The 576,716-nt window shown below is 40.6% G+C and overlaps 1 protein-coding gene and 1 long non-coding RNA gene across 4 annotated transcripts; one reads left to right on the top strand and one right to left on the bottom strand.

Annotated features, from left to right (window-relative positions):
• Nucleotides 1–109,072: 109,072 nt before the first annotated feature.
• Nucleotides 109,073–112,690, bottom strand: LOC142924335 (uncharacterized). Its single transcript, XR_012941532.1, has 2 exons — nt 112,568–112,690; nt 109,073–110,713 (listed from the first exon to the last, which is right to left on the bottom strand). It is a non-coding gene; the product is annotated as an uncharacterized LOC142924335 (long non-coding RNA).
• Nucleotides 112,691–124,926: 12,236 nt separating this feature from the next.
• On the top strand, nt 124,927–567,028 carry LOC116941580 (CUB and sushi domain-containing protein 3-like). Of its 3 annotated transcripts, XM_032952770.2 has the most exons (72): nt 124,927–125,225; nt 155,069–155,288; nt 208,819–208,931; nt 310,857–311,051; nt 317,682–317,889; nt 365,409–365,521; nt 367,963–367,998; nt 369,035–369,109; nt 381,126–381,216; nt 386,543–386,667; nt 398,289–398,410; nt 408,756–408,859; nt 411,594–411,706; nt 420,392–420,574; nt 425,028–425,354; nt 426,640–426,834; nt 430,125–430,263; nt 431,088–431,275; nt 436,960–437,148; nt 440,460–440,576; nt 442,502–442,717; nt 443,579–443,767; nt 448,472–448,641; nt 449,954–450,110; nt 451,794–451,985; nt 468,938–469,064; nt 472,481–472,692; nt 476,062–476,253; nt 479,331–479,469; nt 480,284–480,471; nt 481,069–481,263; nt 481,376–481,492; nt 481,835–481,948; nt 483,242–483,337; nt 485,167–485,370; nt 486,143–486,267; nt 487,621–487,717; nt 488,035–488,139; nt 488,880–488,998; nt 489,825–489,894; nt 491,542–491,658; nt 492,239–492,448; nt 495,854–496,042; nt 498,084–498,261; nt 505,336–505,481; nt 506,042–506,122; nt 506,802–506,915; nt 511,230–511,418; nt 512,557–512,703; nt 513,499–513,687; nt 515,233–515,418; nt 520,653–520,847; nt 521,408–521,581; nt 527,274–527,447; nt 527,873–528,046; nt 528,518–528,703; nt 530,120–530,293; nt 531,778–531,960; nt 537,769–537,945; nt 539,947–540,126; nt 541,512–541,685; nt 543,106–543,279; nt 547,675–547,748; nt 549,029–549,140; nt 550,700–550,879; nt 553,957–554,022; nt 554,835–554,993; nt 555,994–556,103; nt 558,033–558,120; nt 559,462–559,606; nt 560,001–560,154; nt 565,256–567,028. In XM_032952770.2, exons 1-72 carry the CDS (start codon nt 125,048–125,050, stop codon nt 565,277–565,279), a joined length of 10,878 nt encoding a protein of 3,625 aa, XP_032808661.2. In that variant the 5' UTR covers nt 124,927–125,047; the 3' UTR covers nt 565,280–567,028. The 3 variants fall into 3 exon arrangements, with proteins under 3 accessions (XP_032808661.2, XP_032808662.2, XP_032808663.2); XM_032952771.2 differs by lacking the exon at nt 367,963–367,998; XM_032952772.2 differs by lacking the exon at nt 565,256–567,028 and having other exon boundaries at nt 559,462–559,642; nt 560,001–560,118.
• The last annotated feature ends 9,688 nt before the right edge of the window (nt 567,029–576,716 follow it).

Below are 576,716 nucleotides of genomic sequence, written 5' to 3'. Positions count from 1 at the left end.
TCCCCACCCACCCCCTCCCTACCCTCCCCTCTCCACCCAGCCCCACCCCTCCCATTTTTGGATGCACAACGGACGGACACAATAATCCCCTGTGGGCTTGTGTAACCAGGAGGTTCCTACCAGTAACAGTCTGCCTCAGCAACAGACCATGATTTCCCACCTGATGACGGACGCTTGTGTTGCGACCAAAACGTCGTGATTTATTTTATTTTATACCTACGTGACTTTACCGAAAGAACCAAAGAGAATGTATATAACATTCACGGAGACGTTTCTGGCAATGGCCCATCTTTTAAGCAAATAGACAAGCCAGAGAGTTAGAGTTAATACGGTTTGGATAGAGCACTTTACACCATAGGGCCTGATTTAGATTTCAAAAATGTTTTCTGACCATATTTTAAAGTAAGCATGTATAATGTAATGTAAATGGCTCAAAGCAGTTTGTGCTCAGATAAGATAGTTCAATGTTACTTCACATCATTTTCTTTGGTAGTGAAGCCACACATTCTGACAAACTGTCGTGTGTGCACCGGAACTGTAACCAACAGTGAAATCGATCACTTACATATTATACATGCACACATGCAATTACCATGAAGTGTGAACGTTTATGATAGTTACTATTGAACCAAAGTTGCTCATGCTGCATTTGGAGATGATATGGTCCGTTATATATTAAAAAAAACGTGCAAGCAATTAACAGAGTAGTGCCTCTGGTATTTTCTTGCGTTTAAACTGTTTCAGTGGTAATTTATTAAAGCTGGGGTGTTTCACTACTGCGGAGCCGAAATATGCCAGGATATCACAACATGTGTGTGCCCTTCCATGTGTCAGAGAAATCAAACGTAGAATGTCCTACTGTTTGTAAATGGCAACATATAGTGGGGGCCTTGTTTAAGGAGTTCTAGAGGCGCTGTCTAAAGGTCACTCGATTGAACGCCTTTCCACCAGAAGTAGCATGAACAATCAATTGCAAGTCTGCACCTTTATCGTTTTACTTAAGGAATCGAATGACTATATCTGTTTGGGTGAGCATAGCGACAGAGTTAGAGGCTCACAATTTTGAACATGGTTGCGAGTTAAAATCCTGATGGGGGGGGGGTCAACTCAGGCCCTTCATCCCTCCGTGGACATATACAATGGGTACCACTTTGTGGGGAATTCAACGGCCGTTGGGTGAGATAATAATTGTCCCACCATATGTATGTGGAAATTCCACCGTTGGCTCAAGGATCTAGATAGGAATGAGGATTGCCTCGAGTTCAATAGCATGGGAGACCTCTTTGGAATTGACTTATTTGAACGATTTTACCGATCTCAAGCTTGTGTTGATATAGGATGCAACACTACCATTTATATGTTCATTGATTATGCAAGATACCTAAACAAATTAGCCTGTTTTCCTCATGAAATGCAGTCAACTTCGATGGGAACGTGGACATCTTAAATGTATTTCATTGGCAGTATCAATGCCTCTGCTGATGATTAAATGTTGAAAAATGCTCACTCCAATTAACATTTGCTACCATTGTGTTACCATGGAGATAAATTATAATCCACAGCACAGCTTGTGGTCTTACAAGCAAGACTCTTTTTGTTTCAATATAAAATGTGGAGAGTTTTGGAATGCGAGGCACAAATACACTTAATCAGAGAAGTGCTCAGGATGTGATGCAGACAAGATTACTGTTTGATATTTCTTGCATTCATGAGTGCTGCATCAATTGCACTGCCTTTAATAGCACAGCTATAGCACAGGGCGGGGGCACTTCGACACTGAAGGTTGTGCAGAGATTCACCAAGTGTGGTCTCATTTAAAGTCATATTTTTATTCCACCATATGTTACATGATGTTAATTGTGTTAAACTAATTATAAAATTCTCACTTTTCAATATGCACCCCTAACTATTTTGTATGTTTTTTCATGAAATATCACATTTTATGTGAAAATCATTAAAACTTACGACCAGCATCGCAGTTAAAGGGTTTAAAATGTATTTAATGTTGTATAAAGAAACGTGAAAAAATAATTACAATGAAAATTATATTTTTTCAACGTCTTTGCATGTATATGATTATAAAAGCTATGTGCTTATGAGCTCCGCTCAGACATTTTGACCTGATTTCCATAACATTCAATGTAACTGGTCCTCTAAACATTTATGTGTGGTGCCACGGCCTCGAAGCAACTCTGCAAGCGCCGCTACCCCCCCATGGCCCCCGCACTGAGCGCACACACGCAGCGCACACACGTAGTGTTCTGGATTGCCTGGCACAACGAGTTTTAATCCGAAGGGTCCCTAGGAGGAAAGTCCCACGGTTTTCCGGTGCCAGGCGATTGGCCGACCCTCGCCGGACAGGTTGCATTGCGGTGTCCATGAGTTGACTTAATATTGTATGGGTGCAAAAAGGATTGCCTGGCACAACGAGTTTTAATCCGAAGGGTCCCGAGGAGGAAAGTCCCACGGTTTTCCGGTGCCAGGCGATTGGCCGACCCTCGCAGGACAGGTTGCATTGCGGTGTCCATGAGTTGACTTAATATTGTATGGGTGCAAAAAGGTTCACCGAGCCAGCCGCAATGAGTCATTCGCGACATCAGGAGGGGCTGGGATGGAATATTAAGCGCGAAGGGCAAACAATGAGATCAGGGGATCGCAGTGCCACGACCACCCCCGACCCCCGTACTGAATACTCACTCGCAGGGTGTGTATTCGCCAGTCGGGCGTCATTCCGGATTAACAAGGGCGAGTAATAAATAAACGGGCTGTAATCGCAGGTATGTGCACGGTTGGCCGCGCGGTACAACGCAACCCCGGGCTTTTGAAGTGAGGGGGATACAAGGGGAGCCTGAGGCCATTCAAGGGAGACCCTTGGTCACCAAGACCCCCCCCTTCCCCCATGCTGTCCTGCCTTCTCGAGCCGCTTGCAGCATCTGTGATGCCAGCCAGGAGTGCTGCTACAAAGCAGTGATAGGCAAGGTTTTTTCGTCCTCTTCCCTCCGACTCTCACAGCATCCGTGCGACGCGGTGAGCTACGAGGTACGTGGTAGGGTGTTTGGTAATCTGGGGACTGAGGCAGCAGTAGGCTAGGCTCTTCTCGCAAAATATCTCCCCCCCGCCCCGGGTAGTGCGGGGTTTGCACCGATAATAAAAGTTAGCATAGAGCATAGGTGTGGTATCTGCGATTTCTGTGTGGAGCGACTGCGTGGGGGGATGCACGGCGAGAGTGAGCGCGGGGCCGCAGCGTGCACATCAAGAGGTAATCCCTCATAGGTGCGAGCGAGCGCGTGCGTGCCGCTGTGTTGGCGGTAGTTGCGGTGTACGCGGGCGTGTGGTGTAAGTCCGTGTGGCTCCAAAGCCAGCAGCACGAGGATGTCCCTCAGAGAGGGTGCACGCACGGGGGGCCCCATCACTCGATTGGCGGGGGGCCCAGCAGGCAGAAGCCAACCGACGCAGTGGAGGAGGGAGCGGAACGGGTGTGACGTCACACCCAACCTGCCTAGTGACGGCGGTGGGGTGTGACGTCACACCCAACCTGCCTAGTGACGGCGGTGGGGTGTGACGTCACACCCAACCTGCCTAGTGACGGCGGTGGGGTGTGACGTCACACCCAACCTGCCTAGTGACGGCGGTGGGGTTGTACGTCACACCCAACCTGCCTAGTGACGGCGGTGGGGTGTGACGTCACACCCAACCTGCCTAGTGACGGCGGTGGGGTGTGACGTCACACCCAACCTGCCTAGTGACGGCGGTGGGGTGTGACGTCACACCCAACCTGCCTAGTGACGGCGGTGGGGTGTGACGTCACACCCAACCTGCCTAGTGACGGCGGTGGGGTGGACGTCACACCTCACAAATGCAGACTTTTAATAAAACAAAATATAATCAGTAAATGAAAGTATTTGATTACAAGTGATCACATTATGTCCAATCTAGTACATTTATAATTATTTCCATTTTTTTCAAGAAAATTACATTCCCAATAACCCAGGGAGGACACCACACTCCTGCGCCGAATACGCTGTGAATGGTCATTCCGCAGACTGCTCCATGTGATATTTTTTTTTAACTAAATATGTAGTTCATTAAAAGTTGAAAGAAATCCATCGCCAATCACGGGGGTTAGATTCCTGGAAAAGGCCATGGTAGGCAATTCCGCAGTTAGTATAATACAGGGGGCTATGGGAAATAGGGGATTAGGTCCAACCATGGCCAGACTCGCCAAAGCTTGAGTAACTTGCCTTTTTAATAACACAACACCGAATAAAATATGGTACATTGCAGAATAACACAGTAAGACATAAAGAAACATTACATTCACTTTACATACCTTTGTAGTGATGTAAATGGAGTCACTATGGCGTTTAGCGCCAGCTGCTATCAAAGTGGAACTGTGTGTCTAAGTCAAGTGTGCGCCTCCGTGGAACCCACTGCACCTATAATACAGTGTGCTTCAAAACAATGTTAACACGTACATGGGACTATCGTTTTTAATTGCAAAAGAACGGATCATACACTGTAACATGATAACAAATGCATGTTTATTGCTTAAAAAAGTCAAGGTCTCCACTTGTTCACCATCATTGTCGACACATGCCTGGAATCTTCCCCGGGTGGTCTCCAGAGCCCGAAGAGACATTTCTCATGGTGTTGTTGAAAATTCTCGGAAGTGTTAACATTTTTTTAAGCACCCTGTATTGACGATGATTACAATGAGATGATGGGTGGTTAGAAGGAGGCAGGGCTCAGCCCACCATCCCCCTCTTCTTCCGGGACATCAATGACAAAGGAGTGGGCAGGTGTACATCATCAGAAAGGAATCAGAAGAAAACTAAAATTAAATAACTTTACCGGTACGTACTCATTGGTTTTTTCGGTAAAGTCATGTATGTAGAAATACAATAAAATTATATATATAAAAAAAACAATCACGACGTTTCGATCACAACGCAAGTGATCCTCATCAGGTGTCAAGAACAAATCACGGAGGTAAATACAACAAAAATATGAGAGACGAGAATTCAACAAACCTGAAAAAACATTACGTGAAGCACATCCAGTCAGGCCAACAACACAGACACTTCCTGACAGACCACGAATTTCAGAAGAGTGTTAAATTTCGTGTTCAACCTTTGGATTGCACATGCCAGCATAGATAGAATGAAAAATACGAGGTACACGGTCAGTAGAAATACATATACAAGTCCACCAAGAGGTAAGGAGGGAGGAAAGACGGACAGGGAGGCAGAGAGAGAGGGGGTTGGGGGCGGAGGGATGAACAGAAGCTTAAATAGGAAATACGGTTGGAGGGGGGGAGGGGCCAGAGCGAGAGCGGCAGCTCAAACACGCACATCTTACACATACAAAACGGCAGCTCAAAAAAGGACCACCTCTTGTAAATACAAAACGGCAGCTCAAAAAATGACCACCTCTTGTAAATACAAAACGGCAGCTCAAAAAAGGGTACATCTTACACATAATTACAACGGTAACTTCCCCGTAGAAGTGTGATAATAAAGTATTAAAGCTTTCGTATTTATACATACGTGACTTTACCGAAAAAGCCAATGAGTAATTTTGTGCAGTCACGAAAGCTTTAATACTTTTTTACCGGTACGTCTTCAGGTCGGAAGATGGCAAGGATTCTCTGACACAACAGCTGTTGATTTCCCCACAAAGTGCTATCCATTGTATATATCCGCGGATGGATGAAGGGCTTGAGTTGATCCCCCATCAGGATTTTAACTCGCAACCATGTCCATATTGTGAGCCTCTTACTCTGTCGCTATGCTCACCCAAGTATATATAGTCTACCCATTAGATTCCTTAAGTAAAAACGTAAAGGTGCAGCCCTGAAATTGATTGTTCATGCCACTGCTGGTGGAAGGGCGTTGACTTAAGTGAGCTTTAGACAGCGCCTCGAGAAGACTCCTTAAACAAGGTTCCCACTATATGTTGCCATTTACAAACAGTTGGACATTCTATGTTTGCGTTTCTCTGACACATGGAAGTGCACACATGCGATATCCTGGCATATTTCTGCTCTGCAGGAATTAAACACACCAGCTTTAATAAATGAGCACTGAAACAAAGCTTAATCTCAAGATAATTACAGAGGCACTACTTTGTTAATTACTTGTAAAGTTTTATGAAGGACAATGTCAGTGCGGTCATGCCGCTACAGTTCTCTGCGGTGAGTACAATGCATTTGAAAACAACGAGGCTATGCCTCTCTTAAAAAAAAAATAACGCAGACCGCTTGGATGTTCCGAGATTCACCGTGCAACTTGCAGACGTCTTGGAACGGGAAAGTGTGAATGCGGTTGCGATGCGATTTATGCGCTGCAAGAGTAATAGTACAGTACAAGAAAAAAGACGTAAAGCTGATCAGCTATGCAGTGCCATGGGTGGCGCTGGAGCATGGAGGAGAACAGCTGCCCCGTGAAATTTGTAAATCCGCGTTGCCGACCCGTGCTTACCCGTGGATACTCGAATTTCCAGGACACAATTAGTAAATTGGTACAGTATACATATAATAAACCATGTATACAAGGATCCATGGTTGGCAAGTCCGCGATTGGCAAAGGATTGCTGTATTTGGTTTAGCTTATTTAGAAAATGAATGTCCAAAAGGAGAATGGAGAAAGTCACTTCCAGCAGACCACGTGGCAGACCGATGTAATCAGTGAACCTGTGACTTAAGGTGACCACACTACCACACGCTGTGCTCGTGAGAACCGTACTGTTTTTTTTGTAAATAAATCCCGCAATGTAAATTAATCTATACATTTTGGAATATTTTGTGTTGATTCCCACAACTTCCATTCCTACCTCTGTTCAACAGACTCCAATTTTGTCGACAGAATAATTTGTTTATGCATGCAATAGGTGAGGTCATAAGTTAGGGTATAGTCAGAAGTAAGTTGTTGTGGCTTTCTCCATGATTCGATTTTTAGTTGTGGTGGTGCATTTAAAGTGGTTCTTTTTCTTTGCTGTTCCTGAAAGGCGTTACTAGTAATGGCTGTTGTTGGTTCCAATTGATATTTTTAGAGAAATACAAGAAATAGTGCTGGGTTTGTCATTACTATGTTGGCTTAGTTATTGAATAAGTGAGGTGGGAGGAATACGTCATCCTCAGAAGTGGGCAGGATGGAGGTGGCTGGTACTGGAAGAAAAAAAATCCTTTAATTGCACTCAGCAGGTCGGCACAGTGTGCCAAGGGAAACTGCTATTAGTGGAGAAGTGTGTTGCTGCGTGGGTGTGGTCACTGATGGACAAAAGCATGCTTAATATGTGTCGGGTGAAATGGTTAGCACACTAGACTTGCAGTCCACATGTTCGTAGTTCAATCTCTCGGCACAGCAGTTGAAGCAACAGGAAGGTTTCTTAAATCTCCCACGTATGTACGTACAGTACATATGTATGTTGAACTTCTTTCGCACCGTACATAGCCAACCGTGCTAATCATATAAATAGGTACAACCGCAGATTATAGGCATGCCGTTTATGGTGGGGATAAATACATCCAATATGTAAAACGAGCATGAAGGAGTTGGCCAAATCCCATGTAGAAGGCTTCTTTATAGTTCCCTCTCGTGGATGCCCTTCCAACAGCAGTGGTGTGAGCAAGCAATTGCAGGGCTGCATCTTGACTACCTATGCACGCATAAACTAGTCTGTTCTTACATGCGGATTTTTCTGTTTGCCCATATTTTGTGGTCCGCAGAATTTTCAATATTTTGAGAATATCTAACAATATTGTTCTATTCGAAGAATATTTATTTCTGAATTCTTTGGGGCTATAAGGATATAGCCGAAGAATTCCATATCAAGATGGATGCTCCTTAGTGGACCCGGTTGCCAGCGTGTTATGCTTTTGATTCACTTCTGTTTCATGAGTTATGGAGATATTTGCTGTAAAACGTGTTCAGTGTCCATCCACATGGGTAGCAGCACATCGAACAATGAGTGTTTTGGAGCTGGTGAACAGGAACCAAGCTTTGGATGTTAATTTTCCGAATTGTGACAAAATCAACATTTTTGGGTAAGGTTAATGTTAACAGTATTATATCAGATCACCACTTACTTTACATCGGGTGATTTAATTAGATGATCCACATTGACGTAATGTCTTCGAATAACTTTTTGTTTGAAGTGGTTTTCAACTAGGTGTTCAAGGCACTGTATTGTATGCAAAATCTTAAGCCAAGGAGAGGAGAAACTAACAGGATATAAAAGTAAATTCAGAGAGCCAAAAGCATGAGAAAATAAATTGGGTGCTGAATTAATAAAATTCACTGACACGAGTTTGCTTACTAATATCTGGAGAGAAAAAAACTCTTATATGTGAAATGAATAATGGATACATGCGGATAACAGGATGAATTTGCTTGTGCTATTTCTTATTCACATTCACAGACAATTTGGATGAACTTAGCACATTCCAGAAACTACTTCTAGGTAAATCCTCTCAACGAATAAATGTGTAAATTAAGTCTAGTACCGTTATGTAGTGTCGCATAGCGGTGCAGTGCAGTGCTGGACTGCAGTGTAATGTACTGGTTCAGTTTAGTGGAGTGCAAAACATCCCAGGACGACACTGCACTGCACCACTAAACTACAGCAAAACAAACATCCGAGTCAGATTTGGCACGGTGCATAAAATACAGAAATTAATATCTGGTGAAAATGTATTACCGAAGCAATCAACAGAAGGTGTGTACAGGATTAACTGCACTTGTGGCAAATGCTCTGTTGGGCAAACAGGACGAATGATCAGCACGAGACTAAAAGAACATCAGAGAAATATTAAATGCTCCCAAATACAACTGTCAGCAGTAGCAGAACACACGTGCTTAAAAGAACACTCAATTGATTTTGATAATGTGGAAATTCTGTGCAAAAGTAGCGACTACTGGCCAAGACTAATTATAGAATCTATCGAAATTGAAAGAAAAATAATTTTAACTGTTCGGATAGCTACCGACTTAGTGCTGCGTGGAAGTGAATCATCAAATAATACATCGTTTAAATGCATGCCTATACGGGTCACCATACTTCAATCGAGATTACCGTTGGTACGCCTATTTTAATACACACAATGAACAGGAAGGACAAGATCAAAGGGCTCGCATAATGCGCATGTATAATGTACGTTGACTCATTAATCCCCTCCCCTCCCTCCACTTTGTTCAAGAGCGCAGAAGTGTGGTCACCACATCTACGCCTTTATAAGGAACTAAACAGGTGGACTTCTCCACAAATCTGGCTGTCATCTGATGAAGCTAGTTTTAATTACTGGCGAAACGTCGTACTCAGATTGTAAATGTTGTGGCTTGGCTCTCCAGGACAGCGGTGTGCTGTACTAGTGACGAATTGGCCACGTTCTGTTTACGTGACAACCCCTACTAGTTGGCTGTGTCGGGTGGTGGTGGGTTTTAACGACACATTTATATATTTACGCGATCTAACCCAAAACATCTCTATTATGGATGCTATTTTCTCCATCCATATCGTCCTTTGTTAGCCTTCCCCTTGCCTACTGACCTCGAAGCTGGTCTACCCTTTTCCAACTTCCCCTCCCCCTTTCTGCTCATTCCTTGTCACGTCCACTCGTCCTCCTGTCTCTACTTCTCATCGTTCCCCATACAGGGGTGGAGCCAGGATTTCAGGCCGGGGTGACATTCAACAAATGTTTATTTCAAGAATGATTTAGAGAGTCAGGCTGTTGAACTAGACGCCATCGGTTGGCGACACACTCTGACAATGCAGTTGCACGGAGTCCGCCAGACCGAGTGTCGTACACTTACACGCAGAATGTCACCCCTGTCACCCCCCTGGCTTCGCCCCTGTCCCCATAGACCCTGCTAGCCCTGGGCTCCAGTGGCCTCACGTCCAACCTGTACCCAGTCAACCCATCTCCTGCTCCAAAATGTATAGGTATAATTGCTGCCCTAGGACTTACAGTGAGGGAAAAAAGTATTTGATCCCCTGCTGATTTTGTACGTTTGGCCACTGACAAAGAAATTATCATACTCTTTGGTTCTATTCGGTAAAGTCACGTAGGTAAAAAATAAAACAACAAAAATCATGACGTTTCGGCCACCACACAAGCGGCCTTCATCAGGTGAAGGGACCAGACTGTCTCGAAGACTGCACTGGAGTGAAACAGAGCCAAGCTCAGACCACGGCCTTTAAGCTGTGTGAGAGGGATTAAGGTGCCTTGACAAAGGAATAAGCATAAAAATTGCATTTTAATAGGCGGACTTAGCATGATGAAAGGTAGGGAGGGGGTCGACCTGTGCACAGGTCAACAGCTTCCCTCACCCCAACGTTAGAGGGGAACTACTTGTACACTGTGAGCCTGCCCTAGGCCTCACTGGATGGCTGCCACACACAGGCGAAACCGAGCTTAACGGATTCTGGCCATTTTAAGCCAGCAAAAGCAAGTAGCATTGAGATGTTTGGCCAATTCCATGGAGGAGTGTTTTTTTGTAAAGAATAAAGAACAAGTGTAACTCAATCAGTACATGTTGTTCAGAACATTATTATCCAGAGAAAATGACATCCCTTTCAACTCTTACCAGAACATGTGTTATCTCTATGAGCCTGGTGAAATAAAGGACTTTAACATCACACAGTGTCCTCTAAAGCCCTGCTGTTTTATCTGAAGAGTGTCTCATAAAATTGCATTCTTAAATGACAAATTATATTCTGTAATCTTTAGAGTTTGTGAAAATGTATCTAATTAGCTTTTTAAATGTGATCATTACCATAGATGTAAAACAAAAGCAAACAATGAAGGCTTTTTTCAATGATTGAATCACCCAAGCTTCCATTTGTCTTACAATTTTCGCATCCCAATCATATGCTCTTTTGTTGTTGTGTGTTTACAGCAGCGAAATCACCGAAAGAAAGCCTGCACATATCGACAAATGTCATGCACACGTGTACGAACTTATTCACAACAATATTCAAACAAAACGATCCCCTGCTCATCAAAATATACTGTTGAGTCTAGTGCCTTTCCCAAGAACCCCGAAGACTGGCAAAGCTAGCGAGGGAGTGATGCGGTGTGGTCAGCTCTACACATGTCTGGCAATACAATACGTATGTTGACTAGATCGCACCAGATATGCCATTTTAGCTAAATCAACAGAAGGGAAGGTGCAGACTAGGTTCAGACACCAATTGCCATTGGGGGTTGCGCACGTGACTCATCGAGCTAAGAATTAAACGTGGGGGTCACTGGGTTGCTCGTTCAATGTGTAGGGCTATCGGTGAGTACATTTGATGCACTGTGCACTTTTATGCGAGCAATCTCTGAGAGCCAGCCGGTGTATGCAACAGTTAATGGGGGAAGGAAGAAAAAACGTTACATATTTCAGCCGTGCCGTACCTGCCTGCTTCGGCACAGGGGAAATGCCACGTCTGTGTCTACGTGGACGGTCAGCTGCTCCAATACGTGTTTTTGTTTTGAACTCTAAAAAGCCGAAATACGTCAGTGGGATTGTGAAGAAAAAAAAAGTTCGCGTGTATTTCCAGGTTGAAAAGAGAAAGGTCCTTCAGGGAAATAAAATTTGATGATGTCTTTGGTTTTAAGTGGAGGGGCCCTTGAACGCAGGTTTTGTAAAGCTTGCATGCGGAGCGGTACCCTCTTATCTCCATTGCTTCTTTTCTCAACCAGAAGAGAAAATAACCTTCATGCTTCACGTATTTATACACATGCAAACAATGTTTTTGTCCACTTGTTTTTACGTGGTTCTATTCAGTCTTGGCAGCCTTGGGAACAATCACATGCACACATGGACATCAATGCATAACTGCCTAGATGCAATATCCAGTTGTGCGTCATTATTCTATGACTATATACTATATCATAGTTCTAGGTGAAAGGAAACAAAGTGTTTTATGACCTTTCGTATGCACGGTTCATGGTTTTCTGTGCCAAAGGAAGGTAATCGTTAAAAGATAATACAAAGAGCAAACCTTGCCTTAGCCTTCGCATGTTAACAGCTATAAAAGCTGGTACTCTCAAAAGTATACATATAGCAGCAGGAGATCTTCACATTTATAAATGCTATCACTAATTACCGTCCAGCCATTATCTGCATTCGGGGAAACATGGCCACAAAGGGTTAATGTTTTCACTGAGAACTTACGTAAGTGCCCCTCAAGTAATACAATACAGGATTAGGTCTTGGGTAATAATATTCTATTATGACGTTTCAATCGAAGCAGTTATTCGTTGTGACGTGCGGACAGGTGTACGAAAGCGATGAGACTTCCCAGTGGGTGAGCTGTAGGGGCCATGCTCACTGACTCATTGGGATTACACAGACTTTCGCGACCACAGCCACTGGGACTGCACTAGGGCAGCTTATGTAGGCTTTAGATGTCTAAATAGTACTCAGGGTCAGTTGCAAGTGTCAGCCTTAAGCAACTAATCACTAAAATTTTGCAACATGTGTAGCAGAGGCCCACATGTTTGTGTGATAAGTGAGTGATGGAAAAATAGCCCCAACCGCAGCACTTTAAAACTGATGGTGAATATGATTTGTTCATGGTCATCGAGATATCATTTTGAAAGACATCCTGGAAACTTTTCCAAACAGCCTTTACAATCCAACAACCAGGTGGAACGAACAACAGTTGGCCCTGAAGGATCCACACAATTCCCTATGGGTTGCACTGAAGTTTGGAACACGACCGCAAATGAAAACTATTTTAAGCCTTGGTGTCTCCGTCCATGGCTCTTGTGCTGCATTCGCCTGCCGTGATTTTAAGCACGACTTACATCACTCATGGTAAATTAACCTTTGTAGAGACAATGCATGTATCAAAGACAAAGACTCCCCATATACCCGTATATATAGATTTGGTTTTACGGTGCTTTTTCTGGAAGATTTTTGCTGTTTTTCCTGGATTTTTTCTGTCTGCGCATAGTCACTTTAAGATGTTTTCTTGTTCATGTTTTTGGCTTTTGTTTGTTGCGGTTGAACCTGATTCAAGGGCGGAATGGCTCACAGGGCTATAACGAAATAAATGAAACTGAATGAAACCGGGCAAATTCTGTTAGCGAGCACCTATGAAGGCCGGAATGGCACACCACCAGCACTACATCCGGTCGCCTTTGTCTCCCAAGAGGCGATGTTCACACATCGCACCAGGTACTGAGGACCAGTTCAGATAATCATCACTGGTGTTGGCCGTGGATGGGAATCGAACTCGGGTCACAGGGTTCGTAGCTCTAATGCTCCCCACAGACAATATACATTTACACATATGAATGCACACATCAAAGAAATACTTTGGTCAAGAACGAGTTTGGTAAGAAATTAAACATTACTGGAGGAAAATGATGTTTCAATAACCTGTTCAAACTTGCCTCATTTGAATATGCACTGATTGTAATTATAATACCTGCAGCCGAAATGAGATCTTTCAGTTGTGTTGTACAAAATAGATTTGAAATAAGCCTTTGTATTTTTCATAATAACGGTTTTTGGGTTAGATCGCGTTTATTTATAAATGTGTCGTAACCCTCCACCAGCCGACACGGCCAATCAGCAAAAAAGTGTCACGTTGACAAAAGACAAATAATTCACTACTTGTTACGTGTTAAACCCTTTGTATTTTGCTGATTAAATATATATCAGTAATTATTGTTCTATTGTTCTTTCGGTAAAGTCACGTAGATAGAAACGTAAATAAAAAAAATAAAGGGATTAAAAATATCACGACGTTTCGATCGCAACACAAGCGGTCGTCATCAGGAACAGGGAGGTTAGCCTCTGAGGGCAAGCTGTTTATAAAGGTTTAGAGATGGGCGGGGCAGCTAATGTTTATGTAGGAGAGCTCCGACACCAGCAGTAGGTCTACACCCAATCAAAGCATTGCACCTCGCTCCACACACCCACACTGCTGACGTTAGAGGTTGACAAGAAAACACAAATCAAGTCATAACCCAAAATGGTTGATGACATCTTTCCAATGATTGCTGTGCTTATAACCATCCTCTCAGTTGAAATTGTGTCTGTGTCTGTAAATATGGATGGCTTCATGAACAAATCTTTGTTGATAGCCAGTGGGCTTGCAAGTACCATCGTTAAGATAAATCAATTTCGTGTGAGCCAGCCGCATTAAAATAATTATCAGCCATGGCAGAAGTATTGGTCCTACCGTGTTTCAAATCTGCCTTATGCTCACGAACACGGTCCGAGACATGTTGCTTAGTTTCCCCAATGTAACTGCTGCCGCAGATACAGCTTAGTTTGTAGACGCCGGGATACTGCATGTCAGGAATCTTGTCCTTCACAGATGGGATGAGATCACTAAGTGATTTGTCTCGGACAGTGTTCCTGAGCAAAAGACAGATTTGAAACACGATAGGACCAATACTTCTGCTGTTGCTGATCACTTTGGGCCATGGCTTGATTCGTGTTTTCTTGTCAACCTCCACCGTCAGCAGTGTGGGTGTGTGGAGCGAGGTGCAATGCTTTGATTAGTGTAAACCTACTGCCGGTGTTGGAGCTTTCTCCTACATTAACATTAGCTGCCCCGCCCATCTCTAAACCTTTATAAACAGCTTGCCCTCAGGGGCTAACCTCCCTGTTCCTGTTGACGACCGCTTGTGTTGCATTCAAAACGTTGTGATATTTGGAATCACTTTTTTTTCTTCTTTTTTTTTCTTTATATCCACGTGACTTTAGCGAAAGAACCGTAGAATATGATTTCCTGCAGTCACGAAAGTTTTAAGTAAAAATATCAGTAATTGTTTATTGCAAATTGGTAATTGTGCTTTAATGTTTATTTAATTCGTTACACAGACGTTTCCGTTTTGTTTGCAGTTTCCCGGCTATTTTACAAGGGAGATCTGTGGTGCGTGAGCACAACAGCAACAACAAAAAGACGAAAACGTCATTGTTACAGAGAACCAGTACAGGATCTTAAAGGAATATTGCATTCTGTCTTCACACAGACGTGCTTTCTTTAGGTTACTTCATGTTAAATCAAGCGCACCTGCTGTGTGACGAGTCACAGTCCAGATGTGCTACAATTTGCATTGGAACATCCAAAGAGAAAGGGTCATTGGTGTTTTATAATGCCCACTGCATGCTTAGACATTAATCCATAAATGTTATTGACACTAATTAATTGCATTCGCAGGTGATGCAAACTAATTTACAGACTGCAGATGCCACTTCTGATTAAGTGACAACATAAAAGGCCACTCTTCTGCATCCTGGCCATATTAATCATCCTTTTCCATCGCTGGAAAAGCTTACAATGTCTTCCTACAAGCTGTCTGATGAGCTTTTCCCCTATTACGCTATCCGGCGATAACAAGTCTCGTCGAAAACCCAGAGGTAATTATATTGACAAAAACAACAACAGTTGTTGAATATAGAAATACAAAAAAAACTCTGACCATACAGAAATCTTGGCAGAACGTGCAGGATACTTGTCAGATAATGTCAAGCTCAGTTTTACACTGTGGCTAACCCACTGGTAAGCATGCCGGTAGGCACATGGAGCAGGGAGTATTTGTGTTGTGCTTTGAGAATAGAACATCTGTCCACAGTGTCCTTCAAAGGATTATATGCAAACTCCTGCACACGGTGATCTCGTACATGCACTGAATATAGCAAAAGTTATATGTATACAGCACTGAAGTGGATGCAGTTCATATATTTAAAATTACATTTCAGCATTCGTTATTTCAATGAGGGTTTGCATAACGTTAACTGCATGCACACTAAAACATTATTTTCGTTTTGAAAATCTCTAATACAGTAGACGAAGGATAAATATGAGCTTAAGGTCATGTACAAGTTCCCTAAATAATATTAGATATGCCGGAGAAACACAAATGGCAAAATAGCAGAATCTGTATTGTACCTGGGATGGTTATTATATAAGGACCAGGATCGAAATTATGGAATAAAAAGGTGATTGAGAGCATGTCAGAGTGCTTAACAACCCCAATGCACACTCTGCCTTCCAACTAGATGAGACTGAATGGTTCATACTCGCATTTTGAGAGAATGCCATGCATTCAAATGTGTCCTTTTGTCCCAAATTCACATAGCAAATAAAGAAGCACTGAAGGCTGCCTTTGGGAAGCAGATCAATTGAGGAAACACAAAAAAAGACATTTAATCTCTGGGAAAAAAAATGTGAACCCAGCTAAAACAAACAACATATGAAATTTATAATGAAGATATATATTTTTTTTTGGGGGGGGGGGGTGGGGGTAAAATCGCATAAATACAAATGTGTTGGTAATGACGCATATTTACATCATCTAACCCCCAAAAAACGTTATGAATATTGGTCGTGAAAACCTACATGTTAAACGTATGGAATATTAATATGGCTTAGATTTAAAAAGAGGCATCAAACAAAGATTAAATATCAATGAATAATGTTATTATCACAACTACATTTATCACTATTACAAATAATTCTAAATGTGCTTATTGCATATTCTTGGTTCTTTCGGTAAAGTCACGTTGAAGGGAAACAATAAAATAATAAAATATATAAAACAATAAAATTCTCACGACGTTTCGACTGCAACACAAGCAGCCCAAATAGACGTGGCTCTCAAGGGCCTGGGTCACATCGCTGCAGACGTAGCAAGATCTGAAATAGCTGCAACCCTCAAAAACGCTAAGATGCCAGCTAGCAACCTCAGCAAAGATTAGCGTTTTGAATTATATAAATTAAAAAAGAGGGGTGACATTGTAATCCTCTCAGCCGACAAGGGCAATGCTACTGTCATCATGGATAAAATGGAATGTAACAACAAAATTAAAGAATTACTCGACGATGGCAGCTATACAAAAATAAAAAGAGATCCCACAAACAGCCTCGTCGCACAAACCAACAAAATAATTTCTGATTCAACCGCATTAATTGATCAAACTAAACAGTTTTCGATGAAACCTGCTGCCAGGCCACCAAGATTATACGGCTTACCAAAAATACATAAAGTAGATACACCCCTTCGTCCCATCATCTGTACTATCAACTCCCCCACCTACAAACTGGCTCATTTTCTATCTGAAATCCTGCGGCTTTTCACTGGAAAAACCACCTCTGCGGTACACAATTCTACTCACCTGGTATCGACAATCAAGGGTATTTCCCTTTCCCCAGACGACCTGCTTGTCAGTTTTGATGTAGTTTCCTTATTCACCAAAGTTTCTGTACCTGACACCATCGCAATCATTGAAGACTTGGTTCATCAAGGACTAAACACTGAGGTACCCCCCCCTGGTAAGACACTGCTTAACCAATACATACTTCACTTGGAATGGAACTTTCTACAAACTGAGGGCACCCCAATGGGCTCCCCCCTATCTCCGGTTGTAGCCAACATATTCATGGAGAAATTTGAGACTGACGCCATCCAGACTACCACTCTGGGCCCAACCTTATGGAAGAGGTACGTGGATGACACTTTTGTCATCTGGCCACATGGCCGGCCTGCTCTAAACCAATTCTTCGACCACATCAATTCCATACACCCAGCCATCAGATTTACCATGGAAGTCGAAAAAGATGGCAAGCTACCTTTTTTGGATGTCCTAATAAAAAAGAGACCTGATGGTTCAATGAGCCACTCTGTCTACAGGAAAGCTACCCATACGGATGCTTATCGAAACCGGATTCCCACCACCATCCATCACAGAAGAATTCTCTCATCAAGACTCTGCACCTTAGAGCCCAATGCATATCCGACCAGGAACACATAGGCAGTGAACTTAAGCACGTACACCAAGCTCTTAAGGCTAGTGGTTACTCCGACTATACAATCCGCAAAGCTATCACTCAAACCATGAAGAAGGACCCTCTTGAGGAGCCTTTCAAAACCATCACTTTACCCTACATTGCGGGGATCACAAAAAAGATCTCCAAAATCTTGAATAAACACAAGATCCAGGTCCGTTTTAACACATTACATAAAATCCGTGATCTGGTTCCGTCTGTAAAAGATGTGATTCCGGACATACAGTACCCTGGTGTCTACAAACTAAGTTGCCTTTGTGGTAGTAGTTTCATTGGAGAAACCAAACGACATGTCTCGGACCGCATTCGTGAACACAAAGCAGACCTTAAACACGGTAGGACCAACACCTCGGCCGTGGCAGATCACTGTTATAATTCAGTAGGCTCACATGACATTGACTTCTCCAAGACAGAGGTTCTTTGCAAGCCATCTGGCTACCATGAGAGATTCGTTCATGAGGCTCTCCACATATACAAACACAGAGACAATTTCAACCGAAAAGATGGATTCTGGCTTATCAATCATTGGAAGGATTTGATAAACCATTTCGGTTCTTAATTGATTGTTCACGCTTATGGTGGCTTTCAGACAGCATACATTAATTTTTCTTCTCCCCCCTCCTCTTTTCCGAACATAGATGGACTCGTCCATCTAAACAAACTGTCAAATCACTATCCGTGGTGCTAACGTTTAAAAACAAATAAATAAATAAATACAAACCGCCACTTCTTTCAAATGTTCTTGCCGTTGGTTTTCACACCTGATGATGACTGCTTGTGTTGCAGTCGAAACGTCGTGAGAATTTTATTGTTTTATATATATAATTATTTTATTGTTTCCCTTCAACGTGACTTTACTGAAAGAACCAAGAATATGAATCACTGCAGTCACGAAAGCTTTAAATCAAAAGTGATTATTGCAATTAAGTAATGAAATGTCATTGTGAATTGGCAGCATGTCACGTAACTTTGGAACAATATCAATGTGCAGGTGTTTTATTGCGTGGAACTTCACAAGTTATATACACACTATTGAACATTTTGATAAAACGTACACACTTCATGTGGAAACATGTGATCGATTAAAAAGAGCTGTATTATCCTTAACCGTTGAAATCGTGATTTACAGTATACCAATGTTTTAGTGATAAACACGCCATATTCATATTCCTATTTTATTACTGTAATATCATTGTACGCACTATAATTTGATATCGCACGATTTATTCCTAATCGCATCGAATATTCTGAACATTGTAGACATTTTCACATCAAGAAAAGGATGAGAACAAATGACTTGAAACCACATAACAAATGCACTATGAAGAAGGGCCATTTCCCAACACTTGATTTTTAAGGCAACTGTTATTTACAAATGATTGTTTTGGTTGTTGTGCCTGTGCACCACTGCCAATGCAGCATTGCCATATAACATTGAAACCACGGAAGACATATTACTTGGGTCTTTCAGTAAAGTCACATAGATAGAAAAAAATAACAATAAGACAAGAAAGCTCATCTGATTGAGTCGATCACATTTCTGAAGAGATGCCGCGACACTAGGGTAATACCGATAGCCTTTACACTGACATCTGCTGCTGTCACTTCTCCTAATGCTAAACGGATCTTGTTCAGGGCCGGCCTAGCCCTGATCTCAGAGAGAATAAAATTGCTCTGATTTGAACTAGCACACTAACACAGTCGCCGTTGCTCGTGTCCTCGAGGTGGCGACGGCTCTGCGATATTACATTGACATGCTAATCTCTCACGATACAATGGCCAACTCCGTGCCCTCATCATGGAGGTAGCTCTCCGATCTTACATTGACATGCAAATGTCTCACATTAACATCACTAGCCTGCCCACTTCGTTTATGACCCTTGGGCTACACCCATTTTAAACCTTTAAATAGCCTGCCTCAGCAGCTTCCCCCCACATTTTTTCTCCTGATGACGATTGCTTGTGTTGCGATTGAAACGTGATATATTTGTTATTTTTTTATTCACTTTTTTTGTTGTTCTTATTTTGTCTATAGATGTAACTTTACCGAAAGACCCAAAGAGTATGCATTCCTGCAGTCACAAATGCTTTAAGTCACGGAAGGCATGTTGAGGAAGACTAGAGGTACAGAGAAGGGCACACACCTCGCAGCCCCAGACCTTACGTCGCTGGCAGAATTGTCCGTCCTTTTTGGTAATCCATCTCCTCTCCAGCCTTTGCCTCCACCACCTACCCTGTAAATCGCTTTGATTCACGTTGTTTCGATATTCGTCATTGCACCTTTCAGAGATCGCATCCCCGACGTAAACCCGAGGTATTACTTCGATCAGTTCACTGTAGGTATATACATCTAAGGAGAAAACGTATTGCATGTGTATAATACGATGGGAATGGATCGTTTCCTCATGATCACCTAACGAGGAGATGGAGCCATGAAATCATCACAGGATCGTGAGAGCTGGCGGGGAGGCTTGGGGAGGCCTTCATCCAGCAGTGGATAGAGCATGACTTATGATGTGCTGATAAACAATGGGATAGATATTTGCTGACTGTAATATTATATCGCGCCATGAGTGTTTAACACAAGCGCTCTCATCCTTCTACTGGGGTAACATGCACTGTATTACGGAGTTCACTTCACATCATTTACATGTGTATGGAAGAACACAAAAATGCGTTGGGCCATTTTGAATTGAAGCAATGTAACCTGGGATTATGGAGCGTTAATATGGATGCATTTCCAGAAAGACAATCTGTTCTGAGTTATCTGGGCTGCGGAAAGACTTGCTGGCAGGTGTGATTAATTACCCGAATGCCGGCTTGAATCTGAGCAGACCGCACTGCATGCAGTTAATATCAAGCAATCACTCACACCTGTAGACACCAAGATTTAAACAGATTTCTTATCCACTTTCTGGCTTCGCACTTGGTGCACTCTACTGATTTCTATTAAGCTTGGGGAATTTCAAGCCTCCTATGTTAAAAAGGTTTTTAGACTTACATAATCAATCACTTCAGTGGGGGTTTTCAATAGTTGAATGCCAATGTTGGCACATCCTGTCATTTTCTGCCTCAATCATCCAAATTAAGCTAGACTATCCTGCCATCTCACTACAATCTGTCAATCTCACCTAATCAATATTTTAGAATAATAAAAAAAACCTTTAAGTCAGTCAAACTGCTTGAAAAGTTATACTACGGTGCATGTGTCTTTTCTATTGTAAATGCAGGCGCGGTTCGTCGACTAAGAGTGTTGGAGCGCCATCCCACCAAGCAGCTGGAGATGAGAAATTATCTTTTTTACTAAAAATACATTTCTATCAATTGTTTTGTTGCGTTTAAAACAATTGAAATATTATTCTTCCAACGTGAATTGCCTGATGAAGATAATATTTTGAGTTGTTCATATTAGAAACCGCTGCAACACCACAGTCTGATTTGTGCCTCGGGGAGGTATCAGGGTGTCTGTGAAGGCGTCCGAGTGAGAGATGTCCCCTTCATTCATTGTGATCAACTTCGCAATTTAGTCACGCAGTTTGAGACCCATTCAGGGGGGTGAAAATCCGCCCAGGGCTGTAATGATGGCATCATAACGCTAGGTTGAACTGAGCAAATGTAGCAAGTAACAGCTCTAAGCTGTTGGCAGTGTCAAAGGGGTTGTGTAGTGTGGACTTGAGGGTCATGGGGGCAGCATTTGAGTGCTTTGTTGTTTTGTTTCGTATTGTTTATAAATGCCTACCGTTGCTAGATATGGCCGTTATATATATTTCATGGGAAGGCCACATGACAAGTTTTTTTTTCTTAATTAGAACGCCATCTTTTCAGAGGTCACTGACAACAGCCCCACCTAGTGTAAATGTCACGAGCATCCACTGTGCGAATGTGTAATGACAGGGTGACACCTGCTGGCCGGAAAGGGAAATCACGGGTATGGGCACGGTTTAGTACCAACCAATCAGAGAAGGAGGCGTATCTGGGGCAAAGGTAACAGGTGGAGGTTAGCCGAGATACTCTGGGTACCTGCTCGAAGGTTCCACGAGAGGGCGTGGCCGGAGGCGGGGCCTAGCCACGCCTGGGGGGATATAAGGGGGAGCGGACCCAGGGCTCGGGAATCGTGTGTGGGGTCCTGGGTCCTGGCTGCGTCGCTACTCGCCGACATCTCTCTCCGTCATCTGGCCACGTCGCGATAAAGTTTGGGGAGATACGATGCACACACACACACAGTGAGAAGGCGGGACACATGAGGGAACGCCGCCGCGTTACTACATGATTCCACGTATTGTTCTGTATTGCACCGCTCATCCGTTCAGATAAAGAAAGTAGTTCGTCGTCGACCGTTCAGATTCCACGTTATAATGGGGGTGCGCGTTCCGCATTGTGCGAAAAGTGTTCCCAAATGGAAAAACCGCGTTATAGCGAAAACACGTTGTGTGAACGCACGCGTTACCATACACACTACCAGTGACTTAATTCCACGTCCTTGTACAGTACACAAGTGTCACACGAGGTTTCTCAGTCCACATGGTGCAGAAGCACTGACCGGTTACAGCCAGATCTTCCAGGAGGTTGCAGGACACGCAACTGTGCAGGGTGGGTGTATCCAGTGTTACACTGCGATTGTGTACATGCTGTACTGAGCCCTGGACCAGTCATGTAGGCTAGGGATACAACAAGTTACACCCTATTGTGAAGTTTTAATGGGGCAGTCTTCTCTCAGACCCCTTACCTGACATCATGTGCCTCACCAGCCATCTGATCAATCATCTCTGCCGAAATTTAAACTCTTGCAGGACCTCCCATAGTGTCTCCTAACGCAGGTGTGAAGCAAATTTCAGCCGAAACTCCAGAACAGAAATTCAACAAGAGGTGTGAATATTCGGTAAACCGTTAAGGTTTTGGGTGTGAAGGCAGAATTTTCTCACCGCAGTCAGTAGCAGATGATCGCACACCCTTGCCAGAAGTGCACAAACTGGAAAATTTCCAGGCACTGAGAACAAATTAACACCATAACAGGTCTTCCAATCCTGCTGGTGTCCATGGTTTTTGCATATTGGGACCACAAGTCCTAATTTCCAGTCTGCTGAGATATCGGAAATGCCAAACGGCACACAGAGCCACATGCAACCCCGTCACGATCATGTAATTCCTCTAACTTCAGCATTTGGCAGCTTTTCCACACACTGTGGCGGGTTGCCGACTGTCAATAAAAGTTTCTTCAATTTGCAGTGCCGAATCACCTCATGGTGGGCAGCAGCCACAACGGCAACAACCTTCTGATGTCAAGCCGAAAAAAAAGGGCAGCATACATTATAATAAGAATGCTATTTGTAACACGTTCAATATTTCATAGACGTAAATGATCATGACTCTGAGGCATGGAGCCAAGCTCAATGTCGCTCAAAAGCCAGGCACAAAATAAGCAGATGCTCAAAGTACTCAGCCTAATAGGTCCTACATACATCAGTATCAGACAATATCTGACCATCATCGGCTACCCTAATGGCAGTTCCCTGAGACACGAGTTTTGAACGCAGCAGTTCATCTTCGCTCACTAGTTTCCGCTCTTCCCTCAAAACTCCCATTCCCCCCCCCCCCAGGTCATCCCACGACCTCTCAATCTCCCCCTTCTCACCTCTACCGTTCCTGTTTCTTCCTCATAATCTCTCTCCACGGCTACCGCTCACTCCCCATCCATCCAATACATTCAATCCATTAATCATCATTTGCTCTCGTCAATTTATATTTGATTTAAATCACGCATTACAGTTTCGCCAATTATTTCCTCTCATCTATTGTATTAATCTCATCTTCACCATTACGTTCGTATGTACCGTTCATAATCTCTGTAGAGCGCTTGCCCAAGACGCCAGATAAGTTACGCAAAGATAAGATGAGCGCTTGATAAGAAAGAAGAGGGTCATTTGACCGACGGTGGCTCTAGACTTTGCGAATAACACGTTGCACCCAATGATCCATGTCCCTCCCCTAAGAGGATTGCACCTGATGACTCAGCTGTCTGTGCAGACCATATTTGTGCTCCACCCTGACTGTGCAACTTCACTCAATGGTCTGAAGCGTCTCACCAGACACAATGCTCTTGTTTTTTTTTCGTTCTGGGCTTGATCCCAAGGCAGCCACAAAATGTATCGCTTAAAAATATACCATATTTGATCAGGGTCTCCCAGACGACTGAGCTTCTCTAACCAATTTAAGACTGTCACAGTAATGCATTATAATAATGTAAAGGTGGGCATGCTTGGACTGCTATGTTATTCGTTTATACATTCACCTGCAGCCTGCCTTTTTCACGACCTTTGTGAGAGGAGAAAAAAGTATCTGGCTTTTAAAGAGTTTTGATTGAAATCATTTTTGGCATTAATGCTCTTAATCCTGACCTCTCCACTTACCAGTCTGCCAATTTCAAAATTGTCATGCATGCCAACTACCGCCCACCATTCACTTTCCCACCTTATTGTAAATAATCCTTGAAATATAACATGAATGCATGCACTTTGAAAAATAGGAAGGAAACAAATTCCCACGCAGTCCAACTATCTATGGATTTACATTGATTTTCATTGTAAAGATACGAATGTTGCTTATGTTCACACCGGATATCTATTCCATAGCTTTCAAGTACACTCATGAGCGATGATTCTTTATAGCTTTTCAATGACGCAGTAACTAATTTGTTGTTGAGCACCGTTTACCACGTCTATGCATAACTGCATGCTAGAAGGATGTTAATACACATCTTGTCCACGTGACTCTTGAGTTTCACTTAATGAAATGACATACCACTAAACGTGGGACACTATCCAGTGAGTGATATGAAATATGAATACAGTACAGTGTATACTTAATACAAACATCTGAATACTGACATGGACAATACAGGTCCTAAAGCTGTGTACTTTGCCATTTATTCTCCCTTTGATTTTCATGAAATATATGTTTTTGCTCTACTTTACATTCATTATGGCTTGTCTATTTACATTCCCAAACACCAATGTCTTTATGGCTCATTTGCTCTGATTGGCTTTTTTTCTGCACACCTATTTCTTAAGTCTTAAGAAGGCCACATTCACTCCACTTTTCCATTGATTTTACAGAATTATCCATAAGATCATTTTCAATTCGTTCATTTCATTTCCATGCTCTGGTATGCTTTACTAAAGTTTGTTTTTTAGGATTGTGCTAATATTTGCTCTACCTAAAGCCTCATGGTAATATGAAATTTAATACGGCCGTGATGACTTCAATCATGATTTCAAGCCAATAGCTCGAATTCCTGGCCATTCCTCATTCTATACCGATGTACTGCATCTACTCCCATTCTTTGTTGGTCTATTCAAAAATTGCTTTAAAAACAGTGCTTTAAAAAGAATACACCCCAACCCTTCATCTCTAGTCTGAGATTCAATCAGCCCCAAATCAATATCTGGAAAATTGAAGTCCCCCATGACAATAATATTCCCCATTTCTGATGACAGTCTAATCTGCTGAACCAACTTCACATCAGCTTTCTCATTGCATCCTGCGGGTCTCCAGAAATTGCTTACGAACGTGTCTATTGTTGTCTCCTACTTTTACAAAAAAAATCTCTCAGCCGTGTAGCCGACACCCATTAACGTCTCCCCTTTTTGCATAATGTCCCTCTCTATGTAATTTGGTTATCCTGGGTCATTATATCCTCTAAGATATCAAATGTCCAATAATTAACCGAAAACCACTAACTTTAAGTTGTCCCAATGTGACCAATATGATGTAGTGCAATCCATACACTTTCTGCGCATATCAGTCTCGTATTGCAATTGTAAATCACTTAAGATTCATGTTAAATATAATCATGACGATATTACTCTGTCCTAGCCACATATTTAATTAATATCAATGGAAATGCTTATTTGGATAAGTATATTTTTGTCATCAATGTCAATATTCCAAGGAGGCAAAACTATTTATTCAAATCTACTTCATTCACCATTGTCCACATGCGCATTGAGTTTTTGTTGCAATTAATCCCATAATAAAAGTTACACATTGTTCTAGCATCTAGACTGCAATTGTATGTACAGTATATTTCATTACATGTTCCTTTCTATTGACCTACATTCAACACTGCTTAATTTCCTTGTCATAGAACTGAAACCTGCAGTTTATTTCGCAAATAGTATTTTGTTGTATCAGTTATTTTCAAATAAGGTTGAATCCATACTATCTCCATCTAAGTGGCAGGGGTGAGTGGGTGGTGGGGGGGGCGGGATTAGTAGGACTCGCGAATTGATCTATTCTAAAGGGAGATTTTACTATGAAATAGTTTTGGAATTCGCAAGGTGATGGCTTCATCATATCTCCACGTGTCATCATCTCTCAATGTTACACATCACACGGCATGTTATGGAAGCCCTCTTGTGCGGTTTGGAACTTGATGCCATCCAGATTATAAGCATGTTTAATTATGTTGACAACTTTCTTTGCCTTTCAAGAAGAAAATGTAACAACCAATTCCAATTACAACTTGTTAAGAGTGTGCCAGTATACAGTGAGTGAAAAAAGTATTTGATCCCCTGCTGATTTTGTACGTTTGCCCACTGACAAAGAAATGATCAGTCTATTTTTGTAATGGTATGTTTATTTGAACATTGAGAGACAGAATAACAAAAAAATCCAGAAAAACGCATGTCAAAAATGTTATAAATTGATTGGCATTTTAATGAGGGAAATAAGTATTTGACCCCTCTGCAAAACATGACTTAGTACTTGGTGGCAAAACCCTTGTTGGTAATCACAGAGGTCAGACGTTTCTTGTAGTTGGCCACCAGGTTTGCACACATCTCAGGAGGGATTTTGTCCCACTCCTCTTTGCAGATCTTCTCCAAGTCATTAAGGTTTCGAGGCTGACGTTTGGCAACTCGAACCTTCAGCTCCCTCCACAGATTTTCTATGGGATTAAGGTCTGGAGACTGGCTAGGCTACTCCACGACCTTAATGTGCTTCTTCTTGAGCCACTCCTTTGTTGCCTTGGCCGTGTGTTTTGGGTCATTGTCATGCTGGAATACCCATCCACGACCCATTTCAATGCCCTGGCTGAGGGAAGGAGGTTCTCACCCAGGATTTGACGGTACATGGCCCCGTCCATCGTCCCTTTGATGCTGTGAAGTTGTCCTGTCCCCTTAGCAGAAAAACACCCCCAAAGCATAATGTTTCCACCTCTATGTTTGACGGTGGGGATGGTGTTCTTGGGGTCATAGGCAACATTCCTCCTCCTCAAACACGGCGAGTTGAGTTGATGCCAAAGAGCTCCATTTTGGTCTCATCTGACCACAACACTTTCACCCAGTTGTCCTCTGAATCATTCAGATGTTAATTGGCAAACTTCTTGAGCAGGGGGACCTTGCAGGCGCTGCAGTATTTCAGTCCTTCATGGTGTAGTGTGTTATCAATTGTTTTCTTATTGACTATGATCCCAGCTGCCTTGAGATCATTGACAAGATCCTCCCGTGTAGTTCTGCGCTGATTCCTCACCGGTCTCATGATCATTGCAACTCCACGAGGTGAGATCTTGCATGGAGCCCCAGGCCAAGGGAGATTGACAGTTCTTTTGTGTTTCTTCCATTTGCGAATAATCGCACCAACTGTTTTCACCTTCTCACAAATCTGCTTGTTAATGGTCTTGTAGCCCATTCCAGTCTTGTGTAGGTCTACAATCTTGTCCCTGACATCCTTGGAGAGCTCTTTGGTCTTGGCCATGGTGGAGAGTTTGGAATCTGATTGATTGATTGCTTCTGTGGACAGGTGGCTTTTATACAGGTAACAAGCTGAGATTAGGAGCACTCCCTTTAAGAGTGTGCTCCTAATCTCAGCTCGTTACCTGTATAAAAGACACCTGGGAGCCAGAAATCTTTTTGATTGAGAGGGGGTCAAATACTTATTTCCCTCATTAAAATGCAAATCAATTTATAACATTTATGACATGCCTTTTTCTGGATTTTTTTGTTGATATTCTGTCTCTCACTTTTCAAATAAACCTACCATTAAAATAATAGACTGATCATTTCTTTGTCAGTGGGCAAACGTACAAAATCAGCAGGGGATCAAATACCTTTTTCCCTCACTGTATGCAGGCACTGATAAAAAAAAAAATCACTCTTAATGATAGGTTTACCAAAGATTTGTATTTTTAGGTGTTAAATTCAACCAAGGAAATGACAGCACCGTAATTGATTTTAGAGACTACTGGAAAGTCATCAAAACAGTGGTGCAAAATTGTTATTGCAACTAATTGAGTAGGCTTCATACTATTTAGCATGCTGTGACTGAGTCACTGTGTTTCTTACACCATGTCATATACAATGATGCTTTGTTTAGCTTTACAAACTGTAAAAAACAAAGTTCAAATTGTGAGCACGTACACCACATGAGACAGTGGTGTGGACAACACCACATTCGTGGTCAGTCACATTTGTCTCTACAGGGCTGACAATTACATTACATACAAAGTACATTGTACAATATACGTCATAATGCATTGTCAGTGATGTATAAGCACAAAAAACAAAAGCTCAACACATCAGTCAATAACGCTGCCCTAAAAGGAAAATTATAATAAATAAAAATAGCCTACGTTTCTTCTTTGTAGCAGAGAGATATGGAATCCAGAGAGAGAGACATTATAATAAAGCCCATACAGTCTCGAATGTATTTGCAGTCCCAGCCTCCATTCACACGACTGAGCTCAAACCACCCTGACTGGTTCTCGTGCCATGTGTGTGTGCAAGGCTATTACAATCAGTGCAATCCACCCCCTCCAGAAGACCTCACCCACCGCAGTCTAGAACTGGTTATCCCTTTCACCAGTTAAATCTGGGTCGATTCATTATTACGATCTTGCAGCACAGCCAGTTTCTGAGCCGGGCTCCTGCAATTAAATCATGGAGTTAGAAAGAGGACTGCCTAGATTATCCTTGAGAAGGCTTAATCATTATCAGTCATGGTCAACCAAGTCACCGCCACCTCTCAAAATCACGTGATGCAACAATTCACCGAATACCTGCTAGCAGACCAATTTCATCGCTCCATAATATAAAAAAATTGGAAGACATTTGAATTGTTTTAATGTTACTTCCCCGGCAGATTGAGGAGTGGCAGTATAGTTTCGGCTCTTCTCTTCGTGGTGGGAGGATCGAAGCATCCCCCGCCTAGTCTTTCTAATCCTAACCCTTTATATAGCAGTGTCTGTGTGAGTCAAATGTTCGCCCACAGTTTTCCCACCCACTGCCGCCTAGCACACCATGGCTTTCCCATGAGTGTACATGAGGAGTGAGTTTTTCTCACAGATTTCCCCCGTGAGCTCGCATAAGGCCACGTGTAATATTCCTGCTCTACGACAGCTGTTGCTTTCTCCTGGGCAAGTCGTAGCCCTTGGATTCCTAGCGCCGTGGCCAGTTTCATGATAAATTTACACCAAATTTGTGAGTTTTTTGTTGTTTTGTTTATCTAGGCCATGTGGTTGATGACGCCATGGCTGCTGTAGCTGATTTCTTTCAGGCACAAGCTGGGCCAGGTGCATGAGGCCACTCTTCTACATCAGCGGTGCTGAACCGCAGGTACGAGGCGGACCCCTGGGGGGTACGTGGCAATGTCCCAGGGGGTAACGTGAGTTGATTTATAAATGCGTGAAATTATATCGTACGTGAGAGTCGTTGGTGAATAATTAATCATCTATGAATTTTGCCAACATAAAATAACTACGATACAATTTATAATCTACATAGTAACCTTGGACGCTATGAAATACCTTTATATACTCACTTATTGAAAACGATGTGGTTTCCAAGAGTAACCAGCGAGCACAAACATATCACGCGTGTAGAGTGTCCGTTGATTTAATTTATTCGCTTACAGTTACTAGCTAGTTATGATACCTCACAAAATGGACAATTGGTAATATATATAGAGATATGTTCATTATTCATACATTTATTTCTCAGACCCACGTTGGGTAAGGCGATGGGCTACTCGGTTGAAACAAAAATCAACAAGGGGTGTAGTTGCCAACAAAGGTTGAGAACCACTGATCTACATTGACCCGGAGACATTGCGACTGTTTCTGAGGGCTCAGGTCCTGGGTCCACTTGCAGCCTCACTGGCTCAGGCTGGTAAGGTTACTTTCCCAGCTATAAAAGTGTGTGCTGGCTTCAAATTGGTCAAAGGAATGCAACATATACAGTGTTTATATATTTGCACTGTTTTCTAGTAATTACGTCTACAAAATAATTCGTGAACAAATACAATCACTTCAGCCTACTTCATGATGTCATACAATATTAAGAAAAAAACAATTTTTCTAAGTGGCTTCCTGCTACTCAGAGCTGGGTTCGTTTGTGCTGCTGTCACACCTCTGCCCAGTCTGGGTGACATTCTAGGATGGCGAGAGCAGCGAATTCCCAGAAGGGGCATTGGGACTTGAGTCGGTGGCGAGGTGATTTTCGAGGTCTTGGTTGATGGGTTTGCGGTCGTCGTTGGCAAGAAAACGAGAAAAACCCTTAGCAGTTTGCACGTCTCTGCGGATATTAGTGGCGAAATATTCGCCAGGGGATTGATGCGCATTGCGTGATGTAACTGTGCATCTAGCAGTTTTGTGTACGAGCTCCCGGATGAGGCTGGAGCACAGCGACTCTGCCACTGAGTAGATCAGTGAGAGGCGGCAGTTCACAGTACATCAGCTGAGGTGCCTCAGTTCGTTCCTGCAAGTACAGTGAGGGAAAAACAAGTATTTGATCCCCTGGTGATTTTGTACGTTTGCCCACTGACAAAGAAATGATCAGTCTATAATTTTAATGGTAAGTTTATTTGAACAGTGAGAGACAGATTAACAACAACAAAAATCCAGAAAAACGCATGTCAAAAATGTAATAAATTGATTTGCATTTTAATGAGGGAAATAAGTATTTGACCCCTCTGCAAAACATGACTAAGTACTTGGTGGCAAAACCCTTGTTGGCAATCACAGAGGTCAGACGTTTCTTGTAGTTGGCCACCAGGTTTGCACACATTTCAGGAGGGATTTTGTCCCACTCCTCTTTGCAGATCTTCTCCAAGTCATTAAGGTTTCGAGGCTGACGTTTGACAACTCCAACCTTCAGCTCCCTCCACATATTTTCTATGGGATTAAGGTCTGGAGACTGGCTAGGCTACTCCAGGACTTTAATGTGCTTCTTCTTGAGCCACTCCTTTGTTGCCTTGGCCGTGTGTTTTGGGTCATTATCATGCTGGAATACCCATCCACGACCTATTTTCAATGCCCTGGCTGAGGGAATGAGGTTCTCACCCAAGATTTGACGGTACATGGCCCCGTCCATCGTCCCTTTGATGCGATGAAGTTGTCCTGTCCCCTTAGCAGAAAAACATCCCCAAAGCATAATGTTTCCACCTCCATGTTTGACGGTGGGGATGGTGTTCTTGGGGTCATAGTCAGCATTCCTCCTCCTCCAAACATGGCGAGTTGAGTTGGTCCCAAAGAGCTCCATTTTGGTCTCATCTGACCACAACACTTTCACCCAGTTGTCCTCTGAATCATTCAGATGTTCATTGGCAAACTTCAGACCGGCATGTATATGTGCTTTCTTGAGCAGGGGGACCTTGCGGGCGCTGCAGGATTTCAGTCCTTCACGGCGTAGTGTGTTACCAATTGTTTTCTTGGTAACTATGGCCCAGCTGCCTTGAGATCATTGACAAGATCCTCCCGTGTAGTTCTGGGCTGATTCCTCACCATTCTCATGATCATTGCAACTCCACGAGGTGAGATCTTGCATGGAGCCTCAGGCGGAGGGAGATTGACAGTTCTTTTGTGTTTCTTCCATTTGCGAATAATCGCACCAACTGTTGTCACCTTCTCACCAAGCTGCTTGGCAATGGTCGTGTAGCCCATTCCAGCCTTGTGTAGGTCTACAATCTTGTCCCTGACATCCTTGGAGAGCTCTTTGGTATTTGCCATGGTGGAGAGTTTGGAATCTGATTGATTGCTTCTGTGGACAGGTGTCTTTTATACAGGTAACAAGCTGAGATTAGGAGCACTCCCTTTAAGAGTGTGGTCCTAACCTCAGCACGTTACCTGTATGAAAGACATCTGGGAGCCAGAAATCTTTCTGATTGAGAGGGGGTCAAATACTTGTTTCCCTCATTAAAATGCAAATCAATTTATAACATTTTTGACATGCGTTTTTCTGGATTTTGTTGTTATTCTGTCTCTCACTGTTCAAATAAACCTACCATTAACATTATAGACTGATCATTTCTTTGTCAGTGGGCAAACGTACAAAATCAGCAGGGGATCAAATACTTTTTTCCCTCACTAACTATCATGGCGAGTCTTGATTTTGTCTTTTCACAGATATGCTTGAAGGTCAGCCTTCTGTCCATGATAACTCACAGATATATATAAAGTGGCATTGTTATCATTAGGAGGGAGGTGATGGAGAAAGATAGAAGAGAGGGGGAAATATGGAGAGGAGCGGAGAGGAGAGGGTTGCATCGAGAGTGAAGGGCGTGAACCAGAGAGGAAAGAGAGAGCAAAACAGAAAGAGGAGAGTGAGGGATCGTGACAAGCAGTGATTATTAGGGAGAGGCAAGAGAGATTGAGACAGGAAATGGAGATGTGGGAATAAGGAGAGTGAGGATGAGAGGTTAGAGGGGGAATAGACAGTGAGATAGGGGATGGCAGTGAGTGAAATACAGCAGAAGAAGAAAGGGAATATTGAGGGAGGGGGAAGTAGAAGACTGGACAGAGGAATAGAGAAACAGATAGACAAAGCGAGAAATCAAGATAAATTGGTATATATCGTATGTGTATGTATGTTGAAAGGTAGAGAGATACAGGCCTCTATACAGTATAAGGTTAAACGTTTTGCTGGCTGGCTGGCTAGCTGGGAGGGACGGATGGACCGTCACGTCCAAGGGATGTGCGGGATACTATCTATTATTGAAACATGCAAATGAGCTATCACTGAGATATGATTGGTCATATATGCTAAATCTTTTATCAGCACTGGCATGGCATTTGAATTTTATGCAGATAGCAATAATGTATTCATAATTTACATATTTTCTTTGAGCCAGCACAATGTGTTAAATGGTCTAGCATACACCGAAAAATACATTATTTGTAAGCCCCGTGCTGCTTTGAGACATGCATAGGAAATATGGAATTTTTGTTCCAAAAATAAATAGGGGACAACTCTAAGGCAGCAAAGCCCAAAGGAAAGCAAAGGAAAAGCAGGCGAGTGCACGCAATGCCACGAGGCCCGGGGGAATTTAAAAGATGAACACTTCCAAAAGTGTTTGACTAAAATTTGACAGTTTAAATGCAAATGCAGTAGAATATGATGAGCGTGGGACAAATATGGTCGTTTTGGCACTCAATTGCTTTTGAGAGTAATATTGTTGCCTGCAGGGAAGACACAAAGTGCTTTTGGCGGCATTAAGGGGATGTGAAGCTAAGAGCTCATGTGGGTCAAGCGATGTGAATTGGGTCTTGTTAAGCCACAGAAGGTTAAACTGCCGGAGATAAAGTTATCCGGAGATTGCATAGTGACACGCTTAAAAAACTGTAATGAATGGCCATCATAGTATAATTTGACAGCAATAGCAGTGCAATGACAAATTTTGAAAGTCCCTTTTATAGAAACTCTTGTTGGTGTTCAAGAATATTAAAGTAACCTATCAATACATATATTCTGTATAATACAACAAAGCAGAACTTGTTTGGGATATTATTCAGTCACGTTTGCAAGTTACAATTATAACAAACTAATATGGCCCCTATTTTAACTTTGTCCTAACAGCCCTTAAATTACTCATTTAAAAGTAACAGCCTACAGGCAGACTTCACTAAAAATTATGACTCATACTCATAATCGTGGATTGCATCTAAATGTGAAAGAATCAGTCAACAATTATCAATATTACATAAAACACTCCATCATATACCATTAATACTTGTAGTTAAAGTTTATATCCAGGCATAATTGAGCCACATATTAAGTGAGGCAGCCTTGTCAAACACCAGTAATTACACCTGCAAAGCATATTTAAATGAATATTTGAAACCAACAAATCACTTCAATAAAAATGTTTTAAGATGTACAGCGCGATGGGGAATTTTCATATAGCCAGCAGGTAGGATAATTATATTAAATGTCTTTGTAAATGTGAGGTGAGGGAATCAATACAAGATATACCCTAGGCCATTTGGTTGGTCAAATGTTGATTGATGCCTTTTTAAAAATTTGCCAGCACCACCGGTGGTGCTCTGTGGCAAAGCAAGCATTATCAGAGCATGCCATTCCTCAGAGGGAATCCTAAGCTGGTTGCATCCTTCTGGATGCTAAAGATCCCATTATACTATTTTCAGATGGGGATCTCCGTGTGCCAAGCATCATGATCAAACATGCCCATTAAGACAAAATTCATCTGTATAGCCAGCACAGACTGTTAGCGAGCACTTACAAAGGCCAGCACAGCTCACCAGGGGGTGGTGTGCCCATCACCACAACCGGGTGCCTTCGTCTTCCCAGTAGACTTACGCATTGCACCAGGTACTCATTTAAGACTGCGTCAAACTAGGGGACCCCCATGACCAGTTCAGATAATCGCCACTGATGTTAATCATGAGATCAAACTCATGTCGCCGAGTTTGTGGCAGTGTGTAAATTACGAAACTACCGGTCACCAAATTGTAGTGATATATGCACACAAACAACAAGCAGTTGGCAAAAAAACCGCACACTTCAATAACACAGCCTTTGAAGAGAAACAATGTATAAATGGTGATATTTCAAGCAATGGCCCTTCATTATTACACTCAAATCCTCAGTTGGCAGATTAGCTTAATAGTACATCCTGGTGTCAAGGGCACTGGCCCCCATTCGCTTCTCTGCCACTATATAGTCCAGCAAATGTTCTTGCTTGGACCAGGCATGCATCCATGATGTATAGATGCGCCGATGCCAGGCCAGCGTGTTGGTGATTACAAGCTGGACAGAAGTTTAGCTGCCTCCTACCATTGTTATTGAACAGATCTGGCCCGTGCCTTCCAATCACTCCAGCTCAAGTGCTTGTGTCATGACCCGCTCGGGATTTAAGTCACCCAACACGATGACTCTATCCTAGGGGCCACTTTAGCCAGAACTGGGGCCAGGAGGGGGGGGGGGTCATATAAATCATCTGACTAATCAGCCTCGCCTGCATTCTTCCAATGATGTTCATCTTCGAGCGGGTGTAACAACAACCGCCATTCGCCACTATGTGGTGGTGATGTCACCACGGCGTTTTGTGCCAGGCTATATGCACGTTGAGGCCACGTGAAGTGTCGAACGCCCGCTGGCAGGAGGTCACGGTGCAGATCCAGGTGCCATGGGTCGACTGACTGAGATGACTGGCCAATGCACCACTTGTGCCCCCTACCGTGCCAACTTGCTGTGTTTTAGCCGCCCGGCACTCTATTCGTTGTTGTGAGCGTCGCTCCTCTGCCCTCCGGTGTTGTTGGAGGGTGACTGCCTCCAACTGCCCAGTAGCGACCTTCACGAGCCTCCTCCACAGAGGCCGATCTTGACATCGCTGGCACCAGTCATCGGCAAGTCCACTCAGCTCCACATCCTCTCATACCACATCACTCCATCTCTTCTCTAGCCCGTGCCGCGCCCGTTTAGCCCCCTCTATCCGGCCAAACAAAACATGTTTAGGCATGCGATGGCTGGGCATGCGGGCTACATGATCCAGCCAACGCAGCCTTGCCTGCCGGAAGAGCTCACCGATGGGACTTTGTCCAGATCTTTCAAGGATTAGTGAACTCCTCACACAATCCAGCTTGCTTAAACCCAGGATAGATCATAGGCAGGTGTTGCACACTCGAAATGAAGGACATGGGGAGGTACTCCAAATCGAGGGAAAACACATTTATTGTGGTTAATCTGTAAAATGCAACAGCACGTGTATCACATACAGCAATCTTCAACCGAGTCGCCATTAACCATGTGACTGGTATATAAGTGCAGTTAATCAATAACCCTGCCAGCCCCCTACAGGCCCAACTCCGTTATCGTATGCTGGTGTATACACGTGCATTGATGTACTGCACAGCACATAAGGACCTTCACAAAACCACACTTACTCCCTTGCTGCATGAGTGGTCCATTCCTAATGTGCCACACTCTCCCCCACAGAATGAGTGTCGTCTCGACACTCCATTTTTCCCCTTGCAACCTTTTGCAGTCTTTTTCCTTAAACTGGTCATGAAATGAGTTTATGAAATCGTGAAAACAATTGCTCTCGGGATCATATCCCTTCCAAGATAGCGCCACTCCATAAACTCTCTATTTTGGGCGAGCTCCAACTCTTTGTGCACGAAGAGACAGGACCCCAAGCATTGTATTATGCTTTTGGAATTACCAGACACTCTGGTATTATTAAACCATGCTTTACATTTTACTGACTAGTAATGGTTAGGATTCTTTTCTCAGTACCTATCAAGATAAAATCCTTTGCAGCTTGTTAAGGCCCTGTGGAATGTAGCTCTTAGGTACTTATTTATCGGCCTATCAACATACTTGAAACCTTTTCCTCACCATTTTTTCATCTTAAGCAATAACCCCTTCTTAACATATTAAACACAACACTTACAAAAAAAAACATCTTAAGCAACTTAATAACCATATGACCACAGCTTATAGTTTGCCTGATCACCCCTTTTGTAGTCAAAAGTCCCTTATTTCACCATGGTCTCCAGTAACAACCAACAGTTATCCATTGTGCTACCGGGCTCCTTCTCACAATGGTAGGTTCGCCCAACTTGTCATAGGGGAGTGTCTTTGGCTGTCTCATTTATCTTTAAGGGTGGAATCTCCTGTTGTGATGACTACTCTCATCCTCTCCATCACTCTGTTCCAAGTCCGTTGCAGATTCACTTTCTGGACTCAACTGCTCTCCTTCATTAGTTATCGCCAAATCGGTCTCATTGTATTCTGATCCCTTCGGCAAGATCTGTCCCTCAGTTGCTTCAGTTAACTGATATTCACTCTCTGAATCAGTCTCCCTGCTCTCTGTACCAGATGGTGATGAATGTTCATCGGCTGCTGCCGATAACTGTTATTCACCTTCTGTCTTGTATGGGTGGAATTCTTCAGCTTCTGGGTTCAATGGTGATTCCGTGTCTCGTATTACTGTAGCTTGCTGAACAGTTTAGGTTTTACCCTTTTAACTGGCACAAAAACTGACACCTTTATTCAAGGCATCATGTTTGCAATAACCAAAACACAAGCAGTCAAAATGCAAACAAAAAAGACAACTCTGATAATAATATGCACTGTCCTTGAATTTGATTGGTCCACACCCGAGACGGCTTTTCTTAGAGCCTAGTCTCCATTGGTGTTGGACCACAAGACGCCAAAAGGCGTACAACTAAAAAACAGCACACTATCAGAGTATTGAGGGCTCGGGGTGAGCATTTACATTATGAGACCTCCTTTGCCAGTAACAAGATATAGGAATAGGTTTTACCCTTTTAACTGGCACAAAAACTGACACCTTTATTCAAGGCATCATGTTTGCAATAACCACAAAACAAGCAGTCAAAATGCAAACAAAAAAGACAACTCTGATAATAATATGCACTGTCCTTGAATTTGATTGGTCCACACCCGAGACGGCTTTTCTTAGAGCCTAGTCTCCATTGGTGTTGGACCAGAAGACACCAAAAGGCGTACAACTCAAAAACAGCGCACTATCAGAGTATTGAGGGCTCGGGGTGAGCATTTACATTATGAGACCTCTTTGCCAGTAACAAGATATAGGAATAGGTTTTACCCTTTTAACTGGCACAAAAACTGACACCTTTATTGAAGGCATCATGTTTGCAATAACCACAACACAAGCAGTCAAAATGCAAACAAAAAAACAAGTTTTTGGCCAACTGAAGTAACCTCTGTCAAATCCTTCCTCCGTTTCCAACTCACTGTAGGTTCCTGCATGTCTTTCCATGGGCCTCTTGTCCTTGTTTGGTGAGTTTTCTTTGTTGCTTTCATACTCCGTTGCTTTTGTGATGGCTGCTCAATTTGGAGGAAGTCACAAGGTAGCAGCACATTCCGATGAATCACCTTGGTTCTCCCTTCACCGCTCTCAGGTTTCACCTCATAAACGGGGCTGTCATTACTTTTTCTCACAATGACAACATATACCTTGTCCTCCCAGTTGGAGCTAATTTTCCTTGGTCCCCCTTTCTCACTCATATTTCTCACCAGAACACGATTGCCTTGCTGTAACTCTGCCCCATGAATTTTCTTGTCATACTGGCCCTTCTCTTTAGTGGCTTCTGTTGTTGCACAGTCGGATGTTATTCTGGAAGGCTTCCACCATCCGCTGTCTTCACTTCTCCACATATTGCTTATAGGATCCTTTCTCTCCCTGGTGTTCAAAACCAAAAATAAGATGGACTGGTAGCTTTGGGGACCCCCCAAACAGGAGATAAAAAGGTAAGAATCCTGTGGCTTCACTACAAGTACAGTTATAGGCATGCACTACCTTGGTCAGGTAGCTCTTCCAATATGTCTTTTGTTCTTCAGTCAGAGTCCTTAACATTGACAGCAGGGTCCCATTGAATCGCTCTACCAATTCGTTACCCTGTGGGTGGTATGGGTAGTGTGGGAGCCTCTTAGTTCACAAATTTTCTTTAATTGGGCCATCAGCTGATTCTCAAATTTTCTTCTCTGATCATGGTGTATTTTTGTGGGGAAACCAAATTTAAGCGCGTAGTCATTTAACAGCTTGTCAGCCAATGTTCTTGCTGCTTTGTTGGTTGGAGCATAGGCTTGAGCAAATCGTGTAAAATGATCCATTATCACCAGGATATATTCATATCCCTGCTTCATGTTTCTTGGTGCAAGAAATCAATGGAAACCATCTCAAAAGGGTATGTGGTTTTGATGTTAGACAAAGATCCCCGTGTTTTTGTGTTTGGCTTTCTTTTTTTTAGGCAGTCACATACCTTTGTGACAAAATGCTCGACGTCGTTCTGTATCCTGGGCCAATAAAATCGATCTCTGATCAAGTTCAATATCCTTTCCACGCCACGATGGCCCATTTCCTAATGCATTTCTTTATAGACTAATGGGTGATACATTTTAGGCAGTACCAGCTGGGACCTGGTATTGGTTTTCCAGTACAGAATTGCCGCCTTACTGATGTGAAGCTTTGCCCATTCTCTTAATAATGCCCTCACGTCACGGTTTTCTGTCTGGCTTGCTTTTACTGTGGGTCTTTGATTTTTGCCTTTGTACTCCACTACTTTGCCGATTACTGGGTCTCTTTACTGGGCTTTTCTGAGTTCACCCCTTGGGATCGGTTGCACCGAGCAAGGGAGTCACAAGCCTCCTGTATTTCAATGGCATGGAGTGTTATCAATCTGGACCAGGCTGTTGATTCCTCATGCTGAATGGTGACTCCCTGCATTGTTGCCCTAATCACCTCTGGGCTGATTTTATCAGTGCACTAAGCTATGAATCCATAATGTTCAGTGGCATCATTGACAGTCCATCAGCATCTGCATTGGTTCTACCCAGGCGGTACATGATTGTGAAATCAAAGTCAGCGAATTCGGCAACCCATCTTTGTCCAGTTGCATTGAGTTTGGCAGTGGTGAGGATATAGGTGAGGGGATTATTGTCTGTGTATACCACAAACCAAGGGGCATGATTCAGATAATCCCAGAAACTTTCACAAACTGCCCATTTCAGTTCCAGAAATTACAGCTTGCCTGAGTGAAGGTGATCATTTTTCTCTGGTGGAGTGAGAGTTCTGGATCCATATGCTATGACTCTCATTATTCCATCTTGCCTCTGGTAAAGGATAGCTCCCAGGCCTTCTTGTGAGATATCGCAATGTAAGATGAATGGTTGATTAAAGTTTGGGTATGCCAATATCGGTGGACTGGAAAGGTGTTCAACCAACTGTATCAAAACCCTTTGGTGGGAATATGTCCATGTTGTTCGTGTTCTGTTAAGCAGTTGGCCTAATTTTGTTCCCTGTACTGTTTTGTTCTTTTGAAATTGCCTAGGTGTTATTAAAAGCAAGTCATACAGTGGCCTGGCAATACTTAAAAAAAGTTTTGTATATACGACCTGTAGTAAGAGATGAATCCCAGCATCTTCCTGAGCTCTCCCACTGTTGCAGGCTTCCTTGCGTTAAGTGCTTGAACTGGGGCAATCTCTGATTGGGTCCATCGTATAGCCATCTTTCGATACAATTGTTCCTAAATACCGCACCTTGCCCTGGAACAACTCACATTTCTTGGCTGTCAGTTTAACACCATGCTGTTGATACTGACGCAAGACCATTTGTACATGCCGTACATGATCTTCAAAGGACTTGCTATGAACGAGGTTGTCATCCAGGTAAGGCTGACAGATTTCATCCCGAAGGCCAGACAGGCAGTCCTCCATGCTCCTCTGGAAATCTGCTGGTGCTGAACTCAAACAGAAAGGGGATATGCACCCACTCATATAATCCCCATGGTGTGATAAAAGCTGTGAGGGGGCGACTTTCTTAATCGAGGAAGCCTTGATGGTAGGCTTTCTCTTGGTCTAAAACAGAAAACTAAGAACTCCCACTCAAACTGTCAAGCATGTCTTGTATCCTTGGAATGGGATGCCTGTCAGGAACAGACTTCCGTTTCAGCTCTCGGTAATCACAACATAGTCTCGGGTTTCCGTATTTCTTCCTTACGCAGACAATGGGTGAAGAATATGATGATCTTGATTTTGTCACCCAGCTTCGATTGATCAAGTCTTGCAGATACTGCTGAACTTCATTATGCGATGGTTTTGGGACTGCAATGTATGTCTTTTGCACTGGAGTCCTATCCTTGAGGGTGATATGCATTCTCAATGAAGGTATGCTCGCAACATCATTGTCATCCCTAGAAAAAGAATGGCATTCCTCTCTGAGCATCATCTTGGTGGCAAATTTGCTTCTCCTTTGTTCGGTGGTCCAGTTTTACCAGTGGGTCCCATTTTTCACCTTGCTCATGAACTTTTGGCCTCAGCTGCAGCCCCTTAGCTTTTGCTCCACCAGTTGTGGTCGTCCTGTGTTTGTTGGCATGTCTGATCCTGAATAGGGGTGCCTTGGTGATACGCCACAGGTCTTACTGCTGCTGGATACACAGATTTCACCGGCTGTAAGTGTCCTAGGGTGAGCCGCTGATCAAGTATGATGCCGTGTTTGGTTGTGTTGATCACTGAGATAGGGATGCAGGATGAGTTGCCTCTACTCAGTGTCACCAGGACCTCATTGATGTGTAAACCCTCTGGCCATTGGGGCTTCTCTTCAGGGACAAACAGCATCACTTCATCTTCCTCCAGTTGTCCCAAATGAGCACGACTTCGAACCATTGTGGCTTGAGCTGGTGGTAGCACCATTCTCTGTTTGCCTGTCTTGACTGCCCCACCATCACTGTCCCAGTTGCCAGAAGACAACAGGTGGACGAGTACGTTTGTGTCTCCCGGAGTGATGGAGAAAGGCTCACCCACAATCCCCACTTTAATGAGGTCCGCAATTGGCTTTCCTCCTTCTACCAGCCCATTGATGACCTCCTCTATGACATTAAAACCACTAATGGGATCTTCTGCAACCCTGGGGTCACTGGATACCAGCATTGGAATGAGAAAGCACTGACTGATCGTCATATTACTGTTCAATCTGAATGCCACCTCTATCCAGCTTGTGAATGGTATTTCTGTTTAGTTAACTGCCATTCCAGTAATTCTACCAGTCCCCAAGAGTTATTCAACTTGTCTCACTATTGACTTATGTAGATGCTTATTTCGCCATGCTTCATTTATAACACTGGCTTGAGCTCCTGTGTCCCAAAGGGCAGAGATTGATACGTGGTCCTGTAAACACTCCACCGTGCATCTTTTCCCAATTAACTTTAACAGTCTGTTGTTGCATTTAGATCTGAGAAAGCTAACCTTGCCAATATTTTGGTTCCTCCACTCTGGTGTATTTTGACATTGTTCCCATCTCTAATGTGCTGATTACATTGCAGAGTACCTTGTGCTCTTGCCAGTGTTGTTTTTGACAGTTATTGGAGCAGTACTGTACTGCGTGACAACCCTGGCACTTCTGCAGTCTCACAACATCATTCTATTCACATAAACAGTACTGACACTCTTGGGACTCTGGCGTGTAGATTACTGCTGGTTCCCCTTGCAACAACCTTTGCCAGTTTTCCTGCTGCTGTCGAGAGGCTCGATATCCACGGGCCAGGTGTCCCGGCTGGCCACATTTGAAAGAATGGTTACATGTACCACCTGCTCCAGCCTCTTGGCACATCCTACAGCCTCCTGGTCGCTTTGCTCTGTCTTGGGCTGGTTGTTTACAGTGTCCTCCCTTGGTGTCTGGGTTGACATCATCCTACCACCTCCTCCTGATCTCTGCAACTTCAGCCCTTAACTCGCTTACCAGCTTTTCAATCCCATCTCGAGATGGCCTTTCAGTTGCTGATGTCTTGCTGCCCTTCTCTGTTTTGGTCCTGGCATTTTCGTTGTTGGATGGTTGTATTGGTGATGTAACCACCTTAAATGGTCCCTGTGAGTCTTGCTGACAGCCTTCCCTACTGCCGTTCAAATCAGCTTGCAGTTCATTCATCCGAGTCATTTTGGGAGCCAAATTCTGTTTGAGCTTGTTTCATCTCTCAAGTTCCAAGCTGGCTGCTTCATTGACTTTTTCAATCAGCATCTCATCAGTGACAGTGATGTCATCCAGATGGGGCTTTACTTGGAATTTTATAGGGTCACTGAGCAATCCTGTGCCAATCGATCTCAGGAACTTCCTGTGTACCAAATCTGTATTGTACTGGTCATCAGCTACTTTTTCTTTGGACGCAAATAATAGTCTGTCCTTTAACTCGATAGCTCGGAACTAAAAGTTTCGTGCAGTTTCTCTTGGCTCCTAAGAGAAGTTCATAAACTTCTGATAGAGATCAGATGTGCTTTCTTCTCTATAGTGTCCCTTCAAAATGGTTTTTAACTTGTAAATAGTCAAATCAGTTTTTTTATTTCGAGCATGTCACTCAAATTTAGACCAGGATTGATTGCTCTGACTACTGCCTCAATGATGTCAGACTCAGCATGGCCCTTATGGGTTCCTGTGTTGATATGGTGCCTCATATTGGTGTAAGATAACTAGTCTTTCTGCCCTCTTTCCCCAATCTGCCCGCAGATCCTGAATTCTCTCCATATTGTGACTTCTGGAAAATTTCCTAGTGTACCCATTAGTACGGGATCCAATGCTGCTGTGGTTTTACTTCCACCTTCACTTGAGGTTTTCTTTTCCTCAAGGGTTTTTCTGGACTCGTCTTGTGACTTGTATTTCACCATCCATATCTTCATATAGTTTTGATGGTTGCAGTGTTTGACCTGTTCCCTTGCTGTCTTTGTCTTTCTGCTGTATTGTTTCAATTAAAGACAGCAGGTTTTGGACATATGTACAGGCCTCATCATCTTCTTCTTGGTCTTCATCTCCATCGAGTAGTCTTTTTGCCATACGAATCAAAGCCCGTCTGCTTTTATCTTCACCAGTCTCATTATCATGGAAACACTTCAAATATCTGCATGTTTCCATGAGCTGGGCTCTCTGAAGCTGATTCGACGCAGTACTGGCCTTGTCCTGCAGCTGTTGCAGTTCCATGATGTGAAGACCGTTCAGATCCTTGCACGACTGTCTTTATATATGCTGCCTTTACAATTGCTTGTTCCGTCTCGTTGGAAGAATTGATCTCCATCAGTGAACTCTGGGAAACTCTCTTGCCAGGCTCGCCAAAATATGTTGCACACTCGAAATGAAGGACGTGGGCAGGTGCTCCAAATCAAGCGCAAACACATTTATTGTGGTAAATCTGTAAAATGCAACAGCACGTGTGTCACACACAGCAATCTTCAACCGACTCGTCATCAATCATGTAACTGTTGTACAAGTGCGGTTAATCAATAACCCTGCCAGCCCCCTACAGGTCCAACTCCATTATCGCATGCTGGTGTACACACGTGCATCGATGTACTGCACAGCACATAAGGACTTTCACAAAACCACACTTTACTCCCTTGCTGCACGAGGATATAAGTAAAAGAGTGGTCCATTCCTAATGTGCCACACAGGCCAGCCTAAATTTTTCTAACCGGCAAGCATAGAGAAGGGAGGGCATGACTGTGGCCAAGAAGACCTGAAGCTTAGTGTGGAGCAACAGGCCAGGTAGCTTCCACACAGAGTTATGAAACCAATCAAAACATAATGCCGCTCGACTAATTTGGAGTGAAACCTCGGCTGTCAAACCAGAGCCAATCATGAGCACACTTCCCAGGTATGGGAAAGTTTACACTCTCTTCACAACCGCCCCATCACCAATTGGGAGTTGTGGGTGTGGAGTGTCTGATAGTATAAAATACTCCGGCAGGTGCTTAGTTTTGGTGGGGCTGAGGGTCAGGCCCCACCTCTTAGTGGCACGCTCCAGGTTCAACAGCAGCGCTTCCAACTCCTCCTCTGAGTGATCAGCAACTGCCAGATCGGCATACATAACATGGTTGACCAATAGGGAGCCATCCATTGACTGCACCCAGGCATCAATCAGTCTCCCATTGTATCTGTACCAGATGGAAATTCCTCCGGTACAGCCATCGAAGGCTTCATGAACTACGTGGTAGAAATATATGTTAAATAATGTGGGAGCCAGAGGACATCCCTGTCGCACCCCAAGGTTAACAGAGAATGTCTCCGACTCCCAGCCATGTAGTTTTACCTGGGCCTGCTCACCATCATGAGGGCCCTTAATCATTGTGAGCAAAGAGTCAGGGACTCCAAAAGCATAAAGAACAACCCAGAGCCCAGGCCTACTGATGGTATCATAGGCATTGACCAGGTCTTGTTGGAATTCTGCACCCAGGCATCAATCACCTCTGCTGTTGCAGACGGACAGAAAATATGGCATCTGTGCAGGACCACCTTTTCCTGAAACCACATTGGGGCTCCACAAGCCTCTCCTCAGCGTGCCTGACAAAGCGATGTTGAATAATCCCTTCCCGGCACACCGAGGAGTGAGTAAGCCACCATCGCCACCATTCTTTGCTTCCTGTTGATGAGGAGGTGAGCTGACAATGGTCTGGGACTCAGCTTCCCACAATTCAGCCCCAAGCTCCCACACCACCATTCTTTTATTCAGAAGAAGAGCCACTACCCGTTGGTGGACAGATTTCCACCCCGATTAGATGACTAAACACCTCTCTGCCCCGAATAGAAAACCAGTCCACCGGACCTTCTGTATTCCACAGAAGTCCAGGCGATACCAGTCAAGCTCCCAACAGAGGAATGGTGACCTCTCCTCACCAGAGGAGCATTCGGACATTCCATGTGGCCAGCGACAGTGATCTGTTTCTGGAGGAACCCCGAGTGTGTGGAGTTAAATCTCCTGGCTCCGCCATATGAGGTTGGTTAAATATACGTCATAGGCCCATGTCCCTCCACACCTCCGTATACGGTTATTTTGACTATTGTTTATTTTTGCATATTTTACACTTAATCAAGGGATTAAAGCGGCATTATTCTGGGAATGCTACATTTGAAAACGTAACTTGAAATAGTTGGTTTTACACCACAATATAGGTGTTACCCCCTCCCCCCCCCCCCTTACATGATATGAATGTTTCTAATGCCCCAGTGTACTTCCATCGTTTCCAAGACGTCTGGGCAGCGTGCTAGAGTAGGCCAACGTAACACTAAGGGTAGCTCTCTAAAATCTCACTCTCGTGGAGGATCTGCCAGTGGTGTGAGCTGCACCTTAAACATCTCAAGGTGATATTTCTGAGTCAAGAATTAATGATTAATTTGGAAAGGATGGACAGGAAGGGTGAATGGGGTAGATTTATGCTTAACAGAGATTATTAGCTCCTCAAGCTCTGTGGAAGGAAAACAAGAAACTTGAATCAATTTTGATTTAAAGCTTTCGTGACTGCAGTAATTCATATTCTTAGTTCTTTCGGTAAAGTCACGTTGAAGGGAAACAACAAAATAATAAAATATATATAAAACAATAAAATAAATAAATACACCGTTTAAAAATAAATAAATTTGTGCAAACCGACACACCTGATGACGACCGTTTGTGTTATGGTCGAAACGTCGTGAGAATTTTGATTGTTTTATATATATTTTATTACTTTATTGTTTCCCTTCAACGTGACTTTACCGAAAGAACTAAGAATTTGAGTCAATTTGTTTGGAGATTGCTGTTGGGAAGACATTGTGTGGAGTGGATGCACGGACGGAGCCTGTAAAGGAAGTCATGGCAAGAATATGTTAAATGAAATACTGTGTAGTAACATTTTCTGTGATTGTAAATATTATTTTGTGCGGGTCTGCTGTGGCATGACATCATACACTTCGTGGGAGTGGTGAAATCGACCCAAGAAACTCAGTGGAACAGTTCACACAATGGCAGACTAGCATGGCACAGAGCTGTGGACAAGATCAAATGGTCACATCATCCTCTTTTTCTGTATTGGACTGCACAGCATTGTCCGCTGTTTTGCTACATAACTTGAACCAGCACCTGCACTGCTGTGAATAGCCAACAGCAAACAACTGTGCCGTAAAATGTGGCCACTAATAATGGACATGTCAAGCGCCCTGTTGGCCGCTGTGCTGAGATATACTCTATCTTGTGCAGTTTTTTCAAGTGCAGCTTGCAGCTGAGAAGGCATTCTGAAGACTTTGATACATATTTAGTTATTTGCCAAGCACTGGGATAGCTGGATCAGCACTCATCTCAGCAATATAATGAGCAATGCTGCTGCTCACTGATGGAGAGATTCTTCTGTGGGAACTGCTTGGGACATAGCAACATCCAGGAATGAGACTTGCAGAACAGCTGATGAGCCACACAACTGAACCAAGGCTTAATTTCAGTCTGGTGGCGAAGCACGAAAAAATATTTTCCCATCTATATAACCTCTAACTTCTGGATGGAACGGCAGTTTTGATGCCTAACTAGGATCAGCATTTGCCACAAGAGAGTGGTTGCGTGGGGGGCAGCGGACCGCTGCCCGTGTGACCACTGCTGCCTGCCTAGGACATGGCTGGAGGCGGTAATGGAGGCAGCATGTGACTACATGTGGAGCCGTGTGTCCATCGAGAGCCACATGCCGCTGTGTGGCGTTTTATGTGCAAGGGCTGTGCTCTGCAGAAATTGATCAGTCACCTGCTGGCAGTATCAGTCACCTGCTGTCGGCATTGAACAAGGCGGCATGGGGCTGTGCAAAGAAAGGCCATGTGCAGTAATTGGAGTTCCCAATGGATGCATTCCTGTAGTGCAGCATAACAAACGGCTCTCAACAAGGGGCAGGTCAACTACTGGCACCATTCTGTGTCATCTGGTACCCCGTGGAGTGAATAGTAGATTAATTACTTGAAATGTCATGAGGACTCTGGCCATCTTGAATTCAGTTGCTGTTATTGGCTACCTTACAATCTCCAGCTCTGCTGCTTAGGGCAGGTTGGTTGTGGATATAATGACAATGATAGGAGCCCGATGCTATTTAAAAAAAAATGTCTTTAAGATCCCGTTATTATAATGTGGACTAGAAGACTGGAGCGTACAGGTCCAATTGCAGGGCATTCATATCCATAACGCTGGGCTTGCCATTTTGACTGGCTAATCATGGGACACGGTCATGTTCAATCCACCACGCTGAAATGCAGCACACAATATACAATTCTTTTGACTTTACACTTCCGCTATGCACCGGGCAATAGCAGAATCCACATCTCACTGTCTCACTGTGCCTGCTACTATTATATTTTGGGAACGGTAGTGTAGCGGTTAGTGTGATGCACTACAAACCTGGCATTCCGAGTTCGATTCCCGCTCATGGTATATAAAGTGATTATTATCTGAACCGGTTCCGGGCCTCCCCTAGGTCGACTCAGGCTCAAATGAGTGCCTAGTGCGATGTGTAAAGATCGCCACTCGGGATACAAAGGCGGCCGGGCATGGTGCTTGCCACCCACCCCTTCGTGTGCTGTGCTGGCTTTTATAGGTGAACAGCACTTGTCCCAACAATCGGTTAAGGCTATACGGGGGATCTTTGTCTTTGCTACTGTTATATCCAACTCTCTCAGGTCCCTCATGGCCTCTTCCAAGGCAGACAGGTCTTTACATCTCCAATCCACACCATGCATTGTGAGAGGTCATAAACTGTACTTCTAGTTCTCCACCGAAGCCATTCACATACTTTCTGTCTCATTTCCCGAGGCTTTCTTATCAGGTATCAAATAAAATCATTAGTACATTTTTGATTCGTGCCATTCTTATAGCACAAGGTTTCCACGAAGATACTATATATCACGAATGATTGTAGTTTGCAGAAGTTTCACAGGAGGGTGCAATGTTGCTATGCAGCCTTTGTGATTGCTGGCATACAAATGGCCCACTCTATTTAAAATAATGGCACGGGATCTTTAATGTCCATTGTCAAACAGGTGGCCCAGTTCTTACACCGGCAGTGTATCAAGCAAGAGAGAGACCAACCGAATAGTTTTGTAGCAAAAAAATAAATGTCACTTTGCAAAATGTATCGGCCAAAATAAACATAAAACGACATCAATATATGAAAAAAACTTAATTTGCTCGTTTGTTATTTTGCCACCATTTATGGAAAATATGCATGCAAATTGAAATGATGGCTCCGTATCACATGGAAAATTCACCAATACTGTCAATATTATTATTACGTAAAAAATTTGGACTGCAATTGAAGGAAGGATAACATGTCATAGTTTTCCTTCTGACAAATGAGGTATGACGGGCATATGTTCTCTTCAAACCTCCTCTTAAGCGTCAATGTGAACAAAATAAAAAAACAAAGCACCAAAGCGAGAGACAAAAACATATTCACAAAGGAAACACGGAGCTGGAAAACCACGCACTTCTGTAACCAAAGTGCTTGGCTACATCAAGACTCTGCAAAATATAGAAGCCAAGACCATAGATCTAACACCAAGTGTCAAGGACCACGGGCTTTGTTGTGCGCCCGCAGAATACCAACAACCTGAAAATTGCCACTACTCTAGATGAGGCCAGGCCCTTTGGATCAGCATTAGGACAGGCTCCATATAGAGTCCTGCAGTTGATGATAAAAAAAAAAAATCATAAATAATGTTTCCGTGACCCCTGAAATTCGGAGATTTGCATCTTGTACCAAAAAACTTATTTAAATCTAAATTAGCTATCTATGCCTGAAGCAAGTTGCGAATGTGTTTATTTAATGAGTGCTCTTTTGATTGAAAGTGACTTTGGACTTCAAATATTCAGGTGCACAGCAAAGGCCCCAAAGGTGCACTTTGTATTAAGTACTTTTGAGAGGGGTGAGGATAGCGCTTGTCAAGAAAATTACGGGCCCTCGAATGTGTCATGTTCTTAGCTCTTCTATATGCATAACCCCAGCGAGAGCCAGCATCAAAAGACTTCAGTTTTCCTTTACCTGCATCTGCCACAACACGGGCACTTTGCAGCATCACATTTTTTTTTTTAAACAGCAGGTGTAATCATGCATTCAGAGGGAATTGTACATCATTCTGGACACCCATTGAAGCAACCTGAAGATAACCTACTATCAAATTGACTGCCAAGGCGCCACGAGCCTTATACTGTACCAACACTCGCAGATGAACTGAGGCCCATAGGCTGCAATAACAGAGATAGTATAATGTTTGAAGGGTATAGTCGGTTACAGATGCCCATTTTTCAAAAATATGGCCAGGATGCCAGCAAAATCCAGTGTTAATGTCACCAACACTAAACAAATCCGAAGGATATAAATACAGTACATGTAAAAACCGATAGGTTCTAGTCATAACTGGACGAAGACCTTTCAGATATCCTAATGCTCATTAAAATGTCCACAGGAGTATAATCCAGAAATACAGAGAATATCCTTGGCCAATAGCATGTATGTGCTGTAGGCGTGGTGATATTTAAAGTCATTGAGTTTAGAATTACAAGAACATAAATGACAAGAGTTACAAGAATAACATAATGAGGGACATGTGTTGATGATCTCAAGCTTCATAAAAACTAGGTGAGAGAACCATTCATACATTATTTTGCTGGTGTGATGCAGTCACAAATACATAGTAAATGTAGTTTCCAAATATTAATATATTGCATACACAGCCTTCAGTCGATCCACTGCTGGACGAAGGCCTCCCAATGTAATTTTTGTCACAGGGGTTGTTGGATTATATTTTTGCCCAAGCTCGTAAATTTGCGGGTTGGTGAAAAGGGGCAGTCCCAGTGATAAACTCAGACATCACTCGCCACTGGTGTCGGCCATGGCCTGGGAATCAAACTGATGCCGCCAAAGTTTTCGAGCACATGGGCGCTATTTGACCACAGTTCACCATGCTGGCTGGTGCAGGTTGGTGATACAATTCAGCATACAATTCAGTGCAACATTGAATTTTACAGCATTGCCCTCTGTTGCCCTCCCTGTATGAATATATATTTAATGGAGATTTCTAATTAATTTCTTTAGAACTGTTTTTTGGGTTAGTTTGTTCGTCTTCCTCCGCACCTCAGATTAGGAGGGTTGGCTATGTACGGTGCGAAAGAAGTTCAACATACACACATATAGCCTATGTAATGCATATAGGTCAATCGTCAACGCACTAACCAGGCTTCCCAGATCTGATTAGACCGGGCACATTCTGGGCGATTCTGTCATTGGCATGGGATACATAACCTTTATTTTTTCGTGCTTTGTGCAGAAATTTTATAATGACATTTATATTTTGATTCACTTTGCATGACTATGAAGCCTTGAGTCTAAGTAGTTCAACATTTATGTATGTTAAAGTGATTCCTAAATTCATGAAAATGCCTAGCATACTTGTGAATGTTTTCTTTGTTATGAAACTGCTATTTCAAGGATTGGTATCTAATATTTGTCAATGCCAAATAGGACAGTATGCGTAATAACTCTCTAAATGTCAGTGTTTTTAGTCATACTACTAATGCAAATATGTTTGGACAATTACACATTTTCTTTACATATGTTGGAGACTAAATAATTCTTCAAGTGAGTTTTAGTGTGTGAATGAACGTGACTGAGGTGTGGATGTGTAAGAATGCGCCGTGCACACACCTCTAATGAACTACACTAATTATTTACTCAGAAAATCTTCACCGAGTTCTATGGCTCTATTTTGTAGAGGGGTTGTTTTGCCAAAGCTAGGAATGAGTGATTGCCATGTGAGAGGAAATTGAAGTCAATGAAAAAAAAAGACATGCATATGAGGGGGTGATGCTCTCCCAATCCAAATCTTGACCACCTGACAGCCCCAAGCCCACAGCACCTGTTCACTCACCAATGAAAGTGCTCATGAGATTCAACTGTTGGGTGAGAAAGTAAGCTGCTCAACCGAGTCCCTAAAGAAGCTCCCAGACTGTGGAGCAAAAACGTCAGACATCATGCTGAACAACACACCGTACAACCTTACATCATATCTGCAACAACAAAAAAACCTACGCTGTGGGTTCAACCTTGCTTAGATTACGAGATCCTATGAGCTCAAGGGTATCGATGGTGACTTAGGTTGTCAACACTGTTAATGTGCACCGGCATTTAGGAGAGCCTGATAACAAAATTATGCAAATGTTGCCATTCACATGCGTTTATTCACACGTGTGTTTAGTCTCATCTAGCCTCTCATTGAGTATAACCCACATAAGTTTGTTAGTTTGTTTACAATGATGAGAACAGCTTCCACAATTAGTGTATATTCCATCACTTTGACAGTCTCGGTGGCACTGCACAATCAACTTCTGCATAGTTGACTGGAAATACACGACAATCTGAAATATGACATCAGTTTCAGCAAGATGCCCAAGTGACTTGACTCTTAATAAACAAAAGAGTCTGCCTGAGGCTGTCACTTGTCTTTATTCAAGCATTAATGTCAGGAGAGAATCCATGTCCAAAAAAATGTGGACGTGAAAAAATTTGATGACTCAATAAATTACCCCAATCCTTCAAGCAACGTACCCATGGCACTATTAAGCATTGGTATCAGCAGGTAACTAACGCAGATTTTCAGAATGTGCTAAAAGTATGGGGAATGTGGTATCACACACTTGGCATGTATACAGCTAAATCAATGAAATTGTATTTCGATCTAAAGCTTTCGTGACTGCAGGGATTCATCTTCTTGGTTCTTTCGGTAAAGTCACTACGTAGAATGGAAATAAAATAATAAAAATAAAACATAATAAAATTCTCACGACGTTTCGGCCACAACACAAGTAGCCTTCTTCCGGTGAAGGAACAGAACTGTTGGGACGACAGCGCTTAAATGAACACTGCTAAGATTTGCATCGTCTTTTAAGCTGGGTGGGAGGAGCAGAGCGCCTTGACAAAGGAGTTTACATATCAACAGAAGAATTTAGCATTGAAAAAGCTGTGTTAAAGTGTTGGATTAACAGGGTGTTAAAGTCATAAATTAGCATGTGACTGGGAGATTAGCATGACGTTAATATGAGGGAATAGCATGTAACTGGTCACTGTAGTAGCTATGTTAAAGTCAGAGTTACATATCAGCAGAGGTATTTAGTATATTGACGCTAAAGAACTGCAACTACCCAACTATCATACAATAAGCTGATGTGAAAGAACTAAGTATAAACTACATCAATATAATAAATGTACTCAATATATTATTCAATAAGTTGAGCTATTAACATAAAGTAACTGGGTATACACTACACTATATAATGAATATCATATATAAACTGATAAAAAACTAGAATATAAACTACATCAATGTTATCAATAAACTCAATATACTCTCCAATCAGCTGAGCTACTAACAATAAGTCGTTATACATTACAATTCTATGTCGAAAAAAAGGTGGCGGTTTTTTCTTTTCAACGTTAGCACCACGGAAAGCGACGAGCTTTGTTCAGACGGACGAGTCCATCTATGCTCGGAACGGAGGAGGGGGGAGAAACAGCCACAATGCGCTGCTCTGTCCTGTGTTGCGTTACAACTATGTTATAAACTAGACTATACATTACAATGTTATACCTTCCAATCTAAACTACATTGTATAATATCGTATACACAGCCCAATGTAAGCTCTAACATTATGCATTATAATGATATGTCTCCAACTAAACTTTTTTCAACATTACACAACTATACACCGTAATATACACTGCCATAGACAAACCTCACTCTTGAATTATACAATGCGTTACTATACACTACTCTATACTTTTATTGATAACATTTATGTAGTTTATATTTTAGTTTTTTTTATCAGTTTACTATATGGTTTTCATTATATAGTGTAGTGTATACCCAGTTACTTTATGTTAATAGCTCAACTTATTGAATAATATATTGAGTACATTTATTATATTGATGTAGTTTATACTTAGGTCTTTCACATCGGCTTATTGTATGATAGTTGGGTAGTTGCAGTTCTTTAGCGTCAATATACTAAAAACCTCTGTTGATATATAAACTCTGACATTAACATAGCTACTTCCGTGACCAGTTACATGCTAATCCCTCACATTAACATCATGCTAATCTCCCAGATACATGCTAATTTATGATTTCAACATCCTGCTAATCCAACACTTTACCACAACTATTTCAATGCTAAATTCTCCTGTTCATATGTAAACTCCTTTGTCAAAGCGCTCTGCTCCTCCCACCCAGCTTAAAAAACGCTGAGAAGCTTAGCAGCGTTCATTGAAGCGCTGTCGTCCCGACAGTTCTGTTCCTTCACCGGAAGAAGGCTACTTGTGTTGTGGCCGAAAAGTCGTGAGAATTTTATTTTGTTTTATTTGTATTATTTTATTTCCATTCTACGTGACTTTACCGAAAGAACCAAGAAAATGAAATTATATGATATACATGCATCAAATAGTGTGCGTAAGAATACTTGTGGTGCATTTGATGTACGTTATATGCAGGGCAAATTTCTCACTTTATATTTTCAAATTATTCTGCTGCTTGGCTGTCTTGGAGTAAAGATTTTCGGCATAAGGCTCCGCCATTAATGCGGGAGGGATGCTTATTCATAATAATAATGTATCATTGTACCCCATATTGCTACAATTGAATACAGAATCGTAAACCTTTTATTGAAAAACCAACTTGAAATAAAAACGAAAATTGTTTATTACCAGGCAGCTGTTCTGGCTTAGATGAAGCACGTGGTGGCGTTTCGTCCCCATGTTCACTCACAAAGCACCTTTTCAAAACAATTTTACTATTTTATATATTACCAGGTAAGACCCACTCAGCTACGTAGCTCTTTTTCAAGCGACCTGGCCACAAATGATAGCTCAACGAAGTGGCTTATGATGGGGAAATGTATTGCAGCCACAGACTCTAAACGCATTTTGATTCTATGTGTGGAGGGAGAAACAGGAGGACCTGGAGAAAAATCTACGCGACCACAGGGAGAACATGCAAACTCAAATTATCCGCGCATGATGGTTCATATCGAACCCATGACCTCCTGTATACCAGGCGAGGTATTTAACATCTTTCCACCATGGCACCCAAAACACAGAAGTTGGCCCTACTGCCTTCCTTCTGTATATCCTCAAGGCAAATGCATTCCATTATAATTTCAGTTTTGACTGATCATTCATACTGGAATATCAACTATTATAACAGTTTCGGATATTTTCACGCATGAATGACTGCAGAAATAATTTGTCGTCACGTCCATTCAGGTCGTGTTTATAGTTTCCATATTTCTGTGATGGCGGTGGCTTTTGGATGCGAAAAAGACAATTCTTTTGAAATGAACACACTTACTCTTCGGCAATCCAATCTCTTATTGTGTGCATATCATCACAAAGCGGGGTTTGATGTAATTGTCATGGCTTAATCTTAGAACGGCACTGGCAGACTGCGGAACTCCTCTCGCTAAAAGAATCATTAACCTCTAGAGGCAGATAGCACATGCAGCGCAAATTGACCTTTGGTGGACATCATGCAGCACACTGCTTTGCCTGCCGCACAACACAAACCCAGGGTTCTGGCAGTTTGTTAAAGCGATTAATTGCCATCTGACTGGCCAAATGGCATTTTCCTTAAACTGTTTCTGCCTTGAGGTTTTCACTCCTTAAGTTGAATCCCCTGACTGATACGTACTCGGATTCGCATTCTAATTGTCACTCACTGTTGGTCTAAGGATAATTTCCCCATTGTAGTATATTTTTTCCAAAATTCGTAATAATGTGGTTTGTCACTAGCCTATGCATTGTTATGAGATTACAGACTTGTCCACGCACCTCTATTTCTGGCATACTGGCAAGTGTTGCGGTTTGCAGTTCTGGGAAATAGTTTTCTTCTTTCTTGGTGAAGTTCACCTACATCAATCTTTGAAACTGCCCAAGTGGGCCAGTACTTTTATTGATCATGAAATACAAATTGGATATTTTCAAAAGACATTTGTCATACATATGTGATGCTGCAGTACATAATCTATGTGGATTTAAAATGTGTATGAATTCAATGCATATGTATCATGATAACCTGTTTCGAGAATTAACAGGCACATATAACTTTTGGGCCCTTTTAAACCATTCCCTAAAGCAAATAGACCAATGATTAAGCGCCTGCATTTCAAATGTTCAAAATTAGTTGTGCACTTCATGACAGCCACACAGGAATGGGTCTTCTAAGGTCACGAAAGCATGGCGCCTTCATGGAAATTCCCTATTAGGTGATCGATGTTCAATTCATGAAATGATATGATTTAACCTTTTAATAGACAGAGCTGATAACCCAATTCCATCGCTGGTGACCTGGATGATAGCCATTCAGAATGCCCCTCATGCTTTATTCTCACAAACAAGTTAAGATTATTTTTTATCCCTCGTAAGATCTCTTGATATTGATTGTATGCAATCTGGGCAATTAACATCACAGGTGACCAATAAAAACACTTCTAAATGTTTGGAATATCGAGTTTTAGACCACGTTTTTATTTTATACGTAGGCTTTCACGACCAATATGATAATTCATAATTGTTCAAATTGCGTAAGTAAAATGTCTGTCGTAAACCCTCCTCCACCCAACACAGTCGATTCATAAAAGTGTCACGCAAAACAAACGTGTCAAATGTATAACCGATGTGTTGGGGAGTAATCTCACAACATGTACATGGGTACTGACGTTTCGCTTTTAAGTGATGTTTGATTATTGCTTAGCTGTTGAATAATAAGTGCATATTAAAATGTATGAAAGTGTGCACATTTACAAGCACAATTTAGATACATAAGATGTCAGCCTCTACAATAATGTTTTCTGAAATCAAAATCTGCCGTTGTCCTGAATATCTGGGTCAGTTGAAACAGCATGCACATCACCAATAAAACAACGCTGACACATTTCACCATATAAGATCTCATTTAGACTGCATTCAAGTAAAATGAGATTTAAAAGTGGACATTACTGAGTCATTCTAGCTTGGTAGACAAGCTTTTGAGTGTTCATGATTGTTGCATGTTCAACACTTAATCAAGGGATTATAGCGACATATTTTAAAATTCTGGTAATGGTAAATTTGAAAACGTAACTTTAAGTAGTTGATTTAAACGCAATTAATGTAAATCGGTTAGTGTTAGATGTATTTTATTTTACAAAAAAAATCAAAATGTGTCTTTTTGGATACCTGAATCGTCAGATCCAAATTCAACATCTACATTAGCCAATACAATCTTAATATGGACATTTATACACTGTGTATTGTATTAAAATATGCATTTGTTAAGTCGTCTTGGGAGTTATATTATTAAATGTGAGTTGGTGAAGAAGGCAATTAAGGACACATTCAGATATTGGTTCACATCCGTGGCCAGGAAATTAATTTAGTGCAGTTGCTATCAACTGGGCCACCACTCTGCCCCGCAACCCTAGAGAAAAGCTCTCTAGAGCTGCATCTAATGTAGGCCCTTCTGCTGACAGTTGTGGGAGAAAGTTATTTCAGGGATGCACCTTTTCTATACATGCAGTCTCTGGTTTACAACGGTCCGATTTGCGACACATTTACGACGCTTATCTAATGCCACCATGGATCGATTTATGACGACGCAGAAACTTTACGATTCCGAACACATTTCAATAGTCAGTCTGGTGTCCAATGTGACTTGGCGTGGAGCTTTTCGTAATCTCAAGTGTTTTTTGTGTGGGGTTTTATTTATCAAACCCTGTTAAAGATGTCTGATAAAAAAAGAGCACATCAGCAGGTGATGTTTCTACTGTCTCCATTATCTATGGGGAAATAGGGTCTGATTTATATGATCCGGAAATGCATTGTGTCGTGCAAATGAGAACCACCCGTACTTTCGCGTACTCTTTCTGACTTAAACAAAAATGAAGTATCAAATTATATATTTTAGAAACAATGCAATTCATAAGCATGCACTCTCACACGCCATTCTGACCTGGAAAACTTTACATTGAATTTAAGCCGCGAGCTCAACTTTCACATTGATATTCTGAAACAAATCATATCAGTCAAGGTATTCATATTTATTTTACAGCGCTGCTTATTTTGGAATGGAAGCGAATCAGTGTGCATGAGCAGACACTGCCGCACTGCACATGCAAGGTCAGGGCTGCTAAGAGGATGGAGGTGGTGGTAGGGGCAGTGACGTGGGAGTCACAACACCCAACGTTTATTACGAGAGCCTGCGGGGCTATTGTCGTGGCCGCAAGGTTCAAGGAAGTGGGAAAAGTGACCTAAATTGTTATATCTCTAAACTGGTGTTTGAAAATATTTGAAAGGGAATAAATGGTTATCGTATACACATTATATCACACATCACTTCAACCATGTTTAATATTGCATTATATTAAATATTTTTTTTTAATTAAAAATTTCATATGCTGCATCTACTTTTTTTTCACTCATACTAATGTATTATTGCTTTGGAAGCCTTTATTCAGTAGTGGATTGATCATGGTGCGATTAAATGCGCTCATGTAAAGGCACGAGATGGATTGTGGAATTGTAGAATTATGAGGGATGGAGATAGCTCGGAGGCCTTAAACCAGCAGAGTGTTAACCATGACTGATGATGAGATATAAACATCACAACGCAGTCGAAAATGTATACAAACACTATTTTTTCTGGTGACCAAAACGTTGATCATATATGCTATTGTGGCTGCTAATTTACAATAATTGCATCTTTTCACGACCTTCATATACACCCAAATGAGAGCCCTTTGAGAATACGTATTTTCTACAGTCATTGGGTGGAAATTGTCATGCTATAGGGTCAGGTGCATTATGCAATTGTAAATAACGTTGATCAATATACCGACATTTTGCAGTATACTAATCTATTTTCCAAAATTCATTTGCAATGCACATACCTGTCTGCAAACGTGAGGTTCAAGAGTGATATACTCAATACATATTGACACGTACCAATTAATAAATATCACTGCCTGGGGAATGAATGCATACTACACTTGACTAAAGTATTAATAACACAGATACACCACAGCCCTCAATGCCCACGGGACACAAATGCGAGCCAAGCTCATTGCAAAACACAATTGTGCATTGGTGGTTGTGGAAACTATGGGGATACGTGTGCTTGTTGGTGATTACTTCCCAGTTGGTATCTGCAAACAACCACCTGGAGAAGAAAAAAGTTATTTCAAAATATTGCCTGGTTAGTAACATTGTGCTCATAATTTCTACACGTGCACAATAGACACAACATTGAGATTGGACGTGTACAAATTGCGCAATCCACACCCTTAAGCCTGAGACCACTTTAATGCCTGCAGAATAATGCAATGTTAGAATTGCCATGGCTACTACTTTAAGTGTTGATATCAGGTGAACATGTTTTTCTTCTGGTATTCATGATTTGTAAAGAAAAAAAAACTTTCTCGGGGACAGCTCCGACAGACAAGTTGGTGTGAAAATCCAAAAATGTTTTCAGTCGATTTTCTGTCCAAATCACGAGCGAAAGATCAGCAACCTTTTGACAGAGAATACATTACTTGGATTCCTTTAAACGGGAAGACATTAAATGTGTGATTGTTAATGACACTCATTCTAATCGATAATTTTGACATATTTTTTAACTATTAAGAAAATAAAATTCTATTCGATTTTTCGAAATCAAACGATCTACATATCTCAATAAACAGCTCACCTGAAAAGCACTGACACAAGTTGAGACTCGGCTTAATCAATACATGTTGTCTACAACTATTTAAATAAGTCAGAGGCCATAATTAGTGTTGGTGTATTGTATATGCCTACGCCTATCATATGAAAATAATTCAATTACTTTTAGAATAGGGATTTAAAGCAATAGCAACAGAATATATTCCAGTTATTTATAGCATGGACCTTGTGTTCAAGAAAAGAAGCTTCAAGCCACAACAGTTTAAACATGTTTCACTGTTTCACCTGGGAAATGTTTCAGACTTAAAGTGATGTAATACCAAGACATACCAAAAGTTTAAATCATTTTACGTAAAAATTGCTGTTGCATTTAAGAAATGTGACTTAATATAAAAAAATACTTGTACAACATGATTTATCCATATAACCTAAGATTCTACATTATTAGACCTCCTTTGCCAGTACCAAAATATAATAATGGGGTTTTTCCCCTTTTTTTTCTGGCAACAAAAACTGAATTTTTTTACAAGGATTCATGTCTGCATTAACCACAAAACCTGTATTCAAAATGCAAACAAAAACATACTATGATAATATATGCATTGTCCTTGAAACTGATTGGTCCGCACCAAGGGACGGCTTTCTTTTGAGCCTCGACCCAATTGGTGCGTCATCTGGTCGAGCACCAATTGGGTCGAGGCTCAAAAGAAAGCCGTCCCTTGGTGTGGACCAATCAGTTTCAAGGACAATGCATATATTATCATAGTATGTTTTTGTTTGCATTTTGACTGCAGGTATTGTGGTTAATGCAGACATGAATCCTTTTAAAAAGTTTCAGTTTTGTTGCCAGAAAAAAAGGGGAAAACCCTATTATTAACCTGAGAGTCTTTCACACAGTATTTCATGTACAAATATGATGTCTTAATCTTAGCTTTACAGTAAATGGCATTTTTATTACTACAAAGCCTTGCACGACAACAAAGTCACATGGATACATCCACGAATTGCATTGATGTGTCTGAAAGAAAGTCTCCCGGCAAAAAAAACCCCATCTCGGTTCTCTAAAGTGGCCTGGAACTCAGCATTCCGGAACAGAGCCCACAGACTTGAAGGCAGCGCTCTTGAAGATGCGGCCTTGACTGCTTCACTTGTCTCAGCTACAGTTACGTATCAGTGACAGTGCCCCGGAGGCCACTTTCTTTACCTTGTCATATTGTTCTGCTACAGTGCTTGCCTGGTCCATCAGGCGGAAAGTTATCCTCCAAGATGTTGCACCATACAGTTTCGCCATTAATGCCGCCAAAGTGTGTCTGTTGCCTGGCAACAGGTGTTTTCACAGTATTCCTTTTGTGTTTTTTGCACACGCAGTTTGAGGATTTTGCAGAACGCTAAAAGCAACACAATTCCACCCCAGTGTCTCCATAACACTCACCCTGAAGCTGCTCTTGCTGCTGACGCTGTCCATGGTACTGAATGAAAGGAATGGGCTAGGGCTGAACGATTAATCGATTTCAAATCGAAATTGCTATTTGATTAAGAATTCCCTCATCAAAACACTACACCATAGGGCCCGTTGCATCTCCGACCAGCATCACCTAGCCAGTGAGCTGGAGCACGTACACCAAGCCCTCAGGATGAACGGATATTCTGACCGTACAATCCGCAAAGCTGTCTCCCCAGCCATGGGGAGACAACCATCTGAGGATCCAACCAATACCATCACTTTGCCATACATAGCAGGGGTTACCAAAAAGATTTCCAAAATCTTAAACAAGCACAAGATCCAGGTTCGTTTCAACATACTACACAAAATCCGTGATTTGATCCCATCTGTAAAGGATGTGATTCCGGATATGCAATACCCGGGTGTCTACAAATTGAGTTGTGGCTGCGGCAGAGTTACATTGGGGAATCGAAACGACATGTCTCGGACCGCGTTCGCGAACACAAGGAAGGCAGATCTGAAACACGGTTGGACCAATACGTCTACCGTTGCTGATCATTGTATTAGTGCAGTGGGCTCACACGAAATTGACATTTCCAAGACGAAGGAGCTCTGCAAACCCACCGGCTATTATCAGAGATTTGTTCATGAAGCCATCCAGATATATAAACACAGTCACTACTTCAACTTAGAAAATGGGTACAAACTGAGCAATCATTGGAGGGACGTTATCAACCAGGTAAAGTCTTAACTGACTGTGATGTTTCCATCCTACCTGCCCATGTCAGCTGTTATTTTCGACTCTCTGTGTGTCTTTCTCTCTCTCTCTGTGCTGCCCTGCCCCCCCCCCCCCCCCCTTCTCTCTCCACCCCCCCCTGCAGCTGACCTCTCCAGTGCTGCTGCGGTGGTCCACTTTACTCCAGTGACCCGGGTGCTGCTGCGGGATTCACTTTCTGCCCTGCCTCCTTCCCCCTCCCCTTCTCTCTCCCCCCTCTCGCCTACTTCAGCAGTGTTTTCTTGCTGTGGTTGTCCCACCTGATGACGATTGCTTGTGTTGCGATCGAAACTTCGTGATCTATTATTTTTCTACCTACATGACTTTACCGAAAGAACCAAAGAGTATGGATTCCTGCAGTCACGAAAGTTTCAAATCACTTTTTTATTTATTTATAAAAAAAAATCCTCATGGGTCTCAAAACTAGTTTGTGTGTTTGTCAAATTCTATTAATGAGTGGCAATTATTCAAAAGTGTTTAATAACATTGTAAATATTAAAAAGACAAATCAAATGTTGCTTTGAGAACACAATTTAAATCAATACAGCACTGACTATGCAAACATTAATTGTACAAAGTATATGTTATGTGCACATAAATTCATAAAAAATTGGGTTATTTGCTAAGCAACATTTATTTACCAATGTGCCTGGCAAAAATCTACGCATTACAACCTACAAACTCTGAACACGCAGAGGAAAAGTTGTTAGAAGAAAGTTTCTTCTCGAAGATTCTCTCAGCGTCGTGTGCGAAGCCAATTAAAGCAAGCACATCCACCAGCTGTGTGGGCACCGGAAAGGGATGGATTTTGTTTTGGTTGAATAGACAACATCAGGGACATTGCTGATGTTGAAAAGATCGGCAGGCCCATCATTTTGAGAAATGCAGAGCTGCTTCCGAACTACATAGTGTTATATATATGTTTTAGCTGAGCAAAGAGGAATCAGTTCACTGAACAACGAACGTGTGATGGCATGTCGAGACAACTGACCTTTGACATCTGTCTGCAGATGTGTGTGTTGAACAAAAGTGGACGATATTTACGTTTTGTTTTTGGAGCAATGGATTTAAATGACCACCACAAAAAAACTACCAAAGGCACAGTACATATGTAACACAATTATGAATGCTAGCAGTAATGTTTCAGAGTACATATCTAATTCTTACAATAAATGTATTCCAAAAAGAAAAATTATAGTTTTCAATTATTTACATTTATTATTGAACACATAGTACCATGTTGCTTAATTTGTGATTATTTTTGTTTTATTTCGATGATTCTTTTTTGAGTATTTTAGTGTGGAAGGAAACACTCTTAATGTCATACACCTAAGATAGCAACCTCCTTGCTGTACTGTCTACTAAGCATATGTTCGCCGCCTTTAGGTGTCACATAGATTATCTGTGCATGACCCGTAAACCCTTTGCAAGTCACTGAATTACAGACACGAACCAGCCACAGTTGCCTGACATTAAATACATACAAGGTTTCATTATTAAACAATTACACAAAAGGCAAATGTGCTCCAAATACTCCAATGTAAATTAAATCTGGCATTGGAATTGTCATCCGGCAAATCGCCCGATGATACTAGATGTAATTACCAGCGACACGTCGTACTCAAATTGTAAATGTGGATTTACTCTCCAACACACCGGTATACTGAAATAGTAACTAATTGGAGTTTTGTTTAGGTGACAAATCCCTTACTAATTGGCGGTGTCGGGTGGTGGAGGGTTACGACACATTTATACTTACGCGACCTAACCCAAAAACCTTTATTATGAATAATATTGGTCACGAAAGCCTACTTGTTAAATTGCCAAGACGTTGCATCGTACAGATTTGCGAGGGGCCAAGGAGTGGGATTGTCATTATGGTAAATAGCTGTCTCCACCACAATTATACATGATGGCAGATGTACAAGCAGGTGTTTCTTCAAAAGAAAAGTATAAGTTCCGGAAGGTTCGTGGGCTTTTAAATTGCAACTTACATAATATTCCAGTTTTCATGCACTACTCTCTGCACTGCTGTCACGAATTGCATGAGGGATGCTGTAAATAAGGTTACATAACAGTATTCCGAGTACATACCACAACACACATTTCCAGATGGGTTAAAATTACCTTCATTAGAGCTGTTCACAAACTATCCATCCACGATTTTTTTAAGATCAGTTTTATTTCCCTATCTTTTTCGTGTTCACGACATACATATCAACGAACATTTTTTTTTTTTACGGAAGATAATACACTTAAATGGTTCAACCGGTCAGGCAGAGGTACCAGACTACATTTTCTGCAAGGGGAAAGCAAAGGAATAGGTATTGGTGCATGGCAGTCAAGTGCAGAGGCCATGATTGATACACTAGGGCTTCTCTCTTGGGAAGGCTGCCTGCCGTCTCATTAGCTTCCTTTTCTGACACAGAGCCAAAATCACAGCGTACAGCTCTCCGCGGAATAATAATCACAAAGGTAGCAGATTGCCTTTGGTGGAGCTACATGAAATTCGTTCATCATTGTCTTCCTACCGCATAAACACAGCGCGTTGCAACAAAAGATATAAAGCATTTACCTACAAATTCTGATGCTATTGTGATAAAGTTGTATGGTTGAGCATAATTCACTCTGTGGATATTTGTGAGCCATAGTGTTATAGTGGTTATCGCACTACTATGATTCCGGCAAGCTATGCTGCTTTCCAGGGCATGCACAACACAAGTAACAATTGCCCGATGAACCTGGATTGAGTTTCACCTAGGACAGCTGAGTCTAAAATGAGTACTTGGTGTACAATACTGAATATAAGCACTGAGAATACACAGGTGGTCATGAATTATGCTGCCTTCACCAGCCTCTCATGAGATTTTAATCGGTGCCACAAACATAGTTTCCCCAACAGTCTGATGTTAAACAGTGGCTTGTTCTTTGCATTTGTATTTTATACCGCAACTCACCAAATATATATGTTCAAAGACGTCATAGTTTAAATAGCAGAAGTTCAAAAACACTGCTGATCAACAATACACCTCGAGAATCAATATCTCCAGTTACAAACGGACTGTTTACATGATTGTAAAAGAATCTCTGTGAAGTGCATCGTGAAAGTCTCATCGTGGAAGCTCGTAATTAGCTGCAGGGCGGCTGGTTCAGCTAATTAACACACTTTCACGATCTCTTGCAACAATCCATCACCATTACGGATTCTTTTGGTGTAAATGTAACTTGTGAGCAATAACCCCAGCAGTCACATTCCAATAGCAGCTGCTTATGCAGAAACGGTTCTGTGACTGCACGGCCATAAATATGCAGTTGTTAATTTCATGCCAGCGAGATTATTGCACGCTTGCGACCCCTCCCCCCGGTTGTTTACGTGTTGTGCACACTGTGAAAGACATTCTGTGACCTCAAAGTTGTTGAACGAGGCTGTTTGCTGTGGTTCACATTAACATTGCTTAAGCATGTACACGAAGGTCTCACAAATGAAGTGAGACCTACCAAGCTCATTACACACGAGAACCTCTTTAACTCACGTGGCCACTGAGGCTCAAACGTAGGTGTTAGCAATGCTGGCTTAACATTTGTGAAGGGCCAATACGACGTTTCCATGGGCATTCCGTATCAGATGCGAGCCATGCTGGTACATTCCCGGAACAGCCTTCACAGCTTGGATTTTTCGCAAACGCATGGCTCTGTGGACTCAGACCCTTACCCATCACAAACCCCCACGTACCCTTCCCTCTGCTTGGAGATAATCAATCATATTAAAAAATAAGTTTAAATGCGCTTGGATTAGCTTACACCATCCCAAGTCGTTACATGTTAGTTTTATTACTTTCATCCACGGTCTTCTCAAAATAAAAAAAATATGACACTGACGCAGACCTGTGGCGATTTGTCACATCTCTTCCCCATTGGTCCCATGACATCACGTTTGTTTCTGAGGGTGGATCAGCTAAAAGTGGATAACCCTTCAGAAAAGTGAGCTGCAGTACTTGGCCCAGATAAAGGAGCTTGCTTGCAGCTTGAATGGTCAAGTAAGGCTGCTGTGGGAATCCGGTCTGAGCTTACTTGCCCTGTTTGCAAACCAGGCCACATCGGGTTAAATTATTTATGGGAACGCAGCACAACCTTAATTTGCACCTTATAATGATGTCTACAAATGTAGGCATGTCTTCCGTATGTCCTACATTCATATGCATATGCTTTTAGGAGCAACTATAAATCAATATCAAAGTTGTCAATATAGCTCTTTTTTTTCGGAAGACGCCCGTGAATACCACTCATACGGTCAGAGAACGCTCACAGTGGACATTCATTCACGATGTGTTTCACTGTTGTCAGTGTTTATTTTATTTTCCATTTGTGGAAAAGAGAATTGCACCTGCTATAGCCAATTTCCATATGATTTAAGGTTACCGATGCCCATTTTCAAACTGAAATATCCAAGCCGAGCCAGCTAGAGGGCTTCACGGGGCGAGTGGTTTTCCACTGGCGATTTGCTGTACCGAGTAATATCCACACTGTGCTCTACTGACCTCAAGACATCTCAATATACCTTGGGGACATACAGGGCTAGTGCTAATGAAGCATTCATTGTGTGTGACGTCAAGTCAGTGCATATCCAACATAGTGTCACTCGACCAGCTACACGTGTTTCAATGTGACACATTGTGTGTGATGTCAACAGCACGGCTCATCTTCTGGAGTGGAAAAAAAGACATGTACCTTCTTGGTCCGCGTTGGCCGAGTTCAGCATGGCCCCGGCATAGCTCTGATGATCCGGAAGAAAAGTGGTATTACAAAACGTATGATGACTTTTAAGTGATTTGTTATATGCTTTTGTATGCAACTATCCTGTGCAGTTCTTTGAAATATGCTTCACAGTATTTAAATATGTATATTGAATGGTTGAACTATGCTGTGATGACACAATAGTTGCCGCACTAACATCAATCACTGATTTGGCTTAACTTACAAATTACCATAGATTATTCTCTTACAAATTACACTGTGATGTATATACAGGACTCTTATATGAATTCCTTCCAAAGGTCCGACATCAATACCAGCCAATCGATTCGCTTATATTGAGACCACTTTAGCATTGTTGAACTGTGAACAGCACATTGCACATTCAGTTAAATTGGCTGCTTGTTCTATCGAAAGTAGACTTCAACGACAGCAAAGTATCTCTTTAACTGAGATTAGGTCTGCCTATATATTGAAAAAATATGAACAATTTCCACTTGAATAGGCTTTTTGGTAACTATTTGAGATTGAGTACAATTACTAAATTCAGTTTTCAAAAATCGCGATTACATCCCTGCTCTTGTTTTATTCATTTTTATTTTATCCCAAACTTAATTTCGTAAGAGGAACGGTATCAATGATATTATCATACTCTTTGGTTCTATTCGGTAAAGTCACGTAGGTTAAAAATAAAACAACAAAAATCACGACGTTTCGGCCACAACACAAGCGGCCTTCATCAGGTGAAGGGACCAGACTGTCTTGAAGACTGTGCTGGAGTGAAACAGAGCCAAGCTCAGACCACGGCCCTTAAGCTGTGTGAGAGGGATTAAGGTGAAGGAGCAAAACTGTCGGGATGACAGAGCTCCAATGAACGCTGGGTGAGAGAAGTGAGACACCCCGACAAAGGAGTTTACACATCAAACAGGAGAATTTAGCATTGAAACAGCCGAGGGACCAGCTTATGGCTGGTCACAGAAATATCTATGTTAAAGTCAAAGCCTACACATCCACAGAGGCACCTAGTACATGGGCGCCAAAGGAGCCGCGCTACCCAACTATCATACAGCTACCCAACTATCATACAGCAAACCGATGTGAAAAAACTAAGTCTAAATTACATCAATATAACAAATGTACTCAATATATTCTTCAATAAGCTGAGCTATTAACAGCAACTGGGTATACACTTCGATGGTGTGAAAAGGGAATTTAAGAGCTGCGAAAGTTTGGGGTACCACTATTTGAAAAAATATACTGTTCCATTGAAAATTAGTTTAATGTTTGGTTCGATTTAGAACATTTTACAAACACAGACACAATTTCAACCGAGAAGATGGTTTCAAATTAAGCAACCATTGGAAAGATGTTCTAAATCGAACCAAACATTAAACTAATTTTCAATGGTACAGTATCTTTTTTCATATAGTGGTACCCCAAACTTTCGCAGCTCTTAAATTCCCTTTTCACACCATCGAAGTGTATACCCAGTTGCTGTTAATAGCTCAGCTTATTGAAGAATATATTGATTACATTTATTATATTGATGTAATTTAGACTTAGATTTTTCACATCGGTTTGCTGTATGATAGTTGGGTAGCGCGGCTCCTTTGGCGTCCATGTACTAGGTGCCTCTGTGGATGTGTAGGCTTTGACTTTAACATAGATATTTCTGTGACCAGCCATAAGCTGGTCCCTCGGCTGTTTCAATGCTAAATTCTCCTGTTTGATGTGTAAACTCCTTTGTCGGGGTGCCTGACTTCTCTCACCCAGCGTTCATTGGAGCTCTGTCATCCCGACAGTTTTGTTCCTTCACCTTAATCCCTCTCACACAGCTTAAAGGCCGTGGTCTGAGCTTGGCTCTGTTTCACTCCAGCGCAGTCTTCGAGACAGTCTGGTCCCTTCACCTGATGAAGGCCGCTTGTGTTGTGGCCGAAACGTCGTGATTTTTGTTGTTTTATTTTTTTACCTACGTGACTTTACCGAATAGAACCAAAGAGTATGGATCCTTGCAGTCACGAAAGCTTCAAATCTAGAAATGATATTATCATCTATGACATGCATCAGAAGAATATAATATCATAAAACTAAATGGAACAAAAGCTGAAAAGTGTACAAAGAAGCAATGCTAGTTTTTTTGGAATTACACTGAGACACGAAATGGGGAAGACATAGATCATGAAATAAACACAAGATGGAATTTGGCCTACACTTCCATGCTGAGCAGATGTCTTCATAGAGGTGGGACTCCCACACTTTACCCCACCACACGTGACCTACAAACTGACTGTGACGTTACCCATTCAAACTGCTGTATGCACAGAGGCATGCGCGGATTTCAATCACTTGCCCCATTGTTTCAATGGCTTCGACGGGAAATACAATTGATAAGAGAATAGGTTTTACCTTTTCTGGCAACAAAACAGGTGTTAAGATGATAAAACACCAAACTGAAACCTTTTGCAAGGAATCATGTCTGCAGTAACCACAGATAATTGTGGTGAACATGCACACAACAAAAAACATCCTCTGATAGTATATGCATTGTCTTTGAAACTGATTGCTCCACACCAGTGACAGCTTTCTTTCGAGCCTCGTCTCAAACGGTGTTAGACCAGAAGACGCCATAAGGCGACCAGCACAAAGACAATTCACTATCAGGACATTGAGAGCTCGGGGTGAGCAACTACATGATGGGACCTCCCTTGCCAGTATTTTTATATTTTGATACTGGCAAGGGAGGTCCCATCACGTAGTTGCTCACCCAGAGCTCTCAATGTCCTGATAGTGGCATTGTCTTTGTGCTGGTCGCCTTATGGCGTCTTCTGGTCTAACACCGTTTGAGACGAGGCTCTAAAGAAAGCTGTCTCTGGTGTGGAGCAATCAGTTTCAAAGACAATGCATATATTATCAGAGGATGTTTTTTGTTTGCAATAATGACCACAAGTATTGTGGTTAATGCAGACATGATTCCTTGTAAAAGGTTTCAGTTTGGTGTTTTAACATCTTAACACCTGTTTTATTGCCAGAATGGGTAAAACCTATTCTTATATTTTGATACTGCCAAGGGAGGTCCCATCATGTAGATGAAATTGAACCGGCAAATACTGGACTGCAAGTTCAAGGTTTTCTCATTGGACTACAAGTATTGGATAATGTTTAAAACATAAAAAAATATATAGTCGCAGCTACTCAAATTAATAATTTGACGGCAATCAAGCATTAAGCACAGGCTGCATGCCATAGCATACATTAAAGTTAGTATTATATCAGGATTTATATAATCTGAGCTCAAGTGCCACTAGAGATCAAACCGCATCTTATCGAATGCCTTACAGATTGGATTGTTTTCCCCTGTTATTAGTATACTTTTGTGCATATTATAAAGTGCGATTCTGGTTATATACATAAACAAAGATCACAAGTACACCGCAACAGTGATTTAATCAAATGTACCAAATTTGTAGTTTTATGTTGCACAGCTGATAATGTGTGAACAACTATTTGCAGGAAAAAAAGATGCTCTTTGCATGTAAATACAAGTTTGCTATTAATGTGACAGTATATATATATAAAACATTACAGATGCAAGTAAAATGGTGTAGATAATGTCCACTTTAACTACAAAGGCAGTACCTTGCAATATGTTAGATGCTTTCGTGTTGAACCATATTCTCGTAAACAATGTACCAGGGAATTGCTAAGATTAATTTAAGCGCCAAGCATAGTGAGGTGGCTGGGTTTCTCAGCGGTCAGAGCACCAAGCTGGCACCGTCAAATTCCTGGGTTCAAATCCAGGTCGCTGTCTGTGATTAAACCGGTTCTTTAAATAGAGTTAGTTGATGGGTCAATGTTTTCAGCCTGGTCACCAATGATTGCACGAGAAAACCCCATCACATAAAATTTGGTTCTGCACTTAATTTTGCTAAACATGTCAGTTTGACCGTCACGTGATGAACATTACTGTTGGTGACAGGAGGCGGGGGGAATTTAGAGGTAGCTCTGTAATATCTGTTTTCGTAAGTCATTCTATAACATGTAAGCTTGCACTGCTCCGCAAAAATGTATACATTCATGTTTAATTTCATATCATGATGGTGAGAACACACTCGTGTGATACATTTGTGGGGCAGAGTGTGGCAGAGTGGGGATTACAAGTTGAAAACAATAGTACAAAGAATACAATATTCACCCCTTTAATTCTGCTTTATTAAAGGAATGACCAAAACAGGTTCAGCTGTGGCTGGAAATCAAGCTCTAAGTGACTAATATGCAAAGGGCAGTACGCCAACGGCTTGCACTAGTGCTGGTTATTGGCCATTAATATGGCGCATGGCCACCTGTCCTGGTTTTCTCAGGATAATCCTCTTGTTGAGGAAGTTGTACTTATACATCTGCAAGTCTTCCCAGGTCATTACAAATTCAGGTTTTTGTCAGTTGCATAATTACACGTGATTCAAGGCAATGGATTTTCGGTATTGTGCGATATTCTTTTTTGATGATATCCCAGTTTGTGTACCCTGGAGGTGGCAACCGTAGACATTACGCTCGTAAAATGTGGTCTTAAATTAACAATGTGCTCGAGCCATTGTTATTAAACAGAGGAACGTTAAAAATGTTTGATCGTGGTACGTATGTCACAAATAAGTATCGGTCTGCTCATCTCTACACGTTCCATCTCCCATTACAAATTGTTATCCAGAATATTCCAATTAGTAACTTTGACCAAGGTTCTTCATGGCACCTGCTGGAGCAATTTAAAGGATGGTGGATGCTGGAGGGATTCCACAGTAACCACCAGGCAGTTATGGGTGTTTGAGTGCTCTGTTTAAAAAGAATGACAGAACTGGTAGACATTCTGTCTTTCTCACTCTCCACACACACACACACACATCACCGAGTAGACCTTTAAATTACATCTTGTATGTTTTTTTTTACTTGTTTCGCACCACACAGAGCAAACAGTGCTAATTGGGAGTGCCTGAGAAGGACAACAAACACAAAAGAAAAAAAGCATTTCTCAATAAATACGTTTTCAATCGAGGCTTACAAGTGCATAGCTCCAGTGTCTTCCTCACATCGGAAGGAAGAGCGTTCCAGATGACCGCAGAAGCGCATCAAGAGTACTCCTCTTCTTGGAGTTACTGGGTTGAATTCTGTGGCTGCTTACACCCACATATGGGTAACGGCTTGACCAGCAACCCTACTTCACCAGCCTCGTACAAGCTGACATGCCACAGCGCGAATGTGTGGCAGCCCACAAGTCTACACGTCACAAGCGGGTGGTGTTGCGGCCCATTGCACAATCTCCTCCCTGTCAATGAGTCATAACACGGCCGCGCCACATCCCATCTCTAACAGCTGTGTTACTTGGGCATTGTCCTCGGAGACTGGTCGACAACGCCTAGATCTTATACTCCATAATAGAGGTTTTTGGGTTAGATCGCGTAAATATATAAATGTGTCAGTATAGAAATAGGTTTTACCCTTTTAACTGGCACAAAAACTGACACCTTTATTCAAGGCATCATGTTTGCAATAACCACAACACAAGCAGTCAAAATGCAAACAAAAGAGACAACTCTGATAATAATATGCACTGTCCTTGAATTTGATTGGTCCACACCCGAGACGGCTTTTCTTAGAGCCTAGTCGCCACTGGTTTTGGACCTTTTGGCGTCTTCTGGTCCAACACCAGTGGAGACTAGGCTCTAAGAAAAGCCGTCTCTAGTACAGAACACCGGTGTGTTGGAGAGCCAAGTCACAATATTTACAAACTGTATAATCATATACACCTAGTCTTGATAAACCAATGTCTCTTACACCTGGAGGGAAGATAATTGTCCTATCACACATGCATGATTAGGGGGTCTGTATACAGCTGAGAAGCTCTGACGGTGTCTGTAAAGTAAAAATGTTGTTTCCCCAAGTCAGTCCCTCTCTCCATATCTTCTTGTTCTTCTCTGATCTGGGTTTTATCAAACTGGCTTTAACCGGTGGTCGAGTCACGAGTTATCTTACGGCCCCTGGTAAGTCTCCTTCGAATTTTGAGAAATTATGTAAGGCACCATCATCATAAGGCAAGCTCTATCAACTGCTGAATGAAGGCCTCGTGATGTTGTCACCATCCATCAGTCTTTGCGAGGCCACAATCCTTCTCGCTGATGCACATGCACGAATATTATTGTTGTATCTTCACAGTCGTTATCCTTTTGGGTGCATTCCCTTCTTTTGCTGCCATTCTATCACCGATCCCATCCTATGCCCATCAATATGATGTCTCTATGTTGCTTGGAAAGCTCTCAGTGATGGCACACTGCCATTGTAAATGCAGGCATTTCGTTTCCCAATGCCACATTCCATGCGATTTGATCATAATAGTTTTATTTTATGATTACCTTTCATTAGAACTTTTATCCAAAACAACTTCATATCAACAAACGCATGGATGTCCGAAAAACATCCTAAAATGATACTAACATCACCACATGCCATCCAGCCCACAGCAGACTTTTCCAATGATTACCAGATTATTCTTTGGTTTTTTCGGTAAAGTCACATAGACAGAAAAAAAATTTCACTTAAAAATAAAAATGCTCATTTCAAAAATATTCACTTTATTTTTATCATTATATTTTTTTCTATCTACGTGACTTTACCGATAGAACTAAAGAATATGAATTCCTGCAGTCACGAAAGTTTTAAGTCAAATGATTACCAATTATCCTGAAAATGCAACACACCTCTGATTTTACATTGAGGGGCTTCGTGGGGTTGACAAAGGAAAAGAGAAAGGGAGGAATAACAAACTAAATTAGACCCCTGGGTAGATGTCAATGAAACATATATTATATGAGCTTTATCAGAATGGCAGGGAGACTGTTGGCAGGGCTATTTAGCGCTGGGCTTCAAGCCTAGAATGGCCAGAAAGGCTTGCTAATTACTGCATTAGTATCTCTACAATAATCAATCACGTTTCGACAGGTGATGTTTGAAATATGCTGTGTTTGGAACACGGTGACATTTTAAGAGTCCCAAGGCTACAGATGTTGAAAGAGACGACCTTTAAGGAGCCCTCTCATGAATACGGAAACGGAATAGACCGCGCACAATTGAAACATTTAAATTATTTATTAAACAAAGCAAGGCATACAAACACGTTACCCGTATGTCACCCATTCAAATGAAACACTTTAACATCAATGCGGTGCAGTGTTTTGTACTTCTCTTCAAATGTAAGCTTAAAGTTGACTTCATAAAGGTCTGTACAAGCTATCGATCCCTTTGCCCATCAGTATTGCATTACATATTTTTGTTCAAATAACATAATAAATCTATATCATTAGACCTCCTTTGCCAGTACCAAAATGTAATAAAAAAATGTAATAATAGGGCTTTTCCCTTTTTTTTGCATTTTGACTGCAGGTATTGTGGTTAATGCAGACATGAATCCTTGTAAAAAAAAGGTTTCAGTTTTGTTGCCAGAAAAAAAGGGAAAAACCCTATTATTACATAATAAATATAACGATATAGCAGATATACATTTCATTCCCAATTGTCCGCGTGCAGATTGTTTGGTGAAGAGTTGAATTCCACTCTCACAGCCATACTTCATCATCAGCCATGGCCAGTACACTGCTGGATGAAGACCTTCCCGATTGGCTGCCCTTTCTCACTACCCTCTGAAATGCAACTTCCCGTCACGTTGTGGTTGGTAAGGCGTTGAAAGAGAATGTTAAATTTACTGTAGGATGCGTGCATTGACGATGCTCGTAATTTTGTTTTACTTTTATTGTTGAAAACATAGTATTGCACAACCCTTTTGTGCCTGTTTATACAACGTGCCGGTTCTATTATTATCTGCTGCTCCTGCTGTGACTCAGTGGCCCATTACTTGAAGAAACCATACCATGGATGACATTCTGCAACTTCAACTCAATTTGATGTAAGTTTGCAAAGCGCAATCTATATTCTTAATGCTTCAAGTCCCCTCCATCCCCCCACCACCCGGAAAATCAAGAATCAGTCGGAATCGTTTGTTTATTATGGAGAAATCAAATAAGCCGTAATGCTCTTTTTCACAGATGTCCAGTAGGGGCGGGTCAGAAAGTTACAAACAAACACTTTAATCCAAAAACAGAGTTGACAGTAGACAAGCGTTGGATTATGGGTAACTGAATGATTCATGTGTAACTGAATGATGGTCAACACATCTACGCTTCTATATAAGGAACGAAACAGTAAGACTTCTCCACCTATCTGGCTGTCGCCTGATGAAGCTATTTATTTACTGGCGAAACGTCGTGCTCAGATTGTAAATGTTGTGGCTTGGCTCTCCAACACACCGGTGTTCTGTACTAGTGACGAATTGGCCACGTTCTGTTTAAGTGACAACCCTTACTAGTTGGCTGTGTCGGGTGGTGGCGGGTTTTAACGACACATTTATATATTGTTTGCCTATTGTAATATTTCACATGCATAAACCTGAACCTGTTTGGATGGGTATTTCACTAGATGTGTGAGCCTGCACTTGTCTGTATATCACATTTTTCATTGTTGTGTTTTCTGTTTGGTTGTGTGTGTGTGTATATTATGGTAATCTGCATTTAAATTTGGTTTTCTTTTGTAATGCAGGTCTCCCTTAAAAGAGAGACTAGTCGAGGCTGGTTCATGCCATCATAATGGCCATCATTCCACCACACTTTTTCGGAAAGGTTAGCCAATTCCATATTAAATTGGAAACGTATGGATTTGACAATTCATGTAACGCCAATTCTGTGGAAAATTTAAATAATACCAGCACTACTCATCGCATTATAGCAGAATGGCCGAAAGTGGATGGGCTTAGGGTAGAGTTCTTACTGCAAACTTTTTTGCAACGTTTCACTGGATTCTCACCTGGTTATGAATACATATTTCCATCTGTCTGCCTGTGTTTGAATCGATTCAGTGTGTGTGTGTGTTTTATTTTAATACAAATCAAGAACAGGCAAATACCAAAATTAACTGTGCTGATAGATGAACACTCTTTACATTCCGTGAGTGCTTGGGTAGTGAGTCACTTCGTAACCACTATTTAGGAGGCAACAACGTTTATTCTACATTACAGAACACAATTACATACGGAACTACAATACACTTTACTCTCTGGTCCTTTTTGTAAAGTCACGTAGATAGAAAAAAAACACACCTGAAGACGGACGCTTGTGTTGCGACCGAAACATGGTGTTTTTTTTAAATCTACGTGACTTTACCGAAAGAACCAGAGAGTATGGATTCCTGCAGTCACGAAAGCTTCAAATCAAGACTACAATACACCTGTCTCTTACACGTGTTACACGCGGGACTATAACAAGCCTCTCTCTTGTGCATACGGGATAACTATAACCGGGTCAGAGCAGCCAACGTGTTGTCTGACCCACGACGTCGGAGACGGAGATGTAGCACCGGGTCCCACTTCACCTGCCGACAGCCCCGATAGTTGATCGGGGCTCCCCTTTTATCCCTCTCGGCACGGCCTGGCTCCACCCTCGGCCGCGCCCCCCTATGGAACATTCCCGAAGGTTCCAGACTACCTTGTACGTCCCACCTGCCCGGCTCCACCCGTAACCAGAAGATTCACGGATATACTTCCCGTGTCAACCTCAGTCACCTTTTCCTCCCCACTCCCCACCCCGGCCCGTCACGTGCTTCACCCGATGCCCGGGTGACTCGTCCTTACATGCCGCCCTCCGCCAGCAGCCCCTCTCCACGCTCCACCATGACCAAGTACGTGGCAATTACTCGCTGCGCTGGCAGAACGGCTGCTATTCCCTGTTCTGTCGGTAGGGCTCGTTTGCCTCTTTCTGCTAGCACCCAGTACCACGCCCCTAGTGACCCAATGTCTGGTACTTCACGGTGTGCTAGCCTCTGCATCCATATTCCCTTGTTTTACAGCACTTAGCGCTACGCGCCGCAGTGATAAATTTTACATCACTACACTTTGTATAGAGCCCAGTTACATTTCTCACGACAATAAGTTTGTACAGAATATGTAGTATCCACTCAAAGGGTATACTTAGAACTCTCCAGTCGCTGCTACCACTTTTCGCTCACGAAACATGTATGCAAAATAATAACGTAAAAATACACTTCACAGGGCAACTGCTTCATTTGTCACATTATTAATACTCTATTCAGATCAGAGACGAATGATGATAATTCACTGAATGCCATTATTGAGTTAACTACCAGCTAGGGTATTTATACAATATATAATAAATTTACCAATTGGTGTAATTTTTATTATTATTTTGTTCTCACATTTGCTTCAAAACCCATAATCATTCTATCATAACCGCACACTACATACACATTAATAAGAATGTAATGCTGTAGATGAGTGATTGCTGTTTGTAACCATGTTGTGACAGTGAGACACGGTTTGTGTCCCAGAACCCTGAAAGATAACGACTTGGGGAGGCCTTCATCTAGCAGTAGATGTATCATGGCTGATGATGGCATACACGTAAACGACTGTTCACACAACTGTGAAGCTACACGTGCAATTTTTGTTCCCCATTTTAGGATTTTCTTTTCGAACGCAATAGCCATTTAACTGTGCATTTTGTGAGAAAGGCAAACCAAACAGAATTATTCCTATGTGCAATTACTACAAGGGTCCATTTGCGATCATAAAACTAGCAGACAAACACCTGCCAGGGAATAATCTTACTTCTAATTGGACCTTTGTAAAATGGCCTTACATTACGCTAACTCTCTTGGAAATGTCCTTTAAGGATTAAAAACAATAAAGGGTGTTGGAAAGTGTCTTTAGCACAGTTCCCATCTGTACCCTCTAAGCATCAACTATGCAATTGGTACAACAAAAACTGCAGCGCAGAATCATTTAGCTAGCTGCATAAAATGTTACGTTTGACATAAGAATACAACAGTTGCGTTTATGCGTTTAAATGAGTAGCACAAGTATAGAAGTATTCCAAAATCCGTCAAATATGGATTATAGCCGTAACATTCCTTCTTGAATGCATATTGTCGTTTTCTTTAAAGACACCTTAATCTGCAAATGACAGTACAGCACGAAAATAAGGGTTTTAAAATAAAATAAAAACACTGCCTGCCTGGGGAGGACACATACGTAACTGACATGTGGGGATTGGCACAGATGGCCCAGAGAAAGAATTTGGGAAAGCAAGTCAGGTTAAGTGGCTTACGTTGAGGAAGATGATAATACAAGGGGATTGGCTTGCTTGTTGTTTGTGACTGTGACAGAATTGGAATTTAAAATCAATACGGAGAAGTCAACAGGGCAAGCTTTATCTCACGTGCAAGGCATTTTCCAGCACGTCACCCCAAAGCACGGACATTCAATTACACTCCAGCGTTACAATAGAAACTTCGTTGAGCCTTGCAGTCATCAGCATTTAGTGCCATTCCAACACTCAAATCATTTACGGATTGCATTTCAGCAACGCCGCAATAACAGCCGTGCTCTATAGTAGCAGTCAAGGAAAGCAACAGAAGGCAACTATTAAAATAAATGTACGCTCTTTTGAAGGTGTCTTCGAAAGCAATCTTTGTAACTGCTATCAAACGGTGTCTGTTGCAAAAACACCCCCTCCCCTCTCCCCGAGGCTCGATTGTTTGTTAATTCCACACGCGCCTGAAATTAAATTGTCTCAATGATCACTGTAGCATCTTGGTGCGCATTGCTTTGAGTACCACCGTTACGTGGACATTGCTGAGAATCTTTACAACATCAAGGTGATGAGGCAGTGTGCACTGTTGCCGTGAATGTATGCAAGGCAAATCAATACTGCTGGATCGTGCCCTTTGCTTTTCATTCCCTGTAAGGTTACACACGGGAGAAAGGAATCGCGTCACTTGTTGTGCGCGATACAATATAGGACTGTGTGTTGATCATTGTTTATAGGATAACATACAAGCATTCCAAATGGATAATTCCATTGCATTTGTTTCCATGTTATTTCAAGCCGTTAACATTATTACAGCATCGTCCATGAGTTTATACGCTTGGCGAGGCGTTCACCCAGCAGTTGATTGACCATGGCTGATGATTGTCGGTGCCATTATTTACGGACGATATAAATTAAACGCCTTTCACGAATGCACAACCCCCTTGATACTTACCTAAAAAAACAAAGACTAAATTCCGCCTCATAACAGTTGGGGCGAGTGCTGTTAGCGAGTAGCACCTATGAAGGCCGCCACGGCACACGAGGGGGTGGGTGGCCAACGCCACGCCGGGCCACCTTTGTCTCCCCAGTGGCGATGTTCACACACAACACCAAGTACTCGTTTGAGGCTGAGTCGACCTCGGGGAGGCCCGGGACCGGCTCAGATAATCGTCACCGATGGTGGCCATGAACGGGAATCAAATTCGGGTTACCGGGTTCGTAGCGCAGTGCGCTAACCACTGCACTCCCGCTCCCCCACGACACTGCCGCTCCATATACGCACACAGGCAGAGGGCCGCCAAATGGAAAACTGTCTCGCAATGTGTGGTTTGAAGTTAATGTCCCATGAGTGTTACACAAGAACTGCCATAAAGCAGTGGACTAACAAGGTTGTATGTATATGGTTTTGTGCTGTGGCAGCAGTTACTCTGTCACGTGGGATTCTGCCTGCAGTGTTGTGGTGCTGACTGAATTTTTGCTCATATCTCATAAGGACAATAAATAAAGTGATGGCAAGATTGCACATTTGTTTTTTTCCTGCAAGGGTCCAGCAGCACCTGTGCATAAATGCAGCATTATAATTGTAAGAATATACTTGTTAAATGCCTCTCGTCTAATAAATGCTGTCAGTGGCCTGGGTCCTCCCATCTCATTCCTATTCTATCCCCCGAATCTTCCAGCTTCTTCTTCTTCTTTCGTATGTTATATAACATTTTCTTTAAACCTCTTACCCACCACAAACTGATGGGAAGTTGCATTACACAGGATCGTGAGAAAGGGCAGCAGATTGGGAAGGTCATCATCCAGCAGTGGATTGATCATGGCTGATTATGAAGTATGGCTGTGAGAATGGAATTCAACTCTTCGCCGAGAAAGTGCACTAATACCTACAACTCTATACTTTGTACCGTGGCCTTTATTCTGTTCATTGGGAAGCACAGAGATTTGTTTATCCCAATGTATTTTCAGTGACAGATAATTATGACCGCACACATTAAGTAAACATACCGTAGTTGAATCCGAATATTTTATGCACTTCAAAGAAAAAAACCTTCAACATTTACAAACATTTTAATCCTGTATTTTCATTATCTAATGTAGTGGTGCAAGGAATTTTAGCTAATTGCAAAGGCTGTATCTTGTTGTCAATCTTTGTAATTTCCATTAATTCACCTGTCCAATTTTTTAAGCGACACCAAATCCCTTCTAATGTGTCTCGGATCATGTATCAATCAGGAGTGAAGTCAGACCCACCCTATGTACCATACAATCTGGACATAGCGAGCCATCAATCCCCACCATGAATGGCTTAATAAATAATGTTGGAAAGGGAGTGTGTTGGTTTAAACACAATTTGCAGATTGTTCGATGAATCAGCAACAATTTCAAGGCATATCTACGGAAATGCATTTGGCTTCTAAATGATAATATTGTGTATAAAAACAACTTAAGTTCCTAACATGAAATAGATTAAACAATCCATTACAACATGAACACAAAAGAAATAAGTACAATTCTTCGAAATATTCTATTCTTGGAAATGGTATTTTCTCACAAACTATTGTGATGATGCTACAGGCATCCATTTACTTTGGAACCATATGGCTCTTTGTGAATTTCTATTGGTAGAATGAGTGACAGAGAGCAGGTTGGCACACCCCCATATCAGATGTTCAGCAGAGACTACAAAAGTGGTTTAGTCTTGGGACAATATTGTAAAAATTTCCCAGGAGATTTGGAAGCATCAATACAATCACACCGAGTGAACATGAACATTTTTCAAAGGGAGGATGCGTGAGTGGGTGTAAGTAATGTTAGACAGACATCTGGAATTTGTTTTACTCTATAAACCCTAAATTATACTTTCATTCCTGCTGCAATGTATCATATACACCATACATTTAATTTGTTTTATCCGTGACAAACATGTAAGGCAATAATAATAACCACACAAATATAGAGAATTCTTATCTTGACCAGTGAGCAAGGTGAAAATAGTTTATTTTATTTTTGTAGCAAAGCCAGGCCAGGTCATGATCTATGACTCAGAGTGCACGTTGGCCTTCTCTTGCTAATGTGAAGAAAAGGCCAATGACGTTAGCCTTCTCTTCAATGTAACATCACAGGGCTTTGAATCCCCACTTTGCAGCAATAGTGAGGTACAAATACTCCACATCGTCACTAAGCACGAGCAGAATTTGTATCAATTAAGTTACACTCCTGGATTCCTCAGTGATTACATGAGCCATTAACGTCATAGTCAGCTTTGATCTATCCACTGCTGGTTTTAGCCCCCCCCCCCCCAAGCTGTTAGCGTCGATCATGGTCCTGTGTTGTAGACGTCCATTTGGCTTCTGCATACGAGCTGATCTCATTGCTCTGTCTCGCCGAGGTGAATGTCTTCTTGTTACAGTAAATACAGCTCACATCAATCAGCAGACCTGTGCCAATGGTGAAAATTCCGAATTCACATGGCTGGAAGCAGTCGCTGCATTGGAAACTGCTCAATTACGTCCTAAAGCCACCGAACGATTTTACCAATGTAGTACTATTACTAAGGGGGTTGCATTTAAATTGTTCCTGAAAATAGCATCTTACATTATTAATACTTTATCCAGTGTAAATAATGCTTAAAGGTGGACCTCAACTATTCTGTACACATGTAATGATGGTAATTGTCGCATCAATATTCACATTGATCTGCAATTAGCAGTCCAATGTGGGATACCGTCAATGGCTCAATACATTTCATCAACAGGGCATCAAACATGTGTGGTAAATATTTCTACATGGGACTATGAAAAATACTATACATTACAGTATATCAAAAGCAGGGTGTTTAGCAATGTGACCTCAACAAAACACCCACACTAATGGTAGACAAACACAGAGATAGTGTTATGATTGTAATGTATAGGTTGATAAGAGCACGCTTCACACTGCATTGTGAATGCATTTTTAAATTTTCCACTGTAGTTGATAAAATAAATGCATGCAATACTGGCAGTTTTTATATTTTACGTTTAGTTTTATGATGTTATTGAACTGCACCAAAGTATGGAGAATATAGGGTCAATAATAAAGGACTTAGTGGAGCAATGTTTCATAATGCCAACATGTTCAGCAGACGTATAACGGTATTGCTTATGGCATATAAAACCAACGGTGTGCATTGTAGCTAGGGAGATAATTCTCAGAGCAACTCCAGCAGGCCTGTTTGAAAATGGACATATTTTTCTTTATTGGAAACCAATTTACCATGTTAGTTTCCTGTGCTAAAGAAGTTCTTGTCCACAAACCCTGGAGTCCATTGGAGAATTTATGAAAAACCAATAAGCAATCCCACACGTGGACCAATTCTGTGTGCACATAAATGTGTGTGATCAAGTCTGTGCAATGGTGCACAAGCAGAAGATTTGAAAATCACCAAGGGAATTCCTATGCATCCGATTTTTTTGGGAAACAGGATAAAATAGTGTGATAAGCTGGGTTGGGATTGAAAAAAAAAAACTGCTATTTTCTCAGCAATGCTATGAGTCACGGTTTTTATTTCTACCGAGTGGACAAGATGCGAAATGAAGAATTCCCACCCAAGATTCTGCTGCTAAAGTAACTAAAATGCAGCACAGATTTGTAAAGCCCTGATTTGCGCCCATGCGCTCACTAAAACTGATTTAAAAACTGGGTTTCCATTATCGTCTCTACTGGCAGTATAAATAAGCCGGAGGGTGCTCGTGCGTGGACTTTATCTGTAAAAGCTCCACCGGTGCATCAATGCCGTGTGAAAACACACGGAAGCATACATTCAGCTGGCTGCACAATTATACGAGGATTCAGTATGTTCATCCTCATATGAGTGACTGATAGGTATTAGGTACTGACCCTGTAAATTGTGCGCTAGTACAAGTCTTCAGTGCAGACATTCTGCAGTGTTTTACCTGGTTATAGATGCGTTTGACTCGTTTACAGTAGAACTCCTCTGATCCGTGACTATTTTATTTACGACTGCTACCGTCAATGGGACCTACAGGGTTTGTAAAAATGCTTATATCCTCATGCTTATATCCTCTCCCTCGTGGTTTTCTTCATCCACAATTGTTCACGTTTTTTCCCACCCCACATTGTGGAATGGTGTATTATTGTTTGCATTTTTCAGAGACATGGAGTTTATTGACAAATTCATTTGCGTTTACCTGCAATTATTTTGGTAGTTAAATGGAGCAAATTCACAGATAACCACGTGAATATTATGATTGACAATGTTAATTTCCCATATGACTGTGGATAAGAAGAGTTCTGCAGTATATTAGAACTTAATCAAATACTATCAAATAAACTAGCTGCTATATACAGTAATAATTATGAGTAAACTGCTGTAAAACATATCTTAGAAGTCATGTAGTGGTGACCTTTTTCTACAGTCTAAGTCATACCACATTTCATTAAAATATTATTAACAAACTTTTGTTTAGTAACCGGCATTTTTTTTATATACAGTACTTGTATTAATTTCCTATTCTTATGAATGTGCATAGCGTTACCTCAAATGTACAAGCACAGGGTGCTTTTTTTTTCTTACTTTCTACCAAGCAGTTATCGGTGAGTGACCTGATGCTATAAAGACTCAGTGCACTGGAACCCCCGTTGCTCTAAGGGATCACCCCAATTTTTGATTTTTCCACAAAAACCTAGAGGTCCCAGAGGCACTGCCCAAGTGCCCTGACAAGGGCATTAGCCCCGCGAGCCACCCGGACACTTTTTTTTCTCCCTTTTCGACAGCTCTGCTAACATTCCCTTCCGCACAATGAGCCCCTTGCCTGCGGAAGCCTTTCCCAACATCAATCAGGAAGCACAACTGCAGTGGGGGAGGCTTGGAGGAGGCTCGTGCATGTCTGACTCTGCCCCCTTCCACCCCGCACGAGGCATCAACGGCCAAGTTGACTTGCGTCAACGATGGCGCTGGAACCGTTCGGCAGATACCTGGGAGCCGGTGCGTGTAGGTCAGCGATCGTATCAATTCAATACTTTGTCAATCAGAGATGAGCACTGCAGGAAGACGACCTGTTAAGTTATCCCCCTCAAGCGTATTGCGATTTTGGATCGCAGAGCTATTATTATTATTATTTTTGTGTTTCGGGAAAAAAAACTAAAGAACCTCGTCCAACATTGGGCTGATAAATAATTGAACGGATCATTGGACATAATCACACAGGCGGCAGATGGGTTTACCTCACAATCTTTTCCTCTGTCTTGCACATATGTAAATTATCATGGCCTGCCAAAGTTATTTTAAAGAAAGTGTGAACAGTTTTCCAGATATAAACGTGCATATGTTATATGGTATTGTTATGGATAGAAGTATACATAGCTTCTTTGATATGAGCAGAATATCATTGTGACTTTCGTTAACAGATAATGTTCGGTATTGGGTATATTTAATAAAACACGATTACAAGCCAGTGTTTGTAACAATAGAGTATGCAATATGATTCAGACAGTGCGACGTTGCACTAGCCCTGTATTGGCCATGGAAACATACCTCGTTATATTTCACAGTCACCGAATGGTCCTACGAGATGAACTAATGTCACATAATAATAAAAAAATGTCGTCAAATGATAACTAAACATGGCTCTCTGTGCAAAGTAACATAATTGCAAAAACAGCACTGCTGGCTTTAAACAGATAAAGTTATTGGTCCCTTCGCTGGGAAGCAACATTGTGGAGGTATAACCTCTTGGGCAGTGGATGTCAAAGTAAAAAATATTTCCTACTTTTAAAACAATCGTTGAGGGGGTCCTAATACCCTGATTTTTAGAGCCCTGCATCAGTAGTGAAATTCCAGATTCCCTTGACATGGGGCGAGTCTATCCACAGGATAGACTGTTGACTTCCCCTTTAAAGAGGTACGCATTGTATTTTAAGAGCCCCAGATGGATAAAGGACTGAGTCAACCTCAAACCAGAATTTTAACTCGCATCCTTTGGACTACTGCAAGCCACCCGCGTGCCCACTGAGCCACTAGAGGACCTGTACCGGACGATACGGAAGCAAGTGATAATGAACCACATCATGTGGACCACATCACGTGCTTAGGAGAAGGAAAATTCCGATTCATAACCAGGGAGTACAAAGCTCGCTTAACTTCTTGAGGCAAAAATCTGTCTACGGGGGGGGAAAGAAACCCTGATTCCAGCACCTGCAGAGATTGGGTTCATTACCCCTTGGCAGGCAGCTGATCGAGGATAAGGAAAACGCCGGCTTTAAACTCTGCAAGTACGGAGACGAGTGCCGCCTCTGATTTCTGCGCAAGCCAAACAGAGCTAATGCGGAGGCCCACAGAGGGCAATAAACGACTGGGAAAACAAGGAGCGCCATTGAGTTGAGACCAGGGGCGCAACCACGCATTGGTAGTTGAGGATATACACTACTTGGAATCGTGCATTCAGAGTCCCACTTCCTTAAACAGGATAATCTACTTAGATTTGGCCAACTAAAAAAATATAAGCTTAATGCAACATACCAAAAAAAACTTTTTTTGATAACACTCTTAAACCGCGTGAAACAAAAAAAAGTCGAGGAGATAATTTGAAGAACAGGATGCATTCAGCGCAGGAAGAAGTGCCTGCAGACATGTTTTTGCAATTAGACTCCTCGCGGGAAAACGAGTGTGACTGAGACTGTCTGTCTGCACCTAGGCACGAGTCCTAAAGTGCTTTATACAATTTTCCAAAAAATAGGTGTTGTACACTCGAAATGAAGGACGTGGGAAGGTGCTCCAAATCGAGGGCAAACACATTTATTGTGGTCAACCTGTAAAAGTACGTGTGTCAACACTTCAAGCCAAGTAAAAGTACGTGTGTCAACACTTCAAGCCAAGCTTGAAGTCTAGAACAAGTCTAGGACAATTCTATGACGATCAAAAAAAACATTTGGGTCCTTTACCTGTAAAATACAACAGGACGTGTGTCACACACAGCAATCCTCAACCGAGTCGCCATTAACCACGTGACTGGTGTACAAGTCCAGTTAATCAATAACCCTGCCAGCCACCCACAGGCCCAACTCCGTTATCGCATGCTGGTGTACACACGTGCATTGATGTACTGCACAGCACGTAAGGACCTTCACAAAACCACACTTTACTCCCTTGCTGCACGAGGAAATAATTAAAAGAGTGGTCCATTCCTAATGTGCCATGTAGGCACTGGCGTGCTTCTATAATGTTTCCCTATTGGAGGCGATATCTGAGATCGACTCTCAAATATGGATGTGAGACAAGAAAATTGAACAAGGGTGACACACATAGAACACAGGCATTTCAAAATGCTGAGATTATACTTACCACGTAATAAATTACCAACAAATTATTTTCAAAGAAGCAAGTGGAATGGAGTGAAGAGTAATACATTAAGATAACCATCTGGTAAAACACTAAGGTACTCTGACAACACAATACTATCACATTTGCAATTTGTAAAGAGGGCTGCAAAGTTGTTGTGAAGATAAATATGAGCAAAATAGTCATGTACAATGGGTTTGTTCAACAGAAGAAATTCCATTTTGGAGGGACAAACTGCAAAACACGACAACATATGTACCGTATGTGGACATGGAGTGATGAGATGATCTCATCTGCACGATCGAGATGAATGACGGCATCGGAAAACTATCAGGGATGGCGATGACCTGGGGAAGCCTTCATCCAACAGCGGATTGATCCTGGCTGTTTGATTAATGATGATGCAGTGGAATGTTTTGCCCGGGTTTCTGGACAACATATTCGAACTGAAAAAGTGTTCATCTGCAACATACACACCAATTTATGTATACATTTTATGCAAGGCAAAAAAAATGTAGAGGGAATCAATTATATCTGTAAATAAAAAAATCAGTCTGACAGGCAAAGGAAATAAACATGTAAATTACACAGGCATGGTTTTCCTGTGCCCAATAAATTTTGAACAAAAAAACATGCCTATTGTTATCTTTATAGTACAATGCTTCTGTGCATGTTGTCTTGCAATTTTTGGCAATTTGTGAAGCTCCAATGAAAGTCATGATCCTGACACCACACGACCATGAAATGGCAGTAATCTATGGCTGAATTTGTTCTTGAATTTGCAGGCTGAATTCTCCAAGGCAGAAAATGTCTACTCTGCAGCAATTTTTTTTAAATGCACAAATAAACACAAATTTGGCCTGAATATGGTGCCATAAATGGCAACTGCAAATTGTCACTAACTCAATTTTTTGCACAAATTGAATTTTCTTCGCTCTTGGCAGCAGCCACATTTAAAATGTTACATTTAACATTATTATATAAATGCGCGTTTCTATTACAAATAACCTAAGCCCTGCTTTCAGTGCCACACATGCAGTGTTAGACGAGATGTAATCACCAAAATTATCTGTATAGAGTTTATACACTGCAGTTTTATTTTTGGAGCTCGCCAGCGACACGTTAGTTATGGCGCATAAGCCTCATTTTATTTGCATAATAAAGTGGAAATGTTTACAATGAATACATTATTTAACTCATTCACATTTACGGTATATATTTTTTCTGGTTTCATGAGCATTTCAACAACTGAATGGACTCATTATTTTTAAAATGATGTACTGTATGGCATACATCCATAATGCATAATTTATTGCCAATTATGTTATCAGGTGGAGTGCTGCTGTGGTGTAATGGTCAGCACGCGGGACTTGCAATCCAGAAGTGACCGGTTCGAGTTCTCCCATGTGACAATTAAAAATGTGGCAAGTTTATTTTATGCTTCCCTTCTCTGTCCACCTAGCAATGAAAATAGGACAGACGTAGCCGGTGGGCAGATCACGTGTCACGTGGTGGGGTCAATTGTGGCCATTCCCACTTCTCAAAATGTCTGGCTCGCATGGAATGATAGGCCACACCGCTCTCAAGAGGGGCAGTCTGGAAGGACATCTAGTGGAGGCCCTTTTGACTAAAGTGGTGTACGCAAGCAATTTCAGGGCTACGCCTACCTTATTTTGATCTATTTCATCACGTACGTTAGTTATATAGTCTGATTAGCATAATGTAAACATGTAAACACAGTTGCCACCCTACTTTTGAATATCTATTTTTTATATTAATGAAAATTACATCCTACTGGTTGTACGTGTGTCCATCCTCGTAGAGGTTACCATCTTTATGAAAAAAAACACCAATGACAAGTAGCTTTACCCTTGTTGCTGCTTTTTTTTGTTCATACCTACAGCTGTTATCGTCTCTGACACTACGGTACTACGGCCTTCGTGCCTTGAACCCCCAAAGAAAATTACGGCAGGAGCACGGGACCTTAAGTGCTTTATAAAATTTTCCCAAAAACAGGCACTTTGCAGTGAGTGTCAATGAGCATGATGAATGACTGCACTATTAGTTTGGCGACAACGAACATACTGCGGGGAGTCTTAAAGCCCCGCTCTCGCTCAAGAAACTTGCCATCCTATTTTTGTGCATACGTAATGAAAGTGCGCAATGGTAATGTGCACACCCGTCCTGCTCAACAAAGAACGATATATATTACAAACAAGCATGTGCATATAATAATAGGATAATTGTTAGGTCTGGATAGGTTATCTTTGATTAAAGAGGTTTGGTCCAACTTATAAATGGTGGGGAATATTTTAACACTGTTGACCTTAGCCTTAATGCAACGTTATTTTTGGGAAAACTCTGGTAAACAGCTTACCTTCAACTGATATTGTAAAACAAAAGAAAAAGTAATCTCTTTGGGGAAATGTCACATCTTCTTTGGTTCTTTCGGTAAAGTCACGTATAATGAGAATAAAATAATAAATTGATAAAATAAAATAACATAATAAAATTCTCACGACGTTTCGGCCACAACACAAGCGGCCTTCATCAGCGCTTGAGCCTGTCCTCCAGACAGTCTCGTCCCTTCACCTGATGAAGGCCGCTTGTGTTGTGGCCGAAACGTTGTGAGAATTTTATTGTGTTATTTTATTTGATCAATTTATTATTTTATTCTCATTCTACGTGACTTTACCGAAAGAACCAAAGAAGATGAATCCTTGCAGTCACGAAAGCTTTAAATCGAGAAATGTCACATATCAATAGGGGACTGGGACAGGGCATTGTTCAAGCTTCGACAAATTATGTGAGTGAACAAGACTAGTAATTTATACAGGTGGCCTCACACAGTCTAATACATAGCCAAGGTTCTTGACCCACAATTTGAGTAACAATGAAAATGTTGTTCTTCCAATGATAACTTAAAAACATATGAGTTCCAATGGTGCAATGCAAGTGCAAATTCACGTAGCAATTCTTAAACGAGGTGGAACAATAATGGATATGCTTCGATTATGTAACGCTTTCTGACAAATGCATGATCATGTTCACTTACAACAGTGATTCATGGCTTTTGACGTAGCCAATGAAAGTATTCAAATGTCAAACTATAGCTATCAGTGAATGGCCGTGCTTGCAGAGAAAACAATAAAAAGCTTTGTTAAACACTGTGTCGTCACATTTGTTGGCAAGTATCCCACAAAAATTTAGGAAATATGAATCCCAATACTCTTAATAGAACTGAGTACAGTGTCAGGCCTAAAAATTGTATGTCAACGTGTGGTTTTCTGTAATCGAACGCGTTAAACTGTAGGACTTTCATTGCAATAGCTGAACATCACATTGTAATGCTGAACAGTCTTAGTATGTAATAGATGAACATTCTATTTACAATTTTACTGTAGATGTTTGTCGTGATTACTAGTTCACTGCTCCCAATTATCTTACGTAATCTATACATGATCAGCTTAATAAACATTGCCCACATACAATACGATGAATTACTGCCTGCCGTATCCAAGTATTCGACCTCCGTGGGGAGACAGTGATATCATATGTGTGTTGCACGTATTTCTAATCTCTGTACACAGGTGATTGAGACCTAATGAAAAAAGCGAATTTAAACTACGGGTCTCAGAAACCTCATTCTCACACCTATCTTTGTCATAAAGAAAACACAGATCACACGGCAGGCTCCCCCAACACCTCTGCTGTGTCAAAGGACTATGAAACATCTGGACATGCAGGTGAAGGGCATCTCATTTCATGGGTCATGGCCAGAAGACCTCATTATCACTTATTGGCCCTCCCGGTGGTGAGCACAGGCCATTCCAAAAGCAACACAATCTGCAGAGATTTCAGAGTTCGTTTCGTGCCATGGTAGTTAATGTTACACTCGCGTGGCTAGATAATAACTGTGGAGGGTTGCTGGCACACTGCTTGGTCATGTTTTGGATGAATCCGTGACGACAGCACATGAACCTGAGAGCGTCCCGTATACGGTATACGTTCTGAAACTTTTTATTATGCATACATATGCCAGCAGTTCAATTCTATGATCGCATTTGTTTACATGTTAGTTATGCATGTGAACTTTAACGTGATGATTTATTGGATGATAATTGTTTGGATGATTTGCCAAATTAGCTCAGCTTTAAAACATAGCCTTTTGATTTAAAGCTTTCGTGACTGCAGTAATTCATATTCTTAGCTCTTTCGGTAAAGTCACGTTGAAGGGAAACAATAAAATAATAAAATATATATAAAATAATAAAAATTCTCACGACGTTTCGACCATAACACAAACGGTCAACACCTCATGATGACCGTTTGTGTTATGGTCGAAACGTCCTGAGAAATTTTATTGTTTTATATATATTTTTTATTATTTTATTCTTTCCCTTCAACGTGACTTTACCGAAAGAGCTAAGGATATGACATAGCCTTTTGTTCATATACATAAGTAAATACTGATTATGTATATTTTAATTGAAATGTTTATGTTTAAGTGAATCATAGGCAACTGATTCAACTGTAATGCTTTGGGTGAGTTTACAAAATGATAATGTATTATATGTTTTTCAATACCAGCCAATATCAAAGCCACCCCAGTAATCTATATGTTCTTCAAACAATGTTAATTGAAGACTCGGCTTGGTGAGTGGTAAGAGGAAACGCTTGCTATTGTCACTTCTCCACAAAGCAGAGGAGAAGGACAACAACAACTGCCATTCGCCACTAAGTGGCGGTGACACCACCACTGCACTTGTGCCAGGCTATGTGCCCATTAAGGCCACTTGAAGTGTCGAAAGCCCGCTGGCAGGAGGTCACGGGACAGACCCAGGTGCAATGGGTTGACTGACTGAGATGTCTGGCCGATTCATCACCTGTGGCCCCTGCTATACCAACTTGCTGTATTTTAGCCACCCGCCACTCTACTCGTTGTTGTGAGCATCACTCCTCTGCACTCCGTTGTTGCTTGAGGGCGTCTGCCTCCAACTGCCCAGTAGCATCCTTCACGAATCTCCTCCACAAAGGCCGATCTTGACACCGCTGGTACCAGTTATTGACAAGTCCACTCAGCTCCATATCATCTCGTCAGTGTCTACACTGTCAAGCAACTTGGAATGTAAAATCACCATACAGGCATCACTAACAACTGGGGATGCATCAGGAAAATTAGTGTCTATCATTCACTGAGCATGGATTGGTATGGCTATTTTCGTTTCCACTGCACGACTCAGGTGTCATACCTGTGGAAATAAGAAATAAATCCAAACAGCAAAGCCACTGCTGCTGCTGCTTTTGCAGCTGTTTGGTTATTTTAGAGGACACAATATTGCATGTATGTGTGTATGCACGCTATGATGCCAATGACCCTGGGCTAAATTCTCAACCAGTGAACAAACGCAAACCAAGTATGGTTTTAGCGACTTAGCCCCCAATGTTGAGAATGTATTCTCTCAAGGTTTATCCACGCAGTACTGCGGGTATCTCCAGGAGTTGAATTCGGTAATTGTCTCGTGTTCACGTTTATACACATTGTTTGTCGTACAGTTTGCCGAGCCAGTTTTAGAAATTATGATGTATCATCAACCACAGAATGCCTCCTCCAAATGCCAATTTTTTCTCCGCCTGTTTGAATAAAAGGACATGGCATTCCAAGAGGCCTTCCTTAGGCAAACATAACCTTGTGCAGTATGTGCACTGGGTGAGACAAGAGGTGGCCCGCGGTGGTGCTGAATACACCACTCCCCTCATATGCCATGGATGCCTCACAATTAATGCACATTGTCAGCATGTGTCCAATGGTCTATAAGCCTTTATGGGGGAATCTGTGTTTTATTTGTAGACACGTCTAACTTTTTTTTGTGGAGTTCCAAAATAAGTATAATGGTTTCATACATTTAAAAATGGTCTGCACGAGATGCTATTATTGTGCTCTCCATGTGTGTTATGCGCTGAAGAAATAGTAGAGATCTCTCATTTATTATACATATGCATGCAGTCGTTAATTGGCATTCGGTAAATGATTAAGTTCTGCATGCTCGCGTCAAACTCTCATTAAAATGAGAAAGGGCGTTGAAGCACTGTATACAATTATTGCAATGATGCTCATGGAGGCCAATTATATTCTGGTTGAAGTATAATTGATCAACTTAATGACTGATATCTTTTATTTTTCCAGGTAAAATGCAAATTGAGATTCATTATCTATTTCTCAAAGGAGAGCTGTGCCAACCATAGACGCATCATTTTGTTGGAGGGTAATTTTAAAAAGAATGGGATATGACACTGACACACAATGTCCAGGTTTGATCATTAATGATGCCAGAAAACGAATTATTTAATTATTAATAATGATGTTATTAGTTTGTTAAGGTCTATATTTCCAAATAATCTGATTACCATGCGTCACACACAATGAACAAAAACGTTGCAAGTTTTTCGCCAACAATGCGTCTCAAAGTGTCAACACAATTATCCATGGATAGTTACATAACAGGCACATTTTCAGTATCCAATAGTATTTTAATGACTTGAATCATTTTAAAATGTAAAATGGCCATTTAATAGTTTCATTATGATTGTCTTAGCATGTCTAGGCATTTATTTGGCTTTCCAACTATAGAGCATATTCACATTCGTAAAGATCTGCCTTAAATATCACATGTAGTCAGTCCCTGGAACGATTTTTTTGCTAAAATTCGTCTCCTTGAATAACCTTCTCTTACTTTCTCCAGATCCACCATTCTTTACAGGCACTGGCATGGGGAAATTCATTAGTGTAGCAAAGTACGTGAAATTCGCGCGTGCCTATTATGTAAGTGCTGTCTATTAAATAATTAAATTCAAATATTGCTGAGGATTGCTTCTCTTAAATTACTATTCCGCCTGACTCTTATCCCCAACAAATACTTGGTGAGGCCTTCGGGAGCGAATGCTGCCCGCCTCCTGGCCTTGTGCTCGTAGAAACCAATCACAAATCACAGCCACAGTCAATAGGCTCGCCGCTCAGGCCATGCTAAGCTAATTGTGGGGCGGAGAGGATTCCGCCACTCAGCGAGTCATGCGGGCATTGTGACTCGCTGAGATTTAGACCTGCGTGAGCCCTATTCTTGGCAGCCGCCATGAAGCGTCCTGGCGATACGTTGACCGAACACGCCTCGGTAAACCTTCCCGGTTGAAGTAAAACAAATAAAGATACTTAAACATGTTTTGTCTTTTATTTTTATTTAAAGCTTTCGTGACTGCAGGGATTCGTATTCTTGGTTCTTTCGGTAAAGTCACGTAGAAGGGAAATAATAAAATAATACAAATCAAACAATACAATTCTCACGACGTTTCGATTGCAACACAAGCAATCATCATCATCATCAAGTGTGATGGTGATTGTTTTATTTGCATTATTTTATTATTTCCCTTAAATCTGTGACTTTACCGAAAGAACCAAGAACATTTTCTTCTACTTTTATTTTTACCACTGAGATATGTAGCTCTCTTTCAGAAGCGACCTGGCCCTAATGATAGCTCAAAGAAGTGGCTTTATCATGTGGGAAGTTATAACTGTCAAGTACTCTAAAGGTATGTTTCTAAATTTGGCGTGGGAAAGCTGAAGGACCCAGAGAAAAATCCACGCGACAACATTGAGTACATGAAAACTCCAAATATACAGCAGCAGGCGTCAGGGACAGGCTCGAACCCACGACCTCCTGCATACCAAGCGAGGTAGTTAACATCTCCTAGCCATCGTGATGATGATGAGAGAGAGAGACATGCAAACTCCAAATATACAGGCGTCAGGGTCAGGCTCGAACCCACGACCTCCTGCCTACCAAGCGAAGTAGTTAACATCTCCTAGCCATCGTGATGATGATGAGAGAGAGAGAGACACGCAAACTCCAAATATACAGGCGTCAGGGTCAGGCTGGAACCCACGACCTCCTGCATACCAAGCGAGGTAGTTAACATCTCCTAGCCATCGTGATGATGATGAGAGAGACACGCAAACTCCAAATATACAGGCGTCAGGGTCAGGCTGGAACTCACGACCTCCTGCATACCAAACGAGGTAGTTAACATCTTTCCACCATGGTATCCTATTGGCTGACAACATGCGACTTCAGTTACAGGTCGGCCACTGTGACGGGTTAGTTTATCATATTTTTAGTACTCTTTACTAAAAAATTGTGGCTTATTTATTTATGTCTCTGCGCAAACAGTTGCGTTTCCAATATGGTCTTTCTACATGTATTTTTAAACGTGGGGAGTTTTCATTCGGATGTTTGTTGTTTTATTATTAATCGTACACGACGCAATTTTTCTTCACGTTGGCAATCTCTGCAAGACAAATATTGGCACCTTTTTGTTAAATAAAACATTGTGTATGAAACTCAGCAGAAAGTCTAAGAAAAACGGATCTTGCCACCCCAGGTCATGTAATATTGACACTTTGCTGTTAGATTTGTGTAACTTGGGAACATAAAAACCGACTGTGCCAATGCATATGTCGGTCTGTATTCGTGTCAGCCACAGATGATGAAGCAAAGTCTCTCAATTTAATTTTTAGAACATAAGTCACGGAATAGCCATGGTTATTGAGTTTCCCCAAAGGCATTTAATCACTGAACCGTGCGATAATTAACCCTGCTGCAATGTATTCGAAAATATGAAAGGTGAAAAAAAATCACGTCATAGAATACCTGTTGATATAAAAAAAAATTACTTAACATACCTTGAATGCATACATGCATAATTATACACCTACTGAAATGTACACGACAATAAATATCCCGATTGTACATCGTATACATTTTAGCACGTTTCGACAATGCAACATCTTCAGGGCATTCACAGGCACCGAAATCGGCACGGCTTAAACGGCATCCTTCGGCATACTCGTGATGCCACTGCGTGGAGTTTCGTGTCAAGCTGCGCCTACGCTGCGTGCTCATACTCGTACAGATGGAAGGCACATAAGGAGAAGCAAACATGACCTCGTGCGATTCGATATAAAGTGTCTGTAAAAAAAGGGCACCACCTGCGTCGCAAAAAAACAAGTAAACAATGAAGTAATCCTATCCCGATCACGCGTACGAAAATACACGTCTTTTTAGATAATTATATTTACAAGACAATTGAGTTTTGTGCGTGCGTGTGCGTGTGATGGAACAGTGAGCATCTATAGATAAGTGTTCAGCCTGCTGTGTGGTGCTGTGGTTAAATTGCAGGGCACACAATTGGAATCTTGAGAATTCAAATCCTGGTTACAATTACAATTCGGATTGGTATAGCATCTAAATGTGACCGCACCACAAGAAGCTTTAAAGAAACAGTGGGGGGAAATTATATATTTCACTGATGGAAAACTTAAAAAAAGTAGAGTGTTCCCAAAATAGCATTGCTCTTTGCGGTAAGAAAAACAGGACAGCTCATGGACCAGATGGAAAATATCTGTTGGCATCATCCAAGAAGATTGGTCCACTTTTTAAACAAAATTACCAGACATATTTACCAAATGTTTACACATTAGTGAAATGCAATAATATTGTTTTGCCTGCAAAATAGAGCAAAGAGAATAATGTTAGAAATGTAGTTGAGCGTAGGTAGTGTTCGATACAAATCAGCAGTGTTACAGTGCTGCTGCCTGTGTTGTGCCCATCAAGTGCACACGCCACGGCAAGTGAAGAAAGTAGAGGATTCTTCCCGGATTTTAGATTTCCCATCGATCTCTGTCGACAGTCAGTGCCACAGCCGGAGAGTACATGCTTCGTAGGTGACCCAGAGCAATGGTGATATTCTCTGGGTCACAACAGGCCCACAGCAACTGGTCTGCCTGACGGAGAAATGGCATCGTTCTTGCCCTGATCTTGCAAAAGTCTTCATGAAGCCGCTTGGAGCCGTCAATAGATTTTATTTTCTCTGACTGATGTCATTAATGAGGATAGCAACGTCAACACAACGGTGTTGCATCACTCTATCCTGGAACGACCACATTTTGCTTCCGATGTGCATGCAGAAACTGAAATTGTAATGTGTGCCAAAACATGAACAGTGTATAACGATTTGTAATGAACAATTTGGAAAACATTATATATCGGCAGCGTTCTTGTTGATGTAAAATTGACGTATATACGTGTACGCAATTTAATTCAATCCGATACATTCAACACAGATCGAGAGGAGCCAGTTAAGGAGGTTTGGCCATCTGGTAAGGATATCCCCCGGTTGACTCCGGGCACGTCCCACTAGGTGAAGGCCTCAGGGCCAGCCCAGGACACGCTGGTGGGACTATGCCTCTCGGCTGGCCTGGGAACGCCTGGGAATTCCCCAGGAAGAGCTAGAGTCTGTGTATAGTAGTCTATAGGAGTCTGTCTCCAGGGAAAGGGAGGTTTGGACCGTCCTGCACAACATGCTGCTGCTACGACCCTCACCAGGACAAGCGGTCTGAGAAACGAACGAACGGACATTAAACACATCTGTAATACGGTTAAGCAGTGTTTTAGAACTAAGATAATACACCAATGTATCTATACTTGAGAATTATAACTTCAACAAGTGCAAAAAAATAAGTTTCCAACAAATATGCTTAGTGTACTTTTAAGCACCTAGTAAAAAAAAACGTTTGACTGTCAAACATGTATACATGTATATATTTTAATGTTTGTATGCAAGCATGCAGGATGAATTTAAATTACCAAAGAAATGTGTCCGCTTGTTGTCAAACAGGATTTTGTTCTCTCTCTTTTTCTTTTCCAAAAGGAAGGTCTCCCACACCCCCCCCCCCTCTGCCACATTCCCAAGTGATGTCGACATATAGCCCGAAGCTCATGAATATTCACGAGCAATTTGCATGTCTTTGGCCCTGCTCAAACAAATTTACAAATTGCATCTAACCATCGCAACGTGTGAACTTTACATTGTAACTTGCTATAGCGAGAGCTTTGAAATGTGTGAAAAATGAATAAAAAGTAGTCCAAATATCTGACCCTTCATTTGTTTGCACAAGTATTAGCATGTGTTCAATATCGGGTGAGTCTTTCGCAGTTTATTTTTATTTGAATGGGTAATTTGTATTTCATGCCCACATGTTCTGGAACATTTTCCCCCTCTGAATATGAATTTAAATGTCGACGCAAAAATGCTCAAAAATAGGTCAATAGAATTATAAACGTTAAAAAAATTATCCACGATTTAGCTTAGTGTGCTGTTAAGTGTTGAGAGTGAAAATGTATCAAAAACATATTTAGCACTGATTAAAAGAGGCAATGTTTTATTTCCAACAAGACTATAATACAAGCTGCTTTTGTGTTTAAATTCACATTTGGGAATTTAAGAAAATGTTAATGAAATTGCATTGAAAACACTATGCAATTGTGTTTTTTACTGGAGGAGGAAATGGATTTAAAGCCCGATACAGTGCACTGTGAACCTAGGACATTTATGAAAATGATCGCGCTCACGCTGCCTTTGAAGTCTTCTTATTGAATTACCCAGAAGCAATATACTCAGGCCCAGGGCATAGTAGGGGGCACAACAGTGAGTGGAAGACGTGGATCTGACCGAGTTGAAGCAGCAACCTTTTTACCCACCCTATGGCCTCGGGGGGATGTGGTTTTATATATATGTGTGTGTGTTGGTGTGTCCTTTTTTATTCATCATAGTTGAAAGAGTTTGGTGCAATGGCTATGGAAAGAGAACATAATCAAACACAAAATACATCACATGCCCCCCACCCCACCCGCATATCCCATCGCAACCATGCCTAGAGGAGATGTTCAGAGAACATAAACTCAAGAGGCTTCAGTCTACCATATAGGCAAAATATACCGCCATAGGTTGTGCACATTGATACGTGGCATGATCCATTTTAACAACAGAGGCATGATACTGTTACGGAATTATTACCTATTTCATATGACATTATGTTTGACTGCAACATGTTGACCATTGGACACATTGGGTTCCATTAATAATAATAAAAAAATAACAACAGGCATTGGGTCTGCATTTGTTATAATTTGCCAAGCTGTTCAACAGGGTTTTGATCAATGAAAACAAATACCGCCGTTCCAGAGCAGCTCGTGAAGGAGGCCAGGCATCTTCTTGACATAACAGCGCCCCCCCCCCCCCCCCCTGGAGAGCACAGAAGTCCTTGCTTCGGCAAGGTCAGTCTCGTCACAATGCCGAGCAGCGAGGCAACCACGGCAAGCAGAGCTCTGGCGCCTCCGCCCACAGCCAAGCAGCTGCACCTGCCACCCGCGTAGCAAGCGCGTGGAGAAATGGCTCGGCCAAGGTTAATTCTGACCACAGCCATTCCTTCCGGTGGTATGCCGGGAATATTATTCTTTCACCTCCACTGAGCCGACTGTAAAATAGGATTTACTGTAAATCACACGGTGTCGTGAGTGCGGCTCAGATTATATGTCTTGGTGCACATGACAGCTAGCAGACTTCAGCCATTAGCTCAAGATAATTTCGACAAATGTGTGTTAGGGAAAGGGCGCAGGTGGAGGGGAAGTGGTGGCATACAGTTGTTTTTTAGTACTGTGCTGCGATCCTCCTAGTCATCAGTGGCAAGTGATATCTGAACTTGTTTTGGGTCTCTCTTAGGGTGACTTAAATGAATACAGTACTTGGTTCAGTGGGTAAACATCATCTAAGGGGAGACAAATGTGACAGGTGACCGGGACTGAGTTAATAGTCTTAGTCTGGTCACCACACTGCACACACACACACAAAACATCGCGTAAAATTAGGTTTATACTAAGTTTGATTCAATTCTAGCTATGGGAATTAACCAAATGCGGTGAACATTACCCTCTGTGGTAAGGTGGGTGGAAAGGTGCTGCCCCCTTGTATGGATTAAGGGGTCACTTAAAATAGATTTAAAAAGTAGTTCTTAAAGATCGCCTTCTGTCGTTCTCCAGCATGGGGTTATGCACTGCGCGAGTTACAAATTAATGATTCCTCTCATGACGTGATGTTGCTGGCAATTGTTTGGATATAATTGGGAGGAAAGACGAACATAAAAGTGCGATAAAACATGAGTAGCACTTTCCCCTAAAGACTGTGACTTTAAAGGGGGAATATTTTTTATTCGTGTGTGTGTTTCAGCGTAAATGTGTTGTAAAAATGTCTCCTCATAAAATATACTTTTCTTGCATATTAAATTAAACAGGTTCATTTTATTTATTTTCACAAAGTAAAGTAATAATGCATTTGTAATTATAATAGCGAACACGTATAGAAGATGTTTAAACGTAAAAAAAATATGTCCAATTTAAATTAAATACTTGTTACATCATAAAGAAGGAAAAGAGTTGACGTTTTTTTTTTTTCGAAACTGTTGTGAGACTCATTTAGAATAAGTAAATTATATTTTTCCAATGAAATTATAATGTTGGCTCGTTATGCTTGGTGATTTGGTACATAGAAGCCATTGAATGCCCTGTATATATATAAAACACATAAATTGGCATTAAGCAACGTGCTTTCACAATGATGGCATCTTAAAGAAGAGGAATAATGCTTTACAAGCAATGTAAAAGAAACCGGGCGTTCAAATTAAATGACAAATTGCTCTTGCTCAATGTGTTTATCAAAACAAAGGTTTAAATCATGTTATCACATCAAATCCCATCTAAATTCATCACCCCTTTTCTCTATTTGTCTGTAAAGCAGTGAATAGGCAATATGACTACTTATACAATATACCACCACACAATTGGTTTACAGACATTCATTAATTCGTTGATTAGCATAGATTTTTTAGGCTCATAATGCATGATTTAAATGGTATGTCCAATAACTGAGTATTCACAATCTATGCATATTGAAAGCTGATTAGATAATGATGAATATTTAGTCTAATGGACAAATGAGAAAGATGAACTAAACGGAAAATCTGAGACAGAAAACACAAATGAGATAGCAAAAGACAAACAAACGCATACATTCCTGACTGAACTAGAATCATGACACCTTCTTTTCCGGAGGAATCGTACACAGTTGATAAACATATGACAAACACACATGTTGCTACCACATTCATGAATGACTGACTGATAACTGATAGAGTATTCCATTGCAACCACTGTAAATTTAACTCCCGATTAACATGACCTCATAAAAGTCTTCCATTTATAAACGCATTTCCTTTATGGATACATATTTATAGTAGACTCCTGCATCCATTGGCTGCAGTAAAATATAGGCAATTAATCAATTTGCCACCATTGGATATATGCCTGCCAAGTTAAGCAATAATACAGGGCGATCGATTTATAGATACACAACTGGTTTTTAATAACCTCTTCCTCTCTTCTTAACAGGTAATTGAATGTTGTTAAAGCTATGGTTCCATATCTTACAGAGGAGAGTGTTTTTTTTGTAAACAGTCTGCCTCAGCAGCCGACCATGCTTTCCCACCTGATGACGGACGCTTGTGTTACGCCCGAAACGTCGTGATTTCTTTTATTTTATACCTACGTGACTTTACCGAAAGAACCATAGAGTATAATGTTTAATTATTTTGCTGACATGGTCGGGAGACATGTAGAGACTTTGAGTTAATAGTGTTATTTTCTTGATTATTTTTGCTATTTATTTGAGTGGATGTCTATCAAGGAGTCACCCTCTAAACAAGCAGTCAAGAATCCAACAAAGCCTACTTTCATTTATATTTCATATGTTCACTCAAACACTTAAGCAAAGACAGGTAATTGAAAGCATTAACATTCTGTAATTGCACTGCGATACATCACACAATGTGCCTCTTTAATATTGCTCAGCGTGGCAGCGAATTTGCGTCAATGGTGTATCAGGCTGTCAAGAAAGCTATTCCATATTCTTGCATACTACCGAGGTCCAGGCTCTTTCAATGTGGTTATGAATCAGGATGGGTGGCGATTCTGAGTTTTTACAATGGCAGGGTGATGACCTCACTGTATATTCATGACCTCACTGTATATTCATGACCTCACTGCATCTCAAGTCAAACAGGTCCATCAGTAACAGTGATTGACATCACGGAATAACCAACAGACAGCTATACCGCTCAGTTATAGACACTTGTGCACGAAAACTCAAATCATATTGTGAAGTCGTGTCCAATTAAAATTCATTTTGGAGTGTTTTCTTCCTCTCGCGTGGTTTCTATATTCATTCTAACACTTATCTGTATGCAGCCAACAGCAGAAGATCATGGGCATTCAAGGCGTTTTAGCTTAAACAACAGCACGGTTCATCAACAACAGCATACCTCTTTGCGTGTCCAAGCATATTTAACCACCCCTTATCAATACAATGCTGGACAAGGGCCTCTACACCGTGTGGGTCATGTTTTTTTGTTACTGTACCCCACCACGCTGGTCAATGTGGGTTGGTGATAGCGTGGAGCATAGGCACGGGGGCATAGAAGTACAGTACAACAATGGCTTTTTCTACACTGCCCTCTCGTACCCACCACGTAGCCCCGCATGGTGGTCACTCATCCAAGCAAGATCCAGGCTCAAGCCTGCTTGGCTTCTGAGATCCGATGAGCCGCGTTATGGGTGATTGTGTGATATGCTTAGTTTATTACCCCTAAGCATGAATGAATGACATGATACGCCATTCCTCACCTCCCGTTAATGAGGAGGCGAGCCCACACCTCACCACCACCCTCTCACGAACCCCTTAATTATTTTGTTCAGAAGAGTCACTCTGTTGTTTGGCAGTTTTCTACCCATAGTAGAGGACTGCTCACCCCTCATGGTGACTGGAGCCAGAACCAGTCCACCAGATGTCCTGAATGCCACAGAAATCGAAGCAGTAGCAGTCCAACTCCTGGCAGACGAGTGTCAGCCTCTCCTTCCACTGTGAGCATTCAAACATTCCACGTGATCATTCACAGTGGCTTTTTGACATTTCTGGAGGAACTCCGAGGCTTCTGATTCAGTCTCCTGGCTCCGCCAAATGCGGTTTAAATTTCGATTTAAAGCTTTCGTGACTGCAAGGATTCATCTTCTTTGGTTCTTTCGGTAAAGTCACGTAGAATGAGAATAAAATAATAAATTGATAAAATAAAATAACACAATAAAATTCTCACGACGTTTCGGCCACAACACAGCGCTGTCCTCCAGACAGTCTCGTCTTTTCACCTGATTTGTTATGGCCGAAACGTCGTGAGAATTTTATTGTTATTTTATTTTTATCAATTTATTATTTTATTTTCATTCTACGTGACTTTACCGAAAGAACCAAAGAAGGCAAATGCGGTTTGGCCAGGAGACATCATAGACGCACAAAGATAAAGATTCCACGTATCGCCTTAACGTACTGTTGGGGCAAGTGCTGTTAGGGAGCACCCACACATCTACACACACACCATTAACACATTTTGGGCCAGTGTACTGTGTCACACTGAAATTGTGTCACATTTGATTTCACATTCCAGGACGATGGGTATGGACAATTTTATGTCACGCGAGTTCTATCTTTTACGTGTGTGTGCTTCTTAAATGTTTTACTGCTTATAACGTTAACGTTGGTGGTAACACAATAATTGCTTAAATACTTTTTGGAAGAATGTGCGTGTTTTAAACGCATTAAAACTCATGGAATCCATAAACCAACACATCTACCGTGTATGCCCACTACCTTTCCCACACATGATGTTCGTGCTTGCTCACAGCAGTGGCAATTCTCCCGATCTGGGCAATAGCGTAAGAGCGTGAATAGAGGGCCATTCAAAGAGAGGCATTAAGACAAGAAGCTTCGTACTTAATTCACTAGCGGACTTCTTCTACGCCATACCTCACTTAGAGAAAAGCTCTACTGCCACAATATTATTAATCACCCTCGTAGAATGAACCAAAGCAGTAAAAAATAAATCTTGTTTTACGACAAAGGAACTCTGCAGAGGTATATTTATGTGTCCCTGACATCTCTTCTTTTTTTCCGAAGGCCATAACAGTTAACAGAGAGTTCTGCTAGAGTACCACAATAATAGTTTGTCTTGTGTCTAGCATGTCGTCTGTACTAACTCAGGTGTGCATTTATTGCCTCTTAAGACGCGCTTTCTTGCCTCAATTGATATTTGGAACCGTTTAACAAGTGAGTACATGTCCAGGACGTCTCAGTTAATGCTTTAATATTTTTCAACTTATGATAAGCACAACACATGAAACTAATGTTGTCATCAGTAACCTTCTTTATTTGTATTATTATTATTATTTGTATGACCGTCCTGCCAAATGTAGAGAGAGGATCCCCGAAACCACCAGGGGGAGTCCGGTCAGGGACCACCCGTCAACAGCGTGCCACACGGCCCATCGCTGAGCAAATTCACGGTTGCTCAATTGAGCAGGAAATCACTTCCTTGACCTCCTACGCAAATGGAAACAAAGAGATGTAGTAGAGGCAGGGAGGAGCATGGCGGTGGTGGGGAGGACGAAGAACGCAAAGCAACTGACAACAGGTTATGAAAAGCAGTCTAAACTTTTTTTACTACGCATTGTAAAAAGTTTCCACTGAATACACGATTAGCAAAGTGTGTCCCACTTGTTCACCGTCTTGATAACGTAGTCGTGGAGAGGAGTGTGGACTGACACAGTGTTACCGTATTCTCCAGATTATGATGCACTATATCCGCCTATATGTTAAAGATACAGTTGAGGGTGTATGTTATATCACGGTGTGTGTGTGTGATCAAATTTACATAACTCTCTCCACACATTTGTGGTGTCTCTCATTCTCTTGAGCCTATGACAATCCAGATATTATGGTAGGCATGGGTGTAAACTCCGTCTTATGATTTCCCTAAATAATTTGATCAGCACTTTGCCTTAATTTAGGGATTACCAGCTCCAAGCTAAGAAAAAAAGACACTGAGCACAAAAGGCAAGCTTACAATAACAACAGCAAAAAACCTGAGTGATTTGGTCTAATAGACAATACGACAGCCTCTGCCGTATTGTCTATGCATAAATGAAGGGCGCAGGCTGTAATTGTGCCTGTGCAGAGTGTAATAAACTCATTTGAAACAGAGCTAATGACTCCAAAAATACAGCTTACATTATTTACAAAATCTGTTGCCGTGTATAAAGATTCCTTAGCCTATAAATTAACAACGTAATATTTAATCTTTTGGCAAATTAAATGACAAAAAACTGTCATTGGAATTCCACATCCTTTGTTTCCAGTTGACAACGCCAACATAGGAAATTGTTTATATGGTGATGCATCCTCGGACTGAAATGAATGCATTCGTAAATACACACATACATACCATTTGGAGCAGTAATATTGCTTGTGAAATATATACACGTTTTTTTTTGTAAAATAGAGTGCACACTTAACAAGAGGGAGGAAAGTGGCTGGGTTATTACTGAACCATCATATGCACCAAATTAAAAGGCTCCAAAAAAATAATAATGCATAAATCAGAACCCATGTCACTATATATTACACGGAAGATTATTCATTATGACCATGCATCAAATCCAGGTAATTTGCAAGGGCACAGGAAGATATTCAGAGTGCAGCCCGGATACTTTATTATATTGTATTCAAAGAAAGAGAAAGGTAATTTCGTAGAGCTTCATGTGAATTCTCCTCAAAGAACGGTGCCTACCAATGATGTCAGATGCCTCAAATGCATTTTATTGTGGTTCCCGTCGCGTTTATGAGCTCGTAAGGTTTTAACTACGACACATCTTTCACCAATTAACCACATTACATTTTTTTTATCCACATGCATACATAAGTAGTGGTACCTTAGACACGCAATGGGATCCCTGAGCAGTGTAGATTTGTGTTAAAAGTAACTGACATGAAGATATTATTATTACTTTAAATGTCCAGATAGTTTAGGATTGAATGGAATGTGTTTGTATGCCATTTATTATATATATATTAATATTGGTTAATTGTATAACATTCATTGTTTTATTTCCCATTCCCCAAGCCATCACCATCTCTCTTGGTCTCACGATACAGCAATCCCTCTAGGTCCTGCACACAAGCTGATTATATAATTCCATCTCAGTTATGGAAATTCCCTTGGGTGTATTCTCTCCTTTGGTTGTCACTCCATTGTTAGTCTCGACCACGAGTCATCATCCCTTCCAGCAATGTGTCCTGCCGAAACCTGCTGAGCCTTCATTAACAGTCGACACGACATCTGTGTTATAGTCAATGTTTTCCTCTTCCTGTCTCACAATTCAATCCAAATAAGCACACCTTATCCATGCTTCTTTGTAAACTTTTCCGATTTTGTTCAATTTTATTTATCAATGTCCATGTTTCTCATTCTTTGGACATATTGGTATGTAGCTGTTCATTATTGAGTTTTGTTTTACAAAAAAATACTCCAGCCTGTTCATGTTCACTTCATTTATGTAAGCATACCGATCCTGTATGTCCTCAATGACTACCCTACGTTACATACTGTGACGTGTGTTCCAGTTATGTTTCAACAACTGGTCCCACATGGAGCTCGCCTTGTTACATACAGTGGCATGCAACATTTGCTTCTTCAAGAGTAATATGAACAACATTTTTAGCATGCTTAAATCATTATGTGAAAGTTAAGTTAGCTAAACTCAAGAATCGCTGGTGCTAAATTGCTGCATACATTTTCAGTATCAACGACCTTGACGCCAATTTTCTTTTGCCTTTTCCAAAGTCCCCCTTTCTGGATGAACAGAAACATTCTTCTCTCGTCCATTATTTTTATAGGTGGGAAAATAAAATACAATAAAATGAAATTGGTGCCTTCCCTGTATCCCTGGAAACTAAGAAATGTGCATTGCTGTCCCAAGATCAAAACATTATACCCAAATATAAACAAAACAAACGGAAGTCTTAATTGAAACGTAGATGTTTTAATATAATTAATTTGAAATGCAATGTTGTGGATATGACATAGTTATATATAATGCGAAAAAACTACGTCTTTATGATTTTACTTTACAAATTAAGCATGGTTTGTAATAGTATAACCACAAACCAAATGTTGACAATTTTATAGCGTAATATACAATTTTGAACTTGTATTCTCATTAGTGTGAATTTTCTACATTAAAAATGTGGAAAAAAATGTGCCTTGTCAGTGTCCACTGACATTTCATACACAAGATCAGTGCCGTTGCCTGAGAACAGAACCTGCAAGAATTCAGCACGACACATTCAGGAGGCAGCAATTCCCCTCTGAATTTGACAGCGCGGTGTCATCGTTATGGAATTCCTGCAATTATAGAATGGACATGAAAATCCCATCTTGCTATGGATAGTGCGCTCTCATCCTGCAGCAATCTACAACCTCGGCCTTTGAGATAGATTACAGCTGAGGCTCGACATGACCCAGTCGGGACTCAGAATCCAACTCCTTTTTGCATGTTCTTTGCGTCTAGATAATTTATCTTGGCATTCTAGTGTGTTATCACATGCTAAAATATTCAGTAAGTAATTTATCAGTAATCTCCAGCAGGAAGCTCTTGAAAAAAAGGCTTTGGACTCAATTCTGTCTTCCTGGATTCATAAAAGGCATTCTGTTGCCACCAGTAATATAAAACCTTTAGTCGTTTTATTGCCAATGGACATGTGCTTGGCATTCAGGTGAGGAAATTGTTAGTGCCTGTATCCTGCTGTTTCCCTCACTCTGAGGACGTACACACACACACACAATTTTGTTGCTCGCAAATGCCGAGTCTAAAGATCCAATTAAGAATGCATGGGACAGAGTTACTTTTGGGTTGCATTATGAACGCTCAACGTGCACCTGTGCAGCGGCAACGAAATGACGCGGCTTTCCCGCGTCTTTAACACAGGGAGAAACAGCCGCATGCCTTGTTGTGACACCAGATGCTGAGAGATGGCTATATTAGCAAATGCACATTGCCTGACTGCATATTTCACCAATGCCTAATTCAATCCAGAATTTCACTTTACCTGACATGAGACATTATTCAACACCTTTGATTTATTTCTCAACATTTCGAATCGAATACATTTTTTTTTAACAGCTCAGCCTTTGAGATGTTTGTTTCTTACGTTATTTTACCACAAATACCAAATGCTGTGCTCATCACAAAGAGTTTCATAAGATATAAACACACATACAGCTCATATATGTTATCGTAATATATAACGTCAAAGTGGTTTCTTACTCAATTGAACGTGGGGTCATGCTCATCAGCTGTTTAAAGCCTGGAGCCCAGTGCTAGAAATACCACATTGCTATGGTAAGGGGTTAACACTCCAAAGGACGAACCACTTTAGAATTCCCCACAAAGTGGCCCTAATTTTATCGATCCTGGAAGCATTTATGCACAAGTCGAAGCCATAACGGGATTTTAAATCGCAACTTGTGATGACTGCTATGCCACCCGGCTTGTGATATAGTATTATAGTATACATGTTTAATAAACAGTACGTTTTTGAAACCGCAGCCACATATTTCACAATTAATTGGTATCTATATTTTTGCAATAACATACAGCAATAAGAACAGTAAACTTATATCTCTATAAATCAATATGAAATGGTTAATGTGACAAGCTATACCACATACAATGAGCTGGAAGGTGGATTTGATTTCAATTCCAATAACCTATATTTAGGTATTAGTGCATGTGCATGCATGGCTGTTGAGAAAGAAACACAATATATAAGTTATATTACAGGCAGCATCAATAAGGCACAGATAATCCAGTCATATATCATGAAGATTGGTTTTGAAAATGTGGAGTGGATTCTGGGACAGTCATTGCATTTCTGTGGGCTTTATTGTGAAGACCTCTCATTAAATCTGAAAATAAATAATTGTATCAAGACATACGTTTTGTAATGTACCTAACTTGCAGGGCAAAATCCAAAATAATGTCCTGTAGATGTTATTTAAAATTGTATTGTTTGAAATGTCGACCGTGTGCATAGTGTTCAAATTCCATTTAAATATTTTCTTTAGTGGATCAAAATTCAATGTTATAATATAAAACTCGGGTTTGCATTTCAGAGTAACCCACGGGCAAACTCCTTGGCACAATACTGCACTTGCTTGACGATTCATGCTAATGGCCTACATGACAATACACTCTGCACATTGATACACTCCACGTTGTGCTGTTTATATATTTGTTCCGAATGCAATACCATGCCTCGTACACGCTGTTTATAATGTTGGGCAAATTTCTTCCCTGTCTCCTGAGTTTAATCGAATGTTTCCATAATCGAATGTTTCCATTAGATGAAACTCAGTAATATTTCGAGGCTAGCGTCTGCTATGTTCCACACGTACCATACAAATGTATCCAAAACATTAAAGCACTTCACATTAACAACATTATAAAACAAATTGGTAAATATTATGTGAAGCCACTGCTGGATGAGGACTTCCCCACACCTTCACAGCTCATGGAGGTTATTTGACCGTAGTTAACTACATTGGTGAGTGTAGGTTGAAGGAGGGAGATACAGATGTGGAAACATAGCAGTAAAGTACAACAATGGGTGTTGCTGAACTGCCCTCCACTGCACACCACATATCGCTTCAGCCTTCAACAACCTGTTGTGCATTCAAGCACAGACTCGAATTTGCATAGATTCCACGATCTAATGCGATGGGCACACTCCCGGTTATTTGGTCGTTAAGAATACTGTACGTTAATCGCATCTGCAAGCAATTTAATATGACATATGCACTCAAATTGTAACAATCTGGCTATTTGACACCGCCGCCATTAGGGTGTTTGATGCGCGACGTTGTGAGTTTAAATTCCGATGGGGTGTCAACTCCGACTATCATCGCCATGAGGTTGATACAAATTTGTACTATTGTATGAGCAGTCAGCAGTGGTGGTTCTATGGTGAAACTGTAACGCACCATGGACTTATGGAATGTTCAAGGCCACCAACAGAAATGAGTGCTGCTTCATTGCTCAGTGGAGGAGAGAAATTGCTTAGACTTGGCTGATATAATTACATAAATTTGTAAAACAATAAAGTACCTAATTTTATGTTATTGGTTCTTTCGGTAAAGTCACGTAGAAGGGAAACAATAAATAATAAAAATATAAAGTCACGTAGAAGGGAAACAATAAAATAAGAAAAATAAAAAATAATATATATTTTTTTATTGTTTGCCTTCTACGTGACTTTACCGAAAGAACGAAGAATATGAATCCCTGCAGTCACGAAAGCTTTAAAATCAAAATTTTACCTAATTTTATGTTAATGAACAACATTTGTAATGCGCTTTGTTAAGCTTATCTCGTCTTATGACATCAGGAGAATTTGCCATCACAATGCAGACAGATTTTTGTTTGTTGTTCTCTGTCCCATGATGTCAAGAAGTGTCTCTGAAGGCAACACAAAGCGCTCTTCTTCCTCACGGAGAGCAGTAACTATATTTCTTAGTTTCACTGCTTTTATGAGTTTCGTGAGTTTATTTTTTTCACCAGACCGAATTATCTTCATGCAAATTGTAAGGGCTCTACTTGCTTTTCATTTTATTTTATTCCACACACACACGTGCGATTTAAATTTCCTTCATCATTGCTGTGTAAGATGAGAACAATTTGGCGAGCCTCGTAATACATTTCCACAGTTTTACCGTGTTGTTGAAATTATTCATTTGAGCCGCATATATAACGGTATTTCCATAGACTGGTAAATGGTTGAAATTCAACTGGGTTGCTCTGCTGGAACATTTTAGAATGTCTGCCATTTTAAAATGTCCTCCGTTTTAACCCACAACAATATCATTTCAATCATCTCATTCATAATTGTTTTCATTTTAAAATCTAATATTATTAGTGATGAAAGATGGTTTTCAGTTGCAGTAAAAATATATTCTTAAAACGACACTGTGGAATCTTAAAGTGAAACAAGCAAGGTAAATAGACTTAATGATATTAAATCCATTGGCACAAAATATGAAAAAAACATACTTATTTATTTTTAAAAAGGGGATATTATGGGCGATGTGTATTCTTTTTATGGGGGAGCTTGACAAGGAATATCTTTGAAGTGGCAGTAACAGTACATTTGGAATAACCATTTTCTGTTTTAATATATGAATGCAGCACGTGCTGCTTGCCATCAGAGAGTTGTATTGAAATCAGACCATATCAAAGGGATAGGGCAGTCAAACAACCTCATTCAAACTGCTACTTCACCATTCAGTGTTATTGTTATTAATTATGGGATTGCACATAATATTACAGAATGATCATCAATACATGGTTACATTATTTATAAATAATTGGCATATGGCTATCCTGCTAACTACTGCTCCTAAGATGGAGGTAAATCAAACACTTTGAATGTTTTGACTGTTGGTACATCACAAATAAGATATTCATCAAAATATTTTAGTTTTTTTTTCACCATCACTGAGAGGATATAAGGGGCATTACATTATGATACCCTTCTTCATAAATGATGGGTTTTCACTCAGTAATTTTCACTGAGGCATCAACTTTAAGTGATACTTTATGAATGGCTTTGTGCTACATACACCTAAATAGTACAGAGAACAAAGACAACGGAATGACTGGGTACGAACACAACTTTGACGTGACTTTTTGTGAAGTGCCATTCATAGATATGGGCAATGTAGCATAGGATGTATTCAACACTAAACGCATTCGTCAATAACATTGCCTTAAAATGAATATAAATTAGGTTACATCTTGGGCAATGGCCCTTCATAGCAGAAAGAAGAATGGACACTTGCCCAAATGTTGCCGATTACTGTATACATTTCTTTCCCTTCTAGGGCAGTCCTATCGACACACGCGTTGAGTTTGTTTTTATTATTTGTGCACTGCCAATGCAAGTATCAAGACAACATTTATGCATCTTGTTGATTTGGCTATGAGCTGCAGTCAGTGGCAGACACAAGGATGGTGTGAGTTGGAGGTGACCCCCCTCCACTCACCCACCACTTCCCTCCACCAATGAGAGAGACCTCAACATATTCATATTTATAAGACCAAACATGTATTGTTTTATTTGTTGCAGAGTCATATTTGAAAGCTTGAAACTTCAGGACACTCCTCCCCCACCCTCCATTGGGATGTTTCTAGATGCACCTCCGTCTGCAGTGTGATCTTCTCGCCAGATGTCCGTAGCATCAACCTTTCGTAGGAACAACAGGACTTGATTAATAGCCATTGCAGGGGACACTTTATGAGCGAGGCAACAATGCAAGGTTGCAGTGCAAGGGAATGTTGCACGCTTTGATGTAATCATTATTCACCTGCCGCAGTATACGCTGGCAATTTTAGGAAAGAATGAAAACGTGCTTTGTGTGGTGTGTCTCCATTGTCTAAACCTATGGTACTCGAGCAGATGATTCTCCACGTGCTTGGTGGCTTCTTGAAATTAGAAATTCCATTCAGAATTACATAATGGGACAATAATCCCTGGTTCAGAATCGTGATGGCTTGCAGAGGGCTTGATACTATGATCGCGATTGCAACCGTGATTGCTAAAAATCCTGGCTTAGGATATTGCATGAAAGTACGCCTGCCTGTAATTAAGCTATTAAAATGCACCTTTATCCAAAAAGGTGTGTCAATGTCAATTTCAATGAACTGAAATTACACTTATGATGACCTTTTTTAGTGTGACGAACACATTAATCACATAAAACACCCCAAACACGGACTCAGTGGACAAGAACTCAACCATGCTGAAATCTATATCCAGTCCGGGTCTGTAGGAGACGACAGTGCTGCATGTGTTCCCGGGGTGAAGTTCATTCTAGTTTAGGTGAAGGCGTGCACTTAGTGATAACTTTTAATGGGCAGTCAACCTTCGTAGAAGGAGCCTGGGATGGGGGGGGGGGGGATAACTTGCAGCTTGAGTACCTTTATCCTCATTAGACAAGTTTTCATTGCATCTCTCAGGGGCTCAAAACGACCACCCATGTAGGTACAGCTTCGGTACTATAAATAGTATTGAACACTTCGTTTACCCATCCACTTACCCTTTAAATATTTAGGGATGTCATAACCTGTGTAATCCTTAACGTTGGGGCAGAGGTTGGCGATCGATCAATAAAAAGCCGTACCTGATGTGGACACCAGGAGAAGCGTAATGATTGAAGACAGCATGTCGATACTGCGCATTTTGTTAACTGAATCCCTGTATCTAACACTTCCACTGACCCAAGAGCACAATTTCATGATGTTGCTTTTTCGACTTAATGACTTATGCTATGTCAATGACCTAATGCTCATCGATGCACAGTAAGCTGCAGGACGGGGCATCAATCATAACAACGTGAAGGCTTGATGAGAACTCTCCATCAATGGATCGCAAAGCACTTGCGTTATGACTCTCCTGAGCGAGCTTGTGCTGCGGAAGGATTACATCCCCGAGCTTAACCAGTCAATGCTGAACAAGCCCTCTGAGCTGCCAATGCCATGTCCACTACAGCCTGCAAATGGGAACTTTTCACTTGACCATTTTTCACAGAATAGCTCATGAAGCCACATTATCTACCCGAGGTGGTTATTCTTGGACCCTATTTCGAAGCTACACAGGATGAGATTAACAGTGTAGTGACTTTTCAGTCGGCAAGAGCCATTCCTCGTGTTCCCTTCATATGCCAATCAGTCAGTGCACTGTGAGCACACAGCGTCGCCACCTCATTTGCTTGTGCCTCGACTTGCTTCTTGCGTGCCACACCAGCAGCACAGCTCCGTTGTACAATGGACGGAATATGCATGAACGCCTTTTTGCGAGATCACTGCTTCTGTGGCTGGTATTCGCTGCTCCTGAAAAATTGTACGAATTGGGGGTGAGGGCCGATTAGATGAAAGCCATGTCTTTGTGAAAGTGGCTCTGAAGTCCCTTCAACATCAGTCCCCAACATCTTCTAAGTACCTGCTGCTCACTTTCTTTTATATGGCAAATGCACGTCACGGTTGCATGTTGTGACTAAAAGGCTACCATTGTTGTCGCATGATGGAAATGTTTACTTACGTTCACTTTTTCGTGATGAAAGCTCCAACTCCATACTTATATGCTCTCATGCAAGCAGGCACATTTGTTACTAAAAATAAAAAAAATTGTTATTTGTAGGGCCATGACTATATTCTCAATATTCTAGCATAACACAATTGCATTCAAGTAGAAGTGTAAAGCAGGTATATTATGGTCCACATTCTGGAGAAAGTTGTTTACCAATTAAATGCCAATTAGAGTACCTGAAAATATTAACATGTCTCTTTCAGAATGTTACTGACTCAAATGTGCAATTATGCATTGAATATAATTGTATAAATGTGGCCTGTGGTTCCTGTACCAGATAATGATTTGGCTATTAGGGCAACTGTTATTAAAGTGCTACCAAGAAGTGCTTCAGTTCATCAAGTGCAAAGCCAATTCAATTTAATCATTTAATTCCATCCGTGAATTAAAGGTCAAAGGGATAATTAATGAAGCCTTCCGGAACAAAATATGTCTTTTGATCCTCCAGCAGCTTTAACTTGCACCCACAGAGTAATGCTCTCGTTGGCTTGACAAGACTCTGCTTAAATCCAGATATGCATGCTGTGCCCTAATACAGTACAGTAGGTGAGAAGCAGATAAGGGACAGTTGAAATGTCTCCGAATCTTCACACCTTAACTGTGATGCTTGCACGACAAGAACGGCAGAATAAAGTTTTCGTGGCAATGGTGCAGGTCAGCACATTGCTTTTTAACATCTGTTCCAAATGACTGTTGCATCTTTCTATACAAATTGCGCTTTTGAAATTATGGTTAAACAAAGTATACATTCAAGCCACACATTACACTTCACTCACCGTGTATGTAAATGTCAATCATTAAGTGGATTTAAATATAATAATCCGCAACATCCAACACTGATTGTAATTCATAGTTTACCAATCACGTCTGTTCACATGTGGAATAATATGGTGAATGCATCTATCGGACAGATGGACATGAAAACTGGACTTTGGTATGCAAAAAATTGGAACATACGTTTGTGTTATAAAATATCCCAGTCTATGCTTTGTCTCAGCCTACATCTAGTTTTAAACTACGTTCATTCTCGTATTCTTTTTTTTTAATCAAAGCAATTGAGCGCTTTCCATACCACATGCATAGGTTCATAAAACAAACAGTATTTATGCAGTGTAATATTTATAGCTATTTTCCAAATAGTGGTGGGCATTCTGTCACTTAAAACGTGGCATTTTAGCACGTTATCCGACGTCCACAACCATCTCTACAAATACGATGGAGAGACGTGATCGTCAATTACATTGGGATAAGACTTCACAGCAGACAAACGTAAGCATATTAAAATAACAAGGTGCCTCCCTGGTATTGCTTACGCCAGTGGCTGTGGGATGTGAGTGGCTTGTATTGTATTTTCTTAAATGTGATGTTGGGTGGGTATTGCTGATTTAAAAAAAAAACAGACTCCATCCGTGTGAAAGATTGATGTTCGCAAAACTGCCCATCAGTGTCCATGCTGGGTACAGTATTGTAAAAACAAAAACAAAAATTTTGTGATTCTATTTCTGCTTGAATTTAAGACTATGGGCAATGATGAGTGAACAGAATATTCTATCGCCAACTTCAAAATCTAATCTTCTTATGTTCAGTGCTTCTGTCTTCTCCAAATATGTGCTCTAGAACTCAAATTTAGTAGCTCTCTGGGGATTTCAACTAATTGAAATTAATTACATCTTCACGGAAAATAAACACATGACCTGCAACACTTAGCCACAATATTAATTTCCCCCCTTCCCTTTAATCTGCATTTAAAGAAATATCACAAGCAAAGGACATCCAGAGGTGTTTCTTGAGTTGTCATCTTAAAGCATAAAAATGGCACCTCTTCAATTTATTATTTTGGAGTTACACAACATTATTGCACGTAAAGTATTGCATGTAAATACACTGAATTTTAATAGTAAAAAAGTAAAGTACATTGATTGTATTAGAACCGACTCAAAATAGTGATAACAACAAGTAATCAAGTAATCGGTCTGCGTAAATTTGGGGAGGATGAGATTTACCACTTCAACAATATCTTGACAATCACATTTCCTGTAAAATAAAATCTGTCACTCTCCATTGTTGTCATTTGCAAAGCAGCACAATCTAATGGTTAGAGGCTGCACCAAGACAAGCATGAAATTGGAGCCTTGACCCAGTTCCAGTGGGTGAAATTTAATATTTTTTGCATAAATTATCACCTGCATAGTACATTACTGGAGCCCTGTGCTGCAAACAATAGGAATGCTCAATCTGACGGAAAGTCCCAACTCATTTAGCATTGGTCGTGGGTCCACTGATAATGATCAACTATCAGAATGATCAGATTATAATCTGATCATTCCTTTCACATTTGAGTTTTAGCATCGTTTCAGATTTTTACAACATGATTATTAGTAATATTTCTGAGATGCAAGCCTTCTGCTTTAATTACCCTTCAACCTACCGTGCTTTCCATTTGTACCCCTGCGAGATTTAACCTAATACCAATGCTTCATCGCACTGCTGGGCTTCCATGCAATCGTCTGTCATGCAAAGTGAACAAATAAATAAGAATCAATCGAGGTCGGCAAAATACTTTGCATCGCGGATTTTTTTTTTCTCACAAACCTTTTCGAAGTAAGTCGACCATGCAAAAACAATCGGGGTGGATCAGAGGCGCAGCAGTTAGCACCGTGTGCTACAAACACTGCAACCTGAATTTGATTCCCAGCCACGTGCTGACATCAGTCATTAATAACATGTGAAACGGATCTATGCCCCATCCCAGTTCACCAACCAACACTGACCCGCATGGTGAAGTATGGTCAAGAAAACTCTCCGTGAGCAACATGGTGTGGGGAGGCCTTCATCCCATCAGTGGATTGACAATTGTCTGTTAATTATTATTGCTATTAGAATTAATTCCAGTCTGGGGCACAGTTAAGGTGCATTAACAAACAACTATTAAACTCAATAAATTTGTAGTATTACACTTTACAAAATGTTGAAGAGGCAATGCAGTTATACCTAGTACCATGCATCCTCAGATACTCACAGCGTTGCATCTAAATGCTTACTCTGTAAATACCATTTGAATAAACAACCTCACATGCCCAGCTTACAGGCTATTTTATATTGACCTGCCAATTCGATTCCGACAACTACCTGGTGCAATAAACTAGTAAAATGTGCCATTTGTTTTTAAATGGTTGTAAAAAAACCCCTTTATAAATCAAGTTCAATCTTGTGAGCTGGTGTCACATCCAAAATTAGAGTATGTACTGCAATTAAATGATGCAATATATCAGTTTAGCACGTAGGCCTGCGTGACCACTATTATCCATAGTAAAAAATTGGGGTTATGCGATCCTACCCAAAAAAAACTTTTTATGATGGATACAATTTATTTTAATATTTTTTATATTGTTTAGGGCCTCCAGGTGTCATTTGTAGAAGATATTGTGTATTTCAATGCACTCTCACATGGATATAATCAATTAAGCAATCAAAGTCCATCGCAGATCGTCAGTCCTATTTTGAACTCTGCAATCTTGTGAATATTCAAGCGTGCATTGTCAAATTGTTAGTCTATGCATGAACGAGAAGACAGCTTGACATTTCTGTGATGTCAATGAAAATGCTCGTATTTTAATGTATTTCAAATGTCAACCTTATTGATTACATACCAAGTATCCAGAAAATCAACTGCATTCATCTTTGAGATATATCCAGAAAACAGATAAAGGGATAAATGGCTTGATGAAAAATATGGCTTCTGGCAATGATTTCATGGTGCGAATGATTATATATATGTTTTTGTTCCTTTAACAATTTTCATTAGTTCATGAGCTCGAGGATAAGGTTGTGTACAATTCTCCAAGCCTTTATTTCCACAATCAGTGCAAAATGATCCAAGTAAAAGTGGGCGTCTGATATCACCGAGGATGCATCTCTAAATGTCATAATTTGAGGATATCATTAAAAATGTTGATTATAACCCATGGAAGTAGAGTAGAAAACGTGCAATACCACTCAATGTTCTCGTATCAGTTTAAAACTACGACAACAAAGTGGGAGAGAGAGCTGCCGTGGCAAGAGGTTGTATAGTTAAGAAAGGGGGGAGGGGCAAGGGGGGAGAGAGAGGGGGGGTGTGGGGTAAGGGGAGGGGAGCACTGCGTGGGCGCTATGAGAGGGTACTTGGGGCTGGAAGTGGGAGGCCGAGAGAGCTGGGGATGCGGGGGGGAAGTTAACTCGGAAAAAATAGACTACTACCCGGCAGATATGATAGACAACAACCATAAAGCAGTTAGGGTTGTACCTGGTTAATAACATCCTTCAAAAGATTGCTCAATTTGTGTCCATCTTCTCGGTTGAAGTTATGTCTATGTTTATATATCTGGATGGCTGCATGAACAAACCTTTGATAGTACGCCGAAGGTTTGCAGAGTACCTTGGTCTCGGAAAAAAGAATATCATGCGAGCCCACAGAGTTATAACAATGGTCAGCAACGGCAGAGGTATTGGTTCTGCCGCGTTTCAGATCTGCCTTGTGTTCGCGGACACGGTCCGAGACATGTCGTTTCATTTCCCCAATGTAACTGCTGACGCAGGTACAACTCAGTTTGTAAACTCCAGGATATTGCATGTCAGGAATGACATCCTTCACAGATGGGATTAGATCATGGATTTGTGTACTGTATTGAATTGGACCGGGATCTTGTGTTTGTTTAAAATTTGGGAAATATTTTTGGTAACGCCTGCTATGTATGTTAACATGATGATTTTGATTGGCTTCCTAGGAGGTTGTTTCTCCATGGATGGAGAAACAGCTTTGCGAATAATGCGGTCTGAGTACCCATTCGTCCTGAGGGCCTGGTGTACGTGTTCCAGTTCACTGGCTAGGTGGTGTTGGTCGGAAATGCAGTGGGCCCGATGGTGTAGTGTTTTGATAAGGGAATTATTCTGTGCCAGATGGTGGTGGGAATCAGGTTTCAGATAGGAATCTGTGTGGGTGGCTTTCCTGTAGAAAGAGTGTGTGTCAGATAGAAAATGGGCCAGTTTGTAGGTAGGTGAGTTGATAGTGGAAACGATGGGCCGAAGTGGAGTATCTTCTTTATGGATTTTAGGAAGACCATAGAATCTGGTGGTCTAGTAGCAGAAGGTTTTAAGGAGAGCCGTTTTAATGGTTCGATTAGAGAAGTCGAACTGGTAATGATATTGTTGGTTTTTGTAGCCAGGCAGTTAGTAGGATCTTTGTTGATTTTGGTGTAACTACCGAAAGAACCAAAGAGTATGGATTCCTGCAGTCACGAAAGCTTCAAATCAAGAATAAAGTGACCATTAGATGATCACAGATTTCCCACCCATGCCAGGTGGAACCTTGTTTGGTCTAAATTCCAGCATTAAATATTTAGCTTTGAATATTTGCTAAAAGAATCAAGACTAGCCATACATTTCATATGTGTTCAAGCATGCAAATCTCCAATTATTTGTGGCCAGCACGGGTGATTTACACTTTTACCAAAATGTAACTTTGAATAGGTTTGTTTTCTTCACTTAATTGAGTGTGCTGAAGAAAAATTTACGTGAACAGCCCTTTTGAATTCTCAGAGGTTAAGCTTCCACACGGAATGGAGTATGGGCTACTCTGTGCTCCCAGGATCACTGCATACTTTGTAACTCGAAGAGTTTCATTGGAAGCAGTGATAAAATATTTCAGACATTGTGCAAAATTTACTTGATCATGATGTTGGCTCACTCTTTGAAAGAGCATATCTTTATTATAAGTGTGGGGGGGGGGGGGGAGGAGTGGGGGAAAATAGGTTTAATACATTCTTCGGTATGAAAAATTGTGCAGAAGTCCAAATCATAAATATGAAGTGAAAAATGCATCGTATTCAAGCGGCGGCTTCAGTTTTTGTTAACATGCATTGTGTGTTATGTGTACTACACAGAGGCCACGCAAATCAAGGAATGCGTATTTAAACCCCTGTAACAGCCAGTGAAAACAACGTTCAATTTTATAATCAGGGAATAAAAAGTGTATAAAGTCTAGTGGGGCATATGATCAATTCACCTTTGTTTTAGGAACGAGGCTTGACCATGTAATGACAAAGCAATACTGGACAAATAAAAGTGGAGAATGTGTTTGATATCAAACAAGAGGCATTTATATTATGAGGAGGGGCCATGGTCGAAAATTAGGCTATTGTGGTGTTATAATCAGGTTTGTATATGTATTTGTGTAGATAATCATGAAAAACGCAATGTCAAACGTTGCGGGTGTCTTTTATTTTGGCGTGTCACCGCAAATCAATTCACCACGACTGCCAAAAGGAACAGTTTCTCTGAACTGTTAAATGTTTAAAAATGAAATACAAAACAACTACCTTTGAAAGCGCACCCATTAAACCCAATGCCAATCATCGGGTCAATACATGTGCACATGCACATATACCTCATGCTCAGTTGAATCATGCCGTTAGTTTGTTACATGCTTACCATTCCCCCACCCATTTCAGTGCAGTCCCACTTTTATGTTGCATTAAGCATGCCTTCTAAAGTGCATATACATTTACTTCAGTCATCATCTTTATTTACAGCCATTATTAACAGCAGCGTTATATCGGCTCAAACACAAACACCGAAACACCCTCAAATCCCTCTGAACATCACTACACTACGTTCCCTTTAATGCTGCATGTCTCGATAATTATGCTACAACCTGAAGGCACATCACAGGGCTAAATGTGTTTTACACCTTGGACATCCCTGCAATGAATCAACATTCCCGATGTTTGGCATCAACACTCTTATATAGGTCACATAGTCCTGCAGTTTCTAGACATGTGGACCCGCCTTACCCAACCTGTATTCTTTCCGATGCCACCCTTCCCCCTAGAAATACACAACACAAGACCAAATGGTATCATCCGGAATTCAAATAGTCTGGGCGGTAGCACAAAACTGTCCCCCCCGTCGCCTCCCCATTTCGCCGATAGCCACGAGCTAAGTTCATAGTTGAGAAGTACAATGCACATGAGAGTGCGTGAACACTTTCCTCATTGTGTTGTATGGGATTGGTATTTAGTATCATCTCTAGTTGCCAACAAAATAAAAAAAAACTACCGTGCTTTTTTCTGTCACCAGTGCCACTGATGTAGCAGGTTGCGCATTCTAAATGCATTCTGTTTAATTGGGGCTGCATCCCCAATGCATTTTCGGCATTTTCGGCAGGATTGATGTTGCAACTGCTAGGTATTCTCCATGTCATGCCAGTCATAGGTGTTTTTAACCATACTTCACCACACTACACAGTACGAGTTGTTGATTGGGAGTGGAGGGGGGGGGGACCCAACGTGGTTCAGATGAAACCCGCCGCTGGTGTTAGCCACAGTTGATACAAACTCACTTCTCCCAGGTTCATGGAGCAGTGTACAAACCACTGCGCCACCACTCACCCAGCCTGTTACATGGTGACGTTAATGAGGACGGAGGTAAGTGGGTTTGTTTTTTAAAGCAGAGACATGTATGACACAAATTGTCACTTTGACTCAAGTTATTACTACTATCAATTAAACTCACTCCTATACTTTCGTTATAATATTCCTGATTTTTTTTTACGTTTGAAAACGTTGAATCTGCAACACAATACAGTAAATTTTGATTTGAAGCTTTCGTGACTGCTGGGATTCATATTCTTGGTTCTTTCGGTAAAGTCACGTAGAAGGGAAACAATAAAATAATAAAAATATAAAACAATAAAATTCTCACGACGTTTCGACTGCAACACAAGCAATCATCATCAGGTGTGAAAACCACAGCAAGAAAATTTGAAAAAAGTGGCGGATATTTTTAACGTTAGCACCACGGAGAGAGATTTGACAGTTTGTTCAGATGGACGAGTCCATCTATGTTCGGAAAAGAGGAGGGGGGAGACGAAAATAATGGATGCGGTCTGAAAGCTACCGTAAGCGTGAACAATCAATTCAGACCCGAAATGGTTTATCAAATCCTTCCAATGATTGTTAAGCCAGAATCCATCTTCTCGTTTGAAATTGTCTCTGTGTTTGTATATGTGGATAGCCTCATGAACGAATCTCTCATGGTAGCCAGAAGGCTTGAAAATAACCTCTGTCTTGGAGAAGTCAATGTCATGTGAGCCTACTGAATTATAACAGTGATCTGCCACGGCCGAGGTGTTGGTCCTACCGTGTTTTAAGCCTGCTTTTTGTTCACGAATGCGGTCCGAGATATGTCGTTTGGTTTCTCCAATGTAACTACTACCACAGAGGCAACTTAGTTTGTAGACGCCAGGGTAATGTATGTCCGGAAACACATCTTTTACAGACGGAACCAGATCACGGATTTTATGTAATCTGTTGAATTGGACATGGATCTTGTGTTTATTCAAGATTTTGGAGATCTTTTTTGTGATCCCCGCAATGTGGGGTAAAGTGATGGTTTTGCAAGGCTCCTCAAGAGGGTCCTTCTTCATGGTTGGAGTGATAGCTTTGCGGATTGTGTAGTCGGAGTAACCATTAGCCTTAAGAGCTTGGTGTACGTGCTTGAGTTCACTGGCTATGTGTTCCTGGTCGGATATGCATTGGGCTCTATGGTGTAGAGTCTTGATGAGGGAATTCTTCTGGGATGGATGGTGGTGGGAATCCGGTTTCAGGTAAGCATCCGTATGGGTAGCTTTCCTGTAGACAGAGTGGCTCATTGAACCATCAGGTCTCTTTTTTATTAGGACATCCAAAAAAGGTAGCTTGCCATCTTTTTCGATCTCCATGGTAAATCTGATGGCTGGGTGTATGGAATTGATGTGGTCGAGGAATTGGTCTAGAGCAGCCCGGCCATGTGGCCAGATGACAAAAGTGTCATCCACGTACTTCTTCCATAAGATTGGGCGCAGAGTGGCAGTCTGGATGGCGTCAGTCTCAAATTTCTCCATGAAAATGTTGGCTACAACCGGAGATAGGGGGGAGCCCATTGGGGTGCCCTCAGTTTGTTTGTAGAAAGCTCCATTCCAAGTGAAGTATGTATTGGTTAACTCATTCACATTTACGGTATATATTTTTTCCGGTTTCATGAGCATCTCAACAACTGAATGGACTCATTATTTTTAAACTAATGTACTGTATGGCATACATCGATAATGCATAATTTATTGCCAATCATTTTATCAGATGGAGTGCTGCTGTGGTGTAATGGTCAACAGATCACGTGTCACACGTGGTGGGGTCAATTGTGGCAATTCCCACCTCTCTAAAATGTCTGGCTCGCATGGAATGATAGGCCACACTGCTCTCAAGAGGGGCACTCTGGAACGACATCTAGTGGAGGCCCTTTTGATAAAAGTGGTGTACACTTAAGGCTAATAGTTACTCCGACTACACAATCCGCAAAGCTATCACTCCAACCATGAAGAAGGACCCTCTTGAGGAGCCTTTCAAAACCATCACTTGACCGTACATTGCGGGGATCACAAAAAAGATCTCCAAAATCTTGAATAAACACAAGATCCAGGTCCGATTCAACACAGTTCATAAAATCCGTGATCTGGTTTCGTCTGTAAAAGATGTGATTCCTGACATACAGTACCCTGGCGTCTACAAATTAAGTTGCCTCTGTGGTAGTAGTTACATTGGAGAAACCAAACGACATGTCTCGGACCGCATTCGTGAACACAAAGCAGACCTTAAACACGGTAGGACCAATACCTCGGCCATGGCAGATCACTGTTATAATTCAGTAGGCTCACATGACATTGACTTCTCCAAGACAGAGGTTCTCTGCAAGCCATCTGGTTACCATAAGAGATTCGTTCATGAGGCTATCCACATATACAAACACAGAGACAATTTAAACCGAGAAGATGGATTCTGGCTTAGCAATCATTGGAAGGATTTGATAAACCATTTCGGGTCTGAATTGATTGTTCACGCTTACAGTGGCTTTCAGACCGCATCCATTATTTTCGTCTCCCCCCTCCTCTTTTCCGAACATAAATGGACTCGTCCATCTGAACAAACTGTTAGATCACTCTCCGTGGTGCTAACGTTAAAAATAACCGCCACTGTTTTCAAATTGTCCTGTGGTTTTCACACCTGATGATGATTGCTTGTGTTGCAGTCGAAACGTTGTGAGAATTTAATTGTTTGATATTTTTATTTTTTTATTATTATTGTATTGTTTCCCTTCTACGTGACTTTACCGAAAGAACCAAAAATATACAATACAGTAGTTGCAGTAACAATACAACTTATTATTTTATATATTCTATGTTAATTGTGTTGTATATTTGTTTGTAGAATCTGATTTCTAAACAAGAAACTTGACCTGTCAGTCAGTCACGGCACTAACTTGAGTTATGTTTATTGTGCAGAGGCAAACAATGGCAAATTCTTAAAGGAAGGTACAAGGGATGCATTGTATTGAGGATGACCTACGAATACCTTATACATCCTGATACAGGCCAGAATATAGGTCAAGATAGATTTTGTTATCATGCCACACCGCATTATGAGAGCATCCGAAGCTGGTACCGGCCAATCCTATGGATGATGTTAACTATTTTTCTAAATTAAAAGGGACATTGTCATCCTTTGGCCATATTTCCATATTTGAGCAAATCCCTTAAATTAGTAAATGTCAAATGTGATTCTAAAGTAATCAACTCCATATATTAGTTGACCTTTTATCTGTCTTTTAAAAATAAAATAACATACAAACTCGTTTTCCAAACATTCTAGATAAAAGTTTGGCTCAGAGATGAAGACAGATCACACATTACAAAAAGAGGCAACCAAGTGATTTAGATGCATTGAAACCAAACTTTTCACGCATGGCAATTGAAATGAAGTTCAAAATGTAATATAGAAAGCACTGGTAGATGCAGAGCAAGAATATTTTGTACCATCGTCGCTATGGGACTACATTAGGTAGCAATCAGAAGCTCGCGTGCACATCTTGTAAGCAGAGTCACAAATGAGCCATACGTGTGTGAAGATTAAACAATACAATAGGTGGCCAATTAAATTTTTCCCTATAAGAGGCTCTGAAGACTTGTGGTTATTTCAAACTCCAGTTTGTGAAATGGATTTGTACAACATTTTATAAAAACGAGAGCCAACATTAAAAAGGTCACATGTACTTGTGTGCTCAAACCAGCGCTGGGGCAATGCTCATCTCACGCTATCATTGAGCCAGTGGCCAAATAAAGGTCCACATTACTATCAAATCAATGTATCTTTATGCATTAACTGATGAATTCCCAAAACTTAGTGCTCTATGTTATTGATTGCAGAGGGATGATGAAGGGTTGACTTAACCTCTGTCTGGGATTTAACTATGTAAATATACTGTCATCTGAATGTCACCACGGCACAGTATGCATTCGTATTCGATTTTAAAGAATGTAGCAGTAATTCATGCACATTTTGCTTTCATTTACCAAGTAAATTCACTGTATAACTAAGCACGCCGCATGGACTAAAATCAGCTATTAACGATCCAATGAAAGTCGGTTGCTCACAGCACAGGACATGCTACTTTATTTATAGATCGCATCTGAAATATCCAAGACAAATTAAATAAATATGACTCATCATGCTCCATGTATGTATTGAGTATAGCTTTTGAATAAAGAATGCACTGCAGGTTTTGTGAAACGTGTTGTGACACAACGGCCAAAACATGGCAAGAGAATTTCAGCTTGTACCTTTCAATGTTTCACAGTGGGCACGTTTGAATATGTGGACATTAAGACCACCTTGCACGACACGAGCAGAATGCTTCAGCATGTCGTCTGTAGGTGGAGATAGTAGACCACGGATTATTATTATTATGCTCCTGGAAACGGCGTGGAGTGTATTCTCTTACAACCGTCAGGCGCATACATTCACAATTCCACGATAACGTAAATCTTATGTTATTCTGCAAACGCGTTGGACTTGACAAGTATAATATCGACAAATATAATATTCATGCCCAGAGAAAGGCTGGAAGACTTTCATTTCAGAGAATATAAATCACCACCACACGAAAATCATTTATAATGGAACTCACTACAATACATCCTGGGGAATCGTTATGATATATTCTGTAACATATTGTCTTTTAAATACATTAACGCGTACGGATGTTGTGGTTTAATTTTCCAAGTGGCGGTAAGCACTCACGAACTTGCACATTTTGTCGCTGACGTTTGTTTATTTTTCGTTCCCACCCTCCACACCAAAGTGTCTCTGTGCGTGCACAGAGCCACTGGGAGTCTGCATGCGTCTGCGCTCGGCGCGCGAGATGACAGCGCGAGTTGCCTTCTCTCTCCCACCCCACCCATCCACCCCGGCCAGATGGTAGCGTCCGCAAGCGCTCCTGCTGGATATTTTAGTCACGGGCGCTCCATCCCTCTCGCGGCTCAGCTCCGTGATTCAGGCGCTCTGGCTCCTACATTCCATCGGTGACATGCTGCCGATACGTCGCAGATGTGTTGCCGCGAAGAGCGGCTGCTCCGAGGGCATTAACAGTGCGGGACGCGGGAGCCACAGAAGCCCACCTCTCTCGCAAGTGGCACAGACGATGGCTCAAGTTAAATCCGCAAGTGTTTTTGTGCTCGTTTTGGGAATGCTCGTGAGCGCAAAAGGTGAGTTTGTGTGTGTGTGATTTTTTTTTCCCCTCCTGCTCCGTTCATTCTAAGCTCTGCACCTGTGTACACCGGCTGCTTTAGCAAGGAAACATGAAGCGAGTACAACATTACGCATAGCCGACCCAGCGGGTATCTGGTCAGATTTGGGAGTCGTATCTTAAAAGGAACGGATTGTAGTTCTTTCAATAATTGTACTTTTGAATTCACTTTATCGAAGAGAACGCCACTATAGATTTTCAACAACTAATCTCTGTACTGCTCCACGACGATAAATTGAAATTGATTACAGTCAGGGTTTTTTTTTTTTAAACGTGTTTCTTTTCTGGCATCTCTTTTCTTTGCCGGGCACAACTACAAATCTGCATTATTCCAATGGGAGTGCTGCTTCTGTCAGTTTAAAAAAAAGGCTAAAAGAAAGCAAAAGCTGTTTTTTTCTCTCTGTGCTGAAAAGTGTGATGTTGGCACCTTGCGACCAGGGGCTTGGCATCAACGTAAACTCTCCATAAGTAGCGTGCAAATGGCATCGCTTGTGGCTGCATTGGTAATGAGATGAAAAAGTGGAAGAAAAAAAAACCCCAACTCGCTTGATGGAGACATAAAGCACAACTGCGCGGCTTCGTCTCTTAAATTGGTTGATTGGAGGCTGTTGTTGAAAATATTTCCAGGTTCTCTTGCATATGCCTAAATATTTCAACATACATATGAATGTGTTCTTGGAGGTACATACAAAAGTGCCTTACGTTTGCATGTATCTATGCATTTACAGAACGAAATATTAAAAATATATAAATATACATGCAACGTATATGTAATATAAAAGTATAAGCATGATGTACGAGCAGCTATTAATCAGGCATGCGAGCGTGTATACGTTTTACTGTATGCAAATGTGTGTACATGTAACCATGTATAATTCCAACAAAAAAAGTGGATTGGCTGTATGCATTCTGAATGGAGGTCGCAACTATACTATACAAAGCCTGGCTCTAACCACTTTAAACAAACCGCCAGTTGATCACGAATATGTTAAACAACACAAAGCCTGCTAAAAATGCAGGTTTGGTTTGAGCTTAACAATAATTTCTGATTCAATCCCTCAAAGAAAAAAAACATCAAAGCATGCCGCAGTCGGATCCAGCAAGACCAGCGTGCTCCGTCACGTCAATCGGCACCTTGCAGCAATAATAAACAAAATGTGCTCATTTAGCAGGAAAGCTTTCGCCTTGTCTGTCTTAAAACGGGAAGCATAATTTGTCCTATTTAATTTAAAGCTCATGTGAAGTGCCATGCGATTCATCTGAAATAAAAGAAACCCCGTATGAGTGTCGACTCTAGCTCGAGGCTTTTAATGCAAGTACGGCTCGTGGCACATGAGAACTGAATTGCGCGTGGTCTATTCATAATTCATAGATTCGTATGTTTTGTATCACACTTCATTTTTAGCCACCTAACGTCCTCTTCCACAAAAATGGTAATTTGCTAATTTACGACATTCCACCACAGCAGTGGTTTTAAAAATGCCCGCTCATGATAAAGGGCACATATTTATCTCCTGATATGCATGCCAATTGCTCATATAACTGTTATAAATGAACACATGAACCCTGTTATTAATTATGAAACAAGCTATGCCTAAAAATATTTCAGTCTATGTTCTGCTTTGCCCAAAAGCATTCAATGTACTATTTTTTAAAAATAATTTCAGTAGCTAGGTCGATTTTAAAACTAAAGATGCACATACAATGTATCTGAAAACCTAAGGGACATACCAACTGTTATGGGAAATTCTACATAATTAGAGAAATACCTGTGGTGACATTTGTTTAAGCATTCAAGGAAAAAACATTCTTACAATAATAAGTTGATTTTAAAAACATGCACTCGACACAGATGTTGTATCTTTTTGGAGGGGAAAAAACAGAAATCCTCATGAATTATTTCAGTAGCAGCTTCTCAGCTACATGGGAGCGCACTTCCAGGGCATTATTGGCGCTACTTTATGCAGACAAGCAACACGGAGAGAAGAAATGAGCATTTACCCCATTGCAGCGCTGTTGTCTGGAATGTAATGGGTTAAATCAGGGTTTATATCTTCGTATTCCAGTGTGGGTTTTTTCTGCAGCTGTTTTTCTAACCATTGTGATGAAACTGAATTTATTAAAAAAAACTTATTTATTTTCAGTCAGCATTATGGTCAGTCCTACTATTATTGTGCAACCATTATTGTGTGTGAACAGAGGGGGGGGGGGGGCGGGTGGATGTTATTTGTGTACATTTCTTGCCTGTATGTCGCAATCGGCTGAAAGATGAGTGGAAATGGAAGGATTCCAGAAATATTGGTATACTGTGTCCCTGTCCTGAGGCAATCAATCTTGTTGTCCAGGACAATCATATTACCGGTCTGTACCATTTGACGAGCCTCAATTTGCTTAATAAACTATTTGGATGGGTATTTTTTTAAATGTAAGTATTCTATATAGAGCAAAAAAATATATATACCAGCTCATCCCAGTGGATATGATTATGAACGTGGCTAACAAGCCCATGACTGATGATATGCAACCATGGGCTAATCCATCTAAACGAATTGTCTCCCTGCTATGTACCACAATATAAATTCCTGCAAAAGGCCACTGCCCATGACTTCTCACCTTGGCTATGCTTTTTTACCCTTGTTTTCACATGTGCACCCCAGAATCGTATCCTTTCAAATTAAACCTGCGGTTTTTTTGTTATTCTCACCTTGGCTCGTCAAAAGCAGACAGCAACACATTCCAAATTCAATCAATCAGGATGTGCCACACATATTCTGCCGCTGAATGATGTGCAAAATCCCACGTGTTAATGAATACAAGGTGTTTCGAGAATGCTATCAAAAAAGATGCGTATGAGTGTCAACCATATGGCAGCCCACAGAATACTGAAATTAGCATCTTGATTACTATTTTCAAGTAATATGAAACAAATTTTGAATAAATAAATAAATACACCTACATGTGTCTGGTCCTTGTCAATCCACGCCTGGATGAAGGTATTCCCATGTTATGTCAGTCGTGGGGTTGATTAATTATACTTCAACTCACTTGTCAGTGCAAGTTGGTTGAAGGGGATGACTAGGGCTGGATTAGACAATGGTATTTGCAGTTGCTGAGAATCAACCCCATATCGCTCGGTTCATAGCATAACATTCTCACCACTGTATTAATGCTCACCCCACACTATGCCTGAAAAAACAACACCACGCTGTAAAAAAATATTGAATTTCTTATGCACATAGGCAATCTAGTTATAAGAGGTGATTCTAATGCAAATTATTCGTGTAATTCTAATACTCATATGCATTGCGTTTTCCATGAAACCACCATTACAGCGTATTTATTTGCAAAAGGGCTGCAGTAAACTGTGAATCCTAATGATATTTCAGAAGATTAGCTTTCATGTTTGGTTCCTCTGCATATTTTTTCGAGACATTACTTTGTTAACATTAATTTATTATAGTTATGCACTCGATCGCTGTGTCAAATTGTTTATTTTACCAAATCATTGTAAGCGTGCCCAAACAATATGGATTATTTTGGCAATCATGGTCCATCTTGTGAAATGTAATCCGAACATCTCAAAAGCATTAAAAGAAGAGCATCTTATCATTGTGCACATGAAACGACACCCATAGGTATCATATGAAACATATCTACTCGTGATATATTATAAGTTTGAAGTCTAATAATGCTTCTGCATTCCTAAAACAATTGTCACGATTTACTTTGATCAATATAAACCCCAATGAATTATGCATGCCTTATATTCTTGGTTCTTTCGGTAAAGTCACGTAGAAGGGGAAACAATAAAATAATAAAAACATAAAACAATAAAATTCTACGTGACTTTACCGAAAGAACCAAGAATATGAATCCCTGCAGTCACGAAAGCTTTAAATCAAAATATGCATGCCTTGTTTAATTTATTACAACTAATTCATGTTTAGTTTATTACAACTAATTCATGTTTCATTTGGCAAGTTGGTTTCCTGGTAGACCATGCAACTCGCAATCATACGGTTCTGAGCTCAAATCCTGGTTGGTGGTTGGCACAGTTCATCATGCCTCTGTGATCCGTAAAATAGGTACCACTTTGTGGGGAAGTCATCAGTGATTGTCCTATGGATAGACTCACGCCTGCCATAGATACGTGGAATTTCCACCGCTAGCTTAGGACTGTATAAAACAGGAGATTAGCACCACCTTAATGCTCATTTGAGCAGAAAATCACTTGGGATTTTTTTTTTACATTTCACAAGTTGTGTTTTAGAGTCGCAAAAATATGTTTTCAAGACTTGCTTTGCCAGGGGGATGGGTTAACGTTACAACTGAAGTTGCTATGTGAATGTGAATAATTTTTTGGCTGGTGGTTTTGGACATTCTCCTGCTATAAGCTTCTCTGCGCAGTGCCTGCAGCCTAGGACAGTCAACTTAACAGGCTCCCACCTGCTGCTTCGCGAACACAATATTGCACTGGCACGCTCACGCATGATTGTCGAAATGATATGGGCGCCCCCTGAAAGCCCGACCAACGCATGTATTGAAAATTTAACGGTGCATACGCGCACCGGCAGATGAACCGCTAATGGGGCACGCTCCGTGTTAACGCGACCTTTGCGTAATACACAATTGCACGCCGAGCTGCTCGTTGCGCCAGCGGTGCTCTCAGTCACGTGGACGCGTACATGAGAGGAAATTTAGTTTCAAGGGTCATTTTTTACATTTTAAGTGCGCGTAAAGCTCGCACCAATATTTTGTAACCAAGTGGACAGTTGTTGGTGGCAAGGTCCTGTAATCTAGCGTATTTTAAGTATCAATGATCGCACCCGGGAACGTGTGAATGATGACAGAGACATGCTGGGCATTGGAGTGCATGTATGAGGCAATATAGCAAATCCATTGGTTAAGCTGTAAAGAGTGTGTTATATACCGTATGCATTTTGCTGATGAATGGGTTTAATGCATCCACTGTGGTTTACTACCACAAATACAAATACAAGAGAACTGCGTTCATCTGAAACCCTATTACATTATCTTTTCTTTTGTCCACGGGCTCAGGCCAATCCACAGATTTCTCCGTTATCGCAGACCTTGTTTTACTGCAATCTGCATTCATCTGTGATTTTTTTTTCTCCCCGCAGATGGAAAGATATATTTGCAAGGATAGTTAGGGATTATCAGATTCTCAAATGGAAACTTGCCCCCCCCCCCCCCCCCACGACTTCACCACAGATAAGGGACATGCTACTCTTGAAGGAGGCGTTAGTCAGGGGTTCTTCGATATTTTTATGCATGAAAAAAAACTTCAGAACTGTTCCACGACAATGTAATATTGTGGTTTTTTTCATTCATATTCTGCCATTTACAAGGCATCTATATATACATACATCTTGGTCTTTGTGTTCCCCTAGCATTATACGACTCACATGAATCATCAATGTGTTCCTATGGTGTCATACGATTCACAGAGTAAACGAGATGTTAGATGTCAGCATTGCTTCCTGGAAAAATCAATACATAAGGCTGCTGCTGTTCCTATACAATCCTATACCAAGCCGATTGATTCATATACAAACCTTGAGGACCCTAACAGGATGCCAATATTATTTTTTTTTGGCCAATGCATGACATTTAAAATATCATATTTTTCACATAAAAACGCTCAATTGCACATAATTGTAACAACCCTGTCTAATGTTTCAATTTTCATTAACCTAGCCACATCTTATCTCAGTTCAAATACTGCATCTCACAACCAAATGCATGTCTTAATGGTGAAATTGACCTTGCTATATATATAATATGATGCCCTGTAGGTGATATTCTAATGGAAAACGTGCGTTCATGCTATGCTCTTTATGGTGTAAGTCAAACAGGTATTTCATTGTGATGAAGGGGTCGGGGTATAGTAGCTCTTAGTGACATACATCACACTACTATCAAACCTGCGACCTCATGTATACCGGGCGAAGTAGTTAACATCTCGCCATCGAGGCACGCCTTGTGGTAGCCGGTTCCGTTTGACCTCCCGGTGTCGCAGTTCAATGGCCAAATGTATTTAATCCCCCCACACTCTCCTATGCCGTCCCTGTCCACCCAGTAGTGCAAATGGGTGGACAAGGGTGGGGTGGGGGTGTGTGAGCCGCATTAACCGTGGCAACGTACCACTAATCAGCATACTCTGTCACCCACCTACAGTTATTTCCACATTTTTTTGCTCTCTCAATTTCTGTTTCGAATAACATCCCATGAGGATGTTACGCTTGACCAATGCGGTCGACACAAACTAACGGGTAATTTTATATGTAATGAGCCACATGAGTGCTGTACAAATGGAGCATTCTGGGAAAGTGGTAATTTCATACAGCACGATGCCCTTGTTTGCCCCCAATGCCCTCCCCCCCTTTATACGTTTTAATTGCTTGTGCTACGATACCGTTCCCACGTGTTTACCTTCCTGTCTTTCCATTTTCAACCTAACTTTCTCGACCATTTCCCAGTGGAGGTGGACAAAAATCTATTTCTCAGACAGAATACACGATCTGCATGCTCAGCCCATTTTGTCCACTACTGGGCGAGGACTTCCCATTTAGCCCTCATGAGGGTTAATTGACCATACTTCCTCCATGCTGCTCAGTGCATTTTGGTGAATGTCGTAAGAGCACTGATTGATTTTTTTCCGCACTGCCCTCTACATGCCACAATGCCTATTACACTCGTATGTTTCTGCTTGGTGGCTCTCCATCAAAGCTCCATCCTGGTTATAAAAAATCCTGCTTAGCTTCTGAGGCCTCGTGGAATCAGGTGCTTGACTAGTCGTTCAGTAATATGCAGACTACAACGACGACATTGAATTCTAAATAACCCAGCAATATACAGGTCAGTAATCACATTAAATGTCACAAGTAAATGAAAAAAATAATCCTCTGAATATAATTCAATATAAACTATTGTGACGAGCCGTTTTTTGATGGTCTTTTCAATCAAATTACGAACCCAATATATATTTTGTCATGAAAGGAATAAACTGATGCTTACAACAGTTGCGTGCTGTACACACCAATGGATTGTCAAAATTGTTAATGTCTTCTCATAGACAACAATGTATTTTACAATAATGGATATACAACTAAATAATGTTTCTGTATGAATTCAAAATCTTGTCAGGAAATTGTAATTACTGTGCATATTTTCACTGGATCATTTGTCTATTGGCATCATACCTGTGCTGTACGCTTTGACTTTGTGCATAATGTACCTATTTTCCATTTGCATAACATCAAGCTTTTGGACTACGTGTTTGGACTATACCGAATTGAACAAATAGTGTACATGAATAAATAATGGAGACAAATATGTTCCCTTCGTGACACGAATAAACTTTTGACCATGGACATTTTAAACTCTCTCAGGCTACATTAAATTAAATAACTTCGGGTCTCAGCAGGCATTGAGGTTAATCGTTCAATTTATAAAAGAATCCTGCAAACGGATCCATCATAAAATATATGTTTACTGGATTATAAAAAAAATGTCCAGGGCTGCTGTACTGTTTATTCTCTGATGATTACTGCAGAGACAAAACCCTCTGCAAATGCCCAGAGCTGGTAATGGTGACAATTAGGTGTTCATAACCTATGCATAATGTAACTATTTAAAATTTTAATGCATTCAATGATGCCCTTGCCTGATCTATGAACATGCAGTAATTAGTATTTATTGACAATTAGCTGGGTACACAGCTATCAGCATGTGCTCAGTATTGATTTCTGCTTGAGCAAGGTGTTGGAAATAACACATGTGACCAACGCATGAAGTGGATTTGTCAGACTAATGCTCTGAAATGCTGACCTTCGAATGTAGAAGAAAGTATGATGCATGTGGGCAATGCATTAAAGTCTTATCTCCTATTTACACACGTGGGAAGGATATAAATGAATGCTACATATGTCGCCAAATTCAATGGAGAGTAAGTTGAGCACATCCTATTAATAATTGATACTAATTGCATGCATAATATATTACTTTCCATTATTTATCGATTAAATGTAGGTAATTTGAACAAGTGGTATTAATTTTATTTTAAAATGTTGTTGCCTGAGCAAAGCTTACAATATGTATTAGATGATAATGATGATTGGACATCCAGGGTTTCCAAGGCACATTGTGTGAGATGAAAACCTAAATTTATTGACTCGCTTTCTATGCATGTCTCTGTGCGCGTATCATTGTGGGGAGCGGTAGCATAGCGAGGTTAGCACACTGTGCAACGAACCCGACGGCCCGCGTTCGATTCCCGCTCATGGCCAATAACAGTGACAGATATCTGAAGCGGTCCTGCGCCTCCTCTAAGTTTCGTCAGCCTAAAATGCGTATCTGGTGCGGTATTTAAACGTCGGCACTGGGGAGACAAAGGCGACCAGGTGTGGTGCTAGCCACCCACTCCGTCATGTGCCGTGTTGGTCTTAGTAGGTATTCGCGACCAGCACTTGCCCTAACAGTCCATTAAAAGCTACGCAAACGATATTTGTATGGAGGGAGGAGGGGGAGATGGTGCCACAGTGGTTAGTCTGCTGCACTTCAAACCCCGGTGACCTACGTTGTATTCCCTGCCACAACCAATGCTCGTGACAAAGTGATGTTAGAACTTCTCCCGGGCCTCCCCTAGGTTGACTTAGCCGTACATGAGCTATCGAGTCGCTGACAATAGTGTCACAGGGTACTTGTTGCAGTGTGTAACATCACCATTCGGGATACGAATGCGACAGAGGGGTGCCAGCCACGCCCATCCCTTTGTTCATCATTCAAATCTTAATAGTTGCTCAAGAAGGGTACTGGCCCCATCAGTCTGCACGGCTATAACAAGATCTTTGCGATTGCATTAAATGTGTTTTTAAACTACCACAGCAACTTTGCATGCATCGTTAATTGTATGCCTTATTATGATTGCCGCACATTAATTAAATGTGTCATAAATTCACGTCCATATTTTCAAGTGATACACCCATTGGCCCAGAAATACGAATGCACAACCCCACGTTGATTCAAGGAACAGGAACATAATAGAAATAGCCTGCAATGGCATGATGTGAGCCTTCCATATTCACACAAGAAATCAGCAGGTGGCATACTTATGTTACGCCGTCCGAGCATACATTTTTTTTCATGAGGATGAATTTGGATTCAATATACTGTAGTGGACTCGAGAATAGCATCTTTTTAAGATCACAAAGTAGCACGTACGAGTTAGGTGTGCGCATTCACATTCAAAGCGTGTGGCCAGTTGCTTCATGGGAAGGTTTCCAGTTTACAAAGCGTTAATAATGCTTTGGAAGGAATGCAGAATAATTAAAGCAGGCAAGTTGTCACATTGTTCCTTCCGACATCTCAATTCTCCTCTCAGAACAAGGGGAGACCCTGTGCCCTATTGGCTATGTGAAGTACCATTTAAGATATTGAACTCCCTTTGTTCATAAATAGACCACCACTGGCACATTGTGTTTGTTAATAGTCCACTTGTGCCTGATTTTTTTTTTATGAAATGCATATTGTAAAATTTGTTTAAAACAAGAATAGCAGACTATAAAGTCCGCGAGTGTTCAAGCATATGAGTAAAGTTGCCACGAGAAGTCCTGTCTAAAAAGGGACAAAAAAAATCACGTTTGCGGTATGAATTGCGATAAGTTATTGTATTACTTCAAATTAGATTTCCATCATGAATGCAGCTGCCAATGTACAAATAAAGAGACGCGTCATCTGTTCATTGCGGAGAAGGCTTTGCCCTTAAATGTCCTAGAAGCAGCGCACCTATTTCGCTGGTGAACTCGCTTGTGGGGACACGGAGGTCACCTGTACATCCCCCCGGGTTGAGACTGCTCTCCCGTCCGCATGCCCATCGCCGACCGGCCCTTTGACTCGTTTGACTCGGTCTTTGAATCTCTCTCTCTCTCGGTTGGTGGCCTCGTACATCGCAGCAGCACGACATCCCTCTCACCTTGAACCTCATGCGACAGAGCCTTTCGAGTATCGTTCGAGGATCTGTGCCATTAGTGCATTTGCAAAAGCAGCGACGTGAGGTGAAGTTGGCCCATTTATGGAATCTTCCGCAGGCTATGTCCAATACTGGGAAGGCTCCACCTCAGTTACCAACAACTTTTAATCAATACTCGAAGAAAATTAAACGCTGTTAAATATCCAAGGCATTGTCTTATATAATCTGTTTAATTCATACTGAGGGTGGAGTAGTGGCACAGTGGTTAGCATACCCCTCTGCAAAAATCGCAACCTTAGTTTGATTCCCGGCCACATCTAACATTAGTGTTAAGTGATATCTGAACCAGTCCAATCCATCACCCCGGCGTCACTAACCTGCATTGACCAGCATGGTCATGTATGGTAAAACCCCCATGACTGGCACGGTGTTTGGATGCCTTCATCATGGATTGGCAATGGCTTTGAAATATAAATGATTTTGACTTGGTAATCATATTCGCTGTTCACATACATTATCATCATCAGCCACGTTCTGTCCACTGTCAAATGGTGGTCTCTGCCAAATGTATATATTTTTAGCTTTTCGGTGGACACAATTTATGTACATGGCTGAAAAGTTTTGAATCGTCTATGCTAATTTAAAATTATTATTTGCCCAGTTTATACAAATAGCAAGGCACCTGACTGGACAATTTATATTTCAATTAAAATATTAAAAACCTGTTCCTTTATTAATACTAACAGAGCACGCTGGTCAGGACCATGGGAAGGACAAATGTTTTTCACATGCCGTAAAGCTCCTTATGGAGAAGATTAACTTGTAGTTGCTTGCCAAAATTAATTTATACATATAATGCTATGCGCAATGTGCAGTTCCTGCTTATAAGGAAGTTAGCAGGTGGTCCGGAGGAGCGTTTCTAACTATAAATAACCCCTAAAGGTGCAGAGGTTTTGAGGGAGGAAGAAAAGGATGGAATGGTAGGGGAATTGGGGATGTTATGATTTCATAGAAATAGGAATATCCCTAAAGAAATTAAAATTGCCCTTCATAATTGTTACCACCTGTATGCCCAGCAGTAGACCTTACGTTGCTTCGCGTTGGTTAGTAATTAGTTGCACGACATACTTACAGCATCCTCTATCATGGCATTATAGCTGAGAGAATCTGTCGTGGCAAGAGATATGGAATGTTCCATTACCAAATGCCCTACATGTGTGTGTGACCCCGAATTCAATGTCAGAGCATGTCCAACACTGGTCCTTTGGAATAAAGGAGCCCTATTGGGTTGTCATGACCTAGGTCAAAACCTCCTACAATTGTGGTATTTTCCTGACTGCCTCAAAGGAGCTCTACAGCCTAACTTAACAGCAGTAATAGGCGGCAGAAGCTCCTGGGGAAAGTGTTCCTGCTGAAATTCAAGATCTGGCTTCATCACACGCACATTGTCTTATGCCGGACACGTTAATTTCCAACAGAAGGTTCACTCAGCAGAACTGAATGGAATGTAAAACACCAAAAGGTTTTCCCTGCACAGTGTTGAAATCGGTTAACAGAGACTGCCTCCCTCTTTCAAGGATGATGCAGCTCATGCGCGAGCCGTAGATGAAGAGTAGCATGTTTGGGTTACTCCTCTTTTCCCCAAAACATGTGATTCATCAACTGACGGTGAAATCATTTTACATCACAGACAATTAGAACGCACAGCTAATTAAGAACCTTGCCAATGGCCTTTCATTTTCACTGGCAATTACATGCCTACGTATGTTTTTGCCGGGTCAATAATGCTACCCTCTAAACCTCTATCACCGTAACAGAATGATATGAAGCAGAGTACATGCCATGTTTTAATTACATGCCGAAACAGAGCAACATCAAAAATAGTGGGCATTAAAAATGAAGCATAAGGAAATAGGTACACAGAGATTAGCTTCATCTGAACCAAGAACACAGCTTGACATCCATGACATTATACTCCATCCCCTCTAGCTGTCTGCACAGCTGATGCCATCCCTCTTTTCAAGTCCAGGCTCACGACTTCCCTCTTCTCCTCTGCTTATAGCTGACCATTTTTATCGATCCAAATAATTGTATTAGCACAGTTACTATCTTCTCTAGCACCCTAACCCTCTGCTTAAGTAAATCGCTTCACTTACAACGTGCCTTGTTCCTCCATATGATGTGATAATGTGCGTGTCTTGTTTTTTTTTTATCCAGTGTTGTGATATGCAGTGGTGTTTAAATTTGTTATGAATGCAGAATTGCATTGTGTTGTATTTATAAATGCAAGTCAACATATTCCAGCTGGGTGGCTGACAGGTCATTGGCCACAAATCAACCACAATATCTTGCTGATCTCGTCAAGGAGCATAAACCATCACGGAAACTCCGGTTACTCTCACTGCAGATTTTGGCTAACCATCAAACAAAGACGGCCACTGCATCGCGCGCATTCAAATGTGCTTCCATAGCCGTCTGGAATAATCTTCCTTCCGAAATTATGAAGCCACTGGATCTGTGCACTTTTCAATAATGTAAATTCTTTAGAACTGAGTTTTGTTGATTTTAATTTGATCTCCTTTTCTCACACCTCCGATTAGCCCGGTTCGCTGCATACGGTGCGAAAGAAGTTCAACATACATATATGTAAGAGCGCTGATCTTGCACCACTGAGATATCGTATTTGAATCCAAATATTCACGAGTCGTTAAACCAGGTTCCCATGTGGAGTTACATGGTGAGCTAAGCCTAATCACTAATGACAGCACAAAGAAGAAACACATCCCATCACATTAAATTTGTTGTTGCACTTAATCTGGATAAATTCCAGCTCTTGAGATTTGAAAATATTGGTTTGACTTTCAAACCAACATTACTTTCAGTGACAAAGTGGGTGGGGAAGTGCCGGCACTACTGTGTGGGCCAGAGGTCATGTGAAGGTATATCAAACGTAGTTTTGTGATATTTGCTTCTGTGGGTCACACGCAAAAGAACACAAAGGGCTGCACTGCTCTGTTAGATATCTGAATTAACACGTGATCTCATCACGTGACGACGATAGCACAATCGGGATACAATTGGGGAGCAACACAACAGCAATTCCAAGATTATATACCCGGAGAGAAAAAAAAACTCAACACATTAGTCAATATCACTGCCATAAAAGGAAAACTATAAATAGGTGATGTTTCAGGCAATGGCCTTTCATAGCATATAAATTGAGAATGCTCTACTATAAATTGTTTGAGAAATTGTTGCCTGTTGTGCACAATATACAGAACATCTAGATTTGACAACCAATCAACCATTTGTAACACGTCATTATGACTATAATAACCAATTGTAGAGTAGGACTAAGGTAAATGCCTCGTACTAACAATACGTATAAATGCACGTGTGTGTGGATGTGATATGGTTTGAGAGGTGGTGTAGCGGTTAGCGTGCTACGCTACGAACCAGCGAACCGACTTCGATTCCCGCTCACGGTCAACACCAGTGACTATTATCTGAGCCGGTTCTGGGCCTCCCCTAGGTAGACTCAGCCTCAAACGAGTACCTGGTGCAGTGCGACAACAGCGCCACTGGGCAAACAAAAGGGGTGTGATGCTGGCCGCCCACCCCCTCGTGTGCTGTGCCGGCCTGCATAGGTGCTCGCTAACAGAACCTGCCCCGACTGTCTGTTACAGGCTGTACAGAGGATCTTTGCCTTTGATATGGCTGTTGTTTCATTAAGTCGGCACAACAATAATAAATACGTACGGACACACTGTAATATGAACATACATATACAGTAACTGATTCTACTGCTACTGAGATCCTGATCTTAATCATAATAAAGCATCGCCATGTCCTCTAGTGATTGGCAGTAGTTATATGTTATCCAACCAAAATACGCAGTCCAGGATTTTTTTTTCTTGCTGGAAAATATCCACTGGGGCTGAAGCTTGGAATATTATTCAGCTTCAGCAAAAATAAAAATCTATATATTTGACAGCGAGTGGCATAAGCTAAGGATTATGATGAGAACAGGCCTCTTAATGCATTTCATCTTCATTTTTATAGTGGAGTTGTGGAATATTTTTTTAAAGACATTTCAGTTATATGGAATTATATTTATAAGTAAATTCGCCCAATGATTCCCAAATTATATTTTTCTATCAACATTATTAGAATTAATTGCATGTTACTCTTATTACAGCTTACCTCAATGAAACAAAACAAATATTTTAACGTATGTTTTTGTTAATTTATGACATGTATTTGTTCATATACTTACTCAATATCTATAATATTACGTGGTTTTATTGTACAGGTTTTATTGGCTGGTTTAATATATATTTTATCTCTTGACATGTTCACAGTTTGACCATAGTGCCTTCTTCAAAGAAGGTTTCTGAATGTAAAAATATTCCTGTTTGTTATGCTTATCTGGGACCTGTCATGTATTGAATTGTATTTATATGTATGTATGTTTGACAAAGTTATCCATGCACGTAGTTTTCATGTATTACAATGTGGCGTCAACAGCCTATTGGGGCAAGTGCTGTTCGCGAGTAGCACCTATGAAGGCCGGCAGAGAACACAAAGGGGTGGGTGGCCAACACTACGCCCGGCCGCCTTTGTTTCCCCAGTGTTGATGTTTACCACAACGCAGAAGTTACTCATTAAAGGCTAAGTTGACCGAGTATAGGGCCAGAACCGGTTCATGTATATAGGACTTCTGTCACACTCTACGGAGGTGCTCTGGAAGGAAAACCGATGTTGGCTGTGAGCAAGATTCGAACTTGTGTCGCTCGGTTTGTAGCACAGCACGCTAACCACTGCGCGAACGCTCCTCATATATTACACGCACACATACTATACACAAATACACTCACACATATAGATGTTGATCATTCCAATATGTATAGATATTATTTAAATATTTATGAAATTAATAAAGATACCGATATCACAAAATGGTCTCATCAATTTTCTTCCATAGTACAAATTAGGCAGCAATAGCCATAAGTGACATAAGTGAAAGATGATGTTGCCAAGGATATGTTTACTGATATTTTCCAAAGCATTGTAGTGACCTCTTTGATTCGGAAGGTGCTGATTGTAGGCTCACAAAGGAGCAGATACAATTTCACGAATGATTTTTTGGTTTTAGGTCACGAGCAAAGCAGAGAGGGCTTTGACTGGTGATGTTCTCAATTTGAAAAGAATGGGGGCGTGTTCCTTGACTGCAACATCACCCACCAACCAATGATTTACATGCCCTAACAGGATTGCTTTAATTATCCTAAGATGTCACAGCTACTCCAAAGTCCCATCGCAATAATATGCAGAGAAATATTCACAGCAAAACTAATTCATTTTAATTCATTGCTGTCGGAAAACTATAGAAAATTTGAATTATGCATCATGCTATGTAAAGAATTAAATATATTTAAAGAACAGCGACTTTATGTTGTGCTATGTGTGATGATGATGATGACCTTAATTGTACAAATATAGTAGAGCCATTCTTTTAGCAGACATTTACATAAATTATTGTAATCAATAATCCAAAACATTCCATCTGTCAGTGAAAAGAAGCCATAAATTATGTCTACGTGAAATAGCTTAATGAGGAACTGGGGAACGACCTGGATATGTGCTAGGTCATCGTGTGAATTGTTTTGATACATTGAAATGTGAGTGCTCCCTTGCCTTAAAGAATATGTAAGCGAACCCACATACAATAGCTTCATACTCCAGCTCCCCTGGTGACTGTAACTCCATGAGATTAATCAGAGGGCAGTTGAGAGGGTTAGCTTTCTTTTTATTGAGTCCTTTTCATGCCAGTTTTAAAGTCAAGCTGGCCTTGCTCAGTGTTATGGGAAGATCATAGCAAACCATAGTGTTCTACAGAGGCAATGGTTGGCAGCATTCCTAATTTATTTTACAATATTAAATAGCCAATAGTGGTTTTCAAAGGTACTGGCCACTGAGTGAATGTGCAAATGCCAAACTAACTTTCCAGTGAAAAAAACCCAACACAAAGCAACTGAAGGTAGCCTTGCAGCTTAACATAAACACCATGATATACCAATACGAAGCATAATATGAGATGAATACTGCCATGTAGAATTTCCATTTTGTAAAAGCAGAACAGGTGCTCCTACTGTGTCCTGTGGTTGGTAATCAAACGTAATATAAGAATACTTTTTTCCCCTTTCTGGCAATAAAACAGGTTTTAAGATGTTAAAACACCAAGCAGAAACCTTTTGCAAAGAATCATGTCTGCATTAAGCACATACTTGTGATGAACATGCAAAGAAAAATGCATGCTCTGGTAGTATATGCATTGTCTTTAAAACGGATTGGTCCACACCAGAGACAGCTTTTGTTTAGAGCCTAGTCTCAAACAGTGTTAGGCGCCAAAAGGGGAACAGCACAAAGACAATGTACTATCAGGACATTGGGAGCTCGTGGTGATACTGGCAAGGGAGGTCCCAATCAAACGTAACTTCATCGCGCAATTCACGATTCACTGGGACACAAGTGGACTGATAATTCATATAATGGGCTGTAAATTAATTATTCTTGATGCTAAAGATCAAATACAGAGGCAGCATATGATGGCTGCTAACACAGCACACATGGACATAACAGTGCATGCCTTGAGCACTGCTGAAAGCGCAAAGAGTGAAATGCTGCTTATTTTTCTAGTAATATTAATACAGTAAAACGTACAATTTAGAGTACAATTTTTTGTGAGGATAAAGGCCTCCCTATGCCATATCGGTCGTGCAAATTGTTTGACCATACTTCATCATACTGATCAGTGCGAGATGAAGATCGGATTGTGGATCAGCACTGGTTCCGATATCAATCACTAGTTATGTTAGCCGTTTCCAAGAATCAAAATTGGGTAACCAGGTTCAGACGCAGTGCACTAACCACTGAGCTACGATAAAACCCCCATTTAGTTTTTATAGGTGCACGTATATTGTATGGTTTAGAACATTGTTGAATAGGCAGGTTATTTGCAGTTTAACTGCTAGTTTACTCCTAGATAACCTACCAACTGTGCATAGATTATTTATACATTTTACCTCTACTTGGAAATGTTCCAGGGTATAAGAATACTGGATAATTGACTGATGGTAAACATTGGTAATTATACGTTGGTATCATAGAGCTGTGTCAAATTTGAAATAGCATTTTTCCAAATTGTCAATGTTGGTAAATTGGCCCCTTTTTAGTGTACAGTTATTTTATCTTCAAGGTAAAAAAAAAACCCAGTGCTGTATCAAACGAAGGTGAATACGCTACAGCCCTTGCTACTGAGCAACGATGAGATGGGATGCACAGACACACACATCCCCCCCCCCCCCCCAAACTTATTTGAAAGGTTCTCATTTGTACCCACGCATCCTCTGCAATTTTGCTTCAGCTTCACGGAACACGTTTCTACTTCGCGACCTTGCTTCTTATAAGCACAATCACGTTGCCTTGGGTCAGCTCTGCGTCTGGTTGCAGTGTGTCCTGCCAGCTTGTACATGGATGTCCTTGGTGGTGTCGTTGGAATACAGTTCCCTTGCAAGCACTGCCGCGGTGATCCGCTAGTTACAATTTGAAGCACATGTCCCAGACAGCATTTAGGAGGGTCAGTGCATCTGAGCGAGTGGCATTTTTGCCATTTCATTCTTCTTTTCATATAAATATGAATGCTGGCAAATTTGCAGCAGTTAGTTCGCCCCCTTTTTTTTGTTAGATGAATAATGTTGTTGCAATTGAAATAGCAGCGACTCACGCGTCTATCTTTCAGAGGTTAGGCAAATGACTATGCAGTGTCTGTCTAAACTCGATCGCTCCGGTTTTAAACATATTTGTGGGTTAATGATATTGGTTGCAACTGCTTGGTTGCTTTTACAAGGTCATGAATGTTCGTTTGACGATTTTTGATTATTTAGTGCTTCGACACAGGAGACATGTCTTACTGGCCAAACGTGTTTCTGCACGATCCTCTTCATACTTTACAAACTTCTAATATATTTACGTGATGACAAACCATGAAATATGGTTTGATGGTCGCTGTTGTAAAATCCATTAAAATGTGATGGATTTAACTGTTGCTATTATTGACTTGGAGTGGACACATTTGCCTACCGTTAACATACTATTAGCAAGCCCATATACTCTAAGAAAGACATCCAATTTAAAGGCAAGCTCATTTCCTCATGAGATGTACATATTTATGTCCAACAAGTCAGGCAAATACTCAAAGTCTAACACGCACAGATATGAAGACCATTGACATTTATGTTACATAAAATAATTTGTTTAATGTACATATAATTGGGAGCAGGATCTTTGTACAGATTGGAAAGAAGCAAATGCACATTTTTTTTTGTCTCTGCTGTGCGCCATTGAATGGAGCGTCGTTTAATTAGCACAGCTTAGTTTAACACTAGCACGTCAAGTGAATACCAAAAAGTGTTTCTGCTCTATAGGTTACATAATACAGCACGAACTATGTCGGTGGCAGTGGATAATGGCATGTTAACATTACGTCACACAAGGCGCCGCATAGACATTGCTCATTTTTACGCGGTGTTCAAAATGGGATTTCACATTTGCGTAATCGCACATCTATTGACGTTTCAATATTGTCACAGTCAAACATCAATTGTCAGCCGGGTGGCAGAGCAGTAACACTTTTGCCTCATCGCAAAGCTAACCGAGGTTTTTTTTTAACTGACCAGGGCACCTTTCTGCGTCGAGTTTGTAAGCTCTCGCTCGGTTCTGCATTGGTTTCCTACCGGGTCCCCCAGTTTTCTCCGAAAGGTACAAGCGTAGAATATCATTGGCGTTGGCCAAACATCCCAATGCAGGACTCTGCTGAAAAATAGTCTGAGCACTCAGTGCGGCTTTGGCTCAGTCAAAAAATGTTGAACCTTCTAGAGTTCAAGATGCCAGGGTTCGAATAAAATAAAAAGACACGACATGGCTGCTCATGATTAGCGCCTTATTATTTTAAAAATGTTGACTTTCATGTAGCTATATCACACACACACTCACTGGTGCTGGAAACTAATTTGAAATCAAGCAACGTACTGAGCCTTCTTAAATAGTTTATAACAGTGCAGTCAGTATTAGGCGTTTTTTTTTCCTCAAGCAATGGTATGAATCATTCGTACTTGTAATAAAACTCCACCTCTAACACATCACATAATGAGCACAGCAAATTTATGCATTAATAATTGTAATGCCATTTCCAGCATGGTGGGCTAAGTACGGTGCGAAAGAAGTTCAACGTACGTACATGCATGTATGAAGACGACACCATTCATTGTTGGTGATCGGGTTTGTTTTGGCTACACTTCACCATACTAGTCCTTTCCAGCTCAGACCCCGCTTGCTTGCCCATCGCCACACGTGCAGTATAACCTCTTGTTGTAACGGCTTTCTCGCTGGTTCAGCAGTTCCACGTTTGGATTATATTTTTTTCCGCCTGAGGACAACCGCTTGTGTTGCGATCGAAACGTCGTGATTTATTTTATACCTACTACGTGACTTTACCGAAATAACCAAAGGGTATGGATTCCTGCAGTCACGAAAGCTTCAAATCAAGATCGTCAATTGAAGTTGGTGAAGGGAGTGCCCGAAACCGGTTAAGATACCAGAGATGTCACTCACTGCTGATTTTAGCGATAGCCACCATTTTGCCCTACCCCAAGTATCATCATCGTCATCATCGATGGCCGTGTTCTCTCTACTGTTGGATGAAGGCTTTCATCAACACTTCCCATGTTCAAGTGATGTCACAACCCATCTAGCTCCACAGCCTATGAACGTATCACTCCATCTCCATGGTGGATGTCTTCTCATCAGTCCTCCTTGCACTGACTGCCACTCCGTTACCATTCTTGTCCATTGACCTTCAACACTCCGAGCAGCGTGTCCTGTCTTCCTAACAGCTGTTAAGATATCTCTGATTTGCCTTTGTTCCCCTTATCTGTGGTTCATCTTTCTGTCTCTCACATGTAATGCCCGATATTGATCTCTCTGTGCGTTTTTGTGTACTTTTCAGCTTGTACAGTATTTCCCTTGTATTTGCCAATGTCTGTTCTGATACATCCATCATAGCTGGTAATATGCAGCACGCTGGTTCTAAGCCTTATTCGGTGTGATTTTTTTGTATCACAGTATTAAGCTCAGTTTTCTAAGGGGCATTCCTACATTGGTGTATTTATCATTTTAACCACAGCCTACTTTCAAGAACTGCCCTCGGTATACGGCTTCAGTTGTGTCCCTCCAAAATACACCCTTAATTGTGAGGTAATATTATTGTGTTTGACTTTTGTTTAACTAATTTTTTAGAATATGTATTTATACTGGAGGAATCCGATGAGCTATAAAGCTCTTTTTTTACAGATATCCTTTAGGTGCAGGCCAGAACATTACAACAAACAATACAAAACACGACAGGCATACACCGTATAGGAAAGGTAAGCAAATCACTTAAACATTTATACAAATACAACAACATGTTTTACCTTCCCAGGTAAATCCCACTGAGCTATTACCTTACTTTTTCATAAGTGGCCTGGCCATATTTACCTTTAACACAACTTCGCAGCCTTATGTATTAAGTTTTTAAATCAATTTCGGTATTTCATTTCCATTGGTTGTCGCGAGGATTGTCAACAGCAAATTAATAATTTTCTCCACGTAAGTTCACGCCTTGATTTTTGTTAAATTCTTTTTGAGGAAAGCATCTAATATTGCTATGAATAATGTCCAATATTTAACGTGCTCATCTTGTATCAATCACACAAAAAAACACATTCCAACTACATCACTAAATATGTGTGCAGATTTACATGCGCTGCTATGCAACAGCCAGCTCAACGTATGCATACCAATATTACCGTTATTTTTCGATTTAAAGCTTTCGTGACTGCAATGATTCATCTTCTTTGGTTCTTTCGGTAAAGTCACGTAGAATGATAATAAAATAAAAAAATAATAATTGTGTTATTTAATTTTATCAATTTATTATTTTATTATCATTCTACGTGACTTTACCGAAAGAACCAAAGAAGATTACCGTTATTATTGATTATTCGCTAATGACGATTGTGCTCCTGTTTTCATGTAATAACTGCATATTTGGTAGAGATGCTATATATGAGATGAGTTCTCATACCGTTGTTGTTGGCCAGTGAATTATGCTTGCTCATTATTTTTAATGAAGTGTTGCATCAGTGTTTGCGAAGACATCTGGGGAACCAAAACATTTTCATTTATTTATACGTGTGCAATTTCACTCACGTATTATTATTATTATTACAGCAAGTCATTTTGTAAAAAAAAATGTTGGTCAGAATTTTCTGAGTAAACTAAATAACGGTTTGAATTGGCTCGTGACTTTTTCATATTTTTGTAGTCCTCATCCCTAACGCGATAAACAATTCCGTTTGCAGTTTTCTGTAGGTGCGTCACTGTAAACGCAGAAATTCCGTGCCCCTGCTCTCAAAAATGTGTTCTGCTTTAGCTTCAGACAAGACCATTATATGTGCAATATATCTATAAGCGTGTCTGTGCACGAGCATCAGTAAACCACTGCATTTCAGTCCCCCTTCATATTCATTTCCAAAGTTGCATTGTCTCACTCATGGGTGCTTCAGCCATATCATTACACGTACGTAGCCATCTGATGAATGCCGTTATGTTTTTCATGTTAATGATGGCTTTGTTGTAACTGCCATAGGGCATACGTGACTAAAACCCCATTGTATTAACTTGAGAAATAAATTTCTCTTGTAAGAGATGGTTGATTATACAGGTGTGTGCTGCAGGGGTTTTACATTTGTATTTCATATAGATCATCACATGGCCTGGATCATGTCTCAAGTTTTATTATGAACAAAATGGATCCAATTTACTATTCCACAGAATCTATCAGAATAAAATGCTTAGAGTGAATAATATGAATTTGAATCTCACGCATAGATAGATATTTTTAGATGTAGAGCTGTGATAAATAATAACTGGCACACACACACTTTCCTGAGGACCTCTGATTATAGTATCCTCTTCAGCACGAACCAAACCACCCTACAAATACAGTACACCTACTGGTGGTACTACATAATATAAGAAACTCCATAAACATAAATAACTCCGTAGTAAACTACATTTTGAAGAGAAAAATCACGTGGGGAAGAGTAATGACAAACACTGAGAGCAAAAGTGTAGGACACAGCTAAACCGTGCAGGTAGCTCAGTCACATGTCAGAAAACTTTTCCATTACTTGCTCACCGAGAAGAACAATGCTTTCTTTGGGCTGCAAAGGTTGAAAACAATAAAGCCACGTTGGCATGCTCGTGCCAAAGTAGATTGAAGTGCTGACGTTCAACCATTCGAAATGTCACAATCACACGTAAATAGAACTCTCAAGTAGTGGGTCCAATATATACGCGGCAGCTAGTTCTGTGACTTAAATAACAAAAAATACAGACGGGGTGAATTCTGCCTGCCTGCAGTGTTGGGAAGGAGCATTCATTACCGTGCATCCACGCAACAGCAAGTGCGCATTAGCATCACACAGCACTAACGCTGGGATTGAAGGCATTAACTGATTTAGACTGATGTATGCAAATGTACGTGCCAGATGTGACTAAAGCCAAGGAAATTTAGTTAGTTCGACAGCACAAAGAAGCATCATGTGAATCGGGCTTTCTGAATCCATTTAGGTTGCTACTGATGTCTCCTTAGGCATAACAAACTTTCCCTTAAAAAAATGGTCAACTTAGCATTAAGAATTGAAATGTAACGTATGCTTTCCTGGTAAACGCCAAACATTTACATAGAGAGAATAGAGGGAACACACGCTGTGAACAAGAAGAAGAGGTGGGGGGGGGAACACATTTCCTCTTTATTGTGGTTCCTTATGAATGCTTTTTTTTATTCTGGAACTTTTAATAATACTGTAATTGAAGGTGTCACAGACTGGCCCTTTTATTCAAAGTGTGTGGCCCTGAGTCTGTGACGTGCTAATAGGTGGCATGGGAACTCAATTACTGCGAGGCTGCATGGCAGATAAAAAGTCTTGATTACTGCTCACCCATGCACAATCTAAAGCACCGGGGAATTCTCGAAGCATATTGTTTGCATGCTCTGACTGGTCAGCAATATTCTTTGCACTGCAATGGCATGCCAATGAGACTGATGGGCTTTTATTGGATGCCATTATAAACAGCTATTATAACAGTGCATTGTCTCTATATAGACACACATTTTGTTTGTTTATTTTCACGCTTCCCAACTGCAATCTGTGTTCTGAGCAGCCTTAGACATCACCTTCTGCCTGACTACCCCATCCCCTCTCAGGGGTTACAATTCGATCCCACGTGACTTCCTCTCTTGCCAACCGAACCTCAAGGCAACGTATCACAGCTATCTGTAACACATTGTAAAGTGCCATAGCAAGGGACGCTTCCCAGACATGTGATCTTCCACTCATTGCACATCCCAAAACAACTCTTTGCAGCACTACATAAACACTCAGTACCACCTGCATGCTGTGGGCTAGCGTAGACTTGTAACCTTCTTTGCGTTGAAATACCTTGGTTCCTGAACCTTTGCGTAAGTACTTCTGCAGGGGTCACGTGCTACATAGTCATTATCAACTGCGTGAAGTAGCATTACTGTTCATGCCGAATGTACGACAGGCCAATGTCCAATAGCCGGTTGACGACATTCGTTGTCTTGTCTGACTGTGCATTATTTGTGTGTATTTAATAGTATAAGGGGAGTGGTGGTGTAGCGGTTAGCATGCTGCGCTAGGACCCTGGCGACCCGGGTTCGATTCCCGCTCATGGCCAATACCGGTGACGAATATCTGAACCGGTCCTGGGCCTCCCCTAAGGTCGACTCAGCCTCAAATGAGTACATGGTGCGGTGTGTAAACATCGCCACTGGGCAAAACGCGGCCGGGCGCAGTGCTGGCCATCCTTGTGTGCTGTGTCGGCCTTCATAGGTGCTCGCTAACAGCACCTGCCCCAAGAGTCTTTTACAGGCTATACGGGGGATCTTTGTCTTATACAATAGTATACACGTATATTGTTGCAAATTTCACCTTGCCATATGAAAGAATAAACACTGCTTTAGAAAGAATAAAGATAAAATAGCAATTGAATAACAAACAAACAAAAAACACCTTTGCCTTGGAGACAGAAGACAATTTGATAACACTGGGTCTGCTTGGCATTCTAATTGGACTAAAACAAAAGGCGGAAAATGGGCACACTTTCAAGTGATAAGCAGAAAAAACGCAGCACTGCCAATATGCTGGGTGACAGGATTAGAATTAAATCTAGCTAAATTGAGTCAGTCGATCGGGGAAAAGAAAATCGTGTTTTAGGGAGGATTTTTTAAAAGTAATATTTGTTTGCATGCAAATGAGATGTGTGCTCTTAATACCCCTATCAAGAGCAATATCCCATATGGCTTACGCACACAAACACGAAGAAAACAATGGTTTCTCATTTAGGCTTGAAACACTGAAGTGATCTCGGGCAGGCTCAAGATATGTTTAAGATGATTCTTGCCACGAATGTTGTCATTGGCGGAGAATTGAGCCAAAATTGTTCGGATGATAGCAAAAAGACCCCCCATATAGTCTGAACAGACTGCTGGGGCAAGTGCTGTTAGCAAGCCACAATGAAGGCCAGAACGGGACACGGGGCTTTTACACATCACACTCGGTACTCAGCTGAGGCTAGGGAAGGTCCAGGACCGATTCGGACAATCATCACTTTGTTGGCCGTAAGTGGGAATCGAACAGTGTATATACACTGCTGGGGAAATTGGCAAGCATACACACAAACCCAGGCACAAAGGTATACATGTATATGTTTCCACAATCATGAACCTGGACAAATGTCTATATCTAAAGAAAAAATCACCCCACGTCAATGCTATTAAAAAAAAAAAAATTCAGTAAATAGGATTGACATCTGTCAGCCATTAGTGCACGGTAGTTTTAAACAACGGGGACATTTCCTTAAACAGCCCCACTCCACCAACCTCTGTCCACTCCGCAGTATAAATGACTGGGGCCAGCGTTCGTCGACCGCATGCGGCAGGGTAAATTGAGTGCTCCCTCATCGTTCAAGATATCTGACCAGTGTGGAAGCGTCGGCCACATACCCTTTAAAGGGGGTGTCTAGAGCTCCCTCTCGTGGCGAGCCTGAGCAAACAATTACCTTTATTTGTTGTCACTAAAAAAAAAAGGGATCTCTTGTTGTTGTTGTTGAAGGTTTTCACGAAAGTGCTTTGTTGGCTATTTCAGGAATATTTTGATGTTTTTTTTCTTGGATTTTCTGTTTGCAAATGCACAAAGTCACTTTAAGATGTTTTCTTGTTCATGTTTTAGTTGTTTTGTTTGTTGCGGTTGCACCCGATTCAAGAGCCGAATGGCTCACAGGGCCATACCAAATAAATGAAACTATGAAACTATGAAACTTGAGCTGGATTCACAGTGAAATGACCACAATTCAATAGCGTGGTGCTTCTCCCTTGAGACTTAAACAGCGCACATCAAATACGGTTCTGGACAGCGTGTACGGTACGCATGCACGCTTCATCATACACGGTTCACGCCTCTTATGCTGTGCCCCTTCCCACCCTCCGCCATAGTTCAACGCCGCCTACTCATTGGTATGATGAGCCAGCGTAACACTGGTGTTTCAGGGAGAACTGCGATGCCCTTGGCATGCAAATGTTTGAGACGATGGTGGGTGAAGTACAACCATTTTAAAGGCTGTAACACAAGTATAATGGTCCCTTCAAGTGACACATTTAACTGCTAATGTGCTGTAAATGGTGTGAAGTGGCCACGCAAGTGTGAACGTCACAGTACTCGACATACAAAATGCAATTTTTGCAAAATAATTCAAACAATATATTACAAAATACACTGAAAGCATACATTTAAAGCATTACGTGCACATGGCAATAGAGAAAGTAATGCCTGCAATCAGTCTTGTCTTAGGTGTGCTCAATTTCTCATGTGAATGCCATTATTCAATCGTGGGAGGCTGCCGTGGTGTAATGGTTATTAGCACAATGGACTTGACATCTAGAGGTCACTTGTTCGATTCGATCTCCCGTCACAGCAGTTTTAACAATTGTATGTAGTTTTGTTTAACTTATTTCGCACCGTATATAGGTGTGGGATGGACAACAAACTACACGCAAAAAGCAGTTCTAAAGAAATTCGTTTGCATCTAGATTTAAAAGTGCATAGCTCAGTGGCTTCCTAATATCGGATGGAAGAACTATTCCTGATGGCCGCAGAAGCACACGTTGGGCAAATTTAATAAATTCCCCCACCCAGTATTATTAATCCTCCATAATAGAGGTTTTTGGGTTAGATCGCTTAAATATATAAATGTGTCGTTATAACCCGCCACTACCCGACACTGCCAACTGGTAAGGGTTATCACGTAAACAGAACGTGGCCAATTCGTCACTAGTACAGCACACCGGTGTGTTGGCGAGCCAAGCGACAACATTTACAATCTGAGTACGACGTTTCGCCAGTAATTACAACTAGCTTCATCAGGCGACAGCCAGATTTGTGGAGAAGTCTTCCTGTTTCGTTCCTTATATAGAGGCGTAGATGTGGTGACCATCCTTCTGCGCTCTTGCACAATGTTGGGGGGGGGGGGGATTACTGAGGCAACGTACATTATGCATGTGCATTATGCGAGCCCTTTGAACTTGTCCTTCCTGTCTATTATGTTTATTAAAATAGCCCTACCAACGGTAATCCCTATTGAAGTACGCTGCAGTTTGTAGGCATGCATTTTAATAATGTATTATTTGATGATTCGCTTCCACGCAGCACTAAGACGGTAGCTATCCGAATGGTTAAAGTTATTTTGATTTCTTTCAATTGAGTGTCCTTGTTGGCATGCATGCTCTGCTACTGCTGACATTTGCATTTGGGAGAATTTAATATTCATCTTATGTTCTTATGGATGATATTGGTCGCGAAAGCCAACGTGTTAAACTGACTAACCAGTATAAATCCTCTTAGAACTATGTTTGCCCAGTGTGGGAGAGTAGGCCTAAATAGCCTCTGGTAGAGTTCTCTAGAATTCCCCCGAGTGGAGTCCCATCCGTCAGCAGTGGCATTGGCAAGAAGTGTCAACGCTGAACCTTTACGTTTTACCTATGTGTTGTTAGAACTGTGCACACACTTTGGCAAAACTGTGCTTGTAGTAGCATTGGCAGCCATTAGTGCACGATTCAAGTCTTCGAGTATTTTTTGTCTGATAGTGTTAACCAATCAAACACAATTATTAGAACACTTTATAACTAAAATAAATGACTAAGTGCTGCAACAACTCTTGAGAAGCGACACAGGTTTGGGAGAGTTAATCTTTGTTTGGCCTATTAACATCAACAAAGGTATACTGGAAGTCTTTCTTTGCCCCATTAAAGAGTGTGGGAGAAATACAGTTGTAATAACAATTGGGCTTCATGGCTGACTGCTTTATAAAGGTTCTCCTGATAATATTTCCTCTCTGCCTCAAAGCTGTTTTAAGACATTCATGTTTACCAATATTATGCATTCATATTTTTACATAATTTAATGGCGTAAGCTTCTCTTGACAGTTATAACATTTTCGGTAGACGGCCTTTTAAAAACAATTGTGCCATATTTTTGACGAGAAATTAAATATATATTTTACCTTTCACATTGCGGTGTTTTTTCTGGCTCCTTGGCATTTTGGGCTTTTGGGCATGTGATCAGTTATTAAAGATACAAAGTATGAAGAGCAGCATGTTGATATTTGAGGCTATTGCTAAAATACCTTTGCACCTAATGAATACACCTTTTTCCCGACACAAAATTACGTAATGAAGGTTTCTCAGGTATAGATACTGTACATATACAGATAATTTATGAAGCAATGACCTCTATGATATTATGCTTTTCACATTTTACCTGTCGATATCAGAACACATTTAATATCGTTGCATGGCAAAGTTGAATGTGCACTTGTAGAATGTCACTGGGATATTTTAGGAGTTTACATTAGATACAGGACTCTTAACCTTATTTGACAGTCAGGGTTAATTGATTTGACCCACGCCTGCCAGAATATACATGATTGACAATGCATTCTTCAGATATGGATGGACAGGGAGTTTCAAGTTTCATTTATTATAGCCCTGTGAGCCATGCAGCTGTTGAGTTGGGTGCAACCGCAACAAACAAAATCTGAACAGAGAGCATCTTAAAGCGACGACGTGCAACAGAAACATCCTGGATAAACCATCAAATCTTCCAGAAAAAAACCCACCGTATTACAACGCTGTGTGCAAAAATTCCAGTGTGATGCAAGACAAACAATAACAACCATGATAAATTTTGATTTAAAGCTTTCGTGAATGCAGGGATTCATATTCTTGGTTCTTTCGGTAAAGTCACGTAGAATTTTATTGTTTTATATTTTAATTATTTTATTGTTTCCCTTCTACGTGACTTTACCGAAAGAACCAAGAATAACCATAAGACAATTTCGATTCAAGTTATCAGGTCAACTCCGCACTTCCGCAAGAAACATGGCTTAACCATATGTTCTAGAAATCACCAAAATAAAGCTATAAAATGCAATGTAGCAACAGTAATCATAGGAACTTTGATTCAAATTTAACAATAAACGATATACATAACATGTACGAACACACTTGCAGCCATATCTGTCAGCATGACACTCCCCGTGTATGATGTGTGAGTGAGTCAATGGTAGTGAGTGTATGATGTGTGAGTCAGCGTATGATAAGTGAGTCAGTGTATGATGTGTGACTCAGTGGTAGTATGAGTGTATGATGTGTGAGTGAGTCAGCGTATAATGAGTGAGTGTATGATGAGTGAATCATTGTATGATGAGTGAATGGGTCAGTGGTTGTGTGAGTGTATGATGTGTGAGTGAGTCAGCGTATGATGAGTGAGTCAGTGTATGATGTGTGAGTGAGTCAGTGTATTGTATGATGTGTGAGTGAGTCAGTGTAAGATGAGTGAGTGTATCATGGCATCCTCCCTGCCATCACTGGCCAACCAATTCGGAGAGATGAAGGAACAGCTGGGCTGAGTGATTCAGACTTTGCATAGTCCTAATACAATTTCATGGAACCTCATACATAGTTTTTTTTTTGCTGCATGAGCCAATGACCCGTTGTATTCTGCCAAATCCTTGCCCTCATATTTATTACTATTATTAGACCCTCTATCTTTTTCCCCAAAGTTAGAGCTGACAGAATATATTTAATGTCAGTGGTGAACTGCGGCGGCTTTGATATATTTTTTCTCGTGAGGAATGCATTACGAGTTTTATATATAATCTTACAATCACAACTTTCAAACACCCCCTCCCCCCAAAAAAATAGGTTCACCGTGATGATGTCATTTCGCTCTATTTAAGACCGGAAGCAGGAAGACTTCTTCACAATTCTGGCAAATTGCCTGATGAATCTGGTTGTAATTTTGAGCGAAACGTCATACTCAAGTGTAAATGTTGTGGGTTTACTCTCCATCACACCAATGTGCTGAAGTAATAGCTGATTGGTACGTTTTGTTCACGTGACACACTTTACTAATTGTCTGGGTCCGGTGATGGTGGGTTTACGACACATTTGTATTTACACGATCTCACCCAAAAGTAACCTTTACTATGAAAAAAGGTGTTTTCAACAAAGATGCAGCTCGATAAATTGCAATGTAGTTGTGTCATAAATGTACAATGTGTTACAGGCCAGGAGAGCTGCGGTGGAGTTCTGCAGGAATTAAGTGGAATTATTGAAAGCCCTGGATTTCCTCAGGGCTATCCAAATAAAGCGAACTGCAGCTGGAAGATACTGGGCCAGGAGGAAAACCGGATCCAGTTAACGTTCGTCTCGTTTGCCTTGGAGGAGGAGTTTGACTTCTTATTTGTTTACGATGGAGAGCCAAATGCAGACAGCTTGATGCTGAGGTAAGGAACATGATGACCAACCTTGACGTCGTGGAAATGATGGAAAAGCATTGACGTATTGATGGAGAGAGGCACAAAATAATTGTGGTGAATAAAGCTGAATGACTAAAATCATGGACTCAATGAAGTGTTCCGAAAACGGTGTTGTTAGACACAACAATGCCGTAGCGTATGTAACATATGTAACAATTAAAATTGAAAAAAAAAAAGAATTGTATCGTGGTCTTGTTGAATTTGCTTCACGTTATCATAAGTAAAGCGTGCACGCATCCAGAATTACAATGATACATTAACACAATTGATTAAATTATCACCACTTCATCATCAACCATGATCAATCTGCCATCGACAAAATATCTACGGCCAATTCGATTCTGGAAAAAGATTTTTTAATTTACAATCACGGGGTGGCACAGTGATTAGAAGACTGCACTATGAGTGATATGTGAACCACTTATGGGTGCTCCCTTCACCTACTGACACTGACTGGCGTGGTGAAATATGGTAAAACATCTCCACGACTGACATGGCATGTGTAGGTCTTCATCCAGCAGTGGAGTCCCAAATGGCTGTAAAGTCTAATGATGATTTCTAGTGGAATTAAATATAAAACAACTGCAGCATTTTTATTGTCATGGTGAAAAGTTACAATAAAAGCTAAATTATTTAAAAAAAATTAAGGGTAAATTTTGATGATGTCTGAGGAACGTTTGGTTAAAATAATAATCAATGAATACTTCGGACTGCACTGGATACTCATCCATTGGTGAGTGCATTTTTAGTTAACTATATTGTATGGAATGAGTCTAAGGTATGGAAATATATGCAATTGGCATTCTCCCAAACAATGGATTTTTTTTTGATACCCAAGCGAGGGAAACAGGAGTTGTGGAGATAGCAGGCACTTTTAATATGAGTCTAATGGAACAGCGAACAATCTGTGATGACTAATGACAGTGTGCTTTCAAGAACACGATGATTTCCGAAGACGTTCTGCTCCGTGCTGCCTCCGTCTAAATGGCGAAACAGATGTTATTAAACATTATTATTATTATGAAAATGGAAAATTTAAAAACTGACACATTGGTAACATGAGAGTCCACATTTTCTTCTAACATAGTCCGCGTGCGCTGAGTGTTTGGTTAATTTACGGGAAAGAAGAAAGGGGAAAACAATTTAGCTGAAGGATGTGTATGCTCCCACCACTTTCAGTGTCACCATGATCACTATCAACAGGAAAATAAACCTGTATCACCTGTACAATGGCCTAATACAATGTATACGTAATACCACTCGACCCACGTATTCTTATTTAAGGCAGATTATACTATACCATATTATGGTTCTTTCACAATTACGATGTATTGTACTTAAAGCACAAGTGGAGAGACTTAGCACTAAACCTCAGCCACTCGCCACAGACAACGTATACAGTGAGGGAAAAAAGTATTTGATCCCCTGCTGGCTTTGTACGTTTGCCCACTGACAAAGAAATGATCAGTCTATAATTTTAATGGTAGGTTTATTTGAACAGTGAGAGACAGAATAACAACAACAAAATCCAGAAAAACGCATGTCAAAAATGTTATAAATTGATTTGCATTTTAATGAGGGAAATAAGTATTTGACCCCCTCTCAATCAGAAAGATTTCTGGCTCCCTTTAAGAGTGTGCTCCTAATGTCAGCTCGTTACCTGTATAAAAGACACCTGGGAGCCGGAAATCTTTTTGATTGAGAGGGGGTCAAATACTTATTTCCCTCATTAAAATGCAAATCAATTTATAACATTTTGACATGCGTTTTTCTGGATTTTGTTGTTGTCATTCTGTCTCTCACTGTTCAAATAAACCTACCATTAAAATTATAGACTGATCATTTCTTTGTCAGTGGGCAAACGTACAAAATCAGCAGGGGATCAAATACTTTTTTCCCTTACTGTAAGTCAAGTAAACATCATGGAGACATCACAGAATCTCGCAAGAAAAACTCAGTGTTCTTTTTTATTACACCCTTGGGTGTACTTTCAGAGATAACAAAAACAAGATCAAATACCAGCACACATTTTTGTGACGGGTGCATTTTTCGTGCAATCATCACTGACAGATGCCGCCAAGCTTGCTGTGCATTAAAGTCAGGTAATTCCTGAGAAAATTATACATTTTTAACCAGACTGTCTTGGGGGCATGAACCCACAATCATATCGGGCATGGTTCGGTACCTAAAAACACCAACTTCGGTATTCAAGCCTTTTTGTTTAGGCCACGCAACAAATGTAATCGTATTTGATTGGGAACAGATGCTACTTTTGGTCAGGCTATGGTAAATGATGACGATGCGATTGATTTGAGCTTTCATTTATCTATTTGTTCATCACAAGTTAGTGCTATGAAATTATTTATTTTAAAATAATATACGTGCATAAGCATACAGACATCTATATTTAAATGAGTTGCATAAATAAGTAACACCCACACAGGCAATTTCGTAACTGATAATAATGCATTTTGTCCACCATCACTAATTGTATCACTTGTAATTATATTTAAAATACTCGCAGAGGTCAACATGGACCTACCAGCAAGTCTGCATCAGCTGTAAATTATTAACAGCTACAGCATTCTCTTTTACTATTTCAAAGGGCCTATATGGCCCTTGTATAAATATTTAATGTATTTAAAGGTGTCTGAAATATAGTTGTCCCTTTCCACACGTTCGTTGATAGTTGTTTTACATTGCCTACAAGACGTATAAATATAATTGAGAACAGAAGACAAATTCTTTCCTCCAACATATTTGTGGGGCAAAAATATGAAAAAAACATTTTTTACCACTTCGCTTTCAGTTATGGCACCCTTTCGTCAATGTGAAGACATCACTTTCCTTTCAAACTACATGAGGTTTCGGTCACCCTCAGTGTAATAAATGGCATTATGTAATTTTATACCACTTAGCAATGATACACTAATGTCCCTGGCAAATGTGCCCATTTACAGTTCAGGTATAAATCAGTCAATGAGGTCATCTATGACACAAAATATGTTGGGTACAGAGTGTCTCTTAAATATTCCCAACTGTCAGTTATACAACGTAGATAGTTTGCGCTGATGTGGGTTGCACAAGCCCTTTGTATAAAACTTGAGCAGAGATTCGGTGTCTCCAGAGATTTCAGTGACAGCGTTGACATTTTTTTTGTATATCCTGCCAGGAACAAAGTAATGCATTCACTCGCATAATTAACTGGTGGTCAATTTGGATGCTCATGTTGCTGGGATTCAGCAGTTGATAATACATTGCTCACAAGACGACTGACATTGCACCACAGACAGTACGTTCTTAAAAAATGTCATGCAGGGTTTTCTTTGGTTATAGCATACCAGTACAATTTTTGTGTTTTAAGATTCACGTGTATTTCATGAAATGTCGGCATAAATGAAATAATACTGATCACTATTGTACTTATTTTATGAAAAGCCATCGCTATAACATAATTCAGCAATAAAGATGTTCATGATACATTAAACAAATCTTTTTGGCCTTTGCATTAATATGTAAAGATAGATATGCATGAAACTATGCAATTAAATTACTTAATATATATTATCATGAGAATGTAAATTATAAACAATTATTCTTAAAGAGCATCGTACATTAATTAAATTGTGTTATCTATCAATGTAGGTGTGTTAAATATTTAAAGTATGCATAAGAAAATACATTATCATAAGTGACATTTAAACACAATTATAAATCAGATACAGATACGATTGACTTTTTCTGTAATTTTGCGTGGCATGGATTTTTTTTTGTTCGAATGGGCAGTTGTGAATCTGAAAGATCCATTTTCTCTTGCAACCTTATCACTTGTTTTAACCAAACACATGTCATCTCTGGCAATCGACCAAAAGGGACAGCTCAGATTGAAGAGGATAACTAGGTTTTGATGTCACTTGTTCCTTGGCTTTCTGAAAACTCGTAACTTTGCCACTACCGCAAACTTCTACCATGAAGAGTGGTCTCAAACTGCCGCTGCCTTAATGTTTGATTCAGCATCCTTGGCTCGAAAGAAAATTACACGGATGAATGTGCATCGTGAAGATCACCAGCTGATAAGAAAAGAACACAAGAGTTCTTGAAGCACGCAGCATATATGCTTCAAAATAAGTCATGCAGTACAAATCCATCAGTATGTTCTCATGTGAATTTTAAAGCCTGCCATTGGCATTACTATTGATGGCTCAGAATGGTGGTTATGCTCTTCACCTGTCACCTTGATCAGCACAAAGTTTGTAAAAGGTTGAGGCAAGGGTCTAAATAGGGTGCGCGCACGCACAGGTGGTAAAAAGAAACATAGACAGGCTACTTTATATATTTATATACAGCCTACTTTATATTTCGATTTAAAGCTTTCGTGACTGCAATGATTAATCTTCTTTGGTTCTTTCGGTAAAGTCACCAGACAGTCTTGTCCCTTCACCTGATGAAGGCCGCTTGTGTTGTGGCCGAAACGTCGTGAGAATATTATTGTGTTATTTTATTTTATCAATTTATTATTTTATTCTCATTCTACGTGACTTTACCGAAAGAACCAAAGAAGCCTACTTTATATAAACCGCAGGGCAGTGTGTTAATTCACATCCAGCAACTGAACACACATAACCCCGTAATGCTGTTGCATCAGTAAAGGGCAGGACCTTTTGGTGGTTACAATGATGCGGGTGTTTGAGTGACGTTTCATTTTATTTTAAATTGAACACCTACGAGCAAACATTGATTACAAAACATAATTTCCGTTGCCAAAGTGTGAATGCACAGACAATATAATGCATACTTGTATTTGCTACGAACAGTTCAAGGATTCTGGCCTTCCTGCTTACATTGTCAAGTGTTTAAATTTGTCCATAAATCAATGAGAGACCACACATTCAGCATGATGTGGTCATTTTAAAACTACTTGAAATCGTATACCGCATTAATTGTCTACCCACTGTGATAATTCGTGTTTTTTTATGACATTGGGTTGATTTTTACAATGTATAATAATTTCCATTGTGTTGTTACCAAAAACGTATCTCAATTACCAGGCTATTACTTTGCAGTGGCTGTATATGGGTCTGCTGTCTTATTATTTTTTAGACCCAGTGTTAAGAAGGGGACTAATGTTTGTAGATTTCACTTTGCATGTTGAATCACCAAACATTACATTCAAGTTACAAAACAAACCATGATGATTTCAAGATGATGTGGGAGAACAGATAATAAAATGGTCCCAAAATTGTGAACGATACAACCCTGGTCCATTGTTCAGCATGCACCTCTGAGGTGGCATCCTAAATGTCACGGTTATTCTGCACCAGTGAACATGTATGCACATGCAGATGCTGTGACATTACCAGAATTGTTTATTAATTAACAGTTGAAGCACATTTTGCTGCAGGGAAAAAAAGGACATGAATTCATGATTGTTACATGCAATTCTGTAATTGTGCTACTTTTCATTGCATGCTTACATTTAAGGATGATCATGTTTGGGATTGAATACTTTAATGTTTCATACTAAAGCATGCACTGGACACCGAATTAATGTAATGTTCAGCAAACATACTTTCAGGGTTCACCTCGCTGATAAACAGTATGAACAATGGCCTCCCTCAATGCTTGGTATGCACACCGTCGCTATTTAACACGTATATAAGTGACCTGCCATGTACATCATCTCGCACATTCATTTATGCAGATGACATAGTCCTTGCTACACGGGGCACAAACCTTGTGGACATTGCCATTAGAATAACAGCTGAACAAACTGTATTCGTGGCATATTTCTGTCACTGGAGGCTCCAACCAAATCCTTCCAAAACCAGCAAAAGCACTTTCCACTTGAACTATCATGCAGCAGATGACACCCTTGATGTGTCCTGTGATAGCCCAGTGCACTATGAACCCACTCCAATCTAGGGGTTATCATGGACAGAAGTCTGACCTTCAAGCCCCACATAAAACAGTTCTGTGAAAAGACCAAATCAAGAATCGCCCAGCAAAAGAAACATGCGCAAACAAACCGGGGTGCCTCAGCGGATGTGCTGCGAACTCCCGCCCACTGGTCCGGGAGCTCGTACGCAAACACTGATATATGCACAGTCAAGCACCGGAATGCGCATCATAACCAGACCACTGAAACTGACACAAATACCCTGGCTCCGTGTTCTGGTGAACAGTCTGCCGCTGAATATCCACATATGCATGCAAACTAGGAAGGAGTTTTGCACGTTATCTTGCCAACGACAACCACCTTCCAATCAACCGAGACCTCAACAATGTACGATGCTGCTGACTCAGATCCCAATCCCCCTTCTGGATTAATGATGTCACCATCCTAGAATCTTGTCAAAATGTGGAAGAATATTCTTTGGGTCTTTGGCTAAAGTCACGTAGAACAAAAACAAATTTGCAAAAAAACTATGATGACGATTGCTTGTGTTGCGATCGAAACGTCGTAGTTTTTTTGTATAAAAAAAATGTTCTACGTGACTTTACCGAAAGACCCAAAGAATATGAATTCCTGCAGTTACGAAAGCTTTAAGTCCATGTGGAAGAATGTTGGCAAAGAGAGTGGTACGTCGTGGATGCCAGAATAGATACCCAATTTTGGACCAAAAAATCGCACCTCCTGGCTTTGGCATTCCTCGAAGACACTGCATCAAAACATTGACAGACCACAATGCAAATCTCCTTCATGAGTAGAAAAATAAAAATAAGCCACAGAGTGAGTGTGAAATTACAACCCAAACCATATATATTCTTGGTTCTTTCGGTAAAGTCATGTAGAAGGGAAACAATAAAATTATAAAAATATAAAACAATAAAATTCTCACGACGTTTCGACTGCAACACAAGCAATCATCATCAGGTGTGAAAAGCACAGCAAGAAAATTTGAAAAAAGTGGCGGTTATTTTTTTACGTTAGCACCACGGAGAGCGATTTGGCAGTTATTCAGATGAACGAGTCCATCTATGTTCGGAAAAGAGGAGGGGGGAGACGAAAATAATGGATGTGGTCTGAAAGCCACCATAAGCGTGAACAATCAATTAAGACCCGAAATGGTTTATCAAATCCTTCCAATGATTGCTAAGCCATATAGTGAACCACAGTCGTCTGCGCTCCTTCAATGTAGGAGCAATAGCAAAACTACATAAACTCTCTCATGAAGCATGCTCATGGCTAGCAAACATTGACATTGGCAATCAAAAATATTCATTTCACTTGTGAAATGTCTACCATTGTGTATTTGCATAGATGCACGTGCAAGTGTGTATATTGCACATAGATCGTATAAATTAAATTAAATATACACAACTCAGAATATATATTCATGTTTAAACCATATATAATTTTGTCTACCGACTACCACATGTGATATATCATAAGTTCATTATTTAGTTGCACGTTTTTCTTGCTCCCATTATTTTGGTAGTTTTATGAATGTTGCACAGACTTTGGAGTGCACCATTTGTAAAGCTAAGTGAGCACGTCCTTGCCGTAGTCTTTTTATAACATTAAAAGAACCAATAGCTTCATTAAGCCAGCTTGACCACGAGCCAGACATTGATGGATGTCTAAGTGCTTCTTAATGCAAATTACACGTAAACAGCAGCGGCACAATTTTCCAGCGTTAGGATTTAAGATCCAGTACAACGGCTCTAAGGTTATCTTGATGTTGTGTTTCATTGGCTTTTAAAATGATTATTTAACACCTAGAATTGTACTGATTGGTTCTGCTTTTTTGTTATTTCAGTCAAGTACTTACAAAAAGAAACAAAGTATAGCATTGATGTGAAGCTTTCGTGACTGGAGGAATCCATACTCTTTGGTTCTTTCGGTAAAGTCACGTGAAAAAATAATGTCATTTTTTCTACCTACGTGACTTTACCGACAGAACCAAAGAGTATAAAGTCTTGCATTATATTTTACTTTAGTTGCATACATTTAGTATGTTCTCTATATTAACTAAAGGTAAAGGTGTGGCCCTGGAATTGCTTCCTCATACTACTGCAGATGGAAGGCCCCTTGCTGGAGCAAACTCCGCAGGTATTTGACCTTTCACTCTGACTCGACTTGTTAGAAACTAAACAATTTTTTTTATTTGACCAGGTAAGGCCCTTTTGAGCTATATAGCTCTATTTTTTTCAGAAGCACCCTGGCGAAAAATAATAGAGCAACAAAGTGGCTAATCACATGGAAATGTATCGCAGCCAAATGCTCGAAACGCATGTTTCTAAATGCCGAGGGGAAAAACCGGAGGACACAGAAAAAAATCCACGTGACCACGGGGAGAACATGCAAACTCCAAATAGACAGGCGTCAGGGTTGGGATCGAACACAAAACCTCCTGTAAACCAGGCGAAGGTACTTAACATCTTGACACCGTGGCGCATAGTCACCCTTTGCCCAACCACACATGGTCTGCCAATCGTCCAACATTGTGGTGCACCCATTTATACTGCGAGGTGGACAGCAGTATGATTTGAGAATGTGCCCATTGTTTCAACTTCCGCGCCAGAAGATGGAATCAAACCTGTGACCCCTGGATTGTAAGCCCAGTGTGCTAACCGTAACACCACAGCAGCTTCCCCTATATAATAAATAATATTGTAAAACAACACCGTAAATGTTTAAATAGATGGACGTCAAAAAGGTTGCTGGATATTAATGAGAATAATCTTCAAATCAATGGCTTATGTGTGACTTTAGCGGTGTAAAATGACATGATGGGGCAGAAGTTTAGATATTGTTCGCCAGTGTCTCGTGGAAGTGTTGTTTGGAACATTAACAAGAAAAACATTATTTTCAAATACCATTTAGGATCTCTGTACATTTCCTGCACATCGAGGTGTGTTGGAAAAATATACATTTCCTTAAAGAATATTGAAAGTATGGTGCATTCTACGTTTTTTTGGTACTGAAAAATTTAGCAGATATGTCACTTTTACAATGCAGCTTATCTAGAAATATCTCTTCATCGCTGCGGCAAACATTTGGAAAGATTTGCTGCTGAGCTATTATGCTCCAATTCTCACACTATCAGTGATCTGTCAATCAATGTTATTTTTTAGTGAATGAGAAAAATAAACTTCAATAAATAAAATTACCGTAAAAAAAAATAACAAAAAACCCAGCCCCTACATATTTAATATGAAAACTCAAGTACTATTTAAACAGCGCAACAGTTACGGTTAGTTTTAAAGTCCACTTAATGGGAATTTGAGAGCTGGAGCTAAGACTTCCAGATTTTGTGCCAGTGGGTAGTCCAATGCTGCATAAACCTGTCAACGCCATAACTCAACATTTTAATCTTATTAACACGAACCCCGCAGGATGCTTAAAATCAAGTAATGCTCAGCAGTTGGCAGGGTAAATTTAGCCAGGGAAATTTAAAAGGAATGGTTTTCATCGAAATATAACTGTGAATAGCTGCAATAATCAATCTGTTTATAATCATATTTCATATTATCTGGGGAGTACTATAATCCATTTTAATTGTGTGCAGCATTTTTAGATGACCTGCAATTATTTATGATGATTTTTTCTTGTAATTGTGTACAACAAGTGTCCAAAACATTTCTATTTTAAATAGGCAAAGAAATTCCCCCTGCTCATGTGATCATTGAGTTGTGGTGCTCATTTCCATTGGTAGTCCAGAGTCAGGGATGGAAATTAACCATTCTGATGGAAAGTGCCAGTCTATGAAAGGGAACTAAAATTGCAAAATTAGCACAGATATTACAATCAATTATGCAAGGAAGTTCAGGAATATATAATGATAGAGTGAAATGCATTGAACAACTGTAAAGCTAAATAAAAAAAGTGTAGAGAGTGGTTCAATAAGTAAGCCTTGGTTTCCTAGAGAGGTTGTCAGCTGTGACCAATAGGTTTGTTATGAATTATATAGAAACCATCAGTCATTACATTGACTTAACTGGATATATTTGATAGAGGTACATTGGAGAAATATTATTTGTAACATTGTGTTGCTCATTGATTAAATTAAATTGATTCCGGGAAAACTGAATTAAAAACTGAATTCTACACAAATAGAGTCCTAAAGGTATGTTACAATACAGAAAATATTTTGCTCTATATTGGTATGAACAAGAAGAATGTACAGCGCTTTGTCAATCCACTGCTGGATGAAGGCCTGCACATGTAGAATCATTAATCTTAGTTATTTCACCAAACTTCATCATGCTGCTCCACGCAGTAAGATGAATGAGGTTGTCAGAACCTGTGCACATATCACTTACCACTAATGATAGCTGTGACCAGGAATCAAACCCAGGTTACACATTTTCATAATGTAGTGCACAACGCATTGTGCTTCTGCTCCCACCAGAAACAAACTAATGTAGAAATCAACTTACCATGCAAGATGCATTCATCAGAGTGCTGTCTGTGTAGTTAAAGCCCTGTCTTAACTGATGTTGGGGTAAAAGTGTTTCGCATTTGAAGCTATGGTCAATATGGAATAGATCTAATCCAGCAAAGCACTAATTGGACCGTAGGGTCCCGTATGATTCTATTAACGGACTCTATACAGGAGATATTAAGTGTTTGGTTAATGCCGTTTGGCAAAATAGCATCTAGTATTTAGGATAAAAAAAAATTATGCATTCCTTAAAACACATACCTGATAGAGGGAGTCACAAATTTGGTCAACATTTTTGGTTTACATTTGGGGTTTGATTAAACATGTCGGTTAAAACCCCGTCATCTGAAAACGAAAACATTGCAACAAGAAATTAGGTGAAAAGTTTAATGTTTATCGCGCCCAATCAGCATTTCTCAAGGTGAGACTGTTGCATTGCATCCATATCCAAACGACCGAGCTTGCATGAATGTTGCAAAGGGAAAACAAGTGCACTGTTAGCAGCAACTCCGTTGAACCGATACTGTATGCGTGAATGGCTTACGATTTTTGTTGTTGTTGTTGTGTGTTCCTTTTCTCTAATTCACTTGGCTGAATTTGGCACATTTAGCCTCAGCTACTTTCTGTGAATCCTAAGAACCTCGGGCTGGCTTGCACCTCCCCGTGTATCACCATGGAGATGGGCAGCACAAAGCATTGTGGGAAAGCCGTCCAAAGTCCCCAATGACCTCGCACTGAATGATTGGCTTCGATGTGAAAAACGCGGTGCCGTCATGAATGACTGACATTATTTACATGGGCTCACTGATGTGCACGCATCGTTAAAGTGTCATGAAGGACCAGTGACCCATCCATGTGGCTACTGATCAGACTCCCTTGTTCACTTAATGGTGGCCTCAAAAAAAAATATTGACGCTATTTCAGTGTGAAAGGCTTTGTCTGAGAGTAATTACATGGTATAATTTATTAATATATGGTTCAGATGTCTCCTTTTAACCAAGTGAGGGATTTAAGAAGAATCTGTTGCCACGTTAAAAGTGCATCATAAGTAGAGTTATTTAGAAACAAATGACGACCAGTAGGGTCTACCAAAAATGTAAAGATTATATTTAAAATACTTTAATGTGCGTTTGACTAGGGTTGAATTTGCCACAATTGTTTTGATAACAAACATCACTTGCCATTTGGCATTGCCCAGACAATGTATTCAAATTGTGTCAAAAGGTAAAACGGTTCATTATAGAAAGTATTCATATGAGGCGTCATTGCTGAATAATTTCTTATTTCTGGGCTACACACATAAAGCGTAATCCACTTAGAGGCATCTAATACATCCAGGTGAAATCAATTCAGCCAGACTTCCTCTTAATCTCCACCATAGGCCAAAACATAGATCTGTTCCAACGTGTAGAAACTTATTAATCATCCTTGGATATGCCCCAGGTGGATGGTAATTCCCAAGCTTGAACCCATTACACTTGGATCATTGTGGACGCAAATAAGATTTACACGAAACAGTCCCATAAACACTTTTCTACATTGCTACCTCCTGGTTCCCGGATGAAGAACTATTAAAGCATACAATTGTGTTCACTCACTGTGCCATCAGATCAAGAACATTAATTAGGGCAAGTTCCTGAAGGTCACACAAGGAATGTAAATAGTATTCCACTATTATATTCTAAACAGTTATCTCCTCTGTATTAAGGACAGCCCGAGGCTTCAATAATAAATAAAAAAACACGCTAACCTTGGACATTCTAAAACCTAATATCGTATACTGTTTGTGTGGAGTAGTGATTATACGAATTGAACAAAAAGTCAAAATGTGCAAATATCCAAGAATATAAATAAACAAAACTGAAAAGAAAAAAAAACCTTATAACTTTTTTTGGGGAAGCTCCAATAAGCACAAGATTAAGGTCAGAGGAGTGATTTCCCGGTAGCACCACAGATGCGCCGTTAATATAAATTACCAATGCGTGAAATTAAATCATATGTTAAGTGCAGGCAAAGCATATGCATAAGTATTGACAGTCACCACTCATGTAGGGGCTTAATTGTGACCTTGTGCCACGGCAATTGTCAGTAGTGCTGCTCTCCCTCTCAATGAAAAGCTTTATTAAACCACCGCATGCACTCCACCGCAACATTGCACATTTTCTAATTGAGAGAAATGTCAGGCAGTTCATCAAGGTGATAGGAACGTGAGACAAATGATATCTTAAGTATGCCACCCGGTGTACTTGTACAGCCCTGATGTCAATCAGCTGCTGGATGAGGGCCTCTCCATCCCATGTGTGCTGATTATTTGACCTTACTTTCGCCACGCTCCCCCGTTTGGGCATAAGTTGAGCAGCGAAGACCTTCGACGATGGAACAGTACAACAAAGTTGTTGTCTGCACTAGAGCAACTCTTTCATGCACGGTGGTCACATTGACGCAACTAATCTAACTGTAGCTTATAGACATTACCTATTACTGGACATATGTGAAAGAGAGCGTCATAGCTCATCGGATTTCCCCAGGATAAATAAAGCTTCTGATTCAAAGTAAACCAAGTCGGCTGTGGTATGAAAATGTCACTCGAAGGAATGGTGGCCGATGGTCAAGAATAATGACGGAGTGGTCGCCAAGTCATGGAATGCATCCAAGAGTTTGTCCACCAGGGACATTGAAGGGTATGCAGGATTGTGATAGAAGGCAGCGGATTCGGTAGTTCTTCATCCATCAGTGGATGGACCATGGGTGATGATGAACTAACAAAAAATTGACATCGCAGATAGCATAAATTTCAGTACATTTACATTATTAGATTTTTTTTTAGGTTATACGATGTAACATTGCGTATGCCAGCACTGCAAAGGTACGCGTATACATACACCTGATTGGTAAAATCGATGAAATGAGGTATGCTGTATAATGAGGAATTTGCAATGAGTCGGTATTTCCCCCCCCCAATATGGGGGGAGTCAGAGACACAGACGCGCACGAGATGGCTGTGTTGTAATGCAGGAGCAGCCAGTCTTGCAAGTAGTGGCCACCCACTGTGTGTAGATTGATGGGACGCCGAGGGAGGAAGGAGGCAAGTGCATTTCTGTTCCAAGAGCTCGACGAGGAGGATGAGGTCATGACGGTAATGGGAGATAGTTGGTAGTTGATGCACATTAACGGGGAGCCAGATCACATTTCGCGCATGCCGCAGCGCGTTTTTTTTTCTTCTTCAAACCGCTGCTGGATGAGAGCCACGGTAAATCCTTGCGGGCGGTGAAGGAACATTTCGGAGCATACGATGCTGCTCGGAGCAGGATGCTGAAGGTCGTGGAGGAGGGAGAAGTTGAGAACACCAAATTACTCTCCACCACCACCACCACCACGCGCGCTAATGTACTTGTAAACATTCCAAAATGCAATGCTAAAGCTCACATTTGTAATATTACTTGCAATCCATGGTTTCTACATGCGGCAATTCAGTACACGTCACTGCAGAAGGCTAAAGTGGGAAAGGGGTTGTGGGGGTGGCATGCGCACAGAAAAAGATAAACCACAAAATGTAATTTGCGAGTGGAACGGTTTGATTGCCCACCAGATCTTGTTAATATATACTCTAGATACCGTACTCACAGTAAACAAAACAGCAGTTGGAACGAAGTGCAATAAAAGCACATTGTACTTGCTAGGTCATCTGCCACATTTAGCAAGTTTCTATTCACGTTTTATTATGCGTTGTTATGCATTTCCCTCCACCTCTTCCGATGTTTACACGATCTTCTCTGCCGTTGCAATTGTTCGATTGCAATGGTGGAGAGATGTTAAATACCTCGCCTGGGGTACAGGAGCTCGTGGGTTCGATCCCGACCATGACGACTGTATATTTGGAGTTGGCATGTTCTTCCCGTCGTCGCGTGGATTTAGAAACATCAGTTTAGAGTTTTGACTGCAATACACTTCAACGTTATAAGCTACAGTACTTGGTTGGCGCTATCATTTGTGGCCAGGTTGCTTCTGAAAAGAGCTATATAGCTCAGTGGGCCTTACCTGCTAAAATAAAAACTGTTTATCGTTTAAATTTTGATTTAAAGCTTTCGTGACTGCAGGGATTCATATTTTTGGTTCTTTCGGCAAAGTCACGTAGAAGGGAAACAATAAAATAATACATTTTCTTGCTGTGGTTTTCACACCTGATGGTGATTGCTTGTGTTGCAGTCGAAACGTCGTGAGAATTTTATTGTTTTATATTTTTATTATTTTATTGTTTCCCTTCTATAGGTTTATCGTTTAGTTTATAATTATGCAGGGTCTATGTCTACTGTGTCTTCCCATTGCCCCTGGGCCTTCCTTTCTTTAATCTTCCACGTGATTGCATCTGTTTTTGTGTCAACCTCTTTGCGGTACCAGACCTGAGTTCATTCTTTGTAAATCTATATATTTTTGCTTGATTCCAAGCAGATTGTTGAAGAACTTTATCTTACCAGGTAAGACCCAAATAAGACAAGGCTGTCCTGGATCACACAAGTGACAGTTGCACAGTGCGATACGTTATTGCTCTAACGTACAAATCAGGAGCAGATCTATATGCGAAATTCAAGTATTTGTTTTTTTTAAATACAAATAACACTTTTAGTTAGATTCATCGGTGTAAGTGCTAACAGCGTTTCGTGGAATATTGTGCTTTTTTGTGCAACGTGTTTATTTGAACCAGAAGATCACGTTTTAATTGCTATATTCCTCATGTTTAATTCAAGTAATGCAATTGGACAGCGCATACTGAGAAATGCACACGTTTTTGCCTCTATGTTCCCACATCTGTCATTACTTTTTGGCATGCATGCATGCACTTCTGAATATGCTTTTTAATGTAATCACCCATGTTATATCATAGCTTATTGTTGGATATATATTCCAAACAACTTCAAAATGCTTTGTTAATCCTTCAATTACTGTTTGTTTACACGTGTATGCATGTAAACTGCAAATATATACACGCAACATTCACATTTATTGCATAACTCACATGTATATGCATAAGCAGTCGACAAATCATTATGCAATTTGTAATAGAGTATGGATAGATTCATGCAGTGGTCGCTATTCGATCTCCTGGTGCAGCTGCTAACGCTCGTCCAGCAGTAGACATGAGTACACCAGTTAGTTGATTGGCCGTTTGCGTGCGGTTGTCAGTATTCGAGCTACTGGTCCAATGTGAAAGAGTAGGCCAAATGCCCACAAGAGGAACACCCTAGAGATCCGTGTAGTAGAGGCCTCTCCAACAGGCAAATGTAGGGCTGCACCTTTATCTTCAAATATTTAAACGTATGCCCTCACAATAACACATTTTAAACCATCTTCAGGCAGGTAATTAATTATTTATTCATGCTTGTGAAGATCTTACTCTTAATCCTTGCCTTCAGCTGGAAATTTATATGCCGTGAATGTGTTTGTAGATTAAGTCTCACTGTTAATGTTGTATATATCTCTGAACACCATACAGAAACTAATGCATAGCTCCTGTAATTAACTGACCATAAATCATACATTTCAGTGTTATAACATTTTCTATTCTGTTGGTGTGTTTTATACTCTACAGCATACACAATAATCTAGGAAGATAAATATTTAACACATACACATTTTGAGTAAAAAATACAGTATGTAGTACTTATGAATATTAACCTCCAAGATATGATTCATTATCAACTGCAATGCTATATTATTGTCTCACACATATGGGGAGGCATTATCAATCTGGGATTTGCATGGACATGGATGTATATAAGTTGAACTTCTTTCCCACCGTACGTAGCCAACTGTGCTATTCGGAGGTGCAGGCTTATCGGAGGTGAGGATGATGACGATGAGCTCGTCAAGTGGTGCAACAGAGGTTAAAGAAGCAGGCCTACACTATTTTATACCTAACCTCACTTTACATTATTTCAGTTAAGGGGTATAAAATGGACTACAGGGTTACGGAGGTGGGCGGGTGGGGGTCATGGGAAATCATAGCTTCTGAAGAGTGAAGGAGGGCTCCATCGAATGCGTACGACGAGAGTTGGTACAGATATAGGGATGGCTTTTTTTAGGAGGGAAGACAAATACGTATTTATCCCAGGATGTAAGTCTCAAATGTGGAAACTGCTGTTCATAGTCCCAATCCACGACCATTGCGAGAGTGATCAACGTGAAGAAACAGCCTTAAAAGGCTGTCAATGGCATCAAAATTCACTCAGTATTATCCCTTTAGCTCCCAAGCATAAATTACTGTTCAGATAGTGTGCTTTGTTTAATGTGTTATATGTAATATACAGACACATGCACACTCAAATGTATGCATCAATTAATTATTTAATTTGATTATCCAGCCTGGGGTCTGTGCACATCATTAATTATCTATACATTCCCAAAAATAAACTTCAAATAGCTGTAGTGCATTCGCAGTGTGATTTATGTTTATGTGAACATATTATATGAAAAATATCAGGATATTCATAGATTGACCGAATTTGGACAATTTACCAATCTCGAATACAGTCTGTAGCTACAGTCAATTCATAATATCCCCACAATATAAATGTCTATTCATGTATTTGGTGCGCAAAATAAGTACTAGATGTCATTACTCAGTTACTTAGTTTGACATGATCTAACAATACAGTGGAACATCTGTAAAACACCTCCAAAATATATTATTTTAGCAGGCCATAGTTTGAAGGATAACGGAAGCATGTATCAAAGGTGTGCATTTGTGTAGGCGTGGTACTTAGGCTTAGACACTACCTTTGTGGAATACTATAAATATTCGGAGATTTTAGGTAGAGGGTTAATTGTCGTAAATGCATTCACTGAACCACGTGGTTAGCTCACATATTGCACATCGTTTTATTGTGCCAAATTTCACTTGCACAAATGCATTTCCTAATAACCTCTTGCTCTTTGCACATGAAAACTTTTTTTGTCATTTGAAAACGACTTAAGGCATGGTCTTGCTATCTACTCAGTAGGCACTTGGGAGATAAACGGGTTAATATTTTATATTGAGGGGAATGATCTGCTTAGCATCCTGTCTGAAGGACACTGCCCATGGTGGTTGCTTCGCCTGCCATGGAGGATGGGGCTCCACATTAAGACCTTGAACCAAGACACAGATGCTCTGGCTGAGCCTACCTGCCACCACTGCATAACAAGATGAGCTGTCCGTCTTGATATTTCCACTCAAGGTGTGACATATAGATAGCACAACTATATATATTTTTTCTGCCACTGCCCATGAGCATGAAGCACTAAATACCACCATTGCATAGGCTTTGTGGTTTAAACTTCTCACCTGATTGTTTTTGCTTGTCGTGAACTATTCACATGCGGTTTGTAGCAAATGTTGCAAGTGTCTGGTAGCTTGATGGAATGCTGATAGAAAAGCACAAGGACTCTTCAGCAGCTGTGGCCATGTGTTCCAAACACTACATTAGATATATGCTTACATTTGCTCTTACTACACAAATTGCATATTTAACTGTAGGATTTGGATAAATGTTGTATAGGGTCCAGTCTTAATATAAAGCACTGCAGTTATCATATCGACGTACATATGAGGAATTATTTGAATTTTACCAAGCCATTTTTCTCCCACTGCATAGGTATCTATCCAAGGATATGCACATTTGGCTTATTTGCATCAATTGGAAAGGTCCTATGTCTCAGAAAAAAAACAAATTAAGGCAACATGGTGAATATATAAACATTGGACATGTTCCAATTCTTAAGAGGTAGGGGACAATACTACCCTATACGACTATAAATTTTCTGTTTATGTACTGACATTTTTGCAGTAAAAATAATTCAGATTTTTACAGTGTCAATACGCTGTGCTGAAACAGTGGGAAAGTTTATTTTATAGAGGTAATCATTCATAGGCAGTAACAAAAAGAAAAATAGGAATTTGAACAGGGTCAGGGCATTAACGACACGGATAGTTGGGGGGGGGGGGGGGAAGAGCTCCAGATATCAGGGCAGCAGCAGAGAATAACCGACCTCCCACTGAGTAAGGATTGATTAGCGCTTCTATAGAAAGCCTTGGTTGCTGGAGCTGAGAGCGCGTATGCATTTATTGGGTTGTAGATATTTTGTGAGGTCACTGGGTATGCGACCGTTGTCAAGAGGGCAATTCCCTCACGTTTATATATATATTACACACACACACATACCTTCCGCTCGAGCCTTTTATGATAACTTTCAGTTGTTAGAGAGAAACGGACACTTGCAAAGGATCAGTCTTGGTTTGTTTGTGCTAAAGCAGGTAAGAAAAGCATGAATAACAAAAGCAGTTGTGCACAATGTGCACGTGTGGATGTCTGCCATGCAGTTGTTGGTCACGTCATGATCATTTATCTCTTTTGAAAGTATCTCGTCACACTGTTGAGAACTTTTATTGTCAAACATTATAAGTTATGAAGGAAAAACACATTTATAATAATTGCTCATTTAATGAGAGGCTAATATTGCTGGGAACTTTCACGTATTTCATAAATGAAGATTAATCTAATTTTCGCTTGTATAGCGGCGATAGGTTCAACATAAATAAGCCTGAAGCAGAAATAATACCCTTGTCTTTGCAGCGACGTAATTGGACATGATGACAGAGTCAAGTGAATGTTTTAGCGTGTCATTAGAGTCTGATAAGATGGTAATGTTTAAATATGTGACAACTGTAAAACAAATGTGCCTGACAAATGAGGTATACACACAACCACACTTTGTATTTGTCGATTTAAGGTGGACAATGAAGCTACACACGGAGCTATGTGTGACTGAAGGGACAATCACAATATTATAATATGCACCTGTGAGGCGCATTTATTATCTCAGTAAAATTAAGACACACTTCATGTAATTTTGTGATCAGAGTTTGGGAATAGTTAAATTGAAAAATATAATGAAAATTATTTAGTACCAAAATAACATATACAATTGTAAATTAAATTACTTAATATGTTAGGCATATACAAAAGAGGAAATTTATATTATGAACTGATTTTTGTAAAATAACTACATATAAATACCCCAAATTGCCAAAACAGACAGCACTTGTAGTTGTAACATGTTTGAAACCATTTTCCCTACTGGTAATTTTTGTTATCACTTCTCAATGTTATATTGATTAAGTCAACTTTATTCTGTTGAATGCTTAAAATGTGTAAAGCTGATGTGTATTTTCAATTTTCTCACAATGACGGTGAATTTGATTATTGAGAAAAGCAATGTGTTTGTGAAAATGGTAAATAATTTTAGCAACGAATCATGCTATTTAGAAGCATTGTGAAAAGCCTTTTGAGGATTTAACAAAATCACAATCTGATCAAACTCAACGTTATAAGTACATGCTTTGCAAAAAACACTCCCACCCCTCATCACTAAACCACTGGATGAACACGTGTATCGCTGAACTGCGAGAATAATTTATTGAGTACATACTAGGTGAGAGTAAACCTAATCAAAAGTGACTGCCATTGATTGCTAAAGGAGCAACTCTTGCAAAATGTAAATTAAGTTGTGAACAATTCACTCATTATTAATACTATTTCAAGGTTGTTTTTGGATTCTCCAACTCCTCCCACCAACCCAATCCCATTTTGAGGACTGATTAGTGTCACCACAATGAAATTACCATGGGATCAGCAATCAGGGACAGTGGTATCTCAACAGTGGGTGAGCTGTGCCAAAGAGCAGACAGACTTTCTAGAAGCATGCGACGAGACTGAGCCCCGAAAATTGGATTTGTAATCATCTAGAAGAGAGAACACATCTCAATTTGAGCTGTTTGAAATTTCACCGCTTTATGTTCCCAAAATGAGTAAGCTATGCTTGAATATACATCTGCAGCAGTAGATGCATATTCCCTTTCCTCTTAATTTCATGGGGATTCCATAGATTAACATGGTGGGGGGTTTGCGGGAGAATTATCATAGAAATGCTTGACTCAGATATAGTGAGTACGCATGTGTGAATGCATTTTTCCCTAAAATACCACAAGTGAATGTTAGCATAGATAAGCAAAAAAATTTTTAAACAAGGCCTTTTGTTGTTGCACAAACTTTTGATCGTCTTGCTAATCATCTCTAACTAAAAATTCATTGATAAAATAATATGATTCTAGATTTTAAGCTTTCGTGACTGCAAGGATTCATACTCTTTGTTTTTTTCGGTAAAGTCACGTAGGTAAAATAAAATAAATGAAAACAACTAAATTAAATCACGACGTTTCGGAGGCAACACAAGCCTCCGTTTTCATGTGTTGCCTCCGAAACGTCGTGATTTAATTTAGTTGTTTTCATTTATTTTATATAACCTACGTGACTTTACCGAAAAAAACTAAAAAATAATATGAGTTTGCCGAGCACTATAACATGACATATTTTACTCAAATTACTTGTTAGAGATATATAGTTTGAACTGTGAATTGCACATTTGACCTTTTACATTACAGAATACAATGTATGAATAGCAGTGTATAATGCCTGCAGTACCCATATATAAATGTCCCCTAATAATAGAATGACAGTTTATTGAATTTGAAAGTTTGGTGATAGAAAAGCAATAAACTTTGTTGGAGATCAATAGCTCTTTGATAATTTTCCTTCACATCATCGATAAAAATATGAACAATGCTATAATCCATGTAGACAAATTTGTTTAACATCATGACATTCTAATAATAGTTTCAAAATTAATTCCGTAAAACATCTGGTTTGTTGGTGAAATAACACAAAATACACTTCGGCATTTAGGAGGGAAAAAAAGACCTGAATAAAAATGAAGCACAAATACATTGTATTCAACTGCTTGTTCATTAATCTTCCGAATAAAATAAAATGCATTTCATGAATAGAATGGAAGACCATTCAAATTACACTTCGGAGATATATTACACGTAGAGAATGTAGATTGTATTTCCAAGCTAGGCCATCTTCTCACGCGACTGACCTGTACTGTATGTATTTCATAGCAGGTGATATACGGAGGTAGTGCATGCCATAAAACACACGAGGTATAAATTGTCTTCACGGCAAAAATAAGTCGAGGTGTGTTCTAAGGAATGTATGTTTTGTCACATCGATTGCATGTGCATGTACGTGCACGCACCCACAATTATCATTCTTCTCACATAGCATGTGTTGATGGAGAGAAACAACTATGATTTCACATTGAGGTGATTGAGCCAGATAATTGCATTCGGAGTAGCAGAATGTATGGCTGTGATACCTCCTTATATTTGTGAATCGGGCATTGAGTCGGTATTTGTTCCATGGCCTCTTCTTGTCGATAACAGTTGCCTTCCAGAGAGATTTTAATTTTCCATTTGTGCATCAAACATCTGCATCTGCCATGGTTATCTGCCGATCATCATTTACTTGTGCATGAAATATTGTATATACGTGCAGATGTGACCTGCAATCCGAACGATTTAGGGAATGTCACTTCTGCATACACAGTTTTAAATAATCGATAGATCGGTTTGATAAATGACATATTACCTAAAAATGTTTTATAAATAGATTGAAATGGGTAGGATTGAAGATATTACAGTGCTTTAATATTCAGAAAACCAGACTATACACTTATTTCAAAGCTGGAATTCAGGTAAACAAAGTTACGAACTGAATTGTACATGATTTTAATTGATTTATTTATGGTTATTGGTGACGAAGCTGAGAGAATAAAACATTGGGAATCCAGTTTAATCATAGATGGCTGCCCTGATTCGAATTCTCATATAGCCATCTCAACACTCTGAACCCTGGGTCACCTGGCCACCTTGCACTAGTCTTCTTTTGAAATCCTGTAAAGAAAGGCACGAATACAAAAATATACGTACGTTTTATTGAATTTGCCACCCAATAGTTTGTAAATGTGAATTGTTTCCGATATTGAATTAGCTGTCATTCCACTAACGAGCAGTGGAATAATGGCGAAAATAGTAGCATGACCCATGCCCATTGTCTTTATTATATATATATTTTTTTTATAAATACCGTAAGCCATAGTCGATCCACGTCTGGATGAAGGCTTCCACAAGAAAGCAACATCTCTTTGTAATACATTTAACTTACTTTAATTTACCGCATTCAAAACAAGAGAACGACTTGCGATTAGCATTTACAAAAAAAATAGAAAATATATAAATAACCTGGCAAGGATACGCATGCATAATTTGCAAAATAGTAAATGATTGTAGGTGCTACTAACACCTTAATTGCAGATCTAATAGACCTGCAGGTGCAATGGAAGAATAGTGCTTGATATACAAGATTTATTTAGTGCATTGATGTGCTGGTTGCATTAGGGCAACTGGTTGTAGCGAGGGCACAAAAGGGCCAATCACTATTCTTTAACTGGCCACTTTTGGCCTCTAGGCTATAGTTTAACAGAACTGTTGTAGCTTTGCTTCCACAGCCAAAAATAGGCAGCTTATATTAGGCTGCCCCTGCACACTAGCAATAAATTGTCTTGACATAATTAGCCACCCATGAACAGATATAGTGTATCATGAAACATTAAATTGCCTTACAAATTTGTGCATTTATAGCGAGTCACCATAATATGCTCAAGAAAAATGTTTAGCTGACCTAAAACATATCCATTATTGGCAACACAAGGTTACTTGCCACCTGCCTTTGCCTAGCGTGCATGTCAGTTTTTAAGCATGAAATTGGCACCATAAATAGTGCCAATGGCCATTTCACAACAAAACAGCATTCACAATATCTTCGCAGGATTAAATGGAAAATTGTTCTCATTTTATGTGAGATGTCAAGTGAATTTACATTGCAAATATTGCACCAAAACCCAATTGTACGTTCTACGTTTTTATTTACAATCTATTGAAATAAAGAAATAAAAATCTATACCCATTAAGCTCCCGCTCACAAAAATAAGTCTGCTCTTGTACACTATATTGTGGTGGCGTAGAATGCAAAAAAAAAACCCACAAAAAAACAAAACCCTGGTGTACACTGCAGCCAAATTAAATTAAGCAGCATGGTTTTTTGCATTCCTGTCTATGGAATATCAATGCTACAGAGTTTTGAATGTTTCTATTACCTCGAGTTTAAGATAGATATTGCCTGCAGCTTTCTTTTCAATTCCTGCTCGGCAATAGAGTTTTAAAATAGCCTTTCTGCAAGATCCTTAAGTGTGTGCTTTTTTGCAAGCGTATGTTACGGCAATTGAAAACCATTTTGCACTTTTTACAAATGAACCTAATTCAAAAACATGCATTTGGGGCACGTAAGGGTATGTTTTGAGAATCTTTTATCTCTACGGGAAGTGCTTCTGCACTCACTACAATTTTTGGAAGTGTCAAATTGGGAGGAATAAGGGCTTGGTACCTTTGTAATGCTGTAAGAATCAGAATCTTGGTTTAGACTGGAGGAATTTGCTGAGCTATGAAGCTCTTATTCACATATATCCAGTAGGTGCGGGTCAGCAAGTTACATCAATAAACAACACAAAAACAGCAAAACAAGAGCAAGTTGGAATAAGGTAAAAAAAAGTGGATAAAATAAACAAATGAATAGCACCGAAGTATAGAAGTACAAATTTCACAAGCACATAAATCCGACAGCCATGGTAAAACCATTATATATGTACTGTATGTATGTGTATATATATCTTCTATTATATATAATGTAGAGACATCATAAATCGAGAAACATGTGATCTCCAACAATAACAAAAAAAACAGCCACACACCCAGCAGAAGACATTTACGGTTGCCGTTCAAGCAATAGGGTAATGTAACTTTTCCAATACTGTGGTTCTTTGTGACACGCACCCTTTAATACTGGTAGGAACCTCTGGTTACACCAGCCCACAGGGGATTATTGTGTCCGTCCGTCGTCCATCCAAAAATGGGAGGGGTGGGGCTGGGTGGAGAGGGGAGGGTGGGGAGGGGCTGGGTGGGGAGGGAGGGGCTGGGTGGGGAGGGGAGGGTGGGGAGGAGCTGGGTGGGGAGGGGGTGGGGAGGGGCTGGGTGGGGAGGGTGGGGCTGGGTGGGGGGTGGGAGACGTGGAGCTGGGTGGGGAGGGGCTGGTCACCCCGTGGTGCCCTTATAAAACTCAACGTTTAACCTACTCACGCCGGCTTGTGCCCGCCCTCACAGTCGGGCATATTTGCGGAATACACCACGTGGTGCCGCCGTTGACCCTGGCCATTGACCGAGCAACCCAACGTTCCTACCAGCTCCCTCTGCAGGAATGTGTTATGGCACGATTCTACAACCTGCACTAACAGTGATAATAGTCAGTTTAACATGTAGGCTTTCACGACCAATATTATTCATAATAAAGGTTTTTGGGTTAGATCGCGTTTATTTATAAATGTGTCGTAACCCTCCACCACCCGACACGGCCAATCAGCAAAAAAAAGTGTCACGTTGACAAAAAGACAAATAATTCACTACTTTAGCCCACCGGTGTGTTGAAGAGTGAATCCACATTTATAAAACCGGGAGCAAGCGAGGGCTTTACCATTCTGGCGAATTGCCCGATGATGCTGGATGTATTTACCAGCGAAACGTCGGACTCAAACTGTAAATGTGGATTCACTCTTCAACACACCGGTGGGCTAAAGTAGTGAATTATTTGTCTTTTTGTCAACGTGACACTTTTTTTTTGCTGATTGGCCGTGTCGGGTGGTGGAGGGTTATGACACATTTATAAATGAACGCGATCTAACCCAAAAACCTTTATTATGAATGATAATAGTGTCTGCGTCCCTCACTGCAGAAAACATAGTCCAAGTATTTCCAGTTTGTACAACAACGGATCCACCCATAACACGATTGTCCCGGGACAATATTGTTATTTGGTAAATGTAGGTACACATCACGATGTTTCAAATCATTTGTGCATCGTAGCCTACACGACGTGGTGTTTGTTCCTGCTTGAAATTAGAGTCAATCAACGACATGTAGTGGTGAGGGAATTGCAATCCACAAGGCCACCTCTGTGATGCAGGTATGAATCCAGGTTGTTTACTTCAATCACACCTGTAAGCACACTGTCAAAATCTGTGCATAACATTACAAGCATGCATAGGGTATCACCAAGGCTATTTGCATGCACGCAGGGACATTCGACAAATGCATTGTGAGGCAAGTTGCGTGCAAGTTAGTCGGCGTTCAAATCCGGCGTGCGCTCGCTCTTGATCGTTAATGCGGGAGTCTATTAACATTATAATATGATGCACCATCTGCTTATCAAGATTCTGATTCTGCTTCAGAGTCGACGTTTGATATCCCCTGACGTCACGCATAAGAGTAGGCAATTGTGTGCCAGCGTCAGCATCCAAATTAGCCAAATTCGAAAATTACCCACAAATTACTGGATTGTGATTTTACGTAAGTAATGTAGTCACAGTCTAAAGCCCCAGGTGGCCGACCGTGCTTATCGGAGGTGCGGGTTGGGACAACAAACCAAACATAAAATCATTCAAATGTATGTTGATTAACTGTGAGTAACCCAACTGATGATATATACTGCATATTCTCAGATTAACATGATCCATTTTGATTTATATGACTACACTAACCCCCCTCTGGTCTTCGCACCGGATAAGCTCACAGTGATGACATCACCTTTACTCTTATTAAGACGGAAACAGGAAGACTTTTTAACAATTTTTTTGCGAATAGCCCAATGAAGCTGGTTGTAATCACCAGCGAAACGTCGTACTCGAATTGTAAATGTTGTGGGCTTACTCTCCAACACACTGGTCTGCTGCAGTAGTAACTAGTTGGCACGTTTTATTTACGTGACAAACCTTACTCATTGGCTGTGTCAAGTGGTGTGGGGTTTATGGACGCATTTTTATCTACGCGATCTAACCCAAACAACCTTTATTATAGATTATATTGGTCGAAAAAGCCTACGTGTTAAACCAAAATGAGACTCATCCTGGTCCCTGGGGTTCTTACCTGGTTAAACAAAACAAACTCGAAACTTGAACCGAGTGTCCCACATACTAAATTAAGCACTGCTGCTCAATAAACTAACAAACTAACAAGTACAATACAATGTAGCATATCTGACTATCACATATCTGCCCAGAACAATGAACTGCCAAAAACAAAACAAAATCGATTTAAAGCTTTCGTGACTGCAAGGATTCATCTTCTTTGGTTTTTTCGGTAAAGTCACGTAGAATGAGAATAAAATAATAATTTAATAAAATAAAATAACACAATAAAATTCTCACGACGTTTCGGCCACAACACAAGTGGCCTTCTTCAAGTGGCCGAAACGTCTTGAGAATTTTATTGTGTTATTTTATTTTATTAACTTATTATTTTATTCTCATTCTACGTGACTTTACCGAAAGAACCAAATAAGAGGAAACAAAATCGATTGAATAAAATGAGAATGTACAAACTTGACGAAGGAATCTCAAAACCGTGATGCACAAGCTTGCGAATAGCACCACCCTTCCACTCGGCTTTGCATTATTGTTACACGTTGCTCTCTAATGCAGCGATGGGCACCCCGTGGCCCTCATGGTGGCCTGGTCTACGTGTGCCTTGGGTGATGGGTGGGGGTCATGCTTAGTGCGCAAACACGATGTTACACTTGCGACACGCTCAGGTGAAGGAGAGCCGCTCGTGTGGCCCCACTTACTCGTCTGCTCTAAGGACTTCCTACACACATTTGCATCTTGAAAATCATCAACTTCCTTTTTGCTCCAGTCGTGTTCGAATGGCTTTACAAAGTTCTAGGAAATGTCTTGTTTTAAGAATTGCACGACCGATGATAGCCTTTAGGCTGTCATAGAATATGGAATAATGGTCAATGTAAAAACTGGCAAACCATGAGGGAAAGCTGCTTTTTGAAAAACGTTTTTTTTTTTTTACAATGGACCATATGCATAGTGTCAATCAGATTGTAGAAAATACATCAATATTATTTACTGTAACATTGTCCTGTTTTTTTGCTGACTAAGAAAAGGAATTTGTCTCGGCAGAAATGCATCCAGTTATCCAAGCTCACAATAAACGAGGCCTACATTATATATATAAAAAAATGAATACAACCATTTAACTCGATTGATTGGTTTGGTCTGCCATTGGGAGGGAGTGAGTGTGTGGACGTCAGTCCACGTTGCCCGGCTACTCATTGAACGCGGGAAGTTTTTGCCAAAACGTGTCGATTCATTCCACACAGAATTTGTCGGAATCACTTGTGCATAATAATCGACACATCGTGCCAGACACCTATAAACGTGCCGAAACAAACCCTACTTATATAACAAAAAAAACAGGCGCTTTTGTTTGTAAACAAACACTGAAACGTGAGTTGTAGCCCGGAGGTGGCTTGCTGAGCTGCATACTGCTCTTACGTCTCATCCGTATTGATTGCCTAGCGGGCTCAGCATGTTCGTGTGGATAGTTGGATTAACTTCCTTAGGTGAGGCTCTACTGTGATTATAAGAGGCCAAGGGCAGTTTACCCACTGGAAAAAAAAAATATGCGCGTTCAGTTGTCGGAGGACCACCGGCTGAGAGGGGATAGTCTATTTACACGAAGCTTATGGCTAATGTATCATAATTTACAGCCCTTTGCCAATTCGCTGCCATGTCGGTCACAGTGGTTGTTTGACCATACTTCACCCTGATGGTGAGTGTGGGTCGGTGAAATGGAGCCCAATGCTGGTCCAGCTGTCACTCGCCACCGATTTTAGCCGCAGCAGCTAAGCAATGACGTCAGCTAGTCAAAGACGCGGGGTTCATAGCGCAGTGCGCTAACCACCGCGCCACTGTTCCACTACCAATTACCATTATATGACGATTTATTCATACGGAAATATCTGTGTTCATGTACTCCTGTGTGTGCGTCCGTGCACAAGTATATCCACATGTAATACATGCATTCACTTAGCAAATAGAATACCTGCTGCATATGCAATCCCGAAAGTAGCCTTTGCAAGACCTATGCACGGATTAAGCCAAAACAAAAGAATTATTTGCAAAGTACATGACCAAATACAATTTTGGTCATTCCATTAAAGGAATTCTAGAATGTGGTTAAGGTAAATATTTAGCCCTGCAATTTCTTATTCACACCACTGCTAGAATGGCCTCAACTAAAGGTAATTCTGTAGTGCCGCTCAGGGAGGCATTTGACCCACTCTTTTACGCCGACCGGATGTCTTTGAAGAGGTATCCTTATTTCATGTCACCAACGTGGCCTGCCAGTCCACTGTAGTGCATCATTTATACTAAACTATTAATTAACTTGATTTGAAGCTTTCGTGACTGCAGGAATCCATACTTTTTGGTTCTTTCAGTAAAGGCACGTAGGAATAAAATAAAATATATCACGACGTTTCGGGCTTGTGTTGCGCCCGAAACGTCGTGATTTATTTTATTTTATACCTACGTGACTTGTGTTGCGCTTGTGTTGCGCCCGAAACGTCGTGATTTATTTTATTTTATACCTACGTGACTTTACCGAAAGAACCAAAGAGTATAAGTTAACTCTTTTATGAGCCATGCAGATTTTTTTTTTCGGATGCGACCTCGACCACAAAGCTCAACGAATTGGCTTATCGTATGGAAACATATAGCAGCCAAATACTCTAAATGCTGTTTCTAAATGTGGAGGGAAACACTTGAGGACCCTGGATAAAATTATGTTGGGTTGACAGAGGTGGGAGAATTTAATAAACTTATATTTATTTCAAATGCCAATGCGGGATTTGAAGCGCAGTGTGCTAATCATTACACCACGCCAGCATCGCTACATATCCAAAGAACACGTGATGTATTCCACCGAATAGCCTATGAATAGCCATATAATGCCAGCTGAGAATATTGTAGGTGCAATCAGTGATGCCCGTCGTGTACACCTTGTACATGCATACATTACACATGCATACACTTGTGCACTGATGCATACACCCCAATACACATATAATTCTGGATGAGTAAACCCTCATCATCGCATGAGCTGTCTTTATAACCATACCAAATCTAGTCCCCCCACTAATCTCACACACCTTGCCATCCTCTCAGCGTATTGCATGCAATACGCTGAGCGCATGTATCATTTCTTGGCAAACATACAACACGTCTGATAATATGTTTGCAAATAGTTACATTTGCCTTGTTTAAACATGCATGAGTGATAACACGATGAATGGAGACTCAAACTCTGACTTGTACTGTATCGTACTAATAATGAAGTATTTTCTAAGCAAGCAGTTTTCTGTTTGAACTTTCCTCCATGCAAACATGATAAGAATACTGAAATCAGTAGAAGCCTCTTGATTTATGATGAAAATGTTGATCTTTGACTATGCACAAACACCCCTCGATTTGCAAGGTCCTCTGCATGTACTGAATTGAACCCCCGCCCCCCACCCCCATTATGACTTTGCATCCGGAGGATCGACCGATATCAGAAATTGCCTGCCCAGATAGTTGACTTAGCTGATATGCAAATATGATACTGTGACATGTTATGTTTTATAGAGTGCATATGGTAAATGGAAAAGCTTGCACTCTGTGAAAGTGGCTGCACGTCCTTGACACTAGCTCTATGCCGAAATAGGCATGGCCAGAGAGCGTGTATAGCATCGCTGAGAGATGCGGATGTGTGCTCAATGTCCAGGTTAAAACAGAAAACGCATCTCGGGCACTCAGTTTGAAGTAACTAGTGATTATTCTTGGTTCTTTCGGTAAAGTAACGTAGAAGAATATGAATCCCCGCAGTCACGAAAGCTTTAAATCAAAATTTAACTAGTGATTGTTGAAATGATACGTGCGATGTGTGGACAATTCTGCGAATTCTATTTTTTCGAGCTATTAAGGTACATTTTGCTCATACAGTGATGTACGAGTAGAGAATCTGTTGCTCTGCAATGGAAAATAAGAGACAGCGGTCATTGTAATACGCTTCTGACAATCTTGTACTTGGAGCATTAAAAGTAATAATCTTTTTACGAAATAAAATGGCAAGATACTACACATTGTGAGATATTTAATTACATTCTGTGGGATTTTAATGATAATCTGGTGAAAGAATGGATTTCATAGGAGCACAAATTGAAATGTTAGCTTAATTTTTAATGAACTGTGGTCAGTCTTCTGTATTAGTTGCTCTCACCTCTTCGGTGTCGCTATCTTACTAAATGTATTCAGAACTTCTTCCGCCGTTTCAAATCAATTCAATTGTTATTTGTTACGTGGAAAATCCCGTTTAGCCAGTTACCCAGATAGTTTCATTGGCTACGGCCCACGGCCACGGCCTGCAGCCACAAACAACAACAACAACAGAGTATCTGTTGGGGTGGAGAGGAGCCCAGCCAGCAGCCAGCCAGGAAACTTGAGGCATACATTTTTTTTATAGTATGATCCATGATATATCATTACTCCATAACTGTATTAATGGTGAATGTGATCGTAATTACCATTTGATTAGTGGTGATGGTAGTCAGTTTATTGTAAAAATATTTTAAAATAATGATTTGACCCTTGGTCTGGATAAGCCTTGCTAGGTCTGAAGTCGTTGACAGGAGGGCCCTGCATTGGGGATGTTTGGCCAGTTGCATTCATTATTGTTTGCATGTATGCATGTTGAACTTCTTTCGCACCTTACATAGCTAACCGTGCTGATCGGAAGTGTGGGGAAGGATAACAAATTAAGCACATAAAGCGGTTCTAACAAAAATCAGTTGTCAATCAAGATTTAAAAGTTCATGGCTCCAGTGGCTTCAAAATATCGAAAGGAAGAGCGTTCCAGAAGGCCGCAGAAGCGCATCTGAAAGCGCCGCGCGATGCGGTGACCGCCATCTTTGTTCGATGGTGAGCCAAAAGCCGCTAGGCTGATGACCGGAGTTTGCGTGATGGTTTATGCTCTTTGAGAGTTTATACTCCTTGAAGAGAAATCCAACACTACAACTGACATGAGTGTAGCATCCACACGGAAAACCCATGTATGCAAGGAGGTGGCATCGAAATCTCTGGACAGCTAGAATTAAAAAAAAGAGCTATTGATGTCCTGATATATAATATAAAAATAAGAAAAGCAATATTCTTACATGACTGTATGATACAAATAATCCATTCAATGTTGTAATTTCAGGATGCAATACAACATATTTCCATGGTATTCAAAAATGTATGCATTAAACTAAATGTGGACCAGCCATTAATCCCCCTGATGCAAAAATATAAAGCGATTAATAATTGTTAGTTGTAGTGTTGGATTTTGTTTTCTTCTTTTCAAGACATACTGCAAGCTGTAAATTACATTCATTGGACATCTGGGGTTGTCAGGAGCTTAGAGAACAAGGAAATTGCATTTCCCCATGTGGAGTGAGGTTTAGGGCACAAGGATTACAGGGGATATGACCCTGGAATTTTCTTCAGATGGGCTTATAATGGCCCATTTGTCCACTATGTGATTTTGTAGTGTCTTTCAGCTGTTCACTTCCACTGCTATAAGGCATTCTGAATATATGCAGTACAGTTTATATAAGCTGCACATTAATCTCTGTCTGAATTATACACTCAAAGTGCATTTGTAAAGGCTGCTGAAATTTGGTTTAGGCTTCTCCTTGAAGAAATGTTTAAAACAGCATCACATGATAAGGCATTGTTCATGATTATATGAGAAATTTATCTGGACTGGACCATCCTGTTTCCAAGCATACCCAGCTGGTATGAACGGCATATCACCACCATCAACCATTGTGTACGAATGTTATGTATTAAATTTCAGAACTGAAAAATTTAATGCAGTGTATTTAACCGAAAGTAGCACAATGTGGACCTATTATGCGCGTGATGTGCAAAATTGCTTGTTTTATACAAATACACATTGACTTATAGCCACGAGCATTGGTAGACCGTGATTCCTGGCCAGTTTGCTCTGAAGGTGGCTCTAAACACCACAGGCTAAAACATAAAGTCCACTGAGCAATGCACTGACAACCTCGTGCATTCGGTTCTGAAATTCCCATGAAATGTTAGAAAAAACGGTGCAGTCCTGCAATTCCCCGCATCACGCCACTGCTGGTAGAAGGGCCTCAGCGAGATTGAACCCAAGGGAGTCTCTGTAGAGGGTATTTGGCCTAATTTTCCACACTGGTTAGGCATTTTGGAGCGATAAGGAGTTACACACGCTTTACCCCACCACATGTGACCTGTAAATTGGTAATGGTGATTCATAGTGTCATTTTAGAGCAATAGCACTTAATATATTATATCGTACCCTAATTATAAATTGTTTAATTTTCCGTCTGACATGGCATGAGAGAGAGCACTTCCGATTTCGACATCACTTTGAAATCCAAAGTCTGGTGACAAATTGTATCTTCAAACAATGGAAACAATATAATTTACATATTCTTAGCTCTTTCGGTAAAGTCACGTTGAAGGGAAACAATAAAATATATATAAAACAAACAATATTGTTTGTTTTGTTTTATATATATATATTATTATTTTATTGTTTCCCTTCAACGTGACTTTACCGAAAGAGCTAAGAATATGAATTACTGCAGTCACGAAAGCTTAAATCAAAATATAATTTACGTCAGAAAATAACGTTTTATATTTGTGATTCCGAGTGTTCTTTGTAATTGATGACATTTTACAACGCATGTTGTTTCATATCATAATATTATCTAAAGACTACACACAAGACAATAACAACGCCTTTAAGAATAAATAGTAAATTATTCAACCGCGTAGTACACAATGGCCCTCATGCACAAAGCCGAGAGGCCAGAGAGGTGGAATGTGATGTTATTAATCGCATTGTAAACTAATATTGATCACATTTACATACATTTTGTTAAGAAAGGCTTACCAATTTTAAAAGCAGACATGAAAGGAAAAGATTTGGGTCTTTAATCTTCTGAGGCCATAGGCAAAAAAGTTGCAGCATTAGTGTAAGAGTTTTGACAAACCAACCAGCAACCAGGCAAATAACACAAATTGGTACAGGTTCTTCTTCGCTGCATTGAGTCATAAGCTCTTAGAGATTACTCTACAAGGTTACGATGTTACATAGACCTAAGGGCAAAATACAACTCAAAAAGTAATCAACTTGACTTGAACAAAAAAAAATTGTTGGGAGTAATTGAATAAATTATGTCAAACCAGTCTCAGGACACATGTTGGGATGGAGTCAAATGTTGTGGATTTTTTTTTTCATTTTAATTCAAATGCAGCCATCAGGGCCTATTAACCCATTAAACATTGTATTTATCATTCATAATTTTGCTGTACCACGAATAACGCCAAGAATAAAACCTTCACCTTTTCACGCATTAAGTCCCCTATTTTAATCAGTGTATTCTTTCCAGTGTTTGGGAAGTGATAACCAATAAAAAAAATACCACAAATGGCTATGTTGTACATCCACTCCTGAATATTTGGATATACCATTAACAGTGAGTGTACAGTTGTTCCAGATGCATCCGTTATTGTGCGTGATTAATAATATTACAAATGTAGAGGTGGGAAGTTGTCTAATAAAGGTCTGCATTTGAGTCATGTTGCACCAAACAGCCAATGAGTTCTTGCTCGTGTCATGAATAATGCACTTTAGATGGAAGTTGTGATTTTGCTGAGAAGTCTGTGTCCAGCCAGACACATTAATTGCAAAGAAAGTGCGAGCAGAGCTTTTATTTTTGGTCCACTGTATCTCTTTAATTATCATCCCAACCTGCTGATTGTGAACATAGTTCTACACATTGCTTACTTCCCCATCAACATGAAGTGAACCGACTTTTAAAACCCACATTTAGCCTGCAATGCACTAAGGCAATGATACCATTTAAGGCCCTTTATAGCCAGTGGACCCATGGTGTCAATTTTAATAGCTAATTAAAAATTTGCGAACAGGAAACGTGATGCGCGCACACTCGTGTTAAATGCTATACTACTATTATATAATTGTATATTTTTTTTCACTGGCTACCTGCTTTCAGGCAACCACCTGCAGCGATGGTTTGTCTCATGAAAAAAAAACCCGTCGCTTTATGCCCTTTGAAAGACACCGTACTGCAAGAAGGTTCACTGTGACTGGGTTTTAAATGCACTGAGATATGGGGAGGTTGTGTGACCAACCATGTGAAGCCACTACAAGTTAATACCAGTCTGCAAGGCACTAACCCTGTTGTGGTGCCGGGAAATTGGCTGAAAGCTCGTGGTTGTGTCAAGCTTCCATGATTTCACAAAAAGTGCAACTTTAACCCCTTGTCTTCCTGACATCTCTTGAATGTTAAATGCGCAACTTCTGCAGAGTGCTACACACCTATATTCTTCAAACAGAATATATTAAAAAAAAATGTTTATAATTTGGACTTACAGATTGAACTGTCAGGTCAGAGATAAAGTTATTTCACAATCACTTGTGCATGAAACAGTGATGATCTCTTGTTTACAGCCCAGAGTCAGTGATGACAATTACACATTCCTATGGTGGGGTGGGTCTATTAAGATGAAAACCACTTAATGTGTGCCTTGTGTAGTCTTCATTTACTGAGGAAGAAGATATTGTTGAAATAATATAAACACTTTCACCGAAGTCAACCTAATTCCATCCTATAAAATGAGATATGGTTTGTTATGCTACAATGCCATGGAAAATCATGGAATATCATATATTCTAAAGATACACAGGCCTTATGCCCAAAGCATTTTAGATCTCCACGGAACATTCTCACTTAAATCATTAAAATTAGTGGTGGCCAGATGACCTATGGTTCAAAGTAGTGAGCAAGCACTGCTGAGATCCTGGGTTTAATGGCCAATAACTGCACACAAATGTCATCATGTTAAATTTGGTTTTCATATCATTTGGAAAAATTCCAGCTCTAAAAAATTGAAAATATCAGCCTGCCATGACCTGTAAAAATTTAAGAAAAGAATTGTCTGTAGCTGGATACGTGGGAGTGTTCTAAGAAATGTCTTTATGAACAGGTCCCTTAAATGTATGTATGTTGACCTTCTTTCGCACCGTACCATGCTTATCGGAGGTGCAAATTGATCTTGGAAGTAGTGTTTGAAATCACTTCCTTAGTCGTTTCTCCAACACACAGGGTGATGCACTGTTCTCTGAGAGTTATTAAAGGATTCTTAATTTCATGACATGGACAGCGATGGCAACTTTGCATGAAAATCGGAGGAAAGCCAAGCAAATATTTAAATAGCTTCGTGTAAATATTTATGGAATTAAATCTAGAATGTATCGCTCTAGTACAAGTAACGTAAATACTGTTATTAAGTTTGTTATGAGTAGATATTTATTTTGAATGTGTTGGACTTGGTAAATGCATAAGTAGAATACATTAATGTTTTGAAATTAATACATTTACCAATGGAAAGTTAAATGAACAATGCAGCTCGCAACATGATCTATTTTGCTAATTGTACAGATAGACTATTTAAAAACACCTATAACAATTGGTTAATCTAGTTTATTTATATATACAACTTTTAATACACATACAGACAGTCTCCATTTGCTATTATCTAATAAAACATTTATATTGGTTTGAAACATTGGTTTTTATATCAGTCTTGCAGTAATAATTCATTTTAATGAGTGGTAAAATTTCTCATAAATGATGTAGACACAGTTGGAGAATGCCTCACAATTGTCTACAAGCTAACCTTCATACTGACCTTCATCTTAAGCGCATGGCTATAATAACCGTGAGACAATTTGATGGCCTTGGTGGTGTAAACAAAGAATACAACTACCGTAATTAAAACAAATTTAAATGATAGGACAACAATATTAACGAATACGCTACCCATGATACATCACATCGGCACATTCCGTCAAGTTGCTGTATCATTTGGTGTGAATGGAAACACATTTCTAAAATTGTATAAGCACTGCAATGCATGACGGAACATTTCAGTGCTGTCCATCAGCTACAGTACCAGAGAAGAAGAATTGTGAAGCAATGCTTAAAAACCACTTTGCAGACAACAACTGTTACCATGGTTGCATTGATATTTTACATTTTCCAAAGTGTTGTCATTTGAGAGTTAACGACATGGATTATGTGCTGTGTCTGGCTGAACATACCCCGTGTTTGCATGAGACACTGCACTTTGCCGTTTGGTCAGCTACGTAGCTTGCATATAGGAGACAAGTGCACAACACAGCCTGTTCACAATTAAATTCAAACTTAATTAACTATTTTGGACATTTTAGGAAATTGTGTTGAGCACTGTAGCTTTTAACAAATGGGTACCTGCGAGAAAATATATTGTGGGCTGGGATGGGCTGGGATGGGCTGTGATCGCCTTCATTGCCAAATTATAATATCTAACAGCTGTCTTCTTAGGTATATGTTTTGTTTATTAAGTAAATATATGTAAACATACTATGTTAAAACACAGTTTCGAGCAATGTTATAGACAAAAAGTAAAAAAAAATAGGACAAATAACCTAAGAGGACATCAACCTTTGGAATAAATAAAATCGCAAAGCATTCACCTAACACATGGTTCACATTGTATACTAACAAACTATGTCATTATGATGATTGTTGCGATTTCATTTATGATATAGCTTATTTCATACGTAGTTTTTTATTTTCAATAAATGCGTATTTTTCTAATAAACATGCTGTTTATAGTGTGCACACAATGACCCCATCTAGCTATTTGTTATTTAACATATTTGCGTGTGCATGGTACAAAAATATATATTGCTGTTGCCATGAGACTGCTGGGGTAAGTGCCGCACCTCGGATTAGCGCGGTTGGCTATCTACGGTCTGAAATAAGTTCAACTAACGTTAGAGAGCACCTTTTAAGGCCAGGACAGTGCACAAGTAGGTGGTGCAGTTAACACCATTAGGGCCCACTTTCCCCTTCCCCCAGTGCTGATGTTCACATATGGTACCTGGACCCATTTAAGGCTGACTCAACCTTGGGGAGGCACAGGGCAAGTTCCGATACCCCTTGCCACTGATGTTAGCTGTATCCGGGAATCCAACTCAGATCACCGGGTTTGTAGTGGAGAGTGCATAACAACTGTGCCAGCGTGCGCACACACGCATACTCAAAATATCAATCAAAGAAAACATGCTCAGCGTTGGGTCTTGATTAAAGACTCAAGACCCAACCAAAGTGTTGACTGCTGCATATTTATCGCTCGTCAGCATTACTTAAATTGCCATATGTTTGCCTGATAGGCATTGCTCCGAAAATGAATAAATAGTTATGTGGCAGGCTCAGCAATAACAGCAGAATAAAGTATACATATATATTATGGCCATGCATCTGTAGAGAGGATATACTGGAGTATTTTTAGTGCACAGGGGTCGATGCAGTTATTTAATTGATCATATTATCATCATCATTATTAGCAGCCATCCTTCCCAGTGATGCAACACATCAATCAATTTAGTTGCTGCATACAAACTGTTCTCATTGCTCCGTCTGCTCAATGGACTTTGTTGGTGTATTTTCTCCTTATCCTGCCACACCATCTTTATTCTCGACCGCTGGTTTATCATGAGTTCTTGTGATGTGTGCTGCTCAAGCCTACTTTCATTTCTTAATGTTCAGTATGATATGTAAGCATGTTTTTTTTTCTGTCTGGCATTTGCGTTTTTCTTTCTGGCTCTCAGCGTAAATCCAATAATGCACCTCTCCAGGTTTCGTTGTGCATATTTCAGCCTTCATTTCCTAATTTTGTGTCCCATTCTGCCGTATATAACTGCCAGAGGTATACATGCCCTCAAATGTTTTCCAGTAGTCCCTCCGACAAAAAAAAAAAACCTATGCATGTATTTTGTTTTGATGATTTATCTTCAGCCTAACTTTGCAGACTTCTTTTACGACTGTCCTAAATCATTTGCTGAAGTTCAGCAACTAAATCTCTTCTGAAACGTCAGACTTTGTCGAACAAAGTGCGGTAAAACTGTAAAACACATATCGGAGAGCAGTTGTGATTGTTTTTTTATACTATTATCATACTACCACGCTATACATTTTTTGCTATGGATGAAGACAATTACTCAATCCTATTGAGCCTTCCAAAGCTTATTGTTACTGATTGTAACTGGAATGTTCTATAAAGATCACGTTCTGAATTTTCCACTACTGATTGCAACCTACTGAGGAATATGCTAGGTGGCACTATACAATTAATATATGGACATTAATTCCTTCAAGTTGATCAAAATTATGTATATATCTGCTTCTTATTATGTTTTGTATTGTTTGTCACTATACTATTATACGTTTGACAATTTTCTATACTGTTGTAATTATTACTTAGAATTGATAGTTAAACGTATCATCTACGGCAGTGCCCACAAATACAATAGTGATATAATGATGTAACCACAATGATAATTACTATAATGGTAATAAGCAAAAGAACAGAAAAAAGGAATAATAACATTAATATAACACGAATCACTTGTATGAATGTAATTTCCACGGACAGCGAGATTATGCGTTACGCAGATGGCATCGCTTTAATATGATTACTTCCTCGCTGTTTTTACTGCCTCGCGATTATGATATTAAACCAAAGCTAACTAAATAAATAATTTCCACAAATATAAAAGTAAACAAATATATAAATACCCTTTTAATATACGCTTATATATGGATGCTACCATCGTGTAACGTTTTGCACACTGGACGTTCAATCCAAAGGTCGTCAATTTGATTCAATATATCGGTGCTGCCGCTGAAACGATTGCACAAGTTTCTTGACTTAGTCAAGCGTATGTCTACCCAGCAGTACAATGGGTACATGAACACAAATGTATTTTTTTGATATATATTCTCTTCACAAGGAATAAGGCTGGCGAGTTACTCTGACATGCATCAGTTCACATTTTTTACGATGTCAACTATTATTCACTTATATCAAATGCGTTCATTTTCACTCTTTAATGGTTGGATCAGCTTTGCAAAATACAATTGATGAAAGAAAAACGTATGCATGAATTCTTATTGGTTTAACTTTCTAAACCAACCATTGAACAGTGTCTAGAGTTTGAGACAACTATAATGTACAACATTTTGTAGGGGATGTTTTGTTGCTGTTGTTCAACCAGCATTATCTCACATTCCATGTGATTCACGATCATTCAATGAGACTCCATGGCTCATGATCTATAATGTCATGGATTTAATAGTAAATTAGCTCTTGAATATTCATGACATACATTTGCCAGGCTGTTTACATTTTGACTTTGTAACAAGATGGTTCACACACAGAGCCTGTTTCCATAATTGATGCACTCTCTTCTGAAGGACAAAGCCATATCAGCATGTGGTATTTTTCACTGAATGTCCTAATAACTTAATAGAAACACTTAAATATTTGGCTATGGCAGTAAAATCTTAGTCAAAAATCAATGTGCCAAAGTAATGAAATGGCTAAAAATGAGTTGTGTGATTTTGTTTTGTTATTCATTTGGAGCTTCAATATCATTGGCTCTCAGTTAAAGGAGATTTATAGCATATTTTAACACAGCTGTCAATGTAGTCTATAGCTAAACCACATATAGAAAGGATGTGGTGATGCATCGATTCATTAACAAGCATTGTTATGCTAAAGGTACCTGCGTTGAATCGTGCTTTTACGAATTAAAAAAAAACAACATTATTTCAAAGCATCTATAAGTCCTTCCACAAATCTCGATACACTTATTACACCTTTAAATGCACTCCTCTGTGATATTTGAAACCATCAATGTCACAATATTCAATCAGGTGTTGACAACGAAGAAAGGAATCGGCCCATTTGAATAAGTGGGGTATCTTTAAATACATCATCCTGTATAACAATGCTTGATGAACATTCCCAAGGGTTAAATGTCAATGCAATTGCACGTATATATGTATGATTATACACAACTGCTATTATATACACATATCTAAAATACGTCAAGTGTCTGCTAAAACCATCTGGTCTGTCAGCTACGTCGGGACAAATGAGTCTCAAGCACAACCACCATTGGCAACTGCTCATGGGTATTATTATGATTATCAAACACAAGAGCCAATTATCATTAAACAGCAGATGTCACATCTGGAACTTTTCAGAGAGTTAGGATTCAACACATTTTCTCCGGCTTAGAATTTAATAGAAAATAAATGTGCAATATTCTTTGGGTCTTTCGGTAAAGTCACATCGATAGGTTCAAAGAAAATAACAAAAAACTACGACGTTTCGATCGCAACACAAGCGTTCGTCATCTTCATCTTCCTGATGATGACGAACGCTTGTGTTGCGATCGAAACGTCGTAGTGATGACGGACGCTTGTGTTGCGATCGAAACGTCGTAGTTTTTTTTGGTTATTTTTTGTTATTTTCTTTGAACCTATCTATGTGACTTCACCGAAAGACCCAAAGAATATGAGTTCCTGCAGTCACGAACGCTTTAAGTCTACATTTGCAATGTTGAGATATATTTATTACGTTTTATTTATTTCAGTCCTTATGCAATGTGGCAATTTTCAGCAAGTTAGCATTAAATAAATGAAGTACAGCATGCTTACACTTAAAAAACATATTTTACCAACATTGAACTGTATGTGTGCAGTTTTATTTATTTATCTTATTTCCGCTTCTAAACTTGCCCATTGTATCTTGAGGCAGAAGCAAGGGAGTTTAAACTTACATTTAAATCGCAGTACACACCATGCCGGTCAAGTTAGTTACTAAGCCATTTCTTAAGCTAGGGTGAATGGTGCTCGGTCTCAGCCAGCTCTTTATCCCTCCCACCTTCCAGTGTTAATCCTTGACCCCATTAAGGATCGCAGGGCGCATGCCATTATCGCGCCTTACCAGCAGAGGCAGTCTCGCCTCTCGGCAAACGCTGCTGCGAAAATGCCATAATTGCCATGCGGGGGATAAATTAACTTGCAACTTTTTCCACTCTAAAACTATATTTTTTTTCACCCGTCTACTTACTTCCTGAAGCAGTTTCAATATAGGCACCATCATCATTGTAAGAATGTCTTTGTGGTGGAGTATTTCCTTACTTTTTCACCGTCAAAGTGATCTTGAATATGTTGGCTGAAGGGAATCTCTCTCCAGAGAGACGTTTTTTTTTTAAAATAAGGGTCATATGTTAAATCTACAGAAACTGTGTTCGCGCAAACACATTTTTAATTTACTTATTGCTGCAAGTCATTGCATGATGACAGTGTTTAATATATTCAAGGGAGTGGCATACCATGTCATCGATTCTTGTTGGAGGCCTTACGAAGCTGGCACTGTCCATACGTATACAATTATATTTATTCAGGTAACATAAAGTGCTACCGTATTTGCACACAGTAAACATGAACGTCATCCATTTTAATGAACTATTGTTCACGCACTGGTAAGAAAATTCCATATTTCTGTAATTTTTCCCTTTTCTCTCCAAGTTTCATAGATATTGATTTGAATCCAAAATATTAATTCCACAATAGTCTGCTTTTTTAATGAGAAACTAATTAAATTGTAACCAACCACTGTAATTAAATATAAACATACCAACGAATATGATAATTTACCAGATTGTTTTAGTTAAATATGTGAAGATTACATTACGACTATACAATGTATGGCAATTATATATTAATCAACTACCAATTTAAATGAATATATTAATGACTGGTATATAGCGTTGCCAAAAGACAGCAATCAATACAATTTTAATATTAAACAGCATATAAGTTATAGTAGTTATTTCACAGTGTGTTAAAAAATATACAAATAGCTCCTATAACCTTTAGAGACGGCCGAGCCAACTGTTGTTAGCCACCACCCATGAAGTCTAACACGTCACGCAAGGGGTTGGGTGGCTAGCATAGTCCCTGACCACCTTTGTTTCCCCAAAAGCTGATCTTTAAACACCGTACCCAGTACTCATTTTAAGGCTGAGTTGACCTTGAGGAGAACCAAAACTGGTTCAGATATCTGTGACCGATGTTAACTGTGACCGAGAATTGAACACAGATCGTGGGTTCAAAGCACAGTGTGCTTACGACTCCACTGGCACTCCTCATGTTTTCATATGAATAATGTGTGCATCTAAATCAAATACCAGTGCATAGTGCAACGTTGAAGAGCACCTATTTAGGTAATAGCAGATGTATTTAAAAGAGTGGATAATTTATCAATGAATGAGACCCTAGAATCAGTGAGATGGCATGACAAGGCGAGAGAATGAGCAGGCTGATGATCTATCTGAGTGTTATCTCTGTATCTCTCTCTAAGTTTGAGTATTATTATCCAAGAAAAAGACCCCAAAATAATTAGTAAAATATCGCCAGCAGGACCTGTCTGAAAAGTCATTCTATTTTGTGAGGCTCTTCTGGGTAATGTGTAATTAAATTGTTAATAATATATCGCGTTTTGTCAAACCACTGTTGGATGATGACCTATCGGTCATGGGAGGTGTTTGAACGGAGACAAAGGTCTACTTTGTGGTTTTAAAATGGCAAACATCGTGTGCTTTGTGGTTGCATACAAAAATCAGTAAATTACTCCACGTGGTTACTTTATTTTCACATCAAATGCCATGGACTAAATCTAAAATGTGAGTGAATTTAAAATGAAACTAAAATCTTGATTGCAAGCAAAATGGTTTGCTACAGCAGGAGTGAAATACCTGCCCATACAAGGGGTTTTGGAGTCAAATCATCCTATTTCTCCTTCAATATATTTTATTTAACAATTTTTTTGCCTTTTTTCAGAGGCGATCTGGCCACACATGATAGCTCATTGATGTTGCTTATCGTCATATGTGTACATTTATAGTCGTAGCAATTAACCTAAATGCATGTTTCTAAATGTGGAGGGCAAAAACTGGAGGACCCGGAGAAAAACTCAGGCGAATGCGGGGAGAACATGTGAACTACAAATACTGTATACAAGCGTCAAGCTCGGGATACCTCCTGCGTAATAACTGTTTGTTTCAGTCTTAGTTTGTGCTCTAGGAATTAAATTAAGGGATGGTCACGTAATCCCATAAATCCCATTACAGCACAAATGCAATGAATTCTCTCCAGGCTGCTTTTACCTGGAAATCAGGGAAGCGAACACTGGAATTAGTTTGGGTTAGTGGGCAAGTGGCCTGACGATGGTGAACTGTGCCCACACGTCAGTACACTATTCCTTAACAAGTCATTCCGCACACCACACATTTGGTTTGTGCTCTTGGCTTTACATGTGTTTCAATTGCATAAATGACCTTCAGCAAGCAACGCAAACAAACCATGTACATTTGCCCTATTGACCTCTTGCTACGTCTGACCGTGCAACGGCACCCATGGGTTTCCTGAGTGTGAAAAATGCAACAGTTATTTATAGATCCATAACTCGCCACCAGAGCTGGAAAAAAACTTCAGCAATTCTTCCTTTACTATTTTTTACACATTTCAGTTTATATAATGAATCATTTTTGCAGTAATTTTTTTCATTTTCATTGCAAAATAGTAAAGGTAAAAAAGATGCAAACTTGCAATTGCTTGCTCATACCACTGCTGGCTGGCTGAATGGCCTCCACGAGAGATAGCTCTAGCAAACACGACTTGAGGGTAGTTGGCCTACTCTTTTATACCGGACCTATGTGATATTGTAAAAAAAAATGGGACCATTATATTACTTATTTTATCCATCATTTCGAAATTTGGAATTTTAGGTGGACCGTGACACCAGCACACAACAATCTTCTCTTTTTAAACAATACATATCGCACTGGTTCTTTATTATTGATGTTCCGATGGTTGCTAGCCCCAAATCGACCCCCAATCAATAAGAGATCGCTCCTCCACTGCCACTCACATGTTCTTGGTGCTCCTTTCCTGTGGCTGCATTGGTTGACTGTCCCTCTCTGCTCACGTCCAAGTTTCAGAACTGCCTCTGTCCTGTGCTCCAATGAGCACGGTTTTGCACTTCCGATTAGCACAGTTGACTACATACGGTGCGAAAGAAGTTCAACATACATACGTACGTACATGAAGTACCTAGTACACTCCTCTCCATAACATCTCCATTACGTGTGTAGTTTAGTACAAGTCGGAGACAAGGTAGTTGCAGGAGGCACCTTCTTTTATTGTAACATCTTTCCAGCCGTTCACACAAAGGATCGCCTCCTCTCTCGCTCAAGTTGCCGTACAGCCCGGCCTAGACACAACACTAACCGCGTTGCATCGACGGCGTCGACCGAGACAGCCAACAACTGTCCGGCCGCGCAATTATCGTGTGAAGGCTGTAGCGACGAAGGCAGCGAAGATAATAGCGTCGGCGAGACGAGTCTACTCCCAGAACCGGCAGCCCGGAGCTCTCACTCTCTGCTGCTTTCATTCTATCCGGCACGGCCAGGGCGGAGCGAGGCCGCGCCGGACGCACTAGCGGGTTCCAGGGGCTTCCCAATGAGGTCTTCCGTGACCCTTGCCCCAGTTCCTCCACCCTGCCGGCACACCCGTGTACATGCTCAATGGCGTGTGTGCTAACTGTCCACGACAGTTGCCGCTGCTGGACAGCAGTCGGCGCTATATCACTACACGTGTAGGTACAGTGTGGAAAGAGAGAGACAGTGCATGGGTAGAGACAATGAAGGGATAGGGAAAGTGCATGGCCAAGTGGTCACGAGGGATAATTACAGGAGGGAACCATGGAGGGATGTTCGGGATTGGTTGAGACAGTTCGGGAAAAAGGGCGAGGCCACGCTGGGGGGAATAAAAGGCGGAGGCGGAGAGAGCTCGAGGCTGCCCTGGGATTGGGATGGACTGTCTCCACGCCGCCGTCGCTGTCTCCATGCAGTCGTTGCTTGCGTGCTGTCCTAGCCCAAGAATCTGTTGTTATCCTAGCCCAAGTATCTGTTGTTATCCTAGTCCAAGTATCTGTCGTTATCCTAGCCCAAGTATCTGTTGTTATTCTAGCCCAAGTATCTGTCGTTATCCTAGCCCAAGTATCTGTTGTTATCCTAGCCCAAGTATCTGTCGTTATCCTAGCCCAAGTATCTGTTGTTATTCTAGCCCAAGTATCTGTTGTTATCCTAGCCCAAGTATCTGTTGTTATTCTAGCCCAAGTATCTGTTGTTATCCTAGCCCAAGTATCTGTTGTTATCCTAGCCCAAGTATCTGTTGTTATTCTAGCCCAAGTATCTGTCGTTATCCTAGTCCAAGTATCTGTCGTTATCCTAGCCCAAGTATCTGTTGTTATCCTAGCCCAAGTATCTGTTGTTATCCTAGCCCAAGTATCTGTTGTTATTCTAGCCCAAGTATCTGTTGTTATCCTAGCCCAAGTATCTGTTGTTATTCTAGCCCAAGTATCTGTTGTTATCCTAGCCCAAGTATCTGTCGTTATCCTAGCCCAAGTATCTGTTGTTATCCTAGCTCAAGTACTGCAGGCTAGTCATAGCTAAGTACTGTAGGATATGACAGTACGTCAACTGCACGATGCACCCTAATAAATACAGAACGAAGACAGGAGGTTATCCGAGAGTCATTACACATGTAAAACAAAAAAGGTCGGATTTTTGTATTTAGCATCTTGAAGTGCCTTCACATTTAAATGCTTTATACAATTATATCGACTGTATCGGATTAAGCAAGACATGTCATCCGGTGGTGAAGAGTGATAGCCAAGCTACCCAGCTCTTAGAATATTTAGCTCAACTCAATTTTATTATATTCTTGGTTCTTTGGGTAAAGTCACGTAAATAGAATACAAAAAATCTTAAAATAAAGCAAAAAACCCACGACGTTTTGATCGCAACACAAGCAATCGAAACGTCGTGGTCTCTCCGCCTGATGAAGACCGCTTGTGTTGCAATCGAAACGTCGTGGATTTTTTTGCCTTTATTTTAGAATTTTTGTTTTCTATTCACGTGACTTTCCTGAAAGAACCAAGAATATGAATTCCTGCAGTCACGACATTTTTAAGTCTAAATTCAATTTTATTAATTGTCCTCAAAGCACACTGATTTAATTCTATTTCAAATTTTTAGCCACTTTATTAAAAATATATTTTACATACTATTTTTTTTATTTAGGCAAATAATAAAAAATCAAGCCATTTTGATCTTATACAATAATTTAATGTTAATTATAATTCAACTGATTCCAAAGGTTTTACTATAGTTAGTATATAATATGAAAACAAATTGCATATATTATAATGTATGTTGAACTTCTTTCGTGCCGTACGTAGCCAACCATACTTATTGAAGGTGTCTGGTTTTTACGGGGTTTTTTCACGTAATGTATGTGATTACTACCTTAGAATGCGTGTATAATTAAATTTACTCAATAAATAATGTATTAATGCTACATTAACTAGTTTTTTCCCTTCAATGCAGATTATCCTTCAGAAGGGACACTTTAAATTATTCATGAAAACTTGAATAAACATTTAGATAATTATGAATCTGGGAAGCTTATTCGATGCAGTCGCATTAGCAATTTTACAGGATGTTGAGAATTGGATTAAACTGACCGTATCTTAATAACACCTAGATCCATAAAATATGCGTGGAAATAAATGCGGCCCATCATACAGTTCATACCTTAATCCCACGTGTTATATAAAAAGGACATGTATCGTTTGGATATACGGATACAGTCTCCAAGGATATGTTCATTTACAAATTTTTGCTTTGCTTGTTGAGGGGGCGTTTACAATGCATGATTTATTTTGTATTATATTCTCTGCTGTGCAAATTGTTAGTGCGGTGCAAATTACACACAGCCTCTCTGTAAACAATTACTTGAATAATAAACTGCTCATTGTTTAAACAGGAAGCATAACTATAACATGTATATTTATTGAGATATTTTGGTATAATGCCTCATCAGTGTTAAATTGCGATGTTTAGGAATATCTTACGTCTCCATCAATATGTTAAATCGAAGTACCTTTAAAAACGTACGTGTTTAGAATAAGTAATTCCTGTTATTGAATATCTCATATTTAGTTCACAACGTAACGAATTTTGGTTCTAAACAGCAAAGGGATATTCAGGTTATTCTGTTGATATGAATCCCACTGATTTACAATGACCCTTTCACTTTTTTCTCAACAGGTGATTGTATATTGTGAAAGAGATGGCTCCGTAATTTACAGATGAAAGTGTTAATGCATAAATAAATAAACTGCATTTAGATTAACACGTAGGCTTTCGTGACCAATATAATTCATAATAAACGTTTTTGGGTTAGATTGTGTTATTTATAAATGTGTCATAACCCTCCACCACCCGACACTGCCAAACAGTAAAACATGTGTCACGTTTACAAAAGACAAATATGAATTACTGCAGTCACGAAAGCTTTAAATCAAAAGACAAATAGTTCACTACTTTAGCCCACTGGTGTGTTGAAGAGTGATTAAACATCATTCATAATTTTCGAGAACGATGTTTCGCTGGTAATTACATCCAGCATCATCCAGTATCATCGGGCAAATTGCCTGATGATGCTGGATGTAATTACCAGCGAAACGTCGTACTCACCCTGTAGATTACATGCTGCGTGCTCGATATTCGCAAGCATGCAGTTTCTCTGACTTCCATATCATATTAGAAATACATTTATCATATTACACAGTGACTTAGAAATCTGTGAGAAATGCAGATTCATTAGCTATGGTAACTTCTTATTGTTCCAGAGCTGTGTCTAACTGCAAATCCATGAGCTGTGGTTAATTGGTGATTGAGATGTGAAGACCGGATTTTGGTTCTGCAGTTTGAAGACACCCCTAAACTTGTGCCCGGTGACAATATAATTACAGAAGTCTGGTCTCACACATGCACACAGTAGATTGTAGAATGCCACCCCTAACTTTTTTTGAAAAACAGGAACAAAAAGTGTGTTTATAATCTGGAAAATATGGCAATAGTCACATATTGTATGCCTTCGGATAAATCGTTTTTTACAGACTCGTGTTTATTTTTTGGGGGAAAAAATAACTGTAGTTGTCTAATTGTACCACCGAAATGTAACTTTATATCAACACATTAAAAGCATAAAGAGTATCCGTATATATTTAAATATATATAAAATATATACATTTTCTATGTAAAATTAGGGCTTAATTTCTCACGTAATATTTTCCAGGGCACTGGTAGACTGGGTTAGACACATCACTTGTAACCCCAGCCATAGCTAGCCAGAGCTCTCCTGGATGTTTAGTGCTGGGTGTGGACATATTTTTTGGCTCACTGACTCAGACAGACCCTGCTGAAAATAAGCCCCGATTATGAATATACATATTAATAGGATATTAAGCTGCACACTATAATTTGTGTGTGTTGAAGGAAATCGTATATTTTAGATAATCCATTTTAGTATTTAGTGAACTCAATTAACATGTATTATGCTTATGTTTCCTGTCGAATAAATCCCAAAAAACATCAACGCCTTTAAAATGAGTTAACTTGTTATTATAAGTGTACACTGTTGTACCCAACACCTATTTTTTTCCATATTTTGCACATTTCTATACTGCAATTAAATAGTATTAAAGTTATCAAAACTCACTTTAAATCCAGCTGTACTCTACGACTATTGTTGACCATTTGGTGTAATTTGTTATTGAAAGTTTATCCATGTATATAACGTTGTGGATTTGCCATTGCCTATGAACAAATCAACCAGGCTGTGTCCGATCTCGTCAGATCTCAGAAGCCAAGCAAAGTTTGAGCCTGGATAGTCCCTGGATAGTGCTTGGATGGGTGACCACTATACACAAACACAGGTATTGTAGGCTTCTGCAGAGGTCAGTGGCACAAAATCCATTGTTCTACTGCACAATTGGACCATGTCTAATGATGTCCGCCTTCACCAACCTGCCAGCATGCTGAAGTATGGTCAATAACCCCCATGACCCATACGACATAAGGAGGTCCTCATCCAGCAGTGGATTGACAGAAGTGCTGTACGTGTACACGTTATAACAACCGTGCCCACTGTTTGCAAATAAATTGTTCCAATACTGCCCTTGCTTGCACCTAGTAAAACTAAGTGCCATACATACGTACATGTACACCTATACTGTGGATATGTATCAAGATTATCCTCAACATATATCTTCATAGTAGTTCAGTACTATCTACTGTTTGTAACCTGATTGATGCTAGGTATGGTTTAAATAAATAAAAATTAAATACATTCTTGAATAGCATTGCCCTAAAAGTGAAAACGCAAATAACATGCAACATTTCTGGAAACGGTTCTTCGTAGCAGAGAGTTTTGATAAATTAACTCCTAGGAGTAACAACAGCGTGAGAGGTCGTTATCTAGACGTGGATTGGAAAATTAAGAATGACCCTGCCAGAATGTCACCTATTATATGTATTTTCCTTTTTAGGGCAGTGTTATTGACAAATGTTGATATTTTTTGTAAATGTGCATGCACACTCTGTAAATGTAGTATCACGTAAACATGTTGGAGGTATGGTTATATTTTTACAGGGTCCTGCTTGTTTGTCATACTTAGCCAGAGTTGCCAGTTCAATGTTTATCTCACCTCCGTTTTTTTTTGCATTTGGCTCATGAAGTCAAATGTGGTCATGTTCAAGTCCACAATGACAATGTATTCTCACTCACAATCAAACATTTCCATTTCCATTGTAGACATATGCTATAAGATATATGCTGTAATACAAAATACGAAATTCGTACACATGGAATATTGGCAGTTGGCTGTTCTTATGTATGCATTTCAGAGACACCCACCAAATCAATATTATAATCCTGAATGCTATATATATAAAAACATGACCGTAATGTTTTTTTTGTGAAATAGTATTCAAATTACTTGTGGCTGTGCATATTTGTTGTAGAATACAGATGCAATTTAAAGTGTGTTTCTCATCCGAAAGTTTGAAAAGTTATCATGAGAATTTAAATGAATTTGTCAAGCTAGAATTATGCACGTATTTTCATATCTTTATTATGATTGCTAAGCTGCTACCACAGTTCTGGTCTGATATGTTAAAATGTAATTGCATTTTTGTTCATTCTTGTGAACATCCAATTGTTGACTTTAGGGTATATCAAACATTAGGGGAATTTCATATTAAGATATAACTAATCATATTATAACTTCTTATACCAACACTTAATTGGTTAACTGGGTCGGAAAATGCAAGTAGAATGCATTTGTAATACCTATTATTTTAAATTGGTCGGTGCATGCAGTCATCATACACAGTAACATCCATCTCTGGATCCAGCAAAGTTTAGATATAATTTTGGTTCCGTTCACTACAGCATTTTAAAGATGCATTATTTGTCAATTTAAGTATGACCAGATTTATCATATTTAAAAATTCAACACTAATGCACCAATGTAAACAGGATATTATTACAGGATATTATTACATCATAGCAGGCTACTTGCTTACAATATGCAATCTTGTGCAGATCTGTAGAGTGTATATGAATCCCCAATTCGATATATGGAAAATCCCAATATTTTCACAGTGAACTCGTGCCCTTGCCTTTCCTTCTGTTATCTCCCTTCTCTATCCAAACACCTTTCTATTTCTCTCGCTCTCAGTTTACCCAAACCATCGTAAACATCTTTCCCACAAGACCTTACACTTGTAACCACAAATCCAACGTTCCCCAGCACCTTTTTTTTCCACTTGATATGTATGAGGCATAGTCAACCGTCACTTTTAGAAATTAGACCACTCAATTGAATCCCCAACTCGTTTGCGCATGTGCACGTTGCTCATGTGTCCGTATTTACACTGTATGTTGTCAGTTGGTACGTGCACGTTTATGCAGTTCAGAGTGTGATCAATTGAATATTCATGCCAAGGGGAATGCCAAAGAAATCACAAGGTTTTGCAGTCGATGGAAAAAGTGTAAGAATGCAAAACTGGCAGTGGGCCTTAATTATGGTATGCAGCATGGGTTCCCCAATAGTGTTCGTCACCGATCTCCCACTGGGTGTCCGAACTACATTGTAAGCCTGCTGTAAATAAAAATATAAACCCATTTACACATATGAATGCAATATGCATATAAGAAAATGAATTAATTTGATCTGTTTTAATTGTAAGTTACCAGGACCCCTGGGGGCCCTTTTTGGATCCCCAAATAGCAAAAAATTCACGACGTTCAGTCAGACAAAAACAAAAGCAACTTACATAACGCAATGGGGACAAACAATTATTATTTAATGTGAAACATGTGGAGCTAAAAATAAATGGATTCGTACGTCTATGTAAGCCCTCAATACCATGGCTCTTTGGAACAAATATAAAAAAATATACTGTACAGGGTGTTAAAAAAATGTGGACCAAATTTCACAGCGGTATATTTCACGATGGCAACATGTTACAATCACACAAAAAGTTACAAACGGTTTAATGAGTTATTAAGTTTTATAAACCATTTTATAAATGCTCTATGTGCCCTCCACCTGCTGTATGGATAACATTGAGACGAAAGTTGAATTCGTCCCAAACGCCTCTCAAAGTGTCTTCTTCCACTGAAGTCACCGCTGCTGTGATTCTGTTTTTGAGGTCATCCAGATTAGTCGCTAATGGTGGCACAGAAACACCACGGTCTTTGACGTATCTCTACAAGAAAAAAGTCGCAGGGTGTGGTGATGTCTGGGGGTGATCTTGGGGGCCAAGAGTGTAGCCAAGTCTTGGGGTCCCATGCGACCTATCCAACGTTGACGCAGTGTGTCTTGCGAATGACTGAGGCTAGGGGATGTTTGTACGCTGGGAGAGGCATCTAGCGGTAATCATTTGAAACACTAGGCTCCGCCTTTTCAAGTGGTAAGAGTTTCATTCATGGGCGGTTCGTGGTTGCAGAGGTATAGCGATTTCAAATCGGGTCCATCTTTTTAACACCCTGTATAATTGCAGCAATTAAAGCAATATGGTAATATTTTACCTGGTTTAAAAGTGACCGAACGTTTGTCTCTCTTATAAAAGGAATAGCTATTTAGTTTCCATATATTGTTAATAAAACTATATTCTGAAAGAGAGAACACAATCGTTTTCAAAGGTTATTCACCACATACGTGCTGAACTTTTTTGGATTTAAAGCTTTCGTGACTGCAGTAATTCATATTCTTAGTTTTTTCGGTAAAGTCACGTTGAAGAGAAACAACAAAATAATAAAATATATATAAAACAAAAAAAAATTCTCACGACGTTTCGACCATAACTCAAACGGTCGTCTTCAGGTGTGTGAAGACGACCGTTTGAGTTATGGTCAAAACGTCGTGAGAATTTTTATTGTTTTATATATATTTTATTATTTTATTGTTTCCCTTCAACGTGACTTTACCGAAAAAACTAAGAATGTGCTGAACTTTGTTCAAGTGTGATATGTTAAGTAATATAATCACAATCATGCACAGATAAATAATTCATGACCATCAAGGCAAACACTGGCTTGTGTGAGTGTAACGGATTAATAAAGTGTATTCACGTAAAGTGATGAACTTTCTGTGTTTTACACGTGGTTATATTTATGGTATATAGCAGTAATTATTTGCACACGCCATTGTCGGCAGAATGACCGCCACTAGAATGAGCTATGTATGTATGTTGAACTTCTTTCACACTGTAAGTAGCCAGCTGTGGTAATCGGAGGTGCGGGGAATGACAACCTATTTGAACATAAAAAAAACTATTCTAAATAAATGAGTTTTCAATCTAGATTTAAAAGTCTAAAGCTCCAGTAGCTTCCTAATATCGTAAGGAAGAGTGTTCCAGACGGCCGCAGAAGCGCACCTGAAAGCTCACGATGCACTGACCATCTTTGGAGGGCTACTCGAGGGAGTATTTTACTCTTTAGCAATGGTCAAGCTGCTCGGAAAAGGTGGGAGTACCCACACTTTACTCCACCGTATTCAGCCTACTGATAGCCTGTTTAGCATCCATTTATACTGCTGGGTAGACAGAGGCAAGGGGATTCAAGACACTTGGCAATTGTTTCCACCGCAGGATGTTTGAACCGGTGACCACTGCTTTTCAAATCCAGTCTGATAACCATTACGCCATGGCAGAATCCCTCATGATTTTGAAATCTGCGATAATGTCTTTTTTTTTATATATACAATAAAAAAAAATATATCTCCTACCTCAACAGATTAACAGGGTTCTTGGAGCCGCCCCCGATCACAAGCTCAGGACCCCAGCTCAGCCTGCATCTCACCAGTGACTTTGCCGTGAGTGCCCATGGATTCAAGCTGCTTTATGAAGGTGAGTGTTGTGCTGCTACATAGCTGCAAGGTGCACAGCCACACAGCATTAACCCCGTGCCGCAGATCCCTGGAAATCGACTCAGCTGCTCAACGTCTCCCAAGGTTGCTGCCATATACATTTTCAAGATATCAACTTTCTCGATGCGATATCAAATTTCACAATGATGACTATCCCAAAATCAGCTTCCCCTGTATTTCAATTTTTTTTTCATATATATAGAAATGTATGTCACGAATACTTCCAATACAAATAGAGATTGCTTGTGAAACAGGTGAGTTGGATTTCCTGGATGAATTGTTACCAAAATTGCAGTCCCTGATTGAAGTGTTCACTCAGAGTTAGCATTTATGTACAGGATCGGTCTCTGCTGATTGTGTTTAGCCCTCGCCTACTGCCCTGTAGCTCGACCCCACTGGGACACGCCCATCATCAGCAGTGTTGCCCAGACTGTGGAGAGACGAGCCAGGTGTTGGAATGTGGCGTGGAGAACGACGATAAATTAGTTTTTTTTTTTACACCTCGTGAGTTTATTAATAAAATTTGCCAGGCACTTGAGCTCCATTTCCGGATCAACTTCTGGTCATTCACAGGCAGGTCATTCATGAGAAGTGCGACAGAACACAATGCAGAGCATTACGATTACCCAGACATTTATGGCTGGTAGAGCAGTAGCAAAAACTGCTGCACTTCAACGTTTTTCTACTGCAATTTACTCGACTTAAGCCTGCCATTACGCTTCTAGTCATGGCAACTTTGCAGTCTATTATGCCGATAATGCACATATCGCCGAACGTGGAATGAGGTCTTAAACATTCTTCTCTTCAAAAAGGGCAATGTAATTAACTTGAAGAATTAGATCTATGTTGCCCTGTTTTAGACCACAAACACACAAGTGTAAAAATTGGTGCCATTTTAATTTAGACAACAGGACAACTCGTTTCTAGAATAGTTTAAATATCACACTTTGCATTGTATACGAGCATGCATATACATTTGTTTATTCAAACGGGAATGCTACAACAAATGTAATCCTACAGCTTAAACTTTAAACACCAATGTTTATAGATAATGGGATTCAACTATCCATGGAGCCATAAACTGAGCACAGAATGCAACTGAGATAAATTTTGCTTGCACAATCTGTGCATATAATAGTTGTTAGAATATGTGCAGTGGTTGAATAAGTTGGAAGGAATTTCTCTGAATAAAAATTGCAACCAGAAAAACAAAAACTGTAGTTTAAATGTTATATTGCCTGTCACATGAATCCGAGTTACAGAATTATTACAGCAAATAGTATATATATTATTTTAAGCAATCCTGCATACAAGTGCTGGAATGTGTAGAACTGTTTATTTTATTAGTGTTATCAAATCTTAATACATGGGATGAATACAATGTAATGGGGAAATAAATGAATAAGGAAATACCTAATCATATATGAACTTAAAATTAATTAAGGTAAACAGTTAAGGTGCAAAGTCAAATTACGTGCCAAACAACAGATATACGTTAACAGTTGTGATACATCAAATTTATTTTTCAATACTACCAATAACAATGCATTGATGTCATCAAATCAGTATAATATGCATGAACAACTTTCTGCCTCCAAGCACCTGCTGTGCTTCTTATGACGGTTATTCACACATTTATTTCGGGTGGGGCGGGGGGTTATTTCCAAACTAACAAGTCACAATATTTACATGCATAGCTTAGTTTGAATGACACTTTGAGGGCATAACCAGCAGTGGAACATTTGTATGCACTGTGCGCGTCTTTCAAGTTTGTGTGGCTGGCTTGGTAGATAGGTGGGGGAGGGGTGTACCTGAACGTGTTTTTTTGCTGTTTACAGCATGAATCCATGTTTTGCATCTGTGCACCGAATTTTCGGCTGAACAATGCTCACCGATTTGTACAAAACACTCAGACCAATGCCCTTTGAACGCATGCATGCCCGTGTGCTCAAGTTTGGGTTTTGATTCTTTGATTTACCCTGTAGATGTGTTTGTATTGTACTTGTATACAACTGCTAGATGTTGGGAATTGACCAGTTCGCAAAATGTAGGTACACTTCTTTAATGCAACGCATGTATATAAATATTAATAATGCGAATACATGAAGTGAACCATTCAAAGATGTATGCTTATATTTTTGTCGACATGTTTGTGTCTTGTTTGCATATTTGTTTGTATGTGTGCTATGAAGAAGGGACTTTGCCTGAAACGTCACTAATTATACATTTGCAACTTTAAGGCAGTGTGGTTGACGAGTGTGGGAGTTGTTTTTTGTTGTTAATTGTGCTTGTGCACCACTGCCAATGCAGCGTCACCAAATAATTTATTTCATATGGAACATACTAATTATTGAAATGTTTACATGAGGATTTGAGTTAGCTTTTTTTTTCTGTGACAATCCATTGCAACAGGGGCACTGGATCAGAATGTGCGGTGTTAAAAGCGAGAGATCTGCTGGGTCTCAAACTTAAATCACCAATAGTTTGCCTCCCAAAAAATGTTTACTGACCAATAGTTATATTGGCCACAGGAGGAAACTATCCACTCTCGGTCCTGGCATTATAATTACCACTGCTCATACAATTGTATCCTCTCATTACTCATTTGTCATAAATGTACAAAGTGCAATAGAAAAAAATATTGACTTTCACAAAGACCTTGTATTGTTTTTTTGATATATAATATCTCGTATTACACGTTCCAGTGTTCAAATTTCGTAACAGATGCTTCGGCAAAATTATGGTCTTTATTGCTTCCCCCCATGATAATGTAATTAGTAATTATACTCACGATGCATCGTATAAGTATTTCACATTCACATATGGCTAATGCAGTATTGTATGTCTCAAAAAATAGACTTTAATACAAATTTATGCCGCACGCAATCAATACAATTTCATCATCATCATCATCAGCCTTGGTCAATCCACTGCTGGATGAAGACCTCCAGAAGCCGTGATCCTGCTATGCAATTATCCACCTCGCACCTGCACACGGGCCAATTTCATCGCTCCATCTCCTTTCGTACACATGCCATTACGATATAAATTATACATGTACAAATATAGGATGGCAATGCTAGTATGTACTGAGTTTAAAAATACACGCAAAGGCATTACTGCTGCTGTATTTAGTCAATGTAGAATAAATCGTCGTAATGTCACTCATCACCAGCCTAGAAAGAGATAAAGCATGACTTCATGCCGAACTTAAAGACAGTCTTATTACTGTAATGCGCCATTGAAATGGCCGAACTCATTCGAATGACTACCACCCAAGTGTGAGAATGGAGAGCCATGTCAGTAAGTACGTGGCCTCCTGCTGCTAGCTTAACTTAGTGGAGCATTATACCCATCTGCCTTGGGCTGCCGTGATCTAGGCGGGATTTGTTTTGTTATTGGACTGTTTTCAAAGAGAAATCAGAACTTTCCAAAGGAAGAGCACAAATTTGGTATTGAATTTGATCACACTTCATAGACTGTCAAATTAACCTGTTGTTAAACTATTGTTAGCATCTTCATCGTGACAAGCCTTTGGCAATACACTGCTGGATGAAGGTCCTCCCAAGGCAGCTGCCACCTTTCACAATCCTGCGATCTCTCGCATTCAACTAGCACATGTACATTGACCAATTTCACCACGCCATCTCCTTCCTGGACGTGTTCCACTGTCTTCTTCATCAGAGTAGTAGCGTCTTGCTGTATCGAGGAGGCCTGGGAGCCCTATGGTCTGAGGAGCTATAGTGAATAGGGGTACCTAAATCAGCTTGGTGCACAGCGAGAGACGAGACAAACTGTTTTGATTTAAAGCTTTCGTGACTGCAGGGATTCATATTCTTGGTCCTTTCGGTAAAGTCACGTAGAAGGGAAACAATAAAATAAAAAAATGTAAAACAATAAAATTCTCACGACGTTTCGACTGCAACACAAGCAATCATCACCAGGTGTGAAAACCACAGCAAGAATATTTAAAAAAAGTGGCGTTTTTTTATACTCACGATGCCGTGGCAGATCACTGGTATAATTCAGTAGGCTCACATGACATTGACTTCTCCAAGACAGAGGTTCTCTGCAAGCCATCTGGCTACCATGAGAGATTCGTTCATGAGGCTATCCACATATACAAACACAGAGACAATTTCAACCGAGAAGATGGATTCTGGCTTAGCAATCATTGGAAGGATTTGATAAACCATTTCGGGTCTTAATTGATTGTTCACGCTTACAGTGGCTTTCAGACCGCATCCATCATTTTCGTCTCCCCCCTCCTCTTTTCCGAACATAGATGGACTCGTCCATCTGAATAACTGCCAAATCACTCTCCGTGGTGCTAACGTTAAAAAACGCCACTTTTTCAAATTTTCTTGCTGTGGTTTTCACACCTGATGATGAGTGCTTGTGTTGCAGTCAAAACGTCGTGATAATTTTATTGTTTCATATTTTTTTTTATTTTATTGTTTCCCTTCTACGTGACTTTACCGAAAGAACCAAGAATATGAATAAAACAAACTGTGTCCTTCCCCAGCGCCCATTGGCCCCACATTGATATAAGATCATGTATTTATTATACTTAAGTAATTTAAAAAATGTATAGGCCAGTTGATATATTCTCCATACCATCTCGAGGCATAAAAATATGTGAAATAAATCACGTATTCTTATGCCTCGAGTCTAGAGAATTCCCTTCGGTAATACAATTGTCTCTTACTACTGTACATATCTTAGATCCTCAAGAGATGTATTCGACATACTTAGAGAGTATGAATTTCAAATTGATTTGTGATGTAAATATACAAATGCATTTTAGGTGGTTCATCTCCACATTATGCCTAAAATATTACAATAATATAAATAAATAAAAATAAACTCATTTTTATATACACCAACATATATTTTTTTATGGGAACAGTTTTCTCGACATGATTCAAATTGGTTTGGAAAAGGATGTTCACTCATTTCAAGAGTCAGGTTATTTGTGGGATCTACTGTATGAGATGTGATGTTCTTCAGAGTGGGAAAGGTTATCATTTAAATCCCCAGCAGTAGAAGAGTTCTGCATGCATATATTTTTTATAAAATTAGATTATATTATGGATGCCATGCTCATGCTCTTCATGTTCATGGTCTACGTTATGCTGGCTTATGGGTTTTCTGGAACAAAAGAGTACGTTTTAATTATTTGCTAAATATTCATTGCTGAGCCGGCAGAATTTTACTTTTTTTCCCTTATGTCAGTTCTTTGTCCTAGCTCTATGAGAAGATGAATCGAGCATGGGTTATCTTCATGCACTTGCTACTAATTGTTTTTCTACAATTGTCACAAGTTCAGCTCATAAACATATGCATGCGATTATAGGGTTGTCATGAATTTGTCTCAAATTCAGCGATTTTCCTGCCATGTTCCTGGTGACATAGCTCTTTCAAACTGGCAGGATTTTTTTCAGAAGGCTAGTAGGAATGAGATTAAAAATACCATTACACATTCATGCATAGTGAAGGACTCAATTCCGGCCTTATTTCATGAGATGTACCATCTTGTGCTAAGGCCATTTGCTCAATGGGTGGAACATTTTTCAAGAACATGAGCTTATAATACTGCACCTGCACCCAATACCCGTATGTTGGATTCAAAGAATGAATAATGCCATAATATTTCTCCCAGCCAAAAATGAAAATACTCTAAAGTGTGCAATAAATAAACAGAATGATTTTCACCATTTGCAAATAAAATATAATGCATAGCAGGGGAAGAAATAAAACAAACTTGAGACTTTTTTTTAGTTAATTCAAAGGGAGCTACCCACTCGTGTTAAGGGTGGTCATGTCATATTGAATTACAGGTATCCCTCGATAAACGAAATTTCGTAAATCGCAATGGCTTTTCCCATGAATTCAATAAAAAAAATTAGGGATGCGTTTTGGATAGTCGTTCCAAACTACAGTACACTCATAACCTAAATATATACACCTACATCACTTTTCACAAAACAATAATGTGAATAAATATATATGAATATTCAAACTATTGAATAATAACTAATTTAAAACAAAAGTAATTATCATTTTTAGGGAACTCACCAAAACATCTGCACGTTGGAATGACTGGAAATGTGATATGGAGGCGTTACTGTTGAACTGGAGGGACACCGTGACACTTTCACGGATGGATGACGCAGCCTCCCAGGAATTTTTTTGTTTTTTATGATCTCATGGCGTGTGCCATGTAAAAGTTAATTCATGCGAATATTAAATATCGTTAGGTGAAAAGTGTCCATAATTTGTCAATTGATTTAATGTGAAATGTCACAATCAGAACGTTCATAAAATTTGTTTAAAGTGTTTGGTAATATCTTTAGGCAATTGTGACTTTCTATCTTAGTCAAGCATTTAACACGGGTTAATGTACTAATTCATACAAATAATCTTCAAAACACATTTTTACGTATGTATGTTGAACTTACCGCATTTTCCCGCATATAGCCCGCAAAAATAGTATTTTGTGTAAAACAAATTTCAGATAGTCCGCACCTTCATATACCCCGCAGGGTCTTGTTTGTAAAAAGTGGTATACCCCGCGGGTTATATGCGGGAAAATAGGTCATTCGCACCGTACGTAGCCAATCGTGTTAATTGGAGTCTAATCTAGGAATCTTTTATTTCGCCTCTGTCATCTCTAATAACTGTTAAATGTTTTAAAGTGAGCACACAACTAAGAGACAACAGTTAGCTCATGAACCCAGTAGACAAACCCAACAACAAGCCTCGTGTCTACCACCCGTGCACACACACACAGAGAGCTGCATGCCTGAGCAAGTCGCTACACTGCATGTGCCACCACGCCTCTACGTTCGGTCGTCCAACCGTATCCCTCTTCACTGCCACCCTGCATTGCAGCTCACGGTTAGGGGGCCATCCATAAATGACGTCACGCACCTGGGGGGGGGGGGGGGTCAGACATTTGTGATGATGTGTGACGGGGGGGGGGGGTTGAGAAATGTGACGTCACATCAAAATGCGCAACTTTAAATATAGACAACACGTTCTACTTAATTAAATCGACTTTTTAATACATGTTTTTCTCCTACAACATCAGAGTGCAGTGCCACATTAAATACGCACTACAATGACAATAGTTTAAAGCGATTTGAAACACGTTTTATATATTTTGGTGGGGGGGGGGGGGCAGAGCTTTGTGACGTCATATTTAAGGGGGGGGGGTCTGACTTTTTGTGACGCCGTGTGACTGGGGGGGGGGGGGTCCAAAATCGTCCAAAATCGCGTGACGTCATATATGTACGGCCCCTAGGACTCTCTGCAGCAGCGCGACTCACAACCTCCTTTCAATACCAAGGACCAGACCAGGAACGTTACTCCCAGGCGTCGTTTCTCCATGGCGCCTTCTTCCGTCTGGAACGCTGTCATCCCACTGCAAATTCGCAGCACCGTTCAATATACGTGGACTTTTAAGAGACACGTAAAGGACCCTGTCATTTTGATGTGAAATATCGTGCGTGTTGCAAATTACATTTTTTTTTACTATGATCGTATACGATCCCCAGGCCACTCCACATTTCAAAACAGCCCCACATTTGTTTTATATGAAACTATTTTAGAAAGTATTTTAATTTATTTCCATGATCACCTCTTATTACGACCCTTGTCAAAAACGATATTTTATCGGGAAAAGCATGGGCATCTAAAAATGACCCTCAAATCCCTCCGGCATTACCACACTCTATCCACTTCACATTCGAATCTGCTGATAATAATCACAGTCTCTTGAAAATGCGACACTAGTTCCCTTTCACATGAGTTGAGTCTGTTTGAAACACTTTAACGCAGATTTCTGAAGGTGATCCTTTTCCTTGGACCCTATCTGAAGATTGCTTACCGTTTTATACTTATTTGTGTTGGAGGCATTTCTCTTCCTCTTATTCCTGTGTTACTTCATGGAATCATCTCTCACATTTTTCAAACGTGTGTTAATTGTGTATGATACAGTGAGAGATTTCAACGGGAGCACCACAAAGGTTTAAAAAAAAAAACTTTAGCTTTTATCTACAATTACAAGTGTAAATTGATTGACACATTTTCATTGTGCCGACACCAATACTCCTAATTATTATTCTTTGGATCTTTCAGTAAAGTCACGTGGATAGGTTCAAGGAAATTAACAAAAAAGAACATTATTTTCTTTGAACCTATATACGTGACTTTACCGAAAGACCCAAATAATATGAATTCCTGAAGTCACGAAAGCTCTAAGTCAAGATTTACTCGTAATTATTGTTTATCATTCATGGTAAAAGCAAATAATGACCAGACAATATTGCGATAACACTCCTATTGCTGTATATCTAAGTGGAACCAGTATAACTTATATAAATATGATGATTGAGATAAACTAATATTTTCGGGATATTTAATAGCCATAATGTATATTTGCAATGCAGTGCCATGAAAATGAGCCTGTAGAGATTCCACGCTTATCGCTTTGGTGAAATTTGAATTAATTAGTTGTACTTTTTCTGCCATTAGTTCCACCTATTTACTTCACTTATGGTCTCAAGTAACCCAATAGTCTCCTGTGAAAAGTGTAATTATACCGAACTTTCATTGCTGTGTGTCAGCTGTGAAATGACATCTTTCTATTCCTTTACAAAGCAATTGGGAGTGTTGTTTTGAAATACATTTTGATTGGAACCAAAAATAAACTGTATTTTTGACTTGGAAATGTGATGCATGTGAATATTTTAAAAACAAATTAAGATATTCCTCCTCCTCAATGTTACATAATACAAATGTAATGTGTCTACAACAGCTGTCCTATCTCAAAGGGTCCTTCTCTACCGGAGCAGATAGTATTCCCGTCTTTGCTCTACTAACTGTTGGTCACCTAATATACAAACCTATAGCCCATATTTTCAACCTGTCCATCAAAGAAGCATCAGTTCCTCTAGAATGGAAACATTACTATGTCCGTCCACTTCACAAAGGGGGCCCTAAAGATAATCCAAATAATTACCAACCTATCTCAATTTTGTCCCCGTTGATGAAAAATTTTGAGAAAATTATTGAACTACCAAATTAGCAGTTTCCTGTCCACCAACAATCTACTACATCTAAAACAATCTGGGTTCCGAAAAAAATACAGCACCACATCTGCTGCATGAGACCCTCTGAATCACATTTACAGTAGCCTTGATAATAAGCAGTACTGTGCCTATCTTTTTCTTGACCTGTCCAAAGCCTTTGATACAGTAGACCACAACACCCTGCTTAGTAAACTAAGTTTCCTCGGTTTTTCCGAAAACGCAGTAAAATGGTTACAAAATTACCTCTTTTCTCGCACCCAAACTGTATTCACAGATGGTTGGAGGTCAAACAGTGTTAAGATAACAAAAGGGGTTCCACAGGGTTCCATCATCGGCCCCCTTTTGTTCTCTATGTCAATGACTTGGGCACTGACCTGGATAATTCCAGGATAAATCTTTTTGCAGATGACACGATACTGATTACTGCTGGCCGCTCTCCGGATGACGTGATTGCTAAGCTACAGGGTGATTTCAACAAACTACAACATCAGCTAGTTGCTCTTAAACTAGTCCTGAATACCTCCAAAACCAAGGTGCTATGCTTCTCACCAGGACTAAAGCAGGAAGTTATTTTTCCCCAATTACATTCCTTAAATAATTATCAAATAGAGCAAGTCAAGATCTATAAGTATCTTGGGGTCATCCTGGATTCAAAACTGAATTTTGAAGATCACATTGATTATATTGGTAAAAAGACAAAAATAAAAATTGGTTTTCTGTATCGACACAAGCACTGCTTCCCCCCAATGTTCCGTTTGGAATTGATAAAAGCTACCATACTGCCTCTACTTGACTACTGTGAAATCGTGTATAAATCAGCCCCAAGTACTGTACTTAAGAAGCTTGATTCCATCTATCACTCGGCCTTAAGATTTACATTGAACTGCCCATATAGGACTCACCACTGTGATCTCTACATTGGGTCAAACTTAACATCTCTTAATGTTCGACGGTTTGTGCACCAGATCGTATTTATTCACGATGTACTTTTTACTAAAAAATCCGCAAACTACCTGCTGGATCTCCTCTCTGTTTCAAAGAACAAATTTGACCTCAGGTCTTCGCTCATTTACCAGCTTCACATTCCCTATTGCCGTACAAAAACCTTTGTTATTGATGCCCCCAGGGTCTGGAATGATATTGCCAATAAACTGCAACTTGAATCGCTATCAATGAGATATTCTCTCAAAACTGCTCTAGAGGAGTTGTACACCCCTAGCTGCCACTGCTATTCATTGGCGTAAAATAAATTAAAGTGTTTCGCTCCAGATGACGCTGCAAAGTATTATCTGTATTTTTTATTTAGCGTGCTGATCTTAAAGGTGCATTGAAAAATGTGATACTCCGACTGATTGTTCTGTTGTTGTGGAGTAACTCATGCAGCCAGCTATGGCTCTAGGATTTGGTGTTACATGTTATTTATGTAGTTTATTGTTAAAAAAAATCGGTTACAGTCCCTATGATCACTGTTACATTGCAATTATGGCTTTATTTTTTGGTGATTTCGAAAACGTTTTTTAGTTTGGACATGTTTGTTTTGTTGTAGTATGGAGTTAGACTGATGGCCTTAATCTAAGTTTTCTTGTGGTTGTTGTTGTTTGACTTGCATCCCACTGGGATTTTTGCACAAAGCGTTGGTGTACGGTGCTTTTTCAGGAATATTTTGCTGTTTTTTTCATGGATTTTCTGTTTGCACAGTCACATAGTCACTTTAAGATGTTTTCTTGTTCGTGTTTTTGTTTTTTTGTTTGTTGTGGTTGCACCCGATTCAAGAGCCGAATGGCTCACAGGGCTATACCAAATAAATAAGCTGAAACTGAAAACTATATGCAAGCTTATTTAATTGAACAATATTATCAAAGTATAGTAACAATGAGATGTTATAATGCATATGAATGTTTATATATGTATAATTTAGAAGACATTTATATTGTTGGGCTCGGAAAAAAAATCAAAGGTTAATACTCAACTGATATCCATTTATTGAGTAGGAAGGATGACTCAAATGCATATTAACTATGTCAGATAAATGCGTGAGCATGTGAATACACATTTCAATGTTATGGTAAGAATACAATTAATTAAATACAATTAAAATCATATTCCAGTTATATTTTAGACCATAGTTTTAGGGTGGCAGTATACCCACACGAATAAGCATCTCACCCATATTAACGTACCAACCAAATTTGCCTCAGGGAAGATATTGTTAAATATCTACAATTAAAGGAGTATAAAGCTATATCTGAATGTGCATGTTGGTGCTGCTCAACAGTAAGCACTCAGCAAGAACGGCTGGATTGTTTTACTTACATTTTATATTAGGAATATCAGCTGTTCTCATTGTTGGATGTGAAAACACAACGGGATTGTGGCTTCACACTTTGCGTCAAGAGGTCAAACAATGATGTGGTAATATATATGTATTCAATGCTCCGTTGTTTCCATTTGTACTCAAGGCACTAATGATCACACTGTGAATTTAATACTTCTTTTACGTAACGCTGTCAAGATACTGCGAACAAAAAGTCAATATCTTCTTTGGTGCTTTCGGTAAAGTCACGTAGAATGAGAATAAAATAATAAAATATCACAATAAAATTCTCACGACGTTTCGGCCACAACGTGACTTTACCGAAAGAACCAAAGAAGATGAATCCTTGCAGTCACGAAAGCTTCAAATCGAAAAAAGTCAATAGTTTTGTGTTTTTAATCGATTGAAAAAAACATGCAGATGCTAATTTAAACAACGATTTTTCATGTTAAGAACTGTTAAAAACAATATTTATCTTAGTTGAATGTTATTGTTTATCGTTATGCTTGTTTACCCAGGAAAGCCTCCGTCTCACGAATCTTTTTTTCGGGAGGGTCCTGCCAAGTTTTCACAATCCCAATTGAGTACGTTGCTTGTAATTTTTCAGCATAGGGATGTTTGGCCAATGCCAGTTAGGTCATATGTTTTTTTTTACTGGAGGAAACTGGGAAGCCTGGAGAAAACCCTTGCAGAAGACGGGGGAGGGGGAGGACATGCAGACTCCACGCAGAAAAGTACCCGAATCAGGAATTCTACTTTCTGCGATGCACTAGTGTTACAGTGAAAGAAAAAAGTATTTGATCCCCTGCTGATTTTGTACGTTTGCCCACTGACAAAAAAATGATCAGTGTATAATTTTAATGGTAGGTTTATTTGAACAGTGAGAGACAGAATAACAGAATAACAACAACAAAATCAAGAAAAACGCATGTCAAAAATGTTATAAATTGAATTGCATTTTAATGAGGGAAATAAGTATTTGACCCCTCTGCAAAACATGACAGTACTTGGTGGCAAAACCCTTGTTGGAAATCACAGAGGTCAGACGTTCCTTGTAGTTGGCCACCAGGTTTGCACACATCTCAGGAGGGATTTTGTCCCACTCCTCTTTGCAGATCTTCTCCAAATCATTAAGATTTCGAGGCTGACGTTTGGCAACTCGAACTTTCAGCTCCCTCCACAGATTTTCTATGGGATTAAGGTCTGGAGACTAGCTAGGCCACTCCAGGAACTTAATGTGCTTCTTCTTGAGCCACTCCTTTGTTGCCTTGGCCGTGTGTTTTGGGTCATTGTCATGCTGGAATACCCATCCACGACCCATTTTCAATGCCCTGGCTGAGGGAAGGAGGTTCTCACCCAAGATTTGACGGTACATGGCCCCGTCTATCGTCCCTTTGATGTGGTGAAGTTGTCCTGTCCCCTTAGCAGAAAAACACCCCCAAAGCATAATGTTTCCACCTCCATGTTTGACGGTGGGGATGGTGTTCTTGGGGTCATAAGCAGCATTCCTCCTCCTCCAAACACGGCGAGTTGAGTTGATGCCAAAGAGCTCCATTTTGGTCTCATCTGACCACAACACTTTCACCCAGTTATCCTCTGAATCATTCAGATGTTAATTGGCAAACTTCAGACGTGCATGTGTATGTGCTTTCCTGAGCAGGGGGACCTTGCGGGCGCTGCAGGATTTCAGTCCTTCACAGCTTAGTGTGCTACCAATTGTTTTCTTGGTGACTATGGTTCCAGCTGCCTTGAGATAATTAACAAGATCCTCCCGTGTAGTTCTAGGCTGATTCCTCACCATTCTCATGATCATTGCAACACCACGAGGTGAGATCTTGCATGAAGCCCCAGGCCGAGGGAGATTGACAGTTCTTTTGTGTTTCTTCCATTTGCGAATAATCACACCAACTGTTGTCACCTTCTCACCAAGCTGCTTGGCAATGGTCTTGTAGCGCTTTCCAGCCTTGTGTAGATCTACAATCTTGTCCCTGACATCCTTGGAGAGCTCTTTGGTCTTGGCCATGGTGGAGAGTTTGGAATCTGATTGATTGATTGCTTCTGTGGACAGGTGTCTTTTATACAGGTAACAAGCTGAGATTAGGAGCACTCCCTTTAAGAGTGTGCTCCTAATCTCAGCTCGTTACCTGTATAAAAGATACCTGGGAGCCAGAAATCTTTCTGATTGAGAGGGGGTCAAATACTTATTTCCCTCAGTAAAATGCAAATCAATTTATAACATTTTTGACATGCGTTTTTCTGGATTTTTTTGTTGTTATGTCTCTCACTGTTCAAATAAACCTACCATTAAAATTATAGACTGAGCATATCTTTGTCAGTGGGCAAACGTACAAAATCAGCAGGGGATCAAATACTTTTTTCCCTCACTGTACCAGCTTGCCACCCATAAATCTTTCAACTGTCAAATGGTCTTATTGTTTTCAGTTGTTGGTACTTTGGAAATAATCACTAAAAGTGGATTTTTTAAAATATATGTAATTGGATCATTACCTGTAAACTAAACTATTTTTTATTTGTACCAGGCAAGGCCCACTGAGCCATATATCTCTTTTTCAGAAGCGACCTGGCCACAATTATAGCTCAATAAAGTGGCTTATTACGTGGAAATGTATAGCAGCCAAATACTCCATATATGTTAATACATATACACATTTCTTGGTTTTATCATTGTCATATAATAATGATAAATAACTGTGAAAGTTTGGCCTCGTGGCCGTCTATTTTGATATTCCCATGATCCATGGGTGATCTCTGCAGGGCTTATACAGGACATAGTGACAACATTTTAAGCTTTCAATTAGAGACCAATTCACTCTAAATTTATACACAGAACCATATGGCAGGGCTTTTCCCAAAACAATCACTTGTTCTTATAGTCAGCCCTGAGTTCAGAAGAAACAAATAAAAGCATGAATATAGCTGCAGGCAATACATTGTCTTAATTCCATCAGATTATTAAATAATACTCATTGATATGTATATTGTACAGTAGAACACTGCACTCTTTGTGTGTGACGGTGTGTCAGATGCTAAGTTCGATATACATTTTCCAAACCACGTATTGCAATTCCCTGTGTTGTTTAAAATGTAGCATGATAAACACATGGAGATATTGTCCCTGTTCTGGACAACAGTGGAGTGCTATATTGTGTTCACCACATATACTCATTGATCAGCTTAAAATCCTGAGGAGAAAACAAAAATCTAAAATATAAACATTAAAAGGCAGCAGATATTTTCAAATAGACATAATACTGTTATATGTATTTGTAAAATGAGATCTGATATTGTAGTAAAGCTATGTCATCTACTCTACACGCTAACGCAAGCATTTGTGGAAATGTAATTGTATCAGCGCACAATAAACTGTCATGATATATCTGATTGGACAAATGGAACAAAACCTACAATGTTTGCAAAGACGCATGGATAGATGCAAGCTGGGAATTCAAATAGCAGATAGAAAGAAGAACACATGGATAAAAGAATAAACACACATTAGAGAGCCATCATATTGATTGTTAACGAATGTAACAAGTGGGCTTGGGCAGGATACACAGCTAGAAGGTATGATAGCATATGGACAAGACTGGCTATGGAATGCCAGCCAAAGGAGAAAACACACCCACAAGTATGACCCACCATAGCAATGGATTGATGACATCAGCTCATGTGTATGAGCGAGATGGCTGGTGGTATATCATAAGTGTGGCATTGCAGGACCGCCAGAGTTCACGGTGATGAGGTGGGCAGGCCATAATCTAGTCGTGGATTGAGCATGGCTAATTATACGAATGGTGACGAATTGTTTAAACAGGGGAAAGCGCAGAACGAATAAGAAATACCCCATCGACTCTATGTCGTACATTACAAATGTGTTTTAAAGAATGCACAGGTACGATAGCTACACAGACAGAACGTTCCATGCACAGTATCAGTGTCCTCACACAGCAGATATGCTGGAGATCTGAGTTGATAATGGAAATCCTTTGGAGGCACGAACTCATTGCATGGCAGCGCAGAAAATCATGGCAGTGCAAAAATCATCATTATCTGTCACACGATGAATGGGTTGCTTGTTGAAGTCATGCAGTGGCGTTATGATTAGTAGACGCACCAGATTAATGTATCGCCATGTTCTATATTTGGAATTTGCTATGGGCAGGACCGGTAATGAGTGTATTCATTGAATTAGATTTCGTAAACTAAAATGTTTTTAAAAATAAATTTTCACTTGAATTGGATGGCTTATGCCAATAATCTCCACATTTTACATGAAAGCTCATGTTACCCGTAGATATCCTGTTATCATCAAACTAGTAGAGCATAGTTTGATGTAATTTTAGTTTACGTCATCTCAGCATTTTCAGGATTTATTTTCCCGTTCCATCAGTGCAGCATTGGGGAGGGGGGGTTCGTGCATTTTTCCTTTAACAATAATTCAGTGACATGCAAAAGCATGATATCTTGTATAAGACCACATATTTAAGTGGTGCAGTAATGCGTTACTTTCAGCAATTGCCTGCATGTTGGTTTTGACACTTGTACTCGATTGGGACAGTTTTGGAAATTGAATGACGGGACAACTATTCAACCAAAAGGTCTCCATCATTAAATTTCATTAAAAACCCTTTAGAATAATGGCACGGGCAGCAGCGTTACATCCTCGATACAATATCCTATGCTGTGCATCTGATGCATTTTCTGTTTTTGATTGTTCCTATTCATGCTGCCTGGACTGATTCAAATTCAAAGCAGTATATTCTGTTGATCTTTTGGTTCTTTTCATTGAAAATACCACTTTACGAATGATAAGTACACACTGTCTTGTGTCATTGTGTATCAACCTTCCACCTAGTCCCAGATGGCTTTAGAAGCATCTCTCTCACATTCTAGAAAGTGCCAGGATGTGGTGTAAGTATGAAATGGGCCCAACAGCGAATGCAGCACGACTGCGAATTTGACGTCATACTGTGCTTATTCCTGCAAGATGTCTGGCCAGTGTGGAGGAGTAGACCAAAGAAACCCTCTAGAGGGCCTCTCCAAAGCTCTCTGTCTCTCTAATGGGGGCCCTTCTGCCAGAAGTGCTCTAAGAAGCAATTGTAGGGCTACACCTTTTTCTTTTTTTACACAATCACCCATTGAATCATCATCATCATCGAAATTAGGATCGCTTAGAATCTTGAAGACTGTGTTTGTCAGGCAAGTGGAAGGCTGTCAGTCGAATCCTTTCACAACAAAGCTGGCAGTTGTTATATGTCTCCGGACTAAGCACACGTAAATCCCTCTGAGCCAATCTTTCTCAAAGCAGAAGCCATTTTTTGTTGGTTAATACATTTGTAATGAGCGACTTCCGAGACACGTCGTGTAGAGGGCCTCTTCTTATTTATTCTCACACCGGGCACAACACAGGCCGATACATATACGTCTCCTCTCACTAGGCACAACACTGGGTAATATATATATATACGTCTCTACTTTAGCTACGCACAGCCGACCTCTCAACATAGTCCCATCGCCTACATCCAACCACACGGCTGACTGACTGGCGTGACGATCACGGCGATGGGAGCCGTGCGGAGGATTTTCCATCCGGCCGGACGACGGAGAGAGATGACGGCGAGCAGTGGCGCAGCCAGGACCCGGAACCCCGCAACAACCCTGAACCCTTGGTTCCGTCCCCCTTATATACCTCTCTGCGTGGCCAGGCCCTACCGCTGGCCACGCCCCCTTCCAAAATTTTCGAGCAGGTTCCCGGAGCTTCCAGACTAACCCTGCCGTTTACCTTGAACCCAGACACGCCCCCCTTCTGATTAGTTGTTACATACTCATTGATTTTTTTTCGGTAAAGTCACGTATGTAGAAATACAATAAAATTATATTAAAACAATCACGGCGTTTCGATCACAACACAAGCGATCTTCATCAGGTGTCAAGAACAAATCACGGAGGTAAATACAACAAAAAGATGAGAGACGAGAATTCAACAAACCTGAAAAAACATTATGTGAAGCACATCCAGTCAGGCCAACAACACAGTGAGACACTTCCTGGTGGACCATGAATTTCAGAAGAGTGTTAAATTTCGTATTCAACCTTTGGATTGCACATAACGGCATAGATAGAATGAAAAATACGAGGTACACGGTCGGTAAAAATACATATACAAGTCCACCAAGAGGTAAGGAGGGAGGAAAGACGGACAGGGAGGCAGAGAGAGAGGGGGGGGGGGGGGCCGGAGGGATGAACAGAAGCTTAAATAGGATATACGGTTGGAGGGGGGGAGGGGCCAGAGCGAGAGTGGCAGCTCAAACACGCACATCTTACACATACAAAACGGCAGCTCAAAAAAGGACCACCTCTTCTAAATACAAAATGGCAGCTCATAAAATGACCACCTCTTGTAAATACAAAACGGCACCTCAAAAAAAACCAATGAGTAATTTTATGCAGTCACGAAAGCTTTAATACTTTATTAGTTGTTGCATAACCTTGCCCATTCCCGTGATTACCCTTCCAGGACGTCATTACACAGGTAAGAAGCCAATGGACGAAAATGAAGAATAAGCAGTCATATTAACATTGGGAATATGAACAACTTCCTGGGAATTATGAGAGAGTATTCAAATAAAATAAGACTTATGATAGTACCATGCTGCGTGTATAAAATATCAGGGACAATGTTAATAGTCTGGGTATCTTTGGTCATGTATTTTTGAAAACAATTTGGATGTGTATGTATTGATATACTGTATTTTATTTGAAACTAGCTTTACTACCCGGCTTTGCCCCGGAATTTGATTCTTGTCTTGGATTAATCCACGGCCTACGAGGAGGATTGGGGGGTGGGGGGGTGGGGGATGCGTGACGTCAACAGGTACACTGCGTAACGCTGCCGCATGCGGGTGACATGACAGAGATGTCACGTCACCGCTCACTTACGTCCAAAATATATCCATTATTGCGCCCCCCCCCCCGCCCCACAAATTACAAAAGTATATTTTTTATACTATTTGCATTGTGTACAGTCTGGAAGCTACCCACATGCCCAATTTCAAGTTTGTTGCATGACGGGAAGTATGCTAAACATTTCGAACAGACACAAATAATCACAAATTTCCCTTTTTTATATATATAGATGTTAGCGCCTATTGGCTACGTATACTGCAAAATAAGTTCAACATACATACAAGGTGGCTGCTTGTGCATTGGTTGTTACCCATATTGCCCCCGGCACCCGACTGAAAATCCATTATGATAAGCCACTTCTAAAACCTCTAAAGAAGAGGGTTTTTTTTCTTCCAAATGGAGGTATCAAATAACATATGCAACATTAATACATCAGAAAATACGTGATTGAAAGCTATCGGAGGAATTACATTACTATAGGGGGAATTTAATTGCAACCCTGCCTGTTTTCATCTCCCTGACAAGCAATGTTGGGTTCCTCTAAAATTATAATTACCTTCAAACCATCTGGTCAATAAAAGGGAAGTACAGGATTGTCTTACAAGTGTGTTTTCTCTTTTCTTCAGCGGCAGTCGAATCTTCTTGCTGACATTGAACGTAAAGAGCAGTTAGTTCCCTCTAGGTGATTGTATTACTTTGCTTGCCTGCAAACTCATCGTAGTCTTCATGTGTGTATGCGTATTACTGATAAATCAATTAATGCAATCAGATGATATGCCTAAATCAAATACTATAATGTATGACATACAGACATTGAGCATATTGTCTGCCTAAGTACTTGCTGTCAAGAATAGGGTATAGAGTAGTATGATGTTTATATGTACTGTATAGAGTCGTACAGTGAGGGAAAAACGTATTTGATCACCTGCTGATTTTGTACGTTTGCCCACTGACAAAGAAATGATCAGTCTATCATTTTAATGGTAGGTTTATTTGAACAGTGGGAGACAGAAGAACAACAAAAAAATCCAGAAAAACGCATGTCAAAAATGTTTTGAATGAATTGATTTGCATTTTAATGAGGGCAATAAGTATTTGACCCCTCTGCAAAACATGGTGGCAAAACCCTTGTTGGCAATCACAGAGGTCAGTCATTAAGGTTTCGAGGCTGACGGTTGGAAACTCGAACCTTCAGCTCCCTCCACAGATTTTCTATGGGATTAAGGTCTGGAGACTGGCTAGGCCACTCCAGGACCTTAATGTGCTTCTTCTTGAGCCACTCCTTTGTTGCCTTGGCCGTGTATTTTGGGTCATTGTCATGCTGGAATACCCATCTATGACCCATTTTCAATGCCCTGGCTGAGGGAAGGAGGTTCTCACCCAAGATTTGACGGTACATGACCCGGTCCATCGTCTTTTCGATGCGGTGAAATTGTCCTGTCCCCTTAGCAGAAAAACACCCCCAAAGCTTAATGTTTCCACCTCCATGTTTGACAGTGGGGATGGTGTTCTTGGGGTCATGGGCAGCATTCCTCCTCCTCCTCCAAACACGGCGAGTTGAGTTGATGCCAAAGAGCTTCATGTTGGTCTCATCTGACCACAACACTTTCACCCAGTTGTCCTCTGAATCATTCAGATGTTCATTAGCAAACTTCAGACGGGCATGTATACGTGCTTTCTTGAGCAGGGGGACCTTGCGGGTGCTGCAGGATTTCAGTCCTTCACGGCGTAGTGTGTTGCCAATTGTTTTCTTGGTGACTATGGTCTCAGCTGCCTTGAGATCATTGACAAGATCCCCCCGTGTAGTTCTGGGCTGATTCCTCACCGTTCTCATGATCATTGCAACTCCACGAGGTGAGATCTTGCATGGAGCCCCAGGCCGAGGGAGATTGACAGTTCTTTTGTGTTTCTTCTATTTGTGAATAATCGCACCAACTGTTGTCACCTTCTCACCAAGCTGCTTGGCAATGGTCTTGTAGCCCATTCCAGCCTTGTGTAGGTCTACAATCTTGTCCCTGACATCCTTGGAGAGCTCTTTGGTGTTGGCCATGGTGGAGAGTTTGGAATCTGATTGATTGATTGCTTCTGTGGACAGGTGTCTTTTATACAGGTAACAAGCTGAGATTAGGAGCACTCCCTTTAAGAGTGTGCTCCTAATCTCAGCTCGTTGCCTGTATAAAAGACACCTGGGAGCCAGAAATCTTTCTGATTAAGAGGGGGTCAAATACTTATTTCCCTCATTAAAATGCAAATCAATTTATAACATTTTTGACATGCGTTTTTTCTGGATTTTGTTGTTGTTATTCTGTCTCTCACTGTTCAAAGAAACCTACCATTAAAATTATAGACTGATCATTTATTTGTCAGTGGGCAAATGTACAAAATCGGCAAGGGATCAAATCAAATACTTTTTTCCTTCACTGTATAATGTTTATATGTGTAGAATAGTACGATGTTTTTATGTTATTGAGCAGTATGATGTTGATATGTAAAGGAAGCACATTTCCTGAGTCGTTTTCCCTCCTTTGGCTGCCTGTCTTTCGTTAATCTCCACCGGCCATTGTCTTTCTATTGATGCATCTTGCTTGAGTGCGCTTTTGATGACCCAAATGCACCCATGTTCTGTGATCCTTGTGTTCCAATTCCTGTCGCTCAGTGTAATTCAAAGCAAGCATGGACCCCCAATGCTTCTTTATGCATTCTGCAGCTTTTATTATATTGTTATTATAATGTCTGTGTGTTTATGATTTATATTTCATAGCAGGTGATATGCACTGTTTACAACGTTTTTGACGAGGCACATCGGTAGGCATAATTGTAATCATTAACTTGTGTTTTCCAAAACGACGTATACACATATGTGTTCTGAACACGTTATTCCGGTAAACGTGCTGCATAAACACGTAGGCTTTCGTGACCAATATTATTTTGAGGACTGAAAATTTGAGTACTCAAAATTTGAGTAGTCAAATTGTAAACATTGTGAAATTACTCTCCAACACACCAGTGGGCTGAAGTAGTAACTAATTGGCGTTTTGTTTATGTGACAAATCCCTTACTAATTAGCTGTGTCAGGTGGTGGAGGGTTACAACACATTTATACTTACGCGATCTAACCCAAAAACCTTTCTTATGAATGCTGCATAAAATAAAAAATACTATATTTCAAGAGCTGGGAGCATACGAGGAATTGTCCAATATATCACCTGGGAACAAAATTAATTGTAAGAATATTGATAACTGTGAAGGAACACACACTAATGTTTAAGGCATTAAGTAGGAACTTTACAGTAGAAGTTGTGAATTGGCAATTTGGCCCTTCAAAAATTGCCATGGTTCGAAACATGAAATAAATCCATATTGGCTTCATTTGCTCATAGGTCTATATATACACAGATAATTAGATACAATAACATTAGCGTTCCTGTAGTAATTATGATGATGTCTGCTCACCATCATTGCCAATACAACTTGTCCAGTGGTTCTTTAACCGACATTTTTGGAAGTGTTTCACTAAACAGCATATTAGCAACAACAACAAAAGCCACCTTGGTGGGTACTGAGAGGCACTGGGTGGAATTTAAGCAAAAATCCGTTGATATATTTATGTTTTTCTCGAGTTGCCATCATAGATTTGATGTGCGTGTCTCAACACGATGGACGTCTGCATCGCTTAATTTCGGAACTCCCTCTGGTTAAAAAGAGGGAGTGTTAATATTGAATGGAAATTACGTTAATATTAAATACCTCTGTTTTGCAATTTGTTCTTTACCTTCAAAGATAATTAAAACTTCCATATGTCCTTATATATGCTTGTCTGCACACCTCCGATAAGCATGGTTGGCTCCATAAGGTGCGAAAGAAGTTCTACTTACATAGTATTTGTCTAACGTCATAGTACGGTGGCCTATGCATATATATCATTGACACAATAACATCGGAACTTTAAATGCAAGTCACAGATGAAAATACGTAGTTTTGTTGTGTGTGATATTTCAGTTTAATGGAGGAATATCACCAGTTGAGGATGCAATGCAGTAAATATGTTGCTGTGGAAACATTGTTCTTGTTATATATTTTTTAATCATGTTTACAAACAGTAAGCCGATTATATAGTTACGAAATAATTATGAATTCACTAAAAATACAATAGTCATTCGAACCTTGTCAACTCTAGATGTTTTCGCAAATATAAATGAAACTTATTTCAACTTTATTGTCCATTAGTTGTGATAATAATTTGCATTATGTTAACATAAAGTCATGGTTTTTGTAATTTTATCAAACTTAATAGGTTATTTCCTCCTGAGAGGAAGGATTCATGAAATTATAACATCGCCGATGTCATCTCATCGCGTGACATCAAGTTCCACCGATATTCTGATGACACACAATTGCACACCACAGTGAAAGTTAAAGTTGATATGGAGAGCCTCAGCAACCTCTAAGATTGCTTGCAAGCGATGCACGTGTGGTTTTGCACAAAACGTAATGCTACTTAATCCAGAAAAATCGGAGGTTCTGCTATTTGGCATTCAGGCTCAGGCGAAAAAAATATGGGATGATCAGGTGTGGTGGTCACGGACTCCATGATTCAGTTTTCTACTCCTCTAAAGATCCTCGGCACCACACTCGACCAGAATATGTCGTTTGATCACCACGTGCAAAATGTAGTCAAGTCCTGCAATTTTAATATCAGGGCTCTACGTCGCATCCGGCCACTATTGACTCGTGACATAGCCAACACGATGGCGTGTAGCATAGTATCGGCAATGCTCGATTATTGCAACTCACTACTCTACGGGACATCTGGCAAAACACATTACCAAGCTGCAGTGTGTTTAAATTCTCTGGCACATGTCGTGACGGGTACTGCATGATCCGACCACGTCCGTCCAGTGCTCGCTGAGCTGCATTGGCTTCCGGTTGCCCAACGAATACATTATAAGGTCAAACTCATTACACACAGTGCTTGCCACAAATGAACCACAATACCTTGCTGATCTCGTCAGCTAGCTTAAATGATCACACAAACTCCGGTCATCCTCGCAGCACGCGACTTTTGGCGAGCCATCGAACAAAGGCGGCTACCGCATCGCGTGCTTTCAGACACACTTCTGCAGCGGTCTGGAATGCTCTTCCTTCCTATGTTAGGAAGCTACTGGAGCTATGGACTTTTACATCTAGATTGGAAACTAATTTCTTTGGAACTGCTTTTATGTTTCATTTGTTGTCCTTCCCCGCACCTCCGATTTGTATGGTTGGGTTGGCTACGTACGGTGTGAAAAGAGTTCAGCATACATACAGTACATACATGTAGAGCGCCTTGTCAATCCCCGACTGAATGAACCCCCCGCTCTCCCCATGTAGTGTCAGTCATGTTGCTAGTTTAACCATATTTCGCCATACTGGTCATTGTCAGTTGGCAAAAGGGGGACGGACAGGACTGGTTCAGCTATGGTCAGGAATCAAATTCAAATCTCCAGGTTCATAGTGCAGGGTGTGTGAGCCAGTACAGCATTACTCCACCTGACACTAATTTAATGATCCACAAATAAAATAATGATGTTAGTCAAATCTATATTTTAAATATACATGGTTGGAAAAAAAATACTTTGCGCATTCATCAAACTCACAGTTGCTGACAGCTGTGGAAATTCTCCCAAAAATTGAACTGAATAAATCTGCTGTGGCAGGGTTCTGCAGCCCTGCCCTGCCATCTCCCAAAAGAACAGCTCCTGTTTGAAACAGGCTTTCCAATTTTCAGGCACTTTAATACAAAGTGACAATAGAAGCAGTCCTCTTTCACAGCCTATGGGGATTTATAAAAGCACAATGCTCTCCTTTATAAACATTTGTTATCGCGTCACAACAGCAAGTTGAGGAAGTCAAACTTGGTGAATATTGCCATCCAGTGTAGTGCTTTAAGTTGTTTCAATTATGTGGTGGATTGACGCGAGTCATTTTAAAACTATCAATAGATCTGTTCAGCAAACATGTGTAGTGAATCACATCGAAGACACTAGTAGTAGGAGGCACTCTCATTTATTCCAGCCATCACGGGCACAGGGAATAACTATATGCTTGGTCAGGACAGCCGGCACACTGCCTGAACAACACCACCGAGGAGGTGAAGACGATGAAGACGTAGCACAACGAGTTCCATTCCAGACGACAGCCCCGACCCTGAGTCGGGGCCTCCCTTTTATCTCCCCAGCGTGGCCTGGCTCCGCCCTCGGCCACGCCCTCTTCTGAAACCTATCAGAAGGTTCTGGGCTTCACCTCACATGTGTCCTCCGTTACCTTTGCCCTACATCCCTTTCTCCGGCCTATCACATGCCCTGCTGGCAGACCGGGCTGCTACACCCACAAATCCCGCTCTCTACCAGCAACCAGCGCTATGCGCCCTAGTGACCCATTCTATGTCACTACACATGTATTCCCTGCATGTTACATTATTGAATGGACCGTTTGATATGTGGTGGATTTGCAATATGTGCAAAATGCAGCTGCACTCATACCCATAAGCATCATCATATTATACCCATTTTAGGATCCCTCCACTGGCTACCTATTGAGTCCAGAATCAACTTCAAGATTGCACTCACTGTTGTCAAAATTCTTCATGGGCTATCCCCTGCCTATCTTTTTCCCTCTCATTTCAATTTATTCCGCACCTAGGGTTATCCGCTCTTCTTCGCTACATTTGCTGTTCACCCGAAAAATTAAGCCCAAATCAGTTGGTGAACAAGCTTTCACATGTGCAGTCTCCACAGTCTGGAACACTATCCCGCTACACATCTGACAAATTGAATCAATTAACTTATTTAAATTTGAACTAAAGGTCTATTTATTTGTCCAGGCATACGTTGGAAAATGACCATTTATATTATGGTCCAATTGGCTTATACCTTTTTGCCCACTCCACCACCCCTCCTGTGAAGGTTCTCTTAAATCCTATGAAATGTTGGGATTGTTGTCTGGAGAATGGAGACTGAACGGATTTATTTATTTGAATGTATTTTCTCTGTGATGATCATTTTTTTGTTAAGTGCATTTTTTCTTGTGCTTCATATATCCATCTTTTGTTTTTGTATTATCTGGGTTTTGTTTTTGTATTATCTGTGTAAGGGACTGGCTAATTGATGTGCAGCGTTGTGGGATACTATTGAATGAATGACGCTTGAAAAAATGAAATCATTGTATTCATATTATGCTCTTACTCATGATTGTTTTATTGAAGAGAGAGTTTGAAAGGAATATAACTGGATTATCGTGCCTTGTTTCACACCCAGTACCTGCAGCATGTTGTGAAGTGTGATTTGTACTAAGGTGACTCAACAGCACAACTTGGGCTCGTGTAGGTGAACATTTGCAGCTATAAATAACCACTGGAATAATTCTGATTCGTAAGTATTGTGCGAAGTCTAAATTGAATCTCAATAAGTTCTAACTGTACTAAAAATACATTACATTTCCAACTTCCAGAGTAGTTACCAACTTCTGGCTCCTTACACTAACACCAGCCACCTCTAATGTTACGTTGAAGGCAACAATTACCAAGTTACCTTTCATCATCATCACAATTACCATAATCTGCCATTTCCCATCCACGATCGGATGAAAGCATCCCTAGATCGTCGCCATGCGTTATGGTCCTGCGATTCCACAGTTCCTCTCTCCTCTGCGACACGAGATTATCGCAACACTTATTGGGATTTCAATCAACAATCCATGCGTTCCTCTTTCTGTCTCAGTTGTAATTCCTAGCATGCTTCACTGCTTGTTTCTTGGTGTACTTTTCACCTTTTGTTCCATGTTCTTCATTGGAGAACATGCTTCGATAGTATACACTGATCGTAATCTCTCGTTTTTAGGCATGTTAGTTATGCTGCTTTTATTATAAAATAAACATATCCAAAAGCAAGTCATCTTGGTCTTGCTTGCCTTTTCACTTCGTCTTATTGACCCCCATTGGCCTTCAATCACTCTCTTGCATCGAACTGCATGAATAGCAACGTGTAGGTCTATGGCTAAATTAGCCAGACCATGACTTCAAATTATGCTGAGCCCTTTTTTTATTCCACTGTTGGATTTGATATAATGTGGACCATTGATTTAAGGTAGATCAATCACTTGTTTAAATCGACCTTAAATAACTGCCCTCGACATACATATTCTGTTTTCCAGTGGTATCCATCCAACACCTATGTATTAATTTATTTAGAGAAATTGATGATGATCTTGACTGATTTTAAGTAACCATAAGCCTTCTTTGGCTCGGTGCGCTCTGGTGTGTAGTTAATGTTTGTATATTTCAATCTTTACATTATGAAGCACCGCATGTAAACAATCAGTCCTAACGGATGCACTTTTAGATGTGAGCTGCATCAGTTGTGAACACTGATCATAGTATTGCGAGCGAATTTTTTTTTAGAAAATCGGGCACCAGTGACTGCTACACTTCCCTTAAAAAGTAACGGCCATGCTGGAATATGGTCATTATCATTGTGAAGCTTTCGTGTGAGCTTTGGTGAGGAATAAGGATGTCTTAAAACGCATGATATTTTTTTTATTTTTCAATTCTTCGCTTAACACCAAGCAATATTCTCATTATGTATCGTTTAAATGTACTGTAGACCTTATAAGTCATGAACACCTACATGTCAAAAAACACAAAGCGCATATGTTAAAGTACTCTTGTTTTCAACGATATGGGAATTACCATGAGTTTTACAGAAGGTAAATTGTATCAATATGTTCATAAACTGTGACGTAACATATTACTGTTATTTTAAATAGTAATGAGAAAATACAAAGAAACACTATTGTTTAAGATTAACTGAAGCTTCCACACTAAATATCGATTTAGACCGTGGTGTAATGTGCTGCAGATAATTAATGTTAAATTTGCCATTGGTAACTAGAGCAGCACAATTAGTCTCAAAATAATAAATTGAATGACAAGTCAAAGGAAAGCAAACGACATTGTATACATAATTGCATGGTGTGTGCTAATTCTGCATAAAACAGGAAAACTGTCATTATTTCCATAAAACTTTTGCCATGATCATACATTTGTGTAAAGTTTCTGTGTGGTAGAAATATATATTCTGCGATGACATAGACATGTGGCAAAAACATACGCTGCCTGGCATATGTTTACTTTTGTAAACATGAGATGCTACTTGTTCGTTTAGCACATGACTACTCACTGGGGCATACTGTTTCATTCATTAATGTGAAAGTGTTCGAATTGTACCATTCTCCTCTGCACCCTACACTCCACTCGCCCAGTAATTTGAAGTGGGTTAAGATTTTAAAAAAAGATTAGTCTAACATAAGTGGTCACGTGGTATTATTCAAGTGCCCTGGAGGTTGTTTTTGAAGCATTTCTTTCACATGGAAATAAATCAACGTTGTTTTCACCTTATCCTGTACAAAATACATGTTCCAAGGTGCCTTGATAGAGTTTTCTGTTGGCCTGCAGAACAGCCTATTAAAGACAGCTCTGGCAAACTGTTATAGAAGATCATGTCCTCCCTTTTCAATTTAGTATTTGCATTCTAAACACAGTAAAAAAATACGCGTAGGTTGTGTTACTTTTTGTGTTGGTAATACAATAGAATTGAAGTTGCTTGCTCATCACACGGGTGGTGGAAGAGCCTCTTCCAGAGGGATCCCTATAAAGCCCTTTAGACTAATCTCCCTTACACACTGGCTCGACTAACTGTGGTGTGCCCGTTTATATAGCTGGGTGCCACATGGGCGATACTGTATGTTATCTCCCTTGCCTGGTATGCAGGAGGTCATGGATTTGATCCTGACCCTGATGCATATATATTTAGTGTTTGCATTTGCTCTCTCCCCGTGGTCACGTGGACTATTTTCCGGTCCTCCGGGTTTTCCCTCCACTTCATTTAGAATCAACATACGTTCATAGTGTTTGGCTGCTATACATTTTTACATGATAAACCACTTTGTTGAGCTATCATTTGTGGCCAGGTCGCTTTTGGAAATATCTATGTAGTTGAGTGGGCCTTACCTGGAGAAATATATAAAAAATATAGTTTAAAATAGCGTAGATGAAGGCAGTGGGGGGGGGTTATTAGAAACATACCCATTATTTTAACTGCCATTACAGGAGATCACATCTTACCGGCGACCTCTGGATTGCAAGTCCAGTGAGATAGCTGTTACCCCACGACAGGATTCCTTATTGCCTTGTAGGGGGGGGGGGGAAGTTTCCAATCATCACATCATCGGTGATACGCCTGGCTGTGTTGAGAGCAGAGTCTGCGATGGAAAATAAAATGAACATTTGTGTAGGTCAAAATGGGCGATGAGCAGGCAAAGTAAGCCAGTTACTTTTCCAAGAAAGAAATCTGGGGAGTGATTGACCAAACCGGAGTGCATCCAAGCATGCCGAGATATAATCAGACACGTTGTGAATCAATTGGGCAAGCCAGAAAGGAGATTGGCCGAGCAGGACATGACACAGTGACAAATGCATTCAACCGTATTTATATTTAATGGAGCATTCCTGTTTGAAACTTTACAATATGCAGGGAATGCATGCTGCTGCATATTTCCTTTCCATGGTTTTAGTAAAAATACACATGTCAATTATAAAACAACAATGGCTTATAGACAATATACAGTTTAAGCTTCCCTGAAATTGCATGAATTCATCCGCAGGATTTTAAACTTGAAGGTACCTAATATGCTGGGAAAATAATACAAATCGTGTATGCCATTTAAGTAATGTTCTTGTTTATAATTATTGACTTAGCTTTCGTGACTGCAGGAACTCATATTCTTGGGTCTTTTGGTGAAGTCACGAAGATAGGTTCAAAGAAAATAACAAAAAATAACAAAAAACTACGACGTTTCGATCGCAACACAAGTGGTCGTCTTCAGGAAATAAAAAATACGACCGCTTGTGTTGCGATTGAAACGTCATAGTTTTTTGTTATTTTCTTTGAACCTATCTACATGACTTTCCCGAAAGACCCAATAACATGATTTATTGTTTGTACTTTATAGTTGTATTTAGGATACATGCAATTTTATTTTAAAAAAATTCACATACTGTTGCATAATTGATATATATGTAGTGTACGAAACAGTCACCCTCACGAATGAGTGTGGACAATATGACACTATTTTTTACCCTGGGAGAATGTCATGGCTTCAAATTGTATATTTGTGATTTAAGAATATGTATATTTTTAATCGCAGATATTATAGATATCGGGTGCCCGGAACTGGTTCTCATATCACTAAAAAAACAAGTTAACTATTGCCTGGAATTAAGCACAGGTACCACAGGGCATGAACTACCGCCACTCCCATTCTACAAATAATGGGAATGTCATGCTTAAAATGCTTGACTGTCTTCAGAAATGTACAATACATTTATTATTTTTGTTGAGCATGTCTGCTTAAAATCACGTTCGTGTTTGTTTTGAATGTGCATTACTTGTGTGTGTGTGTGTACGCAAGTGTTCGTGGGGAGCGGCTGTGCTGCAAACCTGGCGACCCAAGTTCATTGTCTGCTCACGATGAATAACAATGGAATATATGTGAACTGGTCTTGGGCATCCCTTGGGTCGACTCAGCCTGAGTACATTGTTTGGTGTCTGCGGAGATAATGATAGTCAGTCATGGTGCTGGCCACCCACCCTCTTGTGTGCCCTGCAATCCTTAATAGGTTCTCGCTAGCAGCACTCGCTCGAACAGTCTGTTGAAGGTTAGTACATATCTGTGTCTTGTTTTTGCACGCAAGTGTTGTTCTGATGTAAGATGGCCCGTGGTTATGTACGCGTGTAAATCTACGTCTGTGCTGTTATAGGCACGAATCCACTCGCCCTACTCCATCATGGCAAATGGTTGGGCATGTGCTGCAATTCGGTGCTTTTAGAGCATTTTTTATCTTCTTTCTAAAAGCGATGGTTGATGTATGTTATGACCTGCATTGAGTAGTTAATTTTCACCATAATGCCAAAACACAATGACCTATATGCGAAGAAGACTGAGGGATCGCTATCGTTTGCAGTCAGTCAGCAATAGGGCATATAAATTTTATAGTGGCATGTGATTTCACCTGAAAGGGTATATTATTTAGCTTAAATGAATAATGCCTTTGCCGTTAAATACATTTACCCTTGGTTTTGCATATACAACACAATAACTATTTTACTTTATTTTAAAATAAGTGTATTGATGGCATCGAGGCATATGACTTGTACATTGTTTGGGGTTGTGGGAGGTAATATGGTTAGGAAATATGAAATAATATTTGTAATGCAGTGAAATGTACCGTCTGTGCATAATATTGATTTATTTTCATTTATTGATATTTATATAACGTACTTTCTGGAATATAAGACGACCTTTTTCATTATTTTCAAAGCAAAGATTTGGGGCCCATCTTATAATCTGGTAGGTGTGTATGTGTTACCAAATTATTTGAACTTTATTGACATTGGGCTCAGGTTTTGGATGCCTCTTCGTTCTGTGGCGTTTGTAATCTAAACAATAGAGAAATATAAAGAGTCATCATTTGAATCTGCTCAACACGGAAGATATAGTTTTTCATAATTGATGCAATGTTTTAATTCCGGCGTCCTATGGAGCACATAATCGACTCACAGTCAGGAGTTTACATCACTTGATTCCCAGTCATGGAAAATAAAACTTTGACAAATTATTCATATTATCTGTCAGCTTGTTGGACAATTGATTGTTGAATGTCGGTGGGCCACAGTGTGTGTGTGCCATTCATAATAATATTCAGCAGATAATCGTGCAGTGACATCGTACGGTCAATACATATTTACCTTTTTTCTTTGTACAGCTGAACAGCACCTACCATTTTTTTTTAAATAGTGATGAATCTGCTATTCAGCATCATCACTCCCTCTAGGAAATTTGCACCATATTCAATGTCATTTTGTGGGGAAAAATGGTTATGTATCGTGTATAAATGCACTCGAGAACATACAATATCCAAACATGCTTGAATTACGTACGTTCATAATGGTTCCTTGACATGCTTGTGGGTACAAATGATATTCGTCGCACTTTATGCTTTGCTTGAGCAGGTGGCAGTAATTAGTACTGATTAAAACATGGTCTTAACAAGGCGCTTTTTGAGGATATCAAATAGAAAATACAGCCTCTTACAAGAATGCAAATCATTTTAAACACCTGCAATGATTGATAAACGATGCAGCTCCATGTGTAGGTCGTATTTGTGCTCAATTTATTCGATGTAGCGCACCACTACGGTTTGAACACTCATAAGATATTTGAACATGATTATTAAATTAATGAAGCAACATGTGCAATTATTACATTTTGTTGTTTACTCAGGGGGGTCTAAAGCATGTTATTTGTTTTCATAATACCATCTTGAAGATTGGTCATATATATGATAATTGTCCAGGGTTAATTACTTTGTTTTAAATCTTGATTTTAAGCTTTCGTGACTGCAGGTTAAGTCACGTAAATAGAAATAATGACCTCACGACGTTTCGATCGCAACACAAGCAATCGTCTTCAGGTGAGAGAGGGGAATACTGCGAATACTCTCTCACCTGAAGACGATTGCTTGTGTTGCCATCGAAAGGTCGTGATCTATTATTTCTATTTACGTGACTTGACCGAAAAGACCCAAAGAGTATTTTGTTCTATTTTTTCGGAACAAGAATATGGACAAAAGCGAATGAAGGTTTTTTTTTTTTAACCAAGGAAATGTAAAACTACATTCTTGAAGAACTTACAAAAAAAAACCCTTGCATGTGCACATTTTGCCCGTGTCACGGTCACGTGCCTTTATTCGTTCATCGTATTGCAGTGGAGTTGTGTGCGAGCTTATGCTGAGCTGCATTAGTGCTGTGCGGTTGTGGTGGATAGGATTTTACGGAGCAGTTGGGAATTGCACATCAGCACTAACATAAATGGCTTTGGGTATCTGCCCACACCAAAAGTTTGAGCATGAGACCCCAGCTGTTCTGGAAATTGTACTGCTGGTCGCTACCAATATTAAGCGATGCCGTCTTTTGTGATACTATGTCTTACAATCCCTGCCTATGCGACTTGTTATATTTATAATGCATTTTCTCTGTTTGATCACGAGTGCTTGACCTAAAGCGAAGTGAGTGGTTAAATAGTGACGCTTCTCTCATGTTGAGATTGATGTGCATGTCACGAATGCTCTCCATCCAATGTGTGTGGGCGTCTTGATTTAGAGTTTGTGTGTGTGCATGTGTATGTTAAAACCCAGATCAGCTCAATGGCATCGGTAGGAGGCCGCTAGACTTTTGTGCAGCCCATGGGCTTGGAATCACCAACACGCTGTTCCCGCATCAGCATAGCCACGCATCATCATAAATACATGCCGGGTCCAAGCAATAACATCTGCTGGATTATATAGTGATGGAACAGCAAATGCAGGTCCGTGTCCTTGACACCAGCACCTACTGTGGAGCTGAGCTTCCCACTGATCATCGGCTTGTCATCTGTAAACTGTGCCTGCCATTCTTCCACTGTGGTGGTGGACCCCATTCAAACCCACAAGAGAATGATATCGGCTTGTTGATTACATTTGCAAACAAGAATTTCATCATCGCTTGCAGCTGGGGTTGGCATCGTCGCCCCCTCCTCACGATGCCAAGAGGAAATGGTGAGGTTCAGGATTTCGGCTCATGCAGCTTCTATGGCTACATTGGGTACACAGTCCAGACCTACCCAGAGACCCTGGATGATGGAAGAGGTGTTCCGGCTAGCTGAGAGAAAGTGATGGGCTCACTTCCACCATCTGCAGCATCCCCTTCGGAGAATGAGGAGGCTTTCTGCAGCCTTCGCTCGGAGGTTCAAAGAGCCATGTGGTGCTCAAGGATAACAGTGGTGGTTACGGGTTGCCGAGGACATTGAAAATGTCTCAATAGCTCGAAATTACAAATCACCACTTAATTCCATTAAAAAGTAACTTGTAGTGACACACCTATTACCATCCTTTAGGGAAATAGTTATAGTTTGAGCTCTGACCCCAGCAACAGGTCTACAGGTTCGTATGTCTACATGCATTTACGTGAGGTTTTGGGGGAGGAAAAAAATCCTCATCCCAGATAACATCATGGGGCAATGTTCCTGAAATATTGGAGGAAGTACAGTGAGGGAAAAAAGTATTTGACCCCCTGCTGATTTTTTACGTTTGCCCACTGACAAACAAATGATCAGTCTATAATTTTAATGGTAGGTTTATTTGAATAGTGAGAGACAGAATAACAACAAAAAAATCCAGAAAAACGCATGTCAAAAATGTTATAAATTGATTTGCATTTTAATGAGGGAAATAAGTATTTGACCCCCTCTCAATCAGACAGATTTCTGGCTCCCAGGTGTCTTTTATGCAGGTAACGAGCTGACATTAGGAGCACACTCTTAAAGGGAGTGCTCCTAATCTCAGCTTGTTACCTGTATAAAAGACACCTGTCCACATAAGCAATCAATCAATCAGATTCCAAACTCTCCACCATAGCCAAGACCAAAGAGCTCTCCAAGAATGTTAGGGACAAGATTGTAGACCTACACAAGGCTGGAATGGGCTACAAGACCATTGCCAAGCAACTTGGTGAGAAGGTGACAACAGTTAGTGCGATTATTCACAAATGTAAGGAACACAAAATAACTGTCAATCTCCCTCGGCCTGGGGCTCCATGCAACATCTCACCTCGTGAGTTGCAATGATCATGAGAACGGTGAGGAATCAGTCCAGAACTACACGGGAGGATCTTGTCAATGATCTCAAGGCAGCTGGGACCATAGTCACCAAGAAAACAATTGGTAACACACTATGCCGTGAAGGACTGAAATCCTGCAGCGCCCGCAAGGTCCCCCTGCTCAAGAACGCACGTATACATGCACGTCTGAAGTTTGCCAATGAACATCTGAATGATTCAGAAGACAACAAAAGTGTTGTGGTCAGATGTGACCAAAATGGAGCTCTTTTGGCATCAACTCAACTCGCCGTGTTTGGAGGAGGAGGAATGCTGCCTATGACCCAAAGAACACCATCCCCACCGTCAAACATGGAGGTGGAAACATTATGCTTTGGGGGTGTTTTTCTGCTAAGGGGACAAGACAACTTCACTGCATCAAAGGGACGATGGACGGGGCCATGTACCGTCAAATCTTGGGTGAGAACTTCCTTCTGCAAAGAGGAGTGGGACAAAATCCCTCCTGAGATGTTTGCAAACCTGGTGGCCAACTACAAGAAACGTCTGACCTCTGTGATTGCTAACAAGGGTTTTGCCACCATGTTTTGCAGAGGGGTCAAATACTTATTTCCCTCATTAAAATTCAAATCAATTTATAACATTTTTGACATGCATTTATCTGGATTTTGTTGTTGTTATTCAGTCTCTCACTGTTCAAATAAACCTACCATTAAAATTATAGACTGATAATTTTTGTCAGTGGTCAAACGTACAAAATCAGCAGGGGATCAAATACTTTTTTTCCCTCACTGTAGCACCCCCATGTGAGTGGCTGACTGGTGTGTCATCTGTTGAGAAAGTGCAAAGAGTGATCCAGAGTCTGAGATCAAGCAAAGCATTTGGCAGAAATGATCTCCCAAGTGAATTTCTGAGGGTGGGTGGCGATTTTGTCCAGGCTGTCCTATATGGCATAATTACAAATTTCTGGACCACAGGACGGGTTCTCCAGGATTGGATGAATAACTTGACGATCCCCCTCTTTAAGAAAGGGGATCACAATGTGGTTTCCGAATAGGGGTGGTCCTGCATCAACGCCATATTTTCTGTCTGTCAGAGCCATTCCCTGTTCACCTTTGGGTGTCCTCTGCCCCTTCATTATTTTACAAAGATTTGTATCACCTAGTTCCAGAAACTTTCCATGGCTGTATAAGGTAGAATTCCCATCTGCTACAGTCATGATCAACCATGTTATGTATGCTGATGAGTTGTGGAGAGAGTGGAGAAGTACTCATACCTCGGCAGTGTGCTTATGATCAGTTTCAGATTGGCAGCAGAGATTTCACTCCGAATGAGTAGAGCATTATATTTCCATCAGCTGTGCAACACTGCATAGCAGCTATCTAGCCTGTCACTCCACACGAAGCTGCATGTCTTCTTGGCACCAGTCATACCCTTCCTTCTCTATGCTTGTCAAACGTGGACACCTCTGAAGGAACATCCGCATTGGTTTGAAACATTCAGGCTGTCCTGCCTACGATCCATCTTGGGTTTAACCTCTCTGGATTGTGTGAGGAGCTCACAGATCCTTGAAAGATTTGGACACAGTCCCATTGGTGAGCTCCTCTAGTAGGCAAGGCTGCGTTGGGAGGGTCATGTAGCCCACATGCCCAGCCACTGCATGGGCAAACAGCTTCTGTTTGACCAAATATAGAGAGCTAAACGGGCATGGCAATGGGCTGGAGAAGAGATGGACTGACGGTGTAAAGACGAATGTGGAGCTGAGTGGACTTGCCGAAGACTGGTATATGCGGTGTCAAGATCAGCCTCTATGTAGGAGGTTCGTGAAGGGCCGCTGCTAGGCAGTTGGAAGTCCTCCAACAACAATGGAGGGCAGATGAGCGACGTTCACTACAAGAAGCAGAGCACTGGGTGGCTAAAATACAGCAAGTTGGCACAGTAGCGAACACAGGTGATGTATCTGTTAGTCATCCCGGTCAGTCAACACCTGGGTATGTGAGCCTTTGGAATTCTACGTGGCCTCAAAGTGCACCTTGCCTGGTACAATCACTTTGGCGACATCTTATTAGAGAATGACGGCTGTTGTTGTAAATTCACTGTGTACTGGTTAGCTACTGTGCCATGAACCCGGTGACATGAAGTCGATTATCATGACCACTAAGTAGACTCAGCCTAAAATGAGTACTTAGTGTGGAATATAAACACGTGCATTGGGGTAACAGACAAAGGTGGCTAAACGTGGAGCTGGTCAAACCACCCCACTCATGCACCATGCTGGCCTTAATAGGTGCTCGCTATCAACACTTCCACCAGCAGCCTGTACGGTTATGCAGGAGATCTTTGTTTTGCATGTTGTTGTAATTGCTGTCAGCCCGTAACTTCACATTGCTTGGCAACAGCCTCCTTTGTGCGTGTGTTTCTCCTGTGCACATTATATGGACAGTGTTGAATGCAAATTTCTTAATGAAAGGAAGTCTTAAAACTGTTGTTGCTATCATTGCTTGTGCATCACTGCCAATTTAGTTTCACCAAATACATTCTTATAACTATTTTGCAATTGAAAACTCAAAGATTATAGACGTTAATAAACTGGGTGCAAATAAACCAATGCAAAAGCAATGCAGGAAATTTTGCACAAAAAAGTTACATGGTCCTAAAGATTATATTGATTCTTGGAATTGCAGCTATATTGTTTGGCTGCTATTGTGAAATAGAAAAATAGAGCACAGCAAGACATTTGCTAGTGATCTGACCTGCACTGCTGATGGCTCTCTGTGACAAAGCTCTTGCCTCTGGCTAATGGTCTTGCTGCTCTATCTGTCGCTTTTCTTTAGACAAGTGTTGTCAGTTGGCAAGAACTGTGAAGCAAAAGGCAAATATAATCAAAGTTGTTTACCTTAACGTTTCGTGAGCAGAGATTACGTGTCACGCATTTGTGACTGCTGTGAGCAAATCTCTAACTTTACAGATAAACTATTCTATTGATAGTTTTTGAAACACCCAGTCCTATCCCTCTTGCTTTCTCTCTTCTCGGTATTGTTTTGTGTTATGTTGGTGTATTTGAAAAGAGCTGTCTAGGAACTGCTTTGGCCTTGATGCGGTCAATTACATGTTTGAGTGTAATTTGATGTGTGCAGCAGGGCTTTACGAATAGCTTGTGAAACTGGCTTGCTCAGCATTATAGCAAAATACAATATTGCTCCTGTTATGTTGAAAGACGCATATTTAGAAAGGGCAATGTATGGTAACTGGTATTGTAGAAAAACTGCTAGTGGTGGTTAGAATGACATGATGAGACCTTTAAGTGCATTTGTGCGTGCAAGTCTGTATATGTATAGTATAGCAATACGTTTCAAGTATATTTAGTTTAACCAGGTGATAACTCAAGAGACCAGGATAGTCTCATTTGGAAGCGTGACCTGAAACATCATCATGCCCATCAGGGGCAACGGTGGCTATGTATAGTCCCAGTTGAGCAATTTGGTCAATTTGGACCATGATACCAGCACACAATGGCCTACTCTTGCAAACGTTGCTAGTCCGCTGTGTTTTCTTTTGCTCACGTTTTTGCCTAACTTCCAAGCCATTTCTAGCCTGTAATTAATATGGCATGCCATACCATATTTAGTGTAACTTTATACGTGTGTTTACGTGCAAGTTTATATCTATTGTGATTACATTCTCGTGAATTTTGCAAGTGTCTAATATGGTGGGTGGTAATTAATTGTCAATTAAGCTTAAGGCTTGATAATTATTGTGTGTGGGGTGCCGGTGGTGCACCCCTGTGATCCAGAAATGTGTAGGCGAGGGTGGATCACGCAAATTTTGCAGAATTCCATTTCCGTGGGTGTTGAGGTGCCATACCCCGGCTTACCAGGAGAAGGTGGAATAGCATGTGTGGACTAATCCTCCATCTGTTCCATCCTATGGAATAAGAGTTATTGTCCCTTGCATGCGTGGGTTTTCTCAGGGTGCTTACTGTACATTTTCTCCCACATGTATTAGCATTCATTAATTGACTGAAAACATTTTGATATATCGAGGACCAAAAAGCTTGGGCAATTAGTTGTAATGGTTCACTGTCTGGGTACCTTTCAGCTTGGCTGTGGTTCCTCAGCAATTGTGAGATGCAATTTGCATGAATGACGCTATTAAAAAAAACATTATCATTCATTACCAGAAGCACATTCAACCAATATTATCCTGCTACTAACAGTCAGGGATGATATTTGCTGCTATTAATCCAATGCTGTCTATATAATTTGTTTGAAAATGTATGTGTATTCACCATGATTACACTAACACGTACATAAACACAGTAGCTTGGTAACACAAACACGGTGCAGCTGACGTTTTAATTAAAACCCATTTAAAAAAAATAACCTTCTGACCTTTTCAGCAATTGTATTAGGCATGGTCTGTATCCATTTGTTATGAACAGATAGGTTTTTGTTTATCGTGTGCATTTGCATTAGTTTTTTACAACAACAGTTGTTCTTTTAAGTTGCCTGTTTCTTGGGCAACAAGAAAAGAGCGCGTGGCAAACGCAGACATTCTCCGCTTGCAAACCATAATAATTATTCATTCAAAATGCATTAGCACAAAAATATGCAAAATGGACAATGGTAAACAATACGAGCAATTCCATGGACTTTGTACGAGGAATTATAATTAGGGCACCATGAGTTTTGAATTGAAGGTAATTAAGAAATTAATAATGATCTATAAAATATACTTCATTATGTTGTTGAATGTAACTAAATACATACGTGTATGTATTTTGTGTAAATGCACGTGTGTGTTTACACAAAAAATACTAAATATTAACATGCAGTCTGGAATTACAGTGAGTGTTTTTTTATAAGATATTCTCATATTTTTCGTGTCAAAACATGTTTTTAATATATATTACTTGTTCTCAACAATTATCCATGCACAGCAAATATGGCGTATGTACAACTGGTTAATTTAGAGTTGATTTCCCCCCAAAAAATGTATAATGAAAAAAAAATAAGGCACTGCAGCTCTCTGATGTGTGTTCGAAGTATGATGTTTAGCTCCATGTTATCAGAGTTTCTTCAAGAAATTGAAATGATTAAGAACTTCTGATCTCCTACATCCTCCCGTTTACAATATGCACTGCTTTTGATTTCAAGATTTCGTGACTGCAGGGATTCATATTCTTGGTTTTTTCGGTAAAGTCACGTAGAAGGGAAACAATTAAATTAAAAAATATATAAAATAATAAAATTCTCACGACGTTTCGACTGCAGCACAAGCAACCATCATCAGGTGTGTTGCAGTCGAAACGTCGTGAGAGTTTTATTGTTTTATATTTTTATTATTTTATCGTTTCCTTTCTACAGTACGTGACTTTACCGAAAGAACCAATAATATAATATGCACTGCTCTTAAAATAAAAAAAGGATAAATACTCTCATGGCCACGGTTTTTTGCTCTGGATTCCCTCAGCTAAACAAATTGCAACATTTAGGATCCTTAAGATTGGAAGATAAACACAAAGAAACAAGCAAATATAATCTGTTGAGAATTGTAGGAGTGGTGAAAATATGGCCCTGGTTGGCTTGCACAGCCACATTATTACCTGTGGCACGAGGCTTTGCCTTCGAACAAGTAACCATGGATTACATGTCATAAGAACATGCTGTTGTCACCAGTATGCCCTCCGGCCTTCTAGTCAAGCAAACTTAATTTTAGTGCACCAGGCCTCGGTGAAAAAAATGGCATAAAAAAATTGTTGAAATCACTTTACTGTGTCAAGAAGAAAGAGGTAGGTGGAGACAATAGCAGCCAGTACAGAAATTGACCTCACCAGTTGATCTCATCTTTCTCTTGTCTGCATGCATAATTAAATATTGAAAGCACAAACAAAATTCGTGGCCTTTTTAAAAAACTCTAAATTAACTATGCACACAGTTACTGCTATGCCATTAATCAGTAATTTTCAACCAATTAATCAGTGTCTCTAATAAACAGTTTTGACAGCCTGTGCAGCATTTTATGCTGGTTGGCGATTTTCATACAGTTATTATTAAAATGATCAAAGCATAATAATGAATAATTCATTATCCCATTTTCTCATGAATGCCCTTTTTTTGTTTATCCAGTTTGCCAGCTGACTGACAAAACTATGCATTCCTTGTACACACATTACGTGATGTTCCCTTGAATTTTGTCCGTATTGTTCTGCTGTGACCAGTGGGCCTTTCAAGTATTTGACATGTAAAAGTTTCATTACTTGTAAGAGATTGCTTGACAAACAGCTCGGCTTTTAATTATTTGATGCCTTATCTGCAACATGAGTTAATACATACAAGAATGTCCTTACATTGAACAGCTGTGGGGATAATTTGTATAAGCCGTGGGAAAATTAATAATGCAGTTTCAGAAAATTTCTCTAAGGCGGGTGTTACTAATTTGGCTAAAAAGTGTGAAACAGCCGCCACTGTTTTCCATGCGCATGCATGCTATTGCATCAAACCTGCAAATTGTGAGAAAACCCATCATAGCACAAAGCGCAGAGGCCCGAACAACACACGTTTTATATGTGCTTTCTACACTTATTTGCTTGCTGATTGAAACTTGTCCCATTGGGTATTGCATACTTTCAAGCAGGTGTAACAGTGTGTTTCAAATAATAATAATTCAAATTTATAATGCGTGTTCCATCCTAGGATCCCATTGCACAATATACCCTTCACATTATTTGTCTGTCCATTATTATGTTTTCAAAACATTATCTTTGTCACAGATGTTCACATTGCTTGTGTGGGTCATACAGTATGTATATGCTGTACGTATATCTGCCAGGCATCTCATTCACTTGTCCCGTGACCTCCTGCCACCAAGCCTTTGACAAATCAGGGAGCCTCAAAGTGCCTCCTAGCCTGGCACAATTGCTACCGTAATGTCAATTAGTGGTAAATGGCGGCTGTTGGTGTCTATATTTTACTCAATTCACGACCTAGGTTATTGTTTCTTTTTTTGATAAGTATTTTCTTCTTCAAAGCACTTCTTGCTTAGGTGTCTTCAAATTAACTACAATGTATATATTTTATCAGTCGCATGGCCTCTAAAGCAATCAGTACCACAATATAGCGGCTTCCACGTTTATAATGCAAAATGTCTGAGTGCCAAATTAATTATACGTTGTTAAAAATCCCAATACCTATATTCATATCCGGTTTATGTATACTCAAATAATTTGCATGCCATTATATTCCACAACCGTAATCGTGATGGCTTCGCTGTTTTTTTTTTGGCCACATTGCTCATCTCCAGGCAAACAAGGCTGAGTGAAAAGTGACATCAAGTGAAGTCTGCTACAGACAAGGCAGAGAAGGACCCACAGAAACATCAGTGAATTGTACTTGAAGGTGGCTTACTTTAGAACTCTGCAATGTGTTGTTTGGGGATGTTTCACGTGTGTTGTTCGGAATGAGGTCTGATTTTTCACTGCACGTGCTGGGGGCTTCTAAATTATCTGAATGGAGCAGCAAGTCGTTCGCCCCTCATTTGTGTATTAGGTTGCCAGCCGCTGCTGCTGTTTGATGCCAGTCAGATTATGTTATTTCTTGTTCTGTCACTTGCACTTACAAGCTGATCAATATTGAGCATGATCTTCTTGCTATGGCACCCTATGTAGATGTATGACTTTTTTTGCTTGCATTTTTTTTTTCAAAGTTTTAATATTGTATAAATTAGCAGTGAAACCATAATTAAAAAAAAAAACCTACAACAATGTGGTGCAACATAGCCTCCAGTGTGTTACTTGTGACTGTGTGATTGTGTGCTTCAAATGTCATTACTTTGCCCTGATATATTTGAAAGGTGACACAAAAGTGATTGAATGATGTGAACACAGATTAACGCAGACGCAGCAAGGGACATGCTTTTTTATGTTTTAAAACATGAAAAAAAATAAGACTAGTAATTTTTTATTGAGGAAACTGCTTTTTTAAAATATTATTTTCGATTTAGTGACCTTATGTTCAAACATGCTTTGCCAGATCACCATTAATCTATTTACAGCCCTTGTTAATCCACTGATGGATGATGGTCTCAACTTCACTGCTAGTTGCAGGGGTTTGGGCCATGCTTCACCATGCTGGTCAGTGCGAGTAGGTAAAGGGGCCCTCAGAACCAATTGAGATGTTAACAACCAAAGATGTTAGCCGTGGTCAGGAATCAAAACTCGGGTTTTTTTGGTTGAAACTGCATTGTGCTACCCCAGTGTTCTTCACACATTTTCAGAGGGGGGGGGGCACTTTCACCGATAAGACATCATGAGTGCCAGAGCCGACATACATTTGAAGCTATTAAGGTTTTACAGCATAATGGGGCGTTGTCACGTGTTGTGTGATTGTCGGGGGCCTCACATCAGGACCCGCACTAAAGGCCACTAGGGGCCGCCAGTGGCCCGCAGGCCTTGCAATGAAGAACACGCTACTAACCAATGCGCCTCCTCTCCCCTTTTATACGTGTAAATATATATTATTTTTGCATAACCCTAAAGCACATGGTTTATTTATCCTCAGGAATGGGAAAACGATTTGATTTTCCTTGGAATGCATGATAAATATTAAATAATCAGTCACAATTATCATGGGCTCTGGTGCTTAAAATGTAAAGCTCTGCATTCTTAAGAATATCAATATACTTGCAGAACCTTAGATGGTTGCGGCCAATTCACTAGAATGCACACGATATGGGCACAAACAAGGATAACGTTTATGCTATTTTGGAAGAATCAATGACATTCATTCTGAGCAGCTACCCAAGACATGTGACCTGAAGCTCACCCCGAACGGAGACAGCCAAAGACGAATCATGGAGAAAGCTTCCTCATGTTGTCTCACAATATAAACCCACTCATCAATCCAGAAACAAGTTTCTCTGGCTAATACTTGTCTCATATGACCTGGCCCAGCCATCCTCTTTTATATATTTTTTTTTGCTTCAAACATGTGTACAGGTGGGGAAAATTATTTATAGATGTGTCTGTGCGTGCGTGTGCATGTGTGTGTATGGATGCATGTCCCGAGTTCGATTCCCACTCACGGACAGCACCAGTTACGATTTTATGAATCCGTCCTGGGCCTCCCCTCGGTTGATGCAGCCTCTGGTGTACACCTGGTGCGGTGGAGAAACATTGCCACTAGGGAGCCAAAGTCAGCCGGGCATGTGACTGCCCACCCACTAGGTGGTCGCGAACAGCACTTGCCACAACAGTCCGCTGAAGGCTATACGTGGGAGATTTTTGTCCTCGTTTTTTTGTGGATGTGCATGTAAAAGTTTGTGTGTTTTCAAAAAAAGTAATTAACAGTTGCAATTATAAACCTCATGTGGAGCATACGTTTACATCATGCAACCGCTCATAAATAAATAACTCCAGAATATGTGAAAAAATAAGGTATCTTGAAGGCCGTAGATATATATTAAATAAAGCCATGCATATCAAGCAGTCACATAATTTATGCAAAAGGATTGAAAACAAATCCTGAATGGTATTGCAAAATACAGAAGTGCAACGCAGAAACAATTTGAACGTATGTACATTAGTACGTTTGTTAGTATTCATATTTATTAGCATGGTGTGGTGGCACAAAATACGGCCCTTTTTCTAATCCACTCCTGAATGAGGGCCTCAGAATTCCATGATTACTATTCAAGTTGAAGTCTGAAATATGTTGAACTTATTTCGCACCATACGTAGCTGACCGTGCTAATCGATTGGTGGGGATTATTTGACCATATTTCACTACGCTGGTCAGTTTGGATTGTTGAAGGTGGGGATACAGATGTGGGGAACAAATAATTAAAATGGTAATGTTTTTTTTAGCTGCAATGCCATCTTCTGGCCAAAGCATAGCCCTGCAGGTTTCCATTACACCTGTTGAATGCTTAACTTCTGAGATCTCATGAGATCAGGCACATTCCCAGTGATTGGTTATAGGCAATCGAGTATAAATTGTATGAAATTGTGTCATTAAATTGATGACATAAATGTTTAGCCTTAATGTATTTCTCTGATATATATATAAATAAATCACTGTCAAGGTTGTATTTAGGCAAAATATATCAAAGGCTAAACACTTTTTAAATGGTAATAAAATAAAAAAGAAATTTGAGTTCAAAATTTGCAAGGCCTGATTCCAATAATAGTTTCCGCATAGCCTTGTGATTGAACAACACATGATGAGATGGATCTTCATGTAACATCAGTATCGTCAGAACAAACTGGTGGCTCCAGGCCCTTCAACAGGTTCATGCAGATAAGTGGAATAATGTAGTCTCAATTGCTCTGGAAATGTCGAAAATAGGCGGCTGCTTCGCGTTAAATGTGGAGTGCCCACTCGGAGGAAGGATGAGAGCCTTGGAAAAGGTAACTCAATATCAAATTCGCTTTCAGATCTAGTGGCGAACATCCGGCTAGTCTTGTATGAGGCAGTCCATGAAATGAACTGCATGACGAGTCTTAGACAAAGATTGAGCGAGGCTCGTTAAGTTAAGTCCCATTCTGCATGGATATGTGGTGACACATGCATGTGTGGTATATTTGGCAGCATATTAACGATGACTTCTCAATGCCATTGCACTTACAGACATGTACGCTTGCTTGTTAATATATTAACTCCGTTGCAAATAAATGTGTATTCCCGCTCGGGCTTTTTCTTGGCAAGAGGAAATAGCTCAGTGGAGTCAACGCTTTGCAAAGAAGTTGAAATTCTGAAGGTTAATGCAGTTTTGACGTTTGAGAAGTCACTTTGTTCCACAAAAACGTGGAACAAATGCTGAAAAGTGGACAAAGAAACAGTGGAGACGTGCATGTGTGAATTAAACTGAGATACAAATATAATTGTAAACTATACAACTATAAACAATGTTTATTTTACTAGGTAAGGCCCACTGAGCGACTTGGCCACAAGTGATAGTGCAATGAAGTGGCTTGTCATGTGGAAATTGTAGCAGTCAAACATTCTAAACGAATGCTTCTTAAATGTGCAGGGAAAACCGGAGGACCCAGAAAAAATCCACGCGACCACAGGAAAAACATACAGGCATCAGGGTCATGATCGAACCCACGACCTCCTTGTATACCAGGCAACGCAGTTAACATCTCGCCACCGTGGCACCATAAACACACGTATCACACATGCAAGACATCACGTTGACTGTTAAGGAGAGTAATTTGACCTTGGTCCAGGCATGGGGCATCGCTGTGTAGATGATGGCTGATGGTCGAGAGCGCCGATGTCATGGCAGCTGAAAGAGAGAACACCCACGAGAGATGGACCACCGTGGAGATGGATGCGTGAGATTAGCTCGTGAGTAGCGGTTCGAAGGTTTGTCACATTATGAGACCGTGAGATTAGGCGCAGACTTGTATTAGAGGAGTTTATCCAGCAGTGGATAGAGCATAGCTGGTGATTAGGACGATGATAATTCTGAGGATGTGTAATTCGCACGAGAACTACAACTTATTCTAATATGCAATTGAACCATGTATTCATTGGAACGTTTAAATGGGCCTCAAGTGTAATTGTATGACCAGCAGGAGTGCATTTTAGTGGGTTGTAGAGTGAGGTTGAATTTATAGTAAAATCGACCCACCATCTGACATTTCGTTTCTATAATTCGTAGAATATGGGTGAGTTGGTGATATAAAGGTTATAGATTTGAATGTGTTTTACACAATATATTATAGAAAAGGCAGATTAATGGTGGGAATATAAACATAACGTTATTACATACTATTAACCCCCCACCTCTTCCCCCTTTGAATCAACATGTGCTGCGTTTTTGTCTGAAATTTAATTCTAAAGTTGTCTCATTCTGCAATTAAAAATTTAAACAAAGTGCTTTCACATATGTGCATTGGAATTGCTGCTGTTTCATAAAAAGTATCATGTTCAAGGATCACGTCATGGTATTAATAGCTATAAATGTGCAGTTATTTTAGATGTCAGTCCTTTTGTTTTTATTGAAATGCTTTTTGGCTGGATTAGTGCAGTTGAAAGACAGCAAAGTCTATCTGCCTTATAAATAAATGCACGATAACGTCCATATTTCTGAATGTGTATGCAAAGCCATTGCTTCATTCATATTGGATTATCCCATATGATGGCATTATAAATACAAAGGAGAATATTAATTAATCATTATATATGTGCAATATAATGTATCTATAGGTGCATTGTTACTCAAGCTGCATTTTTTAAACACGGTATTTTGTTTATTAATATTTTGCGTTTACACCATACATAGCCAAATATGTCATGAATGTTTTCTCAGTACAGATTTTGAAATAGAGATATGGATACTAGATGATGAAACAACAGTAATCATTGACTCCAAGAAAAATATTTGAATCTAAGTCTGGCAACTAAGTGAACTAATTCATTGCTGTTTATATTAAACATTTTTTATTAAATATTGGCCATAACATAACCCATCAGAATTTGTTTAACTCACCTCACTCTGCTGATGAGACCTAGGGGGTTGAAATTGGCTTAGAGTTTTCATCTTTCATCAAATGATGTGGGAGAATATTGGTCTGATAAGCCGAGAGGTCAAAGGACTAACACATTTATGTCTAAATAGAACAGAGTTCTGCATATATATTATACATATAAGGCATGTTTTATGCATGTTATGCATATATTCATCTGAAATACCATTTACCTCCACATTTCTACATTTAAAAAAAAAATCTACATTCCAAATGTTAGTTGGATGTAGCATTCAACATGTGTTTAAAGTATTACTATTCTGCATACAGCACTCTCTCGTTGCAGCTTCATAATCACTGGTTTGTCCTATTGGTTAAAGTGAGTGGTGAGGAGCCCATAATATAGTCAAAATTAGACAGTAACCTGTTCATAAAATACTGAAGCAATCTCATTTGGAGAATATGCAACACGACGTACAACAGCAACCGCCATTCGCCACTAAATAGTGGTGACGTTGTTACGGCACTTTTGCCAGGCAAAGTGCACCTTAAGGCCACGCAAAGTGTTGAAGCAATTGCTGACAGGCCAAGGAACAAACCCAGGTGCCAAGGGTTGACTGACTAAAATGAAAGTCCTTAATGATTGTGAGCAGAGAATCAAGGATTCCGAAATCACAAAGAACAATCCAGAGCCCTGGCCTATTGCCCTCGTCTAGGAGGGCGCTGTCTTAGCTTACTTTTACATGCTAATATCTCACATTAACATCATGCTAATTTCTCACATTAACATCACGCTAATCCCTCACATTAACATAGCCACTTCCGTGCCCTCGTTTAGGATGCCACTCTCCTATCTAACAGTTACATGCTAATTTCTGACATTAGCATCACTAGCCGCGGCCACTTCTTTATAACCCTTTTAAAACACTCAGCAGCAGACCATGCTTTTTCCACCTGATGATGGACGCTTGCGTTGCGCCCGAAACGTCGTGATTTATTTTATTTTCTACCTGCGTGACTTTACCGAAAGAACCAAAATGTAAGTAATGTTGGAATTCCCTACACCTCTGCTGTAGCAAACAGACAGAGCATATGGTGTTGTGCAGGACCGCCCTGACCTGAAACCACATTGAGGCTCTGAAAGCCTCTGCTCAGCGTTCCTGGCAAGGCCAGGACCCTTCTCGCCACATTGAGGAGGCAGATGCCCCTGAAGTGGTTGCAGTCTCTGCAGTCCCTCTTCTTCAAGAGGGGGACCACAAGGGCATTATACAAACCATAGAGAACCCATCGATTGGTCCAGACTGTTGTAGGCCAGTCTGCACACAAACGCTACCGACCCTCAGCAGTTCGCTTGAGAGATCCTCTCTGCCTAGCACTTTTCCTGGTCTCAGACTCTGCATCGCCTTCCATGCTTCCTCAACAGATGGTCCCTCAGTCAGCCACTCAAAAGAGGTGACAGTTTCTTCCAATATTGGAGGCATCGCAGCTCCAGAAGGGTCATTCCCACCTTGCCCCGTGATGTTATCATGTCATCTTGACTGAGGGATTTCCCATCCCCTAAGACCTCACATAAATTATCAGAAAACCTGCAAACCTCTTCCTGGGGGTCGGAGACTGGATCACTGTTCTATCCCATGAGGATGTTGATAGGTGTGGTTCTGCAAGTTACTTGTTTCATCGAATTAAATAGTTATTTGTAATCAATCTCCTCAGCGACCTGCACCCAGCACTCATCCTTGCAGCGCTGCACAGCTCTCCAAACCTCCAATTGAAGGCTGTGGTAAGCCCCTTCATTCACCAACGTGAGTTGCTGTAGACATTGGGAGTGGGCGTGTTGCTTTTTCTCAGCTAGCCGAAACACCTCCTCTGTCAGCCAGAGTAGGTGTTTGGACTGAGTACCCAATACAGACATAGCAGCTGCATGAGCCACAGTCTTGAAGCTTACCCATTTCCCCTCGGCATCATGAGGAGATGGGGACGATGCCAACCCCAGGTGCAAATAATGATGAAATCCTCGCTTGCAACTTTCTCATCAGCTAGCTGAGACTATGCCACTGTGGGTTTGAATGGGGTCCTTTGGTGAACACCTACCACTGTAGTGGAATAATGGAAGGTGCATTTTACAGATCACAAGCTAATGGTTAGTGGGTAGATCAGCTGCAAGGTAGGTCCTGGTGTTAAGGACATGGGCCCGTACAGTATCTGCTCTTCCATCACTATATAGTCCAGCAGATAGTCTTGCTTGGCCCCGGCGTGCATCCGTAATTGTGTGTGAATGCCTGATGCTGGAACAGTGTGTTGGTAATTACAAGTCCACGGCCTGTACATAAGTCTAGTAGCCTCCTCCCATTGCTATTGAGGTGATCACTCCAACCCAAGTACCTGCATCATGACCCACTCGGGTATTAAAGTCACCCAACTGGATGACCATCCCGATGGGCCTCTTTAGCTAGCACCAGTGACAGGAGGTCATAGAAGACATCTGACTCATCGGCCTGTATCCCTGCAGTGATGTTCATCTTCTGTGGGGGTGTAAGCCACCACCACCACCACTATTCCTCACCTTGCGTTGATGGGGAGGTGAGCCCACAGTAGCCTGGGACTTCGAACTTCCTACACCTCACCCTCACACTCCTATGCCCCCTCCATTATCTTTTTTCAGAAGAAGAGCTACACTCTGCAGCAAGTAGAAGGCTGTCAACCCCTCATAGTGACTGCAGCCAGAACCAGTTCACATGACCTCCTGAATACTACAGAGATCCAGACGTATCAGTCCAGCTCTTGACAGAGGAGTGGCAGCCTCTCCTTCACAGTGGCTTTTTTATGTTTCTGGAGGAACTCCGGGGGTATGGGTTCAATCTCATGGCTCTGCCAAATGGGATTTGGCCAGGAGACGTCATAGACGCCTCTCCCCCCAGAGCTTCCAGTACATGCTTAGATTGATATTTAAATTATGCTTTTATGGAAATGTAATTGAAGGTGAATGGGTCACCAGCTACTCGTGCCCATACAGAGCCCCTGTTTGCCGCTATGGTGACTATGAGCGCCGTGATGGAAATAGTCAATGGGATTTGGCCTTCTCAAAATGTCATTGACTACAGCCACGACAGTGTTACCGACTGAAGTGGGGTTGTTGTTGCCCAGCCAAATAAAACACACACTACCACGCAGGGGCGGAGCCAGGGGGGGTTGACAGGGGTGACATTCTGCGTGTAAGTGTACGACACTCGGTCTGGCGGACTCCGTGCAACTGCATTGTCAGAGTGTGTCGCCAACCGATGGCGTCTAGTTCAACAGCCTGACTCATTCTTGAAATTAAAATTTGTTGAATGTCACCCCGGCCTGAAATCCTGGCTCCGCCCCTGCTACCACGGACATATAGGCATACTGAGAGATAGTCGTACAAACACACACTGTCATTCACTCACTACTAAGCATAAACACACACGTATATAGCAATATTAGGGCACCTTACAAATACCACAACACAGAGTAGACTGCATAGGCAGCCCTTCCCTTTCCATTCTGAATATGGCGCAAATCTTAAAAAGCAGCCATGCACATAGAGGGTATTTCGTCATATGTCATCATTAAAACAGTTTTCAAAATTCAATTCAAGGAATTAATCAGTTCTCCACCAGCTACATTTGTGAACACTTTCTCAGAATGCTGATGGGAACTCAGATTGTTGGGGATATGCCAGAGGGAGGAACAAGACTTATTTCTTTCCACCATTAGTTTGACATTAAATCTTTAAATAACGCTAGGGAACAAGATGTAGCAAGCTAATTGCCCACTTGTACGGTTCTTATTAAGGTTAATAGCAAACAGCTTATACATCTCCAGCCATTGAAGGCCGTGTTTGCATTTTAATTAAGGATTAATTAATGTGCAGTAGGACCCCATCAGAAATATTATTAACTGAATAGATTGGACAGGAGAATTGCTGAAAATGAATGACCATATGTAATTAATCATGTATTTTTATCCTTAAGAAAACATGTACTTAGAAAGCATGTTAATGATCTTTACATGAGGTCCTACAACCCAGCCTAGTGTATTTAATGATGACGTATTTTTTATAATCTTTTGGTCTTTTAAAGTTCAAAAGGCTTTTTCTTTTTTGTACCTACATCTGAGAAAAGTATATCTCTGAAAATCTAAATTGTTTTAACCAGCTATAATAAAATAGATAGTGACAGCTTTGCAAAATGGTTCAATATTTAAACTATGATGCTCTTTAAGGAAAGGCATACTTTTTAACATAAGTTTTAAATATCAACACACTTTTCAACATGTGGGCAGCAGCATGATGCAGTGGTAACATTGGGGCCTCACAGCAAAAAGTCTTTGGGTTAGATTTTCAACAGAGGTGCTTTTCTGTGAGGAGTTTGTATATTCTCCCCCTGTTTCGCATACATTTTCTCTGAATTCTCCAGGTTCCTCCAATAGCAAAAAAATACACACCATTTAATTGGTGTTGACCAAACCTCCCTTTTCTGAAATATTACCTGAAACTAGCTCAATTGGGAATGCACATAATATCACCCCTGACTGTGATATTTTGACAGACTCAGTAAAGGCTTTCGTGGGGCAAAGAAGTTGTACATAAATGAAATGGCCTTATTGCCTCCTGCTTGAGCTTCAGACACATTATTACTTGTGCTGCGTATATATGTACTTTTGTGCATTCTGATGTTGATAGTTATCGGTGAAAAGACGTTTCATGGTTTTGTGGAAGGTGGGCCTCCAAGGCTTCCTCGTGGTTGAAGTGCGAACGTTATCTATAAATCATCCACTGAGAGAGACGATGCCAATGCTTATTCAGCACGGCCTCCTTGCTCACAGGGAGGGGCGTGAGATGTTAACTACCTCGCTTGGTATACAGTGGGTCGTGGGTTCGATTCCGACCCTGACATCACCTCTATATTTGGAGTTTGCACGTTCTCCCAGTGGTCGCTTGGAATTGTCTCCGGTTTTTGTCTCCACGTAATTTAGAATCAACATGCGTTCAGAGTATTTGGCTGCTTTCATTTACAGGTGATATACTTCTTCATACAATTTGTGGCCAGGTTGCTTCTGAAAAGAGCTACACAGCTCAGTTGGGGCTTAGCTGGTTAAATACAAAAATATATATTTTAACACAAAACATCCGATGGAATTTTTCATAAGCGTCGGCTATTGTGTGCAGTTTAATGGCCAAATTTGCCGTAAGAATTGGCCTATAATGATTTGAATTATCCAGCTGAGGCTGAGACAAGACAGTGCCTTCTTATAAACGACTACAACATATATCAGTAAATATTACAGTTTTCAAGACACGGAATTAATATGCATTGGTCACAAACAGGTACTAAACCTATACAGTTGAAAATAATGTAGATGCCTTTAATGAGTCAGATACATAATTTAATTAATATGATTTCGTATCATTACAGTGTTGGCATGTGTTTAAAAGCTATCCGTGAATTATGAATTAATAGAGGACTCCACATGGACCACACAAAATAATGATATAACATCAGGTTTGAATGGGCTAAACGGAACAGTCACGCTGAGGTGCACTTCCCATAGTGGTTAGCACACTGCACTAAGAACTTGGTGACCTTACTTCGATTCCTAGCTATGGCTGACATCAGTGGGGAGTGCTATCTGAATCGCCACTCTCCTCCAAATATACCGTCTTGATTTATTCATGTCTCCTCTAGGAAATGAAAGGCTGTTGCCTGGAACGTTGCCGATTGTTTATATTCCCTCTTTAGGGCAGTCTCATTGACGAATGTGTTTCATGTTTGTTGCGCGTGCTTGTACACCACTGCCAATGCAGTATTGCAATAGTTGTTGTTTTAGTTCCTCAATAATAGCCAAACAACGCCATGACTTACATGGCATGGAGAGGTCATCGTGCAGAAGTAGATTAACAAAGGACGGTAAATTATTTTTGTCCTTCATGCCTCGCTGTTAGATGTTTTTTTTTAAAGAATGAGCGCAACATTGTATTGCATCTACACTGCTGTGTTTTGTCTTTCTACGGTGAATTTCACATTCCAAGATATCTGACTAGCATGGAAGAGTAGACCAAAAATACCCTTGAGAGCGGCTCTCTAGAGCTCCATCTCGTAGAGGCTTTTCCAGCAGCAGTGGCTTAAGCAAGTAATTTCAGGGCTGCACATTTACGTTCTTGGCTATGGAGAATTTACTCCCCACTGTGGGAATGTAACAAATCTCTTACTGGCTGCCAGAAGAGATGAGCACTGCCCTTTGCTCTGTTGAACATGCTGACATTGTGACTTTTTGATTTTGACTTAATTAGTGGCATGCTGTGTCTGAGGTAAGCAATCAAAACAAGGCCATGATTGAACAGAACATAGTAATAAATCAAGTTATCCGAGTCAGAAATGCAGTACTACCCCATGATTGAACTGAACATGCAAATCTATCACGTTATCTCTGACAGGTGTGCAATACACCGTCTTGATGAAAAAGGATACTACAATGTGAGGTGTTATTTAAGAAAATGCACATATCACGCCCATATGATTGAAATGAACATGCCAATATGCACATCTTCTGCTGAGTCCATATAGTGAATCTCCAGCCAGTAAATAACTTATTCAAGGTTTGCGTGACTGAACAAAGGTGGCAGGCACTGCTGTGGTAAGTTTATGTCTTTGACTGGATTAGCAGGTGCAGTACAATATCACGTTTCTTACTTGCTTGGGACTGAGGCATAGGCACACACAGCCGCCGTCGCTCGTGTCCTCCATGTGGCGGCCGCTCTGCGATCTTACAATGACATGCTAATCTCTGACAATACAATTAGATGCTAATCTCTGACAATACAATGACATGCTAATCTCTGACAATACAATGAGATGCTAATCTCTGACAATACAATGAGATGCTAATCTCTGACAATACAATGACATGCTAATCTCTGACAATACAATGAGATGCTAATCTCTGACAATACAATGACATGCTAATCTCTGACAATACAATGACATGCTAATCTCTCACAGTACAATGACATGCTAATCTCTCACAATACAATGACATGCTAATTTATCACAATACAATGAGATGATAATCTCTCACAATACAATGAAATGCTAATTTCTCACAATACAATGACATGCTAATCTCTGACAATACAATGACATGCTAATCCCTGACAATACAATGAGATGCTAATCTCTGACAATACAATGAGATGCTAATCTCTGACAATACAATGACATGCTAATCTCTGACAATACAATGAGATGCTAATCTCTGACAATACAATGACATGCTAATCTCTGACAATACAATGACATGCTAATCTCTCACAATACAATGACATGCTAATCTCTCACAATACAATGACATGCTAATCTCTCACAATACAATGACATGCTAATTTCTCACAATACAATGACATGCTAATCTCTCACAATACAATGACATGCTAATCTCTCACAATACAATGACATGCTAATCTCTCACAATACAATGACATGCTAATCTCTCACAATACAATGACATGCTAATCTCTCACAATACAATGACATGCTAATCTCTCACAATACAATGACATGCTAATCTCTCACAATACAATGAGATGCCAATCTCTCACAATACAATGACATGCTAATCTCTGACAATACAATGACATGCTAATCTCTCACAATACAATGAGATGCTAATCTCTCACAATACAATGACATGGTAATCTCTGACAATACAATGACATGCTAATCTCTGACAATACAATGACATGCTAATCTCTCACAATACAATGACATGCTAATCGCTGACAATACAATGCCATGCTAATCTCTCACAATACAATGAGATGCTAATCTCTCACAATACAATGACATGCTAATCTCTGACAATACAATGACATGCTAATCTCTGACAATACAATGACATGCTAATCTCTCACAATACAATGACACGCTAATCTCTCACAATACAATGACATGCTAATCTCTCACAATACAATGACATGCTAATCTCTCACAATACAATGAGATGCTAATCTCTGACAATACAATGAGATGCTAATCTCTGACAATACAATGAGATGCTAATCTCTGACAATACAATGACATGCTAATCTCTCACAATACAATGACATGCTGATCTCTCACAATACATTGACATGCCAATCTCTCACAATACAATGACATGCTAATCTCTCACAATACAATGACATGCTAATCTCTCACAATACAATGACATGCTAATCTCTCACAATACAATGACATGCTAATCTCTCACAATACAATGACATGCTAATCTCTCACAATCCAATGACATGCTAATCTCTCACAATACAATGACATGCTAATCTCTGACAATACAATGGCATGCTAATCTCTCACAATACAATGAGATGCTAATCTCTCACAATACAATGACATGCTAATCTCTGACAATACAATGACATGCTAATCTCTCACAATACAATGAGATGCTAATCTCTCACAATACAGTGACATGCTAATCTCTCACAATACAATGACATGCTAATCTCTCACAATACAATGACATGCTAATCTCTCACAATACAATGACATGCTAATCTCTCACAATACAATGACATGCTAATCTCTCACAATACAATGACATGCTAATCTCTCACAATACAATGACATGCTAATCTCTCACAATACAATGACATGCTAATCTCTCACAATACAATGAGATGCTAATCTCTCACAATACAATGACATGCTAATCTCTCACAATACAATGACATGCTAATCTCTCACAATACAATGACATGCTAATCTCTCACAATACAATGACATGCTAATCTCTGACAATACAATGACATGCTAATCTCTCACAATACAATGACATGCTAATCTCTCACAATACAATGACATGCTAATCTCTCACAATACAATGACATGCTAATCTCTCACAATACAATGACATGCTAATCTCTCACAATACAATGAGATGCTAATCTCTCACAATACAATGGCATGCTAATCTCTCACAATACAATGAGATGCTAATCTCTCACAATACAATGAGATGCTAATCTCTCACAATACAATGACATGCTAATCTCTCACAATACAATGGCATGCTAATCTCTCACAATACAATGATATGCTAATTTCTCACAATACAATGGCCACCTCCACGTCGTGGTGGTAGCTCTCTGATCTTACATTGACATGAAAATTTCTCACATTAACATAACTAGCCCCGCCCACTTCGTTTATTACCCTTGGGCTACACCCATTTCAAACCTTTAAAACAGCCTGCCTCAGCAGCTTTCAAATCAAGATGATCATTCAATCAACTCCCTCATGTGCCATGATTTGGCACCAACATTTAGAAAATGTAACATTTATTTTAACGTCTAAGTAAAGTTTATTTTTTACATTGCCTCATACCTTTTTTGTATTTAATCCAGTACAATAAAATACATGTACCTAAACTCAAATATATTCAGCTACACAATAAGTACCATTTGTGCCATTGGTGTCTATACAGATGCCAATTGTAGATATGCAGTTTAGAATTCCAAACGAACTCAGTACTTTACACAGCATGCTACCCCTGATGCTGCGAAGGTCTCTTTATGCAAAACACAAAACCTGTGTCTACAGTGCCTCCTTGCCCTCTCGCTCTCCAGATTAAAGCATTCATTCTTCATTTATGAGCCATTTTAACAAGGCAGTGCAATCTCAAGAAGGTGATGCCAGCTAACAATCCACCTTATGTGTTGATTTTCAATGCAAGTGCTCTCTCTCTCTCCAGTGTATTTGCTTCGCCAGTGCCTATAAAACGCATCACATGTAAAGTGAGTGCTGTTATTTAAGCGAATCAAACTAACCGTTCCTTATTAGATGCTCACTCTCGTTCAATGGGAATGGGAATTCAATGGCGATTTAGACAGCCTGCCACTGTGTAGAATAAGAAAAACCGTTGAATCAAAACAAGAATTTCTCACTTCAATTAAAAGTAATACAAGTCACGTAGGTAGGAAAAATAATTAATCACGACGTTTCGATTGCAACACAAGCAACCGTCATCAGGTGTGAAACAAACACAGCAGGAGGACTGAAACATCGTGATCTATTATTTTTATACCCACGTGACTTCACCAAAAGAACCAATAGAGTATGGATTCCTGCAGTGACGAACGCTTCAAATCAAGATTAATACAAAGTAAGTTATCAATAATTACATCATTCATCATTATTTTAATACAATGTAATGAATGGATGTGTGAAATAAAATTTCTGAGAAATATAGAAGTGGTTATAATCTGCATCGTTTAAGGCAAAATCCTATTCCACCTGTCTCATGTTTTTTTCATAATTTGTTACCTTTTACTCTTTTGAGAGAATGCTTGATATATTTTTTACGATAAAAAAAAAATGTTAAATTTTGATTTAAAGCTTTCGTGACTGCAGGGATTCATATTCTTGTTTCCCTTCTACGTGACTTTACTGAAAGAACAAAAAAAAATGTTGCCTACGAAATACATTTCTTCAGAACAAATGCACTATGATAACTTTCAACTCGGTTGTTCACCTTCATTTTTTTTGCGTTTTCCTGTCCATTATATCTGACACAAGTTCAATACAAGATTGGCAAGGAAAGTATCCTCGGCACAGTAATTTCTCAAAAAATGACTTGATCTTTGCTCCTGATTGATTTCATATCCTCCGAACAATCTTTATCAGAAATGGGCCTCCATTTGTCTCTGGGCCTCATTGATGTTATACAGTAGCCGGCTGAATCCTGTAGACAAGCATTCCATTTCATACTATTATCTATGAATTAATTGGCAAAAATGTTGGGCATATTTCAGATCTGCAAGATTTTTTTAGGATAAACAAAACTTAACAGAATGTGAGAGATGCCTCTACGATACTCATTCAGAGGCGTGCTTTTGGCACAAATGTGCTACATTTACGTGTTGTGCATTTGCACGCATCTGTACAACTGCTGCCGTATTCTCGGGGTACCCATTACGGTGGAGAGGTGTTATGTTGATGAGACCTAGAAATGAAAAAAAAAACACGGAAATTACACTAATGAAATATTTCAAGAATTTTGACTCACCACTCCCCAGAGCACTCTCTTGACATTGGTTGATAGCCGGCATTTTGTGAAACATTTCCGAAGAGGAATTTCTTCGTGTGGAGGGCTTTGGCAAAAAAAAAACATAAAGTTCTCCAGATATTCACGCCCCTGTGGACTTGGACGTTTTATTGACATTTACACTCTTGCTTTGATTCATACTTTTTTTTACTTTCAATACATCAAAGCGTTGTACGTAATGATTTGTGAGTCCATAAATGTTTAATTGCACATGAAGACATTATTATTTTTCTGGCAGTGTTGAAGGTTGTTGGTTAAAAATGAGGTTATGTTTTATTACACTTTATGAAGGGAGAAAGTTAACGTAAATACTGAACTTCACGAAAAAATGCCATTGATTTTTATCCCATCCCAAAACCACTACATGCCCAACCTCTCCCTCTCTTGAATGAATTATCATTAAATGTTTAACGTCTCCGCGAACATTATATTCTAATATTTATATGTATGTGACTCAAATAGAATGAGGAGATAATAATAATAATAAAGAGTAAGTTATTTTAACATCTGATGTATGTATCTTCAATATTGCAACATGGATATTTAGTGTACGTAATGTCTACTTTTTCAATCTTGATTTGAGGCTTTCGTGACTGCAGGAATCCATACTCTTTGGTTCTTTCGGTAAAGTCACGTGGGTAGAAAAATAATAGATCTCGACGTTTCGATCGCAACACAAGCGACCGTGCAAATGATATGATCACACGTTTGAAAATATATACCAAGCACTCTCCCGGCATGGCAGTTAAAAGAATGGGAAAGTTGTTTCAATTCCCCATTTCTTTCCGCTCGGCAGTATAAATAGATAAGCCACAGTCGTTTTTGCAGGTCGCGTCTGGTTGGGATAAAGTGTGGGTACCTACTGCCACCTCTTCAAAAACATCCGGTCAGCTCACAAGAAGGGCCAAACACCGTCTTGAGGAGCTCTCTGGAGCTCCATATACTGGAGGCACTTTCACCAGCAGTTGCACGACGCAGGAGATTGCAGGGCTGCACCTTTGCCAAGCATTCTGTCCCATGTGTCTATCAGTGCAGCAAAAGGATAGAGCTTGTGCCAACAGCCAAAGTTCCTCCATTCCACCCCCCCCCCCTTATGCGAACATTTTATCTGAATTGGAAGTAACTCACAATTAATTAAACTTTGAACGCTGCAAAAACTGCAGCATATGAGTTATTTTAAATGCAAATTCACGTATTTTTTTAACCTCCCTCAAAACATAAAGTGCAACTTTTAGCCGTTTGTTACCTAGGCAAACTGGTAGTGTAGTCTATGCTGTCATTCATTGTGCAAAATTTGTCAAGGAGAAGAAGATGATACAATCCTTGAACTTAATATTTTAGTTCCTAATGATAACTGTTGAACCAGTGTCCTTATATATGTACACAATTATTAACTTATGGCTGTACTTACAATACACATACAATAAGTATAATTTTAGAAATTCACTATGTCAGTAAAAATGTTCAAGTGCTTGATGATGCGAGTTGTAATTACTGGCGAAACAACGTACTCGAATTGTAAATGTTGTGGGTTTACGCTCCAACACACTGGTGTGCTGTTCTAGTAACGAATTTGCCATGTTCTGTTTACGTGACAAACCTTACTAATTGGCTGTGTCAGGTGGTGGAGGGTTTAACTACACCTTTCTATTGACGCGATCTAACCCAAAAAAAACCCTATATTGTGGATAATATTGGTTGTGAAAGCCTACGTGTTAAGTTATTCTTCGTTTGCAATATGAAATTCCAATCTCTCTCCATTGCCACAATTGCTCTGATAAACACAGTAGAACCTTTCTTAACGACGGTAATTGGTTCCACGAAACCGCCCGTTAAGTAATTTGGTCATAAAGCGAGGATAGGAAATACATGTAATAGGCTTAATTCGTTCCGATAGCATCGAAAGTTACTTTTTTTCACCCAAAAAAGTACTTTGTAATAGTTAAACAATGGTTATTAATACATAAAGATACTAACAACATTATAAATGCATGTTAAAGGAAACATGTTAATCAATGCATGAATAATATTGACTGTACCTAAAACAGCCCTACGTTAACAGTGGGTTGCTTGGTAAGCGGACACATTGGGCTGTATTGAGGCACTACACTACTATCCACTACACTATACACTACACTACTATCCACTACACTATACACTACACTACTATACACTACACTACTATACACTACACTACTATATTATACACTACACTATACACTACACTACACTATACACTACACTACTATACACGACACTATACACTACACTATACACTACACTATACACTACTATACACTACACTATACACTACTATACACTACACTATACACTACACATTGGGCTCTATGGAGGCATTACACTACTATACACTACACTACTATACACTACACATTGGGCTCTTTGGAGGCACCACACTACTTAACACTACACTATACACTACTATACACTACACATTGGGCTCTATGGAGGCACTACACTACTATACACTACACTATACACTACACATTGGGCTCTTTGGAGGCACCACACTACTTAACACTACACTATACACTACTATACACTACACATTGGGCTCTATGGAGGCACTACACTACTATACACTACACTATATACTACACCACTATACACTACACATGGTGCTCTACGGAGGCCCGTCGTTAAGTGATTAGTGGTGGTGGTTAAGCGTGGTTCTACTGTTGCTCCGTCTCCTTAATTATTTGCTTAACCTTGATTCCCGATTTGTTTTCTTTCAGTAAATATGGGTAGAGTACATAATAAACAATTGTGATGTAAATATCTACTGATAGGTGATTTTATATGTTGCGCATATGAGGAGTTTTTGTTTCATTAATGGCAAAAAAATACGTCTGTGGCAATTTACAAACACGATTAATTATCTGCCAAAATGCTACTTTCTAATTTTAAGTCGCTAACACCTTTACTCTTTGAAGGAAACAAATGTATAAGTAATATATATATTTCTAAATTGCAATCGGAAATGTAATTATCTAATCTGACTATGCTGAAGATGTGGCCATTTATTGTACATTATACATTATTAACTAATGTGCATGCCTTGCTGGACCAGGCTTGGGGTTATCATACATATTACAGTCTCATTTGGAGTGTATGTGCGAGTAAACATATGACACCCAACTTAACACATAACAGCAATGGAATATACTTGCAGATTTGCATATTTTGGCTCAAAAGATTCCTTTAAAAAAGGCGAAATTTGAAATGTCCTGCTGGCTGTTTTTTGGGACTCTGTTTTGGCATTTCGTCCAACTCCAACATGAGGCTTGCACAGGGGAGCTCAACTGTGCCGCTTTTTAATGTATTTCCTTATTTATACTTGTGTGATATTTAAAACGTTTAACTTCGTTTGGAGGTTAGTAAAAGCACTGAAATAAGTGATTGGTTTTTACTACTTTATTTTTCAGAGTAATTGTTTATGTATAAATGTATTGTGCTTAAATATTGTAAGTATGTATTTTGCTTCTGAATTTAAATCAACTGTTTTAAAGTTAAGCCTAATTTTACTTTTCCAATTTTCTAAATGGATTAATATATCAGCTGCAGTCATGGTTGAGTTAATTTTAATTACTTGCAGCAGGCATATTTAATTAAATAGCTCTGTTCTATGCGGTGCATTAATGATAATGGTAAACATAAGTTCGACGCATCTTTGGTTGCCAGGACACGATTGGAAGTATGCAGTAATTCCAATCATTGTTGAGGCTAGAACCCATTGTTTAAATGTTTTAGGTATACAATAAATGCATGATTAAATTAACGGCATTGGTTACTAATACCACTAACAATTTTTTTGTTACTTAAAACTTTCGTGACTGCAGGAATTCATATTCTTTGGTTCTTTCGGTAAAGTCACGCAGATAGAAAAACTAATAATAAAATGTAATCAAATAAAAACTACGACGTTTCGATCACAATACAAGCGATCGTAGTTTTATTTTATTTACATTTACTATTATTTCTTCTATCTACATGACTTTACCCAAAGAACCAAACAATATATATATTTTTTACTTAAGGTGCTTGATCAATATTATAATTTATGTGGTGATAATGGTCAGCGGACTGCACTTGCAATTTAGAGGTCAACGGTGGGTTCTCCTGGCACGGCAGATTAAACTATGGGTGAGTTTTTTTGTATCCCTCCACCTCCATTGCGCCAGCAGTTAGTCGATTACCAGGTTTTGGTGCGGACAATAACGTTTAGGCACTCCTAACTCTTCCAAGACATCCGGCAAGTGTGGAAGAGTAGACCAAAACATCCTCCTGAGGACCTTTCTCGAGCTTCCTCTCGTGGAGGAACTTCTGCCTGCAGAGTGTTTAACAAGAAATTGCAGGGTTGCACCGTTTACCGACCTTATGGGATGGTGTAACATGGCCTAGTGGTAGCGCATTCACCGCTTTTTGTACAGGGTCATGGTTCGAATCCAGTGGAATGTTGAATATTCTGTGACATTATTCGTAAGAGTAGGCTGTAGTGTGTCGGCATCATGGTCTAAATAAAAAAAACAAATCACCAGCAAATTGGTCGTATGTAATATGTACGCGGTAATAATTGCTTCCTACTGCAAGAAACTTGGCATGTCATGAAAATCAGTATGGCTTTCCTGAGTAAAAAAGTCGTCAAAATAATAATAATATATACCCTTTATAAATTTCAGCAGACAAAACCCCATTTATAAGCACAATAGAAAAACAGGTGCTGAGATAAAAGTATAGGATGAATTGAAATACTTTATATGGGTTCATATATAACACGCCATAAACAAAAGTCCCGTACTTTTTTGATAAATCAACCATGCAGAAGACACCATCATGAGGCATTTTATAGTATGTCTTTAACTTGTTATTTCATTTTATTTAACTTGTAAGTTCTCGCAATCAAAATGATTCACGATACCGTTATATGGGTCCCAAACTGTAAATGTTGCGGGTTTTCTTTCCAACACACGGATGTGCTGAAGTAGTAACTCATTGGCATGTGCTGTTCACATGGCAATCCTTGCTAATTGCCGGTGTCGGGTGGACGTGGGTTTACGGCACGTTCACATTTATGTGATCTAACCCAAAAAACGTTATCATTAATTAATTGGAATTATGAGCTGATAAAATAGACAAGCGATTAAAGATCAAACAAATTGTTGTTAACATTTAGATCATCAAATTGTGAGCTTATCTAAAGAATGATAGTCATTGTGGTATGATTTAAAATGTAAAAGTTTTATCTGCAAAAATGAAGAATGTATAATTTCCCCACTGCCTTTTTTTTAAAAGTTTCTAGATGACTGAGTGAATTACGTATGATTGTCCATTTGCTCTTTCTGTGAGTACCTAAAATCAATATAACTCATGCGAGACAAATATAGCCGAAGTTTCATGCAAACATGTATCGTGAAGAATCTTTGGTTTGTCTCGCACGTAACTCAAAGGATACCTAATTTCGTACAGTCTGGCTGCATAGCATATTTACCAGTTTTGGTTTTGAAATTTCCAAACGTACATTTTTTTACATGTGTAATTATATTATACTTGTCATGTTAATCTAATTACAGCACTGATGCACCGGATGAATACCCCTCTATTCTGGGACCATAGCCTCTGTTTATTTGCACGAATGATAATTTTCCCTTTAATTAGGTTTATGTCAGTTAATTATAATTTTATTATATTGGGAATGCAGTTGCAATATTGAACTTTTCTTTTACATCCATGTTTTATAACATTTATACTCATTTATACTGTTTCAAGTTTCAAGTTTATTTTGTTTAACCAAGTAAGAACTCAACAGACCAGCGTGAGTCTCATTAGCAAGGTGATTTGAATCACCAATGTGACAAAAATAAATCATTAAATAAAATTCAGCAATAATGCAAATGGAAATCAGAGTGTTACATCAGAAATCGACACTATAAATCAATGATCGATGTCTTCTCGGGAAGATTATTTCATACTGATGATAGCACAATTATATGCAAACAACAAAGGTCAACATCAGTCCATTACATATCTTGTCCAACATATACAACTCATTTTTCTGAGTAGCTTTCATGTAAAGCAATCAATAGTATGCTAAATATCAACTGTATAGAAACATATTATTGGTTCTTTTGTATAGAAGCAGTCGGTTTCATGATGTCAGGTTTCATTATAACTAAAGGGCTTTTCAAAACCTGAACCTTTTTCACACATATGAATAATAGTATCCCATAAACTACACTTCTAACAAAAAATGCAGGTGTATTAAAGGACAATAGCGCAGAGCATATGCTCCTCTTACAAGCCTGACCTGATCGGTAAGGGTGGGCCAGTGGATACAAGGTCAGTCCTGGACACCATTTAACAGAAGCAAAGTGATCTATTGTGGGTCTTTAAACCCCCCCCCCCCCCCCCCATCAGGAGTGGGCAATGGGGGTAATTGAATACATTGTTGTACAGCCCCTCTGCCAATTGCCTGTATTGACTACACCTGGCATCAGGCATTTTTAAGACTCACAATGGGTCAATCTGTGTCCTTTAAATGGAGTCTAGAGCCACCCCAGGATATGCGGGCAACTGCTGTCAGAAGCAATGAGTGCATATAGGTCATTGGGCAAAAGAGTTTTAAAGAACATTATTTGTGAACTCTTGATATCCTGAGGTCACCCCTGCCACTGCCATCTCCTATAAAGATGTGGAGAATGAAGCAGCTTTCTTCTGAAACTCACACAGTCATCATCAGAGTTCCATGGCAGAAGTATATAGGTGTAATTGGTATTCCATATTGTGTTATTATAGCATGTTACATTTTGTTCCAACAATTTGTTCGCTATTTAGCTCCGTGTAGTGGCTAATGATTGTAAGTTCAAGTCCTAGTCAGGGGCAACTCTCTCTGTTGATGACATTCAAGTTCTGCCAATACTTTCCGTGAAGAGTCAACAGATTTGTCCTCGCCTTCGTCTTCACGAGCCGTAGTCAATCCACTGCTGGATGAACGCATCCACAAGCCGCTGCCATTACCGGCCATTCCGCAATGAAACAATCCACCTAGCACGTGTACACGAGCTGATTTCATCGCTCCTTCTCCAAGGGCACGTTCCACCATTCCTTCTCGTGATGTGTCCTGCTCAAGTCACGGACATTTTGCACCAGTTTGAATTATGTGTTTCTCTAATCCACGCATTTCTCTCTCTGTCAATCTATGTACCGGAAGTGCCTGCTTAACGTGCGGCATTCACAGAACGCCTTTTCGCGATAATGCTATTCTTCCACGAGGGAACACCTTTCTCACAATGCGGAAACGCACACCGTTATAACGCAAAACGCGTGCCATTATTGCGCGGTTTTCTGTTTGAGCTGCATAGCTGAGGAGCTCAAGATACAGTACACGGAATAATACAGAAACACAGTAGCTTTAAATCAAAATTACAGCAGCATACCATTAATCATTTGGCCCGCCACCTTGACGTGTGTCCATACATCCTATGTCGCCAAACTTTACCGTGGTTACATGCATGAGAAAATAGTTTTTGCTTACAAAAATAAGACAGCTGTCATTTACACGCTATTCTCACAATCCTGTGCATTAAAAGTAGTTTCCATTTTTTACGTCATGAAATGGTAAGATAATATGAACCGTGATGGGTTGTTTTTTTGTTCCATTCTTATTCCGGTGAAATTATTTCATGAATAGGAACAAAAACTGAAACGTTAGAACATAAATTAACTCTGTCCGTCTTCTGCATTTGTTACTCGTACGAAAGAATGTCTTGAATACCTTTGTGTACGCAACATCTGCACGCACTAGTGTGTGGTGTATCCCACACTTTATTCAAATACAACATTTCCGCAATGTGCCTGACGATTGGTAAACACCTCCACTTAACGCAAAAAGTGCTGACTGAAACTATGATAGAGATCTTGTGTATGTTTGTATGTATGTAGTGACCCACACAATATGTGTGTTTACCAATGATCAGGCAAATGCAGCATGTAAAAAAATACTTTGTATTTGAATGTAGACGATAGGTAAATATTGGTAAGGGGACCGTTGTAGGTCATGAGGACTGGTGTTTGGAAACCCTTTTGTCATGCTTTGTCATTGACTGATAAATAACATTCTCCCAGAATTCCATCAAAATAAAACAACAAATAGAATATGTGACAGCATGCAACCTTGTGTAACCCCAGTCTTTACAGAAAACCATTCACTCTGGTCTCTGCTTATATGTATTGATGGCTTGCTACTGTTCTTATTTCTATGAATTCTTTTTTTTTCTCAAGGCACATCCACAAATTTCATTTCACAATATATTTTCCAATAACATGTTCTTGAGTACTCATTCGGTAGTAGTTTACATGTCTCCTTTAATTATGATGATAGTTCATACTTAATCAAGTATACTTATATTTCAGAAATAATACATTATATACAAATTACCGTTCAGAATATTTGTAAAATAATATGATTATACTGTATGGAGTAATTCAATATTCACACAACAAAGTTGGGCAATGTTTCACCACTGTTGTCTGCAACATTATTGTATCGCGTTTGTGTAATTTCACAGGCACTAGTTTAATATTTCAAAAGAACACTCATCTGGTCTGCATGCTGCCCATTAAACTAAATTACAATGAGCATACTTCATTCTTAGTTGGAGGAATACATTTTGAACAATCGATTGGATCACAGGGGCACATATTAGACATCAGACAGCTTAGATTGAATGCAATTAAATAGCCAAGCAAAACACAGCAGCTGACTGCAAATCAGCACATACGCTGGATGATCAAACACTTCAACGGCTGGATAACAAAAAAAAGACGATGCATGCTGTATCAGCATATCGTGATTTTGTTGAATAATAAACAAAGTCAACGAAAAACAAAGATTGTCAATTGAAAGGAAACGGTGTTCGAACGTTTGAGTGGACATTTATGGCTGGATCGCACAGCGTTTTTGTGGCTCGGTGAATCTCGCGATCACACGCAAGGGGTTGTGTTGCGATTATTCCCGCGAAGTTCGGAGCTACATCAGCGCCGTGTTGACCCTCCTCGCACATGGGCAGCTGATGAGATGTCATGGAAGAGCGATAGGTGAAATGGGAGACAATCCAGGCAGCCGGGGACACATCATACATTTTGCATTCAAAATATGTGGGACAAAAAAATATGTGCTGTAACAGTAACGATCCATTATTACACTTCAATAGCTATGACTGAAAGCAGTTGCCCTCCTTGTAAATGGCAGACAGACTGAACATCAGGGTCTTGCAATTTTTTTTCCATCCTGGAAACAAATTCCAAAACACCACATGCAGGAATACACACCCATTCTCAGGTTGTCATGCTGTGTATGTGGTTGCTTGTATAGCTGCATATACAAGATCATGTACATGTGGGATTGCAAAACACCTATTAATACAATTTGCTAAATTCACCAATCCAAGACCCTGTTTTAAAAGTCTCCACAAATCTTTTGTCTGAACACATAAGGAACATTGTTTTTGCGGGGAGTGGTAGCATAGTGGTTAGCACTCATATGGATCCAGAGCCCTGGGTTTCATTCCCTGCCATGGCTAACAGTGGCGAGTGATATCTGACCAGCATGGTGAAGTATGGTTAAATAATTCCGAGGACTAAAACAGTGTGTTTCGGCCTTTATCTAGAAGTGGAATTATAAAGTTCTGATAATAATTATAACTATTTCATATATAATTATGTCCTGGTCCAATTGAAATGTTTGAGATAATGTTATAAAATGCTGTACTATCTTAATGTAAGGCTCTATACAGTAATAAAATAATGTAATTTGGGACATTATATTTTATTATTATATGAAACATAAATACAAAAACTTAATCTTTCTTTTGATATTTCCCCTCTCTAACATATTTAACATATACATAAAGATATATCATTACATATGCTTTGCATTTTGTATATTTAAAGGCCATAGAGATTGCACAACTTTGAGATGAACTTGCATTTAATTCATTCATAAGTTTTCAAACAGTAATTTGGGCAATTTGAAATCATGAACGTTTCTTGAATCCCCCCAACCTGTATGTGTCCAGCAATATAAATGGGTACACCGCAGTTAATCAATCGGCAGGTTGCGTGTGGTGTGGTTTGGCTATTCCCACTTCTTCCAAGAAGTCTGTCCCGCGTTGTAGCACAAAACAAAATACCACCCCCCCCTCCACCGCCTGCCAGCATTGGTGTGAGCGGACTCTTTACCTTTATACATAGAAAACTATCTAATACTTGGAATTCCTTTCTGTAACTGTGGTGAAGCGTACATCTGATTTACGGGGGATAGTCTTTGTCTTCTCTGGTAGGTTCGCGGTTTCTGCTCAATTGAGCGTGGAGCAGTACTCATCCTCTGTTCACATCCCTGAGCCAGTGGTGGACATTCCGCATTCGTATGATCGGAGTGAATCTTTTCATAGAACAACCACTGTTAAGTTCCCCACAAAGTGGTACAGATTGTATGAACCATCGATGGATGAATAGCTCAATAATGATTTGAACCTCACCGCCTTCCAATTGCAAACCATGCACACTCTACTTCTGCACCACGCAGCCCTGTGGCGTTGTATTGCCCACAGTAATATATCTAATTGTGTCACGCGAGGGCAGAATGCAACATGAGATTCTTCCCCAGATCAAACTCCGCTGCACAGACGGTAATTAGAGACTGGGGCAGATTGAATTTTCTCTCTAAAACTAGAAATCCCAAATTATTTGAAAAATGTCACACAACAGTAAATGTCTTTGACTGTCGCAACATGTGTCTTCTACTCAGTGCATGGCGGTGAGCGGTGGTGTAGCTGTCTCACTGTGCTTTCGAACCCCGCCGCCCAAGTTCGTTTGTTGGAACAGCAACACGCCAGTGGTGATTGTTTGAACTGCTTCTGGTCCTGCGCTCGATCAACTCTGTCTTGAATGAGTGCGTGGTGCAGTGCGTAAAAATCATCACTGGGGAGACAAAGGTGGCCGGGTGCTATGCCGGCAACACCACCCTACCTCGCACCGTACAAGTCTTAATAGCTGCTCGCAAACAGCACTTGCGTCAACAGTCTGTGAAATACTATACGGGGACTCGTTTATGTTAAATGCAGTATGTGTGTATGCATTACATACATGGTATGATAGTAAAGCGGTATATATGTATATACGCATATAGTGTAACAATATTCCATATCATAAGGGAGATGTATTTATTAATGACATTTGAAATAGGAAAGGGCAAGAACGTGCTGGCATCAAAATATGTGATAGCCTGTCATATTCAATTTGCCTCTGGCTTATACTACAGTACGTTGATTTATTTTCCTTCCTCCCACATTTTGGACCATTTTTATTGCTTCCCTCATTTGTCTTAGATTTTTATTTAGACCATTTAATGTTTTATTCTTCATTTTTTTTGGCAAATGCTACCGAGGGCAGCTGCTGAGGTATTTTATTTTCATGTTTTTATCCATTTCTGAGGAAAATATAATTAATTAGAAAACATCAATTCTGGCCTCAAGCTGAACTGACATTTGAAATATGTAAATGCATGTGTATTAGGATCATATATATGTATGCGCACACTTTTATTTCGGTGGTTCATTTATCAAAAGTTTTAATCCAAGAATGTGTCCATTTGTATTGAACAATATACAATATGAATAATTGCGTGGTTTTATTTGATTAGAACGTGGTATTTTAAAATAAAAATATGATGACAATTTCACGTCCTGGAATAGTATTTTTATCTGTGGTAGTTTTCCTGCGACACATTTAGTTATTTACTGATGGCCAAAAATATTGAATGATGGATTGTGACAATAATACTTTGGAGGAAGCTAACGCAAAATAGCAGCAGTAACATTAATATAAATATTCTTGGTTCTTTCGGTAAAGTCACGTAGAAGGGAAACAATAAAATAATAAAAATATAAAACAATAAAATTCTCACTACGTTTCGACTGCAACACAAGCATTCATCATCAGGTGTGAAAACCACAACAAGAAAATTTGAAAAAAGTGGCGGTTATTTTTAACGTTAGCACCACGGAGAGCGATTTGACAGTTTGTTCAGATGGACGAGTCCATCTATGTTCCAAAAAGAGGAGGGGGGAGACGAAAAATAATGGTTGCGGTTTGAAAGCCACCGTAAGCGTGAACAATAAACTAAGACCCGAAATGGTTTATCAAATCCTTCCAATGATTGCTAAGCGAGAATCCATCTTCTCGGTTGAAATTGTCTCTGTGTTTGTATATGTGGATAGTCTCATGAACGAATCTCTCATGGTAGCCAGATGGCTTGCAAAACGTCGTGAGAATTTTATTGTTTTATATTGTAATTCTTTTATTGTTTCCCTTCTACGTGACTTTACCGAAAGAACCAATAATATGAATCCCTGCAGTCACGAAAGCTTTAAATAAAAAAATATATAAATACCGGCAATATTTGCAACGTTGCTATATTATTGTAATAATAAATAATTTAAACGCACCAACGTTTTATTGCGTACTTAAACCCCACCTTCAACTATTCTGCGATGTTAACATATGCCGCACACGCCACGTATTTGTAGCCTATAACAGCCTTCATAAGCACGTTCGTGATCGTTTTATCACCCAGACGCAACGTCGTCCACTACTCCCGTCCTGCAGCAACTCCCTCCTCGCCCTGCCCGTCCGCTCCCCTGCAGTCCACCACACGGCATGAAACCCCTTGGCTGCACGGAGCCCCCCCCCCCCCCTCTCTATCCACATAATGCAGTAACGGAGATTTACTGGGCCTTGGCTGATTTATAGCTGTGCCACACCGGCACCCCTTGGTCGTGGCGCTGCGCAGAATGCAGCCGACTGGTAGATATTTTTTTTTTAACTTGCTTCCTGCCAGCACTTTGCAAACCCTTCACATCTGTTGACTCGTCTGCCCTTGCTGTGGCCTTGCCAGACCCCATTCTCTCCATCATTCGTTACGCTACAAGCGCGGGCTGTCCGCGCAGCGTTAATCTTCTTAGGCTCCTCGCAGGTCTGCCGTGCATGCTCAAAAAGGTTGCATTATGATGATCGTTCCGTTCCCCTGCTTGGAGTGAAGACGTCGCAATTGCAAATAGTCGTGCATCGGGATATGTGTTTGTTGGGCGGATTTATACTTGATGTTAGTTTTGTATCAGCTCATTATTAAAGGGCTTTCGTAGAGACGAGCTTTTTTCTTCACCATGAGTAAAGCGCAGACACGTACATCGCAGTGACCCTTTGTACTTTGCACAATTAAGCTAAGACTGGCGATTGATAAGCAGGCCAGAAGCCAAACATGGAAGAAGACATAAACATAACAGGTAGCAAAATCTACAAAATTGAATGTTGACATTTATTTCTTTCTCCCGCACATTTTACATTTCAAAAAGATTCGGTTTTGTGTGAAGAGCTTCTGCTGCAAGGGCCAAGCCCTAAAGGAGACGTGGTGTTTTGTTTGCCTCAGCTCCTCAGCCACTGCACTTCAGTGCTGCACTCTGCTCTGGTCCATATCAGCTTTGAAAAGAATCGCAGTGCAGAGTGAGCCGTAAGTGCACTGTAGTGTAAGGCTTTTATAAAGAGGCTGCTGGCAGCATAGGTATAGTTGCCTTATTAACCACGATATAACGTTGCATGTGAAAACTACAAATAATAACATGCAATCATCTCAACGGTAAAGGTGCAGCCCTGCATTTGTTTTGCTCGTGCTACTGCTGCTGGAAGGTCCTCCACTAGAGGATGCTCTTTTTAGCCCCTCTAGATGGTATATGACCCATTCTAGATTTAAAGCTTTCGTGACTGCTAGGATCCATACTCTTTGGTTCTATTGGGTAAAGTCACGTAGGTGAAAATAAAATAACAAACAATCACGACGTTTCGGCCACAACACAACTTGAGGAAGGTCGCTTGTGTTGTGGCCGAAACGTCGTGATTTTTTGTTATTTTATTTTCACCTACGTGACTTTACCCAATAGAACCAAAGGGTATATGACCTACTTTTACATGCTAGCCAGACATCTTAGAAGAGAAGGCAGTACCCGCATTTCAACCCACTACATGCGACCTGACGATTGACTAACTCTGAACACAATAAGTAAGACAAACCTTTGCGTGCATAAATAAATATACTACATTATTTAAAATATATATTTTACAATCCCATGTACTGTCCATTTTGATACACTGATTTTATGTACATACTTGGTGTACATTCATAAAGCATTATTTGGGTCTTTCGGTAAAGTCACGTAGATAGGTTCAAAGAAAATAACAAAAAAACTGCGACGACGTTTTGATCGCAACACAAGCGGTCGTCATCAGGAAATGGGGGGTTAGCTTCCAAGGCAAACTGTTTATAAAGGTTTGAAATGGGCGTATCCCAAATGTCAGCAGCCAATGATAATGTAAGTGGTGGGCGGCGACCGCGACGGTGGTGGGTTTTCCACCAATCAAAGGGCTGCCAGGTAAAAATTAGCATGTTAATGTGAGATCGTTGAGCGGCCTCCAAGGCAAGCAAGCTGAGGTGGCTATGTTGATTGGTGGAAAACCAACCACCGTCGCGGTCGCTGCCCACCACTTACATTATCATTGGCTGCTGACATTTGGGCTACGCCCATTTCAAACCTTTAGAAACAGTTTGCCTTTAGAAGCTAACCCCCCATTTCCTGATGACGACCGCGTGTGTTGCGATCAAAACGTCGTCGCAGTTTTTTTTTACCGAAAGACCCAAAGAATATTAATTCCTGCAGTCATGAAAGCTTTCAGTCAAGATGCATAAAATAGTATGGTTTTACTTTGTATACTGTATTATACATTAATTAATGCTCCAAATATCTAAAAAGTTAGTAGCAATCAATCAGTATAGAAAGACGATTTAAATACACATCATAAAGTGGATTTTGTCTGCCTGCTTTGAGGCATCTTTTTCACAGCAAGTGGACATAGTCAGATAGCAAATTGCAATATGCCTTTGGGCAAGAGAAATTTGTATTATACTCTATCAGATAATTTAACAGGGGAATATAGTATTTGCTGAACCTGCCTAGCTTTGGTTGACTATGGGTTTATAATTTGTGGTTCTGTGCACTGGGTTGACCCCTGCACCCCATGGCATGACATCACACATGTTACTGTTCATGTGTTGCTGATACTTTTGTTTTTATGTCGTGCTATGTATGCACTGATGGTTACAAACAAAAGAGGACGTTTTAAAATCTATAATTTGTAGGTACACGCATATTTTCAAAGGACACCAAAGCATGTCTATGTGCTATATGCCTGCAATAAAATAGTGCGCTTGTGCATCTGTGTGTATGCACATTACTCTTTAAATGTGTGATTTTGGCAGTATTTGGCAGTATTTCAACAGCACTGTACTTCACTCTCGACAAGTCAATATGTGTTCTTATTTGCCACCAGCATCACATTCCTATTATTCTCATATCATCCTGACCTCCATTTTTTTCTGGCCAAACTTTGCCATTTCGTGCTCCGTCTGTTGAAATTTCACCCGCAAACCTTCATATGTACTATCCAGCCATAAGCATGCGAGCTCTCCAATAAAGAAGCCATTAGTATTCTGATCATTTTCTAAAGTGAAAGAGTCAGCTGCAATGGTCACTTGTGAACTAAGTGTGGATGTTGTCAAGTTTCTTTTCACAATCCTTCAAGCTTTATCCTTGCACTGTTCTGGATCAGATTTGTGAGGGGTATTTTGTTTTGTTGTGCTTTGTGCGGATTTGGCAGAAGGATTTCCCAGTTGAACACAATGTTTGGCAAGTTCATCCAATACTTTAAGGGATGCATGGTGGAGATTTTCAAATCTGACATTTCCTCCCCCCCCCCCCCAATTTAAAATATACTGATGGTGAAAGTAATAGCATGAAGAAACAATCAGTTGCAACATTTCTATTTCATTATTAGTACAATCAAAAGCAGTGTCATGTTGTTTTGGTAAAAACTACATTATGGGATTAACAAAACCATCATTGCAACTACATTGCAGTACAACTAAAACAGATATAGTATACAATAAGCCTCCCATTTTGTTTATGAAACATCCCCTGAACGTGGCACAAATAATGACTCCATCGATGCTCCACTTTCATATACTACTATATAACTGTTTTCATGAGGGCACTGGGATATGCATGATTCTTCTGAAGGATGCTTTAATCTCTCCAAAAAGGACTGTATTTAATCCTGGTCAAGCAAACCATGAACTTGAAGGCATTCATGCTGGCTCCTAGTCTACTCGTCTGTCATCAGTGTGAGAAGGAGGATGATGAGAGTGTGCATTTTGTGCAAATGGGGGTCATTGAGGAAGATGGGATTTTCTGTGCTTGGATGAACTCAATACTGTATTTAGTACCCATTGGGCATTATTGGGGATATTCTAAAACATGTACAGTATGTGCCAAGTGTGGCTCTTGGGTTGCATATGCACACAGTGGCATGCGATTAAAATTTTAATTACCAGTGCCGGTCGCTTGTGGCATAAGGTATAATATACATGTGCCCCTAGACAACATTCCTCCGTGAAAGATAAGTACGTTGTCTTGTAAAGAAAATGGTGAACAATAAACGTGCTAAATTTTGATTTAAAGCTTTCGTGACTGCAGTAATTCATATTCTTAGCTCTTTCGGTAAAGTCACGTATTATTATTATTTTATTGTTTCCCTTCAACGTGACTTTACCGAAAGAGCTAAGAATATAATAAACGTGCTATATGTTAACTGCATTGTTTGTTTTTATATAGCCGGTGATTTTAAACAGTATATTGTTTAATTAACTTTAAATTTATATTAAAAAAAGTTATTTCATACAAAATGAATAACCAGAGTTGTCAACTGACTTGGTGAAAAACAATTATGTAATATGCATTTTGTTTCAGAATCAACATGTCTTAAATGATACCAAATTAATTCAATAAAGACACCTTGTTTCAGAGCTCAATTAACAATTTAATGTATCCCATGTAATCACCAAAAGCATGAACTCAATGGGATTACTCTTTGGGTCTTTCGGTAAAGTCACGTAGATATAAAAAATAATAAAATGCCAAAAAAATCACGACGTTTCGATCGCAACACAAGCAATCGTCCTCAGGTGACAAAACACAGCAGGCGGACTGCTGAGGCAGGAAGAAATGCAGCGAGAGAGCTACTGCAGCCAAAGGTTATATACGCTTGAGATGTGCACAACCCAAGGGTAAGTGGGCGGGGCTAGAAATGGAATTTGCAAGTCAATGTAAGATCGCAGAGCTAGGCACACCTCGGCTAATTATGTCTGCATTAACCACAATACTTTTATAAAATGATAAAACATCACGACGTTTTTCTATCTACGTGACTTTACCGAAAGACCTAAAGAGTTATGAATTCCTGCAGTCACGAAAGCTTTAAGTCAAGATTTAACCGCCTCTACGGGGGAGGGTTTCTACACAACCATTAGATATTTTAACAGACTCCGAGATAAGAAGGATCGTCTGATCGAGTCGCTCATTTCTCTGAAGAGATGCCGCGAGACCAAGGCAAATACCGATCGCCTTTATTTTTGTTTGTATTCTGACCACAAGTATTGTGGTTAATGCAGACATAATTAGCCGAGGTATACCTAGCTCTGCGATCTTACATTTACTTGCAAATTCCATCTCTAGCCCCGCCCACTTACCATTGGGTTATACCCATCTCAAACCTTTATAACCAATGGCTGCAGTAGCTCTCTCGCTGCATTTCTTCCTGCCTCAGCAGTCCGCCAACTGTGTTTTCTCACCTGAGGACGATTGCTTGTGTTGCGATCGAAACGTCGTGATTTTTTGTCATTTTATTATTTTTCTATCTACGTGACTTTACCGAAAGACCCAAAGAGTATGAATTCCTGCAGTCACGAAAGCTTTAAGACAAGATTCAATGGGATAAGTATAATAAACCCATGAAATATTCCAAATATGTATATGCAATGGAGTTACATTTCATGTGCTATGCTCAAAAAACATCTCTGCCGTTACAATGTTTGAAACCACAGTGCGCGTGTGTATACACACAGTATAAATAACTGCCACATTTGTCTCATGCTAATTAGGAGAGTTCCATTAAGACTCCCGATGGCAAGTAACGTGCAGAGATGCAGAGTTGCCCAAGATTAATAATAGGTTAGAGCTCACAGTGACGGTGGGGTTGGCAGGCCTGTGCTTTTTGTATGCAGGGCGTGAGCGAGCCTCACGGCTGCACGTTATTTAATTTTACCGTCCCCGTGATTGGCGTCATGAATCGGCTAAAGGGGGGAATTGCTTCAGTGCTTGTCACCTCCACTCAGCCCCTGTTCCTTCCTTGCTGCCACCTCACAGTGAACAAAAAGAATGGCTGCATCTCCATTTTGTCTATCACAATAGGTTTTTCGTTGTTTTGTCTCCTCCACAATATTGCACTGGTCCTGGGGCAAACGTCGCAGCGTATAAAGAAACAGTATTTTGTAACAGTTTTACGGCACCTGTAATTCATATTCCCAAATTTTGAATAACAAAATGCCCCCAACCATTCTTCCCATCCCTGCTGTGCTTCGTTCATTCATTCATTCATTCTGTTATAGCACAGCGATCCCTTCGTAATAAAATACTCAGAAAATGAGGAGGGACTATCATACTGCGCGCTCACCCTCACCCTCAAGGCAAGAGCGCAGAGTGGCGGGTGTCTCTGTGTGCATGGCAAGTGTGCTGTAGCACTGATGTTCACCTTTACCCTTTAAAAATGCTGTCTGCTGTGCGGGCTCAGATGGTCATGCTACATACAACCATAAACCAGGAGTATTGATTCAATTGACCATGGAATTGGATGGTAGAAAATTGTGCTTGCTTTTAGTTAAGGGGAACACACCATAAAAAATACATTAGCATTTAGATAAAGGTGCTGCCACTTGTGCTTTCCATACTGATGATGTGCGGGTTAATTCCTATGACTTGCCTAGAAAGTGGTATGATGATACATACGTATATAAACATAATGTCAAGCATATATTGTTTAATTTCGGAAAATCAATCATTGCTGCTTCAGCTGTACTATCCTGAACAAACCAACTGGCTGAAATTGTCGGTCTGTTATCTTTCTTTCAGCGCGATTAAATTAATTTATTCTATTTTGCCAATGCCCAATTATATCTCAAGTAGTTTATTGGCATAAAGAGTGGCATCAGTCATCATCGTGACATATAACACGAGCAGATTCCGCAGAACAATTAACACGTAAGTTTTCATCACCGATATTATTCATAATGAAGATGGTTTTTGGGTTAGATCACGAAAATAGAAATGTGTCGTTAACCCGCCACCACCTGGCAGCCAATTAATAAGGTTTGTCATGTAAACAAAACGTGTCCATTGGTTACTACTTCAGCACACCAGTGTGTTGGAGAGTAAAAGTACAACATTTACAATTTGAGTAAGACGTTTCGCTGGTGATTACAACCAACTTCAACAGACAATTTGCCTGATGACGTTGGTTGTGCTGAAGCTAACTAATTGGCGCGTTTTTTTCGTGGCAAACCTTATTAATTGACTGTGTCGGGTGGTGGTGAGTAAGCGACACATTTATATGTACGTGATCTAACGGAGGAAAAAAAAAAAACCTTTATTAAGAGTGCCACTTCTTTCAAATGTTTCTTGCCGTTGGGTTTTCACACCTGATGACGACCGTTTGCGTTATGGTCGAAACGTCGTGAGAATTTTTATTGTTTTATATATATTTTATTATTTTATTATTTTATTGTTTCCCTTCAACGTGGTGACTTTACCGAAAGAGCTAAGAATAAGTTGGTCTCCCTGAGCGTCTCAGTGCCTCCTGCTCTGCAAATTGGTGATATTTCAGTGCAGCTGGGCGGTGGTGGAAGCAGCGAGCACTGCGGCGGCAGCAGCAAGGGTTGGTGGATCACACGCAAACGTTGCGAAACTCCCTTCCTATGGGCGTCGAGGTGCCACACTGCGGCTCTTCGCGATAAGGTGGTACAGAACAAAATGCGGACTCCACCTGTTCCATCTGCAATGGAAAGAGTGTTTTTCCCCCCCTCCCCTCACCTCTGTTTGGCATGGTCGGCTATGTTCGGGTACGACTGTGTCACGTCAATTGTTGCATGCAGACACCGGAATTACGATATTTGTATGCAAAATGCATACAAATAGCAGAAGCCATGAGGCTTATTGAGATAGCATCAGTTTGAAAAGTCAGTCACACATAGTGTCAAGCAGTGGCCTAAGAAGGTCAAATGTCCACCTTCAGCCAAGATCATACCTATACATTTGCCGGCGTGGTGAAATGTTAACTACCGCACCGGATAAGCAGGAGGCCATGGGTTCGATCCCAGTCGTGATGCCTGCTGCATGTTTGGAGTTTTGCCTGGTCTCTCCCTGGTCGTGTTGGTTTATCTCCCGGTCTTCTGGTTTTTCCATCCACATTTACAATCAACGTGCGTTTAGAGTATTTGACTGCTAAACATGTCCACATGATGATAAGCCACTCCGTTGAGCTATGAATTGTGGCCAGGTCACTTCTTTAAAAAGAGCTATATTGCTCAGTGAGCCTTAGCTGGTCAAATAAAAATAGTTTACTATACTCTTTGGTTATTTCGGTAAAGTCACTTAGGTATATCTTCTTTGGTTCTTTCGGTAAAGTCACGTAGAATGAGAATAAAATATTAAATTGATAAAATAAAATAACACAATAATATTCTCACGACGTTCCACTCCAGCGCTGTCCTACCAGACAGTCTCGCTCCCTTCACCTGATGAAGGCCGCTTGTGTTGTGGCCGAAACGTCGTGAGAATATTATTGTGTTATTTTATTTTATCAATTTATTATTTTATTCTCATTCTACGTGACTTTACCGAAAGAACCAAAGAAGATGAATCATTGCAGTCACGAAAGCTTTAAATCGAAATTTCACTTAGGTATAAAATGAAATAAATCACGGACGTTTCGACTTTCTGTATACCAGGCGAGGTACTGTAGCTAACATCTCATAGCCACCGAGTTTGAGCTGGTTATATTGAAAGCGAGTCAGTGGGCCAAGAAGATAGCATGGTTGGCTATGTACGGTGCGAAAGAAGTTCAACATACATAGATGTTTGTAAGTATGCTCTGTGGATGCCGCACACCCACACACACAGAAGCAGTTTAACATCAGTGAATTCAAAGCTCTGTGCAGGTCTACATTCTTTTCCCCTCTTCACTAAAAAGTAAAACAACATTTATTTCATCCCTGAGATGTAGGATGAATATGGAATATTTTGTTCACTTGGCTTTCTTAAACCCAAAAAAAAGCGAGGCCATTATTGGCATGCGAAATATCAGCGATGTCAATATTTTAGTTGTATTATGTTCCAGCTGCATGAATACGGCTTGCCGGCTGAAATAGAGGATTCATTCATGGGAGTTTTTTTTGTTGTTTCGCTCTCCCAACAGTACAATTCATAATTGATGTAATATCGCCGCGTGAGTAGCGTGTGTCGCTCACCCTCCTCCACCCGACACAGCTGATCCATAACGTTGCCACGCGGTGACCAAGCGCGTGGGTCCTGCTTTGGCAACAGTGGAACGTTGGAGAACAATGCACACAGTTTGGATTCCTGCAGTCACGAAAGCTTCAAATCAAAATAGTTTACTGGTTTTAGTAGCTTGCTGACGTACTATATAAACACACCGCAGTGTAATTACAAACGAAATACATATGCAAATTATAGGCATGAAATTGAATGTTAAGACAAGTGGACCGGGGAGGACACGTTACTAGGAGAGATGATTGCATGTGGTTGAGACTAATGACGATGTGCGCAACCAAAGGAGGAAACAATCCCAAGAGGACGTGCATCACAGAGATGGAGCAGTAAAATCAGCTTGCATGCGCAAGCTAGATGCATTGTTGCATCACAAGAACGTGAGGGGTGGAAATGGATTTGGTAGGTCTTCATTCAGCTGTGGATAGATCATGACCAATGATGATGATTGTTTGCTTTAGGCAAACACATACATTCATATTGGTGGTAAAGATTGTGAGCCTTTTGGTTTCATATTTTGTCACTTAAAGTCGCTGGATTTCCTCAGATCAGTGACTCATAGGAGCAGCGATTTAAGCTATGGATGGTGTTGAAAAAACTAAATTGAGAACTGTCAATTAATAGCAGTGGGAATATTAGTACAGGGTGAATATGATTGCATCTCCCGCTATCTCGAATACAACTTATCTTTAGCCAGAAAAGAAACTAGGGTACTATAAAAAAAGTACTATTGAATTGATTTAAAATATGACTTGCCATCACCACCTAATTGAGAAAAACGAGTCGCTGGTTTGAGAATACAGTTGCTGAACCACAGGGGGCCGAGAGGCGACGTGAGTCTGAATGCCTCTGTGCATTTGGTCACGGTGGCTTTGTTGAAATGCTCTATTATACAAATCACTGGACCAAACATGATTGATGTATATAAAATTACAATACAGTGGCAAGGAAATACATCATACTTATAGACAACAGGACGTAAGAATGTGGCATGTGTACGTGGCGAAAGAGTGCTGGCAATTACGAATGAAAATGTCATTTTCTTTTGTTCTATAACACGACGACCATACACCTCTGCAGGATATCACCTTTGGAAAATTATGAATACAGTTTATATTATATGCGATGTATGTAAGTAGTTCACTGGAATAAAAACAGCTTTTCTCTACCATTTCAGTTATTTATCAAAATGTAGTCTTGATTAAAATGCTATTTATTTACTCTCCTAAATGGCAAATTGCACTCTATGAAGCCTTAAAACACTTGGGCATATGCATATAATAATAATGACAGGATGCAGCTGGATTGCTTATACATCGATGTGCAGGTACTGCAGGTAGTTTGTAACAAAAATTGAGCGACTGCTCATGCATTTAATCTTTACATTCAACTGTTTTTTATCATTGGCAGTATCATTGCGGTAGGACAGCGCAGACAGTCTTTTCCAGGGGATAACAATAATACTTTATACTTTATAGTATGACAAGGAAACAAACACATAGAAAGTAACATCAGGTCAACTCTACAAATATCATGCATTATCTTAACCAGCTGTTCAGTAATTTGAAATACTTAACAATAATAATTTGCTAATAGAGTGTTCCCTTTTTTCTGGCAACAAAACAGGTGTTGATGTTAAAACACCAAACTGAAACCTTTTTCATGGAATCATGTCTGCATTAACCACAAAACTTGTGGTCAGAATGCAAAGAAAAAACATGCTCTGATAATATATGCATTGTCTTTGAAACTGATTGGTCCACACCAGAGACAGCTTTCCTTTGAGCCTCGTCTCAAACGCCTTTTGGCGTCCTCTGGTCTAGCACTGCTCAAAATATGTACAACATTAAAGTATTACAACTACTCTCTTGCACACTTAGTGTACCATAAACAATTTTACATTGTGGCCGGATCAATAAAACATGTTTTAATATTTCCCCGAGAGATTTCATTTTGGCAATAATAATTGACCTGACTGACCGAATGAAAGAATGTGTTTCCATATGTCTCCAGCCCGTTTTATTGGGTCACGCCTGAAACAAAATTGTTTTAGAAACCCAATAACTATAGATCAGAGGGGTTCCAAGGGACCTTCCAGAGGTGTCCTGTATTGGTGAGACAATTGCTGTACACACCATCGTGTACCTGTGAGCCTCTGTGGGAACCGGTTGGTTTGGTCATTTTGTCGATGTCCTCCGAAGGAAAGGAACACATCTTTGGGAACGAGTGGTTTTCTCTTTTAAAATTCCAAAGACAAGCCGGGGGGATTTGAGACTTTTGTTTTTAGAAGTTGATTACATGAACTACTTTTATTCACACATACCACTTTTATTCACACATTCCTTATCTTAGCTGCAAAGAAAATTATGCCTCTTCTTTGGTTCTTTCGGTAAAGTCACGTAGAATGAGAATAAAATAATAAATTGATAAAATAAAATAACACAATAATATTCTCACGACGTTTCGGCCACAACACAAGCGGCCTTCATCAGGTGAAGGGACGAGACTGTCTGGTAGGACAGCGCTGGAGTGAAAGAGCCACGTTCAGATCACGGCCTTTAAGCTGTGTGAGAGGAACAAAGCGCCTTGACAAAGGAATTAGCATATAATTTAGCATTGAAATGGCTGAATGATTAGCTTGTGACTGGTCACAGAAATAGCTATGTTAAAAGTTAAAGCATACACATCCGCAGAGGCACCCCTTGATAAAGGAATTAGCATAGAATTTAGCATTGAAATAGCTAAGTTAAAGCATACACATCCGCAGAGGCACCCCTTGACAAAGGAATTAGCATAGAATTTAGCATTGAAATAGCTGAGTGATTAGCTTGTAACTGGTCACAGAAATAGCTACGTTAAAGTCAGAGCATTCACATTCACCGAGGCACTTAGTACAAATCAAACAGGAGAATTTAGCATTGAAATAACTAGGCGAATTTAGCATTGAAATAACTGAGTGATTAGCTAGTGACTGGTCACAGAAATGACTGTTGAAGTCAAGGCCTACACATCTGAGCTATTCACAGTACTATATAGTGAACCAATAAAAAACTAAAATATATATTACCTTAATGTTATCAATAAACTCTATATTCTCCAATCAGCTAAGCTACCAACAATAAGTCGTTATATAGCTATATAGCTTTTAACATAGCTATTTCTGTGACCAGTCACAAGCTAATCATTCAGCCATTTCAATGCTAAATTATATGCTAATTCCTTTGTCAAGGCGCTTTGTTCCTCTCACACAGCTTAAAGGCCGTGATCTGAACGTGGCTCTTTCACTCCAGCGCTGTCCTACCAGACAGTCTCGTCCCTTCACCTGATGAAGGCCGCTTGTGTTGTGGCCGAAACGTCGTGAGAATATTAATGTGTTATTTTATTTTATCAATTTATTATTTTATTCTCATTCTACGTGACTTTACCGAAAGAACCAAAGAAGATGAATCATTGCAGTCACGAAAGCACATCAATCATCAGTCCCTACTATAGTTGGTCATGGCCATGCGATTATTATGTTGTACTTTTATTATTTCATTAATCTTCAGCTACCAATGTGAGTTCATTTGTTTACATTTCTTATTCAGAGCTGGTCAGTATTTTGCCAACCACATTATATTAAATCTTGACTTAAAGCTTTCGTGACTGCAGGAATTCATATTATTTGGGTCTTTCGGTGAAGTCACGTAGATAGGTTCAAAGAAAATAAAACAAAACTACGACGTTTCGATCGCAACACAAGCGGTCGTCATCAGGCGAATAGTTGTGTGTAAACCCTCCCTGTAGAGGCAGTTAAATCTTGACTTAAAGCTTTCGTGACTGCAGGAATTCATAACTCTTTGGGTCTTTCGGTGACTTTACCGAAAGACCCAAAGAATACGAATTTTCTATAGATACATGGATTAAAGTGATTACAGTATGTATCAAGGTTGGGGTAGAGCGGTGGCACAGTGGTTGGTTTGATTCCGAGCCATGACTCACAGCAGTATCATAACCGGTTCATCAGATATATGAACCGGTTATGCCCTCACCACCCACACCCTGCACAATCCGTCCTGGTCAGCGTGGTGAAGTATAATCAAACGATGACCATGGCTGGTATGGTATGGAGAGGCCTTCATCGAGTAGTGGATTGACAAATGTATGAACATGATCTATTATATTAAGATAGAGCTGCTCGATAGACATATCTGGAAGGGGTTATTTGTAAAAAGACATTAGTTTGAATATGCTTTATTACCACAATGGATGCATTCATTTTAATGCATTACCAATTGACACATTAATACTTTACTATGAATACATGAACTTGTTTTCTAATGACAGTTTAACGCGTAGGCTTGCTTGACCAATATTATAAGCCGGTGGATTGCTTCACTATTCTGCCAAATCGCCCAATGATGCTGGATGTAATCACCAGCGAAACGTCGTATTCAAATGTTAATGTTGTGGATTTACTCTCCAACACACCGGTGGGCTGAAGTAGTAACTAATTGGCGCGTTTCATTTACGTGACAAACCTTACTGGCTGTGTCGGGTGGTGGAGAGTTATGACACATTTCTACTGTCATAATCTATCTCCAAAACCTTTATTATGGATTTCTTATGGCACTCTGCAATTAACATTTTTTTCATGAATTTGAGTGCTTTTCAAATTCCATGAATCATCGCACACTGCAAAGCAAATATCGCAACAATTAATCTGGAAGTTGTGTGTGGAGGAAAGCAAAAGAACGTGTAATGTTAATAGGACATAGAACTGCACCTGTTGCATATTAATTCTCCAGTGAGTTATAGGTACTTTTCCATGGTTGGAGCTTCCAAATTCCTACTCCATTTTGAGAAAATATAACCAGGCAGCAACACTGATGAGGCAGCTGCTTGTTTTGAATACCGACGACGTGTTTCTTGTACTCATACAGTGAGGGAAAAAAGTATTTGATCCCCTGCTGATTTTGTACGTTTGCCCACTGACAAAGAAATGATCAGTCTCTAATTTTAATGGTAGGTTTATTTGAACAGTGAGAGACAGAATAACAACAACCAGAAAAACGCATGTCAAAAATTGTATAAATTGATTTGCATTTTAATGAGGGAAATAAGTATTTGACCCCTCTGCAAAACATGACTTAGTACTTGATGGCAAACCCCTTGTTAGCAATCACAGAGGTCAGACGTTTCTTGTAGTTGGCCACCAGGTTTGCACACATCTCAGGAGGGATTTTGTCCCACTCCTCTGTACAGATCTTCTCCAAGTCATTAAGGTTTCGAGGCTGACGTTTGGCAACTCGAACCTTCACCTCCCTCCACATATTTTCTATGGGATTAAGGTCTGGAGACTGGCTCGGCCACTCCAGGACCTTAATGTGCTTCTTCTTGAGCTACTCTTTTATTGCCTTGGCCGTGTGTTTTGGGCCATTGTCATGCTGGAATACCCATCCACGACCCATTTTCAATGCCCTGGCTGAGGGAAGGACGTTATCACCCAAGATTTGACGGTACATGGCCCCATCCATCGTCCCTTTGATGCGGTGAAGTTGTCCTGTCCCCTTAGCAGAAAAACACCCCCAAAGCATAATGTTTCCACCTCTATGTTTGACGGTGGGGATGGTGTTCTTGAGGTCATAGACAGCATTCCTCCTCCTCCAAACACGGCGAGTTGAGTTGATGCCAGAGAGCTCCGTTTTGGTCTCATCTGACCACAACACTTTCACCCAGTTGTCCTCTGAATCATTCAGATGTTCATTGGCAAACTTAAGACGGGCATGTATATGTGCTTTCTTGAGCAGGGGGACCTTGTGGGCGCTGCAGGATTTCAGTCCTTCACGGCGTAGTGTGTTACCAATTGTTTTCTTGGTCCCAGCTGCCTTGAGATAATTGACAAGATCCTCCCGTGTAGTTCTGGGCTGATTCCTCACCGTTATCATGATCATTGCAACACCACGAGGTGAGATCTTGCATGGAGCCCCAGGTCGAGAGATTGACAGTCCTTTTGTGTTTCTTCCATTTGCAAAAAATCGCACCAACTGTTGTCACCTTTTCACCAAGCTGCTTGGCAATGGTCTTGTAGCCCATTCCAGCCTTGTGTAGGTCTACAATCTTGTCCCTGATATCCTTGGAGAGCTCTTTAGTCTTGGCCATGGTGGAGAGTTTGGAATCTAATTGATTGATTGCTTCTGTGGACAGGTGTCTTTTATACAGGTAACAAGCTGAGATTAGGAGCACTCCTTTTAAGAGTGTGCTCCTAATCTCAGCTCGTTACCTGTATAAAAGGCACCTGGGAGCCAGAAATCTTTCTGATTGAGAGGGGGTCAAATACTTATTTCCCTCATTAAAATGCAAATCAATTTGTAACATTTTTGACATGCGTTTTTCTGGATTTTTGTTGTTGTTATTCTGTCTCTCACTGTTCAAATAAACCTACCATTAAAATTATAGACTGATAATTTATTTGTCAGTGGGCAAACGTACAAAATCAGCAGGGGATCAAATACTTTTTTCCCTCACTGTACATGGACATGGATGGCACAAACATTTCCACATTTCATACTTTAACTCACGTCACGGACACCGAGAGGTTGTGTTTCCTAATAGCAATCAATATGATATTTGTTTGACATTGGCACTGGCAAGCCATGCAAACGCTTTACCAACCATGGGCAAAACTATCCCAGTTGTGCCCTGTAAAGCGCCTTACAGTGTCTCAAAGAGCGCAAAATATCATCAATGGATTATGGCAGGTGCATGCAAATGTTATCACAATCACCGCAGGGCATGTTGTTTTATTAATGCTTTGCGAATAAAAATGTTAATGCAGTGATCACAAAGACGCAAAGAAGATCAATTAAAATATTAAACAACGTTGTGAATAATGTAGTTAACAGTAACTGTTTCACCACCAGCAGAATTCATTTGTGGAGATAGCAGGCTTTCAATATCCTATTTGGATTAAGATATGACTTGGAGTTTGATTTGTTATTTAAAGGTTTGTGTTTTCAAGTGAATGATTAGGAATATATTTTCAATACCTGAGCTACTCAATGTGTCGTTAGCCTGTTTGTACGTGCTATATGTCTGAATCCAATGTAAGAACATAACAGTGTTCCATTCTTTATGGCCTGCAATCAGTAATGTTTCCTCAGGTTGCTTAGAGGGGAGTAAAATTACGTATGGTACACAAAACACAACAGAAGACCCACCAGCACAGATTAAATAACAACTGCATGATTGTCATTGCAATTGTCACATTTTTATATTCATACCAAAAATAACAAAAAATTAATATTTAAAATGTAATTTTGACCACACTGAATGGCGATGACTTAATCCAACAATGGATGGATCATGGCTGATGATAATGATGACGATGCGTAGGTTAATGCAATGTTTATATATCAATGTCTTTACCATTAGAGGATGAAAGGGATATAAAAAAAATACTTTTCCACAAATGTACTTGGGATACATTATAACTTTGAGGATTTTGGTCAATGCGTAATTTTCAATAAACTTCCGGCCCGTATATATACAAGTGAGAACGTTAATACATATTCAAATTATTATGACATTTCAGACAATCTATTCTGTTACACATGTCCAAAATTACATTTCTCAAGAGTGCAGCAATGTTTCGAATTTGGGAGGTAACATTACTTTTCAACAAAGCAGGCTGTGATTTAGTACCATTAGATTCTGTTTAAGTCTTGAGAAAATAGTACTTGATTTAAATCGTGAATCCTTATCCAATAATATTCGGGCATTCTATACACATTAATAAATTAGGCAGTAATACCAGTACACAAGATAATATCAGAATAAAAAAATATATAATGACGAACATATCAAGGAAATGCATTCACTAATGAGCTGGAGCAATGAAATTAGTTTATGTGCAGGGACGACGTGGATCATTATGTTGCAGGATCACGAGGTGGTGGTGGCTTGGGAAAGTCTTCATCCAGCAGTGGATTGACCGTGGCTGATGATACGCTTTCAAGTAAAACTCATGTTTAGTCATTAGTGGCATGAATTGTTGAGGTTAGCGTTTTTGTTTTTCTATTTAAATAGTAATATACTGACCTTATAGATGGACACTCATTGTGTTGTCCTTGTTTATGCCGACCCTTAAGCCCAGCACACCAGGAACAATTCCCCCAGTCCCTTTCCCTTCAAAGCTCATCACTGTCAGCATCCTTTTGTGCTTGTGCATGCCCTGTCAATTGCCCTTCATAATGAATATTTTTATTTAACAAGACCTAGGCATTTTTACTGCATCCCGAGAATCCTCAAACGTATCCATCCAGACAACTTTTGGTTCATTCGGTCAGATGCAGAAGTATTTGCCTTGATTTACCGTGCATGACGATGTCTTAAATTTGTTTATTTTTGTTGCTATACTTTCATCATCCAAAAGGAATGGAGTGTGCCTGAGAAGTCCGTTCAGTCTGGAGATTGAAGGATGAAGTAATTTAATAGACAGTGTCTGGGTGGATTGTTTTTATCACGGAATCATGAAAGGTGGCGGTGGCTTGAGTTGGCATTCATCCAACAGTGGATTGGCCGTGGCTGATGATAATACCATTGTAGTACTGCAGGGCTGCAAGGATGGAAAGGGCAGAAGTACGCTTTTACCCAGCAGTGAATATACAGAGGCTGATGCTATACTATCCCTGTTCATGTCAAATGACTATAATATATCTAATCTGCTTATTAAACTCTAGTTAGTGCACAATTATAACTGTAAAAGGTTATGCAATATAAACAAATAAAATAGATTAATATACAACCTAAGTGTGTGTTAGATAATTGGAGTCTTTGTATGGTGTCAATTGGTGCATGCATTGTTGTGATTTTACAATTTGATGTGATGGGTCACACCTTCCTGCCAGGGCCTATATTATTTCCAAGATACCATCGTTTATACGATGCCTAGAGGCTGAAAAGGAGATATGTGTAAAATGGATGTACATTTGAATTTCGACTGCTGCTCATATGACAGATGCCTGATCTGATTTGGCAGACATCGATGGAAATGTTTATCTAAACATGTGTGTCAAACCCCTTTGGCATTCATCAAGAGGGGAGGCAAGGATGCTCATTGGCCTATGATTATTTGAATATATTGCATGGCAAGAGCCAGGAAACATTAGATACAGTGACTCTGGGTATTTCTTTATGACATGGGCAATGCACTGGTGGCTTCTTGATATTGATCCATATCACAGATGCTGATAATCAGCTGATAGTTGCAGAATCAAGAGGAGGCATCAGCGTTATAATACAGACCTAAGCTTGTGATGAATAGATGTTTCGCTATGGACCTAGCCAAAACCAATACTCTGGTCAATACTGTGGTTTAAGATTCACTTTTTTCTACTGTGCCCCGTTTTGAGATATGCTATTGTCAACCAGAAGTTTGTAGATTTTTGACAATTGAGGATCTTGATGACATTCACCCCAATCCGCACATCTGTGGTTAAAGAATGAGTGCACTCGCATTAGTATGACCTCTCTATATGTAGGTTGCACATGGTATACTGTGTATCAACACAAGCTTGAGGAGTAATATTTAGAGCCAGTGTTATTCTTAGATCTCACTATGTCAGGTTTATATTCTAGGCCTACCTTCCACCATCCACGCATTAACACAACCACTTGGAACACACGTGTGATGACACATGAAGCATATACAGCATTCCCTCGTTATTTGCGAGGGATACAATCCAGAGATACTCGTGAAGAGTACATTTCACGGATAACGACAATGGCCTTCAAAAACCGATCTTTTGAAAGAATTACCTTAAATAAATACGCACATAAGCTATGAAATGCATGCACATTATAAAAATAATAATAAGAATGTGTTACAATCAACATAAAGTAAATAAATATGAAAGTATTAAATAATATATTAAAATGAACTTACCTCAAATTATAATGATGCTGCCCAGTAGTAGGGTGCAAAACTTTCTCGACTAACATTTTGTCTCATCACCTTCTCTTTCTCTCTCGATGCAGTCGTGTAGAGTTCCAGATACGATTCGTTGAGAGACAAAATCATGGATAACAAATTCGTAAATAACGAGGGCATACTGTACGTGCATACTCGCTGCTTTTCCTGTAATCAGTCCTGGGATTAATACAAATGGTCGGTCTGAAATGCACACTAGTTCCAACAATTTCTTGGCAATAGCAATCAATGACCATCAATGTAATGAATATGTGTAAACTCTGCACTGCAGTAATCAAAATATGTATTTGTACCTGAGGAATCCGATTAGCTATGAAGCTCTTTTTCACAGACGTCCAGTAGTGAATGGTTACTTCTAGGGTGTGGGGACGGGCGGAGGGCACAGTGGGAGGGATGATCTTGAAATATATGAGTCATGTGGCTCATGTGGCTCAGTGGTACACGCAACTAAGTGGTCTGGCAACTGGTTCGAGTCCAGCGGTGTCAACACAAGTCAATGTAGCAGGAGCTGGCACGCAGCACTTTGAAGGCACTGGCAAAATCTGCCCTCCAGTCTTGGCTGCGGTAGAATGAAGGATGTTGCTGTCCGGGCTGAATGTGCAAAGTAGGTGCCGGAGCAGGTATGGGGTATGGCAAGCGCTACTACCCATGCTGACAGCAGCACAGATGCTGAAATCCCTTGTTTTGAGAATGACGATAGGCTTGGTGCACAGCGTATGAAGAGCTTTGTGGTTGAGAGATGACCATCCTTCATTAAAAAAATGTCTATATAATTAATGTGTTTTTGCCAGTGTGTTTGTGTGTGGAGCAGTGGTTGCAGTGATCAACCTCACTGCGCTTTAAACATACCAAATCTGGGTTCAATTCCTAGCTATGGATAACATCGGTCAGAACTCCGACCTGAATCTTTCCTGGGCTTTCGCTTTGGGATTCATCAAGAAGGTTGGCTCAGCCTAAAATTATGACCTGATGTGGTGTATAGACAACACAACTCAGGAAAAAAAAGGGGCAGGCATATGTTGGTCACATCGGAACTTGCCCCAACAGTCTATTGTGCTACCTCGGAGAAGTGTGCTTGTGTGTCTTTGTAAGGCAGATTGTGTTTGTGAAATGGCGTGGACATTTTTGATAGAATTAGAGTCTGACTGTTCATGCAATGGCACACGTTTAAAATGATTTCCGTTTGAAGTAAAAAATGTAATGTTTTCAAGCGCATTAATTTGCAATAATGTGCACAACACAAGTATGAGCTTTAAGTCAAGATTTAAGTGTGAGCAAGCTGCTAAAATACATAAAATTGGACGTCTCATTACATTTGTATGGAGTATGGACCAAAGGTATTGTGATGTTATGCTTGTCATAAACTCGAAAATTTTTTTCTGTTTTATCAGGTAAGGTCTACTGAGCTATATAGCTCTTTTTTCAGAAGCGACCTGGCCACACATGGTAGCTCAACGAATTGGCTCATCACGTGGACATTTATAGCAGCCAAATCTTCCAAACGAAAATATATGCCACCACGGGGAGAGCATGCAAACTCCAAATATACTGGCGTCAGGGTCGGGATCAAACCCACCACCCCCTGTATACCAGGCGAGGGAGTTAACATCTCGCCATCGTGGCACCCTTCACATGCTGTGCTCCTCGTAATGTCCAAAAATGTTCCATTAACACCTGACCCCAGCATTGCCTATAGGTCCACAGGGAAATCTTTTCTCTCCATGTGCTTGTGTTTGTGGGTTTGAGTGTTATAGTCTAAACGCATGTTTGTCTACGCATATAGATCGGGAGCATAACACTTTTACGTTAAAGATTGGATCGTGAGCAAACGTGGTAAGCATGCTAGGATCACAAAGGGCAAGATGACTGGTTCAATACCGTTAATCTAGGTCAGAGTTTATGGATACACAACCCATGGTCAAATGCGCATCATGGATTGAAGTGTATATGGCCATTAATTACCGTTGTATTATTTACTATAATATAAACTAAGTACTATCTATATGGCAAGTGGATAATCTGTAGGTGTGAATGTTTGAATTAACTCCTCTAAGACCACTCCACAATTTAAATGCACGAGCTTTAATCAGAAAGCGTATAATTTGCAGTTTGTAAGAATCAGCTTAACATTTCAAAATAGTTTTACAATTGAACCCATAATTCAGCATATCTGTTCTACTTGCTGCTTGTCCATTCGATCATTATTCATTTCGTGTGATATTGGAAAATAGCTGACAAATTATTCGAAATGTATGCTGATTTTGGTAATCCAATCGATGGCATCAGCAGTTGCTTGATGCGTAGTGTCTGTATCGCCCGCGTGAGCGTCTAAGTGGTCAAGTGAGTCGCTTATCAAACGGGCAGATTGCACGTTACTACGTTCACAATAGGACGCCTCTTTCATTCTCCATTTGTGAAGGAAATAGACGGACCTGTCATGTGTTGCAAGCTGAAGCCAGATCAATCCTGCATTGGGTATTTGATTAATTGCTTGTTTGGGACATCGCGGAGCCATTAGGTTTGGCGAGCTACTGATCGCCGACGTCCTCTTTAGCCATCAGACGTCTCTTTGCGTGACTCCGGAAAGGCTCACAATCCATGTGCTGCTGTACGGGCAGTTGTGGGCTAGCCATGATCTTATTTATTATTTTCATTTATTTTCTCTGTGCTGATAATTTTCTCGTTATGTGTATTTCTTTTCTCGTTATTTAAGTACTCATGTTTAAGTTTTTGATTTGCTAAAGTAGTAGGGTTTTTTTGTTGTTGTATTAACTGTGCAAGCGATTGGCTTATTGATGTCCAGCGTTGTGGGATGAATAACGCTATAGAACATGAAATTATTAGTATTATTATTGTACTCTCGAACTACAGCACCAATTCACCTGATATACAATTGAAGGGATGTTGGAGAGGCTCTACCATTTATAATTACCCAGTGCAGCATGAGTCCTATTTAAACAAATCATACAACATTATTGTGTATCACCTTAGCAGCAGTTTAATTTGTTCTATCTACCGACCCTTGAAGTTGTGTTATTTTCTTATTTCTGTGTTGTTATTTTTAAACACTATACATTGCTATTTTTATTAATTGTGCAAAGCAATTAATCAAATTCATTCAATTAAACGCATTTAAATATGGGTTTGTTCAAGTAATAATTCATTGGCATGCATTTATACGTGTGCAAATTATAGTCTAATATAGAATATTGTTTTGTCATTATTATTGTTTTATTGTTTGTATTCATGTATTGCATGACCATATTATTAATTATGTTGAATTCTCCCTGGTATGCATTCATTAATTTATTTATTCATTCACGAATTAACCGGGGCACACAATTAAGATACCACACTGCGGCAATTCCTGTGGCCCTGCTGAGATCCAATAACCCAATTGAATTAGAGAACAGAATCTTGTGCAGTGCAAGCAGTGATGAAACCTCTCTAAAGATCCATAATGCCCAAAAAATTGAATGCTATTGAATGTTCCTACCCTTACATTTAATTATGGTCATAACCAAAGTAACGATGTGTGCGCATGTGTGTCCAATAAGGCAACTCCGAGTTTAATTCGTTTGCAATCGGGTTCAATGAGTCAACATTAGGCCTACTTGACAGAGAAAACAAAGGTGGATGACCACACTACTCTCTCATGCATTGTGACTGCGTTACTGCATGTTCATTAATAGCATTTTCCAAAAACGTAAACTGCATTTTTTTTTTTCAATCTGCTGCCGGATGAAGGCCCTGAGGGTTGCCACCTTTTCCACAGACCAATAATCCAGGACACATTTTTCAGCCAGCGTAGGTGAGTCAAAACAGTTCAGTATACTGCAATAAAGTTGAACACAATGCCAGTGCCGGATGTTCGTACAAATCAATTCCCGCCACCCGAACGCAGATGTCATTTATTAGTCTGTCCGGGTGGCAACCCAAAAAGGCCTCAGCATCTCATGTCAAACTCATGTCATTCAATGAGTCATTTGCCACACTGCTCAGTGATGGTTGGTGAAGGTTGGGGTGACCAGTTCATAATATCCACTCACCACTGATGTTCGCGATAGCCAGGTATAGAACTCGGGCAACTTGATTCGTAGCGCCATGCGCAAACCACTGTATCACTCCTCATGCATTCATATATTATTATTTTCTTCCTATAATTGAAATCTAAACAATGATATAATATTTTGTATGCATCTTGAGGAATATATATATTTTACCTAACAGGCACAAATGTATTTTAAAATAAGTAGCATTTGCACACATGTCTACCTTCATACTCTTTGGTTCTTTTGGTAAAGTCACGTAGGTAAAAAATAAATACAAATTAAATTAAATAAAATAAAAATGAAAAGAACCAAAGAGTATGGATCATTCTAATCTAGGATGTCTACGTTCGTCACACATTGCTTTATTAATGTACTGTGACCCTTTAACATTTTTTTCCATAACATGTTAATCAAATGCTGTCATTGGGTGAATGAAGTTGAAGATATGACAAAAATACTTTACATTTTAACCCAATATTTATTTTAGATTGCTACAAACAATTATTTGTGCTTATACCGATGGCTATTTGAACATCAATTGAGTGATATATGCATCAACCGCACATATATATACCAAGTATGTCACAAGAGACGTAAGGTCGGGGACATGTAATCCCACCACAATTAAAAACCCAAATAACGTGTGGAGCCAATAAACTTGATCATAAGCGTATTGTACACATGCTTACTGGATATAGTCAATGTGTATTTATTTGCAAATCACAAGTCCCCCTGGGTGGGTTTAAAGTGAAATGAGTAGTATTTGTGAGTGGTAACCATGCACTCCACATGCATGTTTGTGTGAGAACTTATCCAGATTGTATTCCAACATCCCTGATGCCCTCAGTGTGCCATGGATGACACTCGAGATTTTTCTGGCCCTTATTCATTAAACTTGGATTACAGCATGGCACCACTTTGTGCAATATTTTTATTTGATATACACTTAAATGAGATATTAATGTCTACCTAATGCCAAACAGTGGGATGTACACGGTCGTGTATAGTGTGAAAGTAAATTGTGAGAAAATAGATAACAAGGACTGCCCATGGAATGGGCAAGGCCTTGTTAAAATATAAATGTGGGAATATGATCTCTGTCTTGAAGAGAAAAAATATAATGTAAATTTCAAATAAAGTATCTTCTTGAGCTTAGAGTAGTGCCCACTCTTTCTGTACAGTTTTACGTAAAAAAATAAGTATAGTTTTAAATATACAGAAGTTTAAACTGCTTAATTAAATTAAAGTATGTATGTAGTTTAAGATACCAGTGGCAATTTAAATATGAACTGGGCCTGAGCTTCTCACTTGCCCTTCACCAACCCATACGGACGATGGGGGTGTGGTCTGGTTGCCACGGTGGTGAGATGTTAACTACCTCGCCTGGTGTACTAGAGGTCGTCGGTTCTATCCTGACACTTTCGCCTGTGTATTTGGGGTTTGCATGTTCTCCCCGTGTTTGTGTAGATTTTTATCGGGGTCCTTTAGTTTTTCCCTCCAGATTTAGAAATGTGCATTAAGAGTATTTGGCTGCTATAAATGTTCACGTGATAAGCCACTTCGTTGAGCTATAATTTGTGGGCAGGTTGCTTCTGAAAAGGAGTTATATAGCTCCCTGGGCCTTGCCTGGAAAAAATACATTATAGTTGATATTTTTGGTCAAATAACCCTCATGTCCAAAATGTTTAATTCGGCCTTTATCCAGTCAAGTATTGACAGAAGGCTGGAAAACATGATTTTTTTGTATCACAATATTTTATCTGGCGATAGTTAATTCAATTAATAACGCAAACATTAACAATGAATATGGTTAACCACAATTAAGTGTGTCGTCACACAGGTAGTTTTTATTTATTGATTTTCAAACAGTTTAAACTATTTCCTGCAATTGATTTTCCAAGCTCCCCACCATAAACTAGCTCTTCCATGGGATCTCAATGGTGTAGCTGCTCACCCCGAGCTCTCAATGTCCTGATAGTGCGTTGTCTTTGTGCTGTTCGCCTTTTGTCATCCTCTGGTCTCACACTGTTTGAGACGAGGCTCTAAAGAAAGCTGTCTCTGGTGTGGACCAATCAGTTTCAAAGACAATGCACATACTGTCATAGGAATGTTTTTTTGTTTGCATGCTCACAACAAGTATATGTGGTTCGTGCAGACCTGATTCCTTGCAAAAGGTTTCAGTTTGGTGTTTTAACATCTTAACACCTGTTTTATTTCCAGAAAGGGGAAAAAGCTAATATTATAAACCAGCTCTTGTTTGACAGCTACAAGAAGGAAGCAAGACTCTCTCCCCTGGCGATGGCATGTATAATCTGCCTTTGAAATGCATGACTTGGGATAATTTGTTATTCATCGCAAGGGGTGGTGTGTCAGGCTTAAATAGAATGCCAGCACAAGAGTGAATTGGTAGTATTAAATGTGTCTTCAGAGGGGCCACCTGTCATCTCAAGCATTTCTCTGTACCGATAGTTGTTTCAGAATAAGACGCATTAAACATTATTTGTCAGCAGCTCTGTGAGGACAGAAGTTGTGGCTTTGATGTTTATTGGTCTGGTGATGGGATGTCCTTTAATAAATTTGTCTCATGTCAGACACAGATTATTAGTAAGTTGTCAGGATGTTATCTTTTGCTTCAACATTTTTTTACGTACAAATTGTGGCCAGGGTGACACAGTTATTTTGAAGAGAAAAAAAGAGATTGATGATCGTGTTATCAGATTATACATGTCGTTAAAAACATAATTACAAATGACATTTATTATGGCCAGTCTCATATAAGAATCTTATTTTCATGGCTTGATGACATCTCTACTTTTCACGCAACTTTTACATTTAACGTGAACATTGTTTATATGAACGAGGGATATTTTACTTAAGTGAAGGCATATATCCTTTATTTTTCGTCTCATAAATGCACGAACTGCATATCTTGACACCAAATACAAGTATTTAATGGGTAAAGGAGTTCTGGCCAGGTGAGTCTTGAACTTCGTCTTCATTCAATCTTCCACATCAAGCATAAGATAATCACTATTTACAGGCCCCCCCAAATCCCCTTCTATCCCTATTACACTCTTCCCAATCTTTTCCAAAACTTTATATGACTCTCCACGAATCCCATTCATTTGGCCTATAACGTTCTCCCAACCGATCCCTTGCTTCCATTTCGTTTTCCCTAACGACCAATCCCATTTGAATGGCTCTTCACCTTCAAATCCAATTGGCAGTGCCCTACTTCGGCTCTCACCGTGATAGCTCGCCAATGAGGATCGGCCATGCAATTCGAACTCGCGAGCTGTTAAGACTTGGTGAGTGGATATTTATGTATTTCCTAATAGGCTTTGCCTCTCGGCATCCCTTACACACATGTTATTCGGATAGTGAGCTACCATGTTCTTTGAAACAAAAATAACATTTATCACATATGTTATTTAGGCCATTTTTTGCATTATAAAATAGTGGTCTATGTCTGCATGCATTTGTGGCACCTGAGAATGGTTCTGCATGGCTGACTTTAGATTCGATGTCTGTTGAAAATACATTCTTCTATTTTGCAGTCCCATCTAAAATACTCATTTATACATTTAAATGGATGGGGTAGTCAAAATGCTTTGGAAATGTAGAGAAATACATTTTGCAACCATCTCAGATACCTACAGCGTGTGTTTCTGCATATGCAGATACATAATAAATGTGCACATTGATGAAGAATAATGCAACAGATAAGATACTTAATTCTGTCGGGCACTTATAGTGCCAACACTTTGAGGGCCCTAAGCAAAAAAAGAAGAGGCCCCACTTTCAATTAATAAAATCCTAGTGAGGTGAACGTAGTATTTTCTGCAAGAGCTTTAGATGTAACGAGATTAAAACTAAAATGTGTAGAAAAGATAGGGGTGTAATGGCAAGAGAAGACGAGAGCCACACACAAGATGTAATGAGAGAGATTACCTAGCCGTGTATGTTCATTGACTTTTATATTTATTGGAATCTGTGTTCGATAAGCTATTTCGTGCATCCATATGTTTTTCATGAACCTGGGACACCTTGAGCCATTTAGAGTCGTGCACTTTTGCTTCATTTGGGCATGCCTACACCACTATTCTGTGGAAATTGCACTCTGCAGATAAACTCTGGAGCCACTTGTCACGAGCATTACTGGGTATGATGATCACACTGCACGTAGGGACCTGATTGGAAGTACTCTGACACGGTGCCACTTTGCTTGCATGGACCAATCAGTTAAGGTTGGTACTGATATAATAAAACAAGTGGTAGATAAAAAAAAAATCTACATCTAAAAATGTAAAAGTCTCACATCAGTTAATTTGTTGCACCAAAGGGACAGTTAAGGTGATCTTTCAAGTATCGATGGTGCAACACTGTAACAGCAAGAAATGATTTTGCCACTTAGCTGTGACTTGGGCTAAGTGCCATGCACAAGGTCCTGTAGCCGAGTATGATGAATTGCCTCTCCCTGCTCCTTATAGGCACTTTGGTGGTTGCAGAAAGACGCAACAACATGCATGAAATTGATCTGCCATGGCCCTATATCTCCAGCAGATTGTAAAATAGCAACGTGGTATGTGACCTAATGTTGGTTTATGAAGCTGAACAAAGTTTATAGAGTGTAGATAAATGTCCTCCTGTATGTGTTAAGACACTGCTTATATCTGCCTGTGTAGCGTTTCAAATGTGTCTGCTTTTTTGATAATTAAGTTGTTTCATAATAATTAACAAAGACACTTTGATAAATAAAAATTGTACTGTGGTAATAATCTAGTACACAGTATTATTTTATATCCACATATAATTTACCTAGATTAGCCATACCAGCTGTGTGATACGTAAAGCATCTAGCAGAAAACAATATTTTATCAACTAAACTTTACATCACAGCATTATTTTACCGTGACTTGATTGTAGAATTTAGCAAGTGGAGTATTTGACCAGTGATCATCATTCTCAAGAGCGTTTCTAATTCCGGCAACCTTCATTAGTGCTTGTATGCAATTGTCGTTTTTATATATTTTTTTTTCTCTCACAAGAACGGAAAGGAGAAACAGAGGGCTGAAAGGAGAAATAGGAGGCTGCACATTACCAGCGTGGAGGATATTTGTTTTTGCGTATATATGAGAAGCCACTGGTGATACATCTTGAAATGTTATTTTACAAAGTAAGGCATCGAACCTTAAACAATGTGCTGAAACATGGAGCTCTTGTGGTATTCTTTTCTCATAAGTTACAAAGACTAATCTGTCAGCAATATATCCTCGTAAAAAATATATAACTGACAATTCCAACACTTTTGTTGCAAGGCCAATTATTATTAACTTTTTAAATTACATTCCTTAGACTCGAGGAAAAAAAACAGTTCTTAAAAAATTTAACTCTGCATTACACTTGACATCTGCACATAGGCGCGTGTTATACGAACGCATAAGAAACATATTTGTTTGGATGACTGATCATGAACACGTAACAGCATGCTATATTTTATATGCTGCTATATGAGGCCTACCTGTCTGTTCACTGTCACAACATTAGAATTAATGTACATGTATTTCATTTGTTTAATTGCGTTTGTCAGCACTCTGAGATTGATGGCTTTCAAATACACAATATAATACAATTATTGAATTTCTAAATGGATTTTCAGTGTGAAGCTTGCGTTTTTTTTTGTTTAAATTGATGACCTGTGCAGCACAAAAAAAATTAAAATTGCACAATGTTTGCCCAAAAAGCATGTTTTATTGGATTCGTAATACAATCTATCTGTACTGAAATTGTAGTTTCAAATTAACTCACAGAATAACTGAAGGGAAAAATAAATAAACAAACAATATTTCAATATCATTACTCTTCGTACATAACTGGTATAACATACCTAAAACGACGACCTTGCAAATGTATTTTCAGATGGCAGTGAAAATAATTCTCGAAGTTTCGGTTCTTGCCATATGAACACAATTTCTGAATATAAAAAAATACTTCAATTTAAAATATAAATGCATTGCTTGAAACATTTAAATAAATGGCGCGTGGATTATGCACTATCAAAGGCAGATAACATAAAGCACACTGGAAAAAAACTATTCACTTTTAGTGTAGTGTGACACGGGTCATTGAAGGAGATAAGTACATGTGGACGTTAGAAAGTGATGGTTGTTTACTAACATCAACACTATTGGTTCACGGTGTGACAACATTTATTGGTATACATTTATATATGTTGTTAAGGAACCTGGGTGGCTTAGAGATCAGACCAATGAGACAGCACTGCCAAGACACTGGGCATGAATCGAAGTTTCTGACAGCAGTGATTTGACCAGGCTCTCCAGTGTAATAAGCGTATGGTTTCAGCCTTGTGGTCACCAGTGACTGTACATAACCAAAATAAACGCCAGATTAAGTTTGGGATTTCATGTGTGGATAAAATGTGTGGATAAAAAAGTCACTTAGGATCTCATGAGTAGCTCTGTGATATCTGCTTAAGAAAGCCATTCTCTACACACGGGGTATGTACTCCACTGCAAACGTTTCAAATGGATATTTCAGCTCATGACATGATGCCAATCGCACACATGTAATAGTTTTGTAACAACAACAAATGTAAAACGAAGAAAAAATTTCAACAAAGTTGTGGTTTTCTTACCCACAGTTTTTACCCACAAATAAATGTACTAAATACGAAACCATTTCGTTATTTTAAACTACAACTGGAAGCATGATTTGTCATCATCATTATCAGCCATGATCAATCCAAAAGAGAATTAATTATTCCATAACCCTTTGCCATCTCTCACAGTCTTGTGATGTTACAATCTACCTAGCGCTAGCACATTTTATTTCATGGATATACTGTTGCTACTCATGCATTGCAATTCTCACCCACTGGTTTCCCTTAATTACTTCAAGAAATGTGTTCAGTCAAACCCACATACTTTCCTTAGCAGCCATTATGAGGCCCCCAACTTGCATATTATTTCATCCATGTGTTCTCATCCTGTATGTCTGTGTAATAATGATGCATCTCTGCATATATGCTTCTTCATGAACGAATTCAGTTTGTGTTTTACTTCCTTCATCAGTGTCCTTGTTTCTGATCCATATGTCATTGTAGGTAATGTGCATTGATTAAACACATTCTTCTCTAGACACATTTCTCTGTCATATTTCATTATCAAGTGCAACGTTCTAAGGGCACCCCCTCTCATCTGCCTCTTTATTTATCTATGTCTATGTCCATATTTGACCTTGTTTTCCAGTTTTATCCCTCCAACAGCTATCTACGATTGTTAGCGAACTTGTTGTACATGACCCTGTTTGCTAACATTAATCTTGAGCCCAACTTTGCAGCCATCTTCATTAATTTGTTCTAGCATCTCCTATAGATCATTTCCAGTGAAGTTGATTATGATCCGTCATCAGCAAAACTGGGATATGCGTTCCCCTTTTATATTCATGCTTTTATGTCTCAAATCCAATTTTTGGAAAGAATCTTCCTCATGTCGCTATGAAATTCGTGCAAGCATGTCATCTTGCCTGACTCCCCTTCAATATGAATTTAATTTTCAAGTTACTATGACAAATTACAATCAAATAACTTTTGGTTTTCATTGTTATTTATACGTGTGCTTCTTGATGTTGCAAACGTAATTCTCAGCAGAATATGAGCACACAATATATCTATCAATTCCAGTTGTGAAAATAGTCCTTGTGATACCTATGGTTTGAAAGGTGTGGCATAATTAATACAGATAATGGTATTACAGTGGTCATAAATTAGCCATGCAATTCAATATTCACACCTTTCGACAGCATGTTATTATTAATACAGCACAACCATTCCCAGAAAAAGGGACATTCTTTCGTAGAAAACAGCACCTCTGGCCAGGTTAGTTTGTGCTTGAGATTGGTGTTATATGTCAGGGGACTCTTGTAAGATGCCTCCCAAAAATAATAATCCACACTCTGACCTTCCCAGGTGTAAAAAAAAATAAACTTTGTTCGAACATCCAAATATTGGTGGCACAGCCCACTAACGTTTTTGCTTCCTCAGAATTGAAACGTTTAAACCCTCTGGCCAAAGTGTGTGAATTTAACAACATTTTATCACTGCAATGGATGAAAGCTATAACGTGGTATCCTACATTCAATGAGAGTGAAAGCTGGATTCATGCTTGACCCTGGGTCATGGCCACTTATGTATGTATGGTAAACTTCTTTTGCACCTTACGTAGCAAACCGTGCTAATCGGCGATGTGAAAGGTCTGTGATGTAATGCATTGTGCCATTTCTGTGCACTTTCAAACGAGTGCCTAAAAACACGATTCACACCAGGGACCCTTATCCTGCACCATAGGTACCTCGAGCTCAAACTGATGTAGGTTTCTATCAGCTAGAACAAATATGTACTATACTGTATAAATATGTGTGCACAAATGTACACGTGTCTGTGTAAATATACATATGTAAATTATCTGTGACTTCAGATTTAAATATATTTGCAAGGTGTTTTATTTTCTTTCTTTCTTTCAACTTAGCATTTTAAAATGTTATCGCAATCGTGATCCCATCTGGATTCGAGTCTGCTTTGCATTTTTTTGACTAGCCCTTTCCCTTTGCAGTTCTACAGATCCACTCCTGCGGAAACCCAGGAGTGCCACCCGATGGAATAATGCACGGCGAGCACTTCAACATTGGGGACAAAGTGCGATACAGCTGTGCCAAAGGACACGTGCTGGAGGGCCAGCCCATCGTCACGTGTGTGGTGTACTCGGGCAACAACGTGGCCTGGGACTTTCCCATCCCGCAGTGCAGAGGTAAATTGAACGACAACAACAACAGCAGCAGCAAGATCTGCATTTGTTTCACCTGGTAAAATCAGCACTTGATTTATCATGTCTTCAACTATGTATTTAAATGCATATAAACGCGTCGCATAATTCCCATTTGTATTCAATCTTGCATATTCCACGTGAAAAGTGGCTGTATCTCCGATGCAGCCTCTCAGTTATTTCTGATCTTACTGACTACTCCCTCTCTCTGCCCGACCTTGGTAATATAAAAAAACGGGCTGTTGTTAAATATGTAAAAATCTGAGGCCATGATCATAGGCAGTCGACAGGGGCTTTCCTGTACACTCTCTCTCCCTGATCTGGCAATAGCTGAGTGCCTCCTTTTGCCAACCACCCATCGTGAGATTCCTTCGAGATCAGAACTTGAGTTTCGACTTTAACATTTCATCCATTGTCCACATTTTGAATGACGATTATGCTGGGCGTTATAAGATTCATCCTATCCTGAATAATGGTTGTTAAACACCACAACCTACCGTTTCGTTAGATCGGGACTGAACTATTGCAATGGTGTCTTCTCCAGCATGCCTACAAAATATCTGAAGCATCTAGAGTGCATCCAAAGCTGTCTCACCTGCACAGTATCCAGAACTAGACATAAAAGCCTTTACCCATTCCTGAGACCTTTACAATAAACTCCACTGGCTTCCAGTTCAAAATTGCATCCTGTCCAAAGTCGCTGTTCTCTGTTACAAAGTACACATGCACTGTCTCATCGTACATTCCATCTCAAGTGGCCTCCTTGTCAAGCCCCAAATCTTTCTGACCAGACAAGCCAAATGTCGCTTCTGTCTCATCTCTGATCATCTGCAATTCACTTCCTCTTACATTGGAAATGGCATCGACCTGCTGTCAGAATTTGAAGACTTCTCTCTCTTTCTCTTTCATTTATTCTCCCACGTCTAAATGTAATTTTAAAGTTCTAGTTGTGTAAGTTTTAACATTTTGAAAATGAATTATTTAATGAGCGTTAGTGCATTGTGCTTGCAATCCAGAGGACGCCAGTTCGATCTCCTAGTACAGCAGTTGAACCTCTTTGCACCCAACGTCATATATTAGTGGGTATGCCAGTTAGTACATAAGCAGGTGGTGTGTGATTTGGTCATGTGTGGTCATTCCCACTTATTCTAAGATGTCTGGCCAGCATGTAAGAATAGCCCAAATACCTTAGAACTCAGCTGAGGCCATTCCACCAGTCGTGGCGTGAGCTAGAAAGAGGTGTGGCAAATTTACCTCATACCTTTACCTATATTCATATGTGAATAATCATACATTATTTTAAAGAATTTTTTTAAATTTCAACATGAGCCCGTTACAGAGCACAGAATCTCCAGGGACAAAAGTCCCAAACTCTCTGATCCTGGCTTTAGAGGAGAGGATAAATTGGGTTCACTGCACCACCTAGGTGGGCATTTCGAGCATGTACATGTAATATGGAGAGGGGAAGACAATGGAGGAATAACTTTAGCAGTGAGGTGGGTGAAAGGGATGGGGAAAAGGAGGGGGGGAGTCTGTTTACATATATCCTAAATCTCACATTGGTGAGTTTGAGAATATGGGGCCCTTTGATGTGAGTCTATCCGAAATGTAAGCATATACTTTTGCTTGAAATGCTCTTAGATATGGTAATGCAAAAGCATGCAAATTACATGAACCTATTTAAATTTTAATATATTTGTTGATGAAATAAACAAGTCTTGCATAATGTTAAAATGACATAAGTTTCTCGTAATTTGAAAGTTATTTTTCAAGCAAAATTGGAATATAACTACTGACATTGGTATGAATTAATCGACATGATTTCGCGAAAAAAGTAGTGCCTTCAATGTGAGTTCATGTCAACTTATGGTTAACCTACTACATTTTAATCTGGTAAGGCTGCCGTATTTTACAACAGACATCCAACAACATGTTTAATGGCATGATATTATACAGCCACAAAATAGTGCAGAATATTTACGGTCTGCAGACACTACTTATCTTTGCTTGGTGCACAAAAGAAAAAAATATGTATATGTAATAATTTGATTAAAGTTTAGCATGTGCACTTGGATGGAATCGCTAAGCATGCAATTATAGTTCTAAAATATCTATTACCATATTGTGTATCCAAGTGGGTAAAAATTTCCTCCGGTTTGCCGTTGCTATGATTTACGTTGATACATAATCATGCTGTTAGATATGCCACCTTCGCTATGAAAATGATCAAGTTTCACTTTAATACCGAAAAAATATAATTTAGAGTAAAGATTTACTCTCATCTTCATCATCACTAGCAGTATTCATGATCTTTCCACTGCTCGAAGTAATGTTTACATTCACGCATCATATTTTACCAAACATATTTTCTTTAGTTCCAAGGGTCGTGAGTGCATTTAATGTATCCCTTTTTTTGTTAGGACAATTCCACGTGGTCTCGGTTGCATAGTCTCACTGTCATACCCTTCATAGTCTCATTATGACACCCGTACTGTTTGAACAAGACTCATATGTGACTCGAAGGTCCTATTTCCAATCCGTACCGTGGTTCTAATAAGTCGGTCATGCTCAGTTAAACTCTCTCACATCACCTCAAGAAAGATGCAATTACTTGTACATGTGTTCATCCATTCATATTATTATTATATGGAACATACTCTACCTACTCCAAACATGACAGTGATTAACACTGCCTGCAAGGGCAATTGTCATCTTTGGAAAGGATATTAAAATTGGTAATCAATCGAGGCACATTTTATGCTTATAAGCATTCTTTATCCTCGACAGTCATGGTCTGCATAAATCTAACACTCGTTTAAAGTATCTCACTAACATAACAAGCGTGTGGATGTTCAGGGTCATTAAAATTGGGGATGGAAACAAAGTATTCATTGAGTTGACACATGCTATAAACATCCAATTCCTACAAATTGATTGGCTAACTTGAGCACACCCAACCAAAATATGATGATGATTATTATTATTATAACAACAGGTGGAGCAATGCGATGGACACATTGAGATTGTTCCAAATCGATTCTTCCTTTGCCCATGTCACTTCCTGCTTGCGCTCAACGAGAGCAACAAGCAGTTCCATGCTGACCTACTTTCTTCACGCACAGCTGCTCCATGGAGGCCGCCGGATTCACGGACATTCAGCAGCAGCAGTATGCGATCGCCATCGTATACCATCTGTTGATGATGTTTCATTGCTCTGACTCTTGCTTGTCTATGCGGATGAGTAATTGAGAATTAGTTTTATTCTAAAAGCTGATCTGTCCCATTTCTTCATGAAGGTGTTCTTGAGCAAAGCATATCATTTAGTTTACGTACATTGAGTTCGGTTTAGAGTTTGAGCAATGGCACAGTGCTTAGGGCACTGCACTATGAACCTAGCAACCGGAGTAAAATTCCTGGTCACGGATAACGTTAGTGCCGATTGATGTGTAAACTGGTCCAGGATCCACAATCACCTGCTCACACTGACCAGCTTGGTAAAGTACGTTCAGATGGCCTCCATGACCAATTTGGCAGTGGGTTTACAAAAGCCTGTACATAACATCACATTGACTTTGCACTAAGTGGCCACTTGGAACATTTCTCCAGCTCAAGAGAACCTCTCTGAAAAAGAGCTTCATAGCTCATGAGATTCCTCAAGCATAAATACAAATTCTGATTCGGATTTTCTTATTGTTCACCAAACACCATGACTGATTTCTCATCTCATGGCCTTGAGAGTGAATGGTTTTCGAAAAGCATAATTTTAGGTGACATTGGGACTTGTGGCTTCAATGCACTCATGCCCATGTATCCAGACAATGAATGAATTACAGTCAAAGTAGCATATCGTTACTTGTCACAGCTCTCTTGATGAGATGAGAAGATGATTATTTGTGTTTGTTAATTCTACTCAAACTTGTCTAAAATCAGCAAATGCGTTTATATTTTCATTTTGGTCTTGGAAAAGCAAAGCAATACACTGTTTAATAACTTTATGTGGGCTAAATCGCAAGTGACATTTTTAGGGAATTAAATAATGTTTGTAAACTAAAAGAAATTAACAATGATGTATCTGAACCTACTTTAAATTTCCTTCAAGTATGATATTTCTAAATGACATACAAAAAAGGTATTCCTGCAAATCCAATGATAAATATCTGCTGATTGGAGATGTTTTCTCTATGTAATTTATTTTCCTACCTAATAGTAAATGATTAATTTTTTACTTAAAACTTTCGTGACTGCAGGAATTCATTTTTTTAGTTATTTCGGTAAAGTCACGTGGATAGTGTGTGGATAGGCTACGCCCATGCTGCTGACACATTTGAGCTATGCCCATCTCTAAACCTTTATAAACAGTTTGCCTTTAGAGGCTCACTCCCCTTTTCCTGATGATGACCGCTTGTCTTGCGATCGAAACGTCGTGGTTTATGTATTTATTAATGAAAGAACCAATAATAAGTCTACATTATAGACTGCCAGTACGCTCACCCAGCTTAATAACCATTGCTACAGTCTACATTATAGATTGCCAGTACACTCACTCCGATTAAGAACCAGGCTACAGTCTACATTAGTGTTTATTTTTATTTTTTATTCACTTTATTATTATTTTTCTATCTACGTGATTTTACCGAAAGAACCAAAGAATAGTAAGTGAGTCTCAGTGAGTACCTCGAGTTTTTGCTGTGGTTAAAAGCGAGTTATTGATATGCTGTGTGAATAACCAACTTGAAAGGCCCTTATTTATATTCAGGGAGGGGTGTGTACTTGCACACAATGATTGCGCCTTCAGCAATACTTTCTGAATGCCTTAGTTCTATGATTGTCAAAGTGCATGGACATTTGGAATTGGTGCCAAAATGTTCCGTGAATGAGTTTAAATGGGTGACGCTTCATAACTACATGCAGTACCAGACGTTAAATAATATGGGCTCTCCATAGAGTGCATGAACAGAATATTTATTCTTGTGTCTCAAACTACGTTTCCACATATTTTTCCAACTATGAAGTAGCGTTTGGTAATGATGTTGATCTTGCTAAAGTATTGTCATTGCAACTACAATTCTTTATTTTGAACTCAGTTATTGAGTATTCACAGTTATCTACAACAGTTATGGAAACAGACGACTGAATGTGCATTAAAATATGGGGAGAGTTAATATTGGTTGCAATTATATCTGGTTGGTGTCATTATTTCTGTACTTCGGATGTAAGTTAGCCATGCAATTCGGTTACATAATTACAGAACGCAAGTGATGTGCTTTTGACGGAATACAAATAAAGTGCCATTTGCCCGTGTGAAAATTCGTATTACTATGGCAGAGACCAGTTTATCCAAACGGCGATCACTCTCTATTCTACACTCGCTGAATAAGCGTCAGGTGATGCTTATTATAGCCACCATAGAAGGATGATAGGGCTGAGTCAATGTTGACTGTTAATTCGAGTTGTGTCTATTAAAGAAGAGCTTCGTACACAAAAAATAATAACATTTCTCTTTCGATATTGTCACTCTCTTAGCCAACTGGCCTTCACTAGGAAAAAGTGACGTCTACAGAGAGAGGAAGTCTTGAGGGCTCTTGGTTGGCGAGGTTGGGTTGTGGGTGTTGTCAGATTAAGATTTATCGGACAGAAGTGCAATAGGTTTTCTTTTTTCTTCTAATTTTGTTGACATTACATTCAGCACATGGCCAAATGCGCTTGTTTGATTAAACCAATTGTGATGAATAGGGCTTTGAATGTAAAGAAAAGCTTTGAATATTGAAAGAGTTGAGGATAGAACATCTAATTTAGTGATTCCTAAATGAAAGTAAATCTGAATTCAAGTAGTGACCTCCAAACTCTGAGTTATCAGAGTTGTGATGGGCTTTCTCATCATTTACATATTTGAGTTATTGAACCCCAAATGTGGCACTCTATAGTTGTGAGCCTCAAGATGTGCCCTGCCTCTGCCTCATTGTGACAGAATGCATCTGTGGAGTTTGGCAACGGACCATATCTGGTCACATCAGAGAGGCTGTGGGCTCTGGACACAACATGTTCAGCTATTGGTTTAGCGAGGTCTGTAATGACAATGCATGTTAGGTGTTCGCTGAATCAGTTTGCCAGCCTAGCCTGGGTTTCACCAAAGTACAATGGCTGCATGAGATATAGTCACCACATTGGTCGTGGTACACGTGGATAACTGAATCATGTGACAAAGTCCCCTTGGTCACTGCACAAAGGTGGAATTGATGAACTGTGCACACGTTTTCTGGTGACTCCCTATATTTTTGTTTCCAGATTTTACAACTGTAAATAGAGCACTGTGAATGCCTGTGTTGTCCCTAACATAGACTTACAGTATCTTTACTTCACAAAATATGTAAGAAGAAACATTCCCACCAATTTATCTCCCTACTGATTTTATAACGTAGAGTCATACTTCGTTTATAATGTTGTCCCTGTGTCTGCTTTAACAAATTGTCTACGAGAAAGAAAAAAAAACCTTAACCGCCAAAGCTTGCCCTCTTACAAAGGCGTTTACATTGGTGCTGTTATTAACATTGATGATTGTTCGCATCTCGTGGTGGATCAAGGGAGAATGACGAATGGCTCTGTTGTGTTCTTTAGCTGAAGGGGCATGTGGAAGGACTCTCCGGGAAAACAGTGGCGTGATATCCAGCCCCAACTACCCGTCAGAGTACGGCAATGACGCGGACTGCACGTGGATTGTGCTGGCCGAGCAGGGAGACACCATCTCGCTGGTCTTCAACGATTTCCAGCTGGAGGAGAGATTCGACTCCTTGGAAGTAGAAGGAGCTGATCCATCATCAATTTGGCAAGTTATTTTTTTGTTCGCCTACATACACAGCTGTGTGCATGCTGAATCTCGCTGTCAATTCATACAAATCGGGGATGGAGCTTCGGTGCAGCTATTAGCACACTGCACTATGAAACCGCAAGCCTGACTTTAATTACTTTCCACTGATGTGACATATCTTCTCGTAATTCCAAGGCAGTGATGCTTTGAGGTAAGTGGTTTATAAACGGGCCCTGGGTCCATCTGCACCATACACAGTGACCAATGTGGTAAAGAACAGTATGGTCAAACAACCTCCATAACTGGTATGCGGAGGCAGTATGTTGACCAGTGTGTAAATAATGTGTATTGAGTGACTTCATTTTAAGCGAAGCACAATTTCATAAATGTTTGCATTTTTGTTTGATGTTACAACTTTACCCTCTATGAAACCGTGATGATATATATGAACACGTGGCTAAACGATTCATAATAGATTTTTGGGTTCGGCCACAGTAATGATCTTGTAAAATTAGTTTCATAAGACCCTTGACCACCTGACATTGCCACATACATTAAATTGTCTCGTTTACAAGTGTTTAACACACCAGCTTTTATTGTTTCAAATCACTAGTAAGCTGAAGACATATCTCACAACAAAATACTACAATTGCATGCGATGCTTTGCTTAAAACTATGTAAAGTGTCTTTAGGAAATTCTAGGAAGTCTGAATAAAGTGAGAATAACCGTGTCATCTTGCCCAGCCTGACTAACTTTTACATTAATAATATAATAATACAATAACAGATTTTTTTTTTTATTATGATACAATTTATTAAACTTTCGTGACTGCAGGAATTCATATTCTTGATCCTTTCGGTAAAGTGACGTAGATAGAAAAAATAAAATAAAATTAAAGTAAAAGAAAATAATTCAAAACAAAGGCAAAACAAAACCCCCCTCGACGTTTCAATGGCAACACAAGCGGTCTTCATCAGGCGGAGAGAAAAGAGGAGGGCAAGCCTGCCAATGCAACTCCTTATAAGGGCTTCCGATGTGAGTGGGCGGGGCAGCAGCAAGGAAAGCTGTGCGGCGTCAACAGCATGGGCGGGGCAGCCAGGACTAATGTTGGAGTAAAGCGCGGGAGGTTGGAGTAAAGCACGAGAGGTTGGAGTAAAGTTCGAGATAGAGGTGGAGCTGAAGGCGAGAGGGCGCAGTCCAAGTGTGTTAGACAATGGGGGTAGAGATGGGGAGAGAGATGGGGAGAGAGAGAGGGGGGGGGGGGGTAGAGATAGAGGGAGAGAGGGGGAGGGGTAGAGATGGGGGAGAGTGGGGGTAGAGATGGGGGGAGAGAGAGTGGGGGTAGAGATGGGGGGAGAGAGAGGGGGGGTAGAGATGGGGGGAGAGAGAGTGGGGGTAGAGATGGGGGGGAGAGAGAGGGGGGGGGTAGAGATGGGGGGGAGAGAGGGGGGGGTAGAGATTGGGGGAGAGAGGGGGTAGAGATGGGGGAGAGAGGGGGTAGAGATAGGGGAGAGAGAGGGGGGTAGAGATAGGGGGAGAGAGGGGGTAGAGAGGGGGGTAGAGATAGGGGGAGAGAGGGGTAGAGATAGGGGAGAGAGAGGGTAGAGAGGGGGGTAGAGATGGGGGGAGAGAGAGTGGGGGTAGAGATAGGGGGAGAGAGTGGGGGTAGAGATGGGGGAGAGAGGGGGTAGAGATGGGGGGAGAGAGGGGGGGGTAGAGATGGGGGGAGAGAGAGGGGGGTAGAGATGGAGGGAGAGAGAGGGGGGGTAGAGATAGGGAGAGAGAGGGGGGGGGGTAGAGATTGGGGAGAGAGAGTAGGGGTTAGAGATGGGGGGAGAGAGTGGGGGTAGAGATGGAGGAGAGAGGGGGGGTAGAGATGGGGGGAGAGAGAGGGGGGGTAGAGATGGGGGGAGAGAGATGGGGGGGGGTAGAGATAGGGGAGAGAGAGGGGGGTAGAGATAGGGGGAGAGAGGGGGGGGTAGAGATGGGGGGAGAGAGAGGGGGGGTAGAGATGGAGGGAGAGAGAGGGGGGGTAGAGATAGGGAGAGAGAGGGGGGGTAGAGATGGGGGGAGAGAGATGGGGGGGGGGGGTAGAGATAGGGGAAGAGAGAGGGGGTAGAGATAGGGGGAGAGAGGGGGAGTAAAGGGCGAGACAGAGGTGGAGCTGAAGGCGAGAGGCGCAGTCCAAGTGTGTTAGACAATGGGGGGAGAGATGGGGGGAGAGAGAGGGGGGGGGTAGAGATGGGGGAGAGAGGGGGGGGGGTAGAGATGGGGGAGAGAGAGGGGGGGTAGAGATAGGGGGAGAGAGGGGGGGGTAGAGATGGGGGGAGAGAGAGGGGGGTAGAGATAGGGGGAGAGAGGGGGAGGTAGAGATAGGGGGAGAGAGGGGGGTAGAGATGGGGGAGAGAGGGGGGGTAGAGATGGGGGGAGAGAGGGGGGGTAGAGATGGGGGGAGAGAGAGGGGGGGTAGAGATAGGGGGAGAGAGGGGGGGGTAGAGATGGGGGGAGAGAGGGGGGTAGAGATGGGGGAGGAGAGGGGGGGGTAGAGATAGGGGAGAGAGGGGGGTAGAGATGGGAGAGAGAGGGGGGGTAGAGATAGGGGAGAGAGGGGGGGGTAGAGATAGGGGGAGAGAGGGGGGTAGAGATAGGGGGAGAGGGGGGGGTAGAGATAGGGGGAGAGAGGGGTAGAGATGGGGGAGAGAGGGGGGGTAGAGATGGGGGAGAGATAGGGGGGTAGAGATAGGGGGAGAGTGGGGGGGTAGAGATAGGGGAGAGAGGGGGGGGTAGAGATGGGGGGAGAGAGAGGGGGGTAGAGATAGGGGGAGAGAGGGGGGGGTAGAGATAGGGGGAGAGAGGGGGGTAGAGATGGGGGAGAGAGGGGGGGTAGAGATGGGGGGAGAGAGAGGGGGGGGTAGAGATAGGGGGAGAGAGATGGGGGGGTAGAGATAGGGGGAGAGAGATGGGGGGGGTAGAGATAGGGGGGAAAGAGATGGGGGGGGGGTAGAGATAGGGGGAGAGAGGGGGTAGAGATAGGGGGAGAGGGGGGGTAGAGATGGGGGAGAGAGAGTAGGGGTAGAGATGGGGGGAGAGAGAGGCGGGAGAGATAGGGGGAGAGAGAGGGGGAGAGATAGGGGGAGAGAGAGGGGGGGGGAGAGATGGGGGGACGGAGAGAGGAGGGGGGTAGGAGATAGGGGGAGAGAGGGGGGGGTAGAGACTAGGGGGAGAGAGGGGGGTAGAGATGGGGGGGAGAGAGGGGGGGGGGGAGAGGGGGAGGTAAGTGCGAGATAGCGGTGGAAGCTGAAGGCGAGAGGGCGCAGTCCAAGTGTGTTAGACAATGGAGGGGGGAGTAGGTGTTCACATTTCATTCATTCACAATACTCTCTGTATAGTTGAAATATTAAAGGTGTTATTATTGAGATTTCTTTTTGAAGCTGATCAAACTTGCCTTCCAAAGAAGCATTGTTTACATGCATCATTATATAAAACGAATAATGAAACAACTCCCAGGCGGGCTTGATGTAAAATCAAGTCTGGTACCATAAAAAAAATCACCGATGTAACATTTTTATTTTCTTAATGCCAAGGCTGTTATATTCCAAGGCTTATTAGATAACACCGAGAGTAAGAGAACAAACATCAATCAGTATTGCTTGCGAAATGCTACCATAATTGCCATTTAAAGTTGACGTTAGAACACTTTAAAATGACTTCAAATGGCAAGTAAATTTTCTGTTTATTGTAATTTTTGTTACTTATCCCCCATTTTTAAATAACGTGTTAAGCGGCAGTGACTGGATTGGCACACAGTCACACTTGCATGTGTTGGGTTTTTGAGAGGTTTAGGAACGATGCGATTTATTTACACCAATTACCATATGGAACATTCACTCTCGCTATCGCATGAAGTTGGTTGCAATGCCAGGTTAAGTCCTTTCAATAACACGTCTAGGCAGTGGTACAAAGACTGCATTGTTGTAGAAATAAATTTGCATTCTTTAAATGTATCTCAACATCTTGTGATGCATGAGAAACGGAATCCTTTTTACATTAAACCGTTATGCTTGCAATTTGTGCCCGTCACTCCATACTTTATGTACACAAATGCTATTGCCATTACATAGATAATGCGATTTATAATAATGCTACATCAACGTACACCATTTTAATGTAAACGTCAACAAGTTAAAAACAAATGTAGCCAATTATATATCTTGGTTGTGAGCCATTGTGCAATTTGTCATGCTGCCCAATAAAGTCTCAGCGTAAGTCTGCACCGTAACGTAGATAAAAAAAAGTTTCTATCTTACAGAAAACTTTCATCGGTGGCTTTATCAGACAGATAACTTCCATATTCTTGATTCTTTCGGTAAAGTCACGTAGAAGGGAAACAATAAAATAATAAAAATATAAAACAATAGTGAGGATTTTATTGTTTTATATTTTTATTATTTTATTGTTTCCCTTCTACGTGACTTTACCGAAAGGACCAAGAATATGAATCCCTGCAGTCACGAAAGCTTTAAATCAAAAGATAACTTCCATTTAAATAATTTGCAGATAGTTTCTCTCCTGGGCAATGAAAACACAAGGAGATTAATGGAAGTGTCCTCTCCTTCCCTGATTTGACGTAAAATATCATGATTACATTTTCCTCAGCTTACTGGCTTAAAATGTAATGTGTCATGTATATATTTGAGGGAATAAATGTGCCATACTTGCTCTCTTTTAGTGATTTCATGTAGATGTATTGATGATGGCACAAACATATGAATGTACCAAACAGTATATCAAACAAAGTCAGTATAATTATTGGAAAAAGAATACATTACTGGAATGCTACCCACTAGAGAGCTGCATTGACTTTGAACCAATTCTTAATTTAGATGCGAATCTCCGTTTAAAAATTGTAGTTGAAAAACACGCGTGCAAAGAATGTAAGCGCTTACAAAGTAAGAATGGCAGCATGTGTGTATTTTGATTTTTTCTACATATATTAATTTCAATAAAAACAGTGTAGCTTGCTGAGCGGGCACATGCAATGTCATGCATTAAAAAGGTTAACATTTTGATCGATATGTCAAGCAAACTTAACAGGCTAGAGAATCTTGCTCAAACAAGCAATGGCTCGAGGCATGTTCTTACTAACACATCACTGCCTGAACAGCAAAAACATACAGATGCCGCACATAGCTCTGACTGATGTGGTAATCCAGTGTACCCTCTTGTAGTACATGTACAGCAGCACATGGCACGTGGAAGAGGATAATTATCAACATTAGACATTTTGTCCATGTGGCCAGAACCATGTATTTTACTTGTTTAAAGCATTGTTGATTTGGAGCTTTCGTGACTGCAGGAATTACTCTTTGGTTATTTCGGTAATTTTTTAAATATTTTTTTCTTTCTGCGTGACTTTACCGAAAGAACCAAAGAGTAAAGCATTGTTGTTGTTCAAACGTTATAACTGTGCAAGTTAAAGTGTAGCTTTGTTATAGTCCAGTTTCCACTGTAACATGTGATATGGCTGTCCAATATTTTACACTCTAGCTATAATTGTTCTAGCCGATGAGACAAACACATTATAAGCATGAAACTGAATCACGAAAATGTCTTGTAATTCAGTCGGACATGATAATAATGCGGCATCTATCATACATTAGAGACTCTGGGACATAATTGGCAAGAGTAAGATATTGTTACGCCCTGTTATGGTCCATATTTGAAAATTACTAAGAACTATATAAATGCGTATACACAATGAATAATGCCCCTTTTTAGTTAAAATAAATATGATATCTTAATGGGATCTCTCCCATTTCTAAAGCATATTGATTGAGATAAACGTATACTTAAGCATGCTGTCTACATGTACATACTTGGTTGCTTCCTCTCGTTTGCCTTGTGGCACAGAACAACACCAAATGGCTTCATCAGAATTCCAAGCAGGGAATAGAAAAACACTTTACTGTGGAACATCTCCAACTTGTGTATTTTTTTGGTATTCTTGTCACTGACATAATGTGCAAGGATAAGAGAAAAGCACACACTGCATGAGTTTTATAGAGCAAAGTAATTGGTTGTATTTGGCTCCACGTGTGTTAACATTTAAAGGTCATCCACATAGGGGATTATAGAAACAAAGGAAATAACACAAAAAGACAATGCAAGCATCTCTAAGGTTTATAAAATAAATGGAATATCAAATGCATTTCAATGTCTCCTTCAGTTGAGTATAGTACTTATTTTTTAATGATGGACATGTTCAAAGTGCAATACATATTAAAATAACATCATGTACACGTCACATGTCCATGTGGACATTGTGTGAACAATAGCCGCTGGTCTCTTCGCCTTGGATTTAAGAGTGCAATGGAGGAAGAGCTGAACTACCGTTTTTTTTTACATCACAGTCTCCCTTGGGACTTTGACAAGACTAACAATAGAAAGAGCATTAGAGCTGGATGATGCTGAACATTAGTAATAACGATTTGCATACATATCTCTCCACATCACGTCAGTGAGAAAGCTGTTTGACTCTACTTCACCACACTGCTTCATGTAGGTTTAAGAGGGCCCAGGAACGGCTGACACCGCTTGCCGCTGTGTTGCTAGTCATGACTGGGATTTGAACTGGGTTGTTAGATTTTGAACACAGTGTGCTAATCACTATGCCACCACTGAACACCGCTTACAATCGATGATATCACAATTTACATTTTCAAAAGATACCCTACGTAGTTACACATTTATACCGTGCACAGAATTACTCTAGTTCAGAGGCTCAGGAGACCACCGACAGGATGGAAGGCAGCCAGAAAGAGGTTCCAACAATTGCCCAAGCTCTGTGACACCCACACTGGGATGTATGGCAAACTCCATTCATACAGTAAGTGAATATGCATGTGGGAGGAAACCGGAGCACGGAGAGAATCTTCTTTTATGACGGGGAAAATCGTACAATCTATAGTTTGGCGATGCACTCAATAGCTTCCTGAGATGCTAAGTGGGTGTATGAAGATAGTTCAGTGATTAGTACCAGCCACTGGGATGCATGGCCACAGTCGCACTTGGGACCATTCCTCATCTAGGCACTACGGTGGCGAGATGTTAACTACCTCACCTGGTCTACAGGAGGTCGTGGGTTCCATTCCCGAGCGATGACACCTGTTGTATATTTGGAGTTTGCATGTTTTCCTCGTGTGGATTTTCTCCGGGTAATTCGGTTTTTCCCTCTACATTTATAAACAGGCATTTAGAGTATTTGGCAGCTATATATTTCCACATGATGAGCCACTTCGTTGAGTTATCATGTGTGGCTAGGTCGCTTCTGAAAAAGAGATACATAGCTCGGTGGGCCTTACCTGATATTTTTTTTCTTATAGTTTAGTTTTAGCCATGTTCTGCTGGTAAAGCAAGTGGCCATATTGCCCGTGTCCTGTGTGGATTCCGTTGAGTGCTGTCCACTGTCTTAAAGGGATGTTGAAGCCAGCAGTGTCTGCTGCTGGGTCGGTAACGAGGTGTTGGTTATTGATGTTGCATTTGTCCCATGATTCCATACATCTGGATGATGGCGAGGTGCTAAATGAAGGCTCAGTGCCTCCGATTGGTACGGTTAGCCACGTACGTTGCAAAAGAACTTCATTATACACACATACATAATGGCTGGTGATTCCCAGAATTGCTGGCGTGCTTGTCAGCGCATTAGTGGTGGGGTTGTTCCAGTCTTCATAGGTTTAAAAGTTGAAGTTGCATTTAATTTGTCCCATCTCGTTAGTGCACGGTGGTGTTGCGAAATATGGCAGGCGGGATCACGTGGGACATCACTGGGAGCCACTCAGTTGGAGTGGACTTCAGCGTCCCTGACACCATCCTCGTAGTAGTGTTTAGCTGCATATCTATGATATGTGTGTGATGGATGCCGGACCATTCGAATTATTGCTGGACCAGAAGTGGAATATCTCAAAAAACATTGTAACTCTTGAGCTGATCACCAGCCCACCTCAATGCTTCCTGAAGGAGGTCATTCAGGTATTCCACTCGTCTCAGTGATAGAGTGAAAACACTTAACATTTCAATTAACCTGGTCATTGCAGGTTTGTCAAGGGAGGGCATGGACGAGTTTACTCTACATAGGTTTCGCTCACCACTGATGTTAGCTAAGGCTGGGGGAAAAAAAAAAAACATCTGAAGTACGTCATGTTAATGTTTGTCTGCATATTCCACCTTAAATTAACCCTGCTCGCAACTGGTGCCTATTGTTCTTGCGTCCCGCACAATCCACAGGGAGTTGAAGCCACAGGGAGGCTTAATAAATACGTGTTCAATGAGACTGTTCAGGTAAATGGGATTTCCTACAGCTAACCATCCATGATGAGAGCTTATATTCCTATCTTAAGCACACATCCCTACATGTACAGTGAGGGAAAAAAAGTATTTGAACCCCTGCTGATTTTGTACGTTTGCCCACTGACAAAGAAATTATCAGTCTATAATTTTAATGGTAGGTTTATTTGAACAGTGAGAGACAGAGTAACAACAAAAAATCCAGAAAAACGCATGTCAAAAGTGTTATGAATTGATTTGCATTTTAATGAGGGAAATAAGTATTTGACCCCTCTGCAAAACATGACTTAGTACTTGGTGGCAAAACCCTTGTTGGCAATCACAGAGGTCAGACGTTTCTTGTAGTTGGCCATCAGGTTTGCACACATCTCAGGAGGGATTTTGTCCCACGCCTCTTTGCAGATCTTCTCCAAGTTATTAATGTTTCGAGGCTTACGTTTGGCAACTCGAACCTTCAGCTCCCTCCACAGATTTCCTATGGGATTAAGGTCTGGAGACTGGCTAGGCCACTCCAGAACCTTAATGTGCTTCTTCTTGAGCCACTCCTTTGTTGCCTTTGCCGTGTGTTTTGGGTCCTTGTCATGCTGGGATACCCATCCACGACCCATTTTCAATGCCCTGGCTGAGGGAAGGAGGTTCTCACCCAAGATTTGACGGAACATGGCCCGGTCCATCTTACCTTTGATGCGGTGAAGTTGTCCTGTCCCCTTAGCAGAAAAACACCCCCAAAGCATAATGTTTCCACCTCCATGTTTGACGGTGGGGATGGTGTTCTTGGGGTCATAGGCAGCATTCCTCCTCCTCCAAACACAGCGAGTTGAGTTGATGCCAAAGAGCTCCATTTTGGTCTCATCTGACCACAACACTTTCACCCAGTTGTCCTCTGAATCATTCAGATGTTCATTGGCAAACTTCAGACGGGCATGTATATGTGCTTTCTTGAGCAGGGGGACCTTGCGGGCGCTGCAGGATTTCAGTCCTTCACAGCGTAGTGTGTTACCAATTGTTTTCTTGGTGACTATGGTCCCAGCTGCCTTGAGATCATCGACAAGATCCTCCCGTGTAGTTCTGGGATAATTCCTCACCGTTCTCATGATCATTGCAACTCCACGAGGTGAGATCTTGCATGGAGCCCCAGGCCAAGGGAGATTGACAATTCTTTTGTGTTTCTTCCATTTGTGAATAATCGCACCAACTGTTGTCACCTTCTCACCAAGCTGCTTGGCAATGGTCTTGTAGCCAATTCCAGCCTTGTGTAGGTCTACAATCTTGTCCCTGACATCCTTGGAGAGCTCTTTGGTCATGGCCATGGTGGAGAGTTTTGAATCTGATTTATTTCTTCTGTGGACAGGTGTCTTTTATATAGGTAACAAGCTGAGATTAGGAGCACTCCCTTCAAGAGTGTGCTCCTAATCTCAGCTCGTTAGCTGTATAAAAGACACCTGGGAGCCAGAAATCTTTCTGATTGAGAGGGGGTCAAATACTTATTTCCCTCATTAAAATGCAAATCAATTTATAACATTTTGGACATGCGTTTTTCTGAATGTTGTTGTTGTTGTTGTTATTCTGTCTCTCACTGTTCAAATAAACCTACTATTAAAATTATAGACTGATCATGTCTTTGTCAGTGGGCAAACGTACAAAATCAGCAGGGGATCAAATTCCTTGTTTTCCCTCACTGTAGAGATATCCAAATATTGAGTAATCTATATGATATATTTTTAAAGGCTGAATACATAAGCACAATGCAGTAAATATACAGTATGCACTTTTATACGACCGTAGGATTTTTATTGCACAATAATTAAGTTGCCTATATCTACAGCAAATCTAGAAGAGAGCGGTGGCACAGTGGTGAGCACACTGCCCCATGAGCCCGACGGGCTGAGTTCGTTTCCCGGCCATTGCTAACGTCAGTGGCGAACGATACCTGAAATGGTCTTCCAATCCCTCCCAAAGACAACCTGCATGGACCCAATGACAAACATGTCATAGACAGGCTTTAATTCAGCGGTGGATTGATAAAGATTAATAATTTATTTATTAATATTTATTGCAGGGCACGTGAAAATAGGATACTGTCTTTAGGGGTATGTACATGTAATCAATGAGCCAAGAGCAGACATTGTCTTATGGATACTACCTGAGGTGAAATATATTAAGCGGTTCCAATTTCTTCACGTGGATAATAAGTGAATAAGGGGATAACTGTTGGAAATAGGTGGATGTTTAAAATAATTAACTCTTGCCCATAATTAAACCATAACAACTTGCGTTTTTGATACCTTAGGTGGTACCAACCGCTGCTCTGGCCCATGGACTAATCCAATTCTGGTCGATATTTAAGACCACCTCCTATGCCGGAATAAACGTTCAAGAAAAACGAAATAACACTTCTCACAATGGTAACCAAAAACGGTGTGGTCAGCAAGGGCTGCAAATTAAAATGGCAATCGAGTGAATTCCAGCCTTTGTCTGAGCAGTTTAACTCCTTTGTTCTGTGAACCCGGTGCGCATCAATGCAGGGACAGCTGAAGATACGGTCTATCTGTCACATAGATTCCTCATTAAATCTCCCACCACCTTAACACCTGTGGTATGCAGAAGTCTGACTTGTCACCAGTGGTTTACATCGTGCACGTAAACAAAAAATGCATCGCATTTTTTTTTAAGCTTACAAAATACGTGCTGTCATAATACTTGTGACACTATGCAAATCACGTGACTGTGAGCGTATTTTTTGTTTCTAATCTCAGATGTGTTTTCAAGCGTAACTGACATGTTTTATGTGGCTCACATATTGTTGGCAGAACAAAAATTGCGTTGCCTTTGGCTTAAGGCATCTGTGGCCTTCACAATGTAATGTGTGATGGAACATTGCAAAGTACAACGGGAGACCACACCAAGGCTGTGGGAACTTTGTGTTCACGTGATTCACCTGACCGCAGTTTATTACAGGGCTTGTTTACACCAATGCATTTCCAAGGTATTCATTAGCAGTGGTGTAGAAGCGCATTTTAAAAATGCTTTGCCACTATTTTCATGAGCAAACCCCGTCGCGCAAATGGAAAACAAATCTATGAAAGCATAACGCGTTTGTTTTGTGGTGTCTTAGCAGATGTGTGCTCTGCATAAATGCCTCAAATCCCCCCCCCCCCCCCCAATCTTAAACTGTAAAGGAAAGTGTAATCTGTATCTTCACGTGGTCATTGGTTTTAGTCGTCGCACTTTTAGTCTTGGGATAGCATTTATTTTGGAATGCCTGTTCACATGGACTATATCGCACATGGACTTCAGTAGTGGAAATGCATTTTCTTGAAGGGGGGTCTAGGTCATATAAGTGAATTTCAGTGGAATAGGATTAAGGTGATTGCAGTGGTCTAGAGAGGGCACTGTACGCACATGAGGTTTTAAAAGATTGATGAAGAAAACATTAGCCGTGTTGATGCACGATGTAGACAACATTCAATCGCATGGCAAATGATTCGAATAATTTCTTATGGGGGAGAAATTACATTACATCAGGTAAAAGCCGTTTTAAGATTGAGACCTGGTACTTTCAGCCTTAGATGGATTTCAGCAATTAAGAACACAAAATAATACATTCAGCTCTTTAATCAAGTAGTCTGCCAACTAAATCAGTTTGTGGTGCAGTCCATGAGGGTGTTTTTCCCTCCAGTGGCAAAACTTAACATCGTCATGAATTCAAGTGATATATTTTTGTTATAAAAAATTTTACATTGAATTACTATTCCTGCCCTGGGTAAACCTTCTTACAAGGGAAATCTGCTGCTCTGATTTAGAGCACAAATTATACAGGGCAGGGATTGTAATCGCTGGCTATTGAGCCTCAACCGGGGTTGACATATGCCAAACCAATTGACATAGTCAGTGGGCCGTGGATTTACTGCATTTCAGTTTGAATGGGAACGTTGTACAACATAGAGAAAGGTGGACTGTGGCGAGCTTTGGGAATCAGAGGAATAAGAAATGTCAAGTAGATGGGAAATAGGCGAGTTCGCATTTGTGCCATTCTTATAGCACAAATGCGATTACGAAGGATCTGGTTTTGAAAGTTGGGAACAGAGCAAATTGTGGCTGGATATGGTACAGCGTCATTGCTGCACGGGTAATATGATTGGAACGTTATATAAGCGTGGACATGTTTTCCTGGAACAACTGATTCTGGCCACCTGGCGAGCTTCATCCAATTAAGGTAGGAAACAACGCACACGCATGTTCACTATCGACTCTCAGCCATTCGGGATATAGTGACTCTTCACGCTGTGCATTTTAAGCTCAGCAAGCAAGAATGTAATTGAACATTAGCCAGGCAATTTAATTTTCTTCTGCTTTAGACGGACTCCATTGCTATTGTATATGCATTCACCTGTCTCCTCGACAATTTGCGTGGCAAACTTGGTGATTCTAAGAGCAAGCTGTGAGATTGTTATTATTCGGGTTTTAACTAACTAGGGGGAGCATTGTAAACTTCACGTGTTATTACGTGGGGCTCTTAACATCAAAGCCATATACGATATCTGTATGAATTTTTTTTTCCTCGAGTTTTCACGTTTTCTTTTAAATTATCAATTTAAGTTCAGTCAGCATATGTCCAGGGTTAAACGGGGCAATGGGTTGCCCCGATTCCAAATATCAGGGGTCTCAACTGGGAATTCACTCTATTCGGTATTATCGGGGGGTCGTGACCATGGACAATCCCGGATAATTGGAAGAATTGTCCACATAATTCCGTCGTTTTTCCGTGGTCCTCACCACGGATAAATGGAAGTATTTGCCAAGTAACTACATTTAACCATGACCTGAACCCCAGATGTGTGGATGGCCACACTCGAGAACCGGGTTTTACTGACCCCAGGGTACGAAAATTCACGGATTATTGAGTCACGGATAAACGGCGTTTTGCTATATAATATAGAAATGTTTACCGTAGTATGCTTGAAACGGCGTTGCTTCACCTGCCAGTCGTAGGAGCTATTTGACCATACTTCATCATACCAGGCAGTGTGGATTTGTGACATGAGTACCCAGAACCAGTTCAGATATCACCAGCCAAGGAAGTTAGCTGTGGCCAGAAATCCAATTCAAATTGCTGGGATCATCGTAAATTGCGGGAGCCACTGTCACCACTCCACCACAGGTGTTTTATGTTTATTTTGAAGCGTTTTTTTTTTAAATATGCGTATGCATTGTCTATACATTGCTGTAAATATCATTACAGCATTCCCTCGTTATTCGAGATCGATACGTTCTGGAGATGCTCGTGAATGTCAAATTTCGGAGATAATGATGTTTGAATGAATTACCTTAAATAAATATAAATACGGACTTGTTCAATACTGTGCCTGAAAATTATCGTAATAATACAAAAAAATGATTTGGTTATAATTATAAATTTGGTACGAATAAATATAAAAGTGTTAAATAATAGTTTATAAATCAACTTACCATGATCTAATCACTTTATCTAATCTCTGTCTCTATGCAGCCGTGCAGAGTCTTCCAGATGCGATGCGCGGATAGCCAAAATAGCGGGTAGCAAGTCTGTGTTGAATGGCTTTTTTATTATGATTATGCATTACACTATGGAACACGATTTTTGTTCCTGGGTAGTAAGTGTTATTTTCTAAATGCTTATTCCGCAAAAGCATAGAAAATTTATATTATTCCCCACAAACTTTACTTTTGTTACCAGGACTTTATGTGAAGGAATAAAACAAAATGCACACGTTTTCTCATTGAAAATAGGTAAATTTCGAAATATCACTGTCTTGGTCACAAAAGCAAAGTTCGTGGGGAATAATAGCCATTTTCTGTACTTTTGAGGCATAAACAATTGGAAAATAACACTTAGTACCCAGTAACAAAAACATATATTTTTTTGTTACACAGTATTATCTAAACATTGCTGTGAATAGCAGTACTATACAGTATTCCCCCGTTATTCACGAACTTGCAATTTGGGCTTTGCTGAATTACCATGAAATATTTCTGCCATGTTCACAACCGTCTACTCGAAAATATTATTTTCGGCTTGACTGGTGTATTGTGATTCTGGCCTACCCATCGGTTTGTACCAGAATGTGAAAAGTACCTGACCCACAGCAGCTTATATCCTTAAGGTCAATAGATTCAAATTCCAGCATGCTTGAATTAAACTTACATGTGCGTCGATCCACTGCTGGATGAAGCTTTTAGCATTGGGAAATTATTGTGGATTGACAACATTGGTTGCACATCATTGCTTTACATATAATTGGCTTGATAATAATTAGACAATTACAGTCATATTAGTGTTGCTTATCAGCATTTACATTTCTCCATACTTATTTCACTTCATTGTTAACACTCAGTACCCATTTCTTGCAAACAGCAGTCTTAACTTATTTAATTGTACATGAAAGTATATGTGACGGCAAGATTAGCACAAACCCAGAGGGTGGAAGGGTCTATTGATGATGTGTCTACAACACCTTATCAGAGGCCGGAATGGGATCCTGAACTGGTGAACCATAGGATTCTCAGCCGTGATGCAGTTACTAGCTGAGTGTGCATCCGTGCATGTGTTATTCGTGCCAAGTATAATTTTTATTGTCTCTTGTGTGTGTGTTTTTTTTGCCTGTGGCCGGAAATCTGCCCCACCTCGTCATATCTTAGAAGCGGAGCAGGCGTTTAGCCAAGATATTGCGATGATGGACAACCAACCGAGCATAAAAACACAGATGCTGTAAGGCTGCTGCGAAGATACGTTGTTACTGTAAACAGCAAAAAGGCCGTGTAGAAAAAAGCATTGTATTCGACTATGTTGCGATGTCTATTCTACCTGTCCTGACTAACCGACACTGACTAGCATGAAGTATGGTCAAATACCCCCGCCCCCTCCCCCATGACCCATGCAGTCTATAAAAGTCCACATCCAGCAGTAGATTAGCAAAAGGGCTGTATGCGTGCGTTTCACTTTTTTGTAGGTCATTAAACACGTTTTCATTTTGAGACATTAGCCATTAATAACTGATGTTATTTATTTACTTAATGTATTCCTTATTATGGTATGTGTCACATGGCCTGTGTCGCGTATTTAATTTTGGTTTGGTTTGACTGCAGAGTAGATGTGTGTGGAATACAGTGAAGTGGACATTATATTGCATCCGTGGAGCATTTGCTGGTGTGTGCAGTGGCATTTAAATCAGAAATGTATACTATTGCCAGAGCGCATTGTTCTGGTGGGATCACCAAAACTAAGTTTAGCAGCCTGACCTGCACACCAAGCACACACCATTAACTTCGGGGGGAAATTTCTACAAGAACACTACCTTCCTTGCCGCAGTTTCTTTTGTGTTTGACTTGTGAAATGTCAAGGCATTGCCTTGCTGGCATTTCAGGCAGCATTGTTTGTGATAGAATTAATAAGTGGTCAACAGAAATAAAACACAAATAAAAGGAGCGAACCCAGGACTAGTGGCTTTCGAACTTGTGATGCCTGCAGTCTTTTAAGGGTATGTGACCTATAGTTTATGAAGGAGAGTGAAGATGTATGACCTTTAACATGAACATATTTTAAATTAGAAAAAAAACGCATTTTTTTCTTCAATAAATGGCTTGAGAAATATCACGAGTTAGGAATACTGTAGGGCATGCATTTTTGATTAGTGTTGATCCATAACATCGCTGTGATACTTTTATCACGTAGGCTTTGCAGCTTCATTACCAACACGACAACCTTGACATCATTGAGGATGGCCTATATTCACCAACTGCTGAAAAGCTTCACCTAATTACACTAACCTAACCTGCAAGTCAACCAATCAACTAGGAATCTACTACTGTATTCTTTGGGTCTTTCGGTAAAGTCACGTAGATAGGTTCAAACAAAATAACAAAAGACTACGACGTTTCGATCGCAACACAAGCATTCGTCATCATATCATCATATCCTGATGACGACCGCTTGTGTTGCGATCGAAACGTCGTGGTTTTTTTGTTATTTTCTTTGAACCTATCTACGTGACTTTACCGAAAGACCAAAAAGAATATGAATTCCTACAGTCACGAAAGCTTTAAGTCGAGATTTAGGGATCTTCTAATTATTGAATTAGATCATGTGCATGTCTGTGCCGATGACGACGTCATGCCATCTACTTACGGTCCGGGGATAAGAGAGCGTTTTCACTCGAGATCCGAGCTCCTATTAACAACCTCATGGTCGTTGTGAGGTTACACTCCAACACGCTAGTGTGCTCCTGGAAACGTGTGGCACGTTTGAGACGTTTGGCACGTTTTTGTCGGGTGACGCTTTTATTAATTGGCTGCGTCAGGTGGAGGAGGCTTTACGACACATTTCTACGTGACCTATTCCAAAAGAAACCCATTGATTCGTTGTGATGGTTCATTTATTTCTCTCGTTTTCAGTCAGATGACTTCAAATTTGTCCGATTAGTGCTGTCTGTTGTGGAAAACTTCAAATGAGTTGCGCAAAACAGTTCAGCTTCATTTTGTGTTTACGCTAATTTTCCTTAATGGTGCTTCATTAGAAACAGCAAGCCGACATTTTGAATGGCTTAAATACTTCCATGGTGATGCATTTACATTACCAGATGTGCTTATTTTTTTTCCTATGAAAATTGAAGCTGTCATCCAAACAAAAAAGCTACCACATGATGTTGATCATGGCACAGATGGCTTTGAGCCTCAGCAATATTTTACGAAAGTTATTTTTTTTCAGCATGTGTTGCCCTCTGTAGCTCATTTCCCAAGACACAGTCCAATTTCATTAAGCACCTGTATCTCACAGGAGATGTAGTCACACCAGAGTGCACATTCAATTGTCATTGAATTATTGTTAATTAAGGAATATAATCTTATAAATAATTCATTCTGCTGAATAACACACCGGTATATGTGATGGCATCATTTTTTTGCAGCACACTAATACTGTAGTGATAATGTGCATTTCAAAACCGAGATTAGCGATTCAGTTGGAGCTTGTGAATTCGGTCAACACTGATTTGATCATTAGCCTCTCCCAGTAGGTGGGAGGGGGGGCCCTGGATGCTGACGAGGGCGAGACGTGAACCCTGATCCATTGCCCCAGTAACACAGTAGTGAATCGGATTATCATTTCATTATGGTGGCGCAGTGGTTCACGCACTTGCGCTGTGAATCCACAGCAAACATAAGATGGTGAGTGCTTCCTGAACCAACCTGGGCTACCCACTCGAACTGACCAAGTTTGGCAAAAATAACCGCAGTGTCTGACGTGATTTAGACAGGCCTTCAGCAATAGCTTATCAAAATAAAATGTATTTTTTTTTCTTACAAAGGGATGTACATTTTTTGTTATTATGTGTATGTTGCATTGTTTGAATGAATTTCAGCACACAATGTAGAAAATGTTTTTTTTTACTTGTCAAATTCTTAGCACTTTTGATAGGGTCAATGATGTTTAATTATCAATAGTCATCTGATGTAGGATTAGTTTTGTTATACCTAAAGTGTATATTTATATATGAAAATGAAAAGTTGCCTTAAAGATATCACTTCATTATACATTCATTATGCAATGCTGTGGTGGAGTATTTTCTAGAAGCTATTGGCAGTCTCTCTCGGCGTGCTTTCCGTATCAGGCCGTGAGATTGTGTCCTTTAGGAACTCTCGTAGGGCGAGGAAATCACCCCGTTTTTATCAGGAGATATCACCAAACTACTTCTGAGATACCTTTAAGTGCAATGCCTTCGTTTTGGCGCACACAGACACTACACGGCACACTTTCCCACACGCCCTGCGGCAAAGCAATGTTGGTCACTTGACGGTCAAACCAATATCGGTATAATATTATTAAAACGTTCTCACAGCTGGAAATTAGCCAGACAAAGCGAAACTCTAATTGTAATGTGATTCTAAAATAGTCTCAGCTTGGTAAATAATTTTTCATGTTTTTTTTTTCCATAATAAAAAAAAATCTGAGATTCATAACACTGTACTTTTACAACTCCCTCAAGTGGAGGAAGGCCTCCACACTCCATGTCGGTCATGTGAAATGTGAACATACTTCACCATGCTGGTCAATGCATGATAGTGAAGTGAGGGGTGGCTTCGGACCAGCTCATATCTCCCTAACAACCGATGTTAACTGTGTGCCAGGAATTGAACCAGCTCATATCTCCCTAACAACCGATGTTAACTGTGTGCCAGGAATTGAACCCAGGGGTTCAAAGCTAGACGTGCTGACCGTCACCCCACCGCCCTGCAGATACAGTCGTTTGAAGTCCGTTCTCTTTAATACACTTGTATGCGGGAATATGTTTACGACCAATAACGTTAGATGAAGTCATTGTACTTTTATTTTCAGAGAAGGATGTCAAGGATTGGGGAATCGTGCAATCGTGCAATCTTCCCCACACTCGGGATGTGACGCATGTCTTGTAGGTTAAGCGCTCAATATGCCACGTATCGGCAAATCTTTCTTGGCACACAAGCTCCTATGAAAGGAAAGATGTAGCTGCATGCAGAGAAAGAGAAAACATTCCAGGTTTTGGTGTAATTGACCAGGTGTCTTTGCCAAGTCCATTGGGCTAATTGCTCACAAAAAAATACAAGTGCAGAACCTTTATTAGAAGTGACTGGTTTTGGTAATGATTAAAAAGTAAAGTGGAATTCAGCAGCTGCTGGTGCGAGCACTGCCGCTAACACTAGAACAAATATATAACAATTCATTTACTTTTGTCAATCCACGACTGGAGGATGACCTGCCCATCCTGCTGTGAATCAGGCTTATTATTTGGCTATACATCACCAAGCTGGTCACTGTGGCTTGGTGAAGGGGGTGCCCAGGACTGCTTCAGACATCGCTCGCGACTCTATGTATGTTGACCTTCTTTCGTACCGTACGTAGCAAACTGTGCTAATCGGAGGTGCAAACTGTGCTAAACGGCGGTGCGACTGGAATCGGAGGTGCGACTGATGTTTACTGTCCACCAGGTTTATTGCGTACTAACTCTCTGTAACGGTTCTAATATTTAACACTCTTCAACTGTCCAATGAATGCAAGGTATTGAAACCAGCTTGCAAATTCCAATCACTGCATATTTCTAAAAAAAAGTTTTCAGTATGTTAATATGCTGACTAACACATGTTAGTGATATAAACTCACTCATGATAAAAGAGTATCAGTTTACACACATACAGGATGAACCATGATTAACCATAAATATGTGCCATCTGCTTCACTGTGGACTTTACATATCTCGTGACGTTATTTGAAAAAGAAAAGGCTCTGTGTGTGCCGGCAACATGGTTCAATGTTATCCAGATGTCATTAATCATGCGAAAACTGCTTCATTGGTTGAAAAAAAAGATACCTCGTAATATTGCACCCTATTTACAACCTAATAACTATTTGTAGGCCAGTGCTATATATATTTTGTACTGCACAGAGACAGCTACCACTGGGGTGTCCCTCGGGCTAGGCGAGAGAAAGTCATTACAAAACTTGAGATGAGATGTAAGGAGCGATTTTTTTAGATTCTGAGGCAATTACGTGCCATATGCAATCCGTAGCCTCACTAGAAACGCTTACTTTTTAATTCATGGAATCAAGTTTGGTCCAATTACTCACCTGTGACCTGGTATATTATTTACAGTGCCCTTTGCACTTAAAACTTCCTGGTTTCATTGGTAAACTGAATATCTTGCCCCAGTCTAAGTCAGACCTGGCCTCAGTCTGGTCTTTGTTACCTAACAGCAGTGCACATCAGAGACTTAGGCAATGTAAATGCATCCATTTACATCGTTGAATAATTCTGCTGAATAATGCTCTTGCTCCACCCTGTGCATCTTTCATGCAAACTACTAAGGGATATTGAGAGAGATGAGAGGCCCACACATATTCAAACCTGGTAGCATATGTAGCTTACTATGTACAAAATACCACCCACGGCGCTTCCAACAGCATGGTATTGGATTTGAAATTTGTTTCAAATTAAACATGCCTGTGATTTATATAACTCACATTCCATGCAGGGTTAATTGGCTCAAAGTGCAGTCTCAACCCAGCAAGATATCGTAACTGTTTTTTTTAAATGCCACAACCAATAATGTTTATTTATTTCCATTACCTTTACTGTTATATTTTACTTAATGATTGTTAAGATGACGTTTATGATTCATTGTCACAGAGACTAAAAATGAAACAATTGTAGGATAATAATTAAAATTGCATGTTTTATGGTTTGAAATGTGATCATATGAGATAGGGGAAAATCTTTAAAAAAATACATGTATACAAAGAAAGGAGCAAGGCTACAGGGTGTAAAATTAGGAATCTAAACTACACACTGTTCATTAGAGGTGAGAAAATGTGTAGTCAGCATATTACTTTTGCAATGTATGCAGAGAGGTGAAACTGCCATAGATTAAAAATTGTGTGATTCGATATTCATTTTCCCAACCCTGTAAAAGTTTCACTTACCTGCAGAGTAAAAAAATAAGCATTATGCTTTTCACTTAAAAATTTATATTGTGAAAATGCTGCTATTGTGTTAATATGCAAAATTATGGCACCTTTTATATCATGTTACTGCAATTATGTTAATGAACGCTATATAATCAACAGGGGGTCGTGGTAGACTTTTAGATATAGCGGAGGGGTTTATACATTGTTTTTAATCTCACTGTGCGTCATAGGTAAACACACGTATGATTAAAGGTCACAATTGCTTGTCATAATTGGCGTTTTGCCAAAAATGGTATTCAAATTAGTATGCAATCTGACTTTCAGTAAATATGATGTTTTATCTATGCAAATGTACACGTAAATCCATGTTTAAATATCCCCAAATTAGTCTATAGACTTAGCCAAGTGCTGGACTGCCATATAATTAGGTTGGCATGCCACAAATTGGAATAGTTCTGGGGCCAGCACCATACTCGGATTAGATGTCGTCACTTTAAAGCCTGAGATGTACTCATTTGTTCACGCCTTGCACTATGAGCCCAATTATACGAGTTCAGTCCCTAGTCGCGGCTAACATTAGATGAGAGGGACATTTGAACCGGTCATAACCGCTCCCTTCACCAACCTGCACGGACCAGCATGGTGGAACAATCCCCATCACCAACATGGCATGGGGATGTTTTCATCCAGCAGTGCATTAATAAAGGACTGCAACATCTTATTACTGTTATTAAAGAGGCTACGGGCATGTATCTGGCAGGCTCATCGGTGGCAGGAATGCCTCCCGGGATATTTACCCACTACGTTCGACGTTCACTGTTCATATGCAATGTCAGCCTTCATCATGCAGTCGGGCATGATCTCACTCCAATTCCACTGACCGATTATAATATGGGAACGAAGCTTGAAGAAATTACCACAGTGTGATGATGTCATCATGCAATTCCTGGCCAGAGTTTGATCCCACCAATAATGTGCTGGTATTGGACACACCTATACACGTGTGTAATTGGGATTGGGCCAAACCCACGACTAATCGGTCCAAATTTGCCACGTATGAATTGTGCCCCAGATGTATTAATATGCGTTGGGTAAAACTGATTTCGACAAATAAGAGACCTTTTGGGGAACAATAGTGTTGTGTTCCTGGGTAACGAAAAGATCACCCTCCCTCATTCCAACTCTGTCGCGGATGGGTGACGATGCAGCCTCCTGGGTGCTTCTTGTTTGATGATCTCATGGTGGCACTTGATTCAATTTCATTAATCGAAAAAGTGTCCATAATTTGTCAATTGCTTTCACACAAAATGTTGTAAACTGAAGGTTCCTAAATCAGTGAATACCTGTGATAGCCAAAACATCGCCCCCGTGTTCTGCGAAACGGACCTGATTCGGTAAACCGTGTCTAGCCGTAACACGCGTTTGATAAAGCCACGTTGAACAAGGTTTTTCTTGTACACCTGGAATACATCCACGTCACCTGGAATGTGCCCGATCTCGTCAGATCTAGACATTAAGCAGGCTTCAGCCTGCGTGACCACCATGTGCAAAGAGATGTGTGTAATAGACGTGGGCAGTAGAGGGTACTCCCCACAAATTCACCAATGCACAGTGACTGGCATTGGTGAAGTATGGTCAAATATCTTAATGGCTCAAAAGGTGTGGGGTGCCCCTCAATAACACCATATGTGTACATGTATCTTATATACGTGCACACATGTACACGTACTTGAGGTAGTAATGCATATGTAATGGGTTCGATTGTGGCGCACACTCAACTTGGAGGCAACGCTATTTATTAACACATAATACCAACGTGAACACTATACATCAAAGGTGGTGACCACCGTTCCTAATCTTACTAACACTCGGGGAACACTACACAGCGTGACCAAGGCAGGTGACGGCTGCCTGGTCACGAACGATGATCGGAGGCTTGAGGACTTCTCATGGCGTCTTCATCCCGGAGTAGAACAGCCCAGCTCCCCGTTCACACCCCGCTTATAAACGCTCCAGCGTGGCCGGCTCCGCCCCAGGCCACGCCCCCCTTCTCGATCCTTCGGGTAGGTCAGGGCACCCAACCACGTGACCCCCAAGCTTCCCCCTGGGGCCCCTGGCCCCCTTTATCCGGTCACGTGACCTGTTGGGTTCACGCGGAGTGCCACGGCCTGACACAACCCCCGTAACACCCGCCTACAGCCCCCATACCGAGCCGACACGGTAGTGACGTCATATGTCCCTACACTCATACAGTCCCGACATAGTAGTGACGTCATATGCCACTACACATACGTGAGGTATTATTGCTAAATGTAATACATATTCGGTATCAAATGCATACACGTATTATTTCATATTAGAGATTAAAGGGATTGATTTCCATCAGGTGGTCTGTTAGTGGAATAACATCACTACATTTTCCCAATAGTATTACCACAAAGTTTTCTCATCGGGTTTAAGTACTATATTCTCGATATTTCTACAGCAATAAGCCTTGAGTGAACAACATGGCCATGCTCAATTCTGATTAAAAATTGCAGATACCAGTGCCAGATGATATTTAACAGCATTAGGTATCCTATACAAAACCCAAAGCAAATTCTCCGCATCAAAAACGCCATGCTGTACATTTCACTATTATGATCCATTTTGGGAATTATGCTAAACTATGAATGCAGAGGACTGCATCTATAGCACTCGCTTTTTTGTCACGTGTTTATATAATAATGCAAATGTGTGCACATGCATCATCAAATTCCGCACATTATACTGTAGGGGCGAAACATTCATGATCCACTGATTCATAGATTTATATTGCAAGCAATCGCATGTGTAAGGAATAATTATATAGTTTCCATATATGTTGCAAATAAAAGTGTAATGTCACTTCTGCAGCCACCAGAGGTGTTACGATTTATGGCCGTGTAAAATTTAAATAAATTGGGACTTGAATTAGTTTGCGATCATGATTCGCAAAAATGCATCATGTTACCAAGAGCGGTGACTTATTTTCTACGTGTAAATATGGGTATGATTTGCATGCCTACAAATACACTTTGTTCCTCTCAAATGTTGCAGATGATATTTTAACACATTAAATATGTATTGTGACTATATCAGGGTCAGATGTATGTTTAACTTCTTTCGCACCGTGTATAGCCAACCGTCGTAATCGGAGGACAGCGGAAAAAGGACAACAAACTAAACACACACAACTTCTAAATAATTAAGTTTTCAAGCTATATTTGAAATTGCAATAGCTCCAGTTGCTTCCTAATATTGAAAGGAAGAGCGTTCCAGGCGGCCGCAGAAGCGCATCTGAAAGTGTGCGATGCAGTGACCGTCATCGATGGCTCGCCAAAAGCCACTGCTGCGATGATGACCAGCGTTCATGTGATGGGTTATGCTACTTGACGAGACCAGAAAGGTATTGTGGTTCATTTTTGGTAAGCACTTTCTGTGTAATGATAAAGCAGCATTTCGTTTCATGCAAACCACACATGCACCGCTTGCATGTAATCTTCCAGGCTACTGAGGCACTCCATATCCAACTTTGATTTCACCGAGGTTAATAATTGTGAATCATCAGCATGTCAATGTAACTTGATGGCACGCGATGAGATAACATTGGTGATCAGAGACCTATGTTGAAAATAGGAAGGGCCCGGGGATAGACCCCTGTTGTACGCCAACTAGTCATGGCATCGGCGATGACTGCTCATCACCCAGTTCCATGATCTACCATGGAGGAGTCAATAAAATGACACGGCTTTGTGTGGAAGTTAACAGTTGTCCTATGGATAAGCTCACCCCTACCATAGGAACGCACAATTCCCACCATTGGTTCAGTAAACAGGAGACGAGTGCTGAATGCTCATTTGAGTAATCACTTTGACTGTGGCTAAACACTATGTAAACTTATTGAGCAGTGATACATCTGTACAACATCTATGTTTGACGGGACTGACTTATTGCACCCTATAACTTGCTTTTACCACTAGTGAAATGAATGCAAGTTAGCTCCCATGATCTCCGCATGAGCAGAGGGCAATTGCTCAGTGTTTAAATGACCTGGCTGGGACAGGTGTTAATTATTTCATTTAGTGTGAAAGATTACATTTTCACAGTAATGAATGGGCCACCGTAGTGGAGACAACCACAGTTAATGTCTGTGACTATTGCAATTGTAAATGTCAACACAATTTGTGTCTAAGATCATATACTGTATGTGGAGAGGTCACTCTTTTTTAATGTGACAATACAAATAATGGCATTTTCAGCAATGTTTGTAAGTTACATCAAAACCCAACATCAACATGCACTCATATTTTTAAGATTTAAGTGTCCACCTAATAATCCTGATATTTGTCAATCCAAGTATTTGTTTCTTTCATTGAGTAGATGGGTAATTTTCTCATAAATTGTTTCACTACTTCATTGCCAGTGGCTTGCTGTTGGAGCATGTACTTGAATAATCTTTAACTTATTCTTAGTTTTTTCGGTAAAGTCACGTTGAAGAGAAACAACAAAATAACAAAATATATATAAAACAATAAAACATTCTCACGACGTTTCGACCATAACTCAAACGGTCATCATCAACTAAGAATATGAATTACTGCAGTCACGAAAGCTTTAAATCAAAATTTAATCTTTAACTTGTAGAGTTCGAGAACCTGAGTGCGAGCTGGGAAAACTCTATGAAATTAACTCTTCAATTCTGGACAGATTAAGAATCCGACTACTCCATAACTAATCTCCACCTTCGCTATATACAGGTAGTCCTCTACTTACGATGGAGATACGTTACGACGACCCCATCGAAAGATGGCCTAGCCTACCCAGGAGTCTTAAAGAATGGTGATAATTTAGCAAAACAGAGCAATTTACAGTACCGTACTGTATAAACTATACTGTATGTATTTATTAATTACAATACTGTATTGCACAGTAAAATGTATACTAAAACAACAAGGTAAATTCTTAGCCTACCTATATGAACTGCAATTTAATAGAATTTTTTTTCAGGAAACAATCCTATCTGCATCACACAAGGCGGGAGATGCGTACATCCCGGCAGCGTCCCAACGTACAGTATCGTACCTCGTACGCTGCTGCGTTTGACTGCCGCGCGAAATTTTAAATATTTTACAATTTTGCCGTATCGCTATCGCCATCGTGAGATCGAAATATCGTAAGTCGGACCATCGAAACTCGGGGACTATCTGTAATAGAAAATGTCGGCACTCTTCAGAAGTATGGAGTACTCCCCTCAACGTCTCACGTCGCAGACACCAACTATGTCCTAGTTTATTTCTGCCAGATCTGCCACCAGTTCAACAAGGTTTTATTATCCAGTGCATGTGTTGTACATAGTATTGACCAAATCCAAAATGTGGCCTGTGATTCTAAACAACCACTGCACCATCACCTACCCAGCCAATGGCATGGGATGCAATGACCATGAAGAGCGGGATATAACATTCAATTATTATTATTATGGCTGGTGGATCCAGAATCGCTGGGGACCTGGGAGCCATGGTTTAGGTGCATCGGTCATGGTGGGTCTTAACCATACTCTGCCACGCTGGCCCGTGCAGGTCGGTGAGTGAAAGGAACACATTGTTTCACCTCCTGCACCTCCGATTACCACGGTTGGCTTCATACGGTTCGAAAGAAGTTCAACATACGTACAACCGATACGTGTGCTGGTCAGGTAGTGCCCCGTTGAAGAAGGGATATATCTGTACATCTAATGAAGAAATACTCTAAAGTGGAATCGGGTAGTATATGTATAGCAAGACAACTGCAATGAAAACATACAAATGTACGCTCTCATATGGCACAAGCATACTAAATTCTCTAGATTTATAAATCAGTTGCAATTAAGTTAGCTGCTTCCCATGATAATACAGTGCCATCCTCATATGAATTTTAATTAAGGTTAGATGCCTTATTCTATTGACATTTTAGAAGGTCAGAAGGAATGGTTTTACAATTATTTATATTTTAATAACTAAAATACGATGGATGTATTTTCATATTGTTTTTTTCGTCACTTTGGTATTTGATTCATCATATAAGACAGGCATAGTAAGTATTAACATGGTTGCGTGTACAGAATGTTTCAAATTATAAACAAGTGTCATTGATACTGAATATATGATATTTAGTAAAGGATTTCGGATACAAATATGCTTCCCTGGCATAATGGTAAGCACATTGTACTTGCAATCTAGAGGTCACTGGTTCAATGTTTCAGTGTGGCAGCTGAAACAATAGGCAACATAGCAACCTTTGGCTCACTGAAGAGATAGGTGTCATTCGTAACACATTTTATTGCATTCAGAATGTACGCACAAATTATGGCACCTTAAGGTTACCACATATAGATTAGGTAAAAATGCGTGCAGTAGCTGTACATTTGAAGTTGTGAAATTGTATTATATGATTTATTTACTTGGGTTGCATGGTTAGGGTCCAATGGGACCAGTCGTGAGAATCTAATCCGGTTTATATTTGTCCACGGTGGATGTCTTCTCAGGCTTTGTCTCTCTCTTGGCTGCTAGTAATCAAAACTCAATGTGCATGCAAGTAATCAAATTGCTTGCAGGCACACTGATTAAATTATTGTCACACTTTAAGTAAATTATACTGGAAGTAAATTATACTTAAAGTAAAATACACATTTTCCTGAAGTTAAAATATGTTGCTTATCAGCTCGGTTCTCTCCAAAATAACAAGTTGCTTATCCTGTCATCGACATCATCATCACCAATGATCAATCCACTGTTGGATGAAGGCCTCCCCGCATACATATTTGACACCTTTCTCAAATGCCAACGACTTAATTTTGAGCTCTTTACTGTCCAGCTGGACAACCGATTAGCGCGATTGTTTACGTACGGTGAGAAAGAAGTTCAACATACTGAGAGCACGAATGCCTCAATTACCCTTTTCTTTACAATCCGTCTTATCTCTCTTCTCTTCCGAAGTGATTTCCATAGCCCATCAGTATCCCGCTTTGTTTTGTATTTTTGTTTTGCATAATTCACCAAAATTACGCTTTGGAAACCACCGCTTCACCAGTGACTGATAAGTCCCATTCACAATTACATTTGTGTAATGTTCTTTTCCTTTAATTGTTCCCGGGGCGATTAAGGTAAAAGCAGATGTCATCATTAACATTCGTAATGGCAGCGAGAGTGCGAATAAAGGGTATTCAAACGTCCTGTCGCTAATTTTACTGCAAATGGACATGGCCAGTGACAACACATTCTTACATTAAATATTTAGCTGCTCTGAATTTATAAGGCTTAATGAATGTCAATATGGAACTTAGAAGACAGTACATGATAATTAATGAAGCTCTTCATTGCAGCTGACATTTTGTTGATGATTCACAAAACTTGTGCAGTTATTTTAACTGCAGTGATAATTTAAAGTGGACTAAATTTTGAAGGAAACATGCTTAATTACACATTTTCCTTGGTAAACCTTAACTTCTGACATTTCAATTGAATTGTGTTTAGGTACATACCGCATTGTATGCAGTTCTTATTCTGCTGAGCTTATGGCAATTCTGTGCATTTCACATGAGTTATTTATGGAAAAATCTCCATTAGGATGCAGGTCTGTTGAATTCCCCATGTTGCTACTGTTCACCACAGTGCAGCAAAGTTTAAAGGAATTATGAATGTTTCAACAGTTTTTTTTGTGCAGGTAGTTTTAATCGGCCTTTCTGGATGGAAGCTTTAAATGGTTCAGGCATGTCACGTAAAACATCCGACAGTGGCTCACTGATTGGGTCTATAATATGTCTGCATTTTTATTTGCCTTTGTTTCACGGGCAACTGCCATTGTGCCATTTTCTAACCACATTTTTATTACATTTAGTATACGTAGTATTGTGTAAATACACGTACAGCAGTGCCCTTGGATGAGGGCCTACCCAGTGCTACCTGGTGAAGAAGGGGTAGCATGGACACTTGGAGCATAGAAGTACAGTACACAACAACAGTATTTTGCATCACTGCCCTCTGCTGCTAACGCCTTAGCACAGTCCAACAGTTTTTCGCAATCAGTTGTATTTGGTGATCACATTCACGCGTTATAATCCAGATTCAAGCCCGTTTGGCTCCTGAGATTTGATGAGATTGGCTGCATTCCAGTTGATTATGCCATATAAGCCAATAAAATATGGACAACATAAGTATTTTTTTAATGAAGCCCACCTTGTGCATCCACATATGGAGTAATAACATTGTTGTGTAATGTCTCACGACATATATGATGTATGCGTGCAAATATTCTTACACCACAACATACACATACGTACACATGAATATGCTGTACATGTATTCAACACCTGATTCAACACAACAGTCATGATCCATCATCAACCCTCTGAAATGTATGCCTTTGTCCTTTTGGCATGCAATTTGCTTTGCAGGAGTGGCTAAAGGAGAGCTGGAAAGCATTTCATTTTATTTAACGACACTCTAATTAGTGCCCACAAACTATTTAAACTTTAATAACATAAACAGCCGCAACATATTATGTAAATTGATATGTCACCAGAAGGCAGAATCATTATTTATATAAACTTAGAAAGTGCTCTCAGGTAATAGAACTAATTTGTTCTGAAAATTGGTATATTAATACAAATATATAATACTGGGGTGTGATGGTGCCACAGTGGCTAGAGCAAATAACCCAGTCATCTGGGTTTGACTCTGAGTAACAACAGCAGCGGGTGATATCTGAAACCATCCTGAGCCGTCTTTTCCTCAAGCTGCCTTGACCAGCGAGATGAAGTATGGGCCAGCAATTGACAATGTCGTGGGGTGGTCTTCATCCAGCAGTGGAATGACAATGGATTGGAAATACAGGAATAATAATAAACACTTCTTATATAGCCCTTCGGAGGCGATGTCTAGAACTCCCTCTAGTAAGAGCATCAACCTGCATTGGCGTGAGAAAATAATTCTAGGCCTGCACCTTTATCTTGTTTAACCTTCTTGTGACCAATCACCATATTTTAATTAAGTGTATAAAAAAAATGGGGGAATTATGTATGCTTAAAGGTTTACCGTTCTGTGTATGCAAATTCAGTACAGTGATTTCTGCATGAACATTGTGAGATAGCAATGCAGAGTTAAGCACCCATGGATATGTATATAATGTGGACCAGTAATGTAGCGCGTTTTCCTTTTTTGACTTGAAGTAAAGTTTAAGATGTCTTCAATGAACAAAACAGATGTTGTATACGCTTTTCAGCGGACTGAACCATTCAATACTTTCTTCTGATTCCCCACATACTTGGTTCTGTTGGAATGGGAAAGCAATGAAAACATATCAAAATATGTTCCTGGAAGATTAGCCTTCACACAATGTTTTGTTTTTGACTTTTAAAATTACTTTTATCAACTTATAACCAGCTTAAAAATACAAACTGGAAACTCATTATAATTGTTTTGTTTGGGACTTCTAAAAATTTTTTTTTTACATTTCAGTTAAAGAGAAACTCACGTAAATGTGTCCACGTATACTTTGAATATCAAAAAATGTTGCTGCACCAACAAAATGGGAAACAAATGTAGGTTTATCTGAAAAAAGAGTAGAAATAATATGAATATGACACTTGAAACAAGCACTTATTGGGTCATCAACATTGCCTCCTCTCACCTGATGTCTGCCATTTAAAGGCTTTGCCAAGATTAGCCATTAAATACATATTTGGCACTTAGGTGGTCAATTGTAGCCCAGGAAATCTTGAAGCCAGGAAAATCAGATTGGATTCTTCAAGACGAGCATGGCTAATATATGCTGGACATTCTGTACCCTGCCTAACTCACACAAAGCATGCCCACAATTCTGTATGGCCCCAGGCCTTGTGTCCCTTCTAACGGGCTCAACAAAGCTGCAATGGCCATGAAGCAAAGGTATTTGGCTGGTTATATTTCCAATGTAGAGCAACACATTGTAAGTTAATATAATGGCAAAAGGTTATTGATCTAGCACCCGAGTGGTTCATATTTTGTTGTTGTGCTATTCTGAAATATTGTTGGCAAACATACATACGTTCATGTTCCAATGCCGGTCAAGAATTTTGAGGCATAGCATTTTATAAGACGAAATGGCAGAGTCATCAAGGAATTTATTGAAAGAGGAACTAGTTTCAGAAGACATAGGACACATGTGTTGCAGCAGAGTTTTTCAATGCAACACACAATTGTTTTTTTCTATATGTATATTTAAAATATTTATCCTGAGAAGGCACACTGCACCAGGGGGCTGTAATGAAATGCCACTCGCGCGAGTCTTTCAGGAATTATAGTAAGTTCATATATACTGTGAATGCAATTTTATCATTTATTCGATGTTATTTTAAACAAAAAAAAATATTTTTGTGTTCTCTTGTAATTCATAGCCATAAAACAATTAGGTGAAAAAGTTACGCATTCATAACAACAGTTTCTGTAGAATGGTGACACCAAACACTCAGGTAGATCTGTGCGGAATAGTCCGTCAAACCTCAGCGCTCCCTGCCACACGAGCAACGCCTCCAAATTTTGATTGACATGATTCTACATATTTTCAGAGTTTTCACACATGTGTGCACATTTTTGGAAAATTGTACCCACTTGTCAACTTTACCCTTAACCCCACTTTAGGCCATTCTACAATTATGAAATGCTGTCGTGGCACCTCCGATTAGCACGGTTGGCTACTTGCGGTGAGAAAGAGGTTCAACATGCATACGAAAGTATCGCTATATGAATTGCCACATGCTTATAATTCCATTCAGAAGTGTAAATCATATTTTTTTAAGTGGCAGGCTGATAGCCAAATAGCTATGGATCGCTCAAATGTATGATTTGCATTTGTTTGCATGCTTATTCCTCAATCTGTCTCTCAAGTGTAATTCCAGAGGTGCATCTCTCTGTGCTTTTCAGCTTTTTATCAATATTTTTTGTCAGTGTTCATGTTTCTCGTCTGCATGTCAGGCTTGACAATATGTACTGATTACATTTTTTATTTTTATTTCCATTATCAAGTTCAATATAACAAAACATATTTCTGGCCTTGTTCATTTAATCACTTGCCTCTTTACCCATTCCTTTTATTAAATAATTTTAATCCCAATCTACCTTTACTAATTGCCTTATGTGTACATATGCTGCTTTGTTTTCAAGCTCTGTCCCTCACAAACGTGATATATTTTTAACAGACTTTTTCCATATAAAATGAGCTGACCTATTAAGTAAATGATTATATGGTAATGAAATATCTCAATTGGCAAATGTTTTCTAAATAATAATGGATTTACGAACCTATTTCTATTCATATTTGAAATGTGTAGAAACCAAATTTCTTCCCTTCATTTGATGAAATTCATATAAATGAGAACTGAATTATTTGTAAACAAGTTGCTAATTAACAAGAGTCATCAAAATGCATATACAGATTCCTCATATCTGCTAGTGTTATTTAAAAAGCCCTTAGGTGTCCTGAGTTTGGAAGGATTGATGAACACCATCTGGTGCCACAAGACATGCATGGACACAATTTAAAATGGCTATTTGAACAACCACACTATTTTATTTCAATTTACTAATTATGTAAAAGAGAAGACGACCTTTAATGCTTGGTTGATTTAGTGGTCAATGAGAGAGAAGAGACTATCAAAAGGTACTGCACCCTATCAGTACTGCCTGATACTTAAAAATACGATTGTGGCCTTTGATGCCATGAGACGGATTCTTCTTCACATAGGCACCCCCTCATCTTATATTTTATTGAACGCAATAAGTTTGTCCACAGATTGGCCTTTAAAAGAGATCATGAAACGTTTTGCCAGAGGAAGTCACCGGTTGGCACCATCATAAGTGCATCTAAAAAATTAAATGCATGTGTTGTGCAGTAGAACCACGAGGAGATGAGGAATTCTATAAGGGCTGTTGCCGTTTATTAAAACACTGTTACCCTCGACATCCTACGCTCACACCAGTGTAGGAGCATTCTCTCACGGTCCTTTACCCCGGACACTGAATACTATTTGGGTCCTACTCTCGGCTACCCTATGGGCTCTCTCACTCGTCTGCCCAGAGCGGGGATTCAGCCAACACTGCTCCGAGATGAGGAGAGAAAGACCCTCTTCCAGCCGACCCTTTACTCAACACCTACGGACCATACCCTCGGCTATCCCCTTGGCTCTCCCACTCGTCTGCCCGGAGCGGGGGTTCAGCTTTGCGACGAGGAGGGAGAGACCCTCTGCAGCCAATCCTTACCCTGGCTCCCCACAATGACCCTGCCTCCGTCACGGGGCCCCCCTCAAGAACCCTTTGGGTGGCTTCTCCCCCTGGCTCGGATCCGCCCATGTTCCCAAAGGTGCTCTCCAAAGCCCCTTATGTAACCCGTGACGTTACGTCATTCTTGACTATCAACCCGCTCGCCTCTCCTTCTGCTCTCCCCCTCATTGGTTACTCACAATACTCCTCTACTTCACCCCCCCCCCCCCCCCACCATAAAAAATCAGCCGTCCTGGCTGCTAACATCAGTAAAGAAAATCGCGGTGGGGGGTGATAGCAATCAGCAGAAGAATAACAACAATTATAACAGTAACAACAATAACAACAGCGCCGGAAGTGAGGAGGCAGCGCCGTCTGCGAGGGAATATCAAGGGTATTAAGTCAGAACGGCAAATGCGAAGAAAGGCCTCTATCCCTCAGTTTGTGGTGCCGACTCCCGTTGGCGATGACGGACGTCTGTTGATAACGGGGCCAGAAGGCAGTGCTCAGCAGAACGGAGCACCTCTGGACCGTGCACGTGACGCCGGACCGCTCCCACGAGCAGCATCCTGCTTGTGCGAGGGCGGTGCGTCCTCGGATGTCAGCTTTTCCCCCGACAACGGTGCAGGCAACTCCTCGGGGCCTATTCGGAGGGGTCCTGTGGGCAGAGAGACAAAAAGATTTTCCTGCACCGCTTCCTGGCCTTGGTTTTCAGTTTATTTATTTTGGTATAGCCCTGTGAGCCATTCGGCTCTTGAATCGGGTGCAACCACAACAAACAAAAAAAACAAAAACACGAATAAGAAAATATCTTAAAGTGACTATGTGACTGTGCAAACAGAAAATCCATGAAAAAAACAGCAAAATATTCCTGAAAAAAGCACCGTACACCAACGCTGTATGCAAAAAATCCCAGTGGGATGCAAGTCAAACAACAAAAACAACCACAAGAAAACTTAGATTAAGGCCATCAGTCTAACTCCATACTACAACAAAACAAACATGTCGAAACCAAAAAACTTTTCGAAATCATCAAAAAATAAATCCATAATTGCAACGTAACAGTGATCACAGAGACTGTGACCGATTTTTTACAATAAACTACATAAATAACATGTAACACCAAATCCTCGAGCCATAGCTGGCTGTCGGACACATCATGCACCAGCCGCTCGGGAACTGGGGATGATTCGTCGAAACAGGGCAAAACATATCTTTTTAACCTGGACGGGTGAACAATCGAGCAACGCCGACCGAACCGGATGCGCACACACTGTGGGCGGCGGACCTCAATGACCTCAACGGGACCTTGCCACGAGCGATGTAACTCGGGGGACGTCCCTAGGGGTACCCTTGGGCAATGCAACCACGGAATCCCGGATCCCCGATGCGCCTCTAACCACTCGTTAGCCGCTTATCGGTTGGCCGAATTGCTTGTGGCGGCCTCGCGTGCTTCCCGGAACCTATCCAATGTGACCTTCATTGAGGTGGGCACGGCGGATCCCTTTTTAGATGGGCCCATGCCCAATTGTATGTGCATCGGGGGGTTGGGCTCCCTCCTGTTCATTGAATAGAAAGGGGAAAATCCCGTTGAGGCATGAGGGGCCAATCTGTATGCGGCAAGGATGCCCAGAATATAAGAGTCTCAATCCAACTGGGTCGCGTTGACTTGGTGGCACAACATGGACACGAGGGTGCCATGTAAGCGCTCAACCATACCATCGGTTTGAGGATGGTCGGGTGAAGTTCTAACTTTCTTTGTGCCCAGGAGGTCACAGAATTCCTTCAACAATTTCGACGAGAAATGTTTACCTTGGTCCGTCAGGAGTTGCTCAGGGGCCCCTTTGTCTAACACACAATCTTGTAAGAAGGCATCGGCTATGGACGCAGCCGACTGATCATCCAGGGACCACGCCATGGGCCAGCGTGTGAGGTATTCTACCCCGACCAAGAGATACTTGTGGCCCCTTTGAGAATTAGGGAATGGGCCTAAAATGTGAAGGGCCACAAGCTCGTTAACGTGCGACACCTTGATCGATTGCAGCAAGGGACAATCGATTGCAGCAGGGGACAATCCGGCGAGCACAATCCTGACAGCCCCTGACAAAAATTTGCCACTTCGTTTTCCATGCCTGGCCAATAATAGTCCCGCTTGATTGTTAGCAAGGTTTTCCGAACACCCAAGTGCATCAATTTCTCGTGCATTGCGTGAGTCAATTTCCCTCGGAGGACTGTGGGCACCACAACACAGTACCTCAGAAACTCGGTGTCCCAATGCACTAGGAGGCCATCATAAAGGGCAACAACAGGGAACCCCGCCGGAGTAACGCTAGGGTCAAACACCTCAATACGGTGTCATAGTTCAACAGAGAGGTATCCTCCATCTGTAGGCGGGACCACTCACCGTGCGTGAGGCCCAGTCCACAATCTGTGGCTATCGGTACTTCCTGAGGAGGAGCTGCGCCGGCAGTCGCTAGCAACTGCGGTGCGCTCCCCACTGCAGGCCCACAGCGACTAGCACCTGCCATACATTGACAACCCCCTTCCGGTGCCAACCGAGACAAGGCATCCACATTACCGTGCTGCGCTCCCTTCCTGTGAATGACATCGAAGGAATACTTCTGCAACACCTCGAGCCAGCGGCAAAGCTGACTAGAAGGTTGATCTATGCACAGGGAATATTGTAAGGCGGCATGATCCATACGGACGATAAACCACCTACCATACAAGTAGGGCCTGTACAACTGTACGAAATGCACAATGGCTAGCAGCTCTCTATGCGTTACGTTGTCCTCCGCTGCTCCGCGGAGGACAACGTGCAGCTGCCATAGGCCACAACCCGTTCAGCGCCGTCGACCACCTGGGAAAGTACAGCACCTATGCCCATGTCACTGGCATCGGTATCCAGGACAAAGGGCAGCGAGAAGTCAGGGTAACCCAGGGGAGGCGCGTCAGTAAGGGAATTTCGACGCGCAACAAACGCTACCTCCTCTGCCTTGCCCCAATTCAATTTATGGCCCTTAGCACACAGTGCATGGAGTGGCTTGGCAATAGTCGCGAAATCTCGGACAAAACGGCGGTAGTATGAGGCAAACCCCACAAAACTGCGAACCTTAGCAATAGAAGTGGGGGTTGGCCAAGCACAAACATACACAGTTTTATCAGGGTCGGTGGCAACCCCCGATGCACTCACCACATAACCCAAATACCTGACAGACGACTGCAACAAGTGGCACATTTTGAGTTTAAATTTGAGGTTGGCAGCGCATACCTTGATGAAAACCGACTCCAGACGATGCAAATGTTCTTTAAATGTGCAGCTGAAAACGATAATGTCGTCCACAACTTCAGGCCTACAAATCAAATAGAACCGACTGAATGGGCAAAAGATGCAACAATATTTTAGTTTTTGGTTTTTGAATTTGCTTGGCTAATTTGCTGGGTTGCACAATATCATACTTTATTTCAATTTGAAAGCTCTGGAATTTTGAAAACAAAAAAAGTGTTTAAATACCATGAAAAACATCTTAATTAAATTCTTGTATTCTAATATTTTTTTTTAAATCAGCTCCTCCTGAATATTTCGTTTCAACGTTGTGGATTTGGCTCTTGATAAAAATTGGCAAGCATCAATCTAAAGCGCGAGTCTACAGGGCATAAATCATGGTCTGAATCATTTATAGCTAATAAAGCTAATATTGCACCATTAAATGCCTTGAACTGATCTTAGCCTTCACCGTACTGTGCATGACACATTCCGACATCTACCAATTGAATCTTATAATTGGATTTGGTAAATTTTTACATCTTCACCCTACTGTACATGAATGTGTAATAGCAAATGAACAGCACATACATACACCACGCTTTTCCTGCAAGCGTAGGCTTGACATTAATGGTGTCATTATCATATGATTGAAAAATGCCCATTGTTAATTTGTCGTAAATGCAATAACAGCTTTATGCTGAGACTAAATGTACATGTATCACCTTTGAATGTCTTTTAAATGCACAAACCTTAACGGCCAAGTCATTATCTGCAACATACCTCATTTGCTATTAAACTAGATTCGCATTTAATTAGCAACACTTAGCATTAAATCACAATGGGAATTGGCACATTATGCTGCATGGTGGGCTTATTAAACTAAAGAATGAACACAATCAAAAGAGAATCTCTTGTAGCAAACATTTCTTCCCGGTCATAATCTCTGGGCTCATTCTGCACTTTTTTTTAAGATAGTAATTTAGAACGCCTCACCTCAGTAATGTGTAGGTTTGGCAGTTATTTTCAAATAACTAATGCTCTTTACAATCATCGTTCCACTTCAATGTGACATGCACATTGAATACCTGCATTACCTTGAAAGTTAGTAGTAATGTACAATTAGCTCTAAATTGTTAGAGTTTTAACGTCATAGTTCTCATCTTGTACTGGGTACTTTGATGGACATTAGTCAAATGTTGCATTTTTGTCATACCTTCTCATATTTAAACTCTATGAGCAAATATGTGTATTAAGCACTTTCATATGGACGCGTAATTTCATGGCAGTTAGCTTTGCATTTCCTTTTACAAGATGGTGAATTTGTTGAAGCTTTTGTATTGTTTTATGCATATTTCATTTGTTTGTATGGCTATATAAAGACAATAATATTTTTAGATTATTGAAACGAAAAGGTAATTAATAAATATTACCATTCCACTCTACATCTATATTATGTGTCTGTTCGAAATGTTTAGCATACTTCCCGACATGCAACAAACTTGAAATTTGGCATGTGGATAGCTTCCAGACTGTACACAATGCAAAACGTATAAAAATAGACTTTTGTATATATATATTTTTTTGGGGGGGGCCTCAATAATGCATATATTTTGCATGGCAAGTGAGCGGTGACGTCACATCTGTCATGGCAGCGTTACGCAGTGTGCCTGCTGACGTCACGCATACCCCCTCACCCATTGGCCGTGTATTAATCCAGGACATATCCTAAGCTATTTTAAACTTAAGCCGCGCACAATGGTATGTGGACTTTTAAATGACAGTCTTTGGGCTAATAATCTGTGAATGTAAACATTGCCATCAATATTCAACTATGAAAGTGAATTGTGATCGCCTCTTGAGGCAGATGCTATTCATATATCTTTGATATAGACATAGCGTACATTTGAAGGTAGTAAACAATTAAATTACACCGTTCACATGCCTTTTGGTATTTTTTATTTTTTTACAATATGCTATTTATACCTATACAAATATAGTTTGTAATTTTGCTCAATATTTACATCAGAAATGGTCATCTCAACAATTAGCAGAGGTCAATCAGAGCTTCTACTATCACCGCAGTGAAAATAGATAAGTATTGCTGCGGTAGTGAGGCCTTGGATTGCAGCTCATTTCCTCTGGGTCTGTCTGGAGAACACTAATTCCATCTAGTGCACATCAACAATAGTGATACATCTATCCATTTTTAGAACTTTACATTTATCAGCTCCCAAAATATTATCCTGAATGTCCTTCCTTTGTCAGAGTAGTTCTTTTTTTCGTTCTCTATAGATATTATCTGCCATGTTTTGATGTTAAGCTTTTCTTTCAACACATTTTCATTGCACATCGAATTTGTTGATGAGCATTTCTTTTTTTTGCAAATATTTGTCAATGCAGTGTAACACGTAGGCTTTCACAACCAATATCATCCATAATACAGTTTTTTTTTGGGTTAGATCACATACATATATAAATGCAGAGTCACACCATCACCCCGCATAGAAATCTGCTCTCATCAAGACACTCATACATGGGGCTAAGGAAGTGTCAGATGGTGATAGTGCGAGAAGTGAAATTAAACATTTGAAAGAAGTGCTGCAATTGAACGGTTACAATGATGCACAAATCAACAGAGCATTGAATGCCAAAACCAAATCAAATAACACGAGCGTTGAAACTTACCAAGTAATACAGATTATTAAAATACCGTACATTGTGGGAGTAACTCATAAACTAGCCAGATGATTAGCAAAACAAAACATCCAAGTTAGATTTGGCACAGTACATAAAATACAGAAATTAATATCTGGTACAAAAGATGTATTACTGAAGCTATGAACAGAAGGTGTGTACCAGATTACTTGCACTTGTGGCAAATGCTATGTTGAGCAAACAGGGCGAATGATCAGCACGAGACTAAAAGAACACCAAATAAATATTAAATAATCTGAAATACAACTGTCGGCAGTGGCCGAATACATGTGCAAAACAAGGACACTCATTTGATTTTTATAATGTTGAAGTTCTGTGCAAAACTAGTTACTACTGGCCAAGACTAATTAGATAATCTATCGGAATTGAGAGAAATAAAACAATTTTTTAACCGTTCAGATAGCTACCAACTTAGTGCTGCGTGTAAGCAAATCATCAAATAATACATTGTTTAAATGCATGCCTATACAGGCCACCATACTTCAATAGGGATTACCGTTGGTACGGATATTTTAGCACACACAATCGACAGGAGATACAAGAACAATGGGCTCGCATAATGCGCGTGCATAATGTATGTTAATTACAACATAAATAACCCAACCGGAAAAGGATATCCATTTGCATTTATATGCATTCATTAATACAACCCTCCTGCCCCACTTCATGCAAGAAGAGCACACAAGTGTTGTTATCACATCTACCCCTCTATTTAAGGAATAAAACAGGAGAATTTCTCCACAAATCTGGCTGTCGCCTGATGAAACTAGTTGTAATTACTGGCTCAACGTCGTACTCAGAATTATTAATGTTGTGGCTCGTTACTAGTAACGAATTGGCATGTTGTGTTTACGTGACAAACCTTACTAATTGGCTGTGCCGGGTGGTGGCGGGTTTAATGACATATTTACATATATATACGCGATCTAACCCAAAATAACCTGCGTTATGAATGTCGTGTAATTTTACTTCATAGAATAAAACTAAAATTTCATACTCATATATTGCTTGGTAAGCTATCAATTTAGTTTTTATTATTTTAAACATGTTATTGATTTGTATGTGACCAATGAGCTGGTGGTAACTAACCACTGCGAGTGGCCACGTGGAATGTCCAAATGCTCACTGTGTCGCGAGCTGGACCAGTACCACCTGGATCTCTGTGGCACTCAGGAGGTCCGGTGGACTGGCCCTGGCTCCAGTCACCATGAGGGGTAGACAGTCCTCTACTCGGAGCAGGAGACTGCCAAACAACAGGGAGTGGCTATTCTTCTGAACAAAATAATGATGGGGGCATGGGAGCATGTCGGTGAGGTGTGGGAAGCTGTAAGCCCCAGGCTACTGTGAGCTCCAGATCAATAAGCAGCGAGGAATGGTGGTGGTTACCTATGCCCCTACCGAAGATGAGCATCAGTGGATGGATGCACGCAAGGCTGATGAGTCAGATTCCTTCTATGACATCCTACCACAGGTGCTAGCTAAAGTGGTTCCTCGGATAGAGTAATCCTGTTTGGTGACTTTAATGCCCGAGTGGGTAATGACATTGGCACCTGGGCTGGAGTGATTTGAAGGCATGGCCAGTTCAGCTCAATAACAACAGTAGGAGGCTGCTAGACTGCTGTGCAGCACATGGGCTTGTAATGACCGACATGTTTTTCCAGCATCAGAGCATTCACACAACATCAAAGATGCATGCCGGGTCCAAGCAAGAACATCTGCTGGACTACATAGTGATGGAGCAGTGGATGCAAACCCATGTCCTTGACACCAGGACCTACCGTGGAGCTGATCTGCTCACTGACCATCGGATTGTCTTCTGTAAGATGCTCCTGCCATTCTTCCAATCCGGTGGTGGGTGTCCATCTCGGACCCCATTGAAACCCACAGTGGTCTGGTCTCAGCTAACTGATGAAAGTTGCAAGTGAGAATTTCATCATTACTTGCAGCTAGGATTGGCTTCGTCCCCCCTTCCACCTGATGATGAGGGTAAATGGGTGAGGTTTAGGACTGTGGCTCATGCAGCTGCAATGGCTGCTTTGGGTATGCAGTCTAAACCCCTTAAGAGACCTTGGCTGACGGAGGTGTTCTGACTGGCTGAGAAAAGTGACAGGCCCACTCTCATAATCCCAGGTTGGTGAAAGAGGAGGCTTACTCGGAGGTTTGGAGAGCCATGCAGCATTACAAGGATGAGTGGTGGACAGGGCTTGCCGAGGAAATGGAATCTGCCTCAGTAGCCCGTGATTACACATCACTCTTCAATTCCATAAACAAGCAACTTGTAGCACCACAATTATCACCATCCTTAAGAAATAGGTTTGCAGGATTGCTAAACATTTCTGTGAGATCTTGTGGGAGGTGAAATTCCTCAGTCTGGAAAATATCATGGTGCAAAATGGGGATGACTCTCCTGTGGTTGCGGTGCCTCAAATATTGGAAGAAGTCGTTGGCTGTAGTGCCATCTGTTGAGGAAATATGGAAGGAAGTCCAGAGTCTAAGACCAGGAAAAGCACCAGACAGAGATGATCTCCCAAGTGAACTGCTGAGGGAGGGTGGCGTTTGTGTGTAAACTGCCCTATATGACATCATAACAGCTGTCCGGAACACTGGATGGGTTTTGCAGGATTGGAAGGATGCCCTGGTGCCCCCCCCCCCCTCTTTAAGAAGCGGGACTGCACCGACTGTAACAACTACAGGGGCATCTCCTTCCTCAGTGTGCCAGGAAAGATCCTGGTAAGGATGATTCAACATCGCCTTGCCAGGCATGCTGAGAAGAGGCTTGCGGAGCCCCAATGTGCTTTCAGACCAGGGTGGTCCTGCACAGATGCCAAGTTTTACGTCCGTTTGCTATAGCAAAGGTGTATCGAATTCCAACAGGACCTACATCTCTGCTTTATTGACGTAGTCAGGGCTGATGATACCATCAATAGGCCTGGGCTTTGGGTTGTTATTCTTGCTTTCAGAGTCCTCTCCACACAATCATTAAGGACCTCCATTATGGTGGACAGGCCCGGTTAAAGCTATGTGGGTGGGAATCGGAGCCATTTCCTGTTCACCTTGGGGTGCGACAGGCATGTCCTCTGGCTCCCACATTATTTAACGTATTTTATCGACCACGTCGTTCAAGAAGCCTTCCATGGCTGTACCGGAGGAATCTCCATCTGCTACAGGTACAGTGGGAGGCTGATCGATGCCCAGGTGCGGTCGAAGGATAGCGCTGCTGCTAGACCTGAAGCGTGCTACTAAGCACCTGCCTGGGTATTTCATGCCATTAAAAACTCCACACCCTCAATTCCCCATTAGTGATGGAGCAGTTGTAGAGAAAGTGGATAGTTTTCCAAACCTGGGCAGTGTGCTTATGACCAGCTCCGATTTTGACAGCAGAGGTCTCACTCTGAATGGGTCGAGTGGCATTATATTTTCATTGGCTAAACCACAGCAAGTTGGCATAATAGGGGGCACAGGTGGTGCATCAGCCAGTCATCTCAGTCAGTCAACCCATGGCACCTGGGTCTGTCGCGTGACTTCCTGCCAGCGGGCATTCGACACTTCGCATGGCCTTAAAGTGCACATAGCTTGGCATAAGCGCCGTGGTCACCGCCACTTCGTGGCAAATGGTGGTTGTTGTTTTTGTTGATGGTAACTAGGATAATTTATATCAATGTACTATTGAAAAAATAATCTACTGAAATTATGATATACCATGTTTGCAACTATCTTGGCTCTGACTCATAATGTGTCAATAATATGCAATTTAACGTGCTAAATTAATTTTAACTGATTAAACATAGAAAACAGTTCATTATAATCATTGAAACCTAAGTCAGTAAATTCATATCATTACATATTTGTTAGTGTTTTTACGTTCATACATTTGGAACATCACTTTGTATATTATCAGCCACAGGAAATAACATCAACTGGGCAAGTATAAACTCAAAGTGGAATGGACTACAAAGAACCACACCCTTTATACCACATTGGTACATTTAGATATTTCTTTTCAGTGGAATATTTTGCAACTTTATTTACAAGGGTTGAAGAAAATGCACGATTATTACAATTGCCAATTGTGTGATGCTGGTGTGGCCATGCCACAAATTGGTACAATTTGGTTACATTAAGATAGTAAACAAGCAAAACATTATACATTGACATTTCTAAATATATGTAGTATTGAGTTTGCGATATATATGCCACCATATTTGTAATTCATAACTGTCCACGCGTTTTATTAATGCGGGGCATCCATTTTTAGCAAAGTAAAAGATTGTTGGTGTTAACATTGATTTATTTTGACCTTGAGTATGGATAGAAATGCGACGGTGGGTGGGGGGGGGGTACATGATGTAGTTACCTACGCAGGGTACATCAGTAGTCACCCAATAGTGAGTGGAGGGCTTTTGATGAATTACAACCCCACAATGTGGCCCCATTGATTTAACCATAATTGGTAAATTAATAAAAAAAACTATATTAATGCTTGCAGAAAAACAAGACCAGAAATGCTTATGAGTTGAGCTAGGAGAGAGAAAAAAGTGTAACTGAATTAAGGAGGACTGCTGGTAAACGGTGCAATGTGATTCAGCTGCTTTTCGTTTATTTTACTCTTATAGAACACTGTAACACTGCAGTGGTGCAATGATTAGCACACTGGACTAGCAACCTATACGTCATCAATTCTCCCGGTGTGGAAGTTGAAACAACGGTGTGAGTTTCTTAAATCCTACTGCCTCTGTCCACACAGCAGTATAAATTGGTGAACCAAAATTGGTCAATCGGCAGCTCGTGTGTGGTGAAGTAAAGTATGGGGGATAATATATCTTCAAAGATGTCTAGCTAGAGAGGAAGAGTAGTCTAAATATCATCGAAAGGGGCTTCTAGGAGCGTCTTCTATTAGAAGGCATTCCACCTGCAGTGACATTGAGGACACAATTGCAGGGCCACACCTTAACCTATTATTGCAAACACTGCTCACTTTTTCCATCTGTTTTTAATATCATGACACAGGGCAAGTCAGTGCTGTTGCCTGCCCTTTTGCATCTCATCATTGAAAACTTTTATTTTTCAAAATATATAAACAACTCCAAATGTACACAGCTTTGGGACCAAATGTGCCTGTAACTGCATTTTTGTGCAATCATTCACACAGTTCTTGGCAAAGAGATGTCCGCTGGGGAGCATGCCATTATTATTCTCAATAGTAAATGCTCAACTGAAAGCCCCCTTGGCGAGGGCTGTTGCATTTCACCGGTGTGAATGTTTCCGAGGGAACCATGGTGTCATGAACTTAGCAGTCACCTTCCTTGAGAAACAAATTAGCTACAACACTTTGCAGAAAACAGCGTGACAAGTTCATTCCAGTGCAACGGTGTGACGACACAAGGTGTCTTAAGAGCCACGTGTGGCATTGCATTTACTATTGACTTAAAGCTTTCGCGATTGCAGGAATTCATATTCTATGGTTCTTTCGGTAAATGGTCACGTAGATAGAAAACTTTTCATCAAAATAAAGTGATTAAAAATATCATGGCGTTTCAATCGCAACACAAGCGGTCGTCATCAGGAACATGACGACCGCTTTTGTTGCGATCGAAACGTCGTGAGATTTGTAATCAATCTTGATTTGAAGTTTTCGTTACTGCAGGAATCCATACTCTTGGTTCTTTCGGTAAATTCACGTAGGTAGAAGAAAAAATAATGATAGATCACCACGTTTCGATCGCCACACAAGCAATCGTCTTCAGGTGGGAGAGAGAAACAGGACTTGTTTCAGCAGCCTGTTTCTCTCTCCCACCTGAAGACGATTGCTTGTGTGTCGATCGGAACGTGGTGATCTATTATTATTTTTAATCACTTTATTTGTATTATTATTTTTATATCTACGTGACTTTACCGAAAGAACCATAGAATATGCATTTAATATTGTTACTGTCTCTTCCGACACTGTCATCTTCACAAATGTAACCTTATGGCGGGACCCCCGGGGACCCAAATAAACGGAAGTCAAAATCGTAATTTAAAAATTAACTAATTAATTATGTTTTTGGCGACTCCGTCCCACCGCGCACATGAACGCCACGACGCACCTGGCGCGGATCATTCTGTTGTCGTGTCGTCCAAGCGCAGCAAGGACGAATGCCCTTGTCATAAACAAAACTTTGATTAACGCACCGTGCAGAGCTCGTCGAGAGGAATAGATTGTCGTATCGTTCGCCTTCAAAGGACATAAAATTACGTCGCAACGCAGTTTATGCGAGAGCCGGGAGCTTATGGGACCCCGGGGTCCCGCCATAAGGTTCAAATGTAACTCACCTGACATCGGGGAAAGTTCGGCTAAGCTACAATGCAATGTATTTTGGATTTATATAGCATTTAAATGTAACTGCATCTGAAGACATTGTACAAAACAGTGAGGCATGTTCATCATGCAGAAATAGGAGGTATATGCTAAATAATGTATGTACACTGTACGGTGTGTTTTCCAATGGTGGAGATACTCATCAGCAGAGGGGAAGAGGGATATCTTGAGTCTGGACAGCAACAGAGGCAGATAGTTAAGAGAATGGATAAATTAGGGTAGAGTATATATAACTATTTGAGCAGCAGGGTACAGGGAGCATTGTCCCACTGGGTGACGCTTGACTGGGGTTTTCGACATAAGGCCATGGTTGCTGTTGTGGAGAGCGCTTGGAGGGAGTTATAGTGAGATAAGAGGTGAGAGGTTGGCAAGGGTTAACTCCATGGAGCATCTTGAAGACAGGGAGACCAATCTCGTAGCTATTCCAAGACTATATTAGTAGCCAGTGGAGAGGTGATGTAGTCATGTTTATGGATGCAAGTGAAAAGTCCACCACTGGCATAGGGGAAAGAGTGTGAGAAGGCCATTGAGGGGCGTTGCATTAGATGCGACGAGGTGAGATGAAGACGTTTGATGGGCGTGTTAGAAGCTCCTAGTGCAAGGAAGTAGCAGATGTGGTCGATGTTGAGTAAGTGGAGGTAGAAGGTCCTGCAAAGCTGCGAGATGTGGAAAGAGAGCTCAGGATCAATAATTTCTCAAAAGTTGTGCACACCTTTTGCCGTTATGATCTCAGAACTTAAGAGGTGCACTTTCAGACGTGGTGTTTTTTGTCAAATCAGAGGACTTCAGTTTTGGCAGTGTCACATCCACTTAAATTTGTATGTATTCTGCTCGCCACGACGAGTAGAATTTAACGGAGAGCTAAACCAGGAGATATATTTGCTTGATATTCCAGCATAGAGTATATGGAAGTGCTCAAAGTTAATCGAGTTTGCGTGGTCTGAAAAGACAAGAAGGTAATATTCCATGTATCGGAGAGCAGTGTCATTGGAATTATGGAAAACATATTTTGTACGTATTTATATTGACCTTAATTCGCACCATACTGAGCCAACCGTGTGTCATAGATACATTGATGGAGAGTTGTTAAGAGAAGTGAGTGACCAGAATAAAGTCTGATTAGACTTCGCCAGAGCTGAATAATGAGATGTTTTGCGAGCCTTCCAAATGTGGTTGTGAATTTCATCACCAACATTCTTCCAATCTATTTCAGCTCTATAACCAAATATGTATTTTGTTGAGTTTGGACATTAAACTTTTTTTTTGAAGGGGTAAGGCCCACTAAACTATATAGCTCTTTTACAGAAGTGACCTACGTATCACAAATGATAGCTCACCAAAGTGGCTTATCTCGTGTACATATATAGCAGCCAAATAATCTAAACGCATGTTGAGTCTAAATGTGGAGGGAAAAACCGGAAGACCTGGAAAAAAATGCACACAACCACAGGGAGAGAGAAGACATGCAAACTCCAAATATACAGCAGGCATCAGGGTTGGGGTCGAACCCACGACCGCGTGCATAGCAGGCGATGGAGTTAACATCTCACCACTGTGGTGGTTCTTGAAGAGGTATGAGTCTACAGGAACGCCGAAAATGCACAGCAAAAGTGTCAATATGGGCAATCAACAGTGTAGGTTATGTGATGGAATTGCTTCTTCAGACTGAGAGATACAACATAAGATCTAAAAAGTTGAGTATGACGGATCGTAGACAACAGATAGTTTTAGGTTTTGAAGGTGAATTAAAGTTTCATTTGGTAGAGTTCATTGTACAGAACTTAGATTTAGAGATGCTTCAATTGTGCAATCAGGGAGATAAAATGGCATTGCTGTTAATATTGGCAGTGTTATGTGAGGTTTCATCCAAATTCATGCAGAGGCAAATTAATGCACAGGCAATATTCTCGACTGATTGCATGTATAGGGTGGCATCGAATGTGTGTTGTGTGTCCATGTTTCCACTTAATTTCAAGTGAATATTATAACAAGGACTGACCGCGATCCGTGAATTGTCCAAAGGCCATCGTATATACCCAAACCCCTTTGATCACTCATTTCGCTATGTTTCTTTGTGCTTCCCACAGGTTGACAGGAGTGGGCCTGCCTTCTCCCATGATCAGCAGCAAGAACTGGCTTCGTCTTCACTTTGTGTCCAACAGCAACAACTCTCTGCGAGGGTTTACTGCACAATACCAAGGTATGTTGTTGTTATTTATATAATAATATTTCACTTTACCTGCGCACTTTCTTCTTGTCATAAGAGTGCTGCAGACGCACCTCTGGGTATTACAATTTTAACTAATTATTATTGTGCTTCGAGGACTGGAGAAAGCCCACAATTAAAAAATGCAACCGGGGTTATTTATGAGGCTATCAGTCTGCTAATCTCTTAAGCCACGACGTGAATTTACCAACTTAAAATAAGCCATATGGACCTTGATGCATGCTGCTGAAAATACACGGGGAGATTAAGCTTGAAATGCCACTGTGGTGCTGGATGAATGATTCTCAGAAAGCATTTTATGGATTATTTCCTGGGGAGCTTGGTTCAGTCAGCCGGGGTGTCTGTGGAATGAGCTTGTAAACAATCAACATTGACCCTAATGCTCTCTGTGCTAAATAGGACTTTTTGGACATGAATCCATGGAGAGTTATGAATGTAAAACAATCTTAATATTAAACTGCCATGGACCCTAAGACATGTGGATATCAATATAGTGTGCCACGGATAAGTACACAGTCAATGGCGTATTAAGCTGGGAGGAATATTTGTATAGATGTACCACTGTGTGTTCATTGCTAGACGATAATAGTGACAGAGACTTATATGACGCAAAGGGTTGCATTCCATACAATGCTGTGGAAATAGAACATTTTCCTTATAAATGCTCTTCAGCGAATTGAATCGATAACAAGCACACGTTTCTGGTCATATAAACGAGACGAACTCTGCAACCAAATCGTGTTTGTGCAGCAGAACGTATTTACAGGAATACGATTTTTTTTACCTTAATATCACTGACCAAAATTGTGATTTGCTTCAAAATGCTTAGCATGTCCACTTGCCCATTGCTTTCAAACAGCAGCAATGTGTGAACTTCAAAAGGGGCTTGGCTAATGATTGCAGACTTTTTTTTCACGTCAGGTTAATTCAACCACACCAAGAGAGACTATACATCATTTTACCCAATGGAACATTTAATATCATTATGGTTTAGTGGAAAATGCCTCAGGCTCAGAGAGTCAAACCAAGACACACTAATGAGACATATGAAAGGGACTATGATACTAAGAACAAAGTAGGGGCCACTAAAGTTATATATTAAGGAAAAACATAAAAACTGTAAGTGGCTCAGTTATTGCATTTTCATGAGGGCATGCTAAATGGGTGTGTACTTAGCTATATTTTGTTATATATGTGTGTGCCTTTTTGACAAATGCTTTCCACGATATTTTTTTTTATAAATACAGTACATTTTAATACAGACATTGTGACACGTGTACAGTATAATGGGCATTTCATTAGATGTCAGGGCAACCCATACATGGAAGTCAGTGATTATGAACTTTGTAAATTACCTTGACAAGTAAATAGTTGACCAAACTATGCTTACGCTATTTTCAATTAATCAAAGTGAGTCCCTTGCACATTTTGATGAAGATCAAATAAACCGTTTTCTGGAATTTAATAGACCTGATTAATCGACCTTTTTTTTTCTCCATTTCAAAACTTTTCTGACGCCATCTCCAAGCATGATTTAGACTCGTCTCAGTGTTAAGGGCATCCAGTGTAGCTATTTTGTTTGTTTCTCACACATTTTTGATATGGATGGTTGTTCGACAGATTTAAAATCGAACACCTTGACTTCTGAGACTGAAAGGTCGATTCTCCCTAGGGAAGAAGCACTGGCAAAGTGTGGCACGCGATGTCTGTAATGCTCATTGTATTCTAAATGCCTTTGTATCAATGTGAATGCTTGAAAAATATATACCTTAAAACTCTGTCTTCTTAGTATTAAAAGAAATAACAGTTAAGTTGTGTAATTAATATTATTTAAGTGTAATTCTTTTACATGATTGCATAAAAATGTTGATTGGTAGAATGAAATTGAGCGAATTATTGCAGTTAATGAACTTTACGTGTACTATAAGTTTCATTTTTTATCTTCTTTTTTTGCATGGCTATTGCTGTTATTTTTTCCATAGAATATAATATAGTATTTCACAATGTCCTTATGTTTGTGTCGTTATCCTTGTATTTGATTTTTTTTAAAAAATGTCACAAAAAGTGGTCACCGATATTGTTGTCCACACATCACATTGTTGTTGGAAGTCACGTGACAGTGTGTCTGTTTCAGTGCCTATGGAATCACTTGCTTTACTCATTCATTCACCTAAAAATAAATGTAGTCACTTCTTTTTTAAGACGCCATGCATGACATCTGACGCATTTCAGTAGCGAGCAGAAGCGAAACAGAAACATTTCCAACAGATAATCCACGGTACCGGCATGAGGCTTTTTTTACCTCCCTTTGGTTACTCCGTATGTCAAATTGGTGTTAGTGAGTGTCGGTACAACTATGAATGATTTCCATGGTGCGTGACATTTTAAGTAACCACCCAAAATTTGCTTAACAGGTCGAGCAACTCGGCCGGCCGTACCGTCACCCAAAAGTAAGTGCTCCCCACGCCGCTGAGTTGCTCGACTTTGTGCAGCGTTTACATGGGTTCCACGTATGGTCGCCACCTCCCAGGCTAAACTGTAAACCAGGACTCATCGTGGAACAAAATAATAATAAATCACAATAGCAGATGATAAGCGCTAGAGTACGTTGAAATATGTTGTTTTCAGAGCTGTATTGTCTCGTAACTGATCAAAAAAACCGGGGACCTTTAATGTCCCGGATATACATAAACATTTCCCAGGATAGCTACCTCAAGAGAGGACAATCCAGGGAAAACCAGAACCAGGTGGCAAACCTAGTTCCAGGCCCCACGCAGACAGGCAGACAGGCAAATACTTCCTACCCCCCCCCCCCCGCACAAGATGGTAATTGCTCAAGCGAGTACACTGCTCCACTGATTTGGATTATTCCATGTTCTGCGAGGGGTGGAGTAGGGGGGATGCGACTCTGCGCGTGAGCCAGGGCGCGACCGAGAGTCACGTTAGCCTCACTGAATCCCGCTCAAAGCCGTCATGCCCATGGAAACCATGTAAGTTAAGCTGGTCTCAACCGAGTTGACAGTGAGCGCATGCCACGTATAATTCAGTTGCGTTTAACTTAATGTTGACAATTAATTGCACATTTTCCGAGAAGGCATCTGATTTTCTAAGCAGGAATCTTAATCCTGCCACACAAACCTCTGTCTCTGTATGTGTGCACATTTTTACGTCCAATTTACTTTAGGTGAAACTAAATTTTAAAATATATATTGTGCAGGTAAATCGCAAAGGACAAATCTTATAATGAAAATATAACTTTCGATAAACTTGGGTTAGCCATTTACATCTCATCACCATGGATGATGATTGTTATAAATTGTTTCATCATTATAGAAAATACAGCTCAATGGTTTGATTTTTTTTATCTATTCATGAATTCCAGCATAACATTGTGCTGTTTTTCATTCAGCTGATGTAATGATCTGATTGTAACTCAATTTTGTTGCTTATTAATTTGCATTCATGGTTGTGTTTTCCTGCGTGCAGTGAAGAGAGCTATAGATCTGAGGACTAAAGGTGGAAAGGTCACTCAAATCAAAGACAAAGCCAAGTATTCTATGAGTAAGTATGCACTGTGTTATTCATGTAAAACCGTTGTACAAACAATATTTGTTTGGAGATATTTATTGAACATTTGCTTTCATGACCACGCTCAGTCTACATTTTGCATCCACCATCGATCTTGACAATGTAACCATGCCTCAATGTAAACATTCTGCCGCTACTGTGAAGGTGACTTGTTTGACTTCATGCGTTTTCACGCGTATCTGTAAAGCCAGATTGTTAAATCCACTGCTGGATCAGGGCTTCATTCACACTGTGTAGGGATAATTGACCATACTGGACGTCTGTGAAAAAAAGCTTTGTAACTCATCGTATTCCTCCTGCAGTATAAATAAATATTCAGATTATAATACTTCACCATGCTGGTCACAGTTGATTGGTAATAGTGGGGGTGGGGGGAGAACAGCACTGCCCTCTACAATCTCCCCTTATCTGTTTCATACACGGTAGTCAAGCGCTATCCAGGCTCATCCCTTAGTTTTCTCGAGGCCTGACGAGATCAGATGCATCTTCCACTCCACAAATCTAACTCGTAGAGAACACCCGTTGCTCTGCAAATGGGAAATAAGAGACAACTGTCATTTTTACACTCTTCTAACAATGCTGTACTCTGAGCACTGCATTAATTACTCCCACCTCTTCGGTCTTGCTATCTATTTCATGTCTTCCAAACTTCTTCCATCGTTTCAATGTAACTCAACGTTTATTTCCTCTGCGGAAAATCCGTTTAGCCAGTGACCCACCTACGTTCGGTAGCAATGGCCTGCAACCACTAACAAGAGTTATTGTTGGTGTGGAGTGGAGTACAGCCAGCAACCAGCCAGGAAACTCGAGGAATAGATTATGTTTAATGGTAGTGTAGTGGATTTAGCTGAGTAGCAGACCTACTTCTTAGAGGCAACACATATTTATTAACACCAACACATTAACACAAAGGGGTTACTGCCCCTTTACCAGATAACCTATGGTGGTGGACCACCAGGTTAACTATGCTAGTTACTGCGAGTAGCTACAACGGACAGGATCCTACCTTGCGTCCTCGTCCACGTGTTGGTGACTTCTTCTTGGACGTAGAACGTAGATCGTAGATCTTCAGATGACAACAGCAACGCTGAGCCCCGGTCCCTGTGGGGACCCGGTTTATATGCTGCTGGATCGTGGCTGGCCCCGCCCTTGGCCATGACCACCTTCGAGAAACCTCTTGTCGTTTCTTGACCCTTCCCATAGGATCTCAGGGGGCCCCTGTGTAGATCTTACTTGTCAGTGCCTTCCAGGGTCAACCAGAGTGCCATGGCCTAGGGTAACCTCATCCCATGGCTGACACTCTCCCTCATGTAGAAGTCAGCACTGCACACCCCGCGTGGTGCCACTGAGCGCTATCCCAGCGCTCACCGAGCCCCCTCTAGGGCTGGTACTGCACCCACCTACGCGGTGTCCGCGGTGACAATGCATCGCACGCCGTGCCTCACTAGAGCCGGCATTACACAGTGACATTCACGATGTCGCTAGATCACCACTCCCCCCCCCCCCCTTCGTAGCACTCAGCCGTCCCGGCTGTCAACTCCCCCTTAAAACAAACTAAGTGGGTAAGGTGATAAAAAGAAAGTGAGTAAAAAGTGATTAAACGCTATGTGTGCCTCAACAAGTAACAACAACAATTACCAATTAAATGCCCAAACCCACCTATACAAGATTTTGCACTACAGTGAGGGAAAAAAGTATTTGATCCCCTGCTGATTTTGTATGTTTGCCCACTGACAAAGGTTTATTTGAACAGTGAGAGACAGAATAACAAGAAAATCCAGAAAAACGCATGTAAAAAATGTTATAAATTGATTTGCATTTTAATGAGGGAAATAAGTATTTGACCCCCTCTCAATCAGAAAGATTTCTGGCTCCCAGGTGTCTTTTATACAGGTAACGAGCTGAGATTAGGAGCACACTTTTAAAGGGAGTGCTCCTAATCTCAGCTTGTTACCTGTATAAAAGACAACTATCCACAGAAGCAATAAATCAATCAGATTCCACTCTCCACCGTGGCCAAGACCAAAGAGCTCTCCAAGGATGTCAGGAACAAGATTGTAGACGTACACAAGACTGGAATGGGCTACAAGACCATTGCCAAGCAGCTTGGTGATGATGAAGGTGACAACAGTTGGTGCGATTATTCGCAAATGAAAGAAACACAAAAGAACTGTCAATCTCTCTCGGTCTGGGGCTCCATGCAAGATCTCACCTCGTGGAGTTGCAATCATCATGAGAACGGTGAGGAATCAGCCCAGAACTACACGGGAGGATCCTGTTAATGATCTCAAGGCAGCTGGGACCATAGTCACCAAGAAAACAATTGGTAACACACTACGCCGTGAAGGACTGAAATCCTGCAGCGCCCGCAAGGTTCCCTTGCTCAAGAAAGCACATATACATGCGCGTCTGAAGTTTGCCAATGAACATCGGAATGATTCAGAGGACAACTGGGTGAAAGTGTTGTGGTCAGATGAGACCAAAATGGAGCTCTTTGGCATCAACTCAACTCGCTGTGTTTGGAGGAGGAGGAATGCTGCCTATGACCCCAAGAACACCATCCCCACTGTCAAACATGGAGGTGGAAACATTATGCTTTGGGGGTGTTTTTCTGCTAAGGGGACAGGACAACTTCACCGCATCAAAGGGACGATGGACGGGGCCATGTACCATCAAATCTTGGGTGAGAAAACTCCTTCCCTCAGCCAGGGCATTGAAAATAGGTCGTGGATAGGTATTCCAGCATGACAATGACCCAAAACACACGGCCAAGGCAACAAAGGAGTGGCTCAAGAAGAAGCACATTAAGGTCCTGGAGTGGCCTAGCCAGTCTCCAGACCTTAATCCCATAGACAATCTGTGGAGGGAGCTGAAGGTTCGAGTTGCCAAACGTTTTGCCTCGAAACCTTAATGACTTGGAGAAGATCTGCAAAGAGGAGTGGGACAACATCCCTCCTGACATGTGTGCAAACCTGGTGGCCAACTACAAGAAGCGTCTGACCTCTGTGATTCCCAACAAGGGTTTTGCCACCAAGTACTAAGTCATGTTTTGCAGAGGAGTCAAATACTTATTTCCCTCATTAAAATGCAATCAATTTATAACATTTTGATATGCGTTTTTCTGGATTTTTTGTTGTTATTCTGTCTCTCACTGTTCAAATAAACCTATCATTTAAATTATAGACTGATCATTTCATTGTCAGTGGGCAAACGTACAAAATCAGCAGGGGATCAAATACTTTTTTCCCTCACTGTACATACAAATGTACATTAACAATGGGGAAAAGGATGTGAGTACAGAACAACACGGGAAAAAACAGTGCAGTGAACCGCGAACGCTCGGAATCCTTAATCGACAAGATTTCCCACCCTCACCATGTAACAACACCCGCAAGCACAATAAGGGTTAGGTTCAGCTAAGAGCCAATGCGGCTTACCGAGTGTGACAAGCAACTCAGGGAGTCGTGGTGTGTGTGCATGGGGATCACGAAACCCGAAGAGTTTTTGAACGAGTCCTCGTGGCCAGGCCTCCAGGGGAGGTAGACTCGCTCTCTCTGGAGGTCCCGGGGGGAATATGCATATGTCCGGGTCGAGCCCGGCTCCTCACGAAGAGCAGGCGGCCGGGTCGATGGGTTCTCCTCTCCCGAATACAGTGGACACGGCGCAGGCAGCAGCGCTGGGGACGTCAGGCGGCACCTGGGGACGGGATCACATGATTCCGCTGAGGTTCACCCTCAGTTGGCACACACCCCGCCTTGCCGGACACATCTGACACTCGGCCCCTGTGGTGTGGAGATGGAATTAACTCGTGCGGCGCAATGAAAGTTTTGAGGTGCGAGGGATGCACAAGCCAACTCCGCCGCTCTCAGCGGATCTGGACACACTGTGGTCGAACGACCCGAATCACATCAACCGGCCCTCTCTAAGGTTTGAACAATTTCGGCGACGTACCCACCGGTACCTGTGGACTGTGCAACCAGGCTCTGTCCCCAGGCGCCCACTCATGTGTAGAAACACGGGAACCCCTCAGCCGCTCATTGGCCAATTGGCGCAAATCGGAATTTACCATAGAGGCTTCCCGCGCTTCGGAAAGCTTTTGAAGGGTGAAACGCACAGAGTCAGAAATTTTGGATTTAGCTTTGTTGGGCGTGGCTTTTAACTGAATATCAATTGGGGGGTCATGTTCTCTCCCGTACATATAAAAGGCGGTGAGTAGCCAGTGGATGCGTGAGGGGCCGCCTTATATGCAGATAGGACTCCAGGAATGTGTAAATCCCAGTCCAGTTTGGACTCGCTGACCTGGTGGATCAATATGTATGTCAGAGTCCTGTGTAGGCGCTCAACCATGCCATCCGTCTGCGGGTGGTATGGTGACATAAGCACTTTTTTCCAACAAGTCTCATACCTCTCGCAACATCTTTGAAGATAAATGTTTTCCCTGATCAGTCAGAAGACATTCGGGAGCACCCACTTTCCATTACATAGCCATTGAGGAATGCCTCAGTGATCGTCGCCGCTGACTGATTGGGGAGCAGCCAGGCCACAGGCCATTGTGAAAAATACTCGACTCCCACCAGCAAGTACTTATTCCCACGAGGGGTAGTGGGAAATGGACCAAGGATGTCCAGCGCAACTAATTCATTCACGCGGGAAACCTGAATCGATTGTAATGGTGGACTGCAGGGTTTCGCTTGCAGCTTCCGCCGTGCGCACTGCGTACACCCTTTCAACAAATTAGCGACATCCTCAGCCATGCCAGGCCAGAAGAAGTCCATCTTAAGTGTGGCCAGCGTCTTATGCACAAGTAGGTGCAAGAAGCGCTCGTGTACTGCCCACATGACCTTGCCCCGCAGGGCAAACCACGAGGCAATTCAGATTTACAAACACAGACACAATTTCAACCGAGAAGATGGTTTCAAATTAAGCAATAATTGGAGAGATGTTCTAAGTCATACCAAACATTCAAATTATTTTCAATGGTACAGTATCTTTATCAAAGTAGTGATATACCAAACTTTCACAGCAAGTTATTTCCCTTCAAAACAACGTTTTTAAACTCCCCTCCCCCTCCCCCCCGTGTTAGGTGCTCTATCAGCACTTTTTGCTAATTCCTTTGTCAAAGCGTTTGTTTTCCTCCCACACAGCTTAAAGGACGCGACCTGGCTTGACTTTCTTAATTCCTATGCTGTCTTCGTGACAGCACGGGGCTTTCACCTGATGAAGGCCACTTGTGTTGTGGCCGAAACGTCGTGATTTTTGTTGTTTTATTTTTTACCTACGTGACTTTACCAAATAGAACTAAAGAGTATAAACCATGTTGTATTGGCACAACCCTCCCTCCAAATGCATGAGCAGTCCGCCTCTAAGAATGACAGAGGCGATACCCCCATCGATCCGCGCCCCCCTCAGGCTCTCTGATACGGCATCGCAATTTAAGCAGGGAAGTGTCCTCCACCTGGAGGTGACCCCATTCTGCGTGGTCCAACCCAATGACAGCGTCACGCGCTGCCGGACCCTCGGCCAACTCAGATGTTACCCTTCCCCCTCCCCATGTCGGCCGACGCCGCGAAGGGAGGGGGCAGGGCTCGGCGACCGGCTTACTGTGCCCGGAGCCCGAAAAGAAGGCACACCCACCGCCCGTTGGTAATCGTGACAGAACATCAGCGTTCGTGTGATGGGAGCCCTAGCGATGGGTAACCTTAAAGGAGTAATCCTGGAGGACCTCCAACCCGCGTGAAAGTTGGCCAGACCGACGTGTTTAACCTGTTAAGGACCTGAATGAAGGGTTCCTGGTCGTTGGATACCAAGGTCTGCGCCCCCACCAACGTGAAACCATGACTGACTTTATTAGAAGCACCCAAGTGAATTGCTCCCACCGTCGCCCCCCCAGTCTAGTGGCTTCCGCAATCGAAGGGGAACCAACATTTGCGCGCCGGGGGGAATCGTCACCGTCCTACATGCAAGTGCTTGCACGGTACCATTAGCCGTGTATAAGCGGGTGGGAGAAGGCAAAAATGCCATTTGACGGCCGGATGGTAATTCCAAGCGCTCCTGGTCAATACAAAATTTCAGGGGAATTCTTCCCAAAAAATCAGTCCCGAGCAAGCAAGGAATAGCAAGGGACGTCGAAACAAGAACCTGTCAATTTACCATCCGCAATGGACACCTCCGCTGTTATTTTCCCAATAATGCCCAATGAGCCACCGTTTGCGGCGAAGCACGGAGCTTCGACAGGGTATATTTAGTGGGTAAGATGTTATAAATCAATTCTGAAATTATGGTCGCTGATGCACCGGTGTCAACGAGCATCTTAATTTCCACTCCTTATATCCGTTCAATAACAGTGGATGATCCTGCGGTCGCGGCCACCACTCGATGGGCGAGCTCCGGCCACTGACTCGGTCGGATCGTCCGGCCAGCCCGATCAACATCAAAATCCTCCCGCCCCGACGCGCGACCGGGACGAAACCCGAACGCGCGAGATGGGTGAGGTGAATTCAGGGGCGGAGTGTTGAATATGTCACGACTCGCCTTAGGGGGCAGTGGAGCGAAGAACGGTTGGGCAGATGATGGTGGCGGTCGGGGAGGCGTCGTCGTGGTAGGCGGCAGCCCAACGAGACGTGTCCTGGAAGGCCGCAGCTGTAGCACATGACGGGGCTGCTCCCGTCCCCTTGCCTGCCTCCACTCTGGGTCGATGCGCAGGCTGGGACCGGCTCCACGTCTTCAGGTGTATCCGGCCCCTCACGGGACGTGGAACACACCACTAACCCCTTGTGCCGTTGCAGCAACTGGTGAGCCTGAATGCATTTCGCAACCCTGATGGACGAAAGATCGTTGTCTACAGCTGGCAGAATGACGTTGAGGTCCTTAGCCAAAGCCAGTAGTCTCTCAAGGACCAACGAGTCAAATTTGTCGTGGTCCATTCTTGGAAAGGCAGCCTTTGCTAGTGTCAAAAGTGCGCTACAGAAGGCAAAGGGTGTCACGGTTTCCCCTATCTTTCGTGTAGCGAACTTGTGGCACACGTTGGATGGCGGCTCGTAAATGGCCGCCATTTGGTCGAAGGGTTGCGTCACCGTGGCCCTCTCCGACGGCGGGATGATAAGGAATGCCGCCAGGGCGTCGTCATCAAGGGTGGCGGGCAGCGCTCTTAGCGCCTCCGCCTCCGTCCACCCCGCCAAATCGGCATTCATCAGGAACCGCCAGATGAAGGCCACCCAGTCGCCCCCGGCGGCTGTAAATTCTTTCACGAAGGGAAGTCGTCGCCGGAGAGATGGAACGTCCACCGGCGATTTCGGCGTGACTTCGGATTAGGCGGGTCCCGCGCTGCGCTCTTCCGAGAAGATGGCAGCTGCCAGAGCGTGCTGCGCCACGGAGGTTTCCGCTTGGCGGAAAATGGCGGCAGGAACTTCGTCGCCGCGTGGCTCTATTGCTCCCACTTTCACCGCTGGCCCCGCGATGTGGAGCTCCGCGAGGATGGATGCCACGGCATGGAGGAGCTCTGCAAAGTGGCCATGTGCAGCCTGGAGCACCCTCCCTGTTGGCGTGGAGCAGTCGCGTGCCCGGTCGGTGCTCTGCTCCGCCGGCAATGCTTCACCTCCCTCCTCCGGGACTGTTTGCGGGTTGAGATCTTCGTCTTCATCGTCCGACGTCCCGGAACGTAGTCTGCAGCGTGTAGACATAGTTTACAGCTAGCTAAGTAAAATAGCGTTTGGCCACTTCCGACACCAGTTGTAGTGTACTTTTTAGAGGCAACACATATTTATTAACAACACATTAACACAAAGGGGTTACTGCCCCATTACCAGATAACCTATGGTAGTGGACCACCAGGCTAACTACGCTAGTTACACTTCAGATGACAACAGCAAAGCTGAGCCCCGGTCCCTGTGGGACCCGGTTTATATGCTCCCGGGTCATGGCTGGCCCCGCCCTTGGCCATGACCACCTTCGAGAAACCTCTTGTCGTTTCTCGACCCTTCCCGTAGGATCTCACCCTGACACGTGATCACCCCCTAGCCCCCACCCGGGGCTCCTGTGTAGATCTTACTTGTCACTTGCCTTCCAGGGTCAACCGGAGTGCCATGGCCTAGGGTAACCTCATCTCATGGCTGACACTCTCCCTCCAGTAGGAGTCAGCACTGCACGCCACGCGTGGTGCCACCGAGCGCTATCCCAGCTCTCACCGAGCCCCCTCTAGGGCTGGTACTGCACCCATATATGGGGTGTCCGCGATGACAATGCATCGCACGCCGTGCCTCGCTAGAGCCGGCATCACTAAGTGACATTCACGATGCTGCTACACACGTGATGTCCGCGATGTGAGTACATCGCACGCCGTGCCTCACTAGAGCCGGCACCACACAGTGACATCCGCGATGTCACTACAGTAGTATGAAGTATGATGCTCATTTGCCCAGGAAATACGCATTGAGTGCCATGTAACTTTTTTTCACGAAGGTCCTGCTAAACTTTCCCAGTTGTGGCCAATAATTGCTATGTAGGGTACAGTATATGCCAATTTGGTAATCTTTTGAAGCTCCCAGTCAATTACTGCCCTATCGGAGTAACTCCTCCTATGCTGCACCCATGTTCATCCGTGCTGTTGACGACTGTTCAATTCCAAGCCCAATACCTACCTCTTTTCCTCAGCTTATGACTGACTGCCTCATCTATAATATATATACATTATATATGCATTCCTGCCCCCTGTGATGAACAAATCCCACTGTTGTGTACAGAATATTGAGATGCTGTTGTATTTTGCCGCTTTATGAATCAAAATTGTACTGTCATGTATTGTATTGTACCAGCACTGTCATGTACAGAGATGGAATCATTTCATCACGCAATTAAGAAGAAAATACATATCCATGGCCAGATAAAAATACAATTTGCATGCGAAGATGCAATTTATTTAATCACAATTTGTAATGTGTTGTTGCATGCAGTATACCAAGAGCATTGTTTCTTGACTTTTATTACACAGCTTAGGATTTCCATGAAAATATGATATTTGTTTTGGTTTGTTAAGTTTTACATGCCAATTTGGAATTGGTGGCTTATTATGGAAGAAGATGAAGTCAGTTTGCATGATGTGTAATTAGCTTGTACTGCAAGGAGCAATTCAATCATCTGTCACACAATCGCAGTGGGAATATGGCTTCAGTGTGGTGTACTTTTACCAATATTATACTGTCTAGACAAATATATCACAATCATATTTTCTCGGGAGTGTGGTGGTCAACGGGGTTGTGCTACAAACCACGCCACCCGTGTTCGGTTCCCGCTCGTGGCCAACACCGGTGACGATTATCTGAACCAATCCTGGGCCTCCCCTAGGTCGACTCAGCCTCAAATGAGTACCTGGTGCGGTGTGTAAACGTCGCCACTGGGGAGAAAAACGCCGTCGGGTGTGGTGCCGGCCACCCCTTCGTGTACCGTTCTGGCCTTCTTAGGTGCTCGTTAACAGCAATTGGCCCAATAGTCTTGCTACACGGAGATCTTCGTCTTTGTTTTATTACTGCATTCATTATTGTTTCTGTGTACTAATCATCAGCGTATTGGACTACATATTAAAAATATATGATTTCCTTTGGAATATGACACATTCTACTCTATCTGTAGTGTTTCATTATCCTCATGTATGCTCTTTGAGAAGCATTGCCACTTTTTTTTTTAAATGCATAAATGTGACACATTCTTTTTTCAATAAACCCTTTTTTACAGTTAATGTTAATATACATAAAATAGTCAACCCAATGTAATCACCAGATAAACGTCATACTCAAATCGTAAATGTGGGTCTCTTTCCAACACACCGGTGTGCTGAAGTAGAAACTAATCTGCACCTTTTGTTCACGGGACAAGCCTTACTAATTGTCTGCGTCGGGTAGAGGTGGGTGTACGACACATAAACAGTACATGTACCGTGATCTATCCCAACAAACGTTATCGTGATCCCAATGCCAATTGGACCAGTGCATAGATCATTGACCCAATTGGTTACCACTCCACAAGAGTGTTACTTGACAATTCGATTAAAACCACAATGAGAATAATAATAATTGTTTAATGCAAAACAGTCTAGTGCTTTGCTTATATTACATATAATTAGTTGTGAAGGTGTATGCAACATCCTGAATACCACTGCATGATGATTTCTAAGTATCAATTTCCATGCAATATTTTTTCTGCTGTTTGTCAAACTCATCCTTGTGAATATTTCCACTGTGTGTTTAACGTGTAATGAGTATTGTAATTCACAATGCACTCCGAATATATTGCTGGAATATTTAATATGCTGGATCTAAATGAGAGATTTGATTTTGAAGGAAGAATTAATTTCAATCGCATATTTAGCAATTAATATACAGCTGATGAAAGCAAGCTGGAGGCAGCGTTCAATACTCATGTACCCTTTGTAGATATACCTAATGCAAACACAATTATTGGAAGGTCTGAAGCTTATTGAGCTCCACAGGTCCAGGTTTACCAGAGCAATATGCAACGTTGCTATCATGCATGCGTTTGATCAGATTTTCTTTGATGCATATCCCCTGCACTTGCATTGTCTTTGATGAGAAAAACACACTTTCATTTATTGCTTTCTAAATCGAAATCTATTCTTGAGTGTCTTTGCAAATAAATGCATTCTGCGTAAGTGCTCCGTGATTTGACCAATTAACTGCTGGCTTGTAATGTTATTTAACGCAGTTAAAAACAAGCGTAGTTAACCAATGACAATAGCGTTGGTAAAAGTGGCGTGCGTTTTAAATAAATAGTTATTTATAAATAGACAGTTATTTAAAACACTCAAATTATACGCGAGGAACAGTAATCACGCTTGAGAATGAGATATTGAAAGAGCACGCACACTTGCACTCGTAATTCTAATTGTCATGTAATATTACACGATTAAAGCACAGAGCTGCGGCTTCCAATGAGCAGTGTTCTCTCCAATATTGTACAACCACGTTAGTCAAAGGTCAAAGCAGTTTCCCCCTTAAATCAAGTTTTGGGGGGAGTACTCATCTCTTTTTGACAGCCCTGGGCCAGTAGGAAACCACGCAGCTATCCTATGGGGGGATCGAGGCTCTCCATAACACAACCGCTGTGGACTTTTTAGAAACCAGTACTGGAATGCACACTGGTCGCGTTGACCTCGAAGTGAGGTTAATGTCACCATTTCCCAAATCAGCACTGTACCACTCAGTCTGATAACTACATACAAAAGAAAACACAAAGAATACATTTTCTTGGTTCTTTCGGTAAAGTCACGTAGAAGGGAAACAATAAAATAATAAACATATAAAACAATACAATTTTAACGACGTTTCGACTGCAACACAAGCAATCATCATCAGGTGTGAAAGCCACAGCAAGAAAATGTTCTTGCTGTGCAGTCACGAAAGCTTTAAATTAAAAAATAAATAACACTTTATACGTAAGTATAAACGTGTTGTAACCCTCCACCACCCGACACAGCCAGTAAGGTTCGTCACGTAAACAACGCGCCAATTAGTTACTAGTTCAGCCCACCGGTGTGTTGGAGAGTAAATCCACAACATACGACACATTTATACTTACACGATCTAACCACAAAAAACTGTATTATGAATGATATTGGTCGCGAAAGCCTGCGTGACAAAAATAACACTCGCCAACAGAAGCCGCTGGAGCGATGCACTTTTAAATCTAAATTAAAAAAAAACTCATTTATTTTTTACTTTTCATGTTTAGTTTATTATCCTTCCCTGCACCTCTGATTAGCACGGTTGGCTACGTACGGTGCGAAAGACGTTCAACATACATACAAAAACAAATATGTCATTAATCGGCAACATTTTGGGCAATGGCCCTTCTTCACAGCGCAGGCAAATAGCACTGCTGTAATCCTAATGTCTTACATCTTTTGCATACACATGCATACGCTTCCCCTCTTGTTGAATTCCATGCCACGCGTGTGCATGTGCGGCGGTGTGCGCTGCAGCAGGCAAAAACAGGAGCAGCACTCACGCGTCAAGCACCTGCCCTGATCCTGGGGAGCCACAAGACGGCAGAAGAGTCGGTGCCGACTTCAGGTTAGCTTGGCCAATGCTCCGCAGTCACCTCACTCATTTGCTCTCGAGGCACATTGGTGTAGCTTCACCCGGTTTCACCGGCCAGGGCCATGCATTCGGGTGTCGACGCGGCAGATAGTTTTCCGCAGCAGAAATATTTCCGCCGAAGGAATTGTTGCTATTCATAAGCTGTCTAAGTTGCCATCACTCCACATCGGAATGGGCAAGGTAGAGAGACAGGGCGAGGTGACCACGCAGCACATTTCCCGACCACGGTAAAAAAAAATACTGGTCAAACCTTGATCCGTTCGGCGAACACATCAACGCGGTGTACTTGCGGGACAACATCGCATATCCACCGTGACCAGTAATTAAAACTCACTCCCAGTGCAATTTTTGTGCATGGTGTAACTCATTTTCTATCGATGCTTGCAAATCTGACCTGTTCACATATTTGCCAATAGCTTGGTCCCCAACAAGTCTGATGTGCAACTTTGTACTGTAAAAGTTTCATGTATATGTTTGTGTGCACTAATGTGCTTCGCGAAGCTACTCAGAATGTATCCATCCAGCATAGGAGAGGGTTGTGCATCCCTAGAAATCATATCCATTAACAGCTCTGAATGAGTTGTGAAAACTACACATTCCTATGGTGAAGACTAGCGTTTCTGTAAGATAACCACTATTGACTTCTTCTTCTTTACAAAGTAAAACTGCTCATTTTGTAGCTTTCTGTGCCTTGGATGGTGATGATGGTGACAGTGACAATGCTGTCACAATGCTGTCACTGTCACCATGATTGCTCACTAACAGCACCGCTTATGGATCTGCATATTATTGTGAATGCGTGTACATATTTGTGTGTATATATGTATGTGGCAGGTCCGGCAAAAACAACCCCCTACCTCCTCGTTGGTGCCGGACGGCAACACTGTGGTGAGCAGTGCCATGGGGGGATGACCAATTTAGATTGGCCATTCCCCTCATGGCGTTTGTAACCACCACATCGGCCAAATGGGGGCTCTGGATGGGTTGTGAGGGATTGGTAACCCCTCAACCTTCAATTAATTACCACTTAACCATGATTTAAAACTTTCATTAAGCTTGTGCCAGAGGCCCCAGAGGGACAGGCATCTATGAAGTCTCCTGGCCAAACCCCATTTGGTGGAGCCAGAAGACTGAATCCTTACCCTCGGGGCTCCTCCAGAAACAACAAAAAAACCACTGTGGTTGGCCACGTGGAATGTTTGAACGCTCACTACGGAGGAGAGGCTGCCACTCCTCTGTCAGGAGCTGGACTGGTACCGCCTGGATCTCTGTGGTATTCAGGTGGTCCGGTAGACCGGCTCTGGCTCCTGCCATCATGAGGAATGGACAATCCTCTACTCGGGGCAGGAGACTGCCAAACAACAGGGAGTGGCTCTTCTTCTGAACAAAAGAATGAAGGGGGCATGGGAGTGTGGCAGTGAGGTGTGGGAAGCTGTAAGCCCCAGGCTACTTTGGGCTCGCCTTCCCATCAACCAAAGGCGATGAGTGGTGGTCGTGGTTACTTAGGCTCCCACCGAATATGAACATCCGTGGAGGGATGCAGGCAATGCTGATGAGTCAGATTCCTTCTATGACCTCCTGTCACAGGTGCTAGCTAAAGTGGCCCCTCGAGATAGAGTCATCTTGTTGGGCAACTTCAATGCCCAAATTGGCACCTGGTCTGGAGTGATTGGAAGGCATGGGCCAGATCAGCTCAATAACAATGGTAGGAGGCTGCTAGATTTTTGTGAAGCCCATGGGCTTGTAATTACCAACACACTATTCCAGCATTGGCGCATCCACACAACATCATGGATGCATGCCGGGTCCAAGCAAGAACATTTGCTGGACTACAGGGTGATAGAATAGCGGATGCGGGCCCATGTCCTTGATATCAGGACCTACCGTGGAGCTGATCTGCCCACTGACCATCGACTTGTCATCTGTAAGATGGGCCTGCCATTCATCCACTCGGGTGGTGGGTGTACACCCAGGAACCCATTCAAACCCATAGTGGCCTGGTCTCAGCTAGCTGATGAAAGTTGGAAGCGAAAATTTCATCATCGCTTGCAGCTGGGGTTGGCATCGTCCCCCACTCCTCCTGATGTCGAAGGGAAATGGGCAAGGTTTTGGACTGTGGCGCATGCAGCTGCAATGGCTGCATTGGGTACATGGTCCAGACCTCTCCAGATAACCTGGCTGATAGAGGTGGTGTTCAGGCTGGCTGAAAAAAAGCGACAGACCCACTCTCATCATCTACAGCATCCCACGTCAGATAATGAGGAGGCTTACTGCAGCCTTTGCTCGGAGGTTCTGAGAGCCATGAGGTGCTGCAAGGATGGTGGTCGCAAGTTGCTGAGGAGATGGAGGCTACCTCAATAGCCCACGATCACAAATCTCTCTTTAACTCCATCAAAAAGTAACCTGCAGGGCCACACCTATTACCATGATTAGGGGAAAGAACGGTGATCCAACCTTCGACCCCCAGGAACAGGTTTGCAGATTTTTTTAGCATTTCTGTGAGATCCTGTGGAAGGGGGAATCCCTCAGGCTGGAAAACATCATGGGACAAAGTGGGTATGACCCTGCTGAGTCTGCGGTGCCTCAAATATTGGATGACGAAGTCACCCCCTGTGAGTGGCTGGCTGAGGTTCCATCTGTTGAGGAAGTACTGAAGGCGAGCCAGATTCTGTGACCAGGAAAGGCACAGGGGCAGAGATGATCTCCCAAGCAAAATGCTGAGTTAGGATGGCATTTGTGTACAGACTGCCCTACAACAGTCTGTAACACTGGACGGGTTCCCCAGGATTAGAAGGATGCCCTGGTGGTCCCCCTCTTTAAGAAGGGGGACCGCACAAACTTTAACAACTACAGGGACATTTCACTCCTCAGTCTGCCGGGAAAAGTCCTGGCAAGGATTATTCAACATCTCCTTGACTGGCATGCTGATGAGAGGCTTGCGGAGCCACAATGCGGTTTAAGGAAACGGCAGTTCTGCACAGATGCCATATTTTCTGTCCGTCTGCTACAGCAGAGGTGTAGGGAATGCCAACAAGACCTACATCTCTGCTTTATTTACCTGGTCAAGGCTTATGATACCATCAGTAGGCCTGGGCTCTTCGTGCTTTCGGAGTCCCTGACCCTCTGCTCACGATCATTAAGGATCTTCATGATGGTGAGCGGGCCCGGGTAAAACTACGTGGCCAGGAGTCGGAGGGGAGATCTTTTCATCGGTTGCGTAACGCTGTGTTGAAGGTACCTGGTCTGTCGCTCTGCACGAAGCTTCAGGTCTTCTCTGGAACACAATCATTTCATCCCTTCTCTATGCTTGCAAAACGTGGACCCCTTTAATAGAACATCTTCACTGATTAGAAACATTTAGGCTGGCGTGCCTACGATCTATCCTGGGTTTAACCAGGTTGGATTGTGTGAGGAGCTCACAAATCCTTGAAAGATCTGGACAAAGTCCCATTGGTGAGCTCCTCCGGCAGGCAAAGCCGCGTTGGCTGGGTCATGTAGCCCACATGCCCAGCCACCGCATGCCTAAACAGCTTTTGTTCGGCCGGATCGAGGGGGCTAAACGGGCGCAGCACGGGCTAGAGAAAATATGGAGTGATGTGGTACAGGAGGATGTGGAGCTGAGTGGACTTCCTGATGACTGGTACCAGCAGTATCAAGATCGGCCTTTTTGGAGGAGGCTTGTGAAGGATGCTACTGGGCAGTTGGAGGCAGAAGCTCTCCAAACAACAACGGAGGGCGGAGGAGCGATGCTCACAATAACGAATGTAGCGCCGGGAGGCTAAATCACAGCAATTTGGCACAGTAGGGGGCACAGGTAGTGCATCAGCCAGTCATCTCAGTCAGTCAACCCATGGCACCTGCTGGGTCTTCCCCATGACCTGCTGCCAGCGGGCGTTCGATTCTTCACGTGTCCTCAATGTGCACATAGCCTGGCACAAGCGTCGTGGTGACGTCACCGCCACTTAGTGGTGAATGGCGGTTGTTGTTGTGGTGGGGAGCGGTGGCGCAGCGGTTACTGCACTGCACTACAAACCCGAGTTCGATTCCCGCTCATGACCAACACCAATGATCATTATCTGAACCGATCCTGGGCCTCCCTGAGATCGACTCAGTTTCAAATGAGTACCTGGTGCAGTGTGTAAAATAATCGCTACTGGGGAGACAAAAGCGGCCGGACGTGGTGCTAACCACTCACCCCCTCATGCGCTGTGCCGGCCTTCATCGGTGCTCGCTAATGGCACTTGCCCCGATAGTCTCATAAGGATAGACGGGAATCTTTATTTTTGACGGGAAATCTTTGTTTTGTTTTTTTGTATGAGTATGTTTACTTGTGTGTGCACACATCTTAGGCATGTAGTGGTGCATCAATTAATTAATAGAGACTGATTCTTGCAATCCTTACTCCATCAAAGTGAATTATTTTCCAGGAGGGTTAGACTTTTTTGTGGTGGAACATCCACCACTTTGTGGCAGAAAATGTGGCAGAACATCTCATGCATGTGGCAGAACATCTCATGTCACCACACCCAATCTATATCAACTTTCTCTAGCATTCCCCCGTGCTCCTTCCTAATCCTGCCCACTTTGTGGACAAAATTTGCGCGATTAAATGAGCCGTGGCATAATTACAGCACCCAATGGCAACACAGCCCTCCGCACATTCCGTATGGTTGAATTGAGCCGACTTTGCACAGAATTGAGTGTAATTCTCTCACGACGGGGCAGGAAGGAAAACTATTCCAGATGTGAATAAATGTTATGTTCGTCACATCCTACTTTTTATCCCCCACAAAGCCCAACTCAATCAAGTGTCAAACACGAGCCATTCTTTCCCTATCGCAGCTATGACTAAGAGCTCACAATTTCAGATTAGCACATTTTGATGATTACATGACCCAGTTCTAACACCTGTTCCTCTTTAGTAAGTTAATGCATCATTAAGAAGTGCAAGGCCCAGAGCAAATGATGTTGTTGCACTCTGGGAAGCACGATTATCATCAATCCTCAATTATGCTAAACGATAAATTGACGACAGCTTTGAAAATTATCCTGATAATTGTCATGGTTATCATTATACGCATCGTCATTATTTTATACAATCACCATTTATTATCATGATTTCATTACAATTTTAATGCTGATGCCGAGTCTTATAATCCCATGGTGGTGCCATGCTTAATGATGCAATAAAAAAATGCCAAGGGCAAGCCAACCTACTTAGCTTTGTCGTGCTGAATGATTATTATCGGCCAAAGGCTGAACTTAATTAATTCATAATTGCACTGTGCTGATCTTTCAGGTTGGGAGCTACCGTTAGATTCTCTTGCAATGAAGGTTACGTACTTCAAGGTTCCAGCAGCATCATCTGCCAGCGCGTGAACGAGATCTTTGCATCTTGGAGTGACAACACGCCCAAGTGCAAAGGTGGGCAGAAACAAGTTTCTGTTTATTTCATAGCAAGTAAGCAATATGTCACGGCTTTATTTTGGGTGTTTAATTGGACGTCCGGTGAAACTGCGCCTGAAATGTTACTGGCAACGGTTTGAGGAAGTGATGAGTGTAAGATGGGAGGAATTCAATTATAGGCGAGGCGTTTGGCATAAACGTGAATAAAATAAAGTCGACAGATCTGAGCCCCACTGCGTCTTGACCCCATTTCATGTAATTATTGTGTTTTGCATCAAATATGATTAATTAATCACACTGCAATATACAGAAAGGTGGGGCGATTTCTTCATCACTTACCTGAATCAGAGAGAAAAGCAACACGAAACATTTTACCACATTCTTTAAATATAATATACACATTATATAAGTTTTAATTGCACTTCACTGAGGTTGACGCTCAGAAATTAATAATAAAAAAAGTAATATCAAATTGACTGTTAAAAAAAAAAAGTGAGTCGGCTTGGTCACAACACGTTGCTAGGTGGCTGATGGGGGAGAACGGTGATGGAATAGCAGTCGAAGGAGGGACACTCAGCACCGAGAGCATGGCAACCGTGGATATTGAGCAACGATGTCAAACTCACCACGCCGGAGCTTGATGGCCTGTCGGATTTGCGAGAACACGATGAATGGCAGCGATATGGGGAAGCATTGGATAGCTCCTGGCAGCTGATGATGCCAGGAGCTATCCACGAAAGCCAGGTGTTTTTTAAAATGTTGATTTCTACTCAATGCAATACAAATATAATGTCACGTAGTTTAATTATATGGATCAACAAGCATTAGTAAAATCACCAACATGATTGTTATTAACCTTAGTTATATGACATTTCACAAAAGGCATTTAAGTTTAACTAGCTGCAGGTGTCTTTGTTAATTTTCTATTAATTATCAGCATAAAGACTAGCCCTATTAAAAGTTGCAAACATAGCATATGTGTGTATTGCTTCGATGGCATCCAGTATGCATATGTGTGTATTGCTTCGATGGCATCCAGTATGCTTCGGCGAATGTGACCTCCATTTTTTAGTCTTTAACATTTTATCGTATCATATTGTACGATATTTTACACTTACACATACAATACAGCCAGCCTTGATTTTGGCGTGGAATGCAGCGTTATTGTGTCGACCGTATATTATCTTTGGCCAACATTGCCGTTTAATGCGTGAATATTTCACACAGCGGCAATTGTCTTGAATCTACTGTGTCAACAACAACCACAACAATAAGAATGTATGTAACATCTACATACATTCGTATCTGAAGATGCTTTACATATATTTAAACCACCTATGAATGTATATATATATTCTTGGTTCTTTCGGTAAAGTCACATAGAAGGGAAACAATAAAATAATAAAAATATAAGACAATAAAATTCTCACGACGTTTCGACTGCAATACAAGCAATCATCATCAGGTGTGAAAACCACAGCAAGAGCAAAAGAGACACAAGAAAATTTGAAATTTCTTGCTGTGGTTTTCACACATGATGATTGCTTGTGTTGCAGTCGAAACGTCGTGTAAATTGTATTGTTTTATATTTGCATTATTTTATTGTTTCCCTTCTACGTGACTTTACCGAGAGAAACAAGAATATGAATCCCTGCAGTCACGAAAGCTTTAAATCACCTATGAATGCTTATGAGAGGGAATGGTGGTCAGGGCAAGGAAACATAGACCCATGCATGGTTAGAGTCAAGATCAAAACTCGTTCCAGGCCTGAAAAATAAAATATGCAAAGAAATAACATGTGTATTGTGAAACACTTAATAACAGTAAGTCATAATATATGTATAATCAGATTTATGGAGCTTTTCTGGCCATCATTTCACCAAGAGGTTTGGCAAAAAAAAAGATTAAACAGGTTCAGTGAGATTGCCCCCAAAGAAGTAACGAAATACAAATCGGTAGCAGAGTCCAGCAAGGACATACACTCTGACCTAGGCAATGACATGAAAATATTTCTTACCAAAACAGTTATTCTAGACATACAGATATAAAGTTTAATTGTGAAAGTGTTAACCACCTCAGAATCGCTGACATCAAATAACAATTACTTTTGAACCGAACAAAGGAGGCTCTAAAAGCCGGGCTAAAGATGATTTTGAGCAGAGCAAAAGAGACGCACAAGTTTGCTGAACAGAAGGAGCTAATTGTTGGAGGGACACAACCGATTATGCATATCTGGGGTAACTATTGAAGGCAGACTGAGATGAAAAAAAACATATATAGTGAGGGAAAAAAGTATTTGATCCCCTGTTGATTTTGTACTTTTGCCCACAGACAAAGAAATGATCAGTCTATAATTTTAATGGTAGGTTTATTTGAACAGTGAGAGACAGAATAACAACAAAAACATCCAGAAAAATGCATGTAAAAAATGGTATACATTGATTTGCATTTTAATGAGGGAAATAAGTATTTGACCCCTCTGCAAAACGTGACTAAGTACTTGGTGGCAAAACCCTTGTTGGCAATCACAGAGGTCAGACGTTTCTTGTAGTTGGCCACCAGGTTTGCACACATCTCAGGAGGGATTTTGTCCCACTCCTCTTTGCAGATCTTCTCCAAGTCATTAAGGTTTCGAGGTTGACGTTTGGCAACTCGAACCTTCAGCTCCCTCCACAGATTTCTATGGGATTAAGGTCTGGAGACTGGCTAGGCCACTCCAGGACCTTAATGTGCTTCTTCTTGAGCCACTCCTTTGTTGCCTTGGCCGTGTGTTTTGGGTCATTGTCATGCTGGAATACCCATCCACGACCCATTTTCAATGCCCTGGCTGAGGGAAGGAGGTTCTCATCCAAGATTTGATGGTACATGGCCCCGTCCATCGTCCCTTTGATGCGGTGAAGTTGTCCTGCCCCCTTAGCAGAAAAACACCCCCAAAGCATAATGTTTCCACCTCCATGTTTGACGGTGGGGATGGTGTTCTTGGGGCCATAGGCAGCATTCCTCCTCCTCCAAACACGGCGAGTTGAGTTGATGCCAAAGAGCTCCATTTTGGTCTCATCTGGCCACAACACTTTCACCCAGTTGTCCTCTGAATCATTCAGATGTTCATTGGCAAACTTCAGACGGGCATGTATATGTGCTTTCTTGAGCAGGGGGACCTTGCGGGCGCTGCAGGATTTCAGTCCTTCACGGCGTAGTGTGTTACCAATTGTCTTCTTGGTGACTATGGTCCCAGCTGCCTTGAGATCATTGACAAGATCCTCCCGTGTAGTTCTGGGCTGATTCCTCACCGTTCTCATGATCATTGCAACTCCACGAGGTGAGATCTTGCAAGGAGCCCCAGGCCAAGGGAGACTGACAGTTCTTTTGTGTTTCTTCCATTTGCGAATAATCGCAACAACTGTTGTCACCTTCTCACCAAGCTGCTTGGCAATGGTCTTGTAGCCCATTCCAGCCTTGTGTAGGTCTACAATCTTGTCCCTGACATCCTTGGAGAGCTCTTTGGTCTTGGCCATGGTGGAGAGTTTGGAATCGTATTGATTGATTGTTTTTGTGGACAGGTGTCTTTTATACAGGTAACAAGCTGAGATTAGGAGCACTCCCTTTAAGAGTGTGCTCCTAATCTCAGCTCGTTACCTGTATAAAAGACACTTGGGAGCCAGAAATCTTTGTGATTGAGAGGGGGTCAAATACTTATTTCCCTCATTAAAATGCAAATCAATTTATAACATTTTTGACATGCGTTTTTCTGGATTTTTGTTGTTGTTATTCTGGCTCTCACTGTTCAAATAAACCTACCATGAAAATTATAGACTGATCATTTCTTTGTCAGTGGGCAAACGTACAAAATCAGCAGGGGATCAAATACTTTTTTTCCCTCACTGTAAAATTAAGAGATGAGCAAGGGCAGTATGGATTGCATTTATAATATAAAAATGTATCGTTTATAATATGATAGCAACGTGCCTGAATATTTTCAATAGGTGCACAAAGAGCCTAAAACAACTGTAAAAGTACACAAAGAAGCAAGATGAAACGAATGCTAGGAATTACAATAAGAGACATAAAGAGTGGCACATGGATCAGAGAACATATGCAAGTTAATATCACATTTTTACAATCTTTGAACACTTTCAAAAAGATTCCTCAACGATCCATGTTTTTGGTCCCCTTTCATGTTTTTCTTATTTAACTTGCACACAGTTTTAAAACACATACTTTCCTTTTTATCTGCTAATTCCCTTCAAGCAGTTATAGATTCTGAGGAGCTGAAGTTCATTTTTCAACAGCAAATCAGCGCAATGGGCTATCACACGGTGCAGACACATGCTCCCTAGAGACAGCTTGACCTTGCCCTGTTTTCTTTTACACGCCCCGTCATCCAAAGAGCCACTTATTTTAGTTCAACTCATCGGTCAGACTTCGCTGTATTCCCATCCTTTCCTCTGTGGTGGATGGGTGGAGGAGAGTTTAATAGTGCACAACACCAAATGCCTTTGGGGACAGAACAACTTTTTTCCTGGCTTTGCTGCGGTAAAGAGGGAGGTGTGATTATGTGTAGGTCACAGAGGTCATTCTGCAGGAAGCAAATTCAATCAAGCCCAAGGACAGAGGTCACCTTCCGTTTAATTAAATTAATTTAATCAAAACTGAGTCTGTTGGGAAAATATACTACTTGTATATTAAGATGGTTCATAAAAAAAAACATTGATTGATAAAAAATGAAGAACACTGAACGTTTCTGAGGCTTGCTGTGCAATTAAGCTGAGATATACAATACAGGAACTGTGCTGAGGTGTATTGTACTCGTACATGCTGGGGCCCAATATTTGTTATATTTGATCCAAGTGTGTTAATTATTACATGATATAATCCATGATTTATCCACTGCTGGATGAAGGGCCCCAATGCAATCACCATCCCTCACGGTTTCGCAATCTAACATTTGCATTGAAAAGTAGGCAATATTTTTCGATTTAAATAGGCGATGTTGCATGCATCTCAATGGATTATTTAATCTCCTGAATAAAAAAGGATACAACAACGACATCTGTTTATTCATTGTTTGCAGAGAAATGCAATATTTTAATGATGAAAGATGCCTTAATTGTTATATTTTTAAAGGGAGTTAAACTGACTTGTATAATTACAGACCGATTTGCCTCTTCTCACTTTTATATAATTGCTGACATTGAGAACAAAATAATAGAACATTTAAAGACCATACTCTTTGGTTCTTTCGGTAAAGTCACGTATGTGACTTTACCGAAAGAACCAACGAGTATGGATGCCTGCAGTCACGAAAGCTTCAAATCAAGATTTAAAGACCAACCAACCACATGATCACACTGAGTTTGGGAATGGTTTATATCATATTATGGAAAGGACTAATGCATATCAAACAGCATTATGCCTAGCCTTTGCAGATTATAAAAAAGGCATTTGATTAATTGGAAATCGATGCAGTCATACAATCTCTCACAAACCAAGTCTGAAATGAAAATATCTTTAGAAACATTCAAATCCATTTGCAAAAATATAATAGCTTGTAAAATACTGAGCTTTTTGCATATTAAAAGGAGACTTAGATAAGGAGATATGCTTTCACCACAATTGTTCGGAGTGACAAACAAAGATGTTTTCTGTCAATAGCATTGAAAAGAAATTGCAAAGAAATGTGATAAAATATTAACTATCTCAATATTTGTAGAATGTAGTTTTTTAATGGCAGCCAATGGGTATGGATTATAGAGAATGATTGAAAAACTTAATCAAGATGGCCACAAAGTGTAAGCAAAATACAAGTCACGTGCATCTTGTTCCTGAAATAACTGAATCTGTTGGAGAGACACAGGTGCAAAATACATAATAGGGCTGGGTATATGTGCCTTGGGCAGTTCTTACAGGCAGAGATCAAAATAATCAAAAGAAGAGGCAGATAAGAGCTGGTTGGAGTGCTTTGAAAATAACGATCTTAATAATGATAAGCAACATGTGCATAAAAAATAATAACATCGTGTCTGCAAAATCCATCATCATTTGTTCACAGTTAAAAATTCTAGCAGACAAGATCAGACCTTACCGTCATCACTATGAACAATGCTAAATATTGACATTATCATGGAATTATCACAGTCTGTAATGTTAAAAATGTAAGATTGGCATTTGGTTTGATTTTTACTTTTAAAACTGTTTGTATTAAAATGTTGCATACAATATAAATTTCATTTGATATATAAACCAATCTCGTCCACCCATTTTTGCGTGTTTTTGTGTATATCATATATTTGGAGTACTGTTTAAAGCATGAAAATCAAAGCTCAATTATCTAAATTTTGATTTAAAGCTTTCATGACTGCAGGGATTCATATTCTTGGTTCTTTTGGTAAACTCACGTAGAAGGGAAAGAATAAAATAAAAAAGCTATCACTCCAACCATGAAGAAGGACCCTCTTGAGGAGACTTTCAAAACCATCACTTTACCCTACATTGCGGGGATCACGAAAAAAAGATCTCCAAAATCTTGAATAAACACAAGATCCAGGTCCGATTCAACACATTACATAAAATCCGTGATCTGGTTCCGTCTGTAAAAGATGTGATTCCGGACATACAGTACCCTGGCGTCTACAAACCAAGTTGCCTCTGTGATAATAGTTATTACATTGGAGATACCAAACGACATGTCTCGGACCGCATTCGTGAACACAAAGCAGACCTAAAACACGGTAGGACCAACACCTCAGCCATGGCAGATCACTGTTATAATTCAGTAGGCTCACATGACATTGACTTCTCCAAGACAGAGGTTCTTTGCAAGCCATCTGGCTACCATGAGAGATTCGTTCATGAGGCCATCCACATATATAAACACAGAGACAATTTCAACTGAGAAGATGAATTATGGCTTAGCAATCATTGGAAGGATTTGATAAACCATTTCGGGTCTTAATTGAATGTTCACGCTTACGGTGGCTTTCAGACAGCATCCATTATATTCGTCTCCCCCCTCCTCTTTCCCGCACATAGATGGACTCGCCCATCTGAATAACTGCCAAATCGCTCTCCGTGGTGCTAACGTTAAAAAACCGCCACTTTTTTCAAATTTTCTAGCTGTGGTTTTCACACCTGATGATGATTGTTGCAGTCTAAACGTCGTGAGAATTGTATTGTTTTATATTTTTATAATTTTATTGTTTCCCTTCTACGTGACTCAGTTATCTATTTGAGTGTGTAAATGGTTTCATGCCTTACCTCTACCAAGCAGAGTCAGCAGGATTATTTAAAGAATCCAAACGCTGTTGAATACTGTACTTTTATTTAATATATGTAAAGTTTATTGTTGTTCACGAAATCAATTTGGGATTTTTTTATTAAAAAAAAGTTTCCTCAAAAACAATTATTCTCTCAAGTCTCGCATGAGTATTGTGCATAATTCCACTTTGGATTCTGGCCGAGTATAATTGTCTCTGAAATGTTTGTACCACACAATATTTCCCTAATGGCCTTTAAAATCTCCACCTTTAATCACGGGGTGCTTTGCATAAGCGTTTCAGAAGGTGGTGCGGTATAGAATAATACATTTACCGCAATTCATCACGTACCACAATACTAAACCAAGCTAGTTCAAAACATGGCTTCATTTTATGCCTGATGCGATTCGATTTTTTTTTACGCTTTTAATATCCTGGTTAATACAATTTCAGCATCTGCACTATATTTTGCAGAAAATGCTTTGTTCTTGGCAACCGCTTTATTATTTGCCAGTTTTATTTTTCCTAAGGAGTCATTACGATCTGTGGTGCAAACCAATTTATAAGTTTTTTTTTCCAGAAAAAGACCCAGGTGTATGAATGTGAAATTGACTGTCATATCCAAATTGACTGTCAGCCACACTTCAGTGGTTCAAGGAACTCCATTGTGCGTCTTTAACATAAAGATAGGCCAGCGTTGCTGATAATGAAATTGATGTGCACAATTTTCCATTAAAACTGCATTGCCTTTACTTGGGAGAGCAACTTTGTGCTACCTTCATTTTTTGTTCTTTATTGTATCTTGAGCTTGCTTCTTTTTTTATAATGAATACACGCAATGAATGCATTTAGTTTTTTTGTGTACCATTACATTTATTGTATATTGGTCAATTTCCCCAATGCCACTCTACATTAATGTGAGTATGCAAATAAAATGAAAGGGCATTTATTCATTTTCAGCCCGCCCTGCAATTACTTGCCAATGCCCATGCTGGTTGAAGGACCTTCATTAAAGTAACTCTAGACAGCTCCCATGCTGACCAGAATTATTACTTGAGGTGGAAGCACTCACAGTTCACCCAAACATATACAATCTGCCAGTCGACTAACCGTGGTGCATCCATCAAATACTGCTCAGTAGACAGGGTCTAAGGGATTTAAGAAACCTGCACAACTGGGCTTGAACTTTTGTTTAAAATTATTCAGTGCAGGCGTCCCTTGCAGAATGCGCAACATGCTTTCCTGCATGTTACACGGGGGGCGTGTGACTGAAGAAAAAAAAAATATTTCATTTCATTATTCTAGCCCTGGATTTATAAAATACGTTTAAATATAATACTTAATAATACTACTATTAGCATTACAAAAATAACTTCATAAGGAGTTTAAAACAAATAACGCGATTTGCATGTTTTTATTACCATTACGAATGGCATTAGGCTATTCCTTTATGAAGGTAATTGATTATACATATGCATTATTTCATATTATAATTAGTTTGTTTTTTTCCACAGAGCCTGAAATCCACATTCAGTATGATATGTAATATGCTGCATTGCATTTATTTGAATACCTATGTAAAGTTAGATTTTGTAAAAAAAAAAAGTGTTTTCTCATGTTTGTAAACATTATTGCCTTTTGTTATAATGGAAATGTGTACACAACATGTAATAAAGCACAGGTATATGCAGCCAACGCAACTATTGAATTTGCATGAAATATGCATGAAACGCATTTCTTCATTCTGCCGCATTTTAATTACAGTTCACATTAAGAAAAAAAAATACTCTTGCCATGCCATTGTATGCCAGCTTAATGTTCGAGCACTGAGCTTGCCTCGGGCAAATGATTACTAACGCAATCCTTTCAGGGCCATCAGTATCAATGACACAAAGGCATTGGGGGTGCAGCCTTGCATGCTGCCATGTATCCTGCCCACTTGTGTCCCTCCACTCGTTTGTTTTCACTACAGGAAACTAATGTAATATTTAGAGGCGTGCTTTTCAGTGGAAGTGGCCCTATTTTTCAGATCCTAAAATTGATCACGGTGCTTTAAATCCCACGGAGTCTCGTTCAAATCAACATTTCATTCCCCCCAATATATCCGATTGAGGAATGTGAATGCGATAGCATAGATGTTTGCACTTTAAAGTCCAGATTGCGTACACATATGTAATCCTAAGCTTTATTTTCAATTAATGCATGAAATCAATATGCTTGTTTTGTACCTTGTTGCTGGTTTTGCAATCAAAGCCAACCACTGGTAGAATTTATAACACTTGTTTCAAGTGAAATGTGATATAAATGCGTACTCTAAAGAAAGACAGTTTTGAGCATGATTCAAAGGGGTTTTTTTGGCTGGTTGGGATATAATCACGTTGCTATTGCGAGTTTCAAAAGTAAAGTAGATAGGGAAATTCACATGACATGTCTTCACTTAAAATAAATACAAATAATGAATTTGCATGTCCAATGGAATTCAAGCTTAGTAAAACCCTTTTTTTTTAAACTGTACTGTATTTGCAGGGAAGGAAAAGATTGTTATATTCATATTTCGCTAAATGCATTTTTATTGTGCTGTGAGTATCATGTCATTTGATGAATATTGTACATATACAATTTAACCTATAAGGCTCATAGTACATCAATCTGTGTCACAGAACAGCTTCGGAAGATACTACTGAAGTCACTTTAATATGACCATTTATCCACACTTTGAGGCACACATTTTAATTCAACACGTTTAAGTATCTGAGGCAGAATTAATCCAAATTTAAAGATGGACTTTTTTTGTGCAGTCATTGGTGACCAGCCTGAAACCATCAACTCGCTGCACTTGGTAGTCCAGTTTAACCACCGATGACAAGTCTGATTGTCCTCCAAATCCCACGTTGTGATCCCCGAGTCACCCGCCTCTTCAACATAAGTAACGTAACATGTTTGTCATGAATGAGACCATAACAGCACGAATAATGGTTTTCGCTGTAAGCAGGTGCTCTGCTTTGTTGCATGAAATAAAATAACTCTGCATCGGTGTCTATTCATACACGTTGCGGTAATGTGATGAAAAATAACACAGACACAAACGCACTTCATACACTATTTGGTGTTCCTGTGCACACTTACGTAATACTTGGTCTTGACACTGCCTCAGGCTTCAGTTGTGAAGACAATTCTCTCGAATATTGAGGGTCTTTGACCCTCCTTCTCATGGTCAAAGTTATTCTTAAAATGTTCGCATGTCCATATGTAAATGTTTTAAAATATATTCATATTTAATAAAGCCAAGTAGTGAAAATATATTACGTAACTGGTTTTATTACATGAACTATGATTAGAAATATGTAATATTCCATTTTTAGGATGAAAGATACCGTGCTGATTTATAATGACCATCTGACCACCTTATCAATTAAATGTTGTAAGCGAATCAAATTGGTAATGTTGGATACAAACATTAGGAGAGTGATAAAATATTTAATAACTGCACTGAAATTTGTAGGAGACATGGAGAGGCTTTGAATTCAAATGTTTTTGCTATGATTTCTGGGGTATTTATAGAGTAAACAATCAGCCAGGTGGCTAAATGGAAGAGCAAGCGGCTTACAGTCGGAATAATTTAAGTTCAAATTCTGGTGGGTGGTTGACTCAGCCCATCATCCCCTTCGGGGCTGATAAAATTGTAATCCTTTGTGGGGGAAGTCAACAGTGGGTGGCTTATAGAGAGACTCGCCCCACAGCACGAATGTGGAAATTCCATCACGGGCTCAGGCCTGTAAACGAGAGGTGTGAACTACCCTGATGCTCAACTGAACAGGAAATCAAGTTGACTTGTTTGTAACCGTCTTTATATGGATCACCATCTACTTCTCCCGTAACCTCAATTTAGCATATAGTGGAATTTTTTTTCCATTCAGCTCCATAGTCTGCACAGTATACACGCGTAAACCCACATATGTGAAGTGTGGTATATGTAGCACACATATAATAATTATCCATAATAGAGGTGTTTGGGTTAGATTGTGTAAATATACATTTGTCATTCAACCTGCCACCATCTGACACAGCCACATAGTAAGGTTTGTCAAGTAAACAAAACATGCCGATTAGTCACTAATTCAGCACACCTGTGTGTTGGAGAGTAAACCCACAACATTTGCAATGTGAGTACAACGTTTTGCCGGTAATTACTACCAGCCTCATCAGGCGGCAGGGAGAATTGTAGATACTTCCTCTTGCTTTGGACTTAAATAGAGGGGGTAAATGTGACGTCAATCAGCCAATCAGGTGCGAAGACCAGAGAGGGGGTAATAATTAGATCGAATTGACCCATTAACTGTTATGTCTTTCACCATGCTTGCATTATACGTGTTATACTTTCCACAGGTATTACATGCGGCGCTGCATTAACTGGACCCAGTGGAACAATCACCTCCCCTAACTTCCCGGTGCAGTACGATAACAACGCCCAGTGCGTGTGGACCATCACAGCTTCGCGCCCTAGCAAGGTTTGCCACGTTCTAAATCTTCTATGTGCACATTTAAATACTCTACTAGCTAATTAACTGCTGTGATGTTCCTGCGGCAAACACTATGATTGCATGTATTAGCCAGTGTTGTGTTTCATCAGCTGTGGGAATTTTTTTTACGCGTTTTGATCAAGCGTTTATAGTACAGGTAGTTAAAGGCTAAGGTGCAGCTCTGGATTTGTTTTCTGACACCACTGCTGGCAGAAGTTCTTCCACCAGAGGGAGCTCTAGATAACCCTTCTAGAGGGTAGTTGGCCTCGTGTTCCAAGCTAGCCTGACATCTTGGAAGAGGTGGAATTAGCCACGCACTTGATTCCACGTCACGTGACCTGCCGATCGACAAACTGTGGTGCACACATTTATACTGCTGGGTGGACAGAGGTTGGGCGATTCAAGAAACAATTGCCTCTTGTTCTGCAACGGGAGATTGAACTGGTAACATCCGGATTGCAAGCGTCCCAACTATTACACTAGAACAACAACTACCATAGCAGCAGACTGCAGATGAGAGACATTTAAATATAATGTAACCAAAGGCAGTTCCATGAATTATGTTTTGTAAAATATGTACTGTACTCATATTGTGTATAGGTATAGTCTGACTACGTAATTATCCTGATGAAATTACTTTAATGGATTCAACCATCCAAATAACACACTGCGTCTAAGTAATAATGTTTCTAATTTTAAAGCTATTGAGACATTCAAATAATTACTCTTCTGTTTATTTACGTTTGAATATTAAAATAAATAGGCAAGATTCGTGATTTTTGTTCCATTCCTCCAAAAACATTACAATGTATACGCATTTTTATTTTTTTATTTGCAAAAGAAAGTTGCTATTACAAATAAATTAAGGCAATTAAAATAAATATGCCTTCCATTCCTGTTTTGTATATTTGATGGCTAATTTGTTTTCTAATTTCCCAAAATGTCCTTAAAACTATTATTATTCGATTTGATAATTGCCATTCTACGAACTGATTAATAAAAATTACTGCTAACAATTATCATACACGCTTACCAAATGAATCCTGTCCTTAATGCCCATCATTAAAATGCAAGCAAAATTAGCCCACATTGCAATTTTCTGATAGTCACAGCCCTTAAAAGTTCCAGAAACATACAATACGGAATTTCTGTAATTTTTAATGCCCATGATTCGTGCATTAATTCAATAAATAATGTATATTCGTCAATGCTTATATCCAATATGTTTTCGGCCTGTATCGCATGTTGTTTGGCTTTGTGTGATGTTTATGTCTTCAGCACATGAATCAAAACGTCGCAGAGATATACAGCACATCTACGAATACCTACACGGCAATCATAAGCTAAAATTCTCAATTCCTTTGGTATATCACCTGTAATTGGGCACTTGAAGCAGAACTTATAGAAAATATGCTCTCGGTTAAGTGCAGTGGTCTTAACATTTTTTTCCCACTCGGCTCAATCATGGCTGTGGACTAGCTGCTTGTCAAAGGGACATTCGTACAACGTCAAGGGGAAAACGTCATCCTGCAAAGTTGTCCTCTCGTGATAAATTAATTCCAACTTGTCGAAAAGCCATATCAGGAGAAAATATGCGGTAGGCAGACTATCGATAATAGATCATGTGTGATTTGTATCCAGTGCCCTTTCCCACAAATTTTACTCCTAAAATTTGCAAAACAGCAGAGACATCTATTGAAAGCAGATCTAGTTGATGCATCTTGTACGTGAACAAAATGCCTCCAAATTGTTCCAAGTTACTCAGTGTGGTCCTATTGAAGTCCCACAACTCAATCTCTAAATCTGAAAGCTGACTGGCTCGCTCATGCGGTGAATAGGCTTTGTCTAATGGAAAATACAATTCGTCAAAGTGGGAATTTGGCATTCATGGGTGCAGTGCTGTCTGGACAAGTTTTAGAATTTAAAAACCGACTCAACGTTACCACACTTGTAAAAAAACCTTACATCATTACAAAAAAAATGTCATTCACAAAGCTAGCATTTTTTCCTTGAAAAGACGGGTGAAATGTTAAAGGCAAAATTGCAAACCCTGTAATTACTTCCTCATGCCACTGCTGGCAGAAGGACCTCTGTTTGGACGGAGACCCCCCACCACACTGTGGTAAATCTATTTATACTGGCTGAGTGGACAGAGGCAAGGTGGGGGTTTAAGAACCTCTTGATTGCAAGTTCAGTGGGCTAACCATTACAGCATGGCAGCATCCCCTATTTATGTATTTTCCCTTTAATAAATGCAAATTACATGCGATTGCATGTGTAATTAAAAATACATCTACAGCAAAATCACCGGACAATGTGCCTTTCGATATGTAAATGCATTTGTAAACAGGTTTATGATGGTCTTTTGATTGGATTTTCATCTATATGTTTGAAGATGCATTTGGATTAAAAATTTATTCCAAGTGGATACACTCTAAATCAATGCGGATTTAGGTTCTGCATAACATGAATTTGATTGGATTGTATTTAAAGCCAATATGTTAAAGATCCACTGACCTTTGCATTCATGAGATAAAGGTATATGAATGTATTGTGGTTGATAAGTAGAAAGAACAGTTTGTGTAATGAGGTAATTTGACTATTTTGCAGAAAAATGTTGGAATGTAAACAGTACACTTTTAATTATAATGTTTGCATAACGCGCATTCCCTTGGCTTCTGAATACTGAAGCACAGCTCTGATTCCCCTATACAATATAATACGTGTCCAAAACTATTCATAGTATATAGATGTATCCCTCGATTTACGAAAGGGATGTGCTCTTTAAAAACAAAAACGCGTGTTTTTTTTCAAATGCTGCCACGGGAGATTGAACTGGTAATATCTGGATTGCAAGCATCGAAACTATTACACCATGGCAGCAGAGTGCAGATGAGAGGCGGGGATATGTTTCAGACAGTCATTCCAAATCTACTTCTAACCTAAAAAATTATACACCTATATCACTAAATCTTGACATAAAGCTTTCATGACTGTAGGAATTCATATTCTTTGGGTCTTTCGGTAAAGTCACGTAGATAGGTTCAAAGAAAATAACAAAAAATAACAAACCAAAAACTTTTGTTACTACTTTTTTCGTTATTTTTTAAATTATTTTCTTTGAACCTATCTACGTGACTTTACCGAAAGACCCAAAGAATACCTGTATCACTTTTCACAATACTTAAACATAATAAAGAACATCAATATTAAAACGGTCGAATCGTAATTAATTTAAAACAAAAAAAAACCGCTTCACCCTTTCAAGAAACTAACCAACACAGATTGAGTGGTAAGGCAATGTGGAGGCGTTACTGTTGCACTGCAGGGACACCGTGCCGCTGTCATTGATGGATGACGCAGCCTCCTGGGTGCCTCCTGTTTGACGATCTCATGTTGGGTGCCGTGGGAAATTTCGTTCACGTGGAAATTAGATTTCGTTAATCGAAGGGTGTGCGTAATTTGTCATTTGCGTTCGTGCCCGTAGAAATTTCTACAGTTTTATAAATGCATATTAGTGTCCCGCAGCAATCAAGTGTGCTTCCAACCGAAACACTGTTGGAAACTGTCATGATAATTGTAAAACACAAACAGTCCTTACATAAGATTTAATAAGGCCATTCAATAAAACAAAACAAATAGGACATTTTATTTACTACCAAGCCGTTTTGATTTATTTTGTCCTTTGCATAGTAGAGCAGCCTACGATAATTTAGGTTATGAAGTCAAGCAATCCCTTTCTATCTGTTTATTTGACAGCTATTTTGGGATTCTTTAAGTGAAGGTGAGTGACAAGATGTGTGCAACTTGCCATAGTAATAAGATGGAAAAGGCACATAAATGGAAGGAAATTGCATTCTGCTTTTTGCTGTCGAAGTGGACACAGAATTGCCGTGCAGTGTATGTCCATTACATATCCAATTCCTTTAGCAATCACAGAATTTTTGAGATATGGCAGCAGGATATGTGAATTGTCTTTGAAAACCATTTCATACACTCTGCTTATTCATTTCTAAAAATATATATTGGCAAATACTGTAAAATGGCAAAGTACAACATTCTGTACACAGGGTCGTGTTTACCATAGGTATATATAATCTAAAAAGTATGCAATGCAGTGCACAATTAACTTTTGTCACATGTAACACTGTTGTCACACTGAGGTTTAACACCGTATGTATAAACTACATTGAATCTTCAGAAAGTGATGTAAGCAAATGTCTGTTAAGTCTCTCAGACCTATATTTCTGCCAGTGCCTTGCAAAATCAATACACATTTGATCCATAGTATGTATGTTTTAGACCCATGTAACACAGGGAATGTCAAGCATGCATCCACATTTCAACTGCGGTTGAACTAGCGCTATCTCCAGTGATGTGGGGGACAAACATCAACGATCATATTATCCACAATGGTATTTGGTTCACTGCAACAACAAAAAAAATCACCATTTGCAACCCGGTAACTGACCCGAGCAGTGAAGTTCCAGACTTGAACCTTCCACGGAAAAATTGGACAAACCTCAACCACTTGAGGACAGGGAAGATGTAGCCACTTTCTCCACAAGTGGAACGCGAGGGGCAGCCTTTACTGTGACCGTAGCCACCCAAGTCAGACGGTAACCCATGTACTGAGCTCCTGCCCCGAGAGATCAATTCCCGGTGGCATGCCTCGCCCATAGTCGTTGAATGGATTACTAACTTGCGGCATCAGACTGTCGCAGCTTCCCCAGCCATACAAAGAAGAAGGATCTGCAAATTTTACTCCATTTATCTGCGGATAATATAAACAATAGAGGGAAATGCCAATTATAGACCCGACAGGTCCCGCGAGTAATTAAAGCATAACATAAATCTTGACTTAAAGTTTTCGTGACTGCAGGAATTCATATTCTTTGGGTCTTTCGGTAAAGGCATGTAGATAGGTTCAAAGAAAATAACAAAAAAATAACAAAAAAAACTACGACGTTTCGATCGCAACACAAGCAGTCTTCATGACAACAAGCGGTCCTGATGATGACCGCTTGAGTTGCGATTGAAACGTCGTAGTTTTTTTGTTATTTTCTATGAACCTATCTACGTGACTTTACCGAAAGACCCAAAGAATAGCATAAAATAAGTTATGACAACCAGTATAACAGGTAATCCATTGTGGGTAAAACACTATGTACATTGGAGTTCACATGTTTATTGGATCTAACCACAGATCTGCGTACATATATTCTTTATTATTAAGACCACGTAGATTAAGATCATCTGTAAGCCAGAGAATGCATTTTAAAACGATCATTAAAATGTATTAGAGCTGAGTCCCAGTTTTTTTTTGCCATATTTCAATGATTCTTGCCTTCCTCATGAAACTAGAAACTTAATTTACCATCACAAGTTAATTATGATGTTTATAATACTCTGAAAACTTCTGGAGGAGTTGCATTCCCCTGCTGAATGTGTAAACTGTCTAATAATATGTAAACTATCTTATTATATACCTCCGACTATTTCTTAAAGATCTGCAGTGTTTGATGTAAAATATCTGCTTTAATAGTTTCAAGAAATACTTATTGTAGTATTTGCATATGTATAGTGGTTTAAATATAATTGACTGCGTGAAAAAATACTTTAGTCATCATTTGGGTGTGATGATTCATTGATATTATGAAAAGAAAACTCCAATGAAAATTCTGTTGTTGACCAAATTACATTGACGCATACTTGACAACCCTATCAGTTTAAGCTGTAAGCTGCTGATTCGTAAACCGCCTTTCTACACAGTGAATCTTTAAAGCTAGTGATACCACTTTAGGAACACATTTTATCCAGTAAAAGTCTTTCAAAATTCGCAGCCTCCCACAAATCGTAGGATTGGAAAGTACTGTATGTTGATGTTGTTAATAATTTTCTATTATATACTGTACATAGCATTCATACAAAAAATATGTTGTCTTTGCAACTTCGGTCTATGTGTAACTGATCATAAAAAATTATGGGACCAGGAACATGCTCAGTATAAATAGTTTTAAAATGTTCCATAAATATGATATATACTATGGGTAACTTGACATTGTGAATGTGACAGTTTTTATCAGAAAAAAATCTGACATTGGTATTCCCCAGATCAGCAGGGGAATGCATCTCTTCCAGAAGTACAGAGTGAAGACATTTTAGAGTTTATAGGCTTCGTTGTAAACGTGAATTTGTGGGTGCTCGCTGACATCACTTTTCCCTGCGGCCTGTGTCGGCTACATGTCAGATACAGTGAGGGAAAAAAATATTTGATCCCCTGCTGATTTTGTACGTTTGCCCACTGACAAAGAAATGATCAGTCTATAATTTTAATGGTAGGTTCATTTGAACAGTGAGAGACAGAATAACAACAACAAAATCCAGAAAAACGCATGTCAGTGATGTTACAAATTGATTTGCATTTTAATGAAGGAAATAAGTATTTGACCCCCTCTCAATCAGAAAGATTTCTGGCTCCCAGGTGTCTTTTATACAGGTAACGAGCTGAGATTAGGAGCACACTCTTAAAGGGAGTGCTCCTAATCTCAGCTTGTTACCTGTATAAAAGACACCTGTCCACAGAAAAAATCAATCAATCAGATTACAAACTCTCCACCATGGCCAAGACCAAAGAGCTCTCCACGGATGTCAGGGACAAGATTGTTGACCTACACAAGGCTGGAATGGGCTACAAGACCATTGCCAAGCAGCTTGGTGAGAAGGTGACAACAGTTGGTGCGATTATTCGCAAATGGAAGAAACACAAAAGAACTGTCAATCTCCCTCGGCCTGGGGCTCCATGCAAGATCCCACCTCGTGGAGTTGCACAGGAGGATCCTGTCAGGCAGCTGGGACCATAGTCACCACGAAAACAATTGGTAACACACTATACCGTGAAGGACTGAAATCCTGCAGCGCCCGCAAGGTCCCCCTGCTCATCTGAAGTTTTCCAATGAACATCTGAATGATTCCGAGGACAACTGGGTGAAAGTGTTGTGGTCAGATGAGACTAAAATGGAGCTCTTTGGCATCAACTTAACTCACGGTGTTTGGAGGAGGAGGAGTAATGCTGCCTATGACCCCAAGAACACCATCACCACCGTTAAACATGGAGGTGGAAACATTATGCTTTGGGGGTGTTTTTCTGCTAAGGGGACAGGATAACTTCACCGCATCAAAGGGACTATGGACGGAGCCATGTACCGTCAAATCTTGGGTGAGAACCTCCTTCCCTCAGCCAGGACATTGAAAATGGGTCGTGGATGGGTATTCCACCATGACAATGACCCAAAACACACGTCCAAGGCAACAAAGGAGAGGCTCAAGAAGAAGCACATTAAGGTCCTGGAGTGGCCAGCCAGTCTCCAGACCTTAATCCCATAGAAAATCTGTGGAGGGAGCTGAAGGTTCGAGTTGCCAAACGTCAGCCTCGAAACCTTAATGACTTGGAGAAGATCTGCAAAGAGGAGTGGGACAAAATCCCTCCTGAGATGTGTGCAAACCTGGTGGCCAACTACAATAAACGTCTGACCTCTGTGATTGCCAAGAAGGGTTTTGCCACAAATTACTAAGTCATGTTTTGCAGAGGGGTCAAATACTTATTTCCCTCATTAAAATGCACATCCATTTATAACATTTGTGACATGCGTTTTTCTGGATTTTTTTTGTTATTCTGTCTCTCACTGTTCAAATAAACCTACCATTAAAATTATAGACTGATCATTTCTTTGTCAGTAGTACAGTAGTACAAAATCAGCAGGGGATCAAATACTTTTTTCCCTCACTGTATTTGTCTCCGTATGTATTGCTCGCATTGAGTGGAGTGGTCACGCATTGGTTCACGAACCCGGACACCTGGGCTTCCCCTAGGTTGATTCAGCCTCAAATGGGTACCTCGTGTGGTATGTAAATATCATCATACCTTGGTGTGGTGCCAGCTATACCACCCCCTCGTGCACTATGCTGGCCTGCATGCAGGTGCTTGCTAACAGAACACTTGCCCCAACAGCCTGAAAAGGCAATATGATGGATTTCTGTCTTCTATTACTTTGTATGCTTCATTTGTCATACATTTACAATATACACATTGGGTTTTCTGGGTAATTTGAATATTTTGATCAACTCAATCATCCAAGCACTTCAGATAAACTAGTAGAAATGTGCACACATGCTGGAGTGTAAATGGCCAATGCTGAGAGATGGGTTAAGTGTGATCGGTATATTCGGAGGGCAGCTGTGGTTGATTTCTTCGAAGGGGGTTTGTTTATTTAAAAACCACAAATTAACATAAACATGTTGTCTTTTCATTTTTCAATCATTCTTCCCATTAATTGTGTTTCAATTGATGCCATGATTTGAAACCGACTTTTCACCGATGCTTTTTGTTCATTTACTCGATTTATAAATTCAAAGGCATTAGTAATAATTGCTTGACATATAAAAAAAAATCAGCAATATATTAATAGGCAATATATTAATAGGCCTCTGCATAATGCGTTCCATTGAATAAATGTGCTGTAAATTCCGTTTCTTATCTGCCAGTGTAACACCTAGCTTTACCACCACGAAAATGATAGATATATTATCCCACATATCATAAATGTAATGGCCAACGGCGAGCTGGCTGTTAAGTTATGACCTATGACCTTTTGGCCTGAAAATCAATACGAGACAAGATATAGTGGTTTTGTACCACCCGTTACGATTTTGTCAAGATTGGTCGAACGACTTTATACATCTTGAGTACAGACAGACAAAGGGTTGATTACTCACTGCCCTTTACATTGATGTACAGTAAGAGCTATAATGCGTAGATGCTAATACACACGTTACAAAGAAAGACTCTCTAATGTATATATGTTATATACATGTATAAACGCACGTGGGAATTTGCTGAATGCATACAACATTAAAAACCTTTTTTTGAGAGGATATGTCTCTAGAGAAGTTGAAAATGACATGTGCAAATGAAATATATAGTTCAATGCCATGCAATAATTGTAATAGGTGTCATATTATGATGAAAAAGGAAAGTCATGCATTTTGACTGAATTTTTTGCCAATTTATTTGCAAAATATAAACTATAATGCCGTCATAATCCTAGTTGCTACTGTTGTTTGTAATCTTTAACATGGATGTAGGTGCTAATCAAGGCAAATACATTCGCAAATTATTATACATATGGAAAATACAGGTTTACAGAATTCCTAAAAATATGATTATTCCTTAGACGTATATGGCAATATGCATGCAGGCATGGCTGGTAGTACAATGAAACACGAATAACAAAATGCACCTTAGCAGGGGTTTGGAAATGAAGAACACATGCAGTGTGCACAAATAAGGAACACACACTTGCATCCATAGATACTGAACCACAGCCAATGTAATGCAGAGAAATAAACGTGTGGCCTTGGGTTATTGCTAAGACACATTCGTTTTGTCATAGTTTGTTTCATATGGGGAAAAAACCCCGTAAATAAATTGTAGGGCATTCAGTTGAGCGTATTCATGATTGATTGTAATCTTTAAGTTAAACATTGGATAAATAAAACATTTACATTGCAGATTGTGCAAATGTTACATTCAAAGAAATCCACAGGAATTACGTTTTATGTTTTTTGCTTATTGCGGAAATGCAAATTTGCCAGCACACTAATTAGTGTGGATTATGAAGTGATTGCATTTAAATTGTATAACGTATAGGAATATGTACAGGTGATGAATCAAATGAAAATACAATAGTTTATATTTATTCTGCAATATAGTGGTTTAAAGATGCATGCTTAATTATCAATAAATAAATAAATATTCGTGGTATTAGAACAGTAGAGGGACGGTGTCGTTATTAACGTACTGTGCAATGAAGCCAACAGCCTAAGTTCGATTCCTAGCCACGGCTCACATCAGTGCCAAGTTATATATGAACCAGTCATGGGGGGCCCTCCTTCAACCGTTTGCACTGACCAGCGTGGTGAAGTATGGCCAAACAACCCCCTCAACCAACCTGAAGTGGGGAGGCTTTCAGCTTACAGTGGATTGAAATAAGGGCATAAATGAAGCGTTAGTGTTTAGTTAATCTCATTGTTCTCATAACAATAGGATCATGTTGAAATATAATGTTTACTCACGTGGAAAAAAAAAACCACCTCAGACATCATAGTTATGTTTACATGAAATGTTTTAATGGTTAACATAATCGATTTATTTATACTCAAAAATCTTGAAATTCACATCAACGCGATCACTATTCCCGGTGCGTGTACCTCTTGAGATGTATGACCATGCCTTTTCAGTGCTATAAATAATCATCTTATCTCATTGCTGCAGGTCATAGAGATTAATTTTGAAGAATTCGATCTGGAAAGGGGATTTGACACCCTGACGGTCGGCGATGGTGAGGAAGTAGGTGATCCCAGAATGGTGCTGCACGTGTAAGTATTGGATTACATATTCCTTACGGAAAGTCCTATCAGTGGAGCTGAAAGCAAACCAACACACACACACATACACACATTCATGCACGTATCTGCACATGCGTTTTCTGTTTTCTTGCTTATGGATATACTGTATAAATATATGTATTGTTTAGTTTGTGAATATATGTAATGGTTCAAAGTGTATATATGCAATGAGAGGCTAATATATCTGTAATTGCTCAAGTCAGTTTTATCCTTATTTTGCATAGAATGATGATCAAGGCATTATCTATGATTGAGGGGTTTTTTTTCTGTGTAAATGTTTAGTATGCAGGTGAACTAATTTTGTTTCAACAATTGATCTTGCTTTTTTTATGATGTTCATAGCTTTGCAATCTGGTCCAGGATCTTTCCACTTTTTTTATGCTGTGATGGGGCAGAGTTTTTCTTATAAAGGTGTGACATCTGGAACACTTTGTCTTCATAGGAAAACAGCTGGAAACTCTTGACAAAGATCATTGGATTGCACTTGCCAGGTTTAGAAAAGGGGTTTCTACCATGGTTCACATGCCTACTATCAATGAGTTTATGCAAATGACAAGGAGATATAAAATACTATTATGCCTATCTGTTATAGATGATGAAAATGAATAAGTCTTGGTGGTAATGGGTGCAGTCAAAAAACTTGTCACAAATCAAGGACTAATAAAACACACGAATATTTATTAATAAAGAACGGTTTACAAAGCTCAATCGGCTACACTAAAATTCCATAAAAAGTAATAACATTCAAATAGTCCAATGGGGTTTCAGAGAAGGAGAGATATTTTATCTAAGGTTTTCACACCAACATTCAAATATTTTTTGGGTAAAAGTTAATTTGGAGATGTAAACACATAAATATGAATAACAAATGAATAATATTTGTCAGTGTTACAGTCATTATAGCAGCCAATGGGAACTATCAGAAGTAAATGAAAGAATAACTTAAGATAATGGAAAATTTGTTATTTTGAGAAAAAACAACCACCATCTACGCTCAACAAACGAAGATATCTGGTGGAGGGATACCACTGGAAAATACATCAGAGTGTGTATGCCTAGGCCGTTTGTTGAAGGCTGACTGGGAACAACATGATCAAATAAAGGGGTGATGTGGAGCAGGTTTGAGCGCTTCTGGACAAATGAGCTTAATAATGAACAGCAAAATACCGAAATTGACTAAGGAAATGGAATAACACGTGAAAAATACACACACAAAGGCAATGGCGAGGTGCATGCTCGGAATGACACTGAGAGGCAGAATGAGGAACACACCGAATAGGATCAGGCGGTATTGGTGCACGCCTGTAATCCATCACCGTGGAGACGAGGGTTGGTGTTTCGCACAAATGTTGCGAAGAGACACCCCTCTGCGAGGTGCCACACCATGGCTTTTCAGGAAAAGGTGGTACACCAAAGTGTGAATTAATCTCCATCTGTCCCTTCTTTATGGGATAGAGTGTTGCCTCCTCGCATGCACAGCTTTTCTTTGGGTATTCCAGTTTCCTCCCACACGTCTCTTGAATTGGCTGAAAAGATTGTAATATACTGTATAGAAGACCACAGAGCTTTCACAGTTGTTGGTGATTGCTCACCGCCTGACTGCCTTGCTGCTTGTCTCTGGTTCCTCAGCGATTGCGATATGATATTTGCATGAACAATGCAATATTAAAAAAGTCAACAAAAAATAACTCCTCCGAATACAAAATACATGAGAGATATTAAGTGGGTTTGGGCAGGACATGATAGTTGATGGCAGTGTGGCTGGTGGTTCAGGCTTATGAGAGTGACATCCAAAGGAGGGAACATGTCTCAGATGATGTCCAGCCATGAGATGATTGCCGGGTTTGTTTTCAGGAACTAGATTGATTCTTACATAGAAAAGACAAGTATGAGACGGTGGGAACTTGGGAAGACCTTCATCCAGCGATGAATACATCCTGGATGATGGTGATGACGAAGAGTTCACATATATAACATTCATGCAAAAAAATATATGAAATATAAAAAGTCAGTAGGCTCGTTTCATTGAATATACATTTTACACTATTGTGGAATTCCGGCATTATGCAGAGATACTGCAAAAGCGTTTCCACTTAAATCACAATGCAGTTTTTTGGCCATATTCTGGAACAAAAAAGTTGTAATTCTACCAAAAAAGGGATAGCCAAACGATCTCAACGAACTGGCCAAAAAAGATGATGAATTGGGTGCATTGTCTTCCTGCTCACGTGAGCGTTTGGTGGTGCTCACGTTTTACAAATACAGATGTCTCCACAATGTTACATCATGCTCCGGATACCACCACTATCTTGCTTCGTGCAAAAATACAGAGGGAAAATTAATGAGTTGATGGCAGATATGCATCCCCTTCAATACATTAAAGGCGTAGCACGTCTATATCGAACAATGTAACATCCAACCGCTGAGCCACATCTCTTTTCCTTGCTTCTATTGCAATGGTGAGTAAGAGTGTTCACATTGATGCTCTTTAATCCAATTGAATGTTGATTGGCCCTAAAGCATCTCGATGGAATCTCCGGTCCGTTTGTCAAAACGCAACGCTCGCCACTTTTTTTGCCCGCAGGCGACTCGATCACATGCCCGGCCACACTGCCGGGAAATCGCAATCGGATCGGGGCTCATCGTTCAGAGATCTCACCCGTGCACCGTCACACCTTGCCTCCCCAATCCCTGTTGCTTGCAGGTTGACAGGCACGAGTGTGCCTGACCTCGTGGTGAGCATGACAGGCCACATGTGGCTGCATCTGCAGACAGACGACAGCGCCGGTTCGCTGGGCTTCAAGATCATCTACCGAGGTGAGGCCGCCCAATCCCGCTCCCTTGGAGCCCAACGATTACCACGGCAGCACAATGGCACATGCGAAATGGGCAATGTATTAGTCACTGGGCACAATCATTCGGCATCAATGGCTCTCGATTTCTCCTCGTCATTTCGTATAAGTGTCCGGTTAGGCATACAAAACTGGTTCGGAAGAGAGACGTTAGATCAATGGCTATCTAATGTATTACAAATTGACGTGCAATGTATCTGACTGAGAAATGCTTTCATATATTTATTTAAGTTACTGCGATCTGCTGTGGATGTGTATGCAATTAGTCTATTTTGTAACATATTTAGATGCGGATAAATAATAATGATGACATATTATTACAATTTTCTACCTTTATGCTTTATATCATTACAATTAAGTGAAATAACAGTAGTATTTCTCTATGCTGTCATTTTTAGCACTCTTGGTAAACTCACTGGCTAGTCATTATTAACATACAAATATTAGTATTAATGTGTGTGTGTTGGCTAAAGGAAATTCAGCCATATGCAATAAATACATATGTGTATGCTGATATACACGCACTCGTACAAGCACACGTTAGAAATATTAAACAAAGCACATTTAAAGCCCCGTTGAACCCAGCAGTGAGTTCTGGTGTATTGATGTTTGTTAACTAAATTTGTAGGTAATAGGTCACGGCTGGGTCCTTTGGGATCTAGAGCCATTGAAATCCACTTCTGTTATAAGGGTGACTGGCAGGGATGATTGGAGTATTGATTGATGAATTAGAAACTGGCCAATCGGGCATTTATTGGGAACGTACCAACACTCAAGAGATGATCGGACTTGGAATGAGACCTTCTGGGGCCACGAATGTTCACTTTATGTGCAGTAAAAAAGCAATACGTGTGAATTCACAGTTCTTGTTATTGTAAAGTCAAGTTTACCGGTAGATTAAAATGAAGGATCTGAGAAACGAATATTCTATGTAATACCAACTACTGCATTTGCACTATTGTGCATGAGCAAAAAGACAAAACGACATGTCAAATTGTGCCAACACTTAAATGATAGAATACAGTACATTGATAATTTGTTTTTTTGTTAAGGCAACACTTTCTCTTTAAACATATTACAAAGCTATTATTGATTCAGGCCGATGTCATAGTGTCTCCCTTGCAAATGAGCAATGGCGCTCATCTATCATGACTCAGCACCAGTGGTGGAAATTCCTCGTTGCCATTATTGGGCCAGTCTTCCAAAGATTTTGTTTACTATGGAGGTGTAGCCAACCGATTAGCGCCGTTGGCTATGTACGCTGTGAAAGAAGTTCAACATACATATAAATATGCTTTTTTGAGTTACATAATATTTCAGCTGATGGATGTGTGCATTGTTTATGCTCTAAGTGAAAGAGCAGGTTTTTTTTTATGTCAGTACAACCAGAGAGACATAGTGGTCATTAAACATGCATTAATTATTGATTTTTACTTTTGACTCAAATTAGTGAATGGGATTCATAATGTTTTTAAGGAGCAGATCTAGCTGATGCAGCCAGCCACTGAATTTCTGGGTGCACTACCTGAGGAAACTGTTGGTGTGACACTTTGTCGTGTGTTGGTGTTAAAATTCAGCCATCACAAGTCTTAGCCACCGGTATGGAGCTAAATTGGTCAGCATTTGATCAATACACTGGCACGTGTAAATAATACCTTCGACAACATGGACATCTCGTCAGGTGGTGGAAGGTGACTGACGGGAATGTTAGCATAAAACTCCAATGCTGCCTTGCCCAAAAAAATAATGTAGATCATTGTATTGGCTACGGAAACCAAAGTTTTAAGTTAACCCTGGAATACCATAAGATAAAGTAAATAAACCTTTCTACACACATGCTGTAAACCAAGCAATGGGTATGTTCTACTGTGGGTGTAGATGTGTTTGTCGCTGTTAAGCCACGACAAAAATCTCGCATTATAGAACCCCATAACACTAAAGTCAGCAGTAGCTATAAATTGAAAATCTGGGAGGTGGTATGGGAGTTGACCTGTGCCACACATATCACACTACAGGGAGCCTTCACGTATTTCTATTTTTATGCCCGATTAAGTCAGCACACACACACACCACTTCCATCATGGCTGGATCTAGACTCCATTTACTGTGGGTACAATGATCTATTATGGGTCTTTAATATTACCCCATGCCAGGTGTGGCCAATGTGGGCCAGTCTCGAGTGGCTGCGTGACAGTGTATTCAATTACCTCTATTAGTCAGACCCGATGTGGGTAGTTTTAAAACCTTTTTGCCTATCACTTTTCCCACACAAAAAAAAAACGGTGACTGAAATCAGCCCTGACATCCCTGATAATTTCTGTATTAGTATATATTTTATATATCCATATATAAACCTTTGCGATAAAAATAATAATAATAATAAACTGTTGCTGCTAAAAGCATTGTATACCTGATAGAATGTATCCTGCACAAATGCGTTTTCACCACTTTGGAAACAGTCTTCGGATGCCCGAGTGACCATAATTCCCCTGACAAGCCCGTTTCACACCGTGAATAAAGAGCAATATTTAAGGCCTTTAGAGTTAAATGACATAATTAGAGCAATTCCAATGTTAACGTGAAACACTATGCATTCATTACACATTTCAAATTTTACATTACGTATGATTCCTTCATTATGGCTCTGATACGAATTTCTTATCCCTGTCATAGCTGCAGAAAATTCTAATAGAAGTGTGTTTTATTAGTATTTATTTTTACATCACTGCAAGCGATGTATTTTATTAATGATCATTATAACAAAAAAGAAAACCCAACCTTATGTGAAAATACTGTTAGCTGTTAAGGAAAAAAAACAGATGAAAGACAGAGGTCATTGGCAAAGACATATTGTTCAATGGCACAGTAACTGCTGCGTTAACAGTGTTCAGAATATTAAAGCAATTGTGTGAGAAAAATCAGCACCTCGTGTGTACATCAATCAGTCATTTCTGGTAGGTAATTAAGAGTAGAATGAATGACCTTGTTTTTCGGAGTTGACATTTTATTAAAAAAAATTGAAGGAAGATACCTCTCTGATTGCAGTCAAATTAGGGTAAGCCCGATGTAGCCGCATTTATTAATTTATTTCAGATGCCTTTAATATGCATGCGTCGTGTATCGTGATGTGTTCTCGTTGTTTGAGGGCTGTAGATACTGCACAATCATTAAGCCAATGAAAACTCGTTAATTTGTTCCACCCTTTGCTGCGGGTCGGGTTTGAGGGCTTCATGGTGGGGCTCACTCTCACCCCCAAGTTTAGAACTCGTTGGCGTCACACTATGTTCAATCCGGAAATATATTTTAAGCATTTGCTATATTTGCAACTATAGAGTGCCATTATTCGTGAGGAACTACAGTGAGGGAAAAAAAAGTATTTGATCCCCTGCTGATTTTGTACGTTTGCCCACTGACAAAGAAATGATCAGTCTATAATTTTAATGGTAGGTTTATTTGAACAGTGAGAGACAGAATAACAACAAATAAATCCAGAAAAACGCATGTCAAAAATGTTATGAATTGATTTGCATTTTAATGAGAGAAATAAGTATTTGACCCCTCTGCAAAACATGACTTAGTACTTTGTGGCAAAACCATTGTTGGTAATCACAGAGGTCAGACGTTTCTTGTAGTTGGCCACCAGGTTTGCACACATCTCAGGAGGGATTTTGTCCCACTCCTCTTTGCAGATCTTCTCGAAGTCATTAAGGTTTCGAGGCTGACGTTTGGCAACTCGAACCTTCAGCTGTTGTTATTCTGTCTCTCACTGTTCAAATAAACCTACCGTTAAAATTATAGACTGATCATTTCTTTGTCAGTGGGCAAACGTACAAAATCAGCAGGGCATCAAATACTTGTTTCCCTCACTGTATCACTGTGTCCATTAAAAACACAAATTGAAGAACTGCAAGAATTAAATTACTAGGTTCTGCTTCTGTTATGATGAACAACAACATAGCTAACCCAGGCTTTCTACAAAACAATTACACACAAACGCGTGCATTTGTGTGTAAGTTTCAACCAACCCTGAGCCTACATTATACTATATTTAAATTCGTAATGTTTATGCTGTTTATCGTTTCAGTATGCATATGCAGTCTATATGTACTCTAATAAAAAGCAATTGAGGAAGCTGTGGAATTAATCAGTCGTGGACCCACCACTCTGCAAAGTGGTGGGTTTGCTAATATAATGAGCACGGCTGCATGTAAGTTATACATTAGTCTATTTCGCACATACATTAATCATTGTTTCAGAAAAGTATTTTTTTCTCATTTTACCAGAAACGCCTTTACAATTCTGTTCGTGATGATTCTTGTTCGGGCAATAAATTGGACACAGAAAATTACACTTATTGCGACGTTGCTAACAAAGCTTTCATCGCCACTGTATTTATGTTAACTATTTGATGTTGGCAGCGTTACTGGTTTATTTTGATGTGACCTGTGCATTATTTAATTATGCTGCTGTATACAGCACGTATTTATTTCCCCAACAATAAGAGTAATGCGTGTGGCGGCAGAAGAAAAAAAAATGTATCTGCCTTGCTGCGGTCTGTGGCACGAAAACCCTCGTAATGAGCAGCTGACAGTAACAGATGTAGCTGCACCACATGTATCACGCTCTGCCTGCCACCGACAGCAGTGTGCTAACTCAGGACAGCAGGTGCATTGGTAACACGCAATTTGTCAGAGTGTGGCAGAGCATGGCTGGATTTCTACCCCACCCTCCCACTCAGCTACTTGGCTTGAACTTGAGTCCTCTGCCATTATACTTTGCCGTGCTGAATACAATTAAAAATAACAAGCAATAACAGTTTGAAGTGTTTCGTGGCACACCGTGTTTCCACAAATGCATGGCTAATCGTGTGCGTTTATAATACTTTGGAAATAATCATTAAAACACATTTTGCTCAGCTATTGCTAAATTGAATGCACCATCTCAACTTAATTAAATGACTATCTATAGCTGATAATCAACATTTTCAGAATAAAGTGCATTCATTACTGCTTATTGTAAGTGTTTTTTTATCACCTGTTTGCAGCTCACATTCGAATCATATTATAAACTCATGTCTGTTTGTGAAAATAGAATATATTTAGATACAATGTAATGCTTTGTTTAAAAATGCAATCACTATGGCAGACGTAAAGACGTTAAAATATTATTTTAAAAACTGCAATTTCTTCATAAATACTGACTGAATGAAATCATAGTTTAATGTAGTATCACTAAAATACGGCTTTAATGGATTTTTCACAAACATAATAGGCATGTCACTTGAGTATTGCGTTAAGTAAAAATGTTCTTTTAAAGGTCCTTTACGACATTGCTTACACGAGCCAAGCTGATTCCCAACAGTACCATCTGCCTTGAAGACAGAGGCCACGTTTAACGACTGCACAGATTGATTCATGCTACGTGCTTAAATGGTCACGAGAGAAATATGGTTCCTGGCAGTTTTTAAGCAACAAAAAACCCCGTCACTTGTTGATCAAGAAAGGTCTACACATTACATATGAACCGGTAAATGGTGCCATTCTAAATCATGATTATTCATGCATGTATAGTTGAGGAAATACATTTTAAGGAGCGGTTGCTTTGGTTAATTAAAAAAAACCCGTCTACTTAATGTGTAAGTAACACAATTATCTTACTATGTTTGTAGTTTGGTTATATCTTAAGTCACTTGTGACGATGAACCATAACTATGGTGTTTGCATACTTATTTCACTTGTATTTCGTTATACATTGAATCATTTGACGTGAAACTATATATGTTAATTATAGCTTGTTTAGGCTGGGTGTGCATGCATTTTAAAGACATGTTTTAATAGAATGTAATTTGTGAGAGGGAATCACACGTTAAATGTTTTTGGTGATATTCACACTACAGTGGTTCATAGATTTTACTTGTGATTTATACATTTTGACTCAAGGGAAATAAAAAATAACATGCACAACTGATGGACAGAAATACTTATTTTCCAAATAAAATTTATACGAAATTTTACATTTTGAATATGGCTTTTGCAATAAACCTATCGTACCATCCTTTAGAGAGAGTGAAGGCTACTTGAGTTAATCAAAACTTATGCCTTGTGGAAGCAACATAGTAATTTTGAAATCATGGCCGCACATTGACTGTCACGAAACAGATTGCTTTCTTAAAAAGTTGTTTTTATGCTGCACGAAATTGCAACTTAAGCTAAGTTTGTTTACAATAATTAGGGAAAAAATAATGTTTTCCTTTTACCGTTATCCATATTGCAACAACAACTCTAAATGAATGGCTGGCAAATATTAAGCACAGGTATTGGAGCCATGTGGTTAATACACTGAACTTCCAATGTAGAGTTCACCAGGTTGATCTCCTGGCACCCAGGAGTCTAAGTGGGTACATCACAGTTAATCGATCAGCAAATCGCGTGTGGTGAGTGAATGTGTGCGTGCTCTCGCCTCTTCGAGGTGACCAAATTCCCTCGAGAAATTGGCTCTGATCGAGGCCCTTCCACCAACAGTCGTGTGAGATATAAATTGGAGGGCTGTGTCTCGATCTGTACCTTTTATTGGCACCATTTCTATTATGGGTGCTTTAACTTATTCATATATGCGTATGCATGTTGAACTTCTATCACACCGTACGTAGCCAACCATGATAATCGGAGGTAAGGGGGAAGGACAACAAACTAAACACAAAAAGCAGTTCTAAAGGAATTCGTTTTCAATTTAGAGGTATATACATATACCACTCATGAGCTTAGATAGGGCAAGTGGATATGTTGGTAGCCTTTAATACTCATAATCCAGTCTATGTTTGAAGATGGTGGCAACAAAATGTGGAACATGGAAGCCTAAAATGTGCGTGTATACTGCTGATAGTTCTTTCTCTGCAGTTCGGGAAAATTGACCTCAATTCACATTATATTCCTTAACATGAAATTAAATGAAAGCTACATAATGCACTGACAGTGTGTAACAACGTGGTTATTGTTTGATGCATATTATTCAGGTAATAATCACTCTACTTAGTAGACATTATTGTTCTCATTCTACGTGACTTTACCGAAAGAACCAAAGAAGATTATTGTTCCTCTTCTTTGGTTATTTGGGTAAAGTCACGTAGAGAATAAAATAATAAAATAACACGAAAAAATTCTCACGACGTTTCGGCCACAACACAAGTGGCCTTCTTCAGGTGAAAGGAACAAACCTGTCGGGACGACAGAGCTTCAATGTTATTCTCATTCTACGTGACTTTCCGAAAGAACCAAAGAAGATGAATCCTTGCAGTCACGAAAGCTTTAAATCGAAAATTATTGTTCCTATAATGCTATGTTTCATTAATATCCCATCTAAACGTTTTATATACTGCCCTTTCCATTAATTATTCATCTTATACCATAGGATAGGACATACAACACGATTTCCCTGGGGAAAACAGCATGTCATGTGGTCAAAAAATTTTAAAATGTATATTAGACAAAAGATGAACATGTTTTTATATACTCATAGTGGCAGCGAAAACATTGATTAAAATCCAAGATTTATCTTGCTAGATTCAACACAATTCCAGTCTGTTGTTTGTCGATTTTTTTTTGTCAAATAAAGAAATTCAATTTTCAGATTTGCAGGCAAATAATACCAACAAAAGGTAAGTCCACATGTGTAAACAAAATCAATGTAATAGCATACTTCCCAGTGAAAAGTGTCATCCGTTTCAATGTATCAACGTAGGTATAGATTTCACAACTACACAGTAGATGTTGCCTTGTAATCTAATTGTTAACCTAATAGCATGGACGTGATTAATGTGCCTATTCCAGCTGTCATTGCGCCTACTTCTTGACAGTCAATTGATGATGGCCAATTCCACTTACAATAATAGCATTTCTCATAATTTGGTATTCTTTTGCAGCCCATTCCACAAACAAATAGGACAATTCCAACACTGCGCATGGCACGAGTGTGTGTTAGTCGATCAGCTGGTCACGTGTGGTGGGGGAAAGTGACGAAATCTCCAAGAAGACTGACCAAAGTAAATTAAGACTTAAACTATTCTTGCACTATTTTATTTCATCAGGTTAGGCCCAATGAGCTCCATAGCTCTCTTTCAGAAGCGACCTGGCCACAAACGATTGGTCAACGAAGTGGCTTATCATGTGGAAATGTACAGCAGCCAAAAAACTCTGAACGCACGTTGATTCTAAATGTGGAGGAGAAAAACCGGGAGGACCCAGTGAAAAATCCACGCGACCACGGGGAGAGAGACACGCACACTCCAAATATGCAAGCGTCAGAGTCGGGATCGAACCCACGACCTCCTGTATACCGGGCGAGGTAGTTAACACCTTGAGGTTCTCTATAGAACTTCAACGAGCGGAGGCCTTTCTGCCAGCAGTGACGTGATAAAGCACTGGCAGGAATGCTCCTCCACCGTCACGAACGTCTCGCAAAACAAACACTTTGTGCTGCTTCGATCTGAACGTCTCTTCACCGAGTTAGAATTCTCTCCCGATGCTAGCCACACCGCAAATCGTCGGTAACATAGGTAGCAGGTTGGCCTCGCCGTGAAATGTGTCGGGACGGGTGCCGTACAGAGGCCGCGACGGTGTTTTTCTTTTGGCTCGCGGTGTGTGTATGCTCGCAGAGATTGCGGAGAGGAGCTGCGGAGACCCCGGGGTCCCTCAGCACGGGAGGCGGGAGGGCTCCGGCTTCTCCCACAGAGACTCGCTGACATTTGAGTGTCAGGCAGCATTTGAGCTCGTCGGGGAGAAGACCATCACCTGTCAGAGCAACAACCAGTGGTCTGCAAACGTCCCGCACTGCATTTGTAAGCATTAACTTTTGTTTAAGCAGTTTAACTATTGTCCACTTAAGTTCCAGTTTGTAAACAGGTTTTCTTTTTCCATCGCAATGCTCGACTTTGGAATTCGCTCTGATCATTTATTTTCCAAAGCTCTAATAATCTTGCTTATTTTGATACAGCGTTAACTGTTATCGGTTTCAACTTTGAGAGTGTTGTTTGTTGCTGGCCTGTGCTTGTTGCAACTTGCTGACCCGCCCCATGCAAACGTCTGTGAAAAACAACTTCATAGCTCACCGGATTCCTCCTCCAGTGTAAATCAAGATTCAAATTCTGATCTTCATGTATTGAGCAAACATGTTGCATGTTAGTTCTTATTTATCTTGAGTCCTTTGTACTTTTCCTAAATATAATATTCAGATTATTTTCAGAAATTCATTTCAACGGATGTTATTATGATTGTCATCAGCAAATCATATTCTTTTCATTATATTATATTTATGCTTTAGGTTTTCAAATCCAGTTTTCATCAACCATATTCTGTCACTGGAAATGACTATTGATCCCACTTCTAATATCTCTTTTAGTACTTTACGAAATATCATTGCAGCTGGTATACTTTTTGCAAATAGTTTTTATTCTATCTAATTCTATATTTTTAGGCCTCGACCTTGTGGGAGTTTGGATGACTCCATCATTTCCCATTAAAGTAAATACCCTTTAATCACATACTGTATAACAGCTGTGCACAATTGTCGTTGAGTTCATTTGTCTTTTTCAGATTAACACGCAGGCTTTCACGACCAATATTATGCAAAATAAAGTTTTTTTTTGGGTTAGATCATGTAAGGTATGATGTAGTTGCCGGTGATTACAATCAGCTTCATCATGCGATTTGTCTGAATTGTGATTGTTTACGTGACAAACCTTACTAATTAGCTGCGTTGGGTGGTGGTGGGGTAATGACACATTTATATTTACGCCATCTAACCCAACAAACCTTTATTCTGGGCTTTGCCAGATTCTTATTGATCATACATATGTGGTCTATGGTAGACAAACCCTTAATTAAAAGTGCTTGCTCACATGGTCGATCTCTGCATTATCCATTGTTTTGTCCCAATGGTGTTGATGAACGGACTTCACGTGTAAAAAGGGGTTAATTGGTATTTCATTATTCCAGTTAGTGTTACCACTCGTATTAAATAGAGCAATGATTGAGACATCATTCCATGAAGGAGGTATTTTTTTCTCAGCATTTAGTAAATCATTTTTATAAATACAACTGGTCCCAATCTTTTGACTTATTTTCATCACTATGAAGGACAGTGTCACCTATCCCGGCAATGCATCTGGTACTTCCACCTCTTAATTTTGTAAACCATTTTTTTTCTGGGATTTATATTTTTATCCTCTGCAGGCATCTGCATACAATGCCTCGACTCATGTTAAGTTCCTACTTCTACCATGTGTTATTGTCCCATCTTTCTCCCCATGGGCTACTGCATTGCCAATGGTCAACATCCTATTTCCAGAAATCTAATCGCAGGAATTGGCTGTGAACAAAGCTGTGCAACTCGTAGACAACAGAGAGCAATCGAGAGACTTTATTCAGAACATCGTCGGTGCTGAACCGATGGATTGGACCTGAACAAGACGATGATGATGAAGATGATGAAGATTAAGTAGATTATGGAAATGAAGGAGAAGATGATGATGATGATGATGCCTATAGAAGAAAATGATGAAGACGAAAATGAAGATGAAGAATATGATGAAAAAGATGAAGAGGATGATGATGCAGATGAAGAAGATGTCAAAAGTATGAAGATGATGAGGAAGAAAATGAATAAGATGAAGAAATTATGAAGAAGATGAAGATGTCAAAAGTATGAAGATGATGAGGAAGAAAATGAATAAGATGAAGAAATTATGAAGAAGATGAAGGAAATGAAAAGAAGAGACTGTCCTTTTTACTGATTTCATCCCCACCCCCCCAATTATTTTAAAATATAGACGGTATTTAGCATACTATATTTGAAATTGGAAATAGTTATCTTGTATTCAATAGTATAGCCAATTAGTAATGTATATGCTAATCGTCTAAACATCTGCCCTGTCTGAAATTTATTGTTTAACCACTAAAAGTAAACATTTGTGAGAAGACTTCTTTTCTCCCAACTTAGTATCAAATGTATTGCTATTTTCACTCTTCAATATTGTCCTAAATGTCCTAAAACTTTTCAACAACATTGTTTCTTATGAAACATGATGACAGAGATGCTTCAAGGAAAGCAATATCCATGTTAAATGTACAACATTTTACAACTGTGAATACAGCAAGTGCAGTCATCCATCCATAAGAGGTATACGTTATATTTAGAAACTAATAGCAATAGCTGAACCATAAAGTCAGCAAATTACTACAGTTCATCGTTAACATCCTCAAGCTGAATTTTTTTTCTTTCAAGAACGGTCCAGGTGATGGACCAATCAAAATGTGTCAAGCAATTCCTCTCCGCGATAACTGTTGAGATTTATGAGAGTGACCGCATACATTCCCACCCACGTTGCCACACTTTGTTGACAAATCTCTCACGCAGAAAACCTCTCGCACGTGCGTGACAGAAAAATCCAAGAGCTGCGAGTTGTTGCGATGAATAAATATAATTGGAGGTCGACTTTTGCTCTGGTGCTGATCCTCAACAAAAGATGGATGGTGGCTGTTTGTCTGCCGGTGATGCAGAAACAGATTTCTTCATTTCCTAAAAATGCTCAGCAACAAAGTGACACTGTCCCTGGCGAATGTGTAAAATACTGGCAGAAGATGAAGAAGGAAAAAAAATGAATCGCCCTCTGCACACTCTCACTCGACACCTAAGCAACAGCCCTTGGAACTTCGTCTCAGCCACGCTTCGGCATGCATGCGGAAAGAGCATGGAGATGACGGAAGATTAGTCAGAACTTTCTTTATAAGACATGTGCAACTCTGTAGTGGTCTCTTTGACTTGAGGCCTCCTCTGGGGCAGGTGGAATGACCAGCGAGCATGAGGTTTTCAATCATGCTTTAATGCGTAGGTTTTTTTGATGCAGATATAGTTTAGCTACTGGAATAATTGGTGCATGGGGGTGCTAATTTTGATCCATGGGTCCCATTCGAGATGATGTTTAGATACTTTTTTCAGCAGAATCATTTGTTCCATTCTAGTTTTAACATGGCTTTTTTATATATAGTAGGCAAATACGCTCTAAGCTAAAGTTTAACTTGGAAGCTCATGTTCTTATTGGAATTATATATACACATTTATATGGGGCCGTAAAAAAGTGTATGAAGTTGTGCCAACTTCATATACTGGTTATTCGGTGGTCTCAGTATCATGTAATTTAGAAGACACTAAACGAATTACATAATATATAGGTGCTGGAACTATACTTAAACAAACTAATAAGCGGGTGCACTTTTTACTTTCCAAACTTTTTCACCGAATACATTAGGAGGTTATGTATTAGCATACATTTCCGGGGATACAGAAATATATATTCGTTATTTTGCTTTGAAGGAGTAACATGATGCTGAAAGCACTAAAATCACTCCAACTTTTCCATTTTAGTCTAGTGCGACATGGATGTAGAAAGGGCATCTGTGTTGTGCTTGAAGGAAGAAAGACATCTTTTCATGCAGATATGCAGGAGAGATATGCATTATGCTGCATCTATTCAACATGCTTTATTTTGTAGCCTAAACCATTATAGTTATAGAGGAGCGATAGCACAGACCTTATCTTCCTTGCCTGGTATGCAGGAGGTGAGGATGTTTTATCAGACGTAGATGCATGTATATTTGGAGTTAGCATGTTCTCCCCGTGGTCGTGTGGATTTTTTTCCAAGTCCTCCGGTTTTTCCCTCCACATTTAGAAACACACGTTTCGATTGTTTTGATTATTTTGCTGTTAGAAATGTCCACGTGATAAGCTACTTCGTTGAGCTACCGTTTGTGGCCAGGTCACTTCTGAAAAATAAGCGAATACTTTAGTGGCTTTTACTTTGCAAGATTAAAAAATAGTTTAGTTAACATTTTATTAATGAATAAATTCGAAAATTACTTAGTCGAATCTATGGTTACAGCTAGAAATATTGGAATATCATTTTTTTGAGATTTCAGCTCCAAAAATTGCAGCCCAGAAATTGATTAATTCGGGTTCCACATCAGGGTGAGACTAAAGTTCTAAATTACTTCTTCATTGCTAAGGATTGAATAAGCAATTCATTACATTAGTTTCTCACTCCTTGTGAAGCATGATGGTAAAGCTGTGCTATAGGTTACCAGTTGTAAGTGTGTATATGTGTTTAAGATTAAGCTAAACTAATATATTGTATTTCCTAGGTTAAGCCTGCGTGTGACGAATGCGACCTTGTTTCCCTCAGGTTTTTTTTTTATGTTATCGATGATTACGATTATTTCCTCTGCTGTTCCTTTCAGTTCCCTGCGTGTTCAACTTCACATCGCCGATCGGCATCGTGCTCTCACCCAACTACCCTGAGCACTACGGCAGCAACATGAACTGCATTTGGCTCATCGTTGCGCCCGCCGGCTCCCGCATCCGCCTGGTTTTCGCCGACTTTGAGGTTGAGTCGCAGTTTGATTTCCTGGCGGTGAAAGACGGAGACCGGCACGACGCTCCTCTTCTCGGCACCTTCTCCGGAGCTGATGTACCCGGGAACCTCGTCAGTGCGTCCAACACGTTCCGCCTCGAGTTTCTCTCGGACCATTCAACGCCTGGCCGCGGCTTCAATATCAGCTACACCAGTAAGGAACAGTGACACACACACACGGAACGTCCGTAAATCTATGTTACATGCGTCAAAAGTTAAAGTCTCTCCATGCCCAAGCGAACATGAGGCAGTGGTCATGTTTATTCATTGCCCTGAGTGGAAGGAAATTCACCATTCCCATCGCGGCTGTCAGTCCAACCCTCCCAAGGACAATGACTGCTGACTTCCCACACAGTGGTGCTTGTTTTTTATTTCGTATCATATCCAGAGGGGTGATGGGCTATATGAACCCCTGATCAGCATTTGGAATCATCTTTATTGTGGGATAAGAGTATCTACCACAAAAAGTGGCCACGTGGCTCTGAGGTCAGAGCGCTGAGCCAGCACCGCCGAGACGCTCGGTTCGAATTCAGGCAAATCGCTCGTGGCGTGGCGCAAAATAAGTTCAACATACATACTGGGTTCTCAAGTGTCATTGAGTTGATGGACTCAGCCTGGTCGCCAATAGCTACATGCACAAAAAATTGCGTAACATCAGATTTGGTTTTGCGTTTAATTTGGCTGAATTCCAGCTCGATTCTCAAGAGATGAGCGTTACTTCTTGGTGGTTGAGTGGGCAGGAAAGTGCTGCCCCCTGTTGTGGGGTTATTCTCTTTAACACAATGTGCTGCTCAGCTGTGCGAAACACACGTATGGGGTATTTCATCCCACGAGACCAATGGCACAATTATGAATAAGATTGTGGGGAAATATAAAACAAACAAAAAGAGCACCTACCGTAGTGCCTCCTGGTCAGAATGTGCCCACTGGGTCAAAGCCAATGCTTCTCATAATGCAGAGGCTTGTACTGTGATTTCATTCACACGTTGTAAATAAAAAAATAATGGTAATGATGATGACGATAGAGATTCTGCACTAACCTTGAACCAATTAGAAAGTAGAAGTAATTAATCTGCAGTAAAATAGTGAGATTAAAAATATCCTCAGTGGTAAAGAACTGCTGAACATGTACTTGTATTAATTAATTTTGAAAGTTTGTGTGAATTTTCAATGTATCGAGGCTGATTAATTTTGCAGTCACAGAAGATGACTCAGCTAGCTATGAACCTATGCACCTACAGTAAACATTACTTTTCTGTACAAACTTTTTTTTATCTTGCACGCAAAAAACGTATTCAAAATGAAAGCTGAAGATGTATTTAGTGAAAGCATTATATAACTCATGCCTATGTCAACACAATTCAGACAACCACTTGAATAGATAAGTAGTACGCGATTGAACTGACAAGTGTGTGCATACGATGTTTGTTTATTTCCAGCTTTTGGACACAACGATTGCTATGATCCAGGCAATCCAGTCAATGGGAGGCGGTTCGGTACAAAGTTCCATCTAGGCAGCATGGTGTCTTTTACCTGTGAGAAAGGCTTCATCAGAACAGAGGGCTCCGAGATCTTGACCTGTGTCTCAAGAGATGGCAACATTGAATGGAATGAAAATGTCCCCAAATGTGAAGGTACAGTTCCCTTATGAATATAAAAGCAGTCATACCGGTATGGATGCAATCGTATAAGGGGGAGTCAAAAACTGTTGAGACTAATAACACGATGTAACACAATTTTTGTTCCTGCATACGAAGTGTTATTTTTGTATTGCGTATGCCTAAAAAGTATAGAAAATGGCTATTATTCTCCACAAACTTTTATTTTGTGACCAGGACTTTATTTGAGCAAAATACACAAATGCACACGTTTTCTCATTGAAAATAGGTACATTTCAAAATATCACTGTCCTGGTCACAAAAGCAAAGTTTGTGGGGAATAATAGCTATATTTTGTACTTTTGAGGCATAAGTAATTAAGAAATAACACTTACTACCCAGGAACAATTTTTTTGTCACACAGTGTAATGATTGTAGACCCTGTGGAAACGTATTTGTTATTCAATAGATGAACCACTCATAACAGATCAGTGATCTATGCATGGATATTCAAAATAATAACATTAGGTTGGTGGGAGATTTTCGAGTATATTTTGTGTATAATATAACACCTACAAATATCCTTGAATAAATATCAACACCATCGGCCATGGTCTCTCCACTGCTGGATGAAGGCCTCCCCAAGCCATTGCCATCTAGTATTTGTGGGTGTAGGCTGTCACTTCGTCCTTAGTCTCTACCACGTGTCCTGCCCTGGCCGACTTGTTCGGACTGTCAATATGATGCCTTTCACTTGCTATTTGTTCTCTGATCTATGTGTTCCCCTTTCTTCGTCTCAGTTTCATTCCAAACATGCAGAACTTTATAGGCTTCTTTGCGCACTTTTTAGCCTCTGTGTTCCAAGTTCCAGATCTGTATGTCATACCAGGAATCTTAACTGGATTCTTTAGGAACATTGGTGTTTATATATACACATATACAGTTTTTTTTCCGTTTCAAAATGTACTAGATTTCATACTGTAGCATATACTTTCTCTACTGTCACTGACTAATTGTACTATTTTTTGAAATAAAAGAATTGCATGCAATAAGCCATCTAAGGGCAAGTAATTATTTTTTGTCACGTTTTTTTTGCTTTTCCTTTTTAGCCCAATGAGCAATAATACATTTGGTTACATATATATTCATCACTTATTTTAAGCACACATAATAATACATGTCGAAAGTCGTATTAGTTTTTTGGGTGTCTTTTGTTGTATTATTCATGCAGGCTATCCGAGAGTTGTATTGCCATTTCACTGTCCGTGTATTCATCCTTTTTGGCGTATAATTCAACCACAATAAGAAGTGGATGAACCAATCATCATAAAATTTGTATTATTCCATATCTGTAATAAGGGACCTGTGAGTGATCAGATTTCCACGCAATATTTCCAATGCAATTACTGAAATTTGAATTGTGCTCAAATTAGATGTACAATTTTGTGAGATTACCCTGAAATAAATTAGCTATATTACACTGTATCAAAGATTATGGTTTTGGATTTACGGGTTAGCATTCAAACATTTGCATAGACTTCAATAAGATTCAGATGTTTTATGCAATAGCTTGTATACCACAAACGCCACGCTTAATATTACGAGGCTACAGTACAATTATACTACGAAGTATTTCCACATTTTCCTAGTTCTTAGCTCAAAATAAAAACCCTTCCCTCTGATAGTAAATAACCATGTTGCCCAGATTATAAGATGCTTCTTTTTACCTTTAAGGTAAAGAGAATGATGGAGGTGAGTCTTGTAATCTGGTAGGTGTGCGTGTGTGACGTTCGTGACACCGGCTCACTTTCTGGAGCATCTTATAATTCAGAGAATACAGTATCAACAATAAGAAATTCAGTGTTTGACTATTTAACTATACATTATTATTTTATTTTATCAGGTAAGGCCCACTGAGCTATATAGCTTTTTTTCAAAGCGACCTGGCCATCACAAATGATAGCTCAACAAAGTGGCTTATTGTGTGGAAATTTATAGTAGCCAATACTCTAAACTCATGTTTCTAAATGTGGAGGGGAAAACCGGAGGACCCGGAGAAACATCCATGCGACCACGGGAAGAAACACATGCAAACTCCAAATATACAGGTGTCAGGGTCGGGATCGAACCCACGACCGCCTCTATACCATGCAAGGTAGTTAACATCTCGCCACCCTGGCACTATAGTGTATTTATAGTGTTTTATACTGCGAGGTGAGATTGATTTTCTTCACCAATGGAGTTGGTCAGCTTGATTGGAGACCTTGATAGATTGACCTTATGTTATCAACCTCTAGGCCTCACATTAACACATCTCAGATAATCTATGAATGGAATATGGAATTCAAGGTTTTTTTTTCATCTCATGATGGGCATGGGTCAATAAAATTGTTTAATTCACAAGGGCCTGTGTCAGTCCATTGCTGGATGAAGGCCTTCCTATGTCATATCATTAATGATGGTTATTTTATCATACTTCACCACGCTGGTCATTTGTGGAAACAGACGCTCATGAATTTCAAATTGCTGAAGTTTTGCCAATATTATGTGGAATTAGCCATAATTCCTCCGTAAGGAATTGGACCAAAAATGTAATACAACTAAAATGTTCTGTTATGCAGGGGGGGGGGGGGATATGTAATATTACAGCCAAGAAGTTAACTATTGTGGTAGAAGAATATGGAATATATGCCTGAATGTGACCACCTGCTCTTGGTATACTATTAAACCACTGTACATGGCAGTGGTTTAATTTCGTAGCTACCATTATTGGGAGCAACAATTTTCTACTTCTACAATTAATATACACTTGGAGAAATGAGGCGTGAATCGTTTTTCTTCCAAAAACAAGGTTTTACTGATGAGGCAGCATTGTCCTTTCTTCAAGCAACGGAGGACCTGTAATCTGTGGTGACAATTTAATCTAACAAAACACACTAAATGAAGGGGCTGCTCTTATGAAGAGCATAATTAATTCTTTGAGGTCAGGTGTGGATATAATGAGTTGGTTAACATATCTATATACTATTTCTGGATAATTGTTTCGTTCAAAACTGTGGTGAAAATGCATTGTTATATAATACAATTATATTGTGATTAATTCCTAAAAAGGTTCGTATTTTTTTTATTTCAACATGTCCATTTATAAAATTATATTGTAACTGACGTGCGCGCTAAGACATTTAAACAAAATTGTATGAACACAGACAAATACTAAATGTCAGTATATAAAAAAAACTAGATCAATGAAGCCATTCGTGTGCATGTGGGTTCATTGTCGCTTTCAAAGTGTGCAATGTGTCATTGGGTTTTTAAATGTGTTTCAGCACCATGCGGTGGCCACCTGACCTCTCTAGCTGGCATTATCCTGTCCCCGGGCTGGCCAGGCCTTTACAAAGACTCTCTCAGCTGTGAGTGGATCATTGAGGCTCAGCAGGGACATGCCATCAGGCTCATCTTCAAAAGGTTAGTCTCTCTCTCTCTCTGCCCTCCTCCCCAAAGCAAAAGTGAAAGTTGTACATGGTCAAGTAGATAGACCTGACTGTTGACTTCCTCACTTACTACAACAACAAGAACAAAAAGCTGTGTACGTGGACACTGGTTGTGATTTCTCAGCTCCGGAACCACCAGTGATGCCGTTTTCACATGCACGCCGTGTTAGTTAGGTTTTGTACCCAATGTTCACTCAATGGCAATGGTATTAAGCTGGCCCTCTATGCATCTCTATGCATCTCAATTATATGGATACCAAAATCTATGGTACTTCAAGAACACATAATGATGACCTTGTGAATAATTATCATGTCCTACATACGTGTGATTTGAATTCTCGTTCAGTTATTTCAATTATCAAATCACTCAAAGTCACGTCTGCTCTTGCATCACTTAGTCTGACAAATAAGGCACACGCCGGCCATCATAAGTGATTTGCTGGAAGCAATGTGACAATCATTTGTGCCATTTATCCAGCTCAATGAGTATTTATGGAAGGTGCCTAGTTTGTGAAATGCACATACATTACTGTCCAAACTCTGGTCCATCGAGAGATCTAGAGGCCTTTCTGCGTATACATTTTTCATCACTTTATACAGTGGTGGTTAATGTAAAAATCCATAAACGTGTAGATGGCAGCCACTAAAACATTGATGGTCACTTGACCTCTGAATTTCCAATACATAAAAGCTGGCCTATAAATGATTGACGTCTTTCAAAGGTCAGGTGATGGTAGATACTATAAAATACATAAATAAATGTGTAAATCTGACTTTATATGTGTTTCTTTTTACCAGGTTTCAGACGGAGGTAAACTACGATGTACTGCAGATATACGATGGTGCATCTACTTCATCTCCCCTCACTGGATCCTTCCATGGGACCCAGGTTCCAGAATTCCTTGCCAGCACTGGCAATACCCTTCTGCTACATTTTACCACCGACAACAGCCGCTCCAACGTGGGCTTTCAGATCCTTTACGAGAGTGAGTCATTCGAAATCAAGATTTATCTGTAAATTAAAATAAGACCCGTCACACCAGGAGGATATGTTCGGGCTGGAAACAAATAGGGTTAACAGCACACAAAGGTGTTTCCCACGTACGGCAGGAATGCAAGACTCCCATCGTGGCTTGAATTCATTGTCATATGACCGCCAAAAACTGCAGGTGGCTTAAACAATACTCAGAACATTGTACATGCAATGCACTCGTCACGTGATGTGTATTCAAGGCACGATGGAAGCGATATCTTCCTGCTGTTAGTAAGCACACCACTATGTGTTGTTGAATCTAATCATTATTGACACTATACACAGTACGCATGCACAGTATGCGTATGATTCCTGGCTACTTAAATAAGTTCGTGTACAAAGTATTGAATGACACTGTGTAACATGCTTATATATTTAATGTGCGTGCACGCGTGTGCATCGATATGCGGAGACATTTTTGAACTGAAATTACGCACTATACATGCGTCCTGCCGAGCATCGATGTGCAAAATGAACGGAAACTTCAGAGCACTTCAAAGTAAACATGGTGGCCTCTGATCAAATGTATAACAACACTTTGGTAAAAATGTAACTATGACAGGAATTTTCCTGCCTAGATATTTAACCAAAGTGTTTTTTTATTTGTCTAAAGCTTGTGTTTCTATTTCTTTCATGGTGCTGTTAAAGATAAACTGGAATGTGTTTATACATCCACACACACAAGGGGCAGTCACACAGCATTGGAGAAAGTATTGTAAGAATGCAAACTAATATATATCTCAGTAAGGTTAATACAGCATCGATGCTCCTATTTTAGAGGCTTTAATTTAACACAATATTGATATGGCTTTTTAGCGTGACATTTTTTCTAAATCTTTATTTTTCTATGGGTATATGTAATTAACACTGTATAAGTATAAACACAAGTCGACACGTAGCACATTATATACATCGATGTTTGAGCTCATGATGAACATGCTACTATTCGCCGTTGTGTTAAAACATATTTGATTCTTAAAATGAGTTGCGATCCTGAATCATGACTATTCATCGAATCCGCCAGGAAGGACGTGACTCATTCCGCACGCGTAGCTTGCATTGCGCGTATTTTACGAGTCGCCCACACATTATAACTTTAGACATGCCATGCTTTATTTACCGAGTGATTACCACGTTTTAGTTGGCACACTGGACCTGCAACGCAGAGCTTGCTGGTATCAACACACCTAGCAGCACATCATATATTTTTTTTGTTGTCAGAATCTTTATTGAGACTGGAGAGATATCATGAGGTATTAAGCTCTGTTTCACAGATGTCCGGTATCGGCGGGTCAGCAATTGGTACACCGCAGTTCGTGGATCGGCATGTTGTGCACGTGGTGTGGTAAAGCATGAGTAACTCCCACCTCTACCACAGTCAACATGGAAGAGTAGGCCAAGTGCCTTCTAGAGACACTCAATAAGGCTTCCATCGCAAGCCATTCCGCCAGCAGTGGCATAATAAAATACAAAGCGGAGCTTCACCTTCACCCTATTTGATAGGCTATACACCTAGCTGACATGTTGATGTAAATGTATGCTCGCCTCGCTTACAACATTCAACCTGATACTTATTGGCCACCTGCCACTTCTGGGTTGGTGATTCAACAATGGGGCGCCCGCCTCTCTTGAGTCACCAAGCCAAGTATTATTGGTTTAAATATCCCAGCCTCAGTCTGATTATGTTCTGGCAACTGTGCAAGGATTGCCTGCGATTGCCGTGTGGAAGGTCAAATGAGCAGACCTACTGTGATGTAAGCCTTTTAATGAGTGGATTTGAAAACCTTGGCAAAAGGCCCCCATTGTGAAGCATCTGCCCTGGGATAGTAATTTACAAAGCAACACTCACCATTCAAAAAGGTTCCAGGATCGTAGCGGTCATAATTACCAAACCGTGCGGAGAGAAACATAAATAGTAATTTGCTGGCTTTAAACTGGGGGTATGCGTGTTACCTGCCAATATTCAATGTTGTTTCACATTTGGAAGCTGCAGAACTTGAAATGGGGTCCCTAGACACCTTATCAAAAGTGCACAGAGTGTTGTAGCCATTCTCCTTGCAGAGCTTAAATTGTTTTAAAGTAAGTACACCAGATGCCGTGTGGCAAGAATATAAGGAATGCAATTAGAATATACTGGGTTTTTTAGCACTTATTTATTAATTAGACTCGTATAAACATGGTTTGGACTACACGTATAAGTACACATATGAGTGAATGCAGACTCTATGAATGTAATGATCCACACCTCAGCCTCAATTCAGGTTAATGATTTGCAACAAAAATACATCTTCTTTGTATAATTTTATATTGGATTTGAGTTTGGGATTATTCATGCAGACTTTTTTTTTCATTAGCACACGATATCTGTAGATATTATAAATTGTTAATACCTCTGCCAATATTTACTAAGATGCAGTGTGAAATATTAAATTGCATGCCTTAGAAATGGGCAGGATGAAAATAATAAAAGATATGTTCGAGAAATTGCAGCGTTAAATTGGCTACAGTGTTTATAAAGCAAATGTTCATTGGAAGTTGAGCAATGTCTGCATCTTCATCCTGTGCATACAGTCTGGCTCGTCGATCATTTATTTATTTACATTTTAAAATCTCATTATTTCACTAAATAAGCTCTTTGCAAGTCAATGTTGTCCATTTTATAATTATATCCTGGCTTTAGTGGCTCATGTGCATACATATCCTATTTGCAAATGTTTGCATTTTAAGTTTGTACGGATATATTAGCCTTTATTTGCCCAAAAGAGCAATCGCTTGCATGTTATGATTAGTATGTATGTGCAATTTTACCAAAAGCAACACTGCTCTAAAAGTTTTTGCCAGTGTTTACTCAGCTATTGTGCACTTGCATAATATTTTTACCAGGGATGTATCTATGTGGGCGCGTGCATTTTTCTCCAAGTCCTCGGCTTTTTCCCTCCACATTTAGAAACACGCATTTAGAGTATTTGGCTGCTATATGATTACCCACTTCTTTGAGCTATCAGTTATGGCCAGAGCTACATAGCTCAGTGGGCCTTAGTTGGTAAAATAAAAACAAAATAGTATGTTGAACTTCATTAGCACCGTACGTAATCAATTGTGCTAATCGTAGCTAATTGATCAGATATACTGGGGTGTTTTAGATGTAATAGAAGGTGCTGTTCACATCACAGCTGGAGAAAAGCCTCCACCAGAGGGCCCCTCTAGAGGGTATCTGGCCTACTCTTCTACACTGGCCAGATGTCTTGGAATACAGTAGGTGAGAGTCTCCACATTTTATCTTACCACACGCAAACTGTCAATCAACCATGGTGTACCCATATATATTGCTGGGTGGACATACGTGGGAGGGATTTAAGAAATGTCCCCATTGTTTAAATTTCCGCACCAAGAGATCGAATTGAATCTAAACGAAACCAGGTAAGGCCCACTGAGCTATATAACTCTTTTTCAGAATCGACATGGCCACAAATGATAGCCCAATGAAGTAGCTTATCATGTGGACATTTATAGTAACCAAATACTCTAAACGGATGTTTTTAAATGTGGAGAGAAAATCCAGAGGACCCTGAGAAAAATCCATGTGACCACGGGGAGAACGTGCAAACTCCAAATATACAAGCGAGGTAGTTAACGTCTCGCATCCACAAATCAGTGACATTTGGATTATCCCATTTGCTACCCATTACACATGGCAGCTACATTCGCATATAACTCTTTGTTAAACATCCCATTGTGTGCAGTTTCCAACACTGTATACTGCTATGTTATTTTAGACCAAGTAAAACAAACATTCTGATCATAAACCGTTAACATGCATACAAATACAAATTGTCATCGTTACAATACATAACCCATTTTGCCCATTGATAAGAACGTTCAATGAAAGCTAGAAGTACGCCAAATTATTAAAATATTTTTACAATTGTAAAATAAATTAAACCTTCTAAACAGTTGCAAAAATATCTTCAGCACAAAAAAAAGAACATAACATGAAAAGTGGCGCAAAGCGTAGAGAGATGCATGCTGGGAATTACATTGAGAGACAGAAAGAGGGACACATCAAATAGAGAATACAGACAAGTTTAAAGGACATCATCCAAACTGTTAAGAACAGTTCGTGTGACTTGAGCAGGACATGTTACTCGACGAGGGGATGCTGGATGGTCAAAGGGAATGACTGTGTCAACGAATAGAACGTGTTTGATAGTACGTCCACCGAGGAAATATGGTGATGAAATCAGCTGGTGTATTAGGTGCTATAGGTGTATTATTACATTGCTGAATATTGAGAGATGACTGTAGCCTGCAGAGACCTTCAATGCAGCAGTGGATTGATCAAGCTGATGATGGCGATTATGATATTTTACCGTCTTAGATATATACGGGTATTGTTCACTTAGATCCAAATAGCTTCGCTCATTCGAGGCATTCACCGGCGAGACTCCACACGCATGAGGGCATCATGCTAATGTAAGCCCAGCAGGTTCATTATAATTTCAGAATATAAGCCCCAGCATTACCAGAGATGTTTCTGCTAAGAGGCACAGTTGAGATATATTTTCACACTAATTTTAACTTCACAACAAAAAATGTATAACACTCTTGGATATGTATTTGTTTAGATTGCGGTCCTGTTTATTGACATCATAGCACTTTTGGTGGACACCGTGGTTTACTTTATCGCCATCATTATCTCTTTCTTCATGATAATGTGCTTCACTGACATTATCAATAAGAGCCACCCCTTGGAGATGCTGTTAAGCCCACTGCTTGTCTGCTTTTGTGTAGATATGAAACATCTAATGGTACTCTTTGGAAAAAAAAAGTAGGCCACTCTGTGCTGCTATCTTGACCAATTTTACCAATTAAAATGTCGCTTAATGTTCTCAAACTATCTGTCCAGTGTGAAACAAGACCTTTCCATATATGCACATGCAGCTCATGTCGGTGTATTAGGTGCTCTTACTTTTTCACGCCACTGCTGGCAGAAAGGCCTTCACGAGAGGGGCTTGAGAAAGTGCCTTTAGAGGGTATTTGACCTCCTTAGAAGAGGGTGGCGAGTGCTCATTATTTTCCACCACACGTGACCTGCTGATCGACTAACTGTGGTGTACCATTTATACTGCTGCGTGGACAGAGGTGGGGGGATTTAGGAAACTTGTACCATTCATTCGACTGCCACACCAGGAGATCGAACCAGTGATGTCGCCACAGCGACAAGATGTTAACTACCTCTTGAGGTATAAAAGGCCGTCGTAGGTTCGATCCCGACCCTGACATCTGTATATTTGGAGTTGGCACGTTCTCCCCGTGGTTGCGGGGATTTTTTCTGGGTGCTCTGGTTTTCTCTCCACATGCCTCTATAGTTTTGGCTGCTATACATTTCCACGTGATAAGCCACTTCGCTGAACTATGAATTGTGGTCAGGTCGCTTCTGAAAAATAGCTATATAGCTAAGTGGGCCTTACCTGTAAAATAATATACAGCTTCGTTTAGATTGCAAGTCCAATTTAAAATTATTGTTTTGTTTGCATTCATAATGACAATTAATTGTATAAATATACATTTGTAATGAAAATTAACATGTAAAACGGCGGACCCGTGTCACATGTGTGAGTGGGACATTTGTTGCAGGCATCACACTCAGCACGCACCTGTGCCTGGATCCGGGCGTTCCTGTGCATGGACAGCGTCACGGCACGGAGATGTCAGTCGGCTCCATGGTCACCTTCAGCTGCAACTCCGGTTACACCCTCAGCCACGAAGAGGCCCTGATCTGTGACAAGAACCTGCAGTGGAGTCACCCCATGGCCAGTTGTGATGGTACAGTCACCTGCATTACAACACCACACCTCTGGAAACAATCTCCCAAAAGTCATGCGCACAATCGGCTCCATCACTGCATTCAAGTCACAACTGAACAGCACATCTATTTTAACTTGTCATACAACCAAGTCGCATCCACAACTTGCTTTTACAGTATTTTCATATTTTAAACAGCTATAGATAGTATACGTATGTTTTTTTTTCATTGCTTAGAATGCTCTATTTTTATGTTCATGAGTATGCATTATGTTCCTTTGAGGGGCAGATTCGTGCCAGAAAGCAACAATAATTTTGACTTGATTTGACATTACCTTGGCGTTCGCCGCCTGTAGCAGACGTTCGCACTTGGAGCCCAGCAGCCGCCCTGGTTAATACTGCAAGGGCAATAGCCATGCGGAGTAAGTGCTTCACAGTGTACTCTAAGGATGCCATGAGGTTGTTTGAAAAAGAGTAGGCCATGTGTGCCACGGTCCACATTTGCCAAGTTTGAGAATTATTTGCATATTTCTCAATTGGATAAGATCACATCGTACATAGCCCTCCCATACCCTCCTGGCAGACGTTACTCTTCTGTAAAACATGGTACCTTAATTAAATTATTGCATTATAGAAATAGCAAGAATACCAAATATGCAATGTGGTTATGAATGACTTAACTTAGTTTTAACTTGCTGTCACATATATAAATACTATTACAATCTGTACATTCTAATGTATTAGCTCACCATTCACCATATTAACTGTAGGTCTTGTCTGCATGCAGATACATGTTTGCATGCAGTTCGTGTAGTAGCATCTGTGTCTGTCAGTCTCATCCCAATGTGTCTGTCTTTTATTCATCATTATGGCATGCTGTTTGTTTCTGGTAGAACATTTATGAAACGTAATCATCCGTGCAATTACGTTCTATTTACAGTGCGCATTATGCTTCACTGAATTGTGTAGAGCATCAACATTTTTGGCTTCATGTTTTGGCTATTCACAAAGCGTAACATGTGATTAGGGTATTTTATGAAATTATATTGTCGTGTAAAAAATGTGGCCTTGTAAATTGTTGCAAATGCATCAGTTATACATGTTTATGATTTAATGGATAGTATAGTTTTAATTTGCTAGAGAAGAAAGAGCAACTTTAATGTGAAAACAGATTTAAATGATTTATTTCATTAGCATATGTATATTGAGTACACGTGGATATATACACATACCTCATGTATATTGCCTCATTATGTTTTTAAATTCAGGTCACAACGAGACATCCAACATGGTATTAAAATCTAGCTGTGATTTATGAATAAGTGGCTGTATCTCAAGTTTAGATGCCTTCAGAGGAATTTTATTGTGTCCCTAGACAGGGTCTAGTCAGAGAGTGCATTGTCTCCCAATGTATTTTGGTATGCACATATGCTGATACCGTAGCCCAAGAAGCCATCTTGAACATATTTAAAATGTTTAAAATATAACTCGGCGCTCGTACTATTGCATTTTCTTTGCAAAGATACACGAGCTTATGTTAACGGAAATTAAATTGCAATGTTCTTTCGACTATATTCATGAATGCATGATGATGACGTCACTTTGTTTATAACTATCTCATTAGAAATGCTTTCTAAATGCAGTTGCAGCTTGTCATTAGTGACTGGTTGGTGCCTAGCCCCAACTCGATAAAAACAGATTTTTTTAAAAAAATAAACAACCATTACTTGAGCATTTTAAGGTTTCTAAGAAGCATTATTAAAAAAAATTCACTTAGAATGCGTGCAACTTTGCATTCTTCTATGGCTCTAGGATTTGGTGTTACATGTTATTTATGTAGTTTATTGTAAAAATTCGGTCACAGTCCCTGTGATCACTGTTACGTTGCAATTATGGCTTTATTTTTTGGTGATTTCGAAAAGTTTTTTGGTTTGGACATGTTTGTTTTGTTGTAGTACGGAGTTAGTCTGATGGCCTTAACCTAAGTTTTCTTGTGGTTGTTGTTGTTGTTTGACTTGCATCCCACTGTGGTTTTTTGCACACAGCGTTGGTGTACGGTGCTTTTTTCAGGAATATTTTGCTGTTTTTTTCATGGATTTTCTGTTTGCACAGTCACACATAGTCACTTTAAGATGTTTTTCTTGTTCGTGTTTTTGTTTGTTTGTTGTGGTTGCACCCGATTCAAGAGCCGAATGGCTCACAGGGCTATACCAAAATAAAAAAAAACTGAAAAAAAATACTGTGGGAACTAAACTCGTTCCCAGTGTAGTAGCCCCTGATAAACAGGTGCGAGCGATTGCGCAACTTTCCTGCTCTCTGGGCTAACCCCTTACCGGCCTGCGGTGAAGCGATCAAAATGGAGTTTAAATGAACAAATTACACAGGGGTGCTTGTAAATGTTCCTTCGTCGTTTTTCTTGGAGGTAAAGGTGCACAGCAGTGATGGTCCATTAGCCTGCCGTGCACCCGCTCGTCAATGTACATATGCATATCGCTTGTATGTATTACCTTAGCCCCGTATAGTGTTTCATTCTTCCTCAGTCTTAATGACATATTTTTTGGTGACACTGCGCTGGCAGTGGTGCACAAACACATTTACCAAAACTCGCATTCGTCAGTAACATTGCTTTGAAAGGGAAATTATATAACAGCGATGGCCCTTTTTTGTAGCGTGATGTACTGCGGCCTATTACATATTGTCATTTAAAGGCAGTGGGCATGATGAATGTCTTGAGTTTTCACTCTTATTAAGTGCATTTTTTTTATTTCCTGCATGAGAATGGCATGAAGATTACCGTGCTCCGCTTAATTAGCACGTGAACAATGTTCCGGTCATAGTTTAAAAAAAAAAGCTTTCGGTAGCCTTTCTGGCTTACTCCTAATGCTGGCTTTCTCAAGTCTGGCTTCGTGAGGTTTTTCCAGTATATTTGAAGGCTCGCGTTGTGTTCTGCTCGCTCTCGGTGCAATAACTTCGATAGTGAGATTCCGCAGTGCTGTGAAAAAAAAACCCCAGCATGTTGCCCACGAGGCATTATCATACGTGCATGCGATATCAATAAGCCTCGCTACATAATAATTCAACCTCACTATTTTGTTATTCATGTCATCATTGCTTCCACCTGCTGAATGATAAATGTGCTTAAAGCAATGTCCAGCCTTTTACAGATTAGCTTATGGATCAAAACACAATTAACGCATTTCGGTTAAAAAAAAACGAACGTGAAATTTTTTTATTCATCGAGGATTGAAGCGATTGCTTGTGTGTGTGTGCTACGTTCATGATTGCTCTCGGTCTTTGCTTTAAAATTCTCTTGTGTGTGTTTTGTCAAACAGCACCATGTGGCGGATATATCCATGCGTCCAGTGGAATAATCCTATCCCCGGGGTATCCAGATTACTATCCTAATACTCTCAACTGCACCTGGACGGTAGAGGTTTCCCATGGGAAAGGTAATGCCAAAGGTTATAATGTGTTGGCTGTATTTATGGCACCTGCTGTGCATGTTAACAGCAGTGCCACAAAATAATTCATTACCGTGCCTTCATATTGTTCCAGAGATATTTGGCAGGAAGTATTTGCTGTCATTAAAAATGTAATAGATTCACAGAGCAACCTCAGTGTAGGTTTTATTTTATCTTCTCGGGCCAACGTTATTTATGCTTAAGATATGCTGTGCACTTTATCGAAATATATTGCTGTTGTTGATACATTATTATGCATAAATTGCTATAGAAAAATTGTTACTTTATCTTCTTAGTGTGCATATTACATTATATCTTAACACAGTAGCAGAATTTAAGTTTGTAAAAAGATATAATTAGTTGACGCTGGCATATCCAACATACAAATATATAAACAACCATATTCTTCACCCTTTTCAGCCACGTAAGTGACCATAACAAATCAAGCACAACGTAGCATGAACGTGTAATGGTTCAACTGAATCCAAGACGTGGACTTGGAGGCAACACATTTATTCAGTCCCAACACACGAGATAACTTCCCCTTAACAGAAGGACAACCTAAGGTGGTGACCACCCGGCTAACTACACTAGTTTCTACACATGTCACAACGTAACTGGTGTAGTTAGCCGGGTGGTGACCACCAGGCTAACTACACTAGTTACTACACTAGTTACTACACTTGTTACAACGTAACTGCTGCTACGGACCAGGACCAACGACTTCAGCCCGGGCCCACGTGTTGGAAAACTCGTTGAATGGAGAACGTAGACGAAGGGTTTCTTCCAGGATGAACGACAACAACAACCCTGGCCCCTCTCGGGACCCGGCTTTTATTCTCTGTGGTGGGGCCGACTCCGCCCCCTCTTGGGGCCCCTCTGTCAACTTAACCGGTCACGTGTCCTCCCGGGTCAACGAGAGTGCCATGGCCTCACACAACCTTATCCTACGGTTGGCACCCACACACCCTGTCCCGTAGGGTCGGCACTGCACTTAGAGCACGGTGCCATCCAGCGCTATTATTCAGCGCACGCCGTGCCCCTCTAGGGCCAGTACTGCACCCACAGCATGTTGACATCCAGCGATGTCACTGCAAACGTAAATAACAAATCACTATAGTATTTCTAAACTAATTCTGGTCGCTGTGGTTCCCATTAGATTCTTTGCTTACCCATTGTCTACTTTACTAAAGTTATTCTTTCAATGGCAGACAACAATAACCCATCTTATGACATAAAGTTATTTATGTGCAGTATTTGCATGATTTTATTTGTAGAAGAAATGCATAAAGCAATGCAAAACTATTTGGAATGGTGCTGGAGAAAGTGTCCACGGCTCTGGCCCTTTTCTTCGTGGATTTCCCTTTTGTTAGGGCCAGAACCGTGTTTATTATCGTGCCATTTGGTTTGTGCATTACAATGTTGAGAAAGCTACAAGGCACATCGGCATCTGTTTGGCTACAAATCAATAAATTAATTTCCAAAAAAGGGCGATCCACGAAATGTATCAAAGCGATGCCAACTCAAAAATTGAATTGGAGTTTAAAATCTGTCAAGATATATCAGCTTCGCCAAAAATGAATTAACACTCAGAAGAAGCACTGTTACACAGGAGGGTCTTGAGTATAATGTACGGGTCACCAGGCAGTGGTGGGGGGGGCGGGGTCAGCTGGGCAGCCTTCTGGGCTCTAGCTTGGAGGTTTTCATGCGAGTCACAGTAAATGGTGTATTCATAACTTGATATGCATTCATTTACAGCGGGTAGGAAACAAATGACATGACGATTGTAATCTTGAATCTCAGGTTGACCGTGACAATGACAACAGCGCTGTGACCACAGTATATTGATTGTGCTGATATTATTATTATTATTATCGTGCCACAAATGGACATCACCCGTGCTTCTGCTTCAGGAGTCCAGTTTACGTTCCACACGTTCCACCTGGAGAGCTCTCACGACTACCTGCTCATCACGGAGAACGGCAGCTTCTCCCAGCCCCTGGCTCGCCTCACAGGCTCCACGCTGCCCCCCGTGCTCCACGCGGGCGTCTTCGGCAACTTCCAGGCACAGCTGCGCTTCATCTCCGACTTCTCAATGTCCTACGAGGGCTTCAACATCACATTTACGGGTGAGGAGTGGCGCTCTGGTCAGCTGTGAGCAGAACCACGTGGTGCACGCAGAGCAGAGGGAATACATTCGGTGGCGGCTGAATGGGGTCAGAGTTTGGGGGGTCAAGATGCTGTCGTCATGGTTAACACAATGTACTTGCAATCTACTTCAATGAGATCTTCCGACATGGACACATTTCTGAAATGTTCCCACCTCCATTCACCGAAAATGATAAATACGACATTGTTAATTGCTTAGAAGGGTTGTGTGTAGTGGGTAAGGTGTGGATATTCTCACCCACACTTTGCTTTCTATGATGGAGGCCAAAATACCATTTAGAGCGGTTCTCAAGGGCTCCCTTAGTGACAAAAAGACAAAGATCCCCCGTATAGCCTGTAACAAACTGTCGGGGCAAGTGCTGTTAGCGAGCACCTATGAAGGCCAGAGCGGTAAACGAGGGGGTGGGTGGCCAGCACCACGCCCGACCGCCTTTGTCTCCCCAGTGGCGATGTTTATACACCGCACCAGGTACTCATTTGAGGCTGAGTCGACCTAGGGGAGGCCCAGGACCGGTTCAGATAATCGTCACTGGTGTTGGCCGTGAGCGGGAATTGAACCCAGGTCACCGGGTTCATAGCGCAGCGTAGCGCTAACCGCTCCACCACCGCTCCCTTTAGCGAGAGCCTGTTCCCACGAGCAATGGTGCGAGCAAGTGCAGGGATGCACCTTCACCCTACTCTAGAAGCCGAAATATTTTATCGTTCATTAAAGTGGAGCCAGCGTTACGGATGCAGCCCCCCCTAACCTTCCCCGACTACAATTGCACTTGGAGTGACGCACCTGCGGTAGCTTACCACTGCCCCGTGCCATGTGTGTTCAGAGTACAACCTTGAGCCGTGCAAAGACCCAGGCATGCCAGCCTACAGCCGCCGGGAGGGCTCCACTTTCACGGTTGGCGACGTGCTGTCTTTCTCCTGTTTCGCCGGGTACCGTCTTGTTGGCATGCCGAAGCTTACATGCCAGGGGGGTGGGAGGCACGTGTGGAGCTCTCCTCTGCCGAGGTGTGTGGGTAGGTGGACCCACACCCCGATTACCGCACTCACACACCTGTCACAGCTAATGAGCCGTTTTTGATGCACGCACGCACGCCAAGGTGCTATGATATGTCAAATACAACGGTTCCTACTTTGTTTTTACTGCGTTTGTAATTTGCCTGTTAATCTGCTTTATATGTATATATATACATGGCACTGCAAATCGAACCCTGAGATCTGTAATCGATTCCCAGCCACAGCTAGAATTAGTGGCGAGTGAATGATATGTGAACCAACCCTGCCCACCCCACCCTTCACAAACCTGCACACGCTCGTGTGGTGGAGTATAGTTAACAACCCCGATGACCAACATGGCATGGGGAGGCATTCATCCAGCAGTGGATTGTTGAAAGGGCTATACACGTAGAAATATGCAAGTCTATGGTTATTTGTATTCGTTCAATTCTAGATTTGAAGCTTTCCTGACTGCAAGGATCCATACTCTTTGGTTCTATTCGGTAAAGTCACGTAGATAAAAAATACAACAACAAAAATCACGACCTACGTGACTTTACCGAATAGAACCAAAGAGTATTTGCTCAATGTTTCATGTGTCCATTTATTTCAATGTGTTGGGATTAAATGTAATTTTTGGATTAACGAAATGTAAATTTAGATTGAATTAAATGTGCATGGGTGGTTCAGAGGTCAGAGTGCTGAGGTGACACAGATGGGATGCTAAGTTCAATGCATGAGCTCTGAGATACATGCAGTCTTAATGCTCAAGTTATATGTACCTTCCTTATAGTGTTACCTATTCCAGTGAATTAAAATTAATATAACTTTCCAATTCCATGTGTATAGAATATTTACATTTTCATTTACAATAAATGTGTGGAACTGAATGAATACATTTACACATGTAAATTTGTTTAAAAGTACATGTATAGCCATTACTAAATTAAATATCAAATGACCACAATTAACGTTTTTCTTCTTCTAATATTTAAGATGATGTGAGATGACAAGTAATAAAGGAGTCAATATTAGAATTTGTGTATGTAATATCATAACCACAAAATAATTAAGTCTTCAACTATTTCCATGTAAAGTATTTAGGTGTATGGACAAAAAATTATCAATTGCATCTCTCTCTCTCTCGTTATTCAAATGCATGCAGCAAAAAAATGTATTGACTAACCATGAATAATAACTAGATTGTGAAACAAAGATAGCGATGATGCGAGGTTTTGCATATCACATGTTTGTTTGAACCATCTGACAAACCCTAAGGGCGTGTTGTCATAGAAACATACCAAAAAAACTGCTTTTTAAGACTCCAATGGCACCGCAAAGCGTTAAAGATTTTACATTAAAATTTGCATTGTGATAAGCCTCCTTTGCTGCATTGGCATTATTTATTAAAATGTTTAAAGTCAGGAGAATAGAGTTTATTTTATTTATGGGAGTGTGTGTTGATGCTTTAGACAAATACAACGTATACATACGTGAATAAAGGGAACTTCATGTTTCACATGGAGTCCTACACATTTGGTCATAATTATTTAATTATTTACATTGAAATTTTACGAATGTTATTGGTAACATTTAAAGAGCCGCTATGGGTTATACACACCATACAAAATAGCATTAATTTGAAGGAGACAAGGTAAATCTTCATACATTATAACCGATCGTTACTATAAACCTTGAAAATTCCTTATAAATGGGCCAGTCAGGAGCCGACTACGCGTGGAGCGGAGTGGTCAATTGGTGGTGCCACAATTTTGTCAGTCCCCTCCGTCCTTGTAAATTGACACTAATATCAGTACACCTGGTCCGTGCAACATCTGCTACGCGTTCGCTTTGTGCCAGTGTGCAAGGACAGCAGACACTGTCAATATTTCGCTGATACCAACCCATCTGCTATGCGGATTGAAGGTTCTTTGAGCATTTGAAGTATGAGATGAAATGTGTAAAATGGAACAAGTGGTTTTCTTTTCACAATTTGGCTTCACTTTAAAAGGGCTAATGCATTTTTTTCAAAGTGTATCAAGACACTTAAAACACACTTCAGACGCTGGTTGTAATGAGCTTTAATCTTCATAGGCTATAAATGTAACTGAATTCGTGAAATGAATGCCTGTGATTTTTATTTTACATTTCCACATTGCCCTCGGATGATTTTCACAATTTAATTATTCATTATTTGCCAGTAAATCTGTTTTATGGAAAGAAAAATGGAGAAATGACCTCAAACCCACCTTTAACAATGTCATCTTGGGACAATGTGTGACAGTTATCGGTATTGTAATTACAATTATAACGATCAAGATACTAATCATGTAGACATTGAAATAGGCATTGGCATCACTCACTTTATTGAAATTATCTTGTGGCACATTGGTCAAACGCCTATTCCTGACTCATAGAATACATTCTTCAGATCAGATTATAATCTTTTTATCTTTCTTTATCGCACAGTTCTTGAAATTGTACAAATATATATGTGTCCATTGAAGCAATATCATGTTGCTATGAACAATATAAAAGTATTACCTGTAGATAGAGATATGCATATACATTTATTTAATTGCTGATTACAACCCCAAATTGTGTCGTCAAAAATCACTTCTGTTCGTCATTTCAACAGGCTTCTCATTCCAACACCTGCCAGTTCTGTCAAGCAGTGCAGATGGAGAGAGGGCAATAGCATCCCATTCATCCTGTGCATCTTATTACACATATCTTGCTGCAAAACCAGACTTGTCCAAACTAAAGTGGGAAATAAATGTAGTGCTTGTTAACATTTTTTTACTTTTGTAAAGTCATTGATGGATGGCGATGATGTAGGGAGGCAATCATTCAGCGGTGGATTTAATCGTGTCCAATGATGATTACCAAGATGAAAGTTAATCATGACCGGGCTGAGTTCACTGGATCACTAAGCTTCAGAAGCTGTTTTAAACAATTGTGACTGCTCAAAGTCTAACCCAGGATTTCAGTGTTGTTATCGGAGTGCTTAAACATAGCCATTAGCTTCCCAAGTCACCCAGTCACCTGATTGGTTCTTAATCGGGAAGCAGATAGGATCCGGATGTCATGCAATGTGAAAACCTGGTAGCTAGTTAATCTTGTGGAAAACAAGAGGAGATAACTCTAAAACTGTTTTGAATTTTTGTTTTTAAATGATGCTCCTCATTGCCCATTATGAATTATGGCTATGCAGCCAGCACAGACTGACCCACTTTTTATGTTTCAGGTTCTTTAACGCCCCCATTTTAGCACAAAGTGTGCTTTGGGACTACCCTGAAGCGTTACTGAGCAATTGTAGGAATAAAATTGTCGATCCCATGCAAACCCACTGAGTCGCCAAAACGACTGGCAAATCCAGCCACATCGAGAAAACTATGTCATTGAGATGCAATGACCTGGTGGTGATAATAACGATGATGATGAGAATGATGACACTGATGAATATAATGAAAAAACAATACAAAAAAGTGCACGATGTTCATAAATGATCAGATTTTGAATTCGCATTTATGTTTGCTAAGGTCTTAGGATGTTATGACATGTAGCTATTTTTTATATCATTGACAATTTTAATATGAGCACAATAATTAAATACTGTACATTACATCTTATATGTATATACTAAATACAACTGCATCTCCAGACACTTCGTCGGGATTTTTTTTTAGATTTGTCACCTGCACGTGAAAACAAATGAGTCTTGACTTGAACAAGAGCAGCAGAGTCTCAGCTGCACAAAGTGTGAGCGGAAGAAATTTCCAGACCCCGTGAACAGAAGCCAAGATGGAGCGACCTCCCATGGAACGAGGTTGATTGTGGTTGGCTTTAGAAGAAAGGCGCCTTTTATTGCTGGAGCGGAGACAGTGCGCCATAGAGCAGATTGAGGCTAGAGGGGAGCGGTAGAGGCAAGGGCAAGATCGTGAATAATTTGAAGACCAAACACTGAAAACTTAAAGTGAACCCAAGACTTGACATGAAGCCGGCGGAGAGATTGTCGTACTGAATTTCTTCCCACCTATGGTTTAAGTATTAATGTTCTACCAAATGCCATGCTCTATCGACTACTGGATTAAGGCCTTCTCAAGCCACAGCTGTCTGTCAAAGTATTGAGACAATAATTTCTGAAGCGCCCTTAAACAATCGTTCTCACATCTAACTCCTGTACATAATTAGATTTCCTTATTCCTTCTCCGTGATGGATGCCTTTGTTGGTATTTACCCTCCTTTGGCTCCTATTTGTTAGTCTCAACCACCAGACATCAACCTATTTAGTGACGTATCCTGCCCAAGCCCACTTACTTTTCTTAAGTGAAAATTATGTCTTTAACCTGCATATGTTTTTTTATCCATGTGTTCTTCCATGAAAATTGTAATTAACTCTGGAATCATTGCAGTCATCTATCATAAACCCAGGCCTAATTAAGATAGAAAGTAAAAGCATGAACAGCTACACTGAGGTTGCATGAACAAAGTGCCAAAATACATTGTATAAGGGGAGCCATATAAGTAGACACGATGTTGCCAAAGTTGTTCACGGAAAATTATGATTGGTTGAACAGTGTTGACGTATGCATGACTTAGGCAATCGTCAAATTGCAGGCCATAAAATTGTCGTAATTAAGTAGTTGTGCTATTATATTGTGAACATTTGGTGAGCATATCTTGCTAATTCGGGTTTTCATGTGTCCATTGCCACCCTGTAGCTGAGTGTGGAATGTCAAGCATTGGGACGGATGGTGAGCTCCTATCTCCCAATTACCCCGGGAGCTACGACAGGAAGCACGAATGCATCTACACCATCGAGACCGAGGCTGGCAGTGGCATCCGACTCATGGCTAAGACCTTCCGTGTGGCCGAAGGAGACTTTCTTAAGGTACCCTGTGCACGTGTGCTCATATCTGTGGGGAGCAGTGGCGCAGTGATTAGTGCAGTGCACTACCAACCAAGCGGTCTGAGTTCGATTCCCAGACATGGCCAACATCAGTGGCCAATATCGCCACCGATCCTGGGTCTCCCCTAGCTTGACTCAGCCTTATATGAGTACCTTGTGTGCTGTGTAGACATCAACGCTGGGAAGACAACGGCAGCCAAGCATGGTACTGGCCACACTATTCCCTTGATCACTGTAGTGACCTTAATAGGTGCTTGCTAACAGCACTTTGTCATATTTGGTGTTTGTAATGCGTGTAATTGAGTGTCATTTGCTACTAACCCCATGAGGGCCAATTGAAACAGTATTTGTTGTGGAACACACCTGTAACCCAGTGATGTACAAGATGGGTTTGTGGATTACATAGAGAAAAGACATTGTGTTTATGACAATCAGGTGCAGCCCAACAAGATGTTTAAAAAATGTAGTACAGCAAAGTCGAAAACTTGAGTGTTCCCATAAGCACGAGCCTACTCACAGCACATGGTGCCCTTCCACATGCAAATTATTAATTTTATGGATGCAAAAACACCACTTTCTCTCAGTATAATAGTAAATGCAAAACATGAGAAGAATTTGAGAATGTTGTCATTTTGAGGATGTGTTTCATCAGTACCATTATATATTATGGAGCGTACAAATATTAACATTTACAAACACTACTGTGTAGTTTAACGCGTAGGCTTTCGCGACCAATATCATCCATGATATAGGTTTTTTGGGTTAGATCACGTAAATATAAATGCGTCGTTAAACCTGCCACCACCCAACACAGCCAATTAGTAAGGTTTGTCACGTAAACAGAACATGCCAACTCGTTACTAGTACAGCACACCGGTGTGTTGGAGAGCAAATCCACAAGATTTACAATCTGAGTACGACGTTTCGCCAGTAATTACAACCAGCTTCATCAGGCTACAGCCGGATTTGTGTAAGTTTTCGCTATTTTGCTGCATCACTGTCAGGTGTGTTTTTGGATTGTGCTGCATGATGTCTCACATGATGTCTCACATTTTGTTCCACGTGCATGAGGCTTCTTTAGGAACTGAATTGAGCAGCTCACTCTTTACCTTATTTATATTGCGTTTATTTAGCATGACACGCACATAGCTCTCTGATGTACGTTGCAGAACGTAGATTGAAATATCGGACATTGTGCCAAACAACCAGCGGTAAAAACGCATCAGAGAGATTCCATTCACAAAGTGTAAAGCATTGTTAACTGAATAATTGATTGCGTGTGTGATTTCCGCAGGTTTACGATGGAAATAGTAGTTTGGCACCGCTCATTGGGACGTATTCCAAGACGGAATTTCAGGGTTTATCCCTTAACAGCACTTCCAACCGCCTGTGGCTGAAGTTTGACACGGACTCTGAGGGCACAGAAAAAGGATTCCGTCTGATATATTCAAGTAAGAGAAATATGAATCAGAATTTCAATTAATGAGCCATTTGTTTTCTAAGAATCACATCTTGTGTATGTTGACTGCATGGTAATGCTATCTTTGAGTTAGAGACTATTTTGTGTTAACCTAAACTTGCACACATTATTCAACGTGGTATTTCCCAACGTTGTACCTTATTGCGCACATTTTAAATTTTTGTGTTTTTATCAAAGTTGTTGGTGTCAATGACACCCTATTGTTTCATACTATTAGCAGTATACATGAGATTTATTTATAACTAGCCAAAATGCATGTCTTTAATTACAGTCTACTTGAAATTTCATAGAAGACATCAACAACAGACATGTCAATGTTATTTTGTGGTTTGTATTGGTTGGAAAATGCACGCAGAATGATAGCTTAATGATGTTATTTACTGGACTAATGCACATCTGTTTAACATATGTGATAAAATGTACACTTCATTTAGTAATACCTAAAATGACACTTTATGGCAGCCAACAAGATAAAATGTAACAATTAAAAACCAGTAAATGCAGCCAGCAATATATTTCTAATTAGTTTGGTGCCTTGTACTCACAAGAACAAATCTTCCCACAATTCTGTGTGTCAGTAATAGTTAATACATTTTAATTTTAACATGAGTTTAGTTCATCACGTATGGTTTCGCGACCAATATTATATATAACAAAGGTTTTTTTGGGTTAGATTAATTAAATATAAACGCGTCATTAACCTGCCACCACTCAACACAGACAATTAGTAAGGTGTGTTACCTTACTAATTATGAGTTTATTAAATAATACTCTTTGATTATAGAAGGATGTGTCTGGTACCCAAAAGCTACCAATGAATAACTAGCATTATAACGTTTGAAAAACTGGTCATTATAAAAAAAAATCAAAATGTCATTTTCATCAAGCCCCTTGGTTGTCAAATTCAGTCTCCAACTTTCATTATTTACTCTGTCTGGCCTCTCTATATATGTGCTATGATATATGAGATATATTTTTTAAGCCACAGTGTTATTGATGAATTTTTTTTACAGTCGTTTAAGTATTCACCAGGGGTGGCCAAACCACGGCTCACGAATCACGTGCAGCTCTAGGGTAATTCGTGTATAGCTCGACTAGAGATGCAGACAATTGTTTTACTTTCCAATACTGCATACGTGTATTTGAAACAGCAAAAACATCTGCAGAAGCTGGAGTGGCCTAATGACACTCTCCGCTTACAGACATGAGTATTCCTGAGACACTCCCGCAGATTTCTCAATTCAAAACGCCATAGCTAATCAACATGAGCGACCTGGCTGTCCTAGACAATGCATGTGTAAAGTCGCACGCATCTTGTGGCTCTTGGCCATATTTTGGCACGTGGCTTTTTGGGCCAGGAAGTTTGGCCACCCCTCGATCATACACAGAGTCACCTTCAATGACATTGTAATTACATGTGTTCGTGTTGATTTTAAATGTTGAACTTCAAACTAAAAGTGCGGTATTCACCGTCGGGTATTATTTTATATCTTGTGATAAAAAAGAAAAGAGTTTTACCACCTCTCATAAAAAAGAGATAAAATGAGGCTCATAACATAACAGGCCTCATAACAAAATAAATGGCTGCCACATTCCGAACGGCATTTTCTGTTTCCGATGTGCGGCATTTTTTGAAATCTTTCTCTCGTGGCAGGCTTTGAGTTGACCCACTGCAAGGAACCAGGTTCCCCAGAGTTTGGCTACAAAATACGGGAGCAGGGACACTTTGCTGGGGGCACAGTCGCGTATGGCTGCAATCCGGGCTACAATCTCCATGGCAGCAGCACTTTGACGTGCATGACGGGCAGCAGGCGGACCTGGGATCATCAGCTGCCGTCTTGCGTTGGTGAGCCAAGCACACTCAAACAGGGCTCGGTGTTTTAAGAAAAAAATGCATTCATTTAATGTGTTTGATTCTGCCTTAAAAGTAAAAAAATAAATGTCTAACTCGGTTTTCTGAAATTGCGAATAGCTACAGTCTATTGTGGCTGTGTGGTCGCCAAGAGATGACCGTGAAACAAGAATGTTAGCAGACATGTCCGTATCGGTTTTATGAGTGTTTTCCGGTGACATTTTATGTATGTTTAGCTTATTTTCCACCGTACATAGTAAACCATGGTTATTGGAGGTGCAAGGGAAGGACAGCAAACTAAACGCAAAAAAGCAGTTCTAAATAAGTTCCGTTAAGATTTCGTATGGATTTTCTCTGGGATTTCTGGTTTCCTCCAACATGCAAACATCTGAATAAGGATTGGTCAAATTTGCCAATGTAGGAACCTCATGAAAAAGATTGAAAACGTGGCCAGGCTTTTCTCGATTAATATGGCAACATTAGTAAAAGGCAAATTATGGTATTAATATTAAGCTTGATTTTTCATATCATGCCAGAGCTATGATGGACCAACTTTGTAATGCATGAGGAGGGAGGATGCTTATTTATTTAACATGCTTTCATGAACTTGTTTTTTGATCTAATGCTCGCGCACCACGCTATCATATAGAGTGATATTTTATATTTGAACGATGCTGGAAGCTAAGGGGTAATCTCCAAAACCTTGTTCCTAAAATTCTTCACATTAAGGTTTCTGAAGCAATGCTGAGCAATGTGACCTGGAGGATAGCGCTTGCAATCTGCTACAGATATGCTATAAGGCAAAGCATATCTGTAGTATACCTCCAATGGATATGCTACAAAGGGAAGCAATCATTTCTCTGTTGTAAAACTATTGATGTGCAGTACATTTCACATGTTACTAATGCATTGCACATTCATGCAATAGCGTTCTAAGAAAGTCCAATCTATGTAATTCATGCCACGTTAATTAAATTATGCATCTCTTTCAAACTAGCTAACATTTTTAAGTCACAATAAAGGTTTTTGGGTGAGATCGCGTTATTTATAAATGTGTCGCAACACTCCACCGCTCGACACGGCCAATCAGTATAAAATGTGTCACGTTGCCAAAGACAAATAGTTCACTATTTTAGCCCACAGGTTTGTTGACGAGTGAATCCACAACATATAAATTTTTTTGGCAAATTGCCCGATGATGCTGGATGTAATTACCAGCGAAACGTCGTACTCAAAAATTGAAAATGTTGTGGATTTACTCTTCAACACACCGGTGGGCTAAAGTAGTGAACTATTTGTCTTTTATATTCTTGGTTCTTTCGGTAAAGTCACGTTGAAGGGAAACAATAAGAAAATAAAATATATATAAAACAATATTATTTTATTATATATTATTTATTGTTTCCCTTCAACGTGACTTTACCGAAAGCACCAAGAATATGAATCACTGCAGTCACGAAAGCTTTAAATCAAAATGTATTTGTCTTTTGTCAATGTGACACTTTTTTTTACTGATTGGCCGTGTCGGGTGGTGGAGGGTTGCGACACATTTATAAATAACGCGATCTCACCCAAAAACTTTTATTGTGAATAATATTGGTCGCGAAAGCCTACGTGTCATTCTTAAGTGAGTTTTCTTTTTCATAATTAATGAAGCGTGGGCCATTTCTAAGCAAATATCAAGTGCTTGCATGATAATATTTATGAATACAATTGTGTGTTTACTGCAGATATTGTTTAAGTGAAACTATCTCACATGTATCATGGATTTATTTCATTTCAAGCAGATTGCATCATGGTCAAAGCAAATAAACCATTAAACGTGTTTGATGGTGGCTTTAAAATCACGTTAGAGCCCTAGCTTGATTTGCAAACTATATAAAGCAATATTGTGACTGTTCTTCAAAGTGGTTAAGCAACCGGTCACGATGTGGTATCTGCTTTTGCGTTCTGCGTATGCTAAGCAATTTGCCCGACAGAAGGATGTCCACAATTTTACGATTTGCTTTAGCTCAAAAAAGGAGAGCACGATTTTGAAAATTATAAATGCCACTGATGGCTTAATCCACATGTTCTTCCAGTGGATGAATGGGTGCTGATATTCCTATGATTAGGCTCCACTCTCTCCTGTGCATTGTACAATGTGATGGGTCAGACACAATCAGCAGATTTTGTATCTGCTGGTCAAGGGGTCGGGAAACTGCAGGTCGCTGTGTTGCTCAGGTTTTGACACCTTGGCATAATGATGAGCTTGGCACTGCTGAGATCCTAGCTTTGAATCTGGACAGCCACCCATAACTAAAGTGGGTTTTGAAGTGTAGTGAGTTGACGGTCTCAGCTTGGTCAGCAAACACTGCAGCAAAGGGTATTATTGGCTTGTGATACCCAATATTTGCAAGGCATATGCAAGATATGGCCCATATGAGGATGAAGGAGCCCGCGGAAGTTACTTCAAAAGCAGTTTTTGTGACATCAGGGTTTGAAAATTAATACCCTCTTACTTACGATACATTCGAGGAGTATTATCTTCCACGAGGCAGTGCACTGCTAATTCATAATCATCGTCACCGTCGTCGCGTATTACCTGATATCACGCTTTGCACAAGTGTAAAACAAGTCCCGAATCGCCAACGGGATTAAAAAACACAAGTCAACAGAGTGCTGCACATGAGTAGTAACACACATGATCTTAGAATCACAATATTGTTTAAGACAACCAGTAACATAGTATACAGTGTGTACTAAACTAACAGAATAACTAGTTCATCGTGACATCATTACATGCTTTACATATACTAAGTGACGAGCCACTGACTGCCAGTGTGACACGGGAATACGGACTTGATTGATAATTATGGCAGTTCTGAATAGTTCTTTGTCTACTAAATGTTGCCCTTACGACAGTTGGAATATAGTTGTAAGAAAATAATTCGTTTATGAATTCTAAATTCAGTGACAGTATGTGAATGTATATGTGTGTGTGAGCAAGAGGACTTGGATCTGAATACGGAAATATCGCATGCATACATACATGCATGCTTAAGCTGAGCTATGTAACGGAAAATATAATTTTGGGTTGTTTAGGTTCTGTCTTTTGCATATAAAATGCTTATTATATTGCTAGCATTGCATTGCTAATTAATTATTCTAATATAGGTTATGCTTGACATATCACACATTTACAATTTCTACAATTACATAAATGAGTCACATCGTGCTCATTCGTAATTTTGTTCAAATAATATCGCATAGCGTTACGCACTGTCTGGAACGAGCACATTTGGGTGCCGTGCATGTATTGGTGAAATGCTGAAATGAAAAAAACAGAACACAAGAAGATCATCTGACACAGAATTGGTGCTGCAGAATATTTTTAAGACAGTTGCTTAATAATTAATGGCAGCTACTACTGGCATCTCATTATTTAGGCACAGCAGGTTTATAATGACTGCAAAAAAGTTGAAATAGTTTCAGGGTAAAATATACACACGTGAAATGTTTCACCAGATGCTTATATTTTCATTGGTTTAATGCAAAAAAACAAGATCGTGTCTAATGGTCCATAGGGATATAATTAGACGAACATTACTAAATAAATGACAGGGGAAGTCTGGACTGTAGATGATAAAACAGCTGTAGGAGTTTATAGTTCATACAAATGGAGATAATGTAGGCATGCACTGTATTACATTTAGCATGTTTTCATTCCTCCTGTGTTTGTGATTGCAGAGTGGTTTTGAAATATATGTGTTCCTTGATGAAGTACATTGATCTGTAGCAGCATATTGGCAATGTATGAAGATGCAAATTGGCAATTAAAGCATTTAATAATTTATTTACTGTTTTGTATATTGTTGATGGAGCAATTTGATGATTGGCAGTTGTGCAAGCTCATTTGGTGATTTGAGTAAACCACAAATAGATTGTGCATTTTTATTCTTGGTTCTTTCGGTAAAGTCACGTAGAAGGGAAATAATAAAATAATAAAAATAAAACATAATTAAAATTAAAATCTCACGACGTTTCGGCCACAACACAAGCAGCCGTCCTCAGGTGAAGAAACAGAACTGTCGGAAAAAGATTGTGCATTGTATAATGTGGTTTCAGAGGGGAAAAGCGTCCTCTCTCCTGATCCCTCTGTCACGTTATCAAAATCTGCGTGCGAGCAGTCCACAGGCTTAGCCTAAAAAGTATTTTGAACTGTCAGTCTCTATAATCCAATTTATATAGCGAGGCAGCAAAGTTCTGCTTTTGCAACTTGAGGGGTGGCAGGAGACTGCACAGATTGCAGTAATACCAAAGTTTTGAGTAAGTAAAATTCTATAAACAAAAAAAGAACACTATAAAACATTTAAATCAATCATCAACTTCTTATATATAGCCACCTACACTGTAGCACACTGAAGCAGAGATATGCTTTCATAGATTGTCTCAAGTACGATTTAAGCCATCAACAGGATTTCATTTTGGATGGCAACCTCCCTTTAAAATCAGCCTGCCATCTGTGCTGAATGTAGCCCGCTAAGCTGCTGGAATCTATTTTAGTAAAAACGTTTACCGACGAATGTGTTATTATCACTGGACAGTTACGTACAGTATGCATGATGCATAATCGTGATGATTTGTTTTGATCTAGCGCTCTGTACTCGGGAAGTTCCAGAGTACTCTGCTTAGCATCACATCTCAACGCATTGGACAGGGTACCCCATTAGTGGCAGCTGCCCCTGTGGGCACATCGTGATATAGCACCTGACCTGCAAGTCTGTCAGTAGGAGGTGATGACTGCTAAGTGTAATCCCACTTGAGTAACTTGAGGAACACTTTTGAATTTTGGCAATTTGGGCCCTGACGCCAATACCAAATGGCCTGGTCTCGCGAATGACGTCGGTGAATCTTTAAAAACCACTGTGAAGCAGTTGGCATATATAATCATAGTTATGACGCCTGCAAGCATGGCATAATTTACTCCTCTTGGCCTGTGCATGGTACATGTAAACATGAAGTAAAAAATGGGCAGATGTCCCCCAGTGTTTAGACAGGGTAGACTAAACCAATAGATGGCAAACTACCCTTTCTGGATGTCTTAATTAAAAGGAGACATGATGGTTCAATGAGCCACTCTGTCTACAGGAAAGCTACCCATACAGATGCTTACTTGAAACCGGATTCCCACCACCATCCATCCCAGAAGAACTGCCTCATCAAGACTCTATACCATAGAGCCCAATGCATTTCCGACCAGGAACACATTACCAGTGAACTCAAACACGTACACCAGGCTCTCAGGGCTAATGGCTACTCCGACTACACAATCCGCAAAGCCATCACTCCAGTCATGAAGAAGGATCCTCTTGTGGAGCCACTCAAAACCATCACCTTACCCTACATTGCAGGGGTCACTAAAAAGATCTCCAAAATCCTGAATAAACACAAGATCCAGGTCCGATTCAACACAGTACACAAAATCCGTGATTTAGTTCCATCTGTAAAAGATGCTCTTCCAGACATACAGTACCCGGGCGTTTACAAACTAAAGTGCCTCTGTGGTAGTAGCTACATTGGAGAAACCAAAAGACATATCTCGGATCGCATCCGCGAACATAAAGCAGACTTGAAACACGGTAAGACGAACTCCTCTGCCGTGGCAGATCACTGTTACAATTCAGTGGGCTCACATGACATTGACTTCTCCAAGACGGAGGTTCTTTGCAAACCAACTGGCTACCATGAGAGATTCGTTCATGAGGCCATTCACATATACAAGCACAGAGACAATTTCAACCGAGAAGATGGATTCAGGCTCAGTAACCACTGGAAAGATGTGTTAAATCATTTCTGTTCTTAATTAATTGTAATTTTACGATGACCTTCAGACCGCAGCTCTTTTGCCAGCATTGCCTCTTAATACCTCTCACACCACGGTTAATGGTATGGTTTACAACATGGAGTATACTAGGGCTTCGCAGCTGTCTCTCTCCCCCTCCTCTGTTCCGACCATGGACGAACTCGTCCGTCTGAACGGGGCCCGTAGCTATCCGTGGTACGAAAATTTGAGGGTAAGAATCCACCCATTTTTTCGCCATATAGCATTGTGATATATAACGACTTATGGTTGGTAGCTTAGCTGATTGGAGAATATAGAGTTTATTGATAACATGAAGGTAATTTATATTTTAGTTTTTATTGGTTCACTATATAGTACTGTGAATAGCTCAGATTTGTAGTCATTTCTGTGACCAGTCACTAGCAAATCACCCAGTTATTTCAATGCTAAATTCGCCTAGTTATTTCAATGCTAAATTCTCCTGTTTTGATTTGTACTAAGTGCCTCGGTGAATGTGTATGCTCTGACTTCAACGTAACTATTTCTGTAGCAGTTACAAGCGAATGCCTTAATTTAGCTATTTCAATGCTAAATTCTATGCTAATTCCTTTTAACAATGGGTGCCTCTGCGGATGTGTATGCTTTAACTTTTAACATAGCTATTTCTGTGACCAGTCACAAGCTAATCATTCAGCCTTTTCAATGCTAAATTTTATGCTAAACCAATTTGCTTTGCCCCCACAATAGCTTTCATGGGTCACCTTAATTACTGAGCGTGGGCCCCAATGGCTACTAACAACTGTAAAGGATGCCTCCTTGTCTTTTCCTTCAAAAGTACTTTATTATTCAACAGTTCTTAACATCATACATGGACTCTTCTTCCACTCCATTCTGCCACACGTCTCTCCTTTTGCAACCTTCGCAAGAGCCCCGTACTCACGTAAATGCACCCTACTTCTCCTCTCCTCCCAAACCTCCTAAAATCTCTCCTAACCTCTGCCCAAGTGCCCTCTTTCACTAATCCTCACTCCACCTCCTACTCCACCCCAAATGGTCGCCTTCTTACATTATACTTTTCCCGCTCTTTTCCCTTGAAAATGTTCTAGCCATTCCCCTGGTCCCTTATTCATTCCCGCGGTTCCTGAGTGGCTGTGGGAGTGGCCAATGAGCAGGGCTCCAGGCCTTACATGCTGCCAATTTCCCCACGCCCTTTCGCCCTTCTGAAGAATAGCCATCCTCAGTTTAATAAGCTCTATACTATTGAAGTTAACCTGGACGAAATAGTGATGCACCTCAAGGGTGGTTGATACCAACAATAATGAACAAAGCCCAAAAGAAAAACAGAACATCGACAACAACACAACAACAAAAGTGATAGTGGCATGATAATAGGTGCAGTCATAGGCCTCAGCACGCAGGACAATGGCACCTGGCTGCCTTCAGCACGGCAGTCCTTAGGTGCAACTGCCATGGAAGCTGCCACTGGGTGTCCCTTGGCTCCGCATTGGCTCTTACAGGGCCCCTTGCAGTGGGTACAAACACAGACAGAGACGACTCCATTCCCCTGGTGTTTGCGGTGCATGTGACGGGATCACTGCTAGGGCTTGTGCAATTTGGTTGATGTGCTAATGGTGACCTGCTGGCAGTGCAGCCATTCTAGGTCACTGACCTCCAAGGGAAGCGTGTTTACCGACCTCGCCCATATCAATTCGTTGGCTGCCTGTGCCCTCTGGATGGATTGTAGAGCTGCTTTCCGAGCCTTCCGTAAGTAGGTCACTGATTTGTTTAAGCGATGCTGACCATTCATCAGCCTGGGTAGAGACCTCCAAAGGCTGCATCTCAATGAGTGGTGTGGGGTTATGACCATACTTGAGGCAGAATGGCAAATACCCCATGGCACCGTGTGGTGTGAGCCTGTACGCCGACAAAACCATCATGAATTGGAGATCCCAGTCAGTTTTTTTTTGTCTTCCACTTCGTGGTGCAACATATTTGCAATGTTCTGATTGAGATGCTCCACCTTCCTGTCAGTGTGAGGGTGGTACAGGGATGTACGCACTTCTTTAGTACCCATAATATCACAGTCATCTCTAAAAAGTTTGGACGATGAATGTCTCTCTTGCCTTGTTAACAAGTGCTCTGGAGGACCCCTGTCTAGCACATAGCCATGAATGAAAGCATGGGCGATGGATTGAGTCATTTGGTCCCAGGAGCACTCACACCATCGGCCAGCGGGTACAGAATTCAACTCCTACAAGTAAAAATGTATTTCCTCTGGGGCTTTTTTTGGAATGGCCGTAGAATGTGCAGCTCTACGAACTCTTGAGCTGGTGAATGGCGAAATAATCTTTGAACACATCTCCTGAACTGCCTGGTAAACCAGGGTCTTTACCACTGTGCTCATCCTATGCAAATTTAGACGAGTGGGGGCCATATCTCCTTTGTCGATGTGATGCTCCATTAAAGTAGTGTGCCCGGGGTCATACATACTTCTGTTAAACATGTCAGCATGTTCTCATGGCAATTCACAGAGCGGAAAGACTTGGTCATTCAACAAATGTTCTGCATGAAGATTCCTTCCATCCAAGAATCATCATTGGCCTATGGTCAATTTCCCCTACCATCTCAAATTATCCTCCATAGGTGCCTCAATCAGGTGATTGACATGCGCTAATATCATCTCTCCCTGTATGGTGGTAGCAGTGTCAGAGATTCATCTTCTTGGTTCTTTCGGTAAAGTCACGTAGAAGGGAAATAATAAGAAGAACCCTTCTACGTGACTTTACCGAAAGAACCAAGAAGCTGAATCCCTGCAGTCACAAAAGCTTTAGTCAGAGGTATTTAGGACCTGCAAGAACAGTCCTTGGTTGTCCCATACTATTGTATCTGCTGCTGCTAATGAGCTGCCACATTTGGCAAAATTAACACGGATGAAACTTCCTGAGCTGTGATTAGGTGGGTGCAGCATCCCAGTAGAATTAGCACCTGGACGGCTGGAGGAGAAGTGATGGGACTCACCGACTCGAGCTTGCACAGTCGGTGTTATTTTTCCCAGAGCCTTCTTTCACTGAAAAAATGCTGAATCCCTGATGATGTCTCTACACAACCCCTGACACTATTCATTTTAATGGGCATACGGCACGAGAAATTATCAGTGCCCAGCCAACGGGGGACTGGAGGGGGGGTGTGCCTTAACCAACTAAAAACCTCGACGGTAAATTCTCCATTGCACACGGGAGCCATGACCTGCCCAATTATGCCCATACTGCCCTCATCTGCCACCACATAACAAACATGAATGTGAGACAATTGGCGGTATTGTTTCAGAAAAATATCGTGCAGAGTACGGGAAATAATGGTAGCCAAGGCACCCATAGCAATAAAACTGATGCCGTTGATTGTTGGCGCACCAGCATCGCCTTCTTCTGGACACCTCTTCAACAAGTATCCCACCGCTGCCACCAGATGTAAAGAAGGTCCCACTTGTATTTTCCCTGAGAGGTCCTTTATTGTCCAACGTTACTTAACACCATGCATGCACATCTCTCCTTGTAAAATTCTGGCAAAAACCCCATGCTCACATCATGTGCCCGAATATCTTCTGTCCTCCAGATCCGCCTAGAATCTCTCTTAACCTCGGTTCATGTGCCCTCTTTTTTCCAATCCTCTCCACACACCTTATACCCCATTCCGATAACCTTTCTTCCTTTCCTGCCCCTTTTTCCTTGCGAATTCCCTAGCCAATCCTCTGGCCCCTTACTCATCCCTGGCCAATCAAGACTCCCGGTCTTATGTGCTGCCCCCCAGCCCCCTAATCCGTACGGTGTCTCGAGCGCCAGTAACTGCGCCTTACACCCTATGGCCGGTTGATTTAGAATGTGGGGTGCACTTCTCGGCGTCGCTTACAAAAACTTTTAAAGTATTTCTGTGTGCCTAATTTCATCTTCTGCACTGTTTACTTAGCTTCCTACGTCGTGTTTGTATGTGGAATTTCTTTCGTGCCGTACGTAGCCAACCGTGGAAAGTGACTACATAACAGATAGCTGAATGCTGGACACATTGTATGATAGAGGGTGTAAGTTTTGCTTGCCATGAAGATCTAATGTTGTCCCATACAGTGATGTGTCGATCTTGAGGCGATCTAACAAGCTTCCTCTCACGTACTCCCAGTTCAGAACGGTATAACACAACACGGGTTTGTAGAGATTTCCTCTGAATTGAGCACACCCCTCTGCTGGCTGTGACTCGGGCGCACTCATTGTCCACACTATCTCAAGCACGCACGGAGTGCTTTCCCTTGACACCACTAATTACATGGTGTTGGCTGTGGTCGTGTAAGCCGGCTTCTCTTGCTCTGTTGCACACAGCAACGTGGCTCCTCACGAGAACAAAGCAACGCAGGTCTGCACTCCAGGGTTCTTCTCAGCTTGCATCCCACCAATGGTCGTGCACATGCTCTTATATGCCCCCGTGGGCTCCATTGTGCTTCATATTGGCCCTCAATTAAAACACGTGCATATTGGGAACACTTTCGTATGTATGCATGTTGAACTTTTTTCGCACCCTGCGTAGCCAACTTTGCAAATCAGAGGCGCAGAAAAAATGCCGCCCCATGCCCAATCTGAGCCCAGCAGTATGACTCAGCAAAAAGTATGTCGGGATGCGCTGATTAGGAGGCTGTAAGTGGGCCGGCCCTAAATGAGAAGTGTGTCTGTCTGGGATCACATTCTGGAATTCTGGAGGAAAAACCTCTCGCCTTACCATCTACCGCCTCTACCGGCAGCCTTTCTCCATGCCTTCTTGTGTTCTACATTATGTGGGGTACTACAAAGGAATGATATCTCTCACTGTGGTAGAAGGGTAACTGTTTAGTTGAGTGTGTTTCCTTTGCGGGCAGAAGATTGTTGGGTTGAGTTCAGAATGCAAGCCACAATGTGCCATCCGTTCAGAGCACTTCATCAACAGTCATGCTGCACAGAAGGTCCCTTTATTAAAATAACTGCGTTGCATTTACAGTAATTATTTCCTCAGACACTATTTTAAACTTACATCATGCCATATTATTCTGAAAACACTTTTAAGTAAATTCACATATACGCATCACATCTAACTCAAGACACATCCTTTTCATATACGTATTAACCAATATATTTACCAATATGTGTATGGGGTAAATAAAAAATACATTTGTCAATTCATATTCATAATTTTTCAATTGCCATTTTGAACGACATATTTCCTACTGATCAATGAAGAATGTACGTGTACCAAAATGCATATGAATACTGATGACTATCACAGACTCTCTTCAACAAACATATTCTATCAGAGCCAGTCACGTTGGATTATGTTACGTCTACCGCACATGTTTTGGAAATGTGTGAGATCTAAACTGATTTTTCCTCTGATTAATAATATGATAATGAGTTCAGATGTTGGCACTAGTCATCAAGCCTGCAGTGCTAACCACTCAACCATCTAAGGAGCCCGGTTTATGAGCACAGAGGTCACCTTTAAAGCATGGCTGAAGCTATTTTTGTGACCAGTTACAAGCTAATCACTCAGCTATTTCAATGCTAAATTCTATGCTAATTCCTTTGTCAAGGGGTGCCTCTGCGGATGTGTATACTTTAACTTAGCTATTTCAATGAGCCATTTCAATGCTAAATTATATGCTAATTCCTTTGTCAAGGCGCTTTGTTTCTTCTCACACAGCTTAAAGGTCGTGATCTGAGCGTGGCATTTTCACTCCAGCGCTGTCCTCCAGACAGTCTCGTCCCTTCACCTGATGAAGGCCGCTTGTGTTGTGGCCGAAACGTTGTGATTTTTGTTATTTTATTTTTTACCTACGTGACTTTACCCAATAGAACCAATGAGTATGGATCCTAGCAGTCACGAAAGCTTTAAATCTAGAATTTTAATACCTCCCAAGAATTTTCAAAGGGGCAAAGATAAAGTGGGTAAAAAACAGCGATGCACTGCATTACGTTAATAACTACAATGGTAGTCACCTGAGAGTTTGCTTCATATTGTGCAATTTCGGCTTGTCAGGTGTGTTGCAGCTATTGATTTGAATTTCATGAGAGCAGAGAGGAAGAGGAGCGATGCTCATAGAGGCTTCACAAAGTTCCCACAAATTGCACACACCTCGGATGATGAATGTGCAGTACTGATAATTTATCTTTTTTTTACTACAACATGACATTGGGGGTTGAGGATGTCTGTCCGAATTTCATGTGCAAACGAAGCAGGGAAAATCTAGACGTATTGAAAACAAATGCATCAACCTTCACTACAATAATTGTTCCGTTTGATATTGTTACTGCTCTTATTGGTGACTTTTATCAGCATTTATAGCCAGCCATGCAAAATAATTTGAAAATGCATTATGGCTTATCGTAGTTTTTCTATTTTTATTGTTTAAGAAAATTAATGAGACATTTTACAAATGACATATAAAACAAGACCCATAATTCGGAACAAAATAAATGAGTTACATGTTATCATTAGCTATAGTCTATTTGCTGTTGGATAAAGGCCTCAACATGCAGTCACCATACATCAAAACCCCTGTGATGCCACAATCCATCTCAATTTTCACACATTAACTGATGAACTGATCTTTCATTCCATCAATGTGTTAATCACCCTCTTGAGCATGTGCTCTCCTTCACAGGCCCAAGTATTTATATATCTGTTATATTTTGCTATTGTCTAGCGACTCGAGCACTGCGCCATACGCCCAGCAAACCAACATTTGTTTCCTGGCCATGAATAACAGCGTCGGCAAGAGATACAGTGAGGGAAAAAAGTATTTGATCCCCTGCTGATTTTGTACGTTTGCCCACTGACAAAGAATTGATCAGTCTATAATTTTAATGGTAGGTTTATTTGAACAGTGAGAGACAGAATAACAACAACAAAATCCAGAAAAACGCATGTTAAAAATGTTAGAAATTGATTTGCATTTTAATGAGGGAAATAAGTATTTGACACCCTCTCAATCAGAAAGATTTCTGGCTCCCAGGTGTCTTTTATACAGGTAACGAGCTGACGCCACCCATTAGCCCAGCCACACTGACCAGTTTGTCGGAGTATCGTTAAACTTGTTGTCATATAAAGCTTGCTCGCAAACCCCATGACCAATGCATTTGATGCGGAAGCCTGCATCTGTCGATGCATTGACAGAGTGCTGTCGAATTCTACATTTAATTTGCGAGCAAGCTTTATATGACAAAGTACCACCGATCAAGAGAGAGATTGTATTTGGATACATTTTGTCCAATTTCTGTATCTCCGGCTGATTAAAAGTTAGGTGGTTTGAATGAATGACCCTAAATATGTTTTTTCATCATCTTGAATTGGTAATTTAGAAATTATGCATTATGATAAAACGAGCTTTTTTGCCATTTTTTTGTGACAGCCTATAGCCCACAATGTATAATTGATTCTGCTTTAAAAATCCCGATAGGGTGTTTAATTTAAGACGTTGAAATCAACAGCAGCTGGCTGTCTTTGATTATCCTCAGCTTTAATTGTAATTCATGTACGTAGATTGCCTATCTGCAGAGTTTTACATTTAAACTTGTCATGTTAATCTCCAAAGATTGTAGATCATGGAGAAACTCAATTCTCCGGTCTAGAGCCCACTTATTGATGTGTCAACACAAACCACTGACTGTATATGTATGGGAAGGGCTGCTACTCCCTCGTGTTTTATCATTGCTTATTACCTTGGATGAACATGTCAGTGGTTCCGAGGCAAGATAACAACATGCTCTAGAAATGTCTAAAATTAAAATAAAGTGAATTTGTTTCTGTTTATTTTCAGCGAAAAACATCACTTTATTTTGTTTAGTTTTTCTATAAACGTAGGTGAATTGCCTTTTTCCAGGCATTGTCTGTCTTTATGAAAATAATCCTTGGTATTTTTTTCATGACGTACCTGAAAGCCAAAATAAAGGTAGACCAACCAGATCTAAACGACAATTATAACATCAACATTTTGAGCTCATGTTCTCAAAGACTTACTAAAACCCCTTTCACAATACATAATCACGCATGAAAACCATCAGCCAACTCTTTTATCTAAACTAAATTAACCACATTTTTATAAGATACGTAGGTTTCACAGAGCATGGACTTTCACCGAAAGTTCCCCTTCATGCGAGGCATAAGCACATGAGATGTAATTTTACTCCACCATTCCGAATGTAGCATTGTTATTTATGCATTAAAATGTATTAACATGCTGATCAAATCACCTGAAATTGTGCCCATTTTTCTAAGATCTTGGAAGCTCAGCAGAGTCGAGTGTGGTTAATAATTATTGGATGGGTGGGTGACCCGTATTGTGGCCTTGTTTGAGGGGGGAGGAGGCATCCAAACACTCTGAGGGGGGTAAGGGGGGGGGGGGTGATGCATGACACAGCCAATGTTTATTTAAACAAATATTAAATGTTAATTATGAGACACAATACGATCTGTACAGCTTGAGCCTTAAGGGTAAAACTGTTTCTTCTCAAATAAAAACAGGGCTCTTCCTTCCAAAATTAGAAAACGTAGAAAAGCTCTTTGGTCAGCAGTTCTCCTGTTGTGTTTGTTTCACCTGATGATGGTTGCTTGTGTTGCGATCGAAACGTTGTGATCTATTAATTTTCTAACTGAAAGAACCAAAGAGTATGGATTCCTGCAGTCACGAAAGCTTCAAATCAAAGTATATATACTATATATATTCAGAGCCCGGCTCTAAAGCGGTGACTATGGTATTCTGCAACAATTTAAATTATTCAAAGCACAGCAGTGATTAAACCCTTTTTATTTTGTGAGCACGTGAGTGTTTTATATGAGTGTGTTATATATACACGTGTTTTTAATACTCCCAATGGTTTACAGAGAGATAGGAATGGGATTAAGGAAGATTAGAAATTCATGAACCACTGCAGGATCCTCATCGGAGTTATGTTAAGCTAAGGAGAAATTAATATTTTTAATATTTGCATAAAAAAGTAGGTGATCAGAATTACCTTCAGGACAGTGTGCTTAGCTTATATAAAAAGACACATACCAAGCAACTGATATCGTGTGCCAACCAAAATGAGATTTTTTATTTTACCCAATAAGAAATGGCCGTTATTATTTTTATTCAGTTTCTGCGTTGTTAAAGTCGAAGTTTTCCCACACAGCTCTGAAGTCTGTGGGTTTAATTTAATACGCTTTGCTCTTTGCTTAATCCTCTTTCCTTGCAGCTGTCTGGACTTTGCAGAGCTCTTCAAAACAACATCGTGTGCCTATGTAGGGCTACGAGGAGACTGAGAAAGAGGGCATCTTCTTAGTGCCAGGGAGTTGACATAAGTCGCTGGGATTATCACTTTTGCCCATTTTGTCAAATATTTCCAAAACGACAAAATAAACAGCAGTAGCAAGAGCATTTTCCTAAACATTCAGTTCTGTTTTCCAGATGCATATACAAGCTACCGGAATGTGAATATAACGTATGCATGCAATTTATTTTGAAATAAAGAGCGAGTCAACCGTTTACTATGGATTAGGTTTTACTTTTCTTAATAGTTAAGACTCTGGTTCCGAGCATTATCTGGGATGGAGCTTCAAAGCAGTGATGGTGGAATACAAATCTGAGGTCAAGAAAATAGAAGCCGCTTGATTAAAATATAATTTGTGGCCAGGACACTTCTGAAAAAGTTCAGTGGGCCTTACCTGGTAAAATAAAAATCGTTGAGTAGTTTTAACAGTTGCTTAAGGACGTAACCGGGAATTAAGCTCCTCCTCATGCCTATTCAAGCTGGAATTCACTTTTTAAATTTCCTCTAAATAATAAGGTAAAGGGGCAACTCTGCAATGTCTTGCTTGAACCACCACTAGCAAATTAACCTCCACTGCTGGGAGCTCCAGAGAGCCCCCTCTAGAGGGGTATTTGGCCTAATCTTCCTAACTAGCTAGACATCTTCGAAGAAGTATGAACCCCCCACACTTTACTCCATCACACACGGCCTGCCGATTGACCAATTTGCTGTGCATCCATTTATACTGCTGAGTGGACAGCGAGTATTTTAAAAGCTTGCCCATTGCTTGAACTGCTGTGCCAGGAGTTGATACCGACAACCTCTGGATTGCAAGTGCAGTGTGCTCACCATTACATCGTGGGCAACGTTAATTTCTGTACAATTTAACTACAAAATATGCATGTGTGTTCCCTTTTTCTTCGTTTTACAATGTTTTACGATTCAAAATATAGTTATTTTATGTTCAATTTAGTCCATGAACAAGCCTCAGTTATTGTTTATGCTTCATTAAACGATAGTTACACTGACCATATGCATGGGGTGTTGGTACATCGAATACATTCCAATATCAAATACATTTTAAATGTTCGTTAAACAAATGCTTGATAAGTGTATGTTTACTCTGCAGTTTATATCTTATAGGAGAAATTATTCTTAAGTTTAACATGGAAATTAAGTCAACATTGTAAGTGTACATCCATTTAAAGTTTGAACAATAATAGTTGGAACAACTAAATTCATATTATTGTAATGTATTGTCAACATTGAAATATTAAATAATAAAAATATGTATGTTTGAATAGGTCCGAGAGTAGGCAGACACATTTCATTCATAGCATTATCATTGATGTGGATACTATGTGTTATATGCCATGGTAGTTAAAAATGACGCATGTTTAATTATGGATAAAGTGGGCATCAGACGAAAACCTAAACAGGATAAAATTGAAGAGCTGGGGGTAGCCCTGTCTCAACTATTATTTCTATTTGAAATGCACTTGTTCTGCTCCGATTTTTATTCGATTTTGTTTATTCTGTATTCAGACTATTGCTTTTTCTTGTCATGTTGATGAACCAGCCAGCACACTCTTGCAAGTGAGACTATCCTGGTCTCTTATGCTCAATAGAAATGAAACATACAACCATTTTAAGTACACGTGCCTTACAACAGTAAACGTATCCGCAATAGCCAAAGCAATTTTATACAAATCTGCTGAGCTGTGAAGATGTTCAATTTAATCATGAGAGAATTCATTGTTTTGTTTCATATTCCTCTGACGTGCTGTCGGTAACCTATGGCATTGTCTTGTGCTCCCCAGCTGAGTGTGGTGGGAAGATACAAGGAGCCACATCAGGAAGGATTCTTTCACCAGGCTACCCTGCCCCATATGGACACAACCTCCAATGCACATGGGAAATACACGCCAACGCAGGCTATACAATCAGGTCAGACTGATTTTACAAAATCAATTTTAATCTGGAACAAGGCCAACCTTTCTTTGTTCTGTTGGGAAAGTTATGCAGCCACCACTTTGCAATTATACAGCTTCCCCCCCCACGTTGGCTTTGCTTTTATCTTTTTTTTTCCTACTGGCTCACGCTTGTTCACTTAAAGGCAGAGGAGATCCTTGCCGCTGCTTTTGTTTATCTGAATCAGCAACAGAGAAGGCCATCTTATGAACAGTGCTTGAATGGAAATTGATTCGCTGTCTAGAAATTCCGTGGAGACAGATGTATGCTGTATAATGCACATCTGCATTTAAATAAAACATGATCTATAAATAAAATCAGTGCTCAGATGCCAAACAACTTGTTAATGACAGGAGGAAAAAAAAATCAATATGTTTTACATGTATGTCTTTGAACAAGAAAACCACATGCCACCCGATATCAAGGCTATAAATGTATAAGCACAAGAGCCATCATTTGTGTCATCACAACCTCACTCGTGGCAGACAAAGTAAACCTTGAGTCATACTCAAATGGTGTAGACTTTCAGACAAAGATCCCCCCCAATTAACAAATACGGACTGTTGGAGCAAGTGCTGTGTGCGAACACATATTAAGGCTGCCACAGCCTTGACAACATGCTATAACTAGCAGCACACCCATCCGCTTTTGTCTTCTTAGTGCCAATCTTTAAACAGCACACTGGGCCATTATGTATGACTGAGTTGACTTAGAGGCCCATAACTCGATGAAATAGTACTGTCACTGAAGCTATTTCATGGATAGGAATTGAACGTAAGAAACCAGGTTTGCAGTGTTTTGCACTAACCAATGCACGACTACTGCAATGACAAAGATCCACCGATTGTGCATCAATATACTGTTTGGGCAAGTGCTGTTTGCAAGTAGCACCTATGAAGGCCGGCACGGAATACGAGGGGGTGGGTGGATAAAACCACGCCTGGCCTACACACACTCGGAATACGATTTTATTCATGTCCAGAAAGTTAATAATAATAATAACCAAGATAATAAATACGAATAAATGACTAACAGACATTGATATGACATATCACTAATTTGGTAGTGCTTTATTATTTAATGTCTTCCATTGCATTTGGTTAAAACATAAATAAGTGATGGAGCGGTGGTGCTGCTGTTAGCATATTTCCTATTAACTGAGCGACCTGAGTTTGGGTTCGGTCCCGACCCTGACGCCTGCTGTATTATTGGAGTTAGCGGTGTCTCTCCCCCCGTAGTCGCGTGTTTTTTTCCCCCTTCACATTTAAAAAACTTGCAATTAGACTCTTTGGCTGCCAGAAATGTCCACGTGGTGAAGCCACTCCGTTCAGCTATTATTTGCGGCTGAGGTCGCTTCCTGAAAACAGCTGCATAGCTGAGTGGTAAAATAATAAAATAAATTCCCACCCACGGCTAACATCAGTGGCGAGTGATATTTGAACCAGTCCTGGGGGGGGGGGGGGGTGGCCCTTCACCCATTTGCACTGACCAGTATGGTCAAGCAATACTCAAGACCAACGTGGCATGAGGTGACCTTCATCCAGCAGTGCATAGACAAAGAGCTGTACATTCGTTTTACATGATGTGTGTCTATATGTACAAACATCGCGTGTGTGTGTGTGTAACCATTTTGCCATTTCCAGATTTAAGGGCATTTTTTTATCTTAAGTATTCTGGAGATTTGCCATGCATTTTCTGATTTCCATAGGGGTAGAACATCACGTTGGATTATGCCCCAGCTATCCAAAAAACACATCTGCCATGGTTTTCCCGGGAGAGTACATGTGCTATTAATGGTGATAGTGTCAGGGACTACGTGTATGTGTCCACTGCTTAATGAACTGCGTTTAACCCAGTGTATTAATGAAGAACCACACACAGCCCACAGTACTCAAGCACTCCATGGCAGTCCTCTGAAGATGACCATTTAAAAATATTCAATTCGCTGCAGGGTGCCAACAAAACCATTTGCATCTTAACTGCATCCATTGACTCGTGTTGTCATCGTGACAGCCAGTGCGAGACAGACAGAGGAACCTGGAGAAAAGTCAATTCGCTGAGCATGCAAAGCATTGTTAACATCCAGCTTTGATGGTTAATTGCTGTAGTATGTGTTTCTCTTCAATTATCATCATCGTCAACGTAATAATGTATTTATACCGCACCTCCCATGCAGTACATGTTGAGATGTCTGAAAAAAATGTGCATTTGAGATGATAACACAATAAGGAAGTGATTGGAGATAAAAAAAAACTATGTTCAAAAAACGAAACAGTATTGATAACATACACAACAAATAAATCAATCGATATTTTTTTACGTGACAATATCACCCTAAATAAAGTACGCATCAGTGCATATCACAACATAACTGAAACGGAGTATGGAACAACAATGAAAATTATCAACATTTGAAAACCTAATATGTGCTTTAGGGTGCTCCATTTTTGTCCACTAATTTGAACTGGTCAGGAATCATTGTGTGTCTGTATGTATGTGTCAGTGTGTGTGTTGCAGCTTAACGTGTGTACTTAGGGTGATATGTCAACTTCCCCAGAATGGAAATAATGGTTTCTTTGTGTGGTGTTGACCACACAGCACCACCTTGCGTTGCTAATCACACTCGTGCTAAACATTTCTCTCGAGCATCCACAAGTAATATAATAAAACACAATTAGTTGTGTCTGTGTGTCGGTGCAGTATATATACGGCATTTGAATGTGTGTTTGCCTATGGATGATTTAATCCATTTACCGAATGTCCTGGAAAATGTTAAAGTTTTCCCGGGACATTAAAAGTGCCCACCCACTCTTTTTCATTTGTGGATTAAATACCACTCAAGACAATACAATTACATGTAGTTATCCCTCCTTCTTTATACTGGCAAATAGTCTTCTTCCCATGCTATGTCCTGATTTATATATATAAAACTCAAAGAGGTGGCAACACAAACTCCGAAATATTGCACTGGCAACACAAACTCCAAAATATTGCACAGGCCGTGTTATGGTCATGACAGCGAAATTATCAATCGGCCACGCTGCTCTGAGGTGTGCAAGGCACTCGAAGCCTCCTTCGTCTTTTGTACAAAGAAGCTGCTGTCGATGAGTAATGGGTGGCGGCTATCGATGAGTAATGGGTGGCGGCTGTCGTGCGCTCTGCGTGTGCCCTGCGCGTGCTCTGCCTGTGCTCTGCGTGTGCCCTGCGCGTGCTCTGCACTCTGCACGTGCCCTGTGTGTGCCCTGCGCGTGCTCTGCGTGTGCCCTGCGCGTGCTCTGCCTGTGCACTGCACGTGCCCTGCACTCTGCACGTGCTCTGCGCGTGCCCTGTGTGTGCCCTGCGCGTGCTCTGCGCGTGCGTGTCTGGTTGTGTGGCGGACCCCACGGGTGCAGCCTCCACTTTGTGGTGTTCGACACGGAGGCGGCACACGACCTGCTCAAGGTGTGGGACGGGCCCTCCGTGCCCTCCCAGGCCGGGGTGCTGCTCAAGGAGCTCAGTGGCTCCGTGCTGCCCGATGACATCCACAGCTCCCAGAGCTCCCTCTCCCTGCACTTCCAGTCCGACTTCTTCATCAGCAAGACCGGCTTCGCCATACAGTTCTCATGTGAGTCTCCTCATCCAGCACTCACTCAATCACTCGCTCACTAGCAGTCAGTGATCTCCGTATTGCTCTTCTTGTGCTACTAGCATGGTTACTGTCCCCGTGAAATTCACTCACTGATCCCTCCACCCATGCTGCATATCATCCGTGGTGTGTTGAACTCCCGCATCGCTCGACTTTGGAATTACTTCTCATTGTCCCTTTTCTGAAGTTCGTTCAACTATGGTCAATTAAAAAAAAACTCGTCTATTATACATTTTGTTACACATTCTTAACAACCCAGTCTCACTTTGCCACTTCAACTGTTTAATTTCAAACCAGTGCAATGAACCATTAAAATATAAAATACAAAAAAAATGAACAACCAGCTTTCCTATCCAAATTCAATCTCCAATTGATTGTATAATTTTAGATTCTCATAGTAAATATTTACACCGTAGTTTATTCGGCAATTTTCATGTGCAGCTGAAAAAGAGTCATACGAGCTAATTGTAGAGGTTTTAATACGAGAAATGCATTTTACATCAATTTGATGATGCTATCGTACTGGCCAAAAGCACATTGGATTTCTACATCGGAATAAGGGTTCCTTATTTTTTATCAATCTTGTTTTTCTTTGTTTGCTTATTCCGCTCTTGACAATGTGTGCCAATCGATGAACAAAAGAGTACAGCATAATACTATTTGGTGTTTCTGGGCACAACTTTTAACCAGATCAGATACAATAAAAAAACATTCCAGAAGCAACTTAACCAGTGTCCTGTTATCTAACTCAATTGTACAACAAAGCCCCCTGTCAGCTTGGAAAGTGATTTATAGTGCTCATATTTGAACTTCATGATGTCTGAGCTAATCTCTCATAGTAAGTGTGTAAAGATACACAAGCAAGCCCGATACATGATGTGGGCTTGCCACATTGGTGCATTTAAGATGCATCTCATGCCTCTTATATAACATTTCCTCAACAGATCCCACTGTTGAATGTACACTTGTATAATCCCAACGTGGGAATATTTACAGAGTAGTGGGAAGCCCATTGAGATCGAGTGGTGCTACATTACATTAAGGCTCGCGGGTATCACCTTAACCCCCACCCCCACCCCCCACACACACACTAACTTCCGCAAGCTCGCATTGCCCCCCTGCACACACCGCTCCCCAGTGACACACAACTGTCCAGTGTATGAATTTTGAATTGGACTCACATCACGCACTGGGTTATTGTTTTTTTTTTATCACAACAAAACGCGAGCCCAATACAACAACGCCAAAAAGGTTCTAATGACAGGGTACCGAAACTCCGCGCCTAGCTGTCCTGGCGCAATGGGACCAGGCGAAAGGGAAATGGCGCGCCCGCTTATTGTTAATAATCATGATAATGATCATCGCCGGGGACAATAAGCCAATTAATTTGGGCAAAGGTCTACTTAGATATTTTTTTGGGGAATATCGACCTCACTGGCATAAACTACATATAATAAGCTTTTAAATGTGCCACCTCATTGCAACCTTTATAAACAGTTTGCCTTTAGAGGCTAATCCCCATTTTCCTGATGACGACCGCTTGTGTTGCGATCGAAACGTCGTGGCTTTTGTTTGTGTTTTTTTTTATTTTCATTGTTTCAGGCCACAGTCTACATTACACACTGCCAGTACACTCACTCCGATCAAAGAACCAGGCTACAGTATTATTATTTGTATTATTATTATTACATGTATTCACTTTATTTTTTTATTTTTCCATCTACGTGACTTTACCGAAATAACCAAAGAATATAATTGGTGGAACTTTTAAGGAGTTCTACAGACAAGCAGATATAATGCATTCAGCTTAGCTGTATATATATGACAGATTAGCATTTGCATCCCTGTTTCATCAGCCGATTGTACTTTATGTATGGCATATCTCAAATGCTGAGTGATGAAGATTGGAGATTACTCTGCAATATTAGTGCAATGGATGTCTTTGTTCATACCACTGAATAATCACATATCAGTGCACCACACGCATAGGTCACATCACGTGTAAAGAATGTAAGCTTTGATTAACCATCTGCTAGGAATGCAGGAGGACAATAACGTAACAATTTAAAGCTTGACACGAGCGCATTCTGTACACTTATCAATTTGGACCGGAGCTCAAATTTAATCCGATGACATTTAACTTCCTGGGAAAATCATGCCTTTTGCAATACAACACAGTGTGCAGTTTGTATTCCTTCCGTCTGTATTTAATGCCCATTTTATTTATTCACGAACACTCTTATTATACCAGCACAATACGCGAGGACCCTGCAGATCCATTTCTTGCTAATCCATGAAGAGGAATTAAATTGAAGCTTAAAGTAGCAAGGTAGTCATTTATACCTCCGAATCCAGCAATCATAGTACTTAATGCAACTTGTTTTGTTTTATTTAGCTTAAAAGATTCGCCATGTACAACTTCATCTCAGCTTTATTCCCAACAAATTCTGCTTCCCATCCAAAAAAGGTTGAAGTCACCCTGCAGGGCCCGTTCGATAGTCCAATCGAGATGGCATCCAAGGTTCATACCCAGATATTATTAGCACCCCCTGCTTCATTACAATCGCCATCCCACCTGACATCACGTTGGTGGATTCAGCGCCGCTAGGGATAAAGGGGTGATGGATTAGTTGAGTACAGTTATGGGGGGTGTGGGGGTATGTGTGTATGTTGAATTTATTTCGCACCGTATGTAGCCAACCATGCTCATCGGATGCGTGGGGGGGAAGGGCAACAAACTAAACACAAAATGCAGTTATAATGAAATGAGTTCAAAATCTAGATGTAAAAGTGCATGGCTCCAGTGGCTTAATAATATCGGAAAGGAAGAGCGTTCCAGACGGCCACAAAAGCGCATCTGAAAGCGTGCGATGCAGTGAGCGTCTCTGTTCGATGGCCGGCCAAAATCCGCTGCGAGGATGACCGTGGTGGTGGGGGGGAGGGTGTTGTTTAACCACACTTTACCACCCTGGCTCAGTGCAGGTCAGTGAAGGGAGCACGCGTTTGTCTCGCCTATTGCTGAGTGCCTGACTGGTACGGGTGCCCCTATCTCCTGTCCAGTATTGCTGCTCACGACTTCAGGATGCCCGGGCTTCGTCGCCGCGTCAAGGCAGCGCTCTGTTGAAGACAGAAGCGCAGCTTAACTGGCAATTTTGCCAGTTAAGCTGCAGCTTTCAGAGTGCGACGTAACGCCGCTTCGTTTAACTCTGCTGAACCTCTAATTGATAAGAACGATGAATACATTGTCAATAACGGCAATTTAGCAGTGCCTTTGTGCTGCGATACGTCTCCATGCTTGCCTTGGAAGTGTTTGACAAGAAGATAATCATTTGCCTTGCTGTAACGCAGCCGCTGTGGCCAGAGCTTGCCGTGATCCCGGCGTGCCGACAAATTCCACGCGGAGTGGAACGGGCAGAGAACCTGGCAACATCATCACCTTCCAGTGCCAGCCTGGGTACCAGCTGCAGGGTGAAGCCACCATTGTATGTATGCACGGGGAAAATCACTACTACTGGCAGCCCGACCCACCCACCTGCATAGGTAAGGTCTCCTGTCGCTCACACACCACCACACCAATAAGGTCATGTCAAAGACAAGTGCATTCAAAGGCATCGACCGTTTGTGGAAATTTCACATTGATATGGTGGGGGAAAGACTGTCCACTGTTGACCTCACAAAGTGCTTCCCATGTTACTGGCTCCTGGGGGAGGATGGCATGTGTCATCATCCAACCAGGGTTTGAACTCCCAACCTTCCAATCACCAGCCACTCGCTGTGGCACTGAATCTAACGCAATGACGTTAGCATTGTGTTAGATTCTATCCATTAGAAATAACAATAACAATGTTATATTCTTAGTTTTTTCGGTAAAGTCACGTTGAAGAGAAACAACAGAATAACAAAATATATATAAAACAATAAAAAATTCTCACGACGTTTCGACCATAACTCAAACGGTCATCATCAGGTGTGTCACACCTGATGATGACCGTTTGAGTTATTGTTTTATATATATTTTGTTATTCTGTTGTTTCTCTTCAACGTGACTTTACCGAAAAAAACTAAGAATATGAATTACTGCAGTCACGAAAGCTTTAAATCAAAAAATAACAATGTTATTTAGCAAAATGTGAATGTATTTGGAATCTGTGCGCACAAGTGAAACACTGTTTATGTTGTTTTTTGTTTGTTTCAGCTAGCTGTTAAGAGTGCGGATCACATACAGCATAGTCTGTACATGTATATGTATTATTTATTAATGCAGCGGCCGGGCAGTTGCAGCAGTGGTTAGGGTGCACAGCTTGCAATTAGGAGGGTGTGAGTTCCCAGTCGGGGGTTGACGCAGCCCTTGATCTCTTCAGGGTCGATTAAACAAGCACCACTGTGTGGGAAGTCTTACAGATACTCTCACTGCCGCTATAGGAATGTGGAATTTCTACTATTAGCCCCGGGCTGAAAATAGGAGGTCGGTGTTCAAGCTAACACCTGTCCTATTTTTCCAGGATAGTCAATCTTTGAAGTAGTTGTACTATGATATATATATATGTCTTTCTGGGACATCACAAGTTATGGCTATTGTCAGTTGTATAGTTCTCCCCTCTTCCTGTATTGTGAAATATATTTTTCTCACGAGATATATCCTTCGAGATATATCCTTCTCGGAGACACTGGGACAACATCACGTGTCCCTCTCACCTCCTCTTTGGCCCTTGTTACTACCTCATCCGGTCACGTGTCTTCAGACGACCATGTCCTCACCCGACCTCTCTCTCGCTGTCACCCGAACTATGCCCCCTAGGGGCCCTTCTGTTCCGTACTCATCCCGGTGCTAGAGAGAGACTCCACACCTTCAGTACCGCCCTTCTCTCGGAACTGTGCGCTACACCAGAGAGACACTATACACGCCACTACACATTAAAATAACGTAAACCCATGTATGTAGTTAACATGCAAGTATCTACATGCCCCATGTTGCTTTTTCAGACATTCATTTTATAATTGGTAATTTATATAGGACTTTTGCCTGCAGAGGTTTGCAACTTTTATGAGCGGCCACTAAGTGGCGGAAAAAAGGACAAAACAGTGCTCGCATTCTAAATCATTAACGGTGCCACCTTTCTCAAGGGGAGAACGTAACAGTTGTGTCTGGGAATTTCCTGCCAACAATACACCTCAACGTTGTTCTCCAGTGGACAAGACTAACCGCTCAGAGTTGCACTGGCGTATTTGAACCCTTTCAAAGTGTTTGAGCAGACTGCTGTGCCTGACAAAATAATGCTGCTTTTGTGAAACATAGCAGCGAGTGTGTAGTCAGTTTGTTATTTTGTTTGTTTATTTTTTTTACATTTAAGAAAAAGACATAAAATCAGCTCATGTGCAATGTAAGTGCTTGGTGGATTATGAAATTGCAAAATCATCATCGCTAGCAACGGCTTCGGGAGGCCTACATCCAGCAGTGGATTGATCATGGCTGATGATGATTCATGGAAACAGTGGCAGTGTTTCAAACAGTTGTTAGGAAAAGACAAGTGGATGAACTTGCTGTGTGACACACGGATATAAAATACTCTTTCAACAATGAAATTGTGTTCTGAAATAATTGATATAAATAAACATAAGACACGAGGCAAAACGCTACTATAGGAACAAGGAACAAGTTCATTACCAAGAGAGCATTACGGTTTATGGTACATTAAGCGATTACGCTGGTGGGGGTTTTAAACATTGGGAAAATATTATTTGTACACGATTGAGTTCAGAGGTTAAATGTGCAGAAAAAAGCTCGTGAAAATTTCACACCACTCCCCCAGACTACATGGACAATTAGTTATTTAACCATACACATTCTAATGAAAAATGGGATTACAGAAAGAAATCCAGAGAGACTGACATGTCCTCAATTAATTTATAACAACTCTGACTTTGGATGTTGGCAGGGTTTACGCTTAAGAAGGTGACTATTTATCGACATTCGTTTTAGGTGACCATTGGGAATTAAGTCAACAAATGTTTTAATGATGACCTTGAACTCTGTTCTACTTTGCACTCACTCCCTGTCCCATTGATGTGACTGCACATTCTCAGAGATGTCTTGGAATCGATCATTCAGGATGATGTCAAATGTCAATTACAATGTATGGACTCGTCGAAAGCATATTCAGATTTATATTTTCTTGAGGATTTGTTGTTTGACTTTCTTTAGTAAATTATGTAGCTGTAGCATATACATAATTAATTGAATTGCCTTATTTAGACTTTATGGATGCAGGACATATATTTATCATTTGTATTTGCTTTCTTGTAATTTAATATTAATAACCTTGTAACGCATTTGGTATTTTGGCCTGGCTAAAATAAATCTTTCATATGATGCAATTAAATTACTTTATACACTGTAATGTGAAAGAGGGCAGGAGATACACACAAAAGCAACCTTTGTTGTGGTTTCATCTTTTTTTTTAAGCACCATGTATGTTATTAAATACCCACAGAAACGTGTTCAGGAACAATCCCGGATATTGGATGCAAACATCTCACACGTTCACATCGACTAATTTGCACTTGGTTGTATTTATGTGTGCATGTGTATTATATTTCGCTTATATTTTATTTCACAGCACCATGCGGGGGAAACCTTACAGAGCCTACTGGTTTCATTCTCTCTCCTAATTACCCTGAGCCGTACCCTCCTGGGAAGGAATGCGATTGGCAAGTTACCGTCACGGCAGACAATGTTATTTCTCTGACCTTTATCAGGTATGGCTTCTGCAATGCGCTTCTCTGCACTATTGTGGCATTAAAGGTCATCACACGGAAGCATAACTGCTAAGCAGTGCTAGTAATGTTACTTGTTAATGAGCACACTCTGTAAACGAGTCTCTGGTCTTTATAGCCCTTACAGTTCCTAATCAGTGAATGGGGTCATCCTTAAAGGTCATGGTAATTTAATTGCATGCTGCATATGGAGTTTAGTTGGACGTTCCGACGAAGTTCATGTACGTTGGTGGACATGATTTGTGGTGGAGCATAACAAGGTGAAATGGCTAATTGTTAAATTCCTCGCGTGCAAAGCAGCTTGACATTATGTTACTGCATGACATATCCATCGACGCAATATTCAGACACATTTTGTTTGATGCAATGCTTTAGTTCAGGAATCTCAGAAATAACCTTCACGTTTATTTTCGTGGTGTATGTGTGCATTCCGCAATGCTGTCTCAAATTGAGTGCGTTTCATGTTTCATTATTTATTACGTCATTAAATATATGAAGGCTATTGAACTGACAGACACCATATTTAATGTAGGCATAGTGCAAGGCAAATCGAAAAAAATACATTACGTATAGTTCTATAAAAGTGAGTCTGGCAAGGTCATATAATTCATTTTCGGTTAATGACTCACAAATAACCTCTACTTTGCCCTGCTGTAAATGTTGTCCTCAGTCTTAGCAGTCTTAACCCCGTCTGCTTTTTCATACATATATTCTTTATTTCTGACATGACGAAAACCATGTCCTTCTGAATGAAGTATTCCACCTCTTGTCCGCCCCCTTCCATACTGAATGGCAGTTTTGATACCGAGACCAGCTACGACTTCCTGCACATATATGATGGCCCAGGCTCTTCCAGCCCACTGATCGCCAGCCTGCAAGGCTCCAAGCTGCCGGGGCGGATTGAGAGCACTGGCAACAGCATGTTCATGGCGTTTCGCAGCGATGACTCGCTCAGCCTCAGTGGTTTTCACATTGAATACAAGGGTGAGGTCGCCTAACGCAAGCACAACTTTCGACTGAAAGCAAAACTACACACCCACACACTGGCTACATATCCTCACATTTCACCCATGCAATCGTAAGATAGTAACGTATGACAGCATTATTTTTTGGTACAGGACGTGTTTTATTTTGTGTAAACGTGAGGTGTCTTGGCAGATTCGAAGAGTGATGGAACATTATTTTTTTAATGTTTAATGTGCATACAATTAGTTTTGTGGGATAATTTGAAAGTTTTAAATCATACATTTCCCACTTTGTATGTTTTATGTAAATGTCTATATTTAAGAGGTCAGCATTCATACCCTACAATGAAAACAACGGTTTTAGAATTTGTATTTTATTATCTCTGTGAGCCAAGATTTCGTTTTAATTCATGGTGACTGTGACCTTTATACTCGGCATTGAGAACAAAGTCCACCGTTTTAATTTCAGAGTGGGAAAAATGCACATCATAAAAAACTAAGCGTTTTTCTCACCAGGTGATGGGATGTTGCCCAATTGAACATGGTGTGGAATTGTTAGTGGCCCATACACTTTGTCTCAAAACTAAAAGTTCTGGTGAAAATGTGATCTGCACAGAGAAACCCCAAGAGTCCTGCTTTGATCCTGGGAACATACAGAATGGCTCCCGTCTGGGCACAGATGTCAAGCTACGGTCTACCATCACATATTTCTGTGACGCGGGCTACACAATCCAAGGCTACTCAACTCTGCTTTGTGTTATGAGCGAGGATGGGAGACCCATGTGGAACAGACCCCTGCCATCCTGCCATGGTAAGTGAAGGATCCGCAGCCGTTAGCATTAAACGCACACATTTTGTACGAACACTCTTCCTCCCACTATATTGGGAATACGCTCTCAAGTGCTCTCTGTCATATGCTACAGCTCCATGTGGGGGCAAGGCAACTGCCTCTGAAGGGGTGGTCCTTTCTCCTGGATACCCCAGAAATTACAGCAGTCCTCAACATTGTGTGCACACCATCACCGTGCCCAAGGATTTTGGTAAGCGCGTCTCAAACTACGTTCGCTTTGATTAGATTGTTGATGGAAAAAGTAGTGCAATCCAAAAATATCGAATCATGACTTTAAATTATTATATTTGTAACTCATCGTCAGGTCAAATGATAATTATTACATATCTTCAGTCTTAATATCACTCTCAACCTAATGTTAACTCTGATGACTGCTCTTGAATCACCTGAATCTTTGCGTGAGTGAAACACACACCCAGCGCAACCTTTTGCAGTAACGTCAAATACAGCAACACACCGAAATACGCAATATGATCCAGCTCAGTTTGTTGTGATACCTCCAACATGTCACCTTGTGTGCATTGCTGTTCAGTCATCTTTGGTCAGTACGCGACCTTTGAGACGTCGGTGAAAGATGTCGTCCATGTGTACGACGGACCCACGCAGAGCTTCTTTTTGCTCAGCGCATTGTCAGGCTCCCACACAGGTAAATCTTGCGCATCGTTCATACAAAAAAAAAGCACTTAGCCAGCAGAGTAACGTCCATCAAAGTTATCGTCTATTTTCAACATGGCGTAAAGTAATTTGATTTTACATGCCATTCATGCAAAAGTGGCTGTAAGTCTTGAACGTAGTTAAAATGTATACTCTTTATTAAACAGAGGAACTGCATATTTCGATGTATTATCTGCTGTGGCAACCTTAAAAAAAAACAGAAGATGATGCTTTTGAGATGGCTTGGGTCAGAACTACTGAGATCCTGTGGCGTTTGAATTCACATGGTCACGTGCTTAAATTGGGCTCTCGAGTGTAGTGTGTTGATCGTCTCAGTCCAATAACCAATGACTCATCATCATCCGCCATAATCAGTCCACTGCTGAATGAAGGCCTTCCCAACGTAGCACCTGCACACAAGTGGCATACAAATAACCACACAAACAAGCTAATTATTTAGCATTTCATTTCGTATGTCATTTTAATTAATTCCAGCACTGACAATTCAGGATAGTGCTATGAAAATCTGTTCCCACAACCGTTCTCTGACGCAAGGGATGCTTTGCTCCATGAGAGTTGCCAATTAATTATTCATCTCGTAACATGATGCCCGGCAAATTCATAAAATTATAAAAATAAACGTAAAATAAATATTATCTGTTTTGAAATGGGAGTCTTTGGAACTGTTATTGATCTTTTCTATTGTATTTTTCTCAATTTATTCAAATATTGTCACTTGACGAAGATTGCATTTAGAAATCTTGCAGACAAATATATTACAATGCAATTTGTATTTATTTACCATCTAAATGTAACCACGTTTCAAGATACTACACGATTAGGAATATCGATTTGACTGTCATGCGACAATCTCATAGGAGAGTGCATGGAATAGTGCAACCCCTATTTGAAGAATTTCTAATAAAAAATATCTTCTACAGACATGTTATTATACACGTAGTAAACTTCACATATTGCATCGTATTTTACTTTGGTTTGAAAATGTTTTTTTATATTTATGGCCTTTGGTATGAAACTGACAGATAATGACCTCCTGCTACCAGTAGAGTTCACTATACAATAGGCTGCCTACCTTTGGTAATTTATGTACAAGCACAATTAAGGAAATAGTTTAGGTGGGTAGTTTTTTTTTTAAGAGGAAACGGTATAACATATATTAGTGCTGTATAGGTGAAATAAATTACTGCACTTCCATATGTGGTTGAATGCGATGTTGTGTCGGTGATTGTATTTGTATTGCCGTGTGTCTCCCCTTTTTATCCAGGAAAAGTTATACCGTTAAGTTCGTCACATCAAATTACAATTGTGTTTTCACCAAGCAAAGGATCTAGTGCCAGGGGATATCACTTTGTATACAGAGGTAAATAATGTTTTCATATTTTGTATTCATCATCATCCACCATGGTCTACCCACTGCTGGATGAAGGCCTGTCCACTCCATTGTCATCCCCGCAGGGTCGTGCCACAATCCAACTCATTCCGCATGAGCTGCACTCATTCTCTTGGTGGGTACGAGCTTTACGCTTGATGCCATTCCCTTGACGAGTGCTGTCCATTGTCGTTGGCCCTTCATGAATTTTGTCCTGCCCAAGGCCCTCTGGCTTTGCTTTGCAGTCAATACGACGAGTCTCATTTGCATTTTGCATCTTACATGGTCTTATATATTTTTTTTTCTGCATATAGCATAAATTATGGCTTCCCAAAAGGAATCTAATAAGTGTTTCTTGAGTCTGTTGTACAATGCACATGAATCCTGAACTGTTATTTACATAGATTAGTGGGTAAAACTATTTTGAGGAATAACGAGTTCATACCTAATCTCTTTTAGGATAACGTTAAACCAATGCTAATAATATATGGGTGAAATTACATGGAGGTTGCATGTATCGAAAAGTATGCACTGAATGTCAGACTATGCATACTATCCATAATATAAGTTTTTGTGTTAGATCGCGTAAATATATAAAATGTGTCGTTAAAACCCGCCACCACCCGACACAGCCAACTGGTAAGGGTTATCACGTAAACAGAACGTGGCCAATTCGTCACTAGTTCAGCACACCGGTGTGTTCGAGAGCCGAGCCACAACATTTACAAACTGAGTACGACGTTTCGCCAGTAATTACAACTAGCTTCATCAGGTGACAGCCAGATTTGTGGAGAAGTCTTCCTGTTTCGTTCCTTATATAGAGGCATAGATGTGGTGACCACCCTTCTGTGCTCTTGCACACTGTGGGGGGGGGGGCGGGGGGGGGGTGACTGAGGCAACGTGCATTATGCATGTGCATTATGCGAGCCCTTTACGCGATCTAACCCAAAAACCTCCATTATGGATGATATTGGTCGCGAAAGCCTACGTGGTATGCATACTATAATAACACATTTAGATAATACAAATTATTAAGTACACCACTTTGTCAAGCTACAACTGAATGTAAGCCTTCCCACAGTATTGGCCATTGGGGGGTTGTTTGACCATACTTAACCCACATTGGTCAATAGTGGTTGGAAGGGGGTGGGGCGGGGGGGGGGGCAGGACTACTTGAGACATCTCTTGCTCGTAATATCGGAGTTTTTTTTTGTGGTTATATCGCCTGAATATAAAATGTGTTGATAAACCCGCCACCATCCGACACAGCCAATTAGTAAGGCTTGTGACGTAAACAAAACATGCTAATCACTTACTAGTTCAGCACCCCGGTGTGTTAGAGAGTAAACAAGTACGACGTTTTGCCGGTAACAACCAGCCTCATCAGGCGACTGCCAAAATTGTGGAGGAATTATTCTGTTTCGGTCTTAAATAGATTTGTAAGTGTGATGTTGTCACCGTGAGCCAATCCAGTGCGAAGACCAGCAGGAGGTTAATGTCGTTATATACATTGCAATGTATGTATAATCGTTGGGTTATTCACAGTTAATCAAAATACATGATGTATGCACATTTTGTATACACATTATGTATGTAGATTATGTTAATCTAAGAGTATGCTACTGTTGTTAGTCGTGACCAAGAGTTAAACTTAGGTTGCTGGGTGCATTGTGCACTGTGCTCACAACTATGCCACCGCTCTACGCATTTAATATCCCATTCTTAAAATATTTTCCCTGTCCCTTTATACGTGTGTACGCCTGAATGATTCAACCCATGGCGTGTCTGACTTTGTCCCTTCTTGCTTTTGTGTTTTTAAGCCGTTCCAAGGACCAGTGCAACCCATTGCACTTCAATATCAGAACCCCTACATGGCCGCAGGATAGGTTTGGATTTTTCCGCGAATTCCATTGTGAGGTTTGAATGTAATCCAGGTTATACCCTTAAGGGAGCCCAGGCTATTCAGTGCACAACAGTAGCCAATGCATTGGCTCAGTGGAATGACTCTCTGCCGACTTGCTACGGTGAGTGTAATAAGTGTTTCCAAGTAAAACCTGGCAGACGCGATCATCATAAACATTTGGATGGCCCAGCTGTTTACAAGCAAGAGCACAGACGTTTCAGTGTTTTTTTTTATTTCTTGTAATTATTATTTTTTCAGATATTTGAAATTCAGATTGCCTCAAACCAACATAATATGTATACGTGTAATGTTTTACTTGCGTACACACGCAGTGCTTTAAACAATCTATTGCTGGATGAGGGCATCCCTTCGCCACGTGGGTTGTGGGAGTTATTTGGGCATAAACTTCTCCATCACTGGTCAGTGTGGGTGGCTGATGAAGATGGGCAACCAATGATGTGGGCACATAGAAGTAACTTACAACAATATATTTTGTGAAAATGTATTTACGTTTTTTTGCTGAAAAGTTTGCATGAATGTTTAAACAAAGGTACATATTTTTTTACGAAGTGTGTATAAACCAATAATACTTTAATATATCTGCATTGTATAACGAATGTAGGTGAACTTTGGTTAATGTGCCAATGCTTCCGTGAACTACATGGGCACGTTTGCTAGGCTATGGCTGATGGCCTTTTACTGGAAGAGTTTAAATATGCAAATGATGCAATGAGTATTAATACCTTCTCTCTACTTTTGGTGGCGCGTTAGTTTGGCATCATTAGTTTAAAGTCGCACTTAATGCCCCTAGGCATGTTCAGATTTGTGTCCTATCCACTTTTTTTTACCTATTCAAATTGATTATCTTTTTTTTTGCTTTTTTTTGTTTTCAGCTCCCTGTGGAGGCAATCTGACGATTTACACGGGGACTATCCTATCCCCTGGCTATCCAGAGATGTATGATAACAACTTGGACTGTGTTTGGAGGATTATTGTACCAGAAGGAGATGGAATTCAGGTGCTAAACACGCTTTTAATTATATATATATCAGCATGAACATATTACACAAAATGCCGCATGTACACACTTACACAGGCAATTACCTTTATTATTTTAACGGCTAGCGTTTCCTACAAGCCCCTATACACTTTGTAATTTGTGTGCTATGTTTATATATACAGGTGATACAAGTATATCGTTTTTCTATTTTTTGTGCTTAGTTACTATTCTCTTTTGAGTAGACCACCATTTTACTACAATTTAAAATTAAAATCAATACTGTAAAAGAAAGGAGACGTGGATCACCGCGGGATAGAGGTTTGGTTGAATGGGGGTTCCCTTGGTTCATTAGCAGTAGCAGCAGCATCTTTCTCATCATCATTTACCATCATAATCTTTATCATATTCAGCTCTGCATCATCTTGATTGATCATCATAATTTATCATAATAATCATCACTATCACAATTTATTTATTGTGTTCAGCATCGTCTTGATCGTCATTGTTTATACTAACTGATAATACAATCTGTCTGCATTCTGCACGTTGGTGGATGGCAGAGGCTCTCTTTTCCATACAAACACACACTGTGTATCTGTTACACTAGTGATCTGGCTACCGTACTAACACACAGGCTAGTGTTCTGTGTATTTGTTACACTAGTGATCTGGCTACCGTACGAACACACACACTTGTGATATGTCTGTCCATTACACGAGTGCTCTGTCTGCCATACGAATACACGCGCTTGTGTTCTGTTTATCTGTTACGCTCGTGCCCTGTCTCCCATACAAACACACACGCTAGTGTTCTGTCGATCTGTTATGCTCGCGTGCGTGTTCGTATGGGAGCCAGATAGAGCACAGTCGGCTCGTTCTGGACAATTGCTCAGCACAATCAGTGCACATGGCTCACATTTCTTTTGGTACTTCCCCGGCTACTGATTGGCTGTGGGGAAAAAGCAATGTCATGACCCAACCTAATTCGGCAGGTCACTTTTACTGAATTTCTGCATAGCACTCATACTAATCATTATTGTGGACACAAACTCTACATCAATCAGTCATTTCTCACCCACAACCCCCCCCCCCCCCCTAACAAAACAAACGTCAAGGCCGAGTGTTTCATGTGAGGGAGTAACTGTGTCTCAGTTTTAAACAAATATATCAGAGGTATAAATTAAGGTGACTGGTGATCAATTGAGTTTGTCTTGCTAGCCAGTTTAAAATAGGATGTAATCAATAATTGTATGGTTATTCAATACTGGGGACATCCTTAATAGCTTCTATTTGTACGTAAATATAGTTTAGCTGCATTCACATATTGTGTCCACTCACTTCACGTGCATGTAACAATTAACCTTTTTCACAGGTTCAATTTGTTAACTTTGCAACGGAACATAATTGGGACACATTGGATATTTACGATGGACCTGATGTGAATTCACCCAAGCTTGGAAGCTTCTCTGGTAAGTAATCATTCGCTATCAAGACACATGTTGAATGTTATGTTACGTACAAATTGCTTCAATATCTGCATCTTGTATCAACTAGCAATGTATGCATGCATGTATGTTGAGCTTCTGTTGCACCATACGCAGCCAACCATGCTAATTGGAGATGCATAACATGCACATGGCATCGTATTGTTTAAGTTTATCTATACATAGACAATAATGGATAATTATTTTCATTTATATACTTTAATAGTGATGTAAAATATATCACGCTTTCATGAACAATATACTCATTGTCGTTTAACATTTTCCTTTGTTGTGTTTTACAGGGACAACAGTTCCAACTTTCATTAACAGCAGCTCCAACCAACTCTACCTGCATTTCCAAACAGACCTTAGTTTGGGTATTGTAGGCTTCCACGTAAAATACTCAGGTAAGAAGGTGTAACCTTCACTTTGTCTATCGCAACATGAACGCGGTGTAATAGTCTGTTATATGTAAATGAAGAGGACTGTAAGCACAAAATATAATTGTTTTCTGACATGTTTTTTAAGAATGCAACGCTGGGCCGTACATAAATAACTAAGTAATGGAGGACTGTGTTGTTACGTGTCGTGAACACTTTCTTCAGTACTCCTAATGCAATGTTTACCAAACGCGTCAAGATAGAACCATTTTAAAGGACTAACGGTACAAACGGGAGTACCTTTTTATCTCACAAGAATACTTTTTTTGAACCATCACTATCCCAGTAGATATTTACCGTGGCTTTCACGGTTGCTCCATGGTACTATTGATGTATAGTGTACACGTGAGTAACATATATACAATTGCGAGCCAGCATGGTGATTAAGTGAACCGACACCATAAACTTAGATAATTATCTCATCATTATAAATTATACCCAATGGAAGGCAATAACATTTTAATCCAAGCATTTTTTTAAAAAGCCAATCCCACACCAACTACTTTAATCTCAATGTACTGTACTATTTTTCTGCTTCGAAGGCGTGATGACCGACGATCCTATGTTGCGTTAATATTTAAATATAACTGAATGTACTCTGTGGCAAGGAAAAATAATGGTGCATTGCCGTCATACTGTTAATGTTGATGCTATTCATAAACATGTGATATTCGTACTCATGCCGTTTATTCTGATCTCCCCAATAGCCATAGGTCTTTCCTCATGCTCAGAGCCCAACACTCCAAGTAACGGTATAAAAATGGGGAACAGTTTCCTTGTCAATGACATTATGTCGTTCGAATGTGAACCTGGATTTAAACTTCAGGTAAGCCAATCATCTGTAACAGTGCATCCCTTACGTAACACTCTGGTATAGGTTCTGCCAGGTGGCTGAGCTGCAGAGTGAGCGGCTTGCAATTGGAAAGTCGCAGAGTTCCAATCCTGTAGAGGGGGGCGAGGGGAAAAAATCCTTAAATTGTAATGTGGAAATCCAACCACTGGCTCCAGGGCTGTAAATATAAGATGTTCACCATCTCAGTGCTCATTTGACCAATAAAATCGCTTTGACTTCAAAAAATATATTATTTGCACTATATATTATTATTTTATATATATACAGCGTATTTATACGTTATGCATGAGTTTTGGTTGTGCACACACATGATAAATCAAAGACTATGTAATATTTTTTAATTAAATGCTTTTATTTAATTCAAAGGAATGTTTGCTAGAGAAAGTCTTGTTTCTGAGGTAGTAGACATGCTTCATGTTTAATGAGTAGCAATACAGCATATGACAGGAAAGTGTATTTAGCTAATGCATAAGCAATTAGCATGTTGGGATAGTTTGTAGAATGTATGCAGACATTGACAAGGAGCTACTGAAATATGTACCACAAACTGTCGACACAATCTCCACATTTTCCACATAATTAGCCACCTGTAACTTAAAAATAGCTTGTAGTCATTTATTAATACATGGCAGTTTGGTTAGCTATGGATGACTCTTATTTTGTTGATTAAATTTAAAAGAAGAATACGTAATATGTTTTGGAAAATGGGCAATTCAACCAGCTAAATATGTTATGTAAAAATATATATGTACATATGATTATAATATTGATTAATTCCACCGTATTTTTTCATACACAGGGTCATAAGCATATCATGTGCATGCCTGGTCCAGTGCGACGCTGGAATTTTCCTCCCCCTATCTGTACAGGTAAGTGCTGTAGACTGTTTAGCATCAGCATTCTTTCACCACATGATAAGCATTTTTCTAACATAGTATATACTCCTCATTATCATCAAAGGCCATGGTCAATAGGCTTATAGATGAAAGCCTCTCCAACCTGCCACCATCTCTCCAAATTCCACAATGCAACAATCCATCTCCATCACTTGATCTCCTCAGCACATGTCCTCTCAGACACGTTCCGTTTCTTACCTGGCAGTTCGTAATTATTTTTGACCATCTGCCATCATTCGTTCTAGAAATGTGTCCTACCAAACCCCAATTACTTGTATCACGAATTATTAAATATATCCACCGACAAACCATGAGCATGTACACATGTGTTATAATGGATTTGGACTACTGGATGGCCCAAAATATCCTGTGACTTAAAATATTTATTTCAAAATATTTTTGTAATAGTTTTTTTGTTGCATTAATAATTACAACACATTATTTATCAAAATGTGCATGACAAGATCTTATTTGAATCGGGTGACCATCAACACCAATGCACCAGTGAAAAATATATTGGTGAGGACCCCATATTTCCAAAAAAATACCCCTTTTTCACATTTTTCTCTAATGATAAATAGGACAGGATATGATCATGTCACAACTGTGCATGGATTATTTTGGAAACCGAGTTTACGATGAACATTTTTTTAAACAGTGACTGGATTTCTTGTACACCCTAAACATATATTGTATATATAGGAATACCCCGATATACTTCTCCCCCTTTTACTTTGTTTAGCAAATATGTCGTCATTTTATAATTAATACCACTAGCTGATTTGCGTCACCTCATCCCACACTTACGTCGCTGACAGCATCATCCATCCTGTCTCGTATCCATCGACCTCAGCCTTCACCTCCAACGACCATATACACAAACTACTTTGCGTCACACGTAAATAAAAACATTGTTCTTGAGAATACAATATATTATCTACATGCAGTATTTTGGTGGTATCGAAAACATTCGCTCTGATTTACATTGTTCCGATATTCGTTGCACATTTAATCAATGCATGCCACACGTAAACCGGGGTATTAATGCACTCATTGTCCAGCATCAATCCCTTGTTTCACATCGGTTACCAACAACTATTCTCAGTGCACTGCTAAATGAAAAATACCTTACAGAAGCACCATGTCTCTAAGCATGCGTGTCTAATCTTGATTTGAAGCTTTCGTGACTGCAGGAGTTACTCTTTGGTCCTTTCGGTAAAGTCATGTAGAAAGATAAAATAAAAAAATTTATTTCATTAATTGATTATTTTTTTATTTCTACGTGACTTTACCGAAAGCCGTGTCTAAGTTGACAACATGTAATGTTGATAAAGATTGAACACACTCCAACAGAACCCCCAATGCAATGCAGTTCTCTCTTATAGCTAACTTCTTAAGCTTTGTTTTAACAAAATGAGGTCCTTACAAATATATTTCTGTTCATATTTTTGGTAAAAATTATTGTTCATTATAACATACTACTGTATGTGACATATCCATGATTAGTGCATATGCACCAATGTTACACGACTGTCATAATCACTTGACTGTGTATTGAATGCAGATTTAAATCATGACGACCTCTAACATGATATTTTTCTCTGTGTCCTTGCCTTGTAGCGGTCTGTGGTGGAACTATGACGGAATTCAATGGCATTATTCTCAGCCCTGATTTTCCTGGAAATTACCCAAGCAACGTAGAGTGCCATTGGAAAATTGAATTGCCTATCGGTTATGGTGAGCTGAAGACAATTTATGAAACTCCGTGGATTATCGTTGGTTTTGTTTTCATTATAAAATAACGATTCTCGAATGTAAAAATATCGACAAGAACTGAACAATTGTGACGTTAAAAATGTAACTGATAGACTCGTGCTCAAGATATTAATTCAAGGCAGTAGTGTAGCTTTTTGTTATTTATCTTAACTGGTGATGGTTCATTAATTTGTAGCAACCAATCTCTTTTTTTTCCTCTTAAAACAAATAATAGAGGGTGGACACTGCTAAATAATCTCTATAAAAATGGATTGTTCCTTAGTTATTGCTTCCACTAGTACGCGCATGCAGTCCTCAGCAATATCACGAGGAGTCTTCCATTTATTTTGTAGGGGTAGGTTAATGTCGTTCCATATCTCTACATCCACGCTTATTTCACAGCAGCGCTGTTGGTTGCTTCTCGCGACAAAAGTTAAATCGCAGTGTAAGTCACACACAGCATATGGTCCTGCTTTGCGTGGTAAAATTTTAGAATAGTTGCAAAATAAATGCGTAAAAAAAACCGTTGAATCCATTGATTTTGGCTCGCATTTTGTTTCAGGTGTGTATCTTCAATTTGAAAACTTTACTACGGAGCTTGATCACGACTACCTCGAGATCCGTACCGAAATAGCGCAAGTGAGCAGCACGATTGGCCGATTCAGCGGGCCCACTGTGCCCGCCGCACTCCTCAGCACGACTCACCGGACCACAATGCACTTCCACAGTGATTATTCTCAAAGCAAGCCGGGCTTCAAGATCTTTTACGAAGGTAAGGCTCGCTCGCTTAGAAACAAAAAAATGACGAAATGTGTGGTCGACGCCTACGGGCTATCTGCCCATGGATCGTGATGATAATGAAGGCTCACTACAATCAATCAGACTGCAGAGTAATAACAAAAAAACCTGAGCAAAGTAACTGTTTTCATGAAGACTTGTGTTGTTATACTTAATCAGCCAAAGAAACATGTTTTTTTCGATTTATCATTGATACATCTCTAACTTAACTAATTACATATTTGAAAAGTGAAATGAGCATCTGGATAACAGATTTGCTGCATTTGGCACGGACAAATCACTGCTGGTGTCATGGTTATCACACCGGATTTGCAATCTAGAGGTCAATGATTCTATCTCCCAGTTTGGCAGTTAAAACAATTGGCAACTTTATAAATCCGCCTCCTTTGTCCACCTGGTAGTATGAAAGGGTACATCACAGTTCGTCAATTGGTAGGTCGAGTGTGGTTGGGTGAAGTGTGGGTATTCCCACTGCTTTTAGGCTGGTCAGCATGGAGGAATAGGCCAAATGCACTCGAGAAGGCTTTCTATAACTCACACTAATGGGGCCTCTTCCACTAGCAGTGGCATGGGGAAGTAATTTCAGGGCTGCACATTTAACTTTTTGAATCAGTGCAGCAATTTCAGTGTGTAGGTTGACTTAAATTGTCTCGCTCTTTACAGAAACAAGGGCATTACATGGTTTTAGAATGTTAGCTACCACAGCTTTCCTCTGGTGCATGATTTCTCTACCAAGTGGTGTACTGGAATGCACTGAGCTTTTTTTAAAATTTCCTTTCTGTCAATGCACTGGCATGAACTAAACCACTGTGCAATATTCATCTGGTGGGTAACATTGCTGTAACAAATGATATGTGTCACAATTAATGTCTGTGCACCTGTGGGGAGGTGTAGGTGTGGGGCATTAATTACGGAATATGTAATTTGTTATATGGGCAGTTCAATTATTGCCATTTACTCCCCTGTCCAGCCTCGACCCCATTTCCCACCAGGGAGGATGAATACATGTAAGACATATATATATATAAAATGTTGCATGCAAGCACGCGCTCAGATGCAAGGCACTCACGGGGCTTATTTTAGCCTCGTTGATGTAAATAAATGGTATCTCGTCATATCCTAATGTCAGTCGGTACTTAATTAATGCTCTCTTTAAGACATGGGACCTGTCAGCGATGTCAGTAGACAGTTATTGTCTTATCCTACCTTATAGGAGCTTCCGTTATGACCTTGCATTGTAGCTATAAATACATAACCAATAAAGAAGTTTGGATGCAAAAATAGCTTAAATGACTGATTATGTTATCATAAATGTAGCAAATATTTGGTTCTTTTATATATACGAATATAAAGATTGACATGATATTGTGGTCCAATTTTATTTTACTGTTAAGATCTTAGATACATTTGTGTAATAATTTCACAAGATGAATGTGATAACTTTGTATGGTTACTCGAAATGTCAATCAACATCGCATGATCTGAAAATTAAATACTATAATTTATATGATCTATTTTCCATAATGTCATTTTAATTGGTATAGGATGCAAGTGGATTGCTATAAATGTATATTTTTTAAATGGATCTCCATGGAATCTGTTTGATAATTTCCGATTTTGGATGTTTTGTTTTACTACTGTTTATCCGTGGTAATGAGGAATTACATTGTTTTTGTACCACTTCATTTTAAACTGTATTGACATTAGCTTCGATGTTTTAGCTCATTAAATTTCTAAACAACAAAAAGTGCTACCGTGAATTTAATTTATTGCTCCATGTGAAAATTACACAATTTCCAAACCAAACTAAATTATCCAAATAGGAATCGGCATTTTAAAGAGTTCAGAATTTTGCCTGAAGTCATTATAACCTGAGAACAGATTTGTTTGAAATCAGCAGATATAATTATCCACCTCAAGCGCTTCTTCTGTGGTTCAGTTCTGACCACTGAACTATTGATTTCATTTTAATAGTTGCTTTCATTTTTTGTGAGCGTCTGTAGCCAGAAGGAAATGTTACGTGCTTGCCTATGCATACATTTGTCACAGTTTTTCCATGAAGCTAAAGTAATTTAATACCTTAAAGTTTTACCAAAACCTTGCTTTGAGATTGTTTTTTTTTAAATGCTATCCTATGTCCTTGTGAAATTATAATCTAATATTAGTAACATGTTACAGTGACTCCTTTTATGAAATTCATTACTCCTTAGAAAAAAATCATTAAAATACGTGCATCTACAACCTTTTGTCAAAGCCTCCGCACACATATAATTTTGGGTCCTGTGGCTTATTTGGCCATACTTCACCATGCCAGCCCCTCAGCAGCCTATAACACCTGTTAAACATGGTTGTTATGGTTGTGAGAGCTGTAATACATTTTTAGCAGACCACACTGAGACAGGAGAGAGAGAGACAAGTAAATTTAGTTTTACGTTTGATGTTATTGCGATATTTTAGTTTAGGGTGTATGACAGTATGTCCTGACTCTTGCACTCAATTGTAGTGACTGTTCTTTTAACTATTACTGTTTTTTTGTGAACGGTTTAAAATTATTAAAATCAACTGACAACAGATTTTTGCGAACGCACCAGATAAGCCGAACCCAAAGCCTCGTGTTAACCCCCTGTGCACATACACATGCAGCACTTATCTAACTCTCCCCAGTTTCAATAGGACCCCACATTTATTTTACGTAAAAAATTCGACTTTATAAATTACACAATAGTGTTTAATCCCTTATAAATCATCGTTGTTATACAAGAAAATACAGACATTGACAAATAAAATTCCAACCCCTTCACTGCACAAATCTCGCAGAAGTTATATCATATTGAAAATGACACGTGCGGTAAATGACACGTGCGGTATGTGAAATATTTCTGCAAAAGTTGAAAAGTGCATAAGACACATGGAGAAGTGCATGCTTTTAAAGATGCTTATAGACCAGAAAGAGGAACACATTAGCCAAGGAACAAAAACTTTTCAGAGATGTAAAATTGACTGCTCAGCGAAGTAAGTGGGCTTGGGCAGGACTCATCCCTAGAATGGACGATTACCAATGGATGAGATTGGTGATTGAATTGCAGTAAAAGGACTGAATGTGCCCAAGAGGATGGCCACGATGGAGATGCACAGTTCATGTTTATGTCCACACTGAGATCAGTTCAGGTGCAGGAGTGAGATAGATTGTGGGGTGTTGGCACCGGGAGGCCTACATCTCACAGTGCATAGATAATGTCTGATGATGATAATGATCATGACCATAATGATGTCCACCCAATGAACCTTCAAACGTAATATTAAGTGTACTGCAAATGAATGTTGAACTCACTAGTGTGTGTGTGTGTATCTGTGTCCGTGTATATCTCTGTGTGTCAAGCGTATGAGTTGCAGAACTGCCCGGACCCAAAGCCATTCCGAAATGGCTTTGTCGTGGGTTCCAACTTTGGTGTTGGCCATTCCATCTCCTTTGAATGCTTTTCAGGCTACGTACTGATTGGTCAATCTATTCTAACCTGTCAACATGGTGTCAATCGGAACTGGGACCATCCCTTCCCCAGCTGCATTGGTAAGTCCACTGCAAATCAAAATAAATGCTACAAACATTGCAAATGGCCACATGGCATTACCAGCACTGGGCCTTTTCTTCAACGACATCAATTCAATACACCCAGCCATTAAAATCACCATGGAGGTGGAAAAGGATGGCAAGTTACCATTCTTGGATGTGTTAATCAAAAAGAGACCAGATGGCTCAATGGGACACTGTCTACAGATGCCTACCTAAAACCTGACTCCCACCACCATCCATCCCAGAAGAATTTCCTCATCAAAACTCTCCACCATAGAGCTCATTGCATTTTCGGCCATCACCACCTATCCAGTGAACTGGAGCACGTACACCAAGCCCTCAAGATCAATGGATATTCGGACTACACAATATGTAAAGCTATCACCCCAACCGTTGGGAAAGAGCCATCTGAGGACCCAATCAAAACCATCACCCTGTCATACATAGCAGGGGTTACCAAAAAGATTTCCAAAATCATGAGCAAACACAAGATCCAGGTTCGATTCAACACAGTACATAAAATTCGTGATCTGATCCCATCTGTGAAGGATGTGATCCCTGACATGCAATACCCCGGTATCTACAAACTAAGCTGTGTCTGCGGCAGTAGTTACATTGGGGAAACTAAGCGACATGTCTCGGACCGTGTTCATGAACATAAGGCAGATCTGAAACACGGTAGGACCAATACCTCAGCCGTGGCTGATCATTGTTTCAACGCTGTGGCCACACACGAAATTTATTTTTCCAAGACGAAGGTACTCTGCAAACCCACTGCCTATCAACAAAGATTCGTTCATGAAGCCATACAGATATATAAACACAGACACAATTTCAACCGAGAAGATGGGTACAAACTGAGCAATCATTGGAAGGCCGTTATTAACCAGTGTAAGTCATAAATGGCTGTGATGTTTCGATCCTACCTGCCGATGTTAGCAGTTATTTCCGACTCTCTGAGTTACATACACGCTAAACGTCTCACTAACACAGCAACTGTTGCTCCTTGTCCTCGAGTTGGCGGTGTCCCTCGTTTTTTAACGAGCTGGATGTCTCACTAGCACGGTGGTTCAATTACATTGACATGCTAATCTCTCACAATACAATGGCCACCTCCACAGCTGCTTCGTCGTGGAGGTATATATCAGCTCTCCGATCTTACATTTACATGCAAATTCAATCTCTAGCTCCGCCCAGTTACCCTTGGGCTACACCCATCTCAAACCTATATAACATCCTGCTTCAGCAGCTCTCCGATCTTACATTGACATGCAAATTCCCTCTCTAGCCCCGCCCACTTACCCTTGGGCTACACCCATCTCAAACCTATATAACATCCTGCCTCAACAGCTCTCCCGCTGTATATTTTTTCACCTGATGACTATTGCTTGTGTTGCGATCAAAACGTCGTGATATTTGTATTATTATTTTTCTATCTACATGGCTTTACCGAAAGACCCAAAGAATATTGCAAATGAAATGAAACAAAACATATGTACATAATAATAATAGGGCACCTGGAAATTATTATATTGGAAATGTTTTGGTTATAGTTAACATATGTTGTAGATATTTTTCAACATTTAATGTTTAAGTCGGTGTTATGTATATTAGTATATATGTACAATTAACACATAAAAATATATATTAGTATATATGTAGAATTAACACGTAAAAATATATTAGTATATGTGTACAATTAACACGTAAAAATATGAGTATGGCAAATTTTAAATGTCTGTGTCAATAGCGATAAAGCAATTATGACATGACTATGACTGTTTTGAGAACATAAAAGTGGATATGCGCATAGACACATATGCGTGTTTATTTTATGTTTTTAAACACACATTCTATGAATATGAAAAATACAATGCTATATACACATGAATGCAAATACACTTCTACATTAAATATTAATCACCCGTGGGGAACGCTGTTAGTAAGCTCGGACAAGAAGGCGTAGGGAAAGAAAATTGTTACAGGGCCCCAGAAGTCTTAAGCAAGAGGTGGAGATCGTGTGCCCCCATCTTCACAGCTCCGTGTGGCGGCAATGTGACGGGCATGAGCGGCACAGTATACTCTCCGGGATTTCCCGATGAGTACCCCAACTTCCAGGACTGTGTGTGGATGGTGAAAGTTGCGTATGGACACGGAGTCTACATCAACTTCACGCTCCTTCGCACCGAGCCAGTCTACGACTTCATCACCATCTGGTAACTATACCCGCATGTGTGCACGCCTACAATGGAAGTGTAGCGGCTCGCGCACCGCGCTACGAATTGGGCGACCCGTGTTTTGAGTCCCGCTCACGGCCAACACCGGTGACAGTTATTTGAACCGGTCATGGCCATCCCCTAGGTCGACTCAGCCTCAAATGGGTACCTGGCACGGTGTAGTGTGTGGTGTGTAAACATCTCTAACAGCACTTGCCCCCAACAGTCTGTGAAGGCTATATCGGTGAGCTTTGTCTTTGTGTACAACGGGCGTGGTGCCGGCCACCCATCCCCCTCGTGTACCGTGCTGGCCTATACAGGTGCTCGCTAACAGCACTTTCCCAAACAGCATGTTAAGGCTATACAGGAGATCTTTGTCTTTGTGTATGACGATACGTATCACGATGGGCGCTATGTAATCACTTGACAGGTCTATCCCAAACACACAGTGTTATTAAAAGTATGTCCGCATAATATTATTGTATAGTAGAAGATGGTTGATGACAGAGCGCATAACTGAATTTTCTTCAGAATGCATTAAATGTCTGTGCCATTTTTTTTTACACCGTAAGAAAACACAATATAAATAATAGTTGACAGTAAAAGGTCAAGGTGCAGCACTGCTAATGGCTTGTGCACGGCACTGCTGGTGGATGGGCCTCCACTCTTAGGGTATTTCTCGCCTCATTTTCCATACTGACCAGATGTCTTGAAAGATAATCATTAATAAAACCCAAAAATTATAATAATACAAATTAGTAGCAAAGCTGCCAGATTAACAATATATTTTTTGCAAAGCCTCTTAACATGTATTTTCCCTTGAAAAGTCATTAATAACATAATTATGGACGATAAAGTTTTTTTGTGTTTCGTTATATTGTAGTCCGGGATGACCTTTCCCCCATAATTAGGGCTCTTTTAATTATGCGTCTTGCATTAATTATTTTCAGTGGTATTTTTCTTCTAATGCCACTAGTTAGCCGTGCCATATTGGTGTTTATTACTGCATAGAGTTATAGCTTGACCTTCAACTCTGTCTAATGCGTAACACCTACGGTTCAAGATTGTCTTACAATTGTTGTGTGGTCCAAAAGGTTAGCTCTTCCATTATTGGAAATTGTATTTGAATGCTTCAAATTGTATATACAAAACGTTATAAATATAAGATATTAGAAATAATGTTGGTTGTTGATCTGTATCGCCAATGATATGTAGTCAAATGTTTCGTGACATTTCCAGACATTTACTTCTATAATCAATATAACAGCATACTTGTTCAAATAATTGAGTGTCTCCAGATCTGTTCACACAGTAAATGTGTAAACAATGTTTTAATATGTTTAATATGAATGATACAATTGTGACCCATCCATAGTTCAATGAATCATCACAATTCAAGGCCACAATTGAATTAACAAATTTCAGAATATGTTGTCTGAACGTTTTGTGATGCTGGACTCACTAATCTAAAACTGGAAGTAATACATTGCAAGTGGAAGTCAAATCGCATTCGTAAAATGGTTTCCTTGAAAATTACTGAAAAGAGCAACTCTTCAATTTGAACAATACATTTGAGGCAATGTTTTAAAAGCAAAATGGGAAAAATACGAAAGAAGAAAATATGCACATATTTTATAACATGATACATGCACATAACCGATGGAAACAGGGTGGAGGATGCTGTGTGTTAACAGCGTCGCTGCGAGTCACTAGCCGAGCGACATTCAATCGTGACAGCGTGTAAAGCACACATATGTTCTGTTGGCAATTCTGCTGAAGAGTTGTCACCACAAATATTGAGCGATTTGGTAGTTTTCCTTTCTGACTCCGCTTTGGATATGTTGCCGCTTAAACAGACACTGCCCAAATAATACAAAAACGTACAATATCCGTTCTCTGCCAGCGCAAATCTTGAATATTATGTTCCACTTCTTTCACCTCAACAATAACCATGACCCTAAAGATAAGGTGATTACGCACACATTTGGTGACTTCAAATGCGCTACAAGAATCTGGGAAAGGGTTGTGGACTATACACCTTATTCAAGTTGTGTTGGTGTTTTGATAAGCGTTTCCAAAGATGAGATTATAAACTTGTATCCCCAACAATAAAAGACAATATTTGCATATCAATCTGGAGTTTTTGTATTATTAGTAATATAAAAAAAATGTTAAAAAAAATGAAAGTAATTTTCTGCTACAATAAACATGGGATTGTGCCATCTCTTGTTTATAGCTCTGAGCGAATGAAACTCCATATTCCGAGGACAGTGGTTATTAAACATATTTGGCAGCCACCGTGAAATTTCCAAAATTAGATACTTATTTTAAAGAATAACAACATTGAGATGTTGAGCTGAATGCTCTAATCACCATGGAAACCCAGCCTGTATTGCATGAATATAGACCATTTGGCAGTTAATAAATAGTTTTTTTATTAACTGCCAAATGGACTATTCTTTTCAGGATGGTCCTGCGTTTGAATGTTTGGCCAACACCAATTACATTAAATTAACTTTCGCTCTGAGAGGAAACTGAAGAACCCAGAGTTCAACCCACACAGAACTGGGGGAGAACATAGAAACTCCATGCAAAATGTTTCCCGATTCAGGAATAAACGCCGAGGTGCTTCTTGCTACAAAGCACAAGTGTTATCACCGCGCCACTCTATACACTCAGTGACTCAAACTGGTAGGGACATTTCTGTGGGATTGGTCAGCAGACATCACTGAAGGGGATCAATCAAATCAGTCAAAACTTTATTTCTATAGCACCATTCGTGCAAAAAAAATGAAATAGTACTTTACAGGCATGAACAATAAAAGTGAAATTGTAGGCAACATAAAATCACGTTGTAAAAGATTTCTAGCAAAGACGTAAAAATAAGACATTAAGAAAATCGTAATTAAAAACAAATTTTAAAAAAGTAACTTTTTTTTACTTATTTTAAAAGTGCTTAATGATTCTGAATCCCTCAGATCAACTGGCAGGCTGTTCCACTTGCGAGAACCGTAGACATGATTGACAAGGCTAGTGAAAAAGCAGAGAACGTATCCAAGAGGACAACCGCTCCGCAGATGAAATCAGTTTTTGTGCAGGCGTTGGGTGGATGGTTACATCATCGCAGGATCGTGAGGGATGGCAACAGCTAGGGGAGGCCTTTATCTAGGAGTGGATTGTACGTGTGCAAATTAAACTTCTTTTGCACTGTACGTAGTGAACCATGCTCATCATAGGTGTGGGGGAAGGACAACAAGCTAAATGCGAAAATCGGTTCTAAAGAAATTAGTGTCCCACCTAGATTATTTCAAAGTGCATAGGCTCCAATGGCTTCCCAATATCGGAAGGAAGAGTGTTCCAGACGGCGGCAGAAGCGCATCTGAAAGCGCGCGATGTAGTGACCGTCTTTGTTCGATGGTGAGTCAAAAGCTGCGAGGTTGACCGGAGTTTGCGTGATGGTTTATGCTCCTTAACTAGATTATGGCTGATAGGAGAATGACCAAGTTTAATCCGTTTAATGGGGTCTATCGTCCCAATAAACGCACTAATTTGCCAATATGCATCATCCTCATCATCGTCTTCTTCACAGGCAACACATTTGGGAGTATATGGAAACATATACAGTGAGGGAAAAAAGTATTTGATCCCCTGATGATTTTGTACGTTTGCCCACTGATAAAGAAATGATCAGTCTATAATTTTAATGGTAGGTTTATTTGAACAGTGAGAGACAGAATAACAACAAAAAAATCCAGAAAAACGCATGTCAAAAATGTTATAAATTGATTTGCATTTTAATGAGGGAAATAAGTATTTGACCCCCTCTCAATCAGAAAGATTTCTGCCTCCCAGGTATCTTTTATACAGGTAACGAGCTGAGATTAGGAGCACACTCTTAAAGGGAGTGCTCCTAATCTCAGCTTTTTACCTGTATAAAAGACACCTGTCCACATAATTAATCAATCAATCAATCAGATTCCAAACTCTCCACCATGGCCAAGACCAAAGAGCTCTCCAAGGATGTCAGAGACAAGATTGTAGACCTACACAAGGCTGGAATGGGCTACAAGACCATTTGCCAAGCAGCTTGGCGAGAAGGTGACAACAGTTGGTGCGATAATTCGCAAATGGAAGAAACACAAAAGAACTGTCAATCTCCCTTGGCCAGGGGTTCCATGCAAGATCTCACCTCGTGGAGTTGCAATGATCATAAGAACGGTGAGGAATCAGCCCAGAACTACACGGGAGGATATTGTGAATGATTTCAAGGCAGCTGGGACCATAGTCACCAAGAAAACAAATGGTAACACACTACGCCGTGAAGGACTGAAATCCTGCAGCACCCGCAAGGTCCCCCTGCTCAAGAAAGCACATATACATGCCCGTCTGAACTTTTCCAATGAGCATCTGAATGATTCAGAGGACAACTGGGTGAAAGTGTTGTGGTCAGATGAGGACAAAATGGAGCTCTTTGGCATCAACTCAACTCGCCGTGTTTGAAGGAGGTGGAGGAATGCTGCCTATGACCCCAAGAACACCATCCCCACCGTCAAACATGGAGGTGGAAACATGCTTTGGGGGTGTTTTTCTGCTAAGGGGACAGGACAACTTCACCGCATCAAAGGGACGATGGACGGGGCCATGTACCGTCAAATCTTGGGTGAGAACCTCCTTCCCTCAGCCAGGGCATTGAAAATGGGTCGTGGATGGGTATTCCAGCATGACAATGACCCAAAACACACGGCCAAGGCAACAAAGGAGTTGCTCAAGAAGAAGCACATTAAGGTCCTGGAGTGGCCTAGCCAGTCTCCAGACCTTAATCCCATAGAAAATCTGTGGAGGGAGCTGAAGGTTCGAGTTGCCAAACGTCAGCCTCGAAACCTTAATGACTTGGAGAAGATCTGCAAAGTGGAGTGGGACAAAATCCCTCCTGAGATGTGTGCAAACCTGGTGGCCAACTACAAGAAACGTCTGACCTCTGTGATTGCCAAAAAGGGTTTTGCCATCAAGTACTAAGTCATGTTTTGCAGAGGGGTCAAATTCTTATTTCCCTCATTAAAATGCAAATCAATTTATTACATTTTTGACATGTGTTTTTCTGGATTTTGTTGTTGTTATTCTGTCTCTCACTGTTCAAATAAACCTACCATTAAAATTATAGACTGATAATTTCTTTGTCAGTGGGCAAACGTACAAAATCAGCAGAGGATCAAATACTTTTTTCCCTCACTGTACCATCCAGGGGAAGCTTCTCAAGCGATTCCCAAAACATTTCCATTGCAGTGCAGTTTCTGAAATGTCAATTGGAGTCTTGTTTGAAATTATTCATAGCCAATATAGATTGTGTTATAATTACGTGATTGAACTATCATCAAATGGAATATTATAGAAATGTGAAAAAAATAATGAGCATGCTGTATTATGCAGTGTGGAGGGAATGTTTCATTGCTATAATCGTATAACTATGCATGCATAATATGACATTAAATCATTCATAAGGTGTAAAGAAACACAGCTTTTTTATATATTACACTCGTATGTCTTTCATATGTTCAGTATAATTGGTAGATTTTGTTACACACTTCCATAAAATATAAGAAATGTAATGTTTTATTTAATAAATAATGAGAAATTATACTTGACAATTTGACACCACATTTAGTGACACTCAAGCATCGCATTTCTTTAGATTTAATTATTTTATTTGCATAGGACATTGAGGATTAGCAACTGTTTCAAACTTAACACGCATTTGTTATGCGTCATATTCTATTTGTTGTAAATGAAAATGCATCAGCTGCACCTGCATGGTATTAATAAATAAAGTGTAAGCCTCACTCGCAGTGTTTAATCTATTGAAGTATTAAACCAATCCTTGTTTTTATATTATTTCTCGGTGCAGAAATTGGCACAGGGGAATAATGCATCAGTTGTACTTGTGTTTCTACTTTGGGTACGGAATTGGTGTACACTTTGTTGTTTAAGTTAAATTGGAATGTTATTTTCTTAATACGATTTTGTATGCTAGTGAAAAGTTTGGTGTACGGGCAAGGTAACGTGATTATAACACATTAATTATAATGCCTACTCTAACCAAAAACCATATGTAACATGAGAAAATTACGTTTTATTTATTTTATCGCAAATAATGTGACACCACATATTATGGTGTTGCGGAAATGCTTTTATCCATGTGTTAATTACGTTTTTCACTTGGTTGTGTAAATAGCAACATCATTACGTTGTTATTTTTTATCGTACATTTTATTTAAACTTTCCTAATCGGTATCATAACAGTAGGACATCACCCCCATGTGGTTTTCAGAAGGAGATATCACAAAAAATAATTTTGAGATCCCTTCAATTGCATGCCATCTTATTTTTCCACACCGTTTAGGTGCAGACTGTCCCACACACCCTGCTACAGAAAAAAATGCTTGTCACATGGTTATCAAACTAATGTTTTTAATTCTCAAAGCTAAAATGTGGCCAAATTAAGTAAAACAAACACATTTTACGTGATGTTTTAGTTGTACAATCATTGGTGACCGGGCTGAAACTATCTCCATGACTGAAAATTAGGAACCCGGCTAAATTTCAAGCTGTGTTTGGTTGCTGCATAGTCATCACATTTCATATAATTATTCACAATGAAAGAGTGTTGAAACTAAGATGTTGAAGTATAGTGTTTTATAGCGGCATGCACTGCATTGTAGTTATTTAATCAAAAGCTATCACAACATCCACTTGCATAGCATAGGCCTCTGACAATACCATGATAGGTGCTCTTTTAACACATTCAAAATACCATCTCATTTAATTTGTTTTACATGATTTCAAGAGAGGAAGTGTTTCCAATGATTTCAAAAGCTTATTGTAAAGGTTATGGGTGTGAATAAAACAATATACCTTTAATTATATGAAAAAGGGTAATGTTGAGAATTTGAAGGGATCATTTATTTTCCTGATTTTTGTTAGCATGAGTGAAACAATATAAGATCAGACACTCATTTCCGTATCTCATGTCCAGCCAGCACATTTACTGGTTACCCTTCATGCGGTGAATGCGTGCAGGGATGGACCTGAACAGAATGCACCACAGCTTGGGCAGTTCAGTGGCAACACTGCCCTGGAGTCTGTGTATAGCACTTCCAACCAGATTCTGCTCAAGTTTCACAGCGACTTTTCCACTGGGGGCTTCTTTGTTCTCAGCTACTATGGTAGTGTCCTACTCTCTTGCTTTTCATTTATATCGTTCCAGAGAGGCTGTTGTGTTTTTTTTCGTGACTTTAAATATGCATAATGCGTTATCTGTAAGCATGGTAATGAAAACAGTCTGTCTTTTAATACCGTTAAGATAGTTTTTTTTGTATTTTACTGGTTACGTGTTATTTTGGATTTAATTTATAAATGTAAGAAATAATCTGTTGGTTTAATAAATGTAAGAAAAATGTATAAATGTAAGAAATAATGTGTTTGTTGCATTTAAATGCGTTTGAACAGATCAAGCTGTAAGTAAAGTGTAGATGAGTTATTGTGTACGTTTAGACTACTTAGCCTGACATGAATGCTTTCCGTTTCTCTGTGGTTACAAAGACATGACGATGTATTTCTGCATATGATATAATTACGATGGAATTTTGCGTGATTTTGGATCAAGATTGTCTTGTACATCTGCTAATGTGTTCCTGAAAAGATATTGTGAGATAACGAGGTTGATGATGGTTGAAATTAAAACATTTTATTTTTGTTTAATGCTCTTTGTATTTCTCCCAACCAGCCTACCAGTTGCGCGTGTGCCAATTACCACCTTCTGTGCCGCATGCTGAAACACTGATGCAGGATAAAGAGCTGGAAATTGGTAATGATGCATGCAGCAAAGTCCGATTGCCAACTGATGCCGATATCGTGCATTCGACACCGATTCCACACACACAAACTAACATTAAATATAAACTGCGGAATCAATGTCACTTACTTATGTAAATAGTTTACGTACATTAAACAGGTAAAAACGTTCACACTATGATGTAAACAAATTATGCAAAGAAGAATGCCATTTGTATAGAATTGAGGAGTGGTATGCTATACTTTTTTTTTAACCATGCAATTGCATAATTGTATTCAGATGTAAATCTTTCACTGACACCAGAATGAGTGTGATCAGTAGATGTGCCATGCGGGACTAGTAAGTGCACTGCTAAGTTGTTCAGTACGACTGGTAGTCCTCAAACGTATCGTGTTTTTCAAGCGAATGCATTACTACCTTTGTAGAATGATTTACCACGTGAAATTGGGTTTTTTGTTAATAATGCAGCGCTACATTCTCCGGAATGTAACAGATTCCCCCCCACCCCTCTACTTTAGAGCAAAAAAATTTGGGTGTTTCTTTTAACCCAATATGTGTGTTACATATTCGTATAACTTCATTGGCACAGGGCATAAGTTTGGCAGACATCTTAATTTGCAAGTCATAGTATAGTTGTGTGTAGAATGCATAAGTGAAGAGTGCTCATTGAGAGGTCATGTGTTGTGCTCAGGGGACACAGTTCACTATCGCTGCGAGGCCGGCTTCACGATGTTATACAGCGACGTGCTTACCTGCCAGCTGAGAGCCCGTCTACAGATGGACACCACTCCACCAGCGTGCGAGGGTGAGTCATAGAGGCCGCCTTGCACACATGCAATGAGTCATGACTAAGGCCCCCTTTTAAAAAAAAAATACATACGCACTCATAAGGATGATGAATTTCATTTATTATTCGCTTGTATGCCACGGCATCTCAAAGCCACTTGCAAATACGCAGGAAATATACAGTACAAGATACTCCGGGGCAGAAATATGGGAAGAGACAGAGGGGATGGGGTGAAAAAAAAAAGAATAAAAAAAATATACACACAAAAGATGAACTCTGGAGGGACACGACGAGGACGGAGACAATATTGTGACCCGTACAAACACAATAGCCCAGCAACGGTGTCAGAGGAGTCTGGAAAATAACAATGGAGCAGAGCTCAATCAGCCCAGGCCACGGATCCCAATATGCCCACCGCCGCCACCACGCACTGCCGCAAACGACAACCCAGTACAACGCACCAAGCGTGCGTAAGAAAGCCGCAGAGTCTACATTCCATGGTTAGATACTGGCAGGCCCCCTACGTTTACTGTTTTTAGAAATGTTAAGCATATTAAGGAAGTCGTGTTCAGTGCTGTCTTTCAGAATTCGTATTTTAAAATGACTTTAAAGGGTTTGGAATCAGTTGGCTCTCCAGATATTTGTAGTATGGTTATAGGAAAATGTTTTTTACACAACGATTAGCATTTATTGTATGCTTAAAATTTGTTTCACTTGTTTTTTTTTATTATATACAGTAAATGCCAGGTAACCCATTTGATTTTGCTTGAGGATGGTGAGATGACGACTTGACATGTTTAAAATAACTGTTTTAGGCAGGTGTAATGTGAGTGCTACCTTAGAAGTAAACGTTGGACTTTAACAAAGCAACTGGCCTTTGCATGCAGGTGGATTTGGAGGATATTATGAACGAGCTTTTTTGCCCGTCCAAGGACTGGTGTATATTGCAGTAAATGTGAAATATTCAGTAGAAAAATTGTTCAGCCCATGATTATTAATGAGGGGGGTGGGGGGGTGTTGTCCCATGTGGAGTGACGTCACCCGCTAATGGTTATTGTGGAGGGGTGCGGCATGTGGAGTGACGTCACCCGCTAATGGTTATTGTGGAGGGGTGCGGCATGTGGAGTGACGTCACCCGCTCATGATTATTAATGAGGGGAGGGGTGCGGCATGTGGAGTGACGTCACCCGCTCATGATTATTAATGAGGGGAGGGGTGCGGCATGTGGAGTGACGTCACCCTATAATGGTGGTGGAGGGGTGTGGCATGTGGAATGACGTCACCCGCTCATGGTTGTTAATGACGGGAGGGGTGCGGCATGTGGAGTGACGTCACCCGTTAATGGTTATTGTGGAGGGGTGCGGCATGTGGAGTGACGTCACCCGCTCATGATTATTAATGAGGGGAGGGGTGCGGCATATGGAGCAACGTCACCCGCTCATGATTATTAATGAGGGGAGGGGTGCGGCAGATGAAGGGGGGAGGGGGGGGGCTCTTTTGCAGTGACGTCACGCACGGATGTAGAAATGTTGCTTAAGATTTATTTTTTACCGTCACTTTCTGTTCAGAAACGTCGTCATATTCGAAGCGACTTTGCGTAATAAATTATTTAATTTATGAATATTAATGAGGGGGTGGTGGGCCTCATGTGGAGTGACGTCACGCGCGGGACACATTATTGGCTTATTATAGTGGTAATAGTTTTAGATACAATGGTGATGAGGACCTGGTAGAGGTCCAGTTATATCAGGTCCGTTACTTGATGCAGAGCTATTCAGCATTAAAAAAAGCCACCATCTGCTTCACGGTGGATATTAAAGATCCCGTGAAGTAACTTTAAGAAGGCTATGCCATCGCATCGTCCAAATTTTTGCCAAGTGTAAATGTTACGCATATATTTAAGTTTTTTTTTCTTTTTTTTAAATTGGGAAACATAGCAATTGCCTCCTGTGAAAATTTTGCATAACCTCTATGAAAGAGAGACTGGAGGACTCAGGGAAAGCAATTATAATACTAATACAGCAATAACAAAGAGAGCAACATACAAACAATGTGACAGCAGTTTGGTTTTTTTCTAGCTGCGAGAAAAGGCGCATTTGCGTTTTCATCCAAGCAATTGTTCCGTCATCTTTTTTTATTTGTCGACTTATTTTTAGTTTATACAATACCTTTTTTTAAATGTTTTGCCTGCCAGGTTTTAATGTTGAGAAAGGTGACGTGTAGAATGTGTGCATTCCCCTAACTTGACAGGGTTCATCTCAGACACGCACTCACAATGCTCGAACACAATTTACAGCAGGGTGCCATTTAAAACGCCACTGCAACAACATGCATTACAACTCAAATTTTTTTTCATTGCAGGAAGGAAGCATTCGGGTGGCATTTTATTTGGCTTTTAAATACTTTTTTGTGAACATCAATTTATCAGTGTCTGTTTTAATACAATGCAGCATGTGACATTTAAAAAAAAAAAAATGTATCTACATCTTTCCTTTGTACCTGTCATACCCCCTACGCATCTGTCATATTGCAGTTGGACAGGATTGTTTCGTGAACGCTAGGTTCTGACTGATCCTCATATTTTCCCTGTTTATCGTAATGCCAAGGTATGAATATGAATTTGTATGCTTTTCTGCAGCTGTAAAGGGAAACAAATGTAGTTGTTGTGTAATTATCCTCCTCATGCTCTGCATCCGCCCAACACTTGAAATACGTTGTCGCATATACAGCTGCATTTAAATTCATTCATCAATAATCAAAATTTGCATCGATGTTACGGTCATTCATAAGTATGAAAATCGTCTCATCTTTGCCCGACTTTGTCGAATATAGCATTTGTTTGTTAAACGTAAAATGTGATGTTAAAATATATATCATTTCAAATCTAGAATATATATAATTTGATCCCATATGTTTTGGATTTTATGTTGAAAGCGATGGTCCATCCTAGTATTATTTTGTTTTCAGGTGTATGCATAGACTTTGGTTTGCAAAGTTGTCGTTTTATGAATTTTGTTGCAATTTCCTTTCATTTGTGATATTTATTTGTCTGTTATAATAGTATAGTTTGCCTTCTTAAACGTTGTTCAAGAAATATTATAAAAATGCAATTGTGATAAGTTGACTAATCAGATATGTAGTATTCTTGCTATGTCATAGGAACATGTGTTTTATACAATAATTAACCTATTCATATATATCAATATATTCATTAATTACTATTTTGTTATTATCTACAGTAAATTCCATTTATTCCATCTCACTTTGCTTGGTAATTGTGGAGATGTCAGCGTTAGTGTTTAAAAGACAGGTGTTTTAGGCACGTGTAATTTGAGTACTACATTATGGATCATTTGGATTTTGACGAGAACAAATCGACTCGAATCCAGGTACTTGTGGAGGATGCTAGGAATTTCATGGAAAGGTAAGGTAAGCGAATTTAAAGAAAAATTGTTCAACAAAATGCAGCAAAAGAGGAGATATCAGAGGTAATCGGGAAACGGAAGTTGAAATAGGTGGGACACACGTGTAGGATGACGCAGGGCGTGTTAAAGAGAGACATTTGGAGTTGCACCCAGAGGTCAACGATAAGGGGCTAGACCCAAATCCAATCTTCCAGATATTGTAAGAGCAGACAATTGAAGGTTGGCCGTCGATTTTGCAACAACTCTAGAATTTGGTAGCAGGAAGGATGTATGTATATACGTATATATGGGTGAATAGAACATCACTGTGTATGCATTGTACAGATTTTTTTTACGTAAAAAAATGTGTCAGTGAACTATTAATTTGAGCATATTGTGCAATCTGTAAAATGTTACGTGTCACGTGAAGAAGTGATATGTTTTTAAATTTAAGTATCTTTCTGTACTCTTCCAAAATAAATCATTCAGTCATCACTCAAAATCAAATATATCCTTCCTTCTCACTCATCACCCATCTGTGAGTCCAGCTCTGATCTTCCCCGGAAACAGACACTTCATGCATCAAAATTAGCATTGCCATTATTTCCTAAAAATAGCTTTGTGCAGGTCAACTAACACCTGAAGTCATTCGTGGATGTGTATATATGCATATGCCAGCACAGCTCAAATTTATACGAGCGGTTATACGGAAGTATTATTTATTCTAATATACAAATAACATTTCAGCATCACTGGAGACGCAATCCCTGCATACAAAATGTCTTACCAATAACACCCATATTTTTGCTCATACCTCTGTATACACTTGCATATTTACATTGATGATAACAATACTAATAACAACAACAATCTTAAAAATATATATATTTTTTCGGTGGTAATTCCCACTGCCTGATCTCTGTTGCAGCACTGTGTCCAACAAATGAAGTCCGCACGGAGTCCGTGGGTGTGATTCTGAGCCCAAGCTATCCAGCCAACTACCCATATTTGCAGACATGCCTGTGGACCATATCTGTGGAAAAGACATACAATGTAACCTTGTTCATTGAATTATTTCAAAGTGAAAAGCAATATGACGAGCTGGAGATATTTGATGGTAAGTGGGATGCCGCTACAGTATAGGCACGTAAGATATACTGTACGTGTATGCATGTTTATACTTTTTGGAATGATGATACAAAGCTTTAGCATAAATAACGGAGTTATTACATAGTCAGTCAGGCAGTATAATTGTCGTAATACATGGTTTAATTGGGATGGACTCACTCCTGTCATGGATGGACTCACTCCTGCCATAGGAATTTGGAATTTCCCCACTGGCAAAAGATTACCTTTAAAGACAACTTTATTATAATTATTTATGAAAGCAGTTATCCCTGGAATTTTTTCGTCTAAGATTAATGTAATAATTTAGCGACCTTTGCCCGATGAAGGTTGTGTTAGTCATGGGTGTAGTTTCATCATATTTCACACTGATCAGTGTAGTTTAGTGAAGGGATGTCCATGACTGATTCAGATATCACTTACCACTGATAATAGCCATGGCTGCAACTGCACTCAGGTTACCACCTTCTGAGTGCAATGCGAAAACCATTGCCACGTTTCCTCCGACGTCCATATACAGTACTCTATATATATCTGCACAAAAATCAAATACAGTTTGGCTGAGATAGTGTAATTTTAATGGAAGCATTGCCTCAAGCACGTGTCAATGTTTTTGAATATTTTCGCAAACACAGAGCACTTTCCCCTGTGTGATCCCTGTCAGCGCAAAATATTCAGCATTTGCAAATGAGCACTCACACTTAACCTTTAAAGCACTTGTCTATGCATAACTCAGGAGTAGTTGCTTCTAACATGAGCCTGAATCCTCGATGCTTCTTTTACGATGTATTATTTTTTTCATAAATACTCAGGGCAATACCTAAAACAAATATATATATACTGTACAGTATAAGAAACTAAAATAAAACAGTTTTTGAGAACCACAGTTCTAAGCATTACAAGTAAATGTTATAACAATCCCGATATGAATTTGCGCATATAGCACGGTTATTCTATCCCATTTTGTCCCTGCTGCCCAGTCAAGCACTCATCATTCTCACACAAAAAAAAAACCTCTTGACAAACGATCATTCATTCAAGATCACAATCTTAGTCGTTATTTTTTCTTCTTCTTTCCGGCTCTCGCCGCGTCTCTCCCGCTGCGTCTCTTTCACTCTTTCCCCCTGGAGGTCAAAGCAGCCAGAGTCCACGACTGCTGGCCCTGAGTGGGGACTACTCGGCACCGATCAGCGTGACGAGCACAGGCCATCAGGTCCACCTGCGCTGGGCGTCCGACCAGGCCACCAGCAAGAAAGGCTTCCGCATTCGATACACAGGTTACAGAAATTCCCTCCTGCCCTCTTTCACATTACACTGATAAATACAACTTTCATGAGCCCTGTCTGTATCTATTATGTAAGGCTAATATTTGTCAAAAAAAGCGCAATCCGGAGGTGACCGGGTAGCTTATGCAACTCGTGTTTGCGGCAGAAGCCTTGAATGTTTCGGAAAGTCTATGATCATAGCCCTTCACATTGCTAAAACCTTTCATTGTGTCTGGCATCCCACACTAACTGCAGTTTTAAATATGGCTTTTAAAACGAAATAAGAACTTTAATATGGCATACACAACTATTATCTATTTATATCATGAGGTGCTGGACGCATGGAGATGGTTTGCCTTTTGGGGGAGAAAAATAATGAAACAACAAATGTGGAATTAAGGTATTGTATTGTGACTTGGAGCTAGGGAAGGTTTATTTTATGGAAGCACTTTAAATTATTGTTCCAAGTGTAGTCTTCGAGGGAAGGCCGCACGTTGAGAATTTTATTCTCTCAAGCTCTGGCCATGCACCACTGCGGGCATCTTCAGGAGTTAAATCAGAATCTTTATTTAGACTTGAGGAATCCAATAAGTTATGAAGCTCTTTTTCACATACGCCCAGTAAGATGTCTACAGATGTCTGCCGAAGCAAATGGTGAAAGTTTCTCGCAGAAGCGCATCGCGAATACTCAAGAGAATATCCTCAACATACGGCCCAACACAAAAGACCATGCTTGGATCGCAAGTGCCTAAACTCTGTATTGGTTCAAATAATCTGAGAGTGTTTTCCACGTTTCACCTCCCACAGCCGAATACTGCAGCATTCCAGCAGCACCGGCTCACGGCTCAGTCATGAGTCAAAGCGGTGGGCATTTAAACAGCGTCATTTGGTGGGCATGTGACAGAGGATACACGCTCATAGGGAAGAGCTCAGCCGTCTGCGTTAAAGCCCCCCAAGGATTTCATATGTGGGACTCTGCTGTCCCGACCTGTCAAGGTGGGTGTCTGATATGCCATCTCTGCAATGACATGTAGCATATTACATCAGCTTGCACCAGCTGTTTTAATGAATGCCACGGTTCATGTTCTTGTCAAATTTGACAAGGCTGAGAGGCAATATTCCATCATTGCATAAATGCGTGCCACCGCAAAGTCAGACCTCACATTTTAACAGGATGTATGTTGCGAATAAAACATATAAAGTTTTTTGTTTTAGCGGTATTAAAGCTGTTCTAATGTCCATTATAGAGTTTTTTGGGTTAGATTGGGTCAACATAAATGTGTCGTTAAACCCGCCACTACTGGACACAGCCAATGAGTAACGTTTGTCATGTAAGCAGAACATTCCAATTAGTTACTAGTACAGCACCCATAACATTTATAATTCGAGTATGACGTTTCGCCAGTAATTACAGCTAGCATCATCAGGAGACAGCCAGATTTGTGGAGAAATCCTCCTGTTTCGTTCTTAAATAGAGGGATAAATGTGATGTCACTTGTAAGCCAATCAAGTGTGAAGGCCAGAGGGGGAGGGGAGGGTTAATGTATTCATATAAATTACAATGGGCATCCGTTACCGGTTGGGTTAATCACATGGTAATCAACAAACATTGTGCATGCACATTATGCGCATGCATCATGTGCATGCGCATAATGTATCCTGCCGTTTTTTTTTGTGGGCACGAAAATCCCAGTAACGAAACAGGAGGATTTCTCCACAAATCTGGATGTCGCCTGATGATGCGGTTATAATTACTGGCGAAACGTCGTACTTGAGGCCTTTTTGGAGACCTTCCGAGCAATGTATAACTTGAAAATGCTTTGCTTGAGGCCATCGGTAAAGAGACTTCACAGGAAACATGACCCCTGTGATAGAGAAGCCCCATAGAATCTAGGTTCTCCTGGCACCAAGTAATCGCTGGAGCTGCGTGCAATACATTTACATAATGTGCACCTCAGTCTCAGGTTTATGAATTCCCACTGGCAGCACACAGTTAAATGCATCACGTTGGTGCATTGTAAAAATGGTAAATACATTAATATATTCGTAGCCTATATGGATACGTGGCATTAAAATAAAGTATAATATCTTTGGATGGTTTGCAATCGGGACTTTTTGTAAGGCACTGACATTGTATTCATGCTGGCAGAACAGAATGAGCTATGAAGCACTATTTCACAGGTTTACTGAAAGAGCTATGTTTATCCTTAATTATTTACAGTAGTTTTTTTAATTGCTAGCATCACTGTCAGCATCACTATCACCATCATTTGCCAAAATGCCAGAATGAGCCTGGGCTGAGGGCCCATGTACGGAATACTAATACTCTACAGGCATAATAAACATGGCAATGGTGTTGTATCAAAAAAGGCAGCGTAATAGATTTTTCTTGCATTAAAATTAAGAATGATTCATTCATAAATAAATTAGACGCTACATGAGTCAATATCGGATGAGGTTTTTGTGCTTGTAAACATCGCAAGCAGTGGATTAACTATTCCTTTGAATGATGCCTCTGATGTTTCACGTTTGATTTGCCAGCCATCTCGTGTGGCATCCCAGTCTCTCCGGCCAACGGGGAGATTCTCACCGTGAACTACTCCGTTGGCGGGCGAGTGACCTACGGCTGTAACCGGGGCTACACCACAGGGCCTGGAGATACCCTTGCGGCTGTGTGCCTGGAAAACGGAACTTGGAGCAACAACAACCAACCACCAATGTGTAATGGTATGCCCCTGCCTTTAATGCTATACGACTGTTTCAAGAATTCTGAATCTTTCTTTAAACTCTCGGAATCTGATGAGCTACGAAGCTCTTTTGTCACAGATGTCCAGTAGAGGCCGGTCGGCGAGTTACATCGACGACAAAATGAGGTTCAACTAACGTTCAGAGCAATGTTTTTTCATTAGCCCTGTCCATCTGTATGCCCTGTACAAGGGTTGCAGGGAGGGTATGTTAACTTTCATGAAGATGATCCAATAGAGGAACATTTTCTGTTTAAATTCATATCACTATTTTTTATTTTGGCAACCCTTTGTCGATCAAAGGGTTTGCCAAAAACGTGGAGACACAACCCAGCACTTAAATGACTCTGAAATTGAAAAAAACCAAACATTTTGCCCTGATTGCTATCCATTAGCTTCTGTACTTATGCAAGTTGGAAAGCGTTACAGAACCCATGCATACGCACGATTTTTCTTCCTTGTTTAAATGACTTTAATTACAAGTCAGTCTTACACATTAGGTTGAATCTTTATATATTTATTAAACAATCCCTAATAAAATCACATCGCATGAGTGACCGGACACCTCATTTAACTTTACCTGCCACTGAATATGAGTGACTTGAACCTGACATCTTTATAATATTTTGTCCACCACTTGTGTTTCCCCTGAGTGCTACTATAATAGCATGATCTTTTTTTGGTTATGTTTTTGTTCATATATATCGGTCAAAGATCATACATAGCTTACTTGTAGTCAGAAAGAGTCATTACTTGACATGGTGCAACATACATCACTGAAGTAAGAGCTGTGACTGACAGATTGACTCGCATATGGACAAATTCAGTTTTTCACAGTGTGTATTTTTTACAATTGCAATTGCTGGCACAGATAGGCTACTATTTTTCCGATAATATCACAGAATCTTTAAAGTCCACTGGGAAGCAGACGGCATGCAGTATTTCTATGGTTAACACACCTGCAGTATTAACCAGGGCGGCTGCTACACTCGAACCACAATCCTCTACAACAAGTCGCAAGCGCGCTATAGCTCAGCCATATAATCTACTTGCTGTGCTGCCTGCAAACAATTAGCGTGAATTGTGCTATATAAAATTACATTATGATTCTGCATGGAACAACTAATTAGGATGCACTTTTTAATTAATAGTGGTTAATCCTGCAAAGTTGTTTCAGTGCTGAAGCTCTGCATGAAATGAAGCAGCTCAGTAAATACTCTTTGGTTCTATTGGGTAAAGTCACGTAGGTGAAAATAAAATAACAAAAAATCACAACGTTTCGGCCACAACACAAGCGGCCTTGATCAGGTGAAGGGACGAGACTGTCTGGAGGACAGCGCTGGAGTGGGAGAAGCCACGCTTATATCACGACCTTTAAGCTGTGTGAGAAGAAAAACACCAAGCGCCTTGACAAAGGAATTCGCATATAATTTAGCATTGAAATGGCTCATTGAAATAGCTAAGTTAAAGTATACACATCCGCAGATGTACCCCTTGACAAAGGAATTAGCATTGAATTTAGCATTGAAATAGCTGAGTGATTAGCTTGTAACTGGTCACAGAAATAGCTGTGTTAAAGTCAGAGCATATACATTCACCGAGGCACCTAGTACTCATCAAACAGGAGAATTTAGCGAAACACAACCACGCTCAGACAGCAGACCTTTAAACTGTGTGCGAGCAAACAAGGTGTTCTGACAAAGAAATTAGCATAAAAGAAATTAGCATAAAAATTAGCATTTGATTGGCGGATTTTAGGAAAGAGGTGGTGTACGTGCCGTTTGGCGCGGGGGGGGGGGGGGGAGTTTACCTATTGATGGTGTGAAAAGGGGATTTATAAGAGCTGCGAAAGTTTGGGGTACCACTACTTGAAAAATATACTGTACCATTGAAATTAGTTTAATGTTTAGTTCGATTTAGAACATCTTTCCAATGGTTGCTTAATTTGAAACCATCCTCTCGGTTGAAATTGTGTCTGTGTTTGTAGATCTGAATTGCTCTCGGTGGGTTTGGAAAGAACCTTGGTATCGGAGAAAATTATATCGTGATCCCCCACAGCGTTGTAACAGTGATCAGCCACGGCAGAAGAATTCGTTTTGCCGTGTTTCAACTTTAACTTAGCTTTTTCAATGGGCCATTTTAATGCTAAATTATATGCTAATTCCTTTTTCAAGGCTCTTGGTGTTTTTCTTCTCACACAGCTTAAAGGTCGTGATCTAAGCGTGGCTTCTCCCACTCCAGCGCTGTCCTCCAGACAGTCTCGTCCCTTCACCTGATGAAGGCCGCTTGTGTTGTGGCCGAAACGTCGTGATTTTTTGTTATTTTATTTTCACCTACGTGACTTTACCCAATAGAACCAAAGAGTATGGATCCTAGCAGTCACGAAAACTTTAAATCTAGAGCTCAGTAAATAGCCCAAAAATTTTTGTTAGGCATTAATCAAAGGCTCTTCTTCTTGCCAGCTGCTGCATACATTGTACAAAAACATAGTTGACAGACAAGTTGTTTGATTTCAAGCGATTTGATAGCAAACTCAAGGAATTGAATTGTACTGTTATGAGTTATTGGCAAGAGCCTTTGAATTCCATTGAGTCCCTTTGTATTAACCCTGTATTGTGACCCTAGGCACATTTGAGGCATTCTTCTTCAGAAATTGAGGACACCAAACTTTAGTGGTGAAACCTTTATACTCTCTCTTTTGACAAAGAGTATACAGTGAGGGAAAAAAGTATTTGATCCCCTGCTGATTTTGTACGTTTGCCCACTGACAAAGAAATGATCAGTCTATAATTTTAATGGTAGGTATATTTGAACAGTGAGAGACAGAATAACAACAAAAAAATCCAGAAAAACGCATGTCAAAAATGTTATAAATTGATTTGCATTTTAATGAGGGAAATAAGTATTTGACCCCTCTGCAAAACATGACTTAGTACTTGGTGGCAAAACCCTTGTTGGCAATCACAGAGGTCAGACGTTTCTTGTAGTTGGCTACCAGGTTTGCACACATCTCAGGAGGGATTTTGTCCCACTCCTCTTTGCAGATCTTCTCCAAGTCATTAAGGTTTCGAGGCTGACGTTTGGCAACTCGAACCTTCATCTCCCTCCACAGATTTCTATAGGATTAAGGTCTGGAGACTGGCTAGGCCACTCCAGGACCTTAATGTGCTTCTTCTTGAGCCACTCCTTTGTTGCCTTGGCCGTGTGTTTTGAGTCATTTAATGTTGGAATACCCATCCACGACCCATTTTCAATGCCCTGGCTGAGGGAAGGAGGTTCTCACCCAAGATTTGAGGGTACATGGCCCCGTCCATCGTCCCTTTGATGCGGTGAAGTTGTTCTGTCCCCTTAGCAGAAAAACACCCCCAAAGCATAATGTTTCCACCTCAATGTTTGACGGTAGGGATGGTGTTCTTGGGGTCATAGGCAGCATTCCTCCTCCTCCAAACACGGCGAGTTGAGTTGATGCCAAAGAGCTCCATTTTGGTCTCATCTGACCACAACACTTTCACCCAGTTGTCCTCTGAATCATTCAAATGTTCATTGGCAAGCTTCAGACGGGCATGTATATGTGCTTTCTTGAGCAAGGGAACCTTGCGGGTGCTGCAGGATTTCAGTCCTTCACGGCGTAGTGTGTTACCAATTGTTTTCTTGGTGACTATGGTCCCAGCTGCCTTGAGATCATTGACAAGATCCTCCCGTGTAGTACTGGGCTGATTCCTCACCGTTCTCATGATCATTGCAACTCCACGAGGTGAGATCTTGCATGGAACCCCTAGCCAAGGGAGATTGACAGTTCTTTTGTGTTTCTTCCATTTGCGAATAATCGCACCAACTTTTGTCACCTTCTCACCAAGCTGTTTGGCAATGGTCTTGTAGCCCATACCAGCCTTGTGTAGGTCTACAATCTTGTCCCTGACATCCTTGGAGAGCTCTTTGGTCTTGGCCATGGTGGAGAGTTTGGAATCTGATTGATTGATTGCTTCTGTAGACAGGTGTCTTTTATACAGGTAACAAGCTGAGATTAAGAGCACACTCTTAAAGGGAGTGCTCCTAATCTCAACCTGTATAAAAGACACCTGGGAGCCAGAAGTCTTTCTGATTGAGAGGAGGTCAAATACTTATTTCCCTCATTAAAATACAAATCAATTTATAACATTTTTGACATGCGTTCTTCTGGATTTTTGTTGTTATTCTGTCTTTCACTGTTCAAATAAACCTAACATTAAAATTATAGACTGATCATTTTTTTGTCAGTGGGCAAACGTACAAAATCAGCAGGGGATCAAATACTTTTTTTCCCTCACTTTATGCCCTTGTTGAACTAAACAGGAAGGAAACACTGAAACTGCACTTTAAAATATTGTCTGCTCAGGAATAAAAATAATAGACGAAAAAGAATGTGCAGGTATTGTGTGTATTGGGTAATTTTTGAATGTATATTTTTTTTCAACCAGAAACTTTTATACAAGCATACATTTATTTCCTATGAGTATATTTTAAAGCCACAATTTATTGCAAGAGACAAGTGTAAAAAATAAAACTCTTGCTGTGCATATTGTGCGACTCTTGTTACACGTATGTCCTTTTTAATGATCATTTATTTTATTATCGGGGTTAGAACATAAATATATACATCTGCGCTTTCCAAATATCAAGGTTTGCTCCTTACGGTGCGAAAGAAGTTCAGCATACATACATAAGCATTTCTGCATGTGGAAATAATCAGTGTTCATAATCATTAGCACTACAATGCCTTCATCATGCTTTTTCCCATATTTTCCATTCTACTCAGGAGCAATTTATTTAAATTCACATGTCATCTTCCATCAGGGGTTCTGTCGTGGCTGCCATCTGCACCTCCGATTAGCACGGTTGACTATGTATTGTGCGAAAGAAGTTCAATACACATACTAACATTCTATCACCAGGTCTGTAAATAAACCATCTTCTATTCAAACATCGCGTCCTGTTCAAATCCGATTGTTTTCCTTTAAGTGGATGCCATGTCTTCGGGGCATGTTAATAACATTGTCGTGCATGGTTGTGCGTGTACATTTTAGTTTTTGTATGTATTGTACAGACAAGGTGTGCTGAAACAGCAGCAAATCCACTTGTTGGGTACCGTGCAGTTCAATTAAATGACAACTGTTCGCACGCTGTTAAAGCGTGTTGTAAGCAAAGTGCCCTGTTGTTTTCCTGTTGCGTGCGAAACAGCTATTGCCTGCATGGACTTCAACGCCTTCTCTTTGGACCACGGTAGCTGGCTGCTCCTCAATGGCAGTGATTATAAATATGGCTCGCGTATCATCTTTCACTGCCAGCCGGGGTACACCTTGCTGGGCCCTCGCATAATCCAGTGTCAAGAGAATGGGGCATGGAGCTGGGAAAACGACCGGCCCAGATGCAGCTGTAATGTGCCTTGTTTTACTTCACGTCACATTTTCATACCTTTGCTCAAATGTTTTTGCCGTGAATTTCATTGAGTATAATATTCATGGAGATGCAACACTTCAGTGTGAATGTCCAGGCAAAGTTCAACCCCCATTACTTTAGCTTAGTCATTGTGCTGGGGGAAGGCTGACTTTGATTAATGTGAAGCATGCTTTATCGGAGAAGACAGCTAAAAGGGAAAATTACCATTTGTGCTTGCTTCAAAGGAATGTGTTCACGCATCTCCTAAATGTTGTACCTTGAATTTCATTTAACATTTATGAACCATAAAATATCAAATGCGTCAGTATAAATGTTAATTTGAAATGCGGAAATTGCATTTCAAAGTATTTCACAATGTATAACCGAAAATGTAAAAAATACATTTGCATTTGATTCTCAAAACATGCAGAAAGTTTAACCATCACTGCCTAAAGTTTTGATCATGCATGCAAATATAATTGGTCCATTTAGCATACTAAAAATATGCCTCATTACTCAATGTGTCATTATTCTGTCATTTGTTGCTTCATTTCTAGTGATCTCTTGTGGGAGCCTTTCCGCTCTTCCCAATGGCAGGAAGATTGGCACTCAAACGGGGTTTGGCTCCACAGCCATTTATCGTTGTGATCCTGGATTCACACTTTTGGGCTCACAAGTTCGAGAGTGCCTGGCAAGTGGCCTGTGGAGTGGCACCAGCAACAGGTGTATCGGTATGAGCTACAAACTGCACGGAGTGGTCTGCATGTCTTTTCAAAAGGGTTCCGCGGTGGCGAGATGCTAACTGCCTCACCTGACATACAAGTGGTCATGAGTTCGATAAGCCATTTCGTTGAGCTATAATTTGCGGCCAGATCGCTTCTGAAAAAGAGCTACATAGCTCAATGGGCCTTACCTGGTATAATAAAAAAAATAGTTTCGAATAGTTAAATTTAGATCACACGTTCTGGCTTTGACGGTAGTCTTGCACGTTTAGTTATGCTATGGTTGGAACACAAAGCGAGTGCTATAAATTATGAACTCAAGAACAACGATTATTATATTGCAGTGACTCTTGCAGCTTCTTTTGAATGAATGCAATGAGCACCCCTTATATATATAAACATGGTTCGTGTGAATGTCTCAACAACAAATGGGGGATTTTTTTTGTACATGCGGGAAAGGTAATGATAGTTCCAGTTTCACATTCATTTCGTTTAACTCGGTAAGAATGCAAGGGGCCAGGATAGTATCGTTTTCAAGAGTGACCTGGGGTATTCGTTTGCCATTAGGGGGCAATGACAAATCCCAATTGAGTAATTTGCAGGTGGAAAATGTTGACTGCACACAATGGCCTACCCTTGCGAAGGACGTCATAGGATCTTGAATGTCCACTGTGAAGCAAATGGTCATTATTACTATGATGATGAGCAGGTTGGAGTGCTTTTGGAAAATTATCTTGATAATGAAATGAAAAAGACCAAAGTGCCAAAAGTATTAACATTGTATTCCATTCATATATACAGTATATAAACTACTGCGACATACGGATCAGAAACATGAACAATGACAAAGAAAATGGAGCATAAGCTGAAAAGTTGACAAAATAGCATGAATAAGCACATGCCTGGATTTGCACAGAGATACTAAGAAGAAAACATAAGTTTGAGACATCATATTGACAGTTTAAAAAATGCACATGGTGTTTAGCAACACACTTTGGACACCCATTTAAATCAGATGTTTCATCTTGTGGAAAAATGACGTAACAATAATAATACGTAAATAAAAAACTTGCTATAACGTTTATATTCGCATAAATATTTACACATATCTAGAAGGATTGATGGATGCTGGTTCAGACTTACAACGAAGTGACAGGAGGGAATATGTCCATGAGAATAGACCACCATAAAGATGGAGCGATGAGATCAACTCGTGTGTATGAGTTGGACGGATTTTTTTCATCGTGAGACTATGAGTATTGGTAATGGTTGAGGGGGAGGCCTTCATCCAGCAGTGAAAAGATCACAGTTAATGATGTTGACTATACAGTAAACTAATGATTTTGAATATACTCCATTTGCTGATGTTTACTAGAGAGCCATCCTATGGTGGGCAACTGACAGATGCTTTAGATGCGTTGCTTTTGCTGGTGAAATTAAAGTTTCAGACAGGGTCCACAGTTTAATTGGGTGGCATATTCATTGTTCTCGACAGGAGATGACAGCTGACTGCTGTCATAGCCTTCAAGTGGGTTGTCTGCAAAAATTATCATTAATTTGTTGAACGCTTGTTCATTAAAGTGCACTCTTTATGGGTACGTGCTTACAGATATTTTGGGGTTTTAGGAAAACGTGTGTACATAACGAATAACAAGCTAATAAGTGTTCGCAAAAACAATGTTCAACAACAGTATTCTTATAATAATCAACCTTAAAATTGGCCAATACTGGGAGTATATGTGTTCGTTTTCATTGTTAAAGCAATGCACTTTTTGATATGTATTGACACTTTTTTGATGGGCAACGGTGGAACCTGTCATTTGCTTGTTTGTTTATTTTTCGATTTAAAGCTTTCGTGACTGCAGGGATTCATCTTCTTGGTTATTTCGGTAAAGTCACGTGACTTTACCGAAAGAACCAAGAAGATGTTTGTTTATTGGTTATTCTTTTGTAACATCACATTCACCAACACATTCAGCTTTAGCTAACTGGCACCGTTGACACATGTTACATGGTCGCTGTCTGACTATTGGCAGAAACTGTGATTTGTGATGAAGAAAATAGAATTGCATGCTAAAGGTTCGGTAAGAAGTGTTGCATTATAATGGGTTTCTGACGGATGGTTGTGAGAAGAAAACATTGCTGTTTAGTATTATTCCCATAAGATAAAAAGTGAGGCTTCCACAGAGTCTTATAAATATACTCAAGTAGAGTATTTAAAATCACTGATCTAGAACACTATTTAATTTTTCTTTAGTCTTTCCTAATTTATTACAATTGTGCTATCGGCATCATATCATGAGGTGACAAATCCGTTTAGATATTTCTCATAGCAGTGGGGCCTGTGTGTTAAGGAATGACCCATGGATAAGTTTTTTCATGGATCATCTCCCGAAAGATGCAAGTAGCCGTTTTACACTATACACGGTAGTGATTTGTCTTCAACAGCACTTAACAAAAACTTGAAAATAATCAAACGCGAGATAATGACAAACACCCGGAACCCTCAACTGTGCATCGCTCTATGCAGTGGCAGACATTTGATGGTTTAAAAACGGACGCAATAGTCATATTACCAAGTGTGTTTGTTTTATAGGAGCGATGGCGCAGCCAGCAGTTAACGCGCTGCGCTACCAAACCGGCAACCCGAGTTCGATTCCTGCTCACAGCCAAAACCCAGTGACCATTGTTTGAATCGGTCCAGAGCCTCCTCGAGATTGACTCAGCCTCAAATGATTACCTGGTGCAATATGTAAACATCGCCACTAGGTGAGACAAAGGCAGCCAGGCGTGGTGCTGGCCACCCACCTACCTGTGTGCCGTGTTTGGCCTTCATAGGTGCTCGCTAACAGCACTTGCCCCTACAGTCTGTTAAGGTTATACGGGGGATCTTTGTCGTTGTTTGTTGGTTGTTGATAGTTTTAGTAACCTAGCTCAAACTGTCGTCTAATTTTATGATTTGACAATGGATGATACCTTCATGGACACCATGTACAGTGAGGGAAAAAAAGTATTTAATCCCCTGCTGATTTTGTACGTTTGCCCACTGACAAATAAATGATCAGTCTATAATTTAATGGTAGGTTTATTTGAACAGTAAGAGACAAAATAACAACAAAAAAATCCAGAAAAACGCATGTCAAAAATGTTATAAATTGATTTGCATTTTAATGAGGGAAATAAGTATTTGACCCCTCTGCAAAACATGACTTAGTACTTGGTGGCAAAACCCTTGTTGGCAATCACAGAGGTCAGACGTTTCTTGTAGTTGGCCACCAGGTTTGCACACATCTCAGGAGGAATTTTGTCCCACTCCTCTTTGCAGATCTTCTCCAAGTCATTAAGGTTTCGAGGCTGACGTTTGGCAACTCGAACCTTCAGCTCTCTCCACAGATTTTCTATGGGATTAAGGTCTGGAGACTGGCTAGGCCACTCCAGGACCTTAATGTGCTTCTTCTAGAGCCACTCCTTTGTTGCCTTGGCCGTGTGTTTTGGGTCATTGTCATGCTGGAATACCCATCCACAACCCATTTTCAATGCCCTGGCTGAGGGAAGGAGGTTCTCACCCAAGATTTGACGGTACATGGCCCCGTCCGTCGTCCCTTTGATGCGGTGAAGTTGCCCTGTCCCCTTAGCAGAAAAACACCCCCAAAGCATAATGTTTCCACCTCCATGTTTGACGGTGGGGATGGTGTTCTTGGGGTCATAGGCAGCATTCCTCCTCCTCCTCCAAACACGGCGAGTTGAGTTGATGCCAAAGAGCTCCATTTTGGTCTCATCTGACCACAACACTTTCACTCAGTTGTCCTCTGAATCATTCAGATGTTCATTGGCAAACTTCAGACGGGCATGTATATGTGCTTTCTTGAGCAGAGGGACCTTGCGGGCGCTGCAGGATTTCAGTCCTTCACGGCGTAGTGTGTTACCAATTGTTTTCTTGGTGACTATGGTCCCAGCTGCCTTGAGATCATTGACAAGATCCTCCCGTGTAGTTCTGGGCTGATTCCTCACCGTTGTCATGATCATTGCAACTCCACGGGGTGAGATCTTCAATGGAGCCCCAGGCCGAGGGAGATTGACAGTTCTTTTGTGTTTCTTCCATTTGCGAATAATCGCACCAATTATTGTCACCTTCTCACCAAGCTGCTTCGCAATGGTCTTGTAGCCCATTCCAGCCTTGTGTATGTCTAAAATCTTGTCCCTGACATCCTTGGAAAGCTCTTTGGTCTTGGCCATGGTGGAGAGTTTGGAATATGATTGATTGATTGCTTCTGTGGACAGGTGTCTTTTATACTGGTAACAAGCTGAAATTAGGAGCACTCCCTTTAAGAGTGTGCTCCTAATCTCAGCTCGTTACTTGTATAAAAGACACCTGGGAGCCAGAATTTTTCTGATTGAGAGGGGGTCAAATACTTATTTCCCTCATTAAAATACAAATCAATTTATAACATTTTGACATGCGTTTTTCTGGATTTTTTTGTTGTTATTCTGTCTCTCACTGTTCATATAAACCTACCATTAAAATTATAGACTGAACATTTCTTTGTCAGTGGGCAAACGTACAAAATCAGCAGGGGATCAAATACTTTTTTCCCTCAATGTAGATTGTTACAATACTCAGGCACACCTACACCTTAACTATGTTCGCTTGAGTCAGGAAAATACAGAGAAGAAGCAAGACAAAGAAGAAAGATATACAACAACATTATTACATACAGTATCATAACAGGTAATGTACATGAGTGTACAAACTTGGAAAAATCATAGCATTACCAATGAACTGGTAGTGAATGACGAGGTAACAGCATACGATTTGACTTTGCAATTGCTTACATATTTGTACCGGTGGAGCTTACCGACAGTCTTGAGTATTTTATTGCTTGAGATATTGTTGGCTATTGTCACTTAAATCAACGCCCTTGGTTGTTTGATCGAGAAGGAGTGAAGTGGTGGTATTTTGTTCGCTGATTAAACAGTGAACGGAGGCGCAGTTAATTTTGTAGCTACTCAATTTTTTTGTTGTTGCTAAAATATGACGGTGTCATTCGCGTGTTTAGAGGGAAATAAATATTAGTTCAGATTAAGTTAGAGTTCATTGCCAACAGCCTAAGGTTAATTGTGTTATTCTTCTTTGCTTTATTATGCTTGTTTTTACGGGGTTAGACTACGATGTTATATAAGGTGTTGGGTGCATTATACTAATTCATGTTTGCTTGTTGTGATATGCCAGCATGCATCAGTTGCTGTCATTATAGTCATATATCGAGATGCACTCATGGTCATTTAGGTACAAACGATTAGGAGGTTAACAATGCTCATGAAAATCAACCGCTTAAGTTTCACTCTACAATTGTATTTACTGTATCACCTTTTAAATTACATTTACATTCAATATGAGGTGAGTGGCATTCAAATGCATGGTAACACATTGTTAAGGGGCTGGTGCACTAACTGCATCCTCTTCCCATTCCCTCTGGTCTACACCATCACGCACAGTGCGTTAACAATACTATACAATGTGCATGAATATGTCACGTGACTTGCACAGGGTACGGTTATGCCCTTATTATTTCTCCGATGCCAGTTCACAGAAAACACCTTTAGTCGCCTAGCAAAACTCCACAGGTGACCAACATTTTCCGCGTGATGGCGACGGCGACGCTTTTTAACCGCGCGCGCGCACGCACACACACACACACAGCTGGACACTGCGGCGTTCCCGATCCCGTGACCAACGGAGCGGTGGTGGGGCAGAGCTTTGGCTACCACGACACGGTGGTGTACCGCTGCCAGCCCGGATTCCGCCTCGTGGGCTCCTCCGTACGCATGTGTCAGCAGGACCACCAGTGGTCCGGGCAGCCGCCCGCCTGCGTCCGTGAGTAACCGCGCGCGTTTCGCCCGCGGCTTGAACTCTCTGCCACCCCCCCCCCCCCTCTCTCTCTCTTGTCCGTCGTGAGCACACCGATGCCTCCGCGTGCCCATTGGGGAGAGGGCTGTGGGGGCTAAGGAGCCTATTTGAATGCCTCGAAAATTGAAAGTTCACCTCGCCTTGAATTGCCTACGCCTATTTGTGGAGATGTGGTATTTTTGTGCAAGTGTAGTCTTTGCAAATTGAAATTAAATGGGATCGTGCATTAATATTCAAGGTTGGACAATTGCGTAATTATGCGTGCTCCATTACTTATTTAGTTTTTAACTATATTTTTTGCCATTTAATTTATCACCGGGTCAGTGCTGTTTTAAACGAATGCTTGTGTCCTTTGCACGGTGCTTCTTGACGTGTGAATGGACCGGCTACAGCAATCAGCTGTGGGCACCCCGGTACACCGGTGCATGGCCTGACAGAAGGCAGCAGCTTTCACCTCTACGACACCGTCAACTTCACCTGCAACTCCGGCTACATCAGCGAGGGCGCCAGCCAGGCCCAGTGTATGCCAGATGCCCTCTGGAGCCAGCCCCTACCAACGTGCAAAGGTAAAGCCAGGCCCTTTGCATGGCAGCCTGGAAATTGAATTGCTGGTGCAAAGAGAAATACGGAAACGTGATCTCATTTTAAGTTATTGTCGGAGGCGTAGAAGCACACGAGCGGAATCTGTGGCCACAGGGGAATTGTGCTGTGATGAACAGGGATATGTTAAAACACATCCATTGGCAAGTAACGTATACGTGTGCAATTCATAATGTTACGAAAGCGGACGCTCTATATTGTGCACATCCAGTGGCTTGGGGAAATCAAGAATATTACACAGGGACGCAAATATAACAAGATCACAGTTGTGTATTGCATAATTACCCATAAATTGCATGACACATCGCAAACACGCGCCCATTGTTTACTTTGAAGATGTGACCCATACTCAGTTCACTGGGCACGGGGCTGCCGTCTGCTATACACGTGAAGGTGATGCGAGTTCGTTGGCATCTGCTGCTGCCTGGTGTCTCTAGTGGTAAGCTGCCCTGACCCTGGAGAACCGCTCAATGGGGTCCGCAAGGTGAACAAAGGCTACGGCAAGTTCGTGTTTGGCTCCGTGGTCTTCTACGACTGCAAGCAAGGTTTCTACCTGATCGGCTCGTCAGTGCTAACGTGCCTGCCCAATGGATTGTGGGACAGGCCCATCCCACAGTGCTTTTGTGAGTACTTTAATGGAAACCTCATGTAAAGTGGAACAATAATAATAATAATGATGAATGTTTAATAAATAAATACAAATTGCAGCTATTTTCAATCCAACACACTTTGTCAGTAATGGAGGTGTTTTTGTATTCCCTTCAGTATGATCAGCGCAGGTTGGTGAACGTGTAGGGGAGGGCCGGATCGGTATTGATATAACTTGCCACTGATGTTAGCCGTGGCTGGGAATCGTACTCGGGTCACCGAGCTCACAACGCAGCACACTAAAACCACTGTACACTATAAAGTATATTACAGTATAAGTATGAGAATAAAAGCGTATGTATTTGTTTATAATTCACTATTAAAAGAACGCTAAGTGGAAAACAATTTCGGTGGAAATTGTTTTCAATTCATATTAGTTATCTTTATTGTCGTACATTCATTTGATAAACAAACTGTTCCTCATTATTTAAATATACAGTTTACCAAGCTGAATATTAAATGTAATATGTCTCAAAAAGTTATTGCTTGTATTGCAATAACATAGGGGAATATACTTGTGAAATTACTTAGAAGACTACGTTATTTTACTGGTGGCTGACTTCTCCAGATTCCTCCATGTTAAAAGTTAAACCATCCTAGAGCATATTTTTTAGTTGTCATAAATCAGTGTGGGAAAATCCGTGGTTTGAGAAAAAAATCCGTTTCTTAAAACACATCTATTTGTTTTGTGGCTCAGGCTGACAAGGGTACTATGGGAATTTCACACGAACTTTTGCTGTTCGTAATGCACTTTGTGAACCCTGTATGACAACGCCAATATGGCATGAATCAAAACAGCACAGAAACATATCGGTGGCTCACTGCAGCATGTTACCAATGCACGTTTCACAGTGTGTACGTGTCTCGTACTTCAAGGTCCATACACAAAGTCTGAAATGAAGTCATACAAAACACACTGGTCCCGGTTTCCAAGCCATTTCTGAGAAAAGCTATTTTCTGACCTTGCAAAGATGAATGATCTACATTCACTTTCGAACACAATGAGGCCAGATTATCCGGCTGCGGGGATGCTGTCCTGCGGTGGTGTAATGGTTAGCACCGCTGCACTTGCAGTCCAGAATTCACAAGTTTGATTTGATCTTCTGGTGTGGCAGTTGAATCAATGGATACAATTTCTTAAATCCTACTCCCGCACCGCGCCTCCACCACCCCAGTGTGGTGTGTGGTGGGTTAAAACGTGGATAATTTTATCTCTTCCAAGATCTTTTGACCGACGTAGAGGAATAGACCAAAATGCCCACTAGAAGGGCCCTCTTGAGCTCCCTCTAGTGAAGGCCCTTCCGCCAGCAGTGGCGTGAGCAAACAACTGCGAGGCTGCAACTTTATTTTTGAAGCCAAGTCCAATATTAATAAGATGCATTGTCCTGCAGTGGTGAGCTGCGGACACCCAGGAGTGGCCCCCAATTCCCTCCTGTCTGGGGAGAAGTTCACGTTCGGGGCGACCGTCATCTACAGCTGCACGGGGAGCCGCCTTCTCATCGGCAATGCCACTCGCTCCTGCCAGGCCGATGGGCGCTGGACCGGCGCCCAGCCGCACTGCTCTGGTGAGGCACACACATGTACTCCTATATTTACCCAAGAATGTCAGTGTGTAACGCGTGTGACGTCACTTCACGTCGACCAGCCCCCCTCAATAATAATCATGAACAGGTTACGTCCTCCACATGGACCCGCCCCTCATTAATAATCATGAGCGAGTGACGTCACTCCGCATGGATACCCCCCCTCATTAATAATCATGAGCAGGTGACGTCACTCCACATCGAACAGCCCCCCTCATTAATAATCATGAACAGGTGACGTCCTCCAAATGGACACCCCCGCCATTAATAATAATTAGTGAGTGATGTCACTTCACATGGGGGGCGAGGTGCCTCCTCCCCCCTCCTCAGCGTCAACTTACAACTCTCACCACAATTGCAGAACCCTCACGTCACGCGATCTCCGTGACGCTGTTGAGACATAGAAGTAAAAAGGACGTCGTGATGAACAAGGGATTATAATCTTCATATTAAATAATTATGTGTCACCGCGGCCTTACAAATTGCACACGAATTGATGCAAAGAATATCACTTCGCGGTCTGATTTTCGCTTGCAAGTTTCAGATTTACTGCAATACACCCGTCCTTGGACGGGCAAAAGGCTAGTTCCAAATGTTTTCGTTTATAATTGCTATTATTGCTCTTTACTTTTAAGAAAACAATTTAGCAATATCTACCATTTGTATCTTGAGGAGACCCATGTCCTTTGTAAGGTTATGACATCGCAATTTACATATTGCTTAACATCAGCATCAGCACCAATAGCCATTCTATTCACCGCTGGATGAAATTGTTCACATGCAGTCACCGTCACTCGTGGTCCCGCAAATCTACAATCTATCTCACAACTTAGACCAGTGGTGCCGAAGCTTTCTGGAATACGTGGAACACAGCGAACTCTGTAAAAAAAATCCGGGACAACTACATAGTAAAAAAAAGGTGTTTGCAAAATAAATTGGATCTGCAGCACAACATTCCGCAGACCACCGTTGTCCAATAACCTAAATCATTCTAATGAGCTCACTCTGTGATATCTTTATGTTATTTTCATTAAGAATCGGTAAGATTAAGATGGATGAGCCTTAACGATGAAGCTCCATCCCATGTAATGCGTGAGCTTTAACATGCAGTCTTCCTGCGAGTCGAGCACTTCTGCTTTCAAGCACTCACCGACACTCACTGCTGCGTACATCCTGTATGTATGCATGTTGAACTTCTTTCGCACCGTACGTAGCCAACGGTGCTAATCAGAGGCGCGGGAGAAGGACAAGAAACTAAACACAAAAATAAATTAGTTTTTTTTTAATCTATATTTAAAAGTGCATGGCTCCAGCGGCTTCTTAATAATATCATAAGGAAGAGCGTTCCAGACGGCTACAGAAGTGCATCTAAAAGCGCGCGATGCGGTGGCCATTCTTAGTTTGATGACCAGCCAAAAGCTGCCACTGCACATACGGTTCCGTGCGTCTTCTAACCCGTGGTTCAGGAGACTCGGCGGGCTCGTGCGGCGACCCCGGCATACCGTCGCACGGCCACAGGATCGGCGAGGAGTTTCGCGTCAAGAGCGTCGTCCGCTTTGGCTGCGCCGTCGGCTACGCGCTGCACGGCCCGAGCGAGCGCGTCTGCCTCCCCAGCGGCTCGTGGTCGAGAAGCCAGGCCGAGTGCAAAGGTAATCCAAGCCGGGTCCGCATGCGTGTCCCGGGCATGTTGCGTCAAGTGTCGCTCGCCGCGCAAGGTGCTGTCACTCGGAGGGCAGGCGCGGATAGCTGCCCGCACAGATGAATCGGCACTTAGAAGTGTATCCCCCCCCCCACCCACCCACCGCCCGCCCGTCCCGTTCTTTATGGTCTGAAAGCCTGTCCTGTTGTAACGTTTGTAAAGCATTTCAGTGAAAGAATAGTACACGTCCGAGAGGACATTTACCGAGGAGATGGAGAGATTAAATCATCTCCTGTGCATTTGCCAGGTGGATAGTCACGTTGTGGGATTGCAGGAGATTTTAGTGTATTAATGGTGATAAAGCATTTGTAATAGTTGCCCTGTGATATCAATATGCATATTCACTGATATTCACTACTTCACATGAACTGCTTTTTTGTGTTTTGTTGGCATTCCCTCACACCCCCGATTATCATGGTTGGCTACATACGGTGCGAAAGACGTTCAACATACAAACAAATGTACATACACATGCATCGTTTTGGTAATTTGCACCATTGTTGGGGATAGACATCAGCATGCTCTTACAACAAATTGGATGAAAATAAATATTTGCCAATCAGACCCATACAAGATACCAGGGTTTTTTTTGCGGAGTTTAGTATTGTTCCCAGCTTGAAAGCAAGTGCAAACACAACAACAAAGTGGAGCGGAAATGCAATTAGATGCCAGCGTGGGGACTTTTCGTCAAATTGCTGCTTTGCTGCGTCCAGAATAGCGAGGACATGTGGAGTGCCCTTAGCACCAATGGGAGCTTTTCTGATTAAATAGCAGAGCTGCCCACCAAGGATTGAATGACACAAACAGTCATGTTAAACAGTGGCACAAATGATACATGCTCCATTGCATGGAGACGTAAGAAGTAAGGCTCGATGGGCACATTTTGTCCAAGGTTGAATTATTTTGGTCAGTCGTGAGTTGATGCCAGGTAACGCTGAACTTGGGCCTGCTCAGAGTAAATGTCCACAAGTCTTATCATAAATTCCACACTTGTGATTAGCACGGTTGGTGTACGTACTGTGCGAAAAAAGTTCAGCTTGCGTACATACATAAATGCGAAACATACGACATTTATAAATTAACATCTAATAAAATGTGAAAAAGCCTACATTTGCACGTGGAAAAAAAATCTGTGAATGGAAACCAATATATTTTAGGTTAATATATTTGTACTCTTTAAGGAAAACTAAAATTAAAATGTCACCTCGGCTTGTTAAGCTGTTCACAAATACATTGATTCATATTCAGATAGACTGGGCATATTCTGAACATTTGTATGCTAGCAAAGTGTATAGTCTTGCCAGTCTAGTGTGAAATTGGAGGCACATTTAAAGCTGTGCTGTTAATACCAGAAGTAGTGCATAATGACTGGAACAGAGTGAAATGCCCTTGGGGTTGGTGGGGGGGGGCAAATGAGCATTCATATAATGCTCACAACTCCCTGTGTGTCATAATCAATGTGCTCAAATGTGCATCTGTTTTGGTTAGCATCTGTTTAAAAGTATTCAAGTGCTGCATTTTTGTAATATATCACATTATCATTATCCTGGGAATAATTTCGAATAAAGGCGGTCACTGCATCGCACGCTTTCAGGTGCGCTTCTGCGGCTGTCTGGAACGCTCTTCCTTCTGATATTAGGAAGCCACTGCAGCTATGAACTTTTAAATGTAGATTAAACAATAATTTATTTTTGTGTTTAGTTTGTTAGTTTATTTTCCTTCTCCCCCACCTCTGATTAGCATGATTGGCTACTTATGGTTTTAAAGAAGTTCAACATACATGTATTATGATATAACAACGATTTTCTTTATATTCTTGTAAACGAGATTTAGAGGATGGAAGCATTGTTGGGATATGTTACAAATAACGTATTTTATTATCATGTGTTTGAAATCAAATATTTTAATGTCTGCTGATAATTTAATGCACTACATAAAGTAAATCTTGATAAAAAAATAATTATTCTGTGTGTGACAGCATACCTATGAATACATCTTTAAATTGTGTGTCCCATTTTAATGCAGCATTAACTAAGGTAGCCAATTTAACTTCATCATTTAAAACAACGACGTTGGACATTCAAATCTTCATGCTGTACGGACTGTGCTGGCTCTAGAATAGATATTGCCTATTCCATATTAACTTATCCTTTCAAGTCTCAAGATAATGTACTGATGTTCTTAAAATGTAATTGAATCTTCCTCTGAGGAGCAAACTCTTTAATTCCCGCTCAAGGCTTGGCATATTTATTATTTATTTATGTCCTCTTATGTTGCACGCCATTCGGATAGCACTGGCGATTTGATGACAAAAGCCATTTAACTGCCGAAGACGAATTAAAAACCGGATAATTTACTAATGTCAACGTAGAGCTGTCGTGGCAGATGGAAGCTGATGGTGCACATTAAGTGGATATTTGAATTAACCTGCCCAATAGTGCTGACCAAAGTCACTTGCATATACTTTGAGTGCTGAATACTGCTATATAAATACTGGATGTGTTACGAGCGCCCAGACCCCCTGCTTCTATTCCTTATGCTTTTGGTCATAAAGTAATCAAAGCGGTTTCATCTAATCAGCTCATTTGATTGTTTTTACACACATTAACATGTTTACTTGTTATCACTCCTGTTCTGTTTCCAAATATTTTGCCCGATTGTCCTGTATGTCTGGAGATGAATAATCCATTCGGAAACTCTCACAAAGCAGTATTAAACCTTCATTTTACAGAGAAGCCCTCATGAGTAGATATCACGGAACTACTTACGAGAGCCCTGAAAGTGACCTCTGGTCTGCACAGTGAGGAGGCATCGCTTTTCAACTTGGCCTGCTATGACATTTTTCATTATCAAAGCTGGATTTACCCACACTTTTACAATGTCTTTGTTGTTGTAAAGTCATTGGTGCTAGGCTGGAACCATCAAACCACCCCACGTGTGAACTTGGTTTAATCATACGGAGATTCCTGAAATGAAACGTAGGTTCTTCTAACCTCTGAGCTAGCTGGCTACCTTATCTTAAATCCGATGTAACACGTGGCTATTTTTGTTTTATTATTGGACCATGAAAAGTTTTTAGCATTAGTAAAAGAGGAAAGTAATTGACCATACAATTTAAATTCACCAAATATATTGTATGTCAAGAAATCGCTTTCGATTTTCATGGCAAATAGGTCATCATATATACGACACACTTTTTCTTTTATCTTAAATCTGATATAACACGTGGCTGTTTTTGTTTTATTATTGGACCATGAAAAGTTACAATCCACAAAAATACTTCATCATAAGATGTGACCTGCAAAAGGTAGATTCTCATGATCTCAAACCACCCAGCTGTGAACTCGTATATACCAGTAGAATTCGGTGTGAATAGATACATTCATGCTTGGTAGTGGCTCAGATTGTGGCCAGAAGACCAAATTGCACGGTCACATAATCCTGGCAACATTCTGAGCTTAAAAGGGGGCCCGGGGTCGTGAAGGAGCAATCCATCATCTGCACACTCTCTTAATCAAACCCACAGTGTCCGTGAATCATGCCCGATCCCAATTCTGCGCTGACTGCACTATCGCATGGCTTCCAGTCACGGGAAATCGCAATGAATATATATTTTATGTTCTCTATATTTGAGAACCGCATTATCGAAGACGATTTAGTTTAATTGAGTGAAATGCTTTATGTGATGTCATTAAACTGTGCAATTGTATTAATAAATGCTGATATTAAATAAAGTACACGTGTGGAAGATTTAAATGTTTTTTTTTTTTACCCGATGTAATGTTTTTTTTGCTTTTTCCATAACCGTTACATTTTATTATCTTTGATGTGCTAATATACACGCAATCATTCACGTAACATATTTGAAAACCAGTAAGTTTGCTGTGAATACACCGAGAGAAACAAAAAGAAAGCCGTGGGTGAGATTACACACGCAAATTAGAGGCATACTACAGACTTATTAAAAGTAAGTGTGCTTGGGCAGAACATGTCACTAGAAGAGGACGATGGCCGGTGATCGAGACTCATGACGGAGCGACAGTCAAGTGAGGAAACACAACCCAGAGGATGTCCCCAACAGAGATGGAATAATGAAAGCAGATCATTTGCATTGCATGATTAATTGAATGATAATTGCATAGGGCGGAAGGCCTTCATCCAAAAATGGATAGATTAATATCTGTTGCTGATGATGAAACTAAATTATCAAACAGTTATATAAACTCAAGATCAATTGAATAATACAACTATGGTCCGGTTATCATTTAAAATAATTAAAATTGTATTAAATGTAAATTTTGTTCGTTGTAACATGCGTATAACTGCATACAATTGTCAGCATGGGTACTAACTCAACTTATTTTTCTGTATGAATGTGGTTCTGGAAGAAACAGTGGATTTCATGTTATCACAGGCAAAAAGACACTGCTTACTTATGCATTAAATAAACACGACAATGAAGTAATGCAGCACATGTACCAGAGTTGCATTGCAGCTGCATTTTAAACAGCATGCTTAGTTGCTTGCATCTCCCTTATTATGAAAGTTTGGGAAGTAATATGTTCTTAACAGCAGCTTAGTGCAAAGCGTGGAAACTTTGTTATGCACAAATAGCGATACGGAGTTCACATTAACATGAATGTTCATTTATGTGCATGATGTTATATGTGTGTATGTGTTTATTGATATACTCGTTTGCAAATGATCTGTAAGTTTACAGATAATAATTATTATGCATGGGCGATGCTTGAGTGTATTTGTGTCTGTACGTGTGTGTGTCTGTATGTATAGTGGAGAGCGGTAGTGTAGTGGGTAGCAACACTGCTCTACGAACCCAGCTACCCAAGTTCGATTCCCGCTCATGGCCATCACCAGTGATTATTATCTGAACCGGTCCTGGGCCTCTCCTAAGTCGACTCAACCTCAAATGAGTATCTGGTGCAGCGTGTAAACATTGCCATTATTGAGACAAAGGCGGCCGGGTGTGGTCCTGGCCACCCATCCCCTTGTGTGCCATGCTGGCCTTCATAAGTGTTCACTAACAGCACTTGCCCCAACACTCTGTTAAAAGGCGATGTGGGGGATTTTTTGTTGTATGTGTGTGTGACTCTATGTGTCCATGTGGAGCAGTTTAGCCAATCGTGCTAATCGGGCGATTGACAACAAATGGAACACGTAAAGCAGTTCTAAAAAAAACGAGTTTTCAGTCTACATTTAAAAGTGCATTGCTCTCGTGGCTTCCTAATATCGGAAGGAAGAGTATTCCAGATGGCCGCAGAAGCACACCTGAAAGCGTGCAATGCAGGAGACCATTCGGCCAGCAGTGGCGTGACTAAGGAACTTGAGGGCTTCACCTCACTCATTGTGAACTGAAGGGTAGGAACCGTATTGCAATAGGGCATGCACCACGCCGGCTTGTGAAAATAGCCGCAGTGCATGGGGGAACCCACTCGGGCAGGCAGTTGACAGAATGCTTGGTGAGGCCCCTCCGCCAGCAGTGGAGTGAGCAAAGCTATCGCCGCACCTTCACCTAGCAGCGCTCACAGCAGCAGCAGCCTATACCGTATATGTATGTAAGTATGTAGAACATCTTTCGTACCGTACGTAGCCAACCGTGCTATGAGATGTGTGGTGGGGGAGATCCAACAAACTCAACACAAAACAATATTTCTAAAGAAATTCGTTTTCAATCTGTGTTGTAAAAGAAGCACAGCTCCAGCCATGGACACCCGCGCGTGGGATGTGCGTGTGTGCCCAGCGGTGTGGTGCGGGAACCCGGGCGTGCCGGCCGGAGGCTCCATCCTGCACAGCGACGGCGTGGTGTTCTCCAGCTCCGTGACGTACGCCTGCTGGGACGGCTACCAGATGTCGGGCCTCTCCACCCGCCTCTGCAGCGCCAATGCCACCTGGACCGGCGTTCTGCCTGTGTGCACCGGTGTGTATGAATGAACACGTGTGCACACACGCACGCACATATACGTCGAGTGTCCAAATTTTTTTTTATGAGCCACGGAAGTTACATTTCTCCACTGCTATTATGTCTGTAATAATCATTATGATTACTTGGTCCAGCTAATCATTATTATAGATGCTATTATCTTATAAAGAAATCCCTTAGATTTTTCACGTACATTAACGAGCTTTGTTCACAACTTTTATTTAGTCAGGGGTAACTATTAACATTCAATTTCCTTTTAAAAAAGGTAAGTTTAGAAAATTCCCCTCATTTGCATGTGGTGGCATAGACTGGTAACATATCAACTTAGGAGCTGGTTAGTTGAATAATGTAGATATGGAGTGATGATATGTGTCACGTACTGACCTGCATAGCAATGGGATTCTTGTAACATCCAGCGTAGCATGCAGGCTACATGCTGTACCAGTTGTTAAATTGCCTCTCCAGCTATAGTGCTTCAATTTTGCTTTCTGTTGCCCCTAGGCTGTGCTGCATTTGTCCCCACAGTGAAGGGAGAGAGAGAATGCTGTCCAATGTTAGTTCTTCAAATGGAAGCAGTGGGAAATGAGAGCTATGTTCTACGAATAAGTCCGAATGGGGATTAAACAGTGTACCTTGTCCTTCTGTCCCGTTGGAGCCGGTGGTCATCACAAGAGTGTGTGCAGAATATCCGCACGAATGGTGATCCCTTGAACTGCAAATCAAGCTTATATGCCTGTCGTCTTTTGTTGTTTAAGACACATTTACGCTGATATGTTATCAAGTAGTGTTTTAACCTCCCTGTGCAGAGTTTGAGTGTTTTCCCCTTGTACGTGTGAATTTAAATCTGGTCACCACTTACTACAGGCCTTCTTATGCAATTGTTCCTCACAGCTTGACTACAAAAGTTAAAATTACGGACCACTTACGGTGGGGTCAAGTGTGGGAATGGTCTTTATTTTCCAGTTTGTGTGATAATTAGCAAAATAGCAAAGCTAAATGCTCTCCGAGAGTCATGATTATCAACCCGCCATGGCATATGGAGCCCCCCCCACACACATTACAGTTCTGACTTTTTAAATTCATGATTGTTAACAAAAAGTTTGACCTGCAGGTTTAAGGCAGCCCATCCAACAGTCGGTCACGAGTCCTATCCCACAGGATCGTAGCTCTGAAGGTTCTGAAGATGAATTTTCAAACTCAATCGCTTCAATTTTTAATGTAAGACCATCCTCCGGGTTAACACAGGTTTGTAATTAAATCAAGTTACAAAGCTCAGTAGTTATAGCTGCGCACTCCCACACCTTCCTGTGTGATGGATAAGCAACCCAAGCGCCAGCCAGCAGCACTTGCCTGCACAATCTTTCAGGATTGCGAGTGTGCAATCATTTGTCTTTAAATGAACATTAGTGTGTCCCTACAAGGCATTTGGCAAGGAGCGGTCTAGACCGAAATTGATCCCTGTGTATCTAATTGAACAATATGGGGAAAATATTAAGAAAACGGTTCTAGTATTATTACATTTTTCATAAAGGTTTTTTGGTAATTGTGATATAAAATATCCCAACCCTCAGGTGCTTTATATATATAAACCTGTATATATTCCAATTGATATCATTCAAACTACAGTATATCGAATTCAAATAATAGCTCTCAGTGAACAATTTCAGTCCTAACCCTTCATGTGCATGGATTCTCACCAGGTATTCTAGTTTATTCCTATAAGTACACATTCTCAATACATTGCCAAGAATCCCAAGAAGATCCATCATGACGCTCTGCTTGATACATAAAGAGCTGATATTATGGTTATATAAGTAAATCGCTGTGCATTTTTTAAAAATGCGTAAACCGTCCAATGTGTTTTTGTGTTCTTCTGCGCACCATGTGGTAGAAGCCAAAAGTACATCGACGTGCTTTGTAGCAGGCTCGCAAAAACCTACACAGTTGTACAAACCCGCAAGCATCTCATACGTGCATCTGTGTGATTTCGATTCACAGTGATCAGCTGCGGAAATCCAGGAGTCGCTGCGAATGGATTTTACCTGGGAAAGGAGTTCACATTCAGCCAAAATGTTTCCTACCACTGCTACCCAGGATATAGCATGAGCTCTGGAGCCACTGCTGTGCGCTCGTGCCAGAAGGATGGCACGTGGAGTGGTGCTTTACCGTCGTGCCACGGTGAGTCACCCACAACAGGCCAAGGCATGCAGATCACTACCTCAGGCATTAATGTTCACTGCTGTGTCGACGGGCCAGAGAGGTGCAATCTTTTAATGTATTGATAATTGATGCACTTTGTAAATATATTATGTGCACACTTTGCACGTAAAGTTACATTTAGAGGCGTGGGAGAAAACGACGGAAGGAGGGAAATCTTTAGGTGCCAATGTGCACAGCGAATGAGGGTTTGGATTTCCAGACGACTGTGACAGAGGAGCAGCATTCGTCTTGCCGGGTTTGAGAATCAGGCTTGATGAGGAGGCTACTTGAGGTCTCTTCTGGTTTTAAATCACGTTGGTTAATCTCGTCTATCCAAGTTGTCCTGTACATTTGAGAATATGGTATCCCTCTTTAATCGCTGTTTACTCAACAGGAATTGACATGTTAATGCAGTACAAGTACATTTAGTGTCATTCAATGGGGGTTAGGCATATTTTCTCCAAGTGTAGTCTGAATGAACATAAGCAAATGACAAATGAGGAAATATAAGATGATGGAAATTCGATTTACGTAGCATCTAAGTAAAGTAATTATGTTTGATGTCAATTTATCTCTCTCAATTAAGTGACTGCAACTATGCAGCTCACACTACTGGGGATCTGCGAGAAAGAGCCTCGTAGATAAATACATAAAGATTCGGGTTCATGGGAAATGGCTGCAGGAAGCATGCTGTTTTGGGCCGACTTGTTAATCGTTTACTTCCTCGAGTTCTGACACCTCGGTACATGGCCAGGGGGAAGTGTTTGGATGTGTGACAATACACGGGGTTCTTTGCAGCTCTAGCTCAAGGAAATTCAAAAGCATACGCAGGTGAGCTGATTTATACACACAGGTGGATAGGTGAGCAAGTAGTTCGCAAGACATCATTTTACGTGCATTTTAATACTAAATTTCCAACTTCGATGGGAGCACGATGAAATTGTGTAATACATTGCGTGCTCGAGTTGTTGGTACAGAGCAATCTAATTTGCAAATCACTGAAGAGGAAAATGTGTTTAATTGCATGTTGAAAATTAGATGTGAAAGCATTTTCACCAAGTTCTTAAATTGGTTTTACACATCCAGGCTCCCCATTATAGCATGTTTATATATATATCTTCTCGAAATGTTCTCCCTACATTTTACCATGCACAAAGTTGTTCTCCAGGACTATACTGCACTCCCTCTTAATTAATGGTGCAAGCCACCTACCCCCTTCTAGAACTGAATGGCGTATACTAATTGCCAACTAATTCCCCACTAATGAAGTGGCGCCTACTTCATTAATTCGTTATCCCTGGGTACACCATGTTTGAAAAAAAAAAAGAACACGACAATAACCGCACCGTGTTCCCTTTTTGCAGTGATCACGTGCAGGCAGCCGCCGAGGGTGCTGAACGGGCGGCTGTTGGGCTCAGACTTCTCGTGGGGAGCCAGCGTGAGCTACAGCTGCTCCTCGGGCTACGAGCCCTCCTTCCCTGCCACGCTCACCTGCGAGGGCAACGGCACATGGAGGGGCGACGTCCCGCAGTGCCTGCGTAAAAACACACGCGCGCGCGTTGCATCACGTGGCAGTCACTCGTTAGGCACAAAGTGCTTGCCACACACGTGAACTCTGATCATCCTTGTAGCGACTTTTAGAAAGCCATCAAGCAAAGACGGTCACTGCATCGCGTGCTTTCAGATGCGCTTCCGTGACCTTCTGCTCCACTCTTCCTCCTGATATTAATAAGCCACTGGAGCTATGCACTTTTAATTCTAGAATGAAAACTCATTTCTTTGGAGCTGATTTTTTTGTGTTTAGTTTGTTGTCCTTCCCCTGCACCTCCGATTAACATGGTTAGCAACGTACATTGCAAAATAAGTTCAAAGTACATACATACATACAGCATACTCCCCAAGTACGACCGGTGTTCAGTACTAAGTCTGCTCAACATTGCACAAGCACTTACTGGTGTTGTTTTTCGAGGCAATGGCCTTTTTTTTCATTGTCGATATGCCATTCCTATGAAAATGTTCTTTCGCGTTAAATGTTTACCCGCAATCTACTATTAATTTCGCTTTTTCCAGCATTATTAATGGTAATGGTGGTGACGACCCTTTGGCAGTGGGTTTACGAATCCGATAGTGATCTATTATTTCTTAATAGATTACCACTCAACAGTTGTATACATATTTGAATATATATGTGGTGGCTGGACAAAATAGTTTTGAGAATCAATGTACTTCCAGTGTTGTTTACTACTAATAATAATAATTTACAGCTCTTTGTCAATCTACTGCTGGATCACATGCAGGTTCTTAGTGTGGTGTGGTAATCGTTACACTGCCACTCCACCCAAAGTGTTATTTTATAGCCATGTATTTCAGTGATAATTTTACATTAAAACAGGTGTACTCATATAAGGATGACCTATTTTATGAAATAGTGGGGGGTTTTTTTGGCTACTGCTCGTGAATGTGAGGCATGTGATCATTGCACAGAAAAAGTATTATTACCTCACACCAGTGGGAAACTATTTTGCTAGATAAGAAATGGGACAGAGTGAGGTTTATTCAGTTAAGTTTTATGCAATTTCAGTATTTCCTCACCAGTGAAAGGCAAGTTCAAACATTTTGATAATTATGAATTAATGCAACAAACTCATTTAGGTGTGCTAATGTTATGTAATTTCATATATATACATTCAGACAGCCACATTTAGTCTAAAAACTTTACACGCATTAATCACAAATTGTGTTGAATGAAAACACGTTTCCACAATAAGTCTAAAAACTTTACATGCATTAATCACAAGTTGTGTTGAATGAAAACATGTTTCCAGCTGTTCTGTCTCTCACATATATATATGTACTTATGCCACTATAGTTATACATATGTGTGCATATACTACTTCACGTGCTGGTCATGAATCTGGATTTTAATATTATTTTATTTTTTTATCGTTGTGCCTACAGCTATATATTGTGGGGATCCAGGTGTCCCTGCGGAGGGCAGGAGGGAAGGCACAAGCTTCATGTACAAATCTAAAGTGGCGTTTAGCTGCAAAAATACCCTCTTGCTCGTCGGCTCCTCATTACGGATGTGCACTGCTGATGGGACCTGGAGTGGAACCCAACCACGTTGCATCGGTGATACTCTACATTTCTGATATATACTTGCACTGTGTATATGTCGGACTGTAACCAAATGAATTGGAATGTGCCTGAGACCGTCAGACCTCAGAAACCAAGCAGGTTGAGCCTGGATAGTGCTTGGATTGGTGAGCCACCATGCGTTGTGGGCAGTAGAGGACAGTGCAGCATTAGCAATTGTTGCTTTGGACTCCCCCACCCTCATGGCCCAAAATGTGTCAGGAGGCCCTCATTGACAAAAACAGGCCGTAAATGTACACGTACAAATCTCCACACTTTGTATTGTCCTGTGGATGGTTTATTTACATGATCACTCCAATGTAATCACCTATGTCGTGCTCTATACAAATTGTACTTGTGGCACGGTGGTATTTATACACACGTGTGATTTCACATTGTCAGGGATGGTATTGATCCTGGTTAAGTTGGATCACTTGCAGGAGGAGGTGCCTAAGTGCTATTACCCTTTATGATGTGTTGTTTGATGTTGCATGCACCAGCTGAAACCATAATAACTAATTTCCCCTAATGAATGCTCATGGTTATAAATGCAGTTGTTTGTACCACTGAAAAATACTGGACTGGTTTTTAAATGCCCACTTGCATTGAATGAAATTTGGAGTGCAGTAACATTAAATTGCAGAATTTACATGATGATTTATTTTAGATTTTACAAACAGCCATCCAAAGACCACAAAGATATTTGTACTACGACTTTTAGAAATATGAAAAAATATTTCATGGTGCCTATTAAATATACAGGCTCATGTTTTAGCATCTGTGATATGCAATGTAAATTAATTAAGATAAAAAAACAACTTGTGCCATTACTCATTCCGAATTCTACCTTCAAGTCTAGACTGCATGTATAAATAAGTATGTTTAATTTCACATTTTAAATCACGTTTTAAAATGTTTTCACCTTTTAATAATCAATTAAACAAAACAAGGTGAAGTTTCATTTTAATTATGGAAAGCACAGTTACAGTGGATGAGTAACAGTTTGTTTGGAGTGCTATAATATTAGCTATCGTGCATTGTTCAAGAGGCCCTTTGTCAAATGCACCAAACAGAGTGAGTTAAATCGTTTTCTGCGCAGCTCACATTAAATAGTGGGCACGCACTGTGGTGTCATCCAGATATTAGAAAGTATTGCATTGGGCAAGGTTTCCTGTATTTATTCATTCATGCCTCATGTATTCAAACCAGCATAGATAAATGCTGGATTTAAAAACAATATTTTACAGCAAAAGCAATACACAGAGCACCAACCTGGTTAACCTAAATAAAATGTAAAACAAAATGTAATGCATATGCATATAAATAGTATTACTTTCATGATGAATCTAGATTGAAAACTCATTTCTTTAGAACTTATTTTTGTGCTAAGAGGCTTGACCTTCCCCCGAACCTCTGATTATCATGGTTGGCTACATACACACATAGTTCTTAAAATATCCTCTAGAACGGCTCTCTAGAGCTCCCTGTGGTGGACGTCTTCATTCCAACAGTGGAATTAGCAGGCAATGCAGGGAGGCTCATCACCATGAAGATCCATGGGCAGATAGCCCCGTAGGTGTCCACTGCACATTTCGTCACTTGTTTCCACTTTCCTCTCCGTCTTATGCCGATATGCTCAAGTAGTGCCACATCTTTCTGGCAACAATCTCTTTTGTCGTCAAGCCGTTCTCTATTAGGTCTTCTCTTTTCAGTTCCTTCCATTTTTCCAAACAACGCGCTTTTAATTCCCCTGCTGTTGTCCATTCTACATATGTGTCAAAATAGTGCCAGTTTATTTATCATCACCGCCTGCATCGTCATGTCCTCTTCTATGTGCAACCTTTTTCTTACGTTTACATTCGTCACTCTTTGGGTCCAGCTTAGATGCAGTATCCTTCTATAGCAATACACTTTGAGTGCCAATATCTGATCTCTGTCAGTCTTTTTAACGTCCAGATCTCGTGGGCATACAAAGCTGTACTGAACATGCATGTTCTTAAGTTGTTCAGTTTGGTACTGTAGCTGATTTGCTTGCTAATTCCAGATGTTATTGAATCCTGCATTACTCCTTTTGCCTTTGCGATCATCACCGTTATGTCTTTCGTGCAGCTGTTGTCCCATGTCAGTAGACTTCCCAAGTATACAAATGCCTTTACATTCACAATCTTGCTGCTTTCTATTCTAACTTCCTTCTCAAGGGTCCAAGAACTCCACACCTGTCTTAGACAGGTCGTCAGACTATATTTTGTTTGGACACTGTTAGGTATCACGTTACCACAAGGCACAACAATGGCCTTTACAATGTAGAGTACATAACTAAGCAAATACATTTTTGCAATTATGTTGATTTGAAAAATAATGCATGTCATGAACCAAAATCCACTTTATTAGTAAAATGAGCTTGCTTGAATATCTGCATAATGCCCCCTCTCCCGCTCAGTTCCATTTCTGTATTAAGGAACAGCCAATTGATATAATTTGAATTGCATGGAAATCATCTATCACTCATTTAACTGTATTGGCCTTGCTTGTCGTGTGCACACTGGAAAACACTGGCCCGTTTCATTTGGCTAATTGAGGTGATGTGTAATGCATTCACATTCATTTGCGAAGCACTAAATGCACGTTTACGAACTTCATAACGGCCTGTGACAATGTCACTTCAAGCCAAAGGGCATTCGCTGGCTTTGAAGTCGACTTATGAGTAAAAACAGACTACTGTGCCACATTTGTGACACACTTCAAACTTCTAATCAGCTAAAAATGAATACGTAATTATTACTTGTACGAATCTAGTAATGTACGCACACAGTTTGCCTTGCACAAGTGTGGATTTATACTGCAATACATCAGTTGAAACGGTGTAATACAGATCGTATTTTCTTTTATTGTCTCGTTTTCTCCAAACTATCAAAAGACCTGTGTGTTTTAAAAAAATATGAGGCACTTCTATATAATTTGTCCTGAGCATTACAACAAGTAAAATGGTAATAAAGTATTAAAGCTTTCGTGACTGCATAAAATTACTCATTGTTTTTTTTAGGTAAAGTCACGTGTGTAGAAATACAATAAAATTATATATAATATATTTTTTTAGAAATACAATGAAATTATATATAAAATATATATATATATAATTTTATTGTATTTATACATACGTGACTTTACCGAAAAAAACAATGAGTAAGTAAAATGGTGTGCTAATTTACTCTAAATAATGGGGCACTGCCTCCATCTGTGGATAATGTCTGTTTACGAGTGCTAACTAATATCAGCATTCACTTTAAGGATGATGATATGACGGTCCCAAACAAAAATCTCACAGCGCTCCATTCTTGTTAAAGAACACTGTCTACTGAGTATAAATGCTGCAGCAAGAAGTCCTACAGTGATTCCACATGTCTTTGTTATACCTCTATGGATTGCACAAACCGAGTACAAATATCATATGCAGCAGACATCCTGGCACATCCAATTTTAGGAAAATCAGACACCATATTTGGCATATTCAGTATCAATGGTAGACATGCTTGCCTTATATTGGCTAAATAATATGGGTAAACAAATTTCTGACTTTGCTGACGAGAAGATTTGAGTCTGGTCATTGTTGCATTCGTGGTCAATTTTTTTTTCTTTAAAACTACAGGCAGCGACATGGGCCATTGGTAGCACGTTCGCCACTTGTTGGAGAGGTTCACGGTTCGAAACGTCTACTGTCTACTTCCCAGGAGTGGGATGTTAAAGAACCCGTGCGTGATGTCATTCACAAGAGTAGGCCATTTTTAATCAGAATCAGAAGCTGTATTTACACTTGAGGAATCCGATGAGCTATTAAGCTCTCTTTTCACAGATGTGTTGGTATCATAGTCCAAATTGACTAAATTAGAAAGAAAATATTACCCACAAATTATCCAATTGGGATTTTGAAAAGCGAGCATTGCCCCCCACGGAATAAACTTGGCAGGACCCTGCTGAAAAATAATGAGACCTTTCAGCAGGGAAAACAAGCATAATCATGAAAATAAAAGCGCCCATGTTTATAGAAACATGTGGTTTTCAACTGTTTATAATTGTATTTATATATGTCTTGATGTTTGTCTATTTCAATTGTGTGTGCATATTGAGAGCCCACTGTGTGATGATTATTGTTTTATTGCAAATTCTGTGTTACACGTTTACGCATCTTAAGTGCACTCGTAAAGAGAAGGTTACGTCAAATGCATATATTGTGACCACCAGTAATTCCTCACCAGAAACTTTTGAGAGATAACACGACTGAAGGTCTTCTTGTACGTGACCACTGTCATACATTCGGGTCCTCTTCTTTAAAAGTATGATCCTATCTCATGTTTATTTAAAATTGTAATCCTCTGACCTTTCCCACACATTTAGACCCTTTGCAGAACACGTGCCCTAACCCTGGAGCACTTCAGTTCGGGGAATTAAACAGCACTTTCGGATTCCAGGTATGAAACGATATAAGTATACATTACGGATCTTTCACACATTTTTAATTGTATGCAGCTGAATGAGGAAAAATATTTAAACATATACGATTAATGAGTTGTTTGCATTAATAAGTGGATATCTGAATTGCATTTCGTGGCATTTCCTGGCACCTTATTATTTGTTGTTCCCTTCATCAGGTGTGGCCAGTAACTCTAATTGAATGATGCATAGCTTCTTTTGAATTTCGTTATGTTCTGCATGGAATGATAATATCAGTCATTCAGTTAAGTACCCAACTCTGCTTCTCGGGCAAGATATACCAACGGTATATCATCAATCAGATATTGAGTGCTGCTTATGACCTGTAAAAAACTTTTAAATCAAAATAGCTGTGTTTAAATGTACGTATAATAAATAATTACAATATGGGCCTTGGGGGCTGAGCGGTGGCACACTGTGCTGTGAACCCAATGACCTCGGTTCTATTCCAGGCCATGGCTAAATTCAGACATAGCGAGTGATATCTGAACTGCTCGATGCTCACCCCCACCCCCATTAACTTGCACCGAGCAGCATAGTGAAGTATGGTCAAACAGTCTCCGTGACTAACACGGCATAGGGGGGCCTGCATCCAGCCATGGATTGAAAGAGATGTGAATTAATGTATTGGGAACTCAAAGCGGGTTGGTGTATCACACCTGCAGAACACGGTACACTTTAAATAAATTAATTTACGAATTTAAAATTGTGTACAGAGTGCATAGTCCTATTAATATGTAGTATAATGAGGTTATTTTTGTTATTTGAGGATTATGGGTCATGCAACCACGATCATGTGTGAGGCTCTCAACTTGCAGGATTAAGAAGTGGCCAGCAGATATACATATATTACAAATATAATAAAAGGTTGCTTACTTAACTGAACATATGTTTAATGTGATCCTCATATGTATGTACATGGATTTTTTTTACACAAACTGCCAACCATTGATAAATGTGCATTGGTAACATACTGCAAAGGAAAATAATAAAAATATAGAGTTCACATACTCAGCGAGGCTTTCATATGTAAACAACAAATACATTATTAATTGTGTATCTCAAATATGCATGACTAGAAAAAAAAACGCATGATGCTGGTGTGAACTAGCATGGTCATGTTCCTGCCCGGCAGTATTTTCTTTGACAATGTTAGTGTCACTTTCATTTTTGCCATGGGCACGTGTCATGCCTGTGGGGGCAGTGTGCAGTCACGCTCGTGGAAACACCTGACAATCTGTCTATTTCCTTTAACAAGGTTGGCAGCAAAGTGAAATTCAGATGCGGAAAGGGATACCACATCCTGGGGTCCACAACGAGGTCTTGCCAGTCCGACTACGTATGGAGCGGCACCCGGCCGCAATGCATACGTAAGTTTAACGTGAGCACGTTCATAATCTGGAGAGAGAAAAAATACAATGCTTTATTAAGTGTTCTGTGATATACGTATTAAACTTGAATTAATAAAGGGGGGGGGTGGTGTTATTTAAACAGATTAAACAGATAGCGGGAAAATGTATCATGCTAATTTAAAGTGTACGTGTCTTTTGGTGCATTTGTATGAACAGTAAAAGTGCACTTCAATACGTTTTATAATTATCTATGCTCTATATTTTTTTTACCAAGTATGCAATCCATCATGCAGTAGCACACAGCTATAGGCATTTTAGCAGGGGTTTTTTTTCTTATCGTACATTTCAAAAGCGTTGGTAAAGTATGCAATGTAACGGTTCCCTTAAAGTTGTTGCTCACACCACTGCTGATGGAAGGACCCCAACCAGAAGGAGCTCTAGAGACTCTGTCTGGAGGGGGAACTCAACGTTACTGTCCTATTTGCATGCATGTGTTTCATTATACATTTGTGCTGTTCAGTTAAACATTTTGTCACACAGCACAAGTAATGCAGTTGCTGAAAAACACTGCGTGCCATGCAGTAGCAGGCTGGCTATTACTTACGGTGCCAGTTTGTGAGCCACAGTCCCAAATGTATAAGTACGCTTGAGATTTTATTTTTTGTATAACCAAATGACTGCATTGAGCCTGTGGCCACGAACACGCCGTGTGTTCGTGGAAACCGCAATGGGTCTATATTGTTGAGCCAGACGAGAGAGAACCCGCGAGACCAGGATAGCCTCATTTGCAAAAGTGACCTGGAGAATATTCCTGCCAGTTGGGGGTGATGCTTGCTATGTTTGATCTCAATTGAGTAACTTTAGTTGCAACTATGGGTGCCTGGGTACAGCAACCCCTCAGGCTGCTTCATGAACAGCCTCGTTAGAGTCCATCCATATTCATCATATAACTAAAGCTCCTCTACACGCATTATGCCCATATATGGTGTTTATGCATTAATTTCTTAAACTATCTACACGCATTCCCCATCCATTCCAGCCTCATTCCTGAAGGTGAAAGGCAGATTTTTTGCGTAATAAAAGTTAGTCTGATAGTAGGTTTCAACTCGGTGTATTTTCTTTACATGTGTACGAAGCTGAAAATTGGCAGAGCATCAATGTACTATGAATTATACTACCTCAACGTGTAGGTTTTCGCAATTGTGTTTTCAAGTTGTACTACGGTGTTGTTTGGCATGATGTCTGCCGTTCCTTAAGAAGCTCCCAGCACGTGGAGTGAAATGTAAAACATCATGCTGGACAGCACGCAGAAAAGCCAGAAAGCACATCGGGGAGCCATATGCTATCTTGATCTCACATTGGCTTTTGATTTCCTCTTTATGAGTGGCAATACATTCACCAATAACTAGCATGTATGTTGAACTTCTTTCCCACGATAGGTAGCGAAACCATGCTAATTAGAGGTGTGGTGGGAAGGACAACAAGCTAAACATTTTCCACACTTGTTCTTCATAAGATGTGTTTTCTATACATGTACGAGTACTGATGGATACTGTCGTGTGTGTGCCTGTACCCAGCGCACAGCTGCAGGCAGCTGGAGACCCCGGAAAATGCAGACGTAGGGGCCGTGGAGCTGCCCGGCCTGGGATACACGCTCATGTACAGCTGCCAGCCCGGATTCTACCTGGCGGGGGGCTCGGAGCACCGCAGCTGCCGTCCCGACGGGACCTGGTCGGGAAAAACTCCCATCTGCCATCGTGAGTCGCCAGCACGTCCGCGCAAACGCCTCCCTTCCTCGCAAGCCATCCTGCACTGGAAATGCTTGTTTGAGCATTATTTCATCGCAGCAGCAGCAGTAGTTTGGTCATCATTATCGTCAGCAACAGCAGTATCAGCAAAGGCAAGAGCAAGGTCATTACATCTGTTTGTGTGCTTGGTGGCCATCCATTGAAGCACTATCCAGGCTTAACCTGCTTAGCATCCAAGGTATGTAAGTATGTATGTGTTAAACTTATTTCGCACCGGACGTACATAGCCAACCGTGCTAATCGGAGTTGCCGGAAGGGTCTGACGGAGTACGGCGCATTTTGGGTGATCTGGTCACGGGAAGATTTTACCTTAACTTTCTCCATTCCGATGAGGTCCGAATGGATGTGGTATGCGATTAGCTAATTTAGGAACTTAATGCATTAACTTCATAACAATGAAGCAAAGGTTTTCGTGGTTGCTCTCCAATGTGTTTCAGGTTGCAGCGTGTGTTGTTCGGCACAGTGTCTGACAATTTGCTGTACGTGCTGGGAGTTTCTTGAGGAAGCGAGTAGTTAATTTGGGAACTGAATAGTTTTGTTGGGAAAACAATAGTTTATGAAGCTTCCAGTATGTTGCGCGAAACCGGGGACATCATGCCGAATGACACGCGGGTATTGTCATAATTTCATCGCTAGGTTGTTTGTTATTTATCTTACTTAATTACCCCTTTAACAATGCCTATGAAAGGTGGAAAATTGAATCATTGGTGCCATGAAATGAGTATAAGGAAAATAAATAAAAACTGCAATCCTGTCAACTTTTAAAGTGCACCATATAGGTGCAATTAGTATGCATTTAACGCTTATATGCAAGCCTTTATAAATCAAAGCCTCGGGCTGTATGTACTCGGTATAAAGTACACCTGTGGCAATGGGTATTTGCACCTGACTGGGGACTTGTCTTGGTTGAGTCAGCCTTAAAGGAGTACTTTGTGATTATGTAATATAGGTAATATGATACTATTAAAAGTTGCTCACTCATAACACGTCTTTCCAATTATCTTTCCAGGCTGACTTAAACAATATTGTTTGCATTTTTTTACAACTCATCAATATCTTTTTTGCTGTTTTCGTAATTTGGTTTTATATCTGTTGTTTTATTTTAATAAGCAACTACTATTTCGAGTGACCATCGTAGCAACCACGATGACTAAATCACCTGGAATGCGCACGATCTCGTCATATCTCGGAAGCGAAGCGAGGTTTTGAGCCTGGATAGCGATAGGATGGGCAACCACCAGGCATGAAGCAGCAGGTGCTGTAGGCCACTGTGGAGCTGCGTTGTGAGCAGAGAGCAGTACAACAAAGCCTGTTGTACTGTAATTATGCTCCAACATCTATACTCCCCACGTTCACCGACCCAACTTGACCAGTGTGGTGAAGTATGCTCAAATAATGGCTATCACCCACATGGCCATGGGGATGCCTTCATGTAGCAGCGGATGGACAGACAAAATGTGCTGCACGTGTACATGCGTGCTATAGGCTCATGAGCTAAACTCTAAAACCTGCTCTATCGGTAGTGGCCTAGTTTGTATTTCTTTGGCTCTGTTGTTCCATTTCATTTTCTGCCACCAGCTGCAGCCTCTTTGAGTTGTATTCCCATACGGGCCTCTAATAAGCTAACTCCTGGCAGTGGGTAGCATGCAGGCTGACATAAAAAAATGTTTCTTTGCTGCCCACTTGGGAGCTTTTGATGGATGCTGCATTTCTTTACTGCCTCCAAACTGAATCTGACAACATACCCTTTTCACATTTTTGTGTTTTCTCTATCACATGATCACGTAATAAAGAGGAATTACATCTCCATGGGACACGTTTTTCCAGTAACAAGCTGACAAACGAAATGCAGACTTGATGCTCTGTAAGAGGTGTCTATTTGGTGTTTGAATATCTTACTAGTTGGATTTAGGCCTGAAAGGATAAAGTTATTTTTTAATTAGGATTTATATAACAAAGAGGAATTGTTTAGCGGCTGTAGATGCACCAGACATGGCATTGGGTGGAAAATGTGAACAAGCAGGGAGTGCTTGGAATCACTGGGTACAAGCGGGATGCTATTCTGGATTTGACCATTGCTATGCACAAAATACGGACTCTATCTGGCCAACCAAACCTTTTTTAAATCAATACAGAACTGGGATAAATAAATTAGGACATTTACATTCAGTTGGGTGAAAACAAATATAGGGCAGGAATTGCTTGTGCTATATGTAAATCGTGGCAGCTTTCTATATCACATAGGGAAGGTTTACAGACACTATGGAGGAGTGGAATTCTTAGCCTCTCAAGGAATTAAGCATGGAGTTTTATAATTCAAGAATATTTCAGGTGTATAGTATTACAGCTCTCAGCCTCTATAAGTCAAGGGGTACTTCAAATATGTGCTGCAACAGCGCGCTGTGAAGATGTAGAAGTGTTACAAATGTATGAAGATAGTAGCCAATGACTAAATGCGGGCAAACACACAACACAATTATAATGGGACACTTCAACGGTAGGTGAAATGAGCAAAGGTATGATTGGTAAATTTGGATCGAGACAAAAGACCGTCAATTAGAATTCGAACCCAGGAGGGACGTGAAGATAATACATCCTTTTTAAATAAGGAATATAGAAATAGCCATGGAGGAGTCCAAATCAAGAAAATGTAAATGACTTGATTCTCACGGACACACCACAGAATGTCAGAGATGTCCCTGCTTCATTAATGAGAGCTAACCAACGTTGTTTTACTTTTAGCATATCGTACCACTTTTTTCCTGAAGTTGATCAAGCTGTCTAGGATTTCCTCCCTATGTTATTCCTTCCGATATTAGGAATCCACTGGAGCTGTGCACTTTTAAATCTACATTGAAACCTCCTTTGTTTAGAACTGCTTTTTGTGTTTAGTGTATTGTCTTTCCCCCGCACCTCCGATTAGCATTTTGGCGATGTACGGTGTGAACGAAGTACAACATACACACATACACATACATGTACAGTACATTTGATAATAATTCTAGTGCATTTTTCTCTCTCTCCAGCTGGACTCAAACCATCTGAGAAAAATAATAGCGCACTTTTAACAACTCATAGCCCTCAAGGTGCAGGTGAGTAGGGCCATGTGATGCGACACAGCTGAAATATTGCAAAACATTACACGTGCAGTGTTCAGTTGTGAGTACTTTTCTTGACTACATTTTTCATCAAGCTATGACTACATTCAGATGGGGTTTTTTTTTACCATGGTCTTGATTCAGTGATGTATATTGTAATTTGAATGTTTCAGGCAATGGCCCAAACCTTAGCTTATTACATATACGTTTTGCTCTTTAAAGCAGTGTTCTTGATGGATGTATTGAGATATGATTATTTGTTCTTATGCACCACTACCAACGCAGTAGCAACATTTTTAAAATAACTTTTCCCATTTAATGTATTCAATACAACGAGTTTGTGCTAGGAGATGCAAACAATGCTGTAATTTACAGTGAGTGTAGGAGGCAGAGGGTGAATGTATTGGGGGGAATCGGTGAAGTTGGTGGCGAGAAGTCTTGGGCGTTGGGCAATGAGTGGAAATATAAATGAGAGGGCCGTTTGACCCGTGCTATTCTTACTCTGGTGTAATAGTAGGGGACACCTTGTGATGGACGTCCTGTAACGGTTTGTGTTCTCAAATCTAAAGGCAGTTTGTGTTGCCAACTAGAATATAGTGACTGCTAATCGTGCCCTAGCATGAACTCTCTGTGACCATGGAAAAGACCTTTAGTAGCTGCAAGATTAAGTTAGGGGGTATATTCATTTATGAGGTACTGCAGTTCCTTTTCTGTGAACTTTCCACCTTTTAACAGTCTCTGGATACAATCATCGACTTAAGTATTGATCCTATTAAGCTCAGAGGCTACACTTTTGTTCTCCACAGCCCTTGACGTGACTCTGTTTGAGGAATCCGTTTGGAAGGGCTCGTTCGACTTCAGAGACACAAAGCGTCCGGCTTCGTTGCTGACGAACAGCATCGACGTCAATTCAGGCCGACTGAACCTCACCTTTTTGGCCACTAACATGGAACTCAATTTAGCAGGTGATTGCCGCAACTCTTCACACATCGCTTGTGACACAAAGCAATTGCAACACACTGGGTGATAGCGGTGCCGCGGTGGCGAGATGTTAACTCGCTCCCCTGGTATACAGGAGGCCATGGGTTCGACCTTGACGCCTGTATATTTGGAGTTTGCATGTTCTCCCCGTGGTCGTGTGGATCTTATCTTTGCACTCCGGTTTCTTCCTTCTCATTTAGAAATGTATGTTGAGAGTTTTTGTCTGCTATAAATTTCCACATGATGATATGCCACTTCGCTGAACTATCATTTGTGGCCAGGTCGCTTCTGACAAAGAGCTATGTATATCAGTGGGCCTTATTTAGTAAAATAAAAAAATAGTTTATTTAAAAAATCTTTTTTAAGAATTTGCTTTAAGTTGTATATGTTTGCAGCTGTCCTCAACGAGGAGTGCAGTCACACTTTGGAAGGTGGGAGTGTCCTCCTAATGAATGGTTCCTCGTGGTTATTGGTCATATTAGATATCCACAGTGATCCGTTTCCATCTTCTATATGTTACTGGCAAAACCAAATGTAAAGTATTGAACTTTGATCAGTGACTTATTTAAGATTTTAGATTCCTATATGTTGAATGTATGCACCATCCTGCCAAAGTAAATTCCGTGTCGGTGTGAACTTTCATGGCGAATAAAACCCTTTCGGATTCGGATTCTATGTGTTGGTATATCCTTCCCATATCTAAAACTGTGGGAATGTCGGGACACCCACAATACCAACATTGGCTTATCCCCTGCTTCTTAAACACAGTCCTGTAATCTTACACTTAATCCAGTGTTGCACATGTATTCATCGACAGTGACACACCACGCATTAGTATGTCCTTCTGAATGGGGAATATTGCTGAACATGGGAAGATTGGCCATGCTGAGACACTGGATTTAAATGACAACTGCCAGTTGGTGAATGATCACTATGGACCTGCAGTCGTCACGTTGTATTAATGCATATTCTCTATGGTCGCAGGGGTCTTCAAGAATAAAGAGGGAAATGTATTCCTTCGAGTCACTCACGTGAAACGTTTTGATCAATCTTTGTTTGAAAAGATGCCCGGTGATTGGAGCATGAATGGGTCTGTAAGTACTTTATAAGTTATGTCAAGCAGCTAAATTGTGTTGATTTATGCGTGCGCATACATGCAAATATAAAGACAGACAAACACATCTTCGTAATAATTCAGCTGTGCATAATGGTACTGTAGACTCTCGTTAGCAATGTGGATTGACCGTGTAAAGGTGCATCTCCTCACTAAACTCGTGATGCTGAATAGGGTAGGATGGCTATGGATGACATTCACAGTATTTATTACCAGTAAGGAATTATATATGTATGTTGAACTTATTTTGCACCGTGCGTGGCCAACCGTGCTAATCGGAGGTGCGGAGGAAGGACAACAAGCAAAAAATCAAGCGGTGAATCGAGTTAACTGAGGAAATGCCAGGAACTGCATCCCAAATCGTTGAGCACCTGCCCTTACCACCACAGCATTCGACCATTCTAAAAGAAAACTCACTTGCTGGCGAGTGAGTTTCATGCATCAGTAAAGCTCTCCCTTTAACCCACTCAATCCTCCTTTTATAACCCCCAAATGGTATTGTGCTTGATTTATGGCTTTAATTTGTATTGTGCGCACAAGGGGAACTTGTGGAACTGAACTTATTCGGGTTTGTTTCTTAATATAACAATGGACAAAATAAGAATTACAAAAAGGTGTTCTTGAAGTATCAGTTTGGTGGGTTGGCACATTTTTGGACCATACTTCTATAAAGTAAAAGCATAGTTTCTTCCTTAGTTTGAAGAAAAATATTTAAAAAATAACCCAACAATTGTTTTTAGTTCGTTTTAAAACTCCATATACTACTTTTGTTCATTCCACATATCCAAGTTCCTGAAAAAAACAGATTTTTTTTCAGTTCAAAATAGTTTGTAAATCAGAACGAAAAAAGTATCATAGTGTGAGATATTTTTGGTAAATGCTGATTATCAAAATTAACTTTGGGATGATGCAAAGTTTCCTCACACAATTTCTGTACATATAAATCAATCTCTGGTTAAAACAATTATTGCAAGGGGAGTTAGATTTTATAGTTGGTATATACGAGCATTATAAAAGTGTTTGTGCACGATCAAGCAGATGAACGAAGCTGCCGTTAAACACAAGTGCTGTAGGGTTGTTAAGTTTAAGAATGGGTAGATGGATGGTTCATCTTGTAGTTCTACAAAACCATTTTTATGAGATATATGAATTGTAATATTTTCAGAGCATTTCAGTGAAACATAAATATGTTAGGAACATTTATCTGGGTAAATGTGTCGAACGTATTACTTTAGTTTCACTTCATCAATAGTTCTTAATATATTAATCAAGCATCTGGTGGGTTACACATTTCATGGATCAAATGCTACAATTGCTCAATTTAATACAAACATGTCATCATGTCCAGTGCTGTACAACAATATAATATTACCCGATAATCATTTTCTGCTGATTTATTGACAGTGGCTCATTTTAATTGGTCTTTTTAACTACCAAAGCATGTGCATTTTCAAGGCATAATTTTGAATGCAGTACTGCTTGCTCATGTTTAAAAAAGCAGTGTACAGTCAGATTGATGGCTTCATAGTGCAACGTGCATGCCCTAATGGGTTGTTTTATATTTATAATAATTTTATGAGTGTTATAAAGTATATTCATAAGGGGGTACAATGAGAGAATGCCACAAATGTAGTCATTGTGCACAGCACACTTTAATGCAGGGCGATAATACATCCCTCCAAATGAAATTATGTTCCACAGTGCATTTTTTCTAATGTCACATGCCAGATGTACAAAATACAGCAGAGTTATTATTGATAGTTCGTTATACGGCTCATAATGGCAATGTTCAGCACAGGGTATTGGACTGCCCTGCAAGTTAATCTGAAGTAACGCGTTGATCATAGATGATGGAGTGTATCTGTGATGTGATGTGTCAGCTCAAATTGCCTCTGCTTTTATGGCACAGGTGACAACCGATATTGATGGTGTGACGCACGTTTATCAAGGATTCATACAAGCCAAAGAGTATGGTTCATTTGGATTTAAGAAAATAGGTAAGTATTGTTGAGAACATGAAACAATTTTTATTTTACCAGGTACGGCCCACTTGACTCTATAGCTCGTTTTTCAGACGCGACCTGGCCACAAATGATAGCCCAATGAAGTGGCTTATCATATGGAAATGTATAGCAGCCAAATACTCTAAACTATTTGCTGGTTAGTTGGTGATTAGGAACAAATCTTCTGAGCCCACAGACTCAAAGTATTTTTTTTTCTCCGTTGTGGCTTCGAGGTCAAAATGTTTCATTTTACATCTGCATATGTGCATTTAATTTCGTACTCATTGTAACAAATGTAGAACCTCTTAATTGCAGGTGCAGTATTGCAATTTATACTCCTCTGTGCAGATTAAAAAAAATGCATGACAACTCTAGACATAGAGTATTTTAATATGAATGTAGCTGTGCTATTTTGAAAGAAAAATTAGTTACATGAAACAAGCAAAGGAATGGATATTATATTCTTAGTTTTTTCGGTAAAGTCACCTGATGATGACCGTTTGAGTTATGGTCGAAACGTCGTGAGAAATTTTTTATTGTTTTATATATATTTTATTATTTTGTTGTTTCTCTTCAACGTGACTTTACCGAAAAAACTAAGAATATGAATTACTGCAGTCACGAAAGCTTTAAATCAAAAAGGAATGGATGTTTTGTGTTGTTGTTATGCCTCAAAATTAAATGAATGTCAGAATTCAGCATTGAAGTAAAAAAAACCACTGAATTTGTCAGTTCCGGACTTGGAATCCTATAGCTTTCTGAGAATTTGAAATTGTGTTAAAACACAATGCTCAAAAAGCCCTTCCAATTACAAATGGACCAACAACAGCAGATCGCCTGCTGAGTGCATTGCGAAGAAATGATTAAATAAGGCTTTCAAATTACATGGGCCTTTTTTTAAGTGCTAGCCTGCAGCGTCAAGTTTTTCACACGAAAAACAAGGTTCACTTGAGCAAAAATCCAGGCCAATTACTAACTGCAAAAAAAAAACAGTCATAATGTGCACTTACAGAAATTGCGTTGGTCTCACTGGGGGAACCACTCAATTGCCCCTAATGTAGACATACCGGAGAATTTTGTGAAATAGGCCAGAATCTCTTTGTAAGAATGTGACACAGCCTCCGCAGAAACATTGGGGCGGTGGGCGGTGGGGGGGGCAATGCTCCATCCAATGGGAGATTTGTGCTTGGCTGCCCAACGTTGGAAAGCGTTGATTCCCCTGCGTGGGTGGGCGTTCAGCCTGGCAGAGCATGGCGCACGAGCTTCATGCCTTGAGCCTTGAGCCTGGCTCGTGATGGATCGCTTTTTCCTCCCCCCAACCCCCCTTTGCTTCAGGAGCGGAGACACGGGGCCCCGAGGGTGGCACGGACCCGACCGGCCAGCAGCATGGCACCAGCAGCAGCTCTGTGGCGGTAGCCATTCTTGTGCCCTTTTTCGCCCTCATCCTGGCCGGTTTTGCTTTCTACCTGTACAAGCAGCGGTGAGACATGATGGAGAGAGAGAAAAAAAACCTCAGGTTTCTTGAATTGCATTAGGGTCACCCTTAACGATCCCTTTCACGAGTGTAGACATAGGGCTTGAGATTTTAATGAAATATTTTTCTGTTTCCGTGTGAGCATTTTTGCCATTTGCCTTTTCTATTTTGTCTGCGATACAGAATAGAAAAAAAAAGATTCGTCTCCTTGTATTATAGCTAAGCTCTGCTTTCTGGTAATAACTGTCTCAATTGATTTTCTTCAGGTTCAACACAAGGTTCATTGATGAATTTGCTCACGAATGTAATGTTTTGAATATTTGAATGACGTTACTGCTTAGTAATGTGTATATATTTCCCCATACATCAGTGTTTATTTGATTTTGTCTTTGTATTGCAGGTCAGCTCCAAAGCCACACTTCAGTGGTTTTGCTGACCATGAGAACAGTAATGGGCAGACAGCTTTTGAGAACATGATTTACGACAGCAGTCTGAAGCATGGAGAGAGCAAGGCAGTGCGGTTCGACCCCAGACTCAACACAGTCTGCACAGTGGTAAACACCTGCTTTTAATATGAGGCTGCTATACTGTTTCAGTTCACCGTGGCTAACATATGCCAAAAGGATCTGGAAGCATCTTAACTGTTAATTAAACATATTAACGTATGTCTAATGTATTATTACAAATAACATAATAGAAATACAGTTTATATAAATATTTGTCATATTCTAAAGTGTGTTCAAGTTAAAGGTGCAGCTCTGCAATTGTTTGCTCATGACGTGACTGCTGGCAGAAGGGCCTCGAATATATTCGAGAGAGCCCCATTTAGAGGATATTTTTGGCCTTTTTGTCCACACTGGTCAGACACCTTGGAAGAGGTGGGAGCACATGGGGGGGGGACAGGGATTTAAGAAACTTGCCCCATTGTTTCAACTTCAGTGCCAGGATATAGCACGATTGGCTACGTATGGTGCGAAACAGTACAACATACATTACATATGTATGTTGAAGTGTATGTATGTTGAACTTCTTTCACACCGTACGTAGCCAGATATGCTAATTGTAGGCGTGGGGAAGGACAACAAACTAAACACAAAAAGCAGTTCTCAGGAAATGAGCCTTCAATTTCGATTTCAAAGTGCGTAGCTCAAGTGGCTTCCTAATATCGAAAGAGGGGCCGTAGAAGCGCATCTGAAAGTGCGCGATGCGGTGGCCGTTTTTGTTCGATGCATACATAGGATTGAACCAGTGACATCTGGATTGCAAGTCCAGTGTGCTCACCAATACACCAATAAACAGCAGTAGCAATCCTTAAAGTGTGTATTAAATAGAACTACTTTCATATTCTTGGTCTTTCGGTACTTTTATCTAGACATTTTTTTTCTGCCAAAGTTAATCATGGAATACAATTGCCTATGTAGCTATAATTGAATTTTGTGGCTTGAAATGCTTTTTAATATAGCTTTAGTAAACGTTTTTAAAATGAATACTTTGAAGTTTACACATTCATGTCTAACCTTAACATTTCCTTTCATTCTTTGGAATGTGTTTTTATATATTTTTTTTCTTTCACAAATTGATCGCTCGCCGGTTCTCGTGAACAGTCTTTCTGTCACTCAAATCGCACAGGACCAAAGCCATGTTTTATGAATGCAATGTATGTATTATGTACGTTGAACTTCTTTTGCATCGTGCTAATCGGAGGTGCAACGATGCTTTCCACATAGCACCACACTCCGCCTGACATTAATATTCCCACACCTGCAACATATACATTCCTGTTTCAGGTGACCCTGCATTGTCACTTATCATAACCAGCCTCAGTGCATTTTCCTTTCGTTGTATTGCTTGGGGTGATTGCTTGGGGTGTAACATGCTTTGAGCCATCTATTCCAATTACCAAATTGCTTGTGTGTGAGAATCTATTACAGTATTTTGTATTCGTGTCTTATGCATTTAGCTCATGTGACACCCCAAAGCCACGAGTGGCACTACAGTGCACTCTAATGGTATTGATGTGTTGGTCTTTGTTTCGTTGTTTTTGTGCTCACGCACCACGGATCTTCCTCGTAAAATATCCTGGGACAACTGGCTAAACGGGACCATCATCCGTGTAACTAATACAATTAACTTAAATCTTGATTTGAAGCTTTCGTGACTGCAGAAATCCATACTCTTTGGTTATTTTGGTAAGGTCACGTAGGTAGAAAATCAAATAATAATATACCACGATGTTTCGATCGCAACACAAGCGGTGGTCCTCAGGCAGAAAAAATAATCCAGCAGTGGAACTGCTGAACCAGGAAGAAACACGTGGCTGATCATTGTTATAACGCAGTGGGCTCGCACGATATTGTTTTTTTCCGAGACCAAGGTGCTCTTCAAACCTTCGGGATACCATCAAAGATTTGTCCATGAAGCCATCCATATATTTAAACACAGAGACAATTTCAACCGAGAAGATAAGCTGAGCAATCATTGGAAGGACGTTATTAACCAAGCAAAGTCGTAACTTGCTGTGGTGCTTCCATTCTTCCCTGCCGTTTGGCTGTTATCTCCGACTCTATGAGTTGTATTACACTGTTAGGTGCCTCTGCATTAACGAGCTGGGGTCTCACTAACATGGCCACCTCTGCTCCCTTAGCCTTGATGTATCGATAGTTCTGGCTGTGTGATGGGCTGTGTATCTTACTGGCATGACCACCGTTGCGGTGGTTCGCTTGCGTGGACGTGCTTGCTTCTCACAGCGCAGTTGGCAGCGCCGCAGCTTGTGTTACACATAGACATGACATTAACCTGCTAATCCCCCTAATCTCTCTGCCTAATCTCTCCCATCAACATAGTGCTAATCTTCTTGGTTCTTTCGGTAAAGTCACGTAGAATGAGAATAAAACAATAAAATAAATTAAGACAATAAGGGCATTTCCCTGTCCCCAGACGACCTGCTTGTCAGTTTTGATGTGGTGTCCTTATTCACCAAAGTTTCGGTACCTGACACCATCGCAATCATTGAAGACCTGGTTCATCAAGGACTACATACGGAGGTACCCCCCCCCCTTGTGAGACATTGCTTAACCAACACATACTTCACCTGGAATGGAACTTTCTACAAACAGACTGATGGCACCCCAATGGGCTCCCCCCTATCTCCAGTTGTAGCCAACGTGTTCATGGAAAAATTTGAAACTGACGCCATCCAGACTGCCACTCTACGCCCGACCTTATGGAAGAGATACGTAGATGACACCTTTGTTATCTGGCCACATGGCTTACCTGCTCTAGATCAATTCCTCGACCACATCAACTCCATACACCCAGTCATCAGATTTACCATGGAGGTCGAAAAAGAAGGCAAGCTACCCTTTTTGGATGTCTTAATTAAAAGGAGACCTGATGGTTCAATGAGCCACTCGGTCTACAGGAAAGCTACCCATATGGATGCTTACTTAAAACCGGATTCCCACCACCATCCATCCTAGAAGAACTCCCTCATCAAGACTCTATACCATAGAGCCCAATGCATTTCCGACCAGGATCACATTGCCAGTGAACTAAAACACGTACACCAAGCTCTCAAGGCTAATGGTTACTCTGACTACACAATCCGCAAAGCCATCACTCCAGTCATGAAGAAGGATCCCCTTGAGGAACCATTCAAAACCATCACCTTACCCTACATTACGGGAGTCACAAAAAAGATCTCCAAAATCCTGAACAAACACAAGATCCAGGTCCGATTCAACAAAGTACATAAAATCCGTGATCTTGTTCCATCTGTAAAAGATGCTGTTCCAGACATACAGTACCTGGGCGTTTACAAACTTAAGTCCCTCTGTGGTAGCAGCTACATTGGAGAAACCAAACAACATATCTCGGACCGCATCCGCGAACATAAAGCAGACTTGAAACACGGTAGGACGAACTCCTCTGCCGTGGCAGATCACTGTTATAATTCAGTGGGCTCACATGACATTGACTTCTCCAAGATGGAGGTTCTTTGCAGGCCAACCGGCTACCATGAGAGATTCGTTCATGAGGCCATCCACATATACAAGCAAAGAGACAATTTTAACCGAGAAGATGGATTCTGGCTTAGTAACCATTGGAAAGATGTTTTAAACCATTTCGGTCCTTAATTAATTGTATTTTACGGTGACCTTCAGACCGCAGCCCTTTTGCTGGCATTGTCTCTTAATACCTCTCACACCATGGTTAATGGTATGGTTTATAACATGAGTATAACAATAGTATAACATTGTAATGTTTAACATGACTCATAAGACAATATATAGCATCGTAATTGCATAGTGAATATACAGTAGTGTGGTATATAGTTGGATTCATACAATAAGACATAGTATAATGTTACAAGTCTAATATTTTATAGTCTAAAGTATAGGGTAGTGTAAAGTAACGCATTGTATAATTCAAAGGTGGAATTTGTCTGTTATGCCATGTAGTTTAGATTGGAGGGTATAATATTGTATTACATAGTAGTCCTGTTTATAGCATAGTCATAATGCAACTCAGTACACAGCAGCGCACCTTGGCTGCGGCACTTGTTTACCTTTTGAAATTGTTGTTTGTTTCCCCCTCTGCCCCGGAAGTTGTGGGCTGGAACATGCTAATCCAACTCTGCTATTCCAACTCCGCCCATACAGCTTTAAAAAGACTCGGTCCTTGCGTGACAGCGTCCATTTAAGCTCTGTCTCCTGGATAGACCTGTTACTTCACCTGAAGAAGGCCACTTGTGTTGTGACCGAAAGGTCGTGAGAATTTTATTGTCTTATTTTGTTTTATTGTTTTATACTCATTCTACGTGACTTTTCCGAAAGAACCAAGAAGATGAATCCTTGCAGTCACGAAAGCTTAACATCGAAATTGTGCTAATCTCCCATTAACACTGCCGTTGTGCGCATGGGCGATACCCTTATGCGGTGACGGAAGCTCATTTCATGCTAATCTCTCTCCCTAATCTCTCTCTCCCTAATCTCCCCCATTAACACAACTGACGTGCTTGCGTGCGGGGATGGAATTCCTTTCCAGCTCAGACCCCGCCTGCTTGCCCTTGGCCAACATACATAACCTCTTGTTGTAACAGCTCTCTCGCTGTGTTCTTCCTGGTTCAGCAGTTCCACTGCTGGATTATTTTTTCCGCCTGATCGAAACGTCGTCATATATTATTTTTATTTTTCTACCTATGTGACTTTACCGACAGAACCAAAGAGTATCAATTAACTTAACTTAATGTAAAGAATAATCAATTATTGAATCAAATTGCAGTCCAGAATTGTGACATTTAATCAAATGTCAAGGAGGGTGAAATGATCATTGCAGACGGAATAATTAGGTATAGACCATCCTTATATAAGTGTGGAAGCTATTCCCAATTACGTAACAATGATGTCAACATATATTTCGTAAATGACAACGAGAACCAATGTCGCTTTGTTTCGCCGGCTTGCCTGTTGTTGTGAATTACGTCACAGAGTGCTGAATGAGTAGGATGCTGCTTAAAAATTAGGAATGCTTTTTTAGACAACTGAGACTAAATCAGTGGCGAAATATGCTCATTACAAAGACAATAATAGTTCAAAAAATGTTGGTGTCCCGCATGTGTTAATGACAACAATCTTACGTCTTTTTCTTTCACAGCATATGGCCACTACAACTGTATGACTGCTACTCGGTGTTATACTATGGACGCTAATCACCTATCATCAACACACACATGAACCTTCTGCAGTCCGACAGCTTTTGGAAACTTTCCAAAGAGGAAAATGCGTCTGTATATTTACTGTATACATATACATATAGGCTTTTACAGCACTTGTAAAATAATTTATTTATAGCACTTTGTCCAAAGCACCCATCCAGCCCTGACACGTTCTACAAACATATGTAAAATATGCGTTTGCTACATTATGACTTTGCCGGAATCAGTGATATGTTTGCTTATGACTATACATTTTGAGAGTGTACAAATCTGCTGCAATAATGCCATCAACTTATTACATTTGGCTAAATTGTGGAAATGTTGTAAATCATTTCCCACCGTGTAATTTTTGATGCAAAAATGTAAATAGGTATATTTTTTGTAAAGTTGTTTGTACATTTAAAAAAATGGCCTCTGTATTTTTAACAAGTTATTAAAAGTAAGTAATTTTTAAGATGACTTTCTGATGCAACTTGTTTTTTTATGTGTGCATAAAACATTACTGTCTTGAAACTGAACACGTTACATAATGCCATACATTGTTGTCGATTATCACAATGTGATGGAAAAAGTAAATTTCTTAAACTTTTACAGTTTTGCCTCCAAATATCTAACCTTTATCATATGTAGTTTTTATTGCAAAAAAATGTACTCTATCCGTATAACACATCACATTTGAAATTAATTACATATCAAAATATGTGTTATCAATAATGGTAAGGAAATAAGGGCATACAAATGAGTAGAGTATTTGTTTCCAGATAGGAACAACTTGTTTAGTTAGGTACTTGTATCGGTTATAGCTCGGCAAACAAAATCTAAAGTGAAAAACGTAAATTTTGTTGTGATAAACATTATTGTGCCAGAAAACGTCCTTCTCAAGCAATTGTGCGCCCTAAGTGATGGAAAGTTACATGTGTATTAATGCCATTAAAGAAAAAGGGGGCGATATGGACAGACCTTGTAGAAAAGGCAGCATCGGGGCCTACCCGTATTCAGTTTGTTAAACAAGTTTAATGCTGGCCAAGTGAATGCAGGGTTTATTTCGCTCTCTGCGAGCAGTCTGAATGTGCAATGGAGATGAAGCCACTTCAGCAAAGATGCCCTTGTTACCTGCACAAACTAAATCTGCTAAGCAAGAATCAAGTGCCACAGCTAACAAAGGTCACTAATCTTGTTTTCACCAACTAAAAGGAATAAGCTGTCTAAATAATTATTTTACGGTTGCACCCGTGTGCATTCAAGTTGTTTAAATTTGGTGTTCAGAAATAAGGAATCTGCTGATGGTGCACAGAATTGTACAAAGCTCGACAACTGCAGCGACGTGCAGAAGTTATTTCCCCAATTCATGTTAGTTTGCCCCAGCTTATAAGGGTATGTTTTTGTATAGGCTACAATAGCTCATTATACATAGGTTATATGGTCTGCTACTACAGCGGAAATGGAGTCATTGTGTATAGTTATTATGTGTAATGCAACATTAATCAGCATTTGTAAAGCAACATCGATAGTAGTCACCCCAAAGTGCTAATTTGTACACTGGCTGTAAAAAATACTGTATGGCTCTGAAGGCTTTTATGTGCATTAAATGCTATGTATTGCTGCACAATAGATCAAAAGACACTAAATACAGTAATGTTGATGCTGATTTAGTGATCATTTTAATTTTATTTAATAAAATTAATTAAAACATGTGCACTGAGAACAAAATACATTTTTGTATTTCTTTTTCTCAAAAAGCGAAATGTGTTGTGTAAACGACATACATTATGGATACAAGCTACACTCTAATGAAAAACTGAACATTAACATAACAGCAAGATGGATATGCAATGCTGTGTCATATGTTTGCTTGATTCAAGGTCACTCCAGACTAAAATGTCAAATTAAGTCAGTAGTTTTCTGCTCAAATGAGCATTGAGGTGGTACTGAGCCCTGAGCCAGTGATGGAATTTCCCCACATCTATAGCAGGGGCAATTCTATCCGTAGAACAACAACTGTTGACTTTCCACAAAATCGTATAAATGGTATCGTCCCTGGAGGGATGATGAGCTGAGTCAAACCCCAGCCAGGATTATTTACGTTGCAACCTTCCTGCTTGCAAGCGTCTCTCTCACTCTACCGCTGAACCACCCGGCTGGATGACATCATGTGGAACAGTTGAATGCATAAATTGACCAGTGCATGATTAGCTGCCCCTGTCCTGTCTGCTTACACACAGCATTCCAATGCCCTATTAACAAGCATAATACTCCAACTAAAGAGGAATCACACTCATCAGCGTCCCAGGTAAAGCTAATGTCAGAGAGTTCTGGAGAGGAAGCTCAGATTCGACAGCACGCACGAACCCGAGCTTCAGATTCATCAGAAACAATGTGGATTCCGTCATGGTCGTGGAACAATGGACCAGCTATTTTCTCTCTCACAGATATGAGAGGTCATGGGAATATGCTTATGCAGTCTACCTCTGCTTTGTAGACTTGGAGAAGGCATATGACCATGTTTCCCGCAATGTCTTGTGGGAGGTGCTACGGGAGTATGATGTACCGGTGCATCTTGTGTGTGCTATCCGGTCCCTCTATTCCCAGAGTGAGAGCTGTGTCTGTATTCTTGGTGTTAAATCAAAGTCGTTCACTATGGGTGTTGGACTCTGCCAAGAGTGCGTTTTGTCTCCACTCATTTGTGATTTTCATGGACAGGATATAAAGGCGCAGCCGAGGTATGGAGAGTATCCAATACGGAGGCATGGAGGTGGCGTCGCTGCTTTTTGCAGATGACGTCCTCTTTACCTCGTTAGTCTGTGATCTCCAGCATTCAGTTGAACGGTTTGAAGCTGAGTGTGAAGTGGCTGGGATAAGGATGAGCACCTCCAGGGAGACGGTGGAGTGTGCTCTCCAGGTGAGGGGGGAACAGCTGCCCTTAGTGGAGGAGTTTAAGTACCTCGGGGTCTCTTTTGCGAGTGATGGTAAGTGGGAGCGGGAGATCGGTCAACGGAACGGTGGGGCGTCCGCAGTGTTGCGGGCACCGTAACGTTTCGTGGTAGTGAAGCGGGAGCTAAGCTCTCGAACAAAAGCTCTCGGTTTACACGTCGATCTACATTCCCACCCTAACCTGTGGCCATGAGCTTTGGGTAATGACTGACAGGATGAGATTGCGAGTACAAGGGGCCGAAATGAGGTTTCTCCGCAGGGTTGCGAGGCTCACTCCTCCGTGACCGGGTGAGGAGCTCGGTAATCCGGGAGAGGCTCAGAGTCGAGCCGCTGCTCCTCCGGATCGAGAGGAGCCAGTTGAGGTGGTTTGGGCACCTGGTAAGGATGCCCCCCGGTAGACTCCCCCTGTAACTCTACCGGGCGTGTCCCGCTGGGCGAAGACCCCTTGGGCGGGCCCAGGACACGCTGACGGGACGATGTCGCTCGGCTGGCCTGGGAATTCCGCAGGAAGAGCTAGAGTCTGCCTCCAGGGGAAGGGAGGTCTGGACCGCCCTACTCAACATGCTGCGCCACGACTCTCACCAGGACGAACAAACTCATTTTAAGGCACATTTTACATCGTCTCATGCATACACAACTACTGTAATTTGTTTTAATTAAATCTGATACACGCAAAAAAGACTGCTCGGGTAACATTTTAGTATTGAAGGCATTGCAGGACATGTATTGGCCCACCAGAGCAAACTGCAGGAACATGGTTAATGAACCCCCACTGCCATGAAACTGTGTGCTGTCCGTGACTCACAAAAGGACAAGCTAGAGACTTGTGTTTACTCAACATTATCTTTTATAAATGCTGAACATAACTGCCTTGTGCCCTTGTCCTGGTAACCAGTAACGCCCAGTATGTACTAGTGGCTTCCTTGATCAGATGTTGATATTACACTTTGGATAACTTAGCACAAAAATAGCCATGGCAGTCATAACTCAAGGATGTACAGTATTTGCGGACGCAAGCATCGTGTCCACCAGTGAAGTCATTTGCTGCTCAACATTTTCCATTGCATATTTACTGCACAGGTGAAAACATATTTTGGAAAGTTCCACCGTCCTGCATTTGTAAACATTACATGGCAAGTGGATTTTACAAATATCGTAAAGCAAAATATCACTGGATGACATTTTTGAGAACCTTACACATACCCACTGTCAGCTTTGTGCTCATTGTACACATCTTATTGTCCATAAACAGATAACGTTGCTGAATTGAGTATCACACACAGGATAAGCACAGTATGGATATACAAAATCTGCAGTATAACTGCAATTGTGTTTGTGTGTGCCCCTATATCCTGACTACTTTGTCGCAGTAAAATGTCCACGTATCATTAACAACCGGGACGGTTTACAAAGATGCACTGCTTGGATTTGAAATAGCATGATTTGTAAGCCCCTGTTTTCAACATCGATTTGCTGGGTGAAACAGTGGAGAAGCATTGTGGTGATTTAGAGCATTGTGTGAAGGAGCTCACGCCTCCCCCACATTGCATCCTTTCACCAAGACCCTGTGTAATGAACAGCACACCGTGCACATAACACAACGCTCGCCGATATGGCTCCTCGCGGCACGGTGCACAAACCGGGGAATCAAGCGGAGCAGCATTGCTTTTGCTTTTATAAGGCGGAGATGAGAGCCGCATGACCTCTGGGATGAGTCCAGAAATATGCGTTGTTCTGACTGGCTTGAGATGAGTGGCAACACAAAATACCCCAGTGAGAAGCACCAGTCAACTGAAGGGACGTGGAACGAGCCCCAGGCAACCTCTGTGGACACTGGGCTGCAGCCTGGACGCTAAACATCATGCACCAAGGAATGTAAAGTACTTTGCGTGTCTCATGGTTTGGTTTACAAACACCGTACACACGGTCGGTCGGTCATCATGCTCCGTTGGCCGGACCACTGGCAAAGAAGACGGCTGCACCCCGAAGGGAGCTGCACCCCGAGGGGCAAGGGAGAAAGAGCGAGACGGGGGGTGGAGAGGTTTGCCGTGGAGGAGGTGGCACGGCAAGTTGCGGGGAGTCCACGCGGTGCGGGCATTGCGAGCCCCCCCCCCCATTGGCAGGTTTCCATACACGCGGTCTTCCCCACCACCAACACCCCCTCCCCTCCCCCAAAGTGCCCACTCAGCCTCCCACACGCCGTACCCCTGCCCTGCACCCACGTCTCGGGTTGTCGCCAGCCTGAAATAGCCACGCGAGGCTGACAAAGCAGCCGCCACCCACCCACCCATCCCTCCCGTAGGCTCGTGAAAAATCATTGCCAGTGCCGCCTCTTCTAATGGGGGTCAACTGAGTGGGGATTTTGTTGTTCTTCTTCTTTGGTTCTTTCGGTAAAGTCACGTAGAATGAGAATAAAATAATAAATTGATAAAATAAAATAACACAATAATATTCTCACGACGTTTCGGCCACAACACAAGCGGCCTTCATCAGGTGAAGGGGGCGAGACTGTCTGGTAGGACAGCGCTGGAGTGAGAGAGCCACGTTCAGATCACGGCTTTTAAGCTGTGTGAGAGGAACAAAGAGCTCTTTGTTCCTCTCACACAGCTTAAAAGCCGTGATCTGAACGTGGCTCTCTCACTCCAGCGCTGTCCTACCAGACAGTCTCGCCCCCTTCACCTGATGAAGGCCGCTTGTGTTGTGGCCGAAACGTCGTGAGAATATTATTGTGTTATTTTATTTTATCAATTTATTATTTTATTCTCATTCTACGTGACTTTACCGAAAGAACCAAAGAAGATGAATCATTGCAGTCACGAAAGCTTTAAATCGAAAAATTGATTTTGTTGTTGTTGTAGCGCCTCTCTATTTCGCATATGCAGAGCAACGCGTGCATTAGCTCACCGGGGATGTGCAATAGAATTGATTGCGTTGTTCTGTGACACGCGAGGATGTGTTACTGCGACCGTGGCCCATTGTGCTGTGTGTGAGAGGCAGGGTAAAACATTATTCACGCTATAGGCATACCTGTCAACCCCTTATCAGTGCATACCTTAGTACAGACCAATTCAGACCTTATTGGCCACCCCGTGCCCCTTATAAATCTCAATGTTCACCCTACAAAGTCCCATCACAAGCGAGAAACACAAACAAATAGATATTCTTTGCTCGTATTGAAACGGCTGTACGCCGTATCAACCTGAAAATTCAATTTCCCTGTGTAGAGGAGAGAAATACGCGGTGCGCACAGTTAAGCGGGTGTAACGGAGGGCAAACAGGTGTGCGCGTTGCAACATTTACTTGAGTTGTATTATCAGCGTCGTTGCACGAGATGTATCCAATCAGATCTGCAATTTAACACGTAGGCTTTCGCGACCAATATCATCCATAAGAGAGGTTTTTTTGGGGGTTAGATCGCATGCATAACGTACGTTGACTCAGTAATCTCCCCCACTTTGCGCAAGAGCGCAGAAGTGTGGTCACCACATATACACCTCTATATCAGGGCCGGATCTTGGTCCCGTGAGGCCCCTGGTCACGTGTCTTTTGGAGACCCCCCCCCCCACCCTGATTTCTTATATTGGTGTCTTTCTTGCCTTCTTCCTCGCAAAATCATCCACTTGATCGTCAAAATCTAACTGTCTGACAAGGTCTGACTCTATTGACATGAGTGACAATGAGTTGAGATGTGTTTGGCACATGCTACTCCGCAGGTACATTTTTATTCTGCCTAAAAGGGAAAATGGCCGCTCACCCTGACAGTTTATCACTGGCAAAGTTAGAAAAATCTGAAGTGCCCCGAAAACATTGGGGAACACTGACTGCAGATGAAGTGCCTGCAACGTCTCAAACAATTTAGTTGGGCACTTCTCACCCTCAGAGTCAGACATAAAAGACTTGAATTGGATGAGTTTGGTGCATTTACCTTTTCCACTATGACATCACTGTTAGACACCTGATCTTACACAAACAGAACTCCAAAGAGACTGGTCAAACACTTGTAAGCGTCCAAGCGATGTTCAAGGCATGCCACTAGCTAATTAATGACCACATAAAATGTTTCTATTTTGAACTTGTGCGTTAAATCGGACCTGGATCTTGTGTTTGCTCAAGATCCAGGTCCGATTTAACACAGTGCACAAAATTCGTGATCTGATCCTATCTGTGAAGGACAAGATTCCTGACATGCAATATCCCGGCATCTACAAACTAAGCTGTATCTGCGGCAGCAGTTACATTGGGGAAACCAAACGACATGTCTCGGACCGTGTTCGTGAACATAAGGCAGATCTGAAACAAGGCAGGACCAATACATCTGCCGTGGCTGATCATTACTTTAATGCGGTTGGCTCACATTAAATTGATTTCTCTAAGACAATGGTACTTTACAAGCCGACTGACTATCAACAAAGATTATTTCACGAAGCCATCCATATATACAGATACAGACAATTTCAACCGAGACGACGGTTTTAAACTCAGCAATCATTGGAAAGACTTGATTTGTGTTTTCTTGTCAACCGTTCCCATCAGTAGTGTGGGTGTGTGGAGCGAGGTGCAATGCCCCCCCCTCCCCCATCTCTACCCCCCCCTCTCTCCCCCTATCTCTAACCCCCTTCCTCCCCCCATTGTCTACTCTTACATTGGCACTGGCTGACTTACGCCGTGCATCTATCCTCCTCCCAGCTCCCCCATTGTCTACTCCTACATTGGCACTGTCTGGCTTACGCCGCGCAGGCCCTCCTCCTCCCATCTCATCTCCCGCCCACTCACTTTGGAAGCCCTTATAAGCAGTTGCATTTGGAGGCTTGCCCCCTCTTTTCTCTCCGCCTGATGAAGACCGATTATGTTGTGACCGAAATGTCGTGGTTTTTTGCTTTTATTAGTTTAAATTTATTATTTTATTTTTATTTGTATTTTTATTTTCTATCTACGTGACTTTACCAAAAGAACCAAGAATATGAATTTCCGCAGTCACGAAAGTTTTAAGTCAAAACTAACCTCAACAGTTTGAGAGGTCCAACCCAAGGCCCTCCACCATCAAAGTCACAGTCTGCTAAACTCTTACCGGTGTGGCTCTCAATTGGCTCAAAGCCCAGGAATCGCCCCACGACATTCTCGCTGCTGTTAACAAACCGGAATATGAACGTCAATTGGTCCACATGTGACGGGTCTGGGGTGGAGTCAACAATTATTGAAAAATATTTGCATCCCGAACCTCATCTGCTAATGTTTGGCGAGTTTTCTGACCCATTAGCTCAATGAGTTCTTCACATATTGTCGATGACAAATAGGACACTGTGCCTCTTCCTTTTCCGCCAAACTTTTTAATATGTTCAGCTAAGAATGGGTCAAATTGTAACAGCAATTCTAGGATGCCAAGGAAATTGCCGTTATGGGTTGACCCAAACCGTTCATCATCTCCCCTTAACGCAAGTTTTCTTTCACCCAAGAAATTGATAACTGCTACAACTCTTTTCAAAATGTCCCTCCAGTATTTACGTTCCCCATCAAGTTGCTGCATGAGATCTGCATCTCTAGCACTGCCGTTTGTCGGCTGGTGCAAAGAAAGCATGGATGATCTATGTTCTGCGCTCTTTTCGTGTTCCCCTATTCTTTCAGAGTGCTTTCAATAACTAAACCCCCGACTAAAGCCACCGAGCTTGCTGGAGAACAGTTTGCATGCAAAACAGTACACACAACCTGTTGAGGGTGAGTACAGTAGCCACTGTCTATAAACCTTTTGCCCATTTGGCAATATACAGTTCAGAAGTTCATTGTTGAAACTTCTAGTCATTTTACCAAATGCTCTATCTCAGACTGAAGCTGGGTATTTTCACTACGATTTTGGAAGGGGACTGCTCTTTCAATAAGCACTAACTTAACAATGTCACTGGAAGTGCTTTGCCATAATGCAGGTTCAGTGACTTCATAGCACCAGGAATTGCTTGTTTGCTGATGTGATTCTTGTGAACCGCCCAATTGCTCCTGAGGTGGAAATGATGGTTCTTGTATACCATTAGCTGTTGATGGTTCGCCATCAAAGGATGGCTCTGGGGGAGTGACAACATTACTGGAAACTGAACGAGTGCTAGTTCCTTCCTTACAGCTGACAATAGTGCTGCTGTCATTAGTATTACTATCAGTGGGTTTTTGAAAGAAGGTGGTAATGAGTGGAACACTTTGATGCAAAACTGCCTCTCTTGCCTCCTTTTCTTTTTTGCTTTCCTTTTGGAAGCACCACTATTCCAACGTTTGTGGTTCCTATTTCAGAATTAGTATGCTATTTATATGAGTATATTTATAGCATATCTCAATACTTATTCAATAATAATTCAATTCATATCTATTCATAACGACATCACCCTTCAAATACTGTTGATGGAAAATACAATGAAGTGGTAGTATTGTATAGCCTACTTGTACCTAAAGGCAGCTTTGAGTAGATAAAAGAAAACAATAGAAAAGCACATTAAAGAAAATAACCCCTACCCTTTAAAAAGGCTGTTAGAAAATAGCCCTTAGGAGGGATTGTTGAAATAGCCCTTAAAAAAGCTGTTGTTTTAGAAAAAGATTTAAAAAGTCTCTGAATATATTAATGTGGCATACCAAGCAAGAAAACAGGCATCTGTCTGTGGCTTTTCATGCCAAGAAATGTCTTATATACCTGCCTGACACAGAGAGATTAATGTTGCTTGAAATCCAAAAGATAACTTTTTTTTCATTGGCTGAACAACCAACAAAGGTTTCTGATAAGTCCGTGAAATTTTCCTGGTGGAGACTATGCACATAGGCCACACCCCATCGATGGGGAGGGGCCACACCCCATAGGCCACACCCCATCGATGGGGAGGGGCCACACCCAATAGACCACACCCCATCGATGGGGAGGGGCCACACCCCATAAGCCACACCCCATCGATGGGGAGGGGAGTAAAAGACCTCGTAAGAGCTGTCGACAATTTGCATGTCAACGTAAGCATTATCTATTTCCGTGGATCTAAAAACAGACCGTCTATGGAAAAAAATGAATGGGGGTTTCCTTAATCTTTAAGGACGGATTGGGCCTCTTATATATGCGTTATTGTATGAAAAAATATAGCTTTCACAAAACTGCAGTGTATTTTTAATAATTGATTTGTCAACAGCTAACTAAGCTCTCAACAAGTAACGAGCCCTTGTTCTCATTTGCTGGCTTTTTAGTGGAGCTAATTTGGTTGAAAGGGCAGCTTAGTGGCAAAAATGGCAGCTGGATAACTAATATCTGTTAACAAGCTGAATCATATGGGCAGCGAGCTATGGAAAATTGGCAGCTAGCTAAAATAAAGGGATAGCTAGTTACGGTAAGTCAAATAACGACGGCTTGCCATAATATGACGCCCTTAAAACTGTCCTGTTATGCAGAATTAACTGACTTGTTGGTGAATATTGTATCATGTCACAGCATATTGTAGCGTGCCAACCAGTGGCTCAGTTGTACAGAAGCACTGTACTCTCCGAGAGGCTCTCGTTTTCAGCATGCACTGTATGGACCAAGGGGCCCCCAGGTGTTACGCTTGATGTATGCACCGAGGTGTCTGGGGGCCCTAGTGGTCAACTCACACTGTAAGTACCCAGGGGCCCGGGGGCCCTAGTGGTCAGCTCACGCTTTAAGCACCGAGGGGCCTCACATTGTAAGTGCTGTGGGGCCCGGGGGCCCTAGTGGTCAGCCCATGCTTTAAGCACCCAGGAGCCGAGTGGTCAGCTTGCGCTGTGTGCACTGAGGGCCCTGGCATTCAACTTCCTTCGGAAGTTTTGGGCCACGCACAGCGCACGGCCTGAGGCTTGGAGGCCCCCTGGTAGTTCGAGGCCCTGGGGCACTGGCCCCACTGGCCCAGTCCATAATCCAGCCTTGCTCTATATAAGGAACGAAACAGGTGGACTTCTCCACAAATCTGGCTGTTGCCTGGTGAAGCTAGTTGTAATTACTGGAAAAACGTCGTACTCAGATTGTTAATGTGGTTTTGGCTCTCCAACACACCAGTGTGCTGTACTAGTGATGAATTGGCATGTTCTGTTTATGTGACAACTCTTACTAGTTGGCTGTGTCGGGTGGTGGCGGGTTTTAACGACACATTTATATATTTATGCGATCTAACCCAAAAAACTCTATTACAGATCTGCGATTTTAATTCAAACTGATCTTTGTATCCACACACTAGGGGACGTTATTTCCCACACCGTTAATTGTTTGTTAGATAGCACACCGATTTTTTTTTAATTTACAGGATTAGAATGTTTACTAATTAATTTCAAGCCAAGTATACGGATGTACATCATGAGATCAACCATCGCTTATCAGGATTTCAACTTTTGACCTTGAGCCCACTTCTGTAGTGAATGACCCTAAACGTTTATATTCACACCCAGAAATATGCTATAAGTGTTAGAATCATCTTTTCTGGCCGCCTGCCTGGATTCCTGGTTGCC

The sequence above is a fragment of the Petromyzon marinus genome, chromosome 12 (assembly GCF_048934315.1).
Source record: "Petromyzon marinus isolate PM22_M1 ecotype Great Lakes invasive population chromosome 12, UKy_Petmar_22M1.pri1.0, whole genome shotgun sequence".
Taxonomy (NCBI): Eukaryota; Metazoa; Chordata; class Hyperoartia; order Petromyzontiformes; family Petromyzontidae; genus Petromyzon; species Petromyzon marinus.
Note: the sequence above shows the minus strand (reverse complement) of the source record. Positions and strands in the feature narration are given on the sequence as shown.

What these genes read in the sequence shown, in the direction of transcription:
- LOC116941580 (XM_032952770.2), top strand. Translation starts at nt 125,048, where the DNA reads ATGCTGCCGATACGTCGCAGATGTGTTGCCGCGAAGAGCGGCTGCTCC. An exon ending in TCCTCTGCCGAGGTGTGTGG is followed by an intron (nt 443,768 to 448,471) that starts GTAGGTGGACCC and finishes GCCACCCTGTAG; the next exon opens with CTGAGTGTGGAATGTCAAGC. An exon ending in TTTTCACATTGAATACAAGG is followed by an intron (nt 480,472 to 481,068) that starts GTGAGGTCGCCT and finishes TGATCTGCACAG; the next exon opens with AGAAACCCCAAGAGTCCTGC.